We start from the raw sequence: 530,978 nt of genomic DNA, 5'->3' as shown, positions 1-530,978 counted from the left end.
TCTCAGCCAGTTCAGTTCACCTTAGTTGCTTGCAGGCTTTCTGGGGCAAGTCAGGGCTTCTTCCTCAAGTCAAAGATCGCTTCCCTTTTCTTTTCCCACAGAAGTTCTTAATTGCTGATTCATTCTTGTCTTCCAAGTCTCTATTGCAATGTCACCTTTTTTAAAATTTATTTTAGGTGATCTCTCCACCCAGCGTGGGGCCTGACCTCACAATCCCTAGATCAAGAGTCACGTGCTCTTCCAACTGAGCCAGGCAGGCGCCCCTCAATGTCACCTTCTTCAAGAGACCGTTTGTGACCCTGGGAAAACCACCCAAACAGTTTCACTCTCCCTGGAAATAATGACCACCTGCTGGTATTTTTCTAGTTGGTTTATTTTGTCCCTTGTGTCTGCCCATCATCACTCCCACCAGTGCTTGGCATTAATAGATGCATAGGAAATATTTGTCAGTAAGTAAAGTATCCTTGGGAGGAAACTTCTGGTTCCTTTGCAGGAATGCGAGAAGAGGAAGGGAGCACAGAGAGAGCAAAATCACTAATGATAACTCTTCTCATTATTTCAGTCTTGTGCCCCAAATAAGCACCCACCAAGGCTTTAGTAACCCAGGTGTTGGGTTTGGGTCTTTCCCAGTTTTTGTCTGTGTTACGAAGAAATAAAACAGTTGCCCATGGCTGTGGCTTCCTATCCACCGAAGGCTGGAAGAGAATGGAAATCTGAAAACACCTGGGATGGGCTTGGGAAACCAGAAAGAAGGTCTGCCCTCCTTCAGGACACACCAGTACCCTTAGGGAAAGCTCGGAGGCAAAGGGAACCAGACTTTTCTCTGTACTCCAGGCTGCCTGCCTGCCCCTCCTTCTTCTCCACCCCTCTTTTGTAAGGCTTGGCCTCATCTCTATCGAACTTTGTTCCATTTGGGGATGGACTATTTTTCCAAGTGTCAACAACATTCCCACGGCCAAGATTTAAAAAGGTAATAAAGAGGGTGAACTTACACCTTTTGCACAAACTGCAGGCCAATTTTCATTGTAACAGTACCTCACCGGGAAATGTAATTTAATAGAAGAATGAGGTTTGTTAATCTTTTGGATTCCTTTTTTTTTTTTTTCCTTTTTGCTGCCTAAACTGAAAATGTGTGCCACCTAGGGGTGCCGCATGCACTGAATCAGAGAATGAGACTGAGACCCGCTGGGCCTGAGCCCAGAGACAAGTGGGCTCAAGCTAGCACTTTGTTTCCACCCTTGACGAGCAGAGAAACGTGTGGGACTATACATTTGCTTGTAGACAGCCGTCATTAAATTCACCCCTGGGCTCCCCTGTGCCAGTCCTCCCTTCTGTTCTGCTCAGTTTCCATTCCTTGTCCCGGTGAGCAGGTAACCCCACTTGTCGGAATGGGTTACAAAGAAATGGCATTGCACAGCAGAGATTGAACCGTGCCCAAAGAGGGATCTGGTCTTTGCCCTCCAACCCCCAGGAGACGATCTCTAAACCCAGATAAGAGTGATTTTGTTTACTTGGGTGCATTGTGCCACGCCAGATAGTCTAACTATGAGATTTGTGGCGAGGGCTTTGGTCATGCAATCTAAGGTTAGCCCTTGGATAGAGTGGAGACTGAGGTCAGCCATGTGGGCTGCTAACCATGTCCTCGAGATTAAGCCCCAATAAAATTATTGTACACCATGGCTTGAGTAAACTTTCCTGGCTGGCAATACTCCATGCATATTGTCACACATTGTCTCTAAGAGTTAACACTCTCCATGACTTCACTAGGAGAGGACGGCGGGAGGCTCTGTGTGTATATGGAACTCTCCTGGGCCCCACGCTATGGGTCTCTTCCCTTGGCAGATTTTAATCCATATCCTTTCACTGTAATAAATCATAACAGTGAGTACAGTAGGTTCCAGCAGGTTCCGAGAGTCCTTCTTGTGAATTCTTGAACTTACGGGTGGTTGTGGGGATCCCTGGGCTTGCCATGGGTGTCAGAAGTAAGGGTAGTCTTGGGACCTGTTCCGTAACTTCACAGGCACTTACTAGGAATCTGAACATGGGATCGCCTGTCCCGGATTCACCACTTACTGGCTGGATAAGCCACTTCATCTCGTTGAACCTCCATTTCCTCACTCAGTGGAGAGGGTGTTGTCTGTGTGCCCTCTGGAGGCGACTGCTGTGCAGACTGAGATGGAAGCAAAATGGCTGGGCACGTTGTCCAGGTCCATGCCAATGCACCACCGGCACACATGTATCAGACGCCCTCCCTCGTCAAGGCAAATTTGGTAATGATGATGATGATGACGTTGAGGACCCCATTCGTACAATCTGACTGTGTCTGTCTAGACAGGGAGGAAAGAGGGGTTGGGATTGAAGAAGTACCTGGAGCCCGAGTGGAAGCCGTTTCTCTGAAATAAGGTCTTAGGAGGGGAGTCTGGGTGGCTCAATGGGTTAAAGCCTCTGCCTTCGGCTCAGGTCACGATCTCAGGGTCCTGGGATCGAGCCCCGCGTCGGGCTCTCTGCTCCGCTGGAAGCCCGCTTCCTCCTCTCTCTCTGCCTGCCTCTCTGCCTACTTGTGACTCTGCCTGTCAAATACATAAATAAAATCTTTAAAAAATAAAAAATAAAAAAGTAAGGTCTTAGGAGCCACTTAATCTGGTGGGAGAAGGCAAGTTCTGTGCGCTTCATAAGACACGAATTGAAGCCACAGTACGTCTGTCATCAGGACAAAAACTCAAAATCTTGACAAACTACTCTGTGGTGAGGCTGTGAGGAAGTGAGCACTCGCACGTGTCTGGTGGGAATACAAAAGGGTACATCCCTGATGAAGGGACTTGAGCAACATCTAACAAAAGTACACAGTATTTACCTCTGACCTAGAAATATCACTTCTGGGTACTATCCTAGTCACCAACCCCCATATATATCTTCTTTATAGCTTTCATCTAGATTCACCAATTGTTAACATTTTTGTCACATTTGCTCATGAACACTCTCTCCGTATACGTACGTTTGTGTCTCGATATATGTGTATATATGTATGTCTCTACCTGTGTGTTTATCTAATATAGAGACATTTTTGCTGAATCACTAAGACTAATTTGTACCCTTTGCACCTAAATAATTCAGTCTATCTCCTTTTTTTTTTTTAAGATTTTATTTATTTATTTATTTGACAGAGAGCGAACAAGCAGGGGGAGTTGCAGGCAGAGGGAGAGGGAGAAGTAGGCTCTCGCTGAGCAAGGAGCCCAATGTGGGGCTCGATCCCAGGACCCTGAGATCATGACCTGAGCCGTAGGCAGAGGCTTAACACACTGAGCCATCCAGGCGCCCCAAGTGTCTATCTCCTAAGAACAAAGACATTCTCTTACATAATCTCAGATTCAAATTCAAAAAATTATTATAGTGTTTAATATATTTTTCATGTTCACATGTTGCTAATTGTCCCAGTAATACCCTTTTTATAAAGGGTATTATAGGTTTATAAAGAGTATATATAAAGGATATATAAAGGTTTATACCTTTATTTTCAGTCTTGACTCTAGTCAAGGATTAAGCAAGACATTTAATTGTCAAATCTCTTTTCTCTCGCAGGATCTATCTGGAAGCACTTCTCCACCTTAGTCATGCCATGTACATTTCTGAAGAGGACAACTGCCTAGTTTTGTGGAGGGTCCCTCAATTGGGGCTTATCTGATTGCTTCCTTGAGATTATTCTGGTTCCACGTTTTGGTCTGGAGTAATGTGATTTCAGTTTGTCCTGTTATTAGTGTTTGAATGTTGGACACTTGGAGTGGTAGTCAACGTGATGATGTCTGGGATAGTTCTCACGGTAAAGGTACTCTCTCCTCTGTATAATTAATAACTCACCTGTGGGGAGGTACGTAGAGCCTTCGTTAATATCCCTCTCCAAAGTGCCTCGCCCCAAAGAATCAGTTAATGAACTCGATTTTGTAAAGAAAATGGAGTCTCCCCTGACGTTGGCAAGATCCCAAAAATATGCCCATCAGTGTGATATCTATTTTCGGGGTAAACAGGACAGCCTCAAGCTCAAGAGTCTTTACCTGGTCTCCCCAAGGGGTCCTTGGATAGAATTCAGAGGGGTCTTGAACTTGGCTGGGAAAGCAATTAGGTTGATATTTTCACCACCCTTTTAGTAAAATTCATTATTCTTTTCAATTATGAATGAGACAACAGCATAGCAGTGCCAGTGTGCCGCTGGAAATTACAGATGTTTTTATATCGCATTACGACTGACACAAAATTATTTACCCTCATCATTCCTTGGAAATCCTCAGTTTAGACTCAGCACTAGATCTTGCTATTCAGTGTATTAATAAAGAAGGCACTTATATTACATAACAGATTTTAAATACATTTTGGTGTTAGGATTTCAACACTATTTCCTTTGTAAACCTGTGTGTTTTATTTTCTGCACTTGTCTTAATGTGTTTGGGCTGTTGCAACGAAATTCTAGAGGCTGGGTAGTTTATGAACAACAGATATTTATTTATTACCATTCTGGAGGCTGCAGGTCTGAGATCGGGGGCCGGCAAGGTCAAGTGCTGATGAAGGCCATCTTCTCCTGGCTGCGTCCTCATGTCCTCACATGGTCAAAGGGGCAGGGAGCTCTGCCTGGTCTCTTTTAGAAGAGCATTAATCCCATTCATGGGGGTTCCACTCTCCTGACATAAGTAACTCCCGGAAGCCTTGCTTCCTAATTACATCACATTGGGCATTTGGAATTCAACGTATGAATCTTGGGGGGACACAAGCAACCAGACCATAGCGGCACTTAGGAACATCATCCTGAGCAGGAGTCCATGGCACAAAAAAGGTTAACAATCCTTGCCTCCGTCCTTTCTCCTCTCCAGCTGGTCCTCCTTACTTGTCCAGGATAACCTTTTGAAAACACCAGGCTTCCTGGTTTTCCTCCATGGCTCTCTAGCATTTGCTGGTTTGGACACCAGCATAAAAGAAACTGCTTGGAAGATTGCCACCATCTGGTCTCGGGTTTCTGGCCCTACCCAAACACCACTTTGTTCAGTTGCGCAGGATGTGGCCTTGGGGGAGAGAGGGGAGAAAATCTGCTGCTCTTCCATGACCCCAGACCAAATGATTCCTTCTCTTCGTGTTTGCTCGTGTCTTTCCTGTCTTTCTGACTGGATGGGAAGACCCTTAGGGACGTTCTTCATCTTAGCAGCTCCTAACCACGTGCTGGAACACTGCACACGGTTATAAGTTAGGTTTGTGGGGTTGAATAGATGCAAATCCCCACTTTGGAGTAAGAACAGGCAGGCTCAGGTGAGAAGCCGCAGGGTTGGAACCAAAGGCTTTTGGTCGCTGGCCTGGAGTCCCCAGGACACTTTAGAACACCAAGGGCCTGGCCAGTGTCACCGTGTTATGACCTGGAATTTCTCTCAAACAACTGTGACTCCTTTGCTCTCACTGGATTGAGGAAACAATCTTTCTAAGACAAGCTTAATGCAAAGATAAATCAAGAATTACACCCGCCAGTTTTTGTTCGGAGGCGACATTTATACATAAAGTGATTCCCAAAACCCCTGAATTTCTTCTTCCCAAGAGCCTCCCTGGCTCTAATTTCCATATCTGAAAAATGCCAGCAATTCAGAAAAGCACAGAGAATGATTTAATGAACTCATCACCTACATTCAACAATTACCATTTTGCCTTTTTTTGCTTCATGCTTCCTTTTATATCATTTCCCGAAGCATTGTACAAACATCATAGCAGCTCAACTTGAAATAAAGGACAGTATATTCCAGAACCGTAATTCCTTTGTCACACAGAAGAAAGTTAAAATTTGCACAATGGTGACTTTATATTATGATTTTTCTACATTTATTAGCAGGCGTCCTCTGTAAAGCGGAGGCCTTTCTTCTCACTCGGGCCTATTTGGTCACCCTGAAATACAATTTCTGTAGGAAAGGCAAGATAAATGTCCACATAGTTCCCTTTAACGATCCATGTTCCAAGTAAGGAGTTGGAGCAATAGCTACCATCAGTGGTGACAAAGCATTATTTTAGGGACAAAAGAACTTTCTCTTTTTGTTGAATATCATCATGAGTTCATGAATATCATCATGAGTTCACTGCCCATGAACCATGCCATGGCTCATGGGCAGTGGTCTCATTCCAGAGAATCTTATCCATATTGTGATATGAGACAATTTCATTGCACTCTGGTCAGTAGGATACTTTATGCTTTCCCTTTGCTACACTTTGATTATAAACCCCCTTGGGTTGGGCACCTGTATAGCTACCCATATTTCATATGATAGTTAACTTTATGCCTCAGCTTGACCAGGCTATTGGGTACCTGGACATTAAGTTGAACATTATTCTGTGTCTGTAAGGGTGTTATTGTTTTTAATGAGAATAACACTTGAATGGGTAGACTGATGAGTAAAGCAGATTGTCCTCCCCCATATAGGTGGGCCTCATGCCATCCACTGAAGACCTGAACAGAACAAAAAGACTAATTAAGATGGAATTTCTACCTGACTCTGTGAGTCAGAATGTCTATCTTCTCCTGCCCTCCGACTACAACTTATATCCGCTCTCCTGGTTCTCCAGCTCGCCGACTGCTGATCCAGGGACTTCTCAGCCTCCATAATCACATGAGCCAGTTCCTTCCCTGACTAATGCATTTTGCTACCAAGATGTACCTTCTCATACACGTTTCTTTGTGTCCGCATGCAAGCATGAACTTGCTACATGATGGGCAGGCAAGCACACACTTAATTTCTCTGTGTTCCGAGGCACTTCCCTCCAGACTGGATGAACTTGGTTACACAACGGCAGCTATGTGTGAGAGTTTATGATGCCTCACATTTTCACTGACACTTTATTTGCATTTTTTTAAGTTTATGGCATTTCCTTTCTGCCCCCAGCCTTACTGGCTTCATTTAGCCAGAAGTCCACACAGATCAAAGTGCCCACAGGAACTCATGTCCCACCTCCTGGCTTCCCACCGGCAAGCTCTCTGCCTCATCTCTCACTCTCAGATGACCCTCTCCTGCTTCCAGCCAAGTGGGCCTTGTGCTGTTCCTCAGCCACACAACTTTGGTCCTCAAGCCCTTCCCTTGGCTGCGTGCTCTGCCTGGACAGCCACTCCCACAGACACACTCAACAGTAGGACTTGTCCTTGAAGATGTCTGTGATGTTGTGATTTATAATAAGAAATACATATTTAGGGGGCGCCTGCATGGTTTGGTTGAGCATCTGCCTTCCGCTCAGTTCATGATCCCAGGGTTCTGGTGTAGAGCCCCGCATCTGGGTCCCATGCTCAGCGGGAGGGTCTGCTTCTCCCTCTCCCTCCGCCCCTCCCCCCTCAGATAAAATTTTTTTAGAAAGAAATACATATTTGGTCTTTGTCCCCACACCTGGCTCAGAGCTTCTAAAACCCTGAGATCTCATAAGAAACAATAGCCATAAGGTGTCTTGATATTCCGAACAAGCCCCTCTCAGCTACATGTGAGTTTATGTCAGTGTGGGGATTTGGGGGAAGCCACAAAGGTTGGTGGCTGGTTGCTGGGGAGACAGACATGTGATTAGAGGCTGAAACTCTCAGTCCCATGTCTCCTGACCTTTGGGGAAGGGAGAGAGGCTAGACGTTGAATTAATTGCCAATGGCCTATGATTTCATCAATCATCCCTATGTAATGAAGCCTCCATAAAACCCCACAAGGATGGGGTTCAGAGAGCGTCCAGGTTGGTGAGTACCTGGAGGGGCTCGGATGGCGGTGCACTCGGGGGGGTCGTGGAAGCTCCACGCCTCTTCCCTCGTACCTTGCCCTCTGCATCTCTTTCATCCAACAGTTCCTGAGTTATATTCTTCTATAATAAACCGATAATCTAGGAAGTAAAATGTTCCTTTTAGCTCTGTGAGCCTTACTGGCAAGTTAGTTCAACCTAAGGAGGGAGTTGTGGGATCCTCCAATTAATAGCCAGTCGCCAGAAGCACGGGGAACAGCTTGGACTTGCAGTTGAAGGGTGGCAGGAGAGAGAGGGGGAGCCTAGTGGGACTGAGCCCTTAAGCTGTGGGAGCTGGCACTATTCTGACACTGTCTGCAGGTAGGTAGTGTCAGAATGGAGCTAACTGCCCATGGCCATGGCCACGGAGAAAACACATATTGGAATTGCATTCCCTTATCTTCGCCTCTGGTGGAAGTGAGCATAAGTTCATATGCCTTCCATTCACGCACACTTTCCTTCTGCTCACAGTTTTTTGTATAATCCCCTTGTCTCAATCAGTTATGGTCATTGGTCTGTTTTTTTTTTACCCTTACAGTATATTTATTAGATTAAGAGAGTATCTTTCCTGGTGATAATCAGTTCTAAGGATTCTTTTCCTTTTAATTGCAGTAAAATATGCATAAATTTACCATTTCTAAGTGTACACTTGAGTGGAGGTAAAGTACACTCACATTATTATGTAATCCTCACCATCCATCTCCAGACACATCATTCCTGGCTATAAGTAATCATATCTTTTTATTCATTCATTCATCCATCCATCCATTTATTTACCTATTTCTTAGTCATCTCTATACCCAATGTGGGGCTCGAACTTGCAGTCTTGAGATCAAGACTCACGTGCTCTACAGACTGAGCCAGCCAGGTGCCACTCATTTTTTTCTTAATTATGGTAAAATACACCACAGTGAAACGCCACTGTGGCATTCAGTACATTCACACTGTTATGTGACCATGGCCACCATCCATCTCCAGAACCTTCTCATCATCACAAACTGCAACTCTGTAGCCATAAGATTTCCCCATCCCTGTCCCCCAGCTCCTGTGCCCACCATTCCACTCTCTCTGTGAATCTCGCTACTCTGGTATCTCCTGTAAGTGGAATCACACAGTATTTGTCTTCTTGGGACTGGCTTATTTCACTTAGCATAACACTCATCCATGTTGTAGTAGGTGTCAGAATTTCCTTCCTTTAAAGGCTGAATAATACTCCATCGCATGTATAAAGCACATTTCGTTTATCCGTTCCCCAATCAGTGGACGTTCAGGATGTGCTTTATTGGTTTTGATGCCCAGATTTTCTCACCTTGGAGCCGTGGGCACTCCTTCAAGTTGGTTCTAAGTTTTCATGACAGGACACCACTGGTCTTTGATCTTGCTTTCTGTGATAGAAATGTCACTCCTCTTCTACATTCCCTGCCAAAAACCTGAGGTTTGGTCTTTCTCAAAGAATCCCAGGTTCCTCTTAGTTGGTAATGGGATTTAGACACCAAAATGTGGGCCTGTGTACTACACGTCTTAACTTTCCTACTAGACTGTGTTGTGTGAAGAGAGCAGCGACATCTTATTCACCTTGGTTTTATCACAGTACTTCACCCACAGCAGGTATGGAGTCCATTTTTGTTCCTTTAGATTAAAAAAATGTCTTCACTCTTGGGGTGCCTGGGTGTCTCAGTCAGTTAAGTGTCGGACTTTTGGTTTTAGCTCAGGTCATGATCTCAGGGTCATGAGATGGAGTCCTGTGTCAGGCTCTGTGCTGGGCATGGAGCCTGCTTAAGGTTCTCTCTCTCTCCTCCTCCCCTACCCCCCCACATGCATGTTCTCTCTCTGAAAAGAGAAAGTTTTTTCAGGTATATAATTGACATATAACGTTATATTTGTTTCAGGCGTACAGCATAATGATTCCATATTCGTATACATTGTGAAATGATCACTTTCTAGTTAACATCTGTCACCAAACGTAGTTATTTTTTCTTGTGATGAGAGAATCTTTAAAGAAAATACTCTTAACAACTTGGAAATATGAAACAGTATTATTAACTGTAGTCACCATGCTGTACCTTACATCACTAGAACTTACTTATTTTATAGCTGCAAAACCATACTTTTTGTTCCTCTTCACCCATTCCTCCCCTGGCCTGCAGCCACCAAATCTTTTCTCTATATCTTTGGGCTTGTTTATTTTTTTTTGTTTCCACATATAAGTGAGATTATATGGTATTTGCCTTTCTCTCTGACTTATTTCACTTAGCTTAATGCCCTTAAGGTCCACCCATGTGTTACAAATAACAGGATTTCACTGTGTACCACACCTTTGGTCATCCCTCTATTGACATTTGGGTTGTTTCCATGTCTTCGCCATTGTAAATAATGCTGCAGGGAACTTGCAGGCACAGATATCTTTTCAAATTAAGTGTTTTCATTTTCTTAGAATAAATACCCAAAAGTGGAATTGCTGCATGATATAGTAGTGCTATTTTTAATTTTTAGAATAAGCTATATATCCAATGTTGGGCTCAAATTCATAACCCCAAGATCAAGAGTCATGTGCTCCTCCTACTGAGGCAGCCACGCACCCCCAAATATACCTGTTTTATCACCAACATGGGACTTGAATTCATAACCCCAAGATCAAGAGTTGCATACTCTCCCAACTGAGAGCTAAGCCTGTCGCCCTTCATTTTTTTTTTAAAGGAACTGCCATTCTTTTTTCTACAGTGGCTACACCAATTTACATTCCTACCAACAGTATACAAGGGTACCCTTATCTCTACATCCTCACCAACATTTGTCATTTCTTGTCTTTTTGATACTAGCCATTCTGACAGGTGTGAGATGATAGCTTGTTGTGGTTTTGATTTGCATTTCCCCAATGGTCGTTGATGTTGAGCATCTTTCATGCGTCTGTTGGCCATCTGTATATCTTCTTGGGGAAGATGTCTGTTCAGATCCTCCACCCATTTATTTTTTTAAAGATTTTTATTTAACACACAGAGATCAGAAGTAGGCAGAGAGGCAGGCAGAGAGAGAGAGGGAAGCAGGCTCCCCACCGAGCAGAGAGCCCCATGCGGGACTCGATCCAAGGCCCGAGACCATGACCTGAGCCAAAGGCAGAGGCTTAACCCTCTGAGCCACCTAGGCGCCCCTCCACCCATTTTAAAATCAGATTGATTTATCGCTGTTGAGTTGTATAAGTTCTTTATATATTTTGGATATGAACCTCTGCCAGATAATGATTTGCAAATATTTTCTCCCATCCAGTAGTTTGCCTTTACACTTTGTTGATTATTTCCTTTGCCGTGCAGAAGCTTTTTAATTTGATGTAGTTTAGGGGCTTATTTTTGATATAACAAGGCCCTGTATCCTCAAGTGATTATTTCAACTGATGCTCAATTGAAAATAAACATAGGAATAGCAGTTTGCTCATCTCCGGTATCAGGGAAGAGGACTATTTTGGACAGCTTATATGTCACTCATCAGCATATTGTGTAAAGATGGTCCCGTACTGAGAACCCAAGATTCATGAAGGTAATTCTGGCAATACTAAATTCCAGCCTTTATGTAGTCTTTAAAATTAAGTTCCTAAGAAAGCAGAGTCTGCTGTTTTTATCCTGCAGAATGGCTGTATCAGTCAGGGCTCAACAGGGAAACAGAACCCATATACAGTAGGTATATGTATACACATACACAGACACACGCATGCACTCATGCATATACTTTAAGAGACTGATTTTAAGAAGTCCCTTTAAATTGCCTGATTTTAGGAGATTGATTTTAGGGAATTGGCTCATATGATTCTGTGGGCTGGGAAGTCTGAAAGATGCAGGATGGGCTGGAGACCCAGGCAAGAGTTACAGTCTTGAGTCTGCAGTCAGACTGGAGGCAGAAATGCCTCCTCTTCTATGGGCCTCAGTCTTTTAAGGTCTTCAACTGATTGTCTTCAACTGATTGGATAGGTCCACTCACCTTGTGCAGGGTAACTGGCCTTACTCAAAGTCTGAAGATACCTTCACAGCCACATCAAGACTGGTGTTTGACTAAACAACTGGGACCATTGCCTAGCCAAGCTGACCCATGAAATTAACCATCACTATGGCTACAGTGGGAATCCACTGAATGAATAAATGCTCAATGAATTCCTTCATTGACTTCATTACTATTGTCACCAAAAGCAGTAATTTCTGTTTGACAAACTGAAATCTAAATGATGAAGGAAAAATGCCAACTGCTTTCTCTTAGAATCATCAAGATACAGTCCTTGGAACTCTGCATGGATAGTAACCGCTCCCTGAGAAGTGAGAGTACAAGAGGAGTTTCAGAGTTTGAAGACCAAGTTCCCAAAGAGAATCCAAACAGATGGAATCACCAAGATCTATAAAGAACTTACCAAACTCAATACCCAAAGAACAAATAATCCAATCAAGAAATAGGCAGAAGGGATGCCTGGATGACTCAGTCATTAAGCACCTTCAGCTCAGGTCAGGATCCCAAGGTCCTGGGATCAAGCCCCACATTGGGCTCTCTGCTTGGCAGGAAGCCTGCTTCTCCCTCCCCCACTCCCCCTGCTTGTGTTTCCTTTCTCGCAGTGTCTCTCCCTGTCAAATAAATAAATAAAATCTTTAAAAAAAAATTTTTTTTAAAGGAAATAGGCAGAAGACATGAACAGACATTTCTCCAAAGAAGACATACAAATGGCCAACAGACACATGAAAAAATGCTCAACATCACTCGGCATCAGGGAAATACAAATCAAAACCACAATGAGATATCACCTCACACCCATCAGAATGGCTAAAATTAACAAGTCAGGAAATGACAGATACTGGTGAGGATGTGGAGAAAGGGGAACCCTCCTCCACTGTTGGTGGGAATGCAAGCTGGTGCAGTGACTCCGGAAAACAGCAGGGAGGTTCCTCAAAAAGTTGAAAATAGAGCTATCCCATGAACCAGCAATCACACTCCTAGGTACCTACCCCAAGGATACAAATGTAGTGATCCCAAAGGGCACCTGCATCTCAATGTTTATACCAGCAATGTCCACAATAGCCAAACTATGGAAAGAGCCCAGATGTCTATCAACAAACGCATGGATAAAGAAGATGTGGTACACACACACAATGGAATATTAGTCATCGGAAAGAATGAAATCTTGCCATCTGCAATGATGTGGATGGAGCTACAGGGTATTATGCTAAGCAAAATAAGTCAATCAGAGAAAGACAATTATCATATGATTTCACTTATATGTGGAATTTAAGAAACAAAGCAGAGGATCATAGGGCAAAGGAGGACAAAAATAAACAAGACAAAATCAGGGAGATAAACCATAAGAGACTCTTGGGCATGAAGGAGGGCACGCGATGTAATGAGCACTGGGTGTTATACAATGCTGAGAAGTCACTGAACTCTACCTCTGAAACTAATAATATACTATATGTTAATTAACTGAATTTAAAGAAAAAAAATAACACACACAGTAGTAATAATCGGTACCAGTCACCGCTTGCCTTGTGGCAATATGGCATCTAGTGTTGCCACATCATTTTTGTAAGAGAATCTGGAAAGTTAGATTTTATGTGAAATCTCCAGATTTTTAAAAAAGCTGAAATAATTCGGAAGCCTAGGTGGCGCAGTCGGGTGCATGTCCGATTCTTGATTTCTGCTCAGGTCGTGATTTCAAGGTTGTGAGATCAAGTCCTGCGTTGGGCTCCATGCTCAATGCAGAGTTTGCCTGGGACTCTCTCTGCCTCTGCCTCTCCCCCACCAAATAAATAAACCTCAAAAAAAAAAAAATAAACAGATGGAGTCAAAAGACATGAGGTCTGCTGGCCTCTTTTCAGAAGATACAGCTTCAAGCATGCAGAGGCAGAAAGCCCCAGGGAAGGAGCTTCTGCCAGGCCAGGGGAACTTCCTGAGGATGGATCCTGGATGCTATGTTGCATGGACCCATCTGGCTTTAGGAACTGCTGAGACACCCTGTAATCAACCTTATTAAACATAGTTTATCTTTGTAAGAACCAACAATATGGGGTAAACCGATGGTCTCTTTGTGAATTATTAAGTAGACCTCAGCAGACTATGGGGCAGAATGGACATTAACTAAGTCTGATTTATTTCATTAATTTAATGGATTAATAATTTATATAAATATATTTATTTTGTTAAATTTGCTAATCTCATGGTGGAATTTTCTAGATCTCAGAGATTCCACACCAAGCCAGGGATTCTCCCTGACAAATGAAAAGGTTGATTTCGTTCAGTGGGTTGTCCTTTTTGTTTTGTTGATGGTTTCCTTTGCTGTGCAAAAGTCTTTTGAGTATAGTCCCATTAGTTTTATTTTGCTTTTGTTTTCCTTGCCAAAGGAGACATATCTAGAAAAATGTTTCTACAGCTGATGCCATCAACAAAACAGACAACCTACTGAGTGGGAGAAGATCCTTGGAGATGACCTACCCAATAAGGGTTAATATCCAAAATATATAAAGAACTTATAAAACTCAACACCAAAAAACACAAATAACCCAATTAAAAAATGAGAATAGGGGGCGCCTGGGTGGCTCAGTAGGTTAAGCCTCTGCCTTTGGCTCAGGTCATAATCTCAGGGTTCTGGGATTGAGCCCCACTTTGGGCTCTCTGCTCAGCAAGGAGCCTGCTTCCCTCTCTCTCTGCCTGCCTCTCTGTCTACTTGTGACCTCTCTCTCTGTTAAATAAATAAATAAAATCTTTTTTTAAAAAAATCAGTTATCATGATAATGAAAAAAAAATGAGAATAGGACATGGATAGACATTTTTCCAAAGAAGATGTACAGATGGCCACAGACACATGAAAAGATGCTCAACCTCACTCATCATCAGGAAAATACAAATCAAACCACAACGAGCTATCACCTCACACCTGTCAGAATGGCTAGTGTCAAAAACACAAGGAACAAGTGTTGGCAAGGATATGGAGAAAAAGGAACACTCATGCACTGTTGTTAGGGATGCAAGCTGGTGCAGCTACTGTGGAAGACAGGAGGGCAGTTTGTCCAAAAATTAAAATTAGAATTACCATATGATTCAGTAGTTCCGCTACTGGGTATTTACCCAAAGAAAATGAAAACACTGATTCAAAAAGAAAAGTACACTCTGTGTTTATTGCAGCATTATTTACAATAGGCAAGATTTGGAAGCCACTGATGAATGGATAAGAGAGATGGGGGGGAGGGGTACGTGTGTGTGTGTGTGTACACACACACACGTACACACAATGGAATATTACTCATCCATAAAAACCAAAATCTTGCCATTTGCAACAGTATGAATAGATATAAAGGGTATAATGCTAAGTGAAATAATTCAGTCAGCGAAAGACAAATACGATATATTTCACTCATGTGAATTTAAGAATTTAAGAATCAAAGCATATGGGCGCCTGGGTGGCTCAGTGGGTTAAGCCTCTGCCTTCGGCTCAGGTCATGATCTCAGGGTCCTGGGATCGAGTCCCGTATCAGGCTCTCTGCTGAGCAGGGAGCCTGCTTCTCCCTCTCTCTGCCTGCCTCTCTGCCTACTTGTGATCTCTATCTGTCAAATAAATAAATGAAATCTTTTTAAAAAATCCTTTTAAATAATTTAAAAAAAAAGAAAGCATATGAACAAAGAAAAAAAAGAGGCAAAAAAACAAAACAGACTGAAAAGAATAGAAAACAAACTGATGGTCACCAGAGGGGAGGTGGGTAGGAGGACGGGTGAAATAGGTCAGGGGATTAAGAGTACTGAGTGACATACTCACCGAGATGAGCACTGAGTGATGTACAGAATTGTTGAACCACAGTACTGCACACCTGAAACTAATACATTATGTTAATTAAACTTCAGTAAAAAAATTCTTTTAGATTTTGGGGTCTCAGACTGGCTCACCCAAGAGTCATCACACAGGCTCTTGCCGGGGAGGCTGTCTGGAGCCAGGGAGGGAGGAAGCTGATGAGAACCAGGAGATGGTTAACTAAGCCAGAGCCTCACCACTGCTGGTTCTAATTCCAGCTGCTTGAAGTGCGGGCTGGCATGGAGAGCCCCAAGACCTCTCCATGGTGGGGCACCTGGTGGGCTCAATAGAGCATGCAACTCTTGATCTCAGGGTTGTGAGTTCGAGCCCCATGTTGGGCGCAGCGATTACTTAAAAATAAAACCTAAAAAAAACTAAAAAAAAAAAAAACCCCTCTGCACGGAAAATTACGAGAACTGGCGAGGATGCGGAGAAACTGGAACCCTTGTGCCTTGCTGGTGGGCATGTGAAATGGAATGGCTGTTGCGGAAAACAGTTTCACTTAGAGTTACCATATGATCCAGCAATTCCATTGCTGGGAGTGGAGCCAGCAGAACTGAAAACGGACTCGAACAGATACTTGCGCACCATTTATAGCAGTGCCATTCGCAAGAGCTAAAGGTAGAAACAACCCAAGTGTCTATTAACATGAATGGAGAAGCAGAAGAGGATATATCCGTACAATAGAATATTATCCGGCCTAAGAAAAACAAAGTTCTGATACGTTCTGTTGGTCATGCTGGGAGAGATAAGTGTGGACTTGGGGCTCTGCCTTCATTAGGGTCAGAGAGTGGAGTGACTAGTGGCTAATTCGAGGCATCAGAGCAGGAATTAGGGCATGGGAGAGTGAAGGCAGAGTCCCTCAAGTGGTCAGGCTTCTAGGCTGTCCAGGCTTTCCATAAAAGGAACTTCATGGGTACGGGAGGCCTCGCTCCTTATCTGGTCGTTTTGCTCGTGGCTGTGTCACACAGCTGGTGATATGTGTATTCGAAAGGAATGTCTTTTAAAATGAACACCTTAGCCTCAAACTTCATGTTGGTATTTACTCTACATGCTACAACATAAAGGAACCGTGAAGACATGAGGTCAATGGAGTAAGCCGGTCACCAAAGGACAAATACTGCTTGACTCCACTTATGTGAGGTGCTCAGAATAGGCCAATTCGGAGACCCAGAAAGTAGAATAGAGATGATGGGGAGGCTGGGCTACAGGAGACTGAGAAGTCGTTATTTAAGGGGTATGAAGTTTTGGGCTGGGATGATGGAAAGTTCTAGAGATGGATGTCAGCCATGGTTGTAAAATAAGGTGAATGTACTTAATGTCACTGATTTGTACACTTACAAATAGTTAAAATGGTAATATGATGCTAAGTATGTTTTACCACAGGAAAAAAAAAAAAAAAGAAAACCAAACCAATCCCAGCTGCTTCCATGGTGGCTGTGCAGCCAGGATCCTGTCTTCAGGGAAGGAGCTGGCCCGGGTGGGCTCAGTTGCATCAAGGGCCTCCGGGCCTAATCACTGAACCGGGCTTCCTCCCACTGCTCCCAGCAATGGCAGGGAGGCAGACTGCACTGGGAGGTCCTTTGACCAGCACCCCCTTGGTGCCCCTTGCCGTCTTGCAACCCTGGCCCCAGCTTTTCCTTCCTCCCACGCTCTGTCCCCCCCAGGCTTCACTCCTCACTTCCAGGTCCCCACTATGCACCCAGTTGCCCAGTCGGCTTTTCATCCTTCAGGCTGGCGTAGCACTGCAGAAGGCCTAGCTGAGGTTTTGGTGATGCCTGTGCCCTGCCGGGTGAGGTCTGTGCATCAGGGCTCACTGGGCCTTGCTCAGCTAGCTCCCCTGCAGCTCACTGTGGCCACCGTGCCTGAGCCACGCTGCCCTTCCTGGGCCCCGCAGTCATCAAGACGGTGGCAGGCCAGCACAGAGGATCCACGTGCCAACTCAAGCCAGATGACTTGGCCCATACCCCGCTCCACTGCTTCCCAGCTGTGCAACTTTCAACCAGAGTGTAACCTCTCTGGGCCTCAGTGTTCTCATCTGACACAGTGATGACACATGTGTCACTCAGAGGATCACTGGACGTTGAGGGTGACTGTGTTGCATGTTGCTTTCTGGCCATCTGGAGGTTGGCCTTTCTGTCTTGGGTCTCTGATGTGTGGCTTCCCTGCCCATATCCATCTCCTGCCAGAGGTCCACCAGTTAACTGTAAGCTGTGAGAAAGCACTGACTCCCTCATCTCCCCCCATACCTCGTCCCCCCTCCCAGCCATCCAGAGCCTCCCCAACCCTTGCAGTGCCAGCTCAAGTTCCATTTTTTTCCAGGACTTTCTCCGGCCCTCTCACTGGCCTGCTGAGCTCTCCTCTCCCCCAGACCCCTCTGCCTTGACAGCCAGGAGTACTCCATGAGAAACAGCGGGGGGCTCCTCATATTCTACCCAGTGAAGATGAAATTCCCACATGGAATACAGGAAGTCTTCCTTATTTATCGTTGTCTCCATACCCGCGATAAAAAATACCAGCGACAGGAGCTGTAGAAGATGCTGCTGCTGCCCGGCCTCACTCCCGCACCGAGACCTGCGGTGCTGAGTGTTCCCTCCCGCTCACACCCACCCCTTCTCCGGAGAACTGCCCTCTGGGGGCAGCAGCACCGGACCCAGGAGGTTATGCCCCCAGCCCAGCCCACAGCTGGCGACTGCCCGACCGAGACAGACAAAAGGCCAGCCCCTGCTCTAACGGAACCGGCTGTGTGGACACTTGGAGCCCCAGAGCTCCCTGTGGGATCAGTCTGAAGGCTTCGCGGAGTTCACCGCCTGCCTCCCCCATCCGGCCTCCCTCGCTTCGCCTCCCCTGCGAGCAGCTCCTCAGCCAATCCCCAGAACGCGAATCCTCCTGCGGCCCTGCTTCCGGGGGGCCTGACCTAGGACACTCGTGCTTTGTACTGGACACCATTCTGCTCTAAGCCCTTGGCCTACACGCACTCATTCAGAACAAGATCCGAGAACACGAACAAGATCCATGACTGACGTGTCTCTAACCCTACAACTCCGTGAATTCTGCTGACTGAAGACGACGGGAAGGCCTCCATCACGCCGGCGCATCCGTTATCCATACTCCCTTCCGGTAAAATTCTTGGTCTTCCTCGGCTCCTTCCGGTGTTCAGGTGGTTTGAGTGGGGCCAACGCTTTCCCCGCGGGGGTGGGCACGTGACCCAGGACTAGCCAATCAGAGTATTCTGTCTCTATGGCCACAGTCTATTGGCTCAAGGATGGGCACATGATCCAAGTCAGGCCAGTAAGACCCAATCCCTGCAACTTCGCTGAACCTATTGGGAAGAAGTTTTCCTTGTGCTTGGGTTACCAAATTGGGAGGGTGGGTGTGCGGGACAACCTGGCGCCGGAGCCATGTTGCCACCGCAAGGGACCATCTTCTCAGAGAGGAATTTAGAGCCAGAACCCCTGGAGAGGTGGACTTCAAAGTTACCAGCTAAGCGGAGGGATTCGCCTCCTGAGCCTCCCAGTTTTGGGGCCAGTCAGTTCTGTTCAGTGTAAGCCAGTGGGAGTCACATTTTGGTTACTCACACTGAAACGATCCCAGTACGGACTGGTTGCTCACCAGGATGCCAGGAAGCGTTTATGGGAATACGCTTGTGCAACAGAACCGCCCTGTTCGTGTGACAGGCATTACCTCCTATTGTCAAAACCATTTGGTAACGTTGGTGATTCACCACTTTCGTTCACACGCATTCTAGAAGAACGCTGAACCCCCCCCCCCATGCTTTCTAAAGTTTTAACATTGTAAAAACCATTTTTCATGGTTAGCTTATAGCTAACAGTTCTGTAGTGCACGTAAGAATTTCCTCAGAGGGCAGGTCTGATGTTAAGTGTTCCTAGCACAAAGCGAGCCTCTCAGATCACTTGCAAATGTGTCTGATGGAACCTAAATACCCAAGACTTAATACCCATCTTTATCCATTTACAAAGCACTGAACAAACTCTTTACTGGTCAGAAATTGGCATCATTTCCCCCATCAACTGCTACTTCTATTCCGTATCCCCCACAGAATTCTTCTTATTACAATACAAGCTTGAAGATCTTTTGTCGATCATCTACTATTTCTGTCCAACTGAATTATATAAATTGAAATATTTTACATTTCCAGGATGCCTGGGTGGCTCAGTGGATTAAGCCCCTTCCTTTGACTCGGGTCATGATCCCAGAGTCTTGGGATCGAGTCCCGCTTCCGGCTCCTTCCTCAGTGGGGAGCCTGCTTCTCTCTCTGCCTCTGCCTGCTTGTGCACTCTTTCTCTCTGACAAATACATAAATAAAATCTTTTAAAATTTTTTTTCCTCTTCCTGTGGTCATAGGTTATAAGGTTTACATTTTCTTTAATTTGGATTAATTTATAATGGTTAGTAATAGAATTAAGAGAACAAAAATATTGAAAGCTATTAAATGTAAAAAGTAATTTTATTAGAAGTACATATCTTCATGAAATGGATGATTTTTTGGTGATACTGAGTTTATCTTTTTGGTATTAAAAATTACTTGCTGCTACAATAAATCAGGCTTTGGCATCAGTTCTATCCCCATTCTTCATATAGAAAGATGCAAGCATCAGCATACCCCCCCAAAAAAAAAAAATTTTTGATTCCTGTGACAACTTGGATGGATCTCAAGGGCATTACAAAGACAAAAAAAAAAAAAAAAAAAGCCAATCTGGAAAAGTCAGATACTGTATCATTCCATTTATATAACATTCTTGAAATGACAGAATTATAGAGATGGAGAACATAGGAGTGGTTGCCAGGGTTTACCGTTGGGGGGGTAGGGGTGGATGACAGGGGACAGCGTAAGGAAGACCTTCATAGTGAGGGAGTAGTTCTGGACCTCGTGTGTGAAAATGGCACAGAACTACATACACATAGCACTGGTGTCAGTTTCCTGTTTTGCAATTGTCCTGGAGCTCCACATGATTAATCACGGTGAAAACTGGGTGAAGGCTACATCATATGTCTCTGCATTGTCTTTGCAACTGCCTGCAAATCCATTATTATTTAATAATAATTATAAAAAGGGTGCATCTTCTGAGAGACCAGCTTCACGTAGATCAGAAGGCGGTCTGGAACGAGTTTTATCACACCGACACCATTCAGTTTTTTAAATTCCGTTAGCATAATATGTCAGAAATCATTTAGCAGTCTTTCATTAAATTAATTTTAATGATCTAGTAATGAGCAATTCAATTAAGGGCTCTACTTTTGCTTAAGACAATGCATGGGAAATGCCATGATTTATCAGGACTGGCTACTCTGTCATTCATCATTCATGTTCTCACTGCAGACACGGATATCCCCATTTGTCCCTTTGTTTGGTGCCCCAGGATCACCTCCCACCCCTTCCGGGGGGATGGGCACTTTAATTAGATGGAGAGTAGATGACAAGGGATGCCTTCCTTCTGTGAGGTGGGAGAGAAGAGCCTTTGTAAGAGGGAGACTGAAAACCAGCTTGACACTTCATCCACGCTCGTTGTCAGACAGAACAATCTGGGAATGAGGGTAAGTGGAAGCTGCGGATATGGAAACTGTTTCTCCCTTTGCAAACTTACCCAAACATTCTCTGCCACCCGCAAGCAGGCATAGCCTGACTCCATTCAAAGACCCTATTAGCAACTCTGTTTTTTTACAGCAGAGGAAAGGAAACTAAGAACAGTTAAAGAAGTCACCCAAGACCACCAGCGAGTGGCTGAGCTGGGAGGGAACTCAGGTGTACTAATTCCAAAATCCATTTTCCTTCCACCACACTGTCCTATAAAAAACAAAGTGTGTTTGCCCTAGTTACCAAAACCTGCTTTCATCCTCACAGAATTGTTATCTTGTGACCAGCAGGTGGCGCCAGCGCCTCATAGTTGTCTTGGTGACCCGCGGGCTTGCAGACTCAATTGATTTGAAGAACATTCAGTTTTACGATCAGCTAGAAATAATGGTGAAATGGGAACCCCTAGTCTTTTCTCTCACTCACTCACGTTTTCCCCCCTCAAGGATGGGTAGTCTCATTATCTAGCTCCCATGGATTGGGTTTCCCTGAATTGCACTTTTTCAATGCCCAAGAAGATGTTAGCTGGTAGTTTGGGCCATGACTCGAAGAACAATATGTTATTGTATTATTGTAAGAGCTGACTTCCTGAGTTCTCGCTGTGTACCCAGAACTTTGCTTGGATTGCCTCATAGGATCTTTACAAAAGACAAGGAGGCAAAGGCTGTTTTGATAACAGTCTTTCAAGCCTGGGGCACCTAGATTCTGTTTTATTGTTTTACTCTTCGCTAATGAACAAGTTTTTGGAAATGTTAATAAAATATTACATCAATTTTTATCGTGGCAGATGTATTATTTTTAAACTTTTATTGGATAAAGTGGTCTGTTCTGGGTGACTTTAATAAAATAGGATAATCGAAGGGTTCATAAATATTTTGTTTATTTTGTTTGATATTTTCGCTTATAACCATTATGTGTACATGCGTTTATATTTACTATGTAAATACACGTGTGTCCTTGTGTATGTATCACTGGGGTAAAGAAGACTGGGCAAGGTCTGTTGGTCCCAGTTCTTACCCACGGACCTGGTACCATATCCGCTCCAAGCTTTAAGGAAATATTTATGTGGCTCTTTCCCAGATGAAATACTATTACTAAAATTTACTATATGGCAAAAAGATTTCCAAGCCCAAGTCAGTGGCTCACTTAGAATCATTAGATTGACCTGGAATTACCCAACTAAATCCCTTCCTGTGCATGTGACAATATCATGCTCCAAAGAAGTGGTGATTTACTTTGGACACATGGTTGGTCATGGCAATGGCAAACTCTGAGCCTCCCACGGAGTTCCTTCCACGTGGATAGTTCCGACCTTGTGTGTTTAACAAAAATTCCCAGGGGCATCTGGGTGCTCAGTAGGTTAAGCATCCAATTCTGGGTTTTGGCTCAGGTCATGATCTCAGGGTCATGAGATCAAGCCCCGGGTAGGGCTCTGCGCTCAGTGCAGAGTGTGTTTGTCCTCCTCCCTCTCCTTCTGCACCTCCCCCCCCACTCAATCTCTCTCTCTAAAATAAATAAATAAAATATTTTTTAAAAATCCCATAGACAGGGGCGCCTGGGTGGCTCAGTGGATTAAGCCGCTGCCTTCGGCTCAGGTCATGATCTCAGGGTCCTGGGATCGAGCCCCGCATCGGGCTCTCTGCTCCGCCAGGAGCCTGCTTCCTCCTCTCTCTCTGCCTGCCTCTCTGCCTATTTGTGATCTCTCTCTCTGTCAAATAAATAAATAAAATCTTTAAAAAAAAAAAATCCCATAGACAGGGCTTCTCATTTATCTCTTCTTAAATGTCATCCTGCTCTGGGCTTCATGACTATTTAGATTTTGTTTTAAATATTAGATCTGGGGTGTCTGGGTGGCTCAATCAGTTAAGCTGCTGCCTTGGCTCAGGTCATGATCCCAGGATCCTGGGGTCAAGCCCCACATGGGCTCCTTGTTGGGCAGGGAGCCTGTTTCTCCTTTGCCTGCCATTCCCCCTGCTTGTGCACTCTCTCTCTCTCTCTCTGTCAAATAAATAAATAATCTTTAAAAATTAATATTAAAGTTGTCATCTAATTAACTATATCAAATTTGGGGCTGTTTACAAATTTCATTATGTTTTCTATGTCCTCTTCTGTGACTTTAAGAAAAATGTTGAGTGACCAAGTTTGATGATACAACTTACATACAAATTCCATTTAGGATCACACTGATTCATTAAACCCAGAAATGACTAACTTGTGGGCTTCAGCACAAAATGAAAATGCGGGGGTGCTTGGCTGGCTCAGTTGGTGGAGCATGTGACCCTTGATCTTAGGGTTGTGAGTTTGAACCCTACGTTGGGTGTAGAAATTACCTTAAAGATAAATAAAGGTACAAAATTTAAATGCAGGGCCTCTTGTTCAAAAATTATTCAGAATTTCGAGGTAAAGCTAGGAGAGCATTAAACTAAGTGTGGCCCTTCTCTGTATGTCCCCTTTGTGATTGCACAGGTCACACACCCAAGAAACCTGCTCTGATTTAACTTCTTTGTTTCCTTCATCCAACTTGTACAAATTGACTTCTCTACAACTGGAATTGCTTCCAGCTGTGAGTAACAGCTGTCCCGTTAAACAAGGGCTTCAGCAAGTAAGATTTTACTTTTTCCATCACTAGAGATCCAGAGGCAGATAACCCAGGATTTCTGCCCTCCTCTACTTTTGGAACCAAATTTCTCTTCCTGGCACAGAATAGCTGCAAAACCTCAAGCCATCATGTCTACATTCCATGCAGGAAAAACGAGACATGACAAAGTACAAAGAGCAAAAATCCTCTCCTCTTAAATATTTGTCTTCCTATTCCAGAAAGAGAAAATCTTCCCAGGGATTTCTGCCTATATCTCATAGACGAAAACTGTCACATGGCCACACCTAGCGGTAAGGAAGGCTCAGCATTTGAGTGGCCCCTTTCAAAGCCTCTGGTATGGAGAAAGCCAAGTCAGAAAGGAGATGAAAGGCAGTGGGAAGTATTTCAATGATCTGCTACAGAGCAAACTGCCCTGAAACTTAGTGGTTTAACAGAAGCATTTTATTATAGCCTATGACTCTGGAAGTCAGACATTGAGGCAAGTCTCTATCTCTATCTATGATATTGTTGTTTCTCGTGGCATTGGTGGGGGTCACTGGGTAGCTGAGGCGGTGTAGTCCAAAGCAGCTTCATTCACATATCTGGCATGTTCTCTCAGTGACAAACCTTACGTGGCAACTTGGGGCTCCCAGAGGGCTTTCCCAGAGGACTCCAGCATCAAAGTGGGAGTTACACACCTTTATCCCTGGCGTTCTGGAATCACTTCCACTGGGCTCTTGATTAAAGCTGTCACAAACCTGTCTAGATCCAAAAGAGGAGATATAGACCCAGTAGGGTAATGAAGCCAGCAAACTTTTCAAAAAATTATATAAGTCGGTTGTTAAACACAAACATCTTTGACATCAATCATGGTGGGAATATTTACACCACAGGAGCGCCCGGCTGGCTCAGTCAGTAGAGTGTGCGACTCTTGAACTCGGGGTTGCAAGTTCGAGCCCCATGTTGGATGGAGAGATTACTTAAAAATAAAATCTTTTCTTTTTTAATGTATCCCACAGAAATTGTCAAATACTACAAATCAGGGCTTTTTTCCCCCCAGAGAGATGGCCATTAGACACGTAGCAACACAACACTGTATAGACCTGACCTCTCTCTAGGAAGGATATCAAAACCTTTGCCACCATGCTTTTTTTGTTTTTAAAGATTTTGTTTTTATTTATTTGACACAGAGAGAGAGAGAGAGATCACAAGTAGGCAGAGTAGCAGGCAGGGGGAGGAGGGAGCAGGCTCCCTGCTAAGCAGAGAGCCCGATACGGGGCTGGATCCCAGGACCCTGGAACCATGACCTGAGCTGAAGGTCGCAGCTTAACCGGCTGAGCCACCCAGGCGCCCCGCCACCATGCTTTAGACCATCCACAGCAAACCAACCTCACATCCTCCAGAGAAATTTCCTTTGGACCAGCTCACATTTCTGTTTGGTCCACAAGCATATCTTGAGAGCTCTTTCCAGATGCTTTGTACAATCCACGACCCACTAGCCCATAATTCTATGCAAAACAAAATTCAGCTGCTTTTAGCCCAGCTTATTCTAAATGAACCCATGCTGGAGTCTAGCATCACCGCTTTCTTTGCCAAGTACTCACACTGTCAGTTTCATCACTTATCCTAGAATTTTTTTTTTTCCCCAAGGATTATTTTGGCTTATAATTTCCAGAAACCTCCATGCGTTTGTTTATTGAAAATTAGAAGAAACCATTTTTTAAAGCTTTTAACTGTGTAATACAGCACATTACATAAAGGTACCTAAAATATAAATATGTACTAATTGATAAATAACTATGGGTCAAACACCCCTGGAACTATCCATAATCTGTAAATTGAATGTTGGGAGAATCCCAGAAGCCCGTGGTGAGTCTTGCCCAAGAAGGAATTGCCTCCTTTCCCCCAGGGAACCACTTTCCTGACTTGGGTAGCGTTCTCTCCACTGCTTTTCTTCGTGGTCCCAGTGAGTTCCTCCTGCACATTCTTAAGACAGAGTTGATCTAGGGAACATTCTGTGAATGGCTCCAGATTCTGTATATAATTGAGACAAACTTTGTCCAACGCTGACCTTGTAGTGCTTCTTTCTTTCTTCGTAGTTCTCAAAGATTAACGAGACTGATTTCACAGTCATAATTGAAAAATCTTTGAGACAATTTTAGGCCAAAACCTCCTAAATCTTTGATGTGCTGGCATGAGATTTCATCAGGATTCATCAAAATGTTCGCTTCTCAGGAAACGGGAGACTGAAAATTTAAGTATTTTTTTTTTTTTTGGCTGGGCTGGGTCTAGATTTTCTTAATCATCTATCAAATCTACTTTGAGCAAAAAATAATAGTTACAAATACAATATGTATAAAACATAAAGAATGTATAAAATATTATGCTTCGTTACAGATAGGACACAATATAGTTTAGTTCTACATTCTAACACCTGTTTAGCCCTGCTCGTTCTGTATGTGCTTCTCAGTGGGGCTGCCTTGACAAAACTCTCTCCTAGATCAAACGTCAGGTTCATCTGGGTCTTCTTCTGGGCATTGACCCCGACCCTTACCCTCAGTTTTAGCAAGAGTCCTGCTTTGTGGCTATAAACAGAATCCCCTGCTGGGGGCACCTGGCTGGCTCAGCCAGTGGAGCATGCGACTCTTGATCTCAGGGTTGTGAGTTTGAGTCCAAAGGTGGGTGTGGAGATTTTTCTTCTTTTAAGATTTTATTTATTTATTTAACAGAGAGAGCGCGCGCGCGCACAAGCAGGGGGAGCGGCAGGCAGAGGGAGAGGGAGACGCAGACTTGCTGCTGAACAGGGAGCCCAATTCAGGGCTTGATCCCAGGACCCTGGGACCAGGAACTGAACTGAAGGCAGATGTTTAACCTACTGAGCCACTCAGGTGACCCTAGAGATTACTTAAAAAAAAAAAAAAAAAAGAGTTCCCCCATCCTTGCTATCTAGTCACGCTTGCTATCTGATTAAGTTCCTCATCCCCAGCCTTTGAGGGTACTAGTCCTTGGCCCGCCTTTAGTAGGAACCCTGTTAGGTCAATTTATCTCCCTTCCCCAGGATGTCTCCTCTTCCTAATTTCCCGCCTCTTGGCTCCCCTCACGCTGACCCTTGACTAAAAATCCCCACTTGTCCTCAGAATCGAGCTGGGTCTCTCCCCTACTGCACTAGTCTTGACACCTACAGTGATCGTCTGGAATAAAGTCTCCCTTTTGCCATTTTAACAAGTCTCAGAATAATTTTTTCTTGATAGCCTCTTAAATCCAGTTATCACACCTGGTGTTTGCTGATCTCTGGTTCATTTCTTTCCACACGCCAAGCACTGAAATCCCAATGTTTCTTCTTCAGGCACCTCAAACCCCACTGTTTAAATTTGGTGTCTTTTTTTGACTTGTTTTATGCTAATGTTTGTCAGCCCGTGTTAGCCGGTCTCATACCTAGAAACCTGTGAGGGCTCAGCAGGAGGGGGAGAGAAACCAGCCTCCCACCCCAGGCAGCCATCTGTCCACCTCGTCCCTGCTCACAGCCTCATTAGACACACATGGGCGCCTGCTTGCGCACACACACACACGCACACGCACACACACCCAGTCTGCACCGGACTTCAGGAATGTGGGCCACCTTGACCCTCTCAGGATTAGTGCCAAGACTCACCCTCTACTCTGTCACGAAGGACTTGGAAAACCTACAACATCTTCGGGCACTTTAGCAGGTTCTCCAAGTCATGATCGCTTTCTTCTAATTCCGTTAAACCGCAGACCTTTACGCATGCAGGTGCGTGGAGAACGAACGTGACTCCAGCTCACGGATAGGTCAGCATGAGGTAAACAAAGGAACAACACATCTCTCTCTTCAAAACAACCTTGTGGGATGTGCAACACAGAGTGAGCAGTTCGCAGTGTAGTGGGACTGACACAAGTCCCAGGGTGAGTGAGGTCTCTAAGACGTGCAGTGTGACTTGGGGGCATGAGGGGGACTTGGCTGAGCCTGATTGATGGGGGAGGGAAGAGCTTTAATCAGCGCCCAGAAGCTGGCTTCCTTCCCCCGCCTCTCTCCCACCGCCAGCCTGGTCTTCCCTGTTTCCCCACTGTATTCATTTCCTAGGGCCGTCATAACAAAATGCACAGACAGCTTAAACAACAAATTAATTGGGGTGCCTGGTGGCTCAGTCGGTTAAGCATTTCAAGTCATTATCCCACGGTCGTGTGATTGAGCCCTGCATCGGTCCCCTGCTCAGCAGAGAGTCTGCTTCTCCCTCTCCCTTTGCCCCTCCTCCCACTTGTGCTCTCTCTCAAATAAATACATAAAAATCTTTTAAAAAATGTATTTTCTCACAGCCTGGAGGCTGGAAGTCCAGGATCAAGGTGTTGGCAGGGTTGGTCTCTCCTGAGGCCCCTCTCCTTGGCTTGCGGATGGCTCCCTCTCCCTGCGCTTGCATGGTCTTTCCTCCATTCAAGTGCATCCCGGGTGTCTCTGGATCCTCATTTCCTCTTGTAAGGACACCAGTCGTGCTGGATTAGAACCCACCCATATAACATCACGGTACCTCAGCCCCCTCTCTAAAGGCCCCATCTCCAAGTATAGTCACATTCTGAGGTACTGAGGGTTAGGACTCCCAACACAGGAATGTTGGGGGGACACACATTGACTTATAACATCCATCTCAGTCAGTGGGGTCACCATTCAAGACCATGAAGCAACAAGCACAAGACTCAAAGCCAACATGTTGACGGCATCGGAGAACGTTGAAAAACCTGGGTCCCGTCTCCCTCCAGACTGCTTGTTAAATGAACAATAAATGTACTTATGGTTTAAGTCCATTATGTGTCCCGTCGTTCACCGAAGAAAGCATTCTTACCTGGTGCATTTCTCCAGCATTTAGCACCATGCCTAGCATACAGCAGGCGCTCAATAAGTATATGTAAATAGGGGCACCTGAGTAGCCCTAGACTAGGAAGCGGGCTCCCAGCAGATGAGCTGGTTGGGAAGGACATAAGCTTAGGTAAAGGATTTGGAGGTCTTAGAGGAGACCCAGGAAGAACGAGAGATCAGAAGGTTAAGGAGAGACTGCTTTCCTCCCACAACACAGGAACCACGGAGATGTGGGGGGGGGGGGGGCGTAGTCACTTCCTGGGGCTGTCATGACTAAGCGCCCCGGACCGACTGGCTTAAAGCAGCAAAAATGTTACTCTCTTGCGGTTCTGGAGGCCAGAAGTCCAAAGTCAATGTGTCAGTTGGCAGAGTTGGTTCATTCTTGGAGACTCAGGAATGACTTGAGTCCACGCCTCCGTTTTAGCTTCTGGTGGTTGCCGGAAATCCCTGACGCATCTTGGCTGGGAGATGGCCATCTTTGCTCTGTGTCTTTTCACATCGTCTTCCCTCCATTCATGCTAGGATTCAGCGCGTCCTTTTGTGGGACACAGTTCAGCCCTGGCCAGCTCTTTGAAGCGTCCCTTCCAGCTGAGGGAAATGTCCTGAATGGTTGTCGTTGACTGCCCCAGAGCTCTATGACAGAAGGGGAGGGAGGTCATGACATTCTATCCAATAACCTGTATTTTATTATTTTTTTAAATTTATTTATTTGACAGAGATCACAAGTAGGCAGAGAAAGAGGGGGAAGCAGGCTCCCCGCTGAGCAGAGAGCCCAATGCGGGGCTCGATCCCAGGACCCAGGGATCATGACCTGAGCCAAAGGCAGAGGCTTTAACCCACTGAGCCACCCAGATGCCCCTCCAAAAACCTTTAGAAAGATGTGTTGTTTCTTTACTATCTTCTATCTTCCTCTGTCTCCGTCATTTTCCATCCTTGCCAGCTCCTGACAGCCCCTCACTTGGAATAGGGTTAGATCCATGGAGCTCACGGGGTTCTTCTGTGTACCCCCAACGTGCACCTCCAACGTGTACCCCCAGCAGCAGAGCCGCCATTTATAGCAGAGGATGTGGTACAGCTGGGGGTCGGGAGACAAGACATTCAATCAGACAGGTTGGGCTCAAATCCCAGCTTTGTCTTGCTTTGGCTCTGTGGCCCCAGATTAACCCTCTAGGCTTCGTCTGCTCATCCATACAGTGGGAACCATGAGCCTATTTACCCCCACATTGGATCTACCTTTCGGCAGTTCCATTCGGACAATAGGACGCAGGGCAGCTTTGCCAGGTCCCCATCTACCTCCCCGGGGCCCTCGGCGCCAAAGGCAGAGGAAGCTCCTGGGCTTGCCTCACCTGGACGCAGCCATCATCTGATGCCGTTGTTCGTTTCCATGGTTACGAACTTTGCTTTGGTTTGTTTGATCTCGACTCCGGGTCCCTGTTAGTGCCAAGTGTTGCACAACCTGACCTGGAGAGAAAAAGAAAAATCAGAGGAAGAGCCGCTTGGCAGGAGACGCCCCTCTCTGGAGACACACCTCAGAGTGAATGGGTGGCGGGTGGTGTCTGTGTGCCTTAGAGCCACAAAGAGAGGGCGGAGGACCTTTGTTCCCTGCATCCTTGGCACATTGGAGCCCAGAGAAACGGGATCCTGCGGCCAGATTCCACGGGCTGAGGGCCAAGGGAGGGAGCAGGGAAAGCTGTTCCATGGCCAGCCCAGGCCCTGCAGGTTCCACACCTGGCCGCCCCCGCTTTACAGGATCAGAGGACCCGGGTTGGCAGAGAGCCCGCAGGGTAATTTTGGGGTCAGCCCCAGGTCAAAGTGGATTTGGGCTTCCAAAAAGCAAGAGAATAAAGACAGGTAGGCAGAGGGGCTTGATGTAACACAAAGCTGGCTTCAGACTAGCTGGAAACACCTTTAAAGACCCTCACCATTTGGAACATGGAATAAATAAATAAAATGAAAAAAATAGTAAATAAAGACCCTCACCACCTCTGGGTGGAACAAAGTAGTTGGAACTTGGGGAGGAGGGTGTAGCTACTCCGACTTGACTCTGAGATTTCCTGGCAGTGTGGGGGGCGGGGTGGAGGGGGGCAAAGGAGACTGAGAGGCCAAACACAGCGAGTCGTTTATGAGCCTTTCATTTTCAACGATGAAGGTTAAGAGCTACCATTTGTGAGATTTGCTGTAGGTCAGGCCCCAGATTAGGTGGTCTCCGTATGTCCTCTCCGATCCTTACCACTCTGAAGGGGACCACGTGGGTCCATTTATCCATGACTGCATAAAAAACCAACACCCCCAAAAGCGACATGAAACTGTGGTCATTGCATTGTGCTCGGAGATCCTCTGGGTCCGGATTTGGAAAGAGCCCCCAGGGCACTGCTTGTCTCTGGTCCGTGATGCCTGGGGCCTTAGCTGGGTGTGTTCCAACTCCCGTTCTCTCCACCAACTGGCACCGGTTGCATCCTTTATGACAGACCAGCAAAGTAGTCAGTAAAGTTTTTTTCTGAGTTCTCTGAGTTGATGGAGTAAATTGCCAAACCTGAGCAGGGGGGCGGGTGGCAGTATGGAAGTTTATAGTCAGCCAGGCCCAAGTGTGGGTAGCCCGGGCTCCCCGCTTTGCATCCGGCATCCACAGCGGGACCAAGCCCTTTCCATGTGGGTAGATAATGTCAGCCCTCTAACTTTAGCCCTGAATGGATTAAGGGACACCCAACTGGCAGAGAATTGGTTGTTGGGGGCGGGGGGACAGCTCCACACATAAGGCTCTTAGTGCCAGCTCTGAGATCTAAACCCAGTCTACCTGGATTCAAGGCACTCCTCTATCCACATCATTGCACCATGATCCCCAAGTCCCTAAACCTTCTGGGTTCCCTGTGCCTATCATCCTCTCCCCCTCCTGCTGTCTGGCCATCATCTGACCTGCCGCAATCCCTTTGATTCTCTTGTATCATCCATTAAAGCATTTGTTCTAAACTTCATTTCTGCTGGAAATAAGGGGCAGATGCATTCCTTCGGGGTCCTAGGCTGCGGCGCAGGTGAGGGAGCTCCAAGGACCAGCCACCGAGCGAACACTGACCCCACCCTCTCCTCTCTGTTCTCTAAAGCACAGGGCCGGAGTGGGATAATACTGCCATTCCCTTTAAAACACCTACAGGGGCTCCTGGGTGGCTCAGTGGTTTAAGCCTCTGCCTTTGGCTCAGGTCATGATCTCAGGGTCCTGGGATCGAGCCCCGCATCGGGCTCTCTGCTCAGTGGGGAGCCTGTTTCTCTCTCTCTCTGCCTGCCTCTCTGCCTGCTTGTGACCTCTCTCTCTGTCAAATAAATAAATAAAATAAAATAAAAAAAATAAAACACCTACAAAATAAATCCTCTGCCATGTTGGGTTCTTAAATATTATTCTAAATAATCAACGAGCAGCCAATTTTGCCCCTGGATGAGGCACTGTGGTTTGAGGTCACAGCTTAAGGGACTTGGATGTGGTCAACCTGCCAGGTCAACAGCTAAATCTTCTTTCTAGAAATCCAACTGATGCGACCATCCCATACTGGTTGTTTCATTGTTCACACATCTTACATATTTTCCTCCTGAAAAACCTGAGGGTCTTTGATCGTATATATTATGCCTCTAACCTCCTTCTGTTCGTCAGTTTTCAGCGCAGCATTCCTGGCCCCTCCGGACTGGGTCAGTCCTTTGTCCTATGCCACTTGAAGTCCCTAACTTTTATGGTTCTAACCCACTTGTTCACATCCTCCAAGGCTAAAAGCCTCCTCAGTAGGCTCCTAATGTGTAAGACATTGTCAGGAACGTGCTGTCTCAGCTGCAGTGACCCAGCTCGGGAGACACAATGCCGTCCACAGCACTGACGGGCACATTTCAGGAACCTGCCATTAGCTTTTCAGCTTCCATGTCTTCCCCAGGGCAACCCGGCAGTGCCGGTGGGAAAACACCATCGATTGTTCCAAAGAGGTTTCTGTCCAGATGTCCCAACTTCCGTTTCTCTAATGCAGCACAGAGCAGACAGGTTTGGGAGACGGGTGATCCGGGGTTGGGATCCTAGTGTCTCTACTCCCAGGATTGGGATCCTAGCGGCTCTACTTGCTGGCTGTATGACTTTGGGCACACAGCTCAACCGCTCTGTGTCAATAATGTTACCTACCCTAGAGGATAGCTGGGGGGATTATATGACATAAAACAGGTAAAGCACTTAGCACAGAGAACCTTTTTAAAAATGTTAGCGGGGCGCCCAGCTGGCTGAGCTTCTGACTCTTGGTTTCGGCTCAGGTCATGATCTCTCTGCGGGGAGAGATCAAGCCTCGGGGCTCCCTGCTCAGCAAACAGTCTGCCTGAGTTTCTGTTCCTCTGCCTATCCCTCCCCCACCGTGTGCAGGCGTGCGTACTCCCTCTCTCAAATAAATAAACAATTCTTTTATTTTTTTAAAGGAAAAAAAAGGTTAGCTGGGGCGCCTGGGTGGCTCAGTTGGTTAGGCCGCTGCCTTCCACTGGGGTCATGATCTCAGGGTCCTGGGATCGAGCCCCGCGTCCGGCTCTCTGCTCAGTGGGGAGCCTGCTTCCTCCTCTCTCTCTCTCTGCCTGCCTCTCTGCTTACTTGTGATCTCTGTCTGTCAAATAAATAAATCGTAAAAAAAAAAAAAAGGTTAGCTTGTTTTTCCCATTTAGTGGTAGAAATGAGTTGGTTTCCTGCTGAAAGAGTATAAAATGTAGAAAAGGAGAGAGAAGGGGAAAGGCTTGGGGGGAGAGACAATCGGGGAGGATATGGGGTTAGGCCGAGGATTACCCACAGATCTAGAGCAGCTCTATCCCGTAGAAATGTAGACCAACCCACACATGGCGGCCACAAACGCTAGTTGCATATGGGATTTTTAACTTTTCTAGTAGCCACACTAAAAGAGATGGGAAATCAATCTTTTTTTTAAAAAATATTTTATTTATTTATCTGACAGAGAGGTCACAACTAGGCAGAGAGGCCACAACTAGGCAGAGAGGCAGGCAGAGAGAGAGGAGGAAGCAGGCTCCCCGCGGAGCAGAGAGCCCGATGCGGGGCTTGATCCCAGGACCCTGAGACCATGACCTGAGCCGAAGGCAGAGGCCTAAACCACTGAGCCACCCAGGCGCCCCGGGGAAATCAATCTTAATCATATATTATTTAATCCAATTTATTTAACCTGATATTATAACCAAATATAAGATGACATATTTTATACAACTTAATATTTAGCCCGGTATATTGGCCACTGTAGAGAATCGATCTCAAAATACTAATGTGATCTTTTGACATTATTTTTTCATGCTAAGTCTTTGGGGTTTTTTGTTTGTTCTGGTTTTCAAGAGAGAGAGTATGTAGGCACAAGCTGGGGTTTGCGGGGGAGGGGCAGAAGGAGATGGGGAGAGAGAGAGAGTCTTAAGCAGACTCCACACCCAGCCCGGAGAGGATCTCCTGACCCTGAGACCACCACGCGAGCGGAAATCAAGAGTCAGGAGCTGGTCCCGGGACTGACTGAGCCACGCAGGCACGTCCATACGTAATCTTTGGAACCCAGTGCGTATTTTACGCTTACAGCACATTTTTTCTTCCATGGTAGCATCGTCATTTTTTTTTTTTGCATATTTTCAGCTGCTTCAGTTATTTTGCTGTTATGAACAGTGAACATATGGACATCCTTCCACATAAATCGGTCTGTTAATTTCCTTAGGAATGAAATTTCTAGGTCAAAGAGTAGAACATTTTTAGACTCTTGATGCATTTTGCAAGTTGCTTTCTAGAAATTTTTCCCTATTTACATTCCCATCAGCTATGTATGACTTCCATTAAAAACAAAAGTTTTTAACTTAAATAATAGTAAACAGTGTTTTCAACTTGCCTTAAGTTAGCTTTTTAAACTTTTAATGGCAGTTTTAATTTGCTTTCTTTTGATTACTTGTAGGAATAAACACTTAAATGTTTTTTTTTTTTTTTTAAACACTTAAATGTTTATTAGCCATCTGGAATTCCCCTGGACTTGTTCATTCCGTTCCTGGGGTATTAGAACATCACCAATTTTTTCTGTACATTATATGTGATCTTTATGGAAAATAATTTCCCATTTTTATATGCTTTGAAATCGTACTTATACCTATAATGTTATAAAAGCTGACGCTTTTGGGGGGGTGCCTGGGTGGCTCAGTGGGTTAAAGCCTCTGCCTTCAGCTCAGGTCATGATCCCGGGGTCCTGGGATAGAGTCCTGCACTGGGCTCTCTGCTCTGTAGGAGGCCTGCTTCCCCGCTTCCCCCTCTCTCTGTCTGCCTCTCTGCCTACTTGTGATCTCTCTCTCTGTCAAATAAATAAATAAAATCTTTTTTTATATATTTTTTATTTTTTTAAAGATTTTATTTATTTATTTGACAGAGGGAGAGAGATCACAAGTAGGCAGAGAGGCAGACAGAGAGAGAGGAAGAAGCAGACCCCCTGCTGAGCAGAGAGCCCAGTGCGGGGCTCCATCCCAGGACCCCGGGATCATGACCTGAGCCGAAGGCAGAGGCTTTAACCCACTGAGTCGCCCAGGCACCCCAATAAATAAAATCTTAAAAAAAAAGGGGGGGCGCCTGGGCGGCTCAGTGGGTTAAAGCCTCTGCCTTTCGCTCGGGTCATGGTCCCAGGGTCCTGGGATCTAGCCCCGCATCGGGCTCTCTGCTTGGCAGGGAGCCTGCTTCCTCCTCCTCTCTCTCTCTGCCTGCCTCTCTCCCTACTTGTGATCATGCCTGCCTCTCTCCCTGCTTGTGATCTCTATCTGTCAAATAAATAAATAAAATCTTTAAAAAAAAAAAAAAGGCTGAAGCTTTTTACGGATTTGCAACTAGTAGATAAATTAAGTCATGGAGATCAAATGCACGGCACGATTATTGTAAACAACATTGTATTATAAACTGGGAAGTGGCTCAGAGACTTGATCTTCAGTGTTCCCACCACAAAAAAGAAATATTTGTGTGACATGATATAGCTGTTCAGTGACACTATGGCGGTAATCATATTGCAATACATATAATAAATGTGTTGAATCAACAGGTTGTGTACCTTAAAAATACGCAGTGTTACATGTCGATTATATTTCAGAGAATGTTTCTAGAAGTACCTACCTGGCCTGAAGGTCACTTCTTTTACCTTTTTATTTCTTTATTTTTTAAGATTTATTTATTTATTTGAGAGAGTGCGCACGTACAAGTGGGAGGGGCAGGGAGAGGGAGAGAGAATCTCTAGCAGACTCCGCACAGAGCACAGAGCCTGACGAAGGTCTCAATCGCAAGGTTGTGGGATCGTGACCTGAGACAAAACCGGGCATCAGACACTTAAGTGACTGAGTCACCCAGGAGTCCCTTCTTATCCTTTTTATAATTAACATTTGTCAATAATAATTTTTCCTGTAGTCCTGTCTGTCACTCTCTTTGTGATTTCTTCCATTGCTCCTGTTCTCAGACACCCTGCGCCATCCGAACATAACCTAGTTTCTCCACATATGCTTCTGCTTTTAACGTTTTCATCCCTCGGGAGTTTATCTTGCTACGTGAGAGGAAGGAGAGACAGTTGCTCCCCTCCACACCGTGGCGGCCATCCTCCTCCTGCCAGCACATCTCCGTTCAGACTGGCCACATTTCAAGAGCTCAGTCATCGCGTGCAGCCAGCGGCTACCATATTGGATGGCACAAGACTGAAATTCAGACATTTATCCTCCTTCCTCTGGGGGTTTGCGTTTCTTGCAAGCACCACACAGGGTGAATGGTTTTAACAGCTGTTAACAAATTGCGACTCCAGGCAACCACCACTGGACTCCGCAGTCCAATGGGCAGCGGCTGCCGTGTCCATCTTCGGCATCTGCCCCTTGTCATGATGTTGCCTGATTTCTTCCAAGGGGTCGCAGAGCACTTCTTTTCGCTTCCCTCTTGACGGCTGATATTTAAGGGCCTGTTCTGGTTCCATCCTTCGTCTGGAGTTCATGTAACCCATGGCAACACCGAGGCTCCCCAGCCGACGGCTGTGTTCGTTCCTACAGCACCGAACTGAGAGTCTGAAAAAAGCAATTGGTCCCTGCAAGGAAGATGGCAGGAGGGCCACAGGGAGACCTTGCTTCTGTGAGCGTGGTGGCATCGTCGGCCACACACCCTCTCAGGGCCACGGGACCCCTCCTCAGAGCCTTCGTCGGTGGCGTGAAGTCCCGAGAGCCGAGCCGGGCTGAGGCCAGGATGTGGGGTCGAGTCCACATGAGTCCCGTGGCTGCAGCTGGAGAAACAGTGTTGCCCCAGCCACAACCTCCATCAGCCACCTGGGCCGGTCTCTCAAACAAGGAGCTCTCGTTGGGGCGCCTGGCTGGCTCCGTGGGTTGAACGTCTGCCTTCGGCTCAGGTCATGATTTCAGGGTCTTGAGATCGAGCCTCGCGTCCGGCTTCTTGCCCAGCAGGAGGCCTGCTTGTCTCTCTCCCTCTGCTCCTTCCCCTTGCTTGTGCTCTGTCTGTCTCTCTGACAAATAAATAAAATAAATAAATAAAATTTTATTTTTTAAAAGATTTTATTTATTTATTTGACAGAGAAATACATAGAGAGAGGGAACACAAGCAGGGGGAGTGGGAGAAGGAGAAGCAGGCTCTCTGCTGAGCAGGGACCCCGACGCAGGGTTCGATCTCAGGACCCTGAGATCATGACCTGAGTTAAAGTCAGATGCTTAACGGGACTGATCCATCCAGGCATCCCAAGGCAGAGTCTTTCAAAGGCCTCATTTAATACTATCTATCGCATGAAAGGTTAGGATTTTGATGTATGAATTTGGACTACTTTGTATATAATGTAATTATATATATACACATATATATATATGGCTGTATTATATACATTGGGATACATAAGAATGATTATATAATTATATATGGATATATACACATATATAAATATATATGGATAATATATTATATATGTTATAATATATTTTATATCCATTATAATACATATAATATATTAAATATAACATATTATATATAAAAAAGGCAAATATTTGGGCTATAACAGAGTCCTAATGTATGAGGGGATCATTTAGCACCTTGAAAGCATTTACTACTCCTCATTTTCTTCTCATTCCAACAGTTACATGATGATTTGGGGTTAAATCAATGTTAACTCAATGTTTCAGAGTTTTTACTTGTTATGATTATATAAAATACCAGTCAAGGCCAAGCCAAACAATCCATCATGGCTGCGTTTCCTTTCTTATACAAGTTTTTGTTCTTCGTGAAGTTTTTAAGTACTTCTTTTTCCTAATAGTCCCCAGTACCCATCCTTCCTTTGTCCCCTGTTGTAGTAGAAATCTGCCTGCCCAGTTTATCACGGGGCATTTGGAGAAATAGAACCAATCAGAGCCAATAGGATGTATTATGGAGAGGAACACAGATTGAGAGAGAGACAGAGAGACTGAGAGACATTTTTGAGAGCGCTTTTGGGAGAGAGGACGGACATACAGAAACCGGGATGCACGCAGACAGCAGAGCAGTCCTTCAAAATTCTGAAGGCGAATTATCGTCAACACAATATTCTGCACATAGTCAACTTAACTCTCAAATTTTTGTGTGTGTATATGACTTCTCTCTCTCTCTCTCTCAGAATGTGTCTCTCTCTGTCTCTCTGCCTGTCTCCCTCTCCCCCTCTCTCTGCTTTATCCGCACAATTCGAAAATGCCGTCACGACCTGCCTTTCGAGGTTTTCCTCCTGCTGGGTGTGCAGTACGTTCTTGTAATCCAGAAGCCCAATTCTCTCGATTCCCGAACCATTCCTGGAATCTTGAATTATTCCCATGGCAATTTTCTGTTTTCTCACTTCTTTGTGCAATTTGTCTTTTATTTTAAAAGATTATTTATTTACTTATTTATTTGACAAAGAGAGAGAGAGAGAGCACAAGCAGCGGGAGTGGCAGGCAGAGGGAGATGGAGAAGCAGGCTCCCCACTAAGCAGGGAGGCCAATGTGGGGCTCAATGCCAGGACCCTGAGATCACGACTTGAGTACTTGAGCGAAAGCCCGATGCTTACCAACTGAGCCACCCAGTCACCCCCGTGCAATTTACCTGATTTGGCTGATTGCACCTTGTATATGTATCCTCTAATTTTTTAAAAATTTTATCTCTTCTGTTTACTTGCTTTTTGTTTTTGTTTTTTTTTTGTTTTATTCGGGGAGAGTTCCTCCATTTTATCTCTCAGTCCACTGGTTGAATTTTTATTTCAACCGTAAAATATTTTAATAATCTACTATTGTTATTTGAGGGACCCAATATTGTCCTCTTACTTCTCCCAAGAAACTAGTTATGATTTAAAATTTTTGTTACTCCGGGGGTGCCTGGGTGGCTCAGTGGGTAACGAACGGCCTCTGCCTTCAGTTCAGGTCATGATCCCGGGGTCTTGGGATCGAGCTCCGCATCGGGCTCCCTGCTGTGCAGAGAGCCTGCTTCCTCCTCTCTCTCCCTCTGCCTGTCTCCCTGCCTACTTGTGATCTCTGTCAAATAAATAAATTAAATCTTTAAAAAATAATAAAATAAAAAAATAAAATTTTTGTTACTCCATTCTCTGGACTGTCTTTGTTTCCTTCGAAACTTCAAAACACCTCTTTTGGGTTTTGATATTTGCTTTCTATCCCATTGGAGAACAGCTAGTTGAGATCCTGTGATGGGGCTGGCCGGTGAGCCGCTCAGACCTGCTAGGGCAGCTCATCCTCTCTGGGTAAGAAGATAGTATGACCTGCTCACCTCTTCTCACCTTCCTGCTTTTTTTTTTTTAAAAGATTTTATTTATTTATTTGACAGAGATCACAAGTAGGCAGAGAGGCAGGCAGAGAGAGAAAGAGAGAGAGAGAAGCAGGCTCCCTACTGAGCGGAGAGCCTGATGCGGGGCTCGATCCCAGGACCCTGAGATCATGACCTGAACTGAAGGCAGAGGCTTAACCCACTGAGCCACCCAGGTGTCCCACCTTCCTGCTTTTGTTCAGATGAGATGCCTGAAGCCAGAGAACCCAACATATGGTCATTCTCAAACAGTGGTCTGGGGACCCGCGAGGATCCTCCAGAACTTTCAGGGGGGCAATGGGGTCAAACTCTGTTAATAATAATCCTGGAACATTACTTCCCTTGTTCTCATTTTTTCACGCGTGTATAGTCACAGTTTGCCTGCCTGGAGTCTATCTTTCCGTCTTGACCTCAACCGCTTTGCTTCCTCTCCGAGTCACACTGATGACACGATGTGGTTAACAACACAGAGAGGAGAAAGGGGCAGAGTTTTCTCCTCGTGCTTTGCTGAACTTTATTTATTTGTTTAATTTAAGTAGTCTCCATGGGGTTTGAACTCAGGACCCTGAGATCAGGACCTGAGCTGAGATCAAGAGTCGGAAACATAACTGTCTGAGCACCCCTGCCCCAGGTGCCCCTTCTGGTGAACTTCATTCAGCAAATGCTAGCTTCAGTGAGGGGAAGCAGCGGGGTGGGGAGCGGGGCATCACCCTGTGGATGGTTTGGGTGCAGACTGAGGTTGTAGTAGACCGAACATTCTAGGCCTTCTTCATGAGCTCAGCTGTTCACGTGCACACGGTATTCTGAACCTGTGGGCCAGACTTTACACTTATCCTGATTAAATTTCAAATGTTGGATTTCATCCATTATTCCAGCCCGTCAGGGTGTTTTCCAATCTTAATTCAGTCGCCTGGGGTAGAGTTTATCCTTCTGAGCTTCTGGTAAGGACCCTGTCTGCACGCAGCACCGACAACGCCAGACAGAAAGAGACAAGCACCACAGCCAGCCCTTGGATGCTCACGACTGGTGCTCTGTTCAGATAAAGAAAGGACAGATGGTGGGAGGAGGCCCAATCAAGAATATGGTATTTAAAGGATAAACTCAGGCGCCTGGGTGGCTCAGTGGGTTAAGCCTCTGCCTTTGGCTCAGGTCATGATCTCAGGGTCCTGGGATGGAGCCCCACATCGGGCTCTCTGCTCAGCGGGGAGCCTGCTCCCTCCCCCCCACCCTCTCTCTCTGCCTACTCATGTTCTCTGTCTGTCAAAAAAGGATAAACTCACCAATTCTTGTTTCTTATGCTTCTGGCTTTCAATTCTAGGACTCGGTTTCTGGACCTGCTCCCCAAAGACTGTGGAGCAGAGATGCGACTTCCAAAGGAAAGTTCCCAATGTAAGTTTCTGAGAAGGCGAAGAAATATTACACAAAGAAGAGGTGGCTTTCTGGTCCCTCTTTCTGACTTCCTTTTCTGCCTCCTGGAGTCCACAACAAGGATGACCAGGATGGTGGGTTTTTTTGAGCTGCATTAGGGAGTGTACCAGAAATCAGCCACCTCATTGTCCAATAGGGAAACTGAGAGGCAGTGAAATTAAGTTCCTGGCCTTGTCCACCCTGGAACAGCAACAAAGTCAGAAAGGGAACCCCCAGCCCTTTTTTCCGCACGGAGCCGTCTCAGTCAGGTGACGGTGATCATATGTGCCTGCCACCTTTTCCTAAAGAACGAATGTGCATCCAGAATCTGGGAGAAAATATTGATTTCTTTTTAAAATATACAAGGATAGGGACACCTGGGTGGCTCAGTCCGTGAAGCGTCTTCCTCTGGCCCAGGTCATGGTCCCAGGGTCCTGGGATTGAGCCCCACGTCGGTTCCCTGCTCAACAGGGAGCCTGCTTCTCCCTCTGCCTCTGCCCCTCTCCCTGCTGATGTGCTCTCTCTCTCTCTCAAATAAATAAATAAACTCTTTTTAAAATATGCAAAGATACACTATGGCATGGAATGCAGAAATCACTTGGATTGTACAGATACTAGTTATTTGGGCCAAAGATGCCACGTCTCCCGAACCACATAGAAACAAATTATTTTGTCTCATGAAACAGGTTAGAAGCAGAGAAATAAGACTTCACGTAGACATAATGAATTTAACAACACTGGGGCCCCTGGGTGGCTCAGTGGGTTGAGCCTCTGCCTTCAGCTCAGGTCGTGGTCTCGGGGTCCTGGGATCGAGCCCCGCATCAGGCTGTCTGCTCAGCAGGGAGCCTGCTTCCTCCTCTCTCTCTGCCTGCCTCTCTGCCTACTTGTGATCTCTCTCTGTCAAATAAATAAATAAAAATCTTAAAAAATTTTAACAGCGCTGCTTATAGAGATAGGTCTAAGAGAAGTGTATGTGGGGTTATCATCATTGTTTCCCTAATGCTGTATTATTATTATTATTATTATTAAGTATATGTAGAGTGAGATCAGTGCTCAGAACAGAAAAGAAAATGTTTTCTTCCAGGATGCCTGCATGGCTCAGCCAGTTAAGCATGCGACTTTTGATTTTGGCTTGTGTCATGATCTCAAGGTTGTGACATTGAGCCCCGTGTCAGGCTCTGGGCTCAGTAGGGCGTCTGCTTGATTCAGTCTCTCCCCGTGCCCCACCGCCTGTGTGCATACTGTCTTTCTTGCAAATACATAAAGAAATTTAAAAAAAAAAAGAAAAGAAAAAAGAAAATTCTTTCTTCTAGGTCAGAAGCCTTATAAGGTGACTAGTCTGCCCCCTGAGTCCCCTCTTTGATATATGGGCTCATTCGTTTCACTCTGTGAGGACATCAGTCAGTCCTTGCAAAATTCCAAGGAGGCAGAAAGGCTACATGATTGAGACTCGCTTCCCCTGGCTGTGGACTGATTTTATTACCCATAATTAATGGTGAGCAACTCGGCGGATGGTATCCCTTTGTAAGCATGAATTTCCAACCAAGGAACATCTTTCCGCTCGGACCACTGTTCAGCTGAATGTTTCCATGGACTGCAGCTCTCTATTCCCCACGATGTTCTCCCAGAGAACTGTGATGGGGCCCTGGTGGCAGAGTGGAGTTTTCGTAGCTACTCCATCTTTTCTTATTCTGCCTTATTTAAAAAAGGGCAAAGAAAGACCCTTAGCATCTATATAGTATTTCCCGTGAATATGTTGGGATGTCAGAAGGGAGACCCATGCCGGAGGTCTTGGCAAGATAGAGGCCCCTTTGGACTGTGCAATCTCTGTTTTCATCCGATGATGTGGTAGAAAGTAGATTTGCCCCAAAGAACCAAACATCAGGGGCACCTGGGTGACTCAGGGGTTAAAGCCTCTGCCTTCTGCTCAGGTCATGATCTTAGGGTCCTGGGATTGAGCCACGCATCGGGCTTTCTGCTCAGCAAGGAGCTGCTTCCCCCTCCCACCCGCCTGTCTCTCTGCCTACTTGTGATCTTTGTCTGTCAAATAAATAAATAAAATCTTTTAAAAAATAAATTATTTATTTATTATTATTTTTATTTTTTATTATTATTAAATTAAAATAAAAATTTAAAAATTAAAAAATAAAATAAAATAAAATAACCAAAAATCATCAAGATTTTATTGAACAGTTTGATCATGCACATCCATGGTTACAAAACAGACACATCCTTTAGTAATAAGTCTGTGGGTTTTAGAGTAAATGTGCTCCCTGTATCCCCCCCAGTCAGAACCTTGGGGCCTGTCTGTCCCCCAATACAGATATAGAGAACATCTCCTGGGGTTGCCTGCCTATCAGCCACCCCTTCTTTTCAGCTAAAGCACCTCGAGTTTCTTTGGGGGAACCATCCCTCTCCAGGGCTGATAGTCAAAATGTGCAGCATGGATATTCCCACGCACAAGCTCTCAGAACGGACGCTGACTGTGACAGCTGCTGAACCCAGACACGCTCATCAGATACTCTTTCCATGGGTCCTGAAATCAAGACGCCCGGCCCTTCACCAAAGGCTGAGCATGAACCAAACTAGGCCAAACAGACTCTCGGTCCCGACAGTTTGCATACTGATCAATGACACAGGGAACATTTGGCACGGTAGGTCCCAAAGGTTGCCTGGCCATGCAGCCTCTGGTGTGTCCTGCTTCCTGTCCTTTCTGACACCTCCTCGTTCCGCTTTTTCTTTGTTCTCTAAGCTACCACCATATCCATCCAATAAATGGGATATTCTTTACTTATGCACTTACTTATTGATGGCTTACTTTCCCCAGAATTCATTTCTCTTGCTTACCACCAAGGAACCCTAAGACAGGAATCCTGGAAATAAGACATTAGAACAAATTTTCTGCCATGGGAATCCTGTATCCCTGGTCATTTTACTGTAAAATTGTAAAAGTGATCTCGTGGAAGGAAAAAAAGACTTCAAGAGAATAAGTAGGAAATAGCACGTAAAATGGAATTAAGACAAGGAGGGACGTCAGGGGTGGGGAAGGCCTCAGTTTACTCACTGGTGGGGCAAAGGGCTTGAACCGAGTTCAGCAGTAGCACTAAGCTTAAAGAAATTAAAGTAGCTTTCCACTTCTAGGATTGCCCTTTGACCCTTAGTCACTAAGTTAAATCTTCCAGAACATGTTTCTTGCCCTCTAATGCCCATATGATCGCCTGGAGGATCGCATAAAAATATAGTCTGAGTCTATATTTCCAACAAGCTCCCAGTGATGCCAGTGCTGCTGGTCCAAGGATCCAGGCCATCGAGGATCCAGGTTAGAAAATTCCCTTCCAGCCCAGCTTTCTCAGGTCCCCCACTTTGGGGTTCCAGACCGCCTCCCTTTGTCTTTGTAGAACATACTTGCCATGCCACCCCTAGCCAGCAGGTGTCACCAATGCACTCTGAGAGTCCCCACTGGACAGATGGCTAGTTAGGGACCTGTTGAGAGGTTCTGTTAAGGATTCACACAAGGTAACTTTGTAACCATCTCCAAAGAAAGCATGTTCCATACCATTTGGTGATAGTCTGAACCCCTAGCAAAACGCCCAATGAGGGAGGGGCGCCTGGGTGGCTCAGTGGGTTAAGCCGCTGCTTTCGGCTCAGGTCATGATCTCAGGGTCCTAGGATCGAGTCCCGCATCGGGCTCTCTGCCCAGCAGAGAGAGGAGAATTTCGTGACTTGGCCAGTGCCACAAAGACAGTGAGGGACAGAAAAGAGATCCAACCTTGAGCTTCTCAGTCCCTCACTTTGCCCTACTGCACACACATGGACAAGAGAAAAGACTACCAGATTGTCTTCTGCATTCAACCTTGTTCTTCTCAACAAGATTAGAAGTTAACTCATCTTTATCAGGAATCCGAACCCATTGTCCTGGGCATAAATTCTCTCCAAATACAATGTGTCACTTTGGATACAACTATCTGAGGTTGCGAGGTTCCTATAAACATTGTTTATCCACCATAACCAAGAAGTCTCTGTCCCACATATGGTATCAGAGCTCCTTTTGAAAAATTTGTGGGAGGTTGGACGTTATGAAGAGGGAATATTTTAAGTATGTTTAAATTAAAACAAAGGCTTTTTTACCCCTGAAGGTGAGGGGAAAGGAGTTGATGTCTCATCTCGGAGAACCTCCCACAGCTTTTGCAGCCACAGTGAACTCTGAGGGCTACTCTGACTCTCCCCCTGGGGATCCATGCCCCCCCCCCCCCCAAATCTGGCACAGAGTCATTGCTGTCACTGACCTGGCCACATGGAGTAGATCCCTGAGCACCAAATCTAGGATAGGAAGCGCCTCTATGGGTGGGATTATCAAAGCCCCTTCTGGCTCCAGGAACCTCAAGATCACCAACTACTTCTAGCATTTTGCAAAATGGTTTCTGTAGGAAGAGGATGTTAATATGGAAAACTAGGAAGAGAAATGCTTCTGTGGTCAAGCAAATTCGAGCAACGCTTGTTTGTTTGTTTGTTTGTTTCTAAAGATTTTATTTTTGGGACGTCTGGGGGGCTCAGTCGTTAAGCATCTGCCTTTGGCTCAGGTCATGCTCCCAGGGTCCTCGGATCAAGCCCCTGCATGGGGCTCCTTGTTTAGTGGGGAGTCTGCTTCTCCTCTGCCTGCTGCTCCCCTGCTTGTGCGCTCTCTCTCTGTCAAATAAATAAAATCTTTTTTTTTAAGTTTAAAGATTTTATTTTTTTTAAAGATTTTATTTATTTGACATAGAGAGAGGGAGAGGGAGAGAGAGCGAGAGAGAGAACACAAGCAGGGGGAGTGGGAAAGGAAGAAACAGGCTTCCCGCTGAGCAGGGAGCCCGATGTGGAGCTCAATCCCAGGACCCCGGGATCATGACCTGAGCCGAAGGCAGACGCTTAACCACTGAGCCACCCAGGCACCCCTAAAGATTTTATTTTTAACTAATCTTTACACTCAATGGGAGACTCGAACTCACAACCCTGAGCTCAATTGTCACACGCCCCATTGAGCCAGGCAGGGCACCCTGAGCAATGCTTGTTTAAATGCAGTAACACACAGTTCGCGGAGGTGTTCACGTGTGTGGGGAATCTTTCAGAACGGGTGTGCGCCCTGCTTCTCAGATCAGAGGTGAAGGAAGTGCTTGTTCCTGGAACATCTGAGGCTTACAGAGCGCTCGTTGAAAATCCCGATTCCCTTCCTCCGCCTGTCCAGGCTGAGCCGACTTCGTGGGGGGCAACCTGCACAGCCACACGGGGCCCCACATTTGGTTTAATGCTCTGCTCTGACTGTCTTGAATTCCTAATAAGTGTCCAACAAGGGCTCTGTATTTTGGTTTTGCATTCAGCCCCACTGGTCTTGCCTGTGGATGCCCTGAGGGATGAGGGTAGAGGGTAGGAGGACCTGGGTTTTGGCCTCGATGTTCCAGATGCCTTCCGCATTTTTCTCCCTGCAATTTTCCTCTCTTCTCTCTCCACCTGTGCTGGCCGTCTCCTCCCCTAGGTCTGCTGCTTCCCTTCTTGTCTGTCCCCTTCTCCTCCTTCTCCCTCCCTTTTTCCCTTTTTTTTCTACCTTTTCCTTTTCTCTTCTCCCCTTTCTCTTCTCCAGATGATCCTTCCTCCAGCCCAGGTTTATCCGCCCCTGGAATAATGCTCTCTGTTTCCTTGCTTCCCTTTGTGCCTTTAATTATGGGAGGTGCCAAATACTTCAGCAAGGGCTCGAGGCTGGGAGGGCAGTCAGTTCCACCGAATTGTGCTGTTGAAATAGCGCCTGGGCGGCTCAGTCGGTTGAGGAACCGACTCTTTGATGTCAGCTCAGGTCAAGATCGCAAGGTTGTGAGATCAAGCCCCCTGGGCTCCGCGCTCAGTGGGGACTCTGCTTGCGATTCTCCTCCTCTGCCCTGCCTGACCCCGGCTTGCACACGCACTCTTTCTCCAAAATGAACCCATAGATCTTAAGTCTTAAGTAAATCTGGCACGCCAGAACAGAGTCGAAAGCAGGAAGGGCCGCACTTTGGCTATACTTAAAGCAGCTCTTTCCCGGACTAAACTTATAAAATCAAAGGTCTGGAGTGAAATGCTGCCATTAGCGTCTTCTTACTGTTAAAGGGAAGGATCCGTGTGGTGCCCCCCAGCTCACGAAGAGAAGAATAAGTAGTGAAAATGACAATACCTTCTCCCACCAACAACCAGAAAGGACTTCCTCTTCGTAACAAGGCCAACTTTCCACGCCGGCTCGCAGAGCCCTCCAAGTGCACTCATCGCACCCAACCCTGTTGCCCCCTTTCTCCCTTACCTGCCCTTCTGGTCAAGGCTCCTTCTGTTGAGTACTGCAAACTCAACTCAAACCACTGTAAGGAAAAGAGATGTGTTGTCGAGCAATATTGCTTAAACTAGGCAGTAAAGAAATAAAAGGGTGTGAATGGCTTCGAGTGTAGCTTGATTCAGAAATTGAAATGATACCTTCTTGGCCTCTTTTTCTTGCTCCCTCTATCGGTCATCCCTGCTTTCCTCGAGGGCACATTCTGAGTCTAGATCTCAATGCTCGGCTCTTGGCTGTGTTACACTCTTTTTGTGGCTTGTGATCTATAGAGATTGTCATTCCCCCAAGGGGTCCATAGCGCAACCGAAGGGGAGATTCGGACTGGCCACAGGCTATGATCGTATCTGATGAGCCACTGCTCTGTGAATTCAGTGACCGAGAGACTGGAATGAACTGGGGAGCGGCAGAGGCCCACCCATGTGATGGTCCTGGAAGGAAGGACGGGGTCTTGTCCAATTGCAGGGAATGGGTTCTCTTTAAGAAAGAGGGTTCCTCGGGGCGCCTGGGTGGCTCAGTGGGTTAAGCCTCTGCCTTCGGCTCAGGTCATGATCTCAGGGTCCTGGGATCGAGCCCCTAGGATCGAGCCCCGTATCAGGCTCTCTGCACAGCAGGGAGCCTGCTTCTCCTTCTCTCTCTGCCTGCCTCTCTGCCTACTTGTGATCTCTGTCAAATAAATAAGGAAAATCTTTAAAAAAGAAAGAGAGAAAGAGAAACGGTTCCTCGTGCTAGAGGAAGGAGAGGGAGATGTGTCGCGCAGACAGCAAAGGACAGCTCTAGGTAACTACCCCTTCTTCGCTTTGTTCCTTGACTCCTCCCCTCGTCCCATCCCTTGCTTACCTCTGCTTCAGGGTCCTGGGCTAGACTCACCTCCCTTCCTCCACTTTCCCAAAGCTGATGCGACCTCCAGGACTGAACCCACAGTGACAGCTCAGAAAGCACTTTATAGACTCTTGGCGGCAGTTGGAACATCGAAATGGTCTGATGAAGGAGGCAGATCGTTTGTTGAATTGAAATGAGTTGGTTCTACTCTAGCTACTTCTTTCTTTCTTTTTTTTTTAAAAAAGATTTTATTTATTTATTTGACAGAGATCACAAGTAGGCAGAGCAGCAGGCAGAGAGAGAGGGGGAAGCAGGCTCCCTGCTGAGTGGAGAGCCTGATGTGGGGCTCGATCCCAGGACCCAGGGACCATGACCTGAGCTGAAGGCAGAGGCTCAACCCTCTGAGCCACCCAGGCGCCCCTAGCTACTTACTTTCATCACTCTTATGTGACTCCAGGCTGGTCAAGGCATTTCAGCTGAAAGGATCAGACAGACAAGTCAGTATAAAGGGGAGGGGGGAGACTAGAAGAAGCTGAGGACACCTCGCAGAAACAAAGAACCGCTGAGCCTCAGGGGAATCCAGAAGCCATCAGGTGACTGATACAGGAGGAGACTCAGTCCTTCTAGTGCTCGGGAGAGAGACATGGTCTGCAGACCGGGGATCTGTCTGTCTGCGTGGCTCTCCCGCTTTCTTCAGCAGGCTGTTACTGTCTGATGACTCATCACTGCATTCTGTGGGAAGGATGACCACCCCAGCCTGGTATCATCACCTTTTAGAATATATTCTCTGGGGGCGCCTGGGTGGCTCAGTGGGTTAAGCCTCTGCCTTTGGCTCAGGTCATGATCCTGGTCCTGGGATCCGGCCCCGCATCAGGCTCTCTGCTCAGCAGGGAGCCTGCTTCCCCTTTTCCCTGTGCCTGACTCTCTGCCTACTCGTGATCTCTCTTTCTCTGTCAAATAAATAAATAAAATGTTTTAAAAAAAAAAAGAATATATTCTCTGGGTCTCTTTGTTCAGGTTTCCGAGAAACAGAGAATACAGTTGGTCACTGACCAGCAAGTGTATTGGCTCTCCTTGGGCATTCTGCATCTGTCCAGTACTCTGTTCGTATGGGGTTATATAGCTCATGTACGGTTGCCTAGGCCGTTGGTGGGAGCAGGTCTCCAAGGAGGGGCTGTGTCTGGACAAGCACCCCAAAACATGCCTCTTGTGGGTACATACAGCAGCTCTTCATAGGTTAATCAGTTAAAGAGGAGAGAAGTTCAATGATGCATGCAAGGCTTCCCAGCCAGGGAGAGGTCAGGGACAGCCTGAGACCCAGGTGTCTGCCCAGGTGCTACTTTTCACCTCTCTAAGGAAAAGGGGCTGCCCAAGCCCCAAGCATGGGTTCGTTCTCTGAAGGAGCAAGGCTGTGGGAAAGGAGTCTAGGAAAGAGGCTGGACTTTGGTGAAACACCTGAATGTGGTTGCCCTCATGGAGAGGCGTGGAGTAAGACCCTCAGATTTGACTAGAATGGCCTTGGTGACCTTCAGGGAAGCAGGTTTGGGGGTACTATAAGCCGATGTTAGAGTTAGGGAAGAGGTGAAGAAAGGATGGAAATAAACAGAATAAAAGGGAGGAACGGATGATCAGAAATAACAAATGTGGAATCTTGGTCCCATGCTTTAGCAGCACGGACTGTGCCCTCTGCTCCTACCAAGTTACAAGAAATTCTGGTCCAGCGGTTAGGTTAACGCCAGTGGAAGGACTCGCTACTTAGATAAACGTTAAGTTCCCAGATGCTAGTGTACTTCAGAGAAGCTAGGACGTGTGTGCTCAGTAGGCTCTGGGTTGGAAAGGTTCACTCAACAGAATAAAGTTCAAGCACACAGCTCTGTTGAGGGATTATGGTTAATACGGACAAGACCTTTTTCCGAATTATAGGGAAATACCTTATTTCTTATTGTATTATATGCATTTTGCTCTCCGGAACTCTTCATCAATTAAGAAGTGTCTTGGGGTGCCCAGGTGGCTCCGTCGGTTAAGCGTCTGCCTTCAGCTCAGGTCATGATCTCATGGTCCTGGGATCGAGTTCCGTGTCAGGCTTCCTGTTCAGCGGGGAGTCTGCTTCCCCTCTGCCTGCTGCTCCCCCTGCTTTTGCTCTCACTCTCTTTCTCTGGCAAATAATAAATAAATATATAATCTTAAAAAAAAAAGGAGTGTTGTTAACTGCTCATAATAGGACATCTAACTAAAAGCAGTTTAAGTAATACAATCTGCCTCAGCAAAAAGGCTAGAAGTAGGCATTTCCAGGGATGACTCAACTATCAGCCTTATTATCCAGGATCCAGACTCTTTCTTTCTTTCTTCCTTTCTTTCTTTCTTCCTTTCTTTCTTTCTTCCTTCCTTTCTTTCTTTCTTTCTTTCTTTCTTTCTTTCTTTCTTTCTTTCTCCTTCTTCCTTCCTTCCTTCATTCCTTTCCTTCTTTCTTTCTTTCCTTCTTTTTCTTTCTTTATTTCTTTCCTTCTTTCTTTCTTTTCTTTTTCTTCTCCTTCCTTCCTTCCTTTCCTTTCTTTCTTTTTTCTTGAGATTTTATTTATTTATTTAAGAGAGAAAGAGAGCACATGAGAGAGAACACGGGGCAGGGGTGGGTAAGGGCAGAAGGAGAGGAAGAAGCAGACTCCTCCCTGAGCAGGGAGCCCAGTGCAGGGCTTGATCCCAGAGCCCCAGGATCATGACCTGAGCTGAACACAGACATTTAACAAACTGAACCACCCAGGTGCCCCCAAATTATGTTTTTCATTTCACCTGATTTTTCATTCCCAAACTGTTACCTCATGTTTTCAAGATGACTCTGGAAGAAAGGGAAAGAGTGGCACCCACGAGCCCCCTTCTTGCCCTTGTCCCTTTTTATCAGGAAACTAATTATCTTTTTCAGACGTACCCCCGCAGATTAGCTGCAAGGGAAGCTGGAAATGTAAATATCCATCAGAATGGAGTGTGATCAATATCTTTGACAGGCAGGACACCTGGGTGGCTCAGTTGGTTAAGCCTCTGACTTCAGCTCAGGTCATGATCTCAGGGTCCTGGGATCAAGCCCCACGTCAGGCTCCCTGCTCAGTGGGATCCTGCTTCTCCCTCTGCCTCTCTGCTGCTCCCCCTGCTTGTGCTCTCTAATAAATAAGTAAAATCTTTAAAAAAAGTAAAAAATATCCTTGACATGCTTAGCTCAGTCATGATCATCCCCTGGGGATTTGCAGGGTTGGAATCTATTCCGCCTGAGTAAAATCTGTGTTCCATCAATAAGGAGGAAAGAGCGAAGGACACGAAGTATCTTTTACAAGTACTAGGGATTCCGTTTTAATTGTAAGTCTCCTTGTCGTGAAGAGGAATAACGCTCAAGGAGTTGTGGCTGGGGGCTGGCACGTGCCTAGATCAAAACGACTCCAATATTTGGAATAAGATATATTTCAGCAGAAATTACCAGGGAACACGTCAGAACTCCTACTTGCCACTTAAGTGGGTTTGCAATACAGTGCTCTTTAGTGAAGGAGTCATTTTATCTTATTTTATTATTTTTAAAGATTTATTTATTTATTTTTAGAGAGAGGGTGTGCAGGGTGGGGGGAGACGGGCAGAGGGAGAGGGAGATAATCTCCAGCAAACTCCCCACTGAGCACGGAGACTGTCACGGGGCGATCCCATGATCCCGAGATCACGTCCTGAGCTGAAACCAGGAGTCCAACGCCCAAGCAGCTGAGCTCCCCAGTTGTCCCAGTGAAGGAGTAATTTATTTTTTAAATGACATTTCTCATGCTTGGTTTATATAAAGGAGCTCCATCTGTTACAAATTACTTGTATTTTGTAATTTCTTGTGTAATTACTTGTAGAACATGTCACAATGTCACCACCACTGGTTTCTTTAAGAACGAGTGTTACCCATATCCGGGAACACCAATTACTTGGTAATTCTCCTGGATGTGGGATATTTGTACCAGGCTTGATTTCTTTTCTTCTCATTTTATTTATTTATTTATTTAAATTTATTTATTTTAGAGAGAGAGCATGCACGCACATGCACACGAGTAGGGGGTAAGGGGTACAGGGAGAGAATCTTCAAGCAGATTCCCTGCTGAGTCCAGAGCCTGATGCAGGGCTCCATTCCAGGTCCCATGACATTATGACCTGAGTTGAAACCAAGAGGCCAGTGCTTAACAGATGGGGCCACCTAGGCACCCCTCTTCTCATTTTAGAATTCATATTCACTACTAGGATTAAAAGGAGGGCACGTATTGCATCGAGCACTGGGTGTGTGAACAGTGAATTCTGGAACACTGAAAAGAAATTTAAAAAATAAATAAAAATTTGGGCGTGGGTGGCTCAGTGGTTTAAGCCGCTGCCTTCGGCTCAGGTCATGATCTCAGGGTCCTGGGATCGAGTCCCACATCGGGCTCTCTGCTCGGCGGGGAGCCTGCTTCCCTCTCACTCTCTCTGCCTGCCTCTCTGCCTACTTGTGATCTCTCTCTGTCAAATAAATAAATAAAATCTAAAAAATAAATAAATAAATAAATAAAAATTTAAAAGAAAATTAAAAAGTAGGATAAAATAAAATAAAAATAAAAATAGATAAATTCATATTCAGTACATAGCAAGGTATGTGTAATTGAGAGATTCATTTATTTTGGGTTAAACAAAAGGTTATCTGATTTGTTGACATTAAAAAGAAAAGAGAATTAATTTAGAAGCTGTGTTCAAATAACTGAATTTGATTCAAAATCTAGCAGTTGTCCAAACAGTGCTCATAGGGGCTGGAGGCCTGGTGGGGGGGTCTTTGCAAGCTGGTGGGCTGAGGGTAGTCAGATTTTTTTTTCCTTTATTCTTTATTTCATTTTTTATTAAAAAAAATTCTGAAAAAACCACAAATCTGGAATTTGGGGGAAATCCCAATTTTATGACTATTGGCAATGAAGCCCCCAAATTTTAAAACCAGAACAAACCAGATTTATGGTCCTGATTGAGTAGGAGGGCTGCTATTTTGAACCTTGGTATAAGTCCCTCACTTGAGAGATAAGATCATGGAATTCCAGTGTAGAAAGACAGTTCCTGGGGCCCCTGTCCAGGCCAAGCAGGTGCTCCCCCTCACAGAGTGGTAAGTGGCTTGCCCCAGTGAGCAGAAGGTCACTGTGGATCCCGACTTCCCCTTCAGGACTGGAGAATTGTTTCCCTCCCGCTTCTGGGAAGTTGGTCCCCTGACCGCTCTCAGCCATCAGCCTTTGGAAACTGGTCTCGCTCAGGAAAGCTGCCTCGTCCAAAGACCCAGCCCTGTCCCAGGGCAGCCGGCGTCCAGCGAGCCCTCTTGTCCTCATAGACCCTCTCAGCTCTGCGCTCCCTGCAGGGCTGCCTGAGGTCTTCACTGAGACTGTACTTTGGTGAGACTTCTCCCTCAGCCCCATCCGGCCCCTCCCTTCCCAGGCGCTCTTGACCCCAAGGACACGTCCTTCAGGCTCATCTCGAACTCAGCTCCTGCCTTCCCTGGGGCATGATCTGTGCCACTTGGCTCCTCTCTCTCCTTTCTGTGTCCGAGGTCAGTGCATTTTAATGAGCCAGGCCAACCTAAGAGAGTAGAAATCTTTTTTTTTTTTTTTAAGATTTCATTTATTTACTTATTTTAAAGAGAGAAAGACAGCAGGGTTAGGCGCAGGTAGGGAAGGGGCAGAGAGGGAAAGACAAGCAGACTCCACGCTGAGCGTGGAAGCCAATGCAGGACTCCGTCCCACGACCCTGAGATCATGACCTGAGCCGAAACCAAGAGTGGGAGGCTCAACCGACTGAGCCCCCCGGCGCCCTAATAGTGACAATCCTGGTTGGAGAGATTGTCTCATCGAATCAAAGATGTTCCTCAAGAGATGTAATTTAAAAGAGCTGCCCTTCACACACATTTATTGAAAATGACTGGTTGAGTCGGTAAAACATGCAATTCTTGATCTCAGGGTTGTGAGTTCAAGTCCCACATTGGGCATAGACCTTACTTAAACACACACACACACACACACACACACACACACATACACACACCCCTAACCAAAAACTGTGTGTAAGAACAGCAGAGGAACTTTCTGCAATGCCTGTTCAACACATGAACTGCCTCTTCCATCAAGTATCAAACCTGAGGGACCTCGCAACCTTTGTGAGAGGTATCTGATGAAATATATTCCACCAGCCCGTCAGAAGACCCCCGTCTTCTGGTCAAGCCCCAGACCAAAATGTGTTTTCCTGGCTTAGCTGTCAGGATCCCATAGAACCCTATCCCTAGAATCAACTCAAGAGTTGATCTGAGCTATCTATCTATCTATCTATCTATCTATCATCTATCATCTATCTAGCTATCATCTATAATTTATTGTTTTTTAGGGGAGGAGGGACAGAGGCAGAGGGAGAGGAGGAGAGAGGATCTTAAGCATGCTCCGAGCTGAGCATGGAGCTTGATGCAGGGCTCGATCTCACGACCCTGTGATCATGACCTGAGCCAAAACCAAGAGTTGGACGCTTAGTGGACTGAGCCCCCATGAGCTATTTAAATAAAGCAGGTTCAGAAAGAAAAAAAAAAACAGTGGTTGGGGATGCTGGAAGTCTTGTTTATTTTCTCTAATGATTATAAAAATAAAAGTGACTCAGTTAAGCCTTTCTTTGCTAAATCTGTGCGACCCCACATTGAAGGGTTTATTTTATAGCACATATTTGGAAAGGCCATTCATTTCTATGAATAGTGGTAATAATACTGGAACGGGTATAATAGGAGAGACGATCGAAACAGATAAGAATAAAAAGGGAAATGATTATCTCCCTCTATTACATTTGCTGATGCCAATGGGAAAGACGTGGACTGAGATCCAAATCACAGATGTTACACATTCTCCCAGGTGCTGCTAGACTTGAACATGGTTTCCTCCCCACCCCCACTCAGTACTTCTTCTTTGGAGTATCTCGACCAAACTGTCAACCCACACTTGGGGGGAAAAATTAAAGATTAGTACAAATTCTGAATGTAGTTACTGTTGTAACAGACTATCAATTCAGGACCAGAATTTTCTCCTCTTGGCCTACACAGTGTTTTCATGATGAGAACAAGAAGAGGAACATTTGTCACTTTCTACTTAATGACTTCGAAAGTACCAGCACTTTCCAGAATCTTCCACTACAAAATCAACAAACCTAGTACAAAGCCAGCCCTCTTCCCCGGGCCTCCCTCATCTCCAAAGTCATAAGGGAAATTGTAAGGAGTTTTAAAGATGGGGTTTCCAAGTAGGAAGTATTGATGAATGCAAAGTTAAGTCAGGTGTAGAGCGAAACAAATTTAATTTGTCCTTGGCTGAAAACAACGAACCATGGACAAATGTATTGACTAGTTTCTTGAATAAGGGATCCTATTCTGAGCCAACAATTAGAACTGGTAGGTTTCTTAGAAAGGATGATACTCAAGAATCTAGTAACAAGGGGCGCCTGGGTGGCTCAGTGGATTAAGCCGCTGCCTTTGGCTCAGGTCATGGTCTCAGGGTCCAGGGATCGAGCCCCGCATTGGGCTCTCTGCTCAGCGGGGAGCCTGCTTCCTCCTCTCTCTCTGCCTGCCTCTCCGCCTACTTGTGATCTCTCTCTGTCAAATAAATAAATTAAAAATTTAAAAAAAAAGAATCTAGTAAGAAGCCCATTGGGGAGAAGGAGGGAAATGCATTTAGCAAGGAAAGGAATGGTATGTACTATTTTGATTACGTTATATGTGTAGCTTGTTCGATTCCAATTAAGACTTAAGAAGGGGTTTCTGGCTGGTTCGGTTGGTAAAGCATGCGATTCTTGGTTTCAAGGTTGTGAATTTGAGCCCCAAGTTAGGTATAGAGATTATGTAAAAAAAATTTTTTTAAAAAGGGTAAAAGGGAAAGAGAATTTTTAAAAAAGATTGTATTTATTTATTAGAAAGACAGAGCACAGTGGAGGGGGGCAGCAGGCAGAGGGAGAGGGAGAAACAGCCTTGCAGAGCAGGGAGCCCGATGTGGGGCTCAGTCCCAGGACTCCGGGATCACAACCTGAGCCGAAGGCAGACGCTCAATGACTGAGCCACCCAGGCGCCCCAGGAAAGAGCATTCTGTAATTCTTACAACTGTCAAATCACTATGTTGTACGCCTGTCACTGATAGGATATGCCAGCTCTATTTAAGGAAAACAAAAAGTAATAGGGGAAAAATCGAATTAGTCTGAAAGACACAATAAACAATACACAACTCCTGAAATACTCTGTATTTTCATGACTTCCTATAAAGTGGGGTATAGCAGAAGAATGATGGCCTCCGATGATGCCCGTGTTCTAATCCCTAGAATGTGTGACTACCTCACATTACACACTAAGGAGGAATTAAGATTGCAGATGGAATTAAGTTTGCTAATTGACCGACTCTGACACGGGCAGATTATCCTGGGTTATCAGGTGAGCACGACAGAATCCCGAGTCCTTCGTGGCGGAAGCAGGAGGTAGAGCAGAGTCCGTGTCTGAGGGGTGCGGTGCGAGAAGGGCTTCAGCGGCCACTGCTGGCTTTGAACGTGGAAGTTGCTCCACGGGCCAAGGAGTGTGGACGGCCTCCGGAAGCTAGAAAAGGAGAGAAAACAAATGCTCCTTGCCACCTTCCAGAAAGGAATGCAGCCCTGCCAACACCCTGATTTTAGCCCAGGGAGATGCCCATTTCAGACTTCTGACTTCTAGAAATGTAAGACAGGAAGTTTGTGTCATTTCACTAAACTGGAGATCATGTATTACAGTAGCAATGGGAAACCAATGTAGCAGGTCAGTCAAGGAGAAAACGGAGTTCGCTCAGGAGATAACCCCTTTCTTAAAGTGGTATTTATCAGATAATCAATATGAACATACTGTTCTGTGCTCGTATATTTCCTCCCAAGTGACCCACTTCAGCAAAGCACCTGTCAGTCCTGTTTCCAACATTTTCTTGGATTAGAGCCAGTGTTTAACTACAGGATACATATTTTTTCTTCTCCTTCCTTCCTTCCTTCCTCTCTCTCCTTTTCTTCCCTCCTTCCTTCCTTCCATTCTCTCTCCCTTTCTTCCCTCCTTCCTTCCTTTCTCTCTCTCTCTTTTTTTCTTTCTCTTTCTTTCTTCCTGTCTTAGCTGGAGGGATTATTTTGTCCTTTCCTAGCTGGTTACTTAAAATGACTTGCATGGCTCCTGGGTGGCTCACTTGGCTGGGCGGCTGCCTTCCGCTCAGGTCATGATCTCAGGGTCCTGGGATCAGCCCCATGTGGGACTCCCTGCTCAGCGGGGAGCCTTCTTCTTCCCCTCCTGCCCGCTCGTGCTCTCTCTCTAATATAAAATAAAATAAAAAGAAATTGACCTGCAGTAATATCCAAGCTCTTTATTTCCAATCGGAAATCACCGTAGAGTGGTAAATGGCGGGGAAACTGCATATTTTCTATTTCCATCAGCTGGCCAGAGAAAGCAGCGGGAGTCCTAGGTAAACACATGGGGAAGATGCCCGGGTAGCCTCACTGGGCCGTGGTGTCCAGGCACCAGTTTGTAAGTTAGGAAGCCAGGGCTTGGCCAGTCGGAGGAACTAACTGCAGGAACGGGGACGCCAAGGCCCCGGAATGTGGCTTCTTACATACCACAAGTTTTGAAACGATAAAAGCAACACTTGTTTCAGAGGGAAAAGAATTCATGTAAACCCCCAGAGGACGGATTAATGCAGCTATTGAGAGGCACCTGTGGGCGACCGGGGCAGACATGGGATCAGGCGGCCTGTGTGGACTGCGTGAGAAAGCACCCCCGCCCCAGCCCCGGACCCCCCAAGCAGAGCCGACCCCCCTCCAGCGCTGCCTGGTCCCTGCCCCCGGAGCCCCCTGACCGCGATTCTCCTGCACTCCCAGGCTTTAAAAGAGGCACTTAGAAATCCCAACAATGCATTCACCCCACCTCCTTTTCGAAAAGGAGAGAAGAAATGCTTTTGAGGACAGAGGACACTTTTTCGGTGACCCTTTGCTAACTAACCAAGGAATCCCATTGAATTCAAGCAACGTTTCCTCAACCAGGAAAATGGAGCAGACACAGTGGGGAAAGGGAATCTGTTCGGATGCCTGGTGCTCAGCCGTGGTGGGTGGGGTGGTGATGGGATGGGGCTCGGGCCATTGGGGCCTCCCCTCCGAATCCCTGTTGGAGTCCCAACCTCCAGCACCTCCGAGTGGGGTTGCATTTGCAGATGGGGTCTTTGAGGGACAGTTTTGTTAAAATGGGGTCCTTCTCTTGAGCCTGAATCCAGTAGGACTGCTGTCCCTTATGAGAAGAGGAGATTGGGACAGAGAGAGAGAGACACCAAGGACCCTTGTGCAGAGAGGGAGGACCATGGGAGGATGCCAGGAGGGGACAGCCATCTGCAAGCCAAGAACAGCGCCTCAGAAGAAACCCGTCCTGATGACACCTTGTGTTGAACTTCCAGGCTCCAGAACGGAGAGCGAAGACATTTCTGTCGTTTAAGCCCGCCAGTCTGGGGTACTCTTTTATGGCGACCCCCCAAAAGCCAGACTGTTACACTTCTTCCGAGATACACTGTTCTGCCCGAATAGCAGCCCATGTCAAAACTCTGGGGTCTGGGGGGGGTGGTGGGGTGGGGTGCCTGGGTGGCTCATCGGTTCAGCACCTGCCTTGGACTCAGGTCATGATCCCAGGGCTATAGGATGGAGCCCTGCTTTAGGCTCCCTGCTCTGTGGGGAGTCTGCCTCTCCTTCTCCTTCTGTTATCCCCCCCCACCCTGTTCATTCTCATTCTCTCTATCTCAAATAAATAATCTTAAAAAACCCCCCAAAACTCTGGGGTTCCAGTGTGGAGGGCTGATCCTGCCATACCGCAGGCTCAGCACATCCCTTCCAGCCCTGCATCCCCCTCCGCCCCCCATTCCCATTTCCATTCTTGCTCTCCCTGTTTGCCTCTCTCCTCACTGTGCACCTCCAGAACCCGGGAGAAGCCAGGCTTCTGTCTTTGCACGGCCCCTTGCCTTCAGCCCTGGGACATTACACCGCACAGAGCAGACAGTTTTAAATGCTTGCTAAATCCGGGCATGTCCCTCATCAGTGCACGTTCCTTACCTTCCAAAAAAAGTGGGAAAGACAACTGTCCCGGACCCATGAAAGCGGGGGGAGGGGGGCGGTGCAGGCAACAGACCCTGTGGGAAGGGAGGACGCTGGTCCAGAAAACAGACAAGACCTTCCTACAGAGATGCCTGCCAACACCTCCAAACTTGACCGGTCTTCCGCTTCAAGTACAATGTGATAAGTGTCGTAGGTGCGGGCAATGTATGTCCCTGCTGAAAGATGAGTGACAGATTCTGTCTGGGAGGCGGGGAAGCAAGGGCTGGGGAAATCATCCCAGGCCTCCCTCCGGGAGAATTACTCATTAACGCTCTGACCCGGGGCAAATCACTCAATCTCTTTATCTTTCACGTGGAGGTTATAGAATGTATTTCAGAAAGTTGATGTGAAAGTGCAATGGAAAGTCGAATCAGAAACCGCATGATGTAAAGCCTCGCACATCGCAGGTGATGAGTGGCCATGAGCAAGAAGAGGGTACCTGACTTTGAACGGGGAGCAGGATTTCACTGGACAGAGAGACCTGGGACCCAAGGAGGTGTTGGAGGCATGGGTCGAGGAGAGAGGAAAAGCTGGCGGGGGGAGCCCTGGGCCATCTTGTGTAGACCGGGAGCAGGACAGGTTTGGGAGCATTGGGGGGAAATCAGAAAGGCAGGACGGGTCTTCGGTGTCAGGTGAAATCATTGTTCTTTATCTTCTATTTCATGGAGAGACTTTTCCAGAGTGAGTGACAGAGGGGTGGAAACTGGAAGTGGAGGGACCAGGGAGGAAGCTACTGCCGTTACAGAAGGTAGGGGTGTGAGTTGGGCTGGGGCAGAGGGGAGGGTTCTAGAGCTGGTTCCCAGATGGGATCTACCACAGTTACAGCTTGGTCATTTATTTGGTGAGGAGTAAAGGGTGAGGCAAGTCCAAGCTGCCTCCCATTTGTCTAGCCTGAGCACTATCTCTCCAGAAAGTGACCTGGGAAGCAAAGGTTACTGGGTGGGGGCGCCTGGCTGGCTCAGTCGGTAGAGTAGGGGCCTCTTGATCTCAGAGTTATGAGTTCGAGCCCCATGTTAGGTAGAGAGATATAAAATCTTAATTAAAAAAAAAGGAGGTTATTGGAATTTGTTGGTGGTTGTTTCGGGAAGGTAGTGGAGCAGATGCGATGAGATTATGGACGTGTTAATTTTATGAAGCTTTTTGGGTATCCAGGGAGAGAGGTGTAGCAAGCTTGTCAAACCCGAGTCTAGCTTTCTGTGGGTGAGTCAGGGATCTGTAGGTGTTTCTAATGTCGGCCAAGTGCTGGTCTAAGTTCCTCACTGTATGGAGTCATCCCATTCTCATAACACCGCACGAGATGGACAATATTGTGAGCCTCATTTTACCGATGAGGGCTGTGATGGACTGAATTATGCCACCCTCCCCCGATTCATGAGTTGAAGCTCTCGGCCCCCAAGGCACCTATATTTGGAGATAGGGCATTTAGGAGGTAATCAGGATTAAATGAGGTCACAAGGGCGGGGGGGGGGGGGTGTGATGGGGGCGACAGCCAATAGGGCTAGTGTCCTTATGAGAAAAGAAAGAGACACCAGAGTTCTCTCTCAGCATGTGCACAGAGGAAAGGCCAGGTGACGTCACAGCAAGGGGACAACTGCCTGTAAGCCAGGAAGAGAGTTCCTTGATGGCACCTTGATCTTGAACTTCTAGCCTCCAGCACGGTAAGAAAACTAATTTCTTTCATCTATTCTCAATTAAAGCAAATGTTTAATGCACCTGGTGTGCAGTATCTTGTCATAGCAACCTGAGATAATACGAGGACAATTAAGCACAGAGATGTTAACGAAACATCCTCAAAGTCGCACAGCTGGGAAGGAACAGAGGCAAGATCTGACTTAGGGCAGAGTCCTGCTTTTAACCACTAGCCACTGTGCCTTTCACTAATGCTTCTCTAGAAAATGTGTGTGTGTGCGCGCGTGCATGTGTGTGTATGTGCATCTGTGTGTGTGCGCACGTGTCTGCACGTATGCGCATGTGTGTCCGTGCGTGCACGTGTCTCCGGTGTCTGCGTGCACATCTGTGTGTGCACGTGCGTGTGTGTCTCTGTGCATGTGTGCGCACGTGTCTGCACGTATGTGCATGTGTGTCCGTGCGTGCACGTGTCTCCGGTGTCTGCGTGCGCATCTGTGTGTGCACGTGCGTGTGTCTCTGTGCGTGTGTGCGCACGTGTGCGCGTGCGTGTGCATCTCTGTGTGCACCTGTGTGCATGCGTGTGCATGTCTGTGTGTGCGTCTCTGTGTCTGTGTGTGGAGGGGCGGTGTCCCCCTGCCGTCAGAGAGGAAACAGCCTACCCCCTTCTCCCCAAAAGACACGTTGATCGTGTTGATCGTGTTGATCGTGGCTGCCCTGCCCCGGGGTGCTTCCCGTGAAGAGCTGCTTCTCTCAAGTCTAGTGGCTGTTTCGCTGCGGCAGCGTGGCTGCCTTCCAACCTCTTCCCTGTCCTTCCGTCCGACCGGGGGAGGACCGCTCTGGCCGAGAATCGAGAATCAAGGGATTGGGGGAGGCAGATGAGCGGCGAGCTCTGGCCTGTTCCGGCCAGGTGCGGGGGGAGTGGGAAGGAGTGAGCCCGGCCCGGCCCTCGCGCTGCCGGTGCGCGGAGCCAACGCGGAGGAGCCGGGTCGGCCCAGGGGCGGACGCGGGCCGTGGCCATGGCCGTGGCCGAGCCCTCGGGCGGCGGCAGGTGGGAGCCAGGCTCGCGGTGAGCACAGCGTAGCGCAGGGTTGTGGCACTCCTGAGCCGAACAGAGCACGTGCGTCCACTCTGCTCTAATGTAAGGGGCGGGCGTGGGGCTCTTGTTCTTTCCCGCGTCCGCGAATTAATAACGGCGCGAGGGTGGGCGGAGGCAGAAAACATCAAATCAAACTGGTTTTCTTCTGGAGACCCGTGGATGCCTTCCTGGTCATGGCTTTTGATTTCCAGCTCTTTCCCCATAAAACACATTTTGAGGGATAACTTTTTTTTTTTGGTGGTTGTTTGTTTGTCCCTTTGCCTTGAAGTTTCTGAAATATTCCGCAGCGCCGTCCTTGCCAATTCTGCAGAAGTGTTGCTGTTGCTTGGAGCCTGTTCACAGCCAAGTGGGAGAGTTTCTCCACAAACTGCCATTTCAGTGAAAACACTGAAAATAAAATGCCATCAAGCACTTTACACAGAGGAGGGAGCGCTAAGTTCCCTGACTGTGAGCCACCGGCCTGCAGTGGCCGGCCCAGCCTCCTTGACCTTGAGTTTCTTCGCATTGGCCATTGGCCGCACGTAGGAGTCCGCCTTCCTAGGTCTTCTCTCCGCGGTTGAAGGAGGCTCGTCAACGCTGGGAAAACGTCCTGGCTCCCCGTGCCTTTTCTGGGCCCTCTTTCTTCCTGCTCCCACCTGTCCTCAGGTAAGAAAGCCCTGGTTCAACGAATTCTTTTACTAGGAAGATATCTTTTTTTTTTTTTTAAGACTTTATTATTTGAGAGAGAGCAAGAGCGAATGAGCAGGGAGAGGAGCAGAGGGAGAGCGACAACCAGATTCCACGCTGAGAGACAGCAAAGCCCAAGGTGGGGGGTCAGTGGACCTGAGCCAAAATCAAAAGTCCAATGCCTAACCAACTAAGCTACCCAGGTACCCTGGGCAGTTGTTTTCAATGTTGTTCTTCTCTGGCGGTTATCATGTTCGAAGAAGGCTGACGTGTTTCCCCAGTGTTACATGAGGATGAGTTACTTGAGGATTTTGTTAAGACGTAGATCCGGATTCGATGTGTCTGCGATGTGGGCCAGGACCCAGCCTTCTGACCCACGCCGAGAATGCTGCTGCTGGTTTCCGGAGCTCGCTTGGAGTCGTCAGGTGTAGAGAAACACTGAGGGGTTGAATGGTTGTAGGGGACACTATTGGGGTGTGTTTTAGTCAAGTTCTCTAGAAAAAGAAAGCAATAGGAGAGCTTCACATATTTGGGGACTGAGAAAGAGAGAGAAACATGTATGGGGAAGCGGTTTATTACATTATAGGAATTAGTTCATGTGATTACAGAGACGAATGAGTCTCATGCTCTGTCACTGGCCAGCGGGAGGCCCAGGAGAGCCGGGAGAGCCAACGGTTTAAGTTTCTGTCCGAAGGCCCGCAGGCTCAGACCCAGGAAGAGCTGAATTTTCCGTTTGAGTCTGAAGGCAGGGAAAGACGGTGTCCTAGCTTATACAGTCACGCAAGAGGAAAGCCTCCTTACAGGAGGGTCAGCCTTGGGGTTCTGTTCAGGCTTTCACCTGATTAGATGAGGCCCACCCCCTTGAAGAAGAGCCATGCTTTACTCAGTCTCCTGATGCAAAGATTCACCTCAGGCAAAACACCCTCATAGGCACACTCAGAATAAGGTTTGTCCAAATATCTAGGCACTCTGTGCCCCAGTCAGGTTGACTCATAAGGTGAAGCACTGTAAGGTGGGAGAGGGTATCCTCCCTTGGGGTCTTCATGGCTCCTGCCTGGTCTTTGCTTATCTTCTTGGAATTCTTTGGTCAGAAGATCCAGATGTGTCCCCTTGTCAGTGGGTGTTTGTTGCTGCGTGGGATCGCTATGCTCTCAAGGGCCACCACAACTAAATGACAAAAAGAAAATATTAAACTTCTCGTAGCAGGGAGTTCAAGAGGCTAACCTCTGTTCAGTCCATGAACCTTGATTGCTTTCTGTGGGCCAGGCTCTGTTCTAGACACGAGGGGTACAACAGTGACCCAAACAGACCCCAGCAGTGCCCCTAAGGAGCCCTGTTCAAATGGGAGGCCAGGTCAGGAACAGAGGTGACACAAGGCTGCTAGGAGTAAGGACGTGGGCTCAGGTCTGTGCTGTAGCCTTACTAAGGAGGGCCACTTGGAACATACCTGCCTTTGTATTTTGTGAGCCTTTCAGTCAACAGTGGGGAAGAAAATGTTGATTTGTGGCTGGAGTTGAGGTCATGTGCTAGAAACGTGATTTCTGCCGTTATCTTATCCTAAACCCTTAGTCTGCCTTTGACCACTCCATTTTTCCCCTTCATGCCAATGCTGTTTTGCTTCAGATGACAAGAGTGTCCTCCGGAGATGGGAAGCCAGAAGACTCTGCCAGATGGCAATTGTCTGTGTTTTAATCAAAATGCCCCCTTCTCTCCGCCACAGTGGGAAGCAGCCAGATACGCGTGAAGTGGACAAGAAACAGCACAGAAACCTGCAGTAGCTTTTGAGGTCAAGAAATGTGCCAAAGGCCGGATGAGCTGGATCCTGTTCATCTCTGTGGTAGCATCGGGACTGTGGGAAAGCCTGCCCTGGTCGGCCCTGAGCTGATGCCAAGAGCCCAAGCCCTGACGTGTTGATGTAGGTGGGGCTCGGGGAAAGCGGGGATGATGGGAAGAGCCCAAATGGTGGTTTCCTCTATACCTACCTCCCCTTTACGGACAGGGCTAAGCCTTTCTTAGAGCGTCTCATTCAGGGTTTTCAACCACTTAATGAAATGTCATTATTCCCTTTTTAATTCCATTTCCTCCCTTCTTTGCTCCCTCCCTCCTCTCTCTGTGCCCACCGTGGGGCTTGAATTCATGACCCTGAGATCCAGATTTGCTCACTCCACCAGCTGAGCCGGCCGGGCGCCGCTCACTATTCCATTTTAAAGATCAGGCCACTGTGACTCAGAGTCTTTAGTTATCGTGGCTAAACCCAAGAGCTAACTTTTACGAGTGCATACGGTGTGCTGTGCGTGACCTCTTTTTAACCCCCTTAACATCCTTACGGGTTAAGTGGTTACTCCTATTTTATAGCATGAGAAAGTGAGGCTTGCGAAAGATTAAGCATGGTGCTGAAGGCTTCAGAGCTGGAAAGTGGTGGAGCTTGGGTCCAAACCAGCCAGTCTAACTCCTCAGTCTCTTAATCGCTTTTCAGATGTCTTAGGAGCATCAGGAGCTATGCCCAAGGCTACCAGATGGCCACTCAGGATTCATCTGACGTTCACCTTGCAACAAGGGCACCTCCTTAACAGCAGGGCCAAGATGGCGGCAGCCCTGAGCGAGGCAATGAGAGCTCGAACCGGCCACTTCCAGGAAAGCCTCCTGTACCACTGACACAGGAAATCTCAGCACATGCCACCCCATGCATCTCCAGTGGAAAATGTTGGTTTACGTATTTTTAAAGATTTGCTATTTATTTTAGAGAGAGAGAGAGAGCATGAGCAGGGGGAGGGGGCAGAGGGAGGACAGAATCTCAAGCAGACTCCTTGCTCAGCCGGACTCCTAGATCTCATGACTCTGAGACGTTGACCTGAGCTGAAATCAAGAGTGGGACGCTTAACCGACTGAGCCACCCACGCACCCTGGAAGCTGTTTCTTTCATGAACATTATTTAATGTTACTATGTGCCGGGCACTCTTCTAAGCTCATGACTAATATGAACTCATTCATCCTCATACCAAGCCTATATGGTGGGCACTACTGTCATATCAGGTATAAGGATGGGGAAACTGAGGCACAGAGGTATAAAGTAACTTGCCCGGGGCACAGCTAGAAAATGATGGACTGTGAGTTGAGAGTAGGCAGCCCCGCTCCAGAGGATGGCCAAATGCACTTCTGAACATACTTGGGGGAAAACTAAAAAAAAAAAAAAAAAAAAAAAAAAATATATATATATATATATATATATATATATATATGAATGTATGTATGTATTCTCCCAATATGATGACTTGTAACCACTTAAGAAATTGCTCTTTTCTCCTGAAATGAAAGCTTTGCCAAGGAATGATTGATTCTCCACTGAGAAGCTTGGGCAAGGTATTGGCTGAGATGAAGGTAGTTTTTTGAAATGGTGTCTTTTGGAAAATCTCGCAAACTTCACTCAGAAAGCTCCCTGTAACACCCATCCTGGCACCTGGTGGACATACCGCTCTTGATCTACTATCCTAACCATTCTTTTCAAAACGATGCCTTAGGGGGCACCTGGGTGGCTCAGTGGGTTAAAGCCTTTGCCTTCGGCTCAGGTCATGATCCCAGGGTACTGGGATCAAGCCCCGCGTTGGGCTCTCCGCTCAGCAAGGAGCCTGCTTCCTCCTCTCTCTCTGCCTGCCTCTCTGCCTACTTGAGATTTCTGTCTGTCAAATAAATAAATAAAATCTTTAAAAAAACAAAACAAAACAAAACAAAAACCCGTTGCCTTAGAAGCACTTCAGATCTTCCAAGCTCTTACCTCGAATTGTAGTTCCTCTCTGTTTATCGATTAAATATTTTTGAGTGCCCCAAATATGCCGAGTACTGTGCCAGGCACTGGGAAACAGCAGAGAACAAGACAGATGAGATTCTGGATGGAGTGGAGTCCTGTGCTGGTGGCAGAGGACATATTTAACTGGCAATTTCAGTCCCAATACAGGGGGAAGTGGGAGCCCTGGGGCGGGGGATGTGGGTCTCTAACTTTGACTGGATACAGGAGGTTTCCAGTGTCTACAAGACCGCTGCACAGTTGGAATTCAGCAAATGTCTACTGCATGGACGCATTGCCTGCAAAACTAGGTTCTGAAGAATGAGTAGGAGCTAGTTACGTGAGGGGAAATTAGAGGGGCCAGGAGGGGTTGGTATTCTGGACAAAAAGTGAGGCGCAAAAATTAGATTTTTCTGTTTAGAAGGATGATTCCGCAGAGGGGAGACTTGATTTCAGGAGGGCGGGGGGGGGGGGGGGGGGGTGGGGGTGGTGGTGGTGGTGGTAGAAAGACACCGGAGGCCTTTGATGTGGTCTGGCAAGAGAAATCCGGGGGAGGGCATAGATTTGGCAAGTAGGTGAGAACAGAGGGGAGAAGGGGGAGGGAGAAGTCGAGGATGATTTTTAGTTTTCCCGGTCAGGTTTATCCTCTAGGGCATAGGCAATGCCTTTTTCGGTGGCTTTTGTTTTCAACCAGACAACCCCGGGAGCCCAGGCCTTCCCACCCCCCAGGCTGTTAAGGAATATTCACCCCAGGCTTTGTTCTTAATGGTGAAGTCCAAGCTCTTAAAGTGAGAAGGGAGCACCGTCCCGATGTGGGGAAAGCTTCGTTAGTCTCTACCATCCACATCCCGACTTCAGTGTCCCTCACCAGCTCGCGAAAGGTAAAGGGCAAGCATCATATCCGGATTTTAGAGAAGGGGCCAGGAGGTCTGTGTGGACCTTGCCCGAGTCCCGTACTCTGCCCAGTAGGTGAATGTAGGGCCCAAGCCCCGCGCTGTGATTTGAAGTTCACTCGCTGGGTAAGGTGAGTCACCTTGGGGAGTCCAGGGCTCCCCAGGATTCGGTTAAGGCCACCGTGCCCCACCTGGAGCCCGGCTGGCGCTAACATCCCCCAGCATCCACAGGGAGGGATTACGTTAGGGTTTTTCTGCCTCTCGTAAAAAAGTTCCTGTCTCCCCCTAGAGCCAGGCACACGCCTCCCGAGCCAGACCACGTGCCGCAGGTACGCTTTTTGGCTCTTCCCCTCCCCCGTCCCGTTCCCCTTCCCTCTCAGCCCTAGGTGGCAGGAAAATCCTTTACCTCCGACCAATCCCACGGATGCCGAGCCGCGCGCGCGCGCGCCAACTCGAGCTCCTTCTCTGTACGTCATTGGCCACCTCCACCTATGCAGAGTGACAGGCAGCTTCGCCGACCTATAGCCGGAGGAGGCGGACGCCGCTCGGCCCTCCCGAAGCTGCTTTGTTAGGGGCTCCCTCGCCGTTCCCCAGCCCGCCGCGCCTCGGCTGCTTTCCCCTGCTTTTCCCAGGCCTCGCCGCCGGCGCCTTGCGGGGTGGCAGCGCCGGAGCGCGCGGCGCCCGCATCCTCGCAGCCGGGCGCCACGGGCCGGGATGCAGCGCGGGTACCCAGCGTGCTCCTGTTGTCACTCTCCAGCCCAACTCCGAACGCCCCGCTCCTGTATCCGCCGCCTCTGATTGGGCGCCCGGAGGCGGAGCGATTGTCAGGCGACCCAATCGGAGCTCGGTTTCCCACGGGCTCCTGTGGCTCCGCCCCCGAGGCCGCCGGCCGAGGAGCCCTGACAGCTCCCATTGGCAGACGGCGAGCGGGCCGGAGAGCTGCCGGGCCGAGCAGCGCCGCCGCCGTCGGGCGCGCAGCTCTGCAGCGCCGCGAACGCCTCGGCGCCCGCAGCCCCAGGAGCCCGGCGTCCCCGCATTGTCCCCGGCCCCGTCGCGGAGATCCGGGACGAGCGTCGCGGGTGAGTACCGCGGGACTGGAGGGCACGGGCCGGCTGTCCGAAGCCGCCCGAGGGACCGCGGTGAAGATGCCCCGAGCCGCTCTGCCCGTGGCGGGCACGTCCTGACCCCCGTCTCCCGCACACGGGGGCTCCCGGCGGGTCCTAGCTCCCCCCGATCGGGCTTTACTCGTATTGTTTTCGTGTTCACACACTTGGAAGGTGAGGAGCTGGCGACGCGGGAGGCTGGAGGAGACATCCCTCGCGCGAGGGAGCTGTCGGGAGGGAGACGAGCTCGAGGCGCCCAGGTGCCCGGTGCCGAATGAAAGTGACAGTATCCAGGCGTTGGCATTCGGTCCTCTCGGCAGCAGGAGGTCGGCGCTGACCTGCGGCGGCGGCGGCACTTTGTATTTGTCGGCTGATTTTTATCAACTTCGGGGAGGGCGTGCGTGTGCGTGCGCGCGCGTGTGTCTGTGTGTGTGTGTGTCTCCGTCCCTGACTTGGGCACCTCCAGGCCTGGGTTTTCGGCGACGTTGCCGGCGCTCACCTTGGCGATCCGCGCCGCGCTCAGGGCCGGACACCCGGGGCGGAGAGCCTGAGGACCGGCACCTAGGGCCGGGGACCCGCGGCTGACTGGGGAGGAGGCATTTAAAGCGGCATTCTGCGCGCGCGCAGACAATGGTCCGGGTGCGGGCCCCGGGGACTGTGCGTGCAGTCCCGGAGCCCGATCCTGATCCCGCCTCGCCGTCTCGCGGGCTCTGCTGCTCGGCTGCTGCTGCGCCGCGCGGCTCACCGCCGGGTGGGGGACCCGCGTGGGGCCCGCTTTTGTTTACAGCCCTCGCCATTGGGCGAGAGCCGCGCGCTGCGCTCCCCCGGCCGAGGCTGCAGCCGCGCGCCCCCTCCGAGCTGGGAGAAGTTGGTGCGTGCTGTCAGGTGACGCCCCCTCCCTCGGCCTCCGGGAGAGATGCTGCAGGGAAAGGACGACTAGACGGCGCCTTCGCGCCCAGTCCCCGCCGCGCGCGGCGTCCCCAGGCCCCGTGCACCCAGAGACGCCTTGTCCCGGCTAGGAGCTCTCCCAGATTGACGGCCGTCGGGGCGCTGACCGAGCCAAGCTCACCGCCCTCCTAGTAGCATCCTCTGGCCTTGCCTCCGGATCAGCCCAGGTTAATTCCGAGCCTGCCTTTTCCTGCGTGCTGGCAAGTCTTGAAGGACGCGCGCGAGCCCTTGGGGACGCTGACCAATCCATGCCCGGTTTTCTGGTACCCATGCGGCCCCGCGGAGCAGCTGTGGGGCATCCTTGCGTCCCGGCGGTAGCGATCGACTTACCCATGCGTGCTGACTCGGTGCACACTTTGAGCTGGAGAAGAGGTTGAGAGCCTGGGCGCTGAGATCAGACAAATTAGGGTTTCAGTATCTGCTCAGTGTCACTCACAAACTGAGTGATCCAGGCGGAGCTCCTTAGTCTCCCTGCGTCTCAGTTTCCGAGTCTGTAAAGTGGGGATAATGTGTATTTCCATTTGTTGGAGGGATGGGGTTGGGGTTTGAACGACCATAAAAATCATCAGTTTAGCACACTGACTGCCACAAATGAAACACTGGAATGTTGTTTCCCAGTTAGAGGGAATCTTTTCCAGAGGTTAGACCGCGTCTTTCCCCTTTCTGCTGTTCTTCCCTGGCTTCTCTTTTATTTTAGAAAGCTTGAAGGACTGTTTTCAGCCTCAAGGCTTGTTTTACTTGGCCTCAGGTTTAATTATAGTTATCTAATCGCTTTCAGCTCCTTTTTTATGTGTTTGAATTTCCATTAGGTTTCAGTTGTTTCTTCTTCTCTCCTTCTTCTGGAGGCAATGCTGAGGCCCAGGCCTGGGTTTGGAGGAGGAAAACTTGTCTAGGTGGGACTCCATTGCCGGTGAAACAAGCGAACCAATGGCAGCCCAGCAAAGTGTTCAGTGCCCGGATGGAGGGAGGTTTGAACAAAGAGATACCTGGAGGCAGGGAGGGAACGCTTCCTGGTAGAAGTGAAATTTGAGCCGGGTCTTGCGTGGCAGAAGTTTAGTAAATCTTTGGTTTCTAGAAAATGCTCTTTTGTACCCGGCTGTAAAGAGCCCCGCCAGGGAGGTTGTCTTTGCCTGTAAACACCAAAGTTGCTAAGTAATTATCTTTGAATAGAGAAGTAAGCCCAAGGTGGAGGCTGTGGGCTAACCAGGGCAGGTAGAAGGGAGAATTGATTTCATCAAGTGTCTTCAAAGTGCCGTCAATGTGTTTTGACTTGTTTTTCTTCTGCCCACTAGCCCAGCCTTGCGAATCTTTTTTAAGGCAGAGAGAAGCCAGTTTCATACAGGAAAAACAAAAGTAAGAACAACTCCTCTACAACCCCAAATGAGAGAGTTGCAAAGAGACAATCTCAGGCTTTGGCTACAAAGTAAGATAGTATTGAGAAAAAATGTTTCTAGTTTCAACACCCTTTTGCTGGTTGGGGCAAATCACTGAGCTAGGTCCGGTAACCTGTCCTTTGAACGTGGACTTGTGGGGTCTTAGACGGCCCAGAAGAGCATACAGACCGACAGAAACCAGGTGAGGGACTTGTAGTCTGTCCAGAGGGTGCGGGAGCCCCCAGGAAATTCTCCCGATGCCATTCTGCTCCCAGGGCCTGCCTCAGTCACCCCAAGGAGGCGGACTCCCTCCGACAGAAAGAGCCAGTAACGTTATTGCTAGTTATCAATTAATATATGAGATAACCTATTTAATGTTTTCCCAGCGATGATTCTGAGCCTTCTTGGGAATTCTCTGGCCCCCGAGGGATGCTGAAAGGCAGCTGTGCCCCCTGCTTCCGTTGGGGGATCAAATCAATTGGGGGCCTAGACTTAAAAGGGAGCACGTGGTTCGGAAATCTCATTAGCTGACAATTTAACTCCTCTCTAATGCTCATCTGAGGAGCTGGGACAAAGACTTCCTCTCCTTTTCCTCTTCAAGTTCTCCCTCCCAGCTTCCCTCTCCTCCCCTCCCCCCAAACTTGAAAGGAAGGGCTGCCCTGGTCCAGTCTCCTCCCTGCCAAAATTCCTGCAGTTTCAGGGCGGCCTCCTGAACCCCAGGGTTTTATCTGCCCCTGGCCAGAAATCCCTTCCCCAGAGCTTTGCTGAGGGCCTTCTGGGTGTGCTGGTTGACAGTTAATTCTTTCCTCTTCACAAGGAGCTTGTGGTCTGCAGCAGAAACATTTTGTGGGACTGGGCTTTAGTGGACACAAGGAAGGCAGGTGAGAATATAGACAACGCACTGAAACTTCCAGTAGAAGTCAGGGATGGCAGGGTGTTGTCTGAGCGCACAGGAGGGGCGAAGGTGGGAAAGGGAATTTGGTTCCTGTGGGCAATCCCAGATTCCTGAATAGCACAGGTAGAGAAAGATCCTTATTTCCACCGTCTCCAGCCATTGGACTCTTGTGTCAAAAACATTGTCTCATGCGGGCCGTGTTTGTGCCTGTTTGTGCCTACCTGATGTGTGTGCCTAGATACATACATATTTTCCTTTCTAAATTAAGTAGATGGGTAGAGTGTGTGTTTCTGAGTATGTCTGTCTTTTTGTTTATATTTTTCTCAGTACAGGACCGGGAAGAACAGGCCTCAGCAAAATTTTTCAGTTTTTTTACAATTCCAGACTTCAGGTCATTTCACCCCTAAGTGTTCAATTTTATATAGGCAATCACTCCTGTGTTTCACAAGGAAAGTTCTCATCGTGGTAGGCCAAATCACTTACTTAAAAAAAATTGTTTTTTTGAAAGATTGAATAAAGGAGGCACTGAAAGATAAAGCAGTCCTCAGCCAGGAACAGAGTGTTTGGAAAATAAAACAACGCTCCAGTGTAAAAGGTATGGGATATTAATAGTTAGGTGGGTTTTTCCCTTCTAGCCCCTTCCCCACGCCTGTCCCTTCCTTCCCAGCCCTTCCAGCATAAGACTTTCACTGTTCCTGGGGTCTCCAGGGACCTCGTTAAGAAATTCATAAAGGTCTAGACTGTGGTTACAGAAAGATTCCTCTGGTGCTTGTGTGAGATTCTTCTAGAAGACTCTGGAGCTCTTTTGCTCACTGAGGAGGCTCCTCCCTGGTGGGCCAAGGCTGAACCCAGAGGCTCGCATTCCCCTGCAAGTAGGGTCTCAGTTCATTGAAACAGTAGCAGAAGTGAGTGGGTGGGGGGTGGGTGCCCCACACTGTCATGATACAGGACGCGGACAATTGTTGCCTCCAAAGCATGTGGGACAGAGTGATGACGCCGGGAGGAGCTCCGTGGGAGGAAGGTTCTTTTCAGCTGAGTGCATGGAGCGTTACAGAATGGGCCAAGGTCCTTTGAGTTCTGGTGCTCTCACAAAGTTCCTTTCCCTGGAAGGAGACTTGGATGCTGCTGGGGGGTGGGGGTCCTCGAGTCTTGAAGCCCTCTAGCAAAACCCACACATGATATGAAAGGCAGTGCATGCTTTTCTGCTCAGTGCCACTATGAATTTATGAACGAGGAGGGTTTTAACAAAAGCCACCTGTATTATTTAACCTCAGTATCTGCCCCCACAGAACGTGATTTTATTAAAGATCAACAGATCGGGGCGCCTGGGTGGCTCAGTGGGTTAAAGCCTCTGCCTTCGGCTCAGGTCATGATCTCAGGGTCCTGGGATGGAGCCCCACATCAGGCTCTCTGCTCAGCGGGGAGCCTGCTTCCCCCTCTCTCTCTGCCTGCCTCTCTGCTTACTTGTAATCTCTGTCTGTCAAATGAATAAATAAAGTCTTTAAAAAAAAAAAATAAAGACCAACAGATCAGTACACAGATGTGAGAGGAATTGAGTGGTTGGAAGACAGTGGACCTGGGTGCCCTGCCCCTCCCCCCATTACCACCTGCTTTCATTTGGGATGGGCTGGGGGAGGGGATGAGAGATGAGGCTATGGAGGTTCTGTTGCTTTTCCTTAAAAACCCCAAACACTGTTCTCTGTGTCCACGGGGGAGACAGGATATTCTGCAGAAGGAACCTGTCTTGGCAATGGCTGCCTGCAGCCCAGAGCTGTCCTGTCTTCCCACTTGCCCTCGCCCTCCCGCCTCCTTGGCCCTGAGCTGCTAACCTTGTAAACAGAGATCAGTTCTGGTTCCTCTTCCTGGATTCCTCTGTCCTCTGCCGAGGTGATAATGGCTCTGGAAGGCCACCAGGTCAGCTCTGGGGGAGGGGGAGGTTGGGGTCCCAGAATGGGTCTGAGAATTCTCCCTGTGAAATTATTGGGACCATGGACATGGAGTCTGGAGTTTCCTACCCTTTGCTCTTCGGAAAGAGAGTGGTGGTGGGGCTCACGTCTGCAGGTTGAGTCTGAGGGGCCCGGAGGAGGTGGGGTGGGGTCTGTCTTGCCTCCCCTTTCCCCCAGCCACGTTGGAGGCCTCCCACATCTTTAGGATTCCAGCCCAAAGCCTGACCAGGTCAGGCGTCTTGGGATCCAAGGGATAAGATCTCTTTTGACCCCACCTGGTCCCCTGGGCTGGGTGGAGAGTGCCGTCCCTGGCGGCAGAGTGAAGATATCCAGCTGCGAGGTCTGGGAGCCTGTGGAAGCCTCTGGAACTCATCAGCCAAGTTTGGGCAGCGCTTTAGAGACTCAGAACTGCAGGTTTATTCTTGCTCTTAACTTCTTATGTGGATTTTGGGGTTTTTGGACTTAAAAGGGGCCTGGCCCAACAGAAGTAAGGTGTTAGTTTTTACCTTTTTTAAATTTTTAAATTATTTTTGCAAAGTGTGCATGTCCATCTCCTCCCAGGACATGAGGATGTCCTTGGAAAGTGAGGACACTGAGCAGGTCTTAAGGACCCCTGGGTTCTGAGACCTGCGGAGGCCATGGGGGCCCCTTTTCCTGCTCCCTGGATGCTGAGGACACTCCTGTCGTGCCTCTTACCTGTTGTCCGGATCAGATTTGCCATCTGATGCCCTCAGAAGCGCCCTACTTTAGCTGTCCAGAATCAAGTCCCAGGTGTCCAAGTTGTGACTCTCGTGATGTTTGAAATCACAAATTCTGCTGCGTTCTGGAGGTGGGCTGTGTGTTGACCTTCACCCTTCCACGATTAATGTGTGTTTATTTATTTTTATTTTTTTGAAGATTTTATTTATTTGACAGAGATCACAAGTAGGCAGAGAGGCAGGCGGTGGGCGGGGGGGGGGGGGGGAAGCAGGCTCCTCGCTGAGCAGAGAGCCCGATGCGAGGCTCAATCCCATGACCCTGAGATCATGACCTGAGCTGAAGGCAGAGGCTTAACCCACTGAGCCACCCTGGCGCCCCCAATGTGTGTTTAAACAGGGGTCCATTGTTGAGGGGGGATGGAGAGTGCCGTATGTACTTTCTTTCATCTGAAATGTCCTTTGGATCCCACTGTTCTTAGGTCTTTTTTTTTTTTTTTAAGGTTTTATTTATTTATTTATTATTTATTTATTTGAGAGAGCGAGAGATCACAAGTAGGCAGAGAAGCAGGCGGGGGGGGGGGGGACAGGCTCCCCGCTGAGCAGAGAGCCCGATGTGGGGCTCGATCCCAGAACCCCGGGATCACGACCCAAGCCGAAGGCACAGGCTTAACCCACTGAGCCACCGAGGTGCCCCATTATTAGGTCTTTCGAATATTCTTGCCATGGGGAAGCTGGGACCAGAGGATGGTTCTTACCCTCTGCCGTCCAGAGGGCCGGGGCTTTGTACGCGTTTCTTGTTCTCTCAAGGGTAATGTACATTCCCAAGTTTGCCTTAATCTGGATGCAGTCTCTGGCTCAAATATATTTAAATCACAGTTTTTACTCAGCGGTGGGAGTCCAGTTGTAATTTTTTCCCCCGCCGCCAAGCGAATTCTTCTTTCATCCATGTTCTTAAACTCCGGGAATGCCAAGTTTGATTTCTTTCTAAAAAAGAGGTGTAACTCCATCTAGCACTGAAGAACTCCTGGAACAGGCGAGCTTCCACGAAGCGCGTTTTGTTCCATCCCTTTCTGCTCCCGCCCACGCCTGTACTCTCCAGAAACGATCACTTCTTGTTCACTTTTGTTTTTTTTGTTCTTCGGGTGGTTGTCTTTGTATCTCTAAATACCGTGCTGGTACCGCTCGAATTTATCTACTCTCTGCTGGGATGCAGGACCCTTTAGCTGCTTTGTTGCTTCCTGCCGCCTTCCTTCTTTCTCCAGATTTTTGATGGTTACATTATAGTTCTTATATTGATCATTCTTCAGGCTCTGTTACGTCTGTAGATCTCTAATTTAGCTGTGTCAACCGAAGACTGACTTTTTTTTTTTAAGATTTTATTTATTTATTTGACAGAGAGAGATCAACAAGTAGGCAGAGAGGCAGGCAGGGAAAGAGGAGGAAGCAGGCTCCCCGCGGAGCAGAGAGCCCCATGTGGGGCTCGATCCCAGGACCCTGAGATCATGACCTGAGCCGAAGGCAGAGGCTTAACCCACTGAGCCATGCAGGCGCCCCCGAAGACTGACTTTTAACCTCCCCTTTGTAAAGTGAGAATAGTGGTGCCCTGACCTGTCTTTTCTCTCAACTCCCCCCTATCCCCTTAACACCCCCAGCCTCCATCACCACCAAGATGGTAAGACCGTGTTCTGTAAGCGTGATGAGGTCTTCTGTGCTTTGTCTATAGCTTGCTTTTTTTTTTTTAAGATTTCATTTTTTAAGCTCTTTTAAAAAAAATTTAATTTAATTTGATTTTGTGTGTGTGTGTTCCAAAATCCATTGTTGATGTACCTCAGCCACTGCTCTGTGCAATCTCTACCTGACGTGGGCCTTGAGTTCCTAAGGCTCAGATCATGAGTCAGCTGGGTGCCCCCAGGTTGCTTTTGTTTTTATAACAGCTCTATTAATATATAATTTACATACCGTACACTTTAGTTCCTTAAAGTGTGTGATTCAGTGGTTTTGGGTATATTTACAGAGTCGGGCAGCCCTCACTGTCATCAATTCTAGAACATTTTCATCATCCCCAAAAGAAACCCTGTACCCATTACTATTCACTTTCCCTCCCCATGCTTCCCCCTCCCCTCTGGTAACCCCGAATTTATCTGTCTCTGTAGATTTGCCTGTTCTGGATATTACACATAATGGGATTATAGAATATGTGGCCTTTTGTGTCTGTGTTCTTTGGCTTAGTATCAATGTTTCAAGGGCCATCCCTGTCGCAGTGCGGGTCAGAATTCCTTTTTACTGCTCAGTAATATTTCACCGTGTGAAATTTTTTTTTTTTTTTTAAGATTTTATTTGTTTACTTGACACACAGACAGAGATCACAAGTAGACAGAGAGGCAGGCAGAGACAGGAAGGGAAGCAGGCTCCCCGCTGAGCAGAGAGCCCGATGTGGGGCTTGATCCCAGGACCCTGAGACCATGACCTGAGCCAAAGGCAGAGGCTTTAACCCACTGAGCCACCCAGGCGCCCCAATACACCACATTTTATTCATCAATTGATGGACTTTCGATCGGTTCCACCTTTTGGCTGCTGTGAATACTGAACATCAGTGTATAGATATTTGTTGGAATACTTAAAATGTTTTTGGTAAATACCTAGGGGTAGAATTACTGGGTCATATGGTAATTCCATGTCTAACTTTCTGAGGAACTGCCAGATTGTTTTCAAAGTGGCTGTACCCTTTTATATTTCCACCAGCAATGTACGAAGATTCCAGGGTCCCCACATCCTGCCCAGTGTTTTGTTCTCTCTGGTCTTTCTGATGACGATCCATTGACCAGGTGACTACGGTTTTGATTTGCATTTCCCCCATGCTGAGTGATGCTGAGCCCCTTTTCCTGTGGCTGCGGGCCCTTCATATATCTTCTTTGGAGAAATGTCTATTCGGATCTTTTGCCCATTTCTTAATTGGGTTATTTGGTTTTTTGCTGTTGAGTTGTAGGAGTTCCCATTTTTTTTTAAACACTTATTTGAGAGGGACACAGAGAGAGAGATCAGGAGAGCACAGAGGAAGAGTGAGAGGGAGAGGCAGACTCCCAACTGGGCAGAGAGCCTGATGCGGGGCTTGATTTCAGGACCCTGAGATCACAGCCTGAGCCGAAGGGAGACAGATGCTTAACTGACTGAGCCCCCTTTTTATGTTTTGGATATTCACCCCTAATTGGATAGATGGTTTGCAAATACTTTTTCCTATTTTGGTGGGTTGCCTTTTCCATTTTGTTAGTGGTTTCTTTTGGTATATAGAAGCTTTTTTTTTTTTTTTTTCCAAGAGTTTATTTATTTATTTGACAGAGAGATCACAAGTAGGCAGAGAGGCAGGCAGAGAGAGAGTGGGAAACAGGCTTCCTGCTGAGAAGAGAGCCTGATGCAGGGCTCCATCCAGAACCCTGAGGTCATGACCTGAGCCAAAGACAGAGGCTTAACCCACTGAGCCACCCAGGTGCCCCTCAAGTTAATTTTTGAGAGTGGTATAAGAGAGGGGTCAAGTTTCATTCCTTAGGATGTGACTATCCAATTTTCCCAGCACCATTTATTGAAGGGACTGTCTTTTCTTTCTTGAATATTCTTGGCTCCCTTTGATTTTACATTTAAAAAAAGAGCAATAGTCTGTTTACTTCAAAAACTCTGTGCATGATTCAGTAATTTATTTACCAAAGCTACATGAGGGAAATATATGCAGAGTAATTTGAAAGTGAGCTGTCTTTGGGCATCAGCTTTTGGGCTTAAATTTCTGCTGGGTGGTATTTCCTATTGTGTTATGTTAGGACAGAGGTTCTTAACTGAGGGCGGTTTTGCTCGCCAGGGGATATTTTTGGTTGTCACATTGGGGAGGTTATACTGGTATGTATCTAGATATAAGGAGATATCCGGCATCTAGAGGCTGACGCTTTGTGATACATAGGACAGTCCCTAGAAGAAAAAATTATCTGGTTGGTAGTCAGTAGTACTGAGGTTGAAATTCAAAAAACACAGATTCAGAAGACACAATACTGCATTCAAAAGACACAAAAACTATGAGCACATATTTAAATTTCTTGGGAAAGGAGCTTAGGTTTCCTAGTTATTTGGAAATGAGGTGTCAGATTAATAAGAATCTGAAGCATCAGATTACTTTGGTTATTATTTTAGTTGGAATAAATTAATAAGGTATTCTTTTTAGGATAGAAAGGTGTTTTTTTTTTTTTTTTTTTAGAGCGGGGAGGGAGGGGGCAGAGGGAGAGAGAGCGAGAATCTTAAGCAGGTGCCGTGTCCAGCGATCAGTCCCACAACCCTGGATCAAGACCTGAGCCGAAACCAGGAGCTGGGACACTTGGCTGCCTGAGCCAGCCAGGCGCTCTTGGGATAGAAGGTTTTTAAAAATTGGATAATAAACAGATGAAGACTGCAACCCAAGAAAGAAAATTGGATAATCATTTCAGGAGTTTTGGGCTTCCCAGTGCTTGAGAAATTCACCCGCTTGATGACTGCAGAGTAGTGCTAATAATCACAGTGTAACGAACGGCTCGTCCTTAGCCCTGCGCTAGGCAGCGGTTAACGTTACGGGAGGAGCAGTCTTCGCAGTCTGATCATTCCAGTGTTACTCCTCCTAAGCGGGTCATGCAGCATTAAAGACATTTTCAGAAGAAAAATCCCGTGCAAGATCCACTGTGACATTTTAGAAAAATTTTTTTGAATGTTAGAGTAATTATCTCATCTTGAAATCTCTGATTAGGAATCATCATCTCAATCTATGAACATCAATTGAACTTTAACGTGGCATCGTAATTAAAAAATGAAAACCTCATAGCTGGTTTTCACTGATTAATAATTTAATAGTGTATTGTGTTTTTTGTTTTTTTTTAAAGATTTTATTTACGTGAGAGAGAGCATGAGTGGGCTTGGGGGGTGGGTAGGGGCTGAGGGAGGCAGACAAGCAGACTTTCCACCGATTGGGGGAGCTCGATCCCAGGACCGCAAGCTCATGTCCCAAGTCAAAGGCAGACGACTGAGCCACCAGGCACCCCAACAATCTGTTGTTTTTGAGTTGATTTAAAAAATTCATCCTGTGGGTTTTTTTTCCCCCTCTCCCTTTTCCTCCCTCCTGAGAGTTGAAGTTTAATGTGGGGATTGAATCTGCCTACAGCCTTGGTCCTGGGCAAACCATCCAAATTGCCTTAAGAAAAAGATTGCTGGGAGCCTGTCATTATGGGGTTTCAGCTTGCTTCGAGTAAAAACACCCATGATGCCAGGGTCCTAGGATCAAGCCTCATATGGGGCTCCCTGCTCAGCGGGAAGGATGCTTCTCCCTCTCCCACTCCTCCTGCTTGTGTTCCCTCTCTCACTGTCTCTCTCTCTGTCAAATAAATAAATAAAATCTTAAAAAAAAAAAAAAGAGGGGCACCTGGGTGGCTCAGTGGGTTAAGCCGCTGCCTTCGGCTCAGGTCATGATCTCAGGGTCCTGGGATCGAGCCCCACATTGGGTTCTCTACTCAGCAGGGAGCCTGCATCCCCCTCTCTCTCTGCCTGCCTCTCTACTTGTGATCTCTCTCTCTCTCTCTGTGTCAAATAAATAAATAAAACCTTTAAAAAAAAAAAAAGAACGCCCAGGTGTCCTCTGTCTTTGAGGAAATGGGGTTTAAAACCAAGTGGACAGGGGCACCTGGGTGGCTCAGTGGGTTAAGCCTCTGCCTTCGGCTTGGGTCGTGGTCTTGGGGTCCTGAGATCGAGCCCCACATGGGGCTCTCTGCTCGGCGGGGAGCCTGCTTCCTCCTGTCTCTCTGCCTGCCTCTCTGCCTACTTGTGATCTCTCTCTCTCTGTCAAATAAATTAAAAAAATCTTAAAAAAAAACCAAACAAACCCAAGTGGACATATTCATAAGGTATTGCTAGTTAACATTAGGAACTTGGAGTCTCCTCGCTAAAGACAGAGGGATTTAAGTTAACGGCCCATTCTTTATACCAGGACTAGTTAACAGCTTATTAGAGTGAGAAGGGCTAAAATTATCCCTCACGGACAGCCTCTGAATTTTAATTGTGCTAATCCATGCCTTCTCAGCCTGTGATACAGCGGTTCTGAGTCCCATCCAAGTCAGGGAGAGTGAATTTATGGTCCTCCTAGCAATCAGCATCTAGCAATGTAGAGTGCCTGAATTTTATTAGGGGGACATGGAGCCTGCCCCCCAACATCTGGGGGCCCAGCCCGCAGCCACGACAGCTAAGAGTCACAGGGGCTTGGGGAGACGGGTTCTAGGAGCATAAAATACGCACTTGGTTGCTATGTTATGGTTGTTAGAAAACCATACATGATTTGGGGGAAAATGGAACTCTCTCAAGGAAATATTAAGGTACAGTTTTTTCTTTTGGAAAAGTTAGTTTCTGGAACTCCGACATGGAGAGCTTAATTAGGACACGAGGCAGGTTGCATAGTTTCATACCCTGAGGATTGCAACAGCCTCTGTGGGTCAGATCTTTGAATTTCCTCCTTTAATGAGAAGAACAGCTCTGACATCTAGCAGTGTTGAAATGGTTAATGGCTTTTGATCACCTGGGTTCATCCTTTTTCATTTTTCCCAGACAGTCTGTGGGTATCCCCCACCCCCGCTTTTTTTTGTCTGTCTCTGATTCTTCCCAAATATCTCATCAGTGCTTTTCTTCTCCTTTAAAAATTTTTTTAATTAATTAATTAATTAATTTGACAGAGAGCACAAGTAGGCACAAGTAGGCAGAGAGGCAGACAGAGAGAGAGGAAGGGAAGCGGGCTTTCCGTTGAGCAGAGAGCCCCAGGCGGGGCTCGATCCCAGGATCCTGGACCCTGGGATCATGACCTGAGCTGAAGGCAGAGGCTTAACCCACTGAGCCATGCAGGCGCCCCCTTTTTTTCTTCTTTAATTACAAAGTATTTCTCTTAATTACATCGGGTACCAATAATGAAAACTATGTAGCCAAAATACCAACAAGAAGTATCTTTCAGTATTGCCATTGGAGGGAGTCTTACTTTCTTATGAAAGCTTTTGCGGTGAGTAGGGTCCCTTTGACAATCAGAAAAATTGTGCTGATTAAATCCACATTCAGCTTTGGGTTGGTGGTGGGCAGTGGGAAACTTAATCTCCCAAGTCATATTTTCTTGTTCCATAATCCACTTACACATGGTGATTAATAGCAAAGTGCTCCTCTTTAGGACGGGGACAATGGGAAGAATAGAGAATATTGTGGATTCTGGCCAGAGCGAGCAAAGATGAGAAAGCCTGTAGGACCGCCCAGAAGCCCAGTGATTAAACATCAATGGAAGGATTAGCCCCATTGTTGATGGATCCTTTCAGGCTAGGATTGAACCCAGACCCTCAGTCATTAGAAAGTTGTTGACTTCTGACCGCATCCCTTTCTTTAGAAGGCTTGCCCAGAGACAGTGGTCTTACAGCCATGGTTCCCAACATGGCTGTGCCTCTTGACCTCGGTTTTTTTCCCCTACGATTGCCTCCTTGTCCATGAACTGTTCGGTCTTCTCTGAAGGATCCTAGAGCAGGGATGATTTTCAGGTCAAGTTTAATTCATGTCTGTGTTCATATTTTAGGGCTGCTGCAAGAGGTCCTTCAGACTGGATGTCTTAAGATGGTAGAAATGTCTTGTCTCATAGTCTGGTTGCTAGAAGCCCCAAATCCAGGTGTTGGCGGGGCCACGCTGCGTCCAGAGGCTGTCAGGGAAGGGTCGTTCCTTGCTTTTTCCAGCCTCTGTGGGGTCCAGGTGTTCCTGGGCTTGTGACAGTATGACTCCCAATCTCAGCCTGCTTCTTCACACAGCGCTCGTGTCTTGGGGCTGAGTGTCTGTGTCTAGCTCTCCTTCTGTCTCTCCTTCTGTCTCTCCTGACACCAGCTATGGGATGTAGGGCCTGTCCTTGTCCACACGACCTTATTCTCACTTGATGAGATCTGCAAAGACCCGGTTTCCAAATAGGGTCCTATTCATAGGTGCTAGTGGTTAGGACTTAAACACGTTTTTTTTTTTTTTTTTTTTTTTTGGGGGGGGTGGCGGAGGGACACAGTTTAACCCACAGGAGTGTCCACGCAGTACTGCAGGAGACTGTTCAGAGCAGCGGAGGACGCGCACTGTGGATGTGCACTTCCTGCTAAGACATTAGGCTTTCCGAAGAGGATATGTCGCCATGAGCTTATTATTTATTAATCGATTGATTATATACCAAAGTAGACTCTACGCCCAATGTGGGGCTTGAACTCAGGATCCCAAAATCAAGGGCGCCTGGGTGGCTCAGTGGGTTAAACCTCTGCCTTCGGCTCAGGTCATGATCTCAGGGTTGTGGGATCGAGCCCCACATGGGGCTCACTCCCCAGCGGGGAGTCTGCTTCCCTCTCTCTCTCTGCCTACTGCTCTGCCTACATGGGATCTCTCTCTTTGTCAAATAAGTAAATAAAATATAAAAAAAAGACCCCCAAATCAAGAGTCACATACTGTATGGACAGAGCCAGCCAGGTGCCTCTGCGTCAACCTGAGTGCAAACTTTTTTTTAAAATATTTTGTTTATTTGTTTGTCAGAGAGAGAGAGAGCAAGAGAGAGAGTGAGCACAAGCAGGGGGAGCGGCAGGCAGAGAGAGAAGCAGGCTCTTTGGAGCCACCAAGGCATCCCGAGTTCAAATTTTCAAAGGCCCTTTGGTCCCAGCCCTGCTTTCCCCATTTCATCACTCAGGACTGTTTTCTCCAATAGTTGGAGCCAGTGAAACAGAAGCCCCTTTTTTCCTGGGTTATATCCTATCCTATCCTATCCTATCCTATCCTATCCTATCCTATCCTTTTTCCTTCCTTCCTTCCTTCCTTCCTTCCTTCCTTCCTTCCTTCCTTCCTCCCTTCCTGTGTGATGCTCCCGTGGCCTCTGCATCTGGGCCATTCCCATTGTTACTTGTCAGATCTCCCTCTTCTTCCAGGTCTGCTTGGAATCCCCGTCTTCACGCACTTTCCTTGGTGTCCTAACGCCTAAGGGCTCTTTCAGACGTGTTCTCATAGTCTCCCTTGTGTCTCAGTGACCTCTTCTTGGACTGCAAACTCTTCGAAGGTAGGGTCTCAACCGAGTTTATCGTGGCTTTGACCGCAGCACCGCTGTGGAGCAGCTTGACCTGTGTTTGGATGAACTTGCCCCCAGGTTTCGCCAGCAGCAGTCAGTACATGTGCACTGTGCGGGGGTCATTGCCAAGACAGGGTGCCGTGGAGGGTGGCCGCGAAGACATAAGCCCAAAGCAAAAAAGGTCTGTACTCAGGAGAGATGAGTGACAGGCAAATTCTGTGAGGATCCACTGGCAAGAGGAAGGTGTATCTCAGTTGCTGGTAAGCGGTCTTCTGCGGGGATGACTCTGATGCTGTCGTGGGAGCCAAAATTAGACAGCCAGCGTTCTGGGGTGGGGGGGAAGAGGGTGGGCTGGTGCCTTCGTTCAGGCCACCGTACAACGAAATGTCACAGACTGTGGATTAAACAAACGTCTATTTCTCTTAGTCTAGAGGCTGGAAGCCCTGAGATCAGGGTGCCCTCGTGGCTGATTCATGGTAAGGGCTCTTCTCCTGGTTACGTCGTCTTCTTATACTTCCGGCTTTTCCTCGGTGCATGCATTCTCAGAGAGACCCCCCATTTCATTTTCTTTTTATCGGTTCCTTTGAGGGGCCTCTACCCTCCTGACGTCATCAAAACCTGGTAATCTACCCAGCTTCCAAATACCATCCCACTGGGGATTAGGTCTTCACCAAAGGAGTTTTTGGAGGACGCAGACATTCAGTGCATGGCAGTGAGCAGGCACCCAGGTACGCAGTTTGCAACCAGGAGAGAAAGAGAAATGAGGAAAGCCCAAATCTAAGAGCCTTGTGCCAATATGCCTTTGATTCCAAGGTGAGCTCTTGGGGGCCTGTACTGGCTGTACTGGGGTTGGGGCTGAGCAGCCTGCAGGTGGATGGGGAGAATTTGTGCCTGGAAAATCATGGAAGATCTAAGCAGTGGGGACAGGGAAAACAGTGAGGGGCAGAAGCGTGTGGCTTTAGGAGAATGCCCTTTGGCTGGTAGGTAGGATTACTCAAGGACACAAGCCCAGAGGGAGACGGGGAATGGAAAGGTGATCTTCATGGAGGGGGTGCCTTGGAGCTTGGTTCGAGGCTTGTGGTGGGTGTGGGGTTGAGGGCACAGTGTTCAGTGCATGTGACCCCAGAGGGACAGATGAGGGCGGTTGGTTCCGGGGAAAGTGAACACGTCGTTGGCTGAGATGTGAGGAGGGTCCAGGCCTCTGCTTCGGCGTCCTCGAATGACTTTTCTGGGCATGTGGGGCTTTTAAAGGGAGTTTGCTTTGCAAACAGATCAAATTGTTCTTTAAAATGTCTTTTTATTGGAGTGCCTGGATGCTCACTCGGTTAAGCATCCGATCCTTGATTTGGGCTCGGGTCATGATCTCAGGGTTCTGAGATCGAGCCCCGTGTTGGGCTCTGCGTTGGATATTGGCGTGTTCTCTCTCTCTCCCTCTGTCCCTTCCCCGCGTCAAAAAAATTAAATAAAAGAAATAAAATGTATTTGTATTTACTGCATGATGATTGTGAGAACAATCAAGTACATTTAGAAGGAGACATTCTCCCACATTCCTACTGTAGGAACATGTTGGTTGCTTTGGGTTTTCTCTGTTCCTTCTTATCCGTAATTGTCCCGTCCTTTTTATGTATTTGTAACTCTTGCTTAGATACGGCTTGGTATTTTGTTTCTTTTCACATAACCCTGCGATGTCCGCATGGGTAGCTTTGGCTGCAGCGTCCCCAACTTGTCAATTACGGTGATCACACAACCCAGCGAGCCGGTCGTTTACTTAACATTTTCCTATAATTGAATATTTATGTTGTAGCTTTTTATCACTATTTTAAATGCTTTTTTTTGAAGTTCTTTAAGTATATAGTGCTTTTCTTTCTTTCTTTTTTAAAGATTTTATTTATTCATTTGACAGAGAGAGAGATCACAAGTAGGCAGAGAGGCAGGCAGAGAGAGGAGGGAGCAGGCTCCCTGCTGAGCAGAGAGCCTGATTCCATGCTTGATCCCAGGACCCTGAGATCATGATCTGAGCCGAAGGCAGAGGCTTAACCCATTGAGCCACCTAGGCACCCCTCTTTCTTTCTCTTTTAAAACTATTTTTCTCGGTAAATTCCCAAGATGTGGCATTTGTATTAAACACTACATTTTAAAAAAATGCATTGAGCTCCCTGCTCAGCCGAGAGCCTGCTTCTCCCTCTCCCCTGGCCTAACACTCCCTCTGTCAAATAAATAATTAATTAAAAAAAATGGCTGTTAATTTGAATAGTCAAACTGCCTTCCAGAAGTCTTGATCTGTTCATTTATATGAGCATATTGGACTCACCACAGCCCAACCATCACCGGCTCTTAATTATTTATTTTGTTACTGTTCATCGAATCTCTCTCTTCTTCTGCTTTTGGAAGGACGGAACTTTTTGCGTTTATTATTTTGAACATTGTTTTAAACTTTTAGAAACGCTGTCGTGGGCTTCTCTGTTAAATCCTTAGCACACTCCAGGACAAAACAAATAAACAAAATAAAACAAGGAGCAGCTTCCTTTGGATGCCTCCTCTGTGAGACGGGGAGGTGGAAGGTCTCCGTAGCTTCTGGCGTCTGACTCCATGAACATGATTGTTCTGGGTTGGTTTTTCTTTTCTTTCTTTCTTTCTTTCTTTGTTTTTTTTTAAGATTTTATTTATTTACTTGACAGAGAGGGAGAGATCACAAGTAGGCAGAGAGGCAGGCGGGGGGGGGGGGGGAAGCAGGCTCCCCACTGAGCAGAGAGCGCGATGCGAAGCGGGGCTCGATCCCAGAACCCTGGGATCATGACCTGAGCTGAAGTCAGAGGCTTAACCCACTGAGCCACCCAGGTACCCTGGGTTGGTTTTTCTTAATTGTGTTTAGAGACTTTATTTATTTATTTATTTTTAGAGCCGCTTTAGGTTCACGTCCAAATTGAGCAGAAAGTTCAGAGAGTTTCTGTGTCTCCTGTCCCCACACGCGCACAGCCCGGCCTGGAATCAGCATCCCCCAAAGGGCTGTGTTTGTCATGTTCGTTGCCCCTGATGAATGGGCACTGATGCCTCTTGGTCACCAGGGACTGTAGTTCACATTTCGGTTCACTCTTGGTGTTGCGCGTTCTGGGCTCCGAAAGACATGTAACGACGTGTATCCCCATTAAAGTATCGTGTAGAGTAGTTCCACTGCCCTGACAATCCTCCATGCTCGGCCTGTGCCTTTCTCCCTCACCCCCTCGCCCCTGGCCACCACGGATCGCTTACTGTCTCCACAGTTTTGCCTTTTCTGGAATGTCGTGCGGTTGGATTGCGGGCTGGTTTCGAGGAGGCCGATGTCACTCTTAGAGTCACTCCTTGGGAGTTTCTCCCCACTGTTTCCTGCCCTTCCATTGTGGTTGCCTCTAGACTGGGACTTCAGTCAGAAGGTTTGATACGCCCTGCAAACCAGGACTCTGCTCTGTGATACCTTGGCTGAGGACTGTCACCTGAGCCTTTGCTGTAGCTCCCGTGATGGGGCTAAGGGAAGCACAGGTGCCCGGCATCCGAGAGCCTGGGTTCCGGCCTCCACTCTTGAGCGGGTTGACCTTGGTGAAGCCACTTCCCTTCCCGAGGCTGACCCCGTCTGTTCCCTCGGTGGGAAGCAGGGCCCACTCCCGGCTTCCAGAGGTGACATGGATACAAGGTTGCCTGGCCTTTGTCAGCCCCAGAGGAAGGCACAGAAGTCCATCAGGAGAGCCTGGACGGCCGTGCTCTCGACTGAGAAGTGAATTGTTGGGAAGTTGCTCCTCGCAGGAGATGGAGGTCGGCCTCCCCGAGTCTCCTGCTGATGGCCCCCGGGACCTCAGAGTATGACCGGATTTGGCAATGAGGCCCTTAAGGAGGTGGCTAAGTCAGAGTGACGCTGTCCCGTTGGCCCTAACCCAGCCAGCATGAGGTGTCCTCATGAAGAAGAGGGAACGTGGACACACAAGAAGGCAGCAGGATGCTTGAGCAGAGGACAGACACCGTGACCAGGCCTCCAGCTGCCAGGTGAGGCGCCAGGCCTCGGAGGGAACCAGGCTGATGGCCCCTCAGGCTGGGGCTGCCGGCTTCCAGGACTGTGAGGACATAAATCTCGGTTGCTGAAACCATGCACTTTGTGGGGTTGTGTTACGGCCTCCCTGGGAAGCGACTGTGGGATGAGAATATGCATTTATCCCTCCTTCCCTGCCTCTTCTCATTTTCCATGTCTCCGCACTGTCCCTTCTGAGCTTTTCTTAATTTTTTAAAAAAATTTATTTATTTGACAGAGAGAGAGATCACAGGTAGGCAGAGAGGCAGGCAGAGAGAGAAGGGGGTTAGCAGGCTCCCTGCTGAGCAGAGAGCCAGATGAGGGGCTCGATCCCGGGACCCTGGGATCATGACCTGAGCTGAAGGCAGAGGCACAACCCACCGAGCCACCCAGGTGCCCCTTTTCTGAGCTTTTCTTATTGTACTTCCCTGGGGAGTTCATGGGACATGCGGATCAGCCACAGTCCTGCGTTTTATACTCTCTTAAGGGCCAAGAATGAGTAGTCTTTCTTTTCTTTCTTTACAAGTCAATAATTAATACTTTCATAAATGGCATCCATGACGGACCGTTGTCCTGGCTCCCTTTTATCCATCCTGTCCCTTGTGCTGGGCCTTTTTTGCTACTTCACACATTACCATGAAAAAGCCCGTGCAGGTGGGCGTCGCCATCCCATTTTACAGATGAGAGAGGAGGGAAGCGGAACGAGCCGATGGCGTGGGCAAGGCCACGCGACGTGGGTCTTGTGGCTCCCTGAAAACCAGGCTCACCGGCTGATGATGCCACCTGGGTGGCTTGGGGGGTGGGGGGCCAGGGGATTGGCTGACTGCCCCCATGTCCCCGTCCCAGGCCACTGCCTTCTCCACCCCTCTCCTGAGCAGCCTGGAGTGTCCACGTGACCCCGTTCCATGGGAGCAGACTGTTCATTGTGGAACAACCCCCACCCCCATTCACTTTCCTCCTCTCATTTAATGCAATCCAATAGCTCCGAGGACTCTGTCAAAGGTATTTTATTTAGGCCAGGCCATTTAAGAATGGGAGAAATTTCCTGTTGAGAGGTTTTATATATGTGGTGTGTGTGTGTGCTCCTGCAGGCAAATGGGTGTTTAAGTGCGTGTGAGGCGAAGTACAGCAGACTCCGGAAGTCTGGGGACCACTTAGGTCTGTAACCCTCACTCTCACACCAGCTGTCCGGCTCTGCGAGGCCTTCTGGGTTTCCCATTTACGGGCCCTTTTACTGTTATGACACCTGTTTAAATCTGGTGTTGCCATCACGGGAGGCCTGCTAGGTGGCTGCCTCGAGCAGCCCGATGTGGGCAGGCCCCTGCTCCGCTTTTCTTGTGGAAAATCCATTTTTGGTGTTCTGTTTCAGGGAGAAAGGCATAAAAATATTTTCTAGGACCCCTCCCCCCTTTCCTGCTTGCAGCTAGGATTTCAGCCTTTGACAGTGGAGGCCAGATCTCTCTGGAAACAAAGGCAGCACTCATCGGAACGCTGTCGTCTGCGCGTTTCTTTTTGGAAACAAGATGGTCTTTTAAAGCACGTTACATGGACCTGGTTCCGTGAAATTCCTTGACATTGAATTTGCATGGCAACAGCGTTCCGTGTCATCGCCCTTAGAATCGGCGACATCCTCGGGGCGGGAGAGCTTTGCAGACGGGGCGATCTCACTGCGTTTTGCAGACGGGAACTTACTAACATCGATGTATGTCAGTGCTCATTGAAAGGGAAGTGCACCACGTGTACAGAAAAGCGTACCTTGTCGGAAGTGTCAGGTGTGACAGATTCTCGCAAACCGCGTGCTCCTGCTTATAACCAGCACTCGGATCCAGACCCAGAACGTGCTGAGACCGCAGAACCTTCCTGGGTGACGAGACGGGAAGGAGTCTTCCCCAGAGCGTCCGGATGGAGCAAGCCCTGCCCACGTCCTCGTTTTAGACTTGCCTCCGGAGCTGCGAGACCTACCTTTCCGCCGACCTAGATCCGTTTGTTACAGCAGCTCCTGCTGACGGATCCGCTCTCCGTCCCTCTGTTCTGGCCGCACACCCAGCCTCCTCCGCAGTCGTGTTTTACTTTGCATTTCCTCTCTCCCCGGAGGTCGGCCATCCACGTGATGCATGTCTGATGGCATCAGTCTGCTTTAGAACCTGCCTCAGTCGCCCCAGTTGCCCTAGTGTTCGTTGGGTGAAGCCCAAGCTTCTTGCCCTGGTGTCGGGGCCCTCCTCCGCCCCTCCTGCCCCAGCTCTCGCTCTCCCCAGCCTTGCCTGCTCAACCCCGACGTGGACACAGATGGGCAGCTGCCAACGGGTGTGTGTGTGTGTTTGCGTGTGCGTGCACGCACGCTGTATCTGCAATGAAGAGTGCCAGATGTGACTTTGAATTTGAGGCATGTCGGGAGCTCTTCTGGGCTCCAGTGGTCCACCACTGTCCTCATGATTCTGTTCAAAAGTTCTTGCATTTAAACTCCCTTCCTGGCCTCCTGGTCCAGATTACAAGCGTCATGTACACGTCCACAAACGCAGCGTGCTCCCACATGGGCCAGTACAAGGGTGTCATGGTCGCACAGTGCTTGCTTTGCATCGTCTGTTTGGCCACTTACTAACCGCGTAATCTTGCTCCGTGCCTCAGTTTTCTTATCTGTCGAATGGGGACACTACCAGTAGCTACCTGGTAGGGCTGTTGTGAGGAGTAAGCGAGTTAATTCCTATAGATGTTTCCAGTGGGCTTGGCACCAGGGTAAGAAGTTTCAGAAGCGTCGACCCTAAAACTCTTTTCTCAGTAGGGTTTTCTCCCCTTCTGGTTTATTCTTGCTTACTTTTTAAGGCCCCGGGCGGGCACCATTATTTCTAGGAAGCTTTCCAGGCTCTTCTCCACCGGCGTCATCATGCATTGTCTCCTTTTATCTGTTGGGGTGCCTCTCTTCCCGGGGGGCCCTGAAGTTCTTGAGGGCAGGTCCAGTCTGGATCCTGTCCTCCACCTCCCTGGCGTCAGGCCTGGCACCCCAGAGGCCATCAGTGCGGTGCTTGCTCAGGAAAAGAATAAATAATGACCTGAGTGCCCTCACGAGTGTGGACATGTGCCTGGGCTGGACCTCAGACCGTCGTGTCAGTTGCAGAGTGGTCAGGTGGCTGTTCTCATCCCATGCGGAGGTGTGGACAGTCGGGGCCCCACAAGCGATCAGAGAAGCAGGAAGGAGCACAAGACTCGGGTGGAGAAGCAGCCTTGGGCTGATTTCACAGTTAGAGGGACCTGCTGCTCTCCTCGAGCTCCCGTGGGACCTTGGGGTGGACGAGTGAGCGTATCCCCTGCCCCACGGTGCCTCACACAGAGTCCTTTCCCCACTAAGCTCTCCAAAGCTGCGTATCCACACCTTTCATGAATTTTTTTTTTTTAAAGATTTTATTTACTTGGCAGAGATCACAAGTAGGCAGAGAGGCAGGCAGAGAGAGAAAGGGGGAAGCAGGCTCCCCGCTGAGCAGAGAGGCCGATGCGGGGCTCGTTCCCAGGACCTTGGAATCATGACCTGAGCTGAGAGCAGAGGCTTTAACCCACTGAGCCACCCAGGCGCCCCCCTTTCATGAATTTTAATCAGAGTATTGAAATAGCTTTTGTTTTAAGGTAGAAGGAGAAAAAATTGGGTTAGCGAGAACTTCCCAGATCAACTTAGAGCAACAGAGACGCCGAGAAGAAAATGTCAGTCACCGTAGATCGTCTCACCGTGATTGTTCCTTTAGGGTGTTTGGGGTAGTGAAGACCCCAGGGACGGCCAGGTAGAAACGAAGATTCTTACAAGCTGATTTGGGATTCTTTGGTTTATCCTGGAACTTAGAACAGGACCCATGAACTCAGGGACTCTGTTTCCTGTAGTTAAAGATGTTGGCCTTCCCAAAGCAGGCACTGAGATTTAATGACTTTTTAATAAGGCACGGGGCTCCGCAAAAGAAAACATCCCCTGGCCGGCATGTTGGGGGCTTAGACGTTAGTAGTGAGTCTGGACACGTTTTTGTTTCAGCCCTTGGTGTGGTTTTTCTTCCTTAGGAGGGACTCAGTAAATATTTTGTGTTTTCCATTATATTGAGGGTGTTAGGTTTTTGGATCTGAAACTCAGGACCATGAAGGGGTTCTCCTGATTGCAGGCAGCTCTTTCCCACAGACCAAAGGGCATCTTTGTCCCTGGAGAGGACTATGAGAGGAAAGCTCAGTGCGTCCCGGAACTGGACATATAGACCAGGAATCCCTCACGCCTGGAAAATTCTTTGTCGAACTTCATTTCCTCCTGGCCACGCATTACAAGTCAGGGGCTCTGGTGGTACTGCCTGCTGTGGTGACCGCTGGCCACGTGTGGCTACTGGGCCCTTGGGATGTCTGAATTAGGATGTGCTGTAGCATGAACTACAGACCCCATTTTTTAAAGACTTAGGAAGAAGGAGATGTATGTAAGTTATCTCAGTCACTTTTTCTTAAATGACTTTTCATTAAAACATTTTTTTAATAATTCTTTTTTTTTTAAAGATTTTATTTATTTATTTGACAGAGAGAGATCACAAGTAGGCAGAGAGAGAGAGAGAGAGAGAGAGGGAGGAGGAAGCAGGCTCCCCACTGAGCAGAAAGCCTGATGTGGGACTCCATCCCAGGATCCCGGGATCATGACCTGAGCCGAAGGCAGAGGCTTAACCCACTGAGCCACCCAGGTGCCCCGAAATATTTTTTTAAGTAGAAATTATTCATTTTTAAGTTTATTTATTTAAGTAATCTCTACACCCAACGTGGGGCTCGAACTCAGGACCCCGAGATCAAGAATCACGTGTTCCACTGACAGAGCCCGCCAGGTGCCCCTCAATAACTTTTATATTGACTCTATGTTGAAATATTATTTATGATATATTGATTTGAATACAATAGGTTGTTAAATTTAATGTAACCTTTTTACTTCTCTAAAAAAATATTTTATTTAGAGAGCGCACGTGTGAGCCGGGGAGGGCCACAGGGAGAAGGAGAGAGAGACAATCTGAAGCAGACTACACGGGAGGCTCCATCTCACGATCCTGAGATCATGACCAGAGCTGAAATCAAGAGTTGGACGCTTGACTGACTGAGCCATCCAGGTGCCCCGTCCTAAAAAGTAAAACGTTTTTTTTTTTTTTAACGCAGCAACAAGAAAATTTGAAGTTATGTTTTTATTGGCTAGCCTGCTCTAGAGAATGGCTGCCCATTTATTTTCCTGGGATAACCTGCCAGAGTGGGAGAGTTATCCTTTTTTCGAGCAATCTCTTCGTTCTGACACGCCTTCCAAAGCATGTGGAAGCCAGGGCGAGGAGAAGATGACAAGCAGAAGGGGGAGCGACTTCCAAAACAATGAGTTTTCCTATCTAGCTTCTGGGAATGACGGAGGAATTTTCGCTGCAGCAAAATTAAGTCAGGCGAATTTGGATGATCTGGTACACACGGTATCAGCGCCTTTTATGAATAATAATAGTGCCACATATTTAATTGTTTGACTCCCCTTTGGAAGCTTAAGGATAAAGAAAAGAGTAGTCATAAACCCACAGAACAGTTTAGGAAACATTAATCACAGAGCGCACGGGCTGTGGCATAGTGAGGGGCGAGGGGCACAGCCTGTCGAGGTGAGTTTTCATGTGTTTGTCGGATCCGGAATCATGCGGCAGTGCTGGGTTTGATGGGTGCTGGGCCTCGCAGACCTGCCTGGTTTAGTTGGTCAGGGTGGACGCCGGGGGGGTTTCTGTGCGATCTCTAGTCCTGCTCCTTAGCCAGAAGGACTCTTAGTATCCCGTGGGCAAACAGCGGGAGAATGAATGATACACCTGTTTGCAGGTCGGTTTCCCATCCGTTTCCCTTGCTGTTGGTTGCTGATCTGTTTCTCCCGGGGGATGCCAACGTTCTTGCCATGAGAGATCTTGTTTTGTTTTTCTAAACTCCTGTATTGTTGGGGCGCCCGGCTGGCTCAGTTGGCAGACACCGACTCTTGATCTTGGGGTTGTGTGTTTGAACCCCGTGTGAGATGCAGAGATTACTTAAAAAAACAAGCCAAACTCCTGTATTGTTGCACAAAAATGCACCCTCAGTTTGTGTTTGTTTGTAGATAGAGTTAGTGGTTAATTAAAAAAAAAAAATGTTCTTTCCCTCTTTCCTGCCCTCCTTCCCCTTCTGGTCCCACTTTCTCTATTTCTTTGGCGCTTTTTGTCTCCATACTGCCTGCCTTCCTTCCTTCCTTCCTTCCTTCCTCCCTCTCTCTCTCTCTTTTCCTTTTTCTTCTAAGGTATGGGTTACAGGGAGAAGGCCTGAAAAACACATGTTCACCTGGCCCGTCTGTACCCTTTCTTTTTCTAATAAAGCCTTGCCTTGGCTGACTGTGACTTTTATAGTCTTTTCTTTGCCCACCTCTGCCCTTCCTTCAGCGTACCCTCCTCGTGCAGGGGGCCCTAGGGGTGCGAGGGCCTCACGCGGTCCCTGGCGGCTGGCTCAGCACAGGCTTGCCTTGGACAAGGGCCAGACCCAGGGCTGGAGCGGGGCGAATGCTGTTCCTCTGGGGAGCTGATTGGCCGGGGGCCCAGGGTGGAGTACCCCATGGGCTCAATGGACGCCTGCTTTTACTTAAGATATTCCGAAGAGTGGAGGGGGAAGTAAACAGTGTGCTAATTAAATCTGTAGGTGGCCGTAAATTTGGAGGTGTTGCAAAGCCCTCTGCACACAGAGAGGACGTTGGGAAAACACAACGAGCTGTAGAAAGGTGAGGCAAGGCTCCAGGAGAAGAGATTCTGCCTGGAAAAGTACAAGCCACCATCTGGAGAGCAATTAGGCATGGTAGTGTGCTCTGTGGGGCGTAAGTCAGTGGCGCTGTGGCTGACTTGGAACCAGCACTGTTAAGTCCTGTTTCTTGTTCTAGATAGTTAGTCCTCGTTTATTTTTTTTTAACCCCTAAGTTTATCACTCAGGAATCAAGCCAGTCCTACTGTACTCTGTGTGTATGAGGCTTGGCCTTGCAGGGTGAGCGGATATGAAAGAAAGAGCCTTCTGCAAATTGTTTGCCGGTCTGCTTACATTCCCCTTGGCCCCTCGGGTGACCGGGGACTAAGGTCTTGGAGGTTGGTTCTGAGTGCTGGAAGTGCGTGAGGCTGGCCAGCTGGTGGGACTGGTGCCTGCTTGGTGTAGGTCGGAAGGTGCCTTGCTTCTGGGGGTTGGCCCTCCGGGAGGACACACACAGTTTTACAGAGTTCCATCAGCCTTTGTGGCCTTGGTTCTTTTGGGACCTTCATAATCCTACAGATATCTTCAGCGCTCCGGAGCCGGCCTCCACTGGCCCGTGTGAGAAGCGATCTGGTAGTGGTGGGAGACACGATTGCCTCGAGCCCGAGGAGCAGGGTTTTTTGGTGTTGGATCTCTGTTCCGGTCTCTGGGCAACCTTGGCCACTTGCTTGATTTTTCAGCCTCCATTTCCATATCTGTCGAATGGCCACCGTAGGGTTAAATAGATGTTCTAGATGGAGAGCTTAGCTCACGGGTCAAGTTCAGTTAGATGGACATTAGCCATACTGGAGGAAAGTGCAGGCCGGTCACATTCAAGACCTTTCCAGTATATGCATGTCTGCGTGCAGCTGCGTTGTGGCGACCGTCACCCTCTGCGTTGGAGGAGGGACTCTTTTGGGGAAAAGGGCGGGGTAATGGGTGACCTGATTTGTTTCCTTTGTTCTCTTCTGGCCCAGACGGGGCAGGTGGCCCTGACCCCACCAGGTCTCAAACCGCCTGAAAGGAAATCCATTTGCAGATAGAGAAGATACACTTAGAGATAAAGGGGACAATGTTTGCTTTACAGCTTCCTCCTCTGCCTGACTGGCTCCAGGTATGAAAGAGCTGGTGACTGGACCATTCTTTTGGGGTTCCTGAAACCTTACCCTCAAATCAGATCATAATTACTCTGGTAATTGCCTCCTAATTGTTTTATCCGCCTTCTTGTTGTCTCTCCAACCCGGTGGGACCAGTGACCCTTTGCGGACAGACTTCCTGACCTCTCTGTGTTTTCCACCGTGATGGGACTCCCTAAAATTTCATTTCTATAATTTCTATCCTTCCTGTCTCCTAAAAGGATAAGATGAACATATGGATTTTTACCTTGGGGACTATTTTTTGTTTGTTTTTATCTTGAGAAATATTTTATTTATTATTATTACTATTTTAGAGAGAGCACGTGAGAGAGTGTGTGCGGGTGGGGGTGGGGCAGAGGGAAAGAAGCTTGAAGCAGACCCCCTGCTGAGTGTGGAGCCTATGACTTGGGGCTTGGGGCTTGATCCCCGACCCATGAGCCAAAACCAAGGGTCGGATATATCCCTGAGCCACCCAGGCACCCTGATCTTGAGAAATATTTTAAACTGGTTTTTAAATTATTTATTTATTTATTTGTGAGAGAGAGAGAGAGAGAGAGAGAGAACGTACGGGGCGGGGGGGTGGGGAGGGTGTGCAGAGGGAGAAGCAGACTCCCCACCGAGCAGGGAGCCCTGTGATGTGGTACTCAATCCCATGACCCGAGCAGAAGGCAGACAGATGCTTAACTGACAGCCACCCAGGTGCCTGAGAAATATTTATTTTTTTCTTTTTTAAAGATCTTTATTTATATATTTGACAGAGAGAGAGAGATTACAAGTAGGTAGAGAGTCAGGCAGAGAGAGAGGAAGGGAAGCAGGCTCCCTGCTGAGCAGAGAGCCCCATGCGGGACTCGATCCCAGGACCCTGAGATCATGACCTGGGCCGAAGGCAGAGGCTTAACCCACTGAGCCACTCAGGAATCCCCCCCCGCCCCCCCCCGAGAAATATTTTAAATGAAGTTCATGTTCTTAGTGTACAGATGCCCCCGCCTGCCCTGGAAGAAATGTCTTTATTGATCATCACTGTCCTTTCTTCTGTTCCCGGGTGGCTCTGGTTATCTGTTCTTCTCTGTGAATGAATGACTTGGTGTTTAAATACTGTGGTTTCCTCCACCTCCTTGTCTGCTGGGAAGCTTAGAGGCACCACCGCTGGGGACTTCCCATGTCAGATACATAAACGCGTGTATCAGCACCAGCCTGCCGGCCTCGCAGAGCGACCAGACACGGAGCTCCCACTCCATTTCTGTTTGTGTGGAGCAAAGGACACACTCCCTTAGGAGGAGTTTGTATCCAAAGGTTGATGATGGTGGGCTTGGTCAGGGACTTGACCACGGGGAGACTGTGGACCACAAGTGGTTTAGGAGCAAGGGGGCTGGCAGGAGGGAGATGGGGAGGCCATCCCAGCATTGCATTGGAACTGGTGACCTCTAAGGTCCTTTCTGTGTGTTAAGGTTTTGTGGTAAGTGGCAGGGTGGGGTGTGTTGGGGGGAGGCGGCTGACGCATGGGGGGTTGTAGTCCAACCCCTTCCCTGAGTGTCTTTACACCTCCCCGGTGTAAATGGTTAACCTTGGGAGAGTTGCTCTGAATTCAGTGACGCTTTAGGGCAAACGAGCAACTGGCAAAAAAAAAAAAAAAAATGCCTGCTTTTTGCTGCTTTTTGCTTTCCTTGCTCTTTGATAGTCTCATTCGTCCTTGTCTCCATCCTTGTGGATACTCAGTAAGTGTTTGTTATTTAAATAATAAATTGTTTGCAGTTTAAATTATCACTGCCTTGGGGTGCCTAGGTAGCTCAGTCGGTTGAGTCTGCCTTCCGGTCCTGGGATTGAGTCCCACATCAGGCTCCCTGCTCAGTGGGGAGTCTGCTTTTCCCTCAGCCTGCGGCTCCCCTTGCTGGTGCTCGTCCTCTCTCTCTCTCTCTCTCTCAGATAGATAAATAAAATCTTAAAAAAAAAAAATTGAAAACAGTTGCCTCTGCCTGAAGTCTTTAGGACTACTTTTAGTGCTTCCCATGAGGCATGGAAACCATGGCCCAGGCTTCCTGCAAAGTGGAGGATGGGTAAGCATCCTTCCGTGTCGTGCCTTCCCAAAGGTTCTAAGAACCTGGTCTCCCCCACCCTGCTCTGCCTTCCTGGAACATGCCCGTGTGTCTGCGGGAATAAGTTCCTGTGGTTATGATGATGGTTGCAGTTCTAGACGCACTGCAAGGAAGCGCCGCCTGCCGGGTTAGCAGATGCCGGAGGTGGCTTGAGTTTTTTTTGGGGGGGTCTTCTTTGGTATGCAGACTTTCCAGCTCCAGCTGTTGCCGGGGTGACTGCGTTTGCGGAAGAGTGTGTTAAATTGATTGTCTGTGCTGGAACCCACTTCTCGAGTGTCTGCTCCTAAGTGGGTGGCCCAGGCGTCTTTGGGAGTTCTTGGAGGTTTGACAGAAGACCAGGAAACAGAGACCACAAGCTTTTGAGAATCCCACAGATAATCCATGAGGGGAAAGTAGGTGAGGATCTATGGGACCCCCCAGACGCACCGAAGGCGGCATTGGAGGTCTGGGTAAGATTGGGAAGCACTCACGTATGGTTTCCGTTTTGTCGATTTATTTATTTATTTATTTATGGTTTCCTTTTTGTCATTCATTCATTCATTCATTTATTTATATTTATTTATTTAAGTAATCTCTACACCCGATGTAGGGCTTGACCTCACAACCCTGAGATCAGGAGTCCTATGCTCTGCTGCCTGAGCCTGCCAGGCCTGCACCCCACCCCCAGCCATTGTTTTAGGGTGAAGGGGGGGAGACCTGGGGCCTTCTCCATGGGACTTCCTCTCTGAGTGATCCCCTGAGCGATTCTTTTTCTATCCACATTTATGTAAGAGATTGAGACGGTCATTAATTTTCCAAATGAACTCAGCTAGTAGAGCCCTTGGCCGTGGACACATAGTTCCATATAAGCTGGACTAGAAGTTTCCACCGTGGAGTCTGGGTTCATCAGGAGTCCATGGAGACCCATGATTGGGCCTTTGGGTTCTTTGGCCAGTGTTCTCTGCTCTTTACCAACCCCCCTTGCTTCTCGTCCTCTCCTGGCCTGCCGCTGTGGGTCCCTGACCCTGTTTGGATCGTTATCTGCCCAGAGCCAGCCAGGGGCGCCATGTGGGAGCACACCCCTGCCAGTCAGACCCCACAGGACAGCACGGTCTGAAGGCCTGGGTGCTGAGGCCAGGCAGATCAGGTTGGAAGTAAGAACGTTCACGATGCTGAGGTCCTTAGCATCTGCCCCCATCAGGGTCTTTCTTCCTCTGCAACGTGGCGGACAGTAAGAGCCCCTCATGGAGGGCTTCATAGCCTAGACTGGCATCAGACTGCCTGAGTTTGAATTCTGGCCCCACAGCTGCTGCTCTGTGACTCGGAGCAAGTCCCTGGACCCTCCCTCATTCGGCGCATCTGCAAAATTGGGTACAAATAGTATCTGTCTCCTTGGGGTTGTTGGGAGCGGTAAATGGCTCCTGGATGATCAAAGTCTAGAACAGGGGCAAGGCAGACACCAAGTGCTGTGTAACTTTTTTGGTGAATGAACGACCTAAAGGGACGTTACATAATAAAATGAACATAAAACACCTGGACACAGTATGGGCTCAATGCACTTTAGTTCTTCTGCTTATTAACCTTGGCAGAGCGCGAACCCATTATTCCTTCCGATTTCTAATGAGATCTTCCATTTTCCCATTTCAAAGCTCTTGGGATCAAAACCATCAGCAGCGCAGAAAGGGAAACTTTGGTGTTCCCTGCACCTAGCAAGGAAGAGCATTGGCCTTGGAACTGGAATTGACTTTTGACTTTGGGGTCTGCCCTACCCTAACCGTGGAACTTGATCCTGTCTTGGCTTTTTTTTTTTTTCTTTTATTCTCCCATCCGAGGGATGGGAATTATGATGGCCGGAGGGTAAGTTGGGTCTCTACCTGACTGAGGACCAGACTGGGTGTCAGAGGTTTGCCCACAGTCCCACGATTCCTGAAGAGCTGATGGAGGCCTAGAGGCTCGTCGGACGGTGTCCGGGATGTTCCAGAGTCCTGCAGTCCTGCAGCTGCTGCTCTGAAATCATGTTCTTTTTGTCCTTCATTTCAACATCTAGACACCTTCCTTAAAGGAGTCCTAACTGGGGGCTTCCTCTGACTTTCTCCTTCTTTTGAGAAGTTCTTCTGCTTCGATCAATGCATTGTGTCCTGCAGACCCCTTTTAATGGCACGATTTTTTTTTTTCTGTAAAAGCATTTAAGTAATGAACTGTTCTGAAGTTCATTAAGCCCTATTTGGCAAATCCCGCACCTCATAAAGTTTCTGGGGGCCCTTTTCGTGTCTTGGTATGGCTCTGTTCTTTTCCTAACATTCGTAGAGAGAGTGTAAAATGCAACAAGGCGGTTGGTTTGATGTCCCTCTCTGTGCAGGTCCTTTTGTAGGGCGTGAAAGGTGGAGAAGAGAAGTCTTCTTTTGCAGAGGAGTTCCTGTCCTTGGGTGCCATGACGAAGCTGTCTCTAGCCCTGAATGATGGCGGCCCACTGGGGATGCTGGAGAATTTGCTGAGGTTCCTTCCATGGATAGTGAGTTACAATCTTTGCAGTTCTCACTGAACTACTTGTCACATTGAGATACCGGGTAATATTAGGTACCACAGCGGAGAAACAGAAGTTTAATTTGTTATTTAAACCGGTGAGTTCCAGGGGCGCCTGGCTGGCTCAGTATGTAGAGCACGTGACTCCCGATCTCTGGGTTGTAAGTTCAAGCCCTGTGTTGGGTAGGTGTGGACATTACCCAAGAATACGAAATCTAAAAATAACTAAGTAAATGAATGGGTCAGATCAAAAGACGCTTCCTTCCCGTTTTCAATTCTTTTTGTTTATTTTCTTCCCATCACTTACCACCTGTTCTTGGTTTCTAATATGTTCGTGCCAGTGATCCCATTTGGATAAAACTACTAGCAAAGGACTGCTCGAGTTGAGAAAAATGGGAACCCGAGGTCCTGAAACAAAGCCTCCCTTGGAACATAACTGAGAAGATTTCATAATTTTGTGGAAGGGTCATGACAAACAGTTTCTGAACAGTTAAGGGTCTTTGCTCACCTTTACTCCTTCAGGAGGCTCAATTGGGCGTTTTTTGTCATCGACTGTGACGTGAAGACCAGAGCGCCCAGAGGTGAAGTTATTTGCCCAAGTTCTTGCACCCAGTGAATGCCGGAGATTTACGCTCTCTGGGAGTTGAGAATATGATCTTTAAGAAAAGCTCCATAAAAACTTCTGATTGAGGGGCGCCTGGGTGACTCAGTGAGTTGATCCTCTGCCTTCGGCTCAGGTCATGATCTCAGGGTCCTGGGATCGAGCCCCACATCGGATTCTCTGCTCAGCAGGGAGCCTGCCTCCCCCTCTCTCTCTGCCTGTCTCTCTGCCTACTTGTGATCTCTGTCTGTCAAATAAATAAATAAAATCTTAAAAAAACAACAACAACAAAACAACCTTCTGATTGAAATGAAGACTTCCAGTTTGATTTTTTTTTTTTAACCAACTTTTTGTCATTTCCACACCATACAGTAGAAAGCCAGCCTCATCAAGAATTTTAGGATGAGGGTAGGTTTTAGAGAAGGTGGTGCAGTTGTGGTCACTGAGAGGAAGCCAAGCAGTCTGTCCGTCCTTAAGTTCAGGAAGCAAGCTTGGGGCTCTCGATGCGTGGATTGGTAGTCTTGTGCAAGGCCAGGAGGCAAGCCTGGATCATTTATGAAGGCACCTGCCCTGCAGCCGGCTGTGTTCTTTCACTCGAGCTGTGGGTAAAGCCCTGACATTTGTAAGTCATGGGTCCTTTCCAGGATTCTCTGTCACCATATGAAGCAGGTGCTGCTTCGCCTATGGAAAAGGGGGCGGACGCCTGGAGAGTTTTTAATGGGGTCCCGTGAGGTGAGTCGTTGGGTGAAGCCGATCTCGAATTCAACTTCGGATCCCCAGATCAGCCGCCTTCTCCTGGTCCACGGCTCAGGTTACATAATGTTTCTTTATGTTTATATGCGGTATAAATCTCTAATCGGATGGCTGGGAAGTGCTTTTGGCTGGCTTTGTTGCTTCAGCTGCCTGAAAGGAATGGCTTTCGTAAACACGGAGAGGGAATTGGATTTTTACTTTGTGATAATTCATATTGCAGAAGTGGGAACGGTCATTATCACGGGAATTCCATTAATCCCTGAAGCTGTGGGTCTGAAATGAGTTGGTCTGCCCTAGGACAGTCACATTGTTTTCTCTTTTGATATTTAATACCACATATGCCCCCCTCCTTTTTTTAAGGAGAAATTTCATGAATGAAAATTTAGAACTCAAAGGAAAAATAGAACCCTCACCCATAAACTTATCAATCTGAAATAGCTATTGTAGCGTTTCTGGTCTTCTATTGTGGTAAAAGGTATATAACATGAAATTAACCATTTTAACCATTTTTAAGTGTTCAGTTCCGTGGCATGAAGTACTGTCATATTGCTGTGAGATTTCGCAGACGAAATTTCCATACCCTTCAAACACTAACTCTCCATGCCCCCCTCCCAGAGTCCCTGGCTGTCCCCATCCTACTTTCTGTCTCTGTGAGTTGACCACTGTAGAGATCTCCTATGCATGAAATTGTGCAGTATTTGTGCCTCTGTGGCTGGCTTATTTCACTTAGCATCGTGTCATCAAGGTTCCTCCGTGTTGTAGCAGGTGTCAGAATTTCTTTCCTTATTGAGGTTGATAATATTCTGTGGTGTGGGTAGACCCTGTTTTGTTTATCCAGTCTTCTGATGATGGGCGCTTGGGTTGTTTGCATATCTTGGCTGTGTTGCTGTGAACTTGGGTATACTGGTGTCTCGAGTCCTTGCTGTCCTCTCTTTTGTGTATACACCTGGACATGGAGCTGCTGGACCTGGTGATGATTCAGTGTTTCATTTTTTTGAGGAACCTCCATACTGTTTTCCACTGTGGCGGTGCCATTTTGTATTCCCACCAGTGGTGTGCGGAGCTCTGATTTATCCACATCCTCACGGTTCCTTGTTTTCTGTGTTTTGTTAACAGCCGTCCTCATGGGTGTGGGGTGGTGTCTCATCATGGTTTTGGTTTGCCTTTCCTGAAGGGTCAGTGACGTTGAGCATCTTTCCATGTGCTTATTTTTAGTGCTGAACAAATCAGTATACCTCCCGGTGTTTATCTCGGCATCTGGTTTTGTTCATGCGTGTAATTGTCATTTACACAAAACTATGTTAGGTATATTCCATATTTTCCACTGGCCAACATCTTCGACAAGTTTAGTGTCGTGGTAGAGGGTGAAGGTATATTTCAAACTCACCCGACTGATAAATTTAGTGATAATTCCCACCACCCCAAATTCTTTTCCTTAGGAAACCTGGGATCATTGGTTTCAGGAGCCCTCTCTTGGTGCTATCACAGGGCCATGTATGTTGTGACATTTCGGGTGGACAGGGCTGTGGGGTTTAGGACGGAGTGTCAGGAGCTTGAGGGCGAGTTACAACTTTTCTTGAAATGCTGATGCCCAGAGGATAGGGGGCACTTGTCTGCTTGTCTGTGACGTGTATGACCGCGTGACTCCGACCCTTCAGTGAATGGGTTAATTGCATTGCTTCCATTTCTGAATGGAAGACTGGTTTCTGGGATGAGCACCCTCTTCTCCCCCATGGCAGTGTGCTTAACTTCCTCTTGTCTTTTATTTGGAATCTGGAGAATGTTTTTCATAGAAACAATGTTACCGGGGTGACTGTTTCCCAGGTTACTTCTAAAGGCCACGGGAACCCGCATGTCGATTCGCGGGAACCAGCAAGGCATGGTGGGAGGATCTGATGGATGGACTTGGCACCTGGCTTGCTCTGACCCCGAGTGATGGGGAGCCCGTTGTCCCATTCTGCTGAGCCCAAGTTCCTGTGTCCATAGGATGGGGGATAATACCGGCTAGCGTGAGAAGAAGAAGCGAAGTGATTGAATCCATTAGTTTCCTAAGTCACACACTTGGTGGCTTAAAACAACACTCATTTATTCCCTCCCAGTTCTGCCGGCCGTAAGTCCATCAGTATCACTGGCCGAAATCAACACGGTGGGCAGGGCCTCGCTCAAGCTCTCAGAAGAACCTGTCCCTTGCCTCTTGCAGGTCCCGGGGCCGCTGACGTACTGTGGCCGGTGGTGGCTACGTCACTCAGGCTCAGCCTCTGTACTCCCAGTCCTTTGTCTGCGTGTCCTTCTCCTCTTACATCTGAAATCTCCCTCCGCTTCTGTTTGGTTAGGATACATGTGATCGCATTTTAGTTCAGATCCTTAACTCAATCTTATCTTTTCTCAGAGGAGGTAATAGTCACAGGTTCTGGGGATTAGGGTTGGGGGAGAGGTTTGGGGGACATTCCTTCCAGGATGAGGGAAAAAACTCATAGTGTTCTTCGTCAATATTTTTATGTGATGGCAATGCCTTTTTTTCCTTAAAGATTTATTTATTAACTAAAAAAAAGATTTACTTGTTTACTTAGAGAGAGACAGAGTGACAGAGGGAGTGAGGGGAGGGGCAGAGGGAGAGAATCCTTCAAGCAGACTCCCCACTGATCATGGAGCCTCATGTGAGGCTCGATCCCATGACCCTGAGATCATGACCTGAGCTGAAACCAAGAGGCGGATGCTCAGCCAGTTGAGCCACCCAGGTGCCCCCGTCTGAAGTTCTTCACGTGGGTACCTGAGATCAAGTGATGGAACAGAGACTTGTGGCTTTACCCTCGCCCTGCGGGTATTGAAGCCCTTGGCACAGGGCCAGGCCGAGACAGAAGCCCAGTACCACCAACTTACAGTTCTGAGGATGTTCTGCTCTGCTGCCCTGACTCTCACTCATTTTTATTCTAACTTCCTTTTGTCCATCTTCTCCTCTTTTACTCCTCTTCCACCCCCCCCCCCCACCTTTTTTTTTTTCTTTTAGATCCTGTGTGGGCGCCCACAGCCTGTTGGCTTTTGCCCTTAGCAGATGTTGGGACTTGGGGTCAGTAGCTCTGATGAGGCAAGAAGATGTCATAACAGATGCTGTAGGTTGGTGGCACTTAGGTAGGTCCCGCCCTTGGGGAGCCCAGGAGGAGGAGGCAGCTCTGCTGTCCCCATGGAGCCATCGAAGACCCCTTCTGGGACGCAAGCCGGTGTTGTTCCCAGCATTTCCCGAGTGTGCTTTGACCTGCCCAAGGCAGCGAACCTTGTACAGTGGCCGTGCCTGGAAGCCTTGCGTTCGTTTTTCTTAAGTCCCTGGTTCTGTGAGAGTTCGGACCGACTCTGGTTTATTCTCGAGGATTCCCAGGTGTTGCTGCCAGCGCGTGCCTGAATGTGGACATGGAGATTTGCTCGCCTGTGAAGTTGCTGCTTTCACACTGCCCTTTCTGGTTCTAGAAGAGGTGCAGTGGGTTAATTCAACGACCATGTGTTTCTTGGGTGTCTGGCTGTGGCCGTGCTTTGCAGGGCTTACAGAGACGAGGTTCCCGAGCCAAGGCGGTGGAAGGGGGTTAGGACAGTAGCAGGTGGGGGCCAGCGTGAGCGGGCATCGGAACCCCCCGGACAGCTCGTTGGAGCACGGACTGCTAGGTCACAGTTCCAGTGTGGGGTGCAGGAATTCTGGTATTGATGCAGCTGGCTCAGGGACCACACTTTGAGAACTGCCATACGATGGGCTCGTGGAGGACAGGGCATCTAACTCAATGGGGAGGTTAGGAAGGCTTCACAGAGGTGGGTGTTTTCCAGCTGGGCTTGGGATGAGTCTGATTTTCCTAGATGGACGGAGGAGGATGGGGCATTTCAGGCCAACGTGTGTGTGTGCGCGTGTGGTGAGGTAGGGAATGGAACGGTGGGTCATGATTTTGGAGGGTTTGTGTGCGGCTAGATTGTGAAGAAATGGGGGAAAATTAGAGAATAAAGTGTAAAAGGCTTTTTTGGTTGAGGGCACAGGAATCTTGGGTTTCTGTCAAAGTGTAGTCATGTCTCTGGAAAGCTAAGAAGGAGTGACCCAACCAGGTGAGGACCTTCTGCTTACATCTTGTGTTGGAAGGAACCCTGAGATGAGTTTGGAGACTCCAGGAATGAACACTATAGAAACGAGGAGAGCTGGAAGCAAGACGTCATGCGGCGCTGTCTCCCTTCCCGTCTCTCCCATCTCCCCGTCTGTTCCATTTTGAACAGAGTTGGCTTTGTCCTGTCGTGCCTGCAGGAGGCCTGTTTTCTTGCGGAGAGAGAAGGCAGTTCAGCCACACTGCGGGGACCACACCCAGGCCTATAGGCACGGGGTCTGCCGCTCAAATCCTGAAGGATTTAGGGACTGTAGTTGTTTCAAAATTGGAATCAAAACGAGTTTTTATTTTCTTTCTGCCCAGTCACTTCTCATTTTCAGCATTTGCATTCCTTGCCCTAAGCAGCTGGTGGCTCACCTTCCTAACCCTGGAAGCCAGAACCTGGAATTTGCAAATTCTCCCGTTCAACCAGTTTGGTTAGATAATTGCCTTTTCAGCTGAAAACTGTTTTTATTTTCTTTAGTGCTGGGTTTGCATTACATTTTGGGGCAAATAACTTTGATTCTATAGCCTATTCTTTTTTTTTAAATATTTTATTTATTTATTAGAGAGAGAGCTCGAGCGTGAGCACGTGTGAGCCCTCATGCATGAGTTGGGGAGGGGGAGAGGGAGAAGCAGACTCCCCCACTGAGCAGGGAGCCTGACATGGGGCTTTATCACAGGACCCCATCATGACCTGAGCCGAAATCAAGAGTCAGGTGCTTAACTGACTGAGCCACCCGGGTGCCCCTCTATAGTCTGTTAATTTCAACTCTCAGAGATCATGCAGTGGAGGGAATTGGGGATGGGAGGAAGGGCAGGATCAGAGCAGCTTTTGAGGATTCCCCCTGCCCCTAGAAATGTCCCTCTATTGCAGTCCTTTGGGAGAATGTGCCAGAACCTTGTTTTTGCAGGCAGATCTGGTTTGATGTAAAGAAAACAGCCAACAGGCATGATTCCTATTCAAGAGACTGCTTTAAAATAAATTTAGAAATTCAGTCTTCTTCTTTTTTTAAAAAAGATTATTTATTTATTTATTTGACAGACAGAGATCACAAGTAGGCAGAGAGAGATGGGGAAGCAGGCTCCCTGCTGAGCAGAGAGCCCGATGCGGGGCTAGATTCCAGGACCTGGGATCATGACCTGAGCTGAAGGCAGAGGCTTCAACCCACTGAGCCACCCAGGCTCCCCAAAAGTCTAATAAAGTATGATCTGGTTTCTAAGGAGCTTATTTTGGGAGTATGATTCTTCTGCTAAAGAAGAACGGCCAGGACATTCCAGGAAGGAATGGCCAGGACAGAGAGGGCGAGAGCTTGTAAGTTATCTCCTTGGGTGCCTGTACTGTCCTGATTAAGAGTTTGGATTGTGATGGGTGTTAATTACACTTAGTGGGTTGATCATTTTGTAGCATATGCATATATTGAGTTGTTATGTTGTACACCTGAAACTAATGTTGTATGTCAGCTATATCTCCATTAAGAAATTAATTACTTAAAGTTTGCATTTTTTTTTTAAAGATTTTTTATGTATTTATTTGACAGAGAGAGAGATCACAAGTAGGCAGAGAGGCAGGCAGAGAGAGAGAGAGGGAAGCAGGTTCGCTGCTGAGCAGAGAGCCCGACGCAGGACTCGATCCCAGGACCCTGAGATCATGACCTGAGCCGAAGGCAGCGGCTTAAACCACTGAGCCACCCAGGCGCCCCAAAGTTTGCATTTTTTTGAGATAATAGATAGCATCAAAACTCAGTAGGGGCTCTGCTTAATAATGAACATGGCATCTCTGATGGAAAATTGAGAGATCAATTAAAGCAGCATAGTCGAGGGGCACCCGGGTGGCTCAGTCAGTTCAGCATCCGACTCTTGATTTCAGCTGAGGTCACAGTCTCAGGGTGGTGAGATCAAGCCCAGTGTGGACTCTGGGCTGGGTGTGAAGCCTGCTGAAGATTTTCTCTCTCTTCCTCTCCCTCTGTCCCTTTCCTCTGGTTGCACTCATGCTCTTGCCCTCTTAAAAAAAAACAACAACCCCAAACCAAAACAAAACCATAAAGCAGCATGGTCTAGGTAAGAGCACGGAGCGTAGTTGCCTGGGCATGAACAGTGGCTCTTCACTTTGGGCTAGTGGCTTCTCATGGTCTCTGTTTCCTCATCTGTAAAATGGGCATAATATAGTTCATCTATCTTATAGGGTTGTTGTGAAGATTGAGTTCATATTTGTGAAGATCTTAAAATAGTGCCCGTGGCATGGTGCTTGTGTATGTGTGGCACACGTGTGTACATGCCTGTTAAACAGAAATAATTTGTAGAGGATAAGAATGATAAACAAGAGTAAATGTTAGATTTCACTGACTTTCTAGAATCGAGCTATTAGGGCTCTGGAAACCCTGCATAGTCTTAATTGTTGAAGCTTTTGCGGTTTGTTCGAGAACATGCAAGGTTCTCTGAGTTTAGAGAAGATTATTGTAGACTTTGGAAAAGAAAAGGAAGGGCTGAGAGTTTTCTTTAGAATTTAGTTTCTTAAGTTTAATATTTGGGGAAAAAAAGAGCAGGAAGAATCTTGCAGAGGGTCATGTCCATGGTTTTCAGACTGGGTCACAAGGCATTTGTTGGTTTATTTAGGGCTGTTGAGATAACTTTTAAAAAAATTGCAGTAGAAAAGAAAATTTCAGTGCATCCCACCTAAGGAAGGCAGGTGTCTTGTAAGACAGTTTTTTGTGTTACATACCTGGGTGTCTGTAGCAGGTCGCCGTGTGACATTTCTTAGCATTGGACCTGCCTTGCTAGCCGCCTCTGTATCCATGGGGCTGGGATAGTGCCTCTTGTCTGCTTCTGCCAGTCACTGCCAACTGCTCATCACTTTCGGATGGATTCTCGGATTAGAATTTTCCTTCCTCCCTCCCTTCCTCCCCTTCTTTTTTAAGAGAGAGAGTGTGTGTGCATGCATGAGCAGGGGGCAGGGTGGGGTGGGGAGCAGAGGGAGAGACAGAATCTTAAGCAGGCTCCATGCCCAGTGCAGAGCCTAGTGCTGGGCTCAGTCTCACGACTCTGATCATAACCTGAGCCAAAATCAGGAGTTGGACGCTTAACCAACTGAGCCACCCAGGTGGCCCCTCAGATATATTTTCTTAATATTTTCCCCCTGCCCTAGCAGCCAGGTGTAGGCTTGGGGTTTCATTTTTTATTTTTTATTTTATTTTATTTAATTTTTTTTTAAATGTTTATTTGACAGACAGAGGTCACAAGTAGGCAGAGAGGCAGGCAGAGAGAGAGAGAGGAAAGCAGGCTGCTCGCTGAGCAGAGAGCCCGATGCGGGGCTCGATCCCAGGACCCTGGGATCATGACATGAGCTGAAGACAGAGGCTTTAACCCACTGAGCCACCCAGGCGCCCCCATTTTTTATTTTTAAAAATTTAAAAAAGATTTTATTTATGTATTTGAGCGCGAGAGAGTGTGAGTGAGCATGAGTGGGGGGGGGGGCAAGGGAGAGGGAGATATCATGACCTGAGCCAAAGGCAGCCACTTCACCCAGGCTCCCCTAAGCTTGGGATTTTAATAATTTTGGAATATTTCATTAGTAGTATTGAATTTTTCTTTTTGCTCTTCTCTGCTTGGAAAATTTGGTAAATTTGGGGGTTGCATGTGATCAGTCCAGGATGGGAGCGGCCCAAGGAAGGGTGTTTAGGGATGTTAAAGACAACGGAGAGAAGCATTCCTTGGCGATGTAACTGTTAGGACTGATGAAATCCCTTTGTAGCTTGGAGTCTCTGTGCCAGGCACATGGTGCTTTATAACAGTACCTCATTTGATTTTCATAATAGTAGTAGCTGGATATTATTATCGTTACTACCCTCGTAAATGTAATGGCCCCGAGGGCATGACTTGGCCAGGGTGGGGTGGCTGGTGAGTGACAGAGCTGGGATGGGACCTGAGCCCAGGCCTTCTCTGCCTGGGGATACAGAGCTGATGGTCACCCTTTACACAAGGTTGTAGATCGGATTCTGGATTTTATTCAAAGCTAATAATTTTGATCGGGCCTTTCTTTTGCTAAGAGGCTTCAGGGACCCTAACCTTCGCTTCCACCAAACCGCTCAGGCTGGGTTGCTAGTTAATAAGCTACTGCCCCCTGGGGGAGTTAACACAACACACCTGTGTTGTCTGCCAGTTTGGGAGACAAGAGCTCCACGATCCGAGGTGTTGGTGGGCTTTGCTTTGTTCCCCCTGAAGATTGTAGGGTTACTGTGTTCACGCCTCCCCTAGATTCAAGGTTGCTGGCAGTCCTTGGCGTGCCTGGAGGCACATCACTCTGGTTTCTGCCTCGATAGCCACATGGCCTTCTCTCCTCTTGTCTCTGCCCCTTCTTAAAAGGAGACTAGTCGAGCGCTTGGGCCCCCTTCCCTCCAGTACCTCCTTAGCTAATTGCATCAGCAATGGCCAAATCAGAAAAGGTAAACAGTTTCCGTACAAGGTCACTGTCACGGGCTGACTGTGTTCCCCCTCAAATTCATGTGTTGAAGCCTTAACCCCCTAGTACTTCAGAAAAGTTCTGCGTTTAGAGATGGGACTTTAAAGGGTGGCCCTTAGGGTGGGTCCTGGTCCAGTCTGATTGGTGTTCTTACAAGCTGAGGAAATTTGGACACACACACAGACAGGTGTCATGGACATGCTCACACACACAGACACTTCAGGAGAAACCCGTCCTGCCGACACCATGATCCTGGACTTGAGCCTCCAGACTGTGAGAACCCGAATTTCTGTTGCTAAGCTCCCGTATGTGGTACTACGTGAGGGCAGCCTGGGCCAACGAAGTCACATTCACAGGTGGGAGGGGTTAGGACGTCAATTTTGGGGACACAGCTGAACCCATAGTACCAGCGCTCGATTCCCCCGCCCAGCTTGGGACATCCTCTGATGACCCTGCCTCGGACGATGTTGGTTCTGGGCTGGGGTTACATGGAGGGGTGGCTGTGCCCCCCTTTCCTGTCGGGGCACTAATATACCTGCCTGAGAGAAACACACACAGCCTGCGGGATGGCGAGGGGCTTGGCAGCCAGGACAGAGAGGGTCCGCCAAGTCGCCCCGCAAGTTTGCAGGATGAGAGGCACCGGGCACTTGACGACCGGAAGAGCAGCTACTTCAGATAGTTCTGAGGGAGAGGGACCGGTAGCCTCCCGTAGGGGCAGAGCTGACTTTTGTCCCCTTTAAAGGTGATCCTCTCTGATGGCTCAGACAAAGCACTTGGGGACGGAGCTGGAGCTCCCGCAAGCCAGTCCCTCCTTGCCCCGCCCATTGCCCCTCCCTCCCCTGGCCCCGCCCCTCCCTCCCTCTGCTACCTCGCCCCGCCCCTCCCCTGGCCCCGCCCCTCCCTCCCTCGGCTTCCTCGCCCCGCCCCTCTCCTTGCCCCGACTCTCCCCTCCTGTCCCCTCCCCTCCCCCTCCTCTCCCTTATCCCTCCCTCCTCCCACCGGGTCCTCTTCTCCTGGCTCTCTCAGGTCCTCCTGGGGAAATGGGAGAGGCACAGCTCCCCTGGGGACGGGGATGAGCCATCGCTATGAGACGCCTGGTTATTTTTGCTTCCTGCCTGGGTGTGGGCGTTTGTGTTGACAGTGGCGGGGGAGGCGGTGACGGGTGCTGGAACAGTTGGGTGCCCGTGGAGCGGGTGGGAGGTGGCGCCTGTGCCAGGCAGGTGACTTGGCACTCACGTGGCTCCGGGGCTTTGCAGGACTCTGGGGGGAGCTGGATTTGCTTCTCGGTGTGCGGGGGGGGGGGGGGGGGGGGCGGGCATTCCCTCCATGTCACACGCAGAGGGGGCTGCCGGATCCACCCCCAACACGCCCAAGGGGTGCAGTGGTGGCTAAGTGGGCGATTCTCACTGGGGTGACCCATCTCAGCAGGAAGGTTCGGTGGCAGTCCTGAAGAATCTTGCCCAGGGCTCTCCATCCCCTTATCTCCGTCGTGTATGCTGTTAGTGATTTGAACATACATCCTGGGCTTACCCTGACAGCCCCACCCCCGCCCCCACCCCAGCGTGGCTCTCAACTCAGCACTGGCTGCACTAGAAATACCTGTTCATCATATTGGGGGGCAGGAGAGAGGGGACAGAGTGAGTTACTAGCATTCAGCCCAGTTGGCTCAGCTAAGGTCTTGCAGTACGTCCCGCGGCCAAATGCCAGCAGTTTCTCTGTTGCCCTCCTGTAGGGACCCTCTGGAGCTGCCCCACTTGGGGTGAGTTGAAGACCACCCTGGGAATGTTGAAACCCCGAGTCCTTCAGGGTTAGCATCACTGATGTCGTCCAAGGCACCTACTTATTCCACAGGTTTGGAAACTGAGATTCAGGTCAACGGGCCTGGATCATACGTGCTTTCTCGGTTATAAGTTTCGAGATGAAAGTCTCGTGCTCTGTTTTTCTCTCTGTTTGCTCCCACCACAAGAATCCCAGTCCAGGGCTTTCCCCAGGTCCCACCCTGGCTGGTTTCCTAGGGCTGTGGTCACGAAGTAGAAGTAGCACGAGCTGGGTAGCTTGAAAGTAAGATTTATTCCCGCACGGGCCAGGAGGCTAGAGTGTGAAATGAAGGTGTTGGCTGAATCACGCTCCATCAAAGACCCTAAGAAGGAATCCTTCCTTGCTGCTTTCTGGCAACCGGTGACCCCGGTATTCTTCGCGTTCTCCCGCCTGGAGCCCTGTCATCTCAGTCCCCCTCCATCTCCATGCACCCTTCCCTCGGGTTTATCTCGGTCTCTAAATTTTCTCTTACAAAAACACCAGTCCACCTGGATGAGGGCCCCCCGAATGTAATGTGACCTCATCTTCACTTGCTTAGTCTGCACAGAGACCCTATTTTCAGATGACGTCACAGTCACAGCTACCCCAGGGGTGAGACTTCAAGATATATTTTGGGGGGTCCTAAGAGCCCCCCCTCGCCACCGCGGCCACGGCGTCGCTGCTGTGCCTGGCCTTCCTAGAATATGACTGATATTAGAGGCGCTGCCTGCTTCAAGTTTATTATCTTCTATCTGTTCCCCTCTTTGTTTGAGGTCAGAGTTCTCCTTTCGACTCCGTGTCCCCCTTGCCCCTTCCCTGCTAAATCCTTTTTGTCATTCTTCTCTGCTTTGTGACCTCTTTTTTTTTTTTTAAGATTTTAATAATCTGAGTGCAAGCGGGGGTAGGGCAGAGGGAGAGAGAGACTCTCAAGCTGCCTACCCACGGAGTACAGAGCCGGATGCGGGGCTCGATCTCACGACCGACCCTGAGATCACAACCCAAGCCTCCGGTGTTCAACTGATTGAGCCACCCAGGTGTGCCCCTGTCAGGTCTGGATGACAGCATACTTCTGTCTGGACATTTCTGTTTTGTGCCTTTCTGGGGGACGTACCCACTCTTCCTAAGATCCGGCGTGGTGCTCATCATGGAGCCAAAACAGGTATTTGCTAGTATCTTTCTGTATTTGCTAGTATCTTTCACGTAGACTGTAAACCCTAACAAGACGAGGGACTGTGACTTTAGCTCCTGACTGATTGTACCGCTGGTACCTAGCCCAAGGTCTAACATGTGGCTTGTGTTTTAAGATATTAGTTGGATAAGGGACGCCTGTGTGGCTCAGTTGGTAAAGAGTTCGGCTCAGGTCATGATCCCAGAGTTCGGGGATCGAGCCTGATGTTCTGCTCCCTGCTGAGCAGGGAGTCTGCTTCTCCCTCTCGTCCCTGCTCATGTTCTCTGTTGCTGTCTCTGTCTCTCAAATAAGTACATAAATAAAATCTAAAAAAAAAAGGTGATATTCATTGGATAAAAAAGAAAACTCGTTTTTCTATTAATTATAGTTAGGGAGAAGTGTGATATAATTTTTAAAAGATACATGTGTTGCCAAAGCAAATTAAAAATAGAATTACCGTAAGATCCAGCTGGTCCACTTCTGGGTATATATACAAAAAAGTTGAAAGCAGAGACTTGAGGAGGTATTGGTCCCCCCATGTTTGTAGCAGCATTGTTCACGACAGCCAAAAGCTGGAGGGAATGTGAGTGTCCCTGGACAGGTGAATGGATAAAATGTATACATTACAACGGAATGTTACTGTTCAGCTTTAAAAAGGAAGGGAATTTTTTTTTTTTTAAGAGACAGAGAGAGAGAGAGAGAGAGAGAGAGAGGGAGTACACAAGCAGGGAGGGCAGAGGGAGAAGGAGAGAGAGAATCTGGAGTCCAGCATGGGGCTCGATCTCATGACCCTGAGATCATGACCTGAGCCAAAACTAAGAGTGCATCTCTGCCACCTAGGCGTCCCCAAAAGGAAGGAAATTGTGGCACATGGATGAACTTTGAGGACATTATGCTAGGGGAATTAAGGGAGCTACAAACAGAGAAACACTATATGATTCTATTTTTCTGGGACCCCTAATCCAATTCGAGAGACAGGAAGTAGAATGGGGGTCGCCTGGGACTGGCAGGGCAGGAGGAGATGGGGAGTCAGTGTTTGATGGGAATGGAGGTCAGTGTTGCAAAGTGGAAGGAGTTCTGGAGATGGATGGGAGAGATGGCTGCACCGTGGGAGTGTACTTCAGGCCACGGAGCCATTTACAAATGGTTAAGATGATCAATTTTATGTTCTGCGCAGTTGGCCACAATTAAAAAACAGATACGGAAGCATGCACACACAGGCGCATGCAAAGAATTGTGTATGTGTTCTGAAAGAGAGAGGATGGGTTTCAAGAGCGCACCCTGGAGGAAGGGAAGGGAGGTGGGAATGGAGAGGCAGCCGGAGGCGCTGGGGATGCCCGCTGGGAAGGGAAGTGGCTGGGCTGGAGGGAGAACCATCAGGGTAGTTGTCAGTGCCCGGGGTTATAATCAGAGCTCTGTCTCCGGCTAGCTGTGGGATCCTGAGCAAATCAATGGTTTCCCATTGTGGGCATCAGCTTTTAAAAGGAGCTGGAATGTAACCTCTGAAGATCTTTCCAGGTCAAAACTTCAGAGGTTTTAAGCCTCGAACAAGGCAATGCTGATTCACTGGTGTTTTTCACAGTTCTCTGCGGTATCTACGCGCAGCGAGTGCTCTCCTGATTCTGGCTCCATAGTACGTCTGTTTGAAGCAATCCTCTTTCCGTCAGGAATTCCTGGATTTTTAATGGCACCAGTTAGTTTGGCTTAAGAAGAATACATTCAGGGGCGCCTGGGTGGCTCAGTGGATTAAGCCACTGCCTTCGGCTCAGGTCATGATCTCAGGGGCCTGGGATCGAGCCCCGCATCGGGCTCTCTGCTCCGCGGGGAGCCTGCTTCCTCCTCTCTCTCTGCCTGCCTCTCTGCCTACTTGTGATCTCTCTCTCTGTCAAATAAATAAATAAAAATTAAAAAAAAAAAGAATACATTCAGGTTTTTTTTTTTTTTTTTCTTGATCTCTCTATGCTCATTTCCATTTGCCAGGTCTTCTAGTTTCAAAATTACGTCGGTCCTATTTCTTTCCTTATAACATTTGTACATCTTGATCTTGTATTCTAATTATGCTGACGGTTATGTCTCTTGGGTGCCTGGGTGGCTCAGTTGGTTAAGCATCTACCTTCGGCTCAGGTCCTGGAATCCAGACCCGCATCGGGCTTTCTGCTCAGCGGGGAACCTGCTTCTCCCTCTGTCCCTCCCCTTGCTTTTGTGTTCCCTCTCTCTGAAAAGTAAATAAATAAATAAATAAATATTAAAAAAATAGTATATCTTCGTATGAATTATGTTGAACCCTTATGGCAGTGCTGGGTTGGGGATTCACAATCTCTGATTTGTAGACGAGGAGACTGAGTGGTTAAGTACCTTGCTTGGCCTTGATATCACCTGGCTGGTCTGTGGTTGGGCTGTGATTGCCCCTGGTTTGTTCCCAGCTCTGTACCACGGGATACTGCCCCAGGCTCCTGCAGTTCCTGTTCCTTCTGTATCCTGGGTCCTTTCATGGTGGGGACTCTTTCTTTTTACTTTTTGGTACTTTGAAGGTCTCCTGTACTGGCCTGTCAGAGACTAACAACATTTTTTTTTTCAACGGTAGCTCGGAGATGTCTTCTAAGATGCATATTCCTGTCTTGCTGTGTCAGGGAAGGACTCTGTTGTGCTGAGCAGACCACGGGTCCTTAGCTTCTGGGGAGAAGAGTTGGAGTCCCCGGAAGTTTCCTTTGTAGAAGGAAGAGCAGTTATTTATTTTTTTTGGCAAAGATTTTATTTATTTATTTGACAGAGAGAGATCACAAGAAGGCAAAGAGGCAGGCAGAGAGAGAGGAGGAAGCAGGCTCCCCACTGAGCAGGGAGCCCAATGTGGGGCTTGATCCCAGGACCCTGAGATCATGACCTGAGCCCAAGGCAGAGGCTTAACCACTGAGCCACCGGGCACCCCAGAAGGGCAGTTACTAACAAATTATCGTCTCCAGGGAATGATGAAGGCTAAGGAGCTGCTCCTTCAACACCTGAAGAAGCAAGGATCAGCCCTGGTCTGGGCAGAGCAGCCAACATGCGTTCCTGTGTATGTCCTCCCCTGCAGAACTCCTCTGCTCCTTTTGATTGCAGAGACGCTCCCATGGAGAACTAGCTTTACAACCAGTGGTTTGAGCTAACTTAGGAAGCAGGAGGTTTCCCAACTGTGGAAGTTTTTGTGTCATAGTCTTTGGAAAATTCGCAGAGGAGGGCCCTGGATCCCAGCCACCCATACCGCTTTCATTTCTTCCAACTGGCATTTTTGAACTTGGAGGGATGGGGGGGTGGGGCACTGTTCTCCCAGTGGCTTCTGAGAGGCGGGGTAGAGTCACCTTCTTTCCGACAGAGTGGCAGCCCCTCCTTGAAGAGTATAACGTGAAAGAGTGACCCCAAAGGATTAGGTCCTTTGCCCTAAGCGGACACGCCCACTCTTCTGGATCTGGATCTGGCTTGCATCTCTGCGAGGATGAAGTCAGGCCTCTCGTTCACCTACAAATGCTGCTCAGGTCAGGCTCAGCGAGCGTCTGAGCAGGGCCCTGCGGGAATACAGTGGAGGCTGCTCTGTAGCGCGTTTGTAGGCGAGCAGGAACCTGTAATTCTGCGAGCAAGTCGAGACAGACCAAAGGCCAGCCCTCAGCTCACTCCGGTCTCACTTGAAAAGAGGTCATGCTTCCCTTGGAAGATCGAGGCCCTTGTTCACTGTCGGACTGGGCCTCGTGTGAGAGGAGAGATGGGGACTCTTTTAGCCATTTGTAAATGATACCGGATAAGCGTTGAAGATCCGCTCTGGAAAGTGGACACGCCGGTCCCAGCTCCTGCATTAGACTATCTGGAGACGTCAGCGTGTTGAATCGTTCTTTGAGTTTCGCTTTTGGAAGGGGCTGTCGTTGGGCCCTTACATCTGATATTTGAGAAAACATCAGCACTCCAGCGCCTTGGCCCCGGGGGTGATTTTCCTGGAGTGGCCGGGTCAAACGCCTGCTCTATGTTCGTCTTCTGTGTTTCTCTATGTTCTACACCCTGTGCTGGCTTTCTTCCCATTCTGTACCGACAAGATGGAAAGATGGTCTCCTGGAGACTTGGGGCGGGCATGGGCAAGAGATACGCTCATGAGTCCGATGGCATGGCAAGTCCCAAGCTTGTGGTCCTCCCGCCCCGGGGCCCTTGGGTCACCTCTGACATTCGCTTCATGCTCAGCGAGGCTTCGTTTATGGGACAGAACCTGGGATCGGTCGTTTGAGGTGTGACGTGTGGAGTTGCTCGTTCAGAGGGTGTGTTCACACTCCCCAAACTCAGCAGAGCAGACCTGGCAGGGGGAGGGCAGGGAACACTGGGAACAGGGGGAATGAGGTAGCACGCTTTTCTGTGTAATTGATTTGATTGCCTCCCTATATGACTGCACGTGATAGGGACCCGACTCTTGTACATAGATAGGACCACAGCTAGCAAAGCCTGTTGCAATGTTCATTTTGTCTTTTTAAAAAAAAATATTCTATTTATTTATTTGATAGACAGAGATCACAAGTAGGCAGAGAAAGAGGGGGAAGCAGGCTCCCTGCTGAGTGGGGAGCCCGATGCGGGGCTTGATCCCAGGACCCTGGGATCATGACCTGAGCCAAAGGCAGAGGGTTTAACCCACTGAGCCACCCAGGTGCCCCTCATTTTGTCTTTTGAAGACTCACCTGGCATAAGTTTGGGGCTGAGTTCTGGGCAGGCCTCCTGGTATACCCATGTGTTCCTGGTTGCAGATGGGGCGGTACGGGGAGTGTCCTGCTGGGACCAAAAGCCCGGTCAGCCCATGAACAGGAACCATTTTTGTGATTTTTGGCCCATTCTTAGTGCCCCAGTTCTCTTATCTACAAAACGAGCAGAGAACCCAGATGATCTCCAGTAATGAGATACTCTGATTCCAAGATTCCAGGGCTCTCCTTTCTGAGATTTTCTTTGTCCTTGTCTTTTACAATTTTTTCCCCCTTTTTGAATCGACTGCTGCCAAGACGAGTCCGACCGTGAGGGCTTCCTTGCCCGACTGATTGCCTCTCCTGAAACTTCCTTTGCCTTCCCTTTGCTGGAGATAGGTTGTGTGGCCCACATCAGAGACCTTGATCCTTGAATAATTAGGATCTGAGCATTTTCCACAGGGAAACTGTGGAATGCATTCAAGGCTGCCCTCCAGGGTCAACCAGGAAACCAAAGATAGATGATCTGGGCAACAAACATCTTAAGGGAGCTTCCTAAATGGAGCAGAAGCTTCTAGAACCCCCCTGACCCCATTTATCTCAGCATCACAGTTTCCTCTTACCTCCAGCTGAAATCCTACTCTTCCTTCTGTCTTCCGCCCTTGGGCTTGGTGCTGCCCTGGTTTCGGCCGGTAGTGCTGCTGCTGGTGGAGGTAGAATCCGGTGCCTTCTTACACTGCTGCCTTCCTGGCAGGGACTGTGGGTCCTCGGGTGTCCTCTGCCTTCACTGTTCTCCGAGACATGTTGCCGGGAGGACTGGTTTGGTAGCCTTGTTATTAGGACCGGCCCTGCCAAGTCATTAATTCTGCAGGTGCGTTCCTGACCCTGGCAATTTCCCTTGGGGCCTCTAAACATCCGGGTGAAAGCTGGAAAGTCTGGGGAGACTAAAATGATGTCCAAAGCCCACTTGTATAGTGGCCACTCTTTTTTTTTTTTTTTTTAAGATTTTATTGAGAGAGTAAGCATGAGCAGGAGGGGGAGGGGCAGAGGGAGAAGCTGGCTCCCTGCTGAGCAGAGAGCCCGAAGTGGGGCTCCATCCCAGCACCCTGAGATCACAACCTGAGCCACCCGGGCGCCCCTCTGGTGGTCACTCTTAGCGAGCCTTCCTGCAGTCGAATTTTACCGGGGCTGGTAATTGGGCGTACAGCCTGTTGGACGAACGTATGCAAACACATGGCTTCTTTGTTACTGTTGAAAACCACTTTGTGGATTTTGTGGCTTCCTGCGAGAATACCAGTTTTGTGTTGATGGAGCAGCCGCTTGTCTTGGTGCGTCTGGGCTGCTGTCCTTGGCTTGAAAGCAATAGATGTTTGCTTCTCAGAGGCCTGGAGCTGCTTGTCTGAGATCGGGGGTTGGCACGGGCAGCTTCTGCTGAAGGGCTGTGGGGTGCTCGCTGCTGGCTGCATCCTCATGGGGTCGGTGGGGGCGGGGAGCTCTGCGGGGTCTCTTGGAAGAGTGCTCATCCCCTTCCTGGGGGTTCCAGCCTCCCGACCTAAGCACCTCCCAGAAGCCCCATCTCCTAATTCTATCACACTGGGCCTTAGGATGTCAACATATGAATTCTGAGGGATGCAAACATTCAGACCAGAGCACATGGGTGGAGATGAAAGGCCTCACGAAGGGCGTGGGTTTGGGAGACTCCGGTTGGGTGAGTCAGGCTCAAGCATCCCTTTGCTTCCTTCTAGCCCCACAGATGTCTAGAAATTCGTTTCCCGCGTTGGATTGACCCTGGTCCCTCTCTCCTTTCCACCCTGCTCGGCCTGTTGTTTACGATTAGCAGACTGTTTAAAAAAAAAAAAAAAATCTAGTGCCTTCCCTGCCCCAGGGTGACCGGTCATCTTCCCGAGGGGTCATGTTTTGGGGTTTCCTGGGAGGTGGGCTGTGTGTGGGGTACAAATGAGCCCCTGCACTGGTGGGCTTGTGGTCCTGACCTTCTGAAGAGCGTTAGGTCATTCTTCAGCCGTATCTGCATTCCTCTGGGAAGTGTGAGGAACCCCGATTGGGGACTGTCCCCAGTAGGAAAGGGGCAGGGAGGAAAAGGAGACAAAAAGAAAAAAACCAACAAACCAAAAAACAGGAACTGGGAAAACACTCCTGCTCTTTCTTCTGCAAGGCTCATGACTGAAGGTCGCCTTTCCCAGCACGTTACTTGTACTTGTAAAAGTGTCCTATTTCCTCAGGGAACTCAGGAATCTCATTTTTCCTTAAAAGAGTGGGAGGAGAAGAGGAGCGGATCATTTTCTGACCTGCCCTAACAAGGCAGCACGAAGCGGGTGACCCACAACAACGATTTAGTCCCTCGCTGGAAGACCGGGGTCAGGGTTTCAGCAGGCTTGGGTCCTTCTGGAAGCCCTGTGGGGCGGTCTGTTCCTTGCCTCTTGCTAGCTTCTAGCGGGAGCTGGCAGTCCTGGGAGAGCCTGGGCGGGTGAGTGCGACTCCCCGATCTGGGCCTCTGTGGTCCTGTGTCTCTGTGACTCTCCATGGCTTCTTCCTCTGTGTCTGTTCTCCTTCTAGAAGAACACCTGCCGGACAGGATTTGGAGCCCAGCCTCCTCCAGTGTGACCTCATCTTAACCAATTACATCTGCACTGGCCCTTTTTTGTACCAGGTCACAATCTGAGTTACTGGGGGCTTAGGACTTCAACAGTCCAAACTGTAACAGAGGCTTTCTGTACTGAGCCCGAGATAAATGGGTGGGAGAGACTTGCCCTGTTGGCCAAGGGTCTGCTATGTGGCCGGTGCTATGCTTGGCACGTTCAGCTTCTCCTGCGTGAATTAAGTCGTTATGACAGTTGTGAAAGTGGGTGTTGTTATGTCCATTTTATGGAAGAGGCAACTGAGTCCCAGCAGTTAAGTGGCTGCCCGTAATGTGCAGCCTGTCCATGGAGCGCTGGGCTGGAGTCCCGGTTTCGGACGGCGAGGTGCTCTGGGCATTTCCGGCTTCCTTGCGTCTCTGCTGCCGCTCATCTCTGTTCAAGTGTGTCCCCTGCAGGAGCGCGTGCCTTCTTCGAGCATGGAGCCGTGCGCCAGGCAAAGGGCATGAGTCATCCTTACATTATTGGTGACTAATATTGTCTCCTAGTAGGCCGGGAGTCATTGTCGTACATTTCTGGGGGAGAAGGATCGTCTTTTACTGAACCTGTACCCTGTTCTCTGACTATCCCCCTTTCCTTACTCAGAGGCACCTGTCCGTTAATTTTCTAATTGTAGTTCATGTGGCAAACAGCCCCCCAGAACACTGGACTAGAGCTGTAGCTTTCCTGAAAGGAGAGAGAGGTCCTGTGGGGTTCCTTGCCTGGTGTTCCGACAGCCAGGAAGCCAGGTGAGCTTGCCGCCTTCACAGCCTGGCTTCTCTGGATGCCATATCTTCTTCTTCCTTTTAAAAAAAGATTTTATTTATTTATTTATTTGTCAGAGAGAGAGAAAGAGAGAACACAACTAGGCAGAAGGGCAGGCAGAGGCAGAGAGAGAAGCAGGCTCCTTACTGAGGAAGGATCCTGATGTGGGACTCGATCCCAGAACCCTGGGATCATGACCTGAGCCGAAGGCAGTGGCTTAATCGATTGAGCCACCCAGGCATACCCTTCTTCCTCTTTTTTTTTTTTTTTTAATATTTTATAATTTGACAGAGAGAAATCACAACTAGGCAGAGAGGCAGGCAGAGAGAGAGGAGGAAGCAGGCTCCCTGAGGAGAAGAGAGCCCGATGTGGGGCTCCATCCCAGGACCCTGGGATCATGACCTGAGCCGAAGGCAGCGGCTTTAACCCACTGAGCCACCCAGGTGCCCTCCTTCCTCTTTTTAAAAGATTTTATTTATTTGAGAGAGAGAGAGAGTGAGAGGGGAGGTCAAAGGGAGAAACAGACTTCCCATGGAGCTGGGAGCCCGATGCGGGACTGGATCCCCGGACTCTAGGATCACAACCTGAGCTAAAGGCAGTCGCTTAACCGACTGAGCCACCCAGGGGCCCTGGATGGCATATCCTCTTATCTTACTACTGCTGTCTTTGAACTTGTTCAGTCCCAGTGCAGTTTAACAGAAGTTTACCATTAGGCTGACAAGAAGGTCCACTTCCCCCTTCTGACTTGCGGGCACTGCAATCCAAGCACGATCATCTCGGAAACTCTTACATGTCGTGGAGATCCAGGAGTGCCTTTACCTGAGTGGCACAGCCCCTGGAGGGCTCGCTGGCCGTTATTTCTGAGGGACGGTGGCTGCCGGTGGAGGCAGGTGGAGGCTGTTTATCTTTGGGGCTGTCCTGCTGAGGAGTGGGTTTCCACCAGCTCCCAGGGAGATCATCAGGGCTTAGCAGGTTGCGGCAGTCAGAAGCAGGACAGACGTTGCCATGTGTCAGATGATTAAATCTTAGAACGAGGAATATGAGCTCGGGGAACAGGGCTATGGGGAATCATCTGTTGTAAGTAAGTCACGCCGTTTATTTTAGGGGAAATTTCTATCCAATTTAGGCTGAAACTTGATAGAACGTGCTTTTCCAAGCCCCCAGCTCTACTTGTCTGGAACGAGCCCTTTCTAAACAGGCAGCTGTCCCAGCACAGCGGCCCATGGGGTCACATCTGGGCAGCACCCGGCCAAGTGGCTGTGATCCCGTTTGCTGTGTTTCCCTGGTCTAAGTTACCCCAAACCATATGCTTGTGCGGTTATTTTCCTCGAATGTTTTTTTTTTTTTTTTTTTTAAAGATTTTTTATTTATTTGACAGAGAGAGATCACAAGCAGGCAGAGAGGCAGGCAGAGAGGCAGGCAGAGAGAGAGGGAAGCAGGCTCCCGCTGAGCGGAGAGCCCGATGCGGGGCTCGATCCCAGGACCCTGGGATCATGACCTGAGCCGAAGGCAGCGGCTTAACCCACTGAGCCACCCAGGCGCCCCTCCTCGAATGTTTTTAAAGGTCATTTGATTTATTTACATATTTGACTAGGTAATATATTCACATGTTTCAAAATTTAGAGTATGTATATAAGAGTATATAATGAGGCGCGCCTGGGTTGCTCAGTGGGTCAAAGCCTCTGCTTTTGGCTCAAGTCATGAACCCAGGGTTCTGGGATCGAGCCCCGAGTAGGGCTCTCTGTTCAGCAGGGAGCCTTCTTCCCTTCCTCTCTCTCTGCCTGCCTCTCTGCCTACTTGTGATCTCTGTCTGTCAAATAAATGAATGAAATCTTAAAAAAAAAACAAAACAAATTCATATTCAGAAAGAAAAAAAAGAGTTTATAATGAAAAGCTTCCCTGCCACCCAATTCCTAGCCACCTGTTTCTTCCCAAAAGAGAAGCTCTGTGATGTTTCCAGTTTCTTGTGAGTTATTTACAGGTACATTACACACAAGTGACTGCGTATGTGTGGGTGTGTATCTATAATCTGTCTACGCACACTCATATATATCTTTTCCTCTTACACCCATGGTAGCATTCCGTACATTCCATTGTGCAGGGATTTTTTTTTTTCACTTAACAGTGATTTTTAAAGATCTTATCAGCACTTGATTGCTTCCTCATTCTTGTAACTATTTGTTTTGCTTTTAGTTCAGACTTACAGAAACGTTGCAATAAGAGTGTAAGGAATTCCTATATGTCCTTTACCCGAATTCACCGATGGTCTGTATTTTGCACCATTTACTTTATCATTCTTACTCCACATGTGTGAACACATAGCATACACGTTTACACCTGCACACATTTAGCCTCACGCGCATTTATACACACACACACACAGATTTTTTTTCTGATCCATTTCAGAGCACATAGGGAGCATCACGTCCCTTTGCTGTGTGAATTCTTCAAGTGTGTCATTCCTAAGAGCCAGGACATCCTCACACAGACTCAGCCTTTTTATTTGCACTTTCCTCTGAGTCCTATTTTATATTTATATTTTCTGTTGGTTATGTGGGTATGTGTTGTTTGTTAATTTTAGGACCAACATACCATGGCTTTTCTTTTGTAAGAGTATAGAGGAATCACGATGTTTTTTCTCATCGAGCCGATGAGGTGTTCGTTCTTTCTTGGATCTTTGCTGAGCTCCTGTACTATCCTGAGCTTCTTCCTCCGGGAGAAAGAACATTCTTCTTTGGGAATGGGTAGAGGGATGGCTCTTGATCCTGCGGGCTTGTCCTCTCTCTGCCTCTTGACGTGGCCGCTGGGAGAGGAAGACAGGCGGGAAGGGCTCCTCTCGGACTCTTTGGATCATTCTCGGGTGCCTAATGTACATTAGGAGCCCGTCCAAACTACAGGAAAAAAATCAGCCCTAGTCCCTTCCCCTGAGAAGTCTAATTCAGTTTAACAAATATTTGTAGAGCGGCCTCTTGTGAGTGCAGCTCCGATGGGTCATGGCCGCTCGCCTAATTTCCATTGTTTCGATGACACCTCTCTCGTGAAGTCTTCCCTGATCTTTCTCTTTTAAAGTCCTCTGCCAACTCATATCCCTTTAATCTTTGTGTGCCTTACGGTAAATATTTGTGTATTTACCCCTCCCATGCCCCTTGTTTTCTCATTAGATTACCCTTTCTTAGAAGGGTAAATCCATTCTCCTTCTCACTCTCCCTTATTTCCGGTGTTCTAGAAAGAACCCAGTGCCGCCTGGGCTGTGTCTGAAACATAGCACTGCACCTGGCACACAGTTGACCTTCAGATATTTGCAGGATTGAGCTTAATGGAAGTAAGATGGTCATTAAGTGGTTTTGGTAAATTTATAGTTTCAAATACTGGAGGTGTTTGGGAATGTTCATATATGCATTAACAGCTTAATTAAACAACTTCATTAAAAGATGTACCTATGCTGTCAACATCATTAAAAAGGCAACTTCATTAAAATACACCTTAAGAAAAACACACCTTAAGGATCTTTATGTACCCAAATTCACTGTTTTGTCTTTTTTTTTTTAAGATTTTATTTATTTATTTGACAGAGAGAGATCACAAGTAGGCAGAGAGGCAGGCAGAGAGAGAGAGGAGGAAGCAGGCTCCCCGCTGAGCAGAGAGCCCGATGCGGGACTCGATCCCAGGACCCTGAGACCATGACCTGAGCCGAAGGCAGAGGCTTTAACCCACTGAGCTGCCCAAGCACCCCTGTTTTGTCTTTTTTTTGGGCATCTGTGCACTTTTGTTCAGAACACACACACACACACGTATATATGTATATGTGTATATATATATTGTGATACCTGGATTTTTTTCTCAGTTAACTTTTCATACATACATATTCAAGTTATTTTTTAATTCTTGGTTTCAGGAAACTAGTTCTTTAAGAATAAATTCGCTGGCAAGTAGCAGAGTTTTTTTTTTCTAGTCAGATGATGTTATCATTTCTTAGATGTCTATTTTCTGACGCTAGAGAGCCTTCCATGAAATTCATATCTCTAGCAAGATGATTTATGTACCGCCTATTATCTACCACTTAGGCCACTCACCAGCCCCCATTCCCGAACAAATTGCTTTGAAAATGTTCCTTCCCCAAGTCTTACAGATTCATGAGTCAGTTTATTTAAAGTCTAAATTTGGGGAGGCCTTTTAGCAGCTGGTCGTCTATGATTTGCTAAAGCAGAAGAGAGAAATGTGTCAGGTCTTTGGAATTCTGGCTTGCAGTGCTCTTCTTGGGTGGCCACGGAACCCCCAGTTCTGCCTCATGAATATGGTTTACGGGATCTCAGCTATTTACCCTCGGTGGGAGCGGGCTACGGTCAGGGTGCCGAGGATGCAGGGATGGGGACAGACGGGTGATTGACAGGAAGTCACCCTCAAGGTTGTAGTCACCTGTCCTCTCACGGACTTGCTTGGGGATCTGGTCTTTTTTGGTATTAAGGTGTTAGTAAGATCCCGGACTCCTCATAGTGAGTCTTCCTGTAGGATTCTATCAGTTAAGATTTTCGAGCCAGAAGCAAAAGAGCCAGCTCAGAGGATCCTAAACATTTAGTATCTCATATGATGATTCCAAGGTTAATTCAAGAATTCAGCATTGAGTTCTTTTGTTCCGCCGTCTTCAAGGTGTTTGCCGATCCCTGGGCTGATTACCACACAGCGGGGCGGGTGGCGGCTGGACTTGGCAGCAGTGCAAGTGGGCGCGGAGAAACCTGGCCCCCAAGTAAAGCCCTTTCGCCACTTTGCTTTTTTTCTGCCTGCGATGAAAACGCAGACCCAGAACCGCCTTTATGGCATGTCCTCTTCTTCTATTGGCTAGAGCTCGGTCACATGGCTAGCCCTAACCCAATCCCAGGCAAGGAGCGCTGGGACGCTCCTGATTGGTTTGTGCCGGGCCTCCTCCAGGCTGGAGAGGCTGTCCTTGCTTCCATTGTGGCCAGGACGTGAACTTGAGTGGTCCCGGTTCTGTTGGTGAAGAAGGTGGCTCCCAGCAGTGGCTCTTGGCTACGCACCTAGGGATTTATCATCATCATCATCACCATCATTATTATTGTTTATTTTAAAAAAGATTTTATTTGTTTATTTGAGATAGCGATTGAGCCTGAGTGGAGCCGAGGGGCAGAGGGAGAAGCAGACGCCCTGCTGAGTAGGGAGCCCCGCTGGGGGGCTTGATCCTGGACCCCAAGATCATGACGTGAGTGGAAAACAGATGCTTAACCCACTGAGCCACCCAGATACCCTGGTATTTGTGTTTTTTAAGAATAAGTCTAGGTGGGTTAAAGCCCCTGCCTTTGGCTCAGGTCATGATCTCAGGGTCCTGGGATCGAGCCCGGGGTCAGGCTCTCTGCTCGGCCGGGAGCCTGCTTCCTTCTCTCTCTCTCTCTCTCTCTCTCTCTCTCTGCCTGCCTCTCTGCTACTTGTGATCGCTGTCAAATAAATAAATAAAATCTTAAAAAAAAAAAAAAAAGAATAAGTCTAGGCTCGCTGATGGTCTAGCAAACATTATTTTATTCCTTGCCTTGCCCAGTGGTGACGTTTGGACATTTTGAATTTCTGCATTCTGGGATGTGATATTTTAAACTTTAGAGATTCTTCCTGAAACTTTAAGATAACTGCCATCATTTTTATGACCATGGAACACCTGTGCATTTTACACAAGGTGGAGTTAGGGCCGCACAGTGACCCCAGAATCATGGTGAGGGGAAGAATAAACACCTTTTTTAAAAAGTCAGGAATTATAACAAAAAGGTGCAATGGATAAAGGGTGTCTCTGCAGAACGTAGGTTTTTATGGTGGAAACGGACTTTAAAATAGTACAAAAACAAATTCTATTGGGGAAAAACTGGAAAAGCAGACGTTTCAGTGTATCTGAGTTCCTTTCCTTTTTCCCTAAAACAAACTTGCACATTGGACCCGGGATAAAACATTCTTCTTTTTCCTGTCACTCCTACAGGTTAATAAACCCGTTGAAAGGAAATTTTAATGAGCTGGAAACCTAATTTTTCTGGAAGTCGTCTTTGAGCATTTCCGGCATGGAAACAGTCAAGCGTGGCTGGGGGGGTGGGGTGGGGGTTCTTGACCTTGTGCCTCCACGGCTCTCCCCGTCCGGTACTGTGCCGGGAGACAGATGAGAAGCTGACAGGCTGTCTCAGGTTTGGGGCAGCGTCTTTCCGCAGGAGCAGATCCCTTGCAGGAGTGCTCTGTGCACGGCCTCCTAGGGATGGCTTCCCCACGCGGGCTGTCGTCAAGGCAGTGATGGGCCCAAGTGACCAACGGTGTGTCCCCTCATGTCTGCCGAGGGGGTTCTGCATCTCGTTTCTAGCACAGTTTTTGGAGAGAGAGAGGATGAGCAGGGGGAGGGGCAGAGGGAGAAGCAGGCTCCCCAGTGAGCAGGGAGCCCCACTCGGGGCTTGATCCCAGGACTCCAGGATCATGACCTCAGCCGAAGGTAGATGCTTAACCGACTGAACCACCTGGTGCTGATGACAGTCTTGAAACCTGTGCCTGGCAGGTATTTCTGTTTTGCTTACCATTTCTTTTCTGTCCATAAAACACACTTTTGTTGGAGAGAATGGAGAAATATAGAAAGGCAGAGAGAAGAAAACAGAAGATGCCCAAATCCCACCACTTACAGATTGTGGTTGTTCACGTTTCCATCCATCTTTTTACAGTCCTTCTCATGCGTCTCTCCGCCCTCCCTCCCTTTCTCCCTTCCTTTCTCTTCTTCTTTCTTCTGTCGGCACCTAGGGAGGACCGCCTGTGTTGAAGATATAACATGGGACTTTTTCTCCCAGTTGCTCCACAGTGTGGGATCAGACCAGTCAATTCAAACCCCGGGCCCCCTTCTGAGCAGTATGTGATCTTTCTGTTCCTCAGTTTTCCTAATCTGTGAAAGAGGGTGATGGCTGTTGAGGACTGGTCTGCTCAGTCCAGGGTCCCACATTGATGTCTCTTGGCAGGTGTTCCCTTGTGTTTTGGTGACCAAACTCTATCCCACTGACCATTCCCCTCCCCCAGCCCCGACGCCTTGCTCAGCAGTAAAGTAGGGCTGAAAACCTAGTTTTCAGGGAAAGGAAAGCAGGAGGTCCCAGGTAGCTTAGGACAGGGCTTCTCGCCCTTGGCACCACTGACCTTTTGGGCCTTGTGCTTTGTCAAGCAAGCCTGTCCCTTGCTTCCTAGGGCTCTACCCCCTAGATGTGCCCGTCCCCCAACTCCAAACATTGTCAACACTGCCTTTGCTTGAGAACCACTGGGCTAGACTACTCAGGATTTGTCACCCGCAGCTGCCCATGGCCACCCTGAAACTGACAGGCAGCCAGGACGAGTCCCCTTGAAGGTTAAGCACGGGCTCTTGACTGCCCACATTCCCAGACTCTGAAAATCAGGCATTTTGTCTCAAGGTGGAAGCTGTAGGATCCAGCTGTCCTAGGTAGGATGACTCCAAGGGAAGATCTACCCCTGGTTGGGTCACGGACCGCTGCCTGTCCTTGCTTGACTCCAGGGGGAGATGCCTGCCTTCCTGGTGAGTTACCAGGGGAGTGGCCACACAGCAGGAAGTCCTGAGCAGTGTGGTAAGTCCCCTTCTGTCCCAAGCTGTGGGCAATGTAGCATCCCACAAAGTGCTTCTACCCCCACAGTCCCCCAAATCAACAACCACTGGGTTCTTGTGGTCCTTGGATGCCCCATGAGGAAGGGCAGCTCAGCCCCTTCCCTTCTCAGAGGGAGACCAAGGCGGCAGCAGGAGCCCTCCCTCCACCTGGCTGGGCTGCTGAGCTCAGTGACGAGAACCAGTCGGATGGAACCCTCCTCAGTTCCCGAGCACGGCTGAGCCCAGGACAGCACCTCGGGACACAGGCCATTTGTCAGGTGTAAACCACGTGCTTTGTAGATTCTCGATTCTCTGGGCCACCTGAGCTGCCGGAGCCGACCAGGCCCCTGTTGTCCTGACCCTCAAGGAGGGCCCGGCCCAGCTGGATGGCCGTTTGTCCCACCGGTGCTTCCCCGCAGAGGACTGAGCCGTGGCACGGTGGTGGCACTGTGGACCTCCAGGGGACAGCGGGGGGTGTTCAGAGGCCACCGGCTGCTGTCAGAGAGCAAGGACTTTCATTCTTCCTCAGAATGATCCGAAGTGGAAAATGGCTGGCCCGGCCCAGTCTGGATGGCCACCCGTCTCCTCGCAGGCAGGCTGGCTCCCTGGGGCTGCACGATGCTTCCCTTCACACTCCAGGTTTTAGGTTTTATGGTGGACTAGAAGTATCTTTGAATCGTGAATTGCATCATAGAGGGACGGGGCGGGAGTTGCCATTGATTGCTGCTCATTGACGGACAGCTTCTTCCTGAGCCCACAGAGGCCTAGATGATGTGGACCGATCCCGTCCCGGGGGAGGGTCATCCAGCGGGAACCTCTTGAACCTCTGTATGGTTAGGTGGCGGAGCAGGGAGACAAGCTCCGGAGAGGGCTGTGACCAGCACTCACCAGCTGTGTGACCTTGCCTGGGGCTCACGTCGTCTCTGTGGCTCAGCGTCCTTATCTGCAAAATGGGGACCACGACGACAGCATCTGCCTCTCTGGAGTGTTCCGAGGACTGAGCGTGCCTAGACCGACACGTGGCCCATGGTTAGCACTCAGTACTGTTGTCTAAGTTGTCGACTCTGTGCTGCATTCTTGGGACAGAAGACACAAAAAGCTCGTCCCGTCAGGAGGGGGTGTAGGCAGAGCACAGGCTGTCTTTGGGGGTGTGAGAGCGGTGTGGAGGTTCCCGGTGAGGTCCCCGCTAGTAGAGTCCCCCAGGGGGAATATGGCCGCTCGAGGTTTGAGGTTCCAGGTATCCATCCTGACTTGTAATTCTAGAGTCAGCCTTTGGATTCTCCCTGCCCCCATCCCCCCCTGCTCAGGTGCCAGTGGTATTAAACAGTTCTTAAACAGTAATCTTCTCTGCCCCTGGATGACCATCAGGATTTTATAGGCTCCTGGGAAATCCCCATCTAACAGCATAGCCTCTCAAAGTCTGATTCATTGCATGGCCTCTGCGGGAAGAGATGAGCCCGGCCGGCACCCGAGAACCACCCACCAACAACCAGCCGGGGCTGCTGTCCTGGACCAGCTGGAGTGGGGCGGGCTGCACAGTGAGCAGTGGGAAGGCAGCTGGGAGCCCGGACTTGCTCTTGGCTCTCTGTTCCTCTGTGGGGTCATTATCCCCAGGGTGGCCTTTGTGCCCCACGCAGCCTGCCTCTCCACTGGTGGGCTTTTCTCTGTCTTGTAGAAGCAGTTTTACCGGTAGGCTCTGTTCCTGGGCCACGAATGGCAAAAGAAGGGACTAGCTCTGTCTAGCTCATCGCCTGGCCATAACTGGCAGGGGTTAGGGGGGGCTTGGAACATGAAGATTACGTGGCTGGGGTCAAGGTCCTTGGTGGTATATAGACGCCCCCCTTCCTGGGAATCTGAAATTTCAGGACATATAATGCTGTGGCCTTCAGGGGTTGACTTAAGAATAGGGCATTGAGCAGGTCTACCCGGGTAGAAAGTGGCAGAGGAAGGATTGGAGACCCACAGTGTTCCACTCCTGCGGACTTCCCCTGGATCCTTCCTGTTCCTCTCCCAGACATTCACGCTGGTGGAGAAGAGTCAGTGATCAGCGGAGGTGGTGGTGGGGGCAGCTGGAGCTGGAGGCCACTCACAGACGTCAGCCCCAGTGAGCTTGATGAGCAGTACTGAAGTCTGAACGTGTCGAGCTCGTACCTGTTGGATATGTGCCCTCCTATGGAACAGGGAACAAAGCAGACACGGCCCCCACCCTCGCAGCCACGAGGCCATGGCAGTGGAGGGGGGAGATGAAGACCACCAGGTGTTGGGGGACAATGTGCTTGGTGGGTTTTCTGACTCCTCGCTCAGCAGTGATCAGCCTTCTGGAATGCCTTAGTTCACTCCCTCCCTCCAAGGCTTTCCAAGGGTCTTCAGTCTTGTGCTGGACTCCGCTTTCCCACCTGCGGGGACAAGGCACGTGGTCCGTGGGCCTCTGTGGGGATCTGTTAGGCGCTCGTGCTATCCGCTGGGTCTGCGGTCATCTCCCCGCATTCCCTGGCTGTGCGGTTCTCTCCAACGCTTGCGCGACGCCCCCCCACGGCTGCCTGGGCTAGAGCAACGGATCCGTGCCCTTTGGGATCCCAGTGCAAATGGAAGAGGCTGTCACAGAGCAGCTGCTTCTCCTCGGAGACATCCACAAATCAGGGAGTGAGTCCCACCACGCTGAAGCTGCGACATGTGTTTGGAAATAAAGAAGTTTTAATTAGAAGGAGCCCTTCTCAGCCTCAACCTGGTGCTGGCTGTCTTAACATCGAGACAGAAATAAACTTGCTCCAGCTTCTTGGCACAAGACCCACTCTGCCATTTACACGCTGACTCTGGGGTTGCAGCCTGCGGTGCGTGTGTCTTTTCGAGAGCTCGGACTTCATAAAACAACTTGGAGGGACAGAGCTGGTCCCCGGGGTGGTGGGGTCTGGTGCACCGTTTGCCCTGGGACCCGTCGGTGTTGGCCTCGTTGTTTCACTTATGTTGGTAAAATGCCTCCTTCTTTATAAATGGAGGCACCAGGAACGGCTGCAGGGCGTGGTGCAATGCCACGGCTTTTGGAGCTAGCCCTGAGCTCTTAGTCTTGTTCATTCACCAACCATGTGGCCTCAGGTGGGTGGTTTAGTCTCTGAGCTTCTGTACCCTTACGGCAAAACTGGTGTAGCACCTTCTTCACCGGCCCAGCAGTGGGGATTCTAGATTATATCCGCACAGTGCCTGACGCAGAAGGATGGCTGAACGGTGTGCATTATTACTACAAGTTAATGGTGGATGCGGTTCTCACCTTGCTCTCGGTCATGGCCACGGTCTCCCACAGAGTTCTCAGCATTAGGGTGGCCTTGACTGTGGATGCGTCTGGCTCGTTAAGGATGGGCAAGCCTGAAATTCACCATGTCAGATGCACTGGGACCAGCAAGTGGGTGTGTCCCTGGATGTTAGCCTGCCCATCGTCTGCCTTCTGTCCTGCCCCTGTCCCCCACACTGCACTCTCCCCACCCGCCTCCCGGCCAGAGCCATCACACACGCACAAACAAAATCAAGTGGCTCAGCCTAGGGAATAAAAAAATAAGCCCTTAATAAGGCCTTTCTTGGTTTCCTTATACCAGTGCCAGGTGACGAAGAGGCTGGGTCTTGCGGTGTGTGTGCGAAGCAGAATTTCCAGTCAAGATACATGATTAGCGGCAGGCCCCCCCTTGGGCTTTTGGTTGGATTTTATTATTGAGTTGAGGAGGTTATGACGGTCATTCAAACTCACTTTCTTCTTAAATGAAGGATTTTCATTTCTGGCCCCCCCCGCCGCCCCCCCCCCCCCCCCCGCACCCCAGGAATCCCTTTTAAAACGTCTCTGACCTTTCTGCCTCTATCTGTACCCCCAAATACCACTAGACAACCAGATTCTCTCACAGAGCAGCCCCTTTCCAATCTTTGGGGGGCATCTCTAATTTGAACTTGCCCTGAGCTGAAATCCCTCTTCCAGTGACTTCTCTGATGGCCTGATAGCCGTCAAGTATCTGAAGGTCATTGCTATGTCTTGCCTGTACCTCTCTTTCAGGTTGAAATTTTGTAATTTCCTCAAGCTCTCAGTCCCTGGTCTTTATTTTTAGACCACACAGGGCTTTCTCCAGATTGTCAAAGACCCCCTTGAAGTGGCTTCCATTTCCTGTAACTAATCCCATTATTTTAGCCGGGCTTTGGCCATTAACCTTCCATTCTCTAGATGCATTTTGTTTTAAATTATTTTTAAGTAATCACTCCATCCAACGCAGTGCTTGAACTTGCAACCCTCATCAGGATTTGCATGTTCTGCTGACTGAGCCAGCCAGGCGCCACTCTCTAGATGAATTCTTAGCTTTTTTTTTTTTTTTTTTTTTAAAGAAAGATCTTATTTTATTTATCAGAGAGAGCACACAAGCAAGGGGAGCAGCAAGCAGAGGGAGAAGCAGCTCCTGCCCACACCCCACCCCCGCACCCCATGAGCAAGGAGCCGGCTGCAGAACTCGATCCCAGAACCCTGGGATCACTACCTGAGCCGCAGGCAGACGCTTAGCTGACTGAGCCACCCAGGCGCCCCATGTTCTCACCTTTCACAGCATGCCTTTTCCTCTTTTTTCTTTTGCAGCCACGTGACCCTGTTGTCTCCTTTAGCTTCCAGTCACCGAGATAGTGGGAATCCCATCTGAACCCGTCTTCCCAGCCTTTGCCTGCGCTGATGGTCGCCCTTAAACTTACGGGTAGAGAGGTTTGCTTAGATCTAGAAGTTTTCAGTGTGTCCAGATCTCGTCATTGCTTCTGTCAGGCAAGTTAGTGAGTCCGCAGCCGTGGTGTTCTTTTGTTCTGTAGTTTGGACATAGGATGGTTTCTTAAGAAGCCACTCATCTCAGAGTTCTCCAATGCAGGCTGCCTCCAGCCCGTTTAGACCACTGGTGGGTAGTAGAAAGAAGAGAGGAAGAGGAAATATAGATCTCTTGGGGCGCCTGGGTGGCTCAGTGGGTTAAAGCCTCTGCCTTAGGCTCAGGTCGTGATCTCAGGGTCCTGGGATCGAGCCCCACATGGGGCTCTCTGCTCATCAGGGAGCCTGCTTCCTCCTCTCTCTCTCTGCCTGCCTCTCTGCCTACTTGTGATCTCTCTCTGTCAAATAAATAAATAAAATCTTTAAAAAGAAAAAAATACAGATCTCTTGTAGAAAGTGGAGAGTTCCCACCATTTTTTTTTTTTTTTTTTTTTTTTTTTTAATAACGGCAGCTGCTTGGAAACTACAGGCCAACAAGACAGTGGCCATCTCCTCGTAGATCTGGGTCCGTGCTTCTGCAGGACTGGACTTGAACCCATCTCACCAGTGAGCCTGTCATAGTCGGAGCTTCCCCAGCATGGAGAAGCTGTGCCTCCTGGTGTTTGAGCGGGGTGGTGGTGGGGGGTGGGGGTGGGTGGCGGGGTGCATCTGAGTCCTATTTGACTTGCATTTGCCTAGCCGACTTACTTCTGGTAGTTTTCCTTGGTAACTCCCTGGAACTACCCTTCTTTCCCACCGAAGATCTTTACCAAAGACATGCCCCCTTACTCCCTGCCTTCTTCTTCTTGTCTATTTGACCTGCTGTAAGTCAGAACAGAGCTTTTAATTGAAAGAGTGTAGGATTCGCTGTGAGAAGTCCCGACTTGGACTCCGGGCTGCTGTGCCCAGTGGTCCTGGGGAAATGGCCATGAGACACAGCCCTCATGAGCCTGGGCTCCCTCCTTCCCTGGTACCCGGAGTGAGGGCAGTGGTGTGAGATCCCAGTGACAGAGGGATGCGGAAGGCACTGTTGGGTTTTGAGGGGGGATAAGTAATCACCCCTTCTCTGGGCAGAGAGCAGGCTTAGAGGTGAGGAGGACCAAATGGGCTTGCTCACCGCTCTTCTCGGCTTGAAGGGCCGACCAGCGCTGGGAAAGGTGAGTCTGGAAGACGATCGGCTCCAGAAGAGTCTGGAAGGCTCGAGGCATGCATTCTGTGTTTTCTTCCAATCCACCAACCGGGAAAGTCCTCTTCTCCCTTGGGGATGTTGAAAGAACCCTTGTCTTCGTTCCCCGGGGGCCACCATAACAGAGTAGCACACACAGGGCTGGGGGTGGGGGACTAACACGGGAAATTTGCTGTCTCTTGTTATGGAGGCTGGAAGCCCAAGATCAAGGTTTCTTCTGAAGGCTGGGAGGGACAATCTGTTCCCTGCTTTTTTTCTGGCTTTTGCCAGTTTGCTCAAAGTCTGTGGTGCTCATTGGTGTTCCCTCCCTTGTGGAGTTGTCATCCCGATCTCTGCCTTTTTCTTCGTGTGGGTGTTCTCCCGGCGTGCCCGTCTATTTCTCAACTTCCCCTTTTGTATAAGGACACTATTTGCCATTGGCCTTTAATTAACGGATCACAGGTACAATGACCCTATTTGCCAATATGATCGCGTTATGAGGTATTGGAAGTTTGGACTTTGACATATGAATTTGTGGGGGACACAACTCAACACAGGATTGAGGTCTGGCTTTTTCCTTCCAGGAGAGGGGAGAGAGCGTCTATCCCTCGTGAAGTGTTTTCTCTCCTTCTCGGTAGTTTAGTTTTCTACCTACCTTTCTACCTAGCAGATGCTCAGGAGTTCGGTTGTTTTCTTGTTAGGGACTGGATTGTGTCTCCCTACTCATTCCAACCTCCGTACCCCCTAAATCACAGGGGGGCTCTGACTGTATTTAGAGATAGGACCTTTAAGGAGGTAATTATGGTAAAATGACATCAAAAGTGTGGGGGCCTCATTCAACGGGGACAGTGTCCTTAGAAGAAGAGGAAGAAGGGTGTCTTGGGGGCTCAGTCGGTGAAGCATCCGCCTTCTTCTCAGGTCATGATCCTAGGGTCCTGGGATGGAGCCCCCCATCGCCCCCCAGTGGGCTCCCTGCTCAGTGGGGAGTCTGCTTCTCCCTCTGCTGCTCCTCCTGTTCGTGTTCTCTCTCTTTCCTCAAACAAATAAATAAAATCTTAAAAAAAAAAAAAAGGAAGAAGAAGAAAAGGCACCAGAGCTCCTCTCTCTGTGAGTACGTGCTCGGAGGACACACGAGGCGGCCGGCTCTGAACCGAGGAAGACAGGTGTCCCTAGGAGCCAACCCTGCCGACACCTTGCTCCTGGGCCTCCTGCCTCCAGAGCTGGGGACAACGCACTGTGGTCGTGAGACCCCCCCCTCCCCCAGCATGTGGTACTTTGTATGGCAGCTCCTTCCCCCCACCACCCCGCAAGGTGACTGAGACGCTTCCCTTTCTTCCAAAGGCAACAGCTGTGTGCGTCTCCGTTTGCAGGAAGGCTGGCAGTGTTGGGGTCACTGCCGGGGAGCCTGCCTGCTCTGGCCCAGGGCAGGCCGTGTCTTCTCGGCTGGGCCAGCTCTGGGCCCTGTCTTCATGTAATGGATTGGCTAGCTCAGGATGCGCAAGTTGCCGGCGTTTTCTCCAAGCCACTTTAGTAGATTAGGCGGTGAACCCGAGGGTGAATCCCAGTGCTCCCTGAGCGCTCTTGGGTAAATCCAGGACAAATATATTTAATTCCTTATTTAAAAATGCAATCACAGTGACACGTGGTTGTCACTGAGTGGCAGAGGAGTGAAACAAAGTGGGTCAGTGACACACTGCGCTGTTTTGTGATGAATGTAGGCTAACTGATTTAATGGAAAGCCACAGTCGAAGGGAAAGTGGACTTGAAAAGCTTAAGCCCTCGAAAAATCTCCAGCTACCCACTTATGTCTGGGAGAGAGTAGTGCATTTCTTTGAGCCTGAACCTTTTATCAGTAAATTCTTTTGTTCCGCCTTAGGTTAAAACGGTTGCTTTCATTTAAAATACATTAATTGGATGGTGATGAAGGGCCTGGCTTTGACAGTCCAGGGGCCCACACGGTCTTGTAGGTGTCACCTGCGGGGGCAGAGGGAGGTGGTCACAGCATGCTGTGGTAGCCCACTGCGGGAGTGTGGTGTCCCGCACAGATGGAGGGCGGACCCAGGGATGGCTTTTCTCGAAGAGGGGGGACTTGAGCCAAGTTTTGGGCCAGAAGTCCTGGTTCTTCAGGCAAAACCGAATAATGGTCTTGCAGGCAGAGGAAGCAGTAAGTAGATCAATGTGGAGACGTGGGAGGGCAGCCCACTTGGAGGGCTGTGTGCACCCAGACACTGCCTCTTTGTCTTTTTTCTACCCTTCTCTTCTTCCTCCTCTTTCTTCAGTGGTGTTTTGGTAAGCTTACTGTGGAGTGAATAAAAAGGCCCAACTCTGCCAGTTTCTGTGGTGTAAATATTCCCTCTGTGACTGGTCCCAAGTTACCAGCATGGTATTGAATGGCGCCCCAAATTTCTAAAACGATAACAATTGGTCACAGCCTGTACAGTCCCATGCAGTAGACTACTGCCCCCCATCCAGCCATCATTTGTCCATTCATCCATCCATCATCCATATTTCCATCACCCATCCATACATCATCTGTCCATTCATCCATCTATCCATTATCTGTCCATCTACCCAGTATCTATCCATCCATCTGTCCGTCCGTCCTTTATCTGTCCATCCTTCCTCATCCATCCTCCTTCATCCATCCATCCATCCATCCATCCATCCACCCATCCACCCATCACCCATCCATCCATCCATCCATCCATCCTTCATCATCCACCCATCCATCTGTCCAGCTGTCCGTCCAGCATATCCATCCATCTATAAACATAGTTTTAACTAACAGAATCTTAGAAATAAATCATGTTACAGATTTTAGAGTTCCTTTAGTCAAGTCTTCTCATTTTCTAGACAAGAAAACTGATATCTAGAGAGAGGAAGTGATTTTTTGAAGTCTATTTGTAGAACGCAGATTAGGACTGTGGTCTTCAGAATTTAGGTCTGCAGCTGCTCCTCTCGAATAAAGAATGCACAACCTCAAATATAGCTTGGTAATTTCCGAGTTGGAGCAGTGTGGAATCCATGTTGTACACACCACAGTTCTGTCGGTCCCCGCTTTTCTGTGACAGTTCTAACGCTCGTCGAAGTCTTTTTGTTGTTCCTTGTCTCTGTCGTTGCTGGTTCCCAGCAGGCTCACAGTTTCCTTCACGGGGGTTCAAAATTGCTGAACTGTTGAAATTACATTCCTCTCCCAGTTTGTAGCAGCGAGCTTCAGAATGTAATTTAGCTCTTGGTTCTCAATATTTATTCAGTTTTTGATGTTTCCGGATTTCATTAGCCTTCCCCTCATCCCCCCCCCCCCCTTTTTTTCCCTTTTTCGCGATAGAGACATCTCTCCTTTGGGACTCCCACCTCAAGCCACCCATTCGTGGTTTTAGCTAGGTTGCTTTTGGGGACTGCCGTTTGTTTCACGCTGAATTTCTGTGGACGTATCTGGAGTTGAAAATACCTTTCCTCCTTCTTGGGCTTCTGGCAGTGTATCCTGGAGCTCTTGGGAGATGAGTAGTTGACCCTGCTTTGGATGGTCTTTAAATTGTTATTAACTCTGAGAGAGGAAGGGTCACTCTTACTCTTTGAGAAGCTTTATTTTGAAGTCATGGACTGACCGGCTGGTGAATTGAATGCTTCAGAAGACTCCGTCTAAAACGAGCCTCTGTGTTGTAATGTTGAATGAGAGGAGCAAGTTTTCAGCAAGTGCTGAAAACACACAGGACACCACTTTTGTCCAAAAGTAATAAGCAGAAGGTTGGCCATTACGTTTGGAGGGTGCTGGAAGGTAGAAATGTGTTGGAGAGAAAACTTGAACCTTTTAACTTTATATATTTCTGTTTTATTTATTTTTACGTTTAATTATAAGCATGTGACATAAAGCCAATCCAGATTAAACAGTCTACTTATATTTTAATAAGGCTCACCTGGGCAAGGGCAGTCAACGTTCTGTTGCCTTCTCACCACAATTTGCCATTTGCCCAATATGAAGTTTACGAGTATCTGTAGTTTATAAATTGTAACCTGATAATTTTATTTTTTTTTATTTTTATTTTTTTTATATTTTTATTTATTTGCCAGAGAGAGAGAGAGAGAGTACACACACCAGGCAGAGAGGCAGGCAGAGGCAGAGAGAGAAGCAGGCTCCCCGCTGAGCAAGGAGCCAGACATGGGACTCGACCCCAGGACCCCGGGGTCATGACCTGAGCCGAAGGCAGCAGCTTAACTAACTGAGCCACCCAGGCGTCCCGTAACCTGATAATTTTAGATACAATTCGTCTTGGTTGCTAGAAAGTGGTACATGCCTCGGTATTGAAACGTGTTCAATAAGGGTAGAATTTAAAGCTAAGCTTCCCTGTGAATTCTCCCTTTACCTAATAATTTTTACCAATTCTTTCCTAATGAGGTTAATCATCTACTTGTATGCACGCCTAAGCTGGTCATTATTCAGGGCTTCCAACAGAGATTCTGAAAACCTCCTGGAGACATTCTGTGAGCTGACATAGGGTCATTATTGTTATTATTTTTTTTTTTTCCAGAGCTCCTTGAGTGTGGTGCTCTCAGCTGCCTTGGAAGGGGAGAGTCATTAGATTTCATGGGCTTCCCAGGAATAGCATTGCGTTCGAGATACCAGCGAGCCTGCCTTCTCTCCTCTGTCCCCTTAAATGAACTTCTTTCCTGTACTTGGCAGTTCTTTCCCCGTCTTTAGAATGTCCTTTGGCATTCCTGTTCTCAAATTGGGAAAAATAAATTTAGTCCCACTCCCTGCAGCTCGGCTCAGAGCATCTGAAAAAGCAGGAAGGTGTGGATATTTACAAGAAATAGATCAGCGTGTAATAGTCTAAAATGGAAAAGTAAATGTGACTTCTTACTTGGGCATTTGCAAAACGATGCAGGTTGCTTCTGCCAGCTGTCTCTTACCAGAAGAATTTTCAGAACCATGTGGCCTGGGTGAATGCTGTGTTATTGATACGAAGCACAACTGTGATTATGGCCAGCGGAGGAAAATAATCCCTCCGTTTCGCTCTCTGTGCGGACCTCTTTTAAGTTATTAGGTTGACCCGTCTGAATTGCCGAACTGAGCTGCTGCAAGGATGATTTCGTCCAGTTCAACCTAAGAGAGCCTCTCTGCTGAGTCGTTAGGCAAGGGAACCAGGGTCTGCCTTAGGAAAGGCACAGAACGGCCATGCTTTAGGGAAACGGGGCATCCTTTTTTCATTTGAACCTGTCTCTTACGGTTAGTGTTCGCTTAGTTGACACTTGGTCGTTGCGTCACTAGCTTTCAAAAAGTATCTAGAGCAAAACTGGTTGCCTAGCAACCTGCTCCAGCCCAGGAGGGTTGGAGAATGGGTCAGTGATTAACAATTATGTACAATCAAGTTTACAAATGCAGAGCAGCCTGCAACATTCACGCTCTGACCACCGGAAAGCCTTTGCGTTCCACTGGCCGTGCGTGTGGCTGTTGCATGTGAGTTTATTGCAACCGTGGTCTGGACCTTATGCTTGCAATCCAGAAACACTTTGCTCCGGACGGAAGGAGGTGGGTGGTGCCCCTCTCTGTATCCTGATCCATTTCGCGGGAGCATCTGACATCCGTCATTTGGTTGGCTGCCTATCTGGACACTCTCCCCTTGGAAAGTGAAAAGAGAAAAATGAAGAATTTGGGTATTTATGAATGTTGTCATCTCAACAAACTTGGCCCCCATTAGCGAGTCTGTAATTTGCCCAAGAACAAGTACACACAAAATGACTGACAATGGCCTACTCAGCCCGAATCCCTCTTTCCAGAATTACGAATGCTGTGCAAATGTTCTTCCTGAAATGGTCTAAGCGCTTAATCGTTTCTCTTCTTTCCGTTCCAGCAGAAGAGAAGACAAATTTTGCCTAATCCAGTCCTTACTTAATCTTTCTGTCAGCACAAATATCGATGGTGTAAATCCCGAAAACGGCAGTAAAGCTAGGAGGCATTTTTATAACTCTGGCAAAGCTAATAACGCACATTTCTTTGTTGAGAATCATTGAGTTTAATTGGCTAATCAATTTTTAGGCCCTTTCCATTTGTATTTTGTTTAATCAACAAAAATAAATCGCCCTGCCAACCTTGAAAGCTCCAAGTCGGAGAACAGTGGCAAACACTTCATTGGTCCTGCCAAAAGTGCTTTCCAACAGAAATGTCTTAATTGAAGATGATTTATATTCAGAAGCGCGGATGTTTTATCATTTGTCTGAAGAAGGAAAGAGCTGCGTAAGCAAGCAGTACGCAGCCGTTTTAGGCATTGTTTTTGACATTTATCTACTCTCTTTATCCCTCAGACGTTTCTGTATAAACGACCTTCCCTAGTCCTTCTCGCTCACCATGCAGGCTCCGGGTCCTGAAGTAGCTGTCTGGTGCTTTCCAGAGCTTTCTCTTCCTGGCGGTTTTTGCCCAGAGCACTTCGAGAACTGAGGTCTTTGCTCCTTCCTCCTGGATTTTACTGTTCCCCTGACTCCTGTCTCTGGGCCTCTGATGGGAAATGGCTGACTTCTTGGTGCTGGAAGACAGGCCCCGTTCACCTTCCGCCTCTGGGAAGTGGGCCCCTGCCTTGCTTTGTGGGTGGGAAGACCTCGGGAGCCGTGGCTGGCTGTGGGGTTTCAGTACATGGGGACGGGGCGGGGGGGGGAGCTTTGATCAGGGGTAGGTGACAAGCTTTCCCGAGAGTGGCAAGAATTCAGGGTTTGCTTTTGCTGCCTTCTCTGTGCTCCGGGGAGGGAGGAGAGATGACCAGAAGCAACATTGGTTTCATGCTTATGTGACGTGTTCCCTTTTCTTAACAACCCTGTGTGGTAGCTCAACCCCTTAGGTTTAGAAGGGCTTCCGAGGACGTCTGTAACAGCTCGTGTGTGAGTGGCTGCACCTGGCATCTGTTTCCAGTTGTCTTCCCCCTTCGCTGGCTGCTGGAAGTTGGAAAAGACACCCCCCCCCCCCGCGCCAAGTATCTCTAACCCCAGGTTTCCCCGGCAGGGATCCTGGGATGCAAGTACCATAGAGCACGATGGTGGCCACGGTTTGTGGCTGATTATTGCGTGTCTGTCAGTGTTTCAAGAGATTTACGTGTGCTCATTCATTTGACCCTGCTGCCTATTAGCCACTGCTACCCTCTCATCTTACGGTGGGGCACAGAGTAGTTGGGGGACGGACTCTAGGTCCCTGGCTAATAGTTGGGGATGCAAGGGTTTACATCTGGTAGTCTGACCCAGCACGCGTGCTCACAGGGGTCCTCTGTCCCCTGGACATACCTTGGTCCGTTCAGCATCCTCGTGCCTCCAGCGCGGGGAGGAAGGAGCTGAGATGAAAGACGAAGGGAGAGTGGGGTGGTTTGATTGACCAGGCTTTGGGCTTTGTTTTGGACAGTGGGAGCCACTGATTGGCCGCCTTGATTCTTGGCTCATTCCTTCATCCTCAGACGCTCTGCTGCCTTTTCTCCATTCTGACTTGCCTTTTAGTGCCTCCGCCAAGGGCCCACCCTCCAGGGGGCCCTCTCCGACTGATGGGAGGCCACGTGTTCCCTAGAGGCTACCAAGAAACCAGCATCATCCCGTTATCCTGTGGGCAAAAACCTTGCATAAACCCAGGGTCCGATACGATGCAGGGGAACAACTTCTCCATGCTTCCTGGTCGCTTGGTTCTGGGAAGCCGGCGGATGGGTGCAAACCCAGCAGCCGTGCCGTGCGCTGGGCTTCGGCTGTTCCCTTCGCAGCCCTAAGCCGCAACATCCTAGGGTACCAGGATTTGAGCGATCCCTGTATCAAGGAGGCAGGACCTTGTTGGAAGGACCGTCCCAGTTGGTCGGAGCCGGAAGGCCCGCACGGGTCGAATCATTTACTGCCCCCGTGAGGATCCTACCCGCCGAGAACAGTTTCTGACGCCGAGCCCTGTCCAACGTGTTTCACGTAAATTCATCATGAATTTTCCACCCGTCCCATTAGGAAGATGCTGCCCTCCTCCTTTTACAGAGGAGAAAATCTGCAGTGTTAAATGTGCACGTGTTTTGTAATTTTAGGAACATTAACATACAAAACACAGCTTCGAATCGCAGACATATGGTGCTTGGCTCGTGGGCTGGTGGAGCCGATGTTTGGCTGCTCCACGGGGCACAGATGCCTTCTTATTAGCCGGGCCTTGGAAGCCAGCTTAAAGGGGCAGGGCAATGCTGTTGCCAGTGTTTATTGAGTTCTTACTGTATGCCAGGCACTATTTTAAGAACTTGGTCTTTTTTTTTTCAATCCTCACAGAAAGAGAGCTGCTAGGATTGTGATCATACCTGATTTATACATGAGGACACTAAGTCAGAAGGGTAGTTTAACTTGCCCAGGTCAGTATGTGATGAGGCCAGGAGTCAGTTGAGGCAAACGGGGAGGGAGCGGGGAGCAGGGGTCTTCATCACAGCCGCCTCTGAGCTCAGGCCCTTGGTACAGTGGGGGAAGGTATGGTGGCCTGGGGGAGAGGCACAGCCCTAGGTCTCCCTGTGGTTTAGAGGCTGTGTGATCCCGATCATTGCGCACGTGGCTTGTCACTGTCTTGGGACATCTTCTGTGCTGTGGAATCAGAGGTTGATTTCCTCAGTCTTTTGTGGGCTTCTGTTCATTTCTGGCCAGGACCATCCCGGTAGTGAAGAAAATTGAGAAGAGCTCTGATACGAATTATAAAGCATCCCTGGGAAGGCATTCCAAGTGTTGGATGCACATTTCTCATTGACCCCCAGGGCAGCCCTGTGGGGTTTGTACCCAGTGGTGGTCTCCATAAGGGGAACAGTGCCCCTCTCCCAAGGTAAGGGCTGACTCCACGTCGGGGGATGGGTCGTCCCCTGGCCTTGGGATGGGTCGTCAGCTCTGCGAGTCTGCTGCTTACCCCTCCTGCTTTGCCACCGGCCTCCTGCTCTCCCGTGCCTCAGTGTCCCCAGCTTTTCAGAACAAGAAGGTGAGATTTTCCCCAGCCCCTTAACGTTTTTTGCTTTTGCTTGTGCTTCCGAACACCTGCTGGGCTGATGAGCTTTTGAAATGTCACTTGGCTGTTGGGCGGGTGCATACCGTCCCAGCTGCCTCTGAGGAGGGGTGGTGGCGGTGGCGGTGGGGGTGGGGGTGGGTGGCTCCTCCCACAGCCTGCACAGGTCCCCATCGTCCACCTGGTCTTTTCTTCTGACCAGAGGGAGGCTGTTTTTGTGCTGTGTTTCTCTGACAGCACTTGGCTGTGTATGTTGGGGTCAGCTTCTGAGAATACAACTAAATTACTGACCTTTTCCTTCCCGGAGTTTGCTTTTCAGAAAAAAAATGCGTGTCTACCTTTATATATAATTGTGGATGTAAATTCTGGATTTTCATTGTTACTGTCACTTGCAAGGGCCTCCTTGGCCATCTCCTACCTTCCCTGTTCATACCACGCAGCCTGGCTTAAAAATCGGATTTTCCTTTTTCTCCCCACTGCTCAGTTGCAGGCAAGTATGGCAAATTAAATTTTTTGATTTTCTGCCCTCCTTCTCTTTCCACTGTTGTCAGTCAGAGGCCCGGTGGGAGAAGATGCAGCACACTCAAAGAGCTGAGAGAAGAGGGTTGGGTGTGGGTGTTGCACAGGGTCAGGGAGCAGAGCGGGGGGTGAGGTCCTGGGGCTACCCGAGGAGGCCCCTCTGTCTCCATCGGTTCAGGCTGCTGTGACAGGATGCCACAGACTGGCAAACGCACGCACGACAGAGGTTGATTTCTCCTACTTCTGGAGCCTGGGAAGTCCCAGACTCTGAAGGCACTGCAGACTGGGTATCTGGTGATGGGTCACTTGGGGGTTTATAGATGACCATCTTTTCCTGTGTCCTTACATGGCCGAAGGGGTGGGGGAGCTTTCTGGGGTTCCCCCCTTAAAATTTTTATTTATTTTATTTTATTTTTTTATAAGATTTTATTTATTTATTTGTCAGAGAGAGAGAGTGAGCACAGGCAGACAGAGGCAGAGGGAGAAGCAGGCTCCCCGCCGAGCAAGGAGCCTGATGCAGGACTTGATCCCAGGACGCTGGGATCATGACCCAAGCGGAAGGCAGGCGCTCAATCAACTGAGCCACCCAGGCGTCCCATTCCCCTCCCCTTTTAAAAAAGGGTTTTATTTATGTGTGAGAGAGAGGGAGCACAAGCTGGGGGAGGGGCAAAGGGAGAGGGAGAAGCTGGGCTTGATCCCAGGACCCTGAGATCATGACCTGAGCCAAAGGCAGATGCTCAATCCACTGAGCCACCCAGACATCCTTCTGGGGTCCCTTTTATCAGGGTAGGAATCTCATTCATGGGGCCTCACCCTCATGACCTAATCACCCCAAGGCCCTACCTCCTCATACTACCATATTGGGGTGTAGGTTTCAACCTATGACTTCGGGGGATGTATTCAATCAATGGTACTCTCCAGCCATCAGAACTACGGATGGGGGAGAGAGTTGCTGAGCAAAGCTGTGACCTGTGGTGGAGAGACCTCCAGGGACCCTGCGGGGAGGAAGCAGGGGGATATGCACTCCTTCTTACCCTCCTGATCCTCTCCTGGCTTCTGTCAACCGGTTACAGAGGGCAAGGGCGCCTGGCTGTTGCAGACCCTGGAGGTCAGCCTCCCAGGGCACAGAGTCTGGTGGAAAAAAGATGGGACCCAACCAGACAATACGGAGCACGTGGCCCTTCAGATTCTTCAGTAGCTTTTATCCAGTAGATGACACTTTCCAAACTGCGAAGAAGCAGCCTTGTCATCCTTAAATGCTCTCCTTGGGGGTTCCGGCATCCAGGGAAACTGCTTAGCTTGTGCTCTGGGTGTTTTGTAATCCTGTTCGGGATTGGAAACTTCCTGTTTTTATTGAAACGCTTTTCAAATCGAGGCTTGTAGGTTTTTCTTTCTTTTGTTTCCTTTTCCCTATTTTATTTGTATGCCTGTCAGTACAAGGCTGCTTCGAAAGGCTTCAGTGCGCCTCCTGATGAGGACTCCGTGTCCTCGGTGTCACAGGGAATTCTATATATATATTACTCACATGGGGGTCATGTTCAAAGGTACTTTTCTCTTACATGAGAGCGGGATGTATAGAAATGGGCATTTCCAGATTTTTGAGAAACAGAGAAATTGTAGGTGAGGAAGCAGCTGGGCAATTAGACGGTGTTGGGCAGTGCAGGGGCGTTGGGCAGTGCCAGGGACAGGGAGGCAGCGGGTGGAACTGACACCACCTGGCTTGGCCCTTGGGGGTCTGGGATCTGCTCCTGGCTCCCACTCGCACCTTGAGACCTCGGACACCGTCTCTGGGTGCAGCATCTCTATTACGTGGTGGCGCTACTGTCACTGACAGTGACCCTTTCCCTAAGCAGACTTAGGTCAGGGTCTTCTGAGCCCTCTCTTTGATTAGACCCGGACCTTGCAGGGTCGCTGTCCTGTCTTGGCTCGCCCAGCCCAGTCGTAGCAAGATCCCTGCTAAGTCAGCTTATAGAGAGAATCCCACACCCTTGTGTGTGACCACCTGGGTAGGCAGTTTTTGGTCACCCCGGGCTGCCTTCAGCCGGAATCCTGTTTTCTGGCTTTAGTAACCCAATCTTGAGTTGGTATCTGAGTACTGATCCCCCCACTCTGCTGGTTTGTTATCCCCAGGGGTCTTTGCTGCATTCAGAGGCAAGCTCCATCCCTCCTCTGTTGCAATAGTCTTGAATAAAGTCTTCCTTCTCATTTCTTAGCAAACATCAGGATTTTTTTTTTTTTTTTTTTTTTTTTAAAGATTATGCCCCACAAAACCTTGGAATTGTTTGGGATCCTCCAGAACTTCCAGTCCAGCCCACCCAGCACTGATAGCCAGGCGGGGCTGGCTGCGAGGCGCCCTCTCAGCCGCTTGGGGGCGGGTGCTCCTTGCTAAGAAGCCTGGCTTCAGTCTCAAGTTCGAAACTTGCCTTCCATTTTGCTCCTTGACCTCGGTTCTGCTTTTTGTTTCCTCCCTCCTTAAAGGAAGAAAGGTACTTCTTCTTTTAAAAAATTAACATATAATGTATTCTTTGTTTCAGGGGTACAGGTCTGTGAGTCATCAGGCTTACACAATTCACAGCACTCACCATAGCACATACCCTCCCCAATGTCCATCACCCAGCCACCCCATCCCTCCCCCTCCACCCCCCAGTAGCTCTCAGTTTGTTTCCTGAGATTAAGAGTCTCTTATGTTTGTCTCCCTCTCTGGTTTTGTCTTGTTTCATTTTCCCCTCCCTTCCCCTATGATCCTCTGCCTTATTTCTCAAATTACTTCTATCAGTAAGATCATGTGATAATTTTCTTTCTCTGATTGACTTATTTCACTTAGCATAATACCCTCTAGTTCCATCCACATCATTGCAAATGGCAAGATTTCTTTTTTTTTTTTTAAAAGATTTTATTTATTTATTTGTTTGACAGAGATTACAAGTAGGCAGAGAGGCAGGTAGAGAGAGGAGGAAGCAGGCTCCCTGCTGAGCAAGGAACCTGATGCAGAGCTTGATCCCAGGACCCTGGGATCATGACCCGAGCCGAAGGCAGAGGCTTTAACCCACTGAGCCACCCAGGCGCCCCTCAAGATTTCATTTTTGATGGCTGCATAGTATTCCACTCTGTGTGTGTGTATATATGTGTGTATATATATATATATGTGTACATACACACACACACACACACACACCACATCTTCTTTATCCATTCATCTGTTGATGGACATCTAGTTTGTTCTTCCCATAGTTTGGCTATTGTGGACATCGCTACTATAAACATTTGGGTGCATGTGACCCTTCGGATCACTGTATTTGTATCTTTAGGGTAAATACCCAGTAGTGCAATTGCTGGGTCATAGGGTAGCTCTATTTTCAACTTTTTGGGGAACCTCCATCTGTTTTCCAGAGTGGCTGCACCAGCTTGCCTTCCCACCAACAGCGTAGGAGGGTTCCCCTAAGAAAGGAGCTTCTTAAATTGTAACCAGGTTAATGGAAATAATGGTACAGCCGGAGCGATATTGACCTTCTTGCTTTCTTTACCAGCATCCTGAGCCCGGGTGGAACTGTGTCACGGACGCGGGGATATTATTACTGTAGGAGGCTTTGTGAGGGGGCTGTCCCTGGGGGTTGAGTCTGTGTACACTCTGTCTTTGTTATAAACTCCTGGATGGCTCTGGTTTTCTGCTTCTAATTTTGAGTGCTCTGCTCGGCTGTGCGTTCTTGATGCTGCCTCGGCTACAGTTTTATAAATGACATGCTTCTTTTTCTTGCATGGGATAAAGTGCGTGGGCTTTGGGAAAGCTGTTGGCCACTCAGAAGTATTTTTTTTTTTCTATTTCCAGATGGCTGTGTTCCAGATATTAACATTCTCAGAAGCCTGACCTCCGCACGGTGAGCAGTTTATACTCTCCTAAATGCTCTGAAGGACTTTCTAGGTGCATCAAGGGTATATCAGTACGTTTGCTTTTTCATTTATTTGTTTATCATAGGGACCTAAATCTGTGCCTGGCGTTTCTTGATTTTTCACTGCTTCTTCTTTCTGCATCCCCTTATTTTTCGGTGTCTTTTGACACTTTCGGTGTCTTTGAGAAACAGGGACTTCTTTCGGATCGAAACACTTTCGGTGTCTTTGAGAAACAGGGACTTCTTTCGGATCGAAACAACTGAAGTCCTGGGCTTGAAGAAGAATTTTAAGATGTGGATTTAAAAAGAAAATCAGATTTATTTTTAAATATTTCTCTATGACTCTGAAAAGATAGGTTTCTTTTAGGTACGCCTCGACGCACTATGATCACATACAAAAGAATAGTCGTTCATTTCCTAATATCACTGAATATGCACATTCAGGTTTCCCTGATTGTCGGATAAAGTAGTTTTTCATAGTTAGTTAAAAATCCCGTAGAGTCAGTAGAAGACTTAAAGTCAGTTCACACATGGCACTGGGTTGATAGTCTCTTTAGTGTCTTTTTTTTTTTTATATTTTATTTATTTATTTGACAGAGAGAGGTCACAAGTAGATAGAGAGGCAGGCAGAGAGAGAGAGAGGGGGAAGCAGGCTCCCTGCTGAGCAGAGAGCCCGATGCGGGACTTGATCCCAGGACCCCGAGATCATGACCTGAGCCGAAGGCAGCTGCTTAACCCACTGAGCCACCCAGGCGCCCCTCTTTAGTGTCTTTTAATATGTAAATTTCCTGTCCTGTTTTGTTCTCTCCAACCGTGTATTTGGTCAAGAAGCTCTTTTGTCCCGTGGCATTGCCGCAATGTAGACCCTGCAGCCGGCCGGCATCCCTGTGTTGTCATTAAACGTGTTTTATTGTCTCCATAATGCCCTATAAACTAAAGGCTTTATTTGATTCAAGTTCGTATTTTTGGGCAAAAGTAGTTCATGAATGACTAATGTAGCTTCATCAAGTGACGTATTTTGTATCTTTCTAAAGCGTTAACATCGGCAGGTGCCGTGAATGTGATCATCCCTTATTAGGGGCCCCGGCAGCCACTGATGGCCCGCAGTGGGTGCCTGCACCATCTTTCATTTAAGGTGTTTCCAAAAAGGTGATAATCTCATCCCGTCATTTCTTCTGCGTTTATTAGCTGGAACATTTTTATGAAGAACTTTAGTTCTGTCTTTTAAAAAAATTACCCCGAGGTATTGTTTGTATATAAAAGGCAGAATAATGGCTTCGTTCTTTAATTTACCAGAATAATAAATCGATTCCATATTATCCTTTATAGATGATCAGGAAGTTTTTTTGAAAAAGACGTTATTGCAAACTCTTGGATTCTTTGCGTATTTGATACGGGAGTCAGGATTTGGTAGAAACAATAATTCAAAAAAGAGCCTCTGTTCTTAAATGTATAAATCTACTTAATAAACAGTTCTGGGTAATGAAGGAAAGAGGGAAAGGGAAGATGTGGAGTGTAAAAGGAAGAAACAGGAATCTGTAAGCATTGTTGAATGAAGGTGAAAGCAGCATGAAAAATAAAGATGTTGGGGCGCCTGGGTGGCTCAGTCGGTTATGCGTTTGCCTTCGGCTTGGGTCATGATCCCGGGGTCCTGGGATTGACCCCCATGTCGGGCTCTCTGCTCAGCAGGGGCCTGCTTCTCTCTCTCCCTACTGCTCCCCCTGCTTGTACACACTCTGTCAAATAAATAAATAAATAAAAATCTTAAACAAAAAATAAAGATGCTAAAAATGAGGAACGGAAGGGGGGAAAATGGAATCGTCTGAGATACTCCAGGGCAGATAAATAGAAGGGGATTAATTTATTCAGCTGATGCTTTTTTACCTCCTGCTGCATGCCTGTCTCAGTTCGAGACACCAAGGCCAGCCAAGGTCATAGCGCTGACCTTCTAGTGCGTGTGAAGTCTGAAGTAAGGCACAGCATGTCCGCTGCTGATTCATGCTTTGGGGAGAAACCAAGCGAGCAAGGGCAGTACGGCAATCCTGGAGGTGGGGTTGGGGAATCGGACTGTAATTTCCACAAGATGATCAGGGAGGATCTCTTTGAGGACACACTTGAGCAAAGACAGGAGGGAGGCGAGGGAGGAAGCCAGGTGACTTCCGGGAGAGAGTGTTCCAGGCCGAGGCAAGAGAAGAGCAGAGGTCCTGAGTTTCAGGTGTGTTTGAGGACTGAAAGGAGCCATTGCACCTGTTACAGCATGAAGGAGCAGGAGGGGACTAGGGGGTGACTAGGGAGGGGATGGGCAATGTGGGCGTGTGTATTGGGCTCTACATTACATAGGGCCTTGCAGGCCGTTGTCAGGATTTTGGGGACCATGGATGGACATGATCGCACTTAGTTTTTTAACATGAGAATACTGTTTTGAGGGGGGAGGCAGGATCCGTGGCAGAATTAGTAAGACCAATTAGCAAGTGGTTCTGACTAGCATCCTGGTGATGGAATTGGTGAAAAGCTGCCCAATTCTTGCTACATTGTGAAGGGAGAGCTGATAGGATTTGCTGGTGGTTGGGGTGCGAGGCGTTGGGGGAGGTGTCCAGAGAAGGAAGAGCCATACGTATTGGGGGAGGACAGGTGACATTGGTGGACCTTGGCCACTCCAGGCTCCCTGGACCCTCCCCGGCCGTTCAGCAGGTGGAGGAGTTCAAGGCCAACAGTGGGAAGGCCTGCCTATGGATGGTCTTCATTCTTGAGTGCTTTGTGAGTTGCTGGACAGGGAGAGACGCTTGTATCTGAGAACAAAGATTGTGGCGGACCAGTTCCTACCTTGTTTGTCTGGACTTGGTTTTGATCTTGGAAAAGTACTTCCGGGTATGATGGGAAGAATGGTGTGGGGCTCCGTGTCTTCACAGGTGGTTTCCGATCACTCCTGTCTCTGCTTGTTCCCGCCCCTTTCTCACCGGATCCTCGGAAGGGCGCCGTTTCACTTCTCCTTCCCCGCACCCTGAGCACTACACGGGGGAAGCAAATTACAGCCCCTGGGCCCGTTTTTTCTTTTTTTTTAAAATTAAATTAAAATTTTAATTCCAGCATTATTAACATACATTGTTCTATGAGTTTCAGTTATACAGTGTTGTAGTGATAGGGGAGTTCCACGCGTTACGCAGTGCTCATCCTGACAAGTTCACCCCTACCTCCCCATCACCTGTCCACCCCCCACCCCCCCCCCACCCCCCGCGACCGTCAGTTTGTCTTTAGAGTTAAGAGTCTGTTTCTTGGTTTCTCTCTCTCTCTTTTCTCCCTCTGTTTGTTTTGTTTCTTAAATTCCACCTATGAGTGGAATCATATGATACTTGTCTTTCTCTGACTTGTTTCGCGTAGCATTATGCTCTCTAGCTCCATCCATGTCGTTGCAGATGGCAAGATTTCCTTCTTTTCTATGGTTGAACAATACAGGTTATAGACACCGAGTCTTCTCTCTCCGTTCTTCAGCTGATGCACACTTGGACGGCTTCTGTACCTTGACTGTTGTGAATGATGCCGCTATAAACGTAGGGGTGTATGTATCCCTTTGAATTAGTGTTTTTGTATTTTTTGGGTAAATACCAAGTAGTGCGATTGCTGGGTCATAGGGGAGCTCTATTTGCAACTTTCTGAGGACCCTCCCTGCTGTCTCCTGGAGCGGCTGCACCAGCTGGCATTCCCACCAACAGTGTAAGAGGTCCCTTTCTTGCACATCCTCTCCAACGCTTGCTTCTTGTGTTTTTGATTTTCGCCATTCTGGCAGGTGTGAGATGGTACGTCATTGTACTTTTGATCTGTTTTTCTCTGATGATGAATCCACGGGTCTGTTTTCGTAAATAAATAAAATAATTTATTTATTTATTTATTTGACAAAGAGAGCGAGCATAAGCAGAGGGAGTGGCAGGTAGAGGGAGAAGCAGGCTCCCAGTTCAGCAAGGACCCTGGGATCATGTCCTGAGCCAAAGGCAGACGCTTAACCGACTGAGCCACTCAGGAGCCCTGTAAATAAACTTTTAAAGCCTCCGTTTCTTTTCTTCTACTTAAAAAAAAAAAAAAAGATTTTATTTATTTATTTGAGAGAGAGGGATTTTGGGGACCATGGATGGACATGATCGCACTTAGTTTTTTAACATGAGAATACTGTTTTTCTCACAGTTAGCTTCTCCCTCTGTGAGAATAGAGAGCCCGATGTGGGGCTTGATCCCAGGACCCTGAGATCATGACCTGAGCTGAAGACAGATGCTTAACTGACTGAGCCACCCAGGTGCCACCTTTTTTTTTTTTTTTTTAAGATTTGTTTACTTAATTTTGAGAGAGAGAGCACATGTGCAAGTGAGGATGGGGCAGATTGGGGGGGTGGAGGGAATTCTCAAGCAGCTCCTCACTGAGCACAGAGCCCAATATGGGGCTCAGTCTTCTGACTTTGAGATCATGACCTGAGCCGAAATCAAGAGTCAACTGCTTAACCTATTGAGCCACCCAGGAGCCCCAGTAAATAAATTTTGATTGGAACACAGCTACACCGCTTTGTTACTAATGTCTGTGGTTGCGTTAGTGGTACATCGGGGGCAGAGTTGAGTAATTACCCAAACAAAACCTGAAATATTTGCTATTTGATTCTTCACAGAAAGCAAGTTTGCTGACCTGTGGACTAGAAAATAAGTAAAGGATGAATAAGGCTATCAGCATATGGATTGCACAAAAATCCTCCTTGCTCGTCACTGAAATGCCACTCAGGCTTAGTGTGTGTGAATGGGAAATTCTGTGGCTCACAAATCGTGGCTTAAAATTGTTCAAATCTTACTCTTCTTTGTTCAGTCTTCTACAGGTTAGATGACATTATTTTTATACTTCAATGGGATTATAATTCAGCATGTGTAGGTTCACATTTAATAACAGTGTCATTTTACTGGACAGATTGAATATTAATATTCAATTAATTATTAGTCCTGAATACGAGTGTTGAACACTTAGTACTGCCAGAGTTTAGCATTGAGTCCTGATTTGACATGCCCTCTTGGATGGTAGAGAGCTTTCTCATCCCTATGAGTGTACAAGTGTATGTGGTTTTTTTTTTCCTTCCTGTGATCAAGATTTCTCCATTGGTTCAGTAAATGCCAAGGGTTCTTAAAATAAGTAGACTGGGATTTTCTCCCCCTAAATGGGACTCAGCTAGTTTTATCTAAGTTGTTCCTTTTGTCTTTCAGCTATTTTGTGTGCTACCTTATTGGGGAAGGCTGTGGAATTCTTGATGTTAAGAAAAAAAAAAAAGAATGCAGTAGATTTAAAATATAAAGGACTTTTCTTTCTTAATTGCATCTTAATGTAATAAAAGCCAGAGAGTAATTATTAAAAATGATAGAAGAAAAGAATTAAAATAATAAAACCGCTTAGCAAAGATCCTCTTTCATAATGCATTCGGATATAATTGGTATCATAATGTGTAATTAACAATCTTCCTTTGAAGTCGGAAGCGTACGTTTGGGCAGGCAGGGAACCTCTGAGGATGTGGTGATATCTGAATTAGTTCTTACCATAGTGCTTCTGAATCTTGGCACAGATTGCGGCATCTTGCTTCCTTCCTGCCTTGTTAGGTGCGTTTTGTGGGAGAAAGAGATGATAAACTAAGGACTAGGACAGAGGGTCCCCTAACCCTTGACGGGCAGCCACCCACGACTGCCTGGGGTTGGTCGGGAGAGAGAAGACAGGCTCCTGAGTACAGACTGTGGTTTTGGCTCAGACCGCAGGGTAATTCCCTGGGGTAGATCAGGCAGAGGCCCCTCTTTGTCCTGGTGTCAGGTTGGCCTGGAGCTCATGCTTTCAATGGGCTGAGAATCCTCCTTCTCCTCATTTTCTTTCTTTCTTTTAAAAAAAATGTTATTTATTTGACAGACAGAGATCACAAGTAGGCAGAGAGACAGGTAGAGAGAGAGGGGAAGCAGGTTCCCTGCTGAGCAGAGAACCGGATGCGGGCCTCGATCCCGGTATGCTGGGCTCATGACCTGAGCCGAGCCACCCAGGCGACCCTTCTCCTCATTTTCCAGACCCACTCCCATCCTGGCCCCGCGGATCTTACGGCGGATGTGACCAAGAATAATGAGTCTAAGGAAAGCGCCCCCCCCCCCCCAGGAGGAAGAGGGGGAAGGTAATGGATTCCCAGGCCCAGAGCCTGAACCTCACTTTCCCTGTTGCCCGCCTCCCCCCATCTGGCTCCAGCTGATTCCTTGAGGACTGGGAGACCAGAACACTCAAGGACAGAAATGAAAGTACTGGAGAAAACAGTCGAGGCCGATCCGAGCTTTTATTTGCTATTACTTTGGTGTTAGAATCCCTTGCCTACCAGGCACCATGTCTAGGCTTCTGGGGTGGTGGTGGCGGTGGTGGGTGCTCTTCGTCGCCCCCTGGTGGTCATTGTTGGCTCTGTGCGGTAAAGAGGCTGACGTCATAACATCTTTTGAAAGGGGTCCTGTGATGGGAAGGGGAGGCATCACTGCCCAGTACTTATTTGAAAGAGACAACCCCTCGTCAGAGATTTGGGGCTTCTTTGGAAATAGCTTTGAGAGTCTGGGGCGTATTCCTTGGAATACCTTCCTCAGTGGCAAGTCTTTCTTTTTGGTGCTGGGGGGGAGTTTGATTTTCAGTAAAATTCTTAATTCAGTTGCCTTCTTTTCTCTTTTCGTTTTATTTATTTAATTTTGTAAAAGATTTTATTTATTTATTTGACAGACAGAGATCACAAGGAGGCAGAGAGGCAGGCAGAGAGAGAGGGAGAAGCAAGGCTCTCTGATGACCAGAGAGCACGATGCGGGGCTTGATCCTAGGACCCGGAGACCATGATCTGAGCCGAACACAGAGGCTTAACCCACTGAGCCACCCAGGCGGCCTTCTCTTTTCTTTTTAAAAGATTTTACTTATTTATTTGTCAGAGAGAGAGATAGGGAGAGTGCACAAGCAGGGGGAGCGGCAGGCAGATGGAGAAGCAGGCTCCCCACTGAGCAAGGAACCCAACATAGGGCACGATCCCAGGACCCTGCGACCATGACCTGAGCTGAATTGAAGGCAGGCGTTCAGCTGACTGAGCCTCCCGGCGCCCCTCTCAGTTGGTTCCTACTTCCGTTCTCGTCTGCATGATGTCCACGCTCCACGGTATAACCAGAGGGATCAAAGTGGCAATCAGATCTCATTACTCCTTTGCTTGGAATGTCCAGTGGCTTTCTACTAGCACGGGTTTGAGAACCAGACTCCCCACATGGCTGCATGGCTGCATGGCTGCATGCAAGTGATTTGTCCCTCCCCTCCCGCCCCGTCCCCCCACTGCCTTTTAACTTCGGGTCCTTCCCACACCTCCTTTCTGGGACTAGAATATAGCCAGCCTCAGGCCTTTCTCCTGCATGCCGGGGATATACTCCTCTTCCAGCTGACCTGATCAGTCCTTTACTTCCTGCAGGGCTCTGCTCACAGGTCCCCTTGCCAGACAAGCCTCCCAGAGTGTCCAGTACAAAGTAGCTTCCCCTCAGCGCACAGTGTCCCCAAGCCCCTCCTCTCTTCACATTACACTGTTGTAGTCTTCTCATGGTATGGGGGGTGGGCACTGGAACTCTGGCTCTTACTCACTGGCCTGTTTGTTCATGGCCTGTCCTTCCTTTCGAGCCAAGGAGTCCCAAGGTCACTCGTGGCTCATGCCCTCAACGAGGCTGCCACAGCCGTTCCGAGATAAGTCGACTACACGTGGTAAATTCTTCAGTTGGGGGATGTCTTCTAAGTAATTTCCCAAGATGACTACATTGAGGAAAGTGTTCAGATTCAGAAATAGGTGTTCTGATTTATCTTGATCACCAAACCGAGCCAGACCAAACCGAGCCAGTGTCTTGATCAAACCTCGTGTGTTGGAGTGGAGCAGCTCGTAACACAGGGTGTGGATCCTGTGGTTTTTGAACTTAGCAGCCTCCGCCTGAAACTGCGGCACGGTACGGTTTCGCTTGAGTAACTCGGAGACTCTCTCCGGGTTTCTCAACCTCAGAGCTGTTTGCACTTGGAGCTGGATGCTCTTTTGTGGACAGCACGCTGCTCTGGGGGATAGATGGCAACCCCACCCCCACCCCCCGGGCCTCTGTGACAGCACACCGCCCAGCTCTGATGCCCAGAGTGTCGCCAGACATCGCCCAATATCCCTGGGGAAAGGGGAACAAAATGCCCCCAGTTAGGAACCACTAGTCTAGAAACACCCATGTACCCAAGATTGTACTATGAGTCTTTCGTACCGTCCTTCATCATGTACCCGTTAGTGTGGCTCAGATGGGAAACATTACCATGTCATTCAGATGGGGTTTCTGCTGACGACGGAAGTTTTGTTTCTAATCAGCATCTGTGATCTTCGTTTCTTCGTCGTTATTGTCCCATTTGTGAAATATCTCCCCCAAACCCCCTACAGAGGAGGGAGGTGTTCTTTGCTAACACATTGTGTGAGTTTGATACTTAAAATCACAGACTTGGCTGAAGGACTCTTGAAGGATCCTTGGGCACTAAATGCCCAGTTAATGTCAATGTCCTCATTATGTTGTTCATCTTTGTAATTTAAAGATCTTATTTATTTGAGAGAGATAGAGAGAGAGAGGTAGAGAGAGCAGGAGGAAGAGCAGAGGGAGAGGGAGAGAATCTCCAGCAGGCTCCCTGCTGAGCACAGAGCCCGACACAGGGCTCCATCCCAGGACCCCAAGATCATGACCTGAACCGAAACCATGAGTCACGCACTCAACCAGCTGGGCCACCCAGGGGACCCTCATCTTCGAATTTTAAAGATGAGCAAAGTGAGGCCCAAGAAGGACAGTGATTTACCCAGGTCGTGGCAGTTGCAGAGCGATGCCCACATGAGTGATTTTGGGGGAATTTTCATGCACTTTTGCTTTCCCTGTGGGTTGATGGTGTGATTAGCAGAGCTTTCGGGGGTGGGGGTGGGGAGCTCTTACCTCCTCCTCTTCAGGATCCCTGCTGGAGCCTGAGCATTGGGGACCACTGTTCTAGGCATGACCAAGATCTACTGACAAAGTAGTTTTTAAAAAGATGATTGGGGCGGGGGGACGTTAGGAGTCAGAGAAAGGGAGATACAGAGTACCTTACATGGGATAGATGGTTAGCTCTGCAGGGGACACGGAAATGCAAAGGAAAGAAAAAGAGGAACAAGGAGGAAGTCCTGAGTAAAGGGAACCCAAGAGTCAGCCGAATGCAGCATGTGGGTCCTGTTAGCTTTTGATTTGCACAGACCCACTCTGTGTGCGTGTGCGTGTGTACGTGCACGCGCTTGGTTGTGTGTGTGTGTGTGTGTGAGAGAGAGAGAGAGAGAGAGAGAGAGAGGGAATATCAGAGATGTTTAGAAACTAAATGGACAATTCGTAGCCCAGAGGAAAATTTGGCATAGAAATAGTGTTGTGTTGATGTTTAAGAAAAAGGTCCTCTTTTAGCAGGATATGAAGCATTCATGGATGGCATGATATGGCGTTGGAGATTTTGCCCAACATAGAGAATCCGGTGTGGGAGGGTTAAAGTGAAACAGGATTGAACAGTTGAAGTTGGGTTATGGGGACATGGGAATTATGTAACCATCATAAAAATGACCGTAGTAAACATTTTTTGAAAAATTGGAAGCAGATCAAACTTCAGTAAACTGCAAAGTTCTTTGCAGTCAAGAAATGTAAATACAGTAGGAGACGTTTGTCAATTTTGTCATCTTGTCTCCAAGACACTCTTCCAAGCCCAGCAGATGCTGCCAGTTTCTCAAAGTCCCTTATTCTGGAGCCACAGGCGGGTGTGGGAACCGAAGCTGGGGGAAGCTTCTCTTCACCAGCTAGACAGGGCAGCTGCCTCCGCGTCCTTCGTCACCAGGTCTCACCCCGTCTGTGCCTGCAGTGTCCCCGGGGAGCGGTGGTGACGCAGGCTGGCCGGGTCTGAGGACCCAGAGGGGGTCCCACAGGACCACCCAAGAGGGTCCCTGGCTTTACACAGGACGGAAATCAAATGGGACCCGAGGGGATGTGAGCACAGAGTTCACCAAAAACGCAGGGCAGGTGCGGAGGGTCTGAAAGACTCAGACAGGGGAGGAGTGTGAGTGTCGTCCTTGCTTGGGCTCTGGGGTTTTTCACTGAGGATTAAGGTCCAGTGTACGTGTCATTTCTGTGGACCAATTCCGCTCCCCCCCAATATTTTATTATTTAAATATCATATAAAGAATACTTTTTTTTTTTTGGAAAAACCATGCAGAGTGAAAACGAAAGTTCCTCTCCTCCGTTTCCCCAGCAATTTCATTGCCCTTTCCAGAAATAACCATTTATAATCAAGTGATGAGTATCTTTTAAGGTCTTTTTTTTTCATATATTTTTTTAAGATTTAAAAAACTTATTTATTTGACAGACAGAGATCACAAGTAGGCAGAGAGGCAGGCAGAGAGAGAGAGGGGGAAGCAGGCTCCCTGATGAGCAGAGAGCCTGATGTGGGGCTCGATCCCAGGACCCTGGGATCATGACCTGAGCTGAAGGCAGAGACTTTAACCCACTGAACCACCCAGGCGCCCCTAGGTCTTTATTTTTTAATACTCCTTCAAGATAAGGTTTTTATTTTATTTTATTTTTAAAAATTAAAAAAAATTTTTTTTAACAGTGCTAAATAAAAGAAAAAACTTGAAGCAGTCACAGGAAGTTGGGAGTGTAGTCCGAGAGTGCTTCTCCTCTGCCCCCCTCCTTCCCCTCCTCAGAGCCTCCTGACCGATGCTCATGGTTCTGGAATTCTTTAGTCGTCTTTCCTACAACCACAAGGACGTCAGGAAATCAACACTGACACGTGACTACCTCCTAATTCTCAGACCCCAGTCAGACTGCGCCTGTCCTCGTCATGTCCTTTATAAGCCGAAGGATCCTGTTCCGGATTGTAGGTTGCATTTCCTTGTCATGGCTCTGAGTACCTACCTGTTAGGAGCTGTGCCCGTTGTAAACCCTTGGAATTGATCAGAAGAAGATACAGACAGAAATCTGTCTTTGTGAGGCTTGCATCCTAGCAGGGGAGACAGAAAAAACAGAAAACATGACAACAACTACTAAATCTAGTCGAGTGGCAGCAGGGGGCCAGATGCCCCGAGAGCCGGGGTTCAAGGCAGTTTTAGGTGAGAAGTGCCCTGATGACGAGGGGCTTCTGGGCAAACAACAGGCAGAAGTGTGGGTGTCAAGAATGGATATTCTGGGAGCAGATAGGAAGAGCGGGTGAAGAGGTCTTGAGGAGGGGGCCCGTCCCACTGTTTCTGAGTGAGGAGGCCCAGTACGGTGGGCCAGGTCGTTCAGTCTCAGAGGACAGTTAATCCCATCCACCTCCATCCTTTTGGGCTATTTTTGTTTTATTTTATTTTTAAAAATGTTTTATTTATTTATTTGAGAGAGAGAGAGAGAGTATGAGAGGGGAGAGGTCAAAGGGAGAAGCAGACTTCCCGCCGAGGAGGGAGCCGGATGCCGGACTCGATTCTGGGACTCTGGGATCATGAGCTGAGACGAAGGTCGTTGCTTAACCAATGGAGCCACCCAGGCGTCCCTGTTTATTTTATTTTTTTTTAAACAGATTTTATTTATGAGAGAAAGAGTATGCACAAGTAGGGGGAGGGGCAGAGGGAAAGAATCTCAAGCAGAATTTGTGCTGAGTGTGGAGCCTGACGGGAGGTTTGACCCTGCGACCCAGAGATCGTGACCTGAGCTGAAATCAAGAGTGGGGCACTCATCCGACTGCGCTACCCTGGTGCCCTGGGCCTTTTCTGTTTTAACTCATGCTAACTCCTTTGTTGTATGGCTGCTCCTTCCCTGCTTCTACCAGCAATCTCTCTTGCCTCCATGAGTGAGGCTTTGGATTGTGACTCTGTTTACCCTCTTGGCCATGTTCTTTCTGACTCTAACTTCGCTTTTGGCCCATCTTCGTTTCTTCCTTACGCATGGGCTTTGCCTTTTGCTTTGCCTTTCTTAGCACATTCTGCCTTTTTTTAAAAAAAATTTTTATTTATTCATTTGAGCGAGACAGAGCATGAGCAGGGGAGGGGTAAAGGGAGAGGAAGAAGCCAGCTCCCTGCTGAGCTTGGAGCCCAATGTAGGGCTTGATCTCAGGGCTCCAAGATCATGCCTGAGCCGAAGTAAGGTGCTTAACCCACTGAGCCGGCCAGGCGCCCCTCGCGCATTCTGCCTTTGAGGACTTGACACAGCCCTTCTCCCCCAGCAGTGCTCACTCTGGAGCTGGTATTGTTCTGGGCATTAAGAGGTTTCTTGGTAAGGTAATCGTCAGTAGTAATCTTGGGCAATGGGTGCCATTATTTTTCCCATTTTATGAATGGAAGAATTGAAGTACAGAGAGAATCCACAGCTAGGATCCCAGCTAGGAAGGGCTGGGGCTTAATCTCAGGCATTTGCTTCCAGCACGCAGGCTCTCACCTACTGGGTTAGGGAGACAGATCTATATCTGACCTCTGCCCTGAACTCGAGCCCAATCACTCCAGTCTGAGAGATGTGTAGCAAGTAACCACAAACTTGGGGTCTTAAAACAACACACACTGACGATCCCACCGTTCCATAAATCAGGAGTCTGGGCACAGTGTAGAGGGTCTTAAGGCTGTAGTCAAGATGTTGGCCGGCTGCATTCTCATCTGGAGGCTGGCCCGGGGAAGAAACCGCCTCCAAGCTCATGCACATGGCGGGCAGAATTCGTTTCCTTGTGGTGGTGGGACCGAGGGCCCTGGGTTCTTACTGGCTCGTGGCTGGAGGCCACCCTCCCCTCCTAGCAGCCATCCTCACTTCCTGCCACGTGGCCCCCTGTAGAGCTTCATTGGCTTCTGGGTTGAGGAGGAGCTCTCTGATGATGTCCGAAGCCCCCGGGGATTGTTTCCATGGACTCTCAAGGAGGGAGGGGCCCCGTGATCCCCGGGGCCCCTCTGCGGGTCGTTGCTGCTCTCTGGGACGCCTGCTGTGTGTGCTGTGCACTTGGCAATGGCCCGGGAAGCAAGAGGCAGGGAGGAAGCACACATTCTGCCTTGAAGGAGCTTAGGTCTGGGTGGGAGGCAGAGGAGGAAGAGCTTCCCTGGTCACACAGGACCTGCTCCCCCTAGAACACGAGGGGACCTCGCTGGACAGATGTCTTAGGCTTCTCTGGAGTAGGAGAGAGTCCCTCTTGTTGGTGATGGGGACGTCAGGAGGGGTCCCTGTAAAAGGAGATCATTGCGGGGGATTCTGGTTCTTTCCTTGTCTGGGAAGGGGAGGGAATAGAGTCCTGTCTCTGGGTCATGACATCTGTTGGGGAGAAGGACAGAGATGCCCCGCAGGGCTCGACGGCAGCCTTCTTGTGTGTATCCTTCTGACATCCATGAGATTCTGCTCCGAGGGGTGAGGCGAGGCTGGCTGGCAGGCAGCTGCTGCCTGATAGCAGACCTGTTGCCCAAAGGGAGACCCCCCCCAAACCCCCCGACCCCAGGCACCTTCCTTCTTCATCACAGCCTGCCGGACACGGGCATTTCTGTCTCATGCATTTATGCCCGTGTGCGTGCCTCCTGCTGGCTCTTGCTTGATCCAGAGGGAGCCCTCCCGGTGCCAAACCCAGCCCCGCCCAAGACAGAAAGGGGAGTTGTGACAGTTGCCCGGCAGCTTCTTTGTGGAAGTAACCTGGTATTTTTCTGAGTGGGCACTTTGTGGAGGGCACTAGTGGTAAATGAAAAACAAAACATCAGCTACTGATTTATTGATTCGTTTTTTCCAGCATCGACTACGTGTCCGGCACTGGATTGTATCCTGACTTCCTTTACTCCCCAGGGCAGTCCACGCAGGTGGCTGCGACAGCATATTTGCTGTCGCGGGTGGGGAAACTGAGCCAGGGAACGGTCGAGTACCTTGGTCATAGGGATCCTTAGGAGTGGAAGCCGGGGACTCACCTGGGTAGAGTTGGACTGTTGGATCCCAAAAAGTCATGGCCAGAATGTGGGGATTTTCCAGCCCGTCTTGTCTTAGTTGTCTGTGCCTTCCGAGAGCGGCCACAGTTCTGGATGTGGAGTCCTGAGTGTTGGGGAAGTGGGGCCCCCCTATAGGACGTGGTGTTGGGATGAAGGTTTCTTCTTCTTCTTCTTTTATTTATTTATTTGGCAGAGAGAGACAGCGAGAGAAGGGAACACAAGCAGGGGGTACAGCAGGCAGAGGGAGAAGCAGGCTCTCTGCTGAGCAGGGAGCCCGACCTGGGGCTCGATCCCAGGACCCTGGGATCATGACCTGAGCCGAAGGCAGATGCTTAATGACTGAGCCACCTAGGTGCCCCTCTACACTGTACTTCTAACATAGATTCTAGCTTCTAGCCTTGGCCAGGGAGGATGTTTTAATAGTGACCTGTGTTTTTCATGTGTTCATATTGGGGCCTGTCATACTTTCAGTGTTGTGATGGTTAATTTTATGTATCAACTTGCCTGGGCCACCTGGTGTCCATGCATTTGATTCAGATATTTTTCTGAGTGTTTCTCTGGGGACTTATTATTTTTTTTCCTTAAAGATTTAAGAGTATGGGGTGTGGAGCAGAGGGAGTATGGGGTGTGGAGCAGAGGGAGAGGGAGAGGGAGAGGGAGAGAGACTCTTTTTTTTTTTATTTCATTTTTTAATAAACCATAAAATTTAAATATTGGGAGAGAGACTCTTTTAAGTGGACTGTGCACTAAGCATGGAGCCCGAGATTGTGACCTGAGCTGAAACCAAGAGTTGGATGCTTAACCAGTCTGAGCCACCCAAGCACCCCTCTGAGAATGTTTGTGAATTGAGGGACTGAGTAAAACAGATTGCCTACCTAATCTGGGTGGGCCTTGTCTAATCAGTTAAGGAACTTGACTAGAACAACAACAAAATGGACCCTCTCCTAAATTAGGGGTATTCCAACTGCCTGACTACCTTCAAAGTGGGACTTCAGTCTTTTTCCTGCCTTTGGCCTTGGACTGGAACTATATCCTCAGCTCTCTTGGGTCTGCAGCTTGCCAGTGGCAGATCTTGGCTCTATCAGCTTTCATAACTGTGTGAACCAATTCCTTAACAAATTTGCATGTATGTGTGTATCTATATATCTAGATACATATATATATGTATATGCCTATATGTACACACAAACACAATTTATAAAAAAAATTTTAAAAATTAAAAAGTTCTTTTCTCTCTCTGGAGAACCCTGACTAATATAGTGCTCATGCCAGATCACTGTCCGTCTCCTCCTTTCTCGGGTCCACAGTCATCCGAATGCAGTTCCCACGGATACTACAGGAAAGCATCTGAGCCAGAGCTCTCTACTTCCATTTGGTTTTCCCGCCTCCTTTATCTCTGATCCCACAGCTCAGGTTTTAACACAGACAGCTCACCCTCACGTTCCTCCTCCTCGTCCGATTCCTTTGCAGTGACTGTAGGAACATTTCTTCCCTCTTTCTCTGCTCGCTCCATCTTCTCTGCTCTTTTCTCAGTCATTTTTCTTCTCTCTTTTCCCCTTCTGCTGGCTTTCCTTATTGTCCTATTTAGGATCTACAATGTCCTTAATAATTGTGGTTTATAAAGGTTCAGCATAGTGTTGGTATCGTTATCGTCACCTGACTTTTGTTTTTCCAAGATTTAAAAAAAATGTATTTATTTGAGAGAGAGACAGAGATAGTGACAGAGAGAACAAGCAGAGAGGAGAGGGAGAAGCAGACTCCCTGCTGAGCCGGAATATGGACATGGAGCTTGGGATCATGACCTGAGCCAAAGGTAGGTGCTTAACAGCTGAGCCACCTGGGCGCCCCTTCACTTGAAATTCTTTTTTTTTTTTTTTTTTTTTTGAGAGAGATCACAAGTAGGCAGAGAGGCAGGCAGAGAGAAGAAGGGAAGCAGACTCCCTGCTGAGCAGAGAGCCCGATGTGGGGCTCGATTCCAGGAGCCTGGGATCATGACCTGAGCTGAAGGCAGAGGCTTAACCCACTGAGCCACCCAGGCGCCCCCCTTCACTTGAAATTCTTAATAATAGTCTCAGGCCACTCCAGAATTTCCAAGAATGACTGGCCACCCTGTTTTCTTCTGATTCAATCTGCTTTTCTTCAAGCACCCGCATTTACGATGAATAACGTATTTCCTTTTGATCTTTACTGTTTTGCTTTTGTTGGACGGCAAGACTTGCAGCTTTTCTGTTTTTAGCATTTTTCATCACAGACACGCAGCACATCTGGGTCGAAGGGGCCTCGGTGGGCTGGCTGGGAGTGGGCCTGTGCTCTGGGGAGCCTGTCCTGGGAGCAGAAAGCCTTCGTTGTCCCGCGTCCTGACTGTGGTGGACAGACTATCTCCCCCGGTATGCAGGGGACGCTCCATGTTTCTTCTCTGCCTTTTTCTCATTCACACTTCGCCGCTCCCTGGTCTTCATCCAGTGAGACCCATCGTCTTGCTTTTGGTTGTGCGGTGCAAGCTTCTCTCGCCGGCTAGGTGAGCTCCGTGCGAGTGAGCACAGTGCATCGCGGGGACGGATGGCCTGGAGCATGCCACCTCTGCCCCAGGAGGGGGCCTCGGGGTCACAATGTATGGGCTAGCCAGACTTTACGTCCCAGTCTTCAGTAGGTAACCGCAAGAGGCTGCTTATCATCTTTAGCTGCAAAAATTGTGCAGAGTTAGTTTAAGAAAAACAAAACAGGGGCGCCTGGCTGGCTCAGTGGGTTAAAGCCTCTGCCTTCGGCTCAGGTCATGATCCCAGGGTCCAGGGATCGAGTCCCACATCGGGCTCTCTGCTCCGTGGGGAGCCTGCTTCCCCCTCTCTCTCTGCCTGCCTCTCTGCCTACTGTGATCTCTGTCTGTCAAATAAATAAATAAAATCTTTAAAAAAAAAAAAAAAGAAAAACAAAACAGCCACCCAAAAATCTTCGTGAAGCTACCCTCCCCCATACTCAAACCGAAAATGCAACCAGCAGACTTAAGTCTCTCTTTTGTTGCCCTCCCCGCCCTGGCTGCCTTGGTTTCCCTGGGTGGGGTGGGGCTCATTGATAAATTCAGTGGAGCTATGCCAACTCGGGAAGTAATGGGTGATGGTGTCAACTCTTGGGTTTTTTTAGTGAGGATTTGGGATGTTGTAGGTCTCTTAGGAAGAGAATATATTTCTGGTGTTGCGAGGAGTTCGAGCGTCTGCATTCTCTGCCGGGAGGGTCATGAGGGTCCATCGTGTGTGACAAGAGTTGGGATTCTGTGTAGATGCTACGGGTCTGAGTTTCTGTTAATTGGAGTCTTAGGCAACACCCAGAATGGCAAGGGGAACCTTAACGTTTCCTTGATTTACTAGACCATTTTCCACAAAATTTGCACCTTCTACGAGGAATCGTCTGGAGCAAGCATTGCTCCTCCTTCAACAAAACCAAAATGTAATATAATAGAGCTGTGGTAAAAGAACATTCTAGAAGACCCTTGTACTCACCACAGTAAGGCTTGTCGTGGCCTTACAGAATGTGAAAGCTCACGGGGGTAGTGGTAAAATGAATTTAGATCCTTTGTTTTGCAGATTAAGAAATTGAGGGCCTGGAGTTTAAGTGTTTTGCTCAAAGTCAGTATCCACTCATCCCCGTAGACTGTTTCTCACACTAACCTGTGACATTCGATGCATTCCATATGCTAGGTGGCATTTCCCACAGAGACGTTACCTCGTTGTTACTGATCATAAAATTGTCGATAGCAAGAGCAGTAGTTGAGTAAATATTCTCTTATTCTTAGAAAAGTTTGCTGACATCCATTTTTTTTACTGTTTAATATTTAATGGCGGACTCCAGTAAATTCGGGTATTGGATCATTATTTATCCGAGGTTCGGATAAACGGTCCAGTCTCATTTTCCTCCAGTTGCCAAATTTTGCCTTGGTGCTTGTAGGGAATGTAAATATGCAATTAATATTGTAGCAATCAGTCATCTCTCCTGAATTTTTTCTGTTTAAACTCCCAGAGCATGAGCAGGAAATTCATTCGTCGTGACCCCCTGTGCTTTAAAACCATCGTGGCGTTGTCGACACGTTTCACTCCTCCTCTGGGATTTAATGCAGTAAGGAATTGAGCAGCCGCCTGCCTTTATTCATCTGTTTCTTTTAAATCGGGAAGCTGTATTCCTCGGTTGCTGTTTTCCTGTGCGGGTACAGGCTCTCTCTATGCTTTCGCATGTCAAGAAGAGCCAGCGCAAAACCTTCATGGTAGTGCCTCTGTTTCGGAGACCGAATTAAAGTCATTGTTAATTTCTGCGGCGGTGTCTCTTACACTGTCCGTATCCATACAGGTCCTGTTGCCGGGAGCTAAAGGGGTTAGGATCGATTTTCCTGGATTTTGTTCACTTAATGCGATCTCATCAATTTCCATCCTCCCGGCTGTTTTAATTTGTGACCGAGGAGGGTCCGGGGATGAATGGCTTAGAGACTGTGGCTTCTCTGGCTTTTTGGGAGGTAGTGCCGCATGGGGTTAGCTGTCTTGAAATACGTTGTAAATGACTTGCTTGGGAGCCAGCTCTGTCCGATGTTTTCTATTATATAACGGGTCAGATTTATGTGGCCTTCAGTGAATTCCAAAGCCTAGTGTTTTAGGGATTTGCAAGAGGGGTCGGAGCACTGTTCGTCTACTGGAGAATGAAAACATGGGAAACCATAATTCAGGGCTCAGTGGAGAAACCATGGCTATGCAATAGGGTTTGTTTGTTCTTTTTTCCCTTTTTGTCCCAAATAAGCATGTCAGAAATTATACTTTGAGAGCTGAAGGAGATTCACAACTTGGGCCATGAGAAGCTAAGATCTGGGAATTTTATTCCAGTGGTGGTGGTGGTGGGTCAGGTGAATTTCTTACAAGAGGATATTTAAACTGGTCAAGCAGGGCGCCTGGGTGGCTCAGTTGGCTAAGTGTCTGTCTTTCGCTCAGGTCATGATCCCAGGGTTTTGGAAGCAGAAGAGGGAACCGAAGGAATATTAATACTTAACTCTGCATGATTATTTGTGAAAAGCCAATTTCAAAGAAATCAACCGCTTTTCAAAGGGCAAAACAGTAAACCGGTGCGGGTATATATACACAGAGGAATGGCATCATAGACTCTGAGCCCAGTTCCGAAGGGTTTGAACTGTGGGGGCATGTGGCTCTCTAAGGTGAGGGTCTTGTGAGAAAAGTTGCCCCCCCATTGTTTTATAATGTCTGGGAGCTCGCCCTTAAATGTCTGTTCATATTCCTCGCCCATTACTGGAGGGTCTAATTACTCCTGATGACTACAGGCAGTTTGGGAATCTGACAGGCCCAGCCATGCCCCACACCTGGCTCTCGTGTAACCCGTTCCTTCCCATGCTTCTCTTTCCTTTGTTCTTCATGGGTAAAGCTCGGACACGAAGGGGAAGAGTCCAGGATTTCCCTTAGGTAGGGATGCTTCCTGCTTAAATTGCTCTAAGGTAGTGAGAAGTTGCGCTCAGTCCAGGATAATGTTTGTGTAGAGAGACACAGTTGAATTCGATATTTCGTTCACTGAAACGCTGCATCAAACCTGACTGATCCCTGGAGACTTCTAGTCCTGCCCCTCTCGGTATCTGCCTATGTGGCCTGCTGTCGTGGGGTACTTCTCGCCCCTCAGCTTTTTTCCCTTTCCACATCTCAAGGAGGTTGTTAAAGGGCGGAGTTCCAGGGCCCTACCTTGACAAAATCTGTCTTAATCGGCTCCCTTTTTGATTAGGCCTTGACCTTGGCCCCTAGTTCTCTCTTTGTCCTGCCCAGCCCAGCCCAGTCTTCTGAGAAGAATCCTGCTAACTTATCCCCACCCTTGATATCTGATCAAATTCCTGGTCCCCCACCTTTTATATCCTGGGCCTGCCTTTAACAAGAATCCCGTTAGGCCAGTGGTGCAGGAATCCCCTTGTACTGATTTTTCTGTCCACTAAACCGTGCCCCCCCATCTTTTGCTATAAATCCCCACTTGTCCCTGTTGTATTTGAGTTTGACCTCTCTTCCTTATTGCGATACTCCTATTGGTGCCCCCCCTCCGCCAACTATGTTAGACTTTATTTATAGTCAAGTTAGTTAATATATAGTATATTTTTAGTTTCAGGGGTAGAATTTAGTGATTCATCAGTTGCTTATAACACCCAGTGCTCCTTATATCAAGTGCCCTTCTTTTTTTTTTTATTTATTTATTTGACAGACAGAGATCACAAGTAGGCAGAGAGGCAGGCAGAGAGAGAGGAGGAAGCAGGCTCCCTACAGAGCAGAGAGCCCGATGCGGGGCTCGATCCCAGGACCCTGGGATCATGACCTGAGCCGAAGGCAGAGGCTTTAACCCACTGAGCCACCCAGGCGCCCCTCAAGTGCCCTTCTTAATACCCCTCCCCCCAATTACCCCATCACCCACCGCCTCCCCTCCAGCAACCCTCAGTTTGTTGCCTAGAGTAAAGAGTCTACTCCTATTGATAATCTCAAATACGGTCTTCCTTGCCATTTTAACAGCTGTCAGAATAATTTCTTCTTCAACAGTCTCTAGATTCTTACTTGATATGTTTAAGACAGGACCCTGTCTATGTGTTATTAGCTAGGGAAAGGTGACTTTCTGAAGGAAAATCCAAAATTACAGTGGTTTAATCCAACAACAGTTTATTTATTTATTTTTAAAGATTTTATTTATTTATTTGACAGAGAGATCACAAGCAGGCAGAGAGGGAGGCAGAGAGGGGCGGGGGGAGGGGGTAAGCAGGCTCCCTGCTGAGCAGAGAGCCCGATGTGGGACTCGATCCCCGGACCCTGAGACCATGACCTGAGCCCAAGGCAGAGGCTTAACCCACTGAGCCACCCAGGCTCCCAACAGTTTATTTCTTATCCAGTCAAAGTTCTCTCCCAAATGTGATTCCAGGACGCAGTCTTCTTCTGCAGTGTGGCTCGGTCATCTCCAGCGTGTGCCCTCCCCTGGTGGCCATATTTCTAGGAGTCAGATCATGGGAGGGAAAGAACACAAAGGCTTGTAGGAGGGGGGCACATTTTTTCCACTCACATTTCATCGGCTAGAATCAAGTCACACGGTCACATTTCTCTGAAAAATGTAGGCGGGAGGAAGAGGGAATAAGTCTGTTGAACACCAGCCCACCCATCTCCATTTTCAGTAAGTGTCCATGTAATTCTTGGGCCACACCTTGAGAAACAACGTACGTAATGATTGCCCAATATCTTCTAGACCCAAGGTTCTGGGGTCCTATCATGCTGGGATTAATCACACAGAAAAAAAAAAGTGAGTCCTTCCACAGTGAAGAGAGAAGTTGATGAAGGAAACAAAATTCAGTTGATTTTTCTGCCCATATTTGAAGTTTGGAAGAATGTGTTGACTTGCTCTGACCAGCTGGTTAAGTGGTCAAGGTTATCATCTCTTCTTCCCATGGCCCCTGACCGTCTGGTTGACACTCCTCTGCTTCGGGAACATACTAGGATGCCACCTTCTGGTGCCTCCTTACATAATGGGGTCCTGGGGGCCAGAATGGGGAGCACAGGAAGTATGCTTGTTTCCTGTAGCAATGAAGTCTTTCATTTGCCTCTTTGAAACCCATTGAAGACAGGAGGATTTTCTTAACCTCTTCTGCTTAGAATCACTGATCTGGGACCGTGAAAACTCTGATGGGATCTGCTATTGACTCGGTCATTTGTGTTGTGATTTTCTAAGTGGGGTGAGTTTATTTTCTTTTTTTGTGTGTGTCAGGAATCAGATAGGGGCAGAGACGGGGCTGTGGAAGGACAGTGTGTCTTGATGCGTTTTCCTAAACTCCAGCAAGGAAAGCCTGTGGAGTGAGAAGAAGTAATTTGGATCTGTGTGAGCTTTGACTTGGGCAAATTGCAACCGTAAGGGGAAACGAGATGGTGAATACAGAGGCTCTGAATGAGACTCTTTTGGGTTTCTAATTTCTCAGTGCCATCTGTTGCTAAGCTACTGGTGAATATGACATAGGCCAGTGGATGCTTTCTAGATTGGGTATCAGCTCACATCGATAGTCCACTTATTGCTTTAGTCCTGGTTATTTATTATTATTATTCTTTAAAGATTTTATTTATTTATTAGAGAGAGAGTGAGAGAGCGCACAAGCAGGGGGAGTGGCAGGCAGAGGGAGAGGCAGATTCTCCACTAAGCAGGGAGTCCGACATGGGGCTCAAACCCAGGACCCCAGGATCATGACCTGAGCAGAAGGCAGACACTTAACCCACTGAACAACGCAGGCAACCCTACAGTCTTGGGTATTATTTGCTCATCCTAACAACGCTAGAAGGTGTTAGTGCGATTTCATCTCTGTTCTACCAACTGAGGGAAACTGAGGCTGCGGCCCAGGGAGGTCAGTAGCTGCGTAAGGTTACATTGTGGAGAATGGAGACCCCACTCACAATCAGAAGTCGAAGTAACCCATACTTTTCTTCTTTCTCCATTGGATTTGTTCTGCATTAGACCTTATATTCTTGTACAGCCAATGGTTTTGGAGTGAGCCTTCTCTCTTTCTCTTTCTTTGCACATAGATTACACGGTGCGGAAGAAAGTGATTCCATTTCCTTTCATGAAAATTATGGTTCTGGGGTTAGCGTTCGATCCTGCCAGTTTTCTGAGGCTGTGTGGGCAGAGGCAGCTCTGTTGCTTACAGTCCTGGATAACATACAGCTTGCTCAAGTAGTACAGGAAGTTTATAATGAATGACTAGTCAATTCTGTTTCTTTTGGGGATCATTTCATAGGATGTTAGCAGTCAGATGCATCCTAAAGAATAGAATGCATTTAAGGTTTCTTGTTATTTTTCTTACGGAGTCAAGGGCAGATGGAGCTGGGTCTCTTCGAAGGCAGGTTGTAAACCCTGGGCCGATCCCCACCTCCTGTCCAGCTGTTTTTGGCAAATTAATGGAGGGGGCAGATACCCATTCCCAGCCCAAGGCGGACATCTCCAATCAGCTGTAGCCCTTTTCCCTGGCCCTGCCATCAGGTGAACACTATCAGTCAACTGTAGTCAGCAAAGGAGTTGAGACCAAATTCTCACTCCTGGTTGGTCACCTTTATTATCAAATAACTACATGGTTAATTTAATCAGTGGTTCTCAACTGAGTTGATAGTTGCCCTCTGGGAAGCATTTGGCAACGTCTGGAATTAGTTTGGTTGTCACGGCTTGGGGGTTTGCTACTGGTGCCTACTGGGTGGGGGCCCACGATGCTGCCAGACTCCCTACTAGGCGTTGGACCCCCGCTACGCTCCATTCCCCATGACAAGGAGTTAGCCGGCTCAGAATGCCAACAGTGTCAAGGTTATGAGGCTCTGATTTGACCTTTAGAGGCCTTCTGAGCAATTAGTAGGGAGGAAGGAGGAGGATATGGAAGAGAGCTATCTGGAAGAAAAGGAGAAAAGGAGTTTCCGCCTTAACATGTTAGCTTAAGGTAGTTCTGTGCACAGAACATTCCCCCGTGCCCTGTTTGAGAAACACAGCATAGCGTGTCAACTCGTGGAGATGATCACAAGTGCGTATGTGTGGCTTAGTGACACGGTCACCTCTTGGGCCTTTTTGTTGTCTGGTGCTTGGGGGTTCGGAAGGACTAGATAATGAGCATAGCTGTGTCTTCACTTCTAAGTGGTGGCTCTTTTACTAATAAAGCAATCTGAGATTTGGGCAAAGGTTTACCCATTCCAAGCTACTAGAAGTCATCTCACTGTCCAAACGTGAAGAAAATGAGGGAGACAGACTAGATTCGAGGACCCAGAGGGTCCCTCAGGACCCGTCGAGAGGGTCCTTGGCTTCACGCAGGATCGAAATCAAGCTCAAGGCCGGGGGAAGTGAGGGCAGAGTTTACTGAGTAGTGTGAGTGATAGAGTGTGGCAGACAGGAGTGTCTGGGAGACTCGGGAAAGGAGAGAGACCCTCCCCATTGTGTGGGGGTAGGGGTTTATTTGGAAAGGGGTCCAGAGTACGTGACCTTTCAGGCATCCAGGGGAGGGTGTGATCAAAGCTGTCATGTGTTACCCCATGAGTTATCAAAGGTAATGGGGACTGACATTGGTGTAGACCACGGTTTGTTTGAAGCCGATGTCCAGCATGTTCGGGACCTGGTTCTTCTTAGGTATTATTAGGTGTATGGGGGTCTAGGACGAAGCTCACAGAATGATTAACTTTCTTCACCTTGGAGTGGGAACATAGTCTCTGGTTTTCTCAGATGAAATACGGAACATGAGTGGATGGGGCCTAATAGAGAAACAGTAGAAATGGACTCTTTCTAAAATGGAGTCCTTTCAAAAATAGAAAAGAAATAAAAAATAAAATAAAATAGAATAAAATGATGTCCTTTTAGTTTCTCTATCTCAAAATCATTAAGTAAATCATAGACTGTCCATATAACATAATTTAAATAATTTTTTAATGACATGGAGATGTTTTTAGGATATGTTAATAATGTATATAATATGATCTTAACTTGGCTATATTTATACCAAAAATAGACCTGGAAGGCCTCCAGGTTCAATCGTAAAGGACTGTTTTCCCTATAGTTTGATGTATTTTCCAGATTTTTATTTTATTTATTTTTTTAAAAGATTTTTTATTTATATTTTCCAGATTTTTAATGAAGACAGGTTATTTTTGAGATGAGAAAAATGTAAATGTTTTAATGTTAGCTGCTGTGATGAAGTTTGTTTGTTTATTTATTTATTTTTGAAGATTTATTTATTTTAGAGAGAGAGAGAGAGCACCTGAGTTGGGGCAGGAGCAAGTGGAGGGGGAGAGGGAGAGTGTCTCGAGCAGACTCCCCGCTGAGTGTGGAGCCTGACGTGGGGCTCGATCCCATGACCTTGAGGTCATGGCCTGAGCCAAAAATCAAGAGTCGGATTATTAATCGAAGCTGGACATACCAGATGCAGATACGTGGACGGAAAGATTTCCCCACTGTGGGCCAAGTGGTGGTGTAGGGATGGGAGTAGATTTCTGTGGGATTACAGAGGACAGTGTAGCCAGGCTTCATTATGAACGAGGTAAGGCTTCATGAGCGAGGTGGCACGTCAGAAGGGTTATGATGGCAGATGAGGGGTTTACAAGGCGAAGGAGTGCTGAGAGACCCCAGGGCACTTTTCTCTTTGCTTCTTGGACTGTGGAAAGCATTTGCCTGATCCGTGAGTGGAAGTTACTTTATTTTTAGCACTGTGTGTAGCAGAGATGGGTGAGACCCGGGACTTCCTTCCCACTGGTCCTTCCCATGGGACAACTGGATCGATCAATTCCCCTGAATAATTACAGTTTTGTTGCATTAATTGATAAGGTACTTAGTGGCCCTATGGGCACCTATCTGGAGAGTTTTACATTCCTGGGGGCCCTGGAAGAACCCCCCCCCCCTTTTTTTTTACCTGTTGCATGATCTCGTGGCTTTAATCTCTTGGACTAAGCGCCTTTCAAAGGCTAACTTGAATGAAGTTGGATGTTGGCTTTAAAGACAGGAAGGCATGTGGGTTCTGCTGTCCTCTCCACACAGGTTCAGTAGAGGCCCGACGTTCTGGATGGGCTGTGGTTAATCGCCCAAGGTAGTGAGGAAGCCAGAATTAACCCACTTGGAACCGAAGGGTGTCTAACTGGTCTGTTCAGGTTGGCCTGAACATGAATCGGTTATGAATTTAGAAAAGGAAATACATATTGCTTGGGACTTTTAGTCATCATATTTGATTCATTCACTATGAACGAACAAATGAATCCAGTAATTCTTCATTGCGTGCCTCCTGTCTGCAGGGCCGGAGGTCACCTGTCCGGCAAACTCTACTCCCCGGAGAGTGGGAAAGGCCGGGCTGTTCACAGGTGCCCCAGCGGAGCTCCTGGCTTCCTTCTGGAGCCTGCAGGTCTTGCCCTGAGTCCGCCCCCTTCCCCTCATACCATGGCATTTGGGAATCAGAAGAAAACAGGAGATGCAGCGAACTCTTAACTGTGATGGAAATACATCTTCTGGGGGCTGATGTTGGGGTGGGGGTGGAGTGACCACCTGTTAGAAAGAGAGGGAATCAGAAGTCATGATGAGGGCTCACCTGGATTTAGAGTCTAGTAGTGCTGGGACTTCCCAGCTCCTGACCGTGGTCTTCACAGTGCTAGAGGATAGCGGCATGTGGGTGACCATTTGTCGTCAAGAAACACGGGGTTCTGTGTTTGGTGAGCACTTTGGCATGCTCATTTCAAATGGCAAGGGGGCAGTAAACCATCAGAGCATTGTCTCCTCTGCTCTCCTGCCCCCCACCCCCCTACTGGATTTCCTGTCCTGGGTGCTGGAAGGGCTCTTGTTGTTTGTATCTGGTCTGTTAGGGGTCACTGTTCTGCACTCCCGTTCTCCAGTGTCTGAGAACCATTGTTTCATATATTTTGACTGTTTCTTTTTTTTTTTTTAAAGAAGTTATTTTATTTTATTTTTATTTAGAGAGAGAGAAGGGAATAGCGGCAAGAGGGAGAGGGAGAGCATCTCCAAGCCAGCTCCACGCTCAGCACGGAGCCCGATGCGGGTCTCGATCTCACCACCCTGAGATCATGACCCGAGCTAAAATCAAGAGTTGGAGGCTCAAACGACTGAGCCGCCCAGGCACTCCTGTTTTGATCATTTTTTTATAATTATTTCCGGAGGGTGGATACGCCCGACCCCTGTTGTTTTGTCTTGGCTGGATGTAGAAGTTCTGTAATATATTTGACCACGTTTTCTCTCTCTTTCAAATGAGACTTTAAGAAAATTAAAAAAAAAAAGTCTGGACATTAGGAAATATTCTTTCGTTGCGTGGTAAGTTCACGTGTGTGGAGTAGCGCGTTCCCTGACAGTCTTTGATAATTAAGTTGTTTTGTGCATATGAGCTGGGCTTTAAGATAGATGAGAATGTAAGTCAATTATCACCTTTACCTTAAAGCATAATTAAAACCTCTCTTCTCGCCATCAGGGAATCAGTTCCTTTTTAAAATCTGCTGCCTCTCCTCTGTATGTTTTGAGAAAATTGTTCTAAAAGAAAAGCCTGAGTCTCCAAAGTTCGGCAGGCCTTGCCCTATCTCTGCACTAGAAGTCTGGACTGTGAAACAGAATTGCAGGTCAAGTGTAAATGAAATTACTTCATTTGTTTTCCGAGGCTATACTCACACATGGCATAACTGATATGTGTGTTTCTTCCTCTTCATACCCAGTATGCTTGCTTAATTCTCTGAATGTTGTCAATTTGGGGGGTAAGGTGCATTTCTGAAGACTTTGGCTTTTAAATAAAAAGCAAGGTAAATTGAGCACTTCTGCCTAGTCTCCGATGATACCAGCAACTATACGTGGCGTCGTTCCTCCTAGGGAGGTCTTTGTTAATTGTTCAAGGCCAGGTTTGTACCCTGGAACACTTGCCTGTCTCCCTAGCTCTCAAGAGGTCTGGCTCTCCCTAGCTCTCAAGAGGTCTGGTTCTCAATTAGTCATTGACCTTGCTTAAGTTGTTTTTGACACCAGCTGAGATAGAAGGAAAAGAAAATAAAAGGCCTTTCCTTCGGTGTTGGATAAAGACGTATGTCAACTAATTTTGGGTTTGTATCCTGTTTCCTTTTGCAGTTCCGTTCAGCATTTCTTGGATTACCAGTAAAGCAGAGCACACGTCCCCCAAGGCCTTTTTTCTCATTCATTCTGCCACCAGAGTCATGTCTACAATGAGTGGGTCTGATCATTGTCACTCGCCTGTGATGCAAGTTCCCGCACCCAGATTAGAATCTGTTTGTGACATGGCTTTTTGGACCTCCCACCGTCTGACCCCAAATTGTTTGGATCATGTGGTACATTTCAGCTATAGGGCAGGCTTCTTGGTGTTTCTGGGACATGCCTTATGCTTTAATGCCTCTGTATGTTTGATGCCACTGTTTCCCTGGAAAATCCTTCTCCCCGTGCCCCCTTCTCTCAAGTCACGCATGCCGGGAACTTCCCAACCTTCCCAGGAGGAATTGCTTCCTCTCTTGTCTAGATTCCTAGAACTTTCCTCCCAAACTGGCGTGAGAGTATGCCTGGGAAGGTGATGTCATTCTTATTAGAAGGGTAATTTATAAGCCTGAAGGTCAGGTTGGCTGAACGCTGCTCCTGGATTTCACGCTGCCGGTCAGCCGTATAATTGTGCAGGTAAGAGAGAAGGGACGGAAGACAAAATATAGCAGGGCATTTGGGAAAATGGCCTAGGCTTTACCATTGAGAACTTGGGAGCAAAATGACAGCCACGTGTTCTCTGTCCATCTCCGATTTCGTGCTTCGTTTCCTGTTGCCCGGAGCAACTGAGGAAGGACAACAGTTACGTCCAGCGTGGAGAGCTTTTCACAAAGAGCGGGTACAAATAAAGGGAATTTTTGGATTTTTGACATTTTCACCTCACGTTTATAAAGGTCTCCGGATTTCACAAAGGTATGAACGAGAAAATAGTCGTAAGATTTTGTGTAACTCTTCACATCGTGTTCTCTTGCATCCGAGTGATGGTCGCCGTATTATTTTTTATTTTTTTTAGATTTTTATTTATTTCTTTGACAGACAGAGAGATCACAAGTAGGCAGAGAGGCAGGCAGAGAGAGAAAGAGGGGGAAGGACAGTCCCTGCTGAGCAGAGAGCCCGATGCGGGGCTCGATTCCAGGACCCTGGGATCATGACCTGAGCCGAAGGCAGAGGCTTAACCCACTGAGCCACCCAGGTGCCCCTGGCCATATTATTTTTAACAGTAAAATAAATAAAAAATATCTTTAACCCATTCTGAGCACCTGCTGAGTGCCAAGCGCTGTTCTTGGGCCTTTGGGATGCTGCAGTGAATAAAGCACAGCACCCCCCTTCCCCTCCCTTCAAGGATCTCAGGTGTTTTCACAGTGTGGTCCCCAGACCGGCAGCATCAGTAGCATCTGGGAACTTGTTAGAAATGCCCATTCTTGAGCCCCACCCCCAGACGTACTGAATCAGACACTGGGGGGTAAGGCCTAGCATTGTGAGTTTTAACAAGCCCTCCAGCGGGAGAGATGGACACATTCCATGTGGTCTGGCCAGAGAGGCTGGACACAAGTTGAGTCTACTGAGAGGTACCCGGAGGAGGAGGTTGATGCCCCTGGAGAGTCAGGTGGGGGGGTTTTCAGACGAAGGAAGTTCAAATGAAGCCTGAATTGGTGAGTGGTTCTTCTTCAGATGGATAATGGAGAAAAGAAGAGCGTTTTCAGGCCGAGAGAACCACACGTACGAGCGCAGAGCAATCTACGGGATCACAATTGTTATTATTGTCATTACATCGTTATTACTGTTATTCTCAGGGCCATAATATTAGGTCAGCTGGCAGGATCAGTGGCTGAGAAGTTTGACTTTTCTCCTGGAAAATAGCTGGGTAGGTTTTTTTTAGCAGTGAAAGGGAATAATAACAGATTGGCAATTCTGTTGGATGTACACAAAAAACCAGGGCCTTCTTTAAGTTGGAAAAAAATTCTGGGGATATATTCAAAACCTAAGTGAAGGAGGGGAAAAAAAAGCAAGAATTGGGAATTCAATTCTTACTATTTCTAATAATTCTTAAAGAACTAACAATCTTTTTTCCCATAGATTATTTTCTATAGCAGTTGTGGGCTCATAGCAATATTGAGCAGAAGGTCCAAGTTCCCCATTTACCCCTTGTCTTCCTCACGCCCCTTACGTTGCCTCCCCCTTCATCAACACTCACAACCAAAGTGATACCACATTTCGTCATCCAAAGTCTGTACTGTGTACATAGGGTTCACTCTTGGTCTTGCATATTTAATGGGTTTGGACAAATTTGTAACGACACGGATTTACCATTCTAGTTACCATATGGAATAGTTTCACTGCCCTAAGACTCCCGTGTCCTGCCTGTTTGTTGTCCTCCCCCCCCTTCCCCAAGCTCCTGGCAACCCTTATCTTTTTACCACTTCCATAGTTTGCCTCTCGTATATCATAGAGTTGGACTCAGACAGTCTGTACCCTTTTCAGATCACTTAGTAATATGCATTTATGTTTCCCTCATGTCATTTGTGGCTTGACAGCTCATGTCTTTTTAGCCCTAAATCATATTCCATTGTCTGGATGTACTACAGTTCCTGTACCAGTTCACCTGCTAGAGGATAGCTGAGTTCCTTCTACGTTTGGGCAGTTATGAATAAAGCTGTTGTAAACAGCTGTGTGCAGATTTCTAAATTTAATTTTATTTATTTATTTGACAGACAGAGACCACAAGTAGGCAGAGAGACAGGCAGAGAGAGAGGAAGGGAAGCAGGCTCCCTGCTGAGTAGAGAAGCCAATGCGGGGCTCGATCCCAGGACCCTGAGATCATGACCTGAGCCAAAGGCAGAGGCTTAACCCACTGAGCCACGAGGAGCCCCATGTGCAGATTTTTGTGTGGACAGACGTTTTCAACTCCTTCAGGTAAGTACCTAGGCATGGGATGGCTAGTTTATGTATAGTAAGAATTCTTTAAGATTCCATTTTTTTATTTGAAAGAGAGAGCGGAGAGAGAGCGAGCATGGTGGAGGAGAAGAGGCAGAGGGAGGCTCCTGTGGAGCAGGGAGCCTGACATGGGGTTCGATCCCAGAACCTTGGTATCATGACCTGAGCTGAAGGCAGACGCCCAACTGACTGAGCCACCCAGGTGCCCTGGAATGCGTTTGGTTTTATAAGAAACTTAGAGTCCTCCGAAGTGGGTGTACCGTTTTGCCTTCCCTCCACAATGGCTGAGAGTTCCTGTTGCTCCACATCCTTGTCGGCACTTGGTGGTGTCCGTGCTCGGGACTGCTGCCCTTCAAGTAGGAGTAAGCTGGATCTCATTGTTATTTTAACTTGTTGTTTCCCTGATGACAGATGATGTGTAACGTCTCTTCATTTGTTTATTTCCCAACTGCTGAGGTGTCTAGTAAGGTTTTTGGCCCCTTTTAAAAACTGTATTGTTTGTTTTCTTATTCTTGAGTCTCAGGAGTTCTTTACATAGTTTGGATAACAGTCCTTTACCTGGTGTGTCTTTTGCAAGTATTTTCTCCCAGTTTGTGACTGGTCTTCTCTTTCTCCTGGGATTGTTTTCCACAGAACAGAAGTTTTAAATTTTAATCAATTCCAGCTTATCAATTATTTTCTACATGGATTGTGCTTCTCATGTATCTGATGAGTCATGGCTGTACCCAAGATCATTGAGATTTTCTCCTATGTGATCTTTCATAGGTTTTTTTTTTTTTGGTTTATTTTCATTATGGTTTTTGCATTGTACATTTAGGTCTATGACCCATTTTTAGTTAATTTCTGGGCAAGGTCTGTGTCTAAATTCTTCTTGTTGCATGTGGATGTCTAGTTGTTCCCAGCACCATTTGTCAAAAAAAGACCAAATTTTTTCCATTGTGTTTTCTTTGCTGCTTTGTCAGAGATCAGTTCACCCTAAGGATGCAAATCTGTTTCTGGGCTCTCCATTCTTTTCTTTTGATCTGTTTGTTTATTTTTTTTTGCCATTTTGTTCTTTTGACACACTGTCATGATTACTGTCATTTTATAGAAAGTCTTAAAGTTGGGTAGGGTCGGTTCTCCACTTTTTTTCTTCTCCTTCAATGTTACTTTGTTTATTGGGGGGGAGGTGCTTTTGCTTCTCTTTATAATCCTGAAGAATTTTAATTCTAAGAAGATACAGGGACACCTGGGTGGCTCAGTTGGTGAAGTGTCTGCCTCCGGCTCAGGTCATGATCTCAGGGTCCTGGGATCGAGTCCTGCATTGGACTCCCTGCTCACCAGGGAGCCTGCTTCTCCCTCTCCCTCTGCCTGCCCTTGCCCCTGCTCATATTTGCTTTCTCTCTCAAATAAATAAAAAAGCATTAAAAAAAAAGGAGAAAAGTTTAAAATTAGAAAATTCTCAAGGAAAGAAACAAAAGCTAATTCCTAGTCCAACCTAGATCGAACTACTGTTTACCTTTTGGGTGTACTTTAATGTTATTATTTTTCTCTTTGGTTTTTGTTTATGCGATAAAGCGTGAATAATAAATTTAAATTTTAGCTTGATATTTCCCCCCATTTAGTAGGAAAAGTGGTCCTTAAATACTTCGTAAACATGTGTTTTAACAAGTGTTTACTATCCCTTGGAGGGCTGTACTGGGTTTACGGAACTCTCATTTTTGTGCATTTTGTGCTTCACGTTGGGTTTGGCGAGTGTATTAGTCAGGGTTCTCCAGAGAGACAGAGCCAATGGAATATATATGGATATACGTATATCCGTTTATATCCATCATCGTGCAGTTAGGGAAGCCAAGGAGTCCCATTATCTGCGTGCCATCTGCAAGCTGAAGAATCAGGCTAGCCAGCGGTGCCATTTAGTCTGAGTCCGAAGGTCTGAGAACCAGGGCCACCTGCATCTGAGGGCAGGTGACGGGCATCCCAGCTCGAACAGAGACTTTGCCCTTCCTCCACCTCTTTGTTCTATTCAAGCCGTCAGTGGATTGGACGATGCCCACGTGTTAGGGAGGGCGGTCTTCTTCTTAACTCAGTCTACTGACTTCAGACGCTAATCTTTCCAGGGAGCCCCATCACAGACACACCCAGAAATCATGTCTTACCAACTGTGTAGGCATCCTTTGGTCCAGTCAGGTCAACGTGTTAAGATTCACCATCACAGTGAGGGATGTGGAAGAGGGGTTTACCGGGAGAGTTTGACCCCATGCACTTCTGGGGGCTGGAAGTCTGTGGAAGGCAGTTGTCTCTGCCCCTGGGTGGGCGTCTTGTCAGGAAAGAAATGTAGTTGGAGCCTGAAGAGCTCCGTGGTGCTGCAGCTCCGTCTGTCTCTCACCACCCTCCCACCTTCATGACTTGAGGTGACGTGCGGAAGACCCCACACCCTTGCCCTTGGAACTCCTCACACGCCTGCCTCCAGAGCTGGAACCACCTGACCTTGTCTGCTTCTCCACTGCTCCTGGGCACACTCCCCTCATGGCTGGAACTTGGGACCCTCCAAGAGAGGGGGTTCGGGGAAATGCGGTCCCCATTTAGCTACAGTGACACAGAACAATTCTTATTGTACATTACCAAAATACCTTGGTGGCCGTCTTTATTCCATCTGGCACCTTTTCTAAATTTTTAATGATTTCCATAGGGTAGATCTGCAGGAGAGGAATTACTGCACCAAAGAGTCTAAGTATTTTTATAAAGATTTTTATTTTATTTATTTATTTGAGATAGAGTGCGTGTGCACACAAGTGGGGGCGGGAGTGGGGTAGGAAGAAGCAGGCTCCCGGCTGAGCAGAGAGCTCGATGTGGGGCTCCATCCCAGGACCCTGAGATCATGACCTGAGCTGAAGGCAGAGGCTGAGCCACCCAGGCTCCCTGAGAGTCTAAATATTTTCAGCGTCTTCATGCGTTACGAGTTGATGCAGAAAAGTTTGTATCAGTCATAACACCAGGCTGAGTGTGAAAAGTCTCATCTTACCGCAGCAGGGCTGGTCCTGAGCACTGTGTTCTGTCTCCTTCACTGTCTTGAGGTTTCCTTCTGAGTTGTTTATTGCTACCCATTAAAGTAAAGCCCCCCACCCTTTTCTAAAAATTAAATTGACATTGCAACAAGCAAAGATCGGTGGAAGGTGTGTGCTTTGAACCTTGAGAGAAATCACTGAATAGATACTGTGAGTCATAGGTAAACTACCCTCTCCTGGTTTGGGGTCTTGCTAATCATCATGGCAATAAAATGAAAGGGCTAATGAGTTGACACAGGTAGAGGAACGGGCATTGGCGACTTTGCAGTGAAGCTCATTTGGTGCAAAGTTGCAAATTACCCACACTTAGTTTCTACAGAGTGTTTTGGGATAGTTTTTGATGGCAAGAACTTTCTCTTTTTTTAAAAAGTTTTGTTTTCTCTGTACAAGAATAGCTTTAATTTTCATGGGTGACTTCTAACCCTAAAAACATAATCTGTCATTTTCGTTTCTTGTTGTTTGTCTTTTCCTCTGTATCATCCGTCCCATAGATCCCAAACCCTTACAGACCTCTTGTCGTTACTGTTCTGATGACTTCTCTTCCTCGTTAATTTTCACTGGAAACTGGCATGCAGCCAAACCTTCATGGAAACCACTGTTGTCTGTAATTCCGTGTCAAGCAGAATGTCTGGGCTCTGACCGCGTTGTGGCTCTTGGCTTACCGAGGGTCGAGTTTGTGAAGCAAATGTTAGCCCACATTCCAGCAACTTCTGAGCTTTATGTCTGATTTAATTCTCCCTTTAAAGAATGCACCACGGTTGGTGTCTTCCCCAGCTGCCTGCAATCAAGCAGGCAACCTACTGACCCAGTTTTACCATAAATCAAACTTAACATTTTCATAAATCATAAAATTAGAATGTGGATGTTTTCTAACTCACACAGTGAGCTGAAATTTATTGGTTTGTGGCCATATGCTTGGTTGTCCTGAAAATATAAGATTCCACGGTGCCCCAAGCCCTTGAGGGTAGCTTCTGATGCGGGAAAAGGAGGGTGGGGTGGCCTTTTGTCTCTTCTCTGGCCACCTGAACTGTCAAAGAGGGGTCCCCGGGACCAGCATCACACCTGTGTCATCTGGGTGCTTGCTAGAAAGGCAGAACCTCAGGCCTCACCCAGGTGCACGGGAAGAAATTGACCCCACGGTTGATTGCTGTGCTCGGTGCAGGGTGGGGAGCTCTGTCCTGCAGAAGGCGATCTGACCTGCTCTGCACCCTCACCTGCTACCTTTTGCAGCCTCCTGGTCACCTTCCACCTGGGCTTTGCTCTGGGAAGACCCAGACCTCTGGAGTGGCCTCCATTTTATTGATCTGCATACTGAGATTTGTTTAAATTCTTGGAGTGCCTTGGAAACCGTGGCTTCAGTCCCTCTGACTTCTCCATTAGTGACGTTAGACGGAGCAGAGCCTGCTGTCCTCACTGGGGCGTCCGGCTGGAGAGTGTGGCCGGGACAGGAGTTACTGGGGGCTTGAGGTTGGATCTCTTGTTTTTGAATTGGAAAATACTCAAAACATAACATTCATCATCTCAACCTTTTCTTTCTTCGATGATTTTATTTATTTATATGACAGAAGGAGACACAGCAAGAGAGGGAACACAAGCAGGGTAGTGGGAGAGGGAGAACAGACTTTCTGCTGAGCAGGGAGCCAGGTGCGGGGCTTGATCCCAGAACCCTGAGATCATGACCTGAGCCGAAGGCAGATGCTTAATGACTGAGCCACCCAGGCGCCCCTCAACCTTTTCTAAGTGTACAGTTCAGTAGAAGCAATTTACCTTTTTCCTGTGCAACCAATGTGCAGAGCTTTGTCCTGCAAAACAGAAGCTCCTAGCACGTAAGACAGCAACGCCCACTCTCACCTCCCTGCGCCCCTGGCCAGCACCTTCTACTTTCTGTCTCTGTGGACTTGACGACTCACATTGTATTCGTCCTTTTACGTCCTCAGTGTTCATCCACGTCCTAGCACGCATCCGACTTTCCTTCCTTTTTAAGGCAGAATAATACTCCATTGTATGTATGAACCCATTTTGTTTACCTATTCGTCATCCTTCTGTGGACACTTGGGCTGCCTCTACCTTTATGATGAATCCCCGAACTTAGGGCAACCCAGTTTCCAGTACTTTAAAAATAAGAAACGCAGACCTGATGCTTTCAAACATTTTTTGAAAACGATTTATTTATTTATTTGAGGGCAGTAGGGGCAAAGGGAGAGGGAGAGAGAGAATCTCCCGAAGACTGTGCTGAAGGTAGAGCCCGACTTGGGGGTCGAACCCACGACCCTGAGCTCATGTCCTGAGCTGGAATCAAGAGTCGCACGCTTCACGGACTGAGACACCCAGGCGCCCTTCAAGCATTCTTTTAAACTCTAGTTACTGGATACTAAATAAAATAAAATCTGTATCTGTTCCTAAAAAACAAAATTATATGTCTTCTAAAAACTTTCATGGTTTCTCCTAATGATATCATTCACTGTTCTTGAAGAGACTTCATTTTTTTTTTTTTTTTTTACACTTAGAAAAATCTCTTCACCCAACGTGGGGCTTGGACTCACGACCCCAAGATCAAGAGCTGCACGTTCCATCGACTGAGCCAGCCCCGTGCCCACAGCAGACCTCATTTTTGAATATCCGTAACAACGGAACTTCTAAAGCTGTTTTTGAACAGCTTTATTGATCTAATTCACTTACTGCGCATTTCACCACTTAAAGTGTAGGATCCAAGGATTTTTGGTATGTTTTCTGGGCTGTGGAATTGATTACCACAGTCAATTTCAAAACATTTCTATCACCCCTCCCCCCAGATCGTGTACCATCCGCATTCACTCCCCCACTTTCCTCCGCTCTCCCCTCCCCTTGTCTACTTTCAGTCTCTCTGGATTTCCTGTTCCAGACACTTCGTATTAATATGATGATACAGTATGTGATCTTCGATGACTGGCTTCTTTCACTCAGCATCATGTTTGCAGCATCTCTGGAACCTTCTGGGGTGTCAGCTGATCTTCCCCGTGAGAGATTGGTTTATCCCCATCTGGGCGTTCCTACTGCCACGAACCAGGTGTGGGGTGGGCCCCGCCCCAGACATCCGGCAGTGACGACGACCAGCCACGTCCCCTGGCCGCACCGCGCTCTTGGTCTTGTGGGCACGATGGGCATTAACTGGGTCATTACACAGATACTAATCACGGAGCTGATTTCTGTAATGGAGAAAACTTGGATACTTTGAAAATATGTAATGGGGGAAGGTGAGGGAGGCTGCCCTCCGTTCACGTTTGCATCTTTAGGACGGCCCTATCCAAGGGCACTTGGGGGGCTCATTCGGTGAAGCGTTCGACTTTTGGTTGCCGATCAGGTCATGATCTCAGGCTCGTGAGATCGAGCCCCGTGTTGGGCTCTGCGCTCAATGGGAAGTCTGCTTGGGATTCTCTCTCTCCCTCTTCCCCTCCCCTTCCTTGTGCGTGCTCTCTAAATAAATAAATGAATAAATACATAAAATCTTAAAAAAAAGAAGACAGCACTGTCCACACATCTCATAGTGGGGAATCCCTTCCATCAGTCTTTAAACGCGGTGACTGGTGGGGAGCGATGACACGGTCAAGAGTGAGACTGTTTCCTTGAGGAGCTCACCCCATCACGGGGCCGACAGCCATCTGTGCCGAGGGCTGGTCAGCATGATGCCGGGCCATGGGCCAGTCTCTCTGAAGCATTCACAGGAATCTTTAGGGAATAGTGATGGGGACGTTTCATTCAGTTTTCGGAAAATGAATAAAATTTCTTTTGGAAGCCAGTAGGTGCACGGGGGGAAAGCAGCATCTCAGAATAGGTCATGAGCATAAGTGTGAAGGTGCTCGGTGGGTTTAGGGGGTGGGTGTCGAGGATCCCCTGTGGTTGCAGCATGGAGAACGGCCACAGAAGGCTGGAGGGTAGGCTGCTTCCAGTTTGTGAAGTACCTTAAAACAAAGGTTAGAAGCTTGATCCTGGCGACCTCAGGATTTTGACCTTGAATTCTGAGTACCCTTGTTCCCGTTTGAGGCAGTTGGCACATTCCCCTCCTAACCCTGACTCGCCATGGGTGCAAATGGAGGTGGGAGATCCTGGAGGGTCCCTTCTAGAAGGCCCCAAACTCTTCTGGAGGGAGACTTGGAAGTGTCAGCGTGGAGGGCGTCAGAGCTTTCCCAAGCAGGAAACGATCAGGCCGATCCAGTGGGTTCACTGGGCTGCAGATATGGGCCGTCGGGAGACAGGCCGAAGGGGGTTGGATGGTGTCAGCAGCTCCAGGGTATAGAGGACCTGGGCCCAGACTTCCGGGTGGAGACTTCCAGGTGGAGACGGCGGCCGTGAGCTGTCCTGTATGGGCCGTCACTATCATGCTGTGTGGCCTGGTAAGCAGGAGGGAGACTCCGGACGAGTCCCTCACGGCTCTAGGGCCCATTTCATCACACCAGGTGACATCCAGGCTTCCACGGGAGGGTCAAGGATGGTCAAGAACGTTCCAGCCTGCAGGGTCCCACCACGCCTATCTCAAGGCAATCTGTCCTCTGTGCTGGGTTTTGGTGCATCACTGCTCAGGGCCGTCTGCAGATTTGTTCCTTAATTTGGCCCACGTGACATTCGTTGCACGCCCCTGGCTCCAGTGGGCGTGCATTCAGAGATGGATGCGTGCTCAACTCCGGCCAGCTCCCCGTGGCATCCGTGAGGCAGCACGGGTTTGCAGGCTCAGAATCCCAATGTCAGCAGGCATCACTGGCATGTGGGGTCTGCGAGGTCATGCTGGCCTTGATAATTAAAGCTCCCGTCCCTCTGCGGGCCTGCGAACGTGTGTTCACTTGCAGTGTTTCCCTCAGGATTTCTGCAGGTTCCCCCAGAGTGGGGTCGAGTGTCGCTGAGGCTGGTCATGGTTGGTCACAGCCTGTCCTTCCTTTTTTGGCATGCCTCTGTCTGTCAGCTCCACGCTCCAGGAGCCGCTCTGAAGGACTTTCTTGCTCATATCTTTATAATGAGCATATCCAAGTCCGTGCCAAGGGGCGAGCTGCAGGCAGAAATGCTGGAGAATGGCTCTCTGCCCCCTGAGATATTGTTGTCATCAGGGAACCGAAGTGACAATGTTGGGACCCAAGACAGGCGAAGCCTCAGGACACAGCTCCTTCAAGGTCTCCTCTCAGTAATGCTCCCCATCCTGTGATATCCATCCCGTGAGAGGGTACCCCATTGAATATGGATTTTCCATATGAATTTTCCTCATAGGAATTTTCCATATGAATTTTCCTTATGAATTTTTCCATATGGATTTCCTCATAGCATGTGCTAGAATCTGAAATTGTCTCGTTTATTTCACAGTGATGACCTTTTAATTACGCTCTTAAATGCATCGATTGACTCAGTGACTGCGCAGCTTGTCCCGGGACCCAAAGCCAGGCACTCTGGCGATGGTCCAGCTCCTAGCCACCACGCGTATGTTTATTTTGTCTCTGTCAGCAAGAATATCAACTCTGTGCACCTGGTCTCACAGAACCAACAACCTTCGTGCTTAGTGGGCTCGCAAATGATGGCGACCAAATGAGCAAGAGATCAGTGAGTGGCCAGGGGGAGCTCCTTGAGGCAGGGAGGCGTGGGCTAATGAGTGCAGGGGGCAGGGTTGCGCATGGAGGTGTGGGACATTTCTGGCACATTCTTGGATGGTGTGAACTCGGCACAAAGGGATCGGCTGCTTTGGGGTTGCTGGGGAGGAAAGTGAGAGAGACCCACCTGGAGAGGTAGATTGATGGACTTCTCCCCAAAAGATGTTCCTATTATGTCCAGAACTCCCAACAGAGTCCTTTTAGGTATGATCGGGAAGCCAGGTTTGTCAGACTGTGGGGGTACTTGTTAAAAACATACCATTTACTGCGTCAGCGTCTGGGGTTGGGGGGCTGGTGATCTACATTCTAATGCTCTTTTTTTTTTTTTTTTTAGATTTTATTTATTTGAGAGAGAGAGAGAGAGCATGAGAGGGAAGAGGTTAGAGGGAGAAGCAGACTCCCCACCGAGCAAGGACCCTAATGTGGGACTCCATCCCGGGACTCCAGGATCATGACCTGAGCCGAAGGCAGTCGCTTAACCAACTGAGCCACCTAGGCACCCCTGCGTTCTAATGCTCTTGCCAGGAAAGGCTTTTGCACACTGATGCTTGAGAACTACTGCCCCGAGAAACAAGGGGGCTTCTAGTAAGATCTTAATTGTTATCTTGCAGGTTTTCTTCAAAAGCCCTCTTCCCCTAGCCCTCTCCCCAGCACCGAGTCTGAAATGGGGTTGTAAAGAAACACAGACCCAGGCTAACACGGGAGAGTATGTTAAGGGTCTGTGGCTGGCTGGTTGAGTTCCTGGTGGGACCTTCTTCCTGGCTTTTAGAGGGACGGCTTCTGTTGTATGCCCATATGGCAGGGAGAGAGAGAGAGAGAGAGAGAGAGAGAGAGAGGGAGAGAAAGAGAGAGAGAGATCATCGCTTTCTTGACTTCTGTTATAGGAGCACCAGTCCATTCCTGAGGGCCCCAACCTCATGACCCAGTCACTCCCCTAAAGCCCCGTCCCCAGATACCATCATGTTCGGTGTGAGGGCTTTCAGCATAGGAGTTTCAGGGGAGGACACAAATATTCAGTCCATGGCCGTCCTTAGTGTGTTCATCTTTGTGTGTGTCTTGTCTTTGGGACTTTTGCTTATAGGTTATAGTTGTGTTCTAGGGCTCCCGTAGCAAATCACCAGCCAGCCACTTGGTGGTTGAAAGCAACAGAAGTTTATTCTCTCACATTTCTGGAGGTCAGAAGTCCAAAATCAAGGTGTTGGCAGGTTCCTACTCCTTCTGATGGCTCTAGGGAAGATTTAAGCTTCTGGCTGCTCCTGGTAATTTCTGGCACTCCTTGTCTTGTCTTCCTTGTCCAGTTTTCTGCCTGTGTCTTCACGTGACCACTTTTCTCTGTGTGTCTTCTCTTCTTGTAATGCATCAGCCGTTGGGTTTAGGGCTTGTTCTAACCCATTGTGAACTCATCTTAACTTAATTATATCTGGAAAGACCCTACTTCCAACCTTCTGGGTAAACATGAATTTTAGGGGGACGGTATTTGACCCACTACCTGTAAGGTTCGGTTCTGAAGGTGGTTCTGCTTTGTTGATCATTTAAATGGATCTCCACCAATATCACTAACAACAACGCAACAAGTTACGGGGCCATTTCAATTCCAAATTTCAATTCTAATCCCGTCCGTTGTTTTGGACAATCTTATGTGCTTTCCTGAGACCCGATATCAAATTCACTTATCTTCAGAGTCTTCAGAAAGACTAGTTGATTGCGAACATGTTGCTGGAAAATTCTTTCGTGGATATCCCTTAACTCAGCTTCCCTGAAATAGTCAGCTGATTCTTTATGCTCAGTTTCTGGAGATTTCTTTGGAGTCTGTGTTCACACAGGGCATCCAGAAGGGGGTGTCAAGAAGGTGGAAGGCTCTGGCCCATGGGTCCCGTTCACAGGCACAGTGGCTGATGTGACCATCCTGGGCCGTGTGTGTTGGCTCTGAGGAGTTTTCTTGCTCTCCAAACCCATTTTTTGTACCATGACATATTCTTTCATGACATAATTGGGAATGTGCTTCTAATCCATTTGCTAATCCAGCTCTAATCTGGTTGCCAGGTTCTCTCCTAACATATTTTTCCTCTCTTAAATTAAAATTAAAGTGAGTTACCTTCTCTTAAATTGGGTAGTAGTTTCTTAGAAGGACATAACGTGGTTAGTTTAGCTGATTCTTCTGGTTCACGATTGAGTTTTCCAGTTTCTGTTTTACTAGTTGTAGGGCTTGCAAACTTCCTTACATATAGGCCTTTGCATCTTTTATTTATCTTTAGGTATAAACCTTTGTATCTTTTATTTTGTCTTTAGCTGTATTCGTGAAGGGTCAAGATCTTGGGGAGGGTGACATTTAGCTCGAGGTGGGTTTTCTATACGTTTAAGATGGTATATCATCAGGGCGCCTGGGTGTCTCGGTGGGTTGGGGCCTCTGCCTTCAGCTCGGGTCATGATCTCAGGGTCCTGGGATCGAGCCCCACATCGGGCTCTCTGCTCAGCGGGAAGCCTGCTTCCCTTCCTCTCTCTGCCTGCCTCTCTGCCTACTTGTGATCTCTGTCTGTCAAATCAATAAATAAAGTCTTAAAAAAAAAAGAAAAAAATGGTACATCATTACGGAAGATGTGGGGTGTCTGAGGGGGCTCCATCGGTTAAGCATCTGATCCTTGATTTCGGCTCAGGTCGTGATCTGAGGGTCATGAGGTTGAGAGCTGGGCATGGAGCCTGCTGGAGATTCTCTCTCCTCCCGCTGTCCTCCCTCACCCCACACGCTCTCATGCTTTCTCTCTCTAAAGCGTTGTCACCATTCTGCTTCTCATCACAACTGCTTAATGATGACAATCTTTTGCTTATTGGCACCAGTGAGTATTTCAAGGATTTTACTTTGCTGTCAATAAAATTTCTCATGCATTCTTGAACAGGTTAAGAGAATTAGCAGGAACAACCTCAAGAAACGCTCCCCGCTGTTGAGTGGCGCCCTTTGCACTGTGTGTTTTCTTGCATGGTCTCATTTCATTGCCGCTGCACAGAGGAGAAGTGGGGAGGCTAGCGGCGTTCCGTTACATGTCCAAGGTCTCATGCACGGTGGGGCTGAGCTGTTTCCAGAGCCGAAGCTCCTGCCTAGGACCTGATGGGGACTGGCCAGCGCAGCTGTCCCTGGCCCTGCGTGAGGAGGGAGGAGCGCTGAGAGTGGTTTGCTCGAAACTTCTGCCTGTGGTTACCAGGCTAGACCGCTCAGTGGGCAGTCGGGAGGCCTGGGACAGAGCTGGGCTTCTAAATGTGTAGCCTTCACTCTTCTTTCTTCCCATCAGACACAGAGAAAGGACCGTTCTGTCAGGCCTTGCCCCCCTGCGAGGTCCAAAGGGCTGTCTTTGAGCCCGAGTTCTGTGCAGAGGTCTGAGCCGTGGGTGCCAGCGGGCTGCCTTTCTTCTCTGGAGGTGTGTTTGCTTCCTCATTCCCATCAGGGCTCCCAGGAGAAGGCTGTTTCTCAGTTTCCTTTTCATTTGGGGTGACCCCTCTGACTTGTTTAAAGCTGGCCTGAGTGTTCTGCTCACTTTCTGACCAGAGCTTCGCGGCGGTGGCTCTGGAAGCTGCAGGGGGCTCGCCTCTCGTCTGGAGTCTGGTGCTCTCCCTTGCTGGGCCCTGTGGCCTGGCTTCTGCCTGCAGCTGCTGGGTCGGGGAAGGGTACACCCAGGGGTGTCCTCACATCCGTTTTGATAGCTGGTGCATTCACCTGACTCAGGATGCAGCTGTTCTGGGAGTGTTTGGAAGCCACAGGGTCTCCTGCCCTGGATTGCTGCCCTGTGGATCCTGTATTGGTCCCTCTGCTTTATTCATTCATTCATTCGCTCACTCATTCATTCATTCATTATTTTGAGAGAGAGAGCACACAAGCAATGTGGAGGAGCACAGAGAGAGGGAGAAGCAGACTCCCCGTTGAGCAGGGAGTCCAACTCAGGGCTCAGTCCCAGAACCCTGAGATCTTGACCCTAGCCAAAGGTAGACGCATCACCGATTGAGCCCCCCAGGCACCCTGTGGGTCCCTCTGCGTTTGTCTTGCCCTCTCACCATCTGTCTTGAGCCGGTAGCCAGAGGGCACCTTCTGGCTCGGTGTTGCTCTGCTCGGAACCTTTCTGTGCTTTTCAGCTGCCCTGCATAAAAACCGAGGTATTCTCAGTGGTTTTCGGGGCACAGCGCCGCCCTTCTGTTTTCCCCCTCTCCCTCTTGTATACTGCGCTCTGCCTGTTGCTCAGACGTCTGGGGCAAATGCCGGCCGCGCCGCCTTAGTGCTGGCTGTCCTCCGTCTGGAGCACTCTTCTCCGGGGATCCCCATGGTGGGCTCTATCGTGCTTCTGTTTCAGTGAGACGGTCCCCAGTCCTCCTGTTGGAAACCACCCTGAATGTGTCCCCCACGTCCCTGACCCCGTAGAGAGAATGTGGCCTTGAGGGGTGGCCACGTCCGTGATTTCTGTAGGTGTGAACTCCCCGCGAATGTTCTGGAAAGTACATGTCTGTTCTTCACTTGATGGCAGGAGCTTTCTTCTTGCACAAACCCTAGCGGCCACCATGTGTTTCATTCCTGTGACTTGTGGGGTCTTTGCTCGGCTCGTGTGAAATGCAAACTTGATTCACTTGCGAGGCCGCTGCAGGGTCCCCGAAGGGCAGTAGCGCCAGAAGATCTCTGCATTTGCAGCTGTGTGAGGCCCTCTGGCTGTTAAGTTGGTCGGTAGAATTGAACTCTACTTAGTAATGGGTTGCGAGACACTTGTGTGAAGTAAATCCCCAGGTTTATCTTGGCTCGATGGGAAGTATTAGGTCTTGCAAACCAACAAGTTAGTACTCCCTGGTTCGGGCGCCTAGGTTGCAGACAGAATGAGAAGAGCGTTGTTGAATTTCAGTGGCAGGCTGATTGCTGCGAAAGTCCTTACTGTGCTCCAAGCAGCTCTTTTCAGGAGGGGCTGATCCACTTCCAAGGTGGAGAGGAGGGTCAACTTAGACTCCCCACTCTTTCTCAGCATTTTAATCAAATGTCCTCGTTTCCAGTTTCCATATGTATCTGTTCATTGTTTACTGCGTGGGAAGCAATGGAGTTGGGTACTGAGGCTCTTGGGGACGATTCCTGTCTTCAGGGAGCTTACAGTTTGCTGGAGAAGGTGGACATGATCATCAGTACTTAGAGTATACAAAACTTGAATATGCATCAAAATATAAGCAAAGATCACTTTGCAGGATGGACAGCACCTGCGGCACAGTAAGTGGAATTGGGATGCGGGGCAGGGCTATATGGGGTGGGGAAGGCGTGCAGGGATGGGTGAGTTGCATAGGGGAGATGGTGGAGTGAAAGTGCAGGGCTCTGGAGCAGGGGAGAAGCTGTTCTCTGGGGCAGGCATCTCGGTTCGTGCGGGGCCGTGTGGTAGGGAGAAAGGAAAGTGCATTTGGGTCACGTTACAGAGATCTTTTTTCTTTTTTTTAAGATTTTTATGTATTTATTTGACAGAGATCACAAGTAGACAGAGAGGCAGGCAGAGAGAGAGAGAGAGAGGAGGAAGCAGGCTGTCTGCGGAGCAGAGAGCCCAACGTGGGGCTCGATCCCAGGACCCTGCGATCATGACCTGAGCCCGAAGGCAGAGGCTTTAACCCACTGAGCCACCCAGGCACCCCTACAGAGACCTTTTTAAAGGAAGCACCACATTTCAGCTTCAGTGTGACTAGCAGAAGATAGTGCCCGCTGGAAGTCTGCCAGGAGGGGAGGGTGAGATCCGTGGTCTATTAGAGAAACCGTAGGGTGGCGTTGGGAAGGCTGGTTGGTTGGGGGTGCTCTAGGCGACGGGGAGGCTTGTTAGGAGCTGGTTTCCCTGACCGGGTTAGAGAGGAGCTTGAGCTGGGTGGTGGCCGACCTCAGTCACAGAGGAGAAGGGTGGAAGAGACTGTGTGTGGAAGGCGTTCTTCTGGCTCTTGTGGCCCCGCTCAGAGAGGCCAGTTTTCTCCCAAACCACTCAGGAGCTCCAAGGAACAAAAGCTTGAGGCGCCTGCCTGGCTCAGTAGGTGCAGCATGCAACTCTTGAAATCTTGGGGTTGTGAGTTCAAGTCCCACTTTGGATGCAGAGATTACTTTAAAAAAAATTTTTTTTTTTTTTTTTTTTTTTTAAAGGAAAGACCAAATTCTCTTCCCTAGCCAATGAAGTGGAGTTAAAACCAGAGGAGGCCAGAGCAAGCCTATCTTCTCCCTGTGTGGAGGGAGGAGAGAAAAATCTTGGTGCCTGAGAAAAGCAGGGTGTTGACCTTAGTTGCCCTGGGGACGTCAGCTGCTAGCGTCACTCTGATCCCTGGATTAGAAATGGGAGGGAAAGAAGGGGACCATGCTTCAAGCTTTTCCATGTAGGTGTACTGACTTGGAGAGAATATTTTAGACAGCTCTGATTTCTAGAAAGGGACTTGTTGATTAACTCAGTGTATTTGCTTAAATTAGAACTTAGTTTTCATCTTCTGGAAGGAACACAAGCTTCAGTGACAGTCATGGGTATTATTATTGGTATCGTTAATAAGATAGTATTATCGTTAAGTTTGATCTCACCTTACTACAACTTACAGCCTTACAGTTAAGTGTTTTATAAGTGTGTTTTTTTATAGAATTCTTTAAGAATTCTCTTTCTTCGGAGCCTGCAGGGTAAGAAGACCCTCTAAAATCCCTCCTCCCCCATTTATTTCATACGGAGTGCTTTTTTTGGGCTTCCATTTTAGTTTTCCAGGTCGAAGGAGACACTTATTTTTCGAAGGATGACACAGGACGTTCCCCATGTCTCAGGGGTGCGCCTTTTCTCGCGGCTTCCTGCCCACCTGACCACAGAGGGCTTTCTTGGGGGCCGTTGGCAGCCGGATTCCTTAGAGTAATTGGCTGTTTCGAACTGGTGATTGCTTTCTCCTCCTCTTGTGCCGGTGGGTGTCCGCCCACACATCCTGGGACTCTCCTGGTTGGGTTGATAGATTTGTTTGGACACGACCTTTCTCAGTTCCTCTTTCCCTGGGCTTTTGCCTGCTGAGGAAATGATCCCCGGATCCCATCCATCTGCGCTGGTGGCAGCAGAAGAGAGAATTTCTCTTTCTTATGGTCCAGGTCCAACCGCGCGGACACCTGTCCTCCGGAGGCTCGCAGCATTGTGGTTGGTATCCCTTCCCGACGCAGAGACTTTTTTACTTCCTGGTTCTGGAAGTCATCAGGTTGGATGTGGGACAAGGAGGAGGCGCTGGAGGGCCCTCGGTTGACCTGGGATGCTTTTATGGGTTGCACCCTGGACACAGAGGAAGAGCCGGTCTCCCCCCACAACCTCCCTCCGCAACCTGGCCCTGTTTGTGGTTTCCCATTTGTGTTTGATTCATTCGGAGAGCTTTTCATGCCCTTGGGGAATGTTCACTGTTAGATTTGAGAAGAAAAAGGACACTTCTCTTTTAAGTCTGATGAAAACCATGTGAGCAGGACCTGGGTCCATATGTTGGAGATGAACGCTTTTCTTCTGGGCACTCGATGACTCCCTTGGCTATTGAGGAAATCCGTAGGAGGAAGGGAACCTTGACTTTGGGACTCTCAGATCGTGTGTCCTCATGTTACAAAGAAAACGAATTCTGTCCATTTTGCAGGCTTGTCGGAGTTCTTTCTCTGCAGCTCTGGAATTTTCTCTCTGGTGCTTTCAGAGCGGCCAAATCCACGGGCTCCCGGGACTCTCGCTCCGGAGAGATCCACTGATGTAGGATGAAATACAGAGTGGAGCCAAATCCTAACTCTTGTAGGCCTTTGCCAGCTGCCCAATGTCACGTGTGCCGCCCCATGAACTTGGAAAAACGCTCCCCGAGCCCTGCTCCCATCCGCCGGGTCGTTCTGTGGATTTCCAGATGTTGGACTTGCACAGGTGACGTAACCCCAGCTGGTGTTGCAGGGCGGGGGGGGGGGGGGGCTGGCTGCATCACGCTCATGACTTTGAGATTGACCCTCCATCTCAGTGAGTGGCAGGAACCCTGTGGAGGGACATGGTGCTTGGTTTGTCCATTGGCATGTTCTCCGCCTGGGCCGTACCCCCAAAACCGACGTCCAGACCTGGTGTCGAGTATAAACACACCCGTTAGTATTGGAGGGGATTGGCCATCTCTGGATGATACGTTTCATTTTTTTTTCCCCCGAGAGCAGGATGATAATCCATTATAGTGTCTCCTTCTCAGGGGCACAAAGATGGGGGCTTGGTTTCCGGGGAGGATGGAGTAGTTTGCGACAAGATGCGCGAGGAGGAGCCAGATTGGGGCGTGAGCTGGGCTTTCCCATCCGGGCTCGGAAGTCTCTGAGGAGGGAACATCGGCTCATCCACCGGCCTCTTGCTTCTTGAAAAGAGCGGATGAGCTACACTGTCTAGTGCTTGACCTGTCCTGCACCGCACACGTACTTGGTGGGGGTTGGCAAACACGGGCCATGGGCCAAACCTGTTCTGTCCCCTGTTTCTGTAAATAAAGTTTTATTGAGAGACGACCAAGCCCATTCCTTTATCCTAGTGGCTGCTTTCCCTCTTCAGATGGCAGAGTTGGCAGAATGAATGACCGCCGAGGCGTGAGATCTTTCCTCTCTGGCTTCTAATGTAAGTTGGCCAACGTTTGCCTTTTATCCAAACAGTGAAATCTTGGACATCCGTCCCCTTTATTTAAAATCTCTCATTTTTTATCTTTGCTGCTTGAAACCCAACATATAGCTTCCCCTCGTTCCTCTCCTCTTGGCCCTCGGATTATTTTCAGAGTTGCATGTTTGGCGGGATGCTGTTTCCCTCGTGGACTTGTGGGGGCGGGGCCACCACAGGCATTGGGAGGTTCCAGATACACCCCCAGACTGCAGGACAGCCTGACCCCACAAGTCAGGAGCACCCTCCCTTTGAGCACCACTTACCTGGTTTTAGTTTGTGTCTGTAAAGCGTTTCTGGGGATCTCTGTAACGTCTCTCCCAGTGATGAGGTTGTCCTGAGTGCTTTGCACTCTGGAGCCTTACCCACATTTGCGTCCCTTGTTTTAGTTGCTTCCTGACACAGGAAACATGGGTCATTCATGTGCCTGCCAGTAGCATGGAGAACTCACTGTGACTTCTCTGTCTGTTACACACACACACACACACACACACACACACACACTCACTCGCCCATACACCTTCAGTGCTGCCTTCTGGCGACCCTAATGACTCCGCTTCAGTGAAATCCCAGGCCAAGATGTGTCTCTCGTTTCTCAGGCTGCTGGAGAAAACTTGGATCTCCCGTTCCCTCAGAGGAATCACCAGCCTTTGTGACTCCTGCCTAAAAAAATAAGTAAATCAACGTCTCCTTCGCTTCCCCCTTCACCTGGCCTCATTGCTTCTGGGACCAGGCTTACAGCTTGTACTCAGAGGAAGCTGGCTGGGCTTCCCCACCAAAAAGGGAGTCTCCGTGGGAGACGGATGTTTCCTGCAGCCCAGAGACAGCAGCCAAGCCTCCCGGAGAGGTGGAGAGAGAGGGGCAGGGCTGCGATGGCGGGACCCAGTGGGATAGCAGTGGTCCCAAGGGGAGTGGCACTTGGGGACGGTGGGGTCCATGGAGGGAGGACTGATGTGCTTGGCCTCCTCGGAGCATGAAGTCAGTGCAGAGTGACCCGGGACTGTGGACCCTCCGTGCATCTAGACATGTGGGAGAGTCCCGGGGCCTGAGGCAGGTGGCCTGTGACAAACAACCCGCTTCGGTGACTTCCAGGGAGACCTGGAAACAGGAGGAAGTCAGAGTTTCTGCCACTGGGGGAAAGGGGGCCATGGACATGGGTGGGGTGGGGGGGCAGTGTGTTTGAGACATCTTTCCGACCACCCGCATGGTGAAGCCCAGGGGACAGAGCTCTAAAGCGCTGTGCTCACTCTTAAGCGCATGCTGGAATCGCCAGGAAGAACGCCTGCCCCTAGGGGTTCTGACTCAGTAGGTTTTGATTAGGGCTCCAGAATTTGCATTTTTAACAAGTTCCCAGGTGATGTTGCTGCAGTTCTGGGAGCCACTTTTAGGGAAGCACTGGCCTCACACAGAAGAGATAAACAGGGCACCTGGGTGGCTCAGTCCATTAAGTGACTGCCTTCAGCTCAGGTCATGATCTCAGGGTCCTGGGAGCCTGCTTCTCCCTCTGCCTGCCGCTCCCCCTGCTCGTGCTCTCTCTCTCTCTCCCTCCCCCACTCAAATAATATCTTCAAAAAAAGACAAATAGTGAAGTGAGCCCGTTCATGTCCGCACGATGAAACTGAGCTAGGAAATGATTATAAGATGGAATAGAAACCCAATTGTGTATTGAGAACAAGCATTTGGTCCCCATTGGGTTGATTACTGTGTCATAATTTCTAAGTTCTAGAAAGGCTTATGCTGGTTGAGCAATAACATGGTAGTAGAGACTTTAGAGACTTTCATCAAAATCTAATTCCTGTGTGTTTGGGGAATTTATTCACTATAAACAGGAAGAGTGTTTCAAAACTGAGTTTTGGCTCTTTGTGATTTTGAATGCTTTTAGCTGACTCAGTAAAGAGAGTCCCTCGTTTGAACATTTATGAAAGAAGATAATTCAAGGGCCAGAGCGGCTCCCTTCTTTTACGGTCTGGGTTTGTCCTCAGTATCAGGAGGAACATTTGACGTCAGTGGACCTAAATTTTCAGCTGACAGACCGATTTTTTTCTCTTTTAATTTCTGAATGTAGTAAAGATTGATGGAAGACGTTGCCCCAAGTATAAAAATAACTAAAATGCAAACCAAAGAGTACAAGACAGACATGTAACATACAGTGTAACTATATGCTTTGAAAATATCCTGGATCCTCTGGAATGATCTGGAATGAATGTCAGGTCTTTCAGAGCGCTGATGGCCGTGCCCTGAGTTAGGATTTACTTTCTCTAAGGGGGAAGTACATCCACTGGCCAGGAGCTTTTTAAAATGCGAACGTGCAGATTTCTGAAGAGTTCTCTTCTCGGTTCACCTGAGGAGGGTTAGTCATTCATGGAGCCCTCAAAAATCCTTGAAAGGATTAATTTGACTGCAAGCAACTAATTTGAAAAGGAGAATATTGGAAACTTTGACCTTGGCATTGGGCGTTGCTCCTGGTGCCTCTGGCATTGACTCTACCCAGGGGATGCATTTGGTCCTGCCTCAGCCCCAGTGGTAGCAATAGGGCTTGGGGCTGAGTAACACTCTGGGTCCTTGAGAGCTACATTTATTAACAACTTGTTGGGATTTCGGCCAAGGCTCTCTGACATCTCCGTGTATCCATCCCGCCATCTGTGAACCCTATGGGCGGGGTATAAATTAATAAAGTGCTTTTAGGGTGCCAAGAGGAATCATAATAAATAATATTAAACAACTTCAGGGATTTTAGCAATATTTACAGTTTTGGCTTTCACACGCTTAGGGATTTGGAATCATTTTTATAAAACCGACTTGAAAATCACGCATCGGGCTTCCTTTCTGTGATTGGCAATGTTTCAGAAACCACAAGGATCCCTGCTTCTCAGAGTTGTTCTGTGTGAGTCCCGTCTGTACGGGATGAAACTCTGCCTCCCTGTAAGGCGTTTCTTTACGGGAACCGCTCTCTTGATCGCAGGGCCGTCGGTGGTGGTGGTGAGTGAGCAGGGATGTGTTTGTGGCAGAAGAGAGACAAGCAGGGGGGAGAATGGCGTGGCCGGCAGTGTTGGTGTTATTGGGGTGGCTGGCGTTTGGATAGAATTATTTGCGGAGCTCGAAAAACTTGCCTGACCGCTTGGGCTTTGTGAGACACAGTGCACTGTTTCAGGAATTTGTTGATTTTTTTAAGGTGAAAGGTGAACGAGGGAGGCATAGGGCCATACATACCACTGCCGTTCCCACAAGTTCGCCCTGTCGGGGTTTTGTCGAAGGTTTTAGATTTCTCAATCTTAGAGCTTTACCATCCGTGACTCATAGGTTCTGTGTTAATTCATTCAGTTTAGAAACTGAAGAAGTGGTTCTTTGGGCTGGGGACACCAGCTGGGTCTGCTCCTTTCCCATATCTGTGGATTCTTCCGGAATAATAGTGATGCCATCTCTTACCTTGGATTTGTAGTTTGGGACCTGAATGCTCAATAAATTTTCTTGCAATTATAACAACAGCAAACATAATAATAAATGGACAACACTTTAGGGTGCTTGCTGTGTGGCACGTGCTGTTCTGAACCCTTGACCTGTATTCACTTTTTAAAAAAAATTATATTTTATTTATTTATGACACAGAGAGACTGTGAGAGAGGGAACACAAACACAGAGGAAGAGGAAAGCTCTGCTGAGCAGGGAGTCTGTTATGGGGCTCGATCCCAAGACTCTGGGATCATGACCTGAGCCAAAGGCAGATGCTTAATGACTAAGCACCCAGGTGCCCCCACTTTTTTTTTTTAAAGTGGGGGGCAGAGGGTGCAGGAGAGAGAATCTTTTTTTTTTTTTTTAAAGATTTTATTTATTTATTTGACAGAGAGAGATCACAAGTAGGCAGAGAGGCAGGCAGAGAGAGTGAGAGGGAAGCAGGCTCCCTTCAGAGCAGAGAGCCGGACGTGGGACTCGATCCCAGGACCCTGAGATCATGACCTGAGCCGAAGGCAGCGGCTTAAACCACTGAGCCACCCAGGCGCCCCAGGAGAGAGAATCTTAAGCAGACTCTGCCCTTAGGACACAGGCCAGTGCTGGGCAGATCTCATGACTTGCCGGGCAGATCCGACCACCCTGAGACCACGACCTGAGCTGGAACCAAGAGTTGGATGGACTCTTGCACCACCCAGGCGCCCCCTGTATCCACTTATTTAATCCTCGCGAGAATCTTGTGTGGCAGGATCCTGGTCCGATTATTACGTCCCTTTCACAGCTGGAAGCCGAGCCACTGAGGGTGTAAGGGACTTGCTGAAGGTGATTTGCGTGGTAAATGGTGGGCTGTGTATCCAGGTAGATGCTACAGGGATTTGATCCCTGAAGCATCAGGTTCTTGGTTCTTCCTCATTGCATCGTACACCGAGCACGAAGTTCTCACGATTTAATGTGTTACGGAGATGCTTGGGTTTTTGTCTTGGAAACAGATCGCAAGTATCTGCATTAGGGCTGATAACATTTTCTTTAAAGACCCTAACTCGGAAGGCAGGGCTCTCAGTTCATGTGACCTGACCCAGGTGGGCGAGGGGCTGGAAAATGAGCCATACACGTAACTCCTAAGGAGCCACCCCCGGGGGGCTTTGCATGTTTGTGTGTCTTCGAGAAGAGTGAGGCTGACCACCTTTTGGAGTATTTCTCGTGTTTTGAATCATGTAAGAGCTTGGTTCTTTAGACTTTTCTAGCCAGCTGATGATTGCCGTTCATTTGTGTTCGGTCTTGGGAAGACAAAGGTGAATTCTGTGGGTGAGAGACTCTGCTGGGTTTTTGCTTTTCTTTCTTTCTTTTTTTAAATATATATATATATATATATTTAAGATTTTATTCACTTATTTGACAGACAGAGATCACAAGTAGGCAGAGAGGCAGAGAGAGAGAGGAGGAAGCAGGCTCCCTGCCGAGCAGAGAGCCTGATGTGGGGCTGGATCCCAGGACTCACGACCCGAGCCGAAGGCAGAGGCTTCAACCCACTGAGCCACCCAGGCGCCCCGGGTTTTGCTTTTCTGAACGCTGTGTTTAAACGCCCCTCATGTGTGTTGTGTGTGTGTTGGGGGAGCGGGCTGGGGAGGGACGTCAGTGGCAGAGCAAAGCAGGGAGCTCTGTAGGGAATCTGTCCATGGTGGAATTAGGTGGAGGAAATTAACTTTCTTGGACTCTGTGATGAGAATGGGAACGCGGACGGAAATGCTCCTTTCTGGCTGCCCTTTCCAGGACTGGGGTAACATGTTGGCAGAATTGTATCTGCAAGTTTTGAGGCTCAGTGTCAAAGAGGAATCTAGGAGGAAAAAGGAACTGCTTGATATGGACAAGCCCTGCAAAGCCAGCTGTGCATGTGATGAGTGGCTTTTCTTTTTGACTCCCGAGAAGTAAAGAATACAGAGAGGTCTTGTGTACCAATCGCCTAGTAATGACATCCTGTTTGACTCTAAATAGTATGCGTCAAAACTAAGAAATCGATAACGGGCATGATGTAGTTAACAAAAATACAGAACACATTGGACTTTCCCTAGATGTTGCGTGTTACCTGTTTTATGTTTTTGATAATCCTTAGTACATATAATTTGACCAGTGTTTCTTGGTGCCCGGAACCTCTAAGACTGTCATAAATATTTTACAGACGCATGATTTTTAGTTTAATGTCTAAGTTTTTTTTTTTTTTAAGTTTTATTTATTTATTTGAGAGACAGAGATCACAAGTAGGCAGAGAGGCAGGCAGAGAGAGAGGGGGAAGCAGGTTCCCTGCTGAGCAGAGAGCCCAATACAGGACTTGATCCCAGGACCCTGAGATCATGACCTAGGCCAAAGGCAGAGGCTTAACCCACTGAGCCACCCAGGCGCCCCACCTAGGTGTTTTTAACATGGCAAATGGTGGAGTGGAATGAGAAGTCCAGCAGCCGAGTTAATGGACTAGAAACCAAACTGGTTATTTTCACGTATGGTCTTGAACTCTTTGGGGATGTCATCTTTGTTTTGGTTGCCTTTTCAGAGGGAGGAAGCTCTCTAGAGATAAAGCATAATTCAAGGTCACTGTGTCATATTAAGAGCTCTTGCAGAGACTGATAAACAGATGTTGTTATCCCTGGAAAAGGGAGAGATTTTGATTAATCAGATAAAAGGTATGGAGATACTGGTGGAACTCAAAGATCCTGAATGCCAGTTTGTGGTAACTGTGAGAGTGGGTTTACTTTGAAAATGACGGCCCTGTCTGAGGCAGGCTGGGTGCTGGCTACCCGACTCACCGTGATGGATCGCTCCTGGCTCTGTGGTCCCATCATGCTTTGCGGAGACTTCCCGTTAGCCTGTGTCGCTGTCTGCCCTGGATTTGAGCTATTTGTGGGGATCCCTGTCTTCTTGGCTAGACTAGGAATTCTTTGAGGGCAGGGGCTAATTCACTTTACTTTTCTCTTTCTCCTTTTCATCCAGTATCGAGCAGGATGCTTAGAGGATAAGGGATCTCTAGTCCTCTGCCTCTGGTAATTTCCAGACTATTCCTTATCCTGGTTTCATTTCTTTATGTATTTAACTGGGCATTTGTCAGCCTCTTCTGTGTATTTGAAATCAATACAGCTGAATTCATCATAGATTATTGTGTAATTTGGGGCTATCATGGGACAGGCTGGCCTTGTTCTCTAGTGTTACTGAAACATCATTAAAACAGCCTCAGAGCTTGGTAGATGTTCTCCTTGAATAAAACAGTAGAAAGTTTTTTTTTTTTTTTTTGTTTTTTGTTTCCCTGCGGCATAGAATTTTTTTCCAAAAAGTTAATCATCTTTTACACTTAACTGGTAGTACCTGGGATAACGATTTAAAATTCTCGGACTGCTGATGCCTTTTGGGGTTGGGTGTGAAGGATGTTGTCCGTCATCTATGCTTACGACCTCTCCAAAGTGTCAGTGGTGCCGTGGGGCCTTGTCTTGTGTGAGAACTTTAGGAAGGTAAGTTTTCCAGTCACTTGTTCGAATGCGACGGTCACAGGGAGGGGAAATGCTGGGTCTTTGGGATCATTTGGCTACAGTGTAATGGAAAGAAATTCTCAACTAAACCTCCATAAAAAAATGGCACTGCCGAGCAATATGGCGGAAGGTCGTGGGGAGCCAAGGATGTGCCCCTGAGGGGATGGGAGCCGGAGACTCAGGGAGGGATACCATCCTCCCCCATTTTTCAGAGGCCCATCCAGTCTGTCGTTTTGGCTTTTCTTGGAAGGCGTTGCCATTCTCTTGCCTCTGCCTGCAGACTGGCTTTCTTGCTTGGCTCTGGCTTCTCAGGTTCTCAGATTCACTGAGAAGCCTGCCAGATGGCTTTGACTTGCTATAAAGTCCTGTAGTCCAGTCCTACAAGATCTTTCCTTGAGATAGCGATCTTGGTCTCTCAGTATCTCAATTCCAAAATTTTAAGTGGGAGTCTGACCCATGTTGAGTCATGCATCCAGCCCTGCTGTTGCTGGGATGAAGGGGTCAGTTTGTATGTCGGGAAGTCCCAGACTCGTCTAGGCAGGCTCTCAAGAAGGTGGAGTTGGTGGGAGGCTGTGATTGGCATGGCTACCATATCCCAATCAAGGAACAATTCACCATTGTTTGTATTTGGCTCCAGATTGCATTGGGAAAGTAGGACCCATTCCTCTTTAGCCTGGTCTTGGCCTCCAACCTTTCCCAGTTGGAATTTCAGGTCTAGGCTTTGGGGTGAGGGAGAGGTGCAGAGGTTCTGTAGTGTGTCTGTGGATAATGAAGAGTGGGTTCCGAACACTAAGAAAAGCAGGGGTGACTGGATACAGTGTGACTGGTCAGTATTTAATTGAAAAGATAGTTTAACTCAAATGCATTAAATTAATGCATTTGAATTCTTCATTCTACATAAGCTTGCTTACCTTCTGAGTTCTTAACTTTGACTTAAGATGTCCATACTCGGCACGCAGAGCTTCGACCTTCCCGACCAAGAACTTCTGTTGTGTGGCACAGTCACTGGATGACGGGTACGGTGACGGAAGGTCCAGAAGAGGAGTGGGGAGGACCTGAAGGCTTCCTTTTCCCACTAACAAGCTGTGTCATCTTGGTGACTGTAGTTTTTTGCAGCTCGGTTTCCTTACCTATAAAATGTGGTAGGAAAAGTATCCATCTCAGCGTGCTGTTGAGAGGGGTTAGTGGGATAATACCCAAAGGCCCCACTCGGGATACAGGAGCGAGCCAAATCCATAGCCATCTTGTCCTCCTAGAGCTTCTGTGTCAGCCTGTTCTGCCACCCGTTGAGCGTATAAATCAGAAAGAGTAATATCCTTGTATATCCTTCCAACTTGGTGGAAAATTAGGTCTTAAAAACATAGGACATCATAGGGGCTGGGCGGGCTTCTTTGTCTTGTGAAAATTAGAGTATGTGAATGCACTTGTGTGCCCATGGGCAGGAACCAGTCAGAATCAATGCAGATGTCAACATTTTTTGAAAAGGGTCTATTTTTCAAGGCAGACATGAAATGAGCTTTATTTGAGTTAAGAGAATAAATAAAACTTCCCAGAGACGTTTTATGAGCTGATACCTTGGCTTTGATGACCTAGAGAAAGACGTTCCTCCTTGTGCAGGGGGTAACTCATTTTGCTTTTACGAAATCGAAGTTAAAATTCTTAATGGATTTTAGTAACCCTAAATGTCGTATTGAATTTTTAAATTTGGACAGTTTCAGGTAACACATCTTTGTAGTTGCTTTGGTTGACTCATCTCTTGGGTATAGCACATAATTCAAGATATAAAATCCTTCATTTTTAAAAGAATCTCACATTTTGCAAACTTTGCTATTGTGAAATAGAAACTTTTGGGAGACGGACTCTTTTAGATGGGAAGAAATATGTATATTTTCCCCCAGTGAATCCAGACAGATCATTCTACCAGCCAAAGGACACAATTTCCTTTCTTTGCCTTGGGATTTGAAGCAATAATATATTGTATACAATTATTTAACTCAGTTGACCTGAACTTTATTCTTTGTTTAGCATTTATAGATTGTTGTACACCCCAAATCCAAATGATTACAGTTTAAAATAGTACAAAGAATGTAAGGATATGCTGGTTGAAATTTTCGAGAGAGACTTTATCTAAGTCAGTACAAAACATAATTTCATTGCTTTACAGATGAATTATATGAAAATATCTGTGAGATCATCAATGTCACATTTCAAATGTTAAAGCAAGACCTATAATAATAGAAAGTTACTATTCTGCCTCATACATTGTTAGTATTAATGAGTAAAGCCACCAATTCTTTGTAATCTCTTTAGGATTTCTGGCAAATAATGTCTTTAATTGTTTGGGAAGAGACAGAGCTTGGAGACTAGACGGTAGTATTTATGTTTCTTTTCATCAGTTTCACAGAATGAGTGATTGACTCCAAGTAGTTTAGAGAACTCCGAGTTTAGAGAACTGAGTAGTTCTCTAAAATGGCCAATGTTGTTATCACTGGCCATGATTTCTCTGCTTCACTGAAGGAGCAGGGAATGACCTCCAGACCCAGGAACAATGAACGTTGCTGTGAGGAGGGTGAGGTTGTGTTGGGAGCTGGAATGTAGCAATTTAGCAAGGATACTTCTGTCCCTTGTCCCTGCGTCCGGCTACACGCTTAGGTACTTGGATGCGAGGGACAATAACAAGATGTGCCTCCTTCCAAGACTTGTATTAGTTTCCATTTTTAGTGGATTAAAATTATGCGGTGGTTTATTGTAAAAATCTGCACACTTCCATCAGTAATGTAAACCATTACCCTTGTGTGGGAAAGCGGCCAGGGCTCCCCCAGGCCCTTCTCATCCACAGCCATTCATTGAAGAGGACGGCATAAAAAGTAAGATTGTTTAAAAATTTTCCACGCCGTTCTGAAAACAGGTGCTTCCTTTGTGAGTTCAAGTTAGTGCATTTATGTGGTCATTTCAGCCCAATTTAAACCGTCGTTCTAAAGAACAAAGGCATTTTCTTTGCCCTGAAGATTGACATTTGCTTGCAGAGATTGGCCACTTCCTGTGACCCTGGGGTCCCATTCTGCTGGTGCAGCCAGGGGAGGTCAAAGGGAAGGCAAGCCCGCTGGTGCGTGGTGTTCGGTTGCAGCGGGAGGCGCTCCGAGTTTGTGCGGATCCGCAGAGAGGCGGGCTGGAGCTTGCTGAGATGTTTATCGGGTACTTTATGGGGCATCCATTCTGGAAGTTAGCCGCGAGAAGTCTGCAGTCCTTTTGTTCTCAGAAATGGTCAGTGCTGCAACCTGCCGCCTCTCTCCCTCTGATCTCCCCCTGCCCTTTCACTTCTCCCGGCCAGAAAGAGGCCCCAGCATCTTCACATTCGGACTTCTGGAGTGGAATGAAAGAGGTTCTTTCTGTATAGAGAGGTTTGTCTGACACAGAGCTGCCTTTGACGGGTAGGGCTCCCCCCTGGCTGACGCAGAACCTACAGTGTTGGCACCAGGCCAGAGAGGACAGTCATAAATAGTCATTTGAACGAGGTTTCAGCACGTCTTTGTCCTACCATCTTAGTTCTGGCGGGGACTGCTGGACACTCCGTTAAGCCGAGTCCTGCTTTGGCCGGTGGGATTACAGTGCTTTAAATTGTAGACTCCGCCTTGAGAGCGGCAGTGAGCGATGACCGTGTCCAGCCGGTTAGCACAGTGTCCTGAAGAGTGGGAAGAAAGACTCCCAGTCGAGGCTAAGGGATGCTTTTACTCTCTATGGAGCCCCAGCTTTACAAGGAGCAGGATGTCTTACCAGTGCTTTCTTCGTCCTGTCTTTGAGTAAGAGGCTAGGTGATGGGATTTCGGGTTCCTTTTAGAGAAAAGGAGATGGAACTTTATTGGGAGTTTTTAAATTCCTAGTTGGGAAAAAAAAAAAAAAAAAGGTGATCTGGAACCAGTCTAAAAAAAGGTAAGGTGTTTATTTGCGGGGATAGCTATAAAGACGTTTGTATATGGAGCTCTGCTTTTCTGAATTTTTTTCAAGAGAAAGGCAGAACAATAGGAGGGATGTCCTCCTTTCTTAGAGAAAGGAAGGAAGAAAGCACACGGAAGCATGAAGGGTTAACAGTGCTTTTTGATGTCGAGGGACCTGTGTGGGCGTTTGGGACTGTAGGTGTGGCTCTGGCCAAGCCAGCTTCTCTGCCTCTGTTATTGTCATTTGCAAAATGACATTTATAAATGGGCATGGTAGTCCTTTAAGTGATAATATTTCTTTAAGAGCCACACACGGCGCCTAGTACATTAAAGATACCTCCCCCGTCTTTATTCCCTTCATTTCCATGTTCATAGTTGCCTCCCAGATCTTTGGCCGAATCAATCGGCAGACTTTTGTCTGTCTCGTCTTACAAGTTCGGCTGCATTGTTATTCACTTATATTTAGTGGTATATAATATCACTAAAGGTAGTGATCCAAGCATCTTACTGAAGAAGAGATCCAAGCATCTCTTCCTTTTTTTAAAATTTTCCCCTACCATAAAAAGGTGGTGGGTAGGAAAGGTCCTCCCCTTTTCAATTTAACCATATTTATCAAGGACCAGGTCAGGACCAGGCTGGATTCTGGGAGCTGAAGGAAGGAATGGGAACAAGATGGACCGAGTCACTGCTCCCATGGAGCAGACAGTCCAGAGGGAGACGGATGGTAGAAAACCAATGTCAGGTGGGGGGATTGGATGAAGACGACGAATGTGGGATTAGAGGCTAGACATCAAGGAGTGGTGGTGCACGTGTCTGCTCTAGACAGGGAGGACTGGGACTCCTCCAACCAGGTATCACCTTGATGTCTGCACAGAGGGAGGGAGCAAACCTTGTAGAAATCTGGGGGAAAGAACATCTTTTCTAGAACATTCTTCCCGGAGAACTAGGAATGTGTTGAAGAATGGCAAGAGGCACGTGTGAGAAAGGCAGGAAGGAGGAGCGCTGGGACCAGGTCACCTGTGCGACATCTCCCTGGGATGTGACTGGCGTAACATGGGAAGCAGCGACACAAGTCAAACCACAAAACCGGCCGCCCTGCTCCTCTTCAGAGACCTGGCTAAACGTGTTTTGCAAAGAAGATGGAAAATAATAGTGTATCTGGTCCTTTGATTACAATTCCCATCATATAATAATTAACTGCTAGCTGTAATTATAGGACTTCCTCTAATTTAGTTTAGCGCCCTTGGGACCTCTATTAGCCTATATCCCAATCAATTTCACAGCTAGTAAGAGGGAAAAATGCCGTATTTCCTGTTGAAATAAATCTGGCGGGTGCGCGAGCTGCCTATTTGTTTTCACTGCGCTCGGCTGTTGTATTTTCTACCAGTGCACTAAGGCATCCCCCCCGCCCCCCCTTCAGGCCCTCTCCTCTGGCGAGCTGGTTGAGGCATGTAGCATGTTGTTTTCCTAATTAGGATCTACTTTCACAGATAGTTGTTAATGAATTCCATGCATCTCACGTCCTCTCGGTAACCTCTCCGATTGGTGTAACAGAAATTCTCAGCTGCCGGCCAAGGGGACACGTGTCCGCTCCTCTAGATGGATGTTTTAGTCAATATTTATTCGCACGTCTAGCACCTTTTCCTACCCTCACGTCCTCCGCATAAGCTCATTTATGTAGAGAAACGTGGCCACTTCCGTTTTCTTGGCCGGGTTCTGCACTAGGTTCTCCGGTCGTAGAAAATACCAGGGGGATGGTCCTTTTTGCCTCTTCGGCGAAGCGGGTGACTTAGGGCGTCTGCGTGACCTTGGCCTCCGGGGGCTCCTCGTGTCCGATTTTCTCTGCTGCTCTGGTGCTAGAAGCTGTCTCCTCCTTCACACGTCTCCGTGGAAGTGGGCGCTCCCTGTCCCCGGGGACCCTTCTCTGCGGAGGCAAGCAGCGGGCTCTCTGTGACTTGACCAGAGGTAGCCCCTTGACACAGGGTCGTCTCCTGACAGCTCAGCCTCGTTAGTTTTGAAATAAAGCCCCCGTAGCTGTGCGTAGCAACTAGACCACTCCATACCGCAGAGGAAGAAATCAGGGACTGGCCGGCGAGGAAGTGGAGGGAGTGGTTGCCCAGGGCCGGCAGCCAAGTCATCCTAAACATGAGCCCTGAGTCTGCTCACGCGGGTTCCTGCAAGCTTGTGGGTGTGAATAGACTATTTTTCTTTTAAAGATTTTTATTTATTCATGAGAGACAGGGAGAGAGGGAGGGAGGCAGAGGGAGAAGCAAGGTCCCCAAGGAGCAGGGAGCACAATGCGGGACTCGATCCCAGGACCCTGGGATCATGACCTGAGCGGAAGGCAGACGATTAGCAAACTGAGCCACAGGCGTCCTGCATAGACTTTATTTTGAAGAGTAGTTTTAGGTTCATAACAAAACTAAACAGTAAGCACAAGGAGTCCCATATACCCCTTTGTCCCCCGCGCCCCCCCTCCCCAGCCTTTTCTACCCCCTCCCCTTCACCCCCTCTCCTCTGCGAGCCTACACGGACTCATCATTATCACTCAGGGTCCGTAGCGTACAGTAGGGCTCACTCTTTGTGCTGTGCATTCTGGGAGTGTTGACCTATGTACAGTGACTGCTAGCCATCATGACAACATCACACACAGTAGTTTCATGGCCCTAAAATTCCTCTCTGTGCCTCCTGTTCATCCTTCCCTCCCCCTTAACCCTGGGCAACCTTTTTTTTTTTTTTAAGGATTTTACTTATTTATTTGACAGACAGAGATCACAAGTAGGCAGAGAGGCAGGCAGAGGGGGGTGGGGTGGGGAAGCAGGCTCCCCGCTGAGCAGAGATCCCGATGCGGGGCTGGATCCCCGGACCCTGGGATCATGACCTGAGCTGAAGGCAGAGGCTTTAACTCACTGAGCCACCCAGGCGCCCCATGATCTTTTTACTGTTTCTCTAGGTTTGCCTTTTCCAGAATGTCATGTAGTTGGAATCATGGAGGCTTTTCAGGTTGCTTCTTTCACTCAGTAATATGCACTTAGGATTCTTCCTTATCATTGCTTTTTGGGCTGACTAACGTTTCATTGTATGGTGTACCCTAGTGCGTTTATCCACTGGCCCCCCCCGGAAGGACATCTGTGTTGCTTCCAAGTTTTCGCAATTATGAATAACGCCTCTGTCAACATTCACGGGCAGATTTTTGTGTGGATAAGGTATATATATTATATTCCTGTCTATTGTATATATTAAGGAAGTTTCTTTTTTTTCTGATTATGAAAAAGCACGTGCTCAGTTGTGTAACATTTGGAAAATATAAAACAAGAAAAAGAAGAAACATTTAAAAATTCAGCCCGAGTCTCTGTATTAATTTAGTGTAATGAAACACATGAAATTGGAGCTGTCCTGGTAAATGCAGAACACATGGTTATTTCATATTAGAACAGTTGCTAGTAAAGGCAGGAAAGATTTAGAGCATTCCAAGTGCTGGTTCTGTTTCCATTAAAAGTGCTTTTTAAGTGACTTTTTATGATAATCGACATTCAAGCAGTATCAGCTTTACAGAATAGCTAACTTAGAAGTCTCTCGAACAACTGACCTCCAAGGAGAAATTCTTCCCTTAAAAAAATACAGAACTCGGGGCACCTGGGTGGCTCAGTTGGGTTAAAGCCTCTGCCTCCGGCTCAGGTCATGATCCCAGGGTCCGGGGATCGAGCCCCACATCCGGCTCTCTGCTTAGTGGGGAGCCTGCTTCCCTCCTCTCTCTCTGCCTGCCTCTCTGCCTACTTGTGAGCTCTCTCTGTCAAATAAATAAATAAAATCTTAAAAAAAAAAAAAGAAAAGAGAATCCAGAACTACTTTAGCGATGGTTCTTAGTGCTTGCCAGTGGATGGAGTCCTGTCATTCCTGTGGGATCCTGTGTTTCAGGTGCACACATGTTTTATAATGCCTGATGTGACTGCTTTGGGTTATAGGAGGCTTTATTTGTGTGGCTTTCTGCTGGGTGGAGAGGGGGAGGGGGTTGCTGGGAAGGTGGACACTGAGTAGTAACACCTGAAAAGCAATTCCAGAAATAGACTGAACTTGATCTGGGCATCTTTTTGCTTTTCATTGTTCTTTTTTTTTTTTTTAAGATTTTATTTATTTGACAGTGAGAGACACAGTGAGAGAGGGAACAAAGCAGGGGGAGTGGGAGAGGGAGAAGTAGGCTTCCCTCTGAGCAGTAAGCCCGATGCAGGGCTCAATCCCAGGACCCTGGGATCATGATCTGAGCCGAAGGCAGACGTTTAAGGACTGAGCCACCCAGGCGTCCTTCATTGTTCATTTTTAACAAGGTAAACAAAACCTGACTCTACTCGGAAATATTTTTTCATGATTTTTGTGAATGTGAGTATATGCCTAGCAAATTTTTTTTCCTTTTTTCTTTTTTCTTTTTCTTTATTTTAAGTAGGCTCCATGCCCAGCATGGAGCCCTGCACGGGGCTCGAACCTGCAACCCTGAGATCAAAACCTAAGCCTCGATGATGATGCTCAACCAACTGAGGCACCCAGCGCTGCCCTTCCCCCTCCCCTTTTCTTTTTGAGCTGTAATTTATCCACTGTCTGTTTCTGGTGAAGCAAAGCAGGTCTGGGACAAAAGTAAAAACAAAGGCTCATATGATCTATGCCTAAATATAAAAAAAGTTGTAAATGAGGTTAAGTTGTAAAATAAACTGTGTGTTATTCTCCTATCTTGACAAGTAAAATTTCCTAATGACCTAGAAAGCTGGATTCAGATGTAGAATGATTAGGGCTCCTTGAAATACCACAGGGAATTACAGGAATTACAGAGGGGAGGGAAGCCTAGCCCATGACCATTTTTCTCCTCCTACCCCTGGCTCCCTCTCGGACCATAGGAGGCTTCATGAACCCTACAACCTACACAAACAGCCTCCCTCTATAACCCCAACAAGTGGCTGCCCTTGGCCGTGAGAGTGCACATGTCTCCTCCCCGCCCTTGGGAGGATAGAGCTAAGGAGGTCTTAGGGAAGGGCTTGCATGTGGGGACTAGGGCCCCAGAGTAGGAGAGGGTCCCGCTGGCCTCTGTGCATAGTCTGCTTGTTTTCCATGAGGGGCATGGCTGCTGGACAGTCAGAGAAGGCCCTCTGATGTGCGTGCCCAGGTCACGGGCCCTTCTTCTCTGGCTTTGGGATGATTCTGGAAAAGGAGATCCAAAGTCCTTTGCTACTAGGAATCTTGTAGCTTTGGTTTTGATCTTGGAAAAGTTAGCCATTACTTTTACCATAACAAAAGTAGAGTGAGAAGGATCCATTCTAAATACAGGGGAACTCAGCAGTGTGCAGTCCAAAAGTTGTTGTTTTTATTTATTTTTTTAATTTTTAAAAAAGATTTTGTTTATTTATTTGAGAGAGAGAGAGAGCACGAGCTGAGGGAATGGCAGGCAAAGGGAGAAGCAGGCTCCCTGATGAGCAAGGAGCCCTGAAGCGGGACTTGATCCCAGGACTCTGAGATCATGACCTGAGCTGAAGGCAGACACTTAACTGACCGAGCCACCCAAGTGTGCCTATTTCTTTCTTAATTTTTTTTTGAAGATTTTATTTATTTATTTATTTGACAGAGATCACGAGTAGGCAGAGAGAGAAGGGGAAGCAGACTCCCCGCTGAGCAGAGAGCCGGACGCAGGGCTCCATCCCAGGACCCTGGGGTCATGACCTGAGCTGAAGGCAGAGGCTATAACCCACTGAGCCACCCAGGCGCCCCCTTTTCTAATTTTTTTAAAAAAGATTTTTATCTTAATTATTTGACACAGAGAGAGACACTGCGAGAGAGGGAACACAAGCAGGAGGAGAGGGAGAAGCAGGCTCCCCACTGATCGGGGAGCCCAATGTGGGGCTCGATCCCAGGACCCTGAGATCATGACCTGAGCCGAAGGCAGATGGTTAACGACTGAGCCACCCAGGTGCCCCTATTTTTTAATTCTTTGAAAAAATATTTATTTATTTAGTTTGAGAGAAAGAGAGAGAGAGAAAGAAAGAGTGCAAACAGGAGGGGCAGACGGAGAGGGAGAGAATCCCAAGCAGACTCCACAGTGAGCACAGAGTCTGATTCAGCGCTTGCTCTCACCACCCCAGGATCATGACCTGAGAGGTGGACACTTAACCAACTTGTGTCACCCAGGCGCCCCAAAAGTTGTTGGTTTTTAATAGATGAATACATTGTATTCTGGCATAGGTTCATTTAGAAAGCTCAAGGCAAAAAAAAAAAAAAAAAAAAAAAAAAAAAAGAAAGCTCAAGGCTTGATCTAGTAAGGAAATATACAGTATATTTATACAAGCCCCCCCCACCCATCCGAAGAAACATAATAAAGATTTTCACTCTTCTCTTTTCAAAAATCTTAAGATTTAAACATCCGACTCTTAATTTCAGGGTTCGATCTAGGGCCTTGAGATCATGACCCGAGGCGAAATCAAGAGTAGCATGCTTAACTGAGTGAGCCTCCCAGGAGCCCCAGAAAAATTCTTTAGAAAGCACAAAGACTTTCTGGAGCAAGAGTCTGCCTTTCTGCCTGTTCCTCTTCCTTCCCCACCCTACTCTCATGCTCTCGCTTCTGCGCTCTCTCTCTCTCAAATAAATAAAATCTTGTCTAAGATTTTTAAAAATCTGCTTAACCTGAGGAAGCTCTACAGAAAAGGGTTGTGTTCCAGAGTTTCCCCCCACTGCTGAAAATATTCCTGATTATGGAATGTAATGAAATAAATTTGTCATGTTGGACATCGTAGCATGGCAGAGCACGGAATGAAGAGCCCAAAACTCACAGTGGAGGCCTGACGTTTATAGTTATAAATGTGTGCCTTAGGAATTGATTTATAAAGAAGAATTTCAGTGCTAAAATAGATAAATTGAAGCTTGTTCTCACTAAGTAGGTTAGATAGTTCATCAAATATTGGTTAAAATCTCTCTCTCTCTCTGAAGGTTGACAGTAAGAGATTAAATGTCAGTGTCCAAGGCAGGGGCCTTGGAGAGTCCAGCCGACTGGTCTGTTCAGGTGAAAAGAAAATGTCGTTGGGCAAATGTGTATATGCCTGGTGCCCAGCACGTGGATAAGCAACCAGGGACCCAAGGACCCAATCTGGTCACTACCTCTTTTTTTTTGGTCCCTGTGCTAAGAGGGTTTTTCATTTTTTTTTTAAAGATTTTATTTATTTATTTGACAGATGGAGATCACAAGTAGGCAGAGAGGCAGGCAGAGAGAGAGGAGGAAGCAGGCTTCTTGCCGAGTAGAGAGCCTGATGCTGGACTTGATCCCAGGACCCTGGGATCATGACCTGAGCCGAAGTCAGAGGCCCTAACCCACTGAGCCACCCAGGTGCCCCTGGGTTTTTCATTTTTAAATGGTCGGGAAAAAATCATATGAATAATATATGAAATTCAAGTTTTAGTATCCAGGAATAAAGTTTTATTAGAACTCAGCTATGTTCATGCATTCATATACTGCCTATGGCAGAGACCATCGGGCTGGAAAGCCTAAAGTATTTACTATAAGCCTAAAGTATTTACTATCTGTCCCTTCGTAGGAAACATTTGCTGAGCCCTGGCACAGTGGAAACAGAGACAGAAACTGCCAACCAGCCTGTGCCCTCCGTTCCCTCCCGTTATCTTTGTTCTGATACGTGAGTGAATGGGTACTCAGTTATAATGACAGATAACACAGAGTGCTTACCATTTTCCGGTTTACTTAACATCATAACTCTCTTATACAGAGACTGTAATTATCCCATTTTACAGATAGAGAAATCAAGGCATAGGGAACATAGTCAACTGCACAGATCAGTTGAGATGGACTTTTGGTGACTTTTTGTCGACTCTGATTTTTAAACTGAAAACAAATTCAAACTGTACAGACCCGAAGTACAAGGTGAAATCTAGAATAATTGAAGGAAGTGGGAACATTAAAAAATAATATAGGCATCTTCCTTCTTGATCTTGGAGGCTTTTTTCATTTGATGGTATGTTTATTTGATTACCTTTATTTCCGGAGTCCCTTCACATGTGATGTATTAGCTCGAGTATCCTAACTGTTGGATTCATTCATTCAACTCAGGCTGACCGTGTGCCCAGCGCCGCCAACACACAGCATCCGGGAACACAACAGGACACACGACCCCGAGTGAGTTACAAGAACATGGTCATCCGCCAGCAAATGTCTTCACACGCTCTACTTAGATTTTAGCAATTTGTATGGCTCCTTAGGTGTTCAACTGGTGTGTTAATTTTGAAACAGCAGGTCCCGACAGAGAGCCGAGCAGCTGTCAGATCAGGAAACCTGTCCGTTGGCCCAGATTGTTCTGATGATTTGTGGCATCACCTTGGAAACATTATTTCATTTTCCGTTCCAGATCTTCATTCTGGAAAGTGGAAAATACCCGCAAATTAAGCTGGTCTAGTGCCGCATGGAAGGTAATGTGCTCTGCGTATATATTTCTCATGATTTCCTTGTTTACATGGACAGAGTTTGGTGGTGTATAGCCTTAGTGTAGAAATACTGTTGATAAGTAGAAAAATGCGTACATGATACTTACAATGTGATCCAGATACAAGTACTCTTGTTTCCCTGGGCATACTTGGAACTGCTCTGGGAGACGACTAGCCTGAACTAGGTTGGCGTGCAGTGTGGACAAGGGCACAGTTAGTTTGGGGAGTCTATAAAAATACTTTTGGAACTTGCTTATAAGGCACAGTGATGAAACTGTGGATGTGTGAAGAGATTCTGGGAAGGATTCATCCTATGAATTTTTGATTTCCTGGTGAATTAGATGTAGCCCAGGGAAAGGCACAGAATAAGTGCTCAGTAAATGCCATTCCGCACAGTCTTTATACTGCTCGGTGGCCCCGGCACTTAGGGAATCATCATGTTTTAGAATAGAATATTATTCAGCCATAAAAAGAATGAAATCTTGCCATTTGCAACAACATGGATGGAGCTGGGGAGTATAAGGCTAAATGAAATCAGTCAGAGAAAGACATATACCACATGATTTCACTCATATGTGGAATTTGAGAAACCGAAAAGAGAGACAAGCCAAGAAAGACTTCAAAAAAATTAAAAAAATTTTTTTAAAATAGATTTTATTTATTTATTTGACAGCGAGAGAGAGCAAGAGCAGGAATATGGACAGGGGGAGTGGGTGAGGGAGAAGCAGACTCCCCGCTGAGCAGGGAGCCTGATGTGGGGCTCGATCCCAAGACACTGGGATCATGACCTGAGCCGAAGGCAGATGCCTAAGGACTGAGCCATCCAGGTGCCCCAAGAAACAGACTTCTTAACTACAGAGAACAAAGTGATGGTTCTCAGAGGGCAAGTGGGGGCGGGGATGGATGAAATAGGTGATGAGGGTTAAGGAGTGCACTTGGTTTGATGAGTACGAGGTGATTAACATAAAAACTTACAAAAAAGAACACACACACACACACAAATGAAAGTTTATTTCTCAGTATCATAATCACTTTGAAAATATAAAACATAATCACCATTTTTATAGACTTAGAATACCTAACAGAATAAAATGTTTAGGGGTGCCTGGGTGGTTCAGTGGGTTAAAGCCTCTGCCTTCGGCTCAGGTCATGATCCCGGGGTCCTGGGATCGAGCCCCGCACCGGGCTCGCTGCTCACCAGGGAGCCTGCTTCCTCCTCTCTCTCTGCCTGCCTCTCTGCCTACTTGTGATCTCTGTCTGTCAAATAAATAAATAAAATCTTAAAAAAAAAAAGGATAAAATGTTTTAATCCTAGCCCTCTCAATTGAAAACATGGTTCCCCACTTTTTATTATTGATTTCCATATGTTGACCCATCCTTATCATTGCAGGGGTAAATCCTACCTGCTTATGTTTAGTGACCCTTTTAATGTGTTATTGGATTTGGTTTGCTAGCATTTCGTGGAGGATTTTTACATCTCTTTCATTGGGACTTTGGCCTTTTAATTTTCTTTTCTTGTGGTGTTTTGTCTGACTTTGGTGGCAGGATAATTCTGGCCTCATAAAATGAGTTGGGACGTGTTTGCTCCTTTTCAGTTTTTGGAAGAGTTCAAGATGGATCGGCATTAATTCTTCAAATGTTTTGTAGAATTTACCACTGAAGCCATGTAAAAAAGACTTTGACTTTTATTATCTCATTTTAATATTACCAATTGACTGACAATCCTTTTTTAAAAAAATTTGTTGACATAGTTTAAAAGGCAAGAGCGTAGAAACTTCAAGTCTGTTTCATTTAGTGTGCTACGTTCTTCTTGTTGGCTCTCCTTCAGAGAGCAGGGTCACTGGAATTATTCCATCTTTGGGAAGAAACAGACCATACAGTTATCAGGAGGTTGTCAGGCTCTGGGATAATTTATTCTTTTATGTCTTTAAAGAGATACAAAGGCATCTGATAGCTAGTGGTTGGAAATGTTGAGATTGGAGATTTCATGTATTTGATCTGCTACTGTGACATTGTCAAAATACGCAATTAATCTCTCTGCTGTTCATTTACTTGTGCCCTTCGTTTGAAACTAAATAGGGTGTGAGCCTTCATAGTCATGCTTTGTGTCACCTGTGATTTTAGGCAGTGTTGTTTTCCTTTTTTTTAAAAAAGATTTTATTTATTTATTTGACATAGAGCGATCATAAGTAGGCAGAGAGGCAGGCAGAGAGAGAGGGGGAAGCAGGCTCCCCGCTGAGCAGAGAGTCCAATGTGAGGATCGATCCCAGGACCCTGAGATCATGACCTGAGCCGAAGGCAGAAGCCTAACCCACTGAGCCACGCAGGTGCCCCAAAGTTGTTTTTTTTTTTTTTTTTAAGATTTTGTTCATTTATTTGAGAGACAGAGCAAGAGTGGGGTGGGGAGAGAGGGAGAGGGAGAATCAGACAATCAGACACACTGCTGAGTGGGGAGCCAGACAAAGGGCTCAATCCCAGGACCCTGGGATTGTGACCTGAGCCGAAGGCAGATGCTTAACCCACTGAGCCACCCAGGCGCCCGCCTAGGCAGTGGTTTTCATAATTCCTTGTGATTCTTCATCTAGATATACAGTGTGCTGGTGAGTGCTGAGACCTCCAGCCTCATGGGTCTTTCATGTTTGTGTATGACGTGGCAAAACATTGAATGTGAGATGTGCTTATGATTTTGTTCTTTTTCCTTTTCAATCTCTGATTCAGGAATTTCCCCTTGACCCAGTTTAAGTGTCTTCTTCTGCACAGAAATCTCTTAGTGTTTTACTGATCTGCTTGGCATCGCAGAGAAGGGGACTATATTATCTGCATCCTTTCAAAAAGCTTGTTCATTGCACGTAAGTGCTTGTTGGTATTGTTGTTAGTTTTATGTATGTGTATGTATGTATATATATATATATATATGTTTATATATTCATAAAGTTGGTATTAGACTGCTGGTCTGTGCCAGGTACTTAGCAGTTTTTAGAAGTTATTTTGTTCATTTTTCCCAACAACCCTCTGGGAGCGGCACTGTTGTTTTCCTCTATTGCATATGGAGAAACTGAAGCTTGGAGAAGTGTAGCACAGTTATTCAAGGTCATTTAACTTGTGAGTGGTGAGGTTGGGATTCAAACCTAGTCCTGATCCCCAAACCTCTGTTCCTTACCCATCCGAAAGAATGCAGGTTGTGTGGAATTAAACGTGTCGACTGCTCTAGGAATACTGTGTGTATGTCCCATTTAGGGTTTTGACCAACATGTTCATGAACTAGAAAAACTAGGGTACCGAGTGCGTTTTCGTTACTTTAGACCATGGTCGGCAATGGGATTGATCATATTCCCGATGGGTTTTTCTTTTGAACAAGTTTAGTGAGCTGTAATTCACGTATCTTACAGTTCCTCCATTGAGTAAACACTTCAATAGTTTATATATTTATAGTTTATATATATATATATACAATTTAGTATATTCACAGAATTTTACAACTATCCTCACAGTCATTTTTAGAACAAAAGAAACTCCGCGCCCATTACCATCCTCTTCCCGTTTCTCCCCCGCCGTGCCTACCCACCCCGTCCCCAGCCCACCGGCATCCATTAAGCTAATTTTTTTTTTCTTTTTTTTTTTCATTAAGCTAATTTGCCTCCAGATTTGCCTGTTCTGGACTTTTTCCTGTGAATGGATTTATACAATGTAGGACCTTTTGTAACTAACTTCCTTGGCTATGTTGTAGCATGTATCAACACTTCATTTCTTTTTATTGCCAAACAGTATTACATTGTATGGGTGAGCTGGATTTTATTTATCCGTTCATCAGTTGATGGACATTTGGGTTATTTCCACCCCTCGGCTATTACAAATAATGCGGCCACGATACATCTATGTATAAGCTTTTGCGAGGACGTGGGCTGTCATTTCCTTAGGAACGGAGTTGCTGGGTCCTGTGGTGACTCTAGGCTGACTGTTCTAGCAACTACCAGACTGTTTTCCAAAGTGGCTGTACCTTTTTACATTCCTACCAGGGGTATGAAGGCTTCTGTTTCTCTTCTTTTCTTTTTTTTTTTTAAGATTTTATTTATTTGTTTGACAGACAGAGATCACAAGCAGGCAGAGAGGCAGGCAGAGAGGGGCGGGGGAAGCAGACTCCCTGCTGAACAGAGAGCCCGATGTGGGGCTCGATCCCAGGACCCTAGGATCTTGACATGAGCCGAAGGCAGAGGCTTTAACCCACTGAGCCACCCAGGTGCCCCAAGGCTTCCGTTTCTTCACACCCTGGCTACCACTTGTTATCTCTCTCTCTCTCTCTCTTTTTTTTAAAGATTTTATTTATTTATTTGACAGAGAGAGAGCACAAGTAGGCAGAGAGGTAGGCAGAGAGAGTGGGGGCGGCAGGCTCCCCACTGAGCAGACAGCCCGATGCACGGCTTGATCCCAGGACCCTGGGATCATGACCTGAGCTGAAGGCAGAGGCTTTAACCCACTGAGCCACCCAGGCACCCCTGGAACTCACTTTTAAGTATAGATTTTGTCTGTGTGCACTTTCTGAAGTAAGGCACGCCTGTCCTGGCAGCAAAATTTTTCTCGATTCCTTAATTCTTACTAACCTGGAGTCGAGTCTGGAGTTGGATGTAACTTGCCTCAAGTCCAGCCTTTGTGAATCTTTGGCTAAGGCCACGGCACAGTGTTTTGGAAGCAGAAATTATTCATTACTTCATTAATGTATTAGGTAATGCTGTTGGCCTGATTGTATGGCTGTGGGAGAAGGACAGGCTTTGGGGAGTAGGGCAAGCCAACCAAAGATAAGGGTAAAACAGTTTGAAGTCTTGAGGGTTGGGTCGCCTGGGTGGCTCAGTCGGTTAAGCGACTGCCTTCAGTTCAGGTCGTGATCCCGGAGTCACCATACAGAGCCTCGTGTGGGGCTCGCTGCTCAGCGGGGAGGCTGCTTCTCCCTCTGCCCTTCACCCCACTTGTGCTGTCTCTCTCAAAAACCTCTCTCTGAAATAAATAAAATCTTGAACAAAAAAGTCTAGAGGGGTAAAAAAGTTAAAATATCTTGGGAAAAGCTTAAGATGCGTGTAGGTTGGATTCGAAGCCGGTTGGAACACACAGGAAGAGTTAATGGGTCAGTTAACCCATAGTTAATGGAACAGTACCACACTGGGAGGATGTACAGTTTATCCCACAAATTGTTCAATACCTAAAGGGTAGCTGGCAGATAGTACGTGGGACACTCATTCTGTGTAGGAGAATATGGTTTCTGTGTTTCTAGGACTCCTGTTTGTAAGCAACAGAAACTGACCGAATGAAGATCGTGTCAGTTTTTGTGTGTGTTTGTTTTTGGGTTTTAAGGAGGTTGCTGTTGGGGCACCTGGGTGGCACAGTGAGTTAAGCCTCTGACTCCTGATTTCGGCTCAGGTCATGATCTCAGGGTCCTGGGATTGAGCCCCATGTCAGGCTCCCCGCTCAGCAGGAGTCTGCTTGAGATTCTTTCTCTCCCTTTCCCTCTGCCCCTCCCGCTTGTGCTCACTCACTTTCAAATAAATAAATAAATCTTTAAAAAAAAGAGGTTGCTGTTAATTTTTATAAAGGTATAGAATGCTTCATAGACATCATTGATAGGTATGTATCTGTCTAGAAATTGTGCTGGTTGGGAAGGCCATCACAATTCAGGATTCCCTGGTCTGCTTGGTTCCTCTTGTCTTTGCTAATCTTTGTCATTGTTCTCTCTTGTAGCATTTTACTTTACTTTAATTTAATTTTATCTTTTTAATTTTTTTAAGTAGGCCTCATGCCCAGTGTGGAGCCCAGCACAGGGCTTGAACTCAACGACCCTGAGATCAAGACCTGAGCTGAGATCAGGAGTCGAATGCTTAACCAACAGACCCGCCCAGGTGCTCCATCTCCTACAGCCTTTAATTATTTTTTTTTCTTGTTCCTGAATCTACACGGCCCAAAATATGGCTGCCCAAAGTTTCTGAACTTGAATATCACGTCTGGCTGGGAGACCTGTGGGACTTTTGGTACAAACTCAGGATACCAACCTCAGCAGCCCAGGATGGCAGTCAGAGAGACCTGTTACACAATACTTAAAAAGCAGAATGTAATGTCCTACATGAGTTTGGGGAGAACAAGAAATTAGAAGAGGGGGCCCCTGGGTGGCTCGGTCGGTTAAGCATCTGCCTTCGGGCTCAGGTCCTGATCCCAGGGTCCTGGGATTGAGCCCTGTGTTGGGCTCCTGCTTGTGCTCTCTCTCTGTCAAATGAATAAATAAAATCTTAAAAAAAAAAAAAAAGTAGAAGAGAGTGTTGCTCCCATCTAGAATGGGGCAGGTAGGTGCTAGAAGATGTGATGATATTGGTCAGTAGAAATAGAGGAACCCATTCGTGGGCTGAGGGGAGCATTGCCAGCCAGCACTGGAGAACTCTCTCGAGCTCCCTGACCACAACTAGAAAGAGGACTTTGAGAAAGTAGATTAGTCAGAGGAGCAGAACCAAAATGGTAACTAACCTACCCATGGATGGCAGCCGCACCTGGCGGCAGGAGCAGTAAAGTTGAGACAAAACCACTTCCTTCTGCTGTTTGAAGGGCTAGCGTGACGAAGGGTAGAGATTTGGTCCAGTTTCTCTAGCAGATGGGAATGACAGGGAGGCAGCTTGGAAATTCATCTAAGAGAAGATGGTCTTCAGTCTTAGAAGCAGAAGATGCCTATAATTTTGTGCTTCTCAGTTGGGGCTGTACTGCTTATCCCTTTTCCAGCATTTTCTGGATCGAGAAGGTGCTCTCGATTGCCTCTGTACTTTTCGTACCATTTGATCGTGACGTTACTCAGCATTTAGGCTCTGTAGCTGGGCCACCTTGATGTGTCGTCTGTAGATGGCAGCTGGCGAGAGAGGCGGACGTCCATGTTTGGGCGTAGATTGTCTTTTACATGAACAACTCTCAGAGCTGCAAATTTGGAAAATGCCCTCTCTGTCTTATTGAGGCCTATGTTCTGTTTCCGCCCAGAAAGGCTTCTAGTTGTTCTGTCCTCCTTAGACCGTGTGTGCATGTGTGTGTGTGCGCTGCAGGGAGCACTGACTAATTTTGATGGTAGCCTGAGCAGAATGTAGTTAGGGAACTCTTGTGCCAAACACGCATCTGCTCCCGTGTTCACCGTCACTAGCATGCATCATCGGGAGTTTGCTTTAGACACCCAATGGCCTTTCCCATGAAAAAATGAAGAAGAGGAGTGGCTCAGTGGGTTAAAACCTCTGCCTTCGGCTCAGGTCATGGTCCTGGGGTCCTGGGATCGAGCCCCACATCGGGCTCTCTGCTCAGCAGGGAGCCTGCTTCCCTTCCCTCTCTCTCTGCCTGCCTCTCTGCCTACTTGTGATCGCTGTCTGTCAAATAAAATCTTTAAAAAAGAAAATAAAGAAGTAAGTGTGCAGGAGGCGTGGTTACACTATGTCCACCGGACTTCGGGCAAGGAAGTGCATCGTCCTCCAAGAGCACGTGGGGCTTGGGGACAGACTCAAAACGCGTGTCTCAGAAATTGTGTGTGAGCCTGCACGTGTGTGTGTGTGTATGTGTGTTGACTGTATGGGTTATTTTGGTACCAGCGTTTGTGTGAAACTTGAGATCTTTAGTATGTGGTGTTTTCTTGTTTGTTTTTATTTTTATTTTGTTTTGTTTTTGTTTTTTGTTTTTAACATAAGATGAATGCCTGTTGTAAACACGTAAGTCTTGTATCTGATAAAAGATAAAGTCATTTATTTTATTGCCTATTTGTAACTGATAAAAGTCATGTTCATCCTTCGGTATTTTTTCCCATCTTTCTTCTTTGTTATTTGGACATACAGCTGGGAAGTATATGGGGGTCTGTACAGATACATGCGCCCATGATGTACATTTTTGCCTGCAAATACCTCACTTTCCTGAATACTGGTGATGATGTGTGTTAGTGATTTTTAGTCTGTTCATGGTGACTAAAGTCACCTTTTCTATTAAACATTGATTTTCCGATAGCTTGTTTTTCTGAAATATGAAATTCGATCCCCAATTAGGTGCTTCTTAGAATATTATTTAGTAGTGAAGAATATAAAGAATAAAGAACCAAAATTGAGAGTTCAAAAGTGGGTGCATTTCTCCGCTTGTGTAGAAAACAGAACTCTGATTTAAGGTCAAATGTGAAAGCATCTATTGCACTGATTACAAAGTATAAATCACGGTTTTCTAATGGCCAGAAATTTTGCCGTTTCTTCAGCATTTTTTGCTAAGTTGCTCCCCCCTTCTCCTTATCTCTTAAACCTAGGCCAAATTTCATTTTTAATAGTTTAAACTAGAATATTAGTCTTTCTTTTTTTTTTTTTTTAGGGGGTGTGGTGGGAGCATAAAATACATTTAAAATAATTTAATGGCCTGAGGAATAATGAATTTTTTTTTTGAAAAATACAGTCCAAAATTATTAGTTGGCTGGTGTTAGCTTTGGTCCTAGAAGTCGACTGTATAAATTCTGGGAATCAAATCTTGTCCCATGTTACTTTGGGAAAAAATTTCTCCCTGTCGAGAACTTTTTGTTTTCCTTCCTGCTCAATGGTGCTTTGACAGGATGGGCTTCTCTTACTGGAGGCAGAGGGATGGGTGGGACACGTAGAACCTGTATCAGAATGTCCTGGGGAGTCTCAAGATACACTGCTTAACCCTCCCCCACCCCCCCTTTTTAAAGTTTTGTTTATATAAGTAATCTCTACACCCCACATGGTGCTTGTACCCATGACCCTGAGATCAAGAATCACATGTTCTGGGGGCGCCTGGGTGGCTCAGTGGGTTAAGCCTCTGCCTTCGGCTCAGGTCATGATCTCAGGGTCCCGGGATTGGGGCCTGCATCGGGCTCTCTGCTTGGTGGGGAGCCTGCTTCCTCCTCTCTCCCTCTGCCTGCCTCTCTGCCTACTTGTGATCTCTCTCTGTCAAATAAATAAATAAATAATAAATAAATAAATAAAGAATCACATGTTCTTCCAATGGAGCCAGCCAGATACCCCAAATATGTGGCTTCTTTCTTTCTCTTTCTCTTTCTTTCTTATTTTCTTCCTTTCCTTTTCTTTCTCTCCTTCCTTCCTTCCTTCCTTCCTTCCAGCTTCCCTCCCTTCGCTCCTCCCTCCCTCCCTTCCTTCCTTTACAGGCTCCACACCCAATGTGGGGCTTGAACTCACAACTCACAGATCAAGAGTCTCATACTTTACTGCCTGGACCTGCCAGGCACCCCCCTAATCTCCATTTTGATTCATCCCTTTTCCACCCCGAATTCTAGTCCGTTTAAGGAGTGTGTCAGGCTCCCTGGCTCTGAGTGGGGAATAGGGTGTGTGTGTGAGGTTACAGAGGGTATCTAGAAGCTATCAGTGTGGAGAAAGGAGAGGCTCCAGGGGTGGTCGTATGCACATACAGCGAATATTCGAGCGCAAGGTGTACGAGGTAGCACAAAGAAATGGAGCTAAGGGAGTGTGAGAAGCAACGGTCACAGCTGTAGGAGAGCAGACGTAGACCTTGGCGGTGGACGAAATTTCCATTATCTACACAGCGTTCATTTCCCACCTTCTTCTCACCCAGTACATGGTTGGCGGCCGCTGGCCCCACTGACTGAGCGCTCTGTGCGGTTGGGCAGGAGCAGATTCTACACCCAGTGCCCCTGTCCTTTGGTGCACCAAGCGCTGATCACGTGGGGCCCAAGCACACAGGACATCTCCGGTACTTGCCGCAGAGTTCCCCCGAAGAGGCTTTCCCCAAAGGAAGGTGGCTGCTGGGTTCAGGTGCCCCGCTGATGCTGAGGAAGGCGAAGACCTCTCAGAGTGAACATTGGGACGGTGTCTGGTGATTTGGGCTGGGGTTATGCACTAGTGAGGAGAGCAGAAGCATCCAGAAGGAGCGATTGTTTCTACGACTGTGACTTTGAGGGGGTAGGGTGTGAGCAGTGACTAGAGGGGTTGTAGGACCAAAGAAGGGGTTTATTTTATTTTATTTTAAAAGATCTATTTATTTTAGAAGGAGAGCCAGCACACATGTGACCGGGGGAGGGACAGAGGGAGGGAGAGAATCCCAAGCAGGCTCCACGCTCAAAGCAGAGCTGGATGCAGGGCTCGATCTCCCTGAGATCATGACCTCAGTGGGAATCAGGAGTCAGATGCTTAACTGACTGGGCCACCCCAGGCGCCCCAGGGCTTTTATTTTATTTTATTATTATTATTTTTTAAAGATTTTTATTTATTTATTTGACAGAGATCACAAGTAGGCAGAGAGGCAGGCAGAGAGAGAGGAGGAAGCAGGTTTCCTGCTGAGCAGAGAGCCCGATGCGGGGCTCGATCCCAGGACCCTGGAATCATGACCTGAGCAGAAGGCAGAGGCTTTAACCCACTGAGCCACCCAGGCGCCCCCAGGGCTTTTATTTTAAAAGATAAGAGAGTGGTAAGCACATTTAGGTAGAGGAATAACTACATAGGATCATTTTCTTGAATCATCCCACGTTTCTTCTGCCCATTAGACTTCACCTTGAACCTAGTGTCTCTCTGAATGAGGTTTCCCTTCTCATCCCCACTTCTCCCTTTCAGAACGACAGCAACAGAGTCCCACGGCCACCCTGCTTCTCTCTGGGTGTCTTCTCCGTGTTCTCTTCTGCTCCCTACTGTACCCTCAGTGTTTGGCATAGTACCTGTCGCATGTTAGGTGCCCGAGAAATATTTACTGTGTGAATGGAATAAAGGATGATTTATATCCTTCTCTCCTCAGGTTCAAGCCTGTCTTTCTAGAGAAACACTACTAGAAAAATATTTTAAAGGTATGAAAACCACATAGGTACAGATTGTTGTCCTGCATCTGGAGCGGGTCCCACGCTACGTTTTCACCCACGTCCCTTTGTCTGTTGAACCCTGGAAAATGGGTAGATGAGTTACTCAACTTCCATTGGCCTGACCCTCGGCTGCAAGATGAGGGGGCGGGTGAGGAACTAAAAGACCTCTCAGCTCCTTCCTGTCTGCTCTCTGGGAGGCTGGAGTAGGACAGAAGCCAGTCCTGTTGCCTGAGTGATAGGAAAGGCAGCCGAGCTGGCCCGAGGTCCCCGGCCGAATCAGCTGCAAGAGTTTTCTTTCGCAGCGTCTTCGCTCTCCATGTGTTTCCAATCACTGCTTTGTGTAATATGAACTACAACTGTCCAAGTGCTTGTCTTGAGGAACTTTTGGTTACTGTTCAGAAAACAAAGCTCTAGTGATTTGGGCTGATAGTGGAACATGGTAATTCTGGAGACTGTGCTCTGACTGCTCTGCGGAGCCCTGTCCCCCGGGGGCCAAACTCAGATGATCACAGACCGGGGTGGGGGGGGGCGTATCTGTGAATGGGTGCCAGGGAGACAGAGGGTGGTGGCAGGCGGTACTCCGGGGCTTGTTGCCGTGGTCCAGTGTTGCCAGAACTTTCTGCTTTTCAAGAGAAGTTGAAAGTTGATTTTTTATATGAAACCTTCCTATTTTTAAGTGTTGGATCCAAAAGGGAAAATAACAAACCACTTTTTTTTTTTTTTTTTTTTTTTTTGAACAGTCCCACAATCCAAACAAAGTATGTCTGCAGGCCACACACACCCTCAGGCCACCCGGCGGCCTTTTCTGGGCACACAGACCACAGGATTTCTTGTACGTACCAATGTTTAAGAACCTTTTTATTATGGATAATTTCAAATATTTACAAATGGCAAGAATAATATAGTGAACCTTCTATAAACTGATATGGATCCATTACCTTGCTTCAGTGATTTTCAACCCAGTCTGTTTTTATCTACAACCAACACACACACACACACACACACACACACACACACACACACCCGTAGATTGTTTGGATGCGAATCCCAGACACTGTATTATCTCATCTGTAAATATATCAGTATATGTCATGAAAAGGTAAGAACATAAAAAAACCCACTGACCTTAATATTATAAACACTTTAATTTATATATTTAACACTTTGATTATTACGAAAAACTCCTGAGTATTGTAAAATACCTAGTGACTTTTCAAATATACTCTCTTGTCTTACAGTTTTTTTAAAAAGCTGATCTTTTTGGCTCTTGATCCAAATAACACTCACACGTTGCAACTGATGGATACGTGTCTTTCAGTGTTATGTAATCAGTCGATCCCCCACTACCCTCTCTTTTTTTTTTCCCCTTTTACTTTAGTTGCTGAAGAGCTTTAAGTCTCTGACCTGTGAAGTTTTTCCATATTCTGGGTTTTGCTGATTGAATCCCTAATGGCTTTGTTCAAACTTTATATACTAATTTAATATCTTTAGTTTTATAGCAGAGAGGAGTCTAAATACTTAAATTTTAGCAGCTTTTTTCTTATCCTCCTCCTGAAACCGCGTAGTGTATAAGTCTGTGTTTTACAGGCTCTTTCTCCTGATAATATCATGCTGTTAAATGTGTGCCTAATATCCTTCTGCCTTCTGTATTACTCTACATAATAGTAAAACGGAGATGACCAGATCTAAGATCTTGTCAGCCTGTAACAGGCTTTTGGGATCTGTTCATGGATCTTTTTGAAGGCTGCTTGCTTCCCCAAAGGGCTGTATGCTGCCTTGTGATGTGAAAACCTGGTTGCTATTTTTAGCTTTTCAAACTCCTGGCAGCAAACAGGAAAGCCTACCAAATCATTTTGGATTGGGAAATTTTGGACTTGGAATCAAGGCCCACCGTGGCACCCTAATTTAATGCAGTGTGTATGTGGCTTGGCTCAAACAGAACTTGTGGAACTCCGAACAGTAGCCCACTGCAGAAATGATTAACCTGGAATTTTAAGAAAGGTTATTTGGAACGCTCAGGAACAATTTTTTTTTAAATTTATTTTTTAAATTTACTTATTTGTCAGAGAGGGAGAAGAGGAGAGCACAAGCTGGTGGTGGGAGGGGGAGGGGTGATGGACGGCAGGCAGAGGGACAAGCAGGCTCCCCGTCAAGCAGGGAGCCCCATGCGGGACTCGATCCTGGGACTCTGGGATCATGACCTGAGTCAAAGGCAGGTGCTTAACCGACTGAGCCACGCAGGCATCCCTAAGATCATTTATTTTGAAATGTTAATGGTCTTTTAAGAATGGAGCCTAAGAAATAGAGAGTTCAATCTAATATCAACCTTAAATTTTTCCCTTAAAATCTTTCAGGAAGTTAAAAAAAACCAAACTGGTGAATTGCTTCTGTCAACTTAACCATCAGGTTGTTTCAAGTCCCTTTAATGTAGCGGTATTAAGCTTGATTTGAGGAGTGTTTCAATGTTAATTATTTTTAAAGGAATCTTTGCACGCAATGTGCCGCAGAGCCTGCTGCAGAAATGTATAGACATCTGGGTCGGCTTTGCTGGAGCTCACCGGTCGGTTCCCTGGGGCTCAGCCTCCAATTCTGTTCGTCAGGCATCCATCTGTGGTCTGCGCAGTGGCTTAGAGAAGATGAGTGACCAGTAAAGTTATATGATAATATGACTCATGTGCAAATGTCCTTTGAAGTAAAATATTGTCACCCAGTGGCTCATGCAGGTGCCAAAAGTACCAGCACCCAAGGACAAACGTGTCAATAACGTGAACCTTGAGCTGTTCTAAGGCCGCGACCTGAGGCATACTGGGCGGTTGGTGCCCTCGTGGGGAAGCCGGCGGGTGCCTCTTGGTTGTCTGTTAGTCTGAGAAGAACATGTGAGGTCTGTCAGGTTCCCTGGCTCCTTAGAGCCATGCTGCGCATTTAGTAAGAAGAGACCCGTCTTGCCAGATACACTGGGTGGGTGAGCTTGGCTCCAACACCAAGGTGTTCAGGTTTAGTTGCTATGGAGATTCCTTCACAAAGAAGAAGAATACAAAATGCATTAGTGATGAATGAAGAAATGCATTACGTGATTTTGGTCTGCCTGCCAAGGACTTCCAGGTCCATTATGTTGACGAGGAAACTAAGTCTCAGTGCGGTTTGATTCAGATCTAGCAGAGACGAAAAGACCTTGAATAGGAAAGTGGTGTCAACCTTGTCCCAAGTTTTGGGCCCCGTTTGCTCTTCATACTTGAGTATCTGTAACTCAGAGTACTAGTCTCTCCAGAAGGGCCAGGATGGCTGGCGGTCGAGGGGGGGAGTGCTAAGCCAGCCTGAGCTATACCCTTGGTGTCCTCTCTCTCTTCTTCCCTCCCTCCTCCCTCCTTCTCTTCTGTCCTTCCTTCTTTCTTGCTTACCTGTCTACCAGCCTGCCCCCCTCCGAGGACATCTCCGGAGCTATACTTCGGGATCTGTTCAGATCTGAATAGTCCTGCATCATTTCCGCGCAGATTTTCTTGTGGTTCTTTGTATTCCCTTTGTACAAAGATGTGATCCCTGACACACCGCTATTCAAGCTTTCCAGTGACGTATTTAAAATAGTCCTTAGCAACATCCTGTTATAAATGCTGCCTCCCCAAGAAACATGCAGAGAGTGTAGACGAAGCCTGTGTGCAGGTTATAGCTACACAATGCTTATTTGGAAGATGACAGTGAGCTTCCTTCCTCATGGGTGGATGGATGAGAGAGGAAGGAAAATGCTGGAATGTGTTCCTTGCACATTGATTTCCAAACTCGGGAGGCAAGGGGGGGTGACTTTCTTTTTCTTTTTTTTTTTTTTTTTGTCCTCTGCTAATGCAGGGGCATGCTTCCTTTCATTTGGGACAGTGCCTAATTTAAGTAACATCCATGAGACCATGGCAAGAACATAAAGTATTTTCTGCTTCGTTTCGTGTGACAAACTAAGTGTTGTTTTTGACTAAGGGCAAAATCCAGCTTCAGGATAATGGGTACAGTTTCCGTTCTGCCATCTTTGTCAAGCATCCCAAGAGAATAATATTCCTGACTTGTGATACCAGGCAGTGGGAGGCTTGGTAGCTGGGGTGTCTGTCCCAGGATTGCTTGGGCATGTTGCGCTTGGATAGCAGAATCCTGCGGTGTTAGGGAATATGACTTGATTCGGGGAACCGGAAGTATATAGAGACACAGAGTAGAGAAATGTCTGCTGTGTTGGCATCTACTGGAGAGACTCCCTTCTGGTCACTGTTCTGAGTTGTGTGCTTGGAGAATGGATCCAGGATCCTTGAGCTACAGTCTGATGACCAAATTCTGTGTGCTTCCAGTTTTGGTGACCCCCTTATAGTTTACATTTTTTAAGTGGTTGGGGGAAAAATCACAGGAGGTGTAATAAATGGTAACATGTGAAAGTTATATGAAATTCAGATGCCAGCATCCATGAATAAAGGGTTATTGGAATGAGGCCCTACTGTTTGCTTCCATATTGTCATGCGGCTTGTCCTTTACAGTGGCTCAGTTGAGTCTCCCCAGAGAGATCAGTGCCCACTTTGTGAGTCCACTCTGCTGCCATAACGGAGGATCACAGACAGGATGGCTTAAACAATATAAATTTATTTTCACGCAATTCTCGAAGTTGGAAGTTCGGGATCAAGATGTTGATTCCTTCTGAGGCTGCTTTTCTTGGCTCGTAGATGGCCGTCTTCTCCCTGTGTCCACACATGGTCTTCCCTTTCTAAGTGTCTGTGTCCAAATCTTCTCTTTATATAAGGGCACCAGCCCTATTGGATGTAGGGCTCACATTGTAACTTAAATGTTAAGTTTAAGTTAACATTAACTTAAATTAAGTTTAATTTAATTTTAAATTAAATTTAAATTTAATTAATTAATTAGGAGCTCATTTTAACTTAATTACTTCTTAAAAGACCCCATGTCCATATACAGTCACATTCAGAGGTTCTCAGGGTTAGGACTTCAACATCTGAATTTTGGGGGACCCATTTCAGCCCATAACACCCACAGGGCCTAAAATATTTACTATCTGGCCCTTCATGGAAAAATTTGTCCACTCTAGACTGTGCTGTTACTTAATTATTCCTGTTCTCCTTCCTCTCCCTTCCATCAACATACACCCACTTTGTTGTGACCATCGCCGTTCTCTTCTCAGTCCACCCATCTATCCATCCATTCATCCAGCCACCTGTGCATCCATCCATCCATCTATCCAACCATTTGTCCATCTGTCCATCCAGCCATCCATCCAGCCATCCATCCAACCATTTGTCCTTCTGTTCATTCATCCCTCAATGGTTTTTGGCCATGATGGTATCAGCTGCTTCAGATCTGTAGAGAGAGAGTGTAGAACTCTCACCAGCAATTCCTGTAGGTTGAGCTGTACTTTCTTCTCCAACCATGGCTGATGCTCTGGTATCTTCTCAGTTCCACCATCGCCCTCTCAAGCCTAGCTTCCTCTGTCCTCCAGCACCAACGCCAGTGGCAGGCTGCGAGGCCCGCAGCATGAGTGATCAACAGAAACCTCTGAACCACTTGCGATTTAATCACAATCTCAGAATGAGGACGGGAGCTCCTTCATTGAGCTGTGAGAGAACTCTCCACAGGCACTTCTGTTTCAAACAACCCTTTGCTTAAGAAATTCACTGTCTGGGATCCTTTTAATTTTTGTGGCCCATAGAAATGTAGAACAGTGCCTTGGTGGGGCCCCTGATCTTGTCTCCAGTAGCCGGCCACACGGGGAGGCTCACCGTGGAGTTAAGAGAGGAATTGGCTGGTGTAACTAGGCATGTATTTTTACCTTCGGGTAAAATGCTGGAACGATGCTGTTCCTTGTCAAGGTAAAGGAGAGATGTGTGACGTCAGCGCAAGGACTCCTGTGGCTGTGAGTGTTTGCATGTGTGATGAAGCTGTTGTGCTGGACCCTTTGCTTCCTACCTTTGCTTCCTTGAAATTGAACACTGCTGATCTCTCTTTAAGAAAAATGCTTCAGAAAATACACAGGAAGAGGCTTTTTTTTTTCTTCCTTTCTGTGGTTGCCTTGCATGTTGTGTGGGTTCAGAGGCACTTCCTTTGGCTGCCCCAAGCCTGGAGTTTCCTCAAAACCAGAGAGCTTGCTTTTGGAAGGACTCAAAAATCATGATCTGGAGAGAACAGAAGCATCTCCAGCCACTGGTCCCTGGTCCCGTCTTAATTTGGGGGTGATCTGCCTTCTCCCAGAAGAGAGAAAAATCTAAGACATTCACACTGGGGTCATTCAGCATTTTAGAAGGGGGAAACAAGGGTGAAATCAAGAAATAGAAGAAGAAGTAGACAGGGAGAAGACACATCAAGTACATTTTTTAAAAGTTTCTTTCTTTCTTTTTTTTTTTTAATTTATTTGACAGTGAGACAGACAGAGATAGTGAAAAGAGAGCACGAGTGGGGAGGAGAGGGAGAAGCAGGCTCCTTCTGAGCAGGGAGCCTGACGAGGAGCTCCATCCCAAGATGCTGGGATCATGACTGAGGCACCCAGGCGCCCCAGGTAGAGTTTTAAAAGAAATAGAAAGAGGAAGCTTAGTGGCTCACAGAGAATTTTTTCACAAGCGCATGCTGGGGTTCCCAGGGGCAACTCTTTGCTTTTTACGCCAGCAAAATAGCAACATCAACAGCAAGACCATTCAGAACCAACCGACCAACCAAAACAAAACCCAGGAAAAAAAAAACCCAACCCTATTAGTGTAGACCTTTTGTTGCAAGGGTTAGAAAACCCAAGCTGATTTTAGGCCAAAGTGGAAACAAATTGTCCCCTGTAAGGAACAGGACAAAGCTGGATGTAGGGGACAGTTGGACCTAGAGAAGGCAGCCCATCAGGTTCTCCTTCTGGTTTTCATCTTTGGTTTTCCCTCTATCAGATTAAGTTTTTCTCAGTCTAGCTTGAGCCTACCCCAGGCATGCTGCCTGCAGCAGCTCGAGGCTGACATTCTCAGTTTTCAAAGTTCTCTCATTGGCTCCCACAGATCATTAACCACCTGGGGACCAATCACGACATCCGGGGTCTTGAGGTTGCGTGATTTTCCTTGCCTGGATCTTGCTCATCTTTGTGGCTAGGGATGGCAGAGAAGAAAGCGTGAAGGTGCTGGGCAGAGAAAAGCAGTCACGAATAATGGAAGAAAGCAAGGGTCCCCACCACCCGAGTCAGGCAAAAAAGACACCCGAGAACTTGACGTTCCTGTTAGAGAGGGTGTGTACTCATCAGAAAATAAGCCATTCACCTGCCTCACAGTGCAGGTCAGAAAGATGAGTGCTCGTTGCTCCAGGAGGTGATAGACGGGCGTTTCTTTCAACATAAAAATAGAACATATTCATGGGTAATGGATCCATGATTCATCATCAGGAGAAAGACAGTACTGGGTGGATGGCTGACATCTTTGGGTTCAATGTGGGGACAACCACCACACTTTTCCCATTTCCTTTCTGGTGCCCCTGGATTGTAAGCATCGTGTCCCAATGCTCATCCGGTCCAGTAACACCAGAGAAGGGGGAAAGAGGGGAAGGGGAGGGGTGTACTGAGCCCACTCTTTTTTTTTTTTTTTTAAAGATCTTATTTATTTATTTGACAGAGATCACAAATAGGCAGAGAGAGAGAGAGAGAGAGGGAGAGGGAGGAAGAGTGAGAGAAGCAGGCTCCCTGCTGAACAGAGAGCCCGATGTAGGGCTCCATCCCAGGACCCTGAGATCATGACTTGAGCCGAAGGCAGAGGCTTAACCCACTGAGCCACCCAGGCACTCACTGAGCCCACTCTTAAACGCTGCTTTCATTTTTTAAATAGAGTCATGGCAAGGGGTGTCTTCTGAGGCTGGCCACATACATATTCATGGGTATATAAACATGTGTGGGTTTGTACCTACATAAATATATACATACTTTAGCTACCTTCCTACCTTCCTCTCCTTCTAATCAATTATCTCTCTGACCATGTTCCTTTGAGAACAGTCACCTGACTCTATAACTGTGTGATCTACTATGAGTTAACAGTTGGAGGAGAATGTCTTCATGAATTCGGTATGTCCTTTAGAACAAGTATTTGATCTTGTATGTCGTTGACTGTCTTACTCATTGAACTTTACAGAGATTTACTGTGGTGCTGTTTATATGGGATTTTCTGTCTAGAGTCTAAATTGAGAGGCTTTCTTATTTGGGAAGGAGGAATTAATATTTGGTGGGAAATATTTTTCTCTAAGATAGCTTCATGTGATTTTATTTACTTTTCTTGACTTGTGAAAATGCCACCCCATCTAGAATAGTCCACAGTACTTAAGTGTATGGCCTAAGAGGCAGCACGGTCATGGTCACCACCAGCTCGAGAAGTAGGACATTGCTGGCCCCCCAGAAGACCTCTCTTTCCATCTTCGATCCTCTTCCCACCTCCTAAGGGTGACAGCTGGGCTTGACCTCTATGGAATGGTGTTTTTGCTTGTCTTCATAGTTTTTTTACTCAAATATGTATCTCTAAGCACTATGGTTTAGTTTTGCTTGTTTTTGAACGTTATATGAATGGAAATATTTTATTTAGTATTCTAGGTCGTTTCATTTCCTCACCTTTTTAAGAAACCAGATTCATGTGTTCTGTGTGTAGCTCTGATTTTTCCATATTCGTTATTACACAATCTTACTGTGTGAATAGACCGTAACTGATACAGTAGCCATTTGTGACTGATGAACCCTTGGGTGAGTCTGAGTGTTGGCTGTTGTGCATGAGGCTGCAAAGGATGTCTTGGGATATCTTCTGTGGAGCGGCTGTGCATGCTTTTCTTGGGGTGTCTCTAGGACTGGACTCGCTGGTTCTTCATCTTCAGTGGGTAAGATAGTTGATCCGGTTACACTGTCCCTGGGAGTAGAAAGAGTCCCTGTTGTTGCAGGTCCTCAGGGAAACCTCATTATCCCTCATTTGAATTTTAGCTCTTCTGGTAATAACTGGATTTCTTGCTTTTAATTTACACTTTCCTGATAATCAATGAGCTTAAGCCCCTTTTCATAGGTTTTTTTTTTTTTAAGGTTTTATTTATTTATTTGATAGAGATCACAAGGCAGAGAGGCAGGCAGAGAGAGAGAGAGAGAGAGGAGGATGCAGGCTCCCTGCTGAGCAGAGATCCTGATGCGGGGCTCCCCGCTGAGTAGAGAGCTAGATGCGGGGCTCGATCCCAGGACCCTGAGATCATGACCTGAGCCGAAGGCAGAGGCTTTAATCCACTGAACCACCCTGGCGCCCTGACTGTTTTCATAGGTTTATAGGCCATTTGGAATATCCTTTCTTGTGGATTCCTTCTTCAAATCACTTGTCATTTTCTTTTCTTCTTTTTTTTATTTTTCACTTGTCATTTTCTATGTGGTAGTTGGTCTTCTGATTTGAAGTGTGTGTGTGTGTGTGTGTTGAACATATTTTGAATAATATGCCTTTATTGGTTGTGTGGGTTGCAAATATGGTCTCCCAGTGTGGCTTGTCTTTCATTCTCTTTTATTTTTTAAATAAATAAATACATTTCCAATCTGAATATAATCATATATTTGCTTTTATGCCTGTCCTATTTAAATAAAATCTCTTTTTGGAGGGGAATATTTTATTTTTAAGTCATCTCTCTACACCCAATGTGGGGCTTGAACTCACAAACCCTAGATCAAGAGTTGCATGTTCTGCTGACCGAGCCAACCAGGTGTCCCTAAAAATCTCTTTTTGGTCCAAGATGACCCATTGTTACCTTAGATTACAAAGTCTTATATAAATTGGTACTCTTTCCTTCCCCGATAATACAGGGCAGTAGAATATTTGAACTCTTTTTACTCCCACCTAGTATAGAAGATATTGTTATGACATGTCCTTTTTTATCGCTTAAAATCTCCTAAGATGTTATTATTTTTTTTTAAAGATTTTATTTATTTATTTGACAGAGAGAGAGAGAGATCACAAGTAGGCAGAGAGGCAGGCAGAGAGAGAGAGAGAGGGAAGCAGACTCCCTGCCGAGCAAAGAGCCCGATGCGGGGCTTGATCCCAGGACCCTGAGATCATGACCTGAGCCGAAGGCAGAGGCCCAACCCACTAAGCCATCCAGGCGCCCCAGATGTTATTATTTTGTCTCTGTTCCAGGTGGTCTTTGTTTCTACTCAGTATGGAATCCTAGGCTGGTGGTTATTTTCCTTGAACACTTGGGAGATAATAACTCATCCTCTTCTGGCTCCTTTTGTCTCTGTTGGGAAGTCAGCGGCAGCCCAAGGGATGTGCCTTTGTTGGCCATTCCTCTTCCTCTTGCTGCTTGTACAGTTTTTCTCTTTGGCTTTTCCAGTTCTGCTGTGACATGTCTACGTGTAAATATCTTCTTATTTCTTCTGTCTGGGGTTTGTAGGACTTCTGGAAACTGTGGATTGGTGTCTCTTGTGCATTTTGGGAATTTGCCAGCCTGGATCTCTTCTGTCTGATTCTTATTTTTCTTTTCTTGCATGTTTCTTTCTCACTGTCTTCTCTCTTTTACTTTCTCCTTCTCAGCTTTTCATATTTTTGTCCTTCTGTGCTTTATTCTGCCCACTAGTCTGAAAAGGAAATACTATTTTATTCATTCAGGAGTTGGTTGTTTGGCCCTTCTGTGTGTTGGGTATTGTCCCAGGTTGTTGGGGTACATCAGTGAACACAAGAGACAAAGATCCTTGTCTTTGTGAATTACCATTAAATAACAAACAAATGTTTAATTAGTTATTAATAGTCCATTATTTTAATTAGTTAACTTAATGCTATAATGTGCCAGAAGGTGGTAAGTGCTATCTGAAAAAGAAAAAGTAGAGCTGCTTTGGCGAGGGAGGCAGTTTTGGGGGGGAAAGTGGGACCTGTTTCATGAGAGGGTACCATTTGAATGGGAAGGTACAGTCATGAGAAGGTAATGTTTGAATGAGGACTTAAAGATAAAGGAATTAGCTAATTGCATGTCCGGAATGTTCCAGAAAGTGGGAGTGTGTCTGGAAAGCTCAGGGAACATCAGAGAGGCCAAGTGTGGCTAAAGTGACATGAGCTAGGGGAGAAGAAGCAGGAGGTGAATGATGACAGACAGGCTTTGTAGGTCTCTCCAGGGAGTTTGGCTTTTACCCCTTGATTTGAGTTGAGGTAGTGTGATCTGATTTGCACATCAAAGGGACCCCTCTGGATTTTGGGGTGAGATCAGACTGTGTAAACAGGGAGTCTTGTTAAGGAGTTTTGCTCTAGCTCCACAGAGAGAAGATCATGGCTCAGAGTATAGTGGCCACCGTGGGGGTGTTGAGAGGTGATTTGGAATTAGAGGAAAAAAAGGCATTTCTTCCTACTGCTGGGGATACTCCAGGAGAGCAAGGGGATTTGATAATAAAGAGGGGAGAGAGAGGAATTGCTGGGATATTGTCCTTGAGGCAGACTAGGGTCTAGTCCCAGGAGGAGGGATGGATTTTAGATGGGGTGTGGATAGTTCTCTGTGGTCACAGGCAGGAGGTAGAGTATATGGGTATGGATGGAGGCTTGTTGGTGAGTACACACAGGCTCGGGAGTGTGGCAGCCCTCTCTGATTGCTTCGGTCCTCTCAGAGAAGTCAGACAAGAGATCATCAGCGGAGAAAAAAGATGAGGAGAAGTTACTGGGCATTTGGGATGAGAAGAGTAGATAAGAGTGTCAGGAAGGGGTGAATGGATGGGGGGCTTTGGTGTGAGGTCTGCAGTTTCATGTAGGGCAGACTTGACGTTAGCGGTTGTGAGTTTCAGGGAAGACCAGTGGACTGTTCAACTGTTTGTGGGCAGGTGCCAACTGGGATTTAATGGGGTTGGTATCTTTGCCAAATGGACGTGACCAAGTGACGGAGGGGCCAGGGAGATAAGGAAGGGAACTCAGCAATAGACCAGGGAGGACTGTGAGGTGGCATGGTTGTGAGGGCTACTGGAAGGTGGGGAGGGTGGGCTTGAGGTCCGAGGGGGTTGGTCTGGACAAGTGGGAGGTGGTGAGCTGGGAGTGGGATGTGTGCTGTTGACTGTTTGGAGAGATCACTGGTCTTACCTCCTTTTGGTTCACAAAATGCTATTTCGGAGATTTAGCATTGCTGGCTCTTGAAAATTCTTAGGCTGGGTCCAAAAGCCCAGGTACTTGTGCGTTATTGGAACAAGTGCGTATTTCCTTCCTCGTTCTCTATTTCTCTTCTTGTTTTTTGGGGTTCCGAAGGAAGTGGCAGAGGACTTCGTTTCTGTAGTTTCAGGAGACAGCTCACGCCTGCGTGGTTTTGATCATGCTTTCTGGTCTTGGTCGTTGTCACGAGGGTGCATTTGATCGAAGCCAACCAATATTCGTTGAGGGTCTACCCTGTGCGAGTAGGTAAGCTCTCTTGGCAGTCAAGATGGAGTTGGGAGAAGAATGGATCAAAATCCTTGCCCGAGTGGAGCTTCGATCTAGTGGGTGCGAGAAACAATAAATAAGACAAATCGTAAGATAGGAAAATGTCGAGTGTATTTTAATAGAGGAAAAACAGTAAAGTCGGGAAGTGAGAAAGGAAGTGTGTCAGAGAAAGAAGTGGTGGTACGGGCGGCAGGAGCGGCGAGGAGGACCTCACTGAGAAGGGGACAGTGAACAAGGACCTCGAGTCTAAGGTCATGTGTGTACTCAGAATAACGGTAAGTCCCCATGGAAGCAAGTAACACGAGGTGGTGTGCCAAGTCCTTATGAAAACCAAACCCATGCTAATACCAAAGGCCAAGAATATTGTTTTTGGTTAATGAGATTGAATGAGCCCGTGGGATCTGTATGTGTGTGGGGGTCAATTTGTGTCTGAGACTGCGGAAATGGGCAGTTCATTAACAGCTCTATTTGGCTCTTTTGTTGGGGGGTGGGACGGGCTGCCTGGGGGGTGTTCCTCCAGGAGGTCGTTGACCTGAGACCCAGCCAACCTGACTAATTTTGGCCCAGTGGAAAGTTATGCGGGCAAGAGTTTACAGCTGTTCTTCAACTGGCTGAGGTCATCTGCAGCCAGAGAAGAAAACAAAGGCTCTTAGGATCCTGGGCTTTGGCAGGAACCACAAGCCTGAATCATAAGCCCAAGTCTAAGAAAGGTGAGCGGATCTGTTGGAGCAAGAAAAGTGAACGTCGGAGACGGCTTGTCTTGGTCATGGCTAGGCCTCAGGGAGGATTCCTTTTGGTGGGTTGGCATTGTTGGGACCCCAACTTTAGATCTCCCTTTTCTCAGACCCCAGACGGCTGGGAGTGGAAGGCCCTTGTGTTGGTGTTTCAGAGGATCTGGTGAGGTTGGTCAACCTGCTTGGGAGGGCCTACCTCACACCGGCTGGTTGGCGTGCATAACTCTTGGGACCTCGCCAAGAGCAGGGTGCATGTCAGCCTGTGAGTCACCTGCTATGGTCTACTGGGGAGTCTAGAGCGAAATTCTGTGCGTTATGTATTTCTTTTGATTGAGAACCACCACTGTAAATAGTTGAGTATAAAATACCCACCTGATGGTTCATTGTCTCAGTCTAGACCTTAAACTTGCCGAATGCAGAGAAACCGGGCTCTGCAAAGGGCCCCGTGAAGATACTTACGAGATTCCTACACATACATTGTGCATATTCTTTGACTGTTGCCCAATTTAACTTGCTCATCTGGAGATATGTGTTCAGCTTCTTTCTCAGACAGAGCGATGATTACCTGCCAGGAACTTCAGGACAAACCCCGAAGTATGTTGCTCGCTTGCTACATTTGGTCTTGGGAGTGGGATGAGGTAGCCCATAAGCGGGTGTAGGGTTTGGGAATGAGGCTCAGCTCTCTGGCTCGGTGAGCCCAGAACCTGTGACTTTTAAAGGTGATGCTAATAAAAAAAACTCCATAGAAGCTGCCAAGACAGTGGGCCACCCGGACCACCAATGAGATGATGGAGGGCTGTGGTCCCAGCCACAGAGACCAGGTTGGAATTTCAGACCCGACTCCCACTGGTCAGGCGGCTTTGGGCAGTTGGTGTAACCTCTCGGTGCCTCAGTGTCTTCATCTGTAAAATGGGTCTAGTTATCATACTTTGTTGCGTTGTCACGGGGACCAGGCTCAAAGACGGGTGAGCAGCCCTCAGCCCTGTGGTTTGCCCACAGTGCTCAGGAAATGTGATTCATCCTTGAGTAGCATCACAGGCGAAATACTATTACAACCCACTTTACAGATGAGACACTGGGGTTTTACAAGGATTAGATGATGGGCTTATGACAGAAAAGGAATTCCTGGCCGGTTCAGGTCCGTTAAATGTGTAAAAGGTGGTTGTTGAAATGTGCAACATTTTCCTGTCTTCAACGGTAACTTGAGTTTGGTGCATTTCTCTCTTACCGTGCTGGATTTACACCCAACCCTTCCGGTTGCCTGATCTGCTTTGAAATTGGGGATGGGAACAGGCTGGGGGAAGCCAACGTATAGCGAGGCGTGTTGGGTACAGCTGTGACACCTGGCAGACTGTGAAAGCTTTGCCTGGGAAGAGGTGCACGTTGTTTCATCTTTATAATTGGAAAAGATTGAATTTCCGAGGTTAGACAATCCCATTTTATCTCTTACAATCAGAGAAAATCGCTCCTTTAGGTATGTGATTAAGATCATGGTAATGTGACAGGGAGAACAGGCACATTTTAAAGCTGGTTAATGGGCTTAGATTGAAGTTTTGATTACTTTTGTTTTTAGCGGCAGTATTTTGTGAAAAGCTCCGTGGTCCTGAGCCAGTAGGTTGCAGATGAGGTGTTGTTTTGAATCTTTTCAAAAAGTTGTAAAAATCTGTGGACGAGAAAATTTGCCATTTTGACCATCTTTAAGTCTACCGTTCCGTAGCGGTAATGACATTCATTGCGTTGTACAAGGACCCCTGCTCTCTCTGTCCCAGACTCTCTCATCGCTCACGCAGCAGCGCTGTAACCATTAAATGGTGACTCCCCAGCCCCGCTGTCCCCCTAGCATTTGGTAACCTCTAGTCTCCCTTCTGTCTCTTTGACTCTGCCTCTTCTAGATAGTTCTTGTGAGTGGAATCTTGCCATTGTCGTTCATTTGCGTCTGACTTCACCCTTTGGCGTTCTGTTTTCAAGGTTCACCATTTGTAGCCTTTTTCTGAACGTCCTTCCTCTTATCGGCTGAGTAGTCATTCGTCCGTTGTACGGATGGGCCACATTTTGTCCATCCACTCAGCTGTCCATGGATGCCTGGGTTGTGGACACTTTCTGCCAATTGTCCACTGGGCTGCCGTGCGAATTCACGTGCAGGTGAGAAGATGCTGTTTTGCAGTGTCCGTAGAGACGTGTTTTCATTTCTTGGGGAGAAATTGGAGGAAACTTGCCTTTGGCCAGAGTGCCCACATGACCCCTGGGGCATGTAAGAATCCGTCCCACATCCCCCACCCAGGCTTACCCGCAGTCTGGCCTAGCCTAGTAATTTGTTTGGGCAGTTGCTGGCTGCGGGTGAATCAGACTGCCTTCAGCGGCCCTGGCTTGACTGCGTCCTTCTGTCCGGGTCTCTGAGCCTCTTGTTTGCTCGTCTGGGGCTGAGCCAAGATATTTTTTCACGTACCTAGTCATTATGGTTTGCTTATTAGTTTTCGATGAATTCAATTTGTATCATCTTTTAATTTACCTGTGCCTTTTGTCCTGTGTTGGGGCCCAAAATTATATATGCATATACTGAATTTAATGTTTGTATTATGGATTTTTTTTCCCCCCAGGGAGGGATAATTGAGTTGGCAGGACATACAGCAGATTTGTGTCAGTAGATCTGGGTTCTAGACTGAATCTACCATTATTTTATTATGTGAGCCTGAGTGAGTCCCTTAACCCTGCTGACCTCAGATGGGTGAGTGACTAATCAGAACCCCTTCTTACTCTTAATGTGTGTGGGTCTGCGGCTGTTCGTGTGCCTCTTACCTGCCCCAGGTCCCTTAATATTTTGAGATACAGGCTTGTTGTATTTTCCGATTGAAAATACTCTTTGCAAGAGGGTTCCCCTTTCTCCAGATCCTCACCAAACATCTGTTGTTTCCTGACGTGTTAATTTTAGCCATTCTGACTAGCATGAGGTGGAATCTCATTGTGGTTTTGATTTGTATTTCCCTGATGATGAGTGATGTTGGGCATTTTTTCATGGGTCTGTTGGTCATTTGTATGTCTTCTTTGGGAAAATGTCTGTTCGTGTCTTTTGACCGTTGCCTGACTGGATTTTTTGTTTTTTTTGGGCGTTGAGTTTGATAAGTTCTTTCTAGATGTTGCGTACTAGCCCTTTCTCTGATAAGACATTTGCAAATATCTTCCCCTTCCCCTCCTACACTGCTGGTGGGAATGCAGACTGGAGCAGCCACTCTGGAAGACAGTGTGGAGGTTCCTCAGAAAGTTGAAAGTAGAGCTACCCTGTGACCCAGCAATTGCATTATTAGGTATTTATCTAAATTATACAAACAGTGATTTGAAGGGGCACTCACACCCCAATGTTTATAGCAGCAAGGTCCACAATAGCCAAAATATGGAAAGAGCCCACATGTCCATTGACAGATGAATGGATAAAGAAGCTTTGTGTGTGTGTGTGTGTGTGTGTGTGTGTGTGTACACACACATACACACACAATGGAATGTATGTATGTGTACACACACCCACAGGAATATTACTCAGCCATCAAAAAGAATGAAGTCCTGCCATTTGCAACCAGGTGGATGGAACTAGAGGGTATTATGCTGAGCAAAATAAGTCAGAGAAAGACAAATATCATATGATTTCACTCATGTGTAAAGAACAAAACAGATAAACATAGAGGAAGGGAAGTTAAAATAAGAGGAAAATGGAGAGGGAGACAAATCATAAGAGACTCTTAACTACAGGAAACAAACTGAGGGTTGCTGGAGGGGAGGGGGGTGGGGGGATGGGGTAACGGGGCATTAAGGAGGGCACGTGATGGGATGAGCACTGGGTGTTCTGTGCAACTGATGAATCAGTGACCTCTACCTCTGGAACCCCCCCCCAAAAAAAAAATACTCTTTGCATGTTGGATTTTTGTTTACCTTCGGGGAAATGGCACCAGGTGCTCTAAGAGGCCATAAAATCTAAGGTCTGTTGTTCTTAGAAAGGAAAGACAAGTGGATTCTCATTTGCATGTTTCCTCTGACACTAGAAGTCACTTAATTTTCGTTGACTCTGTGCCTGTCACTAGCAGAGGACGGTGTCCGGTGTCACACTTCTGTGGGTGTGGTCCTTCTCCTTGTCACTTCCCTATTGGTCGCAGGTGCTGCGTGTGTCCCTTGCTGTCTGCTTCACATTCCCACCTACCCTTCCTCCAATATGCCTTGGTCTGTGAATTCTGGAATGATAGTTTCCAGTGTTTTCATATAAAATAAAAAATCAAAACCCTCAATAACAAAAACAAGTAACTGTCCTGTTGGTTTTCCTCGGTGAATGCCGAGGGCCTGTGTGTCTCCCCGTGGCGAGCCTCACGAAGGGGCTTGCTGCTTCCCCACCATAGGGACTTGAGGAAGGGCTCAAGAGGTCTCTCCATGACCCCTGAGTCTGACAAGGCTCCCCACTCTCCCGCCTGCTCCATCACTTTGTTTCTCTCCACGACTAAATAGCAACATCAACATGAAAACCTTGAAAACATTTAAAACACTGACACGGTTGGTTGCTTATTTCCTGACTGAAAACTGTTTTTGTCCAATCAGGGCCCCCCAGTTTAGGGGCAGTGTGGCTATGTGCCGTATATGAAGCCCATTAACCCACGTAGCCCCGTGGATTGTCAGCAGGCGTTGATTTCAACTCCCCATTTTACTGAAAGGGAAGCCAGGTGGCTCGCTGTTAAGTCATTCTCCCGGTGGTGGGCGGGACTTGAACAAGGCCTTGCTTCACATCCTTGCTTCTCCCTTGTCCAGAGGAGGCCTCCTCCATGGGACAGCCCTCGGAGCCCCAGAGGGAACCCTCCCTAGGGGCTAGATTGAGGACCGTGAGGCTGTCCCGGCTCCGCACATACTCTGGAGAGAAGGCGGGACTGAAATTAGAACCTGGCTTCTTATCTTCTTAACATTAGTTATTCAGCACGATCGCGCTTTTAGTGCCAATAATAATTATTATTGTTTATTGCCGCTGAGTAGAGAGGTGTCTAAAAGAGCCCACACCAGGGAAAACCCAGATGCTCTCGCCCCCACGAACCACATGTACCTCTTGTGCAAGGCTCCCGGGGCCCTTGGCACCAGCCGCCTCACTGTGTGTGTGGGCAGGACAGCATCTGGCCCCATATGGATGATTGCGAGTCAGTGTGCGAAAGGTTCACGGACTTTTCCTTTGGCTTCTTTGTTACCTTTACCCTCGGGTTGCACTTCCTGCCTTTCCCCCCTTTCCCTTCCAGTTGCAAGCATGGCTTCAGTTCCAAGGGTGAGAGCCCATCCTGAAAGTCTTGACTCTGGCGTGCTTCATAAACGTCGTCGTGAGAGCAGTTGTCATTTGGGGCACAGAAAGCAATGGGAGTTTTAAAATCGAGGGAACATACGATGGGAAGATAGAACTAGGAAGCCAGACCGTATTAGTGGGCTATTACCATTTCCTAGTTGAGGAAACCAAAGCCTCTGAATTATAAGGCACTTGCCTCACATCAGTCCCTGTAGGGTATTCTGGATCTGGGTGGTATTTAAAGGCTCTAAGAATTTTCAGAAGCACCTGGGTGGCTCAGTGGGTTAAGCCTCTGTCTTTGGCTCAGGTCATGATCTCAGGGTCCTGGGATGGAGACCCCCCATCGGGCTGTCTGCTCGGCGGGGAGCCTGCTTCCCCCTCTGTCTCTGCCTGCCTCTCTGCCTACAAATCGCGAAAAAAAAAGCTATAAAAATTTTCAGACTCCATATTCTTCAGGATGACTTCTGCTTCTTTTTTAGGCACACCGTTTTCAGATGGAGAAAGCTCTGTTCAAAGTCACTAAGTGTGCTGGGGGTGAAGTTTAAGTTGTAAAACATTTTTTTTTAAAGATTTTATTTATTTATTTGACAAACAGAGATCACAAGTAGGCAGAGAAGCAAGCAGAAAGAGAGGGGGAAGCAGGCTCCCCGCTGAGCAGAGAGTCCAATGTGGGGCTCCATCCCAGGACCCTGGGATCATGACCTGAGCCGAAGGCAGAGGCTTTAACCCACTGAGCCACCCAGGCGCCGCAAGTTGTAAAACATTTTTGCGTCAAATCAAAGTGAGCGAGGGTCTGCCCTTAAAGACAGCATCTGAAAGGGCGAACCTCTGTTTTTCTCTCAGAGAGAGGGAAGGCCTTGTCCAGGGGGGAGTCAAGGGTTTTCAAACACATCCGCATTCTTGGTGAACCTCACACCACCAAGCGCGAGGGTGGGTGCGATGGATCCACATTTAGACTTTTAATCCGTTTCAAATGTGAAAAATTGATTTTGACCATTGGTCTGGTGGCCAACCACAGAATGGCTTCATTAAAAAGCTTTTGAATTTCTTTAGCGATACTGTATGATTAATGGGATCTGGGTTTGGGTCTGCGATGATGCCGGGGAGTCATCTCTTTGGTTCCGATTATCTGTGAATTCATGAACACCCCTGCCAGGCTTCATCTACTCGAGGAGGAGAACGCTCTTTCTCTCCACCTTTGCTGCTGTTTGCTGTTGTGACGTGACATGGAGGACAGTGGGTTGATGTGGGCGCTTGTTTGCCTTGTGCCTGAGAACCCACCTTACTGTCTACGTGAGCTGGGAAAGGGAGGGAGAGGTAAGCTCCGTGGGTGGGGAGGAGCTGGTGTCCACATCTGGACCTAGTCTGCCCAGCAGATGGCAACCCTTTTTCCGTTTCTCTGCCCTGATCTTGGATCCAGTTGGTTCTGAAGACCCTTGAACAGAAATCCAGAAGAGTCTTGCTTTAAAGAAGGCATTGGTGTCATTGAGAACACAATCTGAAAGAAATTTTACGAGTCAGTTCTTGTAGGACAAATTTATAACACAGCAAGATAAAGCCTGAATGAGAGTCTACGGGGAAAACAAATAAACTCGTTATAGTTCTTTTGTTTCTGAGCGTCAGTTCAACTGACAAAGGGAAGGAGAGCCGGGGGACCCTTTCTGAGTTTCCCCCACGTACCAAATGTTTTCCAACATATATTTATGCATTCATTATATGGTCTTATATCTGGATAGCTAGCTCTTGTGTAAATATCCACGACCAGGACAAATGCCTTATTAAGGGTGTCATGGCTTTGAGTTTTTCAAAATATTTTTCCATAAATCTTTTTATTTGTGGTAACGTTTGAGTGTTTTTGTGACTCACGTCATTTAACATTGCCCCCTCCAACCCACTCGTCTTGGAAAATTGCAAAGCACAAAAGTCAACTGTGCTCCCTCTACTGGTTGCATTTCTTCCGAACAGAGACACCGTGCATTTCTGATTAAGTGCATTGCTTTTGGTGGGACTCGTAGCTGTGCTCACATTTTCTTTTCCTAAATTGCTTTTAAGAAGCAAGACCTAATGGCATTCAGAACCGCAGATAAAGAAGCTGGTGACCTAACGAGGGATAGGGCATCCTCCATCCCGCCCGTTTGTTCACAGGTGTGCGGAGGGGACCCCCAACCTGGCATCCTTCCTTTGATGCCAAGAGCAGCTCCCCTGGGAGGCAGGTGGCCGCTGCCTGAGGACCTCTTGGGTCCCGAGGTTGTGAGCTTCAACCGATGTCAGCTGTTTCGTGGTCTGTCTGCTACTGAATGAAACCAGTGGGTTTTCTGTGGGCTCACAGTTGGTTCAGCCTCTTGAACTCGGGGTGCCCCATGGATTCCTCCAGAAGCAACTATAGGAGAGTCTTTACTTACTGGCCTGAGAGATGGGCAATGAGGTGAAGACCGGTTCCGTTCCATGCACGTGCATTTATCCCCTACTGACTGTCCGTGAGGCTCCGAGGGAGTTCGAGGGGAGCAAACCCACTGTCCCATGTGCCCCATTTTGAGAAACACTGAACAACAAGAACAAGACTTCTCCCAGCATTCTAGAGTTCAAAGAAACACTTCTTAGGTAAGGATGAGACCAGAAAACCTATAGAAAAGATGTATTCGCTTTGTAGGTTCTTAACCCTGCGGAGTAGACACGGTAGGGCTTGCCCCCCCCCCCCGCCCCCTCAGTGATTTGTAATTTTCTTTCAAATAAGCTGTAATCAGATTAAACATCCTTCCTGTTCTCAGTGGAGTGTCTCCCCTGCTCCGGACTGTCAATGGAGAAATGACTCCTGGTGCCTGCAATAAGCAGGCTTTGTCTGTGGATCTTTCCCAGCACCTAGCCTGCCTCCTCCCCCACAGGCATGCTATCTGTGATTCTAAAGCTGATACACACCCTCCCCCCCCTTCTGTCATCTTCCTCCCCACTCCCTTCTTGATTATTTCCATCTGAATTTGATAGCCTTGAGGCTGTGCCCCCAAGCCTTAATGCTTTCCTGCTTCTGAGTCCAGTGCCCACGATCTCCGGTCCCACGCAGGTGGTCCAGCCCTCATCAGATGCTGCACAGTGGAAAAGGAGGAGAAACACTATTGTATAATCCTTCTAAGTCCCCGGAGAGCCTCCGCTCCTCCTGTTGATAATCATAATGGAATGAATCCATTTGCCGACTGTTGATAGTGAAGGGTGTCTCCCGGGGCTCCTCAATAGCCAGCGGTATTGGCATTTGGGGGCTGGATAATTCTTTGTTGTGGAAGGCTTTCCCAGGTAGCATCCGCGTCTTCTGCCTGCTTGATGTCAAGAGCTTCCCCAAGTGGTGACGACCACAAATGTCTTCATGATTGTTGAATGTTCCCACTGGGCAAAGTCACTTCCTTTTAAAGACTTCTGCTGATTTGATGTATCCGGTCTCTTCATTCTGCTCCTTCAGAATTCTCTGTGGGCATTCTTTCGTTCATTTGCTTCATTCATTTAATTTTCTACTTAGGCCAGCCTCTGCTCAAGGTACTGGGAATATAAAGATGAGCTAGGCATCTCTTTCTTCATATATATATATGTGAATATATATATATGAAAATATATATATGAGTCAGTTTTGGGTGTATCATGGTTTCCACTATTTTGTGTTTTATCATTATTATCTTGAAAGTTCCCTTTTCTGAGTGTTGCTCCCAGCCTACAACTCTGGCAGGCATTTGAGTAATTAGGACTTCTTTAATGAATGTTGTATTTCTGTTTCTGTAGTCTGAGTCCTTGAGGAAAGCCCCTTGCAAGTGTGGGTCAGTATCCTTGGCCTTGACACAGCTATTAACCTTGTAAAATGATAATGCTCTATTAATCTATCGATTTCATCCATGAATGCTTCACCTGTTTCAGATATGGCCTCCACTTGTCATTCCAGATCTCCTATTTTCTTATATTGTGATTTCCTTCATTTTCTTTAACCAGCCACCTGAGGCTTCATTTAACGTGGGTAGTCATTTTTTTAGTGTTATTTAATGAAACTTCTCTTTCGGAGTCAAGGTCAGTGCTAGCAAAGAGATGATCGTTGGATTGCTTTTGGGTGGACTTTGAAGTTAGCTGGTGTTCTTTACCATGCCCAGAAACTGTGGTATGAATATTGCTCGTGGGAACGCAAAGTTTATGGCAGCTATTTTTCTAGGGGAAGGGAGAGGGAGGGGGATATATTTCAGGGAGGAGTTTACCGATGCTCCAACAATGTTGTTAATTTTACCTTTTTATTTATTTATTTATTTTTTGCTGCATAAGGGGTCCTTGAGGGTTCACTATCTGATTTGCAAATATATTTTTGCATTTTTATATTATAAATCTATTTTTGCAAATATATTTTTGTAGTAAGTTTTAAAGGAACCCTAGCCAGTTAGAGGTTTGCTTTTTGTTTTTCTGCCCCCCCACCCCCACCCCTTTAAGCAGACATTTAGGAATTAGGTCTGTACTGGCTCACCTGCCCACATTCCTGTCTGTGCAGAGGGGGCATCCTACAATTATTGAAGATTTCTAGTTTTTTAAATAAAAAAAAAAAGGAGGCACTGCCTTCTTGCCCTGTGCTGCCACTAATAAATAAAATAAAATAAAATAAAATAAAATAAAATAAAATAAAATAAAATAAAATAAAATGGTTCAGGCCTGTTAGGAATAAAATTTCCCCCAAGGTTGTGAGGAGCTCAGAGCCGGGGACTCTGGAGGGACAGCCGGCCAGAGCTCTTGGTCTCGCGAACTGCCGAGGGGGAGAATTAAATTGGGGAAGGAGGTGGAGAGGAGGGAGGCGACGGTGGGTGGGGAGGAGCGACAAACCCTCTCCAACACACCCAAATGACCAGATTCATCACAGCACGAAACTTCACAAGTTACGCCCACTCCCGCTGCCAGGAGCCGGGGAAGGCGCTGCTTCCTCATTTCGGTGGCTGGAAGTTCGGAGACGTGCGGCGAGACCGGGAGGCATGTGCGCCCTGCGGAGCGCTGGTGAGCGTGAATTTCAGCCCATTCTTTCGGTCGCCTAAGGTCTTTGTGCTGGGTGGGGAGGGTACGCAGCCCGGGTGGCTGTGGCCGGAGGAGGCCGCAGGGGCCCCGAGCTCGGCGGCGGGGTGGCGGGGCGGGGGGACCCGTGCGCCCGGAGCCCTGCGCCCTGCGGGATCAGTGAGCGGCTTCTCCACGCTGTGCCGGGGCACCCCGGGGCGCCGCCCCTGTGCCTTGTGGCCCCAGGGTGAAGGGTTGGGGCTTTGCGAGCCCTTCACCTTTCCCTTTCCCCCTTTGCCTTCCTATCCAGGGATCTTTAGGGGTAGGGCGGGAGGGAGGCTGCGGGATCAGGTCACTCACCAGAGGTGTCCCCGCTGTCCCCGCTGTCCCCGCTGTCCGGCTGCGCGGTCCGTATCCCCTGAAAGGCTTGGGAGTCAGTATTTCCAAGGGAATGTTTTGAAGCTGGGGCACGGGACAGCCCCTGGGTAGGTGTGGGAACTCTATGGGGAGCCATCAGAAGTCTTGCGTTTCTCATTAATGGGGTGTCTGATTTAGTTCAGCTCAAGACTTCCTAGTACTGAGGTGTTACTCGTGTATCTGGAACTTTTTTGAAAAGAGTACATTTTTCTGTGGCAGCTGCTTTATCTGCAGGTCGATTGCCTAAGTCAGATTTGGGTGGGGTGGGGAGAGGAAGTTTGGGTGGAGGCTGGCACCCGGGATCATTGCAAGTGACGCTTAACGTACGTTCCAGCAAATGATGAACTTGGCCAAAGGTAAAGTTGCTGGCAGACATTTTTTAGGTTTTATTTGAAGCCCCCTTTAGAGCTTTGTGGTATTCGCTCATTGCATGGGGATCTGATGGAGGCATTTGGGCTGATTTACCGTTTTACCTATTTTATATCCAGACAACAGGTTAGTACAGAGAAGTGGGAGCTGCGTGTTTGAGTGTGTGTGTGTGTGTGTTGTAAACTAATCCTTCCTATGAATTTTTAGAGAATTGTCTCATTTTTAGGGCACCTTCGTGGAGGTAAAGAAATGGGCGGCTGTTACTATGTTTATAGAAAATCAGATTTCCTTTTACAGGTGTTTCTCTCAGATCCCAGGTGGGTGCAGTTAGGAGGGTGAGCAGAGCTGATTTTTAGCATGATCCTGATAATCAGAATGGCACGGGGGACAGGGTGCTGTGGCCACAGTTTTACTTAGACTGCTTTCACCTTCCAGCTTTCCTGAAGTTAGTGAGAGAGAAGTAAAACGAAATAAACAGCTTTTAAGCCAAAGCAGACACGTCCCAGGGAAGAACAGTAGGTTGCATGGTCTAGGCTGTCACAACGGCCAGAGCCCTGTGTTCTAGCTCCTTGAGGATCCAGACAGAACAGGGCATGCAGATGTGAACTTGATGGCTGACCTGAAGTGTGTGGCCCGCTTCCCCCACCCCCAAGAAGTCTGTAGCAACTCACTCAACAGGAAAGACAACCAGACTGGATCCCGTGATGGTGCTGGTGAAACTCACTAATAGACCCTTGCTCACATGGGGTTTTATGGAACCATAATCCTCCGCCAGAGAGAGGAAGTATATTACTAATAAAGGTATCTCGACCTGGTCACATGGGACTCTTTCATGCAGACATTAGAAATTGGATTAATTCCGCTATATGAATTAGGTTAGGTGCAGGTAGGTGTGATAGAATATTATAATTTTTGTCTCACTCTTTTTTTCTAAAGGTCTCCTTACTTTCCCATAAATATCCTGGTTTGACCCTGATTTTGTTTGTTTGTTTGTTTGTTTGTTTCCGAAGTTACAGATTCGATTTGTTTAACAGGAATAGGGCCATTTAAGATTATCTTGTTTTAGTATTTTTTTTTAAATAGGAAGTTTCCTAGTTCATGTAAATTTTAAAATTGATTGGTATAAAGTTGTATAAAATAATCCTTGTATAATATTTTAGAAGACTGTAGAAATGTTTCCTTTTTCCTTTCTTTCTTTGGGTGGGGAGGGGCAGAGGGAGAGAGAATCTTTTTTTTTTTAAGATTTTATTTATTTATTTGACAGAGATCACAAGTAGGCAGAGAGGCAGGCCTCTCTGAGAGAGAGAGAGAGAGAGAGAGGAGGAAGCAGGTTCCCTGCTAAGCAGAGAGCCCGATGCAGGGCTCCCTCTCAGGACCCTGGGATCACGACCCGAACTGAAGGCAGGGGCTTTAACCCACTGAGCCACCCAGGCGCCCCTTGGGAGAGAGAGAATCTTAAGCAGGTTCCACACCCAGCGTGGGGCTCCATCTCAGGACCCTAAGATCAGGACCTGAGCCCAGATCAGGATTCAGATGCTTAACTGACTGAGCCACCCAGGCGCCCTGAAATGTTTCCTTTTTCATTCCCAGCATTGGCTATTTGTGCTTTTCTTGTTCTTGATCAGTCTTGCTAATGTATTAACAATTTTATTGACATTTGAAAGAACCAACTTTGGTTTTTGTTTGTATTTTAAACGAAACAAAAACACTGCCTCTTTTCTTAAGTTTACAGGCATTTAAAAAGTCCTGCGCTGTGGAACACTGTCAAAAAAGATTTTAAGAGCCTTTAAAACTAAGTAACTGAGTCTCCTAGCTGTAGGGAGACAGACATTATGTATTTATTTTCTGTGTCTTGGAAGTCATGTTTCTTGCTTTTATTAAAACATCCCTTGTGCTCTTCGAGTATCATACCCAGTGGATCGGATTGTTCTAAGGTGGGTTTGGAGGAGTCACTGGGGCACACCCTGTGAAATTGTTGTGGAAACATCCAGCTATAATTTACATAAGATTTACTGGTAATTTCCTGTGAATTGTAGGTGCTTTCAACTGACTTGACGATACAGATTTACTTTGTACGAGGGCAGAGCAAATTTGCTGTAATGACTGAGGAAGAAAGTTGCCTTTTGGTTCATATTTAATGCATGAGTCTTGGCTTTTTAAATGTTTTCTCAGAAAAAATCTTTCTGAGTTTGTGACAGTATTAAGAACAAGAATTTTAGAGTCAGAAAGAGCTGGGTCTGAATTCTTTTTGCATTTTTTTCAGAGTTTATTTAAGTAATCTCTTCATCCCAGGTGGGGCTCGAACTCGTGACTCTGAGATCGAGAGCCCCATGCTCTACTGACTTGAGCCGGCCAGGTGCGGCTGGATCTGAATTCTTGGCTCTTATCACTTTTAGCCCTAAAATTGCCTAACCCCGCCGAGCTTCCATTTGCCCTCCTGTGAGGTGGAAGTAATGAAAACTGCTTAGGGTGCCGTTGGTGCGATGTCTTAACTTTTTTTTTTTAAGCTTTATTTATTGGTTTTTTGGAGAGAGTGCACGTGTGGACAAGAGCTGAGGGAGAATCGTCCAGAAGACTCCTTGTTGAGCTCTGAGCCCTGGGTTTGATCTCAAGACCTTGGGCTCCTGATCTGAGCCCAGGAGTCGGACTCTTAACTGACTGAGCCACCCAGGCGCCCCTGTTGTGAGATTTCTGCCCGCGTATTCATGGCAGGCGCCTGTCTTGTGAGTTGGAACAAAGCAGCACTGAATTCACTGTAGGACATTGCATCGTAGGACATCGCTTCCCCACCCTGCCCTTTCTGGTTGTACTTCTGCCCTCACAACTCCTCTCAGTGCCTTCCTTCCAGAAATGGGAAAGGTTATTGCAACACAATAAGATAAAGCGACTTCCCCATCTGTTCTCTCTTCATTATGGGCAGTTGGGTTACTAGGGTCACTTTCCATATTTCCAGCATTTTCGTCTTCTTATCCCAGTTGATTGGTGGTATAGTGGCTGCATTTTTTTCCACTCCCATTTTTACCTCATCTTCCTGGGATTATTATTATTTTTTCCTTCAGTTTATCTCCCCTCCTTGAGGGTCTCAGTGCTCTATTATTTCCTTCCTTCCTGCCTCCCTCCCTCCCTCCATTCCTTCCTCCCTCCTTCCCCTCTCCCGTCCTTTCTAGCAATGAAACGAAAACGCAGCTCAAAACTTGGCAGAGACTGGGATGTAAGTCAGTGAGGGTGTTTCTGTGAAGGCAGCGCTTGTTCGATTCAGTTACTCCAGAATTCTCATGACTCTAGAAAAGATGCTCAACATCCCTAACCATTGGCAAAAGGCCGATCCTGGGTGGCTCAGTGGGTTAAGCCACTGCCTTCGGCTCAGGTCATGATCCCAGGGTCCTGGGATCGAGTCCCGCATCGGGCTCTCTGCTCGGCAGGGAGCCTGCTTCCCTCTCACACTCTCTGCCTGCCTCTCTGCCTACTTGTGATCTCTGTCTGTCAAATAAATAAATAAAATCTTTAAAAAAAAAAAAAAAAAAAAAAAAAAAAAAAAAAACTACAATGAGACACCACCATCTCACTACCCAAAAGACAAGATGTAACAAGTGTTAGGCCTTGGACAAAAGGGAAGCCCCATGCGGGGTTGGTGGGAATGTCAGCGGGGAGACAGTTGGTGCCGATCAGAACCGTGTCTGTTTTCTATCGCTGTTGCATTTTCTGAGAATGGTTCTGTAGCGCCAAAAGTTCCTCGGTCCTTCAGGGGACGTGTGGATGGTTGAAAGGAAGTGTGGATGGTTGAAGGCTACGGCTGACCTCATAACCAAGAAGGGAAATGAGAGGTGTGGGGCAGAGGGGGTTGGCTGGGTGCTACTCCAGGAATATGGTGTTATTGAAGTCATGCAACTTTAAGCTCTTCGTTCTCCCTGGGGTCTCTCAATTGAAAAAAGGTCCTGGGCTATATATGGCCTCATTAGTGAATGTTTCTTTAGGTGTCTAATTGTGTAAGGGGCAGAGTGGGCTAGGGGAAGGGGTTGTCCGCCGGAGAAGGCTTGGCACTGCTCTGCCCAAGGAGTGAGTCTTGGTTTCCATTTTGTGTAGTGAATCGGCCTCAGCTGGGAAGTAATTTTCGAAGACGGACAGGTTGACTCGCTGCCTGCGGTCTGGCCCATCCGCTCTGACCCGGTGTGCTGAGTAACTGTGCTGCTGTTTGTCCTGGTTGGGGCTTTTATGAGTGGGGAACAAGGAGGCGTATAGTCTTCGTAAGTGTTTTGCAACGGCACGCCTCCGGTTTATTTTGATTCTGTTGCTTGAAAACAAGTATCGGCCTGGCCCTCATTGGTAAAACTTGGGGGAGGGGGTGGAGAGATCATGGCTTTTGGAAAGTTTTACTCGTTTAAGAGTTGGGGGGGTTGGAATGGGGGGTTCCATGTAGGGAAGCATGTGATCCGTTAGAATTGTAGGCTCTATTGTTTGAGATTTCTGACTTGTGTAAATTCAGAGATTCTTGTGGGCAGGAATAACCATGGCCAGAGTAGTTTCTACAAAGCTGTGGTTGAATAAGGACCTGGGAAATACTTCTCTGATTATTGACATATGAATACTAAATAGTGATTTATCGAGTGTCTGTAACACCCACTTCTTCTCGCGTGTTATCCTGTTAATGTTTCAGAGGACAATCCTGCATCCTCTAGAATTATATAAAAAAATGAGCACAAAACCCATTATTTTCCTGTGTCTGCTCTTGTAGGTAGAACCGGTGTGGACTGAGTGAGGCCCACCTTTCTAGACCTGAAAGCCAGGAGGAGAGGAGGGTTGGTACATGTGAAACTCTGAATCCTAGTCTCTTCCCTGCGATTTGAGCAGCCCCTCTGGATGGCCCATTTGGAGATCTTGAAAAGAAGCTTCTTCCATGTGGGATGGGGTAATGGGGCATTCGCACAGGGTTTGAAAGGAGGACTCAAACTTTTAAAGACCTTCTCCTCTTAGGACTCTGCTCAAATCCTCCTGCCCGGGGACAACAGGAGGTTTGTTATATGTGACTGCTGTTTTTATGGAAATAGGGTTTGCTGATTTGCCCCATTCACAGTTTGAGGCTTTGAAATTGGTTTCCTGGGACCTTCGGAGGTGTCGGGTCCGGTTTTTGGGTCATTCCATGGACAAGCCAGTCCTTCGGGCTTGACAAAGAGGGTGTAGTGGTATATTTTCCACGTCAGGGTCACCATGGGTGGGTCCGCCCCCTTGTAAATGACCACTGATTTGCCTTGATTCCTTATGCCTTGACTCAGGAGGAAAAAGATTCCCTTTACATTATTCCAGACACTTCACGGGGGTAATGAGCCTCTTACCTTTGTCTTCCTGGAATCTCTTTTGTCTGCCTTTATGATACCTGAAAAGGAGAAGAAGGAATTGTTTTGGACTGCAGTAGGGGAAACTTGGTATCAGAATGGGCTTTTTCTGGGGCTGTTCGATGTGAGGTCATGTTACTTTTTTTTAAGATTTTATTTTATTTTAATTTTACTTATTTATTTGACACAGAGAGAGAGGGATCACAAGTAGGCAGAGAGGCAGGCAGAGAGAGAGGGGGAAGCAGGCTCCCCGAGGAGCACAGAGCCCGATGTGGGGCTCGATCCCAGGACCCGGAGATCATGACCTGAGTCGAAGGCAGAGGCTTAACCCACTGAGCCACCCAGGTGCCCCTTTTTTTTAAGATATTAAAATCTTAGAGTGAGAGAGAGAGAGCAGGAACAGGGGGGAAAGTCAGAAGCAGGAAGACAGACACGGAACCTGATCCGGGGATCACCTGATCTGAAGGCAGACGCTTAACTGACTGAGCCACCCGGGCGCACTGAGATCATGTTATTTTTAGCAGGCAGGGCGAACCTTTGTCTCATCGGTGAAGTGGGTTTGGGTATCGGGGAGTAATTACTGTGTGGAGGGCTCGCCCAGATTGATGCGCTCAGATTGATGCCTTCATGGCACGACAGGCAGGGAGCTTCCCACTGAAAGGAACAAGCCACATACATGCCACAGGTCAGGCATTCAGGGCAAAGAAATGATGCTACCCCCTGGCATGGCTGAGTCCCAGGAGGGATTGTGTGTGCTTTAGTTTCCCTTCTGCCAGGTGGGGACAGCGGCATGTCCACCCTCCTTTCCTTCCTGGGAAGGAGAACCACTTAGACCTACAGGGCCTTTATAACTTTATAATCACCTGGAGTGATTCTTCCCAGATATGCCTTCTGCCCATGAACAAACCCACACGATCCTTGTTAGTTAGGTAGCACGCCGCCACACTGGTTTCATCCTTTACCAGGGTTGGGTGGGAGGCTGGCCCCTCCCAAATCTGAACAAAATAGGCAACGGCTGACTCGATGGGGAGTAGGAATCACAGATGTTTCCTGATGTACCGTTCCTCCCCGAGTTGTTCTTTACTCTTAATTTTACCGTACTAAGAGCACTTCGCCAGAGACCTGCCCTCTTGTCAGATTTTTAAATGCACAACATGGTGTGAGTTGCTGTAGGTATGGTATCTTAACAGTGGCTCTCCAGAACACAGTCATCTGGCATGACTGAAATGATGTCCCCAGTGATTAGCAACTTCCCCTCCCCCCTCCCCCCAGCTCCTGGCAAGCCCCACTCTGCTTCCATTGAAGTTAGATGGTTTAGGTTGCTCATGTAAGTGGAAGCCTGTGGCATTTGTCTTTCTGTGACTAACTTCTTTCTTTCTTTCTTTCTTTCTTTCTTTCTTTCTTTCTTTCTTCTTCCTTCCTTTCTTTTTTTTCCCTCTTTCTTTCTTTCTTTTTTGATGTCATTTATTTTGACAGCACAAGTGAGTGAGAGAGCAGGGGAGGGGCAGAGGGAGAGGGAAAGGGAGAAGCAGGCTCTCCACTGAGCTGGGATCCTGATGCTGGACTCAACCCTGCACCCTGGGATCATGACCTGAGCCGAAGGCAGATGCTTAACCTGCTGAGCCACCCAGGCGCCCCTGTGACTGGCGTCTTTCACGCAGCAGAGTGGTCTTGGGTTCATCATGTTGTTGCGATATCGCAGGACTTCCTTCTTAAAGGCTAATAACCGCCTTGTGCATCTACACTGCATTTCCCCCCCATTCATCTGGCGCTGGACATTTCAGGCGGATTCTGCGTCTTGGCTGTTGTGACCCCTGCTGCGGGGAGCACAGGGTTGGGGAGGGGTGCGAGCAGCTGTTTGAGAGCCGCTTCCCTTTCTTTCCCACGCACAGCACCCGGCAGTGGGCTGGCTGGATCCTGTGGCAGTTCTGTTTGTAATTTTCCGGGCAGCGGCCATGCGGAGTTCCGGAGGAGCCTTAGCCACCGCGCTCCTGCATGCCGCCGCCGCACCCCTGCGCCTCCCAGCCGGCGCTGCAGGCCCTGCTTTGCAGATCGTGCCAGGACTTGTGGGTCCCGTCTTACCTGTTGCTCCTGAACCAGACCAACAGCCTCTGCCCCTCCTTTCTCAGCGGCAGCCTGGGGACCTCCCTCTCAGTATTTGCATCTCCTGGTGTTAGCATAATTGGGTGATTTGCCTTCTTCAGGATGCAAAATAATGATGGAAATGATAACAGTTCAATAATGACAAAACCGCCCTGAGACCCTGGGAGCGCAGGCTGGCCCCACCCTTTGCTCCGCCCCCTCGGGCTCACCTTTCCTGCTTTCACTCTCCTGCACCTCCTGTGCTGGGCAGCTGCCCTCAGGGTCCGATCCCCGTTTCCCCCAAGGAACCCCTGTTCCTCCAGGGCAGCCCTTAGCCAGGACTAACCACTGGGGGCGGGGGGTGGTGCTGCGTGTGCGTGGATTTTAGGACAATTCTGAGGTTTCCTCTCTCCTCTTTCCACAGAGACCGCTTGTGGTTTCCTTCCCCTGCTCCCCAAATTGGTGTTCTCTATAAATGAATTCTCATCTGTGGCTTAAGTAACGTGTTTAAAGGAACAGAGTTAGAAAATAGGGAACTAGTGTTTGGACCCTGGTCTCCTGGCTCCAGGGTCTGTGCCATGCCCCACCCCCCCGCCCCAAGATTTTATTTATTTGAGAGCCAGAGAGAGCCAGCATGAGCCGGAGGAGGGGCAGAGGGAGAGGGAGAAGCAGACTCTCCACTGAGCAGGGAGCTGGATGCTGCTTGATTCCAGGACCCAGGGATCATGACCTGAGCCTCCCAGATGACCCCAGGGTCTGTGCTCTTAACCAGAATGCTCCCTTGTGTTTCTCCGAGGCAGGGCTGCCTTTCCCTTTCTGTATGTTTGCCTCAGTGTGTGTTGTGCGTTCACTGACTGTGTTGGGGAGCTCTGGAATGACCCGTGTAATGAGGGACTGCCCGGCTGCCCGCAGGCTGTTCCCCTAGTCAGCCTTACTGGGTCCCTTTCTGGGCATTTGTCCCCCCCGTTTTTCCCACTAAGATGACCTCCTCCCAGCTCTCCTTCAGCGTCAACTTCAGCCCACTTCTCCTCGCGTCCTTTCCAGTCTGTCCCAGCCTACTGTCCTCTCCCTACCCCCCAGCACCAGCGGCATTTGTCAGATGTTGCCTTGGACAGCATCTCCTCTTATCTCTGGTTTCAGTTACCCCCGGCTGCCACAGTCCACAGGCAGGGGATCCTCCTTCTGATGTATTGTCAAAAGGTCAGTAAGAAACTACGAGAGACTTTGGACCCTGGGAAACAAACTGACCGTTACAGAAGGGACAGGGGTGGGGGAGATGGCGTAACCGGGCGATGGGCGTTAAGGAGGGCACGTGTGGTGATGAGCACTGGGTGTTACATGCAGCTAATGAATCGTTGAACGCTACCCCCCAAACTAATGATGTACTGCTTGTTGGCTCACTGAATAATAAGAAATAAATGAAAAAAGGTCACTAGTAGCCCAACACACGTCACAGTGCCCACGTCACTCCCCTCCCTTCATCTCGTGACGTCAGCATTTTGTCGTCTGCCATCAGCACAAGCAGAAGGGTGAGACCACGTTCAGAGACCTTCTATTACCGTAAAGCGTTATCGTTGTTCTGTTTTCTTATCAATTATTGTTAATCTCTTACTATGCCTACTTTATTTATTTTAAAATATTTAATTTATTTATTTGACAGACACAGATCACAAGGAGGCAGAGAGGCAGGCAGAGAGAGAGGAGGAAGCAGGCTCCCTGCTGAGCAGAGAGCCAGCTGGGGGGCTCAATCCCAGGACCCTGAGATCATGACCTGAGCTGAAGCCAGAGGCCTTAACTCACTGAGCCACCCAGGCGCCCCTATGCCTGCTTTATACAGTAAACTTTATCATAGGCGCTTTCGTATAGGAAAAAACACAGTATAGGTAGGGTTTGGTGCTGTCCGCGGTTTCCTGCGTCCACTGGGTGTCTTGGAACGTACCCCACGGATGAAGGGGCTCTGCTGTATATCTTCTCTTTGCCCTCGTTTGCTTGTAAATCCTGGGGAGCTACGACTGTGTGCCCCTAACCACGGAGTAAATGTTCAGTGACTTGATTCCTTGGAGATTAATCAAAACCTAGTCAGAGCTGTCCAAAGAAGTGCCAAGGTTGTTTCCAGGTTCTGTGAATGAAGGGAAATAATGTGGTCGAAGAACAAAATTGAAAAAGAAAAATAAGCCGGGGCAAATCTAGCAATTGTTAGCCTGTTTTGTGTGAGCCTTTGTGTGCATTTCACTCCACAGCTGTTCAAGTTGAATCACAGAGTGGATGTCTCATGACTTGGCTTCAAGCACAGTGGCTAGCCATCCCCTCCCGCCAACCCTGGGGGAGATTTTAAGCAGATTTATGTGATGAATAATGTGGGTTTTCTTCCAGTGCTTGAGATGTAGTTTGACAAGCTTCATGTGAAGAGTAGGTAAAATATGTCAAGTGTCTCCCCCTCCCTGCCCCAATTGGAAGATAACAAAGATGTCCCTCTGCAGAGTCACTGTATTGGATTTTGCTGGTGACCGGCTACCTGTCCATGGTGACCTCCCTTCTTTGGCCAACTCACACATACTTTGCCTCCTGGGTGTGCTCCCACCGTAAGGTCCAGGAAGGAGGGTTAATCCAGAACTGAAGATGCAGAGGGGAAGAGACCATATACACTGTGTGCTTGGTGTTCTGCTAAGTGTTCTTTAGCAGAGTACATGACTGATCCCCACTGCCAGCCACCCTGGGGTGTGCTGTTCCCCTCTCCATGTCCAGTCAGTGGAACCCACATGACTTCACTAAAATCACACATTGCGGTGACCCTGGATTTGAGCTGTGTTTTATTTGACTTCCAAACCCACAACTCTTCCGAGATGTAAATAGGTGTTTAGATAATGATTCTAGTGGTCATATTAATTCTAGAATTCTGAGACTCCTGGGTTCTTTTCTGACCTGTTACTTTTCTATCTTAGCCGATTCCCCCTTAGCACTTAACTGCTTCTGAGTTTGTTAAAGTCAGTATTGCCTGAAGTACCATATTTAGGTAGGACTTTTGGCAAGTGGGGAGTCCAATATTTGAAAAACTGCAAGATTAGGGATCTGACTTTATTTTTAGCTACCTATCCACACACACACACACACACACACACACACACACACACACACACACACCTCTCAGCAGGTGAAACGTATCAAGCTCATTCTTTGAACACTCTCAAGAAGGCTAAATAGTTTTAACCTTCTTTGTAAGAAGAAGGAGCCCCTTTAGCTGGACCGAGGACTTTCTTGTCACTGTCTTGTTCTGTAGCACGTAGAGCCCGAGATGTTGGTGCCCATATCGGATGCAGCAGGACGCCCGGTTCCTTTGGCTGTTCTGTCCCACTCCTGCCCATATCGCATAAACATTGGCATGGCAGGGACAGATGGCCACTCGCGCGGCTCCTTTGATGTCACATTTGGTTGCCTGGGTAGGGGGTAGGGGCGGTTGCAGCCAGTCTCCTAGGGAAGAGAGGCTGCCTGGGAAATGCCTCCTCGACAGTGGGTAAACAAAAGCTTAACTCCAGAAAGGCTGGGTACCCTGGTCTTTCTGCAGGCTGGGGCAGTGACGGAGCAGGTTGACATAAGTGCGTTTAGCTTGGGACAAAGCCAGTTGGCGCAGAGCAGAGCCTTTTCTCTCTGCTCCTAATTGATGCTTCCTGAAGTTCTGTTTTCTTATGAGAGAACGAGAATGGTCTGGGATGGGGCGCAGTGGGAAGAAAGTGATGGGATTGTAGATAACTACTTTCAGCGCTGGAAAGAAAACTCATTCCAGAGGACTGGATTAGCTTTGCTAGAGGCAGAGGAGAAAGTACCTGAAGTCCCAGTGAGGCCGACGAGAGCTGTGGGGGCCCTTATCAGTGGGACTCTTGACTGGTCAGGCAGCATTGGGCTGTGTAATGGGGGACTGGAAATGGAAATTTCGGAAGCATGGTAATGAAGAACACCCCGGCAAGAAGTGTGGGAGGCAGCTGAATGGTGCCTGAAAGAAAAACCCAGAGTTGACTGTATGGGACCATCCGGTGGTTTTTGGTGGTTTTAGCTTTACAGGGAACACCGGAGGTCATTACAGGCCCTACCTGCGGAGCATGCGTGGAGTTCAGTCACAGTGGAAAAGCCAAGAGCCACAAGGGTTGATGGAAAGCTTTTCTGATCCTAGCCTCCGGGTCCTAATAACTGTTGCTCTTTGTTTTTCTACTGCCTTTTCAGAAGTCCCGACAAACCAGAGTAAGGGAATCCCTTCAAGTTAGCACAGTGACATCTAGTTTTTAGGCTTCACATTGACCAGGAAGGGGGAGGACGGGTAGTTCATTTCGGGGGGCTCTGGGTATCATTGTTGGAGGTTTTGGGGGGACTCCGTGAGGTGTGACACAGCTCGAACCCCCTCAGGGAGCTTATGGTGTAGACAGGAAGAAGAGACATGCGGGGGCTGGGGGGAAAGTTAACGGGCCACGGGAGCGCTGTCGTCTAGAAGTTCGGTGCATTTGAAGGGTCACGAGGTGAGCCATTCAGCGGTGGGATGGTGGAGTGATCAGCAAAATTCTTAATGATATTACTAATTTCTGTTGCGTATTGAGAGCTTATACTCTGCCTAGCACGGTTTTAAATGCTTAATGTGTGTTAACCACACTTCATCTTCCCAATGACCAAGTGAGCTGTTATCATCCCAGTCTCCCAGCCGAGGAAGGGGAGGCAGAGAGAGGTAGCCGTGATACAGCCCTTCACGGCCAAGTCCAGGTAGACACACCTGGGCAGTCCACACTTCCAGCTCCCCCTTGCTTCTGCGGTTCTTCCCATTTCTCATTTTCCTGTGTTGCTAGAACTGTCAGCGCATCTGTAGTATTTCTTTTTTTTTTAGGAAACCAGAGACAGGGGCGCCCAGGTGGCTCAGTTGTTTTAACGTCCGAGTCTTGGATTTCAGCTCAGGTCATGGTGTCCGGGTCCTGAGATGGAGCCCTGGGTTGGGCTCTGTGCTCAGTGGGGAGGCTAGGCTGCTTGAGATTTTGTTTCTCCCTCCGCCCCTCCCCATCTAATAAATAAATAAATCTTTTTTTTTTTTTTTTCCAAGATTTTATTTAGGGGCGCCTGGGTGGCTTAGTTGTTAAGCATCTACCTTCGGCTCGGGTCATGGTCCCGGGGTCCTGGGATCAAGCCCCGCATTGGGCTCCCTGCTCCACAGGAGGTTTGCTTCACTCTCTCCCATCTCCCCTGCTTGTGTTCCTTCTCTCACTGTGTCTCTCTCTGTCAAATAAATAAATAAAAATCTTCAAAAATAAATAAAAATTAAAAAATAAAAAAAGATTTTATTTATTAATTTGAGAAAGAATGAGAGTGAGTGAGAGAGAGAGAACAAACACAACCAGGGGGAACAGCAGAGAGAAGGAGAAGCAGGCTCTCCAGCAGGAAACTTGATGTGGGACTTGATCCCAGGATTCCGGGATCATGACCCGAGCCGAAGGCAGACACTTGACCAAATGAGCCACCCAGGCACCCCTAAATAAATAAATCTTAAAAGAAAAAGGAAAAGAAAAAAAAAAAAGAAATCAGGGGGCAAACATCCAATGTAGGTATATTTCTGTTCCACTTCTTTTTTATCTTAATTTTTTTTTTTTTTTTTTTTTTTTTTTACATTTATTTGGCAGAGAGAGATCACAAGTAGGCAGAGAGGCAGGCAGAGAGAGAGAGGAGGAAGCAGGCTCCCCGCTGAGCAGAGAGCCCGATGCGGGACTCGATCCCAGGACCCTGAGACCATGACCTGAGCCGAAGGCAGCGGCTCAACCCACTTTATTTATTTATTTGACAGAGAGGGAAATCACAAGCAGGCAGACAGGCAAGCAGACCGGGAGGAGGAAGCAGGCTCCCCACTGAGCAGAGAGATGGATGCAAGACTCGATCCCAGGACCCTGAGACCATGACCTGAGCCAAAGGCAGAGGCTTTAACCCACTGAGCCACCCAGCTGCCCCTAACTAATTTTTTTTAAGTTTTTTTAAGTTTTTAATTTTAATTTCTTAATTTTTCTTTTTTTAATTAAAACACAGGTGACACGCAATGTTCCATGAATCACACATGGGCGGTAGTGTAGTGATTGGATAAGTCTACGTTATGCCATGCTCACAAGTGTGGTCTTCTCCGGCTGGTCCATTTTTTCCAGCATTTGGAGAAACCTAGTTTGTGCTGATGCCTGCTGGGCCATTTGGTCTTGAAAAGATCTAACCAACCTGACTCTTTCTTAGGTCCTTGGAGGGTGATTTTAATTATCATAGAACATGAGTATGAGTGTGGGAGTTTTATTACTCAGTTCCTTGGTGGTGGTTTGAAGGTTTTTTTCTGGGTGGTTCCTGTGTCGATGTTGATACTGCTGGAAACTGTCGCTTGCCTCGGGCATAGCGATTTTTCTGTTTTGGTGAATGATGTGTGTGTGAGTGTGCGTGTGTTTAAATTAGGTGAGGGAGGTCAATAAGTGCAGTCATTTGTATTTAAGCAGAATGGTTATCATTAATTGCCAGTTGATGTTTATTTAATAAAATGGGAAGCAGAGACAAGCACCAGCCTGAAGTCCGGTGAACCCAGTGTTTCTGATGTGCTCTTCCTAACTCTTTGACGGCAGGAGAGCTAGTTGTTGGGGCAGCAAAGGACGTGGTAGTCAGGGTCCTGGGATGTCCATGTGTCTCCTTCTATAGGGCAGTCAGAGCCTGTGATAGGGGTATTATATATCAAGACTCAACTTTTTTTTTTTTTTAAAGATTTTTTTTTATCTATTTGATAGAGATCACAAGTAGTCAGTAGGCAGAGAGGCAGAGAGGCAGGCGGGGCGATGGGGTGGGAAGCAGGCTCCCTGCTGAACAGAGAGCCGGATGCAGGGCTCGATTCAAGGACCCTGGAATCATGACCTGAGCGGAAGGCAGAGGCTTAACCCACTGAGCCACCCAGGCGCCCCTCAAGACTCAACTTGTAACTCCGTCTTGCTATACTATTTATTTAAATGTGTTTCTTTCAGACCCAGATGCTGTGGGCTGCATTTTATATATTTGGTGTTCTACTTAAAACAGTGTATCACCCTCTGGTTGTGTTTTCTTTCCTCTCTTTCCTTTTTACTCCAGGGAGAGGGGGTTTCATGTAGGACGAAAATGGAAACCAAAGAAGAGACAGAATCTGGAAGTAATTTTCAGCAGCAGAGAAATTAAACAAAATGAGAAAACACCCCCATTTTGTTGTGCGTCGGGTGAAGGGAACATAGGAGTGTGTACTTGCTTTTTTCTCAGTGATTGGATACGTTTCATGTGGGTGCCTTTTTCTTTGGGACCGTATAGTTAAAAGAAAGCAAAAAGCAGCTCTGAATGTTAAATATTTCCATCTTCTCCAAAGCACATCAAGTTGGCATTTAAACTCAGATCGCGGCCTCTTATTTCTGTAGTTTGAAATCGGATTGCAGTGCGGCAAGTGGGAGAACCTTAGTTCAGGTGACCCTGTCTGTTTATCCTTCTGGCCTTCTCCGGTTCTCTTTTTAACTCACAAATGGGAGTGGGCAGGAATGCCTGGGAATACTTTGAATGTGGTAAATGCAGGATGTGGGAAATTCATCTGCGAAATGTCAGCCTGCGGTAGACATTGTGTAAATGTCTACATGTACCAATGGAAAATGGAAGGCCTGCTAAAAGGCCTCGAGATCTGTTTGGAGAATTTAAAGCTGGCGTGGCTCCGCCGGGGAGCCCCAGGCTGGAGTAGGATGGGATGTGCGGTCTCTGACTCTGGGAATGCATTTCGGTTTTAGAGATGTTGACGGTGAATTTTGATGTAAGCCATCATTGAGAAAATGATTTCTTCTGGTGTAGCGTATCATAAAACATGTTTGGGTTCTTGGATATCATTTTCATCAGACTTTGCCTGAGAGGTGGCTGGTAGTTCCTTGAGCAGTTTTGGGCTGACCCCCTGCAGTCTGTTTGGATGTGGCGAGTTCCCCTTTTCCAAGACACGGATCTATCTGACTTGAGATGCCCGCATTTCTTATTATGCTTTTCGTTTCGTAATTCTAAGTGGATTTTGGTGGAATCGGTTGAACGGATGCTTCCTTTCCTAATTAATTTCGATACCTGTGCGGGGACCTCTATGAATCTTTGTTTTAAAATTTGTCATGATCTTGGCTGAACACTTGGTTGAAAGTTTGAAACACATTTCCCAGGCAACAGTTTGTTTCGCACCTGCCGTGTGCTGTGCTCAGGGAGAGGCTCGTGGAATTCGGGCCCGGAGATGGCTCTCAGCCACAGGCCGGTGGTTCCCGTTGAGAAACATGGGCTCGGGGTCCTGGAATGGACAACGAAGTCCCACAGACAGGGTTCCTAAATAGGGATAAAAGAAAAAAACTCAAAACGCTTCCCATTTCCGAGTTTATAAATCTATTTTAAGGGCTTGAGAGCCTGTTTCTCCCTCTCTCTCTGCCTGCCTCTCTGCCTACTTGTGACCTCTCTCTCTGTCAAATAAATAAATAAAAAAACAAAAACAAACAAACAAAAAAAAACAAACAAAAAAAAAACCAGACCTCTTTGCCGATGTCATTTCTCAAAAAGGTTCTCGGAAAGGGGGACTTTCCAGAAGAGTATGGAGCCTGTTTTGTCTTTACCTCCTGAAAGCTGTGCTTTCCTTTTCTCTCTCTGTCGTTTTGCTTCCTGAAAATGCTGGTGAGATCATGCAAAGACGTGCCCCGGACTCCGCACGCAGGTGTCTACAGTGGCTTTCGTCGTTAAGTGCCCCAACCCGGAGGCATCCGAGATGCCCTTCAGTAGGTGAAGGGAGAAGGAAACGGTGGTTATCTGGATGATGGCATGTTATCCACCACTCAGAAGGAATGAGCTAGCAAGCCACGAGAGCCATGGAGGAACTGAAGGGAGGTGATCTAAAAAGCACGCTCTCTGTGATTCAACACTGTGACATTCTGGAAAAGGCAAAACTACGGAGAAAGGAAGAAGTTCATAGTTGCCAGGAACGGGATTAAAATCCTGATTTTCAGGGCAATGCAGCTACTCTGTATGATCGTTAAAACGGGGGATACGTGTTCACATTTGTTACAACCTGCCCAATGTGCACCGCCAAGCGTGCCCCTTGATGCAGACTCTGGATTTGGGGGTGACGGTGTGTCAGTGCAGGTTCACCGCAGGTAATAGATGTACCGGTCTGTGGGGAGATGTCGACTGTAGATGATGCTGTATGGGTCTGGGGGCAGGAAGCACTCGAGAACTCTGTATTCACTCAGTTATGCTGTGAACCTTAAACTACTCTGTCAGGTAACATCTCTGTAACAACATAAAACCTGGAGTTGAGGAAAGTGGCTGTGAATTCCCTTCCTGGTACCCAGTCGAAGGTCTCTTGAGCTAGATTCCCTCTCCGAGTCCTTTGCAAGCCCCTCTGCGTGGGCGGCAGCTGGCGGGGCCGGCGCGGAAGATTCCCGATGGAGCCGGAGGCCCCGATGTTCCGCGCGCTGGGGTATGATGAGGATGGGAATCTTTCCTGGCGACTTCCTAGCCAGCAAAGCATTGACTTCAAGCTCGTATTTTTTCCTTCTGATTCTGTATTGTGCCCATGTTGTTGGTACCAAGGATGCAGCTTTCGATGACTTACTCCTTTGGTGGATTCCATTTACTGGGACTTTTCTACATTGGGCCTGGATAGGAGGGGTAGACTTTTCTAGAAGTTTACACCAGTGTTCCTCGCAGGTCATCTGTCCCTTTCGCAGAGTCACCACTCATGCCTTCACCATGTATTTTTCGAGCATTCCCTTTGTGCCCGGCCCCTTCTAGGTTCTGGGGCTGCAGGAGTGAACAACAGCCAGAAAGAATCTGCATGTGTGTAACCGTGGGAGATGGACAGGGAACAGTGGTTCAGACATAGGGTATGTTGGGGGCGCCTGGGTGGCTCAGTGGGTTAAGCCGCTGCCTTCGGCTCAGGTCATATCTCAGGGTCCTGGGATCGAGCCCCGCTTCGGGCTCTCTGCTCAGCAGATAGCCTGCCTGTGATCTCCCTCTGTCAAATAAGTAAATAAAATCTTTAAAAAAAAACAAACCATGGGGTATGTTGGCAGGTTATCACTGCAGTGGGGAAATAAGCAAGGAAGGGGCCAGGAAGAGTGGGGAGTTTAAACTTTTGAATGGGGGTGACTTTGGAGCAAAGATGCGAAGCAGTTGAGGAAGTGAGGTTATTTTTAACAGATGGAGCGATGGACACAGAAGCACGGGGCCCGGCCTGCCGGAGAAGTAGCTTGGAGGCCACTGGGGCTCGGGTGGAGAGAGGGTTGTGGAAAGCCAGGAGGTGAGACTGGGAGGAGGGTGGCAGGGTGGGGCCGGAGGACCTCCAGTGGGAGGGGAAGCCTCTGGTGGCTGGTGGATGTAGTTGCCATCAGACAGGATCGGAGTTGGGTTTCAGCCGGTGTGGAGAGCGGGTGAGACCGCTCAATTCCAGCCCGTGGCCAGCAGTAACCCCGAGTGTGAGCGATGAGGTTCGTGTCATTGTTCCCACAGCCCTGCTCCCACTGGTGCTGTTGGGCTTTATGAATAAGGGTTTCTCTTTTCACCTTCTGTAAGCACAGATCTCTTTCTTTAGAGCAAGTGAGGAAAGGGACTTTCCTCGGGCAAGTGTGGTTAGCGGAGATGAGTTCAGAACGAATTCGGAAGTGCCCAGAAGGGGGCACCTGGGTAGCTCAGTCGGTTGAGCTTCTGGCTCTTGATTTCAGCTCTGCATGATCTCTGGGTCCTGGGATCGAGCCCCGGATCCGACTCGGGCTCCGGGATCAGCTGGGAATCTGCTGGGGTTCCTCTCCTGCTGCCCCTCCTCCCGCTCTCGTTTCCGAGCACTTTCTAAAATAAATAAATAAATAAGTCTTTATCTTTGAGCCTTTTTGCTTTTTTTAAAGGTAGGGCTCTCTGCAGCCCCGTGTTTTGTTTACCTTCAAAACAGAAAAATCCCCGTCCCTCCATTTGGCTCTGTTTTGCCTCTGGGAGCTGCCTCCTCGCCTGTAACCAGATTCGACTCTTTCCATGATGTCACCCCCCTGCCCCTTTTTGGTTCCGGTGCTCATCCGGGGTCTTGGTTCTGAGAAAAGTGAAGCGCGTGTCAGGTGTGTTGCCAGCCACCTAAATCATGGCCTGCCCACAGCTGGTGGGTCTCTGAGTCTTTCAGAAATCCAAACCTGAGTTTTTTTGGCGTTTGACCCTTGTTAGCCCGTTTTAAGTGGCATGCCGTAAATTTGCACGCAGATGTTAGTTTACCAGTGGACTTTGAACAGAATAATAATAACTTTCACATCTGGTCCCCTTTTCATCTAGGGATCTTAAAAACCCCAAGTGCACATTAATTAAACCTCACATCACGGGAAGGTAAGGAAGGCGGGGGGGGGGGGGGGTAGGCCCAGTGCTTTAATCACCGCTGCGGAGAACATAGAGGGACAGCCTGTGGGCCCGGCACTAACAGGCATTTTGCATTTCACCAGTGCCTTTCATCTGGCTTCTTAAATGCTGGCAAGTACTACCTGGTGGGAAGGGCATCATTATGCACATCTGCAGGGAGTAGGGACTCTCCTGGGAAATGGAGACCTAGCTGTTTTCAGTAGGATCATTGCAGAGGACTCCTTCATTTCTGGTTCATGGGTTCTTGTGATGGTTTATTGTGGATTATCCGAGGTTTCCTGCTGTGGACAGAAGGATGGTAGAGTTGACTGGTAAGGTTCTTTGCTTTTTTTTTTTTTTCCCTCCATCTTTTTTGTTTGGTAGACAGAGAGGGAGGGAGTTTCTTTGTTAATTTCAGCCACCTTCCAAGCTGGTAATGGGTAATTCTCATTTAGGGCCCTGGGACATCCCCTTCACCTTAAGTGTCTCACTCCAGAAAGTCCCCCAAGTGAACTGGAACAAAAGAAAGGCAGGGGAGAGGTTCTCCCCAGAAGATGCTGCTCGAGTCCATTTCTGGTAAATGAGGGCATCGATGTAAAAAAACGAAACAGAAGGAAAAAAAAAAAACCCAAAGGAGAAAGTGTTGTGGTCATGTCGTTAATAAGTAGAGAATTCCCCTGCTAACCTGTGGGAGGGAGTCAAGGATCTGGCTCCAGCTGAGGTCAGAGTGTTTATAGGCAGAGCCCTAGTCCTTCTGTACCAAGGGCTGGGTCATTCCTCAGAGGGACGCTTCATTGCAGGGCTTGGCAGGACACGAGATGGTGCATGATACACAGTTGGTTTGCAAAAGCGTGGGTTCTTTCGATTTTTAAATAGAGTCCTTAGGCCTATTCTTTAAAATTCCCCAATGCCAGTGTAAAGTATGCTATCGATTTTACACTCAAATACTGCGTTTATTTAGAATTGCATGTGAAAATAAACAGTATAACGGAAACAGGTTGAGAAGTATGGGTTGTTTGAATGCCTCCTTCCTGTGACCCCTTGAACCTACTGATCCTGGTCTCTCTCGATCACTTACAAGGTAGAAAGATACCTGTATATTTGCAGATCAAAGATAAACGTTTGTATATTATTTTAGATGAAGACCCTTTGGAGTAACTTCTAGAAGCCTACCCCATAAGAATGTATCCTTCCCGGATGCTTGTGTGATTGTATTGAACTGTAAAAAACAAAACCAAACCCTTTCGTTCTTTGACAGTGTTGATGTGGTTTTTGCTTACCTTGGTGCAAATCTAGTGGGAAGATCATCTGTTCTTCTGTATGGTTGTTGGTTAGGTGTTCACTGTTTGCTTGTTCTGTGGGAGCTCTAGTTGGCAGGGAGGTGACCAGACTGGTCCTTTCATAGATGAATAATTGGAAGTTGACCAGTTAATCGCTTTGCTCATGGCAATGTCAGGGGCTCTGGGGATTTAATTCCAGAATGGTGAGGTAGCTTTTTTTTTTTTTTTTAAAGAAAAAACATCTATTTATTGAGAAGAGCACAAGCAGGAGGGGCAGGAGGAGAGGGAGAGAGAATCTCAAGCAGATTCCATGCTGATTGTGGGGCTGGACGTGGGGCTCAGTCTCACAATCCTGAGATCACCACCTGGGCCGAAACCAAGAGTCGGACGCTCAGCCGACTGTGCCATCCAGGCGCTCCCCGAGGTAGCTTTGATGCCATCTGACAGGAGTCTGACAGCTGCACACGGAGAGTAAAACATAGCTCTACTGTTGACTAGCTGTGTGACCTTGGGTAAGTCACTTAACCTCTCTGTTCTTTAGATTCTTTCCTTATAAACTGGGGATAAGTACTTTCCTTCTAGAACTGTAAGAAAGAGTAATGTCTTTCTCCAATGTCTGATTCATTGCATGTCCCCATAGAGTGACAACTTCTGTTGTTACTGTCATTATTGGCATTGTGGCCACCATCTCTTTGCCCTTAGGCTGGAGTTAGTATTGGAGCCCCCCCCTTTTTAAAAAAAAGATTTATTTATTTTTTTGAGAGAGAGAGAGAGAGAACAAGAGGGACAGGGAGAGAGAATCTCAAGCAGCAGATGCCGGGCTCGATCGCTTGACCCCAAGATCATGACCTGAGCCGAAATCAAGAGTCAGATGCTAACCCACTGTGCCACCCAGGTGCACAAAAGATTTCAAAAGATATCTCTTCTCTACTAAACCATCGTAAGATGGTTGGTTCCCAGCTGTCCCGGGAGCTTCCCGGGTGTAACATGAAACCGGCCCCGTACTCAGAGGCGAGGGCAAGACCGAAGGAGGAGGCCACACCTGGCTGGTAGGTTTGCTGTTTGGGGCAGCAGCGAGATGAATGGATCCCGGCAGTCGCCCTAACATCCAGTCTTGAAAGAGAATAAAGAGGCCCTCACCAGGTTCAGTCACGTGTACCACACACGTGGTTCTCAATGTGTTCTCAACACCGCATGCCCATCTCCAGGCTGTGTCCTTGGAGCAGCCTCTGGGCACAGGAGAGGCAAGGGAACCCACCTTCCAAGGCCCGGGGAGGGGGTGACGAGCCTCCGAGGGCCTGGGTCCAGCTCACGGGTCCGTCGACAATCATGTCTTTCTGATGCTGCTCCCCAGCAAGGATTTAACCATTTCTGAGGCGGGTTCCCTCAGTTTCCTCCCTGTGGAGCCTGGACTCTCATCTCCATTTTCCGCGGTAGGTGGCCATCATGAGATTTGAAATCTGTTCCTTCTTGACTTTGCGGAGGCCCAAAGTATACATTCCTTTTCCGTGGACTTCACCTGCAAACGCAAATTTCCCTCGAGAGAAATTTGATGAGCTGCCTCGTGGCTGAGGGGATCCTGCCTGGGCTACGTGGGAGAACCATGAATCTTGCTCTGATTATCAGTGGCTGCTAAGCACCCTTACGGAAGCAGAAATGGAGACCTGTATGTTTCACGAGCAAGGACTTTAGCGTTGGATATAACTCAGTTCAGTAGATGTACTAGACACCCGACCAGGGGATGATCTTCCGAATGGGGATTCATGGGACACGGCTTCTGTCTCACAGTGTGGCAGCAGGGACAGGAGAGTCAGTGTCTAGTGACAGAGCAAGGCAGTGACGACCCCAGACTACATCTAGGAGAGGGCAGAGTGTTGAAGCTAAGGGTGGGGTTCAGGGGCAGGAAACCAGCTTCGTCGTAATGGAGATCATGACTGGAGTGTCTGTGGGCAAGTTACTGTCCTTTTGTGGCTTTCGTTCCTTCCCCTGTGTGGTTGGGGGGATGGTGCCCTCCTCATAGAGCTCTTGTGAGGAGCAGACACATGACCCTTTGTAAGGACTGAGGGGAAGTGCCCAGGACACGCACACCTTCTGCACATGGGAGTTGGACTCCTCTTGGACATCGTGGCGGGGCAGGTGGACAACAGGGAGTGGGGGACCCTGATGGGGGAGGGGAGGAAGCAGCCAGGGAAGCTTAACTCCAGGCTGGCCTTTTCTTTCTCTAGTATTTTTAAACTGTCCTGCACATTCATTACAGAGAGATGAGAACGTATAGATAAGCAAAGAGAAGGCAGTCAGAACTCCCCTTGGGCCTGCTTCCGGAGGTGCCCACTCTTTTAACAGCCTATTTCCTTCTAGACTTTGTTTTTCCTCCCCTGCTGAGTGAGTTTCTGAAGGATGTCAGGGAGGGTTAACGTTTTCCTGCATTTAGTTCCACCAGTTTGGTTTCCTACGTGTTATGTAAGGAGCAGGTTTTGCTTGCTTTCAGAATTCTCTCATGAAGTATTAAAAAAACGCAGACGAGCGTGGTTCACAGCACAGACCAAGGGGCCAGCATCTAGCCCGAGCTCAGATTATGTGGAGAAGCCCGCAGTCTTGGGAGCGGGGTGCAGGCCTGGGAACACTTCGCTGAGCGTCTCCTCTGGCTGGTCCAGCACCATGTGCTTCAAGTAGGTAACTTCCCGTATCCACAGTCACCTTCTGGGCCATTCTTGCTCTTGTTCAGCTCCAACTAAGGAGGCCGGGAGAGGTTGAAGGTTTCGCCCACTGGTGCATGCGTGGCCGTGCAGACTACATTTTGTTTCTCTGGTCATCTGCCCTGGGCGTTCATGTTCCTGCCTTTTGGCCGTTATGAACAGTGCTGTTAGGAACATCGGTCATACAGCTCAGCCACCACCACAGAAAACAACCCCATTAAAAAAGTGGGGCGTTAGACTTTTCTGTAGAGAAGATGAACGAATGGCCAACAAGCACGTGAAAAGATGCCCAGCATCATTAGTCATGAAGGAAAGGCAAATAAAAACTACAACCGGATGCCATTTCATACCCAAATAGCTATAATAATAGTAAAAAATAAGGAAAACAACAAATGTTGGTGAGCCCGCGAAGAAATTGGAACCCTGTACATTGCTGTTGGGAATGTAAAAATGTGGCGGCTAAAATTTGGTGGTTCCTCCAAATGTTAAACATGAAACTACCATTGGACTCGGCAATCCCACCCCTAGGGTACACTGTCCCGAAGAATTGGAGGCAGGGACGCAACAAGATAACGAGCCCACGGGGGTTGTGTTATTATTGTTCATCAATTTGTCCTTCCCTTTTTTTTTTTTTAGATTTTTATTTGTTTATTTTGACAGAGAGATAGAGATCACAAGTAAGCAGAGAGGCAGAGGGAGAGAGAGAAGCAGGCTCCCCACTGAGCAGGGAGCCCAAATCCCAGGACCCTGGGATCACGACCTGAGCCAAAGGCAGATGCTCAAGCAACTGAGCGACCCAGGCGCCCCCAATTTGTCCTTCTTTTTTTTTTTTTTTTTTTTTTTAATTTATTTGACAGAGAGAGATCACAAGTAGGCGGAGAGGCAGACAGAGAGAGAGGAAGGGAAGCAGGCTCCCTGCTGAGCAGAGAGACCAATGTGGGACTCGATCCTAGGACCCTGGGATCCTGACCTGAGCCAAAGGCAGAGGCTTTAACCCACTAAGCCACTCAGGCGCCCCCAATTTGTCCTTCTTAAGGATGATTTACTTTGTTGCCATCTACTCTTCTAGCATGGAACGCAGCAGGGGGAAAACCAAATGAAACCAAACCAAACCCTTCCACGTTTCCGCTCCGGTAATGATGCGAAGCCACTTGAGAAACACAAAGAAAGAAACACAAAGAAAAAGACCCCGGAAGCCACCTTCTCTTGTCAAGATGCACAGGAGACATCCTGAATATGAAATGAGGCTCAGTCAGGTTTTTTTTCTTTCTGTCACGTCGTCAAGATGACGACAAGCAGATGTGTATGTATATGGGACTCTTTTCTCTCCTAGCCTCAGAGCCCAAAGGGTTTATTTCCTAAGTAGGAAATTTTGTTGGATGCCCCATGACAAAATTGGCAGGTGTTGCTAATCAGAGTTGGAAGGAGCGCACCTAAGTAGGAAACAACATCGGTTTTGGATTCTTGAATAGTTATTCTGTCTCCGCGAGGTGAGTCTGTACACCACCTGCTAAACCATTGATAATTCATCCTGAACTTTATTATTACCTTTAGGGGGTGTATCAAAATACTCACACTGGAATATTTGTTACTCTAGAAATTCACTCTCAACAGTAGAATAAAATACTCTTTCTGTAGAGACCTGGGAGCTCTAATTGTCCAAATTCTTATCTCCATAATCCTGCCATCAGTTCTGTCGCTGGGCAGTAACGTAGAGGAAAGTACCTTCTTTCTGAAATCCTTCTCGCGCTGGGACTGTGGTTATAGGCTTGGATTTCTAGGAACTTCTTTGCTGGGTGGGAGCTCCGTCAGACTGGGAATATGCGGTATGGTTGTCTGATCAGGTTAGGCCCGTGTCATCTAACATTGGAAAGCAGCAACTGAGTCAAGCATAGTATTTGAAGTGAGAGCCCACCTGAAGTCCAGAAGATGGAGAAGACCGAGCTGGTTGGGACTGGAGAAGCTCTTACCCTCTGCATGTTCTGGACCAATGGGGAGAGACAGAGGAGTCAACAGACGGAGATCAGATGATCCCCTCTGTTACCGGTACCTGTAGGACTGGAGGTTGTGATGTAGAGATGTAGCAACACTTAAGATTCAGGAATGGAGTTCCGTGCAGACCAAGCACTGGGCACAAGGAGGCCTCTTCACATGAGGCAGGTCCTCTAGAGTTACCTACTACATAATCTCGAGCAGAACCCAGACCTTGGGTTCTCTGTGGGCCTAGAAGATTCCAAAGACAAGGGAAGTGGGGCCTTGAGCTAGGCACGTGTGGGTCATTCCCCTAAACTAGGTGTATGACTCTGCGTCCCCAGAGCAACCAAAGGATCAGAGAGGCCAGGACGTTTTCTGTAGTTGAAGACAATTCCTGTGGGAGGAAACCTGGGGCCCAGAACATGGCACAAAGTGTTCCATCCAGCTGAGGGCTTTGTCCCGAAACCCAATTATTTTGTCATCTTTGATCTGATGAGACATCCTGATGAGTTTTTAGTGAGAGGGCTAATAGAGAAGGTGAGAAGAAGGCCACATTAAAAAAATTTTTAAATGAAAAGTGGACACCCTTTTTTTATCTTAGGGTGGCCACATTTCATGCTTGTTTACATGCGGTAAACCTTTTCTATTTTGTAATAGATAAACCTATTTTGGCTGACAGTTAGGAACAAGCAATGATAAAGCAGTGATTTTTTTAAAGTAATTTTTAAAAAAAGATTTATTTATTTAAGGGAGAGAGAGCATGTGTGTGTGTGTGTGTGTGTGCACTCAGGTTGACGGGGAGGGGCAGAGGGAGAGAGTCTTCAAGCAGACGCCCTGTGTCGCACAGAGCCGTGTAGGACACGACACAGGGGCCAGTCCTACAACCCATGAGATCACGACCTGACCCCAAACCAAGAGTCAGGTGCTTAACCGACCGAACCACCCAGATACCCTTAAAAGTAATTATCTTACCATTCTGCCAGTTCTGTGTTGGAGGCAGGAAATATAGGTAGGTGACAATACTCAGTTTTGCAGATTTAGACTTGGTGTCCTAGCAAGGGACCCTTTACTTAGTCACCCTTGGTGGGCACTTGGTTGTAGAGTAAATGAATGGATGTCATGTGTATGTTGGGCCAAATTACTACTCACGGCCAACTTGGGGTGGGATGCTCTCCCCTCCTGGCACGTTAATTTCATTTGTATGTAGAAGCTTTATGTGCTTTTGTTGCCAGGTTCGGTAACCCTCACAAAATAAATACATTTACATGTAAAACTTCTGTGGGTTCCCCTTATTTGAAAAGCGGATAAAAGCCATGAGTCACTCCTATACAAGTATGGAAATGACCATGTGCATAATTTTGGATCCAGTTCCAGAAGGTTCAGAGACCTTTGAAAGTTCTCCAGGGATCCTACCCTAAAAACCTTTCTATTAGGTCAGTTCCCAGTGCCTATTGCAAAATTGCTTAAGTTAGCAAGTCTACGTGACCCCCACCCTTTAAAAGCTGGATGTTTTAAGATACTAATAGCTTGTAATTTCCAGCTGGACAGTGTGGTTTGTTTTTGTTTTTAAATGAGGGTTGAAACCCTTTTGGGGTTTATAAAGTAATTTTAGTGGTTTGGAGCCAACATGACCAAAACAATATAATGGAGTAGAAAAGAAACCAGGCTGTATGTCTGTACATCTGTCTGCTGGGTTGAGATATGGTCCCAGTTTGAGAAGAATGATGTCTGCTCTGCCTTTCTTGCTGTGTATTTAAGGTGGGAGCAATGTAAAGAAATGCATTCTTTCATTCCATTATATGTTAGACTACATTGGCCCCTTCTCCTTATAAAAAAAAATGTTCGGGAGTCCCATGGTCCCACTAACATGTTTATATCATAACATCCTCTTCCAAGCGATGACTTAGCCAACAGTCTTTCTGGGGACTTTCTAATATCACTGAGCTTAAATCCTACGATCGAAGGTTCTCCTGATTTTCCTTAATAACTCAGTCATTTTTTTCTCTGCTCCGGCTAAAGATCTGTGGGATCCCCACCCGCCATCATAACCACCATAGCCAAGAGGTTTCATGGTTCCTGGCCTCTGTGTCCTCTCTGGAAAGTGGTCCCAATAATGATAATCTCCTTCCCTCAGCATTGCTGGAGAGACTAAATGAGCTTATGTGTATAAAATGCATAGCGTAAAAATCATCAATAAGCATGAATCAGTATTCTTAGTAGTAGCTGAACTGTTCGCCATACCATGTAGTAATCACATTTGTGACTTCCTTAGAATTTCTCAGAATCTGTCAATCGTCCATTCTGGATGCATTAACCAAGCAGATGAGCCCTCCATGGCAGTGTTCTTCTTTTAAAAGCATCTGTTTCATTTTCTTTTATTTTTTTTAAGTGTGGTCTACTTAACTCCTGATTTCTTGTATAAATTATTTTACCCCCACACGTCCTAAGTGGCATTAAAAGAACAATCTTTCTTTTCTCTATATTATGAACCAACATTCTGTTCACTTACAAATGTTGCAAATGTTGATTATTTGGAACCCAGATGGGAGTCTCCTAGAAAACTCTGAATACCATTGAAACTCAACTGCCAGGATCTGTTATTAAAGTAAATGTGGTTAAAAAAAACAAAACAAAACCCAAAACCACCAAAAAAAAAAAAACCCCCAAAAAAACCCCACCAAACCAAACAAACATAAAAACAACACCCCCCCCTCCACACACACACACAGCTAAGTAATTTTCCTGGTGTTTTTTTTTCTTTACCCCTCAGAAGTACCTTTTGTAGGCATTGTGTTAATGTTAAAGGAAAGAAGTTTATCGAATTTCCAGGATTATCAGACATACTCAAAGCAAATGTCTACCCCAAATAAATGTATTCAAATTCTTAGAGAAGATAATTTTATGCACAAAACCTTGCTTCTCCAGCACTCTCAAGAGCATTGCAAAAAGATTTAAGTTGGAGCTTGCTGTATCCTGTAAAGTAATATGTAGGACATACTCTATGCATATAAACCTGCTTTTTGCACCAGGCTAGTGAGTAGCTGCTATAATTTAAGGGTTGTGTGTGATGTGGGTTTGAGAACATGGCCCAGCTGTCTCCCATAGGGCTGCCGCCCTTTGTTAAAATTGAGCCTCTGACACTCCCTTCTGTATCATTCCCTGCCCCTTTCGCTCCTCCTATTTATATGATGTTTTCCTGTTCTCTTTTCTCCCTTTCACTCTCTGGCTATAAAAACTTTCCCTTTGGAAGGAATGTAATTGCTAGTATCTGGCCAAATTCTGTGGGAAAGCGGCATAGGTCTAGGGCCAAAGGGCCTTGGTTGGAATTCCTCCTCAGATACTTCCAAGAACTTGGGGGACTTTGTTGTCCTCTTGGAGCCTCAGTTCGCTCATCTGTAAAATGGGCTGCCTGTCATTACTGGATTCAGTGAACACTTTAGGCTGGTAAGTTTTGGGTTTCTTAGAAAGGTATGCATTTCTTTCTTTCTTTCTTTTTTAAGATTTTTAAATTTATTTGACAGAGAGAGAGATTACAAGTAGGCAGAGAGGCAGGCGGGGGGGGGGGGGGCAGAGAGCCCAATGTGGGACTTGATCCCAGGACCCTGGGACCATGACCTGAGCTGAAGGCAGAGGCTTACCCACTGAGCCACCCAGACGCCCCTAAAATGTATATGTTTCTTAAGAAAAGAAATAAAAATAAATGTCTGATCGGTTGGGCATTTTGTGAATAAGGAGGGTCTTCTTAGAATCCTTGAAAATCTCAACTGCTTTTCACTTTTTCTGTTTGTGAGAGTTCTAATGTAACATGCTATGTAATTCACACGACTGATAACTAACGATTACTGATCACCTTTTACGTTTCAAGTCTGGCATTATATGCGTTTGCATTTGAGTGCGTTATCCTTCCTGTTTCCCTTGGGGCTGAGGTGGTAATGGTGAGGTGTTATTAGGAAGAATGCTCTGAACTGATTTTTCATCATTTACATATGAGAAATTGAAGCTTAGTGCTACTAAGATGCCAGTAGTCTTCCTGGCCAATCACGGACCCATCTGTCTCTCCACAAAGAGAAGTCTGTGGATGTGAATGGACTGGTGAGTGAGGGGTGGGATTTCCCTCCCCGATCTCCCCATTTGCGGGCTTCTCTGTGTGCACCAGTCTAGTCCAACGTGTGGAGGAAGTGGAGCTCTTGTGAAATTTTTGCATTGACCCAGAAGTGAGCGGATGAGTCTTTTATGAAGAAGTGACTCACTGCATTTCGTTGAGGCTGGTGGTAAACCACTTCTCATTGCTGTTTGGACCCAAACCTAAACCCCATGTTCCTAGGAACCTTGGTGGGCATCTGTAGAGGGATTTCCCTGCAGCCTTGAGAGCGTTTGTCTTTCACTGGGTGGTGTCACGAGAGAGAAGACAGTGTCTTAGTAAAAGGAGCCATTCCTGAGGTGGAGTCCCTCCACTCTTTAAGGAGCTGGCAGCTAATATCAGCTAGTATTTTTTTTTTAAAGATTTTATTTATTTATTTGTGTGACAGAGAGATCACAAGTAGGCAGAGAGGCAGGCAGAGAGAGAGGAAGGGAAGCAGGCTCCTGGCTCAGCAGAGAACCCAATGTGGGGCTTGATCCCAGGACCCTGGGATCATGACCTGAGCCGAAGGCAGAGGCTTAACCCACCGAGCCACCCAGGCGCCCCTAATATCAGCTAGTATTAATTGCCCTCTTGAGTTAGCAGTTTTGACCGGATTCCTCTTACTGCCCCGACAGAGAAGTGTCAGAAAATGTTTCCTGACAGTGACCACAGCGGGCAGGACGATCAAGGTTTTTTCCCCTCCGTGGTGTGGGGGACACGCGTCCTGGCGGTTCCCTGTCCGCAGGTTGTGAGAAGGTCCTGTCGAACAGTGCAGGTGTCGACTGACTTGTTAAAACAGGTTGACTCTCTCCTTTCTCTCCAGAAAATTGGGAAGGCGGTCCTTGATCACAGGATCGCATAGCACGAGTCACCAGGCTACATGGAAATATAGAAAAATGTAAATTATCCTTTGCTCCAGAAATAAACATCTTGGCAGGCTGCCCTAAACAGCTTTGCTCAGTGGGTATGGTCAGTGCTGTCCTCCTCCTCCTCCCACCGTGTGTGCTTGGTAACCTTCCTTTGGGGTTGTTGGCTATGCTATGATGAACACACCTGAGCCTGGCTCGTCATTTGGATGTCACTGATTTGGTAGAAGGGAACGCCGCAACTAGGGATTTCCATTTGGGACTTCTGACTCCGAACGGTAGCTGGGATTTCGGGGTTTTCGGAAGCTCAGTGTATCCAGGTGTAAGTCTGTGAAGTTAATTTAACCCCCCGTGGTGGTAAATTTCCAAGATTTCTCTGGAGCTGGTCATTTGATGTCCATCCAGGAAATTCTCAACTAAAGTTGGTTAACCCAAGGCAGATAGTCTGACTCCTTTAATGCACAATCTCAAATTTCCGTGGTTTCATACATTCCGAGGTTTACTGATGGTTCTTGTCACAGTTACCATGCAGTGGCGGCAGGAAGGGGTGGTCATTCCTCTTTATCTCCATGGGATTATTCAGGGACTCAAGCTTGGAGTATTCTCCTGGCTTCTCTGTGTTTGGTGTACAGGAAGAGGAGAAGGTGCCTGTAGGGTCTCCAGACAGGTGTCGGGTAGATTCTGGAAGTGGCCAGTGAGCCCACATTCCATGGGCCATGATGCAGGCACATGGCCCTCACATAGCGGTGACTAGGCTGGGAAGCTCCATTTCCTTGCTTCTCAGGTGAAAAAGGAATTGATTTAGTGTCTCTGCTACAGCTGAGTGTTTAAACTTAATCTTAGGGTTTTCTGAAAGTGAAGTATTAAGTTAGGAAGACCTTAAAAGAGGAATTTCATTGACTCGGTAGCTAGATACTGGGTCTGAATTCTAGAATCATTTTTACTTTAGGTGTTTATGAGCGTCCCATAAGTGGAGAAGAAAGGCTTTTTTCATTTTATTTCATATATATATATATATATTTAAAAGATTTTATTTATTTATTTGACACAGAGAGAGAGAGATCACAAGTAGGCAGAGTGGCAGGCAGAGAGAGAGGGGGAAGCAGGCTCCCAGCTGAGCAGAGAGCCTGATGTAGGGCTCAATCCCAGGACCCTGGGACCATGACCTGAGCCGAAGGCAAACCTTAACCTACTGAGCCACCCAGGCGCCCCCCAACACCTTTTTTTTTTTTTTCCTTTTTGAAGTGCTGCATCAGGGACTTTTCTCTTTGTCTGATGATGTGTTTATTACCTGCTCGAAGACCCAGGATAAATGTCTGGTCATGCATGATACATTCTAGGTATACTCAAATTTGGGTTTTTCAGACAGTTCCTCTGGGGATCTGTGCTAATTTTAGAGATGTCCTGAAGTTTGTCTTTATACCTCATTTTTCCTGGAGTTTATCACTGACCCTGGCTTTTCAGGGCAAGAAGGCCACGTCTTCGTGTTTCGTTTGAGAGAACACTGTCTTGACTTTGCAGGAGGACTTCTTCAGCCAGATTTTCCAGTCTAGAAGGGCAGAATTCCAGCTCTGTTTTTTTTTTTTTTTTTTAAGATCTTATTTATTTATTTGACAGAGATCACAAGTAAGCAGAGAGACTTGGGGGGGGGAGAAGCAGGCTCCCCGCTGAGCAGAGAGCCTGATGCGGGGCTCGATCCCAGGACCCTGAGATCATGACCTGAGCCGAAGGCAGAGGCTTAACCCACTGAGCCACCAGGCACCCCCCCAGCTCTGGTTTTTCCTGATGGAAGATCCACCCCTCCACCCCCCGATTCTAAAGCTTTTCATTTTTAATAGTTGTGGAGTCATTTAAAACTTTCCATGCCTTACCAGTCATGTGCAACAGAGTCATGTTGAACATCCGTTCCTCTTCAGGTGACCCACAGAACCGGTCATTGTCTTGCGCTGAGGAAAGGTGACTGAGGTTGGAAGGCGCGGGATAGCGAGGCTCCAGAGCTCATCCTGCCGGCTTCATTCCTTCCTGCCACATCTGGTGTGGTTCTATGTCCTTCCTCCTCTTCCCACCAGCCCTGCTGCCTCTAACTCTCCCTGCTGTTAATTTACCGTGGGCTGTCAAACCGGGTAATCAAGCTTGTTAAGTTGAGAATCAGTAGGTTCTAAGTGAGGACTACAACACTGGGACTCCCACTATCGATGGAATCAAGTTCAAGCTCCTCACCTGGTGGTTATGGTCTTCGGCAGCCAGCTAAGATGGCCCTTGCTGGGTGACACAAGGTCCAGTAACCCCTACCCCCATCACACACACACACACACACACACACACACACACACACACACACACACTGCACCCCCTTCCTGAGCCACACCAGGTTATAATCACCATAATCCACATGTGCTCATAATAAATATCGACAAGTGTTTATTGAGTACTTACTAGGTGCCAGGGTCTCTTATAGAATATAGTAAAACCTTTAACCCTCCTGGAGGCCAAAACGTTTAGATTATATTGAATAGATATTACATTTCCAAATATTTTAAATAACCAACAATTCTTATTGTATGTAATTAATATAGTCTATAGCAACAGTTTAATAATGAAGTATAGATTTAAATGTTCAATGTAAGGGTCTGTGGAATACGTGAAAGCCTTTAACCCTTCCAGGGATGAGCTGGGTAGTGTTATTGTGTCCCTTTCACCAATGAGAGAAGGAGATGCGTCAGACTTTCAATTCATTTCTTTATACCAAATGGGTAAAGGTATGCAGGTTTCGTAACTTGCCCCGGGTTACCTAGCTAGAGGGTGCCAGAGCGGGCTGATGCCTACAATGGGCTCCATGATGCTACTTGACCCATCCTGTTGAACTTCCCTTCCTGTCCTTTAATTTTTTTTTTTTAAAGATTTTATTTATTTGACGGAGAGAGAGGAGGAAGCAGGCTCCCTGCTGAGCAGAGAGTCCAATGTGGGGCTCAATCCCAGGACCCTGGGATCATGAGCTGAGCTGAAGGCAGAGGCTTAACCCACTGAGCCACCCAGGTGCCCCCCTTCCTGTCCTTTAATGCTACTTGGAGGAACCTTAATTTCTGTCCTCAGAATTCAGTGGGGGCTCTTCCTCTTCCTGTCACTTGCCCTTAGCATACACTCTGTTCTCCCTGAATGGGGTCGAGTCTGTGCCTACAATTGAGACCACTTCTTGTGACACCCGTCTGTAAGCCCCTCTCCCTCTGCTGGACGTGAGCTTTTTTGAAGACATGGTCAGGAATGTTGTATTAAATGCTAGCGGAATCCATCAGCCCGAGAGATTACCAGGCCTAGTGTCCCACTTTGCAGATGATAGAATCAAGGCCTGGGAGTTTCCATCACAGGTGTCTGGGGTATATCTCAAACTGGAACCCACAGCCTCAGAGTCTGTGACGACATGGACTTCGAAAGCAGGACACTTGGCTGTAATTTGGGTTCTGTTCCTTCTTTCCTGGCAGTGCTATGGGTGGCCCGCTGGGGCTCTGAGATGGGGGAGATGTGTCTGAGCATCCCGTGTAGCTAATGTATACTTAGAACGTTGACAGTCGTGGGAGTGGCTTGGCACAAAAAGACAAAGCAAGGCCTCGAATTTATACAGACCTGCTGACTCATGTCCCATGTTCTCGTGAACAGAAGAGCCAATGAGCACGTGTGGCTAAAGGGGTTTTATTTTGTTTCTAAGTTCAAACTAGCCCATTTGATACTTTTTCATTCATTCTCCTATTTAATGTAGTAAGTTGCGAGTTAAATTGTTTCAGTTTCATGATACAGAGAGATGACCCATGCTTCTTTTGTATCTGTGTGTATGACTTAGAATAAATAAGCTGTCATGCTTAAAATTTTGTTTTATTTTGAAATTGTCACAAGCTTGGAGAAAAGTTGACAATATAGTATAAGGAATTTTATTTTCTATAACTCATTTGGGGGATAAGTTGCTATTACCCCAGACAGGAGGGTTTTTTTTTCCCTCTGGGTAGAAGAGAATACTTTTGTATACAACTGTCCCCCAGGGCTCAGAATCATGAATGAATGGCTATGTTCCCACCAGCCACTCCTCACACCCCATTGTAGCTTTGCCATTTGTCCCGAGTGCTGGAAGGGTGGTGCCCTTTTTTCTTTAAAAAAGATTTTATTTATTAATTTGAGAGAGAGACAGAACATAAGCAGGGGGAGAGACACAGGGAGAGGGAGAAGCAGACTCCCTGTGGGACAGGGAGCCTGACACGGGACTCGATCCCAGGACCCTGGGATCATGACCTGAGCCAAAGGCAGACGTTTAACCCACTGCGCCATCCAGGCATCCAAGGGTAATGCCCTTTTAAACAGTGTGTGTGTCTAGTTAGAATTATGTGTTGGGCTGTCATGTGTCTTCAGATTAGACTCTTGATTCTCGCCCTTCATTCTCATGACCTTGATCCTTCTGAAGACCTCTGGGCAGTTTTTCGGTCCAGTGTCCTCCCGTTTGGTTTTACTCGTGTTTCCTCCAGATCAGACCTGTGTTCTGCATCATTGGCAGAGAGAGCTGAGGTGTGGTTGGTGTGTCCTTCTTATGGTGTTGTCCCTGGGAACTCCCAATTTTGACCTGTTTCATTTCTCAAGGCGCCCCCTCACCCTGGTCTCTCGGTTCGAAGATGCCGTCTGTCAGCCTGATCTGCTGAGAGGTCAGTCGTTGCACCTTTGTAATTAGTAAATGTTTTTGTTTTTTGTTTTTTAAGATTTTTCCACACCCAGTGCTCGAACTCACAACCCTGAGATCAAGAGTTGCACGCTCTGCTGACTGAGCCAGCCAGGAGCCCCACTAAATGTTTTTCATAGAGAGATATTTTGAGATTATGTAAATCCCCTCTTTCTTATGGAACTTTCAGTCGATTTCTTTATATCTGTGTGCATTCATGGCTCTTAATTTTAGTCAGTGGGTTGCACTCTGTTCATAGTCGTGTTTATTTTGACATTCTGGTCATTCCTGATTTGACCTGTGATGGTCCCTTCAAGCAGACTCCTCTGTCCGTTGTGCCTCCCCATCCCTCACTCTGCTTGGATTCTGAAGCTCCCCGACTGCTCCCCTCTGTGGGTACCTTACCTCCCATCCCCAGTGCTGGGACTTTCACAACCCCATGCCAGGACAGTCCCTTGGGTTGTATTAAGCCTCCTCCCTCTAGTTGCTGGGTTTTTTATGCTGATCTTGGGGGTCAGTACACCATAGATATTTTTAGGAAGTTTTAGGGGAGAATTGGTTTTGTTGTTACACTGAAAAAAACAATGAAGCCTGTTTAGAATTTGTAAGCTGGTGGGGAGGGGGTGGTGACCCTGCCTCCGGACACATTCTTAACACAAATTATTCAAAGGTTTAGGAGAAGTTCCATTATGTTAAACCCAAGTTTGAAACTTTTGTCATTAGCAGCACCCGGGTGGCTCAGTCGGTTGGGCATCTGCCTTCCGCTCAGGCCAGAATCTCAGGGTCCTGGAATCAAGCCCCATGTCTGGCTCTCTGCTCAGCTGGGGGGTCTGCTTCTCCCGCTCCTGCTCCCCCTACTTATGCTCCCCCCTCCCGCCATCAAATAAATAAAATCTTAAAAAAAGTGTTACCTTTTCTGTCAACACCAACAACGGAGTGTTGATAAGATTTCTAAGGCGATCTGGAAGGGTTACTTCTCAAGGAGAGCCTGGGTGGAGGCTGAGGGACAGGAGGGCACGCTCCTGGCTGGAGCTGGAGGCTGTTCGAGAACCCTGTCAGCTGTCATCCGTGGTCCTGTAAGGAAGGACACAAGCTGGGAGCCCGCTGCTCTTTATCGTGTGTGCTCGCCTCTCTTCTCTGCCCTGTCCTCTTCCATGCTGCACTCCCATGGACCCTGTTAACCCTTTTGCTCAGCTTGGGAACCAAATACTCATTCATTACCACTTTCTTTTCTATGCAGTTTATTATGATTTGCCGCTCCAAAAATAATCAGCTGAAATTCTTGGCTCCAAATTTAATTTTTAAAAAATTGTTCGTAGATCCATGTTTTTAAAGAGGTGGTATTTTAGAGAAGCAGTGCTCGTAATGAACACTTCTGGTTGCATGTGCCTGTTAAGCAAAAAATTTAAAATATCTATCATTTATTTTATAAATATATCTTCTCTCTCTGTCCCCTCCCCCCCATACACAGGCACGCACGGACCAGTGTGACAAAAGATACTTATCTGACCGGAGTTGGGTAAATTTAGAAATTCAAATGTGTGGATGGTGTAATATCCCAATCTGTTGTCAGAATTTGCTAGAACGGGGAAAGTTCTTTTCGTCCTCTTGAGTTTTAAGAAACCATACCTACGTGTAAAGAGATCTTGACCATGTTCTCCGTACAGTATGTATCACTCTCACCTGTGACATGCGCTAGGTTCTTGGCTGCATTGAACTGGGTCCCCAGTTTTGAGGCTGGTAGAATGGATTGCTTAGAAACAGATTCTGTTTCAACATGATGACCGCGCGCCACCCCCACCCCCACCCCCACTGACCAGAAACACAGAGCGTTTGAAAACTCGAGACTAGTATCTAATGGCGTATCCTGATTCCTTTTGCAGTTTAAGCTTCCAAGATTTTCTCTTTTTTCCTTTCCCCTTCTCCCTCCCCCTCCCCGTCTTGTGTTCTTTCCCTTCCATGGTGCCCTCTACCATTTATCCTACCTCTAGTACTAACTTATATAGGGAACCCCTAGGTCAGTCTGGAGTCTGAGGAGATTGAACAAAGGGCGTTTTTGAACATAGTGGTAGCTTTCACAGCCAACTAGAGACCATAACTCTTAAAGAGTCCCACCAAGCCGATGTCTTACATTTCATTGCTTTTGGTGACCGGGAACGTGGAGTAGAGTTTCATGTATATTCACTCTATCGTTTTCTTTCTGTTTTATCCTACTCATTTTTTTGCCAGAGTGATTTTTTTTTTAAAGTTCCTTTCCTGTTGTTGTTGTTTTAAGATTTTATTTATTTATTTGACAGAGATCACAAGTAGGCAGAGAGGCAGGCAGAGAGAGAGGAGGAAGCAGGCTTCCCGCTGAGCAGAGAGCCTGATGTAGGGCCCGATCCCAGGACCCTGGAATCATGACCTGAGCAGAAGGCAGAGGCTTTAACCCACTGAGCATCCTGTTGTTATTGTTGTTAAAACAATTATAAGTCATTTGGATGCTAATGATCGTGAAGGCAGCGCTGCTGTATAATCCAGATCTAAACCCAGAAGTTACTTTGCATTGGCTGTGGATACCTGGCAGGACAGTGTTGCAAGATATTTGACATCTCAGTTTCAGCTTGAGTAACAGTGTTTCTATTCTCAGAGCCTAATATCTCAGAGCCTGGGGGGGGGGGAGGGGGGGGTGCTGGTCAATTACATTTGTCTAGTGTACTTTGATTATCTTACCTAGGGTGTAATTCCTATCTGAGTCCCTTTTTTATTTTTCTCAATCCCAAGGGTGTCCGCATTTAATGCCCCTTTCTGTATCCCATAGCTAGAGATTACATAATAAGAGGGTCTAGAGAAGAATAAGAAATGGAGCCCAGCGTTTTTATTGTACAGGGTTCAATTCCACTGTATTAATCTAGCCCTCATGAACTGAGCCTTAAAGAAATAGGCCATTGGTTTCCAGCCTGGGGCTCCTGGTCTGGGTTCTTCCTGGCTGGCCAGAGAGGGTAGTCATACCTGTGTCATAGGCTTGATGGAATGCCCCGCCTTCTCCCCAGTCGTGAGCACTGGGTGCATAGTATCTCATACATAAGAGCCGTGGCTTATACTTGAGTGTGAGTGTGTGTGTGCGCATGCACACACAGTCTCACTCTCTAGAGAACTCTGCTCTCAATCTCACAGCTCACATCAATCCTTGTTACCACTTCCATGCGTACCTGAGAGTTATCTACTCTGAGTCAGACTTTTGGAACTGGATGTCCTGAGTCCGTTTCGTAGCAAACACATTTTATTATTGCCTCCTCCCACCGTGAGATATGAGGAATTTGTGCTTTAATCCCTTAAAACTGTGACCTTTTAAGTCAAAATACTATACGAGTAGTATTTTGGCATATCTGTAGTTGAGGGTACTTAACGTTTAGTAAATCTGATTTGCTTTGTGCATCCCTGACGCGTTTGGGATAACTCAACATGCACTGCTACTGGTGATCTTCTTTCCAAGACACTGAAATTTTTGTCTCTAGTTATCGTCAATCAACGGTGGTTATATTTAGAAGATGAAGTTTCTGTCTTTTATTTTGGGTAACAATAATCTTTTTAAAAAGCTTGCGATAGCATAAAAGAGCTGAAGATCTGATGTATTAGTTTACAAGCTTGTGGTCCTTTGAGTTGTTGTTTCTCCTCCTAACAATTTATCAGTGAAGAGGGATATTGGATGTCCCTCCTGACTATTCCATGTGAAAGGGTCATGAGTTTTCATTGCAGTGCGTAAGGAATGAGATTTCAAAGACTCGGGTACCCGTTTCACAGATAATCTTTTCATACTTGCTTATTTTTTTTTTTTGAAAATGTCTAATTACGGTACAGGAGCCTAGACATTGCAATTACTAATCAATGTCTGGATATAGTGAACGATCCCACATTTACATCTGCTGATCCACTTCTCTGGGTCAGACAGTAGTGTGGTTTCCGATGGATTGCTCATTTACTGTTAACATTTCCATTTTACCAATAAGGAGACTGAGGCTTGGTGGCGTGAACAGACTCTCCACAACCATTTAGGTCTTCAGAAGCAGAAGCAAAAATTCCCTCCCGAGTGTGTCTGGCTCCAAAGTCCATTCTTTGAGCACGAATCTCTTGGTCCCGTCACTTACTGGCTAATGCAATGCAGTTGAGCTTGAGAAGGTCTCCTGTCTGGGAACAACCCTCATTTTGACGGATGCTGTTGGGTGTCTTTCACAATTGCTCAAGACCTGTTCATGATCTGTTTCAGATCTCATTTTGAGATTAATAATGAACCCTTAAGGGCTTTTCCCATTGTGTCAAGTTCAAACAAAAGAAGCTGACAGACTCGCATCATAAATCGAACATACGTAACAAACAAACAGCACAAGTCCCGACGAGAAATGTTTGCTCTCCCGCAGCCTGGGCCGATGTCAGCAGTTACCGCGTTTCTCGGAGATGTCATGGAATTGGGGAGGGCGGTGGCGTGGATATGTGGCCGGGCTTCCTCCCTGAAACATGGCTGTGTTTTTCTTCCTTCCGAGAAGCATGGAGCCGATTCATTTTTGCTTGAACCCCAGAGGGAGATGGTGGAGTCCTCTCGAGAATTACATGGGCATGATGTATTACGAATTATTTTTGAACATGTTGTTGCTACATCTTCAAGGTGTCCGGATGCCCTGTGTAGAAAACAAAACAAGCCCGCAATGAGAAATTTTGGCTCCTGGTTGTTGATGGTTTTGTTTTAATTAGTGGGAAGAAGCTGTTAATTCCCAATCTGATTATTGCTGCTGTAGAGAAATCACCTGCAAAACTCGCACTTTCCTCCTGCAATAGTATTTCATGTGAAGCCATGTGTTTGTATCTTATTCTGACTCATATATCCCAGGCCTTATAAGATAAGGGTTTGGGGTAGGGGGTACACATACTATGTCCTTCTTTTGATTTATTTTAAAGCCCACACTGCAGTATGGGATAACATACACGTGTGTGCCTACCCAGCACCTCTCAGCCCAACACACACCTGAACCTGGCGTGGATCTGACCCATGGCCCGTGAGTAAGAAGCCTGAGCGCCAAGGATGATGCCTGGTTAGTCATTATTATCTCTCCCATGGTCTGTTTTATGGTTGACGGAGAGGTCTGGATAAAGGAGCATAGAAAATGGAAAGGGAGCGCAGCCTGACGTGGGTAGTGCTGGTGATGATATCGAGAATTGGCTGCCAATTAAGTAAAACACCTCAGTGACTTGGCTCTGTATTTGGCGAGAAGACTGAATCTGTAGTAATAAAAACGAGCCCATTTTTATTAGATGGTTCCCCACATTTAGAACCCACAAAACACTCAGGGTCTCACAGGCCATTGATAGGTACCCCCCCCAAAAAGAAAGTTTTCATGATTAAGAAAGTTCGAGAAGTTGGTTAAAAAAGTGAAGGGCAAGAATTCGGGTTCCCTCCTTTGACCATGGAGTGCATTTTTCTTCAGGCACCTGTGAACATTCCCTGTGTTTCTGCGGAGTGTGTACACGTACTGGAAGACAGTGTAGAGTTGAGAAATGAGCGCGACGCATTTTGGAAGATGCAGACCTGGCTTTTGATCATGGTCACGTTTCATGCTCTAGACAGTAGACATGTTACTTACAATTGGAAATGTTTCCTTTTTTAAGGATGTAAGCAGTCTTCCAGTTATAGATTCAGATACCAAAGTGATCATCACCTTTTTTCCCCTCTGAGTAATCGTAACACTCAGCTTAAAAAAATCCCAGTCCCATTAAACTGCCATCCTGTCCTATTGCGTATAGTTTCATAATCTATATGTATTTTTCTTTTTTTACCCTGCCCTGTGAAGAGCATATATTTCGTTGTAAAGAATATTAGGGACATGAGCATTCTCTTGGCACAAAGAATTTTATTTAGTCACACCTTCATTTTTCATGTACTTTGAGCTCATGGTAGGTGCTTAGTTTTTGGGTCTTATATTGCATTTTTGGCTTTTGTTTCATCCCTTCCCTCCCCACGAACCGCACCCCCCCCCCAAATAAAAGGATCTTTAGGGCTGTTTCAGGAGCCTGAAGCCTTCCCCATCTTCGTGTCCCTGTGAGATCTTGAACCAGCAAGGGAAGGTGCTGAGCACACACTGATCTGTAGTCCTAAAAGCTGCAAAAAATCGAGATCCATCTCTGAAAGCAATAATCGGAGGGATTTTTTATTTTAGATGAGAGACGTCACGATCTTATTTACCTTTCCGGCAAGCTGAGCTGAGCGGGTAGAGCACAGATGGCAGTCTGTTCCTGTGAGTGTGGGGACGGAGTGAGAGAAACAGAACAGAGCAGGTGGTTCTGGTTCTGGCCCCCTGGTGCCAACATTAGTTCAGGCCACACACAGTCCCCGCTTCCCTGGGCTTGTTCAAGTGAGACATTGGTGGAACCAGAAGGCTGATATTATTTTGGTCATCGAGCTCTATTTAATGAATCCCCTCTTCCTTCTCAGGGATGCTATTTTGAATGGAAAATCACTACTGGGAAAGCAAATCCCTACATCGATGATGGACACAAGACCTTCCCCCCAACTCCGTTATATCCTCCCCACCCCCAAAATGTTCCTCTTCTGCGTTTTGGAAGTGCTTATTAGGTGCTGAATCTTCTTTTTTTTTAGGTTTATTTATTTACGTCATCTTCACACCCACTGTGGGGGTTCAGACTTATAACCCTGAGATCAAGAGTCCCATGTTCCTCCGGCTGAGCCAGCCAAGCACCCACCCAAGGTGCTGAATTTTTTTTTTAAAAGATTTTATTTATTTATTTATTTATTTTTCAAAGATTTTATTTATTTATTTGACAGAGAGAGAGATCACAAGCAGGCAGAGAGGCAGGCAGAGAGAGAGGAGGAAGCAGGCTCCCTGCAGAGCAGAGAGCCCGATGCGGGGCTCGATCCCAGGACCCTGAGATCACGACCTGAGCCGAAGGCAGCGGCTTAATCCACTGAGCCACCCAGGCGCCCCTTTATTTATTTATTTGACAGAGATCACAAGTAGGCAGAGAGGCAGGCAGGGAGAGAGAGAGAGGAGGAAACAGGCTCCCTGCTGAGCAGAGAGCCCGATGTGGGGCTCAATCCCAGGACCCTGGGACCATGACCTGAGCCGAAGGCAGAGGCTTTAACTCACTGAGCCACCCAGGCACCCCCCAAGGTGCTGAATTTTACTGAGGAGGAATAAGAAACCATAGAGAAATTAACCGATTTGCCCCAAGTTGTCAAGTTACCCTGGTGCTCACAGAGGACTGTCCGTTACCTACCTACTGTGAGTGCTCTTTGGTTTGGTCCTTGAAAAAATGAAGCTTCCTATCCTATGGAAAAGCAGAATTAGATCGCCTAAAAACCAACTCTCTCAGCTTGTTTTCTCTCAAGGTGAATATTTTCAGAAGGGAGCATGCTTAGGGCTTGGGAGGACTGTAGTGACGCCTGAGCCTCCCGAGGGTTGGTTTGGTTTAAATGTGGACCTGTCAGTTCTAGCTAGCTCGGAGGACTTGCTTTCCCAGCGTGATGCATTAGTCATGAGCAGGGCGTGGGAGGTGTTGAACAATCATTCCGACCCTCCTCCCCATCCCTGGGTTTTCAAGCTCAACTTCAAGCCCAGCTGCATTAGAATTGAGGACATGCTGGGGACACCCCCCCCACCCCCACCCTGCTGTGTGCTTGAAGTCTGGGCTCAGGGGTGGGAGAGGGTGGTGATTTCAGATCCAGGGCTAGAGCAGAAATGTCACCATGGGGAAGCTTGTGTACCCAGGACCTCCATAATTTATGTATTATGCAGTGGGATGGGGGGTAGGAGAGGATTGGAAGTGTGGGGGCTGGTGTATTTGTGTTTTCCAGTTTGCAAATAATATTTTCATACTGTTTTCCATATTGAAGAAAAAAAGAAAAGAAAGCCATAATTCTTGATGATGTTGGCTACCAGCAGACATAAGCTCAGAGGGACGCAGTTACCTAGAAATCCGTGACAGGGGCCCCTGGCTGGCTGAGTTGTTAGAGCATGTGACTCTTGATCTCGGGAGTGTTCAAATCCTACGTTGGGTATAGAGATTATTTAAGAACAAAATCTTCAAAAAATGTTCTTGGAAATACGTGGCAAAGATGACATCAAGAAAGCGAGGCCACTGTCCTCAGTGACCCCCTCATGACTTGGAGCTTGGGGCTACCAGGAACATCGTCAAGTAGATCTTTTAGGGCTCAAATCTGGTGGGTCGGTCAAGAACAACTACTGGAAAGGCTGTTGTGAACATTCGTGGGGGAATAATTGGAATTCTTTCTGTTCCTTTGGTTGACACTGATACCATTACTAGTTATCGGAGAAAAAGTCTGTGGGGCACATGATAGTTAATTTTGTATGTTCACTTGGCTAGGCTGTGGTGCCCAGTTGTTTGGTTAAGCACCAAGGTATATGTTACTGTGAGGTAAATTTTAGATATGATTAACATTGAGATCAGTAGGGATTGAGTACAGTGGGTTGTCTGCCATAATGTAGATGGGCTTCATCCAACCACTTGAAGTCCCTGTAACAGTAAAGACGGAGGTATTCTGGATGGAAGGAATTCTGCCTCCAGATGCCTTTGGAGTCAAGACAACAGCAGCATCTCTCCTCTGGGTCTCTACCTTGCCAGTCTGGCCCACAGATTGTGAGCTGGCCAGCACCTTCAGTTGCATAGCCAATTCCTTAAAATACCTGTCTCTCCATCCATCCATCCATCCATCCATCCATCCATCCATCCATCCATCCACCGTCCATCCATCCATTTGCATCCTATTGGTTGGTTCTCTTTCTCTAGAGAACCCTAACATAGGACATATGTGCCTGGAACCTCATGTCAGAAAGTAATAAACTGAAATCCCTTTCTCAAGGAACTGGGGATCCTCCTAGAAGAGACGGATTAAGACAAGTGTTCCAGTAACTGATAACTGGGGATTCAGAGAGAAGTGGTGAAACAAATCTTGGAAGACCAGAGCTTTGCACAGTTTTCCAGTAAAACATTCCAACATAAAAAGAGACCTGACTTCCAACCACTCTATGAGCCATTTTATTTTGGGGAAAAGATGGGTATTTTCACCTTACAAAATCATAGATATTGAAAATTTTATTCCATTATCAACCTTTCTCAACTCCTCTGCCCTCACTAACTTCCCGAGTAAATCTGTGAGTCATAGTGACTCTTCAGAAAGACTCCCCTTTATCCCGATGGATATTCTCCCTGCTGGCTGTGCGAGGGGTGTTGGTGTGTCAGGTAGCAGAGCAGGGATGCGAGGGACTGGATTCTGGAAGGACACTGTGTGCCTCTTGAATGTGTGTTAGTTTGGGTTTGCAGTGATGAGTGCACGAAGTGGGCAGCGGAGAGGGATATCAGTGATGGGGATTAAAGGCAGGGAGACCTAGTGTGAAGGATAGAAAGAGAAGGAGCAGGATATAGAGAGTACTTCAGGGACTTTGGAGGAAGAAGGAGAAGAAGGAAAAGATGGAAGGAAAGAAATGGGGACTCCTGGGTGGCTCAGTTGGTTAAGTGTCTACCTTTGGCTCAGGTCATGATCCCAGTGTCCTGGGTTCGAGTCCCACATTGAGCTCCTTACTTAGCGGGGAGCCTGCTTCTCCCTCTGCCCCTCCCCCTGACTTGTGTGCAAGTGTGTGCATGCGCTCTCTCTCTGACAAATAAAATCTTAAAAAAAAAAAAAAAAAAGGGAAAGAAATGAATGTTTGTGAAGTCCCAAAGAAATACCAAGGAAGAGTGTTTCCAGATACATTCCCTCACTCCTCAGCACAAACCCTCAAGGCAAATTTCCCATTTTGCAGATGGAGAAAGTGATATACAGGGATGATAGGTGACCGGTTCAAGGTCACAAGGACATTAGATGGCAGCTGAGGGCTAGATCTGACGGAACCCAAAGTCTGCGTTACATTGACAAACCACGCTACCTTCTGGGAGGAATCCTAAGTGTGGAAGGTTTTGACCCTAAATAGTGTGTCAGATTTGAACTATCACTGGCTATTCCCATGGAGGGGTCCAGATTTGAACTATCACTGGCTATTCCCATGGAGGGGTCCAGAAGGGGGATACAAAGAGGCATGTGTGCCAAAGACTGAGATTCAGGTAGCAGGGAGGGTGGAAGGAAGTGAGTTTATTAAAGAGAAAAAAGAGAAAAGTTCTCCATATGGAGAATTTGGTAGGACCTATCACTGGGGTCAGAGGCATAGCTGCAAAGTGCCCAGAGTCCAAGGGAAGGAATCGTGTTTTGGTGGCAGGCGGCCGGGGTTGGGGGGTGGCTTGGATGCTGATAGGAGGCCAAGGCCATTTGAACTCGTAAGTGGAAGCTCCTTTAGCCACAAGTGGTTTTCTGGATGGGAAGCCGGCCAGACAGAATGAGGATTTCTTCCAGAAGATGAAACCTTTTCTTCCCACCTAGGAAGACCAAAGTTTCATTCAAAACTATTTCAAAAATGGGTTTTTGCTTTGTGTGTTGTTGTTGCTGGCCTTTTTTTTTTTTTTTCTTTCTTTCTTTCTTTTTTTTTTTCCTTCTAGACTGTGTAACTGATACTTCTTGGCTACTTATCCTGGCTCTGTCTGAGATCCCCCACACCAAAAAATGCAGCCATGTTTGGGAACATGTTTTTGCTTATTGCCTCTTGGCCAGTCATCGTGTTGTCTTGTTGGGGGTGGAGATCAGCAGGTTGCAAAAACGAGTCCCTCCTTCCCGTCTCATTTTCCTCTTCTTACACGTGGCATTGTTTTACCAAGCACTGGTGAGGGGATATTGCCTAACATCTTCATTGAAGGAACCTCCATGTCACGCCCCCCAGGGACAGCTAGTCCTGTCAGCCCATAACTTCAGAGCAGCCTCAAGTTCTCACCTGAAGTTCTTCTGGAAGATTCTGGGAGACTTTGACATGGCTGTGATGTTGCTTCACAAAAAGGCTAAGATGTGGGGGAAGATTTAGATTGTACAGATGGGGAAACTGAGGAATTTGTCAACTAGGCTTACAAAACAAACCTTAGCAACAGATTTGGGGTTAGGTTTTGTTCTTGCTTATTTTTTTTTTAAATTTTTCATCATTATTATTATTTTTTATCATAATGACGTTTCTTCTTCTGGAGGGTTCCGTTGTAGCTTGCAGACCCCACCTGTCCACTGTGTCCCTGGAGGAAACCGTAAGCTTGGACCAAGTTGGAACAAGACAGGAGGGAGCGGGGAAAGGAATAGGTCCTCCAGGTGGTTTTGTTCAAGCCAGGATGAGGTGGCCTGACCAGGAGGCATTCCTGTGAGCTTCCCACATGCCGTCTTTTCTCAGTTTCCAGACCACTGTTCTCTGGGCTAGAACAGTAGTCTCCAATGTCGTGTGGATGCACGAGATGCGCTCCTTAGGGCGTGAGAAGGAAACATCAGAATCTATCTTTCTCTCTGTCTTGGGCACTTAAATTTTTGCGTGTTTCTGTTGGGTTCACAGGAAGGATGCACGTTGTTCACACACACACACGCAAAGGTAAAATGTGCATCGTTTGTTTGAACAGTAGCTCATGATGTGGCCGACGCATTAGTTAAACGAGCGAGGACACGCGCCCATGCTGTTTGAGGTGGGCATGCTCAGAGCTATTTTGCTGAATGAGGTTGCCCATAAAACCATTGGCACACTAGTGCCCTGGACAGGAGAGCACTCGCTAGTCCTTAGAAGGCAGGCCGGTGTCTGTTATTCTTGCTTTGTGTGTGGTCTCATAGATACGACTTGGCAATGAATGTCAAGCTTTTTAAGCTAGTTGCTGTCATACGAGAAACAGATTTGCTTTGCGATTTTATGTATCGGTTTTTCTGCACGGGGACTTTGATGTATCGCTGTTTCAGGGCTGTTCCCATGGTTTCCCAGGAACCGTCTTTATGTGAAAGGGGCTGATTATCCTCTTTTGACTACAGGGAATAGTCATAAAAAAGTCATTTGATTTTTTTTTTCCCCTTCTACTTTAAAAAAAAATCAAAATTGCAACCATTTCATGTGCTTTTCATTTCCCTCCCAATTTTTAATTCAGTTAGGATGAATGTTGGTCGTTATTCAGCCGAAAAGATCTTACACCAGCGTTTGAAGTAAGAATTGGTTATTCCATCTTGCCTTTCTTTCTTTCTCTTTCTTTCTTTCAAGATTTTACTTATCTATATGACAGAGATATAGAGAGAGGCGCACAAGTTGGCAGAGAGGCAGGCAGAGGGAGAAGGAAAAGCAGGCTCCCCGCTGAGCAGGGAGCATGATGTGGGACTCGATCCCTGGACCCTGAGATCATGACCTGAGCTGAAGGCAGCCGCTTAACCCACTGAGCCACCCAGGTGCCCCCCATCTTGCATTTCTGGGGCCAAGCTCACTGGCACTTTTTGCCTTCATTGACTCATGTGTTTACTGGAAAGAGACTCTCATGATGATTCTAATGATGATGCAGGTTTTAACTTAGGCAGGTTAACATGGAGTTCCTTTCAAGTGTAAGGTGCGCAGAAACTTCCAGAACCATCCTCTTCATTTAAAGAGATGGATGGTCAGGAAGGTTGGATTGACTCGAGTTGCTTGTGGCCCTAAAGTCAGTGCGTGTCTTTTCTGCCGTGGCTCTGAGCCCACTGTCACACGTCAGACCCCAGGGTTCTCCGGTGTAACCGACGGTAGCTGGAGGCCTGCAGTCAGCTTGCCATCTTACTCTCGCGTGGAAGGGGTGGCAGTTGTGTTCAGATGCTCCATTTGCGCTGGTGTGCAATACGCTGCTGTGTGCGGCCCACACTCATCTCACTGTGATCTGCGCAGCTTTAGGGCCTCAGCCTTGTAGTCGGCGATCTTATTTAAGTGGTAAACCCAATCTCAGGACGAGTCAGGAGCGTGGTGGGTGTCCTGGGGACCTGGAGAGTTCTGGGGGCTGAACTCCAATCTGATTTACATTTTAACTTCATGGCACGGAGCCCGAGGCAGCATTTTATTTTTGTGTTACTGATGCTGTTTCGTCCATTTATTATTATAGCCATTGGCTGAGTCAATGGAAGGCGTACTTGAGATAATGGTTTAAACTTTTGGCCTCTCACGGGTCATCAGAGGTTGTGTATGTGCGTGTGTGTGTGTGTATGTTTAAAGTTCTTTGATTATACAGTGGAACTGGCCAATATTTGTGTCTCCATAAATCCTTCCTGATCTAGGCTTTTTGGCAGGGTCTCTACCTTCTCCCTCCCTCCCTCCCTCCTTCCCACCTACTTCCTCCCCCCCTTCCTTCCTTCCTTCCAGTGCCCTGCTCACGTGTTCCAGCCCTGTTGCTCTGTGTCCGCGTGGGAGGGACGCCATATTTCTAGTATGATCCCTGTGCATTCCCACCTCTCAAGGGCAAAACTTCGGAATCGGGGGCTCCGTTTGACCTCATGCTGGAAGGTGTTACTGTCAACCTTCTTTGTCAGTTACCACACTAGAAACTTCAGAAGCATCTCTCCCTTCGTTTTCTCCTGCCCTCCCCATTTTTGATTGGTAAGTGTGTGGCCACTGAGTCCCCGTGTCTTCAGCCTGCCGTCCTCCTCACCTCAAGGCTCTCGCTGTCCCAGTTTAAGCCACCTTATCTCCAGCCAGCCACTGGCTGATTGACCCTTTGCAACAAGCCTCTGCCTTCTCTTCGGTGCTAGCCAGGGTGGGCTGGGGACAAGTGTTGGGTTGCGTACCTCTGCTGATAAGATCCCATCACAGACTCCATTACACAGAAGGTCTGATTCCTTTGTGCAGTGTCCCTCGCCAAAGCCCATCTGTTAAGCCTTATCACCTCTAGCTCCGTGCATCTGCCTCTGTGCAACACTGGACTGATGCTTTCAGCGAACAGCCCTTTGCTCTTTTCCTGGAAAGTTCTGCCCCCTTTTTTTTATTTCCCCACACTCCCTCCTGTCCCTGTTTATTTCCTCCCATCCTCACAAGCTAAGCCAAATCCTGTTAGCCCATCAGGACCAGGCTCAAATGACAGCTTCTTCTGGCCGAATTAGCCCGTTTCTTCTTATCATTCACTATTAACAAGGCCAGGTGAGCCTTGACAGCTCCATGTCCTAGTGGAGAGGTGACCATCGTTTACTCAGATTTGGGGCATCATAAGGAAAATGGTCTCTTTCCGCATCCTGGGCATATGGTAGGTGCTCAGTAAATGCTGGTTGAGTTAGCGGTTAGTTGCAGTCAGCAAAATTGTGTAGGCTCTTCCACAGACCGTTCACAGGAGTTTTTAGATAGCTGTAAGCGCAACTATTTAAGATCTACTTTTATATGCTCTATTTCATAAGATGCTGCTGCTGTGAGGCACACCACTGTTTTGTGTACCTCCAAGAAAGAAAATGGCGCCTGTGAAACCACACCACACCATAGCAACTGTGAGGCACATTTCATTTCAGAGATGTTCAAAGTGACAAATGTGTTTTTCTTAGAATTTTAGAATTTCTTGGAATCAGTGAAATAAGGAACTGTGTTTTATCTGCCAGAGCTTGTATCGTCTTAGTTTTATAACTGCCAAAGAGTTGGAGGTGATGTGTAGATAAAAAATTGAGGTCATTTTAAATGTGTGTGTGTGTGTGTGTGGTTTTTTGTTTTTTGTTTTTTTTTTTTTGTTTGTTTGTTTGTTTTTTTAACTTTAAAACTAGAGAGTAGAAGAGCATTTTGGGCTGAGCAGCCTGGGACTACCTTGGGATGCACGACCCTGTGGAACCTTGTCCTGTCAGTCTTGTCTCATGAATGAGCCCTAGTTTCTTCCTTTTTATTTACTTATTTTTTTAAAAAAGGTTTCATTTATCTGTTCAATTGAGAGATCAAGTAGGGAGGGGTAGAGGGAGAGGGAAGGAGGGAAAGAAGCAGGCTCCTGCTGAATGTGGAGCCCTACGTGGGGCTCGATCCCAGGTCCCTGAGATCATGACCTGAGCTGAAACCAAGAGTCAGCCACTCAACCGACTGAGCCACCGAGGGGTTGCTAGGGGCCCCTGGTTTCTTCCTTTTTAGAAGATAGGGACTTACCGCTAAAGAATCAACCCCGTTTTAGGAATCCTTAGGAGGAATCCCTTTAAAAATTTGTCACAAATCATCTTCTTTGATATCGAAGTGGAAGATTCTTCGCTGTGTTGAAATGGTTTCCTTAGCCTTCGGTTCAAATTCCCTGTTACCACCTAAACACGTATCAGGATCGGTATTCCTGATATCCCCTTCCCAGCGGCATTGCACAGGACCCGTTGAGTGTCCCTTTTTCCTTCAGGCAGCTGTGTTTCCAGCTATCGTACTTGCTCATTGAGTTTTGGTCACTAAATTACTTTGTTATACATTCTTAATATTTTTAGTTTCTCTTCCTTCCTCTCCGTCTTTAGTATCTGGTTTACTGAAATCTCTTTAGCCATTTTCTCTGGGAGGATTTTGCCATCTCAGGCATGCCTTCCGCCAACACAGATGCCACCAGCAGCAAGAATGGCTACCAGCTGGGGGCATGATTCTTTCTGATGGGCCCTTTAGGCTGGAGCGTGAGGGACCAACAGTGCGGATTTGGGGTTTCCCGGCCCAGTAACCTCTCCACAGGGGCTTTTGTGGTATTTTCTCCCCCTCTGTGTCGAAGGCAGTCTCAGGCCCTGTTGCTGGCAGGCATAGTTACTGCACGGCTGCTGGGGTGCGTGCCTCACCCCAGGGAGCTCTTCCCTGACTCACAGAGTGGCCCTCCCATGCAGTGTGGGGGAGGCGGCTCAGGTCACGGAACTGCTGTGCCTGGATGGTGGCACATGGGACCAAATCGCCAGGGTGACCACATCTTGCTCTGCTTCCTGATGAAGAAGGAGGACCCCTTGACAGCTCAATTACATTTCGGGCTGAAAGACTTCCCTCGGGGCTGCTCAGTGAGAGAACAGGTGAAGGGAGAGGCCAGGTTTTAGGGGTTGGAGATCAGGGAAATGGCAGGTTGCCCTTTCACAATACTAGGTCACCTGGGAGGGCCTGGAGAAGGTGGTAGAGTCAGCCAGCAGCAGTTGAGTCGGAAAAGTCCCTGCTCTTGGAGTGCCCTTCTGGTCAACTGTGTCCTTCAGAATGGAGGACCGCCCTCCAGTCAGTCTCCTGGTTATAAACAGCAGACGTGGAAAGCCAGAAAGAACTAGAACCAAAGTCCCCCTCTGGAGCTGTAGTCTTTGACAGTGAAAGAAGAGCTGCCCTAACCCACACCTATCTGTCCCAGTGTTGTGGGATCTGGGGCTTCTTCCTGTCCCTGGGGAGGCTTCTATACAGCTAGTGTGGGAGCAGGAGGCAGGTCTGCCCAGGGAGAGGGACCTGGGTGGCAGGACTTTGGAAAAGACATTGTTGGAAATCTAACTAAGACGACCGACATGTTTTGGAGAAGATAATTCTGGTTTGCAGTTTAAGGACTGTACACTCTGGTGGGTCTCACAGGGGGTGTGGGAGCACTTTGGATGGAGTACTGTCCTCTCCCGCTGTCCTCTCACGGACACCTAGTTCCCTCACTGGAACAACCCTGGTAAGTTAAGGCCCAGCATGGCGGAATGCTGAAGGACAGATTTCAGCATTAGTCATTAACTGTGGTCTGCTCCTCTTCCATGATCCTTGGGGATCAGATGTTTCATTCTCTCTTGTAGTGACATGGGTGTGCTTTTTTGACATGACTCAAACTTAAAGTTGAGAATTTGGGAGCTGGGAGCCCGGAGCTGAGTGGGCTCTCACAGCACATGGTCACTCCTCTTGGAGTGTTGGGTGGAATTCTCAAGTGTTTGGTAGCTTCGCCATTTCTTAGTGGGAATGATACTACTTAGATTTTTGAGAAATTACGTGGCTCTCGTGGTCAGACCTGGAGAAGCTGTTAAATCCACTTTGGTCAGTTGGGCCTCGTTTGGGCCCTTGTTGAGCCAGGCCATGGGGGCGTTTGGGAGATTTGATGGCCAGCTGTGGAACACAGCCCTCTGGGACTGGCAGTCTCCAGACTTTCTCGGACGAAGCTGGGAGGGAGCTCCGTAGCGAGTGATGCAATGTTGGAGTTGGATGCATTGGCTGTTGCCAGTGTCCAACCGTAGCTGCAAGACAATAAACACCAAGAACCGAGGGAAACTTAGAAGAGTATTTTGGCCTCAAGCCACTGACACCCTGCCAGACAGATAGTAAGCATTCCATAAATGGTAGATCGCGCTGAGTTGGGGTAGAACGTGTTACTTCACTTTGAAACACACTGACTTTACTCCCATGAAATATGGTAATGTCTGTCCCTGCTGAACCTGCTGGTTAAGTATTGCCAAAGATTCACTGTTCTAAAATTAAAGTTATTATTTTAGTAGAGCTTTCTTGACTTATAGCTGGCTTGAAAATACTGGTTCTATGAACATGTTTCCTCAGTTACCTTGGGATACACTTGGATGTACTAGGAAACAGCATTGCTCAAAACTAGTGTGGTGTTGGGATATGGGAACTTTCAGGGATTTTTTTCAACTGATAAGGATGTCTGTTTTCACCTGTCGCAAAAACACCGTTGGGCCAAAGCCACGTCATCCGTGCCCTAGGGAGTAGGAATTTGGAGCCCCTGTCATCACCCATCCATCTGTGCTAAAAATCCTGCTCCTGTCTTGAGTCCTCACATGGTTCCCTCCTGGGAGGGAAGGTGTGGCACATTTTCTCTGGGGTAGAGTCTCAGTTTTCACACAGAGTGGACAGGCTCTCTCCTGGTGGATCCCTTGCCTCATGCCAGATGAGGGTGGCCATCCTGTAGCATGACCCAGCCCTACTTGGGCATGAGCCAGAGAGCCCTACCTTAAGTTTCCAACCCCTCAGGACCCTGGAGAGCAAACAGGGATTAAGGAGAATTTCCTGGAGGGTTATGCAGCCTCTGTACTCTTCAGCAGTATTCTACTTCTTCAGAACTTCTGTTACTGAGTTGTGGTTTTCTTTTTTAATCATTTCTCAAGAAGACACATCGCTAGGAAATGTGTCACTGAGCCCATGTTGAAGGAGATGGCCCAGAGCATTGCTTAGCATTGCAGTGACCTCGGAGAACCACTGTGGAAATTTCTCTCTGGTCTTGGTATCAAGAACATTCATCCTTCTTCTGACCAGTTGATTAGGAATTGTGAATTTTACAACTGCCATGTTTTCTCAGTTTGAGTTGGCTGTTATAGCGCTTACTATAAATAGAACTGGCTGGGTAGCTTGATAGGGTATGATGGTTACCCTTATTCCCTCTGTCCTTTGGGTTTCTTTTGGGTTTTTTGAGATTAGTAATTTCTTCTATTTTAGATTATGTATCTTTTTTTTTAAAGATTTTATTTATTTTAGAGCAAAAGAGTATGCACGCATGAGCAGGGAGAGGGGCAGAAGGGGAGGGTGGGAGCATGGAGCCTGATGTGGGGCTTAATCTCATGACCCTGAGATTATGACCTGAGCCAAAACCAAGAGTCAGACACTCAAGTGGCTGAGCTACCCAGGTGCCCCTAGATTGTGAATATTTGAAAGTCACTCACTACTGAGTCCTTTGTTAAGGAAATAGTTAAAAAAAATGTAAAAAAGGTGACCAGTGAATTTTCTTTAATTTTTGAATCATGTAAAATTTTTCAATGCCCTAGACTGATCCATCCATCCATTCTTCCATCTATCTATCCAATGCAGATTTTTAGACTAAGTATGAATAGTGAAAACTAAAATTTTTTGGTGCTTATTACTTTTAAAATAAACATTCAGGATTCTGACTTGTTCAGGATTTTGGTCAAAGACCTCTACAGCCCCCTTCCCTCTGCTACTCATTTTACTCATAAGGGGAGACTTCTGATTCTCATTATTTCACTAACTATGGAACAGTTTTGGGCACTGAAGTCATAATGAACAGAGTTAAGAGTTAACATACTTAGGTAGCATTTTATAGTTTGTGTAATGGTTCATGTTGATTCTCTGTCTTAACAATCTTTTTAGGTAGGTAAGTAAGGTCGACAATCTTACATGCTCATTTTTCCTGTTGAGTATACTTGCCCAGGGTCACATAAGTAAGAGAACTTGGTGCATGAGCTTGGGTATTTTGAGGGCACGTACAATACCCCTTTCTCTATATACTTTTGTCTCTGGGACTTGTGAAGTCTTAAAAATAACAGGATGCTCCTTAGAGGAGTATTTTTTGAAGGTGAAAAAGAAACTTCTGATCTGGGAGACTTTTTAGGAAAAGCTGTGGGTCCACTGTCATGGACACAATATTTCTGACATCTGTCTTATTGTCATCTCACCTCAGACTGGAAGGTTAGGGCCGTGGAATCCCTCCGCCTTGTCCATTTTTGCAAGTATATGAAGCTGGAGGTGAGTTTTGGTAATTCCTTCCCCCGCTTCCAGCACTCACACTTCCCTGTGAAAATTGCTTGACGCCTGACCCAGAAATGGACTGTAGGAGTTGACGGTGAATCAGAATGAGACTGAAAAACACAGTACAGTCAGCGTTCGTGCCCCGTGAGTGTAACATAAGCAGGCCGCTGGTGTTGCCGGATTGCATCACAGTGGTGTGCGCGCGCCGTGACAAGTTGGGTAGATCCCATCTTCCAGCTGCATCAGTCAATTCCCTTGTTGCCCTGCAACAAATTTAAGGTGACTCATGTCATCCCACTTTTAACATGGACCCACTTTCATTGAGTTAGGCACCCTGTTTGCAGGAAGTCCCAGTAACAGTGGCCTCCTACGTTGTACTTCTTACAGTTTACAAATGCTAAGTAATGGTGGAATCATAGCTAACGTTTATTGCAAACTGACCGCCTGGTAGGCGCGAAGCTAGTCGTGTAACACAGATGGTCTTTAGTGCTCATGATAACCCAGTGGTTTAAGAGCTATTCTGTTTGCAGAGGGTTGATATGGAGAGTTTGCCCCCAGATCACCCAAGTGAGTGGTGAGGCCAAGATTTGACCTCATGCAAGTATTAAGACTGAGACTCAAACCCCCAGCCCTGAACTTGGTGCATAGCTGCCTTCCATTGAACCTGAATGCTTTGCAGTTCTTTTTATTTTATTTTATTTTATTTATTTTTTCAGGGTAACAGTATTCATTCTTTTTTCACAACACCCAGTGCTCCATGCAAAACGTGCCCTCCCCATTACCCACCACCTGTTCCCCCAACCTCCCACCCCTGACCCTTCAAAACCCTCAGGTTGCCCCAACCTCCCACCCCTGACCCTTTGCTTTGCAGTTCTTGAAGAAAACTCAGAGTCTGCTAATCGTTCTCAGGGGCCATGGTGGAGCCAACTACTCTGGGCAAAATGAGTACCGCTTGGCACGTTGCAACCACAGCCTGTCTGCAGATTGCAAAATACATGAGACTCTTCATTTGTCCACGTCACAGGTCAATTCTGCTGCTGGGGTCACAGGGAAAAAAAAATTTTCCCCCACCCATATCAGACAAAAATTCTACCAACTCTATTTTGTTTTCCTGCAGTGTTTTATTAAAAAAAAAAAAAAAAAAAAAAAAAGCCCTGTAACTCTCATCTTCTTCCCCATATCGTTCTTCTGCTCAGGAATTAGAAGGCTGTAGATGGAGAAAAATTACAGTTCTGGAAGGTAGAATATGTCCTTCTTTTAAAGTATAAGAAAATGCATTATCAGTTTCTGGGGAGCAGGTGGAAGGGCAGCTGCCCGCGGGCCCCCATTTGCCAGCAAGAATCCAGCCTTGCAAATTATTGGCAGCTGGCACCGTAATGAGTCCATTTCAATATAAATGGGCTGTTGCTTATTAATTTCTGCCAGTTCCTAGGCAATTCAGGAACTGCTTTGAAAATTTGAAAATCGCAGAGAACAGCTTCAGGAGGATGCCTAGGAAAAGAGAGAGAACAAGCTAGCAATGGGGGAATTATGGAAAGGGCACGTATTGTAGGGTAATAATGGGGTATGGCTGAGGACGCGGGCTCCCTTCCTTGCAAAGCGTGAGTCACCCACTTCAGGTTAAATAGTACGTTTTCTGAGATAAGGAAGAATCACAACTTCTCTGATTGTTCTGTTCTCTGTGGATGTGTGTGTTTATTTATTGACTGCTTCTGTGGGGCTGCCTTCCACAAAGTAGGCAGTTTTTCTCTGGGTTCCTGTTCAAAGCGTTGGGCACCCCGGGCTCATACCTTGTTGGAACCAGCAGCAGTGGGCAGCCCCACAGAGGGATGTCCGGGAGGAGGGCGATAAGGTGCAGCACCCCCCGCCCCAACAACGGGACCACAGACTGTCTTGCTTCCTTAGTATTTGCAGTTTCATCTCAGAAGACAGGCTTTTTTTTTCCCCCTTAAAAAAAATATCATTTTTTAATATCATTCTTTTTAATCTTTTTTTTTTAACACTGCTTGTTCCTGGAGCTGTCCTTGTCCATGTATCTTCTGTGCTAAAAAGCAGTTTAGGCATTTCACTAAATTCTTTTCTGTACATATTCTTCACGACTTGCCTCTGAATTTGATGTCTGGCCAGCGGAGAACATGTATGCGATGAACTCTCCGTGTTTTGCGTTTTTTTGTTTTGTTTTGTTTCACCGTCTTTTGACATTTTCTTCAACTTTTGTCGTAAAAGTAGCTGTTTTGATAATAACCAAGACTCCCTTGTTTCCTTTTATTGATTCTCTCTGTTCGTTGAGACCTTTTGAAGATGAAGAGGAAGCCGTGGAAATCATTCCGCAATAACCCGTTTCTGTTAGCTGCTACTTTTCTCCATAGAAATAGGGGGAAATGATAACTTGGTCTGTCGGACCGGTTCTTACCGTAAATAGGGATACACTTGTATTTATTTAGGGATCTGATTATGCCTGCGCTCTCTACCTGCAGCTGAAGATGTGCTGTTAGATTTGGGGCTTGGTAGCACACACAGAATGGATGTCAGAGAATTAAGGAGAATGGGCCCCTTGGAAAAGGCCCATGTTCGGTGTTCTGGCTGACCACTTCATTTCTCTTTTCCATCCTTTGCAGGTTTTCGGCACATGCTCAGACACTCACAGGAGACGATGATGACCTCCCCGAGGGACAGGTGCTGACACTTTACCCGGTCCCTGCGGCTGTTCATCCTGACGCCATTTCCCATCTCAGTATCTAAATGCCACAGTGCTCTTGGGGCAAGTTGGGCTGGGAACCACTGTTGCCTTGTAAGGTAGGTTTGTATGAGTCGTTTTAAGCTCATATACATCCGCATGAATCAATGGAAACACTTCCAACGTGGTGGGACGGATCCGTTTTAGTGTAATTAGAATTGCTGGGTTGCATGTAGCTCGTGGGAAAAAGAATTTGGAACCACTTCTTTGGATTGGGGTTACACCCAGCTAAGAATTCAAAAGCATTAGCCCTCAAACTTAAAAAAAAAAAAGAAAAGAAAAGAAAAGAAGAAGCCGGTACCTATGAGATCTCTTCTCTCCCCTGTGAATTGCCCTCAGGGTCTTTTAAATTTATCTCTGAGCTTTGCTATCTTTTTATTGGATTATTTTTGAAAAAGACCAACCTCGCTGCAAATCTGAACTTCAAAACAATGATATATTTTGTTTCTGGTTTGGGTGATCTCTAAAAAGCAAAATAAATACAGTCAAAATAATAATCTTTCTAAATCAAAGATCATCTTTTATTTGTTGCAAAACTTTCCTGTTTAGTCTCTTGTGTTAGGGGTGTTTGCGTGTGACTTGGCAAAACACTTCTCACGGGTTTGTAAAGATTTAGCAAAAACTTTCAGAACTTTGTCTCAGTTTAATCTTAGCTTCCTCCCCCCTCACCCCCTACCCCACCCCTGTCTTCAAGCTCAGCCTCCAGTAGGGAAAAAACAGGCTTGAAACCAAGACCTCCCACTAGAAGCTAATTTTAAATTTGCAATCTGTTGTCTTGTGATTTTCGCTTCAAATTTAACTTTGAAATAAATACATTTCATCCTTTCTCCTGCAGATTTGGAGGTCTGTTTTCAAGTCATGGAAGGGTGATCATTATGTTTATTTTAATAAGTTTTTAAATACCTCAGGGGAGTGAAAAATCATATTATTAATAATTACAATTTCTGTGCATCATTAAATGCCTTATGCTTGGATTTCGCAATGTCCTCACCAATGACTGAGGAACCTTGCTTTGGGAGTTCACTTTGGTCTTGAATGTGGTATGAATTGGGTCATCTTGGGCCCACTAATGAGCTCTGCTGTTTTATATATTTGAAGAGCCCTTGTTTTAAGGGAGTCTGCATGAGGAACACTCCCGCTGAGGAGAGCTATGTATTTAGGTTACCAAGACAAGGGTGGGTACAGCAGGGTCCCTGCCACTAGGCCATTATAATAATAAGGTGGGAAGAGGGTCCATACAAAGCAAGACAAGTGTGTCACTGTACAAATAACCACGCAGCAGACGCCATGTAAGGAGGTTAAGCAAAGTGCTGTTGAGAAAGCGTGATTAAATCCAAGCTAGATAGTATTTTCTTTACCTTAGGTAATTTTTCCCAGCCATCTGTTCCGAGTTTGGGTTTGGTGTCGTTTGTTGTAGCTGTCAGTACAGTACCCACATCCTCACTCTCTTCAATTATCCAAAAAACCCAGGGACTTAAAGCGTGTTAACATGTTTTATTTATTTGCCTTTCCTTAAAATCAGTTACAGGTTCAGTGCAGAAACTTTAGAAAATACCAAAAAACAAAAAAAAGAAGTGGAAGTTTTGAAAAATTGAAATTACCCACAATCACTCTATCCAGAATGATTGCTTTTAAAATTATTATATAGGTCTAGCGTGTGTGCGGGCACGTGTGTGTGTGTGTGAGAGAGAGAGAGAGAAAGTGAACATATTATTAATATTCTTAAAATTTTAGCCTGCTCAAAACTATTTTCTTGGTTGTGCACCTCAAATAGAAGGGTTGGTTGGTTTGTTTGTTTGTTTGTTTTTGAGATTTTATTTATTTGTCAGAGAGAGAGAGAGAGCACAAGCAGGGGGAGCTGTAGGCAGAGCAGGCAGAGGGAGAAGCAGGCTCCCCGGTAAGCAAGGAGCCCGATGTGGGACTCGATCCCAAGACCCCGAGATCATGACAGCCAAAGGCAGATACTTAACCACTGAGCCACCCAGGCATCCCTCAAATAGAAGTTGTTACTTCTGAGCATAAGAAGAGTTTTGCTCCACTGATGTTTGACCCTACAGTAGAATGATCTTTTTTGATTATCTACTTCTGAACAGGGCAAGCCTTGGCAGGCTGACCCATAAGGCTGGGCTTGGATCACGAAGAATGGGAAGACTGGGGAAAGCATGGGTCACTCTGGTCTCTGTTTGGGGACTGCTTGAACTGCTGGTCTCATCTAAGGAATCCGACTTCCGGACAATAAAAATATTATAGGCTCCTTAGTTCTCAAGGTGATGAGGTTATTTCTAGTTCCTTTGTATCTTCCTCTTTCTGTCGCTCTTTTCCCTCTGAACAATCTGAAGTTACAAGAGTATTTTTGTTTGTTCCTCTCTGCCCAGAGACGTTGGCTGTGGGGTGGTTTTCTATTAACTAGAAAGTTTTCTCATGCAATATGGAGAAAAACGTAACATCGGTGTGATGAGAGAGACACAGTTTGCATGATTTGTGCAGGACTCGGACAGGTCTTACCTTTCTTTGTTATTTGTGTTCTGTTTCTCTACTCAGGTATGATCACTGATGTTCATAATGATTTTGTGTAGACATTGTGAGCAGTTAAGCTTTTCATTTATTTCAAGAGTGCTTACCTTTACTCGGGGAGCAGAGTTAGAGTAGTGGCTTTATTTTTTTTATTTTTTTATTTTTTGGAGAGGAAATTTCTAACAAAAAACATTTTACTTATTATTTATTTTAGAGAGAGTGCACTTGTGTGTGGCAGGAAAGGGGCAGAGGTAGAGAGAGAGAAGAGAGAGAGAATCTTAAGCAGGCCCCATGCTCAGTGCAGAGCTGGACACAGGGTCTTTCTCATGACCTCGAGACCATGACCTGAGTCAAAATCAAGACTCAGATGCTTAACCAGCTGAGCCACCCAGGGAACCCAGAGAAAAAAATTTTAATATTGAAGAATTTTTTTCCCCACTTCATTGATGAATTTGGGTGTGATTTGCATACATTTCCTAGCATGTGAGTCCCAGAATATATTGGTCTGCAGTTTCAATCATGTGATAGCTGCTTTAAAAGTCTTTGCTATTCCAACATCTGGGTCACTTTAGGATCAACGTCTATGGATTGCCTTTTTCCTGGAGAACTGGTTAGAATTTCTGGGTTCTTTGGAACACATTGTGGACATTTTAAGTGTCATATTGGGAGACTTGAGGTCCTGTTAAAATCATCTGGAAAACGATGGTTTTCCTTTTTTGCTGTTGTAGCAGGCAGTCGACCCGGCCAGGTTCAGATTACAAGTTGGGTTTCCCCTTCAGTGGGTGATGGTTCCAGTGTCCATTCCGTCCGTTCTGTCTCTCAGTCTTTGCTGGGTATCTTGGATTTGTCCATGGGCCACTTGCCTGGCAGTCTGGGAGGTGGACTGTGGTTTTATGTAGTGACTCAGTTCCCAAAGCCTTTACCATCTTGCTTAGGGTCGGTCTGAGGCTGGGCATCTGAGGGGCGTGAGCCCCAGACTTGTGTGGATTCGTACAGAGCACTGGTGAATTGGCTTCTCCAGCTCTCTTTCCTTGGAGACCCCCTCCCCCCCATTCCTTGGTTGGCAGGGGCCACTCTTCTTGGTTCTTTGGCTGGAACAACGGGGTGCATCTTGGGAATTTTCACTCACCTGTGTCAGAGGTGTCCTTCCGCTTAAGGCTGGGAGAGAAGAACCGGGAAACTCGCCCTTGCACAAGCAGCTTCTTCCGGTTTTGACTTCCCCACTCAGCATGCTTGTGCTCGCACTTTGGAATCTTTGGGCAGTTGCTGTTTTCTTCGGCCTCAAGTTCTTCAGTTTTTTTATCAGTCAGAGAAAGGTCAGTCCTAGTGCCGAGTTCTGTCTTGGCGGGCACCAGATGCTGGCAGTTCTGTTTCATTCATTACTTTATGGAGACAGAAGCGCCGCCCCAGTTAATCAGCTCTACCTCTCTGTTGAACCTCCCTTTGGACCACTGGTCTGTGCTTACTTTGTGTTTCCTGGTAAGAGATGCTAGGTGATGCTCAGTGCATGTGTATTTTTTTTTTTTTAAGATTTATTTATGTATTAGAGGGAAAATAGGGGGAGGGGCAGAGGAAGAAGGGGAGAGAGAATTTCCCAACAGACTCCCACACCCAGCACAGAGCCTGATGTGGGACTCGATCCCACGACCCGGAGGTCATGACCTGAGCTGAAATCAAGAGTTGGATGCTCAGCCAACTGAGCCACCCGGGTGCCCCAACAGCATGCTTATTTTTTATTGCCCGATTTGTTGAAACTATCTTAGGATATTTTAGATTGCTTTCAGCTATAAGAGCAGATTTTAGAATGTTTCATTTTGAAGAACTCTCACTTTTATTTTTTTGAAAGAGAGAGCAAGCATGTGAGTGGAGAGGGGTGCAGAGGGAGAGAGAGAGAGGGAATCTTAAGCAGGCTCCACGCCCAGCAAGGAACCAACATGGGCTCAGTCTCACCACCCTGAGATCACGGCCTGATTCAGAATCAAGAGTTGGACACTGAACTGCCTGAGCCACCCAGGCGGCCCTGAAAAATTCTCAGTTTTAAACAGAAATTCCGTTTAACCAGACTATTTCAGGTATTTAAGGCTTTGCTCTTTAAATTTTGAAACAATTAGAGATTCACAAGACATTGTACAGATGATGTACAACCTCATGGCTGTTCTTACTGATAAATTTCCTTAAGATACCTTTTCACTTACTCACTGTGTATTTAACCTGGTGGATTTCAAGGAATGTACTAGGATTGCCTGAAAAGTTGAAGTCATTGCTTTGAGAGAAAGGTCACAGTGGTAGAAAAAGGTACACTGCCTCTAGTGTCCTTGACTTCTGGCCCCAAGAATCTCAATTTTCTGACCCCTCACCACTTTCAGGTGACAACCTGCCCAGCGTGCCCCATGCCACCATGTCTCCCTTGCTTCCATTTTGTCTGGGTCCTCTGAGGCCGAGTACGTCTGCACTGTCCACCTAGACAATGGGGAGGGCTACCCTCTGAACTCTGAATTCTGCAGGGACAGCTCTCAAAAGAGGAGGCAGGAAAGAATTGAGGGCAAGAAGTGAAATGAGGTGAAGGCAAGGCATTCATTCTTTGGCCCGGTAATCGGGGGTGGGGAGCAGAGTGGAGCAGGGGCGAGTGGTCTGGGATGAGGGACCTTCAGGTGGAAGGGAGCCAGAGTGACGGGCATGTTGATGACCGCTGTGTCTTCGAGACATCTGATGGAAGGGGCTAGCATAGTTAAGTCTGACGTTGTGTTTTTTTTCTAGTCCACATTGTGGTATTGTTCCCTAATTTGTGTCGTGGTCCCATTCTCATCTCCTTGTTATTATGGTTGTATGAATTTCTGCATTCTAGGTTAAAGTTTAGTTTGTCATTCACTCGTTCAGTGTTTTGCCATCGAGCACCTTTTACCTTTCAGGCGGTGTTCTAGGCACTGAGGATATAGCAATAAATAAGACAAGCAAAACTTTTAGCCCTCCTGAAGCTTAGGTTCTGGTGGGGAAGAACAGAGAATAAAAAAGTTAAGTGAACTATATTGTGTGTTACAGTTGTGATAAAGGCTCAGGAGGAAAAGAAAAGAAGAGGGGTAAGGATTGAGCTCTGTGAGGGGGCTGTCATTTTGGATAGAGGTCAGGGAAGGTCACCCTGAGAAGACAGTATTTGAGTCAAAGAACGAACTGGAATGTGATCGAGGTAGTGAAGGACGGTTGCAGGCAGAAAGAAGAGCATGGGCAAAGGCCCTGGGACAGGCTCAGGTAGCCAGAACTTAGACCTTTGAAAAGAAAGTATGAGAAGCCAGACTTGAGGTCCAAATACAGAGGGTTGTTCTTGTGATAAAATCTTGCCCAACACCTCTTGCCTAATCCCCCTCCCGCTAAGTGCTCCCTGAAAATGCAACTTATTTGGAACCACTATCGTGCTACATAAGGAAGTGATAGTTTTAATGAGTTTAAAACTGGAGAAAGTTTCCAGCTAGAGGTTGAGTACTCTTATTCTGACGCTCTTCTTTTTAATTTCCGTCCTGGTTTTTGCATTTCAGTCTGACCTTGATTTCTGTTTTCTCACCTCAAGACAGTGTGATGATTGTGTTGGTGAGGTACTACTGATCACTCACCTTCTGCTTTGTTTCTAAAATGCATGACCGTGGACTGTCTCCTTGTCTGGAGTCGAACACTTCTGGCCTCCATAGAGGCTACTGAGGAACTGAAAGCTGCTTTCTTTTTTTTTTTTAAGATTTTATTTATTTGATAGAGACACAGTGAGAGAGGGAATGCAAGCAGGGGGAGTGGGAGAGGGAGAAGCAGGCTCCCCGCTGAGCAGGGAGCCCAATGCAGGGCTTGATCCCAGGACCCTGGGATCATGACCTGAGCTGAAGGCAGAGGCTTTAACCCACTGAGCCATGCAGGCGCCCCATCCACGAGCAATTTTAATTTTTCATGCTTCTGTTAACTTCTGCGTCCCCCCACCAATGCCGCATGAGCCCTTGTGGTTCTCACCAACCTTTCAGGAAAAGTTTTCAAATTAAGGGCTATTTCAGCAGGTCCCCAGCAACTGATTTTACTTGACTTGCTTCAGACTTCCTGCCAACTCTGTTTAGGTCACCCCCTGAGAATTTCTCTTGGTAGGATTTAGGGGATTTGGCATTCGTCTCTAAATTCTAGTTCTGAAGATAAAAATGGCTTCTTTCCTACCTTGGCCGGCTGGAAAGAATCCTGCTACTAAAAATGCTATTAATATAACAGGCCCGTCGGAGTGATCCATTAGGTGCTGTAGTTCTTGAAGGTTGGGGCCATTTCCTTTAGGAAACCTCTCCTGAGGCTTTTAACTTGATTGCTTTTCTGTTGGCAGAAACGAGCCTCACCAAAAAATGTGTTGTTGAGAATATGCCTGTCAATTTATATTTGCAGGCTTTGATACGTGGAATAGAGAAGGGTTCTCCTTGTGGGTGTGAGGAGACAGTTTTGCTTGTCTTACATGCAGTTCGGCCACTATCATTCTTTTCCTTCTTTTAAACTTAAACCTGTTGATTTTTTTCTTTTTTCTTTTTTTAAGATTTTATTTATTCATTTGACAGACAGAGATCACAAGTAGGCAGAGAGGCAGGCAGAGAGAGAGGGGGGAAGCAGGCTCTCCGCTGAGCAGAGACCCCCGATATGGGGCTCAATCCCAGGACCCTGGGATCATGACCTGAGCCAAAGGCAGAGACTTTATCCCACTGAGCCACCCAGGCGCCCCTAAACCTGTTGATTCTTAAAGTGGGACCATGGCTGACACTCGTTCTAAGCTTTTTATTATTTATTGGCAAAACATACAAATACGTAGACACATTCAGGTGTCTTAACATGTACTTTGAAAGATCAAGAACTCTAAGGAATTGGCCATGGCCTTTAGTTATTAAAATGCTTATGTGGGGGCACCTGGATGGCTCAGTGGGTTAAAGCCTCTTCCTTCAGCTCAGGTCATGATCTCAGGGTCCTGGGATCGAGCCCCGCATCGGGCTCTCTGCTCAGCAAGGAGCCTGCTTCCCTTCCTCTCTCTGCCTGCCTCTCTGTCTACTTGTGATCTCTGTCTGTCAAATAAATAAATAAAATCTTTTAAAAAAATGCTTATGTGTTGGGGCATCTGGGTGGCGCCCTCCATTAAGCGTTTGACTCTTGGTTTTGGCTCAGGTCTTGATCTCAGGGTTGTGAGATCGAGCCCCGTGTTGGGCTCTCTCTCTCTCTCTCTCTGCCTCCCTCTCCTCTGCCCTTCCCACTCACATGTGTGCTCTCTTTCTCTAAAATAAATAAATCTTAAGAAAGCGTTTCTCTTTTTTTTTTTGTTTGACTTTCAAAACATAGCACACAATATTCTTCAGAATATAGATCACAAATGGTCGTGTATGGACAGTGGATGTTTTTCTTTCCCCTCTAGTGAGTTGAATTGTTGTTGTTGTTTTTTTTTTCCTTTGCTTCTTAAAGATGCCTGCCAGAGAGGCAGGGGCTTATTAACTGCTTTGAAATATACTTGCTGCCAGGAAAAAGGAGATTCTCCTGCTTGGAAAGTTCCCTCTGAGAATCACATGATGTGTGACCCGGTGGGGAATATTCCAGTATGGGAAGAGTGTAACATCTGGTGCCTGTGTGAATTACCTCCGAACTCACTGGAACATGAAATGGAGGTTTTCCCTTCCTGTGGCCACCGATTTGGTTTCCACGAAGATAGGCTCCTCTGAGTCGATGGAGTGTTTTAGACTCCATCTAAATCTGAGATTATAGAATGATTCTGGATCAGTGTGAAGGTGTCTGATAGTCCCGACTCTTTGTCGTGGTTCTGGTCAATTCGTTCTCTGCGTCCCCCCTGGTACCTTTCACTGTTTTCTTGTCTACCTTCCGTGGCTACAGTATCCGTTCTTGAGATCTGGGAGCGTGTCTCTCTTGTTCACTGCTGTGTCTCTGGCTTCTACAACATGGTAGGTGCTCATGTATTTTCTGAATGAATGACTACGTAGGTGGTTGGAAACATCAGCGCAGGAATATATACAGCTACTATATTTTTCCTCTTTTCCTTTCTGGCCACTTTTATGTGTATGTCTTAAGCGCATACAATTTGAATAGTACAGAGAAAGAACAGAGTAAGGAGAAGAGGCTAAGAGAGTCACAGTCGCTGAGCTTTGAAGGTCTTTCCTCTTTCCCCGTGTGGGTGACAGTCACCAGGCCAGGGAGAGAGACCGGAAAATGGGAAGAAAGGACTTGAATTAACCTGGGTAGCCCCAAAAGGCTGAATCACATTTAGTGGTTTCATAATGTGAATTTCTGTGTGCAGGGCACTCTGTACCGGATTAATGTTCCTGGTTTGGATTTGCTCCCAGAAATAAACCCATTAGTCTGCTGCTAAGCAGATAGGGGGGTTTCTTTTGGTTTTGCCCATCTCCCTCTCCCTGCCTCCCACTTCATGCCCTCTCTGAAATACCAAAAGTTAAGGTTTTCAGAATGCTGGGGCATTGAATCAAATTTTTAAAAGCCCATTGTTCCTTTTGACCTGGATGAAGTAGGAAGAGTTGATCGGACTTATTAATCTCTTGAGTGTTTCAAGTTTTGATTGATTTTTTTTTAAAGATTTTATTTATTTATCTGAGAGAGAATGAGTGAGAGAGAGCATGAGAGAGGAGAGGGTCAGAGGGAGAAGCAGTCTCCCCAAGAAGCCGGGAGCCCGATGCGGCGCTCGATCCCGGAAGTCTGGGATCATGACCTAAGCCGAAGGCAGTCGCTCAACCAACTGAGCCACCCAGGCGCCCCTGATTTTGAAATACAGATGGGAGTCTGGATCAAACGGAAACACTGGGAGGGAGGGAGGTCGCCAAATGCTCCGGTGAGTTTGGTTACTGCTTTTTTAACTACATTATCATTTCCAGAAGAAAGCCCGTTTGTGGGGTGCCTGGGTGGCTCAGTGGGTTAAGCCTCTGCCTTCGGCTCAGGTCATGATCTCAGGGTCCTGGGATCGAGCCCCGTATCCAGCTCTCTGCTCATCAGGGAGCCTGCTTCCCTCCCCTCCTCTGCCTGCCTCTCTCCCTACATGTGATCTCTGTCTGTCAAATAAATAAACTCTTTAAAAAAAAAAAAAAAAGTCCGGTTGTGCTTTCAGGGTTTTCGGTGTCTGGAGAGAAGCTGAGCTTGGTAAGTATAGCATTTGGAGGGAACCACGAGGGTTCGCAGCCCTGTGAAGGCAGCACGGCATGGGCAGCTACTACCCTCTGGGCACAGACACATTTAATTCTCTACATGTCTCCCTGGGTTCTCATTTCACATCGCAGGGGGCCCGTCTCAGTGGAGGTGTCAGTTCTCACCTGCAAGCGTGTAAGGGCCCAGGCCCCTGCCAGGTGCAGAGGAGGTGCAGGGCAGAGGATTGTGTCCTGTCGCCTTACCAAGCTCTCCACCCGCCCAGCACCCTGAGCTCTTTCTGTTAAACTACCCATTCGTGACTCACTTATCCCCTCCTCTCTTTCCTCCCACCCCCCATGCTGCAGACCATAAAACCATGGGAAACGCAGAAAGTCAAAATGTAGAACATGAGTTTTATGGAGAAAAGCATGCCAGCCTGGGCCGTAAGCACACGTCCCGCTCACTGCGCCTGTCACACAAGGCTCGGCGGACGAGGCACGCGTCCTCGGGGAAGGTGATCCACAGGAACTCCGAAGTGAGCACACGATCCAGCAGCACGCCCAGCATCCCGCAGTCCCTGGCGGAGAATGGCCTGGAGCCCTTCTCCCAGGAGGGCACCCTAGAGGACTTCGGCAGCCCCATTTGGGTGGACCGAGTGGATATGGGCTTGAGACCCGTGTCGTACACCGATTCTTCTATCACTCCCAGCGTGGACAGCAGCATCGTCCTCACAGCCGCCTCTGTGCAGAGCATGCCAGACTCGGAGGACACCCGGCTCTACGGGGATGACGCTACGTATTTGGCTGACGGAGGCAGGAGGCAGCATCCCTACACATCCAATGGGCCCACTTTCATGGAGACGGCGAGCTTTAAGAAGAAACGCTCCAAATCTGCAGACATCTGGCGGGAGGACAGCCTGGAATTCTCACTCTCCGATCTGAGCCAAGAACATTTAACAAGCAACGAAGAGATCTTGGGTTCCACCGAAGAGAAAGACTGCGAGGAGGCTCGGGGCATGGAACCCCGGGCGAGCCCTCGGCAGCTCAGCAGCTGTCAGCGTGCCAATTCCCTGGGGGACTTGTATGCTCAGAAAAACTCCGGGGTGACGGCAAACGGGGGGCCCAGGAGCAAATTCGCAGGCTACTGTCGGAATCTGGTGTCTGATATTCCCGATCTTGCAAACCATAAGATGCCACCAGCTGCTGCCGAAGAGTCTCTTCCCTACAGTAATTACAACACACTCCCCTGTAGGAAGTCTCACTGTCTTTCTGAAGGTGCCACCAACCCACAGATTAGCCATAGCAACAGCATGCAAGGCAGAAGAGCAAAAACAACTCAGGTAAAGTGGCTGAAATCTGTTTCACTGTTTTGGAAATGGTGCATGAGTTCAAGTGCATGCTTTTGCTCCTGCACGGTTCCCATCTTTGAGTCCCTGGCGGCTGCTGCTGCTACTACTGTTCCCCCACACTCCCGGGGGGGGGTTCATCTCAGCTCTGCTTCACCCCTTTTCCAGTTCGGTGCCTAGGGGTGGGATGAAGGGAAGTGTGTGTGTGTGTGTGTGTGTGTGTGTGTGTGTGTGTTGGGGGGTGGCGATGTGGGTAGGAGTGAGAATAAAGCTGATAAGTTCATACTCGGGACCTGCTGCCTCTCCAGCTCAGCTCTCGAATAGCATCTTGCTTCTGCTGAGCCTCCTTCCTCTCTCCGGACAGATGGGCCCGGCGGGTTGTGCACGCTCGGGGTGTCTCTCCAGTGCCGCAGGTGGGAAGACGGGTTAGTCGGAAGCTCCTCGGAGGAGGCATCTTTGATTCAGGGCGGGCTCTGGTCATTGGTCAGCTTCTCGCGGAGGTTGGCAGGCTTCCTGCCTTACCAGGAGTCATTTCAATTTCCTGTTCCTTGCGGTGCTGGCCAGCCCTGTCTCTGGAGGGAGGGGTAGCGGAAGGAATAACATGGGCGGCTTCCAGTTCCTACTTTGCAGCCAGCTCGTTGTTTGACCTTGGGCAAACCCTGACTTCTAGTTGCTTCTCTGAAAAATGGGAGTGAAAAGGGCTCAACTCGCTTGCTTAGGGGTCTAGGGCAGGCGAGAAATGGGTGTGAAGGCGTTTCTTTTGAAGATTATTTTTTTACAAGTGCTTTGCTGATGAAAAGAGGACTCATCACCTTCATTGGTAGTGATACTCCCAGGAGCCTAAGAGCCCGCCTCACACTCCTGCGTGCCCTGGTGCTTTTCTGGTCCTGCTGTTCCCGGTCGCCGAGTTCCGGGTGTCCTGACTGGTGTTGAGGATAGGTTCGTGGTTTAGCAAGACAGCGCTTCTGATCAGCGATCCAGTCAAGCCCATTTGCCTCGAAAGGCACGTCAGCCTCAGGGTGACCAGCTGACAGCACCGTGGTCAGCGGGAAAGCGGCAGGTGCCCTCTGAACTGACCGGACGGGGGTGGTGCTGTTCCAGTACGAGTCAGACAGGCATTTTGAGGTTTAGGTCTCTCAGAAAGGGGGTCTAAGTATAATGGGCAGATGGTGGGGAACCCAAGGAGGGGGCAGAGAAAATGGGCACTGGACTGTGTTCTTGCTGGAGAGCAGATTTTTAAAATCACCCCAATCTCAGGTTTCTGATTTTACGTTGGAATTTTAAAGTCTCCTGTACCAGCCATCAGGGAAGTCCTCGGTGTTTTTTGTTTCTTCTCCTACTCTAACTTTCTGTATTAGAATAATTAAAATTTTCTGTATGTTCCTCCCCAAGTTTATATGGGTTAAAGGAGACTGTGTTTGACCTCTCCCCTCCTTTTCTTTCCAAAATTATGTTTGACTGTGATAAAAATACACACGACATTTACCGTCTTGACCATTTTGAAGTGTGTAGTTCACGTTCACACTGTGGGGCACCCATCACTACGTCCATCCCCAGAACTCTTTCCATCTTGAACACCTGTTAAGCAACAACCTCTCCTCCCCCTCCCCCAACATCCCCCCCCGCCAACGCAGCCCCAGTCCCGTTATCTACCTCCATGAATTTGACTACTCTAGGGATCTCCCATAAGTGGAATCAGGTAGTAGTGGTCTTCTTGTGACTGGCTTCTTTCCCTTAGCGTAATTTCCTCAGGGTCCATCCGTGTTGTAGCTGGGATTTCCTTCCTTTTTAAGGCCGAAGAATATTCTAGCACGTGTGTTTGCTGCAGTTTTCTTTTATCCATTCATCTGTTGGAGGGCAAGTTGTGCCGATGATGTCCAAGCCAGGCATCGGGGCTCCACTCCTTCTCACCTGGGTGACTTTGGGCAAAAAACTGTCAGATGCGGGGATAATCATAAGACCTTTCGAGAAGATGGGATGAAGTGACACAGTGCCCGGTCCTTTGGCAGCAGCCGGCAGGGGAGGATTTGTTAGTCGTTGGCTGTGTACCTCATTAGTGGCGGTGTAGGACGTAAGGGCCCAGGGTGGTTCTGTGTTTCTATCAAAGTCTTGTGTCTTAGAACAGTTGTTAAAAACGTTGACTGTCCAATCAGAGGAGATGAGCCTGAAGATGTGTTTCGATGGACACCTGAATTTTGTACCCTTCTCTTTTCGGGGGGAGAGACTCACTGATGGGAATGATGGAACAATGCCCCTGTGGTCCTTCCGCCCACCCTGCAGAGGCTGCTCCTTGCTGTCCGTTTGGTTAGTGGAGAGACCCGTGAGATAGGTGACCTGTCCTGTGACCTGAAAGGGGCTGAAGGCTCGGTCTTGAAGGCACGGCCGGAATGGCATTGCAGGGTTGAAGCGAGGAGAGGGGCTCCTGGCCTTCGGGATGCAGGGAAGGGTGCATCATTGATGCAGACAGTTGAGAAAGGAACATCACCTGTGACCTGTTACTGTCCCTCTTACCTGGAGCATGCCACCTAGGACTTTTTTTTTTTTTTTTTTTTTTAAAGAGTGGGGTGGGGGGGCAGAGACTCCATGCTGAGTGTGGAGCCTGACATGAGGCTCGATCCCACGACCCTGAGATCATGACCTGAGTGGAAATCAAGAGTCAAATGCTTACACTACTGAGCTTGCCAGGCGCCCCACGTTAGCTCACATTCTGTATGAGATCTAAGAGGGGTGCCTGGCTGTATTCTGGCTCTCCAGCTCCATGTTGTGCCCCCTCCGACCCCGCCCCAGGCTGGGGACAGCTGGACCTCTGGTTCAGCCCACCCCCATGGATGGGGCTTTGAGTCACAGCTGACTATTCCCAGAAGAGAGGGGCAGAGCAGTTTTCTCCGGCAGAGCCGGTACCACTGTGAGCTCTCACGTGTCATTGTTCTATGAAATTTCCATCTTTGGCTTGGCGCCTTCTGAAATTGTTAATATATGGAAGTGAGATCATCTAAATGTGGTGTCTCAGAAAGTTACTGCCTCGGCAGCTTAATGTGATGCAGAGAGCAACGGACTCGCAGTCTGGAGGCGTCCATTTACATCCTGGCTCGCTCCTCGCTGACCGGTGACCTTGGGCGAGTCACTCCTGTCTTGCGTGCTGTACAGGCTCCTTCTCTGTCCGTGGTGAGGGACACCAGCCTCTGACAAGCACCCTTAGGGGAACCCGGCAGGCACCCAGCATGGACACCTGTTGCAGAGTCCATAGAATGAACGGAAGAATTATTTTTGTATTGACTTTATATGTTGAGTGAGGATCTTTAATGACTTGAAACAAACCCCAAAATTATGCACAACACTCCCCATCTCCACCCACGCTTCCTAGTCTAAGTTTGGTGTGTTCATCCAACGCGATTTCTTGAGAACCCACTATGTTCCAAACAGTGTATTTTAAGAGACAGTGGGTGTGGAAGCTTCCTTGAAAAGAATTCCTTTTCTTCTTCTTCTTCTTCTTTTTTTTTTTTTTTTTTGTTCTTTTTTTTTTTGTTGTTGTTGGTAAAAGTTTCTGACCCGGGGGATCTCTTTAGCGAGCTTGGATCGGAGATGTTAAAGTTCCCTCATCCTGCTCTGGTGACGTAGTTGGCTCTGTAACTGTCAGCAGTCTACTCCCCAGAAGAAGAGTTTCTGGAAGACATTTGGCCCCAGAGTGTGGTCTCTGAGCCTGGGATGAAATACACTTTATCTGAAACAATGGGAACAACTTCACTGGATTTGAAAATGATCGGAAAAGAGTCTTTGGCCATTTTTCCTTTTTTTGTTATTTGTTCAGTAGTTGGACGTGTTACTGAAACATGAGGCCTTGGAGCTCACATGTAGTTTTTAAAAAGTAACACCTGTTTCATGCCTGCCACACGGCGAGCGCTGAGGAATTATTTAAGTCAGTAGGTTCGAGTGTGTGTGTGTGTGCGTACACAACATGCATGAAAATTTGTGTCGCAAATGTTTGGTATCCCTTTGTTGGAAGGGTTTATCCATATTGTTTAAAGCAGAGTTTACTTGCACTGATTTCTGGAGAAAGACAAGAATAGATTGGCCCTTGATTTGATGGATACATTATTGGTCTTTTGGACTGAACTTGACTGTCTCCGATATTCCCATGGTTAACACTCAGTGCTGGGGCAGCCTGATATCACGTAAAGACGTTCTGAAATCCAGCAGAGCCGAGCTCGCCAGTCTGAGCCCTGTTTTCTGTTAGTTATGTAACCTGGACAGACCTCGGTGCTTCCTGAATGGGGCTGATGGGAGTTCCGCACGGAAGTGAGTACAAAGCTCCTGGCACGTTGTCTCTTGCACCTAGTAGAAGCTCAGTGGGTAATGGTTATTAGTTGTGATGGGAATAGTTTGGCTTCCTTTTTCAGAGCTCAGCCCTCCTGTGTCTCAGACTTCCAGTGGGTGAGGTGGAAAGAGAGAACTGCCAACTGATGGAGCATCTTGGAGCCAGGCTGTGTGTTTCAAAGGGAAGCTTTGGCTTGGGGCCATTGTACGGGCCTTGGGAGGAGAGCTCATTCATCCACTTAGGAGATGGAAGAGTGGGAGCTGCTCTGGAGATAGTGCGGGACCCCTGCTCAGAGCCCCGTGTGGAGACAGGACGCTGGTGATGGGTTTGTGTGGTTGTGTAATTTCTGACCACCTCCGTGTTCCCAGAAATCTTCACACCGGAGCGGATGGAGTTGGAATGGGGTAAGGCGGAGCTCTCCATCCATTTCTGGCCCCCGTGGGCCATTGACAGTTTCTTTTCAGTCTGATTTCCAGCTCACAGATCACCCCTATGTCCAGCCCCCTCACTTTGTTGGGGAGGAAATATATCGAAAGAGATGAGGCGACCAGGTCTCGCAACTAGATTAAAATCTAGGTCTCCTGACTCACTGACCAGGGTCATTCTTCGGAAGCCCACACCCCCACACCATTGCTTCCTCCTCATTCCCGGAACAGATTCCAACTTACATGTCCTTAGATTTTAAGATCAAATTCCTCAGTTCTGGGGCAGAAGCGAAAAAGGCGTGATTGACTGAAAAGAACGTAGGAATGTCCATGCTGTAGCCCAGACACAGTGGTTCCTGAGAGAGGTGTCCGCGGCAGGGTTCAGAAGAAAGCCTTGCTTTCTTGTTTGGAAAGGCAAGTCCTAGATCCATGATTTCAGCAACAAGGGGCGTGCAGTGTTCTTGGAAGAGGCTCTTGAGTTCCTAGCAAAATTGTGTTGGCTTTTATAAAATTTTGTTTTGCTTTACACTTAGCTTAAATGGCTGAGGAATAAGTATGTTCCCCAAACTGAAAGCCGACATCAGCATCCAAGAGATTCTTAACCTTTGGTCACAGACTCCTTTGAGAGTTGGATGAAAAATTTGGACCCTTTCCTTAGATAAACACATGGACCACCCTTATGCATTCAATTTCAGGGGCTCCCTGGGTTCCCCAAAGTCCATCTAGAAGCTTCTGGTTAATAACCCCAGGTTAATTCTTCATGAAACAATATATTTTCATATAAAATTTATTTTAAAAAAATCCCTCTTCCTTGCCTTCTCTTCAGACCATTTCATGCTTCCTTTCTCCTTTTCCCTTGATCATCCTTTTTCTGGCATCTAAGTTAAGCAATGAGATAGTGTTTTGAAAGCAAGCCCATCCATTTTCAGCAGGAGTATCTGCCTCTTGGCCAAGATCTTCTTTTGGGGAGTGAGTGGGTGAGTAGGTAGTTGGGGGATGGCTGTGTTGTTAGTTTCAGACCCTTTCTACTTGTAAAAAGTACGGTGGACTCCAAAGGGCTTCTGTTTATGTGGCTTCTAGCTATAAATAGTTGCCACACTAGAAATTGAAACAGGAAAGCAAAAAAAAAAACAAAAAACAAAAAACAAAAAAACACAAAACCAAAAAAAAAAAAACCCACTTGTTGATTCATTTTTAAAAGAGAACCAATAAACCCATTACATGTTCACAGATATGACTTTTTATTTAAATTTTTTTATTTTCTAAAATTTAAAAAATTAGGGAGGAGAGAGGTATTATTTTATATTTAACAAATCTCTACAATTTCTGGCAAGCAGGAGACCCTAGAGTCTCCTCTCTGCTTCTGCCTTCACTCTCTTGTGGTTGTGTTGGTTGGTAGGTTGGGGGGAAAATGCGGCCTTGCCCGGGTAGCTGGCAAAGGCAGGGCATGATAGCTCCCCCCCCCCGAAATTACCTGAGGATCCCTGGTCCACTCTTTGAGCGGCCAATTGAGGCTAAGATAGGCTGGGGAAGTTTAGGCCTTCAAAATTCCCATTTTTAGTTTAGTGCTTGAAGAGGAGGAACGTCTGTGTTCCTTGATGAAACTGCTGGTTTCTTAGCATCACTGAGGAGGAAGAAGGGCTGGAATTGGGAGCTTAGAGCCCTTCCAGAAGCCTGCTGTGAGGGCCTAAGAGGGCCTCCATGGAGCCCAAGGGAGAATTTAGGAAACAGGCTTTTTCATCGTCATATGGATGCGGTTTGCTTTGGACGACTGTTGGCAGATTATCTAATGCGGCCCATAGGACAGCCCGTCCTGTCTTTCTTTTTCTAGTTTAAAAAAAAAAGTTAAAGAAAACACTTTAAATTAACTGTGGTTATGTCTGTAAATGACATGATAAAACCAGATTGTTTGAAGATTGCAAAGTTCAGCTTGACAAGTGGGGCTCACTTCTCAGCTCCACCGTCGCTGGGCTTGAGCTGAGCTGGGAGATGAACAAACCTTTAAGTCAAACGAAAATGTAATCCACGAGGAACCGTTCTCCTTGCTTGGAGATTATGGTGGAAAATGAACGGCAGTTTATTCACGGAAAGGTGGGTTTATTTTTATTTATTTGCTTGCTTATTTATTTATATTTACTAAGGTTTTATTTATTCATTAAAGAGAGTGTGCACGTGCATGCGCGTGCACACACACGAGTGGGGGTGGGGCAGAGGACAGGGGAGAGCAGGGAGCCCGATGCGGGGCTCCATCCCAGGACCCCGACACAGGGCTCCATCCTAGGGCCCTGGGATCGTGACCTGAGCCGAAGGCAGACCCTTAACCAACTGAGCCACCCAGGCGCCCTGCAGAGGTGGGTTTATTTTTCTGAAGTGTCTTGCCTACTGCACGCCAGATACTGTTTGTAGTGCTTTGGGATGTGTCAACAGGAAAAGGTCCCTGAGCTCATGGAGCTAGTTTGGGGTGAAATGGGGACGTGTAGGCAGAAAACAGCATAATAAGTGCTCAACATGCTATGGAGAAAAGAGCAGGGCAGACAAGGCAACGAGGGAGGCGGGAGGCAATAGGAGATGGGGCGGTCAGGCTTGACCCCCTTGAGAGGGCAGACTTGGGAGTTGGCCATTATTTGGGAGGTGGGTGTGTGCCCTCCGTGTTTGAGGGAGCAGAGTTGGGGCAGGGGAACAGGACGCTGCAGAGAAGTTGGCCTGGCAGTCGGAGGAGGGAAAGAAGTCTTTTCGTGGTGGAAAGGGGGGGCGTGAGCTAAGCTTTAAAGGATGAGTATTCCTGGAAGCAAGAAGAGTTGGGAGCGTGCGCTCCCATTGCACTGACTGGTAGGTCCATCCTGTGCTCCAGTGTAAAGGCTGGATGCCTGCGGGGGGCTTCAAAAGGCAGGCCGAGGAACCTTCTACATGGCTCCTGGGAGGTCTGCCTGGCAGTGGTGTGCAGGGTGCATTGAGGAAGGTTGAGAGAAGAGAGCTTGTTGCTGAACCATGGCTGTGGCTCTGAGAAAGAAAGCAGCAGGTCAGGTGGTAGATACATCATGGGGAGTGAGGAAGGGAAGGATGACTACAAGGTTTGAGGCACCTACATAGAAAAAAGCCCATAAAAAGAGAAAAGATGATTCATTAGCTCTGATGTTGGCAGTCCCCAGTCTGGAGTTACCTGAAGCAACATTTCAAGCATTTGCCAACATACTTCTGACTCCCTTTGTAGCAACTGTAAGAACTTTGGATTGAGAGAAATTTTGAGTCACTCCCATGGGGGATCATTAGAGAAGGAGGGAAGATGTGTTGAACACGTAAAAAGGCATGCAAGTTTTGTGTTGGGAAAGGGAGAAGGGAGAACTAGAGCCGGGTTTTAGAAATGCCTCAACCGGGGGTTGGCACATGTGCCAGGGGGTCCTGATAGTGGGAGGCCCGGCGGGTAGACTTTACAAACTTTGGAATTCAAAATGCAAAAGGAGGGCGCCTGGGTGGCTCAGTGGGTTAAGCCTCTGCCTTCGGCTCAGGTCATGATCTCAGGGTCCCGGGATCGAGCCCTGCATCAGGCTCTCTGCTCAGCGGGGAGCCTGCTTCCTCCTCTCTCTCTTCCTACTTGTGATCTCTCTCTCTCTGTCAGATGAATAAATAAAATCTTTAAAAGAGAAAAGAAAAGAAAATGCAAAAAGGCACTGGAGATTTGGGTAGAGAGCGAGTGAGAGAGGGGGAACAAAAAAAAGCCTTACAGTGATAGAAAAGTAACACTGCAATATTTCTAGCAAATCAGGAATGGCAATTATTAGTAACAGTGTGCATAGTTATTAATCGACAGTGTAGAAAACATCACCATTTTGGGGCCCCTGGGTGGTTGCATCTGTCTTGGGCTCAGGTCATGATCTCAGGGTCCTGGGATCAAGCCCTGCGTCAGGCTCCTTGCTCAGCAGGGAGTCTGCTTCTCCCTCTCCCTCTGCCTCCCCTTCCCCCTGCTTGTGGCCTCTCCATCAAATAAGTAAATAAAATCTTAAAAAAAAAAAAAGAAGAAGAAAACACCATTTTCCTAGGTTACGATGCTATTTTGCGAATGTGAAAATAACTTAAAAGGCACTTCATTGGCTCATACCAGCTGTGGTCAGCCTGTTTTCCCCAGTTTCCTCAGCAGCACCCTTGCATGTTAGGCGCTAATGAGCGAGGTCAGGCAGTGTCTTCTCTCCTTGGGCCAAGATGAATTTAGGCTGAAGGTGGAAATGACAGTAATCATAGTTAATGCTTTTAAGCAGGTACTATGTGCTGGGCACAGTTCTAGAAACTTTTGCTGGGTTAACTCAGTTTCACAGCATCTTAACAGAGTGTTCTAAAGGGGAGATAACTGTTGTCATCCCCATTTGACAGGTGGGGAAACTGAGGCACGGAGTGGTTCAAAGTAACCTCCCTGGGATCGGTATTGACCATACTGAGATTACCAAGGGAGAGTATCCTAAGAGCATATCAAGTATACTGAGGAGCGACACTGGGAGCCAAAAACAGTATTCACGTGTGTGCGTGTGTGTGAGAGGGGACACTTGGCAATTTGGGGGATAAGAAGATGGTAAACCAGGGGAGGAGTGTTTTAGAATGTAACAAGGCAAAAGTTGTTCTAAATCGGAGCTTCTGCAAGTTGAAATTTCCTCACCCCCCTGAAAGCCAGCAAACTCTCTATATGTAGCTTTTCTCTATAGCTGTGTGAAAGCAAAGCTGGATTCTTCAGGGAAATTAAACAAAGTAACCAAGGAAGTAGCTTCTAATTGCATCAGACTGATAACAAATGGCCAGTTGATCTTACTGTCCTTGAAGTGTCCCAGGGCCCTTGAACTTTGTGGCTGATTACCTTTTCGAAACTGTGTTCGCCTGTCATTAACACAGAAAACCTGTCCCTCAGAGGATTTGTAAGTTGCCAAGCGAAACCACTGGTGCCTTGTTACAATGTATTGTTTGCCCCCATTCATGCCTCCTGACCCTTCAGTTTGCCAAGGCGATGAGAACGGGTTTTACATTTGCTGCTGCCTCCTGCATTTTAGTACCTGAGCCCATGTTAGCATTTGTGGTCCGGCTCTGGTGACCGCGATCACCCTGGCCTGGCAGCTGTGGTGTGCTTCGGGCTACAGCTGGCCACTTGTGTACCCGGTAGGAAAGTGCATACGTTTGTGCTGGGAATCTGCCAGTGCCGGGGAAACTGGCGAGCGCTCTAGAAATCTGGCTTGGGAGGATGTGTCCAGGGAGACCAGGCTCTAAGAGCCTCTGTACCCCATGACTGTTGTGTATAATCGGAAGCCTTTTCAGTGGAGTGTTTCTTTTTTTTTTTTTTTAAGATTTTATTTATTTATTTGGCAGAGAGAGATCACAAGTTGGCAGAGAGGCAGGCAGAGAGAGAGAGGGAAGCAGGCTCCCCGCCGAGCAGAGAGCCCGATGCGGGACTCGAGTGTTTCTAACACGGGGAGTATATTTTGAGTAATTTCCAGGAATTCTCTAAGTGGGTCATGCATCCCATGGGAGTCACTTCTCTGTGTCACTAGGGTCTTACCATCTCCCCTGATCTCCTTTGACTTTTGAATTAGAGCTCGGTATGTGATGAACTACTAGGATCTATCAGATGCTAAGAGACCTCACTCAGTATGAAGGAACATACCTTGCGTTTGCTATAGACACTGCTTGCTCCCGTGAGATCCTGCCCTGGGGTTGATTTCTTGCTGCTGGGAAGAGTGGGCGAGGTTCTGAGTATGGAAAGAATCTGTTTTCTCAGGTGCCAAGCCCTTGAGAGTGAGGTGGGAAGGAGGAGGAGCCCTCGGAAGGATGACCACCAGGAACGTTCGCTTGACAGTGGCTCTCTTCCTTCTGAGCTGCTGGAAGGTGCATTGCGGTGATAGGCATCCTGACGTCGGAGGGTGGTGGGTATTCGGGATGCAGCCTCGGAGGCATGGATGCCTGCTGTTTGTCAAAGTGTGAACCCAAGGGGCACCTGGGTGGCTCAGTGGGTTAAAGCCTCTGCCTTCAGCTCAGGTCATGATCCCAGGGTCCTGGGGTCGAGCCCCACATCCTGCTCTCTGCTCAGCGGGGAGCCTGCTTCCTCCTCTCTCTCTGCCTACTTGTTCTCTCTCTCTCTGTCAAATAAATAAATAAATAAAGTGTGAACCCAGCGAGCACAAGGGTGATGTCTGGAAATGTTTGAATCACTGTATTGTACGCTTGAAACTAATCCAGCGGTGGAGGTTAGCTAACTGGAATGAAGATAAAAACAAGAAACCAAGTGGGAACCCAGAGCCTCTGTGTCGGAGTGTCTGGCTTTGGTCTGTGCTAGAGATTCTGAGGTGGTGCTTGGGCATTTGGGGAATGGGGTTCTACAGATGATTCTTGCTCACATTGAAGTTGGAGGTTGCTGGTGCCCGAGAGCCTCTCGTGGACCATTCCGGCGTTGAATAGTGCCTCTGGTTAGGTAGTCCTTACTCCCCGTGATGCTGGAGCCCGGGGCCTCTGGGTATTTGGGACATCGCAAACTTCATAACCAAGTCGGGCTGGGTCTGGGCAAACTGCATGTTACCCAACAGGCTGGGTCACGTCAGTGGGGGCCATCTACCACCGAGCCTGCTTGGCCGCATGTGGAGACAAGGTGGAGTCGGCTTGGACAAAAGATCCAGAACATTCCCCAGCGGTTACGCGGGTTGTGTGCTCCAGGGCTATGCCGGCTCAGCTAGGGCCGGCAGGCCTCTCGCCCAGGGTAATCACTTCGTTGCTCAGATCAGTGGCCATCCCAGAGTTGGGCACACAGAGCCCGGGCCATGGCGAGCTGATAGCTGCAGTTGGTGTGAACAGATGTTCAGGCCCGGCAGAGAGGTGAGTGTCTGCCAAGCCTTAACGCTTCGTTTCTAGAGAGGCCCCGAGGTATTCCCTAAAGGGGTAAATGGTTTGTGGGGAAGTCAGAGACTTCCACGTGCTCTTGAGGGTTTGGTCTGTCTTGTCTCTGCCTCTTTCCCTCCTCATTCACCTCCTCCTTCCCTTAGCCCCACTCTGAGATTTGAGCTCTTTGCCTGGGAAGTCAAGGCAAACAGATAGTAGCTTTCGCTGGGAAAACCTGAAAGGGCCTTGTTGACAAAAAAGGGTAAAGCATAGAGTTGCCTGTTTCGGTAGAACCTGGCCAGGTGCTGCTTGCAGCTGAGCGGTGGGGCTGCCGTGTCATAGTGGAAAAGGTAGTTGGAAATGTGAGTTCCAACTCCCAGTCGGCCAGCAGCCAGGGCTGTGAATTTCTGAGCCCCAGCGTCCTCACTGATAATCAAGAGGGCGGCTTTGCAAGGTCCCTGCCTATTCTTGAGCTCTGGGAATTAACAAGATGCCTTGAGTCCATTCTCTCCGTGGTTCCGAGGTCTTTCTCTTACAGACCAGGGAAGTTACTGGCATAGCAAATCTCTCCCTGACGTACAGAGATGCTTCTCACCTCTTTGCATCTTAGAGGGGAGCTTGGCACTGATGCCTTCCTTTCTTCTAGGGAAAGACTGAGATCCGTGAAAATAAATCCAGATGTTTAGGAAATTCACACACACCTCGTCTCCCTCCAACCCAGGGTTGTCTTGAATCATCAGTCATGGCAAATTTTACTTAGTGTCATTATTGACATGGTCAATATTCCTGCCGGGAGAAGCGGGAGTTCTTAACTGTGTTTTCCTTTTTATATAGACCATTTTTGCCCACTAGATCTGGGTCCTTCATGGCCCCAGTGGGATGGCAGATAGCAAAGTGATGGGACTGGCAGTTGCAGGGGTATGCCTTTAAGCCCCTCGCAATCCCAGGGGTCTGAACTCCATTGGAAATGCAGCTGGTCCTCTGAAGCTATCCTAACTCCTTCCTGCTTCTGTCTTCCCTCCTTGCTTTTTCTTTTCTTTCTTTCTTGAAGAACAGTTTTAGGTAGTAGAGAGGGGTTCCCAGTTAACCTTGAATACCTGTCAAAGGTAGTATTGGCCAGATCCATTATTTTCCTCCGTTTTTTAAAAAATATTTTATTTATTTATTTGACAGAGATCACAAGTAGGCAGAGAGGCAGGCAGAGAGAGAGGAGGAAGCAGGCTCCCTGCTGAGTGGAGAGCCCGATTCGGGGCTTGATCCCAGGATCCTGGGATCATGACCTGAGCCGAAGGCAAAGGCTTTAACCCACTGAGCCACCCAGGCGCCCCTACTTTCCTCCTTTTGCATACTGTTCTCTTTATTGTGGTTTTTTTTTTTGAAGGTGCACGGTGTTCTGATTTAATATATGTATAAATTGTGAAATGATTACCACAATCAAGTTAATTAACACATGCATCACCGCACATAATTACCTTTTTTTGTGTGCGTGGTGAAAACACCTATGATTACTCCCTTAGCAAATTTCAGTACCCGTCATGCTGCACATTTGATTTCTAGAACTTAACTTTTTTTAATAAAGATTTTATTTATTTATTTGAGAGAGAGCACGAGTGGGGAGAGAGGCAGAAGCAGACTCCCCACTGAGCAGGGAGCCCGATGCGGGGCTCGATCCCAGGACCCTGAGATCATGACCTGAACCAAGGGCAGATGCTTCAGTGACTGAGCTGCTCAGGCGCTCCTAGACGTTATAAACTTTCATAACTGAAAGTTGGTACCCTCCTTTGGCCACCATCCCCCAATTTCCCCTACCCCCCACCTCTGACAGCCACTGTTCCGCTCTCCATTCTATGAATTCAACATTTTTGGATCCCCCATAAAAGGGAATCATATAGCATTTGTCTTTCTCTTGCTTGTCACGTCTGTCTCTGCCCATCGTTTAGTCGTTCACTTAGTGTCTATTGATGACAAAGGTGAAGAGAATTTTGAGGCCCTCACTTCAGAATGGACCAAAGTGAGATGTGTAGAGATCCAGGCACGGCAGCTGTCTGGGCCTTGCCCAGGACATGTCACTGTGTGGTTTGGCTCATTCTGCCCCGTGGCCTTTCAGCAAATATTTGAGCCCAAATATTTTATTTTTATGCCAATTCAGAATAGCTGTTTTTACATTTGTGAACCATAATTGGCTGCTTCTGAGACAGAAGGCTGAAAAAGTGGTGAAATCCCCACACCGTGTGTTACTTTGCCGTCTCTTCTGTGTCATGCCCATGTACCTGTTCTCTTCCGTTGAGAAAAATCAGTCTGATTTCTTACCCATAAGACCGTTGAGCTGTCCTGTCCAATGTTGCTGTCATTATCCCTCCTTGATTACTGCCATTATTTAATTATTATTTATGGACATGCCTGTAGCACTTTGGAGCAATTAAGGTTTGATTTGAGAACAGACCTGTCTCTGTCCCCGAAATGTTAGGCTTGAGAGTGGGGACAGTGCTTTGGAACTTCCAGATGTTTTTAAACCGGGAATTGATACCCCGGCGTGCTGGCAGTTGCCGGAAGCTGTCACTTGGCCCAGGGGTGGTGAGTAGCCTGCTTGGGGCTCCTAGCATCCCAGCTTTGAAAGGGCAAGGTAATTGGAGAGCCTGCCTGGGAGCTGTGGGCCCCACAGACTTATTTAGCTCAAAACAGAGTGAGAGGCTGCTTGTTTTCGAGAAGAGACACTGATTACAGCATGAGGACTCTTGCCTGTTCGTGGGACCTGGGTCCTTGCTGGGTGAGTGGGTGAGGCTGTGCGCTGGTTATCTTTTGAGTTGCCAGCATTATAAAACAGACTCCTAACCGAGTTATTTCTTTATTGATTTATGGAATCGTACTGGCTGCAAAGACCTTGTTACCCCTTGTTACCCCCTACCTCTGCCACAGCTAATCAGCCTGCAGAATTTCCTGGAGTTTGGGTCAGGCTGATGAGGGTCAGGGAGCTGAGCTCTCTCAGCATGGCCCTGGGAGCATCTATAGCTGATCTGCCAGTTAGTTGATTATCTAAGTCAGATAAATGATAAGCTCTTGGAAGCATTCCTTGGTTTTTAATACATATTTCTTGAATGTTCGGGATGGTTCGCATCCATGCCAAGGTGGCTTAATGGTCCCCCGCTTCCCCTTCCCAGCCTCTCTGCCGGGAGGTTGGGTTTGTGCGAATCCTGGGTTTGGGGAGGAGTTGGTCCGGGCCAGGCTGGGGAGCAGCGGTGCCCTGTGGGTCCCCTGCAGCTCTGCCGGGCTGCCCAGTCCCCAGCTTTCCTCTCGTCATGACGCATGTCTTCCTCTTGTCCCTTTCTGCTCCCAAGGATGTTAACGCCGGCGAGGGCAGTGAGTTTGCGGACAGTGGGATCGAAGGGGCCACCACCGACACGGACCTCCTGTCCAGGCGATCCAATGCCACCAACTCCAGCTACTCGCCCCCCACCGGCCGCGCCTTCGTGGGCAGCGACAGCGGCAGCAGCTCCACGGGGGACGCGGCCCGCCAGGGGGTGTACGAGAACTTCCGCCGGGAGCTGGAGATGAGCACCACCAACAGCGAGAGCCTGGAGGAGGCGGGCTCGGCTCACAGCGACGAGCAGAGCAGCGGCACCCTGAGCTCGCCGGGCCAGTCCGACATCCTGCTCACGGCCGCGCAGGGCACGGTGCGCAAGGCCGGCGCGCTGGCCGTCAAGAACTTCCTGGTGCACAAGAAGAACAAGAAGGTGGAGTCGGCCACCCGGAGGAAGTGGAAGCACTACTGGGTGTCCTTGAAAGGTAGGACAGGGAGTGCCCCGCCCCCCTGTGCTGGAGGCACCTTGCGCGCCAGGGTGCGCCTGCGCACCAGATGGTTTATGAGGGCGTAGGGTGTGCATTTCGTACCACTTTTAACCAGTTGTGTAAGTATGAGAATACTTAGCATGAGATCTCCTCTCTTAAAAATTTAGGTGTCCATGACCCTGTTGTGGACTGTAGCGCAGATCTCCAGAATGTGATCATCTCTCTCTCTCTTTTTTGAAGATTTTATTTATTTATTTGACACAGAGAGAGATCACAAGTAGGCAGAGAGACGGGCAGAGAGAGAGGGAGAATACAGGCTCCCCGCTGAGCAGAGAGCCCAACGTGGGGCCCGATCCCAGGTCCCTGACACCAAGACCTGAGCTGAAGGCAAAGGCTTAACTCTCTGAGCCACCCAGGTGCCCCATGATCATCTCTCTTAACTGAAACTTTCTGTGCCTTGATTATTCGGTAACTCCTCACTTCCCCCACCCCCACCAGCGCTGTTTTATTTTCTTTCCTTTTTCACAGTTAAGCTAGAGGAGCATCCCACATCGAGTTTCCTTGTATAGACAGCTGCTTCTGAGGATAGTTTGGAGGGACGTGTTCCAAAAGAAAAGAAAAATCATTCAAGTTAGGGAAGTACCTCCTAAAATAACTGTTTTGGAGGCAAACATTCATTTGAATCCTGTGAAATGACCATTTCTTGAGGCTAAAAATGCTAGAATATCACTAATCTCATGAGGCTCAGCCCATGAGATTATGAGATTATGAGGCTGAGTCCTCATAGATTTGTGAAAAAGTAACTGTTTTACCGTCACACTTTGAATATGAGAGAGAGAGAAAGTGTGTATAGATACATACACATGTGGAGACATGGCTGCCTTTTCATTAGTAAGTTAATGCTTTTGTATGTTGCTATTCGTTGTCTTGCTTCTAAGGTTCATGCACATACTATTGTGCGAGTCTGCATGTGTCTCCATAGGAGAAAAGCTCACATTTGTGCACTCCATGTCTGAGAGAGTACTTGGAGCCGGCCCCCTTAGACCTTCTGTCACAAACCAAATTTGAAACCGGATTAAGGTATGGCAGGACAGGTTCGATAGGTTGACAAGCATGAAGGGCGAGCATAGGGGGACGTCTGGGCTTCCCAGGTGTGGTGTACCCTCTAGACTGTTCCATACTCCATCTCCTTAACTGTGGTTAGAGGGATAACATCCAATCCTAGAGGCATAGAACATTCTAGAATCTGCACAGTGATGCGCAGGCCAACCCCTGAAGGACAGGCGAGGCGTAGGTCGGTCCCATTACTGCTGGTGCCAACCGTTGCTTCAGTACTTCAGTGAGACAGGAAGGGAGCTTGTTAATTAGATGGGGACATTTTCACTGCATGTCCCAGAGACCCACAATGATGGTGCCTGAAGTGAGATAGAACTGATTTCCCTCCCGTCCACCATAGGCTGAAGTTGTGGTGATTCCTTCCTGTGAGTCATCCAGGTCCCAGGTTCCTTCTGTCTCCTTGCTCTGCTGTTCCCAGATCCAGTCCCTATGGTCAAGGTAGCTCACCACCAGGCCCACATTCCCGCAGAAAAATGAAGGCGTATCCCTCTGCCCTATATCAGGGCCGTGATAACCAAGTACCACAGACTGAGTGGTTTAACCAAAGCAATTTATCTTCTCACAGTTCTGGAAGCTGGAAGAGATCAAGGTAGAAGTGGGGTTGGTGAGACACCTGTCTCCTTGGCTTCTAGGTGGCTGTCTTCTTCCAGTATCTTCCCCTGGCCTTCCCCTTCTGCCCGTCTGTGTCCAAATTCCCTCTTCTTAGAGGTTAGCAGTCAGATTGGATTAGGGCCCACTCTGAGCTCAGTTTATAAAGGTAGTTGTAGAGATCCTAACTCCAAGTACAGTGACATTCTGAGTTACTGGATTAGGACTTCAACAGGAATTTGGGGCGAGATAATTCAGCTCATGACAGGCCCTGAATCTGTGTGTTAAGTAAGCTTCCCAGGTGATTGCAAGAGTTGAGACGCCAATGTTAGTGTCGTAGACTAACAATCATTAGGCGATTTTTCACTTGGGACGTGGAGGAGGGCATTGTTTGGTTCCGCCATTCCCTTAGAGAATAAAGGATACTCAAAGCCCGGGTGTGCCATCTCAGAGCAACAGCTCCAGAGCCCGTTAGAGGAGGGAGCCTTCACGCTCTTGGTGACCCAGATTTGAATGACACAGCCTGTCAGGCTCCAGGCCCAGGACACAGCCACTGAGCCCTCCGTTTCTTAATCCTGACGGGTTCCCATCATAGATCGACATGCTCGGGCCTGGTCCTTGCCACTCAAAGGCAGAGCGTGCTGCTGTGTTTTTCTTGGTAACTCTGGGAGATCGAGAAATAAAAAAGCAGAGAGCACCGGGGACTTGTGGGGGTAGATTTCTCTAAAGAGCCTTCCACTTTAGGCAGAGTAATTAATTTTTTAAAAAAATGATTTCATTTAGAATTAATCTCTGGAGTGTCTCTTTCGGCAAGGGCCGAGCGTACAGGAGACATCCAGGGGTGGCTGAACGCAGATGGACGGCTTTCAGGAAGCACGTGCTTCCGGGATTTGCTGCTTCGTGTTCATCTTCACACCGAAACGGGCAGGAAATGAGAGTACATTTAAACGATTTTAACTGAGTTTAACCACCTGTTCTCATGGGTGATTGTAAACCAACGTTGCAAAATTATAAAAACAGCAATTTGAGAAGACCGTAAAATGTTCCACATTTGCACACGCCAGGGCCTGTGGACATCTCCTCTTCATGATCCACCGGCTTCTTTCTCTGTCCACAGCCTATGGTACAGCTGTGTTGCTCCTTGTCTGTTCAGAGTCTGCTAATCATTAGTGTCGTGGTAGTCCTAAAGATGAGAGCAGGGTTTCTCAACAGGGGCTCTATTGACATTTTCCGGATAATTTTTTGTTGTAGGGATGCTCTCTGGGGCTCGGCAGGATGTTTAGCAGCATCTCTGTCCCCCACCTGCAGGATGCCAGTGGTACCTGCCCCATTCCCCCCACACCCAGTGGCAACCAAAAATGTCTCCAGACGCCTCCAGATGTCCTTGACTTCAATGGCAAAATTGAGGGGTTTTCCCACCTCAGGAACCTCCGATTTGGAGGAAAATAGCATCCCCTTCCCATTTTCTTTCCTCTTTTATCTCTGAATCTGTGCTAGCTTAAGAAGTGAAAATAGGTACAGACGATTCTGCAGTGTGTTGTATGTGTTTCTGAAAAGACCTGAGATCTTCAGAATAACAGGGACTATGGGAAAATAAGGTTGGGACAGACTCCTTAATAGGTACATCATTAAATTATATGTTTGCAGGGTGCCTGGGTGGCTCAGTTCGTTGAGCAACTGCCTTCAGCGGGTCATGATTCCAGGGTTCTGGCATCAAGCCCCGCATTGGGCTCCCTGCTCAGCAGAGAGCCTGTTTCTCTCCCTCCCTCTGCCTGCAACTCTGCTTACTTGTGCTCTATCTCTATCTCTCTATCAAATAAATAGATAAAAATCTTAAATAAATAGATAAAAAAAATACCTAGGACTGGTATTGCTGTGTCATGAGATTGTGTAGCAAGGGCCAAAAAAATAAATTATATGTTTGCAACTTTTTAGCCCAACACTAAATAGATAGATAAGATAGATGGATAACCAAATACCCTGCTAAAAATACTCAGTAGTTCACATCTTACTTTTTAACAATGACTGCTATGGAAAACGTGGGACTTCACCTTTAATCACAAAGTAAATATAACTTATGGGTAGAAAGAAGAATCAAAACTCCCGAATTCTTGAGACCAGGACAGTGATGAAGAAATCCTAAAGCTCAGAAGCACCATACGACAGGACTGGTAAGGAAGGCTTTGGGGAAACTCTGCCAAGGAAGAAATTGTGACGCGAGTGGACCCGGCATTCAGCTGAGTTCGGGGATTTGCCCTCTGCACTGCCTTTGAACTCAAGGGACTTCTCCATCGCTCCCCATCATTGTACATTGCTAATCACATAGAAGCAAAGTTGCTTTATGAAAACTCCTATGGCAGCTGCCCTTTCAAGGACTTTGCTATTCACATAAAGCGTGGACCTTGCTGGTGGTTAAGATGCTGAAAACTGACAGAATTAAGAAAGAGTCATAAAGTGGGGCCCAGGCTTCCCCTGAAACTGGTTTTGATGAGTTGACGGTAAATGTTCAGCTAGTAATTACTATTGAGGTGAGCCTCACGTTTAGGTGACGACGGAGGTTGTCTCCTAAACCCACCTTGCCACAAATCTCGGAGAGGTTTTTACTGTGACTGCCTCACTAGTTTCGTGGTGTAAGTAAGTGTGGACCAGGCTTCCAGATCTCCCCGCCCCTCCTATGTGTGCCATGACATACCTTCTTTCAGGAGGAACAGGGACATGGTTTATTTCTAGAAGAACATTATATAGAACATATTTGCGCTCGAAAACCTAGCATTTCTTGCCTTCTCCTTAAAACACCTAAAGCTAATATTATAAATGGTTTTCTCCAAGGGCAGAGCCAAGAAATCCAATTAATTGTGTCTCCTGGTTATATATCACAGGAGTTATCTGGAAGGGACTCCAGGGGTTCCCTACTCACTGGCAGGCCTCACACCGTGCAACTTGTGGTTCTGACCTGTGGAGCTGGGGTTCTAGCTGCCCCCACTGGCCAAAGGAGCCATAAGAACCCCCTGTGTTACAGACCCCATATGTCTGTAACAGAGCAGTCTAAAACAGAAAGTGAGGCTCTTAAAGAAGTTGAGGACGTGCGTGGAGAATTTCGTGTGGGTTGAGAAACTGTAATTTAAGAATCTTTGCCTTTTGAGGTGTCTGTGTGGCTCAGTCGGTTAAACGTCTGCCTTTGGCTTAGGACATGATTCTGGGTCCTGGGATCGAGCCCTGCATCAGGCTACCTGCACAGCGGGAACCTGCTTCTCCCTCTGCCCCTCCCCCTGCTCATGCACTCTCTCTCAATCAAAATCTTAAAGAAAAAAAAAAAGAATCATTTCCTTTCTCTCAGTCCATCTAAGATTTTATTACAAGCAAGGCCCCCTTCTGCTTATGCTCTAGGTTTCCACACGCTTTAATTTCCAGCCCTCCCCCTTTGACAGGACACGAGCAATAGTTTCCACCACTGAACTCTCGTTGTACAGGCACTGACCACTCATACGGACCCCTGTTTTGTTTTCTCAGGGTGCACACTCTTTTTCTACGAGAGCGACGGCAGGTCTGGAATAGACCACAACAGCATCCCCAAGCATGCTGTCTGGGTGGAGAACAGCATTGTGCAGGCTGTGCCCGAGCACCCCAAAAAGGACTTCGTCTTCTGCCTCAGCAATTCCCTGGGTGACGCTTTCCTCTTTCAGGTTTGTCAGGCACTTCCTTTTGGGACGTTTCAAACCTCTGAACCAGACATCTTCCTCTCCTGCCTATGTGCCCCACCCTGTTTTCCTTTCAGTGCTGGGTTTTATCATTTATTCACTGTAGAAACAAGAGTGATCAATGACAAAATACACATTTACATTGAAATGAGAGAACTCACCCAGAGTGTTCCAAGGGAAGCCCAGGGAAGGATGTGAGTGGACTTTGAGAAACTTGCCCTGTTCGTCACTTGCCTGTTGAAGGAATCTCAATGCCATTTGTGTAGAGCCTTAGAAAGAGATGATGAATTCCTTAATTTAGAAATTATTTGAGCTGTCAAAATTTTGTACCATAATGTTCTCTTCTAATATTACTCACAAAGTAAAATAATGACATCCCAGAAATGACTAGCTATATCCAGATAATTTCTCTTCCTCATCTTATCAGAAATTTGTACCCAGTGTTCTTGAAGTTTGCACGTTAATTGTGTTAAAAAAAAAAAAAATACTAACCTGCTAATCCCTTCAGGGTTAGCATTTAATTTTGTAGGGAATTATTTGGGTTTGGTTGGTTATGATTCATTCTACCAGAACTTTTTGTTGTGTTAGTTAGGAGGACTTCCTTCATGTGTTTCCATGATGCAGGAATTCCTCCAACTTTTACTATCTGCTTCCTACATGCTTCACATAGTGCTATTGAGAACAAGAAGATTTTGACATAGTTCCTACTCTTAAAATTTTCCCATGTGATGTGGGAGAAAGACACATGGATAGATCTATGTAAGGTAAGAAAGCCTGACCATTAATGTTAAAGGGCGAATAAGGATGAATTGGTTGAAATGGATAGTGAGAATATTTTGTGCAGAAGACAGATCTGGATCAAAGGCATGGAAAAGAGTAATAGGTTATTTCACTGAGTTTTTGGATTTGGCCCTTAAATTATTTCCATTTGGGCAATTAAAGTAAGAAAGTGGTCTTTTTTTGTGTGAAGAGGCGGAGAGCATGTTTTTTCTTGCTTTCAATCAATGACATAAAACTTTAAAGAAGAGTGTACAAAACATAAATGTATTGCTCAATGAAGTATCACAGAGTAAATATGTACTACCACCTAAGTCACGAAACAAATTTCTAACACCCTATAAGCCATTCCCCTACCCACATACACACATGCAGGCTACTAGTTGGGTAGGGGGAATATGTATTTTATCATCCAAGTGAGGAAACTTTTGTTTATCTGGTAATGTCATTTCTCCTTCATTTTTGGAGGTTAGTTTTACTGGGTATAGAATTCTTGATTGACAGTCTAATTGGAGTGTTTTGAAAATATTATTGTACTGCCATCTGGCCATGGATTCTGATGATAAATCGACTTTGACTCTTAAGAGGATCCCTTGTATAGATGAGTTGTTTCTTGGGACCACCTGGCTGGCTTAGTCCATAGAGCATGGGATTCTTATTCTCAGGGTCATGAGTTCAAGCCCCAAGTTAGGGATGGAGCCTACTTAACCTGAAAAACACATGAATTAGATGAGTTGCTTCACAGTTGCTTCTTTTTGTCTTTGTATTTAAACAGTTTATGGTATGTCTCTTAAGTGTTAATTTCTTTCTCTTTATTCTACCTGGCATTCATCGAGCTTCTTGGATGTGTGGATGTGTGTGTCCAAATCACATTTGGAAAGTTTACAGCTATCATTTCTTCAAAGACTCCTCCTATCCATTTCTCTCTTTTCCTTCTGGGACTTTCATTATGTTTATATTATTTGCACTTCATGGTGCAAGTCTCTGAGACTATGTTCATCTTTCTTCATTCTTTTTTTGTTCTGTTTCATGGGCTGGATAATTTCAGTCGACCTACTTCAAGTTCACTGATTTCTTTTTTTGCCAGTTGAAACCTGTTGTCCCGCCCCTCTGATAAATTTTTCACTTCAATTATTCTACATTTCAACTCCAGAATTTGTATTTGGTTCTCTGAAAAAAATTTCTCTATTGATATTCTCTATTTGGTGAGATATCATTCTGGTACTTTACTTCTTTAGACATGATTTCCTTTAGTTCTTTGGATATATTCCAAATAGTTAATTTAATGTCTTTGTCTAGCAAGCTACCATCTGAACTTGCTTAGGGACGGTTCCTATTGACTGCTTCTTTTCTTGTGTATGTGCCATGCTTTGTTGTTTCTTTGCATGTTTCATACTTACATGGTTGAAAACTACATTTTGGAGAATTTAATGTGGTTTGTTGATGTTGATTGTTGTCACTGTTGCTAGTTTGTTAAGTGACTTTCCTGAAATCTATAAGATATTTATTCTTTGTCATGTGTGGCCACTGAAACCTCTGCTCTCAGTTATTTTAGTAATCAGCTTAGGATTGGAGAGATTTCCTTAGATTCCTGGAAACAGACTTCCAGTCTTCCCCAAGGATCTCCATGTCTTCAGCACTCAGGGAGCTAATTAACAACTCTGCCTTAGCCTTCATGTCTGCTTGCACAGAGACTCCAGGTCAGCTAGAGGGGTGAGTGTAGGGCCTTCTCAGGGTTTTGTGGATGTGTCCACAGTCCTATACATATATGTGACTTTCTAGATTCCCTGAACTTTGGATATCTTATGAATTCATATCTTATTCCCTAGCTTTTTAAAAAGTTTCTTGGTCAGCTACCTCTTCTGTCTCAGCTGTCATCACGGGCTCAGGCAGCGATGATATTAAACAGTTGTTACTGATTATTTTTCACAAATTCTCCTTGGGATAAAGGCTATCTGCAGTGTGTGAGTTCTGAGGTAAAATAGGAACAAGCCCTGTGAATGGGGGTTTCCTGTGAACTGTCAGGTCAAATAATGGCAGTTCTCTGAGAATGGTGTTTTGTGGGAGCTCATCCCCAACCCCCTCCCCCACCTTCTGTGATTGCTAGACTGCTCTTTTTCACCCGATTGTGTAGGTAGGGAGTTGAAGATGGTAATATGGCAAGCCAGAATGTCCTCAAAACTTGCTATTCTTACTGAGATTCAGCTATCCCTTTTTCCAGTAGAAGTACCTAATATTGTTACAGTGAGACCTAATTAATTGCCAGAGCTCTGAAAAAATTGATTTTGACCATTTTTGCCAGTGTTACTGAATTTATAGAGGAGCAGTTTTTTTAAGGTCCTTACTCTCCATTTCCACTGATTAAACTCATCAGGACACTCTAGAGACTAGATGGTTTTGAGAGAGATACCAGCTTCATTAACAATTATGCCAGGATAACAGGTATAAATTACAGCAGGTTCAGGCTAACTGGGATGTGTAGCAACCTTTCCATAGGTGCATTTGGGTTGATCCCTATTTGGGGGAGGATAATGAGCAATATTGTACTCTTTTATCTGTGTCCAGGGTATGTTTGTCCACATTTCTAGTGGTGTATACCTAGGACTGGTATTGCTGTGTCATGAGCTAAATGTACACATTCAGTTTTAGTAAATACTGCCAAATGGTTTCCAAAATGATTGAAATAATTTATGCTCCCATCAGCGGCCTAGGAGAATTCCAGATGTTCCTTATCCTTGTCCAACACTTGTTATTGTCAGATCTTTTTTTATTTTTCATTTGTAAGCTATTTGTGTGAAGCTGAGTACATTTTTGAGGGTTTAATGACCAATTCAGGATCATTTTTGTTAAGTGCTTGTTTCAAGTGCTTATTCGTGCCTATTTTTTCTGTTGGGTTGTTTCTCAGTGATTCATAGCAGTTCTTTACATATTTTGTGTTTCAAATTCTTGTTGATTATATGCATTGCAGATATCTTTTCCCCCTCTGGCTAGCCTTTTACTCTGTTAAAGGTATCCTTTGTTTTACTGACTTTTTAAATTTAATGTATCTCATTTCTCAAATTTTCCTTAATGGATAGTGCTTTGTGTATCCTATTTAAAAAAATCTGCTTTTCACATCTGGCATAACTTCTTATTAATTGTTTGGATATCTTATATGAGGGAATGCCTAACTCTGCTAATAATAACAATCAATAATAATATAGGATAGCAGCAGCTGTCTTTTACTGAGTCCTTATTGTATGCCACCATCTGGAAAGTGTTTTACAATGTGAGTCACATATAATTCTTTAGAAAATTTTTTTCTTAACTTAAATATAGTTGATATACCATTTTTTGTTCGTTAAGGTGCACAACAAGGTGATTTGGCGATTCCATATGTAAATGTAATTACCATTCGTCACCGTACATTATTACAGTATTATTGACTGTATTCCCTATGCTGTACTTTTCATCTCCATGACGTACTTATTTTATAACTGGACGTTTACACCTCTTAATCCCCTTCACCTGTTTCGTGCCCAAACACCAACCCCCCCCCCCCCGCCCCCAGGAACCACCAGTTTGTTCCTGGTATTTATGAGTTTGTTTCTGGTTTTGTTAGCTCATTTGTTTTATTTCTTCAGTTCCATGTATAAGTGAAATTATAAGTCACATTTAATTCGTACAGCAATCAGTGAGTTGGACTGTATTATCCATATTTTAACCAATTGACGTGGACTGTGTCCCCCATTTGGTGAAGCTCAGGCTTTTATAAAGGCTAATAATTAGATGCCAAGTGACAGTTACTGAGTGTTGGCTGGATTCAAACCAAGCTTCTCTTTCTCTAAAGTCTTTTAGTGTCTAAATACACAATTTATCCCATTTCTATTACTATTTAAGAAGAACATGGGCAGGAGTCACTGACCAGAATCAAAAGGCCCTGTTTCTCATTCTCAGAATTAAGCCACTCATTGGGAACATTTCAGTATTTCGGCCATTCTTGGCTAATCTGATCGGTTTCAGGATACTCTCCTTTTACGTACACACTGCTGATGTGAATTCCTTTTGAAAGGAATGCCTTCCTGGCCATAAAATTGCTGGTACAATCTAAATATCCAATAGGTCACATTGAATAAAATTCTTTTGTGGCAACATAGGACCTTATTCATGAAAACCTCTATGTCCTCTTGTTATGGTGAAATTTTTATGCCACTTACGTGGGATAGAGCACAAAATGAACCTTTTCAGAAGAAATTGCTGCTGTTCAGGATCCATGAGGGCATTTTCTACCTTCTACTTATTGTAATGCACATGACTCTGGAGGGGCTAGGTTTGAAAGAAACCTGTGTGTGTGAGGGGTGAGGGTAACGCAAGGGAGATCAACCACGATTATGGAAAAAATTTGTAGTTATTCCAGCTCTGGGGCTCCATTCAGTGCGCACAGTTGACAGAGCCTGCCTGCTGCTGATTCGGTGCTGTTTTTCAGATCCGCCCATGGTAAGGAGATTCATGTTACCAGCGAAAGCAGAAAAGGGGTTGTGTGTGCAGGATGGGGTTGGGAACGGGCCTGAATATTAGAGCAGCTTAGGTAGAAGAATTGCTGTGCTGTCTGCAAAGGGAGGCAGTGGCTCCTGCATTTCAACTTTTCTAGAGATCTCCCCTCCAACTGGAAGCTGGAACCGGCGCCTGCCACCTACAAAGTACAGTTTCGTATTGGGCCTTCCTCTGTCCATTACTGGTGGATGTTACATACAGTTCCAAAAAGCTCAGGCGCTTTTATGGTAAGAATGATGCCTGATTGGAAACAAAATCATATGCAGTGACATATCTCCAGAAGTGCAGAAAATCTCTGTCGGGGGTCACTGCCTTTCCATAGAAGGTTTTCTTACCATTTAGAAAGTCACCTGTAGGAGGGTACAGCATGGATGCTAAAAAGAGATTAGTGAAGGGGCGCCTGGGTGGCTCAATGGGTTAAAGCCTCTGCCTTCAGCTCAGGTCATGATCTCAGGGTCCTGGGATTGAGCCCCACATCAGGCTCTCTGCTCAGCGGGGAGCCTGCTTCCCCTTCTTTCTCTGCCTTCCTCTCTGCCTACTAGTGATCTCTGCCTGTCAAATAAATGAATAAAATCTTTAAAAAAAAAGAGAGAAATTAGTGAGAAAGGAATAGTATTTACACCATTATGATGAATTGGGGATTAGATGTAATAATCCAAGTCAGATGTCTTGTCGGTAACAAATGCTCATTACATGTTACGGTTCTCATTTTAATTATAAGGAAAAGTGTCTAGTTGCCTCTACTCCTAAGTAAGTATCTTTACAGAAGGTGAGTATGGTTTTCCGCTGACAAGGCTAAGGCTTTGAGTATTACTAGGCTCTTAGGCTTCAGACAGTTATTTTGAAGTACGACATCTCGTTCTGTGTAGACTTGATGAAGGTCATTGGCACCAGATTAGGGAAAAATCTGGAAATCATCTTACATAAGGAGGCATCAAGTGGACTTGGTAGAAGAGACTCCAGAGGCTATTTAGCATCTTGAACTTGAGAAGATTAAAGTCTAGACTCGTTTCAAAGTAGGCACTGTCTCTGCAGAGCCCCTGCTAGCTGGTCAGCCTGCCCAGTGCATGACCGCCTCCATCCCTGGGAAGCTTGGAGCTCTTCAACCATCTGCTTTGCTCGTTAGCTCCAAGATCTATCAAGTTCTTCGTTGTGTTGAGCTAATACACTCTTTATGGTGACTTTTGTCGTTCTCCTTTGTTTCCATATGTTTTCCAGGTCTAAAGCAATTCTTCCTCTTCTTCTTTCTCCTAACCTTTTAAATGCTTGAAAACAGCTCTCATCTGTCTCATGCCAGGTCTTCTGTTTAGGCTTCCCTGTGGAAGGTTTCTGAGCCAGTCTCCCTACGATTCGGGTCTTTGGTGTTCTTCCTTGTAAATAGTTCTGGAACCCAACACCCTGTCCCCTGTGAGGTCAGTCCTACGCAGTCTGCCCACAGTTTGGTTCCTGCTTCTTCCCATTTTCTTGACCATGTTAGTGTCAATTCCTTAATTTAGTAGGAACCACACCAAACTGTTGATTCATACTGAGCTTGTGGTTTATCCTACCCACAACATTAACTCTTACATGTTCTCTTCCATCTTCTTCTAATAGATGTTTCAAGAACTCTAAATCCAGAAGTTAAATATACTTCTTTGAAATCTTATGTTTGTGGTTTCTGCGCTTCTAATGAACTTGTCGAAATCTTCTTGGATCCTAATTCGATCTTCCCTCTTAACTTCATGCTCCTCTGCAGATCAGACAAACTGGATGTTTTGTCATTGTTTTCTCTGATGGTTTAAATGTTGCCTTAGTCTGTAGCCAAGTCCTGTTTTCCCATTGCCATAGATCACCTCCCTGCCTCTAGCTCGACACTTTAGAAATACTTACCGTTGGTTTTGACATGGGTTAGTTGCGAAGATGGGTAAACTCCTAAGATGTGTGGAGCCCCAGGCAAATTTTATTTTATATAAAAAATTTGACTCACCCCAGATCAGCTTCCTCAACACCATTCTGGTGGCTCATCTCCTGCAATCTAGTGAAAGAAATACCAGATAGGCTGATGGGAACAACCCCCTAGGCATAGACTCATCCAGAAGCTCCTTAGCCGATCTTATTGATGCTACGTATGGGATACAAGGTCAGAAAGCTCCCTGAAAGGGAGAAGGGAAGGGTGTTCCTCCTGGACCCTGTCCTTTTCAGGTATCAAAAGGGGTTTTTCCAAAATACAGGACCCCATTTTCTTAGCTCTTAAGAGGGTATTGATGGAGAGTGTGGATGTTGAAGTACAAAATGAATACACAGGGCTGGTAATCATTTACGGCACATGCCCTACTATTATTGTATTCAGAGGTCTCCTCACATATGTTAAAAGTACAGGGCAAGGATATAATTGTGGCTGAGCTAGATTTTAGTATATAATCTTTATACTATTTTATATTATCCAAATAATATGTTACCGACAGTATTTGTCTTCCTTTTTACATTATTTTAAATTTGTATGAAGTCAATATGAGCACATAGTTTTAAAGAATTCAGTTAACCTTAAAAGACTTAGAGTGAAATTCTCTTCTCATCCTCTACCTCTTCCCCCAGTCTCAGGTCGGTCCCCAAGGCAACTATCCTCAGTTATTTTAGCTGGCTTTTTTTGTTTGGTTGGGTTTTTCTTTTTTCTTGTATTTACCCTCATTTCTCATTAACATGTTTACAGTATTTCTTAATTGACTTCAGACATCAGTTACTGACTTTCTGTGATGACAGATGAATATTCAGCTATATTATATATGAATTCTCCTTTCTTCATATCCATATATGATTATATGAACATTTAGGATTAAATCAATAGTCTCTGTTATGCTGTTGGGATTATTCCATGCTGCTGTGACCATATGAATAATATTAGCTGCTGGGCCAAATAGGGTACCATCATTTTATTTCCTTTCTTGAACAACTTTTTGGGTTTTTTTTCCTATAGTTAATGCCTGCCTCTTTTTTTCTGCTCCATTTACTTATTTTTATGCTTAATTAGCAGTATTTTCTTAATCTCCAACTTATTATCTAGTCACTTAGTACTATTTTGTGCCCTGGAGACTGCCTTTCCCTAGTTCTTTACCATCCTCCTCCAGTCTCTGCTCCAGGCCTCAGGCATAGTAGTTACCCTGGTTTTCCCCTCATTACTCTAGTTGGATTCTTGGATTGCACCTCTTCCTTTTTTCTCCTTCCTTTTCAGGAAAACAAATAAACCTGTGATAACTTCCTACAAAATGGTTCATATTTGAGAATATCTTCATTCTGCCTTTTACTTGAATTATCTTTGAGTAATTTGGAGTTTGGTTTGAAAATTATTTCTCCTTTATTCACTTATATTCTCATACCAGTCACATTTTGGATTATCTTGTGTGTGCTTTATTTTCTCTTTTGAAGTTTTAGAATAATTTTCTATCACCAGGGCTATGATTTCTCAATAGGGTTTGCCTTCTGTTGAGATCTTAATTTTCTTTTTATTTCTGAAAGCTCCTTTCCTCTCTCTTCCTCTACCTTTCTCCCTCCCTCCCCTTTTCTACCTCCCTTCCTCCCCTTCCTTCCTACCTCTCTTTCCTTCCCTTTTCTCCTTGTCCCTTCCACCCTCTCTTTCCTTCCTTCCCTCCCTCCTGCCCTTCCTCTTCCTTTCTTTTCTCTTTCTATCCTTCTCTCCCTGTTCCTTCCTCATTGTTCCTTTTTCATTGTACTCTGTGCATTTGTTTGTTTATAGCTTTAGATTCTTGTGTGTCTCTGTCTCTGGGGATGTTACTGGGTTTTCAGGGAATTTTCGGGGCTTTATGCATTATTTCTCTTTCTTTGCGATGCATTGGCTTCTGTGCGCTTTGGTCTCTGGCTTTCATGCTAGAGGCATTCATCAAATGTCTGGTGGTCCTTGATTATCTGATCATATTTAAATGTGAGGTACCACAAAACTGCTCGGATATTGTTTGTGCCATCTACGGGGGGCTTTTACAGCACGAACAGATGGTAAGACCTTTTTGTTGGGGGGTATCCGTTTGACAGTATTTGTTGGTCTTTTCTGTGGGGCTCCTCGGCTTGGCCAGAGATGACTCCTGCCATTGCCATCTACTGGGCAGCCTTCCATTGATTCCCATTTGCAGTAAACAGTTCCTCCTTTTGTGCCCGTCTTCCTAGAGTCTGGACCCTCTCTTCTCCAAAGAATTTACCTTAGGTGGGTGAGGGGGTAGGGAGAGGAGGAAGTATGAGGTGGGGGGTGGTACCCAGTTTTATAACTTTGTGCAGTGGATGAGGAGAGCCCCATGTTAAGTTCTCTTTGCAGATGTTAAAGATGATAGCTTACTGGGACACCTGGCTGGCTCAGTCCATAGAGCATGTTACTCTTGATCCTGGGGTCTTGGATTTGAGCCCCTTTTTATTACTTAAGGAAATTTTTAAAATGACAGCTTATTTAAGCCTTGTATAAATAAGATAAAAAATAGAAAAAAATAAAGACTTTTAAGAATTCACACAGGAACTTCATTCCCAGCTAACCTCTTAAAAACACATAACTTTATTCCCCTTTTCTTGGTTCTTTTTAAATGGAAAAAAAAAAGAAGTTCAGCCTACTTGACAATTATTCTCGTACCTCTATAAACTCAAATTATCTGAAATTTTAGTTTCCTAGATCTGGCATATATTCCCTAGTATTTCTCTTGTTTAAAATGAATTTCCCTTTTCCTGCCACTCACGTAAACCATTGATTATCTGAAATCACTGAGTATCCTCCATTCAATGGGGTAATTGAAGCTAGAGCTATTTAAATACATAATGAAGCCCTGAACTTCATCTTAACTCCGCACTCAAAGGGGCTCTTATGCAAAATGCATTTTTTGCTGATTATATTCCTCTGTTGGCAAGAACTTTGCTTATTCCCTTCACTGAACTTTGTACAGTATTTATAGCATCTCCAGAGGGCAAAGGAAGAATCTGAAATTCAGTTTTGCTACCTGTCTGCTGCGGTTTGTTCAAAGGAGGCAGATGGGTGTGGAGGAAATCATAGCCGTGGTGATAGGAGTGGGGGCAGGGGGTGTCTCTCCTTCCTGCTCTTTGACCCCTGGACTCTGACAGAGGGCCCTTTAGTGGACCTAATGTCCCTAATCAAACTTGCCTGCTTCAAGAAGGCAATATAGGGGCGCCTGGGTGGCTCAATGGGTTAAATCCTCTGCCTTCGGCTCAGGTCATGATCCCAGGGTCCTGGGATCGAGCCCCGCATCATCGGGCTCTCTGCTTAGCAGGGAGCCTGCTTCCTCCTCTCTCTCTGCCTGCCTCTCTGCCTACTTGTGATCTCTGTCTGGCAGATTTGAAGTCCTGGGAAAGTCTATCAAGTTAGTGGTCTGCTGTAACCAGCTCTGAATTGTCAAGCCTGCAAACTGCTGGGAACTGTTAACAGAGTTTTTCTGCTTAACTCGATGTTGACATCAGTCAGGGTGGACCCAGCCCACCCTCTCCTGGACACATAGCTCTGGGTGTGCCCCTGGGAAGGGACCCGCCCTTTCACAAAGCTCATTTAGGGAACTGTGCTTCTTAGAAATAGACTCAGCTGAATGATAGAGAAAGGCAGAGACTGCTGTGTTGTTGAGACGGGACAGCAGGAGTGGAAGTTTTCTCTAATGGAACTGCCTTCAGCCACCGACAGGTTCCGGAGAAGCTTGGAGGCTCGAGGCATACTTAATGGTTAAAATGCCTAATGGATACATTTTCCATAAAGCTGTAGGCAGACTTTTCTCTCTCTCTTTCTCTAGGCTGTGGGGCTTGGTGCTTTTGTGTATTTGTTTTTTAAAGATTTTATTTATTTATTTGGCAGAGAGAGAGAGAAAGAGAGAGTGAGCAAGCACAAGCAGGGGCAGTGGCAGGCAGAGAGGGGGAGAAGCAGACTCCCCACAGAGCAGGGGGAGCCTGATTTGGGACTCAATCCCAGGACTCCGGGATCACGACCTGAGCTGAGCCACCCAGGCGCCCTTGTGTATTTCTCAATGTCTTAATTGCGGTCAAGTACACATGACATAGCCTCTTAACTGTAAGTGTGCCGACATTTGGTGGCGTTAAGAACGTTCACATTGGGGTGTGTCCGTCACCGCCGTCCATCTGCGGACTCCTCTCATCTTGCGGACCTGAAACTCGCAACACGAGCTCCCGCTCCCCTCCTCCCCGAACCCCTGGCAACCACCATCTTTCTTTCTTTAAATAAATTTCAGGATAGCTGCTCTGCCAAATTTAAATATACATCTTTCAGAGGCTCCTTAGCTTCTCGGCTAGTATCGGTCTTTCTTTCCACCACTTCTTCTTCCTTTTTTTAAGTAATCTCTGCACCCAGCCTGGAGCTCAAACTTAGAACCCCGAGATCGAGAATCACGCATGCTCCATCGACCGAGCTAGCCAGGTGCTTCCATCTCCTAACGGGGATGCAGACAGACGTAAACTCTCTGGCATCAGAATGGGGGATGTGTTGCCCTTGGCTCAGTTTGGCAGAGACCCTCAAAGGTGGAGGGAAGAAGGGGTCCTGCTTTCATTAAATAAAAGAGGAGAAGGCTGTTGTTGTATAGAACCTATCAGATTATGGCTCTCCTTGTGGTTGAAAGTGTGTTACATAGACTCTTCTAGAAGCATTGAAATGGGATTTTCACTTGTATCAGTCAGGATGGTTAGATTATTCTGTAGGAAGGTGCAGCCCTCATATCTCCTTTTCATTCTGCCACGTGTCTGACAGACACTGGTCTGAGGCCATATTTGTCCCGGACCCTCCGGGACCCAGGCTGACAGAAGGTTCATCCTGACCCATGGCTTGCACGACTGTAAGCGGAGGGACCGGAATGGGAGTGAATCGGGCTTGTGTTTAGTGATGACACATATCCCTTCTCCTCAGTGTCACTGGCCAAAGCCATGACTTGGCCACACTGAACTTGAGAGGGAGCAGGAAGGTTCCATCCTCCTGTGTGCCCAGGGAGAGCTCAAAATGTTCCAATTGCAACACGAATGACACCACAGGGGGCCGGGTTCAGAGGAATCGATGAGAACTAGGGGTTCAGGAGCAGCGTGGCATGAAACAAAATGATTTTCAGCACGGGATTGGTCAAGATCAAGGTTTGTAATAAATTCCTGTGTTATACCTAACTTTTTCTGGGCTTTGGTTTCCCCATCTGTAAAAATGCACCTGGGCCCCTTCTAGGGGAATGTTTTTATTTAAAAAAATTTAAATCTCTAACTTTAATTAGCAGAGCCTGTATCAGGGAGTTGGAGATCTTAACCATTAATTCTTCAGATCTGCTATCAGGCGTGTGGGGGTTTCCTTTTCTTGCTCCATGGGGTAAGGCGGGAGGGGCCTGGGAGTGGGGGTTTCTCATGGAGGCAGGAGGTGGCTGAGGAGCCGCTGGGGGGGTCAGATGCCCCCCGCACAGCAAGCGTCGATGTGCCAGGTGTTTCTACAGCAGACGATCGGAGCCTCTCCTCCGATCCTCCTCCGTGGCGGGTGCTGCCTCCCCATAGATTCTGTCCGAGATTCTCCCAGCGGTGTCCTTTGAATAGGTGAAAAAACCAGCTCCCCTAAAGTCTGAGTGCTCCCTGCGTCCCTGAGCTGCACGCACGAAGGAAAAAGCATGCTTCAGCTCAAGGAGGCAGCTGCTTATCCGATGACCAGAGCCCCGTTGAAAGGATCAAGCTGCTTGGAGCTTCCCTTGCAATCTTCTAGGGACAACTTTGAAGGAAAAATGAAACCTGAAATCTATTATTTTTAGGATAGTCACAGAAAAATCCTGTGTAAATTTAGGGTACTGAATCTTAGAAGGTTTTTTTTTTTTTTAACTTTCTATTAAAGTATAATTTCTACACAGAAAAGTACACATTTTGATGGTGTTTCAAAAGCTCGTACCCCCATGTCGTGCACGCGTTTAACCAGCACCCAGACCAGGGAGCTGAACATGGCCAGCACCCCAGACGCCCCCTCGTGGTTCCTTCCAGCTGCTTCTCCCTCCCCAACTCCCGCCAAAGCTCTCCTCTTCTGACTTGTGACAGTGCATCCGGTTTTCTCTGTGTTTGTGCTTTAGACCAGGAGAATCTTAGTCTCTATCTTGTATGTCTGGCAGCTTGTCCTCAGGGTTCCATGCGTGAAGTGTATTCACGTTGTGGTCTTAAGTTCTCCTTGCTGTAGTGTACTTCATCGCGTGATCATACCACCCATTATGTATCCCTTCTGCTGTGGGCGGGTGTTTGGGTGGTTTCCAGTTTGGCCCATTGCAGATGATGCTGCTGTAAACATTTTGGTGTATGTGTTCAGGTGAGCGTGTGGATGCGTTTTCATTGAGCGTATACCCTGGATTGCATTTTTTGGGGTCACAAGGCATGCACGTACTTAGCTTCTCTTAGGTAGCGTCCAGCAGCTTTCCAGAGCACTTACACCGGTGGTATATTTCCATCCAGCAGCAGCCAGCAGAGCCTGGGAATCCTGGTCGCACCATATCTTTGCCTGCACTTGGTATTTTCTTCCTGGAAGTTTTTTTTTTTTTTTTAAGATTTTACTCATTTGAGAGAAAGAGCCTGTGCGAAGAGGCAGAGTGAAAGAGAGAAGCAGACTTCGTGCTGAATGGAGAGCCTGATGCAGGGCTCGATCCCAGGACCCTCAGATCATGACCTGAGCTGAAGGCAGAGGCTTAACTGAACCACCCAGGCACCCCCCGCACCTTTCTTTTTTTAAAGATTTTTTTTTATTTGAGAGAGAGAGAGAGAGAGCGCACGGGAGGGGCAAAGGGAGAGGGAGAAGCGGCCTCCCTGCTGAGCAGGGATCCTGACACGGGGCTCCATCCCAGGGTTCTAGAATCATGCCCTAAGCCAAAGGCAGAAGTTCAACGGACTGAGCCACCCAGGCACCCCCTTAAAGCTTTTCTTTTAGAAAAGAATCCTTACTAGGTTGTTTTTCCATCTGAGCTAATTTTTCCCTCCCTTCTTCCTTAGCTCCCTCCCTAGACAGATAGATAGATGGTTAGTTAGTTAGATGAAACGTAACTCTACTTGGTAACATACCCACAAATGCTGAGGCACCAAGAGACTCCAAGGGTCAAACCTTGTGCTCTGTACCAGGCAGGAACAAGCCTGGTGCATTTATCGCGTGTGGGAGGACCTAAAACTCTGTATTTTTCTGGAGTTACTTGAAAGTAATACATAAAGATAAAATGTAAGATAGTGACTTTCTAAGAGGAGATACACCTTAACAGTTTGAAGCAACATTAAGCATTAAAAGTGAGTGTCCCGTACAGACCTGCGGGTCCCTACAAGTATTTACCTCAAATTTCCACTGTCACTACCTCCTCTTCTCCTCCTCAGTTTCCACAAGATGATTCCATTTGCTTCGCTCTGCCGCTCTTCTGAGAACGTCCTGGTCCCTGCCGTCTTCGTCAGGCGCAGGCATATACTTCTCTCTAAAAGTTACAACTGCCGGGGTGTTGAGCTTTGCCTGGCAGGTGGTAGCTCTGTTGGCTGACACCATGTTGCAGTTCCCTCTGTGGGACACCAGACCGAGGGGATTCAGAAATAACGGGGACACCTGGGGTGGTCTTTGGTTGCTGGAGTGCAGAGTACCAGGCAGTGGGGGCCGGTTACTGGAATTTTATTCACCAGCCATCCTTCCAGTAAGTTTGGAGACTAAGAAGATGCATTAGGGAGGGAGGGGGAAAAAAATCACTGTTTTGTGCATGAAAGTGATGTTGGCTGTTACTTGAGTACTCAAGTGACCGAATAGACCTTTTTCTTCAGTGAGCTAATTTCCGAGTGTTTATTAAACCTCTCCGGGCTTCAGGCGATACCCAGAAAGTTCTAGCCTGTGCTCACTTAGAAATACTCGTTGACTGAGTTCCTGAAGTGTTTGTAATGGTGGTTTAGTGCAAATGAGCTGTTTCCCCCAGACTGTTCTCTGACTTTGGCCTTTCAGAGCACCTGGAGTCGCTTTGAGTTGTTGTCTGTTGCTGGGGGATGGCCATGTTAAAGGAGGATGGAACGGGAAAAGCCGTTCCTCGCTGCTGGGTGGCTCCACTTCCTAGAAAACTCCCACGTGTCCCCGAACATAACGCTGCTTCTGGCTGCCTTGAGTTCCTTCCGCAACCCTAACTGTGTCATTGCTGCTTGACTCTGGCACGGGGCCTGTGGATTTGGGTCACAACAGCTCGCCGGGGGCGGGGCTGGTGTGTTCCCTGGCCAGTGATGTTCCTTGGCCTCGATCTCGACCTTGGAACTGATCAGCCCTCTCCGAAAACTGACCTTTGCTTCAGAACAACCCTCTTTGCTAGAAACTAAGCTCTCCATAGTGTCTTAAATTCGGACTGCTGTTCACATAAATGGACAAGTAAACAAATAAATAAATGGGTGGCTTATAAGAGATAGATGTTTATTTCTCACATTCCGGAGGCTGGAAGTCCAGGATCAGGTTGGGAGCATGGTTGAGTTCTGGGCAGGCCTGCCTCCTGATTCATAGACTGCATCTTCTTGCTGTGTCCTCCCTTGGCAGAAGGGGACTGGTTAGCTCCCTGGCCGCTTTTTATAGGAGCGCTAATCTGCCACAGGAAGGCTCCACCCGCATGACCTAAGCACTTGCCAAAGGCCTCACCCCCTCATACCATCACACAGCACAGTTAGGATTCCAACATTTGAATTTGGGGGAGACACAGCATTCATTCCATCACAACAAGCGAGTTCTGAGCAGACACAGAGACTCCTATCCCATGCAGCAATTGGGGGCCGGGGGTGGGTGTGGTGTCTGACCCAAGACCACCTCATTTTAGTGTCTCTGCAAGAGGAGATCGGGGTGGTGAGCCTGACCCACGACGTATGCAGACCTGTCACCCTGACTCCCGGGGCCGTGGCTTTTCTAGAAATGCGCTGGTTCCCTGCTGATAACCTAAGAGGCGCCTGTTTCTTCTCGGCCCCTACTCTCCCCCGCCCCCTTACAGACCACCAGCCAGACGGAGCTGGAGAACTGGATCACCGCTATCCACTCCGCCTGCGCAGCGGCCGTCGCAAGGCACCACCACAAGGAAGACACGCTCCGGCTCCTCAAGTCTGAAATCAAAAAACTGGAACAGAAGATTGATATGGATGAAAAGATGAAGAAAATGGGCGAGATGCAGCTGTCTTCAGTCACTGATTCAAAGAAGAAGAAAACTATATTGGACCAGGTACTCGTTCTTCCGCGTTGGGACTTGGGTGGGGGAGCAGTAGGTCTCCCATGTTCTTGGGCTCCTTGGAAGTGACAGAGCATCATCGGTGATGTCGTTGTCAGCCTGTCATCCAGGTGGCTGAATTCTTTACTGTGACGGTCAGTGTCCCTCACCCGCCGTTCCCAGCCGATTATTGTGAGCGGGAGGGAACAATATTACATGGGAAGAATATAATAGAGGAGGCTTCTCACTCCCCTGGTGCCACGCTCCTTCTAGGGCATTTGTGACATCACCGAGTCTGCAGTTTGCCCCCCTCCCCCGCTCAGGTTGATGAGGGGCTCGGCTCTGGTGGGACGCACTCCCGATTCCTCAATTTAGAAAAGCTAGAGTGTCTTTCAAAGAAATGTGTTGCGGTGTATGAGCAGACGTATAAGGAAAGACTGAGCGAGGTGACAATCAGAGGACATATTTGCCTTCTACTCAGTTGTTTCCACGCCTGTGAGAGCCATCGAGTCATGCTCTGAAGCGTTGTCTTAATGTTTAGGAAATAATATTGTGAGTAAGTGAATTTAAATAACGGAGCGGTTCAGTTGATGGCATGGGCCAGCCCGTGGTCTCCCGTGGGTCTTGCTCTCTGTTACCTGACATGGTATTTATTGTTATTGATGCGAAAGTCACACGGCATACAATGAATGACCCATTTCGAAGTGTCCGATTCAGTGGCATTTCATTCATTCACAATATTGAGCCAGCACAGCCTTGTCATTGTCAATGTCAATGTCTCTGACATTGTCATTCACCCCAGAAGGAAACCCTGTTCCTGTTAAATTGCTCCCCCCTGCTCCCGGCGGTCTGCCTCAATGGATTCACCCATTTCGGATGTTTGATGGAAGTGAAATTACATAACACGTGACCTTTTGTGTGTGAATTCTTGCCGCTTGTGTCATGTTTTGAGGTTGATCCACATTGTAGTGGATCTTTGTACACACCATGGTTTATCCGTTTGTCTGCGGATGGACATTTGGGCTGTGCCCCTTTCTGGCTATTGTGAATAGTGCTGTGGACATGTGTGTACGCTAACACTGTATTTCACGTCAAAGTAAAAAGTCCATGTCTGCCATCAGTCGTGACCCAGATCATGGTTAACATCACTGAGCCCTCACTGGGCACCAGACCCTGTACTGACTCTCATTTTTGCATGATCTCATTTAAATATCACTTCTGTCTTGGGAAGTAGGTATTACTTTGCCATTTTGAAAAACAAGGACACACACACACACACACACACACACACAGAGAGAGAGAGAAAAGAAAAACGAGGACGCATATCTTGGATATACCCTGTGGTTGGAATTCTATTCCAGAGCCTCAGTCTGTACCTTCTAGTGTTTTCTGCTTCCCACCCTGTACTGTCTGCCATGACCTCTTCCCAGCAGCTCCTGGTCTCTTTGCCTGTGATCTTTAATTTGCCTCATTTTTCCTTTTTTTCTTTCTCTTTCTAAAAGAAGTCCTCTCTTGGTAAGTCCTAGAATTCTCCAGTGGTAGAAATCCTACATTTGGGTTTGTGACCCAGAGCTTGGAGCTGATGGGCTAGAATGCCCACAAATGTGACATCTGTCACAGGAGGACACAGAGCAACTAACATATACTTTCTGTTTACCAAACTGAATGTATGACTGTAGATCTTTGTGGGGGAAAAAACACATTAAGGTATGAAAACAGTAAGACTTGAGCTGCTGTTCCCTAGGAAACGTAGGGTACCTGTTTATCCCTTACAACTGTGATCAGTACCTTGAGAACATTCAGATCTGTACTGTTTGTGGAGGATGAAGTTGTTAACGTTTGTTTTCTCTTTTACTCACCTTTTCACCACTATAGATCTTTGTTTGGGAGCAAAACCTTGAACAGTTCCAAATGGACCTATTTCGTTACCGCTGTTACTTAGCTAGCCTCCAAGGCGGGGAGCTGCCAAACCCCAAAAGGCTACTAGCTTTTGCAAGCCGACCAACGAAAGTGGCGATGGGCCGTCTTGGGATCTTTTCTGTATCATCCTTTCATGCCCTGGTGAGTAGAAACTGAAGTGTGTTTAAGAAATATTTATCTTGACTATTAATCCTGAGCAGGACTCAACAAGAGTGTCGGCCGTGTTTTTCTAGTTTACTGCTATGTGTGGATGTCTGACGTGTCCCCTCCCTCTGTGGTGGGTACAGATCTTTGTTTGAATCTGTTCTGAAATTTATTACTTAACGCCTGTCTTGATGGGCCCTAAATTACCATGCAAAGAAGACATGAAAGGTATTATTTTAAGAGATCTCTGCATGTAGTGTTTGTTGATAAGTGGTGTCATCTTTAGGCAGTGTCCTGGTTTTTATCCAAACACAGATTTTTTGCCCTTAACCTTGTGGCAATGTTAAGTGGAGAGCTCTCTCATGCGTAAATGCATTTGACGCACATGCACAAAATCATATAAACCATATAGTAAACATAGATCTCTTTGGAGATCGTCCTTCTCACTCTAATTTTAAGTATCGTAATTCTGGAAATCAGTTCCAAACGGTCGTGACTAACTGATACGTTCGAGGAAGGTAAAGATCTTCCCTGATTTTCCAGCCCAACCGACATAACGTATCTGCTCCGGAAGGAGCGTGTTCCCCTGACCTCCGGAGCGGCAGATTGCCTCGTCGGGTTGTGTGTTTGCAGTCTGTAATTTTAGGTACTTGCTAAATTGCGAACAGCTTTATGTACTTTGGGCTCCTTTCTTCTCAGAAATTGCTGTGCAGGTAACACGGCTCCAGCCCATCCGACTCAACACCCACTTACCATGTATTGCACCTTTGGCACGTTTGCTGTGGAATTAAACGTTAAGGCTCAGGTTCCAGAAGCGGCTTGGGAAGACCTTGGCTGTGCGGCTCTTGGCTTGCCCTGTCAGCTCTACCCTTCAACTGAGTTCAGAGCTGTAATTCAGTCAGAGGCGTTTGTATGCTTTATAAATAGATTAGCGTCATCATTCAGATAATTAGGGGTAGATTTACATTTTTAAAGAAGTCTTAAACCAATTTCTGGAGTTATTAAAACTGGCATCCTGGTTTGTTCTGCTAATTACAGCTCAGCTCTTGGTCTCTCTTGGTCTCCCTGGCTACAACCTCTCTGTATAGCTATTAAGTCCTTTTTTCTTTTTCTTTTTCTTTCTTTCTTTCTTTCTTTTTTGTAAGGATGGGTCAACACGCTGTAATGTCTAATCTTGCAAATGGTTTTTAGTTTGAGGCTCTAGGGCTGTTTCTCTGAGACCTGGACGTCAGTTTTAGCTTGACCAAATCTCAGTTTGCCTCTTCTGCAAAAAACAAAACAAAACAAAACAAACAAACAAGCAAATGAAAAACCCAAATTGGGATAAAAATTCTTGTTGGCTGCATTGCAAGAATGTCGAGGTGGCTTTTGTGTTAAGGGAGCTCATAACACCCATGGTGCAGGTCCCGTATTAATTCTAAACCCCAAGCATCCGAATGGCCTTTTTCCTTTTCCTGGGCTTGATTAGGTTTGGGGGAAGAAATAATTCTACGATCTACCTAAAACTTTTTGCCTTACTTTCTTCAAAGCCGTTGGAGCTGGCTTCTCTGAAACGAGGAAGTAAATCACTGTATTGTCACCCTTCTGTAGTTTATCTGCCGACCGTCTAATTTCCTCTGCCTCACTATCTGTGATTTGTGCATCTTTTTCTTTTCCTTTCTTTTTTTTTTTTTAAAGATTTTATTTATTTATTTGACAGAGAGAGATCGCAAATAGGCAGAGAAAGAGGAGGAAGCAGGCTCCCTGCTGAGCAGAGAGCCCAATGCGGGGCTCGATCCCAGGACCCTGGGATCATGACCTGAGCCGAAGGCAGAGGCTTTAACCCACTGAGCCACCCGGGCGCCCCTGTTTTCTTTTGATGGGCAGGCTGTGACTGTCTGCCCAGTTCAAGATGGGAGGGTTAGTAGCTTAGGCCTGGCGCCCCTGTTTTCTTTTGATGGGCAGGCTGTGACTGTCTGGCCAGTTCAAGATGGGAGGGTTAGTAGCTTAGGCTTTTTGGTCAGTGATTTTATTTTATTTATTTATTAAATAAAAAAGAGAGAGAGAGAGAGTAACGCACAAGTAGGGGGAGCAGCAGGCAGAAGAAGCAGGCTCCCTGCTGAGCAGGGAGCCCAATGTGAGACTCTGTCCCAGGACTTTGGGATGGTGACCTGTGCTGAAGGCAGACGCTTAACCGACTGAGCCACCCAGTTGTCTCTGATCAGTGATTTTAAAGAAGAATATAGATATATATTTTAAAAGGCTTTATTTACTTATTTGACAGAGAGAGAGACAGCGAGAGAGGGAACACAAGCAGGGGAAATGGGAGAGGGAGAAGCAGGCTTCCTGCCATGGAGCAGGGAGCCCGATGCGGGACTCGATCCCAGGACCCTAGGATCATAACCTGAGCCGAAGATAGACGCTTAACCATCTGAGCCACCCAGGTGCCCCCAAAGGAGGATTTTTAATTCCTTATGTGCAGCTTTTTCTTCCTTTGGTGTTTCCTCCCCGCTCCCCGACAGCTGCAGTGTGGGTCTGGGTGCCCATCTGTCTAGGTGCCCGTGCAAACTTCTCTTTTCCATGAGGGGTTTCGCTTCAGACAGAACCAGTTAGGCAAGGCTGTCAGGTGTCTATTCCTGTTTGCTGCTCCCATTCCTGCAGGAGATCCCGGGTAGGGAATTTTACAGTCTGATTTATTGGATACTTTTTTTTTTCTCCTTTCCTTGTCATTTGACCCCAGGGAATTTTTTTTCCTTGGGATTGAAACAGGCTTCAATTTAGCTTTTGTCCAGACTTTTTTTTTCTTTTTTCTTCTTATTCTTTTAAGGTTGGGGGGGGTGTTGGAGGAGGAAGTGTGAGGGCAGCCGGGCTGGGGGGCGGGGTGGGGGGGACGGCGAGGAGATTTGGGCTACAATTTAAGTCCCATTCACCAGGAGGGCTTCCCATAATGCTCAGTGATTTGCAGTAATTAACTGAAGGGTCCCCACTGTACTCTTTGAAAGAAGGTTATCATTGTTCTTGTTTGCACAGATGAGCAGAATGATAGAGTAATCAGGTTCCGGCCACAAAGGGAGGCATTGTCTGGGCAAAGATCATTGAGAAACTCTTGAGCTCTCTTCTACTAGTTCTTTTGCCAGCTTCCCCCCTACTCACCCCCAAATCCCTGAGCTTGTTTTGGGTCATTATTGTGTTGGGAGTTGTACTTACTTCAGCAGTTTCTAGGGCCCTGGCAGTTTAGAATAGAACCCTTGGGGAAGCGCCCATTGGTTAAACAGACTAAACCAACTGGTCAACCGGTAACTGAGAATATTTATGACTGTAGAAGTTTCTCTTCTGGGGGCGCGTGGGTGCCTCAGTCAGTTAAGTGGCTGCCTTTGGCTCAGATAGTGATCCCAGGGTCCTGGGATCAAGGCTCCCATCGGGCTCCCTGCTCAGCAGAGAGCCTGCTTCTCCCTCTCCCTCTCCCTCTGTCTACTACTCTCCCTGCTTGTGTGCTCTCTCTGTCAAATAAATAAATTAAAAAAAATTTTTTTTTTTTTTTTTTTTCTGGGGCGCCTGGGTGGCTCAGTGGGTTAAAGCCTCTGCCTTCGGCTCAGGTCATGATCTCAGGGTCCTGGGATCGAGCCCCACATTGGGCTCTCTGCTTGGCAGGGAGCCTGCTTTCTCCTCTCTCTCCACCTGCCTCTCTGCCTACTTGTGATCTCTGCCTGTCAAATAAAATCTTAAAAAAAAAAAAAAAAATTTTTTTTTAAAGAAGTTTCTCTTCCGGGCTCAGTTCTTCCAGAATTGTAGACTAAAGAGTTACTGTTGGAACCACGCTATGCAGGATCTCTGTTTTTGCTACGTGACGTGGGTTATTTATTTTCTCCATTCTGTCAACAAGCACATGGGAAGCCTGGCATATGTCACTTAATTTTGTGATCAGGTTTCTAGCAACAGACAACCCAAAGTTCTTTTCCTTTTGGAGATTATATCCTTGTGGGGGGAGATGAAGAAGAAAGAAGCAATTCAATAGACATGGTAGATCCAGTAACAAGGAAGTAACCAAGGTAATAATACAGATCCATATGAATATATAATTGGGGTAATACACCAGCCCTTTATTTACATATGGCTGCCTGTATGTGTGTGTGCATGTATCTATAGGTGAATTTATCTGTTTTTTTTTTCTTTTTTAAAGATTTTATTTACTTATTTGACAGTGAGAAGGAGATCACAAGTAGGCAGAGAGGCAGGCAGAGAGAGAGGGGAAAGCAGGCTCCCTGCTGAGCAGAGAGCCCGATGCAGGCAGGGCTCGATCCCAGGACCCTGAGACCATGACCTGAGCTGAACGCAGAGACTTAATCCACTGAGCCACTCAGGCGCCTGTAGATGAATTTATCTGTTAATAAGGAGGTAGATAAATATGAGACCAAGTGGGCACTTTTCCCCCTCCAGGATTTTTAACTTTAATACCATTTATTTAGTGGTTCTTAGCCTCATTTTGTGATGATAAGCTTAACCGATCATTGAAATAGTCCCATGTTTGTGAGTACACTATAAGCTTATTCTTTTTACAACTTGTGTTTACCTTTAAGAAGATGAGGAGAATAGAGAAAATGTTTATCTATTTAAAGTAGACATGTGCCTTTTGGTTTGTGATTTTTCTTTTGGTCCCCCTCAGCACGTTGAGCATAATAATCCTAGCTTAGAGCTGTTTCTGGAATGTGGTGTTGGATGTGGGGTTTTTATCTGCCCAGATCTGGGTTTTCTTCTTTGCCAACCTGGGAAAACACAAGATCTCATCTTCCTATTTTCACTTGGGACCAAAACCTTCCCCCGATACCCATGCAGAGAAGCTGTTTGGGTTCCTGTTTGTAATGTCTTTGCTAGTCTGCTCATGGAGCTTCTAGAGGACTTAAAAGCCCAAAGAGGTGTGCCTTCTAACCACCGTGCTTGATGGCTGGGGGGCCCCGATGTTACCCAACGGTGTTTCATCCCCTAGACTGATGCCAGTTGGCAGCCATCACCCTGGGAGTGGCCCATGTGGGAATCTATGACAAGGAGGTTCCAAGACTCATCTCCAGCAACAAAGAATGGGTGGGGAGGTTTCATTTCAAGTCTGACTTGCTGTATCTCCTGGCACTCCCTTATATGAAAGGAAAGCCTGTGGGTGGCCTAGTGAGACCTCACTTAAGCTCCTGGGACTTCGCTTATAGCCCATAGGATACACTTCAAGCTCGAGCTTGTGCTTGGGAAGAACTCCGGAGTCCTCACGGAGATGCGGCGTCTCCTCGAGCCATTGTTCCAGAAGCAGATTTAAACTTGGTGGGGGGTGGGGGATGCCCTCGGAAATATTTATCTGCACTCCTGGCATCTGGCAAATATCTCAGCAGAGTTTAGCTTCCCTTTGTTTGTTTATTTTTTTAAAATAAAACAGAATTTTATTCCCCCTTTACCTAAACATAGAACACGTAAGGCCAGTAAGGGGGCTTTGCTACTTTCAGAGACCCAGGTCCCTTCCATCTGATTGTCCTGCCTGTCCAGGAAGGGTTCTGTCTGAATGTCCTAGACTAACTAGTTCGCATGTGGACCTTCCTTTGTTGAGGAGGGAAGTGAAGGAGAAGGGGAAAGTCCCCCTCCTCTTGAGGATGATGCCTGCGGCTTGGTATGGCCCTTCTGCTCATCTCCCATCATCCAGGACTTCGCCACAAGCGCGTGTCCTGCTACACAGGAAAAGAAGTCAACTCTGGGCAGCCACGGGCTCAGCCACCTGGGGACTTTCTCTAGCTAAGGCAGAAGGAGAAAGGATACTGGGGGACCGCTGTCACTTCCCTAAGAAGGGAATTATGGGATTCCGAGAAAATCAGTGGAAGAATGGGTTAAGTTTAGATTTTTCACGTGGAATCACAAGAACCAGCACATACTGTTTGCACTGTTTTTGCCGATGCTCAGGCACCATTTTTCCAGAACATAGAAACAGCTCTGTGGCATTCGGGGAGAATCTGAAGATAATAGCTTAGTTAGCTTAACTTATTGCTCGAGGTCAATCCTGTGACCAGAAGGGCACCTACTTCTCGGAAACAGAACCTATATATTCTCTTACTGTCTGTTTTCCTGTGATTTCGGACCGTGATGGAGTTTGCCAGCCTTTCAGTTCTATCTTAAATCCACAAAGGGCCCTCAAAGTCCTCATGTATAGGGGTCAAAGATGAAATGCTTTGGCGGTGGGGTCAGTGTTGGCTTTTTAAAAAAATTTCTATGGGGGCGCCTGGGTGGCTCAGTGGGTTAAAGCCTCTGCCTTCAGCTCAGGTCATGATCCCAGGGTCCTGGGATCGAGCCCCGCATCAGGCTCTCTGCTCAGCGGAGAGCCTGCTTCCTCCTCTCTCTGCCTGCCTCTCTGCCTAGTTGTGATCTCTATCTGTCAAATGAATAAATAAAATCTTTAAAAAAAAAAGTCTCTTTAAAAAAAATTTTCTATGAATTTGAAGATCTCATTGGCTTAAGTAATTCGTGAATTGGGCAGCGTCCCATCCAGCACGCAGAATGATGCTCCCTGGAGATGTGGCGTAGTGGGGACCCCTTGGAGAGGGGAGCACTCTTGACACCTCTCTCTTGTTGATGTCGTTCCTCACTGTCCTTAGGTGGCAGCTCGCACTGGTGAAACTGGAGTGAGACGTCGTACCCAGGCCATGTCCAGATCCGCCAGCAAGCGGAGGAGCAGGTTTTCTTCCCTTTGGGGTCTGGACACTACCTCCAAAAAGAAGCAGGGACGCCCTAGCATCAATCAGGTAGGAAGCAGGGCCAGGTCGCTTCCCCGGTCAGCTCCCGTTGGGCTGTGCGAGGGTGTGTGTGCGCCTTTATTGATCCTGGCTGGTTCTTCACATCGGCTGGTTGACACAACGATGTTGCTTGCACTAGACTTTTAGACAATGTGTGCGCCTGACTTTGAACTCTGCTGTTAGTCTATCCCCAAGCTCCCGTCTCCCCACCTGCGTCCTTTCTGAACGCTGGTTAATTATAGACCTCCTGAAAGTGTACAGTTCATCCCGAGTCTTCAGGAAAAAAGCAAGGCTTGTTGATGAAGCCAAGTGGGCACCTGAGCACAGAGTTTTTTAGGCTGCCTCTGGCGCGGGATCAAAGGCAGCCTCCGGGGAAATTGGACTGTTTCTTTGCCCTTGGCTTTTTGGGGTTGACATTAAATTGCCTTCCGCCCAGATGCTGGGGCTCACAGGGATCTCGGTTCATGGTGAATGCCACCAGCAAGAAGAGTGATGGGGGGTCGGGCCTCCGAGAACCAGATGCTGTACCTGGTCCCTTAGACCCTTTCTCTCCCAGACTGCTGTCCTACTAGAGTCACTTCTAGGAACCTTGCCGCATTGTCACTGTCATCCTCCTCCTTTGGTTTTGTGAAACGAGTGGCTCCGGGACCTCTCGGACTGAAGGAACTCGGCTGTTGGTCTTTTCAGGCAAAGGAGAGTGTTGGACTCGTGGATGATGGTGGCTGGAAAGGGAGACAGTGAGCATTTTTGGAGGGCATGGTAGGATTGCCTGTTCACTCTGTGCCCTCATGCAAAGTGAGAAGCCAGCTGACCACCTTCATAAAAAGATCCCTCATTATTCCTTCTGAGAATCCCAGCCTTCAGTTGGCTTGAGAACTGAAGTTTAGAAGAGACGTCAATCCTGAAAACCGATGTCCTGCGTTCTTCACTGACCGCCATGCTCACCGTTTAAATGCGGGTTATCCGTATCCGTGATGGAATTTGCAGGAAACCAGAGTCGCAAATGATAAGGTGGCCGGGACCCCCTACGGTCTGTTCTGTGGTCTCTGGGGAAGGCGGGACATCGAGTTTATGACTAGGGAGTTCACTTCTGTGTAAATCTGAAGAAAAAACAGTTTAGAGGAGAGTCATTCTTTCTTTCTCTCTTTTTTTTTTTTTTAAGATTTTATTTATTTATTTGAGAGAGAAGGAGTAGGGGGAGGGGCAGAGGGAGAGGGAGAGGCAGACTCCCCGTTGAGCAGGGAGCCCAAAGTGGGGCTCGATACCAGGATCCTGGGTCCTGAGACGAAGGCAGATGCTTAACCGACTGAGCCATCCAGGTGCCGTGCGAAGTCATTATTTCATCCACAAAAAAATCACACAAGAGACGTGGTGGCTCTTGCCTAAACTCACCAACAGGGGACTTTCACAGTCAAGACTCCCGCTCCCTCTGGGAGGTGGTATGGTGTTGTGTGTGAATCCCGTGAGGGCCGAGGGCTCAGAGCACCGCTAAAATATATGCCAGGGCTTTGCAGTTGGCAGCTCGGCTCGACCTTCTTTTCTATCAAAAGCCTTGCTTCACCTGCTTCTTCTGTATGGGCGCCCAGTTGTGTTACATTCCCATCGCTGCCGAAGTAGATGACTCGCGGTAACCGAGTCCAAGAGAACGTTTTAATGTATTTCAAAAATCAAAGGGTGATGCAACGTCTTCTAAGCAATTCTTGTTGCTTTCTCTTAAAGAGTTTAAAAAAACTTCTTGCTTAGCCATAAGCACACCAACAGAAATTTACTTACTAAATCAGTACTTTGAAATCGACAAAAATTGTTTCTGTCAATCTCATTTACATCAGGAGAAAGGCTTTTTCTTAATCATCTGTATGATCCTGAGAGTACTGATTGATTTAGACCCAATATGTGTTATTTCTCCTGTCTTCATGTTAGGTGTTGACAACCTAGCAGAATTCATTAAATTTTGAACAACAGACAAATTTCTTTTTTCGCTTAATTTAAAAAAACAACATTTTCTGTGGTGTAGAAGGTACTATAAAAGTATGTTCTCGGGTTCTACTCCACAGAGTATGAAAAATTAATTATTGATAAACATTTGATCATGTCTAGGAGGGAATGCAGAAACTCTTCGGTGTGAACAAACCTAGATCATTGCTTTAGCAAATGTATTGTCTTTAAATGTAAATGAATTATCCAGATCTAAGAGCTAACTTTCTCTTTTCTTCTTCTTCTGCTTCTTCTTCTCCTGCTTCTCCTTCTTCTCCTTCTCCTTCTTTCTTCGAGTTGTCAAAGATAATGGGAAGTGATCCAGTTAGAGGAACGTACTTTCCATGGTCTGCTACCATGGAATTGTGCTCCCTACTTACGGATCTGATAGAGGAGTAGTTGGAAGCTCTGTGATGTTTTCTAAGAGCCGTGTCCATATTCCATCCCCCTTCCCATGCCTCGTTTGCCCTCTTGCCCAAGGTCTTTTTTAAGATGATTCTTTTGTACATGCAGGTGTTCGGTGAGGGAACGGATGCTGTGAAGAAATCTTTAGAGGGAATATTTGATGACACTGTTCCAGATGGCAAGGTAAAAATAAACACGTTCCTTTTCTAAAAGTACCACAAATGTATCAACATCACACAATTCATTGGTTTCCTGGGATCCTAAAATTAAGTGGACTCTGTTAAATACCGAAATGATCAGAACTTCAGAGTTATGTAACAGGTCAGTAAAATGTGGAAAAGCCTTTTATGTGTAAAACTTGGTAACAATGAGAACACGCTCCTGCTGCCATAACATTTTCAATACTTATCATTTGGATGTGTAATTTCCCATCTAGAATTTAAGACAAAATTTGGGTTCTGGGGAGCTGAGCATTTCATGTCATTGCCGATTCCTTTTATATCCAACTTCCATTCCCAAGAAGTGAATTCGTACTGCCCTCCCTCTCTGCCCACACATGCTGTTTTGTTCCCATTAATTTCAAAGGACTGTTCCGATAGTATATTCTTTAAGCAAGAAAAAAAACAACACTGCACTTGCCTCCTGAAAGACAAGTGTTCAATTAAAGAGTCACAGACTTGTTCCAGCCTTGTGCTTGGATTTAAAAGGGGTTGTCAGACTGCTCTGATTGAAAGCCCATAAAGAATATTGATTTTTTTTTTTTTCCCCTGGGCTACTTTTTTCAGCCTCTAAATAAATGGACATTCCCGAGTTTTAAAGACCCTCGTAGTGATACCAGCAACCTCTTTGTTCGGGGGTTCTGGTGTCGACAATGTGACCTTGGAAGGATCCTCTGGTTCTCGGACTCCGAATCGATATGACAGAGAGTTTAGCCCTTGGTTGCCATGCAACCAAGAAGCCGCGGTCAGCAGCGTGGTGTTCTAGGTGGAGCCGAGCCACTGAAACCAGAGTGCTGGGTGGGGGGTTCGGGCCACTGGAGGGGGTGGAGAGGTGAGCAGCCACGGACAGGCCTTCTCTCACTTTTGTGCTCAGACTGCTCCTGGATTATGTCATTGTGGGTGCAGAGGCAGCTCTCCTCGGAAATACCCAGCCACAGCCCTCTCTTTTAAAGACACTCTCTCCCTCTGATGAGACCTGGTGTAATTAAATCGTGTACCTATATGCGATCCAAGCATAGTTTTTATTTAATGAAGCCATTTCTGAAGTTAGGTAACTCATCTTGCATACGATTATTAGTTCACTTTTAATGTTGGGATATCCTCTCCAGGCACAGAGATCCTGGAACCCGCAAATGTTTTTCCTCTGGATTTCTGTGTCCCTTTTGTTTTTCCGTTTCTTGGAGATACTTCTTTATTCCGTTTCTTGGCTAGAACGCCTTGATCTCAAAGAGCAGTTTAGGTGCAAAACTTGCACCGATTCCTTGCTATGCGTCATTTTTTTAACATGGTACATGGGGACAGTAAGGAGATTTCAATTTTAGTTAGTGGGATTTAACCAAATTGATTGCTTTTTTGGTCGATCCTTCCTTGGGGTTTAGTTTATCTGCACACGCAACATCATTCAAAGCCAGAGCTGAAATTGTTTTCTCAAATGAATTTAGCTCAGTAGCCTTTACAGAAATAGGTCCCCCATTCTGGGATTCGTTCTTTTTGTGAATGGAAGTTGTTACGTTACCACCTGTCAGCCTTTGTTTGGAAATGTGTTTCTTCTTGTAATTTGTTAATACCAGCCTTGTTCTTGGTAACCTGTAGATATGTATTTACTGATTGGTGGCCTGGGTTTAAACCAATAATCAAGTCTTATCAGAGAACATCTTGCCCGTCGGTATTCTTTCTCCATTGCTGAAATCTAACATCATTCTTTGTTTGCTTATTTTGAAGAAATTGGACCCCTGTTTCATTGCTGTGGAGGGTTTTAGCTGCCCGGCTTAGATTAACCCAATTGCTGAATGCACGCATATTCCCATCCCTACAAACCAGGCGCTACTCCCTGGCCCTCCAGCAGAGTGGTGGGGAGGATGGAGGGTGGCAACAGCCTAAGAAGACCAGAAAGATCATGCCTTGAGGTTCCCTGAACCTCACCTGGGAAATAGAGCCGTCTCCCTCCCGGAACTGTGCTGGAGGTCAATGCAAGCACAGAGATGATGGTCCCCGTAAATATGAATGCTAGAACATCATCTTTTCTTTAAAAACGTCCCTGAGGCCTCACTGTTGCCTTTGAAACATAGAACTCACATGTAGATATTCTTGCTGCAGGAATTCCCTGCTCTAAATTAAGGCTGGTTGGTGGAAGAAATCCTAGCAAGAACACTGAGCTGAATGGATGAGCCATTTCTTTCTTTCTTCCAAATTTCAGTGCCCACTCACTCACACACTGCCCACCCGTGGATGCCGTGGACCAGGTCTAAGAAACCATATCTAAGAAATCTTCCTTCCTCCATTAAAGCTCTTCTCTCGGTAGTTTCTTCCTGGTCTCTGAATGTCCCTTTCTTCAGCCACTGTACGATCTGGGGATCAAAAATAGCAAAGCCTGGGGCACCTGGGTGGCTCAGTGGGTTAAAGCCTCTGCTTTCGGCTCAGGTCATGGTCCCAGGGTCCTGGGATCGAGCCCCGCATCGGGCTCTCTGCTCAGCGAGGAGCCTGCTTCCCCCGCTCTCTCTGTCTGCGTCTCTGCCTACTTGAGATCTCTGTCTGTCGAATAAATATAAAAAAAAAAAAAAAATAGCAAAGCCCGACTACCATTGCCCGGCTAACTTGATTTCTTACCATAGAGGGAAAAAGAAATGGTGTTGCCCAGCGTCCATCAGCACAATCCCGACTGCGACATTTGGGTCCATGAATATTTCACTCCGTCCTGGTTCTGTCTGCCAAATAACCAGCCAGCCCTGACAGTTGTCCGGCCCGGGGACACTGCCCGGGACACACTGGAGCTGATCTGCAAGGTATGAAGTTACTCGGGTCATTTCCTTGAGAAGAGCGGAGGGGCCCGGAGGAATTTCCCACGGCACACGTGGGATTTGGGAGGCGTGCTGGAGCGGAAGGCATTCCCAGTGTACCTCCATTTCCCCTCGGAGCAGCTTCGAAATCCTTTGTGATCGTATGCATAATAAGCAGAAGCGAATTCTTTGGCTTTGGGAGGAGAGGGATTCTTTTTAAGTAGCTTCTTTCAATATGTGTATTTCATAGAATTGTAATGAGTGTATCACACGCTCATTGCAAAAATCGTAGACAATTTGGGTAAAGAACAAAGCAAGTGAAACCCACCCTTCCAGGATCTGGAAGTTATGCTGTAAACAGTCTAGTGTTTGCCTTCCCTTCTGTTTTCCACACGCACACACACGCGTGTATTTAGTGGTATCGTGTTTTGTGCGCTGCATATAACCTGCTGTTTGACAGCAGCGGACACGCCGTTGCATCTGGGGAGGGAAAAACTGAAAGAAATATGTGTGACCTCTAGGATGGGAAACTCCCTTTCCTATAAAACAGAGCATTAGCCTCTTTTTGTGTGAGTATGTGACAGATGCCTGAGCTCATTCCCTCTGCTTTCACTTGAAGCTGAGAAACTTCCTAATCTTTTCAAGGTCAACATGGTGTTATTTTTTGTCACCCCAGACAGGCAGCCAGTTGGAAGTCCCTTGAGTGAGGGAAGCAAAGAAGAAAGCAAAGAGCTTTCCTCATGGGCCTGTTTTTACTTTCACACAATTGATAGCACTAATAGTCCTATCAAGTCTGAGAAAGAATTGATGCCCCCGCCCATTGTACAGATGGAGAAGGTGAGTCCCAGAGAGCCAGAGCTCCTGGCCCTGGGCTCACATCACAGTCAGTTGCAAAAGAGGGATCGAACCCACATCCACCTGGATGCTCTGAGCCTCGGTGTACCCTCCGGCACCAGATCGCTCATCAGGAAGGGTGGTATGTAAGGGTCAGAAGAATCTAGAATCTATTCTTGAGACAGTGTGATGATTTTCCCCAGGGCCACGAAAGGACAAGTAGAGACCTTTCTGGCAAAATTTTGCCCTGGAAGAAACTGGATAGAGACAGTGACATTTTGAGGACCTCCTCACTCAACACAATGGTTTATAAACACTGCCCAACTTTCTGTCCCATAGCAAGCACCTCAGTGCTGTGTGTAACTCTGCAATCAGCAATTTTTGAATTTGTTAAAGAAAACAAATCACTAGGGCCTTTGTAAGGAAAAAAAAAATGGCTCTTTCTATGAGTGGGAGAAATGAAACAGTCTGGCTCAAATAAGCCTTATGTGCAGGAAATGTAGAAGGACCATTTGTTTCGGGACAAAGCTAAAACCAGCCCCCGTATAGGTGTTAAAAATAAATGATACTGTTATATGCTTTGAATCCTTCATGTACGTGAATTCCAGCTTTTTGAAGATAATGGTATTTCTGTTCACATTTTTCATTTTAATTACTTAACAAAATTGGCCTATTGAGGATTTCTGCATTCTTTTATTTATAGATTAGCACGATTCTTTAGAGACCCATTAATATTCTGCAGAGCTGTGGGAGTTATTCTCAGAACTGCAGCTGAAGGTGTCAAAAGTAGGACTCTTGTGCTTTTTTCTTTTTTTCCATAAGCCAAACTACTTAGCATTGCTTTAGGGCCTCTTTTATCCATCAGCCTTAGACACAGTAAGGGATGCGAGGGTAGGTCGGTTTTCCAGTGACCATCGATGGTTGGAAAATTGAACAGAGAGTGGGGAAAATAGTGATGGGCCCAATTTGAGATACTTTTCAAGCAGTTGCCTTGATAGAAACTCAAGGAATGAGGAATAGTATTGTCACGGCAACTAGAGACCATCTCTACAAAGATAGATGGACCTGTCCCCCTGGGAAGTGTTTATTTCTATCGCCGGAAAGGCTTTTCATGGCATCATGAGGACAGAAGGTCATCCTGCCCAATTTTCCTTGGATCCTCCGCTCTTTTTCCCCAAAAGCAGAAATAAAGACAAAAAACAATATGGCGTGGAACAAACTTAATTGTCACGAGTTTAAAAATGGAAAACTTCTGTGAGCACTTTTAAGAAATTGATGGTCTCTGGAAAAACACCCATGTAGGATAAATTATATAGTGTGCTGAGAGCCAGGTGCCTTCTAAAGCTGGCTGCTTCTCCGGAAAACACTTTATTGTCATCAGGGGAGCCGGTTTTATTCTGAAGAGGGAAGGAGATAATGGGGAAACAGTGCTACATGTTATTCATGATCTAATTAATGGTGAGTGTTTTTTTCTCTTGGAGGAGGGACCGAAAAAGGAAGGTGGTTGTCCAAATGTCTGTCTTTTATTTCTTTATTGTCATTCTCAACGTGGGTGATGGATGCTTTTTCTGATATTTAATAATCAATCTCTTTCTTCTGTCTCTTGCACTCAGCTCATTCTCTTTCCTATTCTATCCGATCCACATCATTTCCCATCAGTTTGTCATCTGCCATCCGAGAACCAGTCAAGTTCTGGTATAGTAAATGTTTCAAGATCTACATTTCATGTACCGTTCATGTTATGGATGTTACGAAAAAGATTGTTGCTAAATATAGCAGGTAACCACGTTGGCCTATGGGTTTTCGATATATTCTGATCATTGCCATTACCAAAATAATTGTAAAAAAATTCATTCATCCATAGTCACTGATATAATTCACATGTGGCCCTGGGATGAGTTTTATTTCATTTCATGCTGTCCCTATGTTGGCTTATGCCTTTGATTATTCTAATAACCATTGGCTTTAAAAAAAAAAAAAAAAAGGTCACCTTGAAGAGGAGGATAAATATCTTTGGAAATTCCATGGTAGTTGTGTGCACGCGCGCGTGTATGTGTTTGCATGGAGTTCTCTATGTGGTAACTGCATGCTTGTATGTGTCCCTGAGAAGTTGGGCCAAAATGGGAGAGCAAACCCATATGGATTGAAAGATCACATTATTATCTATTATAATTGGCTCAGACTATTTACTGAAAAAAGCTGCATTGGGTTTTACTACTTCATCCTTTGAAGTAAATGCAAATTAAAAAAAAATATGCCAACCCAGCTAATACTTGTTCTGTGGTAATATTCATCTTCGGGTATGACGTGTGGCTACATGGCCTCAAAATGAAATCAGATGGTCTCCAAGTAATTCAAGTAAATGCACTTTGGAAAACTGATGGGTACCACTTAATTTTTTCCCTCACTGATTTTTCTCTTGAGTTAGAAAGCTTTCTCTTGAATGTTTTACAAGTCTACAGCAGGCCAAATATTTAGAACTGCCATGTTAAAATATGTGTCGATGTTTGGAATTCTTTTTTGCACAAAGATGTATTGCGAACATGGTAATTTGCTCGACCTGCCTTGGTGTTGACTAGCAGATACTCAGGGAGCATAAAATTCTTCTTGAAAGTTCTGATGATCTGATTTAATTCATTAGGATGAAGAAATTCATTGGTTAATTCATTAGGATGAAGATTAAACATTTTGTTTGTTGCGTATGCCATTTTTGTCTTTCAAAATCATCAGGACATTATTGTACGTAGCTTCATGAAATTTGGAAAAGGCGGTGGGGGAGAGAAGGGTGGCAAGAATCGGCCTCATTGTCACTGTTGTCTTTGCTGTGCTCCTTGAAGTGAGGTACCTTGACAGCTGTCATTTGTCATTCTCTGTACATCTGTGCAAGTGTTTCAGCACAGGAGCACTTAAGGTGTGCTGAGAATCTCCAGTCTTCATCAGGACCATCTTAAGATGTTTGGCGCCTGACATTGGGGCATCTGTCTCTCACACTGAGGGTTCAGGAACCAGAAACTTCTTAGGTGAGGTTGCTGTTTGGGTCCGACTTCCAGAAGACTGTCTGATCTAAGTCACAGCCTCATTGGGAGTATCTGCAAAGTGTTTATTAATGATGACAGTAGGGTTGCCAGTAGACTTGTTCCTTACCACGACCCGATGGAATTTCATTTCTGTTTCCTTCCCACCTCAGTCAGAAACAGATGGTGAACACAAATTTTTTTCTTCTACTTAAAGATTTCAGTGAGGACCTGGGTAGGTGGGAAGCAATTGCAGCTTCTGTCTCTGGAGGGAAACTTTCCTGATCCTTTTACCCTAAATATTATTATTTCATGGATGTTTGTCTCAGCAGCTCTCCCACAAGCAATAGATCGCACACTTGAAAACTTGCCCGTTCTGCTCTTCTCTGGATTACCCGTACACTCGTGTTGTCTTCGACACTGACCATCTGGGTCGGTGAGACACTGAGCGTTTGACCAGTGGTGCCTATGATCACACGGTGGGCTTTTAGACGCTCACTTGACTTGGGAGAGGATACACGTTGGGAGTTCCGAAGAGTCACTGATAGAAAGCTTCCTAGTCATCGTGCTAGATGTTCAGAACACACTCATTTGCACTCTCTGGAAATGTGCAGGATGGAAATTGCAGTCTCTGGAAATGTGCATAATGCAGGATGCCTGTCTTGCATGTATGTTTATTCAAAAAGCAAAGCCACCACCCCACCACCTTCCATTTTCTGCACACCCTTTCCCCACAGCCATACAGAGGCCTAAAGGCTGCATTTGTTCATTTCTATTTCTGTAGTGCCTCACACAGTTGGGGACACTTACGAGTTTATTAGATGTGATCGAATGACTGTTATTGGAATAATTGTTGGCATGATCTTAGTTTGGCCTTGAAAATGTTTTTGGGGGGTGGTCAGGGTAAGCAGGAGGAGCCTAAAAGCAGTGAAAAATCCATTTCACTTATCTTTAAATAATTCTCACCATTGGAGCTTGTGGTGGGAAGAGATTTTATATTTACGAAAAATGTCAGACTTATGTAAGAGTTGAGAATCATGTCATCAACATCCTGCAAGTCATACTATCACCAAGGTCCTATGATTACTGAATTTATGTTTCGTCTGTTTACCAACTCCCTTCCAGCCCCTGCTCTGAATTGTTTTGGAGGCAAACTGCAGACATCGTATCTTTATCTCCTAGTACTTGAGGATGAATCGCTAAAAAGATAAGAATGCTTTAGAAAAAAATGACTCGATTCACACATTCTCTAACAATCATTTTCAGTCTGCCATGTAACTTTTGGAAGAGCATTTTCTTACATTTTTCTCTGCATCTTCATGAATGTAGACGGAGGGTTAGTCATAAAACCACATTGCCGCTATCTATGGCTTCCCCCACCTGCAACGTTAAATTGAGGATGACTTTCTAGAGGGGAAAAATCAGTTGACCCATTCTGGACCAAAGGAGAAGGCCTGGATAATTCAATCCTTAACTATTTTAGAATTGTTTTCTTTGGGCAAGTCATTCAGTGTGTTTCCAAAGCTGGACCCATGCCCGTCTGCACTGCCCCCAGAGGGAGTCTCACTCGGGGTGTATATAAATAAGACTGAAATCCAAATGCCTTGTCTTCACACTGACTCGCTTGCAAATGAACTGTTAACAACTGCCCCAGTGTCCCCATGTGGTTAGAAAAACAACTTTGCTGGGCACAGCTTTTCTCTATCACTGGGAGTACTTCCTTGCCTTTCTGTTACTTTGCTTCTTTAATCACCTTTGTGTGTTTGGAATTTTGTGGAAGGGCTTCTTTGATCTGGTGGGTTTTGTTGCAAAACCGGTGTTAAAGGGTATGACTCAGATCAGCAGCAGTGGAGAAGCGACTCAGTTATTTCCATGGAATCATAAAGTCATAGCTACCCATGGGATATTATTCATCTGTTGAATGAAAATGCTTTTAAGGTTTGAATTTTCAATGTAAACCTTCTAAGAGGTATAGAAATGTTACCCCCTCTGCAGTGAGAAATCTCTGGAGTCTAGAAATCTCTAGAACTCTCTAGAATTCTCGGGATGGTAATATGTCAGTGGGCGCTAATTATTCCTCTTTACTATTGAACAGACATTGTCTTTTCTTTTTCCTTTCTCATGTCCCAGACACATCAGCTGGATCATTCTGCTCATTACCTGCGTCTGAAATTCCTAATAGAAAACAAAATGCAACACTATGTTCCAAAGCCCGAGGAGGACATTTATGAGCTGGTAATGTTTATGACTGTTGTCCAAGTACATTCTGTGGGAGATTATTTTTAAATTATATGTGTGCTCGTGCTAATTGTGGTTGGTGAAGAGGAACGAATTCTAAAATAAATGAGCCTCCTTCAGCGCTCTAAACTTTGTGAAGGTGGCCTTACTTCTCACAATGTGTCTGCCGGGTAGGAGTGCCACCTTTGTGCGATCGTGAAAGATTCAAATCCGGAGCTGCCCCTGAGAATTTTAGTTGCTTTCCTTGCAGCTTAGGCAGTCCTTTGTTTTGAATCGGTGACTCAGAGACCAGCTGGCTGTTGTTGGGAGAAAAAAAAGCGCTAACTTCCGTGTTGACTGACTCCTACCTGCATATGGGAACCGATGGGTAGAGTCCCACGGGATGAAAAAGCGGCCCTGGGACTGTATGTCCCCATCTTTTGTAACTGTCCTTACAGCAGTTCCCGGGGACATTTACATATGTTCGAGCCTCATCACGGGACGTGGGTTCTAAACTCGAGCTGGGTTTTATATTGGCCCTACTGCTTACTCATTTTGTGGTATTGGCAAAGAAAGAGGTGCTGATAGAGTTGACCCTTGAACAGTGCAGGGGTCCGGGTCATTACCTGCCTGCACGGCCAAATATTCGAGTGTAATTTTTTTTTTTTTTATTTTTTTTTTTAAAGCAATCTTTTTTTTTTTTAATTTTATTTATTTATTTGACAGAGAGAGAGATCACAAGTAGGCAGAGAGGCAGGCAGAGAGAGAGGAGGAAGCAGGCTCCCCGCGGAGCAGAGAGCCTGATGCGGGCCTCGATCCCAGGACCCTGAGATCACGACCTGAGCCGAAGGCAGCGGCCCAATCCACTGAGCCATCCAGGCGCCCCATCGAGTGTAATTTTTGATTCTCCCGAAACTGAAGTGCGCATAGCCTGCTGTTGACTGGAAATCTCACCCGTAGTGTTAACAGTCAATGAATGCATAGTTTGTATGTTGCATCCATTATGTCCTGCATTGTTGCAATAAAGTAAACTGGAGAAAAGAACACGTTATTAAGAAAGTCACAGGAAGAGGGGGCGCCTGGGTGGCTCAGTTGGTAAAGCAGCTGATTTCAGCTCAGGTCATGATCTCTGGGTCCTGGGATCGAACCCCGCATCAGGGTCCCTCAGTCATCACCAAGTCTGTTTGTCCCTCTACCTCTGCTGCTCCCCCTGCTTGTGTGCATGCGTGCGCTCTCTCTCTCTCTCTCTCAAATAAATAAAATCTTTAAAAAAAAAAAGTCATAAGGAAGAGAAAATACATTTGCAGCCCTCTTAAAAAAAAAAAAACTATGTAAAAAGGGACCCATGCAATTCAAACCCTTGTTGTTCAAGGGTCATCTGTGCTTAATTTGGAGGATTTTGCAAAGATTAGACATCATGATGCGCACAGTAGATACTCAGTCAAAGATGGTCCCAGCAGCAAGACGGCGACAAGTTCCTTTTTTGTTAGGCGAGTGATGCATTTTTCAGTTCCAGGAAGAGACGTTTGAGGAGCAAGCGCCTCTCTCTTGGAATTCGGTCTTCCCTCTCTGCACTTAGTCATTCCTCTGGGGGCCACCGCGCTTCTTGCCACGGAAACACAAATGATAACAGCATGACTTCAGACACACTTGCACCACAGAAAGCAGAACTGGAAACTTAAACCCCAGTAGTCTCTCTCTCTGAAAAGGAGAAGCGTGATTTAAAATTTAGTGGGGAATTTTGTTTCCAATCCACTGTTTTCTTGGAGGTTCACTTTGTGTATGCTAGAGCTCAGCGAGCAGGAAGCACGCAGTTCGAGGAGTTTGAACCCATGTATGCCGCCCTGGTTCCAGTGCTACAGTCCTAAGTTAGAACATTGCCATCATCCTGAAACGTTCCCTCGTGCCCCTTGAGGTGTTGCTAATGAAATCGGAGAGGGAGTGCGTCCGCTGCGCTTTTCTGAGCCACGCAATCAACAGAAGAAGGTCGAGACCAGTCTATTTCCAAGCATCGCCTAAATCATTGACTGTTAACAGAAAAGGGAACTTTTAACGGAGAGTAGCTGATTTGTTTTTCCCCCCTCTGGCATGTGGAAGAGCCCCAGCTTTGTTCTCTCTGAGCAGAAGAAAGAAAACCCCGTTCCTTACGTAAAAAAGGAAAGCGCGTTGGCAGTAAGACTGGAATCGCCGCCAGATCACTCATGTGTTTGCATCTTGGTGGTCGTGACTTTCCTATATCGCACCTGACCCACTTCTGTGTCCCCCGTCTCCCACACATAGCAAGTGCTTGAGACACGTCTTTTGAAATTATATAGACTCAATCACTGTTTCTGAGTCTTGGCCGTTGTGTAGTTCATCTAATGTAGGAGACGGAGGTGTGCCAAGGTCAGTCTCTTTGTATCTACGGTTGCTGGACAGATGTTCTAATTACAATTTTTTAAAAGAATCTAAAATGCGAACAGAGTGCGGTATTCTCTCTTGCTCGTTGTGAAAGGTCTCCAGCTCGGAGATCCCTGAGGAAGCAAACGCCGTAGACTTGTTAATTTTATTGTTCAGACTGCAAGTGAGTATGGCTTACTCACATCTCTGTTTTTACCAGATTCTGAACTTTTTGTTCTTTTTTTTTTTAATATTTTATTTATTTGAGAGAGAGAGGCAGAGAAAGAGAGCATGGTTGGGGGAGGGGCGGAACGAGAGGGAGAAGCAGACTCCCTGGCCGAGCAGGGAGCCCGAGACCAGGAGGGGCTCAATCGCAGGACCCTGGGATCATGACCTGAGCCCAAGGCAGATGCTTCACTGACTGAGCCCCCCAGGGACCCAGGAATTTTTGGTTCGTAGGATAGCTTGGGCAACTTGGTAAAGCCTGCATGAAATAAAATACGTCGGCTTGCTAGTGGCCTAATTATGTTGAAATAATTATCAAAAACAGTCTTAAAATTATAGATAATATATGTGCTTATTTATTGGCTCATTAAATAATGAGAGCTAGCGGTAAGTCTGATAGCTCCCGCGGTTTTGAAGTCGTGATGAGCGTGAGTAACACTGAGTAGTAGTGACCGCTAGAATGTGACTGGGAAATAACTAATTTTTTTCTCGTGACAGGTCACAGCGGCTGCTAATACTCCTGTATTTGTTGCCTACATTTATTTCTGATTGGAGATTTCAGTTGCTTCAAATGCTAGGTTTCAGTTACTGGTTAATGAATATAAAGATGTCATTTTTTTTTTTCCACCATGTAAGTTTATACCCCTCCTTGAATTCTGCCCAGGGGTTCCTGGTTTCCAGTCCCTGGTACAGGCCATTAACTGGTTCTGATGTCCTTCTGAGGCAAGGGGTGTTTGAACCCACAGTGTGCCTGGAGGCTCTTTGAGAGTTTGCAGATTTCAACGTGTTGACCCTTACTGACCAAGCATCAGACCACTCATGGTTAATTGGTTCCCAGTGCCCACCTCCATTTTACTTTTTATTTTTATTTATTTTATTTTTTTGAAAAGATTTTAGATCACAAGCAGGCAGAGAGGCAGGCAGAAAGAGAGGGGGATGCAGGCTCCCTGCGGAGCAGAGAACCCGATGTGAGGCTCGATCCCAGGACCCTGAGATCATGACCTGAGCCGAAGGCAGAGGTTTAACCTACTAAGCCACACAGGCGCCCTTAGTTTTATTTGTAAAGATTTTATTTATTTGTGAGAGAGAGCGAGTGCACTCATAAGCAGGGGGAGTGGCAGGCAAAGGGAAAGGGGGAAGCAGGCTCCCCGCTGATCAAACAGTCTGTTGGGGGACTTGATCCAGGACCCTGGGATCATGGCCTGAGCTGAAGGCAGATGCTTAACCCACTGAGCCATTCAGGCGCCCCTCCTCCATTTTATTTTTGACAGACCAGGGAAGCTCACGGATGTGCAAAATGGTTTCCTCAAAAATAACTCACTTATAGATGACTGTCCCATTATATCATCTATAAACGATTCTCTGACATTGTTTTACCCACTGTTCTTTCATAGGAAAGCCGGTAGTTATTAGGAAAAGTGTGTACTGGATTTTAAAGACTTGAGGGGTCTGGCGTGTTCACTCAGTGGCTTAGGGGATCCTCGTGCTTGTGAGTGGCTGCGACCCGTTGGTCATCTGCTCATCTGCTTGGCTGTTTACGTTCTAATATAAGTGCTATCTCCTTGGCTACTTTTTCATATTTGGTTGTTGGGCCCAATAGATGGGATGATAATGAACGAGAAGCACTGGCTTTTCAAAACCCATATTAAATGTGCTTTTCTTGAAGTGACGGGGGAATAAAGAGTTTGCAGAAACACTGATTAATTGATTTCCTTATCCAGTACATATTTATTTAGCACTTCTGTGTGCCTACCACGACGACAGCTGTTCCAGGCACTGGGAGACGTCATAAAAAATTCTTCTTCCTAGGGGCGTCTGGCTGGCGCAGCACACAAAGCATATGATTCTTAATCTTGGGATCATGAGTTCAAGTCCCACCTTGGGCATAGAGCCTACTTTAAAAAAAAAAAAGATGGAAAAAAGTCTCCATTCTTCATGGAACTGATATTCAAGTTTGTGAAGACAGATATAAAAATTAGTGGACTTCTGTTTTAGTAGGCTCACTGTGGCTGATGGGTGGCCAGTGGACCGTAGGGCATAAGAGAAAGAGCTGAGAGCAGTCAGGGGGCTAGTGGACGGTGGTAGCGGGGGCGGTGGGTGATGCTGGCTTGGACCAGGGCCCCCAGAGGAGATGTGGTAACAGATGATTATGATTTCACGATAACTCGAACACTTGGTAATCAAGTTTTTTTCTTAAATCTGATGACCTTAAAAAAAAAAATCTGATGACCTTTTTAATCTGGTGTTTGAAAAGCGGGAAAGCGTGAGACACCGTTGATTTAATCAAATAAAGGTCCGTGATGTTTCGCTGTTGAAACTATCTGTATAAAAGGACACAATTTTAGCATTTTTAGTTTCATGTATTGATTGTGCTTGCACTGAAAATATATTTTATTTTTATTTTTTAAAAGATTTTATTTATTTATTTGACAGAGATAGAGAGATCACAAGTAGGCAGAGAAGCAGGCAAAGAAGGAAACAGGCTCCCTGCTGAGCAGAGAGCCAGATGTGGGGCTCGATCCCAGAACCCTGAGATCATGACCTGAGCTGAAGGCAGAGGCTTAAACCACTGAGCCACCTGGGTGCCCCTGAAAATATATTTTAAAGTGCAGACCCTTCTTTAGACTTTGATATGTTTTATTAGTGCTTTTTACTAAACACGATGTTAGTCTAACTACCACCAGAAAGGACTGTGGCCAAGGGGTTTACCTAGATAACACTAAGTTATCGTCTGACGCTGGTCAAAGACACAACGACTTTCACACCAAATCCAAAGGAAAGTAGGAGGCAGTAATAGGAAAGAATAGAGAGATTATTCACAAAGCTGTGGTCCCACCGGGTCTGTGGAAACCGCTTGGAACTTTCCGGAGATGATTGGAACAGTGGCATACTGCCACCTAGGGTAAGAGTTTGGGTCTCAAGGAAATTTTGTAAAAGTGTGGTGTGAAGAGCACTGGGTGTTACAGGCAACTGGTGAATTATTGAACACGACATCTGAAACTAACGATGTGTACTGTATGTTGGCTAATGGGGTTTAAATTTAAAAAGGGGGGAAAAAGTAAAAACTAAGGCTCAAAGTAAGTCGAAGGGAACACAGTTCATGGCATTTTATCAACCAGTCCGTGGTGTTCTCAAATAATGGCATAAAACGTTAGTGTATTTGGTAGTTTTGACTTTGGTACCGTATCTTCTGAACTAAAGATCGGTTTTCTAACTGATTTCTTCTGATTTGTGGAGGGTATTTGTATGAACATTTTTCTGAAGTATAAAAAGAAAACACATGAAATTACACCCCTAACACATGGCATTTGTCGAAAGTTGCATGAAGTGAGCGTGTTCTAGAGGACCCAGACTGTGTGGTCAGTGGTCCCTTTTTTTCAGGCTCCCTGAGTCCCAAGCATCAGCTTCATCTCTCCCACTTGTCAGCTGCCCCAAGAAAGGGAAGAAAAGGAAACTGCCGTTCTTTTCTACTTGCCTGAATTACATTATTTCTGGAGGAATCACCATGTGGTCAGAGATGGGAGCAGGTTTAGATAACCACCGAGACTTCCCGTTCAGGCTAAGAGACATCCTTCTCTTATTGACCTTGGCACAAACAGATTTTCAGTTCAAAACTGAACGATAGCTTTTAAGTTCCATATGAGCTTTGACATGCGTATTTGTTTTTGGAATGTTTATCATAATTTTGGAAATGGCCTTTGGCTTGCTTACTTAAGAAGTAAGGTTTGGTACCTCCAAGTGAAAATGAATTAAACTGAATTCAGATAAAGTTTCTGGTATGTGACCTGCAGCTTTCTGTTACCTTTTCCCCCTCCCAAGCTTTCTTGGGTTTCTAGAGAACTGAGTAATTTACATGCTTTAGTTTTCTAGCTAATTGGGTATAATCCAGCGGCTAAACGAGAATACCCTCCATTTATATAATTTGCTGTCCATTTCAGTTTTTTTTTTTTAAATCTATTTATTTGACAGAGAGAGAGGTCACAAGTAGGCAGAGAGGCAGGCAGAAAGGGTGGGGGGGGAGGAAGCAGGCTCCCGCTGAGCAGAGAGCCCGATGCGGGGCTCGATCCCAGGACCCTGAGATCATGACCTGAGCCGAAGGCAGAGGCTTTAACCCACTGAGCCGCCCAGGTGCCCCCCATTTCAGTTCTTTAACTTGTTGCCATCTATTGTGCTACCATGAGCCTTTGGGCAAAAATGGTTGTGAACAGGAGAGAATGGAAGCACAGAGACTTCTCCTTATTTCTAGAAATCTGTTGTCAAGATCTTTATAATCTCTTTCTGATTTTAATAAATTTTTTTCCCCAGTACTTGAGATTGGGGGGGGGGGCGCAGAGGGAGAGGAAGAGAGAGAATCTTAAGTGGGCTCTAAGCCCAGCATGAGGGAAGGGGGCTCCATCAGACGACCCTGAGATCATGACCTGAGCCGATGTCGAGAGTCAGACGCCTAAGTGACCGAGCCACCAGGCGAGGCGTCGCGAATACTGGAGATTGTTTATGACTTTAGCAAATTTATTTCTCAGGTCTCTGAGAGATACCAGGTAGGAGAAGACACACAAAGTGATGTTGAGGGCTTATTTATAAACTGGAACCGTAGCCAAGCTGGGGAATATGAGTTTGACATTTCTGCTGTGGTTCTTAATGAGTTCAGTTCGATAAAGAGACTGGGATGTGATGAGACTTTACTTCCAAGTATCAATTGCGAGAAAATAGATCTACAAAATGATGTCTATTCCTAGTAAGTTATTTATAATGAAATCCTCATCAGACTCCTCTTTGTCGACTTTTCAGCTGTACAAAGAAATTGAAATTTGCCCAAAAGTCACTCGGAACATCCAGATTGAGAAGTCAGATACGGCCGGTGATAATTATGGTACGTTTATTTTTCTTTGATCTTTGGTGTTTTTCAAGTTAAAGCAATTCCTGGGTAAACATGCACTTGTTTACAATTCAGTAAAGTGCCTTTGGGGCCTGTTTAGAACAGATAGCGCATCTGGCTTCTGTGCTCTGCAGAGTGGCCAATGTCAGGAAAAAAGAGATATTTACTGTGGGTACGGGGAAGACTTCAGCGTAAATTTCATAACCTTAATCAGCAGGATTCAACTGTCACACAAAGGAAATGCCTGTATCGGGAACAGATTACTTTATCTTGTGGTATACGCTTAGTAATGGAGAAGTGATCTTTTCACACCTCTCTCCCTCAGATATACTCATTATTTTCCCTTCTCCCACAAATCATGTGAAAGGAACTCATTTTGGGGTTGTATGGGGGGCCCCCAAGACCCCCCCTAGAGTTGCTGATTCACTAACACGACCCAGAGGACTCAGCATATAGTCCTACTCATGACCATGACTTATTACAGGGAAACTGAACAAAGCAACATCAATAAAGGGGAAAGGCACACAGTGGAGTTGGAGGAAACCTGGTAACAAGCTTCCAAGAGTCCTCCCCCAGTCACACAGAGTGTCCTTAATGTCCCCAGCAACAAGCGGACAGTGCCTGGGAGCCGTGGTCCAGTGGGGAAGCTCGTTGGAGACTCAGTGCCCCGTCAGCCACATAGACACCCTCTGCCTAGCGTGTAGCAGAGGCTCGGACTCCCAGGCGGAAAGCAGGTGTTGGGCGTAAACCCTATTATTTGCACACATTCGAGTCCCAGGGAGCCTCATGGTGAGGGCGATGGGAACCCACCCCAAATCCAAGTCCCCGGATGCCAGCCAGGGGCCAGACGTGTGAGTAGGCCTCTCAAAGACTAGCGCTCAGGGTTGCCATGATAACGCTTCCCCACGCTGTCGCCCATCTCCTGGCGCGGTTGACTAGATCATCCCTTCCATATGTTTCCGACTGCTTAGCGTCGCGCCGTGTGATCGGACCAGCAGTGGAGCTGGTGCTTCAGTAAAAGACGTGGGGACATCCATCCCGCCACGTTAGTCAGGAGCGGCGGGCTTGCCTGTGAGGTAGCTCCCGAGAGGGAAATGGCTTCCTAACTTCACCACGCATCTGTCGTGGGTTGGCTGGGATGCTCTGTGTGGTCATCTTGGCAGGGGGGAAGAGAGGAGGTGGTAAGCCAGGCGCCCGTGCACCCCCAGCTTCCTCCAGGGGGCAGGGATGCGTCGCCCTGCTCTGTGCAGGGAGGAGGAAAACCTGGAAAGCTGGAGGGAAAGACAGGAGCCTACCCTGTATGCTCATTTACGGTTTCTCCCTGAGTTCAGTTTTTCGGCTTTTTAGCATCTGAGCATCTTCAGGTCCTTTCCTGCGCAGCGGGACAGCGCGGTCCTTCCGCACCCACTCCCGCAGGTGCCCGGTCCTCATCTCCGAACGCTCCCGAGGCCACCTGGCTTAACGAAGAGAACCTAATTTTGAACCCTGGTCACTGGCATGACACCTTCCTGCTGTTTACCTAAAACTAAAGATGTCATAAACCCGGAGGATGTTTCCAATGGCAGAGGATAAATGTCTGTGAAGGGCTTATAATGCCTCAGAAGCGTGACCTTGGTCATTAAAGCGGTTACTGGGAGCGGTGCTATAAAGAAGCATCTGGGTTCTCCAAAGGAAGATGCACTGCACGCTCTTTTTTCTCTTTAAGCAGCGAGAAGCAGGAGAGGGCTGGATTTCAAGCTCCTGAAGTGGAACTCTAAGGTTGACTGGTACTTGGACTCGGAAACGGGGCATAAAACTGCTGTACTTGTTATATATATATATATTTTTTTTGTTGTTGTTGACATGGCTGAACCCACTTGCATTTCCACGCTGAAGGTGTTACGGCGCATCAGACATCTGCTCACAACATCTTGTCAGCCGCGCTTCTCAGACCGTCTGATGCCTTCGGAAGCAGGGTTTTCGTTTTGTTTTCCTGTCCCCTGTGGACCACCGCTGCTTTCGTAAACTACGAGAGCTCACACGTGGAGGTGTGCCAAGGTCACACAGCGGGGTTCTCAATGCTTAGTCTCAGTTTCTGTCCTTACATGACTGTCAGCAGCCAGCTGCTCTAGGATCCTGGATTGCACTTTCTAGAACCTGCTACAGGGGCTACTCTGAGTTCACGTTGGCATAAGGTCTTCCAACAGCGTATTGATTGAGAAGTTAAACAGTCCCCCAATCCCGAGAGGCCTGGTTGCCTCTGACCTCAGAACCACCAGTGAGTCTCTGAATTCAGCGTGTCCGTATCAAACACCAGCACCCAGGAAGGGTGCCTTCCTGCTGTGTCCCGAGCTTGGTATATGTGAAAGAGACTAGCGCGTGCCAGCGTATGAAAAGCTAGCTACAAGCCACATGCTCCCCTCTGTCTTAGAGCACTTCAGGGAGGGAAATAACACTTAATAATCCAACTGATGGAACCAGTGGGAAGATACGACGCTTCCTTAATATCTCCCGGTTGCTCTTCCCACCACCTCGGGCTGCACAGTATTTGCAAACCTTGTTGAAATCAGTTCAGATAGTTACGAGATGAAACATGAAGCAGAAGGACGCATCATTTAAGGAACATTCGTTCTTTTTTCTCCGGTGACTGCCGCTTTTGTGTTTCCGGTCGTGTGAACTGTTTCTGTTAGAGGTGCCTTCACTTGGCCCATTCTCTGAATTTCACTGTACCCTGGAATCTGATTTTGGGTACTTCCCTGCTGTTTCTGATGTTGTCATGATTTTTCTTTGGCTATAGATTTTAGTATGAGGAACTGTCTGGTTGGTTCTCACAGGACTTTGTCACCTTGGTTTCTTTTCTTAGTTTTAATCACTTCCTTCATTCTCGAGAGCAGTTCTGGCCCCCGGGGTGCCTCCTGGTCTTTGTAACTGAGAGCCTTCCGAAGGGGCGAGTACGTTGGGCTTATATTCCATGACTCCCTCTGCCTCCTGTCGGCAATCATTTGGGGCTGCATTACATTCATCGGCTGGGAATTAGATGGCTACTATCCTATTTAAAAGAAAAAAAAAATCTTGACTTTGCTGATTAATTGTTAAAATCAGTGTTCTTTAGTGACCTCAAAATAACCCAGCTGTAGGATGTACCCTATTTTCTTTGTATCTGTCAGTGTCGAAGATGGGTATAAATCCCTCCTGCACAGTCTCTTGGGGACTCTGAGAGCCCCAGGTAGTGTCTGCTGTGCAGCCGAGTGAGGGGAGAGCAGCCTTTTGGAATGCTGAGAGGGGCTGCTGTTTGCTTAACAACTAAACGGGTGTCTTTCGGTAGGAATTCCAGCGCAGAGCTCAACTGCTACTAACTTTGTGCATGTTGGCTTCCATTTGCCTGATCTTCCAGAAAAAGTTGCTAAAGCGTTCTTCAGCAATCCTATCACAGAGATTCCCACCAACTTGAGGGGTCCGATCTCTTTTGCAGAGCTGTATTTGCCCAGTGCCTACTTCATGGTCAGCTGTAGTCCTTGTTATTCTCTCTTGGTTATTAAAAAAGAAGACCAAGAGAAGAGGGAATGGGGCAGAGGAACTGCTCAGCCTTCTCCACTGACTTTGGCTTAAGTAGGCTTGGAGCCTGTTCACCACTGTCGTCCTCTGTTCTGGTAACTTCCATTCAGGCGGCTTCTCCCCTAGCACCTTGGCATTTGCTGCTCACTTTAGTTTTTGTTTGTTTGTTTTTTAAATCTATTTGACAGAGAGAGAGATCACAAGTAGGCAGAGAGGTAGGCAGAAGGGGGGGGGTGGGGGAAGCAGGCTCCCCGCTGAGCAGAGAGCCCAATGCAGGGCTCGATCCCAGGATCCTGAGATCACAACCTAAACTGAAGGCAGAGGTTTAACCCACTGAGCCACCCAGGCGCCCCATCGCTTTAGTTTTAATAGAAAAAGAAATTTGGCCTCAGAACTTTACAGAGTCACAGCATTTCAGAAAGGAGATTCCTGTATTTAATGAATCTTATCCATTCTTTCTCTTGACCTAGCCCACAGTTCTGCATCTATTCTAACGGATACGGGGAAAAACATTCTCTACTGAAACGCAGATAGAAAACCTGTTTTAAGGCTCATGTCCACGTCAGTAGCTCATATATAAAATTGTTTTTACTTGAGTGAGACTTCTTGAACCGTAATCGGAAAGTTGCAAGTGGCTGTAAGAATGGAATTCAAAATAGGAGTGGAAAGTCCTCGGGGCGTTGCCTGTGTTGTCCCCATCTGAGGGAGTTATGGTACTGGAGTGGGCGAGGACAGTTGGTAGTTTTGCCCGTGTGTGGGTATCTGTTTCCTGGTCCTGTGAATGAAACAGAAAAACACATAGTTTTTATGACATGGCCTGAAAAGTCTTGATGACTCCCTGGGTCCCTGTCCTGTAATTAGTTCTTCTGTGTTGTTATTCTTTGCTTATATGTTCTTTAAAATCAATGTGTGTTTTTCAGCCTCAAGGTAAGGACCTATATAATGGGATTATTTTTCACCCAGACCTGAATGATGTCAGATCTTTACAGCTGCGTTTGTTCCCGTTGCTGTTTTAGGGGTGTTCGTCCATGTTTTACTTGAGGGGAAGTGGTACTGGTTGGGACCTTGAAGCAGAAAGAGGGTCTTTTGTGTGTGTGTGTGTGTGTGTGTGTGTGTGTGTGTGTGTGTGTGTAAGTAACTCTGCACACAACGTGCCTCCCAAACTCAACACTGGGGTCAGGAGTCAGCTGCTTCACTGACTGAGCTGGCCAGGCACCCCGATCAGAAAAGAGTCGCAGTGAGACTCTTCTAAAAACAGAGGTGACCAGGGCTTTGGGTCACAGAGCTGATCCAGGAGCCCCAGGATCGGGTGCACCCCAGATCCCCTCTTTCTCAGAATGTAACAACCCCAGGAGTAATGAGCTCATAGGCTCTGGGCTCGGAAAGACTGGACAGGTGAATAAGGTAATGTTAAGATCCTACATTATAGAATGTGAAATCAATCCATTTCAGTATACAATAAGATTTGTCAAGTGAGTTGCTACTTAATCCTGTTTGCAGAATTTTATTAAATCAAACTAGTTGTCAGGACAACAATACGTATGGCGGAACACATACCGTTGTTGTCAGGTGTAATGTCTCGTAGGACAAGGATTGGCTAAGAAGAGTCAAGAGGACCCAGGTGAGATAAGCTCATCATTCTGTTTGTGCTGGGGGGAGGCAAGGAAGAACAAACACTGGCATTTACTAGCGAGCAAGGTAAAGGAAAGTAAAATTGTCTTCCACTTAAGTTGATAGGTAGGTGGTATAAGGATAGACGTACCTGGTAAGACTCATTTTTGCAAGTAGTGACTTCTTTTTAGAGTTCTCTAAAAATACATTTTCTGCTTTGCAAAATAATACGAACAAGGAAAAACAATTGCTCCAAACTGTAACCAAAAATATTCAACATACGTCGTTCACAGCGGGTACTTCCTGCTGTTGGGTAAACATTCAGAAGGTGTGAGCCCTACCATTCTGGCTTCTGTGTTTTCTAGGGTTTTCACTTTCCTCTGTGGAAGAAGATGGTGTTCGAAGGCTGTACGTGAATAGTGTAAAGGAAACCGGTTTAGCTTCCAAGAAGGGTAAGTCATTGGCTGTCTTGTCTGTTTGTCTGTCCACCTCTCCTAAAATCCCCTTGGGGTGTCTCTGGTGGTACAGATTATTCGAACCCTGTGTCATTGAAAATAAAATACGGATTTTATTCTCTAAACTCAGGTGGGTAAGAAATGTCCCGTTCTTGGATTTTAAATCTGATTCTGAGCCCATGTCCTTGGGGCAAGTGGGAAATTCCATTCTAGTCTGACATGATTGTCTTTCTCTACCAGGCAGGATGGTATGGAAGTCCTAGGGGGTTTTCCCAAAGCAGAGCATTTGGGAACACCCTCCTGTGCTGGCCCCCCCACTGCCATTGGCTCAGTCCTGAGCCTGCAGATCTCCTTCAGAGTGGATGTTGTCTTGCTCCCATTCATGGAAAAATCTCGGCAGAAGTTGGGAACCTAGGGATTTGGGATCCCATCTTTTTGCCCCGCGGAGAAAGCTCTCCTCTGCCCCACCCTGCCTGCAGCCCTACAAGGGCTCACTGGAGTCCGGGTTACTTGTGAAACCCCAACTCTCTTTCCTCTTTGTGCTCAGAGAGAATCTTTTCAGCCTAGATTTTTTGTTTCCTGTGTTAGTTTCCTTGGGCTACAGTAACAAATGATCACAAACCGAGTGATCAGAAACAACAGAAATGTATGCTTTTCTAGTTCAGGAGGCCTGAGGTTCAGAATCAAGGCATGGGCTGTTTTCCTTCTACCCGTGCAGGTTACCTCGCCCTGTGCTGTAAGCCAGGGATGGCAGCAGTGTGACAAAGGGCAAATAAAGTCAAAGTCATTTATCCACTGTTCTCATGGAGGAGGATTTTCCTTCCGTACTTCTCAAGGCCAAAGGCAGCCTGGAGGCCAGGGTCTGACATGATGTCAGGGTCTGCAGGCCGGGGCTTGAGCTGTAGCTCAGCTAAGAGTAGAGGTGGGTAGGGCTCCTTCTCCTTCAAACCCGAAGGCTGATTGTTATCTCTCGCAGCAGCGTGGAGAGTGTGCCCGTTGGCGTCGGTGTGGGGGTGGGGAAATGTGCCTCCTCGGCGACAGTCACTTCCTGTTTTAGTTCTCTGAATCCAGGAACCCTGGTGTTAGAGAAAAACAAATGGCCGTGGGCTCCAGCCCACCGCCCCATGTCGCCCTGTTCTCTGTAGATTGAAGAGTGATGGCCATTTGGCCACCTGGGTCACGAACACCATCCTAATACCCGCTCGTAGAGAGCAGTGTCAAGAAAGATATTTAGGGAATAGGGGTTTTGTTGTTTTTGTTGTTGTTGTTGTTGTTGTTTTTAACGTTAAGTCTAGCCTCTATGTGCAGCCCTCTGGGTAATTATGAAACATTCTCCTTCTTTAGCATCTGATCTCTGTTTTTTTTTTTTAATTTTTTTTTAAATTTATTTGACAGAGAGAGAGAGATCACAAGCAGGCAGAGAGGCAGGCAGAGAGAGAGGGGAAGCAGACTCCCTGCTGAGTAGGGAGCCCCATGTGGGGCTCAATCCCAGGACCCCAAGACCATGACCCGAGCCAAAGGCAGAGGCTTAACCCACTGAGCCACCCAGGTGCCCCTACCTCATTCTTTATACACCACGTTGGATGCCCATCACCTTCTAACTTCTAACATCACCTTGTGCTCTGACCTCTCCCTTTCTCAAACTGCTGACATGTTCTTTCACCATCAGGTTGAAATCCCCCAGGGAGGGTCCGTCACAACCTCTTGTTCTTTTGGGTTGGGCTACTTCACGGCTGCTCCTTTGGGTCCCCAACTTCGGCAGCTCTCCCAGCATGCTTTGCAAAAGCAGCAGAACCTTCGGGGACCTTCTGAGAGATACGCACTCCGAGGTCCTGATGGAGTTCAGCGAAGGGAGGAGGGCACAAAATGATCCTATTTGGTTCATAGATGGTGTTGGGGATCAAGCCATTTTCTGTGGTCATGGCCAGAAGCGACTCCCCGCATGCTGGTTCCCAAGCTCATTCCATGGCGGTGATCAGGAGATGTTAGTGGGCTGTGCCACATGTGTGCGCTGTAGCACGCGCGCGTGCAAAACTTACTGATTGCAGTAATCAGAGCATTTCTGCTTTCCTCCCCCAAAACCGAGGACAGTGGCCAGGTGGGGAGGAATTGGCCGATGCCCGAAGCACAGAGATTTGGGAAGGAGTGAGTGGGTTTGGTCGGTGTGTTCAGGACAGGTAGGCGTGCTGTCACATCCGAGTCCAGAACCTTCCGGAACCAAGGCCCTTGTGATCTCCTCATGCTGGCTATGGAGGACAAGCCCCTCCATGGACACCAGCTCCGGGGCCGGGGGGCCCGTGACATGTGAGCTTCTGTGCTGTCGCGATCTGACTCGTCCCCGCCACGGCTGCTGCTTTAATGTGCGTGTGAAATGAAACATTTTCCGTCTCGCGTTGGCAGGCCTGAAAGCGGGAGATGAGATTCTCGAGATCAATAATCGTGCTGCAGGCACCCTGAACTCCTCTGTGCTCAAAGATTTCCTCGCACAGCCGTCCTTGGGCCTCCTGGTGAGGACCTGCCCTGAGCCCGAGGGAGGCGTGCAGCTGCTGGACTGCCCGCCCCACCGAGCCGACAGCCCCGTGGACCCCAGCGAGAGCCCCCTGGCCTTCCTCAGCAGCAACCCAGGTATGGCTGCGACGTGGACCGTGCGGGGTGTGTGTGAGTGTGACTGTTCCACCGGACTGGGGCCAGCAGGCCCAAGATGTGTGAGTGAGATGAGCTGCTTCCCGAAGGCGTGCTTCCTGTTAATTTCCAAGGTTCAGGAGATTCGTGTTCTCGTGAAATATGTGTCTGGTCCCCAGTCAGCCTGTCCTACACGGACAGCTTTAGCGTACCACTGGTGTTTGTCATTTTGGAGAAAATCAAATGGGTAGAGACCACCGTCTCTTGGCTGTGGATGGAGATGACAGAGGGAGAGAAGGGCCAGGAGTCACTGGCGCTCTGGGGCCTAGCTCTGCCATCCACATCACTGTCCCCCAAACCACCCCAAACCACCACCATCCCCCAAACCACTTCCCTTCTGCGTGAGAGAGGCCGTAAGTTGCCCAAAGTGGACATGCATCAGAGCTCCTAAGGTCGGCTTCTCTTGGGGTCCCCCGATGTTGCATGTGAGTCCAGATGCAGAACCATCCCTGCCCCATTGTTACTCTCTCTGCTCGCAGCTTTTCTCCCCATCCCTTTGTAACCTTGCGCTCCTCCTAAAAGAAGCAACCAGAATGCTACCTGCCCCTTGAAGCCTTCCTAGTAGTGGGACCTACCAGAGCTAGCTCTCTCCTCTGGGTCCCTAGGACCCCCCAAAGACATCTTTCACGTGGGCCCTAATCATGTGATACTCTTACTGGCTTGTCTCTCCCTTGTCCTGAATTTGTTTCCCGGGGCGAGCTTGCATCTTCTTCCTGTGCTCCCACAGGTGCCCTGTCCTCGTTGGTTGAGAGTCAGTGAGTGCGCGCAGCGGTCAACAGCATTATGTCACTCCTTCCTTCCCTGTGACCTGATTGTAGAATTGGGGTTGATTTTAGTGAGTTAGGGTTTTGGACTTATTTTCTTTCTAAAACTTGAGTTAAATTAAAAAAAAAAGTTTTCAGTTTCAAAATCTGGGGGTAGGTACTTGGATTATTCTCGCCCTGCCCATTGTTTTCCAGATTCCCTTCTGAGGTTTGGCTCCATGAGAGTAAATCGCTGGCAGAACCCTTGTGAGAGTTTTCTTTTGCTCAGTGGCTGTCGCAAGAATTTGGCAAGTTGAGGCTTCAGAAAATTGATGCACCTGTTTCTGTTGACTTCCTTGAGTCATTATGTCATTTCAGTACCCACATCCCCGTCATGTGTTTTTTTGTGTTTTTTTTTTTTAAGATTTTACTTATTTATTTGACAGAGAGAGAGAGACACAGAGAGAGAGAGAACACAAGCAGGGGGACTGGGAGAGGGAGAAGCAGGCTTCCCACCAAGCAGGGAGCCGGATGTGGGGTTTGATCCCCTGACCATCCCCGGACGATCCCCGGACACTGGGATCATGATCTGAGCCCAAGGCAGATGCTTAAAGACTGAGCCACCCAGGCGCCCTGACCCCCCTCAGATTTTTAGAACCATACTTCCACATAAGCTTAATGCGGAATGGAGATCACGAAGGCTGTTCTTTTGTGTGACCACGAGATGGCAGCATTGATCCCATAAAACTCCAATCGCGGAGAGAGGTTTCTATAAGACTTTGAATGAGGTATGTTGTGTTAGGTTGAGTTACTTAAAGGATTTTTATAAGATCTGGATGTACATACTATGAAAGACAGTGTGTGCACAACTTTTTTTGAAAAAATTTTTTTCTGTCTGAGCCCTTCCTGTGGATTATGGATGTAAAGCAGGGGTTGGCAGACTACAACCCATCAGTCAAATGCAACCCACAGCCTGTTTTTGTAAATAAAGTTTTATTGGGACACAGTCATGCCCGTCATTTATGTCTTGTCTCTGGCTACTTTCTCACTGCAAAGGCAGAGTTGAGTAGTAGTGACAGGGACTCGTGGTCTGAAAAGCTGAAAATATTCACCATCTGGCCCTTTATAGATAGTTTCCCTGAGAGAGTGTGACTGGAATTGCTCACAATTGGCCCCTTTAAAGGTCATCACTATTTTAGGAGCATTTCTTCTTTAAAAAAAATTGTGTATGTATGTGTCTGTGTGCATTTTGCAAATTTTTATTAAAATTGTTTTACATAGGGGCGTCTGGGTGGCTCAGTCATTTGAGCATCTGCCTTTGGCTCAGGTCATGATCTCAGGGTCCTGGGATCAAGCCCCGCATCATGCTCTCCACTCAGCAGGGAGCCTGCTTCCCTTTCCCTCTCCGCCTGCTTCTCTGCCTACTTGTGATCTCTCTCTCTCTCTCTCTGTGTGTGTGTCAAATAAATAAATAAATAAGCAAAATCTTTAAAAAAACGTTTTACTTAAAATGTATTTGCATACAAGCATTTTAGAAATACTCGAGTACAGAATATAGAGTATACATATATCATAGGTGTCCCATCTTTTATATGGTGTTTTAAACTTAACTACTGACCTTTACATACTGTGTATGACCTCCTTTAGGCCAGTCACCTTTGAAGGCCGAGTGCTAAGTCCACTGAACCTACTGGTGTTCAGAACACGTTAAAATTTCCAGTTTGGAATCATTCTTAGAAGATTCATTGATTCCTTTGCTTTTTTCTGGTCGAACGATACGTTGGGTCTGACATTCGTGAGTGAGATGCTGAAAGTCATTATGGTGACTGGGCCGTGACTGTGTTCTCAGACTTAAATGTTAGCGAATGTTCTGTTTTTTAATTGGTTCACCTTTTAGTATTTTGCAATGATCCCAAATCCTTCAGAACAAAGTCTTCTGAGTCCAAGTCAGATCACCAGCCTGGCTCAAGACAAAAGCAAGAAAGTCAGGTCATCGTGTTTAGTTTTCCTGTCAGGTCTCTAAGTTGTCTTCAGCATTCATAAGTTCCAGAAGAATTCTCAAATGCTCTGGGCGGTCGCAGCCCAGCTAGGGTGGGTGGAGGGGAAGCCTGAGTCTCAGCCTCTCTGCCTTCTGGTGGCTACTGCTTCCTAGTTCCCGTTTAACCGTGAAAAATAAAAGAGGCAAGTAAGCAGGATAAAATCACCTGAAAGATGGCTCCATCATGAGGCTGAAATAAAGCAGCATCTGCCAACAGCTGCGGTTAAAATAGCAAAGAAAACCACTAGCAAAATGGTACAATGGGGAGGCTGCACTATAGCCTTAGTCTAAATTTAGAAGAAGCTAAAAATAAACATCCTGAGTGGCCAGTTTGAGGCCTGATGCAGGGACCATCTTAACGGTGGTCACAGTGCGTGATTGGCAGCCTTGATGGAGGGCCTGGCACTGTCTCAGGGTCCCGGGGGTCCTCGGGAGCCCTGGCAGGTGCCCATTCACGAAAGTCTGGCCCGGCTGCTCACTCTGTCCTTCAAGCCCGAGGAGGCAGACTTGGTCCAGTCTTGCCCTCAGAATCCTGACTGCAACAGGGAAGGAACTTTCAGGGCTGGGTTAATTCTGAGCCCCTTTTTCTCATGGAAAGGTTTATTTCCTCTCTGAAAGCATCACACCCTTGTGGCTAGGAATGGGCTCTGGGACCAGGTTTCTCGGCACCGAGTCCTGTTTTCTCTTTTTTCTAGTGTTTATCAGTTTCATCTCTCCAAGCCCCGGTGTCCTCATGCATCAAATGGGGATCTTGCCACAGTCCTATCTCGCTAAATTGTTGTGAGGATGAATTGAGTTATAAAAGTCAAGTGTTTAGGTCTTAGGAAGTGCGCGATAAATGTTACACATTCGAAGCACAATCCCTTAGGGGGACGTGAAGATTTCCTGGCTTCTAACCAGAGGCTGCTCACGTCGGGTCTCACCGGTCTCTGCCTCGCCCACCTCAGTCTGCAGCGGGTGAATTACCTGATGACTACATTTATGAATACCTTCCTTAAGTATTTTCCTCTCCTGGGGGGGCCGGGGATGAGAGACATCTGGGCCCCTTTTCAGAGATGTGATTCACGTGGCCTGCACTGAGGCCTGGGGGTGCATTTGTTGTGGGGTTGCTTAGAACTCAGATTCTAGGGGTGCCTGGGTGACTCAGTGGGTTAAAGCCTCTGCCTTCGGCTCAGGTCATGATCCCAGAGTCCTGGGATCGAGTCCTGCATCAGGCTCTCTGCTCTGCAGGGAGCCGCTTCCTCCTCTCTCTCTGTCTGCCTCTCTACCTAGTTGTGATTTCTCTCTGTCAAATAAATAAAAAAATATTAAAAAAAAAAAAAAAAAAAAGAACTCGGATTCTAACGTGCAGCCAGAACTGGGATCCACGACCGTGGGTCAGCAACTCTCCTTTGGTTGGTGGTCGCCTTTTTGGTGTCTGATGGAATGTTATAATCCCATGCAAATCATCTGTAGTGTTATTTCTTGATACCACGCTGTGGTCTGAGATATTTTTTTTTTTTTTTAAGATTATTTATTTAAGTAAACTCTATACCCCACGCGGGGCTCGAGCTCAGGACCTGGAGATCAAGAGTCTCATGCTCCATCCACTGAGCCAGCCAGGCACCCCTGAGATTTCTGTAGTGCAGATCTCTTAGGCGATGTGGATTACATCTCCAGCCTCCTCTCCCTGTATTGCAGGGAAGCGTGGTTGCACGGATTGCTGTGTTGGCTGAGAAAACCACAGACCTCGACCTGAGTGTTCTAAGACTCAGTTTCCTCCTGTCAGTCACTGACCGTCCATGGGTCCTTTTTGAAATCTTTCTTGAGCTACTTTGATCCTTTTTTTTTTTTTTTTTTTTTTGATATTTGTATACTGGCATACTGGTAAGAAAATGGAGGAAGGATGTCTAGACAAAAAGTCCCTTGAGTGACTGTTGTTATGGAAAGATCCTTGGAGCAAAGAGGAGGAAGTTGCAAAACTGTTTGTGCGAGGTTTCCAGAAAGCCTCTTGAATGTTCCTGTGTGGTTTATTTTCAATACTGAGCTCATCTAGGGCTGCTAATGTTGGGGGCCAGATAATTCTTTGTTGTGGTGGGGGGGGCGCCCTGGGCATTGATGTGTACCAGCATTACCACAGACCACTTAAGTTAGTGAGTAGCCCCTACCCCCAAGTGGGGCCAGTCAGAATGTCTATATGTTGCCAGATGTCCCCTGAGCAGCAAAATCCCCCATTTGAGAGCCACTGGCCGGATTTATCAGAAGGTAAACCTGCCTCACCCAGTTAGGGAACTATTCACAGCGAACATCGATACAGGAAAGCAAATACAGATCTAAAGTCATTTTTTTAAAGTTTCATAAAACATTTATTGAGGGAATTCAAATACAAATGCCCTTTTCTGGCATCTCCCTCTCCCTCCCCCCTCTTTTGAGTCAAGGGAAGAGCAAAGAACAAATAAATGCTAAGTTTGAGGCCTTTCTCCCAAACGTGAGTAAAACTGTTCTGGCAGGACTTTTTTTTTTTTAAGATTTTTATTTACTTATTTGACAGAGAGGGATACGTGAGAGAGAGAACACAAGCAGGGGGAGTGGGAGAGGGAGAAGCAGGCTTCCTGCCAAGCAGAGAGCCCAATGTGGGGCTCGATCCCAGGACCCTGAGATCATGACCTGAGCCCAAGGCAGAGGCTTATTAGCTTAATGACTGAGCCACCCAGGCGCCCCAGCTGGCAGAAGATATTGATCACTGAGGTTAACTCCTGAAGCAAAGGTATTTCAGTCAGTCATTATGCAGAAGCCCACATTTTATGCAAGTTGTAAGAATCCATGCCGGTGGCACTGAAGGTATCTTTCCAGGGTTTCGGAATATCTGTGGTGTCGTTCACTTTAAATCCTGCCACCGAGGGCTCACGTCCATTCCATTTTTATCGTGATTGAAGCTCTGCTTCATCTTTCCTAAAATTCCACCTGGCCCTTTGGGGCGAAGCAGGTGCCCTCCTGTCCTTCACTATTCCTATAAAAATGCCGGGGCTCGGCAAACTGAAGTTGGTGGTTGTTTGAGAAATGATCATACTGGAAACTGAGCCTGGGAGAGCCAGGCATCTGCAGCCCACCCTGGCCCGTAGAGTTCAAGACAGCTGGGGCCATCGTTGGGTTTGGAGAGTCAGCCCCCGCCTTGATAGACCTCAGGCACATGTGTCCAATGCCACGTGGACCCCGGAGTCTGTTTGGAGTGCAGAGCTCCCTCCTGCAGGAAGTAGATTAAGCAGTGTCAGGAAAAGCTTCTGTGACAGCGGGGAGAGGCGAAGGCACCTTGGTCAGGGAAGGAATGGTTGGGCACGCTTCCCTACCTACAGTGCCTGTGAAGTGAGCATTCTGTTCCAGACTGCTGTTCCATGCAGACTGTCTGGAGCCTGATTCTGAAAATAAGACAAGCAGGCCGAAGGGAGAGGCAGCAGAGAAAAAGAAACTACACAGATTTATCTCCCTACAAACAAATATGGCCCCGTCCTTCAGAGCTCAACGTCTCATAGATACCAGGAGCCGGTGGTCCTCTGTTGATAAAATGTGGAGCCTGGTGCATTTTGTAAACGGTCTGGGTTCTGTGCCTTTGTCATACAGCACCTGGCCCGCTTCCTGAGGCCTTGCTGGGGCCAAACCCCTGGTCTTCACTTCCAGCTGCATTGGGTTGATGACACCTGTCAGATCCTGTGAGGAGGCAGAAATGTTTGAGAATGTGAGAGCCTCCATTGGCTTATTTAAAAAAAATTTTTTTTATTTTTTATTTATTTTTTTTAAAGATTATATTTATTTATTTGACAGACAGAGATCACAAGTAGGCAGAGAGGCAGGCAGAGAGAGAGGAGGAAGCAGGCTCCCTGCTGAGCAGAGAGGCCAATGTGGGGCTCGATCCCAGGACCCTGAGATCATGACCTGAGCCAAAGGCAGAGACTTTATCCTACTGAGCCACCCAGGCGCCCCTCCATCGGCATATTTTTAAAGAACACGAATAAACCTTACATTATTTCACTTTCATGACCAAGTAACTGAATCAATAATGCCTATATCTGTAGTTTTCATGGATTTAAAAATTTCTCTCCATAGAGAAATAGATGCTGAGATTTTGTGAAATTTGGCTGGAAAGATGTTATTTGTTAAGTTAAAGTTGGAGGGTTTTTTTTCATCGTCTATATTAAGCTGTCCCTGATTCTTTGTTTTTTCTTCATAATTATTTTTGTTTCTTAGGTTTGTTGTGGAGAGGGTGTTTGTGCTGATCTTATATATATTATGAAGTGTTTCTATGGAATTCTGAATAGGACAGTAGGAAGACTGAAAAGCAAAATAAAATCCTTTCCTAGTGACTAAATTTCATTTCAGCTACATGTTTTTATTGGCAATATCTAACTTTTTCTTGCCCCCCTGACCCCAGCCCTCAAATCATTTTTTTCCTCACAGAGATTTAAACCCAGGCATTAATCAAGGCTTTCAGAGAATCAGTGTTCTAATTGGTTCTTCTTTGGCAACGTTTGAATTAGAGAATCTGCTTATTTAATAACCATTGTTAAGGCAGCTCGTGAATGAAAGAGTTTTATCTTCTTTAAGTCCTGAGTGGAATTGGAGGGAGTCAGGGGGAATGTGTCTCCACCGAGTAAATTAAAGAGAAATCTAAATGTCGGCGGCGTCGATGTGTCTGTCCTGCCAGTGGTGAGTGGGATGTGCTAGTCACAATGGTTCCTCAGTCCCAAGACCACTACTGTGACGAGAAAACCAGTCTGAACAGTGAAGAAATCATCAGGCCTGTTTACAAAATGTGTGTTATTCGTGGTGCCCGTGGATGTGGCCGGGAGGTCCTGTCCTGTCCAGCCTCAGCCCTGCTCTGTGTGTCCTCATCCTCTGGGGCTCTCCCCCATCCCATCAATCCTTTGTCTCTTCAGATTTGGCCCCATTTCTCTGTGCCCCCAAAATGGTGGCCGGGCCCCTCCTCTGTGCTGGACATTGTGCAAAAGGTGGGGACGGAGTGGAGGTGAGGCCACGGTTCCCTTGCTCTGACCACCTCGTCAGCCACCTCTCGGCCTTGTCTGCGGCTTTCCCATCTCTCTGACGGTGAGCAGAGCCATGTTTGTGCAGACGCCCTGTGGAGGAAAGGGCCACAGCTCCCCTCCGGACAAAGAGGAGAATCCCTTCAGTATCTCCTGTTAGAGGAAAGCGTCTTGTAGTGCAGGGCGTGGAGAGCTGCATTGGGGTTGCCAGAAAACTCCGCAGATTCGTAGGCTAGGCGGCCTTCTGAGAAGCTGTCAGTTCCTGCCTCTCTGGCTTTCTTTGATGGCTAAGTCCCCCCCTCACCCATTTATTGGTTATCTTCTGCTAAGTATCAGACCACCTCAAGACAATCATTCTGTTTGCTCATTCTTTTGGGCTGGGTGCTTGCTCTGCTGACCTTGCCTGGAGTCACTCATGTGGCTGTGTCATCTGGTGGCTTGACCGGGGCTGGATCGAGATGGCCTTGTTTGCATGTCTGGTGCTTGGTTGATTGAACCCCCCCACCCCCCACCCGAGGCCTCTCATCCTCAGGAAGCTAGCTTGTGGTTTCTTCACATGAAGAGTGCAGAGGTCCTGGAGGCGAAACCAGAAACTGCAGGGACACTTGCGATCTTAGCCTGGAATTCGTGTCTCCCCATCAATGTCACATTCTGTTGGTTGAAGCAAGTCTCAAGGCCAGCCCCAGTTCATGGGGTGGAGGAAAGGTAGCACAAAATTCTGTGCCCAGAGGGTTGGATAGAATTATCACTTCATAAACTGTCTTCCACAAGCTGCATTGCTTTTTCTCTTTCTTGTTTTATTAATTTTTATCTTCAGCTAAGGGCAGAAGCATGGCATATTGGAGTAGAAAAGAATACATGCTGTAGAATCAGGCAGACCGGGGCACCTGGGTGGCTCAGTCAGTTGAGTGTCTGCCTTCAGCTCAGGTCATGACCTCAGGGTCCTGGGATGGAGTCCCACGTGGGGCTCCCTGCCCAGTGGAGAGCCTGCTTCTCCCTCTCCCTCTGCCCCTCCCCTGCTCATGCTTTTTCTGTCTCTCTCAGATGAATAAATAAAATCTTAAAAAAAAAAAAAGAATGAATTGTATATACCTACAGATACTGATTTGTAGAACTTCCCTTATATTCTAAATATTAACATTTTTGCTAGTTATACGTTGAAGATAACTTTTATCAGTATGTGTCTTGTGGCTTTTGACAAAGAAGAGTTTTTAATTTTAATAAAATCTGATTTTTTGGTCTCAGATGATTTATGCTTTTTGTATCTTATTTAAGAAACCCTTCTCTGGCCTAAGGTAACAGACATTGTCGTCTATATTTTCTTCTGTGAAAGATTTTATACTTTGGGCTATTCACATGCTTCTGATTTACACCTCCCAGGTACTGATTTTTGTGAATGGTGTATGTTACGGGGCAACTGTGTATTTTTCCATCTAAGTAATCACTGTCATAACAACGTTGATCAGATACACCAATCCTCTCCCCGGGATCTGCAATGGCACACCTGCTGTATATCAGGAGACAGGAAGGCTGTTTCTGGGCTTTTTTTTTTTTTTTTTTAAAGATTTTATTTATTTATTTGACAGAGAGAGAGCACAAGCAGGAGAAGCTGCAGGCAGAGGGAGAGGGAGAAGCAGGCTCCCTACCAAGCAGGGAGCCTGATGTGCGGCTGGATCCCAGCACCCTGGGATCATGACTTGAGCCGAAGGCAGGCGCTTAACCCACTGAGCCACCTGTTTCTGGGCTTTCTGTTCCATTAGCCTGTTCCCTTCCTAATTCTCCATTGCTTTAATGATTCTTTGGTGTTTGTTGAGACTTACGTTGTGGTCTAATGTGTAGCCTGTTTGCAGAAATTGCTTATCCTTGGGGAAAACGTACATTCACAAATTCTTAGGAGCAGGGTTTGAAATATATTCACGGATCAAGCTTAATAACAATTGATACATTTTCATATTGTGACTAAACCTGCTTTGTCTGACATTTGTCACGTTTTCTTTAGGTTGGCTGACTACGTTTTCCTCCTCCTTTTACTTTTAATCTCCTGTGTCTTTGTGTTTAGATCTCTTTCTTGTATATTGCTTGTAGGTAAGGCTTTGTTTTTTACCGTTTTGGTTTTTTAATCTAAAAGTATCAGATTTAGTTCACTTTGCATTTATGAGAAGATCCATGTCTTTTGACTCGTTTCTATCCCCTCATTTTGCTGGCTTTGTCTTTGCTTGTTTCTTTCTTTTCTTTCCTGCCCTCTTTGGGCTTGAATTTCTAAATTTCACTCTCGGTTTTATATAATCTAATTCTGTTTTAGCGGTCGCCCTTAAGATATTAGCGTGATTTCTGCCATAATGAAGACCCAGGTCAGTCTTTTTACTTCCCTTTTGAAGCATAAAATGACCATGAAATGCTTTAAATATAATCACCTACATCACTGTTTTAGTTGCGTCTTTCTGTGACCTACAAAGTCCTCCTCCCCAACCTTTTTTGGAGTGTGTGCGGTGTTATTTTACAAACTAAGACTTGCACCTGTGTACATCAGCTCTTTACTATTTTATTGTATATCAGATTGTGTGTGTGTGTGTGTGTGTGTGCGTATGTGTATGTGTGTTCCCAGCTGAAGTACAAACATACCCTATTTTATTGTGCTTTGTGGATATTGTGTTTTACAAATTGAGAATTTGTGGCAACCCTGCCCTGAGCAAGTCTGTTTTTGCACCACATTTCCAACAGCATTTGCTACTTTGTGCCTCTCTGTCACATTTTGGTAATTCTTGCAATATTTTAGGCTTTTTTTTTTTACTATTATTTGTATGGCGATCAGTGACCAGTGATTATGACTTGCTGACAGCTCAGGTAACTCGTATTTTTTAGCAATAAAGTATTTGTAAATTAATGTACGTACTTTTGGGGGCACGTGGCTGGCTGAGTCGATGGGGTTGTGCGACTCTTGATCTCAGGGTTATATGTTAGAGCCTCATGCTGGGTGTAGAGATTACTTAAAAATAAAATCTTAGGGGCACCTGGGTGGCTCAGTCGGTTAAGCATCTGCCTTCAGCTCAGGTCATGATCCCGGGATTATGCCCCACATCGGGCTCCCTGCTCAGTGGGAAGCCTGCTTCACCCTCTCCCACTCCCCCTGCTTGTGTTCCCTCTTTCGCTGTCTCTGTGTTAAATAAATAAATAAAATGTTTTTTAAAAATCTTAAAAAAAAGATATCTACTTTTTTTAGACCTAATGCTATTGCACATTTAATAGACTGCGATGTAGTACAAGCGTAACTTTTACAAGTGCTGGGAAACCAAAAAATTCATTTGACTTGCTTTGCCTTGATAGTCACTACATTGTGAACCCAATGCACAGCATCTCCTAGGTATGCCTGTATATCCTTTCAGGGAGGTTCTGTTTATAGCAAACTTTCTCACTCTGTTTCTCAGAGAACATTATATTCTTCTTCTTTTTTTTTTAATATTTTATTTATTTGACAGAGAGAAATCACAACTAGGCAGAGAGGCAGGCAGAGAGAGAAGGGGAAGCAGGCTCCCTGTGGAGCAGAGAGCCCGATGCGGGGCTTGATCCCAGGACCCTGGGATCATGACCTGAGCCGAAGGCAGAGGCTTTAACCCACTGCGCCACCCAGGCTCCCCAGAGAACATTATATTCTTCTTATTGAATATTTTGGCTGGAAATACAATTCTGTGTTGGTAGTTTTAGCATTTGAAGATTTCTGTGATTCAGGGAGGTCATGTCTTCAGATAGACCTTTTTATTCTTTCTTGAACTTTTATTTTTCTTTAAAATTTTTTTTTTACTCTTTATATATATTTTTTCATTATTTGGAGAATACTTTATTAGTTTCTGTAATCAAACGCATGTAGATAAGACCTTACAAATTTAATACAGTGCATTACCCCTGTACAAATGGAAGAAATTATGTTTAACATTTATAGACCAATATGTTAATTTCTGTTAATTTCCGTACAACATCGACCCAACACGTACGACTGGGATACTTTTTCCAAAGTTGGCAGCACAGCTAAAGTTTCCAAATTTATATTTTTATTTTTTATCTTTTATTTTATCTCATCAGTGCTTTTTATGTTTTTATTTATGTATTTGTTTATTTGAGAGAGAGCATGAGCAGGGTAGAGGGGCCGAGGGAGAAGGAGAAGCAGACTCCGCACTGAGCAGGGATCCCAGGACTCCAAGATCACGATCAGAGCTGAAAGCAGTCACTTAACCAACCAAGCCACCCAGGGGCCCCTTGAATTTTTTTTTTTTTTTTAAATTTATTTATTTGTTTGGGGCACCGGTGTAGCTCAGTCAGTTAAGCATCTGCCTTTGGCTCAGGTCGTTATCCTGGAGTCCTGAGATTGAGTCCCGCGTCATGCTTCCTGTCTCACTATCTCATGCTCTCTCTCCAATAAATAAATAAAATCTTTAAAAAATTTGTTTATTTCTTTGAGAGAGAGACAGAGAGAATAGGAGGAGGGGTGGAGGGAAGGGGAGAGAGGGCCAAGCAGACCCCACACTCAGTGCAGAGCCTGATCTGGGACTTGATCTGATGACCCTGAGATCATGATCTGAGATAATGACCTGAGCCAAAATCAAGGATTAGACACTTCACTGACTGAGCCACCCAGGCACTCCTCTACTGAGTGTTTTATTTGAGTGGTTATTGTTATCATCTTGAAAATTCTGTTAATTTATCTAATCTTTTTGGAAGTTATCTCTTTTCTTGTTCCTTCTTAAAAAATTTTTTTTGACGATACTTCACATTCTCTATCTGATGACTTCGATACCATTCCTTGGGAGTCTTACTCTGTTGTTTCTTGTGTCTGCTGCTTCTGACTCCTGGGGACCTAGTTCTTCCTGGGTTTTATGATACTGGATTATGGGTTTTTATTTGATCAAGCTTTATCTGTGGGCATTGTACGATACCATCATTAAATGTGAATTCCTCTGCGGCGCCTGGGTGGCTCAGTGGGTTAAAGCCTCTGCCTTCGGCTCAGGTCATGATCTCAGGGTCCTGGGATCGAGTCCCACATCGGGCTCTCTGTTCCGCGGGGAGCCTGCTTCCCTCTCTCTCTCTGCCTGCCTCTCTGCCTAGTTGTGATCTCTCTCTGTCAAAAAAATTAAAAAAAAAAAAAAAGTGAATTCCTCCAGAGGGATTTTGATTATGTCTTGGCTGGAGCCCTTGGAATACAAATCTGCAACAATTTTAAGGCAGTTTTTCATCTTGAGTGTCATGGATGAAATGTTTGTGTCCTGCCACATCCATATATTGAAGCCTTGAGCCCCGATGTGATTGTTCTTTGGAGTTGGGGTCTTTGGGAGGTGATTAGGTGAGAGTAGGCCCCACGATGGGATCTGTGTCCTTGTAAGGAGACAGAAAGAGCGGAGCTCACTCGTTCCTTACACGCTCAAGGGAAATGTCGTGTGAGAACATAGGGAGACGGTGGCCTTCCACCAGTCCTTAACCAGAACTGAATCTGCGAGCCCCTTGACCTTGGACTTCCATCCTTCAGAACTGAGAGAGGGAGAAGTGTCTGTCATTTAAGCCAACACATCTGTGGTCTTTTGTTAACAGCAGCCCAAGCAGACCAAGATGTGGAGTCTTCTGGATGAGTCTCGAGCACCCGGGGGGCAGCCTGTGGTTGTCATCTTTGGAGACCCCTCCCCCGCCTTGTTGCCTCCTGGCTCTTCTGTCCTAGAGTGTGGGCAGAATCAGACAAGCTTCCTTTCCTTAGTTTGCTCCCTTCTCCCTCCTCCCCTCCCCCGCCCTCCTCTCCCCCTCCCTTCCCTTCCTCTAGTGAATACTTTTTTCTTTTATCTTTTTACATCTTTTTAGACAAAGGGTGTGGCCTTTCCGGGCAACCATATGAATGTGGGACAATCAGTTCTAAATCTCTAGCTCTTACAGACCGGATGCCAGTTTTCAGTGTCATGTCTTTACAGTTGAAACCAGAGTGTCCAAGGCACCGGTTCCCAAGCCGGGATGCGGCTGCTGTGGGGAAATGTGTGGGTACATTTTTCTTGGCCCAGAGAGTGGGGGGTGCTAATTGTATTTACTGCCACCGAGTGTTTGTATTTATAGACACCGAGTTAACTAAGCTTCTTTCTTTGATTGCTTCTTTCTTTGATTGCTTCTTTCTTTGATTGCTACTTTGATAGAGGGAGCAAGTTACTAGAAAATCCTAGAGCCGGGGCACCTGGGTGGCACAGTCAGTCGGGCATCCGACTCTTGATTTCTGCTCAGGTTGTGATTGCAGGGTCGTGGGAATGAGCTCTGTGCTAGTGTCTGTGCTCGGCACAGGAGTCTGCTTGAGATTCTTTCTCTCCCTCTCCCTCTGCCCCTCCCCACCATGCATGGCACCCCCCCCCCCAATAAATTAATAGATCTTAAAAAAAAAAAAGAAAGAAAAAGAAAATTCTAGAACTAGAGCAAAAGGAGGACATGGACGGAAACTTCCACCCAGGTTGTATTCCCTTCATTGCAGAGCAGGACAGGGGACTAAGGATGCAGCGTTGGAGCCCAAGTATGTGCTTGGAGGTCAGCTTCCTCCCTGTTTTATGTCCAACTTTGAACCTGAACAGAAAGTGATGCCAAGCAGAGGATGACTCTGATAGTGTCACTGGAGAAGGTGTAGCCTGTTCGCAAACAGGTTTTCATCCAAAGAGTCAGAAAGTGGCTCCTTCTCTCTGATTTTTCTGTCTTGCGCATTTGTATCACAGTGACGTCGTCCCTGATCTGGGTTTGTAAATGTCTTAGAGCCTCGCTAGTCCAGGCGTGGTCCATATACAGTATTGACTGGTATCATCTTGGGGCTTGTAAGAAATGCGGAAGTTTCTCCAGCCCCGAACCTATTGAGTCTGGATCTGCAGAGCGTGATCCCCTGGGCTTAGATGTTCTTTACATTTGAGAAGCCCGCCGGAGACGATGACTGTGATGTTCTTTCCCTTCACCTTTGCATAGAATATGGTGGGAAGTATGGAAGTCTGGTGTTAACATTCACAGTTTGCCAGACTTTTGCAAATACAGACCTCACACATACTAGGACCAAATGTTTATTGTCCGTGGGTCCACCTCCAAATACCATCATGTGGGAGGAGGTTAGGACTTTAGCATATAATCCAGGTATGTTTTATAAAATTTATTATTTTTAAAGATTTTATTTATTTATTTGACAGACAAAGATCACAAGTAGGCAGAGAAGCAGGCAGAGAGAGAGGAGGAAGCAGGAGCAGAGAGCCCGATGCGGGGCTCGATCCCAGAACCCTGGGATCATGACCTGAGCCAAAGGCAGAGGCTTTAACCCGCTGAGCCACCCAGGTGCCCCTAAAATTTAAAAAAGTATATATATATGTACTATCATATAAAAATAATAGTAGTAACAATAAACACAGCAACACACGTACTGAGCCAATATTGTGGAGCTCACACTCAGAGGGTCTAAGAGTGTATACACGTGTTGGGGACCTGACCCTAGGCCCCCCTTGCACAGGCCTGGCGTTGGGCAGTTGCTCTCCACGGTGACCCATATTTTCTCCTGATTTCATCTTGCAGGACACGGGCTCTGCAGCAGCGAGCAGGGCAGTAGCGCCGAGACCGCTCCAGAGGAGACGGAGGGCCCGGACTTGGAATCCTCAGATGAGACTGATCACAGCAGCAAGGTGAGAGATTCTCATTTTCACGTCCCACGTGTCGAGCCCCTGGAGAGTCACAGCTGACACGTCACCTTTGCAGCTGGGTATGGCTAGAAGGCCTCTCCACGGGACTGGGTGCTTTTACCTCTGAGATGTCACTAAGATACGAAATCCCAAGTATAGCCTCGGTACCCAATCTATACGTGCAAATACAGGGCAAAAATCAGCTTTAATGAGTTCACATCTCGTTTCCCCTGTTTCCCTCTTATGCTTCCATTTGTGTTGGAAGAAATAGCATCTAAAATGTGTGTGACTGGGCCAGACAGACTTTCCTGCCATGCGTGGTTTCCGTATGATCTGTGTTTGGTTCTCGTAAAACATGAGTGGTTTTTACATGAAAAAGGAAGAAACGATCCTTTTCTTTTTTCATATGGCATAACCCTCCGTTGTTCGAGGCCTGTGAGAAAGCCCTTCTTCTCACTCTTTGGTGGAAGACCACGTATTTGTTTTCCGTAATTCATCGTGCTTTTATCCCCCTTCACAAAGAGGTCTGTGGTTCCGTAGCCTGTTCTCAGCACACTCTCCAAAGTACAACTGTTTAAAAACTTGGTGTTCCCTCCGTGCAAAGACCCTTCCCCGGCAAACGTAATTGTACGTGATTCTATTTCTTTTTTTTTTTTAAGATTTTATTTATTTATGAGAGAGAGAGCATGCATGACAGAGAGAATGAGAGAGAGAGAGAGAGTGCGCACCCATGAGCAGGGGGGAGGGGCAGAGAGAGAAGCAGGCTCCCTGCTGAGCAGAGAGCCCTATGCAGGGCTCGATCCCAGGACCCTGGGATCACCACCAGAGCTTAACCCACTGAGCCACGCAGGGACCCCTCATGATTCCGTTTCTGTATTTATTCACCTTTCCCAGCATTGCTGATGTATGTATGTGGAACCCTCTACCTGCCTTTCTTTGGTTTGACATTTACCACTTTCTCTGATCAAATCGTGTAACTTTAAATTATACCTTTGTTTTCCCTTTTGCAGTGTCAGGGTGATTCTTGCCTTTGCCCAGTGATTGGATGATGGGGTGGGCAGGGGTGTCAAATAACGTAACTTAGGAGAGCATGTTGGTCATGGAAATGCGCTATTCAAATATGAATCATTATTTTAAAAACCCGCATTTCTCTGTGTGTGTGCGCCTACGCTTGACTATCTTCAGCGTCACGTTTACCCCAGGTGTGTTTCTTTGATCATCACAGATAGGATCACCCTTCTCCATGTCTTAAGTTGAGCACAGTATAAAATTTAATATTTGAGAGTAATTTTGATAATTACAAAAGGCTTTTATATTGTTGGTTGTTAATTAAAACACAGATGAATGGAAATGTACACATTTCATTTAAAGCCAAAAGAGACAAGCAGAAACTTGCTTAAACTTACCTTTTAGATGTGTGGCCCTTACTTTACTTCTAGGTACTTGGGGAGGGAGGGGGGAGGGACAGGCCCCCTCCAGAGAAATTCAGTATTTCCAAACTGAGGTAAGATACTTGGAAGGGTATTTATTAAGTCATTTTGTTATTGAACTTAAAAATGTTAATTCTCAGTTTCTAATTTAATTTAGGAGTACAGCTATTTCTCCTATACCTAAAACCTTTATTTCTGAATACTTTTTAAGTTGGGTCATTTTTACCTCACTGTAATAGGCCAGTGTTCTCATTCCTTGTGGATTTTGAGATTGTTTTGGTTTGAAATTTTGTGAGTCATGAGGTCCTAAACAGGGTCCTCTATAATATTCGGTCTGGCAGCAGAGAGGAAGGAGGCGGCCCCAGAGTTTTGTTGAACTGCCCTTGGATACCTTTCTGGCTTTGTGGTTCTTTCTCCAGAGAATAGGTCTAAAACACATCTGGAGCAGACCGGGTCTGGAATAGAACACCCTGTCCCTGGATTTCACGGTGGAAATGCAAGGTGCCTCTCGCAAAACAGAACGTCTTCAAAATTGTTGTTGACAAGTTTGGGTGATGATCAGTACTTTTTTTTTTTTTTTTTAAGATGTTATTTATTTACTTATTTGTCAGAGAGAGAGAGAGAGAGAGAGAAGGCGCACAAGCAGGCAGAGAGGCAGGCAGAGTCAGAAAGAGAAGCAGGCTCCCCACTGAGCAAGGAGCCTGGTGTGGGGCTCCATCCCAGGACCCTGGGATCATGACCTGAGCTGAAGGCAGAGGCTTAACCCACTGAGCCACCCAGGCGCCCTGATGATCAGTACTTTTAAAGCTAGTACAGTGACCTGTGCTAAAACCATCAGTTCGTATTCATTTTCACTAGCTTGGGGAGCACTGATTCTGTACCCAAAAATACTCCCTAGTTTTGGTTCGACTCACATTTTATCTTTATTTGAACTGCTTTGTCATGCAGTTAACTCAATTGTCCTTCAATGAGTTAATATCTCACTTTGGATATTTGGAAGCAAAAAACTTAAATTGAGCAAATGGTTCTTGGAGTCTGGGTCCTACTGTGTATTTTTTTTTTTTTTTTAAGATTGTATTTATTTGAGAGAGAAAGAGAGCGCACAGCTTGTGGGGAGGGGCAGAGGGAGAGGGAGAAGCAGACTCCTGGTTCCCAGGACCCTGGGATCATGACCTGAGCTAAAGGCAGGTACTTAATGGACTGAGCCACCCAGGCACCGGGCCCCTACCCCCCACCCTGCCCCACTGTGTATTCTTAATATAATGTAAGTAAATGTAAATATAAAGTAAATGAGTAAATGTAAATATAAAGTAAATGAGAGCTAACACTTACTTATTATCTTGTATATGTTGGGCACTATTCATATTAACTTATTTCATCCTCACAATACCTCTGAGAGAGAAATACTATTATTCCCTCTATTTCATAGGTAATGAAATTGGAACAGAGAGGTTAGCAGCTCAGCAAAAGCCACACAGCTCTGAGATGGCAAAACCAGGCCTCATGTTGTTAGTAATAAAACTAACCTTCTGGCCAGATTGGTTAAAGTCTGGTGTTAAATACCAGGTTTCGGGAAAATGAAGAATCAATTAGGGCACTTGTCAGTCAATTAGACATGTACTCATGAACCACTTACATATTTTCTTAATGCATAACCCTTCTGGGTGTATTTCTTTTATGATTTAAAGTAAGAGCGAGCACATATGTTGAATTTCTTGATCGATTAAATATATTTTTTTAAGATTTTCTTTATTTATTTGACAGAGAGAGATCACATGTAGGCAGAGAGGCAGACAGAGAGAGGGGGAAGCAGGCTCCCCGCTGAGCAGAGAGCCCTATGTGGGGCTCGATCCCAGGACCCTGAGATCATGACCTGAGCCGAAGGCAGAGGCTTTAACCCACTGAGCCACCCAGGCACCCCAAGATTAAATATTTTTGACATATCTCCTAGATCAGTCATTTTTCTTGAGAACAAACTGCACATTAATTTTTAAGTCACGAGCTGCCTATAGCCAAGGAAGGATGATTTAGCCTTACTTTGAATGCATGTAAAAGTAAATAAATAATAAAAGTAAATAAAGCAGATGGATCAAGGAATGAAATGAAATAAGCAATCTTTTTTTTTTTATCCCTGCTGCATCTGGGAGGCCTGTTGATTTTTTTGTTTGTTTAATATTTTTGCACTTCTTCCTAAATGAGTTGTTTTATGAAGTAATGGGCGGAATTAAAAGAATGCAGGTTGGAGCATTATGTGCTTTTTGACTTTTTTTTTTTTTTTTTTAATAGCAGCTTTTGCTTCTCCCAGCCTTTTGGGGTTCTGCAAGTAGGTAATTGCAGGCTTGCTGAGAGAGCATTGGTAGCCCCGGAAAGTGGCATCTGTGGGGTGGGGGTGGGGCTCCCACCCCGCAGGGGCAGTCTAGCAGCCTTTGTCTTTGTGAGCCACCTCCTTCCTCTTGTGACCCTGGGTGACAGCCTCCAAGGGGCCTCCTCCACTCTGGTCACTTGTTTCTCCGCTTCTAACCGAAAACTCTTGTCTCTGGAAATGAATGCTAATGAGCTCCCGGCTGTCCTGTTCTGCATTCCAGGCCCCCTGGCAGCTGTGATTTTGTTTTCCACTTAGCAAATGTATTAGAATAATTTTCAGAACATTTCCATTCAGAAAGCCATCTTTTTTTCTTTTTCATCCAAATTGGGATTATCTCAGAAATGTCTGCTTTTAGTAACAAAGCATTAGCGGAAAATGTGAAAACATAAACTGTTCAAAAAAAAAAATAAAGCGTGTTTTGATTTTATGTTATGTTATGTTATGTTATTTTTCTTAGTGCCTGCTCCCGACTCGGCGAGGGGTATCTTCCAAGTTGTTGGAGCCGGCGGGGGTTAGTATCCCTGTGCAGTGGCATGACGCTGGCCAATCAGCTGATCTCGGTCCGCAGAGCAGAGACGCTCCCATCCTGGGCAGGCTTTTTCTGCTTTGTGTTCTGGTCTCTTTTGGTCCTCCCTTTCTGGAACTTTTGTTGGTGAGCCCGGTGCCATCAAAGCATGAATTCTTGTTCATGAGTTAGCCTTTGACACCATCCCAGAGGCCACTCCCGGGAGGGAGGGTGGCCGGGGCGGAGAGCGGGGGAGGTTGCTCTGCTGGGCCGCTGTCCTGTCCGTGTTGAGATGCGGCAGGAGCCGGCACGGGCTCTCTGGACGAGAGGATGCTCCCTTGGGGACTGGAAGGCGTTTGGCGCTCTCAGGGTATTTTAAGAAACTTCTGCTTCTGTGCGGAACACGTCAGGTGGTAGCATTACCATGAGAATATATTCCCGACGATGTCTGCCCTGTGGAAAATAAAGCGCAAGCCCAGGATCGAAAACAATGACAAGTCCGGTGACTCTATGTATCAGACCCTTCATTTGGTGAGCACGTTTGAATTCTTGTGTTGCTGACCTTGTGTGTGTGACGACTTTCCAGCTGAATTGCTTTCCAGTCCAGAGGAGGGTGATTATGCGTGTCCCTCTTCCCCCTGATTGCTTCCTTTTACCTTCCGGATCCCCTCGTTGATAAAGGATAGATAGTTTAGCACGGGGGAGGGGTGTGCACCGGTCGTTGGTGTGAAGTCGAATTTGCCTAGAACCTTCACGTTTGTCTCTTTGTTCATTCTTAAATGGCATAAAGATGGATGATGTATTTCTGAAACTGAGGACTTCTTCTCCTTTCTTTTGGTGGTTGAGATTTCGAGTGCGTTTGCGTGATGTGTGTGACAGAGCTCCCCGATCCCTGCCCCGGCCTCGGTCGCCTGGATGGTCATCAGGCATTTCTGGAAAAAGGATGGTCACCTTGGCCTCCTAGAAAGTTTTAAGTGTTTCTGACTTTAGTTCTGCTTACTTGAGAAGGAGATGAGGATAGAAGTGTTGGCTCAGGGGTTGTGTTCATGGTTTAACGTCCACTGACTTGGATTGTACATGTCAGTCCCTAGAGTGAATGCTGAGTCCCTGGTCAGAAAATCTAGTGGGTTAATGACAAGGAATAATTTAACCAAACCCAATGACACTTTTTAGTGGTTCAGTATTAATATCGGAGTCTGTCCACCATTCGATTTTCTGTCATAATGAAGCTTGAAATTCGGCAGTGAGTACACCTGATGGACCCAGCTCAGCCTTCGTCCTTCTTGGATGTTTCTGTTCCAAAGGAGACAGAGAAGGGGATGGAAAACCATAGGGACTACCATTGTAGGCAGTGGTCTCTGAAATTAATAGAAAACATGGCTTTGGTGTTTGGCTCTCAAGAAGCTTAAGTAAAGGTTTTAAGAATTGAGGCCACTCTGGCCCCTTTTAAATCTGTGGGATGTGTTAAATCGGTCAGACTTAAAGGACAGTTTTAGAACTCTGAACTCATCTTGGGATAGAAATTGCCTTTAGTGGTTGCATAACAGGAAACCTTTAAACAGCTGGGTAGCTTGAGTCAATAGTGTGTCCTTAAAAGCCTCCCCCACTCTTTTTGTACTTTCTTTTCATCTTCCACAGGAAGAAAGAGATATTATAAACACGGAGCTTCATGCTGGCCTCAGTAAAGTGGCCCATTTCCTCTTGTAATCGTGTACTCTTCTCTGCACGTTGGTGGGATCATTCTTAGGCCTGACAGTGGAAGGGCCCCGCCACCTCGAACGGTTTTAAACAGCCCTCAAGGGCCCGAAAGTGCTTTTCTGTTTCCAGGGTGACCGATGAATGTTCTCCCGTGGCGAGAGGTTTGCACTTCTCCCATGACTGAAGCCTCCACCGTCTCCTTCTCAGCAACATTTCGCAGTCTGTCCCAGTTCCAGGAAGATTGGCTTTGAGGAGTGTGTGGAGCACCTCCCACGGCAGCCACCTTTCTAGGCATCTCTGGCTGCAGAGCTCGGTGGAAAATAAAGAGAACAGCGCAGAACGCTCTGCCACCAAGCGGGGGGAGCCCTGCGCCCCTCGTACGCCCTCCAACATGGCCAGGCTACCCAGAGAAGGTCTCCGCGGGTCTTGATGCAAAAAAGTCTGGCCACAGTATATAGGGCCAGTTACTTACAAGTCAGGGCCACAACAGGTAAAATCTCTGCATTGACGCTATTCTAGAAGAGACCCCGTGTTTCATACTTTCTTCATACTTCCTTCCTGCATCTCGTAGTTCCTTCCAGGGATGTTTTTTGGGGTAATAGTTTAGTAAGACAGAATTCTCAAACTTGATGACGTCATTTTAATGGTTTCCAAGTAAAAATTTCATTAAGAGCCTTGCAAAACCTGCTGTGACAGTATGCATTGTAGCTTAGAATTCTTTTAGTCTTTATTTAAATGACATGTGATCGAGAGTGAGGAGATTGTGTCCCTGTTGAGATTCTGTGCGTGTTCCTTGGAGAGTTTATTACCTTGGAGGGCAGGATTGCCCGTGTTGAGACGGCTTTGCCTCATCTCTCCATGTAAGAGAGCCACTGGCTAACTTTATCCCGACTTTAGGATTGTGTCTAATAAGGAAAGGATGGCTAAGGCTTTGAACTCTCAGAAGGGGGTTTCAGGGAATTTGGGGGGTCCCTGGGATGCTCAGTTATAGATTGCTTTTCCTACACTCCAGAACTTGGCTCAGAGAGGGAGAACGATGAGCAGGCTGGATGTTTGCAAATGAGGTTGGGTAGGGCGTGGCTTTAGGTTTAGAGCACAAAAGCCCTGGCCCACATCCCACCCACCTCTAGCTGTCCCCTTGGGCCTGCTTAATGAACATAAGGACACCAGGCCTTAGAAGTGGTGAACTTCACGCAAAGTCAGAAGCTCTACTCACGCTCTTACACATGGGAAACCTCAGAGCACTGATGGTGAGACAGAGGGAATGAAAACCTAGAACATCCATCCCGTACCTCCCACTGTTAAACACAGATACAGGTGAGGACGGCAGCAGGTCAGTGTGATGAGAATTAGGACCGCCAAGAGAAGCATCTCCTGGAATTTCCTGCCTTTGCTATGTGCGCGCGTCCCCAGGTTGTAACTTTGGCCCATCCTGAAAGTATGGGGGACCCTTTGTGTACTCCGTGAGGATGTTAGATTTCCCAAGGCAACTTGTCAAAATGATAACATCGTAGAAAGGCGTATCGTATCTGCAATGGGAATGACGTGGCGGATTTATTTGTCATGAGGAGTAGCTTTGATGTTCGTCTGCGTATACAGATCACGAGAGAAGCATTGTGTAACCGATGGTGCCAGTTAGATGTTTGTTGTGTTAGGTTCCTTCGCAGGATGTGGAATCGAAGCCAGGAAGGACAGCTGGACAAAGCTGGGGGCCAGGGCTGTCAGTTGTCAGTCATTCTCACCGGCTGTCCACGGGATTTTCATTCTGGTGAGGGTGCCCCCCCCAACCATCATCATGTCTATGTTATAATGCTGGGACCTATAGTAGTTATCACTGGATCATTTAAAAGCTGTGTGAGCATTTTTGTTACGACGGGTCACGGGTCTTCCGTGCCTGTGGAATTTGTAAGACAGAGCCATGTTTCACCGTGTGTTTAAGAGTGACAAGCTAGTAGAATACTAACATAACTAAATACAACTGGTTGATTTCTACAGCAACAAGCTTCGATGAAATTCTTTTTTAGCAGCCTTATTGAGATAGAATTCACGCATCATACAATTCAGCCCATTTTGGTGAGTGTTTTTGTTAGCTACCAGAGGGAGAATTCTGTGTGGTGTTGTACGATGTCTGGAACACTGACTCCATGGACGACAGTGATCAGTGCCCCGAGAGGTGACTAAAACCCTCTGGCGCACAGACTAGGGTTAGTGCTAGTGACGCAGAAGCTGGGGTCGTTGTAAGAGAACTGAAACAGGCGCGCCTGGGCGGAACGGTTGGTTGAGCATCTGCCTCTTGGTTTCAGCTCGGGTCGTGATCTCGGGGTCCTGGGATTGAGCCCCGCGTTGGATTCCATGCTGCATGAGACTCTCCCACCGTCTTCCTCTGCCCCTCCTCCCAAGAAATAAATAAATCTTTAAAAAAAAAAAAAAAGACAAAGAAATAACCATCGGGGTGCCAGGGTGGCTCAGTGGGTTAAGGCCTTAGCTTTTGGCTCAGGTCTTGATCTCGGGGCCCTGGGATGGAGCCCCGCATCGGGCTCTCTGCTTAGCGGGGAGCCTGCTCCCTCCTCTCTCTGCCTGCCTCTCTGCCTACTTGTGATCTCTCCCTGTCAAATAAATAAAATCTTTAAAAGAAAGAAAGAACCATTATGTGGATTTGGGTTCTGGCTCTCCTCCTTGCGGTCATGGCATTGTTGTGAATGCCTCCTTGTTAGGTTCTGATTTCCCAAGTCCTTGTACTGCCTTGGTTCCAGGCTCCGTTTCCTTTGAGATGTGCCACGGAGGGGAAGGCATGTTAATGTCGGCTGCCTTTTTCCTCTGTGATTAAGGGATTGCCCCCCCACGGAATTCCCTTGGTTTTAGCCCCTCTGCTCTGCCTAATGCCAGCCTTGACTTTCAGCTCTGGGCAGCAACTGCTGTTTTGGGGAGGATGTTCTCATGTTCTTCCCAGGGAGGCAGGTGGGGGAAGACGTAATTCTTCGCAGCCGTGTTTGCTGGGAATGCTGTGTGCCTGGGGATGGGTTAGATGGTGGAAGTGAGGGAAAGGAGATTGAGCAGGCAGCCTGCCTTCAGGGAGCTATCCAGCGAGCATTTGTAGGATGGTACATTTGGGCAAAGAGTAATAAACTAGATTTTGTGCCATAAAATAGCCTCAGCAGGCATTCCAGCCAGAGCTTTAAGCAGTTCTTGGGCCTGTCCCCCACTGGAGGTCCTGGTGGGCTGATCTGGAGGAGGGCATGCTGGGATGCCCGCCAGGTGTTTGCAACTCGAGGACTCGAGCTCCAGGACTAATTCCTCGGGGTTTTCCGCAGCCTGCCTGCCACCGTGCTTTGGAGAACTCTTTTGCATAACTGGGAAAGTGGCAATTTTAGAATCCTAGAACCCGAAACTTCTACCTGAGTCATCCTGGACAGAGATTCGGTGGAGGCTGAGCTCCCCGACTGAAGCCTTGTTCAGGGCCTCGCAGCTTTTATTTCCAGAGACAGGAGGTATCTTTCTGCTTAGAGAAGCTGGAGAGGCAGAAACTGGGTTTTGGTTTTTTTTTTTTCCTCCTTAAAATATATCGGGCTCTACCGTTATCTAGAAAGTTGTCTTCAGGCCAGTTTTTAACAAAGCCAGAAAGACTCTTAGCTTAAAGTCATTTTCCACCATTGCAAAGTAAGTATAGTTTACTTAAGTGGGGGCTGTGCTAATTACCTTGTATCTGGGGTGAAATACGTTTAATTTTTCGGTATCTCCATCTCATTATCGTAAGCTTCTTGCAGGATATTTATGCACACAGGCTTTGGTCCACACTGCCTGGTTCAAATCCCAGCTCTGGCATTTTCGAGCTCCGCAAGAGCTGTGCAATCTCAGATGAGTTGCTTCACCTCTCTGGGCCTCCTTTGTCTCAGCTGTTTCGCAGGAGTGCTAAGAGCCCTTACTTACCGTGTGGGAGGATTAAATACATCAGACAAGTGGCTGGCATGTGGTGAACACTCAGAATATGTCGGCAATTGTCCTTATGGGTGTTTTTAGCATTCAGGGAGCTCTCCTACGTGTGGAGCCTTCTGGGGGAAGGTGCGATGTAATTCACGTGTGGCGGCTCATTAACCAGGAAGGACACCTTTAGGCAGAACAGATGTCAGCCGGGTCTCTCTCCCGAGAGGTTAACTTCATCTGCCTTGCCTTTTAAACTGTGCTCCGAAGAGCACGGAACAGGTGGCCGCGTTCTGCCGCAGTCTGCATGAGATGAACCCCTCTGACCCGAGCCCATCTCCCCAGGACGCCACCGGGCCTCAGCTGGCCACCATGAGGCAGCTCACGGACGCCGACAAGCTGCGCAAGGTGATCTGCGAGCTCCTGGAGACAGAGCGCACCTACGTGAAAGTACGTCTCGGTAGTCTACCCTCCCTCCCCACAGGGTCTGCCCTCCTGCCTCATTTTGAAGGAAGAGAGTTGTGGGTTACGCTGTGTTGGGGCTCCTGGGGAATCTGGCGTTTCTTCTGAACGTGCGGATCTCCCGCGTCGTAAGGAAGCACATCAATTCTTAGAGCAATTCCTTGACATTTGTAATTGATCGACCGGGAAAGGAGATGATGGTGAATATTCCGTGAGCCTCTGACCTTTCTAAATCTGTTGTTGAGCTAATACTACAATTGAATTTAGGTTTTGAAGTATTTAAAGGTATTATTTTCGGTATCTAAGTTGAGTCTAGGCAGAAGGGTGTCTGTTTTCTTTTAATTCTCCCTTGTGTTTAGGTATTTAGTTGTATTCCTGTAACTACCTAAGTTATTCCTATGTAATTTGTAATGTCTATATGATACATATAACTAATAATGCATGCTTTCTACATCCATTATAATACATACATTATAATACATTCCTAGGACTGTAATAATTATCTATTCCCGTAACTATACAATTTAGTTATAGGTCACAACAGTGTGATCTGTTTTTAATGATCTATTTTAGTCTTGAACTCAGGGGTCAGCAAATTCTGGCCGTAAGGCCAAATCCAGCGTCCTACGTGTTTTGACAAAGTTTTATTGGAACACAGCCACACACATTCATTTATGTGTTGTCTCTGCTGTAACAGGACGCACTTTCCCTGTTACAGCAGCAGAGTAACGCAGTTGTGACAGAGGCCACGTGGCCTGCAGAGTCAAAAAAAATGTTCCCGAAAAGGTTGGCTCACTCCTGCTTTAAGTGAACTGAATGACCTAATGACTGTAATGTTAGCATTTGGGACATAGTCTGTTTTTTTTTTAAATCCTTTACTTTCCTGCTAGTCTTTTAGAGATGCTAATGAGATATCCTTTCGACCCGTAGGACTTAAACTGTCTCATGGAGAGATACCTAAAACCTCTTCAAAAAGAAACTTTCCTCACCCAAGATGAGGTATGGTGGAAATTGTCTTAACTTTGTGTGTCGTGCTGCAGCTTGACTTGGTGACGAGGAAGGAATGAGGCACACGTGCAGGACTGAAAACATTGGGAATTCGCTCAGTTGTAATAACTAGATCAGATGGTTGCGAGTTGCGCTCTTGGCTTGTACCCTGAGAGTAAGGAGCGTCATCACCCCCTGCCCTGCCCCCACCCCGTGGGCTCATGATCTTAACTGAGACGTAGGGATAAAGAAACGTTGACATCAGAAACAGATAAGGTTTCTGAACACCGGTGAAATAGGGGGTGGCTTAAATTCTTCTTCATTTTCCAGCTTGATGTGCTCTTTGGAAATCTAACCGAAATGGTAGAGTTTCAAGTAGAATTTCTGAAAACTCTAGAAGATGGAGTGAGGCTGGTACCCGATTTGGAAAAGCTTGAGAAAGTCGATCAGTTCAAGGTAAGTCCTCCAATGGATGTCAGGCTGCCTCCTCCTGTCACGGGTGGATTATTCTGTAGGTCAAGTGGAACCTCCGAGAACACTTCGCGGGGGCAGAGGCTCCCTCTGGTATGTTCTTATGCTCGTGGTGTTGGGTCTTCATTGGACCTCCGGTGGGGTCCGTTCCTGAGGGGGTTCTGAGATGGGAGCCTTGTCTGGCTAAGGGGACACTGGAACTTGCCGGAAACTGATGCCCCTGCTGGCTTCTACTCTGGAAGGTAGACCAACCTTGACCTTTTGTTCGGTTGACGTGTGGCCCTTTAATTCTTTCTATTAGCAGATGAGACTAGAACCCTCGGTTTCCCGGTAAACAAGTTAATTTATCATGTTCTGGAAAAGTTTGCCTAATGGAAATGCGTATCATGATCCAGGAGGGAGATAGTCTTCCAGCACAGTGTCCTCAGAGCGCTAATGAGGATTTATGGCTTGTACCTTGGTGAGGATGCTTAGAGCTTACTTCCCCCTCCTTGGCTGGCTCGCCTTCATCACAGATACTTCCTGTGGTGCGCCTCCAACCGACAGAGCTCATCGACCCACACACAGTGGCGGTGGCTTCTCGTGTAGTTTAAAAAAAAACAAACAAAACACAAAAAATCAGATTAATTCAGATGTCAGGAGCTCTTTGTTACCACAGATCAGAGTAGTTTGCATTCTGGAATTCTCTGCGAGTGCAATCAGGCAATGTATGCTCCTTTTTTTTAACGTGGCATCCTTTACTTGGTGGAGTCAGGCCACGTTCCATCCACGTGGCTGCATATATGGCTCCGTGGTGTCCCACTGTATAGAGGGAGTACGGTTTGTGGCCCTTTCACCTTTCCTGGGCATTTGGGTTGTTTTCCATTTTGGGACAATTACAAGTAAAGCTGCTGTGCAGATTTGTGTGTAAATGTTAATGGATATCTGCTTTCCTTTGGCCAAGTATCTAGGAGTGGGACAGTTGGGTCATGTGATTATACCAGTGCGCATTCCCACCAACGGTTCTGTCTCACCCTCCCGAGGTCATGGTCCCTTTTTATAATTTTAGTCATTCCACTGGGAATATAGGGCACCTCATCGTAGCTTTCATTTTCATTTCTCTTAGGACACAATGACGAGCATCTTCTAACGGGCTAATTTGCCTTTAATACACACTCTTTGGTGAAGCGTCTGTTCAGATCATTTGCCCATCGACTCTGTTGGTTGGCTGTTTTCTTACTATGAGTCTTGTGAGTTCTTTCTATGTTCTGAATTTAAGTCCTTTACCAGAACCAGGATTGGGAATTATCTTTTTCTCGTACTGTGTCTCTCAAAGATCCAAAACTTCAGATTTCGATGAAGTCCAGTTTTTCAACTCTTTTTCTTTTTTCAGTCATACTTTTGGCGCCATGTCTGTGAAATTTTTGCCTAAACCTGGGTCCTCAGGAGTTCCTTCTTTTTTCTCCCAGAAGCTTTGTAGGTTGGGCATGTGCATTTCGGCCTGTGATCTGTCGTGAATTAAATTCGTTAGGGTGCGATGTTGGAATCAGAGTCCTCTTTTTTCCATACGGATGTCTGATTTTTCTTGTGCTTTTTGTCGAAATGACTATCCTTCTGTCCTCTTCCACTGTATTAATTTTGCAATGGTATTGGACTCAGGTTCAGTTGTCTGTATACGTGGGACCCCCATAGACTTCGATCTCTCCTAAGAGCTTGCCGAAATCGGGCTGGGTGCCGTTAGCACACACGTTTAGGGACTGGGCTGAAGGCTGCTCTCTATATGCTTTTGTGTGTCCCTGCCTCTCTGCAAAGAAGCTATTCAGTACACACACCCACGTGCAGACACTTAGCATAAGAATATATATATACACACTTAGATATTTTTATTTGGAGATAATTTGAGACTTAGGGAAAGGTTGCAAGAATAGTCCGAAGAATTTCTGGATATCCTTCACCCAGATTTCCCAAACATGAATATTGGACCACATTTACTTCTTTATTTTCCTGTCTCTGGTGTGTGTGTGTGTGTGTGTGTAATATAATTTTTTTCCTCGAACCGTTGAAGAGTTTAGTTGCGGGCATAATACCCCCCCCTTTTTTTAAGATTTTATTTATTTGACAGAGATCACAAGTAGGCAGAGAGGCAGGCAGAGAGAGAGGAGGAAGCAGGCTCCCCGCTGAGCAGAGAGCCCGATGTGGGGCTCAATCCCAGGACAATGGAATCATGACCTGAGCTGAAGGCAGAGGCCTTAACCCACTGAGCCACCAAGGCGCCCCACATAATACCCCTTTAATCCTAATTAGTGCATACAGTTCATTTCCTGTGTGTTCAAGTGCTACTTGGATGAGTGCATTTTCTCCCCTCTTCATATTAAAGGTGTTAATCGTTCCATTTGAAATACAGTTTGGTTGGCTGGCTTCTGTTTATAATGATAATATGTTTTCTAAATGAGTACATTCATTAGGACAGTTACAAATTGTGACAAGGGCCGGTAATTCATTAGTTAATTAGTTGCTTAGTGAGGGTCATAATAAAAATGGATATATTCCAGACATTCCTTGAAACGTTTGTTTGTTTGTTTGAAGATTTTATTTATTTGAGAAAGAGGATGAGCAGGAGGAGAGGCAGAGGGAGAGGGAGAAGCAGGCTCCCCACTGAGCAGGGAGCCCGATGCGGGGTTCGATCCCAGGACCTTGAGATCACCAGCTGAGCCACCCAGGTGTCCCGTCACACTTGGTTGTACTCTGAGACATCTAACATTGATTATATTCACTTAGCAGTCTCCTGCTGTGGGGCTGGTTGTTTGGGTTTAGTTCTGGTTAGTCCCTTGAGGAGAGTTAGGGAGACAAAACTTGATGTGGACATGGTTGCATTATGAGCAGGGTTGTTTGGGGAGGGACTGGTACATGGATTCTCTCAGTGAGCTCTTTCTAAAGGGTCGCAGTTCTAAATTCCACTCGAGTGCGACTCTCTTCGCTGACCTTCACTGTCCTGGTTTATGGCAACAGCTGACAGTCTCCCTTCTGTCCATAAGGCAAGACAAGTATCCTCATGGCCCAGCGGCTTGTTTCTAGCACATCTGAGCTGGCTTCTGGAATTGTCTGCTCTACTCTGAAAACTATGGCTGCTGGTCACACCATCCTACTTAGTTTAAATCCTGATTGTATATTTGGCCAAAAATATAAAAACTTGTTAAAATATTCAAACTGCAGGATGCCTGAGTGGCTCAGTCAGTTAAGCATCTGCCTTCGGCTCAGGTCATGATCCCAGGGTTCTTGGATAGAGCCCCGCACCAGGCTCCCTGCTCAGTGGGGAGTCTGCTTCTCCCTCTGCCTGTCTCTGTCTCCCTCCCTCTCTCTGACAAATAAATAAAAATATTTTTTAAAAAATATTCAAACTGCGTTGCTTAGGACACTAGTCCTAAGGCAGTATTAGAAAAAAAGAATTACTTCTGAGGTCAAGTTTTGATAAAGTATCCCCTTGGAAATTTGCATTGTCCATCAGCCAGGGAGAGTGTGACATTCTCTGGAAATGTACTGTTTGTGTATAAACCGCTCATACCTGTGCACACTTCGTGTCCTGAGAGCATTTTTTAAGGCCAGAAGAATAAATGAATACCTTAATTATGTTTTATTTGTGGCTGCCTGTATGGTTAAGCCCTAGATAAGTAGGAAGTTAAACAAATGACCTAATATGGTTAATATGAAGGGTTAAGATTAGAGCATTTTCTCCCTCATCTTTTCTTGTTGAATTATGGAGTCTGTCTTGAGGCATCACTGCCCCAGCAGAGTCAGACTGTCCCTGCTGGAACCCACTCAGCCAGGGTGGTGAGGTTGGGAGGGGGTGGGGCTTGAAAGGGAGAGAAGGAGACGTAGAACCTGTAGGTCTCTAGTTACCCATTCTGGGTGGTTCCAAAGAAACTTTTTGTTTCAGTAGACAGTCTATCAGAATTCCGTTCATTGTTTGTTAGAAAAATGGCACATTGAAATCCAAAATTTTTTCTTGGAATTTCACTTTTAATTCTAATTAGTCGTGTGCTCTCTCTCTGAACAAGACTAGATCAGTGTGAAACATAAAGGTTATTTTTCTGAGACTTGTATATATATATTTGGACATATGTGTATATATATGTATATACATATGTATATTATGTGTGTAGGATACAGAGCATCCTTAGGCATATTAAATTCTAGTTTTTTTGTTTTTAATTTTTTTTTAATTCTGATGTTTTTTTAAGATTTTTTATTTTTTATGTTTTTTGAGAGAGAGAGCAAGTGCAAACAGGAGCAGAGGGAGAGGGAACAAGAGAATCTCAGGCCGACTTTGCACTGAGCGGGGAGCCTGAGATCATGACCTGAGCCAAAATCAAGAGTCAGCCCAGGTGTCCCAAGGCACATTAAATTCTAATAGATCCTTTTGAGGCAGGGGGTGTGGGCTGGGATAGGATACCTGACTCACTCCCAGAGTCAGGCGTGTTTCTCCCGTTCTCACCTACTCCATGCTAGGACGTGGAGCCGTGTTGGAGAGGGCAGAGTTTGTGACCGGGGACGCATGTCTTCTAATTTTGGGGTGTATGCATTTCCTGTCTCTACTTGGTGGGTCACTTCGACCTCTCAGCAGGAGCTAATGAGAGATTGCAGGAGCATTCTGCCTTTTTCCAAAATGCCATCGATATTTTCTCATTAACATTCATACATCCCAGCTGGGGCATTTAAAGACCAAGGCTGGAAAAGCAGGGACATCTCCAGCGTAATTAGCGAGAAGGCCAGCTCCAGCACGGAGTGCGAACACGTCAGCCCTCACCCTTTCCCGGGGGCAGTTTCAGGCCATCGGTGAGCAGAGCGAGGCTGTGACAGGTGTGAATGGTGCTGATTTGTGGGGAGGGTCAGGCACGTGGGAGCCCCCCGTGTCCTGCTGATATTTCCAGATGAGGATGAACGTGAACTAACTGCGGTTTTTCTCGTTAAATCCAGAAAGTGCTGTTCTCTCTGGGGGGATCCTTTCTGTATTACGCTGACCGCTTCAAGCTCTATAGTGCCTTCTGCGCCAGCCACACGAAGGTCCCCAAGGTCCTGGTGAAAGGTAGGCGGGCGAGCACTGGGTGGCAGGTGGGCGTATCTGTAATTCACACCGCTATGGCTGGCAGCGCCAGGGGCGTTTGGACAGAGATCCAGGAGTCGTGCCAGATAGTTCCTCAAATAAGGGTACTGAGAAGTGAAATGCACGACTGTCTTTTTTTTTTTTTTAAGTAAACTCTGTGCCCATCATGGGGCTCAGACTCACAACCTCTGAGATCAGGAGTTGCACACTCTACTGACTGGGCCAGACAGGCACCCTGACGTCTTGAACTAGCCGTCTTGTCGATAATTAATTAACTAATAAATTTTTAAAAGATTTAAAAAGATTTTTAAAGAGGAGCAGAGGGAGAGGGAGAAACAGATTCCCCCCTGAGCAGGGAGCCCAGTGCAGGACTCCATCCCGGGACCCCTGGATCTTGACCTGAGTCGAAGAGACACCCCGGCACCCCGTGTCAGTTTTCTCGTAACCCAAGTTTTGACTAAGCTATCTGGGGCCGGAATTAAGGGGTCATTTTGCAATTATGCAAAAACAGGGGTGGGTGGGCTTTAGAAATTCCCTGCTTTATTCCTAATGTTCACTCATTTCCTTCTAACTGTGCACACTTCATATTTGTTTTGGTGGCATTCCATCTTTCCCTTACCTTTCTTTTTTTTTTAAAGATTTTATTTATTTGATAGACTGAGAGAGAGCTCAAGCAGGGGGAGCGGGAGAGGGAGAAGCAGGCTCCCCCTGAACAGGGAGCCCGACATGGGTGGATCCCAGGATGCTGGGATTATGACCTGAGCTGAAGGCAGCTGCTTAACCGACTGAGCCCCCCAGGCGCTCCTTTCCCTCACCTACTTTTGTTGCTAGCTGTGTGATATTAACCATTCCCCCGGCCCTCGACTTGCAGTTCTGTTTTGCATAGAACAGAGTAGGGTTTTAAATTGACAGGGTCCTTTCCCTCAGCGTTCTGGGGAGATGATGGGCCATTCTGAGAGCCTCCAGGAAGCTGTTTTGCTTCCCTAGTTCACATGTGATGTTGATGATAGGTAAATGGATTAAAAAAACAAACAAACAAAAAATCCAACCAATTTCTCTGGGAAACAGTATAACTAGGAGAAAGTTGGTTTGCAGAGACTCTCTGGAAATCAGCCTGCTCAATCTTTTTTTTTTTTTTTTTTTTTTGAAGATTTTATTTATTTATTTGACAGACAGAGATCACAAGTAGGCAGAGAGAGAGAGGTGGGGGGGAGAATCAGGCTCCCCACTGAGCAGGGAGCCTGATGTGGAACCTGATTCCAGGACTCTGGGATCATGACCTGAGCTGAAGGCAGCGTCTTAACCCGCTGAGTCAGCCTGCTAGGTCTTAACACTTCCCCGTGGCCGTCACACGCACAGCTCCTGATCTAGTCCCTGAGTACGCAAATAATTGATACATGTGATGCTTTCCTGCCAGAGAGAATGAGGTTGACTTAATTTAAAACCTATTAAGGAAATATTAGTACACTGCGGGTCTCTGGATAACAGAAGAGCCTGCCCCAGATAATGACATACTTCATGGCAGAGATAGTTCATGCAACAGAATCTCCTCCAGCCCAGAAATTCGAAGGGCGCCTGGGAGTCTCCTTGTCCTGTTGTCTGGCCCAGATGGTGTCTTCACATGCGCTGTATTGGTCCTGTCGCTCGGCACGCGCATTTCTTTTTAAATCTCAACTGAACACCAATGGGTAGGAGATCGTTAATGTAACAACTTCAGAGCACTTTGCTCTGCTGTAAAATTATATACGTGTTACAATCCTTAGAGCAATTTGTGTTCTTTTTAATCACTCGATAGATTAAAGGCTTCCCCTATAGGTTTTTCTTAATTCAATAACGTTGGGGGTTTTTTTGCACCTGAAAAACATTATCGTGTCTTTCCGAACGATCCCGTAAAACATGAGGCATGACCTACATTTTTCTAATGGCCAGATGTGCCAAGAGGGTGATGAGAACGCTTTGAAAACAGAAAGTACCCGACTCTGATTCTTTTTTTTTTAAAGATTTTTTATTTATTTGACAGAGATCACAAGTAGGCAGAGAGGCAGGCAGAGAGAGAGGAGGAAGCAGGCTCCCTGCTGAGTAGAGAGCCCGATGTGGGGCTCAATCCCAGGACCCTGGGATCATGACCTGAGCTGAAGGCAGAGGCTCCAACCCACTGAGCCACCCAGGCGCCCCCCGACTCTGATTCTTAATGGGCTCACAGCGAGGCCGGATGGGAAGGACACTCCTTTAGCTCACAAGGAGCTGAGAACCGTGCCCTCTTTAGTTGTGGCGTGACATGAAGTTGATGGCTTCAATGCTCATGGCCGTATTTCTGGGCTTGCAGACTGAGGGTGGATTCCTGCGCCCCGACAGACGCGGAGGCACACCGGGCTGTCCCACAGAAGCTCCAGTGTCCCTGTGCATCAGCTCAGGGCTGGGCCTCGTCTCCCGGACACGTAGGCCATTCATTCCCAGTGTCCTTTCTCTTCACGCATTTCTTCTTTGAAAGGAAGAGAAATGGTGGCTGAACCCCAGGAGGCTCTTCCCTCTGAATGGGGCTTAACAGGGATGAAAAGACGGTGGTCTTCATGCAGCCGCCTTCCCCTGATTGCTGTTTTAAAGATAGAATAATCATTTTACAATTCATGATGTCCTTTGACCTTATCTTCTGGTCTGGGCTCACACTGCTTGTCCCTGGAGGTGGAAATACTTTTTTTTTTTTAATATTTCTTTTATTTATGTGACAGACAGAGATCACAAGTAGGCAGAGAGGCAGGCAGAGAGAGAGGAGGAATCAGGCTCCCTGCAGAGCAGAGAGCCCGATGTGGGGCTCGATCCCAGGGTCCTGGGATCATGACCTGAGCCAAAGGTAGAGGCTTTAACCCACTGAGCCACCCAGGCGCCCTGGAAATACATTTTTATCAGAAGCTTTTGAAAACACGTAGGCCCACCGTTGGGTCACTTTGATATATTGTCCTTAAACTGCCCCCCCCTTGCTTGCACTTACTCCCTTTTCCCTCTCCACCATTTCTTTGCACCTGGAAGGCATTAATTAGCCTTGTCTTCCTAATTCCCCACTGGTGGCCACCTGTCTGCTTGTCTGGGGACCTGCAACTCCCCAGGGCTGCTTTTCAGCCCAGCTGGGACCCACATAAAAACCGGACTGGTGAGGGAAGGGCTCCCTGAGTTAGATGAGGTCAGGTGTACCTTTCCCTGGGAGAGAACTCCGCAGTCCTGGGCAGGAGGGCCCGCCGTCCAGATGCTAAGAGTGCGTAGCCCTGAATTAACAAAGAACAGATCTGAAAAGGCGTACACTGTGGGAGGGCTAGCCCTGCCCCACTTCCCAGAGCCCCCGAGCATGCTGCTTCTGGTTTGTGCTTTCTTTTTTTTTCCCCCCTCCTGTCTTTTCTCCAAAAAAAAAAAAAAAAAAGGCCCCACCAGCAATGAAAGGCTTGAAAGAGACAGAGAAAACCAGGGTAAAGAGTGTTTTAAAATGCAGGCTTTCTGATGGTTCAGATACGGGAAACCAATGGATCAGAAGACAATGGCCATTGAAAAGATAGTTTGCAGCTCCCACGAGGAAGGGGCATGACGTGCCTCATGGGGCCTTATGGGGAAGTGCCAGGGCCAGTCAGGAAGCAGAAGGAGCCAGGGGAAGACGTGGGCGACTTTACTGCCATTGTTGGGAGGAGGCAGGAGTAAGGCAGGGTGGGTGGATTTAGGATTGGGTCATTTCAGTGGACTCTGGGATATCGGGGCTGGCCCAGGTGGTTTGGTACCTGGCCCTGAGTAGGGCAGGACACAGTGGCCCAGAGTGAGAGAGCCCACTAGAAAATGTAGGGGTGGGGGGGAAGCTCCAGATTGCTTGGTTTGTATATGAAAGGTGTGCTCCCAGGCCTGTCCTTTACCACCTCTAGGAACTGGTAGCCCTAGGAGGAGGGTTATTAGTCCCAGGGTCTGTAAGCACCCCCCCCCATGTCAAAATAGCAGAATACAAAGTTGCTCTTAGTCCAAGGAGGCTTAACAGCAGCCCCTGAAAACCCACAGTCTATAGGATTTACAAACCCTGTGATCCCTTTACTCAAACCCTGTAATGCCCCTAAATAAATAAGACAGGCCCTTCCAGTCGTCTCCCTGGGGCACCCCCCTTCTGTCTCCCCGCAGCCCACTCTCCACTCAGTCCTGGGGAAGGGCGCCCCAGAATAAGTGAGGGGGATTTTGAGAAGGGGGGGCGTTTCGGGGTTCCCCTGGCAGCCTGTGTTTCTCTCTTGCAGCCAAGACGGACCCGGCTTTCAAGGCGTTCTTAGACGCCCAGAACCCGAAACAGCAGCACTCAGCCACTCTCGAGTCTTACCTCATCAAGCCCATCCAGAGGATCCTCAAGTACCCGCTTCTGCTGAAGGAGCTCTTTGCCCTGACGGACGCGGAGAGCGAGGAGCACTACCATCTGGATGGTGAGCCCCGGGCCCCAAGATCCGCCCCACTTCGCGCGCACGTGTCTCCAACGAGAGCCTCGAGACAGCCTTTCCGTTTCCTGCCCGTTTTCTTCCAGTGGCCATCAAGACCATGAACAAGGTTGCAAGTCATATCAATGAAATGCAGAAAATTCATGAAGAATTTGGGGCTGTGTTCGACCAGCTCATTGCTGAGCAGACTGGTGAGAAGAAAGAGGTAAGAACACCCGCTTCTCAGGACACCAAGCAATGACGCTGAGTTGGTTTCATTGTTGTTGGGTTTTTTTTGAAGGTGTTATTTATAAGTAAAATGGTTATGAAGCTATGGTTTCTGTTGGTGGAACTTTTGTCATTTATCCAAGGCTGCAGGTGAATTTTCTTCCTCAGCTGAATTATTACTTGATACAGGAACCATGTTTCTGAGTCTGACCGCTTCTTCCTCAGGACCTCTGGTTCTGTTAAGTGTGAGCTTGAACTTCCAGACATATCTGGGGCCGCTTCTGTAAGCACCATAAAAGGTCAAAGCTACATCCCTGGAAATTAGAATAAGGCTTGGCATATAGTAGGTGCTCAGTCAATATTTGCTGAAGGAGTGACAGTTTCAAATGACTTTAAGAAATCTTTTTTTTTTTTTTTAAGTCTTACCTAAAAACCTACTTAGAAGAAACAGTGACAGGAATGATATACCTGAGAAAAACTTAAAGCAAACCCTAAGTAGTGGCCAAGTCACTGAGATTTCCCAGGACCCTGGGATCATGACCTGAGCGAATAAAAATTCTGGTAATACTGAGATGAATCAGAGGGCAAGGCATAGTACGTGATTACATTCTTCATTGCCTTTGGACATTCAACTGGAGTATTCTCCTCGGGTTTGCTTTCCGCCTTTAAAGAAAAAATAAAGGAGAAAAGCCAGGAGGAGACCAAGCAGAAAACACTCCTGCTGGGGTGAAGGGGGAGAGTTAAAGGCGAGGGAGTGGGAGACGCTTGGTTGTTTAGTCCAGCTGAGAGAAGAATGGCCTCATCTTCAAGGTATACAGGATTCCTATCCAGGTTCATTTTTATGTCCTCAGGGAAGCAAAACAAGTTTTCAGACTGCTCCAAGATAATTTTCAGAGATAGCTAAAATCTTGGCATCTCCTCTAGACATAAAATCAAACACATATTAAGAAATTTATTTTACTCATGGGGTCAGAGGGAGCCAGGCACATGTCCTAAGGGTTTGTTGGAAAGGTTGGAACCGCACAGGTATGTTTATGAAGGGAAGAAATATAGCGAGGGTTTGCGAATGGAGGCACACTGGTTTCTCCCCAGTGGGAGGAGGTCGGTCAGGTTGGTATCTGACCGGACATCCGCCGTCTGCACCTTGTAGAGAGTTTCCAGAGGCGCTCAGATGTCGCGTGGAGGGCTGGTGCCTTCAGGCCTGGGAGGGTGCCCTCCAGAGGACACGTCATTCTCTGCGGATGCACGATTTATTTTTTCTGTGGCAAGCAGAACACAAGCGTGCTCTCAGTCTACCTGACAGATGCTTTCATCAGTCAAGGAGGGCAGGAAAGGTGGGTGCTGAGACTCTGGACAGAGTTTTCATTTTATAAAACTTCCGTGAGAAGAAGAACATGATATGCTTATGAAAGGGCAAAACAACAGAAAAAGGCAAGAAGCAAAAAACCATTCTCCATCTCAAAACAAAGAACTTACCACTTAATGTTTGGGTGTTTATTTTGATTAAAAAAGTTATATATCTGCATATGCTTAAAACTTATAGTATACCTTGTTTTTTTATGTTATTTTAAATTATTCAAAAGAATCATTTAAATTACTGTGAAATAGTTCATTGTGTGGCTGAACAATGATTAATTCCGATCGTTGGGTAATCCTCTTGGCTTCATTTATTGACTACGATGAGTCATCCTGCAAACATTTTTTGTCAAAACACTTCTCCCTCCTATATTTTAGTTTTTTTCTTTTTGATAGAAATGAATTTTGTTGAGTCTTGGAAATGAACCTTTTCATTGTATTTCATTATATTGTTCATTATCTGCCAAACTCGTTTCTGGATTTGAATGACCTTGGGAGCCAAGGGCCATTATGCTGAAGACTAGAAGATGATGTGCGCGGTGGATTGCAAAGCATTGAGAAAAAAAGATGAATATGGTTCAAAAGTCAGGAACTGTAAAAGGGACACAGCTTTGGTGAAACTGCTCATTCTCTGAAATGAAATTCTGACCATCAAGCGAGAAATCTTTCCAGCAAGGAAGAGACCAAATGCTATACAAACTAGCCCCCCGTGAGCTGAGATTTTATAAAAAGAAATATGCAAAAGATGGAAGGAGGGATATTTGACTACCAGTGTTAAAGAAAAGGAAAATCCTATCTCAGTATTCTGATGCCCAGAGCCCAGAAAGATCACGGCTCGGAAAAGATGTGGAACACGGCAACAGGAGATTATGTTTTGACACTGTAAGAAGAATAAGGAAGAAATAGGTCCCCAAGGCGGGGCAGAGGTATCACAGCCAAAGACGATTGATCTCTCGGGGGGAAGGACTTGGTTTCCACGCAGTCCCTCTTTGAGAACAGTCTTACAGCCGGAAAGGATAGAATGTCTTGATTTCACAAACACAAAACCCAGGGGAGAATGGCTTCCAGGGAATTAGTGCGCAGGTCAGTTACAATTCTGTCACACTGCTCGCAGCATAAGTTGGAACAATTATGGAAACCTGGAGGCAGGTAGGTCATGTGTCCGGATTCTCACAAAGGTGATTCCTGATCATTGTAGTTCCCTTTTAATGGCAATATCCAGTAAAAACCTAGAATGGATTTATGAACGTTTTGTAAACAGTTACAGATAGGAACATTTATCAGTGTCTTTGGGAAAGGTAGGCCACTATTGAAATGGTAACATTCCAGAGATGGGGGGTACCTGATCTCTCATCAGCCAACTTTCCTGCAGGCAGATACGTTCGCAGAGAACAAAGCGGGTTAGGAAACACTGTGTGATGAAGGTAAGCCTTCAACCTCTTAGTCTGTGTCAAACCCTGGGGAGCTGGGCTGGATTGTACAGATCATTCCTTTTGCTTAGGTAGGAGGAGAAAAGGCCTCAAAGAAGAAGGGCTCAAAAGACCTGGTATGGCAGGACATCCCAGACCCCTAAGCAGAATGTAGTCTTCGGTTTGGGCAGAAGATTCAACAGTCTGTGGAAGGCCAAGGGGAGACACTGTTGGCTGGAAGGGCGGCCCTGACCCCTTCTTTCATTTGCATGTGGAAACTTGAGGGAGACCATGTGGGCTGGGACTGGATCAGTCCATTGTTGGAATGAAACAAACAACATCTTCCCATGCCCTACAACAAACACGGATGTGTTCTATTGAACACAACTAGGCTTAGGCATACCCTTTCCACCGCTGGAAGGGGGAGCTCAGGAGGGCTGGTGGAAACTTGTTATGCCAAGCGCATGGCCCAGGGCACGGTGACCAAGCCCAGAGTCATCAAGGATTTGCCTGGTCGAGTGGGAGGTGCTCGAAAAATCACACGGCAGAGGGTGCAGACCCAGAATCGTGTTGGAAGGAGGAGGTAGAGTTTGGACAACCATCTGCTCTAGTGACCTTTTAATGACTTTTAAAGACTTACCCCTAAGCCTGGGGCCCAGAATGGTGGTACAGGGAGTCTGACTTCCGTGTGTAATAAGCACCCTGTGTGGATGCTTGGGGCACGGGCGGTAGAGATGTTATAGTTTCCTTAGCTGATACTGTCCTGGGAGGTTGGTTGGCTGGTTATTTTCTATGTCCAGGCAAACTAATATGATGGCTGAACTTTTTTTTTTTTAACAACCCTTGGCTATCCTACTAATAATACAGGTCAATAATAGTGTAATTATTACCCTAATGATCCGTCAGTTGCAACAGGGGCAGCAACACCAGTGCATTTTGTACTGCTGGAACCACGTGACCAGCATCAGAGGGTGCCTGGCTTGGTGCCTCAGGAGAGGCACTGCCAGGTGGCCCTGGGTTCTGCAGAGGGCTGCTCGGTTGCCGCTGTATCTAGAAACCCCATCAGGGCATAGGGAGCAGAACGACCCAGACCCTTGTGTCTTTGAGAAGCTCAACATCAAAGTTTAATATCTGAAATGCTGCCTTGCGCTTGATTCCTGCGACTGCAGAGCCTACCGACCACTTACCATGTTTACCGGTGGGTGGACTGCGGTCTCTGATGGGTACAGAGCCTTGTTCTCTGATGTGGTTGCACTGAGAGCAGGTCAGAGACCAGATGATCCTCCCACCGGCAAGTGGGCTGCTGAGTGGGGAGGAGGAGGAGACGTGGATGGGCTTGCATGTGGGCCCCAGACTCCGGAGAGAAAGGCAGACGGGAGGCATAGGCAGGCATGTGAACTGGATTACTGCGCAGGAATGTCTGGATGGCTCTCCAGAAGGACTCACCGGGACGGGCTGGCCACTGGACCTCACGGTTTCTGCGGATCCCAGAGCACAGGCTGCACACACTCCAAACTCCTCAGTTGGCTTCTCTCTCTCCTCAAAAGTGAAACAAGATCTTTAGACAGAGCTGGAAGAAGAAAAAAATAATCGATTCCACTGCTAACTGGAAAAAACTGTGGCTCCAAGGGGATTTAAACTCACAGGCGGAAAGACCTAGTTTTCTGGGGCGGATCTCGGTGATGGACGGCTGCTCGTCTCTCCTTCGGAAACTGTCTCCATTTGAACACAGACCGATGCCAATTTCGGAGATGAGTCCTGGCAGATTTACTGTGTGTGAATTTGGGGGCGGACCCAGTTTCTCTACCTCTTTCCCATTTTATTCTTGAAATTCTTGTAGACAAATGTGGGATAAAGGAGAAAAAATAGTGACCAGATGTTTTTAAGGACAGTGTTTTCCTGAAGTAAGATTGACACATCAGCCTGCCAGATTTGAAAACGTGAAAATCGGTCTGTTTCTGCAGCACGCGGTAAGGTTTGCCCTGTCCCTGCTTTTCAGGTTGCAGACCTGAGCATGGGGGACCTGCTTTTGCATACCACGGTGATATGGCCAAACCCGCCAGCCTCCCTGGGAAAGTGGAAAAAGGAGCCAGAATTGGCAGCCTTTGGTACGTATCAGAACGGGGTTGGGGCACCTGGGTGGCTCGTCAGTTAAGCATCTGACTCTTGATTTTGGCTCAGGTCATGATCTCAAGGTTGTGCGATCAAGCTCCGAGTTGGGTATGGAGCCTGCTTAAGATTCTCTCCCTCTCTCTCTGCCCCTCCCTGCTTGCTCGCTTGCTCTCTCAAAAAAAAAAATAAATAAATAAATAATAATAACAAGGTTGATGGGGGTAGCACAGAGAGGGAAGCTGGGCTTACTTTGCAAAATAAGATCATTTCTTTCTCAAGACCCAGTTTATTAACGTTAAGTTCATTTCAGTTATCTGAATCAATCTCCCTGCCCTGGCCACCAGCGTGTCCGAAATAGTGAATGAAGCCTTCCAGGTCCCTATGGCCAGTGTGACCACCCTGTCACATAGGAGGGAGGGAACGGCCTTGCTAGCCTGCCCCGGGAATCAGCATGTAGGCGGGGAAAGGTTTTGTTGTCGTCCTCACTGCTCAGAATATCTTTTCAAAATAACAGGTTAATAATAAGCCAAGGAAGACTCGTGGGAGAGACATGAAGACAATGTTGCCTGGTTCTGAGAGTTCCGAGCTCTTTCCTGGTCTCTCTCACTCCGCCGCGTGGGTGATGTTGCGATTTGGGCTGTCGGTTCGCAGCTGATCTGTTGGGGCAACATTGGGGTGCCGTGATCACTTGTGAGGTGCTTCTCATTCACGTGACTAATTCGAGCCGAAGCAGAGACGCTTGTGGATGATTTATTTTTTAATAAACTAGTTAGGCATTTTGAGACAGAAAACTATGGGAATTGTGTGTAATTCAGGAAATACGGCTTATGGTTGCAGGAAAATTCTTGTATGGGATCCGGTTCTGTTCACATCGTGTCTTCTGAGCCCTGAACAGAAGACTCATTGGTCTCATTGGTAGGCACGTGATAGAAAGGAAATCTAGTATTTTCCATTCTCTTTCCTTACCTTGTGTTTCTAGGGGAAAGGGATGGTTGCTTATTGCTTCTTTAATGGAACACATTTTTTTTTTCTTTCCCCCATGATGTGAACGGAGTATCCCCAAATGGAACATCCCTGTGGTGTTAAAATCAGAGTGTTGGACATCAAGACTGTCGAACTTCCCGTTAGCTCACCCAAGGCTTCGCTGAAAAGCTTAGTGACGTTCCTGACAGTTTCAAAGAGCCGCTAGAGTTGTTGATGCCATTTCCTTAAAAATAACAAAGATGGGGGGCGCCTGGGTGGCTCAGTGGATTAAGCCGCTGCCTTCGGCTCAGGTCATGATCTCAGGGTCCTGGGATCGAGCCCCGCATCGGGCTCTCTGCTCTGCAGGGAGACTGCTTCCTCCTCTCTCTCTGCCTGCCTCTCTGCCCACTTGTGATCTCTCTCTCTGTCAAATAAATAAATAAAATCTTTAAAAAAAAAAAATAACAAAGATGGGTAGAAGTGTGCAGAGAAAGCGTGTGACCAGATAAGACATACAAGAAAGGACTGGGATATTGTAACATGTATTGTAACATGTTGGTAGTTTTTGATGGGCAGCTGCTTTCAGTGCGGGTAGGGATAGTTTTGTCCCCCCCACCCACATTACTAGTTGTGTCTCTTATATTGTAATTTCTTCTTGGAAGGGCTGGGAGCTTTCAGATGCTTCCTGGTAGGTGGCTTCTGGGAAGTAGGATTCCGAAGTAAATGACCCAAACCGTCTATCTTCTGGTTTCTGATTCTGGGTTACCGATGAATGGTTCCAGAGTTCCACACTGGAATTTTTTGTGACTGTCTCCTGAATTGTACAGATTTCCTGTGATTAGAAATAAACAGATTTAGGGGCACCTGGGTGTCTCATTCAGTTGAGCGTCTGCCTTTGGCTCAGATCATGATCCCGGGGTCCTGGGATTGAGCCCCGTATCAGGCTCCCTCCTGAGTGGGAAGCCTGCTTCTCTCTCTCCCCCTGCTTGTGCTCTCTCTCAAATAAATAAATAAAATATTTTTTTTTCTTTTAAAGAAATAAAGAGATTTAAAAGAAGAAAAAAATTTGGAAGAAAGGAGGGGTCGACCAACTTTCTCTGTGAAGGCCACGTAGTAAATACTTTCAGGTTCAAGGGCCAAGAAGCCATGTGCAATCAGAGGCAGACAACATGTAACCAGATGGACATCTGTGTTCATAGGCTGTACTGAATGGGCACGGGCCCCAGTCTGCCAACCAGTGGTATAAAGGGTTCTGGAAAATGCTGGTTTTGAGGTTTGGGGTTTTACTTGGCTGCTTGCTGCCCAGGCTCCGATAGAGAACAGTGCGTGTTTCGCTCTACGTCCCTCTGTTCCCTGCCCCACGGGCTGCTTCCTGGGGTTAGGAGGGTGGCTGGCTCCCTAGATGGGAGCCCCCAACCCCTGTGCTGGGTGCGAATGGAAGCCACAGCCCCCAGGCCCTGATCGGTGGTCACACTGCCAGTGGGTCCCACTGGTGCCACAGTTAGCGAGGTGAGACGCTCCCAAGGCTCTAGGAGAAGCGGGAAGGATTCAAGCCAGGGTTGTGAGTAAGGGCAGACTGTCCTCACCATCATGAGATGAAATTCTTCATGGGTTCCCAGTCCGTAAAGGTGCCACGTTGGGCTGTTGAGGTGGCATGAACAGAGCCTTGGAAACGCCCTTTGAAATCTGGAGTTGTTGTAAGGGGAAGCAGATTACCACAGAACCGGCAGCTTTGGGGTTAAAACGTGGTTGTCTCTTGTTTTGATTTAAATCTCGAATCTCAGGAAACAGTGCAGCTTTCTTCTGCAACTGAAATCAATGTATTACGCTCCTAGCACCTCAATATTTTCTTCCAGGACTGCTCATCTGTACTGAATATTGATCATCACCTCAAAAAAAAAAAAAAAAAAAAAAGGAAAAGAAAAAGAGTTTGTCCAGGCTTCTGCCTTCTTGGGTATTAGATGATCACCTTCGGGGTGTGGAGGGAGTGCTGGGGGCAGGCAGGGGTCGCTAGGAGTTTTGACTGAGGTCCTGTCTATGAGATCAGGACAACACTTGCAGTCAGTTGAGTGAGTTGAGTGGCTGTACCCCCAGCTGAGGACCACTGTGGCCCCACCACTGTGACCCAAGATGGCTGAGGTCAAGGTCAGCTGAGGCAGGCCGGCCGCCTTTTTGAAACCATGGTGGCCACCCCATTAAGCTGCAGTCCCAGGGACGTGGTGCGTCTTCTGAGACTCAGGTCACTGGACACCCTCTCCCAGGGGGGAGCGCCCTCAGTTTTAAAGGACCTGTTGTCCTGGCCACTGTGAGTTCTGGAGGCTTCCTGGTGAGCACACAGGGCCTCTTTCAGGTTTTGGCCTCAGCCTCTGTGCAGAGCTGGTGCAGCCTCCTTGGCCAGTGGGAAATTGGGAGAGGGCACCTCTCAGTCCGTCCTCTGGGATTCTTAAGGGGGCCGGGATGCAGGGAGCGCTAAGGGCCAGGGTCAGTCCAGACCCAGTGGCTGGAGTTGGTTTCTTCACGCTGTCAGGTTCTTTTCTGCAAGGGAGGTGAGAGCCATCCTGTGCCGAGGGAAGGCGGGGAGGCTGATCCATCCTAAAGCAGATGGAAAATGAACCAGACACTTTGGGTTGGTCTCCAGAGGACCTGGGAGCCTGCCCCCCACCCTATCCCAAGGAAGAATTTGTTGAACATTTATTCCCTTTGTAGTTCTGGGTCTGGTACACCAGGCGTGCCCTCTCCAGCTGCCATGGGACTGATGGGGCCCCGGCTCTGCCTTGGGCGGGGGCGTGAAGGGGGTTGGAGTCCCTGCCACCCAGAGCCAAGGATGGGCTCAGTCTGCTTCTAGTCCTCCGGGCGCCGCTTCTTCCTCCCCTGGAGCAGGGGTCAGAGTCACCGAGTGGTCACCGTGCTTAGCATTGTTCAAGGAATTCTATGGACCGTGCCTAACTATTGTGTGTCCCCCGTCCCCCAAACACTGGGAGAGTAAACCGACCTACTCCCTGTTGCTAAATGCTTCCTGTGATTCAGTCTGTTTGGAGGAAGGGCACATGCATTCTGCTCCATAAACCGATTTTCATTTCTTCAGGTCAGAAAGATGATTCTGTCTCCCAAAGGCTGAGCACTCTGTGCATGTATGTGTGATATTAGGTTGGTTGGCGTGAGTTTACATCACCGTGGACAATATCATTGTCACTGATGTCTGCCTGGTTTCCTCTAGCCGCTGACCTAGCACGTCTCTGTTAACTTGTACATCGCTGGCATTTTCAACTTGAGATGACATTAGAGTTAAACGGTGTTTAATCTGAAAGTTTCCAGTGGGGTGGGAGGGTTTTTTCCATTTATTTGGACTTTCTGTGTTTCTAGGGAACCTGGAAAGTGTTGTCTCAGTAGGCTTGGTGAACGGTTGGAAGGTGGAGTCTGCGTGGGCTCGTCTCGCTGCCTTCTTCCGAGCTGTTGTGTCGATAACCCTACGTTAGCGGGGTTCAGGGGAAAGCCCCACGCATTACGTGCTGTAACGGCCTGTGTCTTTTTTTTTTTTTCCAGTCTTCAAAACTGCTGTGGTCCTTGTATATAAAGATGGCTCCAAACAGAAGAAGAAACTTGTAAGAATCTTACTTCCCCCTTGGATCGAAAGGATCTCCTTTTCTATCCGCTTCTCAGTTCTGCCTGCGTAATGATCATCCTACCCCGTTGCCAGACACCAGCCTCTGAGATTTTTTTTGCCTTTTTTTTTTAACTTTTTAAACACATATGAAGTGTTGCTATGGACTGGAGGAAATTGCCCATCCTGCCTTCTGTCTGGTGGGCTCACACTGAAAGCATGAAAGCGAATCGCTATCAGGCCTGCCAAGACCAGAACCTTCCTGATACATACTTGCTTTTTCCATTCTCCTTCTGGGGCCCCTCTTCTCCTCCTCCCGTGTCTCTCTTTTACCTGGATCTGCTCAGTGAACTAATTGGCAGACCCCGTGCCTGCATATCTGAACACTGCCTCTCGCTTTCTGCTGGATGAACCAAAGTGCCGTAGGGCTGAGGTCCCCCCGGACAAGCGTGGGGGTTCCAGCCTCACTGATCTGGGGCGGGGGTAGGGGGACCCAGTCCAGTCCAGACCAGAACAGATGGTTCTCAGGCACCTCGTTCCTTCTCTTCCTGCAGGTAGGGTCTCACAGGCTTTCAATTTATGAGGACTGGGACCCCTTCCGATTTCGGCACATGATCCCCACCGAAGCTCTGCAGGTTCGAGCCTTGGCGAGCGCAGGTAAACCCCGAAATGCGCGTATTCAACATGTGTGTGAATTGTTGGTCTGAACCTGCGATCTTGGTCGAACCACCCTACCATTGTTATCCCTCCTATATTCAACTCTCTTCCCCCCCAGCCTCTCCCCTGCCTCTTGTTTACCCAGCCACTTACTATTTGAATGAATGAATGACCCGAGTGAATGGATGTGATGTCTTCAATACCATTCTGAGGAATTCTAGTCGTTCTGTTGTATACATTAATATTACATCGACCGATGTCGGGGTGGCAGTGAGTCTCGTATTTCTGGAGAGAATCCTGGAGACCATGAGCAAAGTCCATGTAAAATAACTCACTTGCTTTTTTAACTGGGAGACTGGAAAAGGCCACCAAAAGCATGAAAAAGCCATTAAATATGTGTGTGTGTGTGTGTGTGTGTGTACATGTGTGTCAAGCATTACACATCTTTGTGTTAGTCTGGAGGCCTTTGAAATGTCAGGCCTTTTCCTGCGATCCAAATAGCCGTGAAGCCAGTTGTCGGATAGCAAGAATATACTTATTACTAGAAATTGGATGAAGCCTTAAGTTCAAGTGCCATGAACGCCAGCAGGGTACTGACCAAGAGAAGGAATATTTTTGTGACTCGGCGGCCCTGTTCAGGGCCTAATTAAAGGCCGTTCTGGGGAGGAGCTGTTCGCAGTTGCTCTCCTGAGCACACCCTGGAGGGAGCACCTTGGGGGTCAGGTGGAAACTCTCAGGCCAGCAGGTGCAGCCGTCTGGTTGGCCAGAGAGGCCGTGGAAGGGACCGCCACACATACACAGTAGATCCCTATTTCTCTATCCTCTCCGGCACCCGATGTGTCCGCTGTGTGGCTCATCTTGTCCCCCTTTCTGAGTGTCACCTCGCAGTAGAAAATGTCAAATGCAAAATCCGCTTCGGACAAACGTATTCAGGATGATCGTTTGCCTGAGGAAGGTTTCTTCCTGACCGTCCAGCACGGAGATTGGCCCTGGCGCCTTGTTACGTAGCGATTTGATTTTCAAGACCCTGGACCTATTTTGCAATCTTGGGCTGCAGATTACCTGGTTCGTGTTTCCCGGTGCCTGGTTTACAGGATGGGAAGCTTACGTTTATAGCAAATGGCAGGCTTCCCAGCAAGAGATTTTCCCTTCATGGAGGACGAAACACATACAGAATTTAAATTCTGACAAGAAAGCCATCTTTGTGATATGCCATTCCATTCTCTCTCTGCTTTTCATTCAAATCACGCTTAAAACAATCAAGATAAAAGCTTGTTTCAACAGTTATAAAACCAGCCAACATGTTTCTCGTTTTGAGATGCATTCCAGTAGATCTGAGAAATCAGAAAGTGCAATTACTTGACTTTTATCTTCGTTTGGGAAGACCGGTGGAAACTTTGGCAGAGGAGCCGTGGTTGGGGTGAAACAATGTGGGCACAGTGAGGGTTTGTGACCGGGGCTCTGACCACGGGGAAGGCCGAGACCTCCCCATTTCTGGTCTTGATGTTTGTAGTGATTGTTTCTTTCACAAACACTCTATTCAGGACCTAAAAGAATACGGTACTGCTGCATTGTAAGTCGTAGAGATGAAAGCCAGCTGTTCCTCACCTTCTCAGCATCTCGTTTTTGCTTCCCTCACAATGGGTACCTTGGGGGTGTCGAGAAAGCGAAACCCCGTTTGTTTCCAGGACCTGCTTGTCCAGAGCCCTAGGCCTGGTCGTTCACAGGGAGGGCTCCCACCAGGGACACACGGACCTGCCTCTTTAGCGTTGGCCTGATCGAATCTGCCTTACGACTACTCGCTCAGCTGAAATTGGTTCAGCCGAACAGGCTGCGCATTGAAAGGGAGCGGTTCTTGAATCAGTGTGAGGGACTGATGGCCCTTTCCGACCACCAAGCAGGAGGTTTCAGCACCTGGAAATTTTCCAAGTGTTCTTTCCCTTCACACCCATTAAGGCTGTCACTTTGTCTCTTTAAGATGACAAGGAGGGTCGCAAAGTACCTTTGGCCTTCGGAGGCTCTGCACTCTGGAATCTCACACCGAGGTGTAGAAAGTGCTTTTGTGAAAATGCAAATCAATCTCTTTGAGACATGCCCTAATTCACCCTTGTTCTGATTTGTCTAGATGCAGAAGCAAATGCTGTGTGTGAAATTGTGCATGTGAAGTCTGAATCTGAAGGCCGGCCCGAGAGGGTCTTCCATCTGTGCTGCAGGTGAGCCTGGGCCAGGATGGGCTGACCTTGCTGCCCAGACGGGAGGGCTGTGACGGCTTGGTGTTCTCCGCCCCCCCCCCCCGCCGGTCCGGACGTCTCCCAAGCGTCCCTAGATGCCGTGTGCCTTTTCTTGTACATTTCAGACATGCGCTAACACTTAAATCACACTAATTGGGGGCGCCTGGGTGGCTCCCTCAGTAGGCATCTGCCTTGGGCTTGGGTCATGATCCCAGAGTCCTGGGGTGGAGCCCTTGTCTGTCTCCCTACTCAGTGGGGAGCCTGCTTCTCCTCCACCCCTCTGCCCACTCATGCGTGCTCTGTCTCTCAAATAAATATTTAAAAATAAATAACACCAACTGGACACGTTAAACTGATTTTATCAGAACATACACAGTAACCTCATTTCCTTCTAGAAGGAAGTAGGAATTTTCTTGTGTGTGCGATGTTCAGATGAGGGCTTTTTGCCCATCGTTACGTTGGATGAGAAGTAGATTTGAAGGATGTGGCTGTCTCGTACTGTTCCGTTTCGGTGTTTAGATGTGTTTGTACTGTAGCATCTCTGAGATGAGGCAGATGGAGAACGAGCGGGGACGAGATGAGAGGGTGTAGGGTGTGCAGGTGCTACCTCGGTCCTGGTCACGTCAAGGAATTTCGGATGGGGGTTTGCCACAAGCTGCTCAGTTTCACCTGCAGATCTCAGGAGGAAGCTGAGCTTAGAATATGGGCTTCTACTGATGACTTCTTGTTCTTTTCCTTTCCCCCACCCGTGGTCCTCTCCTCTCCTCCTCCTCCATGAGAATTTGAGAATTTTTTTCAAATGCAACCAGTTCTCCCTCTCTTTTTTTTTTCTTTGCCTAACAGTGTCAAAATGAATGGTCCCGATGGCCAGTGTCTGGTGTATTTGGCTTGACATATGATCTATACTCAGGCTTTAAGCTGATCGTGGGTATCAGTGATTTGCTCAATACCTCCCCAGTACCCCACACCTCGGGTAGTAATACGCTGTAATTTCCCTACAGAGAAATCGGACAGAGTTGGAGCGCCTGGGTGGCTCAGTCGGTTAAGCATCTGCCTTTGGCTCACATCATGATCTTGGGGTCCTGGGATCAAGTCCTGCATTGAGCTCCTTGCTCAGCGGGGTGTCTGCTTCCCCCTCTGCCTCTCCCCCTTCTTATGCGCGTGTGCTCTCTCTCTCACAAATAAATAAATAAAATCTTTTTTAAAATTAAAAAAAAAAGAAATCTGATAGAATCAATGTTGTTGGGTTTATTAGCAATATGTTTTCATGTTACTGCTGGCGTCTAAGGACCACGAACCAAGTATGAACTGTGCTAATTACCCTTTATGCATTACTTCATTTAGCCTTGGCTTGGGGAGCCAAGGCTCATGGAGGGGTCTTGGCCTAAAATATTATAGCAAATGAACTCCGAGTTCAAACTCAGGGAGGTCTGACTCCAGAGCCCCTGTTTTGTGTATCTGCATCACCTGTCTGTGTCGGGTGACATATCAACGAAGGGCAGAATGTGGGAAGTGCTGGAACTAGAATTGACAGTTTTTTCACATGGTCCACATGTGGTTTGAGCACCATCTTTACCACTTGTGATTTTGTTGGTAAGGTCCGGTGGGCCTGCTCCTGGAGAAGCCGTGTTTGTCATTGATAAGGAATACCAGAGGGTACTTACCCGGGGTGAAGATACCGAGAACGTCATGAGAAAAATGACTCTCACCCTGGAAGTACTTTCTTTTTGTGGGAATTAGGACTTGGGAAGGTTGTTTGATTCTCTGCAGTGTAGGTTTAATACGGACTTGGGGAAGTGTGTCGTGGGATATTTCGCAGAAGGACAGCTCAAGAGGGAGCTGCAGGTGTTGGTTGGGACATCAGATTTGGGTGCTCGGCAGAGCTGAGAATCCCGTGGTTCAGTTGTCTGCAAAAGCGTTTTAGGAGAAAAGGCTTTGCCATAAGTGTCAAGGGTAGAATCTGGCAATGTCTGGGTGCGGGATCCGTTTGCTCATGCATGGGCTGTCTACCCCACACTGGCTGCAGGAGATTTTCAAAGAGCGTGAAGGGAAGGAAGTCCTCGTTCTCTATCACCAGTGAAAAAAACATAGCTCAGCGTAGAAACGAATTGTGGCCTCATTCTCTATGACCTTTGGCCCTCAAGGATGTTTGTTGGGCTGCACCCGATAATATCAGAAGTTCCCCGTGTGTCCAGGACTTTGCCCCTAACACATGTCCATCTTTTTTCTTCTCATAGCTCCCCAGAGAGCCGGAAAGACTTCTTGAAGGCTGTGCATTCAATCCTGCGTGATAAGCACAGAAGACAGCTCCTCAAAACCGAAAGCCTTCCTTCATCCCAGCAATACGTACCTTTCGGAGGAAAAAGATTGTGTGCGCTCAAAGGGGCCAGGCCGGCCATGAGCCGGGCAGGTACTGTGGGGATTCCAACGTTCAAGATCCCCGTGACCCCCGCTCCACTGTAGAACTCCAGTGAGCTTGACGTTTTCGTTGAGCAAGAATTAGACGTGGCCTTGAGGGGGCTAACGTTGGAGTACAGCCCTTCCCTGGTGTGAGGTTCCTTGCCCGTGCCTCCTTCCCAGCAGCTCCCTGGGTTTTCTGCCCTTCATTTATGCCTCTTGCCCTCCCTCCAGCTTCCCTCTGCCATCCTCCTCCTTTTGGCCGGGGGCTCCTCTCTCATTCGCCGCACCAGGAAGTGAGCGCATTCTCTTTCTGGAGGGCCTCTCTCAGCCTGCTTGCGGAATGGGAGTCGCTGCTTTGCATGGCAGCCATCTTTGTTTAGCCGAAAGCAGTGTGTCATGTCTCCGCAAGGTCGTGGCCCACCGTTCTGAGAACATGGTGGCCTGGTAGTCTGGAAACACGGCATTGCCTGTTCTCAGGAAGGATTCCATGTTTGGTAGACCAGATGACACATCAGATTTTTACCCTTGCCTTAGGCCAGCAACCTGATTTTTAGCTTCATTGTTAGTTTGGGGAAGGCTTGAGCTGCTATTAGTAAAGAGGAATGTAGAGTTTAAATGGTCCCAGAGTATATAGTCTCTTAGGACTGGAACTGTCACGGTGGAGCAGGAAGGAAGACCTATACTACCATCTAGAAATAGCAGGAAAATATATTTAGGAAGAAAGATGTTTTCATAACCTAGATGTATTAATGACACCAAGATATTAATACTTTGATCACTCCTTACTTAAGAGGCAGCCCCTGTTTTTCAGGGATGCCAATAAAAGAGGTTTCCTTTGCAATTGCCAAGAAGATTCTGACCTTTCTGCCTATCCTCAGTTGTGTCGAAGGGTCATGGATAGAACTGTGAATGGTTGGAGGTTTTTGTAGATGTAGCCTGTATAGCTTGACAAGGGATATTACTTTCTTTAAGCACTTAAACTGAACTAATGTTGGGGCTTAGTTATCTTGAACCTATTCTCCAATCAGTTGATAAATGTTTACTGAAAACCTAGTGCAGGGAACACCCAGTTTTCTCTTGCATTCTCCAAGGTACCTGAAGTCTCGCATACCTCTGTATCCACAGTTTCTCATGGAGGCCTCATGTTAAGAAAGCTTCATGGATCCCTTTATAAGCTCAAAACAGAGCATTTCTCCTTAGAATTGTCCCACCTAATCCTTTTACTTGCCGGGGGATGCTTAAATTAGGATTGAGAATACATGTCCCCACCTTAGGAAACCCGCCTGTCACTGGCCAGGTTTTGATTGTTACTCAAGGGACTTAAATTCAGAGCTGCATTTGCTTTGAAACTGAAGCCATTTTAGTCTATAGGACCCTCAGAAGTTTTCCTGCTGACACCCCTTTGGAAAGAAACCCAAACCACACCGTACTTCGTCATGAAAACCAAGAGAAACCCCCTATGTCAGCCTGTTGGCTTTGGCTGATTGGAAGATTTTACACGTGATGGCTCATTTTTGGCTGAAGAAAGTCTCTGCTATTCTGCTTTTGAAACACCTCATTATCAGCAGGCTTTTCACGTTAGATGGCTTAAAGATGGTGTCTGAGTGGGTCAGCTAGCACTAGCTTGTCCGTTTTAACAGTGCACTAGAGGTACTGAGATCAGAGATGGTCTCCCTGAACCCCAGAAGGCTGGCCGGGTTATTAAGTATCCTTTTAATAAGGGATAAATACTCAGGCTTCATTATGCGTTGTTACGAATACCCATGAAAAGCCCAATATCTTGCCACAGTATTCAATCCTGAAGTACTGCATGCTTGCCGATCACCCAATTAAAAATTTTTTTTGTTCCAACATTTTCTTATGAAAAATCCCAGATATACCAGCTGAGAGAATCATACACATAGAGAACCTACCGTCTATTCTGTAATGGATATTTTTCTGTATGTTCCTTATGTATCTATCCATCTGTCATCCATCAGCTCATGTTTTTGACACATTTCAGAAATACAGACATCAATTCATTTTACTCCTCAACACTTCAGCATGGGGATCACGGGTGGATGTTTCCAAGGGCCCAGTTTTGCATTGAGGTAGTTCTAATACAGTGATGGGAGAGAGCCAGTCTCTACTCTGGGGGTTTTGGGATAGAACTGACCGGAACGTCTGCTTCTTCCCAGTAGAGTAGACACAGTGTTTTGTTTTTTGTTTTTTGTTTTCCTTTGTTCCATTTTTTCTGGAGACCTTTTTTTAGTTCCCTTCCTTGATCAAGAGGGATGTCCATTTGTTCCATATTTTAAGATGGTAGAGCACCCTGGAACCATGGTGGGACCTCAGGGGTCCGGGCAGAGGATGGCTAGACTGGGAGCCCACGCATGGACTTGGGACCTGCTGGGTTTGATAGTCCCTGGGGATACTCCTGTTACTTGCAGCGGCACTGAAACAGTTTAATGATTTTCAGGGCTTAGGTTTCAGGAATGCACCTCCTACTTGGTGTCCAGGCTCTCCCCCTCCACTGGAAACCCCACATTGCATTTTAGCTTCTCGGCTGCCTTCTCACACAGCCGCCATTTGACTAGTGAGGGAGAAGCAGCAGCCTTTCCCCGTGTGTGTGCGTGTGTGTGTGTGTGTGTGTGTGGTGGGAATGTTCATTTGTCTGACAGGGTGGCGTCTTGTGTGTTTGGAATAATTCTGGCTTCCTAGAAGGCAAGAGGGTGAAGGAATGAATTCGGATATTTTTTTCTTAATTTGTAGTCACTTGGTGCAGCTCTCTGAGGCTCGGTGGCATGTGTGTCCTCCGTTATGTATCTCTCAGGCCATTCAGACACCAATATTTTAATTGTTTTGAAGGAGAGAAATCGGTGAGACACAGAATGCAGTCCGGGGGAACTAGAGCTCCTATTTGCATACCTTCACCGTGAACGTGGGGCTTTGGCAGAGAGAGGGCAGGGCTGTCGCTGGAGACTAGCTGTCGTGCCCATAGCTAACTTCCTGTCCTCCAGAAATTGTACATTTGGTTTTCCAGAAAGCAGTATAGCTTCTGCCCCCTTGACACATCACGGTGTTGTCTACAAAGACAGTGGAACTCTGGAAGCATTGTCTACCCTTACCAAAGACCCATCCCAGGGAAGTGGCCCTGGGACGGCCCCTGGAGGTCCCCAGAGCACCATGCCGTGGGACATCGTCAGGGCTGAGGGCACTAACCAGTCCCAAGATCGGTGGTCTCCTTGGGGGCAGCACAGGATAGAGAAATGGATTGTTGCAGAGGGAGGTGAAGACACTTTTCCCCGTAACCAGCACCCCTGCCCATGTCCCCCTGTCCCCCATCCCCCACGCTGCCCTTTGGCCAGTTGCCGTGCCATCCTCCAAGTCCAGACATGCGTGTGAAGTAAAGACTCTAAGACAGACTGATGAAATCTGGACTTGAAGCCCCGAATGACATCGAGGCACTAAATGAATCCCGTGTAGTTGTTCCTTTGTTTTCTTTGCTGTCTGCATTTTCATCGCAGGTAAAGCATGTGGGGGTTTTATTTTTATATTTTTGTGTGTGTGTGCAGTGTCTGCCCCCAGCAAGTCCCTTGGGAGAAGGAGGCGGCGACTGGCTCGAAACAGGTTTACCATTGACTCTGACGCCATCTCGGCCAGCAGCCCGGAGAAAGAGTCCCAACAGCCCCCCGGTGGCGGGGACACTGACCGGTGGGTCGAGGAACAGTTTGATCTTGCTCAGTACGAGGAGCAGGATGACATCAAGGAGACAGACATCCTCAGTGACGATGACGAGTTCTGCGAGTCCGTGAAGGGCGCCGCAGTGGACACAGACCTCCGGGAGCAGCTTCAGGCTGCCTCCATCAGTCAGCGGGAGAGAGGCCGGAGAGCCCTGGATAGTCACGCGTCCCGCATGACGCAGCTCAAGAAGCAAGCCGCCCTCTCGGGCATCAATGGAGGCCTGGAGAGCCCGGGCGAGGAAGTCATTTGGGTTAGGCGCGAAGACTTTGCCCCATCCAGGAAACTGAACACTGAGATCTGACTGTCCCTTTCCCCCTAGAGAGCGTGTGTAGATACCGCCCCTGCCCCTGCCTTCACTCTGCCCCCCATCCTGTCCCCGCGAGGAGGAGAATGTTCCCTTAGGTCGCACTCTTGCACACATGGCCTTGGCGGCTGACTCTTGTTCCGAAGCCACGTAGCCACCCAACGTCGTCATGTCGAGCGACATCGGAAAGAATTGCTCAGAATCCCAAATAAGCTTGAGTCCTATCTTCTGTATATTACTAAGGGCTTTTATTTATTCTCAACTAATCAGGGCCAGAACAATTAAAAAATTAAAAAAAAAAAAAATTCTACAGCACTGGAAAGCGAATGACCCCCCCCCCCCAGGAGTTTCAAGTATGTACAACAGATTAGTCGAAGAGATAGCCCACAAAAATAAAATAAATAAAACTACAAGAACTAATAATAATAAAAGTCACTCTATCTGAAATCAGACCAGGAGCCATCTCTTAGTTGGGGAAACCACCTTCAAACACAAAAACGCCACAGAGCAACTGTACAGTTTCACAGTGTTCTTACTCCTTTCCCTCTTCAATGTCTGAGAATATCTGTGTATTTTAAGAATGTGTGAGGAGACGGTGGAGATGTATGTTTTGATGAGCTGTTGTTTTTTTTCTTTCTTCTTCCTTTTTTATTTCTCTCTTCTGTTTTGATCTGTGGCTGGTCTTACTCGATGTCCATGTTGGAAGTTCTAGTTTTGCATAGAGTTGTAAAGATGCCAAACTCTTTGAGAAGAGATCCAAATTTATCACTTGAAAAAAAAAAAAAACACTATTTTTTGTATTTTACCTGAGAGGCAAAGGCACAAACAGATGAGAATTTTACAGTGTTAGTGTAACTGAGTCTTAAAAAAAAAAAAAAAATGAGGATTTTACCTTTTACAGAGAGAGTGAGGCATGGTGATCTATATTTATATACGAAAGGCCAACGAGATGCTTAGGGGAAATTTTTTTTCTGAGAAGAAGCTTTCTGTTTGTTCTTTGGTTTGGTTTTGTTTGGTTTTTTAATGTTTGAATCTCGATCTGAGATGGGAGCTTGGCTGGATTAAACATGACACCCGGAGGGGCGTGTGTGTGTCTGTTGCACATGGCGGGGGAGGGGAGACTCCTTCTCAAGGGGTTGCCATGGTGATCATTGGTTTTCCCATCAAAGTTGCATCTTCATCCATAGATTACCTGTCCCTTCCCTGACAGTCCATACCGAACCTCTTCACAAAACAGCCTCTTCCAAACCATCCCTTGTGTTTCCTACTTCCTACGTGCCAACGAAACAGGGTAAACATGCTAAAAATCTCACATTCTAAACAGATTTCCAAATAGGAAGAACAAAAAAAAACAAGTTAAAGCACTTTCTTTTTTTTTTTTTTTTTTTTTGGACGGTGTATAGCTTTTTTTTTTTTTTTCCTTCTTCCCATTTCACAATGTCCACTTCCTAAGAAGGGTTTACATAATACGAAAACTTTCTTTTTGGGGAAAATATCTATTTGGGGTTTGACACATCAGTAGGTACTTTAAAGACCTGAATTTTCTAGTAGCTTTAGGAGTTGTATTTTGTAAAAATCAGTTATGACTTTATATTTCCAGACAATAGAGAGTTCAGAACATCATGCTTCTATGCCCCTGCTTGCTTTACCCGCTCTCCCACTTGATATCCCTCCCCTTTTTTGGGTTTCCAGGGCTTTGAGCTTGATCTTTTGAAAGTTTTATTCTATGAAATTTTTGCTATATCTTCTGATTTTCTTAAAAAGCTTTAGAATGATTTCTATACCCTTTGTACCACTGCATTGTTCCATACCTCCAGTTCGATGGTGTCCGGATGGAAAACTGAAGCGAAGACTTCTGATAAGTCACACTTGCTAATCCCAGTGCAACACTTCCGTCTGAGAAATGCTGGAAAGTCTGGTGCTTGGAGAGGGTGCCATTGTCTCTTGTACATAAGGTCACGACGTGTCTATGTCAAAAGTTCTTATATATTTCTTTTATAAGCTGAAAGAAGGTCTATTTTTATGTTTTTAGGTCTACGAATGGAACGTTGTAAATGCCTGTCAAACAATAAAAATGCTGAAAAGTATCTGGACAGTCCTGTGCCTTTTTGGACGGGAGGATGGATTTGGACCGTTGGCGGGAAGGAGCTCTGTGAGAGGAAATTCTTGAGAGTGCCTGTTTTTGTTTTTTCCTTTCTCTAGATAATCATGAGCATCAAGGAAAAGCTGACTTGGTATAGCTTAAAGATTTTTTTTTTTCCAAATTGAGATATAATTGACCTGTACTATTATGTTAGTTTCAGGGGGACGACCTAATGATTCGCTGTTTGTATATAGTGCACAAGGGCCCCCACAGGCGTCCTCTGAACGTCTGTCCCCACACAGAGCTCTAAAGTTTCTTTTCTTGTGATGAGAACCTTCAGAATCCACTCTCCCTGCTGCTTTCCAGTATGTGTTACAATGTCTTCACTGCGGTCTCCATGATGTGAATGACTTCCCCAGGACTTTTCAGTTTATAACTGGAAATTGGTACCTTTTGACCCCTGTGGCCTCTTTTGTCCCATCTCTGGCAACCACCAGGCTGTTCTGTGTGTCCATGAGCTTGGTTTTTGTTGGTTTGGGTTTGGGGAGTTGTTTGTTGATTCTCCATATAAGTGAGGTCCTATGGCATTTATCTCTTTTTGTCCATAGAACTTGAAGTTTTGTTTTTAAGGATTTTATTTGTGAGAGAGAGAGAAAAAGAGCAGAAGGCGGGGAAGGGTGAGGGAAGGGGGCAGAGGGAGAAGGAGAAGCAAGGAGCCCAGGATCCCAGGACCCTGGGATCATGACCTGAGCAAAGGCAGACACTCAACTGACTGAGCCCCCAGGTACCCCGAGCTTGAAGTTTTAACAGCAACAACAAAAAAATCAGCATCTTGGTCCTTTTTCTTTTTTTTAAAGATTTATTTACTTATTTTTAGCGAGAAAGAGAGTGAACAAGGGGAGGGGCAGAGGGAGGAGAGAGCGCAACTCGATCCAACTCCCTGCTGAGTGCTTACCCCAACACACAACCCTGAGATCATGACCTGAGCCAGAATCAAGAGTCGGAGACTCAGCCGACTGAGCCACCCAGACTCCCCAGCATCTTGGTTTACTGATTTGAAGACTAGGAAGTGGTACATATACACATATCTATATCCACACCGAGCACTTTTCCAGTGCCTTGTGCCCCCCTGGAGGGGCAGGCTGAGAGGTGCGTGGGGAAGTACTGGGGCGGAGGGCAGACCTGGGACTGGCCTGGATGGGGAGCCCTTGAGCCCGTGGTCTGGCATCCCATTTTGTCAGTGGGGGTCTGCTGTCTGGGCCTTCACGGAATCAGCAAAGGTAAATGCGGTCTTGGGCATTCCCTTCCCTTTCAGAGTCTTGATCTCTCAGTCCCTTTTGAAGCTTACCCAGTCAGTTCACCCCACCGACACCTGCCCTCTGGGTGAACACATGTTCTCCCGCCTGCCCATGCGAACTAGAATGCTTCCTGCAGCAGCCGGTGAGCACCTGCTCGCCATGTGGTCCGTGGACCAGCAGCGCCCCCCTGGAGCCACGGGAGCTTGCGAGCCGTGCAGAAACTACCCCACCCAGACCTCCCGAACCAGAACGTGCGTTGTACACAATCCCATATGCGTGTTCAAGTTTGAGGAGTGCTGGTTTGGCTGTATCCAAATGTTCTGATGTTGAACAATGATTTGAAACGCATCACACTTCTCAAAGTTTATTAGGGCTCATCTGTTTCCATCCCTCAGTTTTTGAAAAGTTCGAATGACACCACATAGCTTTCTTTTTTCCTGTTTTTAAAGACTTTATTTATTTATTTGAGAGAGTGCAAGCAAGGGAGAGGGAGAATCGGGCTCCCCGCTGAGCAGGGAGCCCATGCGGGGCTCGATCCCACGACCCTGAGACCCATGACCCGAGCCGAAGGCAGACGCTTAATGACTGAGCCACCCAGGCTCTCTGACCACATAGCTTTCACAAAACATTTACAAGAGTACCTGATTCCACCAACCAAAAGATTTCATTTTTATGAAGACAAGACCAAAAGGAAATGAGTGTGCAGCATGGTCGGGCCGTGAAGCCTCGTGCATCTGCCCCGGAAACCACACTCAGCGTCTCGGCACCAAACCCCCAGTGCTTTGAACTGTGCGAGCACCGTGCTTTATCTGGATTTATTGTGGGCATCTGTTAGCAAGATGCGTCCTATGGTAATCAGAAAGACTCAGACATTTCCCCCTATAAATTCATGGTAAGTGCTGCTTTGCGCTCCGACCTTTCGGCTTAAGAAAGCTTTCACAGGAAAGCTCTGCTTGTATACAGAGAGCAGGGGAAAACTGCATGTACAATTTAAGACAGAACCGTTTCTTTTTTTTAAAAGATATGATTTATTTATTAGAGGGAAGGAGCACGGGCAGGGGAAGAGAGAGAGACAAGCAGACTCCCCGCTGAGCAGGGTCTCCCCCCCCAACCCCCATCCACCCCACCCCCACTCTGTAACATGAGCTCAATCCCAGGACCCTGAGACCATGACCTGAGCCGAAGGCAGATGCTTCACCGACTGAGCCACCCAGGCGCCCCAGAACCATTTCTCGCTGTACCCACTATTCCTTCTAGGGGATGACTGAGGCCAGCTTGGTGCTTGATGGGATTATTCTAACACTTGCGCTGGAGTTTGGGCCGTTTGTCTCTGAGGCAATCAGCGTGTGGCCATTGAGTGCCCGAGTCAAGGACACAGACACAGTCATGCCTTTTTCACCCTGACTTAGTTTCTCTCTCAGGCTCGTATCCCGCCGGGCTGGCAGAAAACACCCTCAGATCCCCACTCTCTCCAGTCCTTCAGCCACGGAGGTGACAATGGCTGGAGGTGACGCTGGCCATGACGACTGTCCTTGCCCACAGGGTCTTTCACACTTGGTGGCGGACTGGTGTTTCCATTAGCCCAACTCTGGCTCCCACCCGGGGCACCTCCGCAAGCAGGCCCCCCAGCATCCCATTGCTGCTGGGATGTTGCCCAAATTCTTCCCCCTTCCATCCCTCAGACCTCTCTCTCTCTCCTGCCCCCATCCCCAGGCAGTGGATATGCCTTAATGTGTGCGTGTGGGGTTATGGGAGGTTGAGGCTGTGGGGGTGCTGTGGGGCTGGGGGCTGTGTGTGAGTGACAGGTGTGGGGCAGTGTGGGAGGTGGGGTGTGGGTCTATGTGTGGGGGGCTCTGTGGGGACCGCCCCGTGGGGGTGGAGAGGCTGTGTGGAGGGGGCTGTGTGGGAAGGGGTGGGAGGTGGAGGGCTATGTGTGCAGGGTGTGTGAGTATGGGGTTGTGGGGGTTGCTGTGGGGGAGCATGCGTATGGCAGTGGGTGTGTGGGGTGTGGGACTGAGGATGGGGTGGGAGGGGCTTATAGGGGGGCCTACGTGTGTAGGTGGGGAGGCTATGTGTGTGGTTGTCTTGAGGGGCGAGGGGAGCAGTGTAGACAAGGTCTTAATTTTTTCCAGACTCTGTTAACACACAACTTTTACCTGAGTCTTACAGGCAGTTCTGCTTTCCATCTTGGTGCAAACCTACTCCAGCATAGGAAATCCCTGTCACAAGCCCTCAGAAGAGAGGAAATGGGCAGGTAGGGAAGAGAGAGAAATGAAAATACAAGGAGAAAAAATCTTTTAAATACTCAAAAATTCACCCACTGATTCATAATGTCGCAGCATCCTGGACTTTTCTAAAAGATGTCAGTGTTTGAAGAAAGAACCAAGAATATTCAGAACACAAATCCTGACCGTGTAGGATTCTGTGAAGAGGATGGAGCTGTTGGGAAGGGACTGTCTTCTTGCCGAAGCCGTGTCAGACCCCCCCTGCCCCCTGCAAACACATCCCTGGGATCACTTTGTTTCCGAGTCCTCCCTACCATCCCCTCCCCTCCCTCAGCATCCATAGAGCGCACTGTGTGTTAGACCTCCTACACCGACAGTCGGTTATCCTGGTCTCTTCTGTCCTTCCTGTGGGAGAAGCAAATAAGGTGTCCTCTGTCAGAAGGCAGTGCCTCATCACCCATGTCCACGCCTCAACACGTGCTCAGTGTAAAGTGATAAATCGGACAAATATGCAAGTCCCCCCATCCATGCTGTTGAGAGCAGACTCTTCTACGGGCTGCTGGTCCCTACCTTGTCTAGAGCCGGGAATATTAGCCACGTGCACACCTAGCGCTGTGGAGAGAGCCCGCTGCTCTCAGACCGAAGAGGCATGATGCTTTCCAGAATTCCCTTAACATTTTAAAAATCAGGATCCGCTAGGGAACATACTCTGTTAGAAAAGAATTCCAGGGGCGCATGGGTGGCTCACGGGTTAAGCCTCTGCCTTCGGCTCAGGTCATGATCTCAGGGTCCTGGGATCGAGCCCTGAGTCGGGCTCTCTGCTCAGCGGGGAACCTGCTTCCGACCCCCACCCTGCCTGCCTCTCTTTTTGATCTCTCTGTCAAATAAATAAATAAATATTAAATAAATAAAATCTTAAAAAAGAAAAGAAAAGAATTCCATTTTCCATGTTCTTCCAACACGCTAAATGTCCAGGTCAAGCAAAGTCGGATTTTCACCAGTGGGACCCTCGCAGCGTGGCCGCCATCTGTCTGAGCTCCAGTCCCACAGTCTGAGGCTTCTGGACTTGGTGCATTTTCCTGGAAGCCACCCAGGGGCTTCCTGAACTCTTCCCAAGACCCCGTTGGTCTCTGAGTTCTGAGTCTCTGTCTTAATCAGGATGTCCTGTGGGTCCTGTGTTCTGCTGTGCTCGGCTCTGGGCTTGTGTTTGGTGCCTGGTGTCATTGCCTTGTGCTTCAGACATTAATGGTTGGTTGATTATAACCCTTCACTTTTTTTTTAAAGATTTATGTATTCATTTGAGAGAGAGAGAAAGAGAATATGAGCGAGGGTGGGGGTGGGGGGAGGGGCAGAGGACGAGGAGAGCATCTCAAGCAGACTCCTGAGCATGGAGCCCAACGTGGGGCTCGATCCCAGGACCCTGAGATCACGACCTGACCCGAAACCATGAATGAGATGCCTAACCCACTGAGCCACCCAAGCGCCACATAATTCCTTCACTTTCAATCAGGATGTTAACATTTTGGTTCATGTCCTTCCTGACCGGTTCCTCAAATACGTGTGTGGGTGTGCATGTGTGTGCAAACACACATACACACAAATGGGGCTCATGCTATTTTATTGACACATACTTTTTTATTAACCTGATTTTTACTCTCAGTGTTACAAATTCTGGCCATTTGCTTAAGACACTATATAGACATATATAGGTTTACATCACTCTGAGTCATTATTACGCAGTAATCCATTTTATTTTTATTTTTAAATTTTTTATTTAAATTCAATGTCATCCATTTTAATGGGTAACTATGATTTGCCATCATTTATATATTCCATTCCCTGCTGATGGTCATTAAGGATTCTGGTTTTTATTAAAAAAAAATACTGTGAATATCTGTATCACACATTCTTGGAACATGGGTCCACTTATATGCCTAGAGTATGACCATAAAAACAGCTTTAACTGTATTGATATGCATTTTTAAAGATTCTGATGTACATTTCTACATTGTAGGGGCCATATCCTGTTCTGTTTGGCTCTGGTAATGGTCAAGATCCAAAGACACCCTGTCTGGTATCTTTACTTTTTCTTTTCTTTCTTTCTTTCTTTCTTTTTTTTTTTTTTAAAGATTTTTTTATTTGAGAGAGAGAGTGTGCGCGCTAGGGGGCAGAGGGAGAGAATCAGATTCCCTGCTGAGCACAGAGCCTGACAGGGGGCTCGATCTCATGACCCTGAGATCATGACCTGAGCTGAAAGCAAGAGTCGGGTGCTTAACCGACTGAGCCACCCAGGTGCCTCTAGTGTCTTCACTTTGCCTTCACAGAAATGCCTGTGGCCATGGAAACTGGCATTTTCACCTGCATTTGTATTTGGGATTCTTGGACCAGATATGCCTAGTGAGCTGGACCTCCTCCCAGTCCTGTCTTCCATTCTACCCTCAGTTTTGCTGGAGCGTTTGGCCACGAGGCTCAGGATTCAGGACTTCCTACCATCAGTGGAACATTCCTGCACAGTCTGCCGTTCAGAACTCTAGGATTTTAAATAGGCTGACTCCTTACGTGCTGCTTCCGGTTTCACAACCAGATTTAAATGAGGGCTAAGCTCTTACAGTAGCGATCAAATCAGTTTCCAGTCACAGACATGTTTGGGCATCCACTCCTCTTCCCAATGTGCTCTTATACCTGATGAATAGAGTGGCCTTTTGAAACAAAAATAAACATTGGTAGATTCTTTTATTTTTATGGGTTTTTTTTTGCAAAAATATCAGAGAAAGTCAAGGTGGGGACAAGTGGTTGGGATGAAATTTATGTTTGAAACAAATCTTGACGTCTTTTATTAAAAGCTGTTATGGAAAAGAAAGATTTCTGTAGAACAGAGAAAGGGACAATGACTGGTGGGTTTTCAGTATCTCCTAAAGTCTCAGGGAGTTTCTCACCACGAGTGAAAGGAAGATGAACCAGACTCACAGAGTAATGATCCTTGAGCCAAAATGTGACTCAGCAGGACCCTCAAGACACAGATAGTATAAGAGGAACCCACCTCCCAGTTCCTTTCCTCACCTTCATCTGCCTGGGAACGTGCTTATAAGTAAGTTTTCTCCCACCCTTGTTGGAATCCTCTCCCTTTCTCTGGAAGACAGACAGACTCTTGTCATCCATTGCAGGGCGCACTCAGGAGCACGAACCTCCGGGACCGCAAACGGACACAGAAAAATAATCCCCGGAGAAAGTGAATGACTCTACAGACCAGGAAGCTAGTCCTTCTGCAAGTCAGCCGGTTTCAAGGTTTCAAATTTGCTTTCAATCACTTTGAAGGAGGACCACGTCAAGTTGTCAGGTGATTAATCATCGCAAACAATGATCGATGATATCGCTGATTTTTGGCGTAGAACTCAAGAGGTCGAGGAATTGAGTGGGAGAGCCAAAATGGAGCCACACTCTTTCCCATCCAGTCCAAACGGGGCTTCTCTGTCTTGCATCTATGAAAATGAAAACAGAAATAAGAAAGTGCTGAAGTCTATGTGCAGCTAAAAGTAGGATCCCTTCTGGATACATGAACCGATCGAGCAAAGGACCCAAACAATTCCGTGTCATTAGGAGGTCATTTCCAGTGAGATGGTACCTCTTATATCTAATAATTTTTTATCTATGTATTTTTTCATGTTGATCAATTGTACCAATAGCAATCGTAATCCTAACTCAGTCCAAAAGTGGTTTTTAAATAAATAGTTGGAGCCTTATGATCATAGGAAACACTAAAACTTTTTTAAAAAAGGATGAGAGTGAGCACATGAGCAGAGGGGAGGGGAGAGGGAGAGGGAGAGGCAGGCTCCCCTCGAGCAGGGAGACTGACGTGGGACTCCATCCCAGGACCCTGAGATCATGACCTGAGCTAAAGGCAGATGCTTAACTGACTGAGCCACCCAGGCACCCAAGAAATGCCAAAACTTTTAACAATTTTTTTTTTAAGATTTTATTTATTTATTGGACAGACAGAGATCACAAGTAGGCAGAGAGGCAGGCAGAGAGAGAGGAGGGAAGCAGGCTCCCTGCAGAGCAGAGAGCCCGATGTGGGGCTCAATCCCAGGACCCTGAGATCATGACCTGAGCTGAAGGCAGAGGCTTAAGCCACTGAGCCACCCAGGTGCCCCACTTTTAACAAATTTATGTAGGTATTTTTATTATAAAGCAGTATATTAGGGTGATGGGGATTAGAAAAATAAATCTAAAGGAAAAGAATGAAGTGAAAATTTTGAGTTTTAAAATGTATTTTTAGGGGCACCTGGGTAGCTCAGTCGCTTAAGTGTCTGCCTTTGACTCCGGTCATGATCCCAAGGTCCTGGGATGGAGTCCTGCGTGGGGCTCCCTGCTCAGGGATGAGGGGAGTCTGCTTCTCTCTCTGCTCCTCCCCTGCCCTTATTTTCTTCTGCTCATTAAAAAAAATAACTTAGAAGAGCCAGTGTGGTTTTTATTTATAAAGAGCTGTCTTATGAAGGCAGCTGGTCCAAGAGAATTTCTCGTGTTTCCATCTACACATTCTAGCTGTATCCCCAGTCCTGGGAGTGGAGTCACTAGACTGCCACGTCCCTCTAGAGGAGCTGGGATGGGGTGGGCTCCCTCCCTGCCATAGGTCTTGTTTTCATAAGTGAATAAACAGCAACGGCTTTCTTCAAGGAAATGTCCCTGCTGGACCTTTGTGGACATATGTGCAAGAAATTCTGACATTATAAAAATAAATTTCCCTCGGGGAAACGGTAGCAACGCACACATGTCATGCTGGAAAAGCCCAAGTCGTTTGTCAGGCGCTGGACAGACAAACCGTTCTGCTTTATTGCTTCTCTGAGAACTGGATGAGAGACAAGGAATTGGCCAGGGGTGGGGGCTCCAAGAGGGAGAGGGATGTTTTAAAAAATGACTTTTAAGGGGTGCCTGGGTGGCTCAGTGGGTTAAGCCTCTGCCTTTGGCTCAGGTCATGATCTCAGCGTCCTGGGATCGAGTCCCAAGTCGGGCTCTCTGCTCAGCGGGGAGCCTGCCTCCCCCTCTCTCTCTGCCTGCCTCTCTGCCTGCTTGTGATCTCTCTCTATTTGTGTCAAATAAATAAAATCTTTAAAAAAAAATTCAGGTGTAACCTATGTATGTATGTGGGGCGCCTGGGTGGATCAGTCGGTTGAGTGTCTACCTTCGGCTTAGGTCATGATTCCGGGGTCCTCGGATCCCGGTCCTCCAAGGAGTCCCATGGCAGGCTCCTTGCTCAGCCGGGAGCTGAATACCTTGGTGAGTGTTCCAAGTGCACACCCCATATAAACACCACTCAGAGTAGGGTTTTGAACACTCTCAGCTCCCCATAAGGGGCCTGTACCTCTGCAAGTCAATACCCACCCCGTTCCCCAGGTCACTAACACGACCTCCATTATTACTATGGACGGAATGTTCATGTTCCCCTCCACGCTCTGTTCCTTGCTGAAGCCCTAAGCCTCAGGGTGATGGTCCTAGGAGGTGGGCCTTCAGGCGGTGACGAGGTTGGGAGGGGGGAGCCCTCATGAGGAGGATTAGTGCCCTTATAAGAGACAAGGATGACGTGGTTCTCTCCACCCTGTGAGGACACAGCAAGAAGATGGTCATCAGCAAACCAGGAAGGGGGCTTTCGCCAGGCACCAAAACTTCTGTTACCTTAATCTCGGGCTTCTTAGCCTCCAGAACTATGAGAAGTAATAAATAAATAAATTTCTATATTTTGTGTTGCGGCTATAGTTAGTGAGACCGTGTTGCATATTTGAAAGATCTTAAGAGAAAGACTGGAACTGTGTGAAGGACAGATATTAACTAAACTCACTGTCATTATCCATAAAATATACATGTAGCAAGTCGTTCTATTGCACACCTTAAACAATGTTATATGACAATTATTTAGCAAAAAAACTAAGGATAAAAGAATTTTACATAATTTTCCCATGTCAGGAAATATTCTCCTTTTAATCTTCTCCATTTATTAAAACAATGCAAAAACTACAAAAAAATTCTCTTGTTTAAACCACCTGAAAAAACAAGCCACCTCATCTATGATATTTTGTTGTAGCTTCGCATGGGCTAAGACAGTCATCACCAACTAGCTTGGCTCACTTTTGAACTTGACGTAAATGGGATAGGAGGTATGCACTCTTTTCGTGGCCGGCTTCTTTCACTCCTAAATCTGTGAGATTCCTCTCACGTCCTAGTAGTACATTATTTTTGTTGTTTTATTTTTTTGTACGAATAATGCAAAATTTGTCTATCCATTGGATGACGGGTCTTTAAACAGGCTGCCCAAGGAGGGGATGCTCTCACCATCATGGCTACAAAGTGACTAATGGGACCAGACACTGTTGCTTGCCTGGGCCAATTTATTCAACAAATACGTATGAGCACCTGCTCTGAGTATGATGCCCCAGGCACTGTTCTGTGTGCTGGAGGAATCAAGGGGGCTCACAACAAAAATCTTTATCTTCATGGAGCTGATGTCATAGAGGGAAGGGATGGGTCCAGGTGCTGAACCTCACATATGCCAAACCAGTCTTAGCGGTGGATGGAGACCAACAAGAGATGGCTTCTCTGGGAAGGCTGACACTTTCTGGGATTAGTGCCATGGGGACTTCTTCGAGGGGAGAAAGCCATCTCCCCAAAGTCAGGAGTGATGCACCAAAAGCCACACAGGGAGCCCATTCTGAAGAGCCTTCCTCCTCCTTTCATAGTTCCAGACTGAAAAGGAGCCCAGCTCGAACAGGAGCTGGACTTTCCATCCATCCTGGCAGCTGGATCAAGTCGGGGATAGTTTGATCTGTTCCAAGTGCAGACAATGTTGGCTTCCCGGGGCCAAGAGCTGGAGACAATTCCCAGGATACTTTCAGATGGAGTCACGGGTTGGATCTATGCAAAGGTCAAAACAGAACACAGACGGGGGTTTGAAAATCAGTCTTCATGGTTTTATTTTTAACTTCCCCTATTTGTTATTTTAATTTTCTGTTTCCCCATAGAAATTTTAACAGCAGCAGCAACAACAAAAGCTCATTTGCGCTTGATTTCTGGGGCAGCAAGAGAGTGAGGAAGAGTTACACGATGACAAGATTCTCACCAGTAATACCTAAGAACTGAACGTGTGACGCGGCTGCAATGAAGAGGACGGTCAAGTGGGCAGAATCCCTGTGCCCTTTGGAAGAAGGAGTCAGTGGTGATGCCAGACACTGACCAGACTCAGCACGTGGAAACCCCCTGCCCCCACCATCTCCATCGTGCTCATGGGTCACTTACACTTGGGGGTTCCTGCAATTCTGGAAGAGGCTGGCCCTTCCTGTAAGGGAAGCACGTGATAGCTTAATGTGCGCACAGACATCTTGTGATGGTAACAAGGAGACAATTAGAAAATCTTAACACATCAGCAGTACTCAACCCCGAGGAGCTCTGAAAATACAATGAAGCTGGGACCCACCGCAGACCCAAGAATCACAATCTCTGGGGTGGTACCCGTGGTTTTTGTTTTTGTTTTTGTTTATGCTAGACTATATGAAGCCTGGCTTTTATTCACTTCATGCAAGTGAGTAGAGAAGCCCAGGGCTTTTGTCAATTTTTAAAAAACCTAATGAAATGATCCATCCACCTTCAAATATGGTCTGAGACAGACTTAAACACTACGTGTCCTGACTCTGAACTGCACTCACAGTAACTACTGGGCAGTCACACTTACACACATGCCGGGCAGAATGATGGGTGTATTTCTCTACCTGAGATACATATTTATAAAATCATATATATTGATTAACAAAATGCTCCTTGGTGGCCAAAGAAAATCTTTTGAATTCTGAGGTGTCCCCAGTAAGGACAGAGACACAAAGTGGGGATGGTATTCGTGAGAGGGAAGTTTGAATTCATGTTTAAACCCCATAACACATGATGGAACGGGTTAGTAAATTAAGAAGCATAGAATCTGGCTCTTTGGTTCTGTTTCTCTATTTTCGATATAAAGGATGCCCACACCCTACCCCGCCCACAAGCAGGGAGACCCTCCTAAAAGCCAACCAGCAGAAGAGACATCCAGAACTGGAAGACCCTCAAAGCCAGACCAATAAGTGTTGAAGACAGAGAGGATACATGTAGGCAAAGAGAACTGGTAAGTATCACTTGGTAGAGCGCAACTCTCTCGGGCGTCCATCTCACATCCAGCTGGAAAAATGAAAGACAAGGCCCAATAGTAACTATTATAACCCCATTATGGACTGAAGCTCTAGGTAATACTATCTAATCTATTTCTAAATTGTTTCTTATATAAAACTTTGCTTTTAGGAAACAGGTGTTTGACATTCTCACCAAGCAAACAGCTGTGTGTACATATTACAAGACTTGGACTAGCAGCAAATACATAGATGAGAGACCGAGATATGAAGAGTTAAATAAGTGGTTCATACTAGAGAATTTTATCCGCAGTTATAAAAAAACAAAACAAAACAGGGTAGCGATACCTGCATTGACTTCAGTTTATTTGAAAGCATCCAGGTGATTCTAACGTGTGCATAGAGCTGTGAACTACAGCATGCCTTCAATCACAGGCCATGCTTTTCTGGCTCTCTGTCTTGTAATTGTACTGAAAACTACTGGATCTAATTTAGCTTGGAAATTTGAAAGTCCATACATCTAATTAACATTTATGGAGCACCTATGATATGATGAGAGATTGGGGGACCAAGGCAGATAACCGTAATTCTCGACCCACGAAACTCACAATTTGGCAAAATGAGTGCATGAAATGCCCTGATACTCACACATTGTATAGAATTTCTGTTTACGGAGAACTGTTTTTCTTCCTTCCCATGTGCTTCCTGAGAAGGAGCTCGGGATTTGAGACAGGTATAGGAAAGCTTCATGCCACATGAAGATATTCAAGGATGTGAAATCTAAAAATCCCCTCATTGTTGGAAATACAATTCACTCGAATTTGTTTTTGTGTATTTATTTTTTAAATTAACTAAATTAATGTAAGTTCAAATGTATACGATTATATTTATGTTAAGATACATTAATACTAAATTAAAATAAAGGGAAATCTACTGAATTGTCATCAGCTCATTTCTGTTTCTTCTGTCTGAAATTCAGTCATTACTAGAGGAGGACAGCTACACGCAGTAAATCTATTTTGTCCAGACATAACCATTGCTTCCATGGGGTACTATCTTCCACTTCCCCTGGTTTTCTATGTATATGCATATCTTTGTAATACACGGATACAAATATATCCATATTTAAAGGCAGTCATATTGTACCTTACTGTACTGTGGTCTGCTAAATTTCACTTACACGTAATGAACAGCTCCCCGTGCCATTAAGCATCCTTTAAAAACAGTTTCTTTTCTTTCCTTTTTTTTTGTAGATTTTATTTATTTATTTCAGACAGACAGAGAGCGAGCGAGAGAGAGCACAAGCAGGGGGGAGGGGCAGAGGGAGAAGCAGACTCCCTACTGAGCGGGGAGCCCAACATGGAGCTCGATACCAGGATCCCAGGATCCCAGGATTATGACCTGAGACTAATTTAGATGCCTTAACCAATCTAGACCCAGGCATCCCTTTATTAATAGTTCCTAATGGTTACAAGGATTTCATTTCAGTGGACACATTGCAGACCCTTAAATACTCGCTGACAAATGAGGGTCTCAACTTAAATTCGAGGATTTTGGATGTTTGGATTATTTACTCTTTTGTCTAATTGTAAATAAAATACTGCCAAGGTACCCCTCACCTCTAAATGAGTTTCACCGGGCATTTGCCGCCTCGTACACCTTCTCTCTGACCCTTACAAGATCCCCTGGGATGGGCTGCTCTGCCATCCTAATCTCCATAGTAGACGGGAGAAAAGAAGGCTCGAAGGAAGTGTGACTTGCACCTTGGCAGCTTTTCTGTTAGGATTGGATGACCAGGATTAGACCCCACACAGGTGACCAGGATTAGACCCCACACAGGTGACCAGGATCAGACCCACACCAGTGACCAGGGTCAGAGCCCACACCGGTGACCAGGATCAGACACCGCACCGGTGACCAGGGTCAGAGCCCACATGGGTGATCAGGGTCAGAGACCACACCGCTGACCAGGGTCAGAGCCCACACTGGTGGCCAGGATCAGACATTGCACTGGTGACCAGGGTTAGACCCCACACCGAGAGACAGACTGGGGAATCCCAGCATTTCCGGCAGGAAAAGTCACCGATGGACTATAACGACAGGATGCTAGAATGGCAAGGATCAAGACACTGTCCCCGCTTCTTTGAAAAAGAACGAACGTAATATTCTCGTATTTCCTTTATGGGTTCATGTCCTTGACGAGGATGAGAAGGGAACCGCTCCGCGCTCACTACCACCGTCCAGCTTTTCGCCCCAGCTGCTCTGAAGGCGCCACGTGGACATGAGTGCCCCCTGCTGGACACCTGTCGCATGGTCTCAAGTTTCTCTCGCGGGGTTGACACCGAGGGGAACCGAGTTTGCAGGAGGTGGGGGGAGGCGAGCTCAGCCGGGAGTCGGTCCCAAGCTCCTTTCTTAGCTGTGGCAGCGTCTGACTCGGCTCTGGGCTGCGATCAGTATCTTTCAAGGCAAGCAGGGGATTTTAATGAGTCAGAGCCGGAAACTACAGGTCGCATCAATCATGGGCAAGAAAAATCCTTTTCTCCTTGTCTGTCTTATAATTGGACTGAAAATTATTGGGTCTAATTTACTTTGAAAATCCGTACTTCAGTCTCCAGCTCTGGCAATGCAGAGCAAGCAGTATGATGATTTTTACCTTAATGAAGTGGTGAAGAAGATAAAGTTGTCTCCTACTTTCTGAATGTTTTTTCCTACTTAAGGATCTGCCTGAGTAAGGAGCATTTGGAAGGATCGTGTCCCACTGCGCCCCGCCTAGGTGACCCGCTTGGCCGCGGGCGCTAGTCCTGCCCGGGAGCGGGCGCCTCTCTGGTGCCCCCTGGTGCTAAATCTGTGAAGTGCCACGTCTTATTTAGAACCAGAGCCCAGCGCGCACCCTTAGAGGATCCTTAGAGATCATTTTTTCTAATCCTCTCATTGTACAGATTAGGAACTGAGGCCCTGAACGGTGAAGAGGACTTCCCAGCTCACACACATTAGTGATGAAGTATATTTTGCAGGTTCGCACACGTTAGTAACTGGGGTCTAGCCGGGGGACGGGGGGCAGTGTTCAGGGATAGGAGAGAACCACTCACGTCTTCAGAGAAGGTCAGTCTGAGCAAAACTTGGAGATGAGAATCAGCTGATGGTGGGCAGAGTTGGAACAGCTGCTGGTGCCACACGCCAGGCTCTCAGGTGACTGTTGGTGCCACTACCTGAGCCCGAGAATCTGGAAAACTCTTTGAACTTATAGAATTATAAGCCCCTCAAGCTAAGTCCAATACTGGACTCATCATTCCCACCACTCCTTTTTCCTCATCATATCTCATCTCAGTCACTGGAATCTCCTTCTACTGGGTTGAGCGAGCTGGACAGCTAGTCACCCCTGTCATCTTCGTCCATCACAGAGCCCTTCTCTCGAACCTTCTCTCCCGCCAGTGCTTCCTCTTGCCTTTTGACTGAAAGAGCCTTGGCAATGGACACCTGCCAGACAGCTCGGCGGCAGTATCGTTTGAACGTTCTTGGTGCATCTGGATAGGGTCTTACTGTGGCAGGCTTGTCCTGCCTTCTCAAGGGAGAATTTGGGACCCTTCCATCCCCAGCCCTTGCCCACCTTCCTTCCAACTGGAATGCAGATGCTTGTCTCAGATTTCATCAATCCAGGGAAAATTCAGCAGGTCGCAGCATGAAGGTGAACCATGCCATGGGGGCTGAGGCTGTTCGTCAAAGCTCGAGCGTCCTATAGGACATGATGGAAGGATGCGGGAGGGGCAGGGCCAGGGGCGCAGAAGGCCCATGAAGAGAGAGGAGATGTTAGATGATTTGAGAGGGCTGACATGTGGGGCCATGACCTAGTGTGACCCAAAGTGATGCACGGTGATAAATTAGGTTGTCATTTGCTCATTTGTGAACGTTGCTGCATTGTTGTAGAATGATCTAGGACTGCAAGTAGGAGTGATGGGCTAGAGAGGCTGGCAGAGAAGCTCGGCTGGCTGGAGGCACATCCTCACGTGTCAGACACGGGAGCAGGTGCAGTGAGTGGTTGTCAAATAGGTAGAATGGTTATTTTTTTCACCCCAAAACAAGGTATCACCGAATTGGACAAAATGGGCAAACTGGACAAGGAGAAACAGGTAAGCTGGGCTTCATCAACATTAAAAATTTTCATGCATCGGGGCGCCTGGGTGGCTCAGTGGTTTAAGCCGCTGCCTTCGGCTCAGGTCATGATCTCAGGGTCCTGGGATCGAGTCCCACATCGGGCTCTCTGCTCGGCAGGGAGCCTGCTTCCCTCTCACTCTCTCTGCCTGCCTCTCCGCCTACTTATGATCTCTCTCTGTCAAATAAATAAATAAAATCTTAAAAAAAAAAAAATTTTCATGCATCAAAATACACCATTGTGAGCGCCTGGGTGGCTCAGTCAGTGAAGTGTCTGCCTTCAGCTCAGGGCATGATCCCAGAGTCCTGGGATGGAGTCCCACATCCGGCTCCCTGCTCAGGGGGAGTCTGCTTCTCCTTCTGCCCCTCACCCCCCCCCAATCTCTCTCTCTCTCAAATAAATAAATAAAATCTTTTAAAAAAAGAGACACCATTGATAAAGTGAAAAGACAACCCACAGAATGGGGGAGAATATTTGCAAATCATATATTTGATAAATGTTTAATATTCAGAATAGAAAAAAAAAAAAAAACCACCAGCAAGTCAACAACAAAAAGACAGTCCAATTAAAAAAATGGGCAAAGGGCTTGAACAGACAGTTCTCCAAAACAGGTACACAGATGGCCAATTAGCGCATAAGATGCTCAACATCTTCAGTCATGGGGCAATGCAAGTCAAAACTGTAAAGAGATACTATTTCACACCTGCCAGGATGGTGATAACAGAAAAGAAAAAAATCCAGAAAATAACAAGTGTTGGTGAGGATATAAATTGCAACACTTGTATGTCAAGCATAGGGATGTATAATGGTGAGGATGTTCTGGGAACTCACTTGGCAGCTCCTCAGAAAGTTAAACATAGAATGACTGTGTGACCCAGCAATGCTTTTGCTAGGAAGAATTGAAAACAGGGACTCAAAAAACAGATACTTACACACTAATGTTCCCAGCAGCATTATTCACGATAGTCCAAAGGTGGAAGTCACTCACGTGTCCATCAACAGATGAGCGGAAAAGCGAAATGCAGGAACGTGCAGTCGAATATTATTCGGCTGTAAAAAGGAAAGCAGTTTTGATATATGCAGCAACACAGATGAACCTTGAAAACAGAAGGCTAAGTGAAATAAACCAGAGCAGAAGGACAAATATTGCATGATTCCACTTATGTGAAAAACCCAGAATGGGCAAATTCATAAAGACAGAAGGTAGAGTAGAGGTTATCAGGCTTGGGGGGGGAGGGAGGAGAAGGGGAAACGGGGAATTATTGTTTAATGGGTATGAGGTTTCTGTTCGAGGTGATGAAAATAGTTTGGAAGTAGTGGGGATGGTTGCACAAAGCTGGGAATGTAATTAACACACACGGTTAAAATGGTTTATGTTATGTGTATTTTACCACAATAAAAAAATGTAAAAGAAATTATCTTCAGTTTTTTAAGAGTACAGATGTGAAAGTGGAAGAGCTCATACGCAAATGTTGGACGTGTAGTTTGACTAATGAGAGGCTGTTTTGTGCTCAGTGACAAGGGTGCCACGCAGACGGGGGCACGAGGTTGCCACGATTTCCCTGCCTGCTTAGTGTTTCATGCTCTCTCGTGGACTCCTTGGAAAATCCCTGAGAGAAGCTGCTCCCATGCTCATTTCCCAGTTGGGAAAACAGACTGTTTGGTCTTGGCCCAAGGTTACCCATTTATACAAACAAATTTAAGTCTATCCTGCTCAAAATGGAGCCCAAATGGAGCCACCGTGACCTCACACATCCTCCCACTTCCTGTTACTTTAGAACAGTGGGTGTAGTCTTTGCTCCTGGATTATATTTTGGAGAAGTCGCCTCACCCTAAGAGGGTACCTTTGAGCTGCTTTGCTTAATTTAACTGGGGAGAGAAATCACTGTGAAGGATAGATCCTACGATCTTTAAACACGCCTAATTTCGCACTGGATTTTCTGGAACTCATCACCCTTGGGACACCGACCCTGAGTTGAGTGTGTTAGTTTGTGGGGTTCATTTTAGTGCACAATGGCAGATTTATTAAACTTTGAGTGCAGTTCTTTTTCAATGTAGTTTAATACTTCTGCCATTTTTGAATCATCCATCTTTGAAACTCAGCGGACTTTGGTGAGAGAAGTCCTTGAATTTCCTTCATTTGACCAGTAGAGGTCGCTCTTTCACTACGATTTTTTTTTTTTTTTTTTTTTGGGGAAAAAAAGGCTCTACAACAAGTCCACACTAAGGCCCTGATCAAAAATTATCGTCCTTACCTCATTCTCTGTCTCTTTTTTCCTCCTTCTGTTTCTGCCTCGGCTTTTCCTTTTTAAAAATTTCTCCCTTTTTTTTTTTTTTTAAAGATTTTATTTATTTATTTGACAGACAGAAATCACAAGTAGGCAGAGAGGCAGGCAGAGAGAGAGAAGGAAGCAGGCTCCCTGCTGAGCAGAGAGCCCGATGCGGGGCTCGATCCCAGGAACTGGGATCATGACCCAAGCCGAAGGCAGAGGCTTTAACCCACTGAGCCACCCAGGTGCCCCCCTCCCTTCTTTATTCCAATTAGTCAGTATAAGATAGGACAACAGGGGAGTGATGTTTTTGCTTAGCAAGTTCTGGGGACATTCATCACCGCCTGCGTGCTGAATTCTGTGGTCCCCACTAAGGACAAACTCCAAATGGCAAAGAGAGTTAAACCTCCCCTTTATCAGCTTTTACCAGATGGAAATGGACTTCCGTTTTTGTGGGTAAAGTATGGTCACATAGCTGGGGTTCTGTGTTCCTTTCCACAACTATTCATTTTCTGGGGGCCTTGCCTGTCCTGGCCCCAGAGAGGACAACAGGCGCTGTTCAGAAAAATCCGTTGTCAAATCTGGGAAGCACTGAGATTTTGACATTTGATAGTTAAAACTCATTTTCTGCCTGGAGACTGTATAGCTTTCCAGTAGTTCTCTCCTTTAGCCGCTGACAGGAACTTTAGTTTTTGTTATTTTCTTAACTGATCACTAATAAATTATTTCAGAAAAAAAGTATTTCTTTTTAGTGTTTTCAACCAGGTTTTCATCTTCTCTGTTCCATATCTTCACCTGTGTTATTCGTGAGAGGTATCCACGGAAGCCTTTTTAAAAATTTTTTTTTTATTTTTTTATTAACATATAATGTGATGAGAGAGCAGGAGGCTGGCTGAGGACAAAGCAAAAGCTGGCACCCTGCACCCCCTCTCCATCCGCTCCCATCGGTAGTGTGTGTAGCATTCCTCAGGCACCCCTGACCACCATAAATGAGAAACAAATAGTTCCGCTTGGTTTATGAATATCCTAGAGATATACAAACAAAGAAGTTACCTTGTGCTACTGATAATTTCCAGAGGCAAATAACTCAGTTCCTCAAGCCCTCCTCTCCATACACAAAACTGAAGGAGGCTGAGGTAGAAGGAAATGTAAATATAGTTAAATCTCTTCTGAACCTAAATCTCACTAACAAAGACGCTTGATAGCAGGATTGTGACAGTCCACCAGGAATCTCCCAACTATCTTGATGTTAATGGCTTGCCAAAAGACAACATTGATCAAGCCGGAAGACCTCCGGGTATCCAAAGACCTCTGGGATACTCCGGGCACCTTGTAGGCCCTCTTTAGCATATGAAAACTCTGTTGAAATCTCCCTTCCCCTCACCTTCCCCCAACCGCAGGGTACATATCCTGCCATCCCTCACAACCTGGGGCAGCAGCTCTTTCTGCCCACAGGTCCTGTCCCCGTGCTTTAATAAACCACCATTTTGCACCAAAAGATGTCTCAAGAATTCTTTCTTGGTCATCGGCTCCCGACCTCAGCCCACGGAACCTCACTTAGGTTCTAGAACTTCATCATAATGTATTATTAGCCCCAGGGTACAACGGAAGGCTTTTAACTGGGAGAATTAATAATCAAAATCAGATTTCACCAATTAGAAAAAAATTGATCAAATATTTTATTTTTTTAAAAAAAGATTTTATTTATTTATTTTTCAGAGAGAGTGCAAGCAGGGGGAGTGGTAGGTAGAGAGAAGCAGGCTCCCCACTGAACAAGGAGCCTGTTGTGGGACTTGATCCCAGAACCCTGGGATCATGACCTGAGCGGAAGGCAGATGCTTGCTTAACCAACTCAGCCATCCAGGCGCCCCTGATTCAGTATTTCAAAACAAAGAACTCTGTAGCCTATAGAGAGACAAGGGAAAACCTGTGTGTGTTGAGGAGTGGGAACAGAGTGCTGCAAACACTATGTCTTCTCTATTTTAAATCCCTTTGGGGTGGATAGAATTCTTTAAGTGTGGGGTGATTTAGAACCTCAAAGAAATGGTGCCCGTCTGCAGACATGCCTCATTCCACAACTTGAGTAGTGAGAAGCTTGCTGGAACCTGGTATTTGCGCCTTGGGCTCCACGGGTTTTAAGGACCTGAAATGTCCCTGGGAGGTCTAGAGGGTGGTAATCTGCCCTGTTCTCATTTACATTACCCCAGCTTTTCCTTCTTGGGCAGGTGATTCAAACTAGCGGAGGGAGGTGACTTGGGCTCTCTCATGGAATTGGTTTTGACTGGATTTTCTGTTGCTTGTGTCACCTTGAGCCAGTTTCTTATTCTGTCCTGGTGTTGGCTGTCCCAGTCACAAAATAAGATGTAGAATTAATGTTTGTCTGCTAGGTGTTCCTGATTTTAGTTTTTGAGGCTCCATGGTCTAGCTCTGATTTATCTGAAGATTTTATTTTTAAGTAATCTCTGCACAGGATTCAAACTTCTACAACACTAACATCAAGAGCTGTGTGCTCTACTGACTGAGTCAGCCAGGCATCCGCCCCCAGCTCTGATTTATTATTTCAGTTGTATTGGTCAGGCGTCTCTAGAGAAACAGAAATAACAATACACACACACACACACACACACACACACACACACGTTTCCGTATATATAAAATCTGAAGAGATTTATTGTGAGGAATTGGCTGGCATGATGAAGGAGGCTGGGAAGTCTTGCTGTCTGTAGGTTGGAGATCCAGGGAAGCCGGTGGTGTAATTCAGTCTTGGGGAGGCTTGAGAACCAGGAGTGCCTGTGTCCAAGGTTAGGAGAAGACGGGTGTCCAGCCCACGCAGAGAGAGTGAATTTGCTCTTCCTTTGTCTCTGGGTTCAATACAGACCATCAGAGGACTGAATGATGGCCACCTATGTTGAGGAGGACCCGCTGCTTCACTCAGTTCACCAATATGCTTGTTAATCACTTCTGGAAATACCCTCAGACACATCCAGAAATAGTGTTTTGCCAGCTGTGTCTGGGCAACCCTTACCCACTCAAGACGACACATAAAATTAATCAGCACACTAAGCAACTGTCTCACATTCCGGTAAACGTAGAGATAGTCAGTAATCACAATATTTGTATTTGTTTTTCTCTTGGTTCTGAAAAACCTTTTGATACTACTCTGAGCCTTTATTTGGCCAGGAACAGGAAAAAGGGAAAGTGAATCAAGAAGATGAAGGACAAATAACGCGACCTTTGGAGCCCACCTACCCGGGCTGTAGTCCCAACTCTGTTACTTACTAGCTACTTGGCCCAAGCTTTGGAAATGCGTTTTGTCCCCGTTTTCTCTTCTCAAAAGCTGGGATAAAATAGTACCTGCCTGGTGAATTGTTGAGAAGAGTAAATTATTTAAATGTGTATGTTTGTGCCTCATAAATGACAGCTATCACCATAATAATTATTGTTCTTGCTGACTTTCAGTTATGTTTTCTAGGAGATCAGCTTCATTCCTTGCCTACTTGTGACCCACTGTCAAATGTGAGGGGCACTGATTTTTGTGAAAAACAATGTCCAGGGCCCAGGTTCCCGCCCTCATAGTATTTACCATCACGTTGAAAGATAAACCCAACATATCAGTAAAATCTTTTTTTAAAAATTTTTATTTATTTATTTGACAGAGAGGTAGAGAGAGAGCACAAGTAGGCAGAGAGGCAGGCAGAGAGAGAGAGGGGAAGAAGGCTCCCCGCTGAGCAGAGAGCCTGATAGGGGCTCGATCCCAGAACCCTGAGATCATGACCTGAGCCTAAGGCAGAGGCTTTAACCCACTGAGCCACCCAGGTGCCCCAGGAAGAGAGAATCTTAAGCTCAGTGGGAGCCTGGTGCGGGGCTTGAGCTCAAGACCCTGCAATCATGACCTGTGCTGAAATCAAGCAGCAGACGTCTCACTGACTGAGCCACCCAGGCACACCTGTGTCCTGCAGCTTTTATTCCCGTCCTCACTTGCATCCAAATTTGCTCTTAGGAAGATTTTGATTTGAGGGCAGGTGGGCAGAGGTAGGGAGGTGGGAAGCGGGAGGCTGCTGGGGAACCAGTGGGGGAGGCGGGTTTGGAAAAGAAGGTTGCCAGTGAATTTCTGCTTAATGTTCCTCTTCCCAGATTTTTTTTTTTTTAAAGTTAATCTTGAGTTATGAAATCCAAGGCTCTCTTGCTGCCATTTCTGGAGTGATGAGATTTGGGTGGGGGAAGCTCCTGGGGAGGGAGGTCTTTCCCAACTCTGGATTCATACCCTAGACTTACTACTGCCCTAGACTTACTGCCCTCCTACCCAGACCTTTTTTTAGCCACCTGGGAGACAGCTCACAGGATGCAGAGCTTCATTATTCTTCAATGGAGGCAAAAGTAGCAATTTGCAGATTCGCCACAGTGTTGCAGTGGTTTTAGGGCCACTGGTTGTTTCGCTTAGAACAAGTGTCTGGACTTCCCTGAGCCTCAGTTTACTCATTTGTAACAGATAATGTATCCTTCTGTTCCCGCCTACGGTTGGGGGTATTAAATGTAAGCATAGAGGGGGAAAAGCACTTCATAAACCATAAAGTGCTGTGCGAAACTCAAACATCATTAATATCCTTGCCAACAGCCTGGACAGATGTTGCCTTCGGGTAAGAGGGATGTAAATTGGTCATTGTTTCGAGCAGGACATAAAGCAATATCTTTACCTAGTTAACCTGATGTTCCGTACATTCTGCTCCTGGTCCCCCCCCCAATCAACAAAGCTATTATTTTTTCCCCAGTTTTATTGAGAAATGATTGTCATACAACACTATTTAGGTTTTAGGCACACAGCACAACGGTTTGAGTTATATATTTTGTAAAATGATTACTACAATAAGTTCAGCTCACATTCATCTTGTCACATAGATACAATAAAAAGAAAAGAAAGAAGAAAAGAGTAAAGGGAAAAAGGATTTACTCTCTTGTAGCCTTTCCTATAGGTCAGGCAGCAGTATAAGCTATAGTCCTCCTGTGTTCATTGCATCTCTAATGTTATTTATCTTATAACTGCAAGTTTGTATCTTTTGACCACATTCTTCTAACCCTCCTTTCTCCCACCCCTGCTTCTGGTAGCAAGTGTGATCTCTTTTACTATGAGGGTTTTTTTTTTTTTTTTTAAGTTTCCCCATATAAATGAGATCATACAGTATTTCTTTTTTTCTGTCTGACTCATTTCACTTAGCATAATGCCTTCAAATTCTATCCATTATCACAAATGGTAGGATGACCTTGGTTTTTATGGCTGAGTGATATGCTGTTGTGTCTATATACCCCAACTTCTTTATCCATTCATCTGTTGTTGGACACCAAGGTTGTTTCCACGTTGTGGCGTTTGTAAATCATGCAGTTGTGAACATGGAGGCATGGATTTTTTTTTTTTGAGTTAGTGTTTTTTGTGATATATTATCAGAAGTGCAATTTCTGGGGGTGCCTGGGTGGCTCAGTGGGTTAAGCCGCTGCCTTCGGCTCAGGTCATGGTCTCAGGGTCCTGGGATCGAGCCCCGCATCAGGTTCTCTGCTCCACGGGGAGCCTGCTTCCCCCTCTCTGTCTGCTGCTCTACTTGTGATCTCTCTCTCTCTCTGTGTCAAATAAATTAAAAAAAAAAAAAGAAGTACAATTTCTGGATCTTATGGAAATTCAATTTTTGATTTTGTGAGGATACTCTGTACTGTTTTCTATTGTACCAATTTGCAATCCTACCAATGGTGCCTAAGAATTCTCTTTCTCTCCATCCTGGCCAGCTTTTGTTCTCTCTTGTCTTTTTGATGATGGCCCTTCTATCAGGTGTGGGATAATATCTCATTGTGATTTTGATTTGATTTCCCTAATGACTAGTGATGTTGAGCATCTTTTCACATACCTACTGGCTTTTTGTATATCTTCTTTGGAGAAATGTTTATTCAGGTCCTTTGTCCATTTTTTAATTGAGCTGTTTTTTGTTTTGTTTTGAGTTGTATATATATATACATATACATATATATATATCCATATGCTTTGGATATTAACTCCTTATCAGATAGATGGTTTGCAAATATTTTTTTTTCCCATTTCATAGATTGTGTTTCACTTTGTTGATGGTTTCAGTTGATGTATAGAAGATTTTTAGTTTCATGGAGACACACTTATTTTTTGTTTGTTTGTTTGTTTTATTGCTGTGCTTTATTGCGAAAAAATAATTTCATTACCCAGACCCATGTCAAGGAGCATTGTTCCCGTTTTCTTCTAGGAGTTTCATGGTTTTGGATATTACATTTAAGATTTCAATCTATTTCAGGTTAATTTTTGTGAATGGTGTACAATAGGGATCCATATTCATTTTTTATATGTAAATATCCAATTATTCCAGCACCATTTGTTGAAAAGACTGTCTTTTCATCATTGAGTATTTTTGGTCCCTTGTCAAATATTAGTTAACTGTGTATGCATGGGTTTATTTCTGGGCTTTTGAATCTGTTCCACTGGTCTATTTGTTTTTATGCCAGTACCATACACTTTTTAATAAAAGTTATATATATATATAATGTAGAGAGAGATAGAGAGAGTGAGTGCACAAATGGAGGGAGGGGCAGAGGGAGAGGGAGAGAAGCAGAATCTCTGCATGGCATGGAGCCTGACACAGTGCTCAGTTTCATGTCCCTGAGCTCATGACCTGAGCTGAAATCAAGAGTTGGACACTGAACCAACTGAACCGCCCAGGTGCACCAAGTACTATACCATTTTGATGACTATAGTTATATTACAGTTTGAAATCAGTAAGTGTAAAACCTCCTGCTTTGTTTTCTTTCTTAGGATTTCTTTGGTTATTCAGGGTCTTTTGTATTTTCGTGTAAATTTTAGGAATATTTTCTCTGTTTTTGTTAAAAAAATGCCTTTGGAATCTTGATAGGTATTGCATTGAATCTATAGATGGCTATTATTAGTATTGACATTTTAACAACATTAATTCTTCCAATCCATGAACATGGGATACCTTTCCATTTATTTGTGTCATCTTTGGTTTCTTTCCTCAATACGTTGTGGTTTTCCATGTTGAGGCAAAGCTTTCAGCCTTTCACAATTGAGTATGATGTTAGCTGTGGACTTATCATCTGTGGTGTTTATTATGTTGATATATGTTCCTTCTAGTTCTTATCTGTTAAAAGAGTTTTTATTATGAACAGATACTGAATTTTGTCAAATGCTTTTTCTGTGTCCATGATCATAGGATTCTTTTCTTTCATTCTATTAATGTGATACATCACATTGATTGATTTGTGTATGTTGAACTGTCCTTGCATCCCAGGGATAACCTTACTTGGTCATGGTGAATGATCTTGTTAATATCATGCTGCATTCAGTTTCCTCATGTTCTGTTGAGAATTCTTTCATTTTTGTTCATCAGGAATATGGGCCTGTAGCTTTCTTTTCTTGTGGTGCACTTTTCTGGTCTTGGTATCAGGCTAACGATGGCCTTATAAAGAGTTTGAGAGTGTTCTCTCCTCTTCAGTTTTTTGGAAGACTTTGAGAAGGATTGGTGTTAATTCTTCTTTAAGTATTTGGTAAAATTCATCAGTGAAGGCTTTTGGTCCTGCGCTTTTCTTTGTAGTGAAATTTTTGATTACTGATTCAATCTTGTTACTAGTATTTAGTCTCTTCAGGTTTTCTATTTTTTCCACAATTCAGTCTCAGTAAGATTCTAAGACTTTTTCTGTTTCTCTCTAGGTTGCCCAGTTTGTTGGACTGTAATTGTTCAGAGTAACCTCTTATGAGCTTTGAATTTCTGTGGTATTAATTGTAATGTCTCTTTTTATTACTAATTTTATTGATTTGGGTCCTTCAATTTTTTTTCTTGGTTAACCTAGCTAAGGGGTTTTCCAATTTTATTTATCTTTTCAAAGAACCAATTCTTTGTTTGGTTAATCTTTTCTATTGTTTTTCTGTTCTCTATTTCATTTTTTTTCTGCTCTAATCTTTATTATTTCCTTTCTTCTGCTAACTTTGGGCTCAGTTTGTTCTTCTTTTCCTAGTTCCTTAAGGTTATTTATTTGGGATCTTTCTTGCTTCTTAGTGTAGGTGTTTACTGCTGTGAACTTCCTTCTTAGAACTGCTTTTGCCACATCCTGTAAATTCTGGTATGTGTGTTTTAATTTTCATTTGTCTCAAGAGACTTTTTAATCATCCCTTTAATTTTTTCTTTGGTCCACAGGTTGCTCAGGAGAATGTTGTTTAATTTTCATGTGTTTGTGGATTTCCCAGTTTTTCTCTTGTTACTGATTTCTAGTTTCATGCCATCATGGTCAGAGAAGGTACTTGGGATGATTGCAGCCTTCTTGAACTTGCTAAGACTGTTTTGTGGCCTCATATCTGGTCTATCCTAGAAAATGTTCCATGTGCACCACAGGAGAAGGTATATTTCCCTGTTGTTGGATAGAATGTTCTGTATATGCTTGTGAGGTCCATATGGTCTGTAGCATTGTTCAAATTCTCTGTGTCTTTATTGATTCTCTGTCTGGGTGATCTAGCCATTGTTGAAAGTGGGGTATTAAAGTCCCTAACTATTATTGTATTACTGTTTATTTTTCCTTTTATCTCTGTTAGTTTTCACTTTATATATTTAGGTGTTCCAATGAACAAAGCTATTATTTTGTATAGCATTTCCCCGAAGGCTGGAAGAATGGTTTAGAGATACTGGTAGGAGGCAAGATTTAATCACCTACTCTAAGCTGAAAAGATGGAATAACTCAATGCTTTAGTAGTCAGAACAGAGACAAAGTCAAGGAAAACTGTACCAAGTAAAATAAATGTATTTTTTTATTTGTTCTTTCATTTTTCTCTTGGTCTAATTTTAAAACCACAAAATGATAGGAATTATTACTCAAATGAATATTGGCTTTCAGGTTATTCTCACAGAAAATCTCAATTATCATTTATTTTCTTGGGAGGTCTATGATATTTTGAGTCCAGAATTTGTCAGTTGTAAGTGAAAGAAAGTTAACTCAAATTAATAAAAAAAAAAAAAGACATCTTTAGCTCACTTAACTGAAAAGCTCAGGTTTATATTAGCTAGATTCAGGGGCTGCATGTTTCAGGACTTGACATCTTTTTGGCACTGCTTTGTCTCAGCCTGATGTCCCTCTGTGGTGCCAATATGGGTTTCAGATGACTTTCGCCTATCTAGGGGTGGCTGGCTGGCTCAGCTGGTAGAGCATGTGACTGTTGCTCTTGGGGTTATGAGTTCAAGCCCCACACTGGGTATAGAGATTACTTAACAAATAAAATCTTTATAAAAAGAAAAGGAAGCCCTGTTTAGTCCCTGATTGTATTGAAAGACTGACAATTGCTTCAGATACACCGTGGACCATTCCTTTTAACACTGTCTCACAAATAGACTGACTCACAATAAGAAACCATGTGTGATAACGCCTTAGGGTCTCCAGGGAAACTGAGGTTTCTGTAAAAGGGCAAAGCTTGGGGCTCCCGGGTGGCTCAGTCAGTTGGGCATCCGACTCTTGGTTTCGGCTCAGATCCTGGTCTCCGGGTTGTGGGATCAAGCCCCATGTCAGGCTCTGTGCTCAGTGGGGAAATCTGCTTGTTCTTCTCTCTCTGTGCTCATGCTCTCTCTCTCTCTGAAATAAATATACAAACTAAAAAACTTTGAAAAAGGAGCAAAGCTCATAAGCCTACTATTCCTTTAAACATTTATATGTTTAATTGATAATTTTATTTTCTCCCATCCCAGTCCAGGTACCAATTCTGAGAGTTGTTGGTGTCACCAGATAAAAAGATAGCCTACCAGCTCACATGTTTACACTGGCGGGGATGGGATGGGGAGGCGTAATGCCATGTTACTGAGGAGCAGGTCACCTGCATTTTATTTTGACTCATCCACTTGTGCTGGGCTCAACTGCACTCCCGCTATGGCTGTGGTTACTGTTGCTGCTTCTCCCAGCAACCTGTGGTCTGTAATAATTAGCAAGAACACATGGAAAGTTCTAGGAGCTTCTTGAAAACCAAAATGCCAAGGGCTATTACTCTGTGACTAGAAAGAAGGGGTGGAGAATAAACCCGACTCCTTGTGCTCCTTCCATCTTTGGGAATTGGCCCCTTAGACACAATGAACTCAAAGTTTCACACTCGCCTGAAGCATTGGGGTGAGTGAGGTCCCATGGGGAGGGCTTTCCAGAGTTGTGTGCACAGTCTGCTCAGAAAGGTGAAGGAGGGACCATGCAACTCTCAGTCGCACTTGTCCATTTGTGACAGGCTCCCAAAAGAACCTCGGGTCCTTGTTCACTCTGCTGTCCACTTGCAAGTTATCAAGTTACACTGTCCAGTTTCTAGACAGTGCCACGGCTTCTTTCACATGGAAGATAGGAGTCCGATACTTTTCCCTTCTCTTGATGTCTGCCTCTTCTTCACACCACTCATAGGATTATCTTCTAAAAATGTGTACTCATGTCATTCCTCTGTACATAATCCTTCCCTGCAGGCCTCAGTGCCACTGAATAATGGCCCCACCACCCTACAGCCTGGCTCTAAAGACCGTCCTGGGTTTGGGAGTTACTGACCTCTTAAAAATACCTTTTTCTTTTCTCCTTAATGAATTGTCTACACTCCCACATGTTCAGGCTCTTTGAACGACCTTTCCCAGAGTGTCAGCTTCCTTAGTTGTGTGAAAGAATAGTAATGCTTCTCTCTCCCAGACAGAGCAGGAGATTAAATGAAATATTTCATGGAAAGAGTCTGAAGCATTTATGTGATCACAAAATGGTGGTTGTTATTGTTATAATCTTTCTTTCACGGCTTAGCCTGAGAGCTGTTTCTTTTCCGATGTCCTTGTCCTTGGCCTAAGGGACTTTTTCTTCCCTTGAAATCCCAAAGCACTCAGTCTCCTTATCATAATTTGGTATTATATTAAAAATATGTACTCGGAGTTTGCATCAAGTCCAACTTTATGTGCCTTTCTGATTTGCTAATCTTCAGATTCCCCTGTGTTATCTCTCTTCTTTCTTGGTGGCAGGAGCTCTCTGGACATCTGCCAGCTGGCCTCATGGCCCCAGGCTTCCCTCCTCCACATCACAAAGCATGGCTATGACAATGTGGTGTGGCAGCTGTGGCCACCATTGTGCTCATGGAAGCAAGAACCACAGCAGTTACAGTGTTTAGGGGATGCAGAGTCTTGGCGCTGTGGCCAAGAAGGGACACAACCTAATTTCCCTGGGGATGAGTTGTCTTAGTTTGGTGAAGCCTTACATGCCGTCACCAAAGAGTGAGGCCAGGAAGGTCTGAGGCTCCAAGCTCCCACCAGGGTCTTTCCTGCAAAGGTGGCCCTAGATACAAGAGGTCAGTTGGCTTTGGATTTGTAGCTGGCCAAAATTCAGTGGGTCTCTGGCCTTTCTGCTACTTCAGGATTGAGTTAAAGAGCCATGCCTATGGAGTGAGCTCTGACTTCCCAGTGGCTTCCTGGGGGTTCAAGTTAATACAATTTGGGTGAACTTGGCCCAGTGGGACCAAGGAGACAGGAACGAGCCTACAGATAAGTTTCTCTTCTTTCTTCTCCTATTGGGTTCTCAGGTTCTGGTTTGATTTCAGTTTCTTTTGGAAATGGTCCATGCAAGTGGGCAGAACGTACGTTATGCTGAGGGTGTGGGCAACAGGAACGAGTCCACCTTTGATTTGCTGTTTTCTACTCCACGGTCCTTTCCCCCTCACTTTGGCTGTTGATACATTCATTGCAGCCCCCAAGAAAACAATATGCAACTTTCACTTACATTTCTGTTTCCTAGGGAACCCTGCCAAGAAAATCTTAATTTACATCTCTGTCTCCTGTCTGGACTCTTCCCTCCTCTGCTCTCCTCTCTATTTTGTTCCAAGCAAGATCACAGAGAGTAGAATTTTTGTGGAGGATTTTCGACATTTCTTCCTCGTTGAGGCTAATGCCTTATGAAATCATGGGGCGGTAACTTTCTGAGTGGGATTCAGGAAGCTCTGCTTCATAAAACAAATGTGGAGGCATTCCAATTTTAAGTAATCCCTTGAATGAAAATTCTTATTTACTCAAAAAGATTAATTGAAAGGGTGATTTTTTTCTTTACAAAAGAGTTTCACTTAAACATCTATCACATATAAATAATGATTTGATTAATACATTTTCAATTGTCAATGAACTTTGCAGTTGTAACCCAAGTGTAAGAGGCCACGAGGAGGCTGGTTGTTGCTTAGGACTGCTGCCCAGGAGAGAAGGCACGTACCCATGCTTCCCTGGAGGATTTGCGTTTGCTCTTTCACTGCTTCCATGGTGGGAACAAGCCTCAATACTCCAAAAACCCTCCACCTCAGCACTGGAGTGCTTCATAAATGCCTGACATGGTGACATTGCCGTGTGTGTGTGTGTGTGTGTGTGTGTGTGTGTCCATGCGCGCATGTCCTGGGTGGTGGACAATAGGTAGAATAATGGCCTCCCCAAACGGCCATGTCCTAGTCCCTAAAACCTGCAGATACGTTACCTTACATGGCAAAAGGGATTTTGTCCATGTGATTAAGTTGAGGATCTTGTAATAGGATGATTCTCTTGGATCACTCAGGTGCCTCCTCATGTCCTTGTAAGGGGGAAGCAGGACTGTCACTCACAGAAATGTGTGAAGATGTTGCCCACCTGGTTTTGAAGGCAGAGGAAGGGGCCATGAGCCAACAAATATAAGACACCTTTAGAAACTAGGAAACGCAAGGAAATGGATTCTCCCTCTGGGCCTCCAGAATGAACATAGCCCTCCTGACGTCTTGATTTTAGCTCGGTAAACTTTTGACAAACAGAACGGTAAGATAATAAATTTGTGTTGTTTTCAGTCACTACGTTAGCGGCAATTTGTTACAGCAGCCATAGAAAACTAACGTAGGGGATAAAATATTAATTTTTGAGTTACTCCTCGCTAATCATTTAAATAATTTTTAAGCTTGTCCTTGGTGTTAGGCACACTTGTCAATAACATAGGCATGGTCCCTTTCTTCTTAGAGCTTCCAGCCTAGTATGGCAACTATGCTAACATCCACTATTTCCATAACTTTATCAAAGTGCATGTTGTATTTGTTGGTTAGGTTTCTCTTTCTCTGTATGATTTTCTTTTCATTAAGAAGTCATTTCTAATTTAAGCCATCAAACATTTCACATTTACTACGTAGAAGGCATGGCAAATGGATACTAGGGAAATAGATTCTTTTCAAGAAATTTCCAATCCATTTGTAAAACTGGAAAACGTCCAAAGTATACAACTAATGGTACAAGGCAGTATATGATTTTTGGTAGAAGAGATGCGGCCTGGAAGCAGAACTGAGGACTCCTTGATTCTCCCTCAGTTGGCAACTCTGTTCTAGATAGCTACCACATTGTCTTTGGACTTGCAGGAGAGCTCCTATAGACCTAATGTCTTCTCTATCCCTTCTTGCTAATCGAAACTACACTCAAATCTCCCCATCCCTTTCAATGTGGACTTACTCTAGAGGCAGGTCAAGGTTGTACCAGTTGCTAATACTGACCTGATAATTTTTTGCCACACACAAGGGAAGGAAATTCTTTTAAAAGCAAACCATTCACCTCGTTTTTATTCCTCCAGCTAAATAGCTCCCTCCTGTGCTCCGTCAGCAGTGGGGTTCAGTTGTGTGTCACTGCTTTATTGTATCCTTGGACCTTGCCAGGATCTAAATGGGAGGAGAAGGGCCTTGAGCTCTCCCAGAAGTCAGAGTTTGTATGGCTAGCGATGCTAAGTGCCTCAAGAGACTCCTGGAATTTCTGGGTATGAATGGATCCCGGGGGGAGGAATGCATCAGGAGGTCAGTGGGTCACAGGCTCTTTCATGGAGGAAGGGAACCATCTATGCCTCAAAGGATAGGAATGATTTAATAGAGCAGGGAGTGGGGAGTGTCGTCCAACCAGGAGCCCGGAGTGACCAAAGCAGAAGAGTGGGACTCTAGTGTTTAGGGTACAGATGCTATGCTATTTCGACCTGACTTTGTAAATGCAATTTTAGTTGTCTGATTTGAGTCTTTCTCAAAATATAGCTGGTATTTATAGGATAGTGTGGCAGCTGAGGTTCTTAGATGGAGTAAAGTGATTATGCTGAGAAATCGGGGAAGCTTAGGACATGGATTTTTTTCTTAATCCTTTTTAATTGGAAGCCCCAAGGAAACATCGGTCTCTGGCCCTATGTTTACCTGCAAATTAAATGAAACAGAAATTACTTGGTAATTTCCTTGTCCTTGGTTCAAAAAGCCTACTTCATAGAGGAGCATAACGAACAGTTGACAAATGGTGAGGAGGGTTGTAGTTTCCTATAGTTTCACTATTGGTGTGCAAAGAACAGGTCAGCAGCAAGAGATAATGCAGATTAGCTTCAGTCCTATGGATTCACCCTCTGAGCAGTCTGCAGTCAAACCTGCTCCTCTTGGTGAAAGGGGTAGATGATATCTTTTTTTTTTAAAATAGATTTTTCTTTTTAAAAATTGAAATTAAACTCCAATAAATCTGAGTGTGGAAGTTACCAAGCATAAATTGTCATGGCCTTAGGTTACAATATTCAACAACTGGTTATTTAAGAATCTCTCAGATTTTCTAGGGATAAGATTCTGTAAATTATGGAAATATTCTAGGGCAGAGGGTCCTGGAGGACACTGTTTAGATGACATTGATTATAATGGATTATTCTAGAACAGGTTTCTAGTAATCTGTTCTAGAACAATCTATCATAAATATATTACTTTTACTTTATTTTACTTAGCTTATGTGTGATCTCTTCATTGGAGTCTCACTCCTCTGTGTCTGCAATATTTTCTAGGGTTTCCCACTGAATTAAAATTTCTTTCAGTAGATGATATGATTTGAGGTATTATCAGTCATGACTGTTTTAGATGGGATTTTTTGCTTATAGCAAATTGATCATGGCAAGAGCACATCCTGCAAATACAGACATCCAGGAGAGAAGGACCCCTGGAGCCCAGTGTTATGATTTGCCAATGGCGACTTGGTTTATCATTTCAGGTATTTGGGTTGCTGGTGTCAGAAACTGACTCTAGTCAATAAAGGGGGAAGAAATAAAGAAATATATGGAACTGAAGGAGTAGATGAATAAATGAAATAAGCACAAGAATCTGGGCAGAGGGCGCCTGGGTGGCTCAGTGGATTAAGCCGCTGCCTTCAGCTCAGGTCATGATCTCAGGGTCCTGGGATTGAGCCCCACATCGGGCTCTCTGCTCTGCAGGGAGCCTGCTTCCTCCTCTCTCTCTGCCTGCCTCTCTGCCTACTTGTGATCTCTCTCTCTGTCAAATAAAATAAAATCTTAAAAAAAAAAAAAAGAATCTGGGCAGAACTGAAGAAAGAATGAGCAGAGTGTGATGCCTTTGGGATGTATTTATATCAGTTATTTTCTCCCTTTCAATCTCTGCACAAAATCTGAATCTTGGGTAGGTGTGGGGAACATCCAGCCTTGGTTTATCTCCCCATGGTCAGGAGAAGGGAGGTCATATTGTTGTTGTTCTTGCTTATTTTTTTTTTAAAGTTTTTTATTTATGTATTTATTGGAGTTGGGGGAGAAGAAGGAGAGGGAGAGAGAGAACCTCAAGCAGACTCCACGTTGAGCTCAGAGCCCTAAGGGCTTGGTCCCAGAACCCTGAAATCATGACCTGAGCTAAAATCAAGTGTTGGATGCTTAACTGACTAAGCCACCCAGGCGCCCCAGGGGAGGACATCTTCAATGACAGACAGCTCTATTGAAACCATAAATGAGGAGGAGAGTGGTTCTATGCAGGAAAGGCAAGGGGTTGTTTTCAAAATCAAGTGAGTCGGGTTTCAGGTCCTGAACAACAACAGACATCATCTCCAGACAGCTAGAAAGTTCTCTAATGTTTTCAAATTGGGAGGACAGTTTTTTCTATTCACTTTCATTATAACCTTCAGGGTTTCCAAACAAGTTTGTCAAGATTTAAACACAAAGGTGCTTGTAAACTAGGTAATAAACACCAGAGCAGAGGGGCAACTGGTAGATACTGCAATAACTTCATTTTCATTCTGAAGCATAAAAAGGTAAGTGATATCTAATATAACTAGTTCCATGTTTCTAAAGGAAATTTTCATAATATTGTAGGTAGCATCAGTGTAATATGGTGGGAAAAGCCTGGACCCTGAACTGGAGGAGTTTATAAACTTGAGTTTTGGTTTTTGTTTTTGGCAATTCTCTCTCTCTCTCTCTTTTGTAATAGGGAACCAGCAATATCTATCTCAGGGTAATTGCAAGGTGTGTGAGACTCTTGGTGTATATTAAGCCCTTAATAAATGCTAATTTCCGTCTTCCCACTGTGTGTTTGTGTGTACTTTTTGCTTTTTACATGAATCATGTTCTAATGTAGATTATGTTTCCCTATAATGAGCTGAAAACCAATTCTCCTTCCTTCAATTTTATTTTTCTGCTTTGGAGCTGATGTTGGTAACTAAAGCAAACAGCAGATAGGTCTGTCCCTATTCTGAGGTTCATTTTACAAAGATATCATCATCTTTCCCTTAATTGCAGATGGGGCAGTTTATATACCAGGTTGTCTTAAACATCTCATCCAGCAATAGTCGGCTATAGTTTGAAGGCAAAATGAGATCCTGTATGGGTCTGAATCATAGCTTGAAGCAAAATCATCCAGTTATGAGTGCTTGGTTGAGCAAAGAAAAAGGAATGTCTTACAACACCTAAATTGCAATGGATGAGAGTAGTATGTCATTCATTGCAATGTAAGTATTCTAAAATATTTCTTCTTCTCTGCTCAACCAATTCCTCATATTGAAATGCTTTAGTGGGGTGACTCTTCCTAATTTTTAAATGAGGCTGAAAGTAGAAAGTGGCACAGGAATAAATAAGAAGCTGTTTTGTAGGCCTTGGGAGGGGGGAGAAGATAGACCTCAGAACATGTAGAAGAAGGAAAATACCACCTTGGAAAATATACAGGCTTCCCGCCCTTATCAAAAGTTTTGCTTTCTGTGGCTTCAGTTACCCTCAAGTAACTGAGAACAGGTGACCCTTTTTCTGACCGATCGTCAGAAGGTCAATAGTAGCCTGCTGCTACGTCACAGTGCTTACGTCCCTTCCCTCACTTCATCTCATGGGCATTTTATCATCTCACATCATCACAAGAAGAAGGGTGAGGACCATACAATGAAACGTTTTGAGAGGGAGAGAGAGAGAGACCACATTCATATAGCTTCTGTTACAGTATATTATTGTAATTGTTCTATTTTATTATTAGTTATTGTTAATTTCTCATTGTGCCTCGGTTATAAATTTGTCTTTATCAAAGGTATGTATGGATAGAGAAAAACATAGTATATACGTAGTTTGGTACTATCTAGGGTTTCAGTCACCCACTCGGTAGCTGGGGACGTATTTCTCATGGATAAGGGAGTTTTCTGTAGTAGACAGAAATCCATCACTCCCACCCATCCCTCCTCCCACAGAACATGGAGAATGGGCTTCAGGGTCAACCAGAACAGACTTAGAATTCCATCCCTGCCCCTGCCTAGGTGCCATTGACTTTGGAATCGTTTCTCAGTCTCTCTGGTTGTCAATGTCCTCATCACTGTCCCCATGTAAAATGAGCCTAAATAATGACTCTCTTAGCAGGGTTACTGTGAGGGTAAAATGACAATGCAAAGCACCTTGGAGTGATTGGAACATACAAAAGATTCCATAGATGATATCATGCTACTGGTTTAACACATTTAGTTTAAAAAATGTTCTAAACTGTATATTTAAAATATGTCTTCATCAGGAACATACCTGAAAATTATGCTTTTATTTATGGTTGATAATATTAATTCTCACATCTTAAGACCAGAATGTGATGGGATATAGTGTAAAAGAAAACATGGACTCTGGGGTCACACAGATTTTAGCTTCCTCTTCTGGGGAGCTGAGATGTTTGGACAAGTCATTATAGCTTGCTGAATCTCAGTGTCTTCATCCACTAAATGGGGATACTACACTTTACCTCTTGGAGTTTTGGGAGCTTTATAAAACAACCAGTGAAAATTGCCTGGCATGTACTAAGTCACAAATACTAGTTCTATTCCCTTGTGGTATTATTCTGAGACTATCATAATCCTATTACACCTCACAGTAGCTTCAGAATATGGGCAGAATAGAGAATCTTGGCATCACAATTGGTATATATTACAATGGAATCATAGAATATAAAATTTGAAAGCGAACCTGATATGAATGAAGTTTCAATATTGGTCATTGGTGTGCCAGTGCCTTTTGAAGCCTCGTTGGTAATTAAGTTGCTGGTTAATTTCTGTAGGAACTAGTCCCTCACTGGCTTAGAGTAAAGAGGCCACTCTATGGATAGGCAGCTTTAGCTTTGTCAGGAAGTTCTCTGTGTTGAACCGAAGCCGCCTCCTGGTAATTTCTCCTTATTGGTCGTAGTTCCTGATCCCAACAATCTTCCCGTCATAACCCGTTGTTAATTTAGAGCGTGCTCTCACAGAAGAGGCACCTGGCCTGGAGCAGGCCCTCACCAAGTATTTCCTAAGTGAATGACAGAGTGACTGAAGGACTGGGATGAGAATGAGAACCATTTAACAGAATGGATGTTTAACTGTCCATGCCGAAAATGTTAGCACCTTTTCACCTGTGCTAAATTATCATATATCACTCATGGTATAAGAGGGAATGCAGAATCATTATGGGTTTTATAGATTAAGATATATTATAGGATCGCAGCCTTCCACAATTACGGAAGAAACTGGAAAAGTTGGGGATTGAAAGGAGTTGCAGGATCAGGGAATCATCACCAGCCAGCCCTTCTGAAGCAGTAGTGCAAGGGGACCAGAGGGTGAGGAATATGGGAAGGCAAGGACATCATCTAAGGAGTAGGACTGGGAAGCAAATGTGGTGATGGGGGTGGTCTGAGGAAGGCGGCATGTTCTGTGTGTGGTGGTCAGCTAGGAATGGCTATCAGTAAGTGTATTAGTCAGGGATCTCCAAAGAAACAGAACCAATGGGATTGATCTATCATCTATCCATCTATGTATCCATTCAACCAACCATCCACCCATCCATCCACCCATCCATCCATCCATCCATCCATCCATCCATCCATCCATCAATCTGGATGCCTGTCTGCTTGTCTATTATCAATGGAATTGACTTACATGATTATGGAGGCTGGGAAGTCTGAAATCTGCAGCTTTGGGCCAGCAGACTTGGTACTTGGGATCACTGATGGCACAGTTCCAAGTCTGCTGGAGAATTTTCTCTTGCTGCAGGAGGCCAGTCTTTTTCTCTCTGCTCAAACCTTCAACTGATCAGATGAGACTTGCCTACATTATGGAGGGCAATCTGCTTTATCCAGTGTTTGCCAATTTAAATGCTGATTGCATTGAGAAAACACCATCTAGGTTGACACATAAAATTCACCACCACAGTCAGCAAGGCTGGCAGTCAAGGAAAGTTGGGTACAGAGGAGGGAAGAACAAGGATGAAAGCTGGAATCTTCCAGTACTTCTGTCTCTGTCCCTCATTGCATCTAGTCATGATGCTTGTCAAAGAAAAAAGGGCCCCCTGAAGGAGGTTCCGGGACTCCCAGAGCCAGTAGACAGGTTGACATAGTATAGAACTAGGACATTCTAGTCCTTGTCTTGTCAATATGCACCTTCTTTATCCGTATTTAACTTTCTAACATAATGCAACTAACACGATGCAATTTATCTTTCTAACATGGTCAGTCAAATAGCCTAAAACATGGTAACTCTGTCTTCCAAAGCATACAAAGTCTCATTTGTCCCTTCATCCATCTCCAGTTGATGTCATCCCTCCCCACGCTGCATCATACTCTTCCTTTGATATATTAGAATTTCAATATGGAGCTCTAAGGTTAACCAACTCTTAAAAAGTCTGAGGATAGATAGGATAATGGGAGGGGGGAAGAAGAGAAACATAAGTGACTAGCATATACACGAATGTTCTCTATCTCAGTGGAAGAGGGTAGGCAAATGTCTACATGACAAGTCAACATGTCAACATGACAAGTGGTGGGCTTGGGACATGACAGCACATCCCATCTACCTTCCACCCAGCACAGTGCTTCCCTGGACTGCGAGGACAGCTCAGTCCAACTTGTGTGGTCTGTGAACGTGATGCAAGATGTTGACAAGACTCTGATTCTCCTGTTTGTGTTCATTTGCTCAGGCTGCCATAATAAAACAACCACAGACTTCAAGGAAAGAGATGTGTTTTCTCACAGTTCTGGAGGCTGGAAGTCCGGGATCAAGGTGCTGGCAAGTTTGGCTTCCCCTGAGGCCTCTCTCCTTGGCTTCCCTCTGGGTGTGTGTGCATCCTGTATCTTTCGCATGTCTAAACTGGTTCTTTTTAAAAAGATTTATTTATTTATTTTAGAGAGAGAATATGAGCAGGAAGGGCAGAGGGAGAGGGAGAGAGAATCCAAAGCAGACTCTGAACTGAGCATGGAGCCCAATGTGGGGCTGGATCTCTTGACCCTGGGATCATGACCTGAGCCGAAACCAAGAGTCAGATGCTTAACTGACTGAGCCACCCAGGTGCCCCTAAATTTGTTCTTGCAAGGGTATTAGTCAGGTTGGGCTAAAGCCTACCTGAACAGCTTCACTGGATTTACCTTTCTAAAGGGGCCATCTCCAAATACAGACACATTGTGATGTATGGGGGTTAGGGCTTCAACATATGAATTTTGTGGGGAGACTATTCAGTCCATAACCATGTTCCTACTGCCAGAGTTGGGTGGCGGGCAATGTAAGACCCACTTTAGAAGGCACAGTGGAACCCAAAGAAAATAATAAATTCCTGCTGTCCCCTTCCTTACACATTTTTTACACTGGGAAAGTTGATGAAAATTGACAAACAGGGAAGTGTTGAAAGGTCCATTGAGAGAAGAGTAAATGTCATCAATAGAACCACTTTCTCTTCTCCACCACCCTCTGTTACCTCTCGGAGATGCTTACTTACTGACTCCTCATTCATTCGTGTGTTCCAACAGCACTTATCAGGGCCCCTCCTCTGTGCCGAGGCACCATGTTGGACATGGAAGATATGCTTGTATACTTCAATGTCGTATTGCCTCTGCTTGCACGAGGCTTGCCCTCCTGTGGGGGAGACAGGAGGTAAACACAGTGATTATACACAGGTGCAGTAGAAGCAAAAGTGACTGTGACAGTTGGGTGCCGGAGGGGTTTGAGGTCAGATGGTTGACGGTGATATGTAGGCAGAGACCTGAACAATGAGAAGAAGTAACCTCATGAAAAGTTGAAGGAAGAGGTTTCCAGACAGAGGAAATCTTTTTGCAAGTGCAAAGTCCTTGAGCAGGAAAGGAATGTTCTAGAAACTGAGACGAGGCCGGGATGGCTAGAGCAGAGTGAGGTGGGAGAGGAAAGTAGGACAGCACCCGGAAACTTTTCGCTTTGGCAGGGGAATCCCAAATGGGGGAACTATGACCCTTTCATGAAACACGTGTAAGAAGTGGGAGCCTCAGGCAGAGCTGGCACATTCTAAGGCAGATTAGACCTAGTGCAGTAAGATTTGGATGAAGGACTGAGTTGGGGAGGTGGTGTCCTCACTGGAAGTTCTAGCTCTCACAGTTATGAGCATCTGTTTGTAGAGTCTGCCATTCTACTGCTAAAGAGTCCTCTATCTTTCAGATACCTTTGCTCTGCATGGGAAAAGACACCTGTTTAAGGGCAGTTAACCCTACAGCACATTGTGTAAAACCCCTCACCAGTCTGATAGCTGGAGGGGGAGCAGCTTGTTGGAGAATGAGCTACGCCTTGGGCTCTGCCTGCTCTGGCTCCAACTTCGAAACTTGCCTCTTTGATGACATCACCTCCTTTTTTCCTTGAGTATCTCTGACATTCTTTTCCCTATCTCTCCACTCCCATCCGGTCACCTCTCCTCAGACTGCCCTCCCCTCTTCTGTTGTCCTAGTTTGTCCCCATTCCCTCCTGATCTTTAGCTCTGTACACGGCCAGGACTCGTCATGCCCACATCATGCTCTCCTTTCGTCCCAGATTTCTTGCTTTGGGAACTTCCATCACACCGATAATGCAGACGCCAAAATCTTAGGCAATCAGATTATTTGGTTTCTCCATCCTGACTGGTTTCTAAGACTCACCAAAGAACATCTTGTCACTTTGCTGATGGGCTTTGGGATTCCCCCAATGACATCCTTGCTGTCAACTGGACCACTGTCCTTCTCCCCAAGTTGATTTCATTGCTGAACACATTTCTTAAGTCTTCTTAACAATGTGCAGAGAAATAACCCATGCTTTGGAATCGCAGCCTAGGTTCAAAACCCCTCTCTGCTCCTTTACTTACAGCTGTGTGTTCTAGGTCATGTTATTTTGCTTCCCTGAGCTTTAGCTTTCTTACCTCTAAAATACATTTAATAAAACCTATTTAATGTGCTGTTATAAGTTTGGATGAATACTGTGGCCAGAGTGGTCATAGATGACAAGGATTGTCAATGAATTTCCTGTTTACTTCTCAACGTTCAAAGAGCAGATGCCACATCGGTGTAATATCCAGATCCCTCCACCCCCCAAATAATGCAGTCTCTTCAGATGAAGCCTGGCTGTGAACCCTTTGTGATTGTCAATGTCAGAGGGAAGGTCACATAGACTTCTTCCTTTTGGTGGCAGCCCTGCTCTCCAGAGCGGTGTCCCATCTCCAATCACAACAAATCACATTGCAGCCTCATAAATTCAAGCAACACCACTGAATTTGCCTCTCTTTTTTATTCAAGGCCAAAGTTCATGTTGAATTTAATGAGGACTGAAGTGGCAACAGGAATCTGCAAACTGCAAGATACATGTGTGACGACTAATGAATGCATCTCAGTATAACTCCACTGGCTGGAGAGGAGAAACAGCCACTGGATAATGACAGCCATCAAAAAAGGAAAAATAATTAATGACAACAGCTAGAAAATGATTCTAAAGTAATCAGGTTGCTCATGATACACAGGATGGAAAAATTAATTCAAAGGGCATTTCTCCATTTCTTCTGAGTAGGTATCAAAGATACAATACAGTTAAAACAATGGAAGATCTTTTATTATAGCTATATGGTCAACTCTGTTCTTATGCAAAGGTGAAATACAATTAAAGCAATATAGGTCATTTTACGTGATAGCTATATGGTCAACTCTAAACTTTTCTCTTTAGTGCAGGAAGGGAGGCGATTAAAGACAAAACAACTTGATTTAAGCAAGTAAGTATTTAGGGCTGACGATGTGCCTTGAATAACTAAATAACCTGTAAGCTATAGTACATGAAGAGGTTGAAGGCAGTACCCTATTGAGATAGAGAATGGACGTCCTTGAGCTTAGTTATTTCGATCAGGAGATGTTTTGAAAGTGGGAACTGGGAAAGAGCTATGGCGGCCAGGGAGAAATGAGGGAGAAGTTTGGAACCAGGTTTCTGACTGGAGAGTATTTTTGTTTCTTTCTCAAGCTAAGGAAGACACCCAAGTCCATCTTGTCCCTGAGAAAACAATGTAAGAAAGAGAATTCCAGGTAGCTTTTTAAATATATTTTTTAAGATTTTATTTATTTATTTGAGAGAAAGAAGCAGACTCCCCGCAGAATGGGGAGCCCAGCATGGGGCTCGATTCCAGAACCCTGGAATCATGACCTGAGCCAAAGGCAGATGCTTAACCAGTTGAGCCCCCAGGCACCCCTTTCAGGTATCCTTGAACTGGAAGGCCATATACAGAGTGACCTCTTCAACATTCTAGCCTTATTTGATCCAGACCGATTTGACTGATAAAGTATTTATAACGAAGGAAGACTACCATAATAACAGTGATGAGGAGGACAATGTGAAAATAATAATTCCCATTTACTGAGCTCTTGTGACATGCCCGACCCCTAGCTCTACACACTTCCTAGCATGATCCATTTCATCCTTACAGGATTCTTAGTCTGAGGCCCTTAATCTCTTTATCTATAACTTCCACTTAAGCTCAAGATTTCTGTTTCTCATCTGAGAAATGAGGGCATTGCACGAGACAATGGACAGAAAGCCTTTGGCACAGGGTCTGTTACTGCGGAAGTATTCACTGAGCGTTGTATTCGTTCTTGTGACAATTATAGGGAAACGTCCATAGGCACGTGCCCAAGGGCTCCCATGACCTGGCTTGCTCTGCATTCACTTGTGTCTGTCACTCTGCCACCCCAGGCATGTTTCTCAGCCTTACCCACTCGTCACCGGTACGGGTGTCTTCCCTCCTCCAAGCTCAGTCTCTTAGGCTCCAACTTGACTGAGGCCATTACCCAGAAGTATCCTGGGAGGTATTATTGACCCCCTGACACTAATCACACCACATGACTCAGTGGTGCCCTAGTCTGTGCTGGAGGGAAGCTCCCAGATACTTCCTAAGTCCTGGTTTTATAGTATCTCTCCCAGCCTTGCCCTGCTTTCACTCCCCTCCACCCTTTCCTGACCAACATCACTAAAGCAGGAGGAAGAATGGCTTCGGGTGCATTTCTGTTAAGTCAGTGTTCTCCAGAGAAATAGGATATTTATATATCTATCTGTATCTATATATATTCTCTCTCTTTTTTATAGGTAAATATAATGAGATTTATTATTAGGAATTGGCTCACACAATTATGGAGTCTGAAAGTCCCAAGATCTTCAGGGCAAGAAGCCGAAGTCCCAGGAGAGCCAATGGTGTAGTTCTCGTCCATAGACCAGCAAGCTCAAGACCCAGGAATAACCAATGTTTCAGTTTGAGTCTGAAGACAGGGAAATCCCAGGTCTCAGTTCAAATGCAGTCAAGTAAGGGTCGTTCTCTCTTATTTTAGGGAGAGTCAGACTTTTCCTTCTATTCAGGCCTTTAGCTGATTGAATGAAGTCCCCCTTTCTCCTACTAGGGAGGGCAATCTGCTTTACTCAGTTTATCCATTAAAATCTTAATCTCATCCAAAACCTAACAGAAACACCCAGAATAACATTTGATAAACTATCCTTCTCAGTCAAGCTGACACATAAAATTAACCCATCATAATTCCCATTCTCTCTTTTCAAGCCCCCTCCCTCATCCTGTCAGTAAAATGGCCTTTTGCTCAAAGGTCCCAAGTAATTTAAATTTTGCCCACCAGGGTGAATTTTTATCTCAGGGACAAGAGATGGGAGGGATGGGATGGGGAAGGAACGGTAGGAGTAATTAAAAGTAATTGTTATAATTGCTGTTTGTTATACCCAACTAATTGGCAAGAAGTAACAAGGAGGAGGTCATTATGCAAATGTGTGGCTGCTTTGTTCTGCTGGAGGTAAGGGTATCAGAACAGAGGATAGGTACCTCTCTACCGGTTAGTTTCTTGAGGGTCTGTTCATTATACTTTGTTGTTCTTTTTTTTTCTTTAAAGATTATTTATTGTTGTTGTTGTTATTATTATTATTATCATTTAGTACTCTCTACACCCAACATGGGGCCCAAGCTCAGGACCCTGAGATCAAGAGTCGTACACTGTTCTGACTGAGCCAGTCAGGTGCCCCTATACTTTCTTAACAGTTACCCTTGGCCACAGGACAGGTCTCTGTGATCTTGATTTATTAACTTTTCTCAGCCTACTCCAAACAGGCTGTATTCAGAGTGACCCCTGACCTTGAATTCATGCCACTTGCCTCTCCATCATTAACTACCACCATCCTTTTGATGCATAGCTTGGGTCCCATCTTCTCCTTGACTGTTCAGTCCTCAATATCTTTCCATTTCTCTGCAGTCTTTTCTTCTAGCCTCTTCTGTACACTGACTGCTATCATTTGGGAAGATAAACCTGTATGAACTCAAGTTATTAAGGACTTTTCCCTGTTATCTTCCCATCAGCAGAAGGCAGAGCAAACAACCTTAAGATAAAGCTTTGGGTATTGTGTATCATGAGCAGCTGCAGGAGTCCCGAGACCAAAGTCCTGCTAAAGAGGTAGCCATCAGTTTTACAATAAGTGACTCCATAATGTAAGTCATATGGCATCATTCCTCTGATCAAAACTCTCTAATGACTTTTTATCTCAATCACAGTGAAAGCCAAGCCCTACCACAGTTGACAAGGAGTAGCTCAGTCTAATCCTGTCCCCTCTGATCTTGGCTCCTGCAATTCTCCCTCTTGTCCAGCAGAGCATCACCTAGAGAAACCTGTGTCAGGAAGAGCCCTCAAGCGCTGGGTCTCCCTTGCACTGTAAAGACAAAGACAGATACAAATAAGATGCTTAATTCTTTCTTTGAGATAAGGGAGGAGACTTCCCCTTTCTTCAAGCAGTTCCATTAGAAAACTCATAATTGTAAATTCTTTCTCTCTTTGAATGTATGTAAATCTCTTTAAAAGCTCAATAAGCCTCTTGTCAGGTTTATGACCCAGAAATGTCTTTCTCAAGTGTTCCATCTCCCAGTTTCCGTGGGAGGATAGGGACCTGACTTTGGCAGGTGCCTCACTCCAAACCACTCCTGTCATGAAGATGTGAGAGGTTTGTTTTTCCTTTCCGTAAAGCCAATTAGCAGACACAGAGGGCGACCTCGGTTCCCAGGTGACTCTGGGATGATCTCTGTGTGACAAATGGTGCTGTCAGGTCCCGTTATAGGGGAGTGGTTATTGTTTATCTTGAGAACATGCATGTAGTCGGTTTTATCTGCTTGGCTCCATAAAATGGTAAGATTTTTTCCCCCTTCTTTGCAATCTGTTTGTGGATTGCCTGTGATACACAGCATATTCTGATTTAATGGTTATTCAGTGATAGAACATTTTTATTTCCCTTCTGTCTTTTTCTGGGTCAGGAGAGATTTTGTTAATTACATTACAATTACAATTACAATCCTGGATGTGTCCCCCACATTTCCAGGTCCCTATGGCTCCCAATTTCTACCTCCACACTTTCCTCTTCTACTTCATTGCACCAAACTGGGTTTTCCACTTTCTTTTCATTCTTGAAAAGGATTTCCCTATATTATATTTTTCTCTCCACAGCACTGATCGTTACAGACCAGCCTTAATGGAAAATCTCCATCATCCGAGTCTTCCAGGCATGTTTTTGGCTGTGGAAACTCTTTTGTTTGGATTCCCCCAGTAGTCCTTAGACAAAGACTTGAGTGCAAGTAGTTTATTTGGGAGGGGCAAGGAACACTGGTGGAGGAGGGAAGCGAGCAAGGAAAAAAAAAGGCCAACAATGGGTGAATTATAATTATTGCAGTGGATGATGGGAGCTTAATCTCACATGGAAACTTGGAGAAGTTTCAAACATGCACATAGGAATTACATCATGGAGGAGTCAGGAAGCTGGGGTATTTATTCACCCCCGAGAGTCAAGGCTGTAGGTGATTATTTGTTCCCTGGCACATCCAACCTGTCTTGCTTGTGAGCAGAGTTGCCCTCGGTGGCTCAGCAAGAAGCCAGCAGGCGTAGTGATGTGGATTCTGTCTGTGCAAGAATTGCCCACATTGGAGGTCAGGACAGTAAAGGGCAGGACACAGCAGCATCTGCAACGGGAACCTGCAGAAGGATGCCGAGTGGACACAGAAATGCACAGCCCAGATGCCTTCACCGCTGGGCTTGGATCCAGCTGCTGAGCGTACGGCGCCCACATGGCCTTCAGCCATCATTTCTTTAGGATCAGCTCAGCATTGGAGTATGTTGAAGGTCATGCTCATATCTAATGACTGACCCGTATGGGAGTATGAAGGTCGGGTCACGTTGGCCCTACTTGGCACAGGGCTAGAGGGCTGTTCCAGAGTCAGAGGCCACGTCGGTCAACCCAGGCTGTGTCGAGACAATATCATGGCTCTGCTTCTCCTTCTGCCCAGCTCTGCTCCCTGCTGCTCCCTCTGTTAGGGCTGGTCCCAGGGCTCTGCTTAACAAACCACCTGCCCTTGAAACCCCTTCCCCAAGTCTGCATCCCGCAAGTCCCACATGCTTTAATGCGGAAGCAGCAATTCTCATGGATGAAAGCACATTGGCTCGATGTTCTAAGATTATCAGCCCCTGCTAAGCAACGGTAAAGGATCTACACACCCTAGTTCCTCCACAGTAAGCAACGGCAAGTCCTTATAAGGACAACGATCATTTTTAATAAACGATTATCTCCATTCTTCTCAGGGAAGATTCTCTTCTAGTTTGGGCTGTCTTCTTCATGCTTTGCATGGTTCTTGTATTGAGACCTCTTTTTCTTGCTTCAGGGATTTCAATTCTCTGTCTTATAAGGTGGTTCTGGTCAACAATTCCAACTTCATCAACTGGTTTCTAAGGAAATCATGATTTCTCGGCAGTATCTGCCCAAAGCCGGTTGCCACCATAAAAGAAACATTGGCGAACCATGCGAGACTATGGACTCTGGGAAACAAACTGAGGCTTTTAGAGGGGAAGAGGGGTGGGGAGATGGGTGAGCCCAGTGATGGGTATTAAGGAGGGCACAGATTGCATGGAACACTGGGTGTTATACACAAACAATGAATCATGGAACAACATAGGTATGGTGACTAAGACAACACAATTCAAAAAAAAAAAAAAAAAAAAAAAAAAGAAAGAGAAAGAAAGAAAGGAAGGAAGAAGAGAAATAGTGGCCTGAGGTTGCAGCTCTGGGTGTCACTCAGCTGAGTGCTGGCAATCTGTGTTCTCCCTTCACTTGCTGCATTCCTTTTTCCTGCAGAGGCACTAGGAGCAGGGTTTGAACTTCTAGATCAGTGTCCAGGCTGCGGACCCACTCCCCCTGTAGAAGCTTAGGGCACGTTCTGTGATTTTACGAGCCAGCCCTTTGGCGGATGCCAAAGATCACATGATATCCAGTATTTGGGATTTTATACCCTAAAGCTTAAGTATGGTCCATCAATGGAGAGAAAAGCAAAAGAGGTATCAGAGTTTTTATAAAAACACAAAAATGTGGCTTTACATTTTTTCTACACGTTTTCATAATTTGTTCTTGTGTTTTATCATACAGAGTCATTTTTAAAAGATTTATTTATTTGAGAGAGAGTGTGAGCATGTGCAAGGTTGAGGGGGGAGGAGAGCTGGAGGTTAGAGGGAGAGGGAAACAAGGAAACTCTGAGCTGGGGAGCCCTACACAGGGCTCAATCCCAGAACCCTGGGATCGTGACCTGAAGTGATATCAAGAGTGGGGCACTCAAGTGACTGAACTACCCAGGTGTCCCAAGCCATTTTTAATTCACCCAATAAGTATCTTAAACCTCATCCTAATTGTGGAATCATGGTGTTTGTCTGTATACCCTGCTTATATATGAACACAGACACACAGGCACAAACACAGACACAGTTTGGGTGAGCATCTCTACCCCTGGGTACAATTGCTATTTGTCCCAGGAGCTGAAAAACAGCTCGACAGTCCCATAGCTGAGAAGCACTCTGTATGCACCCTCTTACAGAGTCAGGCATAATACCTTGCGATTTGCCAAGAAACATTAGTTAAAATTGTCTGCTATCCAGGCAAGCCACAGGGAAGGAAAAGATATTTGCAACATATATTACTGGCCAGTGTGTACTCATGGGGACTACTAGAAACAACCCAATTGTCTATCAACAATAGAATGGAAAAGTAAATTGTAGTACATTCTTGCAAAATAATACCACACAGTAACAATAAGGACTAAACTATAGCTTCACACCCTGAATAAGCTTCATATTCATAATGTTGGGTGTCAGAACAAAGCATAAGAGAATACAGCAGGAGCCTATTTACCTAAGATCCTAGATAGGAGCTAATCTATCCTAGATAGATTATAAGGTTAGAAATCAGGGTTGTGATTCCCTTCAAGGAGCTACTATTAGGGAGAGGGTCTGAGGTGGAGACTGGGGCTTCTGGGGGGGCTGGCAATTTTCCATTTTATTTGGACCTAGGGGGTGGTCAAATGTTGTCTCTGTGATAAGTCATTGAACTATTAACTTATTTTTGTGTGTGTGTTTTCTGCCCATTTGCCATATTCCAATTGAGAACACTCCATGATTTAAAAAGAGTCAGCTAAAAACAGAATTTACCAGACATTTTTTGAGTACCTTCCATGAGTTCTGTAACAGGCTAGGGCATATGTGGGTTTCAAATGAATAAACACATTGCTTTTAGTGTTAAGAAACTCAAAATCCAGTCATTTATAATAGGGGTATGTTTGGGGGAGGGGTTGAAGAGTCCCTGTTCTTCTAAGATCGAAGTCAGAATCGGGGAAGTTTTTCCTAATGCACCCAGGCTCCAACTTCAGGGTATCCCTACATTATTACCATCTTGATGTTAGTCCTAGAGCTAATCATACCTGAAAGAGGATGACAGCAATTTCAACAGGAACCACCAAGAAAATCAAGTGAAGCACCTCAATTAAGAAACTTGCTTACCTGTTGGTTTTGCTTTTCAGCTTGTACAGCCAATGTTTCCTGCTCAATGAATACTGAGTGTATTTGTTATAAAAAGGAAGGCATCAGTATTCTTCTGGGATTATAAATAGGGAAATGGGTATTGTTAGCAGAGAAAATAATCTAGCTAAACATTAATCTGAACTTCGATGGGAATTTTGATGTCTGAAAATTGTCTTAGAATTTTTTAAAATTATAAATTGGCTAAACTACTCCTCAGGATATTATATGAGAAAAATTGTTACATAACGTGAAATAGATTAAGGAAAATGGTGTTAGCCCATTCTTGAATTAGTTTATTTACACTATTAAAGATGTTTGGAAAAGTAAGGACATAAAGTTGATGTTCTTTGTGTTACTAAAAGATATTTTAGTTGGGCAACAGTATTAATGATTTTCACATAAAACCTTCAGTTTTATACTTTTCTGAATACCTTTCAGTATTTCAGTAGTCTTCCTGATGGCTCTGGGAGAGCTGATCAGAGCTTTAACAAAACTGATGTGAATATCAAACATTCCTAACGCTATTAAATATGTCCGAAAAATATATACAGAAAAACAATGATATGGTAACGAGGAGTTACTCATGAGGACTGTTGAACTTGGAGATTGGCACAAATCTTGGCCAGGCAATTGCTTTTATGACCCCATTGCTGACTAGTATCTTCTACTTGACAGAAATAATATACCACACACGAGCCTCTCACTAAATTCAGCTTTCCCTGAATGTTCACTAAGATTTATCTCACATAAGATGGATTGAACTTTCAAGGCTTAGGAAAAACTGCGCATTTGTTTCCAACTCACCAGCTAAAAAGTACGCCAACCTCATGTCACACGTGAAAGAAAGGCCTCAAGGATCATTCTGGTGCTCCAGAAAGGGACAGCATTCCATGTCACCACCTAACGTCTCAAGACTGAAGCTATAAAAACACCCTTTTGGGCTGAAACCCAAGTTAGCATTAAGCATCTGGGCTGTAATAAATTTATGACCACCTGTTAAGAATAACTTTTCAATGATGCTTGGGAATTAGCTTTTTCATTAAGCTTTAGGTGTGTACTATGTAGAAGTTGCTTAGAAATATAGTTTACCCTTGGACAACGTCGGGGTTGGGGCACTGACCCCCTTGCCACTGAAACTCCACATATGACTTTCGACTCCTCAAAAAAGTAACTACTACTAGCCTACTGTTGACTAGAAGCCTTATCTGTAACATAAAGTCATATTTTGTATGTTATATGTATTATGTTCTATATTATTACAATATTAATCTAGAGAAAATAAAAAAATTTTTTTAAATATTTTATTTATTTATTTGACAGAGAGAGAGAGATCACAAGTAGGCAGAGAGGCCGGCAGAGGGAGAGGGAGAAGCAGGCTCCCCGCTGAGCAGGGAGCCCTATGCGGGGCTTGAAACCAGGACCCTGGGATCATGACCTGAGCTGAAGGCAGATGCTTAACTGACTGAGCCACCCAGGCGCCCCGAGAAAAGAAAATGTTATGAAAGGAATCATAAGGAGGGGAAAATACATTGATAGCACTGTATCTATTAAAAAAAAAACAAACAACAACCTTCACATATAAATGGATCTGTGCAGTTTAAACCCATGTTGTTCAGCGTAAATTATAGTTAAAAAAAGAAAAAAAAAATCTCTGTAGACTTTGTAAATGTTCCTGGTTTATTGCTTATCTATTATAAATGGGCTATCAGTGATAAACATCTAAAATAAAGAAGCAAGCTTTTGCTAACTCTTCTGTAGGTCTAATTTCTTGTAGAACGGTTGAATCCCAGTTGCCTTCAGACCGAGGAATACTTGTATTTGTGGCTTGAAATAGTGTTTTTGTACTAGGATAGCTAGGCTATGCTGTGGTAACAGACACATTCTCAGATCTCTGCGGATTCATCCAGGAAGGTTTCTTTCTGACCCTGTCTCAGTCTTATGCAGGTCAGGCACCTCTCCTTGGTTATGGTTGGGGAGGTTATGGCTCGGGGATCTGAGCTGTCTCAGATAAACTGCTCCCGTGTCTCATTGTTCCAGTCAGGCTGAAGCACAAAGGAAGAGGAGAAAAAGCACAGAAGACATACCAGCTCCTATGGCTTTGGATGGGTTGTGACATGCGAGTGCTCTTCCCTTTCCCATCTGCAAGGACTCAGTCATATATCTCTGTGCATCCTGGAAGGGCAGAATTGGTGGTCTCGGCCGTGGCTAATTTCCTCAACCAGAACTGTATTGTTTTGCACATCTCAGGGGCTCTTTGCTCCTTTCTGTGTCCGCCCTGTGCTCCATTTATGGGTTTAACCCAAATATAAATACAATGGAGAAATGGAAAGATCAAGGGTGAACTTTCTTCATTTGACATAGGTCGTTCTTTTCCAGGCTAACATAGTTCCTTGCCACTTTAAGTAGTACAGGCTGGGGGTGCCTGGATGGCTCAGTCGGTTAAGCATCTGGCTCAGACTCAGGTCATGATCCCAGGATCCTGGGATGGAGCCCACATCGGGTTTCCTTCTCAGCAGGGAACTGTTTCTCCCTCTCCCTCTGCCTGCTGGTCCCCCTGCTTGTGGCCTCTCTCTCTGTCAAATAAATAAATAAAATGTTTTAAAAAATGGTACAAGCTCTCTTCTTGGCATTCTAAGACTCAAATAAATATGTAAATTCATGTATCTACCTCTCTATGTATGTTATGGGCATAAAATCTACAAAATATTTCAATTTGTTTTCTTATAAGGATAAACAAAAAAGATGTTTATATTTTCCTATAGAATTTTTAAGGGGATTTTAATGGATTATAGACTTTCGAAGGGATTAAATCTTATCTAATAATTGTTAGTTAATTTATTTAATCAAGACCTCATTTGAGGCTTCTGGTGCCTCAGCAATTCTGATAAAACATTATTGGTATTAGAATAGTTCAAAGTATCTTTTTCCCTTACTTCCATCTCTGTCTACTTAACATCCATGTACATAATAGCATTTTGAGAGATTAGAACCTTAACTGACATTTTCAGGGCAGAAGGGAGGCATAGAGAAGTGATCATATGAGATAAGCTAGAGAAATACCTTTACCATCTTGTCTAGGAGCTCATTCGTACAATCTAGCCCTGTCCAGCTCCCACCCTCCGTATGTGACCCGTTCATCATAGGAATCCCTGCTAGAGGAGTCCTGTGTCTCACTCCACCGAGTTTCTGAGAGAACAGTCCCCTCTACTCTTCATTGCCCAAAGAAAATCTGTTTGTCTTTAGGTCTGGATTTTGGAGCATAAAATTTTCTCCATCTTGTTACACATTGTTATATTCTACCTACTTCTTCTTTCTTTTTTTAAGATTTTATTTATTTATTTGACAGACAGAGATCACATGTAGGCAGAGAGGCAGGCAGAGAGAGGGGGAAGCAGGCTCCCTGCTGAGCAGAGAGACCGACGCGGAGCTTGATCCCAGGACCCTGAGATCATGACCTGAGCAGAGGCCTTAACCCAATGAGCCACCCAGGTGCCCTATCCTACCTACTTCTTAAAAAATTTTAGATGATTTACAGTAGAAACCAGTTACAATAAAACTATGAAGCATGAGAGCCAAAGGAGAAGACGTGAATAATGAAGAGGGCAATGATGTTAGTTACCCCAGACTGAGGAAAAACCATTGTGATTAACTTGGGAACCTAGCTCCAAACTTTCTGGCTAAGGTTATTAAGGAATCTCATTAATTTTCATCTCACCTGATTTGGTAAGTTTCACTTTTTGGTTCACCATGATGCTTCTTGATTTGGGCTCTGTCATCCAGTGTCTGGCCCACCTTTCTTTTGCTCATTTCTTTAAAGTGTATTCCTCGTATGTCCTCATTCATCGATCCAAGTCAATTCGGGCCAATTCAAACTCATTGACTAAGTCAATGAAAAAAATGTTAACAAAACAGGACCAAAGAGAGCTTTGTGGTATGTTCTGGAGATAGCTTTCAGTGTTAACTCCCCTTCATTCAACAATTCGTTCTCTCAAATATTACCAAATGCTGACATATGCCAGACACTGTGAAAAGCATATGGGAAATAGTTATTAGTTCTCCCTGCTCCTAAGAAGATTGCAATCTGAAGAAAGTAAAGCTTAGAGGGGTTTAGCAACTTATCTGAATTTAAACAGAGATCCAGTCAAATTACAGAGCTGGAATCTGAAACTAAGTCAGTCTTTATCAAAACCTATGCTCTTAACTTTTATCTCCCTACTTCCTCTGTGGTAGGCAGAATTTCCACAATTCCCTCCACAAAAATGTCCTTTTCTGATCCACAGAAGCTGGGAAGATGATGAAATATCGCTCCAATGGTCTCATTATGTCATCTGGCAGTTAGCCTTACGATTACTGGGGTGGGCCTGCCTGATCACATGATTCCTTCAAAGCAGAGAACTCCCACAACTAGTAGCAGATGAGGAAGTCTGAGATTCCAAGCATGAGAGTTTCAGCATGCTGTTGCGGGCTTTGAAGATGGAGGGGGCCACCTGTGAATGAATGAGGCTGCTCTCTAAGAGCAGAGAGCCCCTATTAGCTAACAGCCAGGAAGGAACTGGATGCCTCAGACCTACAGCCATAATCTAAATGAGTTTAGGATTAGACTCATCTCTAACGCCTCCACGTAATAGCCCAGCCTGGCTGACTCCTTGACTTTGGTCTTGTGAAACCCTAAGTAGAGAACCCAGTCAAGCTTCCTGGATTTCCCACCTACAGAATTGTGAGATCATGTATTGTTTAAGCTACTAAATTTGGGGTGGTTTTTTGCACAGCAATGGAAAACAAACACGCCTTCTTAGATTAAAATAAAAAAAAAATCATCAGTCTACCTTCTTTGGGTAACTGATCCGTGAATCACTGTGAATCAAAACAGATGCCTCCTGTCTTCTAAAAGAATTTCTTGCTATTTTCTTAAATCGTGAGAAAATTCCATGAAAACCGATTGTAGCTGTACATCAGATATGTACTTTGAGTGGCCGTTCCTATTCAGTGAGGTGCTTTCCTATATATTTCTCTTTGGAGGACCAGGAATGTCAGCTGTCTCTGAGAGCGTTTGCTCAGTAGGGAAACAGGGTCCCTGAGGTGAGAAGGCTTGTGTCATGTCACACAGGAAACAGGTGATGGATCGGGATTGTTTAAATGTGTTTTTCTTTATTTAAAAAAATCTTCTTTCCTTTAGGCAGCATGATTTCTAAATCTGACTCTGGGCCAAAATTACCCCTAAAGGTGGATTTCATGTCTGATGCAGTTGTGACATTTACATAGGGAAATATCTTATAGCTGGTTTTTCTATTTTCATTTTTAGACGTATTTCATCATCATAGTGTCTTGGGTTTTGCCAGCAAAATGTCTTTTAGTGACCTCAATTATATGCTTTTGATTTGTTTAAAACATGCCATTTCCATTTCAGTAGTGATCCAACTGCTTGGCATTCGACAGAACCTCACATCCATTGTTGTATGAATAGACACCGAAAATCATTTTGATGCAGAAAAGGAAAGCAACTAAGTTTAGGTTACTAAAGGAAAGTCAGACTGAACTCTCTGACCCTGAGCCCTAAAGAGCACAGTATAAATGCTGGGCAAGCTATTTTTGTCCTCTGCTTTATAAATGAGTTCTTTTCTTTTTCTGTTGACTTCTGTCTGGCACAGCTGCTGTTTTCACAGCATAATAGAGATGGGAATCGTGAAAGCACGGAAATAAAACCTTGCCTGGAACATGTTAGCCAGTGAATCATGGCCTGTCTCCCCCATGGCCTGCGTAGAGCCTCTAAGTCATTTGTGAATGAAGAAGCATAGGTTAGTGATGGCATCAACAAAAGGAGTTAAGACAGGTAGATTCTATTTCTGGGTCTAAATTGATGATAAAATGACTTCAGAGAAGTCATGTTAACTTTTTCAGGTCTCCTACCTGTGAAATAAGAAGAAAACTTTTTTCTTGAAGACAATATAAAGATTTGTTCTCACAGCTGGATTTTCTCAAGCTTCTCCCTTGCATTCAACCCTGCACACCAGCTCCGTGACCTATGCTTTTTCTTCGTGGGGGAGAATCCCAGGACAATAACGCAAATGACTCAGTTTTGATGTTGGTTCTCTTGGAGTTTTGAGCGCTGGTTGGGTTCTGGTTTTAGTTCTCGACTCAAGGGAAATCATTCTGCTGACATTTATGTTTATTATTCTCTACCCCCCCTCCCCTCTTTTTTTCCACTTTTCCCAGATGGTACTTCCCTAAATGATATATTGTTCAGTGTTATATGTTTTTGAATTTAATATAGGCAAAATTAAAGTATATGTCTTATGATACTTGCCTTTTTAGTTCCACATTATATTCCTGACGTTCATCTATATTTTTACATGTATCTGTAATTCATTAATTTTCACAAGAACACAGTGTCTCATTGTATGACTCTCATGCAGTTTATTTATCTCTTACAGGTGATGAACATTTGGGTTGTTCCCACTTTTCTTTCTATTGCAAAAAGTGCTTTTATGAATATGCAATTGTCTTCTAGAAGTAGTTGCTGGGTGATCACGGTTTTCAAAGATGCTTGCCTTATTTTACAGTTCATAGATGAGTAACTCCTGATCCTTGCCAACTTTAGATTTTGCCAGAATTTTAAAATTTTCTCAGTTTGACAGTTGTAATGTGGTACTTCATTATGGTTTGAATTTTTATTTTCTTGGTGATTCACATGGCTAAGAATCTCATTTATATTTGTTTGGCCATTTGGCTCTACTCTCCTCTGAAGACCTATTCAATCTGTTGTTTCAGGTTTCTATTGGTCATTTGCTTTTTTACTTAATGATTCATTGAAATACTTTATGTATTCCAGATAATACTGCTTTGTCAGTAATACACCTGGCAAAAATTTTACAAGTTTGTGGTTTGCATTTATATTTTTTTTGATATTTTTTGGTGAACTAAGGTTCTTACCCTTTTTTTTTTTTTAAGATTTATTGATTATTTTAGAGAGAGAGAGCAAGCAAGTGGGAGGTGGGAGGAGGTAGAGGGAAAAAATCTGAAGCACACTTCCCACTGAGCATGGAGCCTGATGTGGGCTCAATCTCTTAATCCTGAGGTCATGATCTGAGCCAAGATCAAGAGTTGGATGCTTAACCAACTGAGCCACCCAGGTACCCCAAAGTTCTTACTTTTAATTATTTTATTTTATTTTTATTTTTTAAGATTTTATTTACTCATGAGATACAGAGAAATAGAGGCAGAGGCAGAGGGCAGCGAGCCCAAGGTGGGACTCGATCCCAGGACTCTGGGATCATGATCTGAGCTGAAGGAAGATGCTTAACCAGCTGAGCCACTTAGGCGCCCAATTTTGCATTTTGTTTTAGAAAAAATGTCCCCTGTCCTTAATGTCACAAAAATGTTGTTCTATGTTGTGCCTAAAAATTTTATAGTGTTGCCTTTTGTGTATAAGTCTTTAGTCCATTTGGAATTGGTTTTTGTGCACGAGATAAAGGATAAAGATAAAAGATAAAGGAGGGCTTTGATTTCGTTTTTTCCACACAATAATAATTGTTCCAGTCATGTTTATTAAAAGCCTATCTTTTCCCTGCTCTTGACATATCAAGTTTCAACTCCGTTTTTCCCAAGTTTTTATTTAAATTCCAGTTAGTTGACATATGGCGTAATATTGGTTTCTAGTATAGGATTTATTGATTCCTCACTTCATTCAATAGCCAGCGCTCATCACAGCAGGTGCCCTCCTTGATACCCATCACCCATTTAACTCATTTAACTCCCCACTCTCTTCCCCTTCAATTCTTTCTTCCTCTACTCTGTTTCATTGGTCTATTTATTTGTCTTTCCCTATAATAACAGCGTCCTACTTGTTAAAGCTTTATAAGAGTTCTTTTTTTAATTAATAAGTACCTTAATCCATTTCACCTACCCCTTGACTATACCTCTGGCAACCACTAATCTGTTCTTTGTATCAGGTTGGCTGTTTCTTTTTTGTTTGGTTGTTTCTTTTTAGATTCCACATATAATGTGAGATTCCATGATATTTATCTTCCTCTGTCTGACTTACTTCCCTTAGAATAACCTCGTCAGTTTCCATCCATGTTGTTGCAAATGGCAAGACTTCATTTTTATTTTTTTATGGCTGAATAGTGTTCCACTGTATATAGATATCACAACTTCTTTACCCATTCATCGATCAATGACTCTTGGGTTGTTTCCATATCTTGGCTCTTGTAAATAATGCTACAATGAACATGGGGGTGAAGATATCTTTTTGATTTAGTGTTTTTGTTTTCTTCAGTTAAATATCCAGAAGTGGGATTGCTGGATCACATTTTTGATTTCTTGAGGAAGCTTCATACTCTTTTCCATAGTGGCCACATGAATTTACATTCCTACCAATGGTGCACAAGAGTTCCCTTTTTTCCACATCTTCACCAACACTTTATATTTCTTATCTTTTGGATAATAGTCCTGTTAACAGTTATGAGGTAATATCTCATTGTGGTTTTGATTTGCATTTCCCTGATGAATAGTGATGTTGAACATCTTTTCATGTACATGTATCTCTTCTTTGGAAAATCATCTGTTCAGATTCTCAGCCCATTTTTTGATTTAATATTTTTTGTTATTGAGTTATATGAGTTCTTCATATATTTTGGATATTAACTCTATCAGATGCATGATTTACAAATGTTTTCTCCCATTCAGTAGGTTGCCTTTTCATTTTGTTGATGAATTCTCTGGTGTGCAGAGCTTTTTAGTTTGATGTAGTCTCACTTGTTTGTTTGTTTGTTTGTTTATTTATTTCTGTTGCCTTTGCTTTGGGAGTTAAGTCTAAAGAATCATCACCAAGACAGATGTCTCCCATCCAAGTACTAACCAGGCCCGACCCTGCTTAGCTTCCGAGATCAGACGAGATCGGGCGCGTTCAGGGTGGTATCGCCGTAGACACCAAGACAGATGTCAAGGAGATTACTGCCTATGTTTTCTTCTAGAAGTTATAGCTTAAGGTTTTGTGTTTAAATATTTTGAGTTAATTTTTGTGTATGGTGTCAGTACAGTTTCATTCTTTAGCAAGTGGCTGTCCATTTTTCTCAACATCATTTATTCAAAAGATTGTTTGCTTTTTTTTAATTGTTGGCTTTACTGTTGTAAATTAATTGACCATATATGCATGGATTTATTTCTGGTCTCTCTGTTTTGTTAATGTATATGTCTGTTTTTAATGCTAATACCACACTGTTTTGAATACTACAGCTTTGTAATAGAGTTTGAATCAAGGGCTATCATGTCTCCAGTTTGGTTTTCTTTCTCAAGATTGCTTTGGCTATTTTAGGTCTTTTGTGGTTTGATACAAATTTTGGGATTATTTTTTCTAGTTCTGTGAGAAATTCCATTGGAATTTTGGTAGGGAAAATTCCACTGGAATCTTGAATCTGTAGATTGCTTTGGGTAATATGAACATTTTAATTTAATTTAATTTTTTTCAATGTTCCAAAGTTCATTGTTTATGCACCACACTCAGTGCTCCATGCAATACATGCCCTCCATAATACCCACCACCAGCCTCACTCAACCCCATCCTCCTCCCCTCCAAAACCCTCAGTTTGTTTCTCAGAGTTCACATGGTTCTCATGGTTTGTCTCCCCCTCTGATTTCTCCCGACTCAATTCTCCTCTCCATCTCCCAATGTCCTCCATGCTATTCCTTATGCTCCACAAGTAAGTGAAACCATGTGATAACTGACTCTCTCTGCTTGACTTATTTCACTCAGCATCATCTCTTCCAGTCCCATCCATATTGATACAAAAGTTGGGTATTCATCCTTTCTGATGGAGGCATAATACTCCATTGTACATATGGACCATATCTTTTTTATCCATTCATCTGCTGAAGGGCATCTTGGCTCTTTCCACAGTTTGGTGACTGTTCCCATTGCTGCTATGAACATTGGGGTACAGATGGCTCTTCTTTTCACTACATCTGTATCTTTGGGGGAAATACCCAGTAGTGTAATTGCAGGGTCATAGGGTATCTCTATTTTTAATTTCTTAAGGAATCTCCACACTGTTCTCCAAAGTGGCTGCACCAACTTGCATTCCCACCAACAGTGTAAGAGGGTTACCCTTTCTCCACATGCTCTCCAGCACTTGTTTACTGTCTTGCTGATTTTGGTTATTCTAACTGGTGTAAGGTGGTATCTCAATGTGGTTTTGATTTGAATCTCCCTGATGGCTCATGATGATGAACATTTTTTCATATGTTTGTTAGTCATTTGTGTGTCTTCTTTGGAGAAGTGTCTGTTCCTGTCTTCTGCCCACTTTTTGACGTGATTATCTGTTTTGTGTGTGTTGAGTTTGGAGAGTTCTTTATGGATCTTAGACATAAGCCCTTTGTCTATAGTGTCATTTGTGAATATGTTCTCCCATTCCGTGGGTTGCCTCTTTGTTTTGCTGATTGCTTCCTTTGCTGTGCAGAAGCTTTTGATCTTGAGGAAGTCTCAAAAGTTCATTTTCACTTTTGTGTCCTTTGCCTTTGGAGACATATCTTGAAAGAAGTTGCTGTGGCTGATGTCGAAGAGGTTCTTGTCTATGTTCTCCTCTAGGATTCTGATAGATTCCTGCCTCACATTGAAGTCTTTTATCCATTTTGAGTTTATCTTTGTGTATGGTGTAAGAGAATGGTCGAGTTTCATTCTTTTACACGTAGCTGTCCAATTTTCCCAGCACCATTTATTGAAGAGACAGTCTTTTTTCCACTAGATATTTATTCCTGCTTTGTCGAAGATTATTTGGCCATAGAGTTGAGGGGTCATATCTGGGCTCTCTATTCTGTTCCACTGGTCTATGTGTCTGTTTTTGTGCCAGTACCATGCTGTCTTGGTGATCACAGCTTTATAGTAAAGCTTGGAATCAGGCAATGTGATGCCCCTAGTTTTGTTTTTCTTTTTCACCATTTCCTTAGCAATTCGGGGTTTCTTCTGATTCCATACAAATTTTAGGATTGTTTGCTCCAGCTCTTTGAATAATGCCAGGGAATTTTGATTGGGATGGCATTGAAAGTATAGATTGCTCTAGGCAGTATAGACATTTTAACAATGTTTATTCTTCCAATCCATGAGCATGGAAGTCTCTTCCATCTTTTTGTGTCTTCTTCAATTTCTTTCATGAGTATTCTGTAGTTCTTCGAATACAGATCCTTTACCTCTTTGGTTAGGTTTATTCCCAGGTATCTTATCGTTCTTCGTGCTATAGTAAATGGAATCGATTCTCTAATTTCCCTTTCTATTTTTTCATTGTTAGTGTATAAGAAAGCAAGTGATTTCTGTACATTGATTTTTTATCCTGCCACATTACTGAATTGTTGTATGAGTTCTAGTAGTTTGGGGGTGGAGTCTTTTCGGTTTTTCCATATAAAATATCTTATTATCTGGGAAGAGAGAGAGTTTGACTTCTTTGCTAATTTGAATACATTTTATTTCTTTTTGTTGTCCAATGGCTGTTGTTAGGACATCTAGTTCCAAGTTCAGCAACAGTGGCAAGAGGGGACATCCTTGTCATGTTCCTGATCTCAAAGGGAAGGCTGTCAGCTTTTTTCCATTGAGGATGATATTCGCTGTGGGTTTTTCATAGATAGATTTTATGAAGTTGAGGAATGTCCTCTCTATCCCTATACTTTGATGCATTTTAATCAGGAACGGATGCTGTATCTTGTCAAATGCTTTTTCTGCATCAATTGAGAGGACCATGTGGTTCTTTTCTCTTCTTTTACTGATTTGTTCTATCATATTGATTGATTTGCAAATGTTGAACCACCCTTGCATCCCATGAATAAATCCCACCTGGCCATGGTGGATAATCTTTTTAATATACTGTTGGATCCTATTAGCAGGATCTTGTTGAGAATCTTGGCATCCATATTCATCAGGAATATTGTTCAGAAATTCTTTTTTGATGGGCTCTTTTTCTGGTTTGGGGATCAGGGTAATGCTGGCTTCATAAAAAGAGCCTGGAACGGGGCGCCTGGGTGGCTCAGCGGGTTAGAGCCTCTGCCTTCAGCTCAGGTCATGATCCCAGGGTCCTGGGATCAAGCCCCGCATTGGGCTCTCTGCTTAGCGGAGAGCCTGCTTCCTCCTCTTTCTCTCTCTGCCTGCCTCTCTGCCTACTTGTGATCTCTATCTGTCAAATAAATAAATCTTTAAAAAAAAAAAAGAGCCTGGAAGTTTTCCTTCTGTTTCTATTTTTTGAAACAGCTTCAGGAGAATAGGTATTATTTCTTCTTTGAATGTTTGGTAACATTCTCCAGGGAATCCGTCAGATGGGCTCTTGTTTTTTGGGAGGTTTTTGATCACTTTTTCAAGTTTGTTACTAGATAATTGGTCTATTCAGGTTGTCCATTTCTTCCTGATTCAGTTTTGGAAGTTTATAGGTTACCAGGAATGCATCCATTTCATCTAGGTTGCTTAATTTATTGGTATATAACTGTTGATAATAATTTCTGATGATTGTTTCTATTTCTTTGGTGTTAGTGTGATCTTTCCCTTTTCATTCATAATTTTATTAATTTGGGTCCTCTCTCTTTTCTTTTGGATTAGTTTGGCCAAAGGTTTATCAATCTTATTGATTCTTTCAAAAAACCAGCTTCTAGTTTTGTTGATGTGTTCTACTGTATGTATAGTTTCTATCTTATTGATTTCTGTTCTAATTTTGATTATTTCCCTTCTTGTATGTGGGGTTGGCTTAATTTGTTGTTGATTCTCCAGTTTTTTAAGGTGCAAAGAGAGCTGGTGTATTCTGGATTTTTCAGTTTCTTTTGAGGGAGGCTTGGATAGCTATGTATTTCCCCCTTAGGACTGCCTTTGCCTTATCCCATAGGTTTTGGACCAAAGTGTCTTCATTCTCATTGGTTTCCATTAATTTTTTAAGTTTTTCTCTGAGTTGCTGGTTGATCCAAGCATTCTTAAGCAGGGTCATCTTTAGCTTCCAAGTGTTTGAATTCCTTCCAAACTTTTTCTTGTGGTTGAATTCCAATTTCAAAGCACTGTAGTCTGAGAATATTCAGTGAATAATCTCAATCTTTTGGTATCAGTTGAGTTCTGATTTGTGACCCAGTATGTGGTCTATTCTGGAAAAAGATTCATGTGCATTTGAGAAGAATGAGTATTCTGCTGTTTTAGGGTGGAATGTTCTGTATATATTTATGAGGTCCATCTGGTCCATTGTATCATTCAGGGCTGTTGTTTGTTGATTTTCTGTTTGGATGATCTGTCTATTACTGAGAGTGGGGTGTTAAGATCCCCTACTATTAATGTATTCATATCAATATGACCCTTTATCTTGATTAATAGTTGTCTTATGTAGTTGGCTGCTCCTGTCTTGGGGCATAAATATTTACAATTGTTAGATCTTCTTGGTGAATAGACCCTTTAAGAATGATGTATTGTCCTTCTTTAATTCTGACTACAGTCTTTAGTTGGAAATCTAATTTATCTGATATGAGAATCACTACCTCAGCTTTCCTTTGAGGCCCATTGGCATGAAAGATGCTTCTCCATCCTTTCACTTTCAGCCTGGATGTATTCTTAGGTTTCAAATGAGTCTCTTGTAGACAACATATGGATGGGTCCTGTCATTTTATCCAATCTGCAACCCTGTGCCATTTTATGGGAATGTTTAGGCTAATTCACTTTGAGAGTGATTATTGAAAGATGTGTTTTTATTGATATCATGTTGCCTGTGAAGTCCTTGTTTCTATAGATTGTCTCTGTAAATTTCTGTCCTATGACACTCTTGAGTTCTTTTTTTCTTTGATAGACCGCCCCTCCCCCCTTAATATTTCTTGTAGTACTGGCTTGGTGATCACATACTCTTTTAAAATTTGCCTGTCTTGGAAGACTTTATGTCTGCATCCATTTTGAATGTCAGCCGTGATGGATAAACTGTTCTTGGTTTCATGTTCTTCTCATTTAGTGCCCAGAATATATCTTGTCAGCCCTTTCTCGCTTGCCAGGTTTCTGTGGACAGATCTGACATTATTCTGATAGACCTTCTCTGTACATAAGGAAACTCTTCCCCTAGCTGCTCTCAAAAGCTCTTGTCTAAAATTATGCTTTGTCAGTCTTGCAATCAAATGCCTCGTGGTCTTTCTAGAATCCTTCATCTTGGGGGGTGTACACCTAGAGGTGTACCTCTAGGACACGATCACTGATCACTGGTTCCATTCCCCAGATTGGGATAATCTTCATGGAGAATTTGTTCAACTATATCTTCTAGTCTTCTTTCTTTCTCATCCTCCTCAGGGATCCCAATAATTCTGATTTTGGGATGTTTCATGGCATCATTTATTTCCCTAATTCTGTTTTCATGGCTTCTAAACTGTTCCAGGCTTCCTCCTGATCCTTTTTCTTTATCATTTTGTCCTCTAGATCACTAATTCTATCTTCTGCCTCGGTTACCCTAGCTGTTAGAGTATTCAGATTAGGTTGGATCTCATTGACAGCATTTTTAACTTCTTCCCAGGTGGCTTTCACTTCTGCACTAATTTATTTCATGTTGTTACTAATGGTTTTCGCTAACCTAGCCATTGCCTGGATAATTGTTACCCTGAATTCCCTTTCCAAAATACTGTTTATGTCCATATCCAATAGTTCTGATGAGAGGGAACAGTCTCTGAATTTTTCCTCTGTGGGGTGTTTCTCCTCCTAGTCTTTTTGGTGAGAGGTGCTTGAGGGGACGTGTAGCTGAATATATCAACCGTGATCCACACAAGGTGCACCCTGGTAGGACTAGGAGCAATCAGAAGTCACCACCAAAGAGAAAGAAAAAAGAAAAAAAGAGAGAGACAGAATAAAAGAGAAGTCCTAGCCAGAATGGGCTCCAAAGGTAAGATTTCTAAGTTATACAAACTAACATGGACAAACAAAAACACCAACAAAAGTAAATGACAAGAAAAAGAAAAGAACCCAGCCAAAATGAATCCCAAGGATGTGATTTATATAATACCCAAAAAAAAACAAATACACAGAAACACTGACAGAAGAAGATGGGAGGTAGGGTGGTTACAAATCTTCAATTTGGGTGAGGAAGGTTATTTTGATTCTTCCTGGGTGTGTCTTCATATCTTTGTTAAAGGACTCAACTTTTCAGAGATAAAGGGAGATTAAAACTGGTTAATATATAGGGATGGTATTGATTAGGGTAAGAGGATTACCTTGAAGCTTATATCTATATGTATATTAAAAAAATAGAAAAGAAAAGGAAAAATACAGGTACATGTACGAAAAAAGTTCAAGTGAAAGGTTATTATGGAATATGTTATATGAAACCTCTAGTTGTAATGGTAAGTAGTTAAAAAATTAAAAAGAACAAGAATATGCGAAGAATTAAAAATAAAAGTTGTTCTATGAAATATACAGGTTTTAGGGCAATACCGGGAGCTTAATATATTGTTTTCGCCTGATATTGGGGTTTTACAGTTTCATGGGGACCCTGTGGTATTGTCCTCTCATTCTTTTGTCTGGCTTTCTCGGGGAGGGGTCAGCCACATTGTTTTTCAGTCAGTCTTGCTTGGGTTGAGTCCTCCTGTTCCCTATGAAGGGTCTGGGGTCTGTGGAAACCAGTTTTTCAGGCTTTTGTTCTCTGGAGGTTTTTGTTCTTTGGCGGCTTTTTGCGTCTTTTTGGAGTTTTCGAGGAAAGCAAACTGCACCCAGAGCTCTGTGAGAGAAGCTTCAGTCTGCTCCCCTCTGGGTTGTCCAGAACACACAGACTCCCCCTCTGCACACTCCGCTGAACTGTGCAAACGCCCACAGGCAGTGCAGGTCCCCAGCCACCGTGTCAGAGGTTGTCCGAAGTGCAGCCCCGTCGAAGTTTGTCTCTGCACCCTGGTGCTACTGAAACCATGAGCAGTATTGGTCCAAGGAGCCCGCTTCCTGTGGCTGCCTTTGCCTGCACTGCTGTCTGGGGTCCAGACCTCAGGCTGCCCTTGCAGGAGATCACACTGAGTTCCTTTAGGCCCCAGCTGGGAGAGTCCAGACCCCTGGTGGGTCCCAGAGAATGCTGGCTAGCGCCTGCAACAGAGTTTTACCAGGTGCGGTGTGGAGTGGGTAAGACTCTGGTCGTACAGTGCACAAAAGTTCTAGGGAGTGCAGGCAGGCCCTGTCACCAGACTCCCTCATGCGGGGGCGAGAGTGTGCCCAGCGGAGCCATGATGCAAGCCACACAACCCCGGGAGCTCTGCCACACTCTCTCTGGCATGGGTGGTCACCAGTGGTGGTCATCCTGGGTCCATGGGCTTAGGCCCGTGCTCATCACGACCTGATTCCACCAGTCGCCCTTTAAGATTTTTTGCTCTTTTTGAGTGCTTTTAGCTAGACTCTAAGTTAATGCTGGTCCCCAGTCACAGGGCACTCTTGTATTGGGGTATTACTTTCCAATAAGTCGCTTCTGGTGGCTCCTTCCCCCTTCTGTTTATCCTCCGATATCAGTCTGATTCCCACTCCACTGTACCTCTCCACTGGGGTCTTCTGTCCCCGTAGAGATCCAGAAGTGTCTAATCCTACATCTCAGGCTGGTTTCACGGGTGTTCAGAATCTTCTGGTAAATAATTAGCTCACTTGAGGGGACCGGTTGAAACAGGGTCTCCTACTTCTCCACCATCTTGCCCCTCCTAATATGAACATTTTAACATTATAAGCCTTCCAACCAGTTAAAATGGACTATCTTTCCACTTATTTCTATGGGTCTTCTTCAATTTTTTAAATGAAATTCTTATAATTTTTAGTGTGCAGGTCTTTCACCTACTGGTTAAATGTGTTCCTCGGCAGTTTATTCTTTTTGTTGCAATGGTAAATGGGGTTGTTTTCTTGATTTCTCTTTCTGATAATTTGTTGTTTGTGTATAAAAGCGCAACAGAATTTTGTATGTGAATTTTCTATCCTTCAACTTTACTGATTTCATTTATTCGTTCTTACAGTTTTTTTAGATGGAGTCTTTAGGAGTTTTGTATTTAATATCATGTTATCCAGAAATAGTGACAGTTTTACTTCCTCCTCATCTGGATGCCTTTTATTTCTTTTTCTTGCCTAATTGTTCCGGCTAGGACTTCTAATACTATGTTGAATAAAGTAGTGAATATAAGCATCCCTTTCTTGTTCCTGATCTTAGAGGGAAAGCTCTCAGCTTTTCACCATTGAGTATAATGTTAGCTGCCTTCATTAAGAGGCACATACCCTCCATACTCCATTCAGAGGATTTTTGTCTAAACAGATGTTGAATTTTGTCAAATGCATTTTCTACATCTACTGAGATGATCATATGACTTCTTTCCTTCATTTTGTTAATTTGGCACATCAAATTGATTGATTTATGATTGTTGTACCAGTCTTACATCCCTAGAATAAATCCCATGGATCATGATGTATGATTCTGTTAATGTATTGTCCAATTTGGGTTGTTAATATTCTTTTGAGGATTTTTTCATCTATGATAATCAAGGATAGTGGCTTCTAATTAATTTTTTCTAATTGTGGTGTTTTGTCTGGCTTTGATATCAGAGTAGTGCCTGCCTTGTAAAATGAGCTTGGAATTCCTCCGCTCCTATTTTTTGGAAGAGTTTGAGAAGGATTGATATTAAATCTTCTCTGAATATTTGGTAAATTTAAATATTATGTATATGTGTACACACATATGTATGTATATACACATCTATAATTTTTTTTACATTGTATCCATGAATAAGACTGATCTGTAATTTTTCATTTTCATAGTGGTTTTATCAGTTTTTAATGCAAGGTTATGCTAGCTTTATGAAATTACTATGTCTCTATTTTGTTTTTAAAGATTTTATTTATTTATTTGACAGACAGATGTCACAAGTAGGCAGAGAGGCAGGCAGAGAGAGAGGGGGAAGCAGGCTCCCTGATGAGCAGAGAGCCCAATGCAGGACTTGATCCCAGGACCCTGAGATCATGACCTGAGCTGAAGGCAGAGGCTTTAACCCACTGAGCCACCCAGGTGCCCCTGCTTTGTTTTGTTTTTATGTAAACTCTAGGCCCAACTTTGGGCTTAAACTCATGACCCCAAGATCAAGAATCACGTGCTATACTGACCAAGGCAGCCAGGTGTCCTTGTTTTGCCTTTTTTTTTCTTTTAAAGGGAGACTTTTGACTGATTACTTTTTTAAAAATGTAAATAAACACATTCATTGTTTTTTTAAATTGCTCTTTGGGGCAATTTTGTAAATTATATTTTTCAAGGATTTGGCCATGTCATCTAACTTTTTACATTTATTGGCTTAAAGTTATTACTATCTTTTAAATATTTGTAACATCTGTAACTTTGTTTCATTTTCATTCCAATATTATTCATTCATTCAGTTTATCTTTTTTCTTGAGCAGACTTGTTCAGCATTTGTCAATTTTATTATTCTTTCAAATAACCTAGTTTCACATTACCATTCCCCTCCACTGGGTGTTTGTTCTCCATTATTTCATGTACTTATCTTTATTTTTTCATCTTTTAATGTTCTCTGGGTAGTTAGATTTTCAGTCTTTTCACTTTTCTATTATAATCATATTACATTACACATTCCACTATAAACACTACTTTGCCTTTCTTTTACAGGGTATGAGACACATGTACTATTTTTGTTATTATTCAAACTCTAAATATTTTATAATTTCCATTAAGAATTGATCTGAGAGTTATTAAATTTGTGTTTTTAAATTTTTAAACATATGGGTAATTCACTTATAGTTTTTTTTTTTTTTTTTTAGATTTTATTTACTTATTTGATAGACAAGTAGGCAGAGAGGCAGGCAGAGACAGAGGAGGAAGCAGGCTCCCTGCTGAGCAGAGAGCCCTATTTGGGGCTCGATCCCAGGACCCTGGGATCATGACCTGAGCTGAAGGCAGAGGCTTTAACCTACTGAGCCACCCAGGCACACCTAGTTTTGTTTTTATAAGTAATAATTACATAACTGCTTTATAGTTAAAAATGTGATCTACGTGATGTCAATTTTTTGAAATTTTTGAGTTATTTTAACTTTAGAAGTGGTTCATTTTTATATATATTTTTCATGTACTTGAAAAGAATGTATACTGTGAGGCCATAGTGTTCAATATATGTGCATTAGACAATGTTTTTGCATATATTTTTAAAGATTTTATTTAATTATTTATTTGACAGACAGAGATCACAAGTAGGCAGAGAGGCAGGCAGAGAGAGAGGAAGGGAAGCAGGCTCCCTGCTGAGCAGAAAGTCTCAGGACCCTGAGATCATGATGTAAGCCAAAGGCAGAGGCTTAACCCACAGAGCCACCCAGGCACCCCTGATTTTGCATATTATTCAGATCTATATCCTTACTGATATATTTTGTGTTTAGGCTATTATTGGGAAAAATATGTTTAAGTATTGCACTATGATGGCAGAATTGCCTTTTTTGGGGTACTTCTGCCTATTTTTGCCTCAAGTATTTCAAAGCTATATTACACGGTGTCTTGTTGCATCCTAATACCTTCTTTTGACACTGATGTCTAGGAGGATCGAGTAAATACACCTGGCTAGATTAGGGTTAATTTTCAAACGTTCCTCAGCTCTGGGGAAGATCTTTCCTCTGCCTAAGAATTTATATCAATATGCATTTTAGATGTACAAATAAAAGAAAGCATTAGATTAGTGGACTGTGTAAATAACACCAGCAGGATTTGTGTAAATGATTATTGCTTTTCAGTAGTGTTGGGGAAGCTGGGTTTATATTTCTTTTGTTGGATTCATTAAATAGGTTTGCTATCACATCTTTTCATAGTTGATACATTAACTTGTTCTTGACTCTTTGGGCCTATTAATCCCCTGAGAGGAAAAACATGATGCTGAAGGCCATGAGTCAGTGACTGAAGAAAGATGGGAAGGAGCCACAGAAAAGGACCCAGTCGGTTAATATCTATCTGTCTAGAGTCCTCTCAGTATCTTCCTTCTCCTTTCTAGCTTCTGGGCTCCTCGAGGGGGCAGGAAGGAGATGGGCTTTTAGAATCTGCTGTCCCAGTTTCAACTGTCACACAAGAAATCATTAACATTACACAGAGTGTGGGCACGAATAACATTAAGCATAGGACAGCTAGACCAGCATTTTTGAAATCTTAGTTTCATGGCGCCATTTAAAAAAAGTCCAAGTTACCTTTAATCCTAAACATATTCAGAGGATGATAGCAATTACCCATAATTTTGAGAGATATGCAGGACAATACATTTTTGAACCGTATAGCTTTGACAGAGCATAGTTCCTTTTGAAGTGCTTTATCAGGAATGAAAATGATGAAGAGTGCTGAGAATATGCAAATATATTTGAGTGCACACAATTAAAACCCTGAGATGCATTGATGATAAATCACTTCACTGTGGTTGCAAGTATTCGCAATAGGAATTCAAATTGATAATTATGATTATATGATTCTTAGAATAGCTAACAGTTTTCCATTTTCTTCTGCTCTTTGAAATAAAAGGAAGTGTATAATAACAAAAAAACCCATCTATAATAGGCAGATCACATTTCGAATATATGGGAACTCTTTCTCCTCTCTGGCAGTCTTATAGAGAAGTGCCTTGAGAAAATAAGTAGAAAAAAAAAAGGCTGGTCCTATTCCCCAGGATCTCACATTCCCAACCTCAGAACAAATCTCAAAAGTTTTAGTTCCAGAATTATGTCCAGTGGAGGCCTTCAAGAACGAGAGCGGGTGCTCTGTGCACCCATGACATTGCAGATGTGTAGTTCTGCGGTGTAAACCACTTCCAACCAACTCTTTTGCTGAGCAAGCCTGGACGGGTGGAATGACCTTATGAAGGAAATGTGCATAAGGGTGTGTTAGGGGAGGATTACTGTGGTTTCTTATCATCTGCATCATTTTTTTTTCTCTGCTTTTTGTGTCTTGCTCAGCTTGGAGGGATGAGTCAAGCTGAGCAGACATTCTTCCAATTCAGAACTCATGTTGATTGCATGTGTGATGGCTTTGTAGAGGTACCAGAGGGCTAGCTTGGGTGGATGCTGGGATCACTGTGCTCTCGCTGGAGAGCTGGCTGGATGCAGCAAAATCAGCTCACTTCCTCCTGTCACAGGATCTTCCCTAGAAAGGAGACTAGTCTGACGTTCTCTCTCATCTTTTGTCTGTCTGGACCCAGCTTATTCCAATGTTTAATTTTCAAGTATGCTGATTTGAAAATGTAGGTTTTATTATTACTCAGGTATGATGGGGCCAACAGGTCAGGAGATGGCTGCCATTGAAAAGACAGTGTGTTACTCACGAACTGTTTCCTGGCATTGGGGGATGAAGGCATGCCATACCCCCACAGGGCCACATAGGGATGCACCAGGGCCAGTCAGGAGGCTGATGGAGTGAGAGGAAAGCATGGGCAAGAACAGGAATATGATACCTGCAGGGTACAGGTATCATTGGATTGATTGGTTTGTGTTTCAAAGGCAGGCTTGGTGGTGCCAGGGAGGGATGGTTCCCAGAGTTAGCAAGCCCTCAAGATGTCAAAGCATCCGAGTCTCATAGTTTTATACAGTGTTGTAAGTGACAAGTGCCCCCCTTCCCGTGGGGACTTCTCAAGGCTTTGCACAAGTGTCTAATAGTGACTGGACTCTGGGTAGACCCACGACCCAGCTGAAAGAGCCTGTGTGTCCTGACCACACATTCCGTCTGAGTTAAGTTCACCTTCCCGCCTCCGACACCTCCCCTGCGGTGGCAGATTCCACAGTGGACTTTGACTAAGACATCACTGAACCTCTCTGAGTTTCATCTGGGAACCGTGGGCAAGGGCAGTCTTATCTATTGAGAGTGAATCAGAAAAACAGACATGAAAGGGATTTAAAGCTTTAACGTACCTGCCGTACTGTACAAGAATGATTCGTGATTACTTGGTAGGGAAAAGAAGGAGATACCTTGAAAGAAACAGGCACTAAAATAGAAATAACATAACACACTACCAACAATGCGATAAAGTCCATCTTTTTAAGTTTGATTTAAAGCTGACACAGTAAGCATGAGCTCCATTTGGCATTCCTGAACTGAGAGTTTTGGCTCTGAGTTGAGGTAATTTATAGAATTTGGCAACCCTCTAACTCACCGTGGAGATGTTGGCCAAGTCTTGCAGTTCTTAATCAAATCATCACAGCACAGTATCTGTGTGCTCTTGTCTACATCTTTTGAAGTAAGATTTGGGCAATTTCCCTGTAGGCCCATAAGCTTTTCAGGTTTCCTCAAAACAGTTTCCACAAAACCCGTTTTCCTTTATGTCTGTGACAAAGTCCTAGAGAGGCTTTGATTATACTGTTTGCCAATCCTGTTGAAAAAAGTCTTTCTCTTACTGGTTGGGGATTCGACCAGGAATCTTGGTTTATTTCCTTACATGGCTGGTGTGTACTAGTTAGTAGCTGCTTAGTGTCCCAGATTTTAAAAGAGAAGGTGGTGAGGCTTCTTGTAGGATGATGGAGGTTCTCAAGAAGTAAATGTAAAGAAGGCAGAAAGAAGGTGATTACATTTGTGTTCTGAGGACCTCGGCAAGCAGACAGAATTGAAATAGACCATCACCAGAGAGGAGAGGGAGAGAGACATGTGAGTTCACAGAGCAGGGTTAGAAACCGAGTTACCAGAATAACAGGCAGGAAGCTGGGAACTGGTGTGGAAATGCTAGCTCTGTTGGCAAGAAACCTGTTGTTTCCATTTATTATCTGAAAAGTAGGACAAGCCATCTCATTGTCAAAGAAGGCCAAAGGCACCAGCCGATGATACTGGAAGCCCACAGAAGCTTCGAATTTCTCTGGAAATGCAATAGAATGCTCTTTCATGCAGACAGTAAAATAATTATGATTGCCAATGCACCAGCTTTAAAAATACATTAAGAATTTCCATTTCAGGAACAATGTCTCTCAGTGGAAGGTGTTGTTCTCCATAAATAGGAAACTTAAAATGCAAAAAAACAGTGATAGGATTTACCTTGCTTAAGGAGGAGAAAAAAAATCACTTGTAAAATGAAGATTAGAAACCTCATGGCCTCAGGGCACCTGGGTGGTGCAGTCCGTTGAGAGTTCAACTTTTGATTTCGGCTCCTGTCATGATCTCAGGGTCATGGGATGGAGGCCCAGTTCAGGCTCCATGCTCAGAGGGAAGTTTGCTTAAGATTCTCTCTCTGTCTGAGAGTCAAGTTATCATATGGTTTCACTTATTTGTGGAGCATAACAAAAAACATGGAGGACATTGGGAGATGGAGAGGAGAAAGGAGTTGAGGGAAATTGGAAGGGGAGATGAACCACAGAGATACAGTAGAACGTATCAATGAAACTAGAAGCTGGCTTTTTGAAAGAATCAATAAGATCGATAAACCATTGGCCACACTAATCCAAAAGAAAAGAGAGAAAGCCCAAATTAATAAAATTATGAATGAAAAGGGAGAGATCACAACTAACACCAAGGAAATAGAAACAATCATCAGAAATTATTACCAACAGTTATATGCCAATAAGCTAAGCAACCTAGATGAAATGGATGCATTCCTGGAAAACTATAAACTCCCAAAATTGAACCAGGGAGAAATTGACAACCTGAATAGACCAATATCTAGTAATGAGATTGAAGCAGTGATCAAAAACCTCCCAAAAAACAAGAGCCCAGGACCTGACGGATTCCCTGGGGAATTCTACCAAACTTTCAAAGAAGAAATAACACCAATTCTCCTGAAGCTGTTCCAAAAAATTGAAGCAGAAGGAAAACTTCCAGACTCTTTTTATGAAGCCAGCATTACCCTGATCCCCAAACCAGGCAAAGACCCTGCCAAAAAGGAGAATTTCAGACCAATATCACTGATGAATATGGATGCAAAGATCCTCAACAAGATCCTAACAAACAGGATCCAGCAGCACATTAAAAAGATTATCCACCATGACCAGGTGGGATTCATCCCTGGGTTACAAGGTTAGTTCAACATTTGCAAATCAATCAGTGTGATAGAACAAATCAATAAGAGAAGAATGAAGAACCACATGGTCCTCTCAATTGATGCAGAAAAAGCATTTGACAAAATCCAGCATCCGTTCCTGATGAAAACGCTTCAAAGTATAGGGATAGAGGGAACATTCCTGAACTTCATAAAATCTACCTATGAAAAACCCACAACAAATATCATCCTCAATGGGAAAAAGCTTGCAGCCTTCCCGTTGAGATCAGGAACACGACAAGGATGCCCACTCTCATCACTCTTGTTCAACATAGTATTAGAAGTCCTAGCAATGGCAATCAGACAACAAAGAGAAATAAAAGGTATCCAAATTGGCAAGGAAGAAGTCAAACTCTCTTTCTTCACAGATGACATGATTCTTTATATGGAAAACCCCAAAGACTCCACCCCCAAACTACTAGAACTCATACAGCAATTCAGTAACGTGGCAGGATACAAAGTCAATGTACAGAAATCAGTGGCTTTCTTATACACTAACAATGAAAATACAGAAAGGGAAATTAGAGAATCGATCCCATTTACTATAGCACCAAGAACGATAAGATACCTGGGAATAAACCTAACCAAAGAGGTAAAGGACCTGTACTCGAGGAACTACAGAACACTCATGAAAGAAATTGAAGAAGACACAAAAAGATGGAAGACTGTTCCATACTCTTGGATTGGAAGAATAAACATTGTTAAAATGTCTATACTGCCTAGAGCAATCTATACTTTTAACACCATTCTGATCAAAATTCCACCGGTATTTTTCAAAGAGCTGGAGCAAATAATCCTAAAATTTGTATGGAATCAGAAGAGACCCTGAATTGCTAAGGAAATGTTGAAAAACAAAAACAAAACTGGTGGCATCACGTTACCCGATTTCAAGCTTTACTACAAAGCTGTGATCACCAAGACAGCGTGATACTGGCATAAAAACAGACACATTGACCAGTGGAACAGAGTGGAGAGCCCAGATATGGACTCTCAACTCTATGGTCAAATAATCTTTGACAAAACAGGAAAAAATATACAATGGAAAAAAGACAGTCTCTTCAATAAATGGTGCTGGGAAAACTGGACAGCGATATGTAGAAGAATGAAACTCGACCATTCTCTTACACCGTACACAAAGATAAACTCGAAATAGATAAAAGACCTCAACGTGAGACAGGAATCCATCAGAATCCTAGAGGAGAACATAGGCAGTAACCTCTTCGATATCAGCCACAGCAACTTCTTTCAAGATATGTCTCCAAAGGCAAAGGACACAAAAGCGAAAATGAACTTTTGGGACTTCATCAAGATCAAAAGCTTCTGCACAGGAAAGGAAACAGTCAACAAAACAAAGAGGCAACCCACGGAATGGGAGAAGATATTTGCAAATGACAGTACAGACAAAAGGTTGATATCCAGGATCTATAAAGAACTTCTCAAACTCAACACACACAAAACAGAGAATCATATCAAAAAATGGGCAGAAGATATGAACAGACACTTCTCCAGTGAAGACATACAAATGGCTATCAGACACATGAAAAAATGTTCATCATCACTAGCAATCAGGGAGATTCAAATTAAAACTATATTGAGATACCACCTGACACCAGTTAGAATGGCTAAAATTAGCAAGACAGGAAACAACATGTGTTGGAGAGGATGTGGAGAAAGGGGAACCCTCTTACACTGTTGGTGGGAATGCAAGGTGGTGTAGCCACTTTGGAGAACAGTGTGGAGATTCCTGAAGAAATTAAGAATAGAGCTTCCCTATGACCCTTTCATTGTACTGCTGGGTATTTATCCCAAAGATACAGATGTAGTGAAAAGAAGAGCCATCTGTACCCCAATGTTTATTGCAGCAATGGCTACGGTCACCAAACTGTGGAAAGAACCAAGATGCCCTTCAACGGATGAATGGATAAGGAAGATGTGGTACATATACACAATGGAGTATTATGCCTCCATCAGAAAGGATGAATACCCAACTTTTGTAGCAACATGGATGGGACTGGAAGAGATTATGCTGAGCGAAATAAGTCAAGCAGAGAGAGTCAAGTATCATATGGTCTCACTTATTTGTGGAGCATAACAAATAACATGGAGGACATGGGGAGATGGAGAGGAGAGAGAGTTGAGGGAAACTGGAAGGGGAGGTGAACCATGAGAGACTATGGACTCTGGAAAACAACCAGAGGGTTTTGAAGGTGCGGGGGGGGGGGGGGGGGGACGTGGGAGGCTGAGGAACCAGGTGGTGGGTAATAGGGAGGGCAAGTACTGCATGGAGCACTGGGTGTGGTGCAAAAACAATGAACACTGTTACGCTGAAAATAAACAAACAAAAAAAAAAGTGAAAAAAAAGGAAAAAAAAAAGATTCTCTCTCTGTCTGCCCACACCCCCACCCCATGCCCTCGCTTTCTGTGTGTGTGTGTGTGTGTGTGTATGTGTGTGTGTGTCTAAAATAAATAAATAAATCTTAAAAAAAAAGAAAAGAACAACAACAACAACAAAACCCACACGCCCTGTTTCTGGAAATATCGACCAGCTCCTACACAGTAGATCTTAGACTGAATGACGTAAACTCTTCCACATTGCCTACTCCCCGTGTTAGCCCCTCAGTCCCCTTGAGGGATTCTGGGAACCCCTTACTTTCGGAGTCCCCTGGAAGCTCATATATTTCGGGTCCTGGGGGAAGGGGGCTTGCACAGAGTAGGTATCTCTGGGTTTAATATCAGATCCGGCTCTCAGCAGAAGTGGGCACATTGGTTTGGCAGCAATATCTTTCCCATCTGCCAGGGTTTCCCAGAGCTGGAATTTGGGACTTTCTCCTTTCCTGACATCTTGTACTCTCGTTCCTGCTGGGCTGGCTCCCCATTCTCACAGGAACACCTGCTCCCACGGTTCCTCTCTGTTGTCCGAGTTTTTGCTCCCTTCCACCTCCTTTGCTTCTCAACTCAAGCTAGAACCCAGGGCCCAGTGTGTACAAATTCCTCATTCACACCTCAGCACCCCTCAGCCCATATAGTCTTCCACTGTTCTCACTTGTCACATCCATGCCTGCATAGGGACACTTTCTCCTGCTATTCCCAGGTCCCAAGAATTGATAGACAAGGGTGAGGAACTTCTGAGATGTCAGTCCACCCCTCTCTTCTTCCCCCAGGAAATTCTACACTCTTACTTTGCTCAGACCATCAGATCTGTCTAACAGGGCGCTTTTATTTCCCCTTATGTCACATCTAAAGTTCTCTGAGTGTGGGCAGGATATTTTTGAGATATTAACCTATGTTAATTAAATCTTCCAGTATTTCTTTTTTTCTCTCCCCATGCATAGAAGCAGTGAATTGGCTCCATGTTCATGGTCTCAGCATTGGGATAGGATGGGGAGGAGGGGTCTTACTGGCTTTGGTTGCAGAGAAATCTTGAGCTCTTAGGAGAAAGGGGGAACTGAGAATTGACCCGATGTTTGGATGAAACAAGAAAGCAGGATTCTCGTCTCCACCCCTCCTTAGTCCTTCCCCAGACTAGAATTCTCTGGGATGGTGGGGAAGACAGAGACTTGGTGAGGTATGGAGAGAGGGAACCCACTGCCTTCTTGCTTAACAGAATTGCAGCAAGAGAATGGAGTCATGGTGTTTAAGCAGATGGGTGCTTAGTGTGGTAGAGATCCCTGCATGCCAGGTGTGTCACAAAAGCCACAGCAAGAGTCTCCTGCCACTGGAATGACATATCTTAGTGGAAATCCCTGACCATGTTTTAGTTCTCTGAGTACCCCAGAACCTTGACAGAGCCAAGGGAAAGGAAGTAGGGTGAGGAGAATCAACTAGGATAAAATTTCCACCAACCCAGTGGGCTAAGGACTTATAATGCAGATTAAGCTGAGTTACAGAAAAGACTGTTTATATTGATTGTACACTTGAGTGAAAGACTGAGGTTCACTGAAGGGGCATTTGCAGCTCAATGTTTATAGCAAAAATGTCCACAACAGCCAAACTATGGAAAGAGCCCAGATGTCCATCGGCAAATGGATGGATAAAGAAGATGTGGTAGATACCTATACCGTGTAATATTACTTAGCCATCAGGTAAGTGAAATCTTGCCATTTGCAATGACACGGATGGAACTAGAGGGTATTATGCTAAGTGAAATAAGTCAATCAGAGAAAGAAAATTATCATACGGTCTCACTCATATGTGGAATTTAAAAAACAAAACAGAGGATCATAGGGAAAAGAGGGAAAAATAAAACAAGATGAAATGAGAAGGGAGACAAATCATAAGAGACTCTTAATCATCAGAAACACACTGAGGCTTGCTGGAGGGGAGGTAGGTGGAGGGATGGGGTTACTGGGTGATGGGCATTTAAGGAGGGCATGTGATATAACGAGCACTAGGTGTTGTATGCAACTGGTGAATCACTGATTTCTACCTCTGAAACTAATACTACATTATATGTTAATTAATGGAATTGAAATTAAAAAATAAATAAAATGGGGGAAAAAGACTAAGATTCAGACCCATTTCATTGCCTTCTGTTCCATTTTCACTGCAAGCACACCACACCATCATCCTGAACTATTGTTTAACATTTTCCAACATCTAACAAACCTTTGCTGTAACATACAGCCCTTCTCCTATTAGATTATTTTACGTCTAAGGGACAGACGTCAAAGTGCCTAAGACAAGAAGGTGAGTCTGTTGGTTCATGGGATCCGAGGATATGTTAAATGGAAAACCATTGGAAAGGCAGTACTGTAGCCATGCCTTTCGAAATAATTGGAACTTGGGTCTAGCTTCCCTTAGGATTCTTTCTCTCCATTTCTTCCCTCCACTTCTCTCTGAAAAGCAGAATTATCATCTCTCTTTGCTGATTGACTGGCTTCTTCTAGCAGGGAAGAAATATGATTGCTGACAGCACCAAAGTTTTTCATGTTAAAATTTCTGCTCGAGGAAAAGACTGACTCATGCTTTCTCTTTGATACCACATTTAGAAATCCACATTTCTGACATTCCTTATGTCAGCTGCAAGGTTCCAGGTGGAGGTAGAAATAGGTTACAGAAAGGGCTAAGCCAGGGATGGAACAGATAGGACAAGAGAAGTCCATGGCCCATCTTGAAGGAGGTAGGTAGGTAGTAGTTACTGGCTGTCATTTAGGTGGGCGGTGAGCACCCACATTCCTTCACAAAGGAATGGGAGTATAATACCTGTATTGTTTCCACTTCCTGACTGCTCACCCTCCTCACTTTCTTGCAGTCTGCTTCCTGCCTTGAATACCATGAAGAAATTCTCTTAAAGGTTGCTGTGAGCAACCTCATAATTCTCCAATTCACTACCTCTTCTCTCTCTCTCTCTTTTTTTTAATAACCACCCTCTTTAATCTTTCTATAGTAGTTGACTCTGTTACTGGCCTCATTTTGCCCAAACACTTTTTTCTCAGCCTGAATTCATGGGCCCACTTTTAGCTGGTTTTCTTTCTGTTTTCCAGATAGTGCTTTCTGTGCCCTTTGCTGATTTTTCCTTTTCCTTTTTTTTTCTTAAAGATTTTATTTATTTATTTGACAGACAGAGATCACAGGTACACAGGCAGGCAGAGAGAGAGAGAGAGAGAGGGAGAAGCATGCACCCTGCTGAGCAGAGAGCCCGATGCGGGCCTGGATCCCAGGACCCTGAGATCCTGACCTGAGCCGAAGGCAGAGGCTTTAACCCACTGAGCCACCCAGTTGCCCTGATATTTCCTTTTTCTTTCTGCTCCTTAATTGTAGGCAATCATCGCATTTTTGACCTCCATCCCATTTTTCTCTGCTCTCTTGCCTACTGTGGTTGGAAGGCTCCAGTAGCTTTTTTATTTTCCACAGCATAAAAACAAAAGCACTAAAAGCCTCAAAAAGCTAAAGCAGAGTTAACATTTCATAATCACAATGTGATGAATGATAATAGTAACAGCAAGAATTGACAGTTATTGACCATCAATCACTGCTCTAGGCACTTCATTGAATTAAGCCATTTGATGTTCATCCTATAAGATGAATTTTTTTTAACAAATTAAAATAAAAGGGCATGTGCAGGAATTGAATATTTGTCCAATGTCAAACATGAGAAAGACAATGTTCATAGTTGGGGAGCCTCCTAGACAAGTCTGCAGCTTCTTGGAATTCTCATTTTTGCTCCCCATGATTGGCTTCCATTCCATCATTAAACATTCTGCTCCACTTTCAAGGAATAGGTTCTCAGATTACTCCTTCTCAGTGCCTAAATGATTCTTTCCCGCCTTTGAACTCCCATAGTGTCTTGTGTGTGTCTTGCTGATAAATTTGTGGCTTTATATTCTAGTTGATGATTTAAAATGTCAGCTTATTTAATAGACAGTAAGCACCTGTAGGTTGGTACGCTCCCCACCATTTCCAGTTTTCCCAACATCATTTGTTGAAGAGACTGTCTTTTGTTCATTGGATATTCTTTCCTTTTTTGTCAAAGATTAGTTGACCTTATAGTTGCAGGTCCATTTCTGGGTTCTCTCAGTGTTTTGTTTTTCACAGATGTGCAATTAATGCTTATTGAATGAATAGATAATAATATATGCTTAACTGAGAATCTTTTGTAAGGCTTTATAGACCAAAGCTGCCTGCAGGTTGATACTCTTCCTGAAACTACTGGTTATGGTGAGGTAAGGAGCTAGTATCAGAGTGTAAACCAACACACAGCTTTCTTCTTTAAGAAATTCCTGTTAATGGGGCGCCTGGGTGGCTCAGTGGGTTAAAGCCTCTGCCTTTGGCTCAGGTCATGATCTCAGGGTCCTGGATCGAGACCCACATCAGGCTCTCTGCTCGGCAGGGAGCATGCTTCCTTTCTTCTCTTTCTGCCTGCCTCTATGCCTACTTGTGATCTCTGTCTGTCAAATAAATAAATAAATAAATCTTAAAAAAAAAAAAGAAATTCCTGCTAAGGATATAAAGTCCATGTGCAGAAGTCTATTGTATTTCTATACATCAACAACAAAGTAGCAGAAAAAGAAATCAAAGAATTGATCTCAGTTGCAATTGCACCAAATACAATAAGACACTCAGGAATAAACCTAACTGAAGAGATTAAGGATCTGTACTCTGAAAACCACAGAGCACTTATGAAAGAAATCAAAGAAGGCACAAAGAAATGGAAAAGGATTCCATGCTCATGGATTGGAAAAACAAACATTGTTAAAATGTCTATACCACTCAAAGCAATCTATACATTTAATGTAACCCCTATCAAAATACCACCAGCATTTTTCACAGAGCTAGAACAAATGATCCTAAAGTTTGTATGGAACCACAAAAGACTCAGACTAGCCAAAGCAATTCTGAAAAAGAAAAACAAAGTGGGAGGCATCACAATTCGGGACTTCAAGTTCTATTACAAAGCAGTAGTCATCAAGACAGCATGGTACTGGCACAAAAACAGACACATAGATCAATGGAACAGAATAGAGAACCCAGAAATGGACCCACAACTATATGATCAACTAATCTTTGACAAAGCAGGAAAGCATATCTAATGGAAAAAAAGAGAGTCCCTTCAACAAATGGTGTTGGGAAAACAGGACAGCCACATGCAGAAGAATGAAACTGGACCACTTTCTCACATCATAAACAAAAATGAATTCAAAATGAATGAAAGACCTAAATGTGAGACAGAAAACCATTAAATCCTAGAGGAGAACACAGGCAGTAACCTCTTTGGCCTCAGCTGTAGCAACTTCTTACTCGACATGTCAATGGACGCAAGGGAAACAAAAGCAAAAATGAACTATTGGGATTTCATCAAGATAAAAAGCTTCTGCACAGCAAAGGAAACAACAAATCTAAAAGGCAGCCAACAGAACTGGAGAAAATACTTGTAAATGACATATCTGATAAAGGGCTAGTATCTAAAATCTACAAAGAACTTACCAAACTCAACACCCCAAAAACAAATAATCCAGTTAAAAAATGGTGAGCATACATGAATAGACACTTCTCCAAAGAAGACATCCAGGTGGCTTACAGACATTTGAAAAGGTGCTCTACATCACTCATCATCAGCAGAAATACAAATTAATACCATGATGAAATATCACCTCACACCATCAGAATGGCTAAAATTAACAACACAAGAAACAACAGGTGTTGGAGGGGATGTGGAGAAAGAGGAAACCTCTTGCACTGCTGGTGGGAATGCAAACCGGTGCAGTCACTCTGGAGAGCAGTTTGGAGTTTCCTTAAAAAGTTAAAAATAGAACTACCCTATGACCCAGCAAGTGCACTAGGTATTTACCCAAAGGATAGAGAAATACAGATTTTAAGGGATAAATGCACCTTGATGTTTATAACAGTGTTACCAACAATAGCCAAACTATGGAGAGAGCCCAAATATCCATTGTCAGATGAATGGATAAAGAAGTGAGATATCTATCTATCTATCTACGTAGATATCTAGATCTATCTGTCTATCTATCTATCTACATAGATAGATATCTATCTAGATAGATCTAGATCTATCTATCTATCTACGTAGATAGATAGATAGACAGATAGATAGATATCTCCATCAAAAGGAATGAAATCTTGCCATTTGCAATGACATGGATAGAGCTAGAGTGTATTATGCTAAGTGAAATAAGTTAGTCAGAGAAAGATAAATACTATATGGTCTCATTCATATGTGGAATTTAAGAAAGAAAATAGATGAATGCATAGGAAGGGGGAAAAGGAAAAAAAAGAGAGAAACAAGTTATAAGAGACTCTTAACAGAAAGGGGAGTCCTCTTACACTGTTGGTGGGAATGCAAGTTGGTGCAGCCACTTTGGAGAACAGTGTGGAGATTCCTCAAGAGATTAAAAATAGAGCTTCCCTATGACCCTGTCATTGCACTGCTGGGTATTTACCACAAAGATACAGATGTAGTGAAAAGAAGAGCCATCTGTACCCCAATGTTTATTGCAGCAATGGCTACGGTCGCCAAACTGTGGAAAGAACCAAGATGCCCTTCAACGGATGAATGGATAAGGAAGATGTGGTCCATATACATGATGGAGTATTATGCCTCCATCAGAAAGGATGAATACCCAACTTTTGTAGCAACATGGACGGGACTGGAAGAGATTATGCTGAGCAAAATAAGTCAAGCAGAGAGAGTCAAGTATCATATGGTTTCTTTTATTTGTGGAGCATAACAAAGAACATGGTGGACATGGGGAGATGGAGAGGAGAAGGGAGTTGAGGGAAACTGGAAGGGGAGGTGAATCATGAGAGACTATGGACTCTGAAAAACAACCTGAGGGTTTTGAAGGGGTGGGGTTGGGAGGTTGGGGAACCAGGTGGAGGGTAATAGAGAGGGCACGTATTGCATGGAGCACTGGGTGTGGTGAAAAACAATGAGTACTGTTACGCTGAAAATAAATAAATAAATTTAATAATAAAAAAAGAGACTCTTAACAATAGAGAACAAACTGAGGGTTGATGGAAGGAGAGGTGGGTGGGGGATAGGCTAGATGGGGGATGCATGTAAGTGATACGTCACTGTATTCTACTCCAGAAACCAATATTGCACGGTATGTTAACTAACTAAAATTTAAATTAAAAAAAAAAGTCCTGCTAAGAAAAAAATATTGGTTGAACTATGCAGTATGCAAATAAAACAATAAATAAAAAATAGTTTGAAGATCTGTATTTTGAGTAGCACAGCTCTACGGGATAGAAGGCAGGCATGATATGACTTCTACTCCTGGGGACTTACATTCTAGTTGAAGAGCTATAAAACAGTATTTTAAAATAAATCAGAAGATGATAAGCATGCAGGTGAGTAAAAAAAATAAAGGAATTAAAGTGATTCCAAACTTTGACCCAACTCTCTGATTTTTGCAGATCAAGAAACAAAGTCTCCGACAGGCTATTATAAGCAAGTCTTAATAATGCAAAATGTTTCCATGGAAGCAAAAAATGAGAAACACAATTCAAAATACAACCAGATGTTAACCGCGATATGAACATTCATAACAGTTATAGGGGATCTGGGTATCACAAGAAAATTCTCTGATCTTCATCTGTAGATATAATAAAATCCTTAAGTTTGTGTGATGAAATATGACATTCGGGATGTAAATGATTTAAAAATGTATTTTTGCAGTCTTCATGTCTTTGCTCTACTTAAAAATTCTAAATTTATCTTGTTAAAAAAACGTAAATACTTAAGAAAGCACTTTGTGAGTGACTGTATTTTCTTGGAAGGGCTTCAAATGTAGATGTATGCAACT

General features: G+C 46.2%; 1 protein-coding gene across 6 annotated transcripts; it reads left to right on the top strand.

Annotated features, from left to right (window-relative positions):
• Positions 1–68,137: 68,137 nt before the first annotated feature.
• On the top strand, positions 68,138–448,260 carry TIAM1 (TIAM Rac1 associated GEF 1). Of its 6 annotated transcripts, none has more exons than XM_046002795.1 (29): positions 68,138–68,268; positions 147,565–147,613; positions 248,824–248,916; positions 306,036–306,213; positions 316,165–317,138; positions 332,063–332,510; positions 337,728–337,900; positions 354,178–354,402; positions 356,263–356,448; positions 363,054–363,200; positions 365,679–365,753; positions 368,401–368,571; positions 374,544–374,648; positions 382,023–382,104; positions 387,621–387,707; positions 390,111–390,335; positions 405,743–405,849; positions 416,108–416,212; positions 417,155–417,223; positions 417,542–417,667; positions 422,636–422,744; positions 427,019–427,198; positions 427,297–427,415; positions 432,182–432,290; positions 436,801–436,859; positions 437,413–437,515; positions 439,641–439,728; positions 441,984–442,156; positions 445,701–448,260. In XM_046002795.1, the coding sequence occupies exons 5-29, from the start codon at positions 316,176–316,178 to the stop codon at positions 446,168–446,170; spliced, it is 4,704 nt and encodes a 1,567-aa protein (XP_045858751.1). In that variant the 5' UTR covers positions 68,138–68,268; positions 147,565–147,613; positions 248,824–248,916; positions 306,036–306,213; positions 316,165–316,175; the 3' UTR covers positions 446,171–448,260. The 6 variants fall into 6 exon arrangements, with proteins under 6 accessions (XP_045858751.1, XP_045858747.1, XP_045858748.1 ...); XM_046002791.1 differs by having other exon boundaries at positions 416,033–416,212; XM_046002792.1 differs by lacking the exon at positions 248,824–248,916 and having other exon boundaries at positions 416,033–416,212.
• Positions 448,261–530,978: the final 82,718 nt, after the last annotated feature.

The sequence above is a fragment of the Meles meles genome, chromosome 4 (genome assembly GCF_922984935.1).
Source record: "Meles meles chromosome 4, mMelMel3.1 paternal haplotype, whole genome shotgun sequence".
NCBI classification, from domain to species: domain Eukaryota; kingdom Metazoa; phylum Chordata; class Mammalia; order Carnivora; family Mustelidae; genus Meles; species Meles meles.
The sequence above is the reverse complement of the archived record's forward strand: the minus strand, read 5'-3'. Positions and strand labels throughout refer to the sequence as shown.

What these genes read in the sequence shown, in the direction of transcription:
- TIAM1 (XM_046002793.1), top strand. Translation starts at nt 316,176, where the DNA reads ATGGGAAACGCAGAAAGTCAAAATGTAGAACATGAGTTTTATGGAGAA. An exon ending in GGAGCACTACCATCTGGATG is followed by an intron (nt 427,199 to 427,296) that starts GTGAGCCCCGGG and finishes GTTTTCTTCCAG; the next exon opens with TGGCCATCAAGACCATGAAC. An exon ending in GCCGGCCATGAGCCGGGCAG is followed by an intron (nt 442,157 to 445,700) that starts GTACTGTGGGGA and finishes GTGTGTGTGCAG; the next exon opens with TGTCTGCCCCCAGCAAGTCC.